The following is a 576,716-nucleotide window of genomic DNA, read 5'->3' as shown; positions in this document are numbered from 1 at the left end:
ATATGTTCTACAAGTACATAGTGACAAGCGTTGTTAGTCCATTTGATGTTTGTTCGAAAGTGGAAATGAATTTTAATGTGATAAAACGCATTCCTATACATTGTTCTATCTATATAAATAAAAATGGATCGCCGAATGTGTTGATAACAGCAAAACTCGAAAAATTCCACGTAACAGAGAAACGTGTTTTTTGCAAGTGGTTGAAAAATCTTGAACGAGAATTGTGTCTGAAAATAATCTGATATCATTATCACGAGTTTTGGTAGAAATACTAGGACTTTAATAGTGAAAGGTAATTTTAAAGGGTAGATAGTTCTGCGATTGGACACATAACGTGCGCTTAGTAAGAAAACGTGAATGTGAAAGTTTTCGTGATTGTTACCCATACAAAATGGTTTAAAATAAAGTATCACCAGATGGGCCAACTAGCAGAGCTCGGTGGGCCGCAGGATGAGTAAAGCTGATCTAGATCCTGAACAGAAGGTTTGGGAGAGATGTTCATGTAAACCAATTCGCCTGTTGCAGATTAAAGCATGTCGTAATCTTGTGAAACATTTAAAACGAATTCGGACAGTGTACAAAAATGTGGAATGTTTTCCGAATTTGGTATATTTTATTGTTTTTTCATGTTTTTTCCTAGCGTGATAAACGTAAGAATAGACCTTAGTATCTGTATGTGTGTTGCAGTAATAGTAGTAGTATTATTAGCAATAAAATTAATAATATCCCAAACCAGTTGCACATACATCGTCTGCAACAAACTTGTTCCATTATTGTTCCTTCTTTTAACGCGCTTTTCAGAACTAGAGATGTTTCTGTCTGTATATATAATGTTCTATTACTACTAGAAGGTATTTGAAGAGGAGGGGGGGGGGGGGTGCGATCATGAACCATCATTTGAGACGACTTCGAGTTTTACATCGTCAACTCCATGATCGCGTTCACGACATCATACGAGTTCTCCTTCAGCGCTCGGATTGCCTTGGCGCGGGGGACATTCGCATTCTGCATGACCAGCTCGATGTCTTTATCGTTGAGACCAGTTTCATCCACTTCTTCCTCGTCCTCTTCGGCAATGGGTGCAACTGAGGTGGTAGCTCCTGCGGCTTCTCCAGCAGCCGGGGATGCTTCTGGGGCCTTGAATTTCTCCGCTGCTGCTACCTGGGCCTGCTGCGAGAGATCTTCAATCTTGGCCTCACCAAAAATGATGTAGGTATCGCTGTGCGGGTTTTTATATACATCTGGATTGTTTATCACGAACAGGATATTCTTTGATTTGCGAATCGTCACTCGGTTCACGCCTTGCACTGGCTTCAGTCCTAGTTTTGACATAATTTTGCGAGCCTTCTTCTCACCACGGGACTGCTTGGCCTTCGAGACTAGGTCTGGTAAGCCACCAGTGGATAGCTGTGCGGATGCTGATCCTGGAATAAAGAAGTTTGTATTAGACTTGAATAATTCACAGATCATGTTTGCGATACATGTTTTTTGTCAAGTCGGAAAAGTATTCAGTGATATGATATCACGCTATATCCAGAAAGTATCATTTTCACATATCAGTTTTCAAATAGAATTAATCAATAAATACTTCACTGACTCATTTGCAATATCCCATGTGACGTAATATGAACAGCGCGTCATATTCCGCAATACTCGCCCAATTTTAGGATATTTACAAAACACCACTCGACTCACCTGCGTCTTCCAATTCAGGGATGGTGTCCTCCGATTCGGTGTCACTTGGAGCATCTTCCAATTTGGCCTCCGTATTGTCGGCGGAGGTGCTGGGAGCAACAGATGCGCCTGCAGCCGCTGCGGTGCTCTCCGTAATTTCAGTCAATTCTGGCATTCTCACGCTTTGAATGTTTTTGGTTTTAGATGATAGTTCTACGGAAATAAACAGTCTTAGTTTGTTCTAAAAACTATAAACATCGAAGATGCGTAATCCAGTCTTTTGAACACTGTTATCGAAAAGCTGCATTGCATTGAGTGTAATCATATCAAAAAGAATTGTGGTGAGATTCGAAAACCGCAAATATTCGTATGTGTAGATAGCTTATCACTGGTAACTAAAAAGGTTCTATTGCACACAATTGGATATAACCTCTACACAAAACTAATTATAGCTCTTTCACTTTTCACGGCTCAACTATTGTCAGTTTCGGCAAATATTTTCGTACAGGCTGTTTGCCATTTCCACGGAAAATCACTTCGGGAGTCAAACACTATCGAATATTTATGTGGCACTCAATCGCAAGCAGCTTTTGTCGGTCAGAATTATGCGTTTTCAACAAATTTCTGTAAACTTACACCACTTTTGGTAAAGCAGCAAAATAAATGCGGTACTAACTATAGCACAAGATGCCGGAAACAGAGAACGAACAGGCTGATCTAGATCAAAAAGTAAGTTCTATGCGAACTGACAGTTCTGGCTGTCAAACGAAGAGGAAGTAGTTGCGCTCAGTCGAGACATCTAGTGAAACTAGAGGGAACTTCATCTTGTACACTGAAACAATTGAACGTTACATGATCTGATGATAGAAATAGAAGCGCTGGTTATTGAATAAAAAGGAACTTCTAATAATCCTTTATAAGGCCGTGGAAATGTATTTTATAATGTTTTTCGTGAGTGGCATTATACCACGAAAAATATTTTTTTAACTGCACTTGAAATATTGTTTCAACCAAAAATTTCGAAAGGTATTTATTAAGCTGCTAAAGCTGCTAAAATGTACAATATTAATTTGGGAGTCATTTTATGTGACAAAAGCAAGATTTTAGAGCGCCGGCAGAAAATTCTATTTTAATTCATTGAAAATGCAACAAGTTGATAAGTTTTTCACTGTAAGGCCTTGTTCTCACTGCAGCGGGGCGTCAGCGTGGCTTGGGCGGGGCGTGTGACGCCTACGAATAATCGTGTGTGTTCTTACCGATGTGTTCACACCAGGATGACGTGCCGTGAGCGTGGTTTTGGCGTGTTGCTGGCGTGCAACCGAAAACACTTCACGCCGACGATATTTGTACTTCTCCGCTTCTCTCTTGCATATGTTTATTTGTAGTAGTGACATAATTTAATTTTTTAGTTTTATTTTTTTTACGTTTTTCACCCTCCGAGTTTTTAGCCGGATGCGTCCAACTATGAATATTCAAAAATAAACCAATTTTCATTCTTTCATTCAAAAACACACATTAACAATTTTCATAAAACACGCTGAAGACACGCCGCTGGCACGGTGCAATGTGAGTGAATTAACATATCCTAGCGAGAAGAGAACACGCCCCGCTCACGCCACGTTGACGCCCCGCTGCAGAGAGAACAAGGCCTAAATGTACTATTTAGGATCTACTGTTTAAAATTATGCAGTTTTCAATAAAATGAATGGCGTATTTGATGAAAAATAAAATTTTTTTTTTTTGTAACTGTGTATCAGACATGCCAGGATTGAAGATTTTGAAGATATTATGAAATATGTGAAGTCATTTTAGTATGATAGCGTAAGTGGATTTTTGAGAGATATTATTTCCATACAATTCTAACTATTGGCCGAAAATATTTCCAAAAGAAGTAGGGCTTTTGTCTTAGTGTCATTCGCTCGCTTTTTTTTAACAGTGTCTTACTTTTTTGCTTCTGTTCTTGGTTGTCAACAGAGACTTGTCTCGAGGTCATCCACTAGCGTTTTTCAATCTTTTCCATGCAAAAAATTCTCAACTATATAGAATGAATTCAATAACAAAACTTTTACTTCAAATTCTGGAGAACTTTAAGTGGTCTGAATACATATTGTATCTAGAAGACATTAGTTCATTTGCACTCAAGAATTCGAATAATTGTGACTTTGTATTTATATATATCATAAAAAAAAATTAACCTAGAACTTCCATACGACCTCTTTACAGATCCAACGTCTTTTGGTTACTGTTGGGCTACCCTATTGATCTGCGCGCTCAGCTCTGAGCTTCAACAATATTGCCGATCATCAACAGTGCGTCCTTGCGGTCAGCACAGGCACTGTGTAGTGACAGCCTTACCGTATGACACATTGAGTGAGTTAAAAACCCCAATAGATTAGAAGAAAACCGAGCAAAAAAGAAAATCAACCAAAGAGCAAAGAATTTGTAATTCGTTAAATGATAAAATATGTGTATCCTAAACAGTGGCGTCGAGTGAAGCTTTTGCACCCGGGGCGGAAGAGTCGATTTTCACCCCCACCCCCCATCAGAAATCATATTTATCCAATTTCTTCATATAAATTCGGTTCATTCTGCACCCCTGAAATCGTGCGGTCCGCCCATTCCGCACCTCCCAGTCGACACCACTGATCCTAAAGTCTACTTAACAGTAAATTATACTTATTCTAATGTCTTATGAATAAATAATCTAAAAATTACCTACAACTACAGAATTCGTGTATGAATAGTCCGGCTATCTTCGAGGCCAATATTATTGATGACCGTTGAGAAAACATAATATTCAGTTCTTTGTTTTTACGAGGCTTTAAACTTTTCATTTTATTCGCCTTTAAAAAACACAATATGGCTTACGAAGAAAACTTATGTATACCTAACATAAACTTACTGCTAGTTTATACCACTAGAACGCTGATCGCTGATATCCTAGTATTGAAAATTGGAATTAGTAAAAGGAACTAAACGTTAGTAATCTGATTATAACCCAGATGATTAGAAAATAATGGCAGACGAGAAATGCCCAATGAGCCCAATAGTCTAATAAATTCATATTTTCACATTATATAAATTTATTGAACTATTGGAAGATTGAAATTATATCTACAGCCATTCCATGCCAAACCGATATAGTGGTTCTCAGATTTTCGTCAGAAGTGGTAATTTTGTTCTTTATCGCAAAACATTAGACACGTACTTTTTAAATCGTTATTCGGGCGCCCATTTCCATTTTAGGGTGGTCCGAAAAATCTATTTTTTTAGCGTAAAGAATCATAAAAACTTAACATTTGACGAGAAGTCAAATTGAATTGTAATCAAGTTTAGAACATCTGAACACCACCCCAATTTCAGTTTGTGTTGAAATGTCAGTTGGACCCTTATGATTTTGAACGCTAGCATTAATTTATGAAAATATATAGTTCGTTCATTTTTATTCCGATTATTTTTACTTTTAATAACAATACTCTTCTTATGTAGTAGATTATTATAAGAAATGTAACATAGCAAAAACGTCACAGATAAAAAATATTTCAATATTGTAGCTTCAAAATGATGCGCATCTCATTGATATGCGTTGATTTTTAACGAAGTTACAGCTGTTCCTCTAATTTTTTTGTCGAGTGTATTTTACACAAAACATGACAAACAAATATTAAGATTAAAATACGGGTTGCTTAAACTTTTTTGACCTGTTCCTCGAACCATGTACTGACATGCGTTAAATATTCCAATAAAAATTTTTCCATGTTAGATATTTAACATTGTTTGTCACAATGATTGAAAAGTGACAAACAAAGTAGTATTTGTACAGAATTTAAATCAAATACTATCTGTCAAAAAGAGTAAAATATTTGACATCCGATTAACACGTTGAGCCCCGATCGAGTTAGAGGACCGGCAATGAACATTCCATCCGGCTCATACAGGTCCCTGCGGGTTGATAGTGGTCTTTTCTAGAAATGATTTTCGAACTTTGTTATTGTCGTTCCCAATGCCGACGCTTTCCAAACGACAAGTCCACTGTCGATCCGGTGGCATCGTTGCGAACTTGATGAAAAAATTTAAACAGTGTATCTGTATGTAGCCACCTTAAGGGAGTATTCTGGTCTGGAAATTTGAAAAAAATCAAAATAAATTTTCCTTCATATTTCAGTAGTATAGGCATTCAAGAATATACACTAGAAAGGACTCAACGAGAATCCTATTATTTTCAATAGGGCGTATCGATTTTAGTAAGAGAAATCTTTGATAATTTATATCTCAAAAACTATGACTCGTACCGAAATAGTGTCTTAGAAACAGTTATAGAGTATTGATGTTTAAACGTGAAAAAAAAATACACTGAGAGAAAAAATAGTACCCTTTTTTATTTACGAAAAATTTGCAATACTTCTTCTTGAATGACGTTAACGTTCCCTGTGGAACTTTTGCCGTCTCAACGTATGCATTAACTAGCGTCATTTATTAATACTTAGTTGAGATTTTTTAAGCCAAATAACACGGCTTGAATGTATTCCGAGGGGCAAGCTCTAGAATACGCGTGACCACAGTGCAAGTCAGAGGAAGTTTCTTTGGTGAAAAATCCCCCGGCCAGAACGGGAATCGAACCCGAACACCCGGCATGATAATGTGAGACGCTAACCACTCGGCCATGGTGCACACACAATTTATTTTTTAATTGTTTTCATAAAAAATAGAAGTCATGTAGAAAATTCAAAAATAGGTCCAAGATAGTAAAACTATTTTTGACGAACTTTGTGGAACATCGAGTTTTTATGAATTTTCGAAACTTCGAATTTTTGTATGCTAGCAATCTCTTTGAGAACATTTTTCCGAACTCCGATAAACGTTGTTTCGTTCCAAGGTAGGTTCACCAGATGTCACAATCAACATTCGGAATGTGTTTGGGCACTTAAGGGGGGACCCTTGTGAGGAAGGTCGAAAAATAATGAATTTTCGTGATTTTTTCCGGATGTAAGGAACAAAGTGAAGTCTTCGGGTACTTTGGTTATTGTTTAAGGTATATTCAAAGATGTATTTTCCATTTTTTAAGTGCACGAATAATTATTATTACGCTGTTGACAGTTGGATGCGTAAATACTGTCTGAAAATCGGCACCTTGCTGGTGGTATCGGTTATGAAGCAACGGGGTGCCAGGGGTGAGGGGTGAGGGGTTTAAAAATTATAAAAATTGCTAAAATGGTGGTCATTCTTGTTAAAATTGAGTAATTTTCATGAAAGATCGAAAACATAAAATATCAAAAAAAACGGCTATGTAACGCTTTTGATAATTCGTTTTTACATGCTGATAATAAACATCAGTCAAATCGGTCGACCAAATCCTGAGATATCGATACCAGCAGCTGAAAAATATGATTTCGAAAAAAACGCGTTTCAAAATTCGTACAGCAATAACATATCTCTCGAGGTGACCTCATACTTTTGGTTGTAACTTTCCAACGAAATCAAATGTCGAAAAATCCTTTTTCAGACAACATTTCTGAGGACATAAGCTTCCTAAAAATGCAAAAAAAAATATTTTTTTTGACCTTCCAGACCGGGGTCCCCCCTTAATTTTGTTTTTCACACAAAAATTGATACAGATTCTTTGATTCTTTTTTGCAATAGGCAGAAATCGAAGATCAAAAATTAACTGAACATTCAATAGCCGTATTTGTCAGCATAAGTGAGAGACGTGAGTACCAACATAATGCCTTCAAAAAAAAATCTAGAATCGACCCGCGTAAATACGAAAGTTTTTGAACAGACCTCGTATCTCGGAAATATTTCTAATTTATTGTCGTTTTTATAGCAAATAGGCCCTTAAAATATGTTTGTCATGTTATACCGTCATGTGCATGAAATTTTATGAATTTGCTTATAATTTACAACAACTTTTCCAAACACATCATTATGGTAAAACTATATGTTTGGGAGTTACGTTGAAAAACATTTGAAGACATAGGGGTTAATACAAAAGGTAGCGATATCAAAAAAAATTTTTTATCTTAAAACAAACTTTTAACAAACATAACAATACAAGTACACCTCGTTGATTCAATCGGACGTAATGGGTACAAAAATAATTATCTTGTTTAAGTTATGCCTAGGTTGTACTTGAAGTCAGATTGTATACAAAGTTTCAAAAATTCATACAAAATTGATGTTCCACAAAGCTCGTCAAAAATAGTTTTACCATTTTGGACTCATTTTTTAAATTTTCTACATGACATCTAATTTATATGAAAATAATAAATAAAAATATATTTTAGTTATTGTAAATTAAAGTTTTTTTTCGCAAATAAAAAAGGGTATTATTTTCTCAGGGTATTTTTTCACGTTTGAACATCAATACTCTATAACTTTTTCTAAGACATCATTTCAGTACGACTCATAGTTTTCGAGATAGAAATTATCAAAGATTTCTCTTACTAAAATCGATACGCCCTATTGAAAAGTTACACTTGAGTCAAAAAATTCCCAATTGCTATGGAAAACTCATATTTCCTCTAACCCAAACGGAATTCAAACTTTCATTCGAATCAAAAATACATGTTTTAATCATCTGAATTTTTAGAACGATTACATCTGAGGGGCTCAAAATGAAAGGGATGTAAGGGACATCATCGACGTCTCTACATCGACTCTCTCTTTTGGTCATAACTTAGCAGTAAACTCATTCCCACCTGTATTTGACAATGTGGAAGAAGGGTGAGAACTTCATCTAGTGGATTCTATAGTAAACTCCAATTGGAACGTTTTCACAATTGAGTTATTAACTGAAGAGAAAGTTGATGAAAAGAAATCGATCGAATCAGTTACACCCCTTTCATTCAAAGCTCCTAATTTGGAATTGCTTTGTAATCATAGTATAGAATAAGCCTGAATCCAGGACGAAAAGGGTTCCAATAAAATTTTATCAAGAAATTTACATCGTTCAGCTCCGTGTACCCGGAAAATATTTTCAAAACGGCCTGCTTCAGATAGCTTTTCATCGACATCAATGTACAGTCAGAAGTTCAAAAAAGTACCTCAGAATCGTTTACTTCTGTTTTTGCATCAAAAACACCGTGACAATTGGGTAATTTTGCATCAGTTTGAAAGATCCGGAAAGTCATTGCATGATTTAATGAATAGGGGCTTCATGGGGCTGGACTGGTCTCCTTGTTTACCAGATGAAACCCCTACAAAGAACTTATGAGGAGTGATCGTACGACTATTAGATGAAGCTTACAAGCAGTATGAGTGATTTAAAGAGCTTCAACGAGCAGTATCCTCTGCGAAGAACGAGATATACACTAAAACATGGCGCAGCTTGGTCAAAACCATCCCGAATGGGTTATTTGAACTGATTGAGGACTAAAGATGACCTATGAATAAGAACTTTATTGTAATTCATGTGAAATTGACGTTAATTTTGCAAAAGAGTGGTTCTAAAGTTATGAAACACTGGAATTTTTAGTTTTTGAATGTTTCGCGCCTGAACACAGCAATAAAGTTCAAATGGAAAAAAAAACCACAGAAGATAATTCAATGGAACCAATTTTCCTTTAAACCTACGTATAGGTCTTCTACGATAAAGTTTCAACGCCCAACCTTACGGCAGTTGGCCACAACCTTTGCCATGGCCGATGCAGAGATTGATGTCGGGATGTTCTTCAGTTCTTTCGTGGTCTGAGTGATCATCTGCTTCTCCATTTTGACTATTGGATTACTATCGGAGGAGTAGATCCTCACTTTGTTGTTCACCTAAATATTTTCTATAGGTCGCAGCTAGTCCAGCCGAAAGACCACATCCTTCTTCGCGTGATACTTTTTGTTGAAGGTGGCAACCTCTGGCAGGCGCTTCGTAAGATTGTGTACCTTATTGCACACAGCCATTATTATCAGCCTACATTTTGTTACTACTGTACAAAAGTATCAAATAACATAGTGCACATTAGTATACATTTATTGTATTTCCTTTATTTTATTCCGAACTCTAACCAATTCACTCAAATTTCTATTGGCGTAGAACTACGTCTTTCATTAAGGGTGCCAAATCAGAAAACAGGTAATTTTTGCCGCGAACGGGTTTTGGAGATTTACATACCAAACGAATCGGAAATTTCTTAAGATTTGTTTGATATGCTATACATTAGAATCCCTAGTCTGTATATGGTTTAAATTGATGAAAATTGGAAGCATTCCCATTTCCTTATACATTTGTTCTGTCCATTTGTGTGCTTTCCCGAACAGAGCTGTCAATAACGAGCAACTTATCGACGAGCAACGAAGGGGAAATCGTAAGAATTAAAGTCTCCGTGAATAAAGGAAAAGAAGAAGAACGAAGGAGAATATTTGCCTAGAGTATAAACAGTGGATCTCGCTGAGGCATTTTCATTCTTCATGAGAAAATCGACTGAACAACATCGTTGCTGGGCGAGCTGGACGGCGAGAGATCGAATGCCTTTCTCAAGGCAATTGGAGAGTAGGAGTAATACGATGGCTAAAGTAAAGTTTTCCAAGGGCCTTTTTGAAGGTTAGAGACGAATGAACTGAAGATGTTTAAAGTCTCAAGCAAGGCGCTTATAGCAATGTATAACAGGTGAAACAACATCATCACTTCAATAAGAAAGGGATTACGGTTTGTGGAGCGGGGGTTGTTTGTTTTGTTATTGCTAGGATACGCCATTTTTGCATTTTCACATGGGAGAGTAGTGGAAATGAGAATGAAATTCTACAAAATCATCCCTTCTTTTTCATAAAATCCGCGAAAGACGAACATAGTAGGCATCGTTCGAATAAGCATCGTAGCAGTTTGTAGAGAGCCGCCGGCAGCGTTCTGATGCTGTTTGTAAACAATACCGACAGCAATTCCAATATGGCTGAAAGTGCATTTTATATGATTGTTTCACCTGGTATATATAGATGCGCCTTGGTCTCAAGCAAGGAAGGAAGGAAAACTTTCAGTCTCGTTCTGTGTTCAAAGCAATGGATATCGCTTGTTCTTCCTTGTTTTGCGTCATCACATGTCCTCGTTTCGGATTGAGCTGTGGATGCGACCAAATTACTCACTCGCTGATGTCTCTGGCATTGCAGTAAATGCACCAAACTGATGCCATTGCATTAAGGTTTTGAGCTACACAGATGTGTGGGGAATCTTCAAGCTATGCTGTCGTCAGCTCACCAAGACAATAAATGTTCTGGAATTTGGTCAGTGATTTGGTTTCGCATGACGGTAGAAAAACTCTCCACAAAGGACGACAGCTAAGCTAATCTATACTGGCAATATTAACAGAAAGGGCTTCTGTTGAGAAGTCCGCAAAATGGGGATGAGTATGTATATATTTAGTTGCTTCAAGCCTTCGATATATGGATATTTGTGTGCGTACGTGCGTGCTTCATAACCCGTACGTAAAAATAGCGTATTTTCGCTACGCTGAAACCCCATTTGTATCTGCACCGGTATGCATTGGCCCTGTAACGATGCAACAATCGCCTTTTTTTTATACTATGATTGACGATTGTTTGGTGTTGCAAATTTTGCAGTCGTAATGATAAATATAAACAAGGAGAGGAGATAGCAGGAGGGAAATATTTACACTAGGGTATTAGTAATGAATCTCTGAGGTTGAGGCAAATATTCCAACTTTTTCCAAGCAGTTAAAATTGTTTGTTTTCTGTCGTCATAAAGGCTTTGTTGGTGCCTTTGACATTGCATCAATGCATTGAACTGACGCTATGGTGAAGCAGGTGTTAAGGTTGTTCATCAGAAAATTATTTGGGGAATACCAAGTTATTCAATTAGCTATAAAAAAGTTATTGATTTATTTAGGTTCGTGGGTCAGTCGCAAAACTGCTTTCAACAAAAATTGCATTTGCGCTACTCTTGATCATAATGAAGCAGTGCTATTTTTTCGAGGCTATTGAGATTAACAGATAGAGTTTATTTCGTTTATTTAGTCACCAAAAAAGTAAATGTCGTTCTGGAATTTTGTATGTGATTTGTTTCGCTTGCCAGAAGCAAAACTTTCTCCACTAAGGATGACAGCTGTGCTTACCTCGAGCATGTATTGTTCTTCGAGCACAAGAATGAATCATCAAACATTTATCGTCAAATGATTCTACAATAAAAAAAAAACATTTGAGAGCGACCAAACTGGTAGAATGGTTATTTCAAAATTTTCCTAATATTATAAAATAATATCCGCAGTTATAAACAAGCGACTTGAATTAAACTACAGCGTAGTTCTACGTCAACAATGCGGTTGTGTCTCGAACACAACCTCCTATAATTTTTCATTTACTTCCAATTCTTTTTTTTTTCGAACTCAACAGGTTAAAGGCTTGAGTATTCTACGTTTTCTATTTGAAAAATCTGGTTTGCTTTGGAACATACATCTTCTGTATGTTAGAAGCGGAAAAAATATATTGGTAGTGTACGAAATGTGAGTTTTTCAAAGATTGAAATAGCTTCATAAATTTGTGGACAATGTGGTTGCAGTTTGGAATGAAACTGGTGTGAGTTGGACTAAAGAATTTCTTCAAAACAGCGCTATGGCTGAACTTTAGAGCACAATACACGTGATAGAGGAGCATAGAGGAGAACTTATCGTTATTTCAACTCTCCAGCGCTTAAATCGTCTCTTCATACGCTTTCTGGGCATAGTGATATCGTTATAGTGATATACATTTGATATAGTTTTAGGAGCATAAATTTTAAAGTCTATTCATAATGTAATGTATAAATGTAGTGCTATCATTTACATAGTTTCTATTCCCGATATGGTAACACGGCACTACACATTGTTCCCGGTGACGATGATTCTATGGTTTTATTTATTTCCGCAATCATAATCCATGCCATCGATTTGTTGGCTTCAAATAAATTTAATGACACTATTCGTTGAACCACGTTGGATCGTAAAGTTTATTCGAAGGACTGTGGAGAGTGTTATTCATTTTGTCATATCCTCGTATGAAAGTCAAACCTCCCAATGGAAATGGAAAAACTTCAAGAAATCTCATATCTTTATTTGGAAAGCCCGACAATTAGTGTCAGTTTTCCGACCGTGTATGTTCGCTTTATTGGTGATTTGGCGGCGAGAAAGAAAGTCGGGACTATCGTATAATTTACGAGGGTGAAAATGCAAAGGCAACAAATTAATTATAGTACTCGAATCGATGCTCAGATTGCGGAATCGATGTTTGCTTCGGCATACCTGTCCAGATTTGAGCATACAATGATTAGATTAGGCAATATTTGCTTGTAATCTTATCTCGGTCTAAATATTGTCATTCAAATTTCCTCCATTGCTTTTACACGAATGAGAATGTACAACATTTTGTCATTACTTCCGGCTATAAACATTGCAATTGTCCATTCCGATCCAGAGAAAGCGGCTATCATTGGTTCGCGCTGAAATCAACCAAATCGCGCATTTCCATTTGCGCCAATTCCCACACGAGTGATGCTTCTTCCTACGAAAATGATCAACGTGGGAAAATCCCCTCCCAGGGCGGACAAAATGTGTGTGTCTGTAACAAGATGGTAAGTGACGATAAGCGAAACGACATGCAAGGTGCAGTGGGAGGAGAGGTGGAGGTCATGGTGAGTATGGCATGAAACCACATGTTGCTTCGGCACTGGATTATGCTACCATAGCACTCCCACAAACATTATTTCCGTCGTACCACCCAACCGGTGACATGCGTTTTGGTTACGGGAGAGAAAATTTTGTCGCGCGATATTTTGAGGAAAAGTTGTTGGAGATTGCTGATCATGATGTTATCATTTGGTCGGTGTTAAGTCAGAGTCGAAAATTAAAAAAATCGAGTTATTGATTGCATTTGGCTAAACATTACGTAAGCTACATACCCCACTTATTGGATTTGAAAAATCACGCGTACATTGAATTAACGTATCGAAATTGTTTTGAATGCTTAATAAAAACCCTTTATAGTGCCAAACTTCAAGTTCGTTTTTATCGAAATCAAAAAAATGTCACATGGAGACCGGACCAAATTAAAAAAATATATATTTCTTGTTTTGTGTCTTATTCATACAAATTTCTTACTAATTTAAAGACTTTGCGGTTGGTTGACCTGGCCGTAACAACTATATTACCACCACCAGTAAATATTTTTTTGCCGCACTTAGAATATTATTTCAATATTTTTCTCAACCAAAGACTTCTTTCTGGTAGTACTCAATTTTTTTAGGGCTGCCAAAAATGTACGATATTGATTTAAGAGTTTTTTTATGTGAAAAAAAAACACGGCTGCAGAGCGCCGGCGAAAAATTCTGTTTAAATTTGTTGAACATGCAACAATTTATAAGTTTTTCACTGTAAGCGTTCTATTTAGAATCTGCTGTGTATGTTCATGCAGCTTCTGAATAAAAAAAACGGTGTATTTGATGGAAAATTCAAATGTTATATTTTTTCCTTCGTAAGTCTATATAACAATTTTTTTTTTCGCTGCACTAGAGATATTGATTTAATTTTTGTATGACCAAAGGCAAAAGAAAATGGGCTTAATGACTTTTTGGGGTTAACGGGCAGTGACAACTACATTGGCACCATTTTTTTTAACTGTTTCAATAGTTTATTTTTTATCAAAGATATTGTGTTTGAGTCGTTAACTTGCCTAGTTTCCACGGCCTTATGAAGGGTTAAGTCAGGGTTGCAAGGTGTTTTGAACAGAAATCTGGATGTTGGAAAATCAATTTGTCTGGATTTGTCTGGGGTTTTTCGACATTTTTTTAAATATATATGCGAATTTCATCGAAACATTTTCACGAGAACGTCGTTTGATATTTGTGGAAGCGGACACGGTTTGCTGACGAGCAATGACAATGAAGTGTCTTTCTTAAGGCAGATGAAGAAGGAGTTTGGATTGCATTCTATATAATTCAACACATTCAAAATTTTTACGTCTGATGTGTAAAACATGGTTTGATAGTTATTTTTTCTTATCATATATCGACGCATTATACTTAAACTTGATGGTTGCAGACATGTGCATCGAACAATTTTCTTCGGTGTTCAGGTTATTTTTGGGAACAAATTTCTTAACTGCTGGAATTCTATTTCACCACCACGGGTAGTTGTGGATGGAGCTTTACCCCAAAACATGACTACATTGATTCGTTCATCCGGAGAATAATCTGAAAAATCAACATTGCGCAGCTCTCTGAATTCAATTGGCTGAATCATTTCTCTGGGAACCAGATTAGGATAATTTTCAGTAAGCGGTAGAACAACGGTAGTTTGATGTTTTCTTCTGATGATGTTGAACATGTCCAGCAAAGTCTGATTTATCATAACAGAGTCGTTGAAGTTGAAGTTGATGCATTACATTAGCCTTTAATTCGTTGAGCTGATCAACAGATATTTTTCCTTCGTTTACGTACTCCCTAATGAGTTGTTGAGCCGTTGACCCAACCCACACATTTTGTAAGCTCTCGTAATTTTGTTCATGAAACGCAACTTCATTCAGATCTTTTAGCGTTTGCATGAACTCATTTGTGAAAACAATATCCAATACCATGAAACGTCGTGAAATACTCGAATCGAAGAGCATCAGGCAGAACTATAGCAAATATACTTCATAATTAAAGGGTGTGTCACATCAAATTGCATCATGGAAAAAACGCTGTAGAAATTCGCCCAGTAGATCGATTCTTTTGAAAATTTTAGACAGTAAAATAAAAACGATTAAACAACTTTTGGCATTTTCTTTTTATTCATACTTCGAGTCCAAGCCCGTATGCTCGCACCTTCCTCTTCACCCCGTCCATAAGGTTCTGTACAACGTCAGGTTGTAGTTTTTTTTGAACAGAAATCCATTTTCTCTTGAAGTCCGCCTCCGATTTGACAACTTTTGGGTTCTTCCGGAGGGCCTGCTTCATAATCGCCCAATATTTCTCTATTGGGCGAAGCTCTGGCGCGTTGGGCGGGTTCATTTCCTTTGGCACGAAGGTGACCCCGTTGGCTTCGTACCACTCCAACACGTCCATTGAATAGTGGCACGAAGCGAGATCCGGCCAGAAGATGGTCGGGCCCTCGTGCTGCTTCAATAGTGGTAGTAAGCGCTTCTGTAGGCACTCCTTAAGGTAAACCTGTTCGTTTACCGTGCCGGTCATCACGAAGGGGGCGCTCCGCTTTCCGCAAGAGCAGATCGCTTGCCACACCATGTACTTTTTGGCAAACTTGGATAGTTTCTGCTTGCGAATCTCCTCCGGAACGCTGAATTTGTCCTCTGCGGAGAAGAACAACAGGCCCGGCAGCTGACGAAAGTCCGCATTGACGTAGGTTTCGTCGTCCATTACCAGGCAATGCGGCTTCTTCAGCATTTCGGTGTACAGCTTCTGGGCTCGCGTCTTTCCCACCATATTTTGTCTTTCGTCGCGGTTAGGAGCCTTCTGAACCTTGTATGTACGCAGGCCCTCCCGCTGCTTGGTCCGCTGGACGAATGAACTTGACAAATTCAGCTTATTGGCGACATCCCGGACCGAACTTCTCGGATCACGTCTAAACTGCTTAACTACGCGCTTGTGATCTTTTTCACTGACGGAGCATCCATTTTTGCCGTTCTTCACCTTCCGGTCGATGGTTAGGTTCTCGAAGTATCGTTTTAGTACTCTGCTGACCGTGGATTGGACGATTCCCAGCATCTTACCGATGTCCCGATGTGACAACTCCGGATTCTCGAAATGAGTGCGCAGGATTAATTCACGACGCTCTTTTTCGTTCGACGACATTTTTCCAAATTTACGAAAAATTGACAGCGAAGCATGGTCAACGTGATCTATACACTCTTATCTGATTATAAGCGAAAGCTGAAGATATAATTCCTAAAAATTTAATTTCTACAGCGTTTTTTCCGTGATGCAATTTGATCTGACACACCCTTTAAAAGCGATGAACAATCTCTTTTAAAAATCTCTCTTTTTTTTTCATGTTCGATGTTTGACATTATTTGCCAATGTTGATGATTGAATAGTAGCAAACAAAACAGTATTTGTATAAATTTCAAACCAAACTTTAACTGTCAAAAGTGTCAATTGTTTGGCCTCCGGACAAACAGTGTTCGGCTATCTTGAGGCTAGTGTCTATTTCCTCGAAAATAAAACATAAATGACTAATGGGCTCCTCGTGTTGACCATCTCCGTCTCCATTTCCATTTCAGTGATGCCACTTTGAATAACAGTTCCAATAAAACTAGCACGAACTAGCTTTCCAAACGAACTCAATAAAGGCAAATTTGATTGCAATTGTTTTTTAAATATGGAAAAAATTGGGCAAAGTGCGGAAAGTCTGGACTAGACAAAGGATGGACTAGATATCTGGATGCTTTACCAAAGTCTGGAAAATTACAGACAAATCTGAAAGTCTGGCGAGTGTGGGTTAAGCTAGTAAACTTGATATTATTTTCTCATCATAATTCAACAAAATAAATAAATGTAAAATTATATAAATATTAATTTGTCAATAAATTGATACAAATTGATACAAATTATTCACAAATACTGGAGTATGCAATTAATTTTTGAATAAAATATATAAAAATAGTACGTTAATGATGAATTTTCATTAAAAAAATCACCTTCTTTTTTTTATTTCTACTAATGTAATCTCTTGAATTAAATTAGTAAATGAGTGTATTCAAGTTCCAACAATTTCCAGAACGCAAATGTCAAATGCACTTGCCATATGTTTCATCTTTACGAACTTATGTGCGCTTATCCATTTGTTGAGTTTTTGAAAAGTACAACAATAATACTTTCTACTAGAAATCAATTTGGATCACGTAACACAACTTATACTGTATCTTAAATGTTTCAAACAAGATTTTCATTTATTTATTTATAGCTTCAAACAAGAACTTGTATTAATTAATGGGGGTAAATTTTTAGACCTCGTCGACCCCCAAAAACAATTTTCGTTCATATCGACCCCTGGGAAATCATTATCGACCCTAAGGGGTCGATATCGACCACTTCGAGAACCCCTGGTGTACAGGGTACGGTAGTCCTGAATCTGTCCTCCCATAGATCTTAGGAATGTCGCCATCTATCAAATTTTGACTAATGTCAAAGGAGATGTGTTACAACCATAATTGCCATAATAAAATCTGTGTTTTTGGTCTGAAAAAATCTTTTTATCTTAGTTTTTTTTCTTGAAAAATCTGTATGAAATTTATAAGTTTTTTTTAAATTTTAATATTAAAGCATAATTTTAGCTTTAGTATCACTGATTGGCATAGTTATTATTGATTAGATGATGTTGATGGTATCCACGTAAAGCCACACAAAAATGTACTGGTTGTAATGAATTAAAAGATAGCATAAAGAGGAAACAATTCAAACACTGGAGGACTACCAACGAGGAGACACAAAGTTACTATGAAGCTAATGCTTGGGATACGATATTTATTTTTATTTTCATTTTTATTTTTATTTTTATTTTATTTAACCAGAATACATGACATAAGACATTTGACTTTTAAAGTGTCACTAACGCAGCAAAATTGTTCACACAATGACTACCAACCATTACTACATATTATTCAACTTAAATCTAATCTATTGATTGAAAAATGATAAGCAGCCATTTTTGAACATTACTTCATGTTTAATACGTCTTAAATTGGAAGGTAAACTATTCCAGTTCACCACACTCCTCACTATACGTGAATTGCCGTACATAGCTGTACTATGGATAGGTACCACAAGGTTGCAGGTCCGCTGACTTCGAGATAGATGTAGTTTGGAGAACAAGTAGGAAGGTCTCTGGCGATTCAATATCCTGAAAAGAAACAAACAAGCACGCATGTTGTAGAAGTTACGGAAGGGGCAACCAATTAGGTCTTTTTGCAAATGGCGCGCTGTAGCCATACGATTTAAACTGAACACGTATCTCACACAATCGTTCAATGCCACTTCTAGCTTTGATCTCATCGCAGAACTCATGTTAAAGTGTATTACATCTCCATATATAAAATGCGGCAGTATTAACGTTTTAAACAGCTTCATTTTGATGTTTTGCGGAAAATCAGCAGTCGTTGTTCTCAGACTACGAAGGCAAGAATAAATTTTGCCACACTGCAACGAAACAGTTTTTTCCCATCCAAGGTTGCTCTGGAAGATGACACCAAGATTATTTGCATGATTACTGAAGTCCAAGTCAGTTCCCTCAATATTCACTCTTGGTAATCCGTCGAGGAAACGAATATTTCCGAACATCAAAGCTTTCGTCTTCGTAGGATTTACTTGAAGTGTGTTCTCTCTTGCCCAATGAATTACTCGTTCTAGATCACGGTTAGTACAGAGTATTAATTGCTCAGTTGACATGCTAGGCTGTATACAGAATAATTGAACGTCATCGGCAAACATTTGCACACGGCAATATCTGAGCACATTGGAGAGGTCATCAATGTAGATCGAGAACAATAAGGGTCCAAATACAGACCCCTGTGACACGCCAGAGATGACCCGCAGGCTATGTGAATGAGCATCTCCACAATAGACAGTTTGAGATCTATCTGTAAGGTATGATTGAATTAGCGAAATAGCATTCTGGTGAAAACAAAATTTAGTGCGAAGCTTCATTCATAAACGTCGATGAGAGATGGTATCGAATGCTTTCGAGAAATCAAGAAGAACTAGGACAGCATTCTGCTTCTTGTCTACTGCAATTGCAATGTCATCATAGACTCTTACCAGAGCTGTTTTCACACCTTGATGTCTTCTGAAACCCGCTTGCTGCTCTGAAAGTAAGTTGTGTCGATCCAAGTATGAAGTGATCTGTACTTTAGTAAGCTTTTCAAGTGTTTTTGATAAGCCACAGAGTAGGCTTATTGGTCTTAGATTATCAATGGAACGTAATTTTTTCTTTTTCTGCAAGGGAATCACTTTTGCATTTTTCCACTGTGTAGGAAACGATGACGTTTCAATGACTCTGTTGAACAAGTAGGTGATTTGATTGATTACGAGTGGCGTGATAATTTTCAAAAATTTAGTTGAGATGCCGTCAGACCCAGACGAATTTGATTTGATTTCGAAAATAGCATTAACAACTTCATAATCATGCACTTTCTGAAACGAAAAACCTTCTCCAGCGTCGAAGGTCGTCCAAGGTTGCACATCGGTGCCATCATCTCTGGTGAAATGACTAGCAAAAATATTATTAATGTCATCCGGATCATACGCGCAAGGCTCCTGTGATTTATTCTTTCCTCCGATGCCTAAGCCTCTTAGCTTCCTCCAAATATCTCCCGACGAAGTAGATGATCTTAAGTACTGGTTCAGCCTATCCTGCTTTGCTCGCCGAATGAGTGTCGTGACTCTGTTCCTCAGCCTCTTGAACACATTTCTTTTCGCATCTTTATGTTGAGACTGCGAGACCTTCCAGTCTCTATACGCCAGATCTCTCTCTACAATTCCTCTGCGAATAATATCATTGAACCATGCATTATATCGTGTACGTTGTCTGGCAGTCCCAATAGGAATACAATAGTCATGAACTTCCGTGATATTCGTGATGAAAAACTGAGTAGCACTATCGATATCAGAAGAGTTGAAAAAGTTCTCCCATGGAATTTGGTCCACCGTTTCACGCAAAATCATTGGATCGAAGCTCGTGTAATCTCTATATGTCTTCAAGACAGACAGTGGGCGCGTATCGATGTCAATGGAGCAAAATATCAAGTCATGCTTAGAAAGACCGGGAACAGACACTTGATTTAGAACTAGTACATTATCAAGATCATTCGTGATGATATAGTCGATCAGCGACGATCCATCACGATTGAAGTGTGTAGGTTCAGTGTTGACCATAGAAAGACTAAAAGATTGCAACATGTTGTCTAGTCTATCTCGTTTCAAACTAGGGCGAAGCCAATCAACATTCAGATCACCAGTTAACACAACGGTGCCACAATCTAAAGTAAGATTTACCAACTCATCTCGTAGAAAAGGGGATAGTTCACTCTCAGAAGGATTATATATTGTAACGACTAGTATTTTTGTATCTAACAATTCACACTCTACGGCAATGCACTCTGCCATACTATCACTCTGTTCAGAGATAACGGGAGCATACACACCTATGCTGGATTCCTTCTCGAATATACATAACGATACCACCGCCTCTTTTATACACACGGTCATTACGAGCCAGGCGATAATCAGGTATTTGAATCATGCTGTCGGTTATTGCATCATGTAGCCAAGATTCAGTAAAACATGCCACCGAAACCTTAGAATCAATCAGCATTTGCTTTATCTCTTCAAACTTGCTTAAATTACGAGCACACAAACTCTGAACATTGGCGTGGCAAACATTGAATTTAAATTCCTTTAACATAAGATTCATGACGATTTTTGGAATAGAGTATTGAGGATGTGTGGTGCATCTCGCCGAATCGAACATCAGCTAACAAAGGCGAAGCAATGATCATTTTTAGGCTGCTTTAGGAAAATTTTGACACTAAACTCACTCCATCTCTTCTTACAATTCATTCGTCTAATACAGTTATCAACAAATAACAGTGTGGAAAACTTGACAAAAATACAAATCTATTCTAATTGCTCAATGGATGTTATTGGTTCCAGTGGTCCGTTTGCGTTCTTTCTTACATGGACGATGCCATGTTTTGTGGTGACTGATTGCAGTTTCTTCTCTTTACGCTGTTTTAAGGCTGCTTGCTTGATGGCCCTTGCACTGGATGTAAGATTTTCATTGATATAGATGCGACGATCCAGATTAAATCCCAGGTGCCTTAGACTCAAGTTGCATTTAGACAAATACTTTGCGTAGAGTTCGTCTCGTATACTGGCCATTGAAAACTGCAGCAGCGTAAAACATTGATCTCCGTCGGATAATCTTCCGGAACGCAACCGCTTGCACTGAATGTGTAATGTTTTATTTTCGTCGTAACCAATTGCTCGAACTATACTAAGTAGATAATGATGAAGGTCCTCATTCAAGACGTACGGTATGCCTACAACAACTCGTTCCTAAGCTCGATACGGCGGATGGTCTCAGTAACCGAATCAAGACGATCGCCAACTATGGTGAGATTGGATCGGAATGATTGAAATTCAACATTGTTACTTCCTTCCAGTTTGATGACGTCGCTTTTAATAGTGTCGATTTGTTGTTGTAAACCCAATTGAATCTCGTTCAGCTTTGATGTGAGGTCGGTTTTTAATGAGTCAATCTTTTTGTTGGTTTCGTCAAAGCGTTTAGTCAATATTTGTAGTGCACTTTCCAACGTAGGTCCCGGCAAATCCAAATGGTCAATGTCCTTCTTAGAGACTACATTTGCCGAACCGCTCCTCAGCCGTTTCTTCTCGTCGCCAGACATTTCGTTGTTACACAATATATTGTTTCAAGAACAATGGACGATGGACAGCACAGCTTCAGACTTGTAATCAAGAGTGATTTTCTCCAGGGATTAGTTACAGAAACTTGTAAAAGTAATATGTAGATATCCGGGATGCATAATCTGCCGTTAGAACAAAGATTTGCAACGAGAAAAAAATAAACAGCACACTAATTATTTGTTACAACGGGAGCTACAATTAACTTTGCCTAGTCTTGGACATGGTTGCCAGAGTTTTTTGAAAAATAGTAAGATAAAGTATTCGATTTAATCTGAGTGAATTCAGGTGTTTCAGTTTATTTTGTTCAATTTAACAATCAATAACGAAACGTAGTTAAAAAAATAGTAAAATGGTCATCAAATCTTTTAAACGGTTCAAACTTCGTTTAAATTTTTGTTTTAGGACATAGTTGAATCTCTCTAGGTTATGTTTAACGATAGATTCCATGGTTTGAGCTTCAATATGTCGGGAATTGAGTTAATCTCTTCTTTTCGATTTGAGTTGTGCGAAAAATTACTATAAATGACTAGATAAACGACTTTTTCGCTGTTTCGCATTCTACACAATGTGATAAGTTTGCTCAATATGCAAACAAACATTTTTTGTTCGAAAACATTTGAGCAATTTTGAAAAAACGTTTCCGAAAAATCACTGTTTGTCCGCATAACAGACATAGTTCCATATAGCTTTCATACATCGTTCGAAAATCAACATTTGTCAGTATTACGTGATATAAACTAAATCTACATTTGAATCACATTCTTTGTAGAGTCCAAACATGTCTGTCACAATAGTATCTTATTACTTAGTGTTTCCTAATAGATGAATATAAGAAACCATTGAAACGTTGCTCATATAATTACTATTTTCTGTGCACGATGAACAAAGAGAAGCAATTGTGTTTTTTAATGTTATAATTACCTAAATTTCTGCATTTGAGTCTTCAAGTAGATAATGAAACAATCAGATCACTCCACCATCTTTATGCGATTGATCGTGATATCGGTAAATCATGTTGCTAAAATTACCAACATTGCAGATTGCCTTTACAAATGCAATTAATTGGAAAAACACGAACCTATCCCATATCCCAGAGTATTCTTCAGGAAAAAAAATATAATCATAGATTCGCAACAAATCCAGAGCACCTTTTCCAGAAATTTCACTAAATTTCTTCCAAACCTTTTTGATTTTATCCGATAACAACGGAAACTACCGACGGAGACGTTTTGACTATTGTCGGAATGGTAAATACTAACGCTACAAACAGAGCAACCTGGTGATTACGTCTAACTATGCGGACAAATGTTCATTGAAACGATTGATTGTCCGCATAAATAGACGCAAGCGTCTTTCAAATGGAAAAAAATATGTTATAATCCGCAAAATCACCTAGGCCCTCTTTTTGTCGATAATAACCTTCAACTGGACAGATCATTTCATCGGAAATTGGCATGGTCATGCTTGTAGGCCAAAAAACAACAAAAATGCGTTTTCCCAACACTAATGTTGTTGTCGATTACGTCTCCTATGCAATCATGGGCAATAGACCGCAACGTATTTCTTCAATTCGTACTAGACCGATTTTCTAGTCCGTGTTAGGGAAACGCCTTGTGGTCTACACAAATATATGGGAAAACTAGCTGACCCGGCAAACGTTGTTCTGCCAAATAAATTATTTCTAGTGACTATTCAGGTGATTGAATAAACAATAATAAATATATTGTAAGTATGTTTGAATGGTTTTACGTTTTTGAAGATCAATATATGTGGCGATAAGAGCTATGGCATACAGAGGAATTGAGCGTTCTAGACGATAACCGCCGACTACATTAAAAAAATGAAACCATTCAAACCATCTTATTTCAATGTATTTCATTTGCGTAACTGATGTTTTTGATGTGAAGAGTTGAAGTTAATATATTTTTGTCTAAAAGTAGAAAATGAAATAAAGAAAATCAATATTAACTTTGTTCAATTACAGTCTCGTTAGTGGAAATAGGTTTCCTGAATGGACAGCCAAATTCATGACTGTTGAGTACCGTTTATAAATTGTGAAACCAAAGTTATGACAGACAACTTCATTGGTGCTGATATACCGACCAGTTTGTTGGCGCATTATTTCGTCGTTATCATTCAATCGAGAAGTAGTCAGAATATCGATCTGAATTTGAAACACAGCCATATTGCTTCCTTTATTCACGGACTTTTATTTGTATTTATTGCTTTTCGCCGAACAGCGGTACTCAACATTAATATGAACATCGAATGTTTTGCTTAGTTGAGGCAAATATGGTACAACCCAACGATTTCCAGTCCGTCAACGTTTGCGTTACTGATATTTGTCAGTGATTGTCCGTTTCTTCGTTTTTATATTGGATATCATGTGATTGTGTTTTCCATCTGTAACGCAAGGCGGTAATAGCTTCAGATCGCCGCATGGGCCAAGAACCATGTTTGTGGGAACAATATCAAACACTAACCCATATTCCGGAATCCGATAGGTTTGAAAACCGATCGGATTCCACTATTCAAACGAAATAGACTTTTGCATTCTGAAATCTGCTCAACTCAAATTTAATCGATCTATGGAAATGCGGCAACCTTGCCTTGATGAAAAATAGAAGTTGTGGAGCAATTTACTCTCTATCAGATTAGCAGACCGAAAGCAATGTTACATTGTTAATATTTGAATGAAGATTATTACTTCATGTTATTTGGATACTTAGATGACATTGTCCTGACCCTAACTCAACTTGTTTTTCTATAGTCTTAATTCTATTTCCGCTAAAACATTATCCATTATATAAAAACATTATCAGACACAATTTTCGTACACGATTTTTACCTACTTGCATAAAATGTGTTACTGTGTTACATGCAAAACTTATTTGAAATGGCTAATTTCCATAAATATTTATCGTTTAAAAGCGTTTTTATTCTACCCGAAAATCCGTTCCTATTTTTACAGAAATAGAACACGAAGCTCAATGTCGTCTATGTCAAATTGCCATGCATCATCGCATTATCACAACTTGATTGGATCGAAAGTTCCGAGGAAATTACACTATCGATTTCCATAACAATGCATTGCACTTTAGCCTGGCAATAACAAAGGCTGTGTCGGCGTTGCTTTCGATAGCTTCTCGCAGGTGAATTCACTTGTCCTCATGCTGCTTCTGTCGATTGTGTCGTAGTCATTCGCAGTCATTCGCTCCCTAACTTCGCGTACATGCCGACCACGAATTGTTGGCACAGCTCACGACATCCTAGAATGATGTTGCCCTAGCTGCGCTGAATCATCGTTCAATAATAAAAATCCGTCGAGCTCTCTTGTTTGTTCCGTCTCTTGTAACTACATATTCATAAATATAAATTCGAATCATTGAATCAATACGCGTGTTTTGCAGCTGATAATTTATCTCGATTGATGAAAATAGCGTGATAAACATTTTGCTATCTGAGCATGTGTGATCTGAAGTATTTCAATAATTAATTGTGCTTATTCGATAAGGTTTCCAGTACCTCGTCGATGCCCCTAGCTTTAGATGAATTGAGGTTACTTCCGCATGTGTGGGTGAAGGTTCGATGAAGCGTACGTAGCGCTATTTGCCATTGAACAACGTGAATAAATTCGCCCTGTTGGAAAATTGAGCTGCAGTTAATTATTTTTCATCGTGGAGGCGACCTGGCGTAGTGGTAACATCCATACCTCTCACGCAGAGATCACGAGTTCAATTCTCACTCCCGATATTCTTCCAAAAATGGAAGTAAAAGTGGCGAAACAAAAAGCCGAAATGTGTTGGAAGTCACTATAATAGAGAAAAAAAAATTGTTTTTATTTAGATATTGCGTTTATAAAAACACCAAAATCGCGGAATAAAAAAAAATGGAAAAATGGGTTAAAAGGATGAAAATTTGGGTCCTCATATTTTTTTCTGAAACCAAATTAAAAAAAAATACACAAAAAAATTATTCAATTTATTCATAAAATTGGATTTTCTTGCATGTCACCCTAATCGGTATTAAATATATGATAATCGGTATCCTAGCGGTATGTAATATAGTTTACGACCTATTCTCATGCCTAACAAACGTTTTATGGATAATTTCATTATAATCAGTCAAGCCGTTTCCGAGGAGTTCGGCCACGAACATCGTATCGCGAGATTTATATATATATATAGAGATAGAAGTTCTATTTTAACGCTATTTTGACATATTAGCTATTGGAAATTTTATAATTGCATTGGAATAGGTTGTTGAGGAGTGTCCAAATCGATTGGTACAAAAACATAATTAACCAAGAAATCATCATGAAATGTTTGAGAATAAATAACACAAAATTTGAATTTTTTATACCGAAAACGTATATTCTCGGAAACGTAATCCTGCGTCAAAACGTCTCAATTCTTCTTTTAGATATTTTTTTGAAAACAAATGAAATTTCACGCTCATAGCGCCTTCTTGTATTTTACACATTCTGTGTGCTATAGTAAGAAAAAGCTTAATAGTGTTATTTATTTTATTAGTGTTATTTATTTTTATTACAGAAATGTCAGATTCTTCATAGCTTTTTTATTAATATTTTTAACCAAGTCAACAACAAATCAAATTAGTCTATTTATTTAGCTTTCATTTGCTTCCCGGAACGGTTCAGTGAGATATTGGGTCATTTGAAAAAGTATCCGTGGTTTTTAATTTATTTTTCAATGATTTTTCCAGTTTTGGTCATATGTTTGTCAGAACTACCTATGACCTTTTGCCATTTTTCGGGTAATTTACTAATTATTTTCGAGTAGAACTTTTGTGGTTTGTTGACGAAAAACTTATTTTTATTGCCTGAATAAAGTTTTCAAAACTGCATATAAATTTTCGGTTCAATCGTTGTTTCTTGAAATATTGATTATTGTAGGTCGGAATACGTCTATCAAGAAGATGTGGGGGGGAAAATGAAATCTAAACATTGAACGGGTAAAAAATAATGAAAGATTTCGATAGATATCAATTGATTAGAAATGTTTCTACACATGTATCAGAACAAATAAAATTATTATTGTTTTTTTTTGATAAACAAGTGAATAATTGAAACATGGTCAGCATTATCTGAACGCGTCAAATTTCTCATTTTGATTGGCCCATTTTTCACCTGCTCACATCGACAAAAAAACAGGCACTCTAGTAGCGGAATACAATTTGAATACATCAATACTACTGCGAAAACAAACGTAGCTATCCACCCAGCACATCATTCTATCCAAGAGGTATATGAAAAATAAGACAGCGAAGTCAACACACGCACAAGCTAGTTAGCTGTTGTTTGCTTTCCTTTTCTTTCATAATGCTGCTGGCACATATAACGGTTTTGCTCTACAGTGATGGACACAAAAAGAAATCCAGCCCCATTTGAAATCAAAGTATTCCGAAATTAAAAAGTTTTTCAAACTTGTCGGTATTTTTTTAATTATTTTTAATCAATTTAAAAAAAACAAAAAATTACTTTTGTTCCTAAATTACTTTTAGGGAATAACATAAAAAATCCACTCTATGGTTTATTGAAAAAAACAAATAATTAATAGTCAATATAACCCCCTTTGGTCTCGATAACCAACTGACAATGCTTTGACGTACTCTCCACGAGGTTTCGGAGGTGTTGGGGGTCCAGCTCGTGCCAAGCCTTCACAACGCCGCAAAATAGATTTGCTTGTTCGTAACGTCAGTTCTAACCACCTTGTTGTTCAAAATCGCTCATAAATTATCAAAAGGATTCAAGTCGGAGCTTTGGGTGGCCACACCATTGGTTTGATCCGAGCCGACCCGAAGAATGCTAATGTTTTCTTCGTAGTATGCTTCGGGTTCTTATCTTGATGTAACGTGTACTTCAATTTTCATCATGGATACTTCCAAGATCTCTTTCAAGTGGCAGTCATAATACCGTTGACCTGCGCTAAATTTCCCACCCCAGCCCACGAGAAACAGCCCCACAGCATGATGTTTCATATGAAACACCAACGTGTTTCATATGAAACATCAACGTGTTTCATAGTCGATTGTGGGAGCTGGTCGTGAAGGCTCTCGTCGCTCTTCCGCCACACTCGGAATCGTTTTTTCTTGTTAAACAGCTCGAACTAGGAATCGTCCGACCAAAAACGCGCTTCCAGAACTCCAGCAACCTATTGACATCGTCCCTCGCAAACTGAAGTCGTTTTTTTAATTGGAGTTGCTGATCATCAGTCGCTTTTTGGCAAAGTAGCTTTACAGGTCTCGTTCCTCCAAGCGTCCTCGAATGGTGCGACCGCACCACGGTTTACCCCACACTTCCCAGCAATGTTCCGTTGAGACTCCTTACGCTGAAAGTCACGCACAATCAAATTTCGGATCTGTGTTGAGATTTGCTTTCTACCCATTTTCCGAAAGCTTCCTCAGCGTCCGAAACACGTCACTACGCACTAAAAGTTGATTGAATCGCTACGAAAATTAATTATGTTTTCATCAGATGTAAACAACCTGCTGTCATAATTAATACAATACAATTTAATACAATTATGTATAAAAATACAGTTTAAAATCCGTAGTTTGGGTCAATTTATTTGTATTTAAATTAAAAGATTAGTTCAAAAGCTTCAATACTGATTCAGCAAATTCCTTAGGATTCTTCGGCACAGTAACTCTGTAGAGAAAACCAAATCTCCGGTTAGCAGCAATCTATTGAATAAGTCCATCATTGTTGCAATTCTTTAGGGTTTTCGACTCCTGTATTCACGGAATGATCGTATATTTTTATTTTTATTCCTCCCCATGGGTAGTACCAGCGATGACATTATGTCATTCTGATTCATGGAGCATAAGTATAAAATGTACTGAAACAGGCATGTTAATATACTTGGTCTCGAATATTTTCGCCGTATCCAATGTATACAATTTAAACATTACGATATCTATCTCACATCCAAATGCCAGTTCTATAAAAATTACTGAAAACCGCTCAATTAAACTCCTGTCGAATCCTGTGATTGACAATACTGTTTCAGGGTTTTCGAAAAACCTTCTCGCTGCTTTACCTCCATTTGTACAACCTGAATACTGTTTAACGACATCCAACAACAGTCCTAGTTCCATCCTAAGTTCATTTTGGATCCGTGTTTTCTTTTTTTATTAGCACTCAACTTCTTTACATCCAACTTGAAAGACACATGGTCGAGTTATTAATTGCATCTGGTTAAGCATGTTGTAAGCTACATACCACATTAATCAGATATGGAAAATCACACGTGCAGCAGGAATAACGTATCGAAGTTGTTTGGAAAGCTTATTAAAAACCCCTTATAGCAGCAAACTTCAAGCTCGTTTTTCTCGAAATCATAAAAATGTCACATGGTCCGGTCTGACTTAACACCGACCACATGTAAGACGCATTCAAGGAAACGTATGCGTATGCGTATGAATTACTTTTTCTGCGCAGCCCTGGTGAGATTCACTTTCTCCCGAAAAAAATTTGCCGAAAACCGAAAATAGCTCCATTCTGTTATAAACAAACAGTAACATCATTCTTCACTAGGTATCCCTTTTCCATACGTTTATTAATCATAATTATCTGATTGGTTCACCAAATAAATCAACAGGATGCAAAAAAAATTACCGGAGCGGTTGCACATCATATCATTTTTTCTTGTTTTTGATCCTCAATTGTCGATATGAATAAAAATGGAAGGTCAAATGTGTTGGTAGGCGGAAATCCCGAGGAAGAAATGATTCAATATGAGCCGTCCGTATTTCGTTGTACTCATCTCTTCCCGTAGTTAAATGTTATGTTATGGTTAAAATTTTGAAATTTTATCAAACATGTATTCCATTAACGGAGAAACATGTTATTTGCAAGTAAGTCAAGAAACATGAGCGAAAATTGCATCTGAAAATAAATGTATATTATAATGACGAGTTTTGGTAGAACTAATAAGAACATTATAGTAAAAGAAAATTGTAAAAGGCCAATTAGAAGATCAACCAATGACGAGTTCTGCGATTGAACTCACGAACGTACGCTCAGTAAGAAAACGGGAATGTTCGAATGAGTTCATGTCAAAAAAATAATTTGGACAAGACGAAGTTCGCTAGTTATTAATATAAATACTAAAGAACATCTTGAACGTTGTTAGAACCCGGGATTCGGCGGGGATAGTATTGAATCCTCTATTAAAAATAAAATGTCAACTAATTTAACATGATGCCTTTTACCACTCACTATCTCAATGTATTTAACCTTTAATATGTAATGAAGCTATAAGAGTGGTAAAGTACATTTATTCGAATAATTTGACACGTTGTTTTCATTTTTTATCGCATTTGAATGAGTATTTTACTGTTGGGAACAAACAATAACTTTTTCTGTATTTTTCCGGAAGATTAGGCATGAAAACATCCTTTTATGAAGAAAAGCCAAAATTGTCAAAAAGTAACATGGGACAACTATGTGTAGAACGGCAGTATAACATTTGGAAAAACGTTATTAATAATTCAATTTTATTTAAATCTCCGAGTCAACTTTTTGAATAACGAATTAGTATGAATATATTCGTAATTTTAACTTCACAATGTATTTTTATGATGATAATGTACTAGAAAATCGGTTTCTAGTGATAGCTGGATAGTGTCACTTCATTTAAAAAAGGACTTTTCTTAGTTGTTTTGCCACTGTGGGTCGCATTTTTGACGTGGGACTACGTCTAACCGGAGTATATGGGGGGTAAAATGAAAACCTAAACACAGAACATGCAGGAAAAAAATGAAAGATTCCGAATGCTTATAACTCGAACATTTCTTACTGGATCGGAAAGATGTTTGCATCAATTGATAGGGAATATTTCTACGCTTCTATCGCAATTAATAAAATGTTATATTTCATTAGATAAACAATTGAATAACTGTAAAATGTTAAGCGTTATCTAAACGGCATAACTGCCTCATTTTGATTGGCCCGATCTACGATTTCCCTAACACAGCCATCAAACCCAAGCAGCCTTGAGTAAATCAGCATTGCAAATACATGAAAGTCGGGGGTATTTTTGTTCCGACTGAAATGTGTTTCCCTAACACAGACTTTAAATCCAAGGAGCGTGGGGAAAATGCCATTCCAAATACATGTAAGTCGGGGGCATTTTTGGTCCGACTGAAATGTGTTTCCCTAACACAGAGTTCAAATCCATGTAGCGTGGGGAAATCAACATTGCAAATACAAGAAAGTCGGGGGAATTTTTGTTCCGACTGAAATGTGTTTGCTTAACACAGACTTCAAAACCAAAATGTCTGGGAAAATCGGCTCTGCAAATAAATGCAAACTTCGTGTACTTTTCTACTCGCTTGCCTTTGTGCAAACTAGAATATGTTTCTTTAACACGGTCTCCTAAACTTAGGAACATGGGAAAATCGTGCAGACACTAGAGACGAATGTACTTTCAAGTTTAAATCCTTTATAGTATAAATAGTAGAAGTTGAAGTTTTTGATTCATGCAAGTCGGGGGTATCTCTGCACCCGCATTTTTTTGCACTCCGCAAAGTGTTTTCCTAGCACGGATTACAAAAGCGGGTACGAACACAACGCTTTGGCTCGGTTATTCATTATTGTATTGAAGGATATACCTTCATATCTTCCGCTCATTGAATTTCTACGCATACCATTTGATGATTAGGCAAAATGTTGTTAACCATTTGCTGCGGTAACGCCTATTCATTAAACAATATGCGTTCGACATACATGTCAAAATCGGAACTGAGTGCCTGATGTTCATATAATCAAGTGAATTCGTGGTTCGATAAGTACGTACACTTGAGATGCAAACTTCAGAAGCAAATGTAAAATAAAATAATCGTGAAGGAAAATTCTCCCGTTCACAAATTTTGTTCTAGGCATCATACCAACCGTAAAAGGACTGTCATTAAATTCACTATCACAATGCATGAATTGACTTTACATGACATTTAACAATATTTTTACTTACAAATCAAATATATTGAATTCAATTGAATTCGGGAATTGTTTCATTCCATCAAAAATTTAATCAATACAAACAAATGATTGATAAGCTAAGGTAGTCCCACGTCAACCTTGCGTTTATATCATAGATATAACCCACCCATTTTTTGATACATGCATCTTTTTGAATACAGTACAGTAGAATCCCGATTATCCGCGGAATAGCCGGACGAGCTCACCGCGGATAACGAAAATCGTGAATAACGCAATAAGGGACTGAAAATAAGGTGCAAACACAAAAAAAAACCGTAGGTGAACCGACGCATCGATCGAGGCCCTCCAATAACGTAAATAAAACGCACGACCTCGAAATGTTGAAAGAGACCTTCAAAAATAGAATCATAGTCAAAACCAAAACACAAAGCAAATTTATTGTTTTCTGGAGATTTTTTCTTGTCCAGAAAACTAGAGCCTTTTAAATAAATTACATGTAATTCGTTCCATAGCCGATTAGGCTGATTATGGTTAAACTCCTGAATGTTTTTTCTTCTTATTTTGAAAACCGCTCCCTTCTAGGTGACACAATTCGCACGCGACACACATCGAGAGCTTTTGTCAGTTGCGCTGCATTTGGAATGTGGTTGACAACATACATACAATAGAAGCTGGTAGTTAAACGTGCCTTAAACTATAACCGTTTACATTTGTTATGACGGTTAAGACGAATAGGTATTCTTTTATTTTTAGTTATATCTTTAAAATATACAATAAATAATACATGTCTATTTCAATTTCATTTGGAGGAAAACAGTTACGATTGTTGTAGATTTTTAGGTGGTTTGACTTCTCATTCTCAACCATCAACGTACCCCATATGCAACATTCAAATTGGCGCGCGTTGCGTACCACAGAACAAAGCTTGTGCTTGCAGTGGGTCCTCCGGCTCTTGGCTACACATCGATGCCGCAGCGATGGCGCGTACAAACTCGTCACCCAACCACCCCCTTTTCCGATGGCCAAAAGTACGCCGCCGATATATAAAAGCATTACCCATTGCCATGGTGAACCGCAGTATCGCAGCAACAACAGCCGGCATTTGTTGTCAGCAGAAGACGGAGTGTAGACTGACGCAGGACAACGATTGCCAGGTGCATCCGGCCATCATTGGTGTGTACGCAGCAGCAGGTATTCAGGTTCGAATTGGTACTCAGAACAAACAGTCGTTACCAATAAGAGACTTGATGTGAGTACTTTTAAGTGAAGTGCGAAACTGCAATTTTCAAAAAGAGGGGAAAAGCATTGTGTATATTTGCCACGCGAGGAATACTTTTAGAGATACAGGTGAGTGTCTGAAATTGATACCAACGGCAGAAAATAATATGTTTGATCGAGTGAAATTTGTAATTTTGACCAATGTATCAAGCATGCGGACACTGCGAAAAGTAGCGTGTTCAGGGGAATAGAAAACAGTGACTCTTCTTTTTGTCGTGTGATTCTTGATTATTATTACCTGAGGTAAACTGCATGTTAAACTGACGAAGCATTGTACAACCGGGAAAGGTGAACTAGTTTCTGTGGAGTCAACTGTGAGGAGGCATACATGTGCTGTGCTTAACTTTGCGTGCAAATATGTTGATGGGTTGATTAAGAAGAAATGAAAGTGAAATACGCGGCGGCTCCATAGCTTCACCGGAAGATGGGTAAAAAACGATACATATTCATGGCGTGTATGACTCGTACTTTGGAAAAGACCATACGAGTGTGACCTGTTTCCGAGAAGTGTTTAACTTATTTTACTAGTGCCAATCGGTATCGCGGTGTATTAGTACTTGTCTACCGGCCGGAATTTTTGTTTCTGGGAGCACGTTGGAAATGCAATAGTAAATGTGGGTAGCGTCTTTTGTGTAATTCCTTGAATTGTTCAAAAAGGTGTACGTAGTTTGGGTTGTTTTGTTTGTTTCTTTGTACAATGACAAGGCACGAATTAGTTGTAAAAAGTTTCATTCATTCATTTGGTCATTGTACCACAATTCTAGAGACATTCATTCATATATTTATTTTCGCTAAGAATTGGAATTACATGCTATATATGCTAAAAAAGGGACACTTAACACAAAACAATCGCATATAAATCTTCGTCGAATGTTAGAGCATGAACGAGGATGAATGTCCACCAACATAACATAAATCACTATTGGAAGTTTCATTTCGAGAACTGTATATTTCGATGTACAACTATTGATTTAATTATTAAATCTACCGAAAAGTTGTGTCCACTAGACAGATGAAACAAACAACATATTTTGATTATCATTCAATCATGTAGTTTTCATCATTGAATTAGCTCATCTAAATAGTTTGTTGAGCTAATTCAATGATGAAAACTTATATTTTTTATATTTTATATTATATTTTTCAACGGAATTGGTGTGACAAAAATTATACACTCGACAAAAAAATTAGAGGAACAGAGTGCGAGGTCGGAAATATTAAGTGATTTTTGGCATGCTGTAACTCCGTGAAAAATCAACTCATATCGATGGGATGCGCATCATTTAAAAGGTACAACTTTCAGCTATTAGAATATTTCACGTGAATATTTTTATCTTGGTGTGTGTAGGTCTAGTGGGCAACAATATCCGGAAGAAATGAAAAATCGGGTTTTCTTTGTTTTTTCAAGAATATTCTGGACTAACACAATTTTTTGCAAACCAAATCAATAACAAATCCAATTAATTTTATTCACCAGCTTTAATTTGGTTCCAAGAACGTTCCTTTAGGACCTTCCCAAACAGAGATATTTCGGTTTGAATGAAAAATTACCCCTTCATCTTTGATGATGATTAATTCAATAAACAACCATCGCACCGCATCGCATCGAAAGGCAGTTTTGAAAACACCAATAAATTCTGTACAAGGATAATTTGTTACTTTGACGAAAAAAAAAATTGAAGTTTTTTTTGCATTGATTTCAAAAAAGTGCCAAAAACAAGATTTTTATAGTGTTTTACAAAATCCACTGTGATTCTGCAAATATTGCAGTAAGCTCAAATGTTTCCAGGCAAATTTTTAGCCTAGTGTATTCCCTAAACATCTGTGAACGTTTCATATTGATATGTTCAGCGATTTTTTTAGAAGATTTTTCAAAGTTTGGAGTAAATTAGAGGAGCATTTAATCGCAAATCGTATCAGAAGTACAAAATCCTACGCAGCTCTCAGAACGAACGATTCGTAACTTTTGTTTTCATGCGTTTGTAGGTACAAATATTGTAAGGAGTGATGATACTCACTCATATTTATACGCATTTCAACACATACACGCACTTTTCTCCCACAAACTAATAAGAACGAAAGTTGCGATTCGTTCATTCTGAGAGTCGCGCAGGATTTTGTACTTCTGATACGATTTGCGAGGAGCATTAACCTCTAATTTACTCCAAACTTTGAAAAATCTTCTAGAAAAAACGGCTGAACGTATCAATATGAAACTTTCATAGATGTTTAGGGAATACACTAGGCTAAAAATTTGCCTGGAAACATTAGAACTTACTGCGATATTTGCAGAATTACTGTGAATTTGATAAAGCACTACAAAAATGCTGTTTTTGGCACTTTTTTGAAATCAATGCAAAAAAAACTTAAATATTTTTTTTTCGTCAAAGTAACAAATTATCCTTGTGCAGAGTTTATTGGAGTTTTCTAAACTGCCTTTCGATTTGCGGTGCGATGGTTGTTTATTGAATTTATCATCATCAAAGATGAAGGGGTAATGTTTCATTCAAACCAAAAAATCTCTGTGTGGGAAGGTCCTACAGGAACGTTCTCGGAACCAAATTAAAGCTGGTTAATAAGGATAATTGGATTTGCTATTGAGTTGGTTAGCAAAAAATTGTGTTAGTCCAGAATATTCTTGAAAAAAAACAAAGAAAACCCGATTTTTCATTTCTTCCGGATATTGTTGCCCACTACACCTATACACACTATACACATCCCATCGATATGAGTTGATTTTTCACGGAGGTACAGCATGTCAAAAATCACTTAAAATTTCCGATCTTGCACTTTGTTCCTCTAATTTTTTTGTCGAGTGTATATGAGAGAAATATAAAAAAATATTAATACATGAAAGTAAACTTGATTCTTTTTAATCTCTTTGGTTTACTATTAGAATATCAATACATGGACAAAAAATAACAATAGAATGTCCTAGTATATAGGAAAAAATAAACAAACGATACAATATTACTTTTCAGGATCGATCCGTAGTCCGTCTGTTGGGTTGCCCGGAAAATGATTACATTTTAATACTTAAACTCTCAACGATTTTTGCCAACTAATTCAATAGCATATTCAATTAGCCTTATCAACCAGCTTTCATTTGATTCCTAAAATGTTCCTGCGGAGCCGTTCTATACATTTTTGTTTGCATAAAAAATTTCCCGTTCGTCTCTGATGAATAATTGTTCAAAGGAAGTTTCCAAAACTCAAATAAATTCTGTACAAGAATCATTTTTTGGATAATTGACAAGCAAATGTATTCAATTTTTTTTTTGTTGACTTCCCTTTTTTTTAACTGCCTTTCGATTTGCGATGCGATCATTATTTATTGAACTATTAATCACCAGAGACGAATGGGAAATTTTTCATTCAAACAAAAATATCTCTGTGTTGAAAGGTCCTACAGGAACGTTATAGGAATCAAATGAAAGCTGGTTAAAAAAACTAATTGGATTTGCTGTTAAATTAGTTGGTAAAAAATTGTGTTATTCCACAAAATCTTTGAAAAAAAACCAAAGGGCCTGACCGGGTAAGGGAGTAAAAAGTGCCTCCAAACCAAATCACCAGCTGTATGGCAAATATTGTATAGGATATTAAATAAGAAATTTTGGCGGTTTTTGTTTGAACCCCTATGTGGTTTAACATAGGGTCTATGGTGTAAAACGTACTTTTTCGTTTATTTCACGCCATTCTCAAGAGCTTCAAGATAACAATTTAAGAAAAATACTGAATGCGCATTCTACTACGATATATAAAAAAAAATTATAAAAAAAATAAATTTCATCAAAAATTTAAGTACTAAAAAATATTGAAATTTTGATTTTTTTTTATTTATAGATTCAGTACTACTCTCATTCATATTTCAATGTGTTCCTACGGCTATTCCAGATATGTGTGATTTTTTTCAGTGTTGCGCGGTACAAAAAAATTTTTTTTTATATTTCCAAAGGGTCTGGTTTGGTAAGGGAATGAAAAGTCCCCCAAACCAAATCACCAGCTGTATGGAAAATATTGTATAGGGTACTAAATAAAACATTTTGGCAGTAGTACCATATATTTGAGTCCTTATATGGTACACCATAGGATCTATGGTGAAAATGACACCTTTTCATCTTTTTTCTCGCCATTCTCAATAACTTTGATACAAAATTAAGAAAAAATACTAAAAGTACATCTTACTAAGGTGTATCGATAAATATCTTCAAACATTTTTTTCATCAAAAAATCTAATAATAATAAAAAATAAATACGCGGTACAAAAAATTATATATTTTCTGGCATTTAAAATTTTTGAAAAAAAAATATAACTTTGAGACCCACTCCTGCTCATATTTTTATTTAAATGCGTTTGCATGTGTCTTTTTTTCTACTTGAGGCATAATTTTTCCTGAATTTTCAAGAGCATTGCGAGACACAAAAATAATTTTCTTCACCGTCTGAATGATTTGTTTATTTTCTTGAAATCGATTATTTTATTGTATTCGTGGTTTTCAATTGTAAGATTAAAATGAAAAAAATATAATAATTTGGATTTTTTTAAGTGTTCTTCTCATTAATCCGAATGATCTTCCCACAAGGACTTTTTTTTCTCACAGAGTTCTATCGTACTGTTGACTCCTATGAATTTGGTAAACCATCTGAATCTAATGTAAAGATAATCTCATATATTTTAAGATACAAGAAAAACAAATCTTTGTACGGCGCAATGCTCTAAATAACCTCTAAATAATAAAACCGACAAAATTTAGACATATTAAAAACAAAATTTAAGTAAATATTAGAGCAGTAGGGTAGGGCGGGGCTAGTTCATCATTTTTGTTTAAATTTGGCTATAACTTTGTAGTACGAAGTTTTACGTTAGAATGTTATGTACCAAAATGAAGCTTACCTTTTACTCTTTCAAAAAAAAACCAAAGAATCATTTATTTGACATTTTTCTTTTATATAACGTCTTTATATTTCAGAATAAATTGACCAACTAACCCACATACGAGGTAAGTTGGTCAATAATAGCCATGTTCTTTTTGAGCAAATAATACGCATTTCTCCATTAGAATTTTCCTCCATTATAAATAAACTAATTAAAACAAGACAAAAACAGTGGGGTCATTTTGAAATTTTCGATTCATTCGAATAATTGTCTTTCAGTATTCGATTAATCGAGCGAATATTTATTTCTTGTAATCAAAAAGAACAGACACATTCATATTAAAAAAGTATGATGTCATAATTTTAAAAGTTACATTAAATATAATTTTGACATAAACATAGTGCAGAATAATTGTTTTTGAATGAAATGATATATCAGTATATTGATAAATTTACCATTTCATGATTTTCAGGGAATCATTTCTATGCTTCAACCGTAAATGGTTTAGCATATTCGATGAATTTCGACGAAACACCATAAAGCGGCCCTTACACGATCATTCGTATTGACATGAGTTCAACAGAATGACATTGAAAATTATCGTGTAATTGAAATAATGACGAAAATCCGGATTTTCTGATATCGGTTCCTCATTACTGAAACAGGGCAGGGCACGTTCATTTTATTAATAACGGTTGATAAAATAAGAGGCCCTTAGTTCATTTTATCGATAACGATTGATAAAGTAAGGTGGGCTGAGTTCATTTTAGAACAACAAAGTACGGTGTCGACATCTAGGAACGTTTTGAACGAGTGAAGCAACCAGAAGCCATTATAATAACTGTGGAAAAAAGCAGCTTGAAACCATCAAAAGATCAATGAAAATAAATGCTGATAGTATTTTGAATTCTCAAAACATGATATTCTAAACATGTTTAAACCATTTCTGAAGGACATTATAAGGGTGAATCAAATTTTTGAGATTATAATTAAACACCGACAGCATTAATTTTCGTTCAAGACTCTTCCACTGTTTGAAGAAAACCTTTCAGACCATAAAACAGAATATTTATTTGATACAGAAGAGAAAATTTTCATTGATAATTTTCATTTCGAAAACGTGTTAATTTCTTCCACGGATGTGAGTGCAAGATTTGCTGCACTCCTACAAGTTGTCTGAAACGGCTACCTTGTTGTGAATCATTGTACATATCCAGTTACTCTGGTATGCTCTGAAGGTTCACGCATTAGTATTAGTGAATAAGCAGCAACATATTTTGTACAGTAACATCGTAATTCTGCGAACTCTTTTCATTTGTGTGCGTAATTTTGGTGTAATATATAAAAATTGAATCATACCTATTAAATTGAAGATCATAATAATACTTTAGGAAAGTAATGACGATGTAATTTTGTTGTGAGATGTTAAAAATTCAAGCATACCTGTTAAACTAAATACCATAACAATACTGCAGGAAAGTAATGACAAAGGAAATTATTGTGTGGGGTTGAGGAATAATGATAATGTGGATTGAAGTGAATCTCGAATGAATATCATTACTGGTTATGTCAGTACTAATGATCGTGTAAGGGCCGCTTAAAGGTTAACACTCCTATACTCGCGCATATGTCTGAGAGACCGAGAAAACAATAATTCGTTTATTTCTCAGAAAACATCAACACTACGACATTGCGATTCTCTCTAGCTTCGTTATTCGTTGTTCGTCATTGTTTAGCGTATTGTATGAGTTGGTACGAAGGGGACGTGTATCACTTTTTCACCACTTTCGGTCTGAGACACCGACGCGAGTATAGCAGTAACTTTTTTGGACAACTGACATTTTTCCTATTTTAGAATATTGTTCAATGAAATGTGTAAATTAATGTCAGTGGCGTGGAATATTTATTAAATATAATGCATAACATCATTTTCGGACTATTGTTATTTGATTTTAGTCCTTTTTGTCACCGGATTGAACGGATTCATATATTATTCGTCGATATATTCATCGTTAGATTTATACGTGCAAAAGTACAAATGTTTGACATTCGTATAGTTGTTCACTAAATACAATGGTCACACATATACACACTTGTGAAAGAATTGCACTTGCAGAAGAATTGTAAACCGTAAACTATAAATCAATCGGTGGCTTATGGATATTTTTACAGTTACAGCTTCGGGTTTTTTTTCTATAATATATAAGCTGAACAACATCGACGATAAAACAAGTCGCAGGAAAGAATATTAGATAAAGGAAAACTTGAAATTCCAGAACCCTTATCGTCTGGTAACTACAGGGTGGGCCATTTAAAGTGGAAGTATCTGGCAACCCCATAACTTTTGACAGAGATGTCAGATTAACAAATGTCATACTGCGTTGGAAGCGTCATTTCAGTACAATTTTAATCATGGAACAATAAACACCTAAACAACGCGCTGAAATTGTTCAGCTGTACATTCAAAATAACTTCTCAATTGTGTTAACTAAACGTGCGTGGAAAAATAAAAATAAAGTTAAAACATCGCCTGGAGACAACACTATACGTCGATTATATGCCAAATTTATATCGTCTGGTAGTGTTGGTAATGCCAGTCATCTGTCCAGACAACGACCAAGACGTTTCGACGAGAATATTGATGCCGTTCGAGCCAGTGTTGCAGAGACTCCATCGAGCAACGGTAACCGTGAATGGGGAGCGTTATCGGACAATGATAACCGATTTTTTATTGCCATTTGTTCGTGAAAATGAATTGGACAATTACTGGTTCCAACAGGACGGCGCTACATGCCATACAGCGGCTGCCACGACCAAATTATTGCGCGAAATGTTCCCCGGAAGATTAATATCGAATATCGGCGATTATGACTGGCCACCGAGATCACCTGATTTGACGCCTCCTGACTTTTTTTTATGGGGATATTTAAAATCCAAGGTATACACTGGTAAACCAAGGACTCTGGCTGCGCTGAAAGGATATTGAAATTACTGCCATATCGGCCGAAACATTGGGCAATGTGATGGAAAATGCCGAAAAAAAGGGCACATTTTGCGGTCAAGGCCAGAGGCGGTCATTTACGAGATATCATAATCAAAAAGTAGTTAGAACAAATCTCCTTGGACCAAAATAAATGAATTTCAAAAAAAAAAACCTTTCAACTTTTCAATGCACTTATTGCCACCGAAACAATTCCACACACAAAGAGCAAAAAAAAAATATTGCTGATTATTTACATAAAAAATCCAAGATGGCTGAAAGTCCTTTCTCATAAGTCGTATTTATAGTGGATTAACTTAGATCTTTCAAACGACCACTCCACAAATCGAAGATTTTCCGGTTACATACCTTTTCAACAATCAGTTTCATGGATATGGTTTGAGTTACAAACAAAACTGAAATGAACAAATAGAGTTATCAGAGTTCCGTTTTTGAGTGAAAAACTTTCCTCCGATATTATGGTGTAGACATTTGAAGACATTTTCTCGTACGATGTGAAGACATTTGCGGCTCAAAACCGGTTTCTTGCTTGCATTTGTTTTGATGACATTTGTACCGTTCGCCCCAAAGTATATAGAAATAACTTCGATGTATTATTGCGAGTTCTGATATTCAATGTGAGCGTTTATCATATTTAATGAAAATTTTGCAGGAAAAAAATAAATATGACAATTCTATTGCATGTGGGTTGTGTGGTGGTTGGTATCAGGTTGTCCCGTTGCAAATGCACTAGGTTTAGCAGTAAAACATATGCTTTCTATATTTGTTTATAGCTAGCGTATTGAAACGCGGCATTCCTGAAAATTTTATATGCGTTGCTCTCAAACGAGCAATTTGTGTGACCAACTAGCCCCTCTATATATGAAAAAGAATATTCGTGAAAATTCAATAGAAATAATTTTAAAAGCGATTTCTATTACCATTTAAAACTAATACACACAATAAACATTTGTTTCATGTTAGAACCGATTTTTTTTCGTGATTATTTACCATTTTCAGACCCAATTTTATAATGCTCAAACAGTGAATGATTTTTGGGAAAATCGTCATCATGTTCGTATTTTTTAACCTACTTAATAAAAAGTTTTTTCAATTTGCTGATTTTATTGCATCAGCAATTCGCTATTTTTCATCCATAGATCGCTAATGTTTTGGACGCTCAGATTCCAAGATATCGTCACTGATCAACTTACCCCTATGATTAACTAGTCCCGCCCTACCCTACATTTTGCTAGTGTTGGGATACTGAACCACGACTTCCTGGGTTTCCGGTTCCTGGCGGGTTTCCTTCGATGAATACCTTCGTCGATCCAGCAGGCCAACACTTCGAAGAAATACAGGGCCAATCCACGTAATAATTGAACACGAGACTACTAGTGATTTATACAACTTTTATTCTCCACGGTTAATATCGAACTGTACAAATTTTATTGGACTTACATCTAACTACAATTTACACTAACAATACTTTTGAATAAATGAATTTGAATTTCTATGCCCCTTTTTTTGAGTTATTCTCTGCTCCACTGACAATTGTACAATATTGTTGTTTGAATTCCTTTTTGCTACCAATACATTTACACGGTAGTTCTACCTCTGTCATCATCGATGATTGTGAATGCTGATCGTGTTGCCAAATACCAATATTATTTGCCATAATCAAAAAAGAGTTGGCAACTCTCGTACATCCTCACCCACCCAGAAATTGACGATGTATAATTTCTGAAAAGATAGAATTCTCTTCGAACATTTAGGAAAGGGAGGGGGAAGGATCACTCATTGATTGTGCTGATTCATCATGATTGGTTATGCTGCTTAGTAATTTCCTACACAGGTAAGATGCAGATTTTCTCCACTGGACGCTTTAGATTGCCATTCGCCGTTTTAAGAGTGACCACTCTGACGATGCCATCGGCACCAGGATGGACTTCAATTATTCTGCCCAGCTTCCAACGCATGGGTGGCAAATTGTCGTCCTTTATTATTACCAATTTTCCTACTTCGATTTTAATTGCTGGACGCCATCGTTTCGTTCGTGCTTGTAGTTGCGATAAATATTCCTTTCGCCATCTAGACCAAAACGTTTGGAGTCTGCGTTGAATAAGCTGCCACTGATTCAAACGGTTTAGGGGAATTTCCTCAAGATTCGGTTCCGGGATAGCTTGTAATGATTCACCAACCAAGAAGTGAGCGGGAGTTAACGGCTCCAAATCATTTGGATCATCGGAAAGCGGGGTGAGGGGTCTTGAGTTCAGGCATGCTTCAACCTGAATGAGAAGGGTATTCATGTCCTCTAATGATACAGGATTCTCTCCAATAACCCTTAATAGATGGTGTTTCGCTGATCGCACTGCTGCTTCCCATAAACCTCCAAAATGGGGAGCACTGGGGGGATTGAAATGCCACCGCATACCTTCATCGGCACACACTTTGGACACCTGCTCTCTGTGTTGTTGATCCTTCAGCATAATCAATAATTCCTTTAATTTATTACGAGCCCCAACAAAATTCGTGCCGTTATCGGAGTACAAACTACTACATTTTCCACGACGAGCAACAAATCGACGCAACGCTTGTATGAAACGATCCGTTGATAAGTCCGAAACTAATTCCAGGTGGACTGCCTTTGTACAGAGACAAATAAACACAGCCACGTATGCCTTATGAGATTGGCGTCGGGGACCGGGACGTATGTAGACTGGTCCAAAGTAGTCTACTCCTGAATGCAAGAATGGACGAGATACTCTAACTCTTGCAGCTGGTAATTCACCCATGAACTGCTGTGCTAGTGTGGGTTTGGAACGAAAGCATTTCACGCATTTGTGGACAATCTCTCTAGCTACATTTCTTCCGCCAAGTGGCCAATATCTGAGTCTAACTGCACTCATCATTAGCTGAGGTCCAGCATGGAGTAAACGCTCGTGATATTGCTTCAATAATAAACGGGTTAGTGTATGCCGAGCTGGTAATACTGAGGGATGTTTAGTATCCTCCGCTTCATTCGAATGCCTCAATCGGCCTCCCACCTTCAAAATATTGTCCGCAGAAATATATGGATTAAACCATCTCAATGGCGACCGTCTTGGAACTGCATCGCCCTTAGCCAAGGCCTTCAATTCCTCTGGGAAAACTTCCTGCTGAACTCGTCGGATCCAAATAAATTCCGCCCGTTCTAATTCTATGGTGGATATAAAACCAGTGATTCGGTTTTCTCGGTTTAGAAGATTCATCAACCGCAGCCAAATAGCCGTCTTTCTCAAAAGATCAGAATACGACGAAAACTTTGAAATGAACCATTCGTTGAATTCCGTTGCCGGTGATACCGGATTTGCAACAACCGTTCGCCGTTTTTCTATGTCAGCACTTTCAGGAATTTCTTCATTAGAAGCTGGCCATTTGCTCTGTTCCAGCTCAAGCCAGCCTGGACCATTCCACCAAAATTTATTATTTACGATATCTTCTGGAAATACTCCTCTCGAGATAAGATCTGCCGGATTGTGAATGCCCGGAACATGCCTCCAGGTGTATCCGTTCGTGATTGTTTGGATTTTGGACACTCTGTTCGCTACAAAAGTGGTCCAACAAGTAGGTGATGCCTTAATCCAGCGCATAACGCATGTAGAATCTGTCCAGAAGTAAGCGTCGATATTCATCTTTATAGATTCTTTCACCCTTTTGAATAATTGAGACACTAAAAGCGCTCCACAAAGCTCCAAACGAGGAATAGTTTGACATTTGAGGGGTGCCACTCGGGATTTTGAAGTTAACAAACGAACCATAACATTTCCTGTTGCATCCAGACTACGAAGATACAAACATCCACCATAAGCTCTTTCTGACGCGTCGGAAAAACAGTGAATTTCCATACGAATCGCTCTTGGAATAATCACACAGCGTTCAATCCGAATGTGGTTTAATAAAGGTAGCTGATTTTGAAAATTTCGCCAAAGCTCACCCACCGTCGAAGACAATGGTTGGTCCCATCCAATTATCTGTCCCGTTTCATCTTCTATAGTCCATAACAGCTGCATGAATATCTTAGCCGTTGTTATAGTTGCCCCAACAAGTCCCAGTGGGTCGAATAATGTAGCAATGATTGATAAAACTCGACGTTTCGTTAGAGTTACGTTGTCGCTCATAGTGGGAATATTGATTTTCAATTTCAGTGTATCTGAATTAGGCATCCAAATTAGCCCAAGTGTCTTTACAGCTGGATCGGGATCGAGGTCAACTTCCTCGGTCACTCGTATTGCCAAATTATCCTCGGGAATCCCTTCAAGAACCTTTGAATTATTCGACGCCCATTTCCTCAACTTGAAACCACCTTTCATCATCATTTTCTCCAATTGAATTCTTAAATTGACCGCATCATCAAGATGTTCCGCTCCCGTTATAACATCGTCCATATATGTGTCTTCACACACAGCCCTTGCTGCGAGTGGAAAATTACCTCCCTCATCCAATGACAATTGTTTAAGAGTTCTCGTTGCCAGGAACGGAGCGGGTTTGGTTCCGTATGTAATCGTACTCAGCTCGTAGATTCCTATCTCCTCTGATTCCGAAAATCGCCAAAGTATTGACTGTAATGGTCTTTCTTCCGGTACGATATAGATTTGCCGAAACATTTTTTCAACATCGGCCACCAACATAATTTGTTTTGTTCGGGAACGAAGAATAATTGACCGTAAATCCTCCTGAATTACCGGTCCCGATAGAAGTGTATCGTTTAAAGATATTCCTGAAGAAGTGGGACACGAAGCATCAAAGACCACCCGAACCTTAGTAGTGGTACTATCCTCCTTGACCACTGGATGATGCGGTAAAAAGCACCGCTTAACCGAACCTTGAATCATGTCTTCGATCTTCTTCATGTGCCCCAGACGTAAATATTCTTGCATGAATTCCACATAATGTTCCCTTAGATTATTATCCCTAGCTAATCGTCTCTCTGTTCCATGCAAACGACGAAGTGCAATATCTTTTGAGTTCCCAAGTTTAACCATGGCAACTTCGTTTTTGGGTAGAGAAACAGAATACCGTCCATCTTCTCCTCGCCGAATAGATTGTACGAATAATGCTTCGCAACGTGCTTCCTCCGGTGAATAATTAACCGCTGTTTCGATTTCCTCACATGACCAAAACCGAGCAATTGAATTGTTGAGTTCCTCTAATGCAGAAGTATTGCAATTGACTTGAACCGAACGCCCTCTACGGGGTACTCCACCAGAAATAATCCATCCAAAAACAGACTCCACCAAAACCGGTAATCCTTCTCCTAACGATAATTTTCGTCCAGATTCGAAAAACCCGAAAAATGATTCTACTCCCAGAATCATATCCACAGCTTGAGATAGGCAAAACGAAGGATCAGCTAATTGTATTCCCTCTGGTATATTCCATCCCTTAGTGTTAATATTTGCCGTTGGTAGATTTACAGTCACCTTCGCTAATACCAGGAAATTTGTTGTGAGTGAAAATTCCGTCACCCGTGATTTTACCGTAGCATCTATTGTTTGTTTAACGTTGGAGGTGGATTCTGCAATGCCCACAACAGACACGTCTGCCTTATGTCTATCCACCTTGAGCTTCTGACTGATTCGTTCGGAAATAAAATTGCTTTCCGATCCCGAGTCTAACAAAGCCCGAACTGGGTACCGATTGCCGTGTTTATCAACAACTATGACAACAGCCGTAGCCAATAGAACCTGCGATGAAAAACAGTGAGCAGCACTGGAAACCAAAACATCAGTGGCTGCTATGTTCGCCACTTCAGATGTCGACGGAATTGGAGCAGATTCCAAGGATGCAGCGGAGGATACAGCGCGGGAGTTCCTGTTTTCGTTCCTGAAGCAGACCAGAGTGTGATGCCGACCGCCGCAATTTCGGCAGGAGTTTTTCGACTGGCATACTTTCGCGTGATGACCTGCTCTGAAGCAGTTTCTACAGAGATAGTGTGTTTTTAGAATTGCATCTTTTTCTGGGACAGTTTTCCTGAGGAATGCATTACACTGGAAAAGAAAGTGCTTTTCCTTACAAACAGGGCAATTAGTGCTTGTTGATTGTGTTCCATAGTGACTAGTTTTGAATAAAGTTTGTTTATGTTTTTGTTGTGGGTGGAAAGAAATGTTGTTTTTATGATCATCGATCCGTGAAGGTAGTGAGTCCAACATTTGCACTCTGCGTTGTAGAAAATCAGTGAGATCTTTCAAAGTCTCCTGCTCCTTGTTTGCCGAAAGTTCTTCCCAGCCGCGTCGTGTAATAGGGTCTAGCCGTGTTGTTAAAATATTTACTAACAGCAGATCACGGTAGTCCTCTGGTTTCACAATTTGATCCAGGGTTTTGACAGCTCGATCGAATGTGTCTAAGAGTGTATGCAATTCCTTGGCAGATTCTTTAGTGTTTGTGGGTAGTTGGAAAAGTGATTGAATTTGACGTTTCTTTAACAGCTTGCTGTTGTTGTATCTATGAAGCAACATATCCCAGGCGATTTCATAATTTGCTCCCGTGAGCGGTAGTGGATCAATGAGAGCCTTCGGCTCCCCTTGTAAACACCCCTTCAGATAGTGGAATTTCTCCACATCTGGCAGGTCAGTTTTGCAGTGTATGAGTGAGGTGTATAAATCTCGAAAACTCAACCATTGATCGATGTTGCCATCGAATGATTGCAATCTGATCTGTGGTAAGCGGACATGTTCTAATGTTCCATGTTGCATGGTAACATTAGCTGGAATGGATTGTGTTGATGATGACTGTTCCTGTCTCTCTCTAACTTTACTCAATAGAAATGATTTGACCTGATAATAACGATCACTGAATTCAACTCGCTCTTTTTCATAAAAATCTTCCTCGTCATCGAAATCATCGTGACATTTGATGTCGATTAAAGTTTCTGAGAACTTCTCCCACGCAATATCTAGTTTCTCCAAACGTACTTCCAGTTGGCAGATATCAGTCTCGACGTTCTTGGAACCTTCCACAAATCTCCAGATGTCGTTAAGACTTGATTGAGCATCCTTCATAGAGACTATGAGGCGCTTCAACGAAGCTGATTTTATGGTAGCAGATATGTTCGGCATGATGACGTAACGGAAATTGGGATTCAGGTGTAGTAAGTGCAGTAAGACCTAGCTTCGCTAGGCATATACTATGTTGTTTACCTGACAAAACAGGTTGTGGCGCGTCAGTGCAATCCAAAATATATGATCAAATGTTGTTGCGAACCAGTCCAACGCTCAGCATAAATTGATGATGTGATTGATCAATGGGTGTTCGAAGGGAAAATATATGTAGTATGCAAAATAACCTGGCCACGGCTGGGCATATACTGCAGCACTGACCTTCACAAAATATTTGATGATTCGTACAATTGATTCACCGTCAAATTGCAAGCGAGAAAAATATCGCTCCAATGCTCAACCAGAGTGTCACAGGGATTACGTGATGAATAATTCGAAGAGGAATTCAATTTCAATGTGTATTTTCTGATCGTCCTAGCTTCTTAGGACATACACCATCTGTTCACTAACCTGGACAACTATTTTTGTAGGCCTCTTCTATTTCCAACGCTCGGTAGTGTGGTGCGCTGGTTGAATTCGTCCGCCGATTCGCTCGGATGATTGTGTCCGCCAGTTGGGTGGTCGAACACTATGCGTCGACGGTTGTGGGTCCGCTGATGATTATCCTCGTTCGCCGCAGAACAATAGATGAAAGTCGAAATGTGGTGTAAGTATATTGCGTTTCGATTCGGCTGGACATATACTGCACTTAAAATTTACCTTTGAAAAAAGTACAGCAAACTTGCCCAGCGTTGAAACGCGATGAAGTTGATTCCTTATGGCCTCTATACTTCCGGATAATGGGTTGAAATTCCTTTCCGATGGCAAACAATACGCCCATTGAATGCACAAATCTCCAAATCTTGATGACTTTTGATGATGACCGGCCGATCCGGTTCGAAGGACCAAAAAATGTTGGGATACTGAACCACGACTTCCTGGGTTTCCGGTTCCTGGCGGGTTTCCTTCGATGAATACCTTCGTCGATCCAGCAGGCCAACACTTCGAAGAAATACAGGGCCAATCCACGTAATAATTGAACACGAGACTACTAGTGATTTATACAACTTTTATTCTCCACGGTTAATATCGAACTGTACAAATTTTATTGGACTTACATCTAACTACAATTTACACTAACAATACTTTTGAATAAATGAATTTGAATTTCTATGCCCCTTTTTTTGAGTTATTCTCTGCTCCACTGACAATTGTACAATATTGTTGTTTGAATTCCTTTTTGCTACCAATACATTTACACGGTAGTTCTACCTCTGTCATCATCGATGATTGTGAATGCTGATCGTGTTGCCAAATACCAATATTATTTGCCATAATCAAAAAAGAGTTGGCAACTCTCGTACAGCTAGAAAACATTTTTCTCGCAACTTTTTCCCTATGCTGTCTGTTTTTCCCATGCTATTACATGCTTCTCATATAAAATGATCAAACGTTCTCGTGACTCGAACTTTGTTCTTTTACCTTTGACCGAACTAGAATTGCAATAAATGTTGTAATTTGGATAATTGTTTTTTTTTTTCAAAAAAAAAATCGAATAATATAATTCTAGTGTTCAGTATCCTAAAAACCTAACAGAAGTAAAATTGAATTACAATTAAGTTCTGAGAAGTTCAGAAGTCAATAATACTAAAATTTCAGTAAATACCAAAATGCCAGTTGTGCTTCTATGATTTCAAACGCTAGCGTTAATTGATGAAAAATGCAGTTCATTCATTTTTTTTCATTTCGATTATTTTTGCCTTTAATAATAATACTTTATCTATGTAGTGGATTATTATAAGAAAAGTAGCGCTTTTTCCCCTCCTGATTATTGGATCTCTTTTGACATTACTATTGGATTCTTTCTGGCAACCAATTTGATGCTATCCGTATGACCCAGAATAACATTATTAGATGAACATTCAGAAATAATACACAACATATTTCCAATGGGTAATTGTTAATAAACAAGAATGAAGCCCACAGGAATTTGGGTGTTTTGTTATTGATAATTTCCTTGAATGAATTTGAGTTTGGATTTATTAGTTCGTGGAACGAAAAGAAACGAGAAGCTTTCCCTGTTAATCGTAGGGTTCATACAATTGATGATTCATTAGAATCAGATGTTTTTGTGTGTGTTACTACCGAATTAGATATTGTTCTGTTACATCTAATTTTGTCAAATGAGAAACATCGTTGCTTAGCTATCATTGTTAAACACATTATACATTCATTGTAATCGGTTTTCATCAGCTAGTTATGGTTTCATCGTACATTTGAAAGAGACGTTGAACATACGGTGAAATGACACTGAATGATTGTGTACTGTACATCATTATAATTCACATACAATGTACCAGTTCAAAGTCAAATCTAAGACTGATTTGGTTGCATAATTGCATTCTCAAAATACTTCCGTCAATCAATAGTATCACTTTCACTTCCGAAGTACACTACACATGTATTCAATAGAACACGTCAAAAACATTACTATCTCATCAGATGAGCCGATTTGCTTGAAGTGTTTGATCTCGAGAAATCTACGTCATCGACATTCGCAGTCAAACTATTTATAATGCGCACATTTGACATGGATGATTTAGCTATCACTGTTTTCTGGAACGAATAATCAATTGTTAAAAATATATAAGCTATTGCAAACTCATATGTATCGTGACCATGAGGGCATGAGCATTTTAGAGTGCATCTTTACTACAAGAACTGATGAAAATTTCATTCTTTTCTTATTCAGTCAAAATTCAAGCGATAAATTTTCACCACTTTAGTGAAGTAGATGAGTTCCACAGATTTGTTCAATATTCGGGATAAGATGCATCTTCGGATCATAATTCGTACCGAATCAACATTATCGCAGCATAAAAGGTGCGGTTTTTTGCTACAAATGTGGTGGACTTGCTGCCAACGTAAGATAATTCTTCTTTGAAACATTATCGTCGGTAAGCTCTTCCAAGAACAAATAAGTGAATCTGTATAGCTACCCTTGGTTCATTAGCTCTGATGGGTGCAATATATTTATTTTACACTAGCTGACCCGGCAAACTTCATCTCGCCCAAAATTTATTTTTCGTTATCACATCCACGTTTTCTTATTAAGCGCACGTTAATGGGTCCAATCGCAAAACTGTTCATTGATTGATCTTTTAATCTACCTTTTAAAACTACCTTTTACTATAAAATTTCCAGTACGTTTTTTATGAAAACCATAAAAAACGAATACAATCAATAATAACGCGAGCAAAATCTAAATTTTCTGCAGGTATAGTATTTTTTCAAAAAAGAGGTGAACATATCAAATTAAAGTGATTGGCTTTAATTTGATATGTCGATCATCTGAATCGGTCTAGTAGTTCAAAAGTTATGAATTTTTGAAAAAAGACATTTTTGGCAAAAATGCGAAAAAATGGTTTTTTTTTTGGACCACCCTAAAATGGAAATGGTCACCCTAACAAAAAAATAAAAAAAATACATGTCTCATGATTTGCGATAAAGAACAAAACTACCACTTTTGACGAAAATCTGAGAAACACTATATCGATATATATACATATAGATAGAAGACGATATAGGAGTGCGTTTTATCCATTTCCACTTTCGAACGAAGATCAATTTCGTTAGCGCAAACATCAAATGGACTAGTAAAGCTTGTTAATAAGTAATTGTAGAATATATGCGAATTGAATTTTCCGAACTTTTCCATTTTTTTCAGATTTTTCCGAAAATTTTCAATTGTCATGTTTGGTTGGAATATGCTTGGCTGAAATATGTGTAATATTTTCATGGGACCCCCTCTCCATTCCAGAGGAGGGAGGGGTGTCATACCATCATAGAAACATTTCTCGTACCCAAAAACCCTCAGATGCCAAATTTGGCTCAATTTGCTTGATTATTTCTCGATTATGCAGAATTTTGTGTTTTATTTGTATGGCAGAAACCCCCCCCCCCCTCTTAGAGAGGGGGGACGAATATCTAACTACCATAGAAACATTTATTACCCCCTAAAATCTTCATATGCCAACTTTTCATTGTTTCGTTTGCTTGATTAATTACCGAGTAATGCAGAAATTTGTGTTTCATTTGTATGGCAGCTCCCCTTAGAGAGGGGGGAGAGGTCTCGAACTATCGTAAGAACCTTCCCCGACCCCAAAAACCCCTACATACCAATTTCATGTCGATCGGTTCAGTAGTTTCAGAATCCATAAGAATCAGACAGACAGAAAGACAAAATGACAGAAAGACAGAAAAACTGAAAGATAGACAGACATCACTCCATTTTCATATATATATATATATATATATATATATATATATATATATATATATATATATATATATATATATATATATATATATATATATATATATATATATATATATATATATATATATAGATAAATTTGAATGAAAGATTCACATTGTAAAATGTTCTCTGCTAAATGCAATCATTAATTACGCAGATCAACACGGTATCTGATAATAATATGTGAATGACCTGATGAATGCACATGATGTAGAATTATCCAGCCAATGGGAATAATTTTTTTTCTCTAAAATATTGCAACTGTTTTATTATTTAATGGGATCACATTTTTGTTACGAAATCGAAGTTAAGGTTGATTTTGAAACGGATAAGGATACATATAAACTCCTCCTGCGAAAGGCGTTCTTAAAAGAGGTTTCTGAGGGAATAAAACATGAAAATGATTTGACTGAAATTGAAAAAAAAAGAAAAAAAAACACAAACAAATTGTGTTAAGTGGGTATTCTAGTGTAGAGAAACAAATTTCGAGCGTTTTTTCGAGCTCCGCAAAAATAAAACGAACAATATTTTTAATATCCATTATATTATTATTTGTTCATATATCTTTTAACAATAAAACAAATATTGAACGGAGTAAAAATGTGCATAACTAGAATAGTTAAGAGCTGATGAAGTGAGGGGGTTCAAAAAAAAGTTGTGCCATGGCGTACACGATTCCAGCCCTTCTGGTTATCTGAAACGAAAAAATCGAACAGATTCCTGAGTGCCTAAAGTACAGAAATATGAAGGAAATTTTTTTTTGAATTTTTCCAAATTTCTAGACTAGAATACTCCCTTAATTGCCATGCATTTGATTTTATTCAAGAGACAATACGTTATCGTTTTATGTCCATATGATTTCCAGCATAAGGCATATTTCGGCAATTTTTTAAGCAATGGAGGGCATAAACGATAAAACGTGGCGAATGATTCCTTCCAAGGCAATAATCTTTTATCGATGTAGACCAGATACTCGACATAGCCCATCGTTGCATCGCATGATCTTGCAGGCCATTTCGAAGGTTTATTGCGCTAAATTATTAGTTCTTCAAAAGTTCTTTATGTAAATCAATTGAAGCACGCATGGTGTTGCATGTTGCAACGTTGAAACCACAACTCCTCCATATAAAAGGCGCTCAATCGTTGTACGAAAAAGTCAGTGATCATAGCCTTGTATCGATAACCGTTGAACGAACAGTTCGATGGCCATGGCTTTCGTGGAAAATCTACATATTTTGGAAAATCGAATTAAACGCAAAACAAGTGACAGCTGTAGAAATGAAACACACATTAAAAAAAGGTGTCAACCTCTTTAAGAACATTCATTAATTCTATAATCTTGAAGCTTAATTTGAAATTCATCTTTCAAAAAAAAGCCAACGCTTTTCACGCATGATTTAGCTGGATCAACTATATCAAAACTCATTGTGTTCCCACAGTGGTAAGATAAGTTGGTTTGATCGTTGCATCGCTTTTGAAACGAGAGAACCCCCGGATGGCGTCGGAATTGATACTCTTTTATGATGCTATCGTTCTATGGAGGTTCATAAATAGAGCATGAAGCGTTGCGACAATCAGCTACTGTTGGGTTCGGAGAAAAAAAATAGCCATCCATATGTGCCGCCTCGTTCTGCCGAGACAGGTGTGAAGAAATAATGCTTAAATTGGTATGAAATCGTATAAATAAACACGTAAATGAGCCCGAGGTTATCTCATGGAGGCAGTCGCGTTTTCCGTGGTATTACTCATCCTCCTCCGACTTTGCCATGCCGTACCGGAACGACGAGGATCAAGTTTCAGCTTGTTGAATGTGAGCAGAAGACAAGCTGAAAATCAGAGCGAAGGAGTGTGTATTATTTTCGAATTGCTTAATAAAATTTTCGAGAGATATATTAAACCAGTTTTGTTTCGTGGTAAATCGTTCGTACAATGGAAGGGAAGGACTATCTCGGGAAATGAGATTCGAACACGCGAGGAGCATGTGTGAGGAGTAGGATGATTAGAAATTTTCGTATCGAAACAGAGATCCTGGAACACGTGGCAGATAAGTGTAACTGAACAGATTAGATTTGCATTTCAGGAAGCCAACAAGTTGTTTTTTTTTTCACTGTAATTGTATGATTCATTAGATTCATGATCCAAACAACCATCTGCTTGGAACTGGTTGACAGTGAGCCAATCAAATTGAGTTACTTTGCACACTGCTGGACGCCATTGAACATCATTGGTGGCCAGTCATTTGAAATTATCTTACCATAACATGTTGCTAGATTGATTGGTGAACCGTCCCAGATGCTTTGTCACCGAGTGATGCTAATCACTTCTAGACATTGGGGCGAAAGGTGAACCGATAATACTGAGTACATGAAACATAAAGACATTTTGTGAAGTGTTTTCATTTCAAATAGATTTAGCGTCGTAAGTGTTTCTCTTGCTCCCGATCCATTAGCGGCAGAAAGTGTTGGCTTTATAGAATTTTAGGAATAACATCATGAGATGTTAACCTTCTAGTGGGGTTATAACATTTGTTCAACTCTCACTTGAAAAAGCAATATACTGCAGAAAGAGGAAAGGGGTTTCTTCAATGGGGGGATTCACTTAGTTTAAAAGTTGTGATCAGGGCAAGCAGTATGTACAGAGGTTATCGGTATTTTATATGAGCTCACTTGTGACTTTGATAGGACGCAAAATTTTGGCGATGTGAAGAGTGAGTTTTTTTAAATATTGCCCACATCAAGTTTGAAACCTCTGACTCTCACGTATTTTCTAACGCGTGTTGGTGACACATTAAAATATTCAATTCCGTGCTTCTGTAATACTACGCCAGACTTTCGCACGTTCATCGGCACCAGACATGATGTTCAATATTATTCGAAGAAATGGGCACACTGATGAAAAAATAAAAAAATACGGGTCTTATATTTTGCGAAAACGAACAAAACTACCATTTTTCACGAAAATATAATAGCCCTATCGAACCATATCGGTTTGAAATGGAATGACTGACAAGACGGATTAACGGTTCGCGCTTCAACGCCATCGATGTCCTCTTTGAGGAAGTATATCACGGAGTACCACATCGAGATAAGGGACAATATGGATATGGCAAATTTGTTCCCTAGATTTGTCTCATTGTAATTTCTTAACCCTTTCGCTACGAATGTCGTCTATAGACGACATCCGCGCGACGACCTGTGTGTACGAGCGTCAGACGACATGAAAGTCATACTGCACATCGATCACACCAGCGCGATGTGCATACTTTTCGGCGCAGTGCTCCATACAGCGGTAGCACTTTGACGGAGCACACTGTCGTATTTAAAGGGTTAATTCTCAATACAACCCAAAGTAACTCGATTCATAGACGCTAGTGTACCTAGTACATTGTACTTCACAAGCTTTGCTCCACTGTTATTCTAACCGAAGCTTATGCTGACCTGGATGTTGAGATTAGTAAGGAGTTGTAATTCAAGAAATTTTTTTTGTTCTCAGTTATATTATTGAGAACAAGATGACTGCCTAATTTATTGTATTACTGTTTTTTTCGTGAAAATAATTACTATTTAGAAAAAAACTGGTTTTTGGAAGTAAGTGGCGTCGAGTGGAGCTTTCGCACCCGGGGCGGAAGTGTCTGGTTGCACCCCTTCCTCTTCGATATCTGTATATGGTGTATTTGCACCCCTTAAATTGTGTACCCGGAGGCGGTTTCTACTCCCGCCTCCCCAGTCGACGCCACTGGTGAAAGTATTTACTATTTTTCTGGCAGAAACTGGAAAAACCACGTCGGTTGAACGTCACAGTTGTTGAGGCTATTCAAGAATTTAACTGTCTTCATACGAATTGCTCATCAGCCAGATTATGTGTCATCAATCAGAACAAGTGATAATATTTGTTGAATACGATGGGCGAGGTTGGAATTTACATTTAGATTTTTTCTAGTAGATATTCATCAACTTCGCAACATGTAGCTGAGCATTATGATTTTGCGAAAAACCTCTTTTTAGTGCTTTTACCCGTATAGCGATAGATAGTATATTGAAAAATTTGTAATTTATTCTTAGAAATTATGCCTTATTTTTTTGAATGTTTTATATTGTAGTGGTCTTCAATCTTTTTTGCTACATGTACCGAGAGTGCCAATGAAAATGGACATCTCGAATTTTCAACGGAACTTTCTTAAACATGGTGATTTATTTACTAGTGTCGCGAACGTCAAAATTTGGATTTTTGAAAACCGATTGATCACCCAAGAGGGGAATACATGAAATTGTGATTTTAAAATTTTTTTGATGCCAAATGTCTTGAAACTGCATGAAACGTCGAGATTTACTGTTATCTATATTTTTTCGTCACATTCCAAGTAATGTTTGTTCCAATGTCCCAATATTAGTTATAAGCAACGTTGTTTTCTCTCGGGTGCGAACAGATATTAAAGACATTTAAAAATGATCTCTTTAGAACAAACTATCGGTAACCCTAACAAGCGCCGATGATTGAATGAAAGCACTGAGCGCAAACTATTCGCAAACATTTGAATCAATAACATGTACTGCTGACTGGTTGCTGTCTAGAATGACACTAAAACACAGTATGAATGAATAAATCGTTGAATTAGAGAGGCTTCAAACTGTTCAGTTCATTCGCCTTTTAAAACACAGAAATCACGAAAAACAGGTTTTACTACATGGACTGAAAAGTTTCGGGATTTTTTATGAAAACAATCGTTTTTTACACAAATCTGTATTTATTCCTTAACATAGTTTCCTTCGAGGGCAATATACTTGGTATAGCGAGTTTCCAACATTTCGATTCTCTTTCTGTAGTACGAAACGGTAGTACATGATGAGGAGTCTTCTAAGTCTACCGACAAACTCTTGTTCTGAAAGGAGCAGAAGGGGAATAACATTTCTTCAACCACTGCATTGATTGTTCAGGTGTTTCCCATCGAAAAACAATGTTTGATCAAAATACGATATTCCTCTTTTCCATTTTCTATACGAATGGTCAGGTGTGACACTTAAACAACTGTAGTTTGTGAATAAATCAACGAAACGTCATGAGACTTCACACATAAGCTAGTGACAGTGGAACCTCTCGAAATAAATCTTGTTCATTTTTAGTGGCGCCATCTGTCGAAAAATCTTGGGACTTTTCATCCCATGTAATATAGTGGTGTCTTCATAAACTTTGGATGCACTCCAGCTGCCGTTTCCGTGAAATTGCAGAAACATATCTGCAAAATAAATGCTTGCAAATCTGGCAACTCAATTTCGTGGTCTGGGATGCTCAAAAATCATATGAACCGAATTTCCTCATCAGTATCGAGTGTTGATTCTATCAGATCCTCTTTCACCCCTTTATCGTCAATAGCAAGCAAATTTGTGAAAAGTTATTAGGCCAGATTTATGCTCGGATGCTCGACGACGGACCAGATTAGCCGCAGATTCTCCAAATGTGCCGCGATTATCAAATCTGCACCACATCTTCGTCGACTTGAAAGTCCATCGACCACAGCAGCTTTGGAGAATCATAAACGAGCACGGCTTCAATCGAAAGCTGGCAAGACTGCTTCAGGCAACAATGAACGTTTTGCGGTGCAATGTGCGGATCTCAGGCATTTCTCTGGAATCGATTGAAACTCATAGGGAACTTCGACAAGACATACTGCCTACTATGAACTCCACAAATTCCAACAAATTCAACAAACTCCGAGCTCGTACGAAAAGTGCTATGTAAGAAAACTCTGATTCTGAGAACAATATACGGCGGTGTACACGAAGACGAAGGACGAACCACGAACTGAAAGCCAAAAAGCCATCAAGGCTGGACGAGCTAAATGTGAGTGAGGCATGTTGCAACATTGCCGAACAGAAGCCCCACAAAGACGATGTTCGCATCGAATCTGGTGAAGACAACAAAAAAAAAAGAGAACTCAGCGAGCAAGATAGTTGAACCAGGTGAAGCAGGACTTAGCAAGAATAGAGGTGGCCCGGGGTTGGAGAACTACAGCTATGGACCGGGTTTATTGTCGAAAAAATGTTGAGGATAATATCCAATCTCTTCATGGGATATAGTATAATTTTAAATAAATGAATAAATCTCAGCGTAGAAGTTATAACGGTGCATTCTGCATCCGGTTTGAAATTAATTAGATTTCTTCGGTCGCAGACATTAACAATTCTTCGAGCGTTTCGCCTACTTCTGTCAATACGGAGTTGTCTGCGATACTGATGTTTCTGTTTCCTCAGGATCTCGGCACAGCTTTAATGTCAGGTTGACTTCCTCATTTTTATTTCGCGTTTTGAAACGGTCTTGGCCACACGGAAGACCTCCGACAGTCTGTCACCGGCCTTCTGGGAATTAGACAACTAGCGGTTTCAGAGTGTTTCGTTTTAGCAGGGACCCACTTTCTTCTTCGTCTTCAACTTTCTTGGCATGGTCTAGGTTAAAGATTTTGTGATCTTATCTTCATGACGGTCAGGATGTCTTCCAGTGGAAATTGCTGGTAGATAGGGCTAGAGCGATATCTCCAGGTGTATGACACGATTATCGCTATCTCACTCTACCTACCGTCATCGCATATCTCACTATCCCTCTGCTGTAAAAATTCATCATCGACATCACGATATGTCAGATGGTGCTATATTGGTAATTCGCGATGGTGTCGACGTCTGGTGGCGGCTTCAACTTAGGGCCATAATTTGTGTCCCAAACTCGTTAGTGTGAACCCTATCAGATTAGAAGACACGAAGCCGGTTTTTAAATTTTAAAATTTGAATGAAAATTTTCACATCATGTTATTTAATTACTTGAAACACGTATTTCTGACTTTCATTCAACCATATGGCAATTCCAAAATTGTTGCTGAATTTTTTCATTATAATATAAAATTGTCTTCATAAACAATTTTCGCATGAGACTTTTTCACCAACTGAAAAAAACAAAAATGTTTCTAATTCAAATAGAATACTAATTTCATATGGAAAAGCTAATTTTCATTCATAATTTTAGTTTTGAAAAACGTTCGTTCCGACTACAAATCAGCTATTCGTTGACGCAACCCTAAACTGGTAAACGAAGCACAATGCCGCCAAAGCGGATTGCTGTTTTGAAGAAAATAAATGCTTTTGACGTTTGAGATGTTGGCATCAAAAACATGGCAGGTGTCATACAGCTGGATATCTCACATCTTGATTTCGTCTCCTTGCGTCGGCACATCTGCTTCCCCATCGATTTTAGCGAAATCTTTGTATGAGCGTGCTACCACTTCTTGTGCGGGGTACTTACACATGGCTTGTATTGCAACCGAACCTTCCCATCTGGCATTATCGTGAGGAACTCGATAGGATTCGCAATAATTGTAGTGTTGCATTTTGTTCCTGTTGCAGAAGGTACTGTGCTACATCACAATGATTGAGATTGATCTGGTTACCTCCATTACCGCTGGTCCGGTCGCTATCGTTTATGTGCAGGGTATTTGAAGCTTCCCGTTATATGGTCGGTTCTGTCATCCTGTTTGCAGAGCATGCACCTCAGTTCCCAGTTACCAATGTATTGCGACACCCTTCCAACGACAGCTGACTCGGGTAAATCGAAGACGTTCATCGCTTTGTTAATCCTAACGGGAGGGACACCTAGGCATGTTCTAAAACAGTGCTATTGTATGCATTCGTTGTCTGCTGCCAATACATGTCCGAAAGTGTTTCTCTTTGCCTCAGCTAGAGGCAAATGAACTTTGAAGTTTAGAGAAGAAGAAATCACATTTTTTTGCCAGTTGTTGATCTGCTTCTGTGCGTATTGTTCAGACCCAAACAGTTCGAATTTTTTCATGGACATTTGGTTTGGCCGTACTGCCGTTCTACGCATAGTTGTCCCATGTCACTTTTTGATAATTTTCACTTTTCTTCAAACTTCAAGAAAAACACAAAAATAGTTATTATTTGTCCCCAGATTTTTAAAAAACAACATCAAGCTCAATTGATCCATGCTGATATTCTAGGATTAGCTGTCCCGCCATGTATTTTTTTGTAGATCCATGATAAATAAATCAGTTCAAGTGCAAGAATGTTATATCATGCTTTCAGCAAGGTTAATGCACTCATTTCTAGTTTGGAAGAACGAACTAATTCTCAAACAAATAAAAAAAGGTTCAACAGAACACGTGTATACTAGGGTGAATGTATGGGAAACAATCGACCCCTAAAATTCAAAAAGTTACCCTATACAAAATGTACACCACCTCGAAAAAAACACCCTATGCTTAATTTCAGCTTAATCGGACGAAAGGGAGAGTGGCGCAAAGCGGTCAAAGTTTGAGTTTTTTGAAAATCGAAAAATAAAAAAAAATTGATACCAAATGTCTTAAAATTGCATGAAACGTCGAGATCTAGTGTCATCTCGAAATTTTATTTTGTCAAAAATCGGTATTCTGAGACTTAGTTTTTTTTCGGAGTACGAAACGAAAAGTATGGTTTTGGGTGCCAATAAAAATAGTTATCTCGATTTTTCATCCAGAACTAGCTACGAAATGTTGATTTGCACGATAATATACCCTGTGCAAAATATTAGCTTATTCGAGCTTCATTTACTGGTGTCACAAACGTTAAAATTTGATTTTTTTGAAACCCGAAAAATCATCACAAATCAGGGTTTTAAAAAAAAAATTTGGTGGCAAATATCTTAAAATTTCATGACACGTCGAGATTTACAGTTATGTCAAAAATTTTGTTTTTGTCCGAGAATGCCGATTTTTGACGAAAAAAAATTCTAAATGACACTAGATCTCGACGTTTCATGCAATTTTAAGACATTTGGCATCAAACTTTTATTTTCGAAAACCCCGATTTCCTTTACTCCCCCTTGGGTGATTTTTCGATTTTCAAAAAACTCAAACTTTGACCGCTTTGCGCCACTCTCCCTTAAGTCCGATTAAGCTGAAATTCGGCATAGGGTGTTTTTTCGAGGTGGTGAACATTTTGTATAGGGTAAATTTTTGAAATTAGAGATGACCATTTTCATTGGCACCCTAGTGTACACCTTGTAAGCAAATGCCTAATAACAATTAGAACAATCGTTTCTGCATAAAACAATGTCTTATGCATAATTTTTCGGAAAAACATAAAAAAACATATTGTTTGTTCCCAATATTTCATAAAACAACATCAGGTTCAATTGTCCCATGTTGATATACTGTCCCACCATGAATTTTTAAGCCCGTAACCAAGATTGATTGGTTCAAGTGAGGGGATCTTTTCACAACTCATTAAACAATAGTTTACTGCTTTAAAAAAACAGTGTATTCGTAATCTGAAATACCCAGTGTATTTGTAATCTGAAATACTTCAACCTTCTGGTAGACAAATATGCTAGAAAACTTTGATTGCGTTTTTCTCAGTTGCTGATTTTGGAACATGGAACAACTATGCATAGAGCGGCAGCGTAGTTGATAAATGATCGAAGTAACGCCACGATTTGTGCGTTTGTGTCGTAGTGGATCCACTTTTCGCTGAAGACTGAGAGATATTATTTCAGATGGAGACTACTTTTAAGAAGGCCAAAATATTTTTGACAATATGCAAGTTGGACAACTCTGTAACACCAGTTGTCTTCTGTTTAATATAAACCGAATTGACTAAAATTTCCCGAGGCGTACTTGTTCTTTCCTAATACAAACTTAGCCATGGACCCGGCTGATGTAGGATTAATAGGAACTGTAATTTCCTTCCTACGGTGATGTATACACTCTGTCCAACTTCTATAAGACCACCCTGAGTATATTTCGTTGCAATACAAACAGTGAGAATTTCAACAAGATACATTCATACATTAGAGAATGCTTAGAAAAAATTATATTTAACGTCAATTTCGTTCAAAAAAGTTTTTTGATTTTTTATTGTGCCTCAATATGATAATTTCAGTTGTCCAGTTTCTATAAGACCATTTCAAAATTCATAAGTATTATCAATGAAAAATTCAAAACTATTGCCTGATTTCATGTCAATAATTGGCAAACTTGCCATTTCGGTTAATAACCTGGAAAATTCGTGTTGACATACTATTTACCAAATTTTTCTGAATGGATTTCTCGATATTTTTCAATTTATCTGAAGTTGCGACCTTGAGCTCTTCAATCGTGGTGTACCGCTTCCCTTCTATGTAGATTATGCGTGCAAGTTTTTGGTCCTTAATCCATTGCTTAGTTTCCTTGCTGGTATGAATATTAGTATTGTTTTGCTGTAGGAGACAGGATTTCAGAACATGTATGTAATCCTTGAATGATGTGAAAGCTATCTTGAGCTTTCCAGTTGCACAGAATTCCGCCAAACCACGTACCAAAGGTTCTGGTTGAAAGATACTGTTCCTCCTTCCGTAAATCACACCAGTTCCCGTTGAAACCATCATGACCATCCAAATTGAACTTTTTGTCGTCACCGAAGATAACCTAGTAAAGTTAAAAGTAAAAAAAAATATTGAAGAACTTTTCGTTATGGTATACAGCAAAATGTATTCTTTTGAAAACGTTCTTTGTCATGACATACCATGTCCCACTGTTGATTCATGTGAGCTTTGGCAAAACTCAGACGTCTTTCGGTGTGAGATCGTGAAACATTTAAATTCAAAGATTACTTAAATTCGAAACAGTATTCGAAATTGTTCTAACTATTTCCCGCTCATCGTGGTCAGAGAGCTTCGATTTACGTGGAGCTCTCTTCTTTTTGCCGTATCCTTGAGGATTCGTCAAATAATTGAAAACTACTTGAAGGGATCGTCCAATTCGACGAGCAATTTCAATTCCAACATTTTCTTTGTCCTTTTTCTCTATCCGTGAGCACTTCTTTTTCGGCATTTTCCAGATTTATTTTTCAAACTAATTAAAAACAACAGAAAACGTAACTGGTCTTATAGAAACTGGACACTTGAAAAATAAAAAAACATTTGTTTACGCTCAACGCTTGCACACACACATTTGAAAATCATGTAGTGTATGATAGTTATCAATACAAATACACTAGAATATAAATTGAAGCGTTGTTTGTTTACATTGTAAACTTTACAATGACACAAATCAGCAAGATCATCACCTGGTCTCATATTTAGAAGTTGGACAGAGTGTATGTGGAAAAGGACGACGATATCTGATTCGAGATCAAATAATTGCACTCTTCACAGTTTCGCCGAATTTATTATATATTTTAATTTAGATTGAATTCATCTCACATCCCTACTGTTGTTTCCAAACCGTCTGTCCACGTTTGTCTGGAAAATTTTTAACCGTGCCATTCACCGATGCATCTGAGCGACATCCGACTAATGCAGTTCATGTTAATGGAATCAATTAGTAGCAGTAGTTTACATCCTGCCACGTATGGAGGAGAGCAAAAGTGTTCTTACACAATAGAGCTTTCGTGTCGCCTTATTTTTAGCATTTTTAATAACGGTTGTGGAGAACTTTAAGAAAAAATGGGAACGGGTATCGATGGATGCTCGATACCGAATAGTATCAACTTCACGATGCGTTAAGAGTCAACCATATCGCAGTCTGAATCTGCGGCGATTGAATCAATCCTTGGTTTTCATAATGTATATCAGGAAATTGGGCAGTTATCTATTCGTGTGTTCCAATAGTCACACGTATAGTGTATCATTTAATACGATTTTGATGTCAATAGAGGGGTAGTTTTTTTCCATATTCTTAGTTGCATGTACTCTTTTATTTTCGATTTCAGTATACCTGTCCACTGCAGCCTATGCGTCATCCGTGCGTGTCGTTGTTGGTATAATTCATCTTGATCCGCCGACGTGTCTATTTATAATAACGTCATTCTTGGAGTGAGCCTTTAAGAATATAGATTATGCATGTTTGCTATAATAAAAAAAAAAAGAAATTTGAATTCCAATCTGTGAAGCTAAAAAATTCAATTAAAGATACACAAATAAAGATTATTTGAATTAAAACAGTATGTACAATAACAATCGTCATAAGGCAAAAGCAAACCCGCGAAGTCAATTGTTAGCACAAGCCAACAGGTGACTGTGTACTTTTGCTCAACGAAATATATACATTCACTCTGTTTACCTTACAACGCTGCCGAGTTTTCATTCGTGGCAATGCCTAATATTGTACGATTCGAATTGAGTTTTCGATAACTCGAGTGCTCAGGATTAACGCTCGGGATGTCAATAGCGTGAGGCCAACAGCAGAGCAAACACAGTTTCCGCAAGGAAGATGATACAAATACACAATCCCCATTCATCATAGCGCAACAATCATGCTAAACATAATGATCGCTGGTGGGTGCTAGCTGATTCAATCTGCCTGTGAAACCGTTTGCTTCGGGAACAGATTGTTTTTTCCCATACGAGTAAAATCCTGCATGGATTTATATCCACCCACAACCTGCCATCTTCGCATATTGATAGATGTCAAAGCCGTCAGGAAGGGGAGCAGTAATTTCTGCTGCCAGTAGGAGGAAATTGGAGCTGATTTACGCCACAAACGGAACCCCAATGGGAATCACTACTCCTGTTTAGGCGGATGATGCGGGAAAAATTGACCACACACGGTGGTAAGATTCAATAAATTTATTACGCTTGATGGAACGCCACACGGTGCAATATCAATGAGCGTATTGGCGGATCGGTGGCATCGTACCTGGTCCGGTGGCTGGTGGACTAAGCAAACGAACTAACCGACGGAAGTGCCATCACTGTGGTTTGTTTTAAAATACCATCGCTTTCCACCGCTTCTACTAGCATCTAGTCCTTGATGGTCAGATGGGAAATGTTATATGCTCTAATGGTTGCTCGTAATGAAATCATACGATGGACCATTTAGCTGCACAGTGAATCGTATTGAAAGTGTAATTGTTATATTTGAACAGATTTCAATGTGTCTGCTTACGGCAACATAGAGAATAATATTCAGAACCGGATTATAAGACTGCTTGGAATTTATAAAGTGGTTTATGTTATTTTTTTTATATCTCATCGAAAATGATAGTAAGAAACTGAATATACAACACGTTCGACGTGTGTCAACCTTTTCAACACGTTAAGCCCCGTTAAGCAGTGCCTTTTACAAATCACCATTTCCTAGCTTTCTCACTGCCGTTCTCAGTTCCGAATCTCTCTTAAGGGGGTATTCTAGTGTAGATACACGAATTTCGGACGTTTTTTTCGAGTTCTGTAAAAATAAAACAAAGAATACTTTCACTATCCATTATATCATTATTTGTTCATCTATCTTCAATAATAGAACGGATAAAAAATATTCATAACTAGAATAGTTATGAGCTGATGAAGTGAGGTAGTTGAAAAAAAAGTTGTACCATGGCGTACACGATTCCAGCCCTTCTGGTTATCTGAAACAAAAAAATCGAACAGATTCTGAATCAGTAAAGATGCCGCTATCGCATGAACCTCGGAAAAGTCAAAAACATCTTTTTTGACGAAATGGCGGGCTTGTGAAAAACAAAATGCAGTTTAGAACGTTTTTTCTCACGTTTTTCGATTTAAAAAAAATAGTATTTAAAAAATATCATTTTTTAAAGGTTCATGCGATAGAGAGATGCTTTCAGATTGTATCCATATAAACTCGACAAGAATCGGCTCAGTTAAACATAAATATCGTTTATGCCAGTTTGAAAAAACTAGTTTCGAGAAAAAACGCGTTTGAAGTTTATTGTTATGGCCGTACCAGGTTAGCTACCGCATCACTAAAATGGCTCTAACTCAATAAATAATAGCTTATCGATATGGCCGTTCTAGAGTATATTCTTGAATGCCTAAACTACAGAAGTATGAAGGAAAATTTTTTTGATTTTTTTAAAATTTCTAGACAAGAATACTGCCTTAATCAAAAGTCCACAGTCGGCCCACAGAAAAATCCCGGAATTAGCCTACAGGAAAATCTATTCAAATACTCTCAATTTTTTCATTTTCATAATCAATATTGATTTTTTTTTTTCACTCCGGATAATCGAATCCTCCGGATAATCGAGTCAAAATAATTTTTTTTCTTTATTTGTTTTTTTCATGTAAACGAAAACGTTTTTTGAAAATAAAAGAGGAATTTGATTTTTGATTCATCCCCTTAAAGTCAGAAAACACCTTTCTCACATAAAAAAAATTATCCAGATTCTCTCAGGAGGTTCTAGTGTAGAGTATTCTCCAAATCAAGCCATTCAGCCATTTTTTTTTGCGGCGGCCAAATTGAATTTTTCAAGATTAATGACAGTAGAATTAAATGTATGTTTCCAATTTCAGATCAATCATTCAACAGGAACGGGGTCAATTTTCCATTAATGTGGGACAACCCAATATACATTCAAACATACATAGAAACAGGTCAAGCTGAATAAAACCATTCAAAAAGTAATTAGTTGTTCGGAGACTGCGGCCATCTTGAAATTGGATTATTTTTCATTATCTGCTATGTTCTACTAGTCGAGAACATTCTTTTGATACATTTTTGGGCATTTTTCATAAATAACTGTGTTCTACTACTCAAGCCTTTTCATCTGATACTCATATTGATGGGGTTCTGAGAAAATGTGTAATCCGCCATTTTGTAGTGGCCGCCATCTTAGATTTGCATGTTTCATAAATAACTGTATTCTACTAGTCAAGCCCTTTCATTTGATACCCATATTGATGGGGTTGTGAAAAAAATATATATGGCCATTTTGTGGTGGTGGCCATTTTGGATTTGAATTTTTCATAAATAACTGTATTCTACTAGTCAAACCCTTTCATTAGATACCCATATTGATGGGGTTTTAAGAAAATATGTAATCCGCTATTTTGTAGTGGCCGCCATCTTAGATTTGCATTTTTCATAAATAACTGTATTCCACTAGTCAAGCCCTTTCATTTGATACCCATATTAGCTATTCAATATAGAATTATTATACAAATGATTCAAAATTTCCGAAAGTCAAAAAAAAACTCCGGATAATCGAGTCTAAAATTTTCGGATAATCGAATCCCGGATAATTGAGTCCGACCTGTACTGCTTTCCTGATTTTTTTAAAAGTCGGAATTGAGACTTTGTTCATACAAAATAAATAAAAAGAAAACAAACCTCAACCAAATTTTATACTCATCTTCCATTCTTATTTTAATACCCAGGAATGGATATTTCCGAGTTTGACTACTGGAGAGATTTAACTTTGCAAACGTATATTTTCTCGCTGCGACAAGCAATGATGATGTCTTCAACATAATATGAATGAGTATATTCATAAGGATCCGAATTTGAACGTTGGAAACCAATATTCTTCCGTACTTCATCAATTCGGTGGCGTTTGAACAGTACAAACTTTTCCTCACACGACAACTGTTAGTTGGATTATCCCTGCAGTAACCTGAGTGCTGTTTCATATATAGCTCCTCCTGTAACGCCTCCCGTAATTGCAGCTTACTCGGCAACGTTCGCACGGTTCGTACACCCAAACTAGCGTTGGCTGAAAACATTTCTCGCGTAACTTTTGAAAAGGTCCTATGTAACAAATGTAAACAAATCGAATTAATGGATGCACGCTAATAGTTTTCAATCATTGAATGCATTATAAAAACAATCGTTCACGTATCTATCTTCTTCATCTTTTAATCGCCGATGCAAAAAATATCCAATGTACAGATTCGGATTTTAAGCACTCGGCTGTTACTTCAGACGCCTCTTTCCTCCGACGCTCGAAACGTCCGAAGTAACAAAGCAATCAAAACAACACGAAGTCGTACTTCGGTCGTTTTGAGTTTTTGTTTCTTTCAGGTGTTGTTATCTATGTCAGTGCAATTCAACGAGTGATGACAATAATAATCTGTCTTTAGAATGAAATGCTGATGTTTCGATTGTTCTTCCGTAGTTAGTTTCAAATTCTTATCGTGAAACGTAATATGTCCAATGTGCAAACAGGGGCAGTCAAAACGTTCAATGTAACATTTTTCGCTCCGAGGCTTCAAATTTAAGCTCAAATCACGGAACAACTATTACGATTGGTTTTTCAGAGTTATTATTGACTGCTAGTGGTAAACGTAGTGATAAAGATCGATACCTTTTAAGACAATTCGCGGAATAATGTTCGGGTCTTCAACTTCATTTTTCTCGAGTTGACGAAAATGTTACATTGGACCTTTTCAAAAGTTACGCGAGATTCCATCTTTGGCAGAAATGATGCCATTTCGTGTGCCGGAGGGTCAAATGCGCAATTAATGAGCTGCTTTAAAAGCTTTGGATGTATGCGAGCAGACATCTCCTTCTGTTTTCTTTTCTCATTTCATTTGGGATTGTACCAAAAAAAAAGTCCATGCGACGTCAAAGGGGACCGAACCAAGGTCGGCTGAAATGCAAAGCTATTTCACACGACCACGCTATCCCTATAGCTGCCAGCGCTGTTATATACGAGGTTCGTTGACCGTCGAACGCCTATTTCATCACCCCCATTCTGCTCGCGTAACTCAAGAGCAATTGAAAAAATTCAAATGGATTGTGTTCGAGCAGCCTCCTTACTCCCCAGATCTCGCCCCTAGCGACTATCACTTATTCCCGGTGATGAAAAAGGCGTTCGACGGTCAACGATAACACTGAAGAAATTCGTGACGCAGTTACATCGTCCTTCAAAAAGTTGGACGCTACGCACTTCGCGCTCGGAATAGAAAAACTCGTGTCACGCTATGAAAAATGCCTCGAACGTTACGGCGATTATGTAGAAAAATAGAAAATAAAACGTAGATTACGAAAATCACCTTGTTTTTTGTCCTAACTTTATTTTTCCGCGATTTCTGAAGCACTGAAACTTATTTTTTAACCGACCCTAGTAGAGGCGTGATAATATTACACCTCATCCTAAAATGAAGTTGGAAAGTGTTTTCTAAGAGGATAAAGAAGAACATGAACGAGCATATATCTTTCTCTGTCTGGGCCGTGTAATTGGCAAACTATACGAAAAGCTTTCACATGCTTTCATTTAAATGTGTCTCCTGTTTCGCTCCTTCATATTGGCTCTAGCATATATATAGGGTTGGGGAAAAAGAAATGTCGTATTTCTGATCGAAATGTGACGCTTTATTTAACATACTTAAAATTATCCAATTTAAGTCAAATATGCGCCGCTTTGTTCGCAAACTTGTTGCCATTTAGAAGGCAATTTCATTCATACACGATTTTTTTCGGCCGCCTTCGTTGCAGTTTTACCTCGCAGGTAGTAAAAACGTAAAATATGGTGAATTTCTTGCTTGGTGGACTCCATCTTTGACGCGCTATAACTTGAGACTGAAAAGGACAATCACAACACTGTCAAAACGACACTTGTAGCACAGATTGTCGTCTTCAAATAGCCGTATAGTATGACCCGATGCGATAAGTACAATACAAGATATGTTTAAGTGTTGCCATATATTGACAATATACGACATTTCTTTTTCCCTAACCCAATATTATACAAATGATATACATGTATTGGGGAGTAGAACATTTTCTGTTACTTTTCAGCTCATTTGATGTAATAAATTGGGATGCCATAACATGTGCTAACACTTAACTTTGGGTGTAGTGTCGTCGGATTCATAACTGAGGTAAAAACTAGCTTTGAATCTTGCAACTTTTCCGGCTTCATCCTCATTCCGCTGGAATAGTCATTTACACCTAACTGCATGACAATTAGATGGTAATTGAGCTAGCTCCCAAGTAGCTTTTTGGAAACGAGAAACCATTTCTTCCTCCATGGTTGCCTTCGATTCGAGACACCTTTGAATGATACTTCTTCATTAAGGCGGCAACTTCCGGCAGACACTTTGCACTGTAAAGTACCCGATATCCTGTAATGAGTATTTGATTTTTTTCATTGTTTGCTACATGTTCACTTTTTCGATTTTCATTCAACATCCCATACCTTCCTGTTGTGTGCTCCCGTGGCCGAGTGGTTAGCGTCATAACTAACATGCCGGGTGTTCGGGTTCGATTCCCGTTCTGGTCGGGGGAATTTTTCGTCAAAGAAATTTCCTCCGACTTGCACTGTGATCACGCGTATTCTAGAGCTTGCCACTCAGAATGCATTGCAAGGCGTGTTATTTGGCATAGAAATCTCAACTAAGTACTAATAAAAATGACGCAAGTAATACTACGTTGAGACGGCGAAGTTCCTCTAGGAACGTTAGTACCTTTGAAGAAGAAGAAGATACCTTCCTGTTCCTGCGTTGAAACGAAACAGATGCGATAGTTTACATTGGATTATTTTTTCATGCATTTTATTTTTTCGTGATGTTATTCAACGTGATTTTTTAACGCGATTCATATTGTTCGCTGCAGCGTGCAAAAAGCTCTAGTTTCAGACGGTTGATCAACGTTTTCTAGGTTTGTTTTCAATGAAAAACTTTTTTTTACACACAAAAAGATTCATAAAACAAAAAGAATGTTGTGGCCAGTCAAAACTGTCTTTGAAAACAATACACATTTTCTAATTTCGGTTGCTAGAAAATGCAAAATGTCAGTTTGTTTTTTCCAGAAAACTATGAAACGTTCTGTATTACATGTTTACAACGTGCTAAAGGCACCAAACTGGTGTGAAGGCAAAATGCCACCCCAAAAACCCGTGCCCGGAAACTTTAGACGCAGTTACTCACCAAATCGTGGTGATCATGATGGATGATGAAACTTACATCAAGGCCGAATACTGTCAACTTTTTTTTTATCTGTGTTAAAGTGACTTTCAACTCATTTGGCTGGTTCGTCACTTTTACTTCCGTTTTTGGAAGAATGTCGGGAGTGAGAATTGAACTCGTGACCTTTAGCGTGAGAGGCATAGATGATACTACTACGCCAGATCGCCTCCATATTACTGTCAACTCCCTAGACAGGAATATTACACCGCCAAGTCCAAATTCGGCATTCCGGACATATTGGAATGAAGAAAATGTCGAAACTGGTGAGGAAGCTTCTGGTCTGTCAGGGGATTTTCGGATGCGGAAAAGATAGCGATTTTTCTGGAACTATAAACGATGGACATACAGAAAAAAGTTTCTGCAGAAGCGGCTTCTTGAAACACAAAGAATTCAACTTTGATTCGACCTGATCTAGCGTCCTGCCACTTCGTTTGAAATGCGTTGTACCGGAACGACGCCAACAACGAATTGGAGTTGAAGAATGTTTAGATGGACACCATTAGAAAAAACAGGAAAATTTGTTGTACAAAATTTTATGGGTGGATTGGAAAAAAAGCGCGAGAGCTCGAAGTAGAAGAGAAAACTGCATAATATAAATAGAGCAAAGCATTAATAATTATTGGTATTTAATTTCCTAAAATTTCCGGTAAAATCCAATGGAAGGCGTAATTTTGGTGAACAATTCTGTTTGGGCGATTTTCAACGAAAACACCCTTCAGCCTGCATACGTTGTTAAAACCCGTCAAAATGTATTCTTTTTGAAGGGGGTGTATTATACCTTTGTCCTTTACACCTATCATAGATCCCATAGGTAAACCGATTCATGAATAAAATTCCCCAGTAAGATAAATTGGAAACACCCGATGGGGTGAGTCCAAAATTCAGCAGAAGAATGCCACATCTTAATATCTGATAATTTATTACGCTTGTCATATAAGCTTTCGACACACTATTCGTGCATAATGTATCTACTGTACGGGTGGCCCACGTGAAGCTTCCGAGATGAGCTCCCCGAGGAGTAATAGCTCATTTACGGAAGGCTCCGCATGTTAGACTAATCGTGGAGTTTACGTTAATTAATTTAAAGTTTTATTAGCGAACGGTCTAGCTCCGTTCAATGGTCGAGAATTTGGGATGACAATGGCTTCATTTTTGTGTGGAGGGTGAAGCGGTTCTGATCCCGAAAACGCATACGATAATCCGTCCGAATATTTAACAACGCCGGGTTTAATTCATCTGGTGTATTCTTGATATGGGATATTTGTTTCAAATTATTTATTGTGGGATGAGTGTGATATTACAGCCATTCCATGTCAAACTGATAAAGTGGTTCGTGGAAATTGGTAGTTTTGCTACTCATCGCAAAACATTTTACCCGTATTTTTCTATTTTTTCATTAGGTTGAACATTTCCATTTTAGGGTTGTCCGAAAAAGCAACTTTTTCTTCTTTTTCCAAAAATTCATAACTTTTGAACTACTAGACCGATTCAGATGATCGACATATCAAATTAAAGCCAATCATCAATTTTGAAAAAACTCTATACCTGCAGAAAATTTTAATTCTGCTCTCGTTATTATTGATTGTAGTCGTTTTTTTATCGTTTTCATAGTCTCGGGATCAAAGGGATCAAAGGCGCTATATACCTTTATATTTTTTCTGTAAAGCTGAGGATTTTTCACATAACATATGTCGAAACCAGAGAAGTTTTTTTTTCGTTTTTTAGTTATGATTTTTCAAAGTTAACCGATGGTGCGAAAAATCATTTTTTTTCCACTTTTTTCCAACACAAAAATTCATAACTTTTGATCCTCTAGACCGATTCAGATGATCGACACATAAAATTAATGCCAACTAGATAGTCTTTTTTGAAAATTTAGACTTGCGAGAAAAAAGGATTTTCATTTCGTGATTATTTATTGTATTAGTTTTTTAAAGTTTACATGGTTTCGGGGCCAAGGATGCTTTATTTTTTATATTTTTTTTTCTTGAAAGCTGAGGTTTTTTTTACATGTTCGACATAATAAAATAAAGCCAATAAACTGATCTTTTTTGGAAAAATACTATACCTGCAGAAAATTTGAATTCTGCTCTTGTTATTATTGATTGAGTTTGTTTTTTATTGTTTCCATAGTCTCGGGACCAAAGGCGCTATATTTTTTTATATTTTTTATGGAAAGCTGAGGATTCTTCACATAACATATCTTGAAACCAGGGAAGCGTTTTTCTTGGTTTTTGAATTATGATTTTACAAAGTTTCCCGATGATCAAGATAATCATTTTTCCCTTTTTTTCCCAACAATGCCTTTTTTCAAAATCTATTACTTTTGAACAACTGGACCGATTCAGATGATCGACATTTCAAATCAAAGCTAGCAAGCTAGCCTTTTTTGAAAAAATAACACGCTTGCCAATTAACTAGATTATAGTCACATACATCCAGTCTAGTCGCATAGAAATATTGAACGAAAACTGAAAACATGATACTTTTGAAAAATCATAACTTAAAAACGAAAAATAACACCTCTCTGGTATTCGGATATATTACGTGAAAAAACCCCAGCATTCAGGAAAAAATATAAAAAAATATGGCGCCCTTGGTTCCGAAACGATGTAACCTATAAAAAACAAATATAATCAATAATTACAGAAACAAAATTTATTTTTATTCAGAGTGTAATATTTTTTCAAACTCTTTGGCTCATTGGCTTTAATTTGATATATCGACCATCTCAATTGGTCTAGTAGATCAAAAGTTATAATTTTTTGTAGTGGAAAAAAAGGAAAAAATGATTTTTCGGACCATCGGTTAACTTTGGAAAATCATAACTCAAAAACGAAAAAAACGCCTTCCTGGTTTCGAGATATTTTATGTGAAAAATCCTCAGCTTTTCGGAAAAAATATAAAAAAATATAGCGCCTTTGGTCCCGAGACCATGAAAACTATAAAAAACAAATCAATAATAACGAAAACATAATGCAAGTTTTTTGCAACTGTAGTAAAAAAGACCAGCTAGTTGACTTTTATTTAATATGTCAAACATCTGATTTGGTCCAGTGGTTCGAAAGTTATAAATTTTTCAGAAAAGTCATTTTTGGCAAAAATGCGAAAAAATGAATTTTTCGGACCATGGACGTGGTCACCCTAACAAAAAAATTAAAAAATACGGGTCTAATAATTTGCGATAAATAACACAATTACCACTTTTGACGAAAAACTGAGAACCACTATGTCGGTTATGCATGGAATGGCTGATTATATATATGCATTACAAATTTGTCCTAGCAATACAAATTCTTCACACAAGACTTGCTTGTCGTGGAATGTTCTAAATTCATATTGACTACTTAAGTACACCAGGAACGATTGGAAACACATCGCGTTCACATTGCGTGAATGTTGAAAATATAAAAAAAACGGTGCGAGTTTAGATTCCAAACGGACGATGGCAGTTTCAGCATACTCATGAAGGTAGGTTAATGTTCTGTCAGCAACATGACAGTGGTAATGTGAAATTCAAATTAGTCTGGAGACACACATGATGTCACATATGTATTAATTCGATGAAATTTGGTCCTGATAGAGCGATACGTTCTGCCGGTTTCGTCCTAGGCGAACAATTTTCCCCAGAAGTAATGATATTAATTTGATTACAAGATATTTCCAAACAAAGGAAAATGAACATCGGAATCACCGAAGGCATAATAAAGAGCGATAAACAACAATCTGTTCGTATGTAGTTTTGTGTGGACAGAGATCTACTAACCGTGGGCGTTAGGATTGGCACGCTGTCAACAATTTTATCCTTAAGGGTAATGTGTTCTTTCTGATGTATACAGTAGCTTCCAGAATACCATTGAAAAAAATGTTAGAAGTTCCGTGGATTTGTAATTGCTTCTCAATCGTTTGTGTCTAAAAAGATTTCGAAAGTCGAGGGAACCAATTGCTTAAAGACGACAAACTTCTCTCCATTTCCCCGCATTGAATATTCTAACAAGTTCACGAAACTATAAACGCCACAAGCCATTGCTGCAAGCAATGATTTTCCGCACTTCTTTATAGCCTGGAAATGCCAACACAAAAGCTTTTAGGGCTACATAATTATTTTTGAACTACCATTCCATGTGTCGAAGATCAAAAGCTTCCGTTTGCCACTATCATAGAAAAATATTGTTGAAACCTTTTTTTTTGTTGTATCAGGCCAACCGACAAACGTGTATTTATAACGCGAAAGAGTGAATACATGAAGGTGAGCGAAATCACGTTGATAGGATTAATCAACTTTTTACGATTTAATCAGAAACCTTATTAGTAGCGGCGATGTGCGAAATATGTAATGTTGTGCAAGTAATGCAGTGACTGATATTGCTAGTTTTCCACGCTGGGTAACAAATTGTGGTGTCGGAAAAGGACTTCAATTCAATGCACTTCTTGTGGAATGAAAAAATTGAATCTTTTTAGCATCAGTTGATTTTCAATAGTTATGTCTTAAAGAAAAATTTATTATATTATTATTACAAATAATACAAACGTGAATTTCTCACCGTTCAATCCTATTGACAACCCAGGAAAGTTTTTTTCTGCATCTGATGCCTTCGAGAGACTTTTTTGCGTTGCTAGATAGTACAGTGTGTCCCATAAAAAAGCGAGTATTTTTTTCGCACGGTTCAATTTTTTTCATATTTTTTATGATTGAAAAACCTTTTAATTTATAACTTTTTATTATTCCTTTCTATTTAGTCAATGCAGAAATAATTAATCGATATATCCTCTTTCATTCTCAATTACTTTCTGCAAGCGATTACAACATCGAAAGCACACCTTTATAACATAGTCCTCTGGCATTGAAGCCTACGTCTTGATGATGAAAGCTTTCGAAGAATCGACATTTGAGTGTGAGGATTCACAGGTCCTCGCTTCAATATACTCCATCTTGGATGGCACTTACGTTTCCAGTGGAACTTTTGCCCTCTCAACGTAGGAATTACTTGCGTCATTTTTATTAGAAGTACTTAATTGAGATTTCTATGCCGTATTCTGGAGTGGCATGCTCTAGAATACGCGAGTGCAAGTCGGAAGAAATTTCTTCGACGAAAAATCCCCCAGCCAGAACGGGAATCGAACCCGAACCCCCGGCATGCAAATGAGGGACGCTAACCACTCGGCCACGGGGGCACAAAACAAAGTCAATATCATCATAATATTAGGTTGTGGAAAAAAAATCCATTGCGTGAAATTCAAAACTTTTTTTTGATGTGCTTCGGATTGTCCGATTTGGGTCAAATATGTACCGTATTGTTGAAAAACTTGTTGCTATTCTAAAGGTAGCTTCATAATTGATCGATTTAGAAATCCTCTCTGATAGGCGTAAAAAACAACAGCGACTTTTTATCTTCGACCTTATAACTGACAACGTGAATTGCCCGGAATTCCCCATTATTCCTAATTCGTTTCCACAGAACGATCTATGGCTTTAACAACTGTTTTAATTTATGTTTGCGATCGTTTGACAATGTTTGTGAGGAGTTTGATTTCATTTTGTCCAAAAATGTGTTTAGTGTTAGAATAAGGCGTTTAGACTAATTTGGTTTGTAAGAAACCAATCTGTACGACGTAGTCGAAGATAGTGGAAATATAAAAAAATGAATAATGGCTTTCTTATAGAAGTCTTGGTCCTTATTGGCGAAAAACTCTAGTAATCGACTCTTATAATCTTCTCTTTATCCCAAGAAGGATCAGAAAGTTTTGCAATGCAAGGAAAATGTGATAATCGCTTGGTACCAGGTCCGGAATATATGGTGAATGCATTAATCATCCCAATCTTCCGGAATTTTCTGACGATTCACTATAGACATGTGTGGCCTTGCGTTGTCTTGATGCAACACAACACCTCATCTGTTGGCCAATTCTGGAGGTTTCTGGTCAATCGCTAGCCTCCAATAGTTCAAAAATTATGAAAATTAAAAATAGAATTACACGTATTTAGCTGTTATTGTATCGGGACCATAAACACCATTCACAAATTCAGCGGTCCGGCTTGCGTTTTCGCATTTATGAAAGAAAAAGTGTAAAATGTATCTAATTTTCTCTTTGGTGATTTCCCTTGCTTACATCCTCTAATTCACAACAGAATGGAACAAACAAAAAAAAACAAAAAAAGATTTTTTTTTTGTTATGAACTTTTCAGCCGAACTGTTATTCGAGCGCTTGGCAAAATCGACAAAAACTTTAATAGCTATGATCAGCCCATCGTCATTCGCATAAATTGGTTTCTCAACATTATAATGAACACATTCTCGAAATTGCGACAACCTTTTTACCATCACACCTGCGTGGCTCAAAATCGTATCGCAGGGATGAGTTGATCTTTGCTGAGTCAACCTTTGAAAATCCGAATGCCTTTTTTTCCAATTTATTTATTTATTCTATATCACTGCTGCCTTTCTTTAAACATGGAATAATCATTTACATTTCTATTAAAATTTTGTTTTGATTCGCAGAATAAAGGTTGCAAAAGAAAACCAGAAAGCACAGAAAAATTGTGTTTTCCAGGGCATTCATCTTGTACCGGCATGGACCGACGGATTTATTCCGTTGAAAGAATGTTGAGAGTGAGAATTGAACTCGTGACCTTTAGCGTGATAGGTACGGATGTTAACCACTACACCAGATCGCCTCCACAATGCTAGTAAATGTGATAGTGTAGTGCACAAATTACGGAACGCTAAAAATGAGGTTTTAGACCTCACCAGTTCCCCCCCCCCCCCCTAATGTAACAAAAGGTAACGCAAGTCTATGTAACAAAAAGTAACGCTTCGTCGATTTGAGAGTTTGCAGACATAATATATTCTGCTTTGACGGAATATTCATCGATCGCTAGGTTATTCCAAAAATCAGCTAACGATTCCTCTGTAAACTAAAATGTTTTGTTTCCAATTCCGGGTACCTTGTTTTGGGGTTTCATCACGAAGAAGTATTTAACCTACCGGAAAAGAGGGATGATCCGACTTACAACTTAGTTGACTGCACTGCGTGCTGGAGAATTTGTAGCAATTAATATTGCATGAAGATTCAATTGATTAAAATGATAGATCAAAAATATATATGACCTTTTTAAAACGAGGTTTCCCGTCTGGTCCTCCATCCACATTAATTATAACTATGATTATTCTTTGGTACCGAATAATCTAGAATTCAGGAAGCTCGCACACACTTTGAAAATCGATCCCATGAGAAAATGCGTTCGAAGAACATTGCCTTCCTGACCAAACTTCAACGTATATTGGAACACTGCATAGAACAACTTCAGAATGAACGAGGTGCCTTAGCTTTATTCTGCATCTTGCGATAACAGACGGAATAAGCTTATGTTTTACGCGTTACGTAATTTGTGCACAACGCCTAATGAAATTCAATCGTTACTCAAATCAGCAATCTTTCCCCTATTCAAAATAAAGAAAAAACACGAAATGTTCTTTCATATGAGCTTTTCCATAGTGAAATTTTTCAGTGAATAATTCCGCCAATAACTGACGGGCGACGTTCCTTCAAAATATTGAAAGATTTTAAAAATTCAAATTTAATTAAAATAAATTAATTAAAATCATGGCCGCGGGTGTCATCCCTCTGAGTGGAATTCGTGAGAATAAAAGGTAAATCCAATGGGTCGATTAGAAGATCAATCAATGAACAGTTTTGCGATTGAACCCATGAACTTGCTCATAGTAAGAAAACGTAGATGTTTGAAGGTATTGATAAGAAAACACAAATTTTGGGCGGGACGAAATTCGCCGGGTCAGCTAGTAATTCCATATTCACACTCATCCACTCACATACTAACAAGTAAAACTTTCAGCGTTCTTACAAAATATCCATCAATTCATTCATTGAGAATTAAGGGACGAACGACCATTGGGTTAAAGGCCCTTAAAAACAAGAAAAGAACATCATTAAGAATGGGTTCAGATGCATCTTTAACACTAGGTTTACGTACGTTTCTTATGAACCATCTTTACGAACACGCGTCAATTTGAAGGAAGGGAAATGAAAATAGACATCAATATATATTTACCTCGATCAATGCATAAAAGTGGAATATATAGAGATGAAATATAAATGCAGCCGATTTTCGTAATTTTCCTTATAAAATTCGAAATGCGTCAAAATGACGCGTAAACCTAGTGTTAAAGAAATGGTTATCATTCCAACGTTAGTCCTACGTCTACCTTACGGTTATATCACTTATATCATTATCATTTTTTTTAATTTAAAATTACCGAATTTAGTTTAGTTCTATCCACTCCACTACCGGTTATTACGGTTATATCACTTATATCATTATCATTTTTTTTAATTTAAAATTACCGAATTTAGTTTAGTTCTATCCACTCCACTACCGTAGCAACATCTAAGAGTGTTCTCTCATGCAATCACTAGTAGAGTAATGAAGGAGCATAGGATTCCTGAATCCGTTCTGGAACCCATTGTTATGATCCTACCAAAGTTTTGTTTTTATTGTTCTGAAGGATTTGAATAAAACTGGGGTTATTGTTGCGTATCGTTTCAAATATAATGCACGAAATTGTAGACTGAGCATTTGGGGATTCAGTAAACTTTGTGTAGACTACATAATTATGTAAAAAATGCCGCTTTCGATTCGCATGGAGTTTGGACTGTTCTAAGTTAACGTTCTCTAAAACAATTCATTGAATTGAAAACGACCGGAATATATCAGGAAAGTCAACACAAAGGTGGTTTTTCTTGAAGATAATGCCCCGTCAAACAGCTACTCAATTTGGATTAACTACCGCATGCGACTTATTCACCAGACTTGACTCCTTTTGATGTCCTTCCACGAGAACTGTCCCAAACCGTTAGATTCAACCCAGATGAGCCAACTAGTGAACTGGCATATAGCTGGCTGGATAATTTAGTAGCAACCGTAGAAATCTATGGCTAGTCCGACCTTACCAAATTTCTGTTTACGGAAATGCACTTGAAGAGATCAATGAAACACAAAAATTGGAGTGGAGAAAACGTGGCCTGTCTTTAAATCGTTTAATTTTTGAATCGTTGGACTTCATATCCATTTACGAGAGGTTGTTGAAGCGAAAGAAATGATTTTCGGGTTTTTTCTCAGAAAATCTGTATCGAAATCTGTATTTTCATTGCAGTCGTTTGTCTGCTCTCAGCCACCACAGCAAAGAAGAATACTAATATTATAATTTATGCAACAATATACCAGTTCACACCTTTTCTAAACAAATTTTAATGTCTTGTGAAATTATTATCGAACCAAAACGTTGCTTCCATGAATAATAGATAAAGGTACTCAGTATAAACAAAAGTCATTCATGCTTGAGGAAAGGATCAATGGGAAACTCCATGTATTGCGGCACTGTGTAGTTGTAACGAGCATTGTTCTGTATGTTCAAACAGAAAAATAAAAGACAAAATACGCCAAACTAATTATTTTTTGTGATATATGCGAAAGATATCACACGAAGAAGAATTCTGGAAAAAAAATTTAAACATGACAATAAAAACATTGTTTAGTAAATACTTATCAGAAGTTTACAAAAAATTAATGGAATCTCGTTTAACTTTCATAATCTCGCAAAGTTCTACGTCATGTAAAAAAAATGGGACCAGTACGATACACATGTCGTAATTTAATACGACCGCAAAGGATTATATTTATAAGTTCAATCTTGAAGCATAATCTTAGCTTTAGTATAATTTATTGGCATAGTTATTATGAATTTGACGAATGAATGATTGTTGAGTGTTTAAGCGGATTCCATCAACCACATAAACATTCGTATTCACTTTGCTTTAGAAGGGAAAAAATAAACAGTGAAATTTATTTATTGTAAAGCTAGCTGATGACGCAGACTTTTGCATCTTTTCGCCTTAGGTTGAGCATGAGAAAGCAGTACTATAGTACCATATCGTTATTTTGAAAAAACTGTAAATCTGTATGAAAACCAAAAAAATCTGTAATCTGTATCTACAGATTCTTGGTCCGGCTACAGAAAAGAAATGGAATTGGGAGAAAAAATCACAATGCATAAGCGTGTGAACGTGACCTTCCTTATCTCGCATCGTCTTCTTCTTCTTGAATGGCGTAAACGTTCCCTGTGGAACTTTTGCCGTCTCAACGTATTTATTAACTAGCGTCCTTTGCTAATATTAAGTTGAGATTTCTTAAACCAAATAAAACGCCTTGAATGTATTCCGAGGGCCAAGCTCTTGAATACGCGTAATCTCGCATCCTCATAACAACCAAATGGATTTATTCTTCTTTTTGTTTGATTATAGAGACTTTAAACATCTACAGTTCATTCGTCTCCAGTCCTGAGAAGGGCCCTTGTGAAGGAAAACTCTATTTCAAACTCCTTCTCCGCCTGCCTTAGAAGAGACACTTCATTGTCGTTCGACGCACGTCAGCAAACCGTGCCCGCTTCCACCAACATCAAACGAAGATATGTTGAAATGAAGCGGGCGCCAGCTTATGCATGTTTAAGCTATTGAAATAATCTTTCGAATCAATAATTAACAACCATATAACTCTTGGACATTTTGTCTTTCGAATGAAGTGATTATCATACCGCTCCGTTCAGCCGGTAAAAAGGTTTTAACGTTCAAAACCTTGCACTCCAAGCATCACGTTCTTGTTTTCGAAACTTTGAACTTACACAGAAATGAAAGACGCAGTCCTACGTCAACATAATATGCATTAGCAGCCATTCCATGTCAAACCGATATAGTGGTTCTCCGATTTCCGTGAGAAGTGGTGATTTTGTTCCTTATCGCAAAATATTAGGCCCGTATTTATTTATTCTTTCATTAGGGTGCCCATTCCAATTTTAGGGTGGTCCGAAAATTATTTTCCCCTTCTTCTCAAAAATGGCTTTTTTCAAAAAATCGTAACTTTTGAACTACGGTACCGATTCAGATTTTCGACACATCAAATCGAAGCCAATGAGCTAGTCCTCCAATATTTTATTTGCGATAGAATCGGATTTTGTTTTTGCCACTATTGATTGTATTTGTTTTTTTTTATAGTTTTCATTGTCCCGGGACCGCGATATTTTTTATATTTTTTGTTTTAAGTTTTTTTTACATAACATATCAAAAAATCAGAGAGAAAATTTTAGTTTTGAAGTTATGATTTTTCAAAGTTAACCAATGGCCCAAAAAATCTAATTTTCCTCATTCTTCCAAAAATGCCTTTTTTCGAGAATTCATAACTTTTGAACTACTGAACCGATTCAGATGATCGACACATCAAATTGAAGCTAGTCTTTTTTGAAAAAAATATTACACCTGCAAAAAATTGTGTTTCCCATGTTCCTATTTTCTGTCCATTAAGCTATTACAACCAAAACATCTAAACTATGAAAAATCATAACTTAAAAACGGAAAAAATACCTGTCTGTATTTTTGATATGTAATGGTTCCTTGGTCCCGAAGCTATGAAAACTAACTAATTACGAGAACAAAATCCAATTTTTTGCAAGTGTAATATTTTCTCAATGAAGATTATTTCATTTGTAAGTGTAAATTTCATTGCCTTTAATTTTATATGTCGATCATCAAAATCGGTGTAGTACTTCATAAGTTATAAATTTAAAAAAGGGCATTTTTGAAAAAAGGGGGAAAAAGTTTATTTTCCCCCTAATAAAAAAAAAATATTAAAAAAAAACCTGTCTAGTGTTTTACGATAAAGAACAGAATTACCACTTGAAAAATTAGAAAAATTTGTGAACCACTATATCGGTTTGGCATGGAATGGCTGTTAGAATACAAATTCTAATATAAGAAGAAATTAATCAATTTTTTTCGTGACAAGTTTTATTTTTTAATTGTGAATATAATGCGAGAAATATTTCTGGAGGCGATCTGGCTTAGTGGTAACATAAGTACCTCTCACGGTCAAGGTAACGAGTTCAATTCTTACTCCCGAATTCTTCCCAATAAAGGTAGTTAAAAGTGAATAACCAATCAAAAGTGTTGAAAATCATTATAATACAGAGAGAAAAAAAAAATTTTTTTTGCAAACATATGATTACCGTTTCGAATCATATTTCGGACACTTTGTAATAATAACTTGAAATGTTTTATGTCTTTATGATGTAACTAAAGGGTTACTCTAAAGAATCAATTGTGATATTAATTGAGGTGCTTAGAATGAAAGGGGTGTAAGTGATTTGATCGATTTCTCTACATCGACTCTCTCTTTTGGTCATAACATAGCGGCAAATACATTCCCAGCTGTATTTGAAAATGTGGAAGATAGGTCAGAACCTCATCTATCGGATTGTATAGCAAACTTAAATTGGAACGTTTTTGCAGTTGAATTATTAACTAAATAAAAAGTTGATGAAGAGAAATCGATCAAGTCACTTACACCCCTTGCATTCTGAGCCCCTCAATTTTATAATTATACAGGGCATTAAGCATTTCAAGTTATTATTACAGCATATCGTCTTTCAACGTTATTCGTCGCCACATTCAATTTTGTACCATTTGAGTAACTGACTAATATGCCTGATTTGTGAATTCCTATCTGTCAAATGGCTACTAATACAATCAAAGTTCAACGCAACCAAAACTCGTGAATCTTCCCACTTTCTATCCTCCATCTCGCCCATTGGGTGTATGTAGTCCACTCAAATTGGGTTTTATTGATCGTTCAATATTTTGTGTTGTATTCTATGTTGTTTGTAATATTCATGCAATCAGATAAGCTAGAAAGAAGTGTAGCTAGAAAATACCTTGTTGCAACGAGGCTGCAAATTGTTACTTAGTCCGCTCTGACTTTTAGTGGCATTCTAGTCTAGAAATATGAATTATTTTCTTTTTTTTTCTTCACATTTCTTAGGTTTAGACAATCGAGAATACGCCATTTGAAGATTGTTTTGTAACGCCCATTATTTACCGGTTTATATCAATTTTAGTAATGCGGTATCTAATATGGTACGGTCTTGATTGCAATCTTCATATGCGTTTTCTCTCGAAACTACCTTTTCTGAATTGGCGTACACGATATTTCATGTTCTACTGGACCGATTCATTTAAAATTTTATGTGAATTAATCTTTATACATCTCTCTATCGCGTGAACATTTTTTTTTAATTTTTTGAGTTTTCAAAAAATTGAAATTTTCATAAAATGTTTGCTAAAAGGTAGAATATATTTTTTTTCAAACGGCCGCCATTTAGTCTAAAAACGTATTTTTCTATCAACTTGGTGAGGTCCATACCATAGAGGCATTTTAAAGGACTAAGAAACTATGTATCCCGTGAGTTTTTATTTATTTCAGATAAACGGAAAAATTAAAATCGTATTCGCCATGATAGGGGAGGTGGGGATAAAACGGACATGTTAAAAAGAACTTCAATTATATCTTTGGAAACTCATGTTTCCAAAACTTTGATGCAGTTTCTTGCAATTCAATATGCTGTTTTTCTACCTAATTGGCCAAATATTTTACAAAAAAGTGTTTTTCAATGTTTTTTTACTAAGATTAAAACAGACCGAAAAGAACAACATTTTTTTCGATGCGGGTATAATGTACATGTAGTGGGGGTAATATGGACAGCTTTGTAATATATGAAGGTGTAGAGGTTTATCGATCGCGAGAGGAATAATTTTATTCAACCAAGATCTGAACTCATCAAGAATGTCCGTTAAATGAGGAAAAAAAATTGTAAGGAGTTGTATCTAGGATACGACCGCATATTTTCGACGTAGAACTACGCAATTATATTATGCAATCCACTTGTTTACCAATTCGAATATTATTTTAGAATGCATCGAAATTTTTGTAATAGATTATGTTCTTTGTTATAAATGAATTTGATGAACGTCTTTTTACGTTTGATATGATGCCAAGGAATACCAAAATATGTGAAAATATGTGAAGAATTGTCAAACGATCATTGTATTTTACATTTTGTATTTGTATTTTTGATCATTGTATTTTACATTACATTTACATTTACAAAATATTGCACATCTCATATTTACGTAGTTCTCGAACCGCGAAAGTTCATTCACCTCTAGTATCTGAAATGACAATTTTCCCAGTTTGAAAGTACGTTTTAGGGAAACATATTCCGGTCTGCACAACGACAAGTGAGTACAAAAGTACTCAACACCAAAAAATACCCCCGACTTGCATTTGCAATGCGGATTTCCCCAGGCATATTAATTTTGAAGTCCGTGTTAGTAGTGATCCCAGATAATCGTTCGATTAATCGATTAATCGAATACTTCCTACAGAAATCGATTATTAATCGAACGAATACTGCGTAACCAATAATCGAAGCGAACGAATAATTTACGTCGATTAATCGATTCAAACCCAGAGAAAAAAAACGTACGGCCGCTGCAGTTTTATCCTGACATTCAATCATTATCTTTGACGCTCCCTTAAACTCGTAAACGAAACTCAATGCCGTCTGCGCGAATTGAGCTTCGTTTACAAATTCAGGGGAGCGTAAACGATAATAATTGAATTTCAGGCGAAATGAACACTTTTTTGATTCCAGACGGCTTTTAGTAAATGAGAAATATTAGTCTAACAAATTATTCCTCTCAGTATGACGATTAATCGATTAATCGAATAAAATAAATATTACATATAATATTTTTTTTAACTGTGATAGACGCGTAGAAATATTTCCTATCAATTGATGCAAACGTCTTTCCGATCTGTTATGAAATGTTCAAGTTCTAAGCATTCGAAATACGGGTAGGGTTAACAAACAAATCAGCAGAACAAATGTATTGGAAAAAGGAAGTTCTTCCAGTTTTCATGAATTTAAACCATTTAGAGATGAAATCATGAGAATTTGTTCACAGTGAAAGTAGTTATTAACGTGCACTTTATTTCATAAAAAACGTGATCTGTTTTCTGATTTGGCACCCTTCCTGAAAGATGTAGTTCTAAGTCAAAATCGAATTAATCCACCTAGAAGTGATATTGTTCTTTTCAGCAGTATAAACGGACAGACCCTCGACTATTTTGCTTTTGGTTCCAGTCAGCTTCTGAAAAGTCCACATTTGGCGATTCGATTTCCATTTATAGACGCAGGGCATTCCTTAGGAATAGATTAAACAGACTTTTCACAGTTTATCTCACTCCCACTGGCAACTGTCCGTTTTACTCCACCAGTACAATTGTTTCAATAATTTATTTTTTTTTCACGCAAAAATGAATTTACTTCTCCGTACATACCTAATATCGCATCTCTGTTAACTCACAAACCGAAATATAACCATCAGCGAATTGAATTTTTATATTAAACCACTCAAAATGCTTTATATCGAAGCAGCTAAAATTACATCCTCACGCGGAATCATGTATGATTTTCGGTTTTTGTTTCGCTTTTCCACTTTTGATCAGTATGCATTGCCATAGAGTGGCTTAAATATTATAGGTATATAACATCTAGAAGGTGTTCTCATTAACAGAAATCGGAAATTCAAAATGTAACTATATAAATCGACCACCTGTCCATATCACCCCCACTGTCCGTATTACCCGCGGTTTCCCTACTGTCGTTTCGGTAAAATAGGGGCATGATGAGTAATATAACTGTTATAAGGCACTTGCCTTCCTAGAGGATCTTCGTTGGTACATGGTTAACATTCTGATATAAAAAATCGTCTTAAATATACGTACGCACAAGTCGGAAGAATTTTACTTGATTATTATTCCGGAAAAAGGTATCGCCAGCACGTACTTGAATTCCCGGTTTTCAATTACCTCATACTGCATCAAGCATCCTACATTAGCCAGCCAAAATCCATCCCATACAAGCCACCTCGAGCGCGTTTCGCACAGGCAACAGGTAGATTCGAGAAAAAAAGCCATTTTGCATTTCATCATCCCGATTGCTCGCGGTTGAGCTATAAATTAATACGATGCAATAAAACCTATCAGAATTTATTGATGTTTTCCTTGTTATCCATGTTACAAGTTGATCTGTTGAAGAGCTACTGGTTTGCGCTTCGCCCCGGCAGGATAAACGAAGGATTATAATTGGTTCTCGCGATTAAATATCATAAAAAATAATTGAACTTTTGTGTTTTTAATAATTTTTCTGATATTTTTATACCATCTTCCACATATCTGTTTTGAATTGCAGCGCGTCTTCATTTCCTTGCCACCTCAATTGGAATAATTTGCGAGCGAATCATGATAAAACTAATTACTCGCTATCAACCTGCCTCCGTCTATACCGCTCTGTTGGCTCTGCTCAGCATGGTAATATTGGCCCACGTGTGCGATGCAGATCCATCGTTCGCGTCCAACAGCCTTTTCGCCGATGATGATAAACGTAAGTATCAAATATTGGTGTTTAAGAAGTTGGATGTTGACCCGATTTAGCTTTTTTATTTATGCCATCCTCAGTTTTATTTTTCACTTTGAACTGGCATATCGTTGTTAATGTAAACGGATATGTCGCGATGCCGATTTCGTACACTTTTATTCAATACCCTTTTCCGCCACGATAGGAATTGAACACCAGCCACGATGAAGTATCTTATTTTATCTATCGCTACTTTTAATTCATTGTTTTCATCACGGACGGTGTGGTGGACGATTATATCGATATCACAAATAAAGAAGAAAATGGATCATTCGATCCAGACACAATTGTGACGATAGTAACCCTAACATTATTCTTTTTGCAGACGTCGACGAGAAGCGGCCATTCTTCGTGGGCAGTCGTTACGGAAGGTCACATGTTTACGGCGGTAAGGATCTCAGACAGGTTAACGTCGTTCCCAGGAATGATCGATTTTTCCTTGGATCACGATATGGCAAACGGTCCGATCCATTGAACAAAGAGATCGAAACAGACAATAACAATGGCGCCGAGTTGACCTATCTTGCTTGTCTACATACGGGAGTTTCCAATCTGTACCGATGTTACGGGTGAGATGCTGAACAACATAACGTATAAGTTTGATAACATTAAGACAACATCTTCCACATTTCAGAAAGGATCGCGAGATACCAGTAAGTGGACAGACTATTCTGCAGAACAACGACAGCCTCGATTTGACGGTGAAGTAAAGTTATTATTCAACCTGAGAGGCGCCCCTTCCGGTTGCCAACGATAATCATCACTCTACTGCAATGTGAACATTCCCTAACCGATGACAATGGATAACAGTTATCATTTGTTAAACTCCAAAGCCTCGTAAAACCTTTGGCTCTGCTTGCTGGACAGAAATTATACTGTTTGGAGTTCATCCTTGTACAGGATTCCCTTTTCTATTAGTTACTCTCCAAACAGTAAACTAGGCTGGGTGATTTCTGTGCAGCGAATATGACGCCAAATGATTCTCGGAAATAATTTGTGACCAGTTGTGTTGAAAACAGATTGGCCAATTTATTCTAGAAATAATACTATTTTGATTTTAGTGTTTGATATCTTTGAAAATTGTTGCAAATAAATCAAGCAAATAGATAGAGCAGACATGAGCTCATATACGGCTGTCAACGAGATTTGTATGTGTCTTTCGCATAAGTAGTAGATTGTTCGAAGCAGATAATGTACTTTGTATTATTTATATCAATATTTTTTGTTACATCAGCACTGTTCTTGAAGAACAAATAATAATACAAAAAAGAACCTGCAATGGAAATCAAGCTCGTTGTTTCTTTTTTTATTCTATTAGCATAAGAAAATGATCCTGAAACATAATTTTAATGCAAATCGTTTCAATGTGTGACGGTCCAATCCAATTTTTCAGAACAAATATTTTTTGTCATTCCTGTGTAATCAGCAAATGCTTCTCTAACGTTTGTCTCCGCGTTGTATTCGGGCATACAGTGTCGGACAAAACATTAAGACTATTACTCAAGCAAAAAAAGAAGGTGACAAAACTTTGAAAAAAAATAATTCAATCCAGTAATTCAATCCATATATAATAATTAATTTGCATTGTTCGAAGAAATTTATAACATCTGTAGTTAAAACAATAGTCATTCATTAGAAAATGCGTTTTAAGCCTACTTCTTGAATGGCGTTAACGTTCTCTGTGGAACTTTTGCCGTCTCAACGAATGCATTAACTAGCGTCATTTATTAATACTTAGTTAAGATTTCTTAAGCCAAATAACACGCCTTCAATGTATTCCGAGGGGCAAGCTCTAGAATACGCGTGACCACAGTGCAAGTCGAAGGAAATTTCTCTGACGAAAAATCCCCCGGCCAGAACGGGAATCTAACCCGAACACCCGGCATGATAATGTGAGACGCTAACCACTCGGCCACGGGTGCACTGGCAACAACTAAAATGACGCGACAAAAATGGTTTTAAAATTCATAGTAAAAAAATAAAAACAAGAAAATTCATACCGTGAAAAGCTTCTAGAGTTAGTACTAGGTCGTGTAACCTTTGTTACGCTTCACTTCACGCACTAAGTTCGGCATGGATTCCATCAGCTTCCGCCACGTGGTGAGCGGGATGGCGTACCAACAAGCTTGGATCCTCTCCCACAGTTGATGCTTATTCTTCTACTTCTCCGTGTACACCGACATTTTTTGACGATCTCCCATAGGTTCTTCATAGGGTTCAGATCAGGTGACTGCGCTGACCACTCCATGACGTCGACTTTGTTATCCTTGACGGTCTTACGGTCTTTACGTCCTTTGCGGTTGTTTTCCTTGTGCGTCCAGTCGTTTCGATTTTTTTGCGGTCGTGGAGGGCATTAAACACGAAGGTTTTGGATCATCCCAAGTACTCTGCGATTTCGCGTTGGCTGCTGCCTGACTTGGACATTTTGCGGATGACGCTGTGTTTCCGTGCAATCACGCGCGATCCATTTTTCGTTGACTGCAACTAGAATTCGAGAATTAAAACCTTCCATACTTCTTTTTCGCATGATAAATACTTAACAGGATCCGGAAACACAGAATACCGCCGAGAAACAATCACATTCTTCAAAAATCGGTCGAATCGATATTCGAAACAGCTGAAACGAGGAACTGGTCCTAAATTTTGTCGTGTCAATTCAGTTGTTAAGTACGCTTAAAACGCATTCTTTTACGAAATGACTATTGTTTTAACTACAGATGTTATAAATTTTCTTCGAACAATGCAATCTATTTATTTGAGATCTAAAAATTTATCGCCCAGTGGAACACAAACAATGGCTAGCACCTCAGTTTGCCACTCTTGTGCTTTGGAGATAAATGAAGTGGAGAAGATTACTTGTGACGGCTTTTGTAATTCAACCTTCCACTTGAAATGCGTTAAATTGTCTGTTGCTACTCGTGAAACAATAAAAAACTGTGCCCAGATATTCTGGCTATGTAATTCTTGCACGGAAATGATGAAAAATGCCACATTTCGTCAGGCCATTTCATCTACTAATAAAGCCATTGAGGCTTCTCACGATATGCACAACAAAGCTCTCACTGAGCTGCGAACTGAAATTGAACAAAACACTACCAAAATAAACTTGGTTTTGGAACAGTTCCCTAACGCATCGAATCGGCAAGTAATAGAACGGCCACCATTGAAAACAGGCCCGCTTGACAATTCGAGGAAACGTGCCCGAATCGACGACGAGCCAAGGAATGAAGTAGCTGCTGGTACCAGACTTACAAACTCTGCTGTGATAGTACCACTAGCGGTGCGCCCGGAGAGAGCTGATTTATTCTGGCTGTACTTGTCTGGCTTCGACCCCAAAGCTACAGAGGATAACATTCGTGAACTTGCAAAGAGTAACTTGAACACAAATGAGACCGTTGACGTTCGAAAATTAGTTCCTAAAGGTAAAAATCTTGACGAACTTACTTTTGTTTCGTTCAAGGTCGGTGTTGTGTCGAGTTTGAAGGAAGTCGCACTTTCGCCCGCAACATGGCAAAAAGGAATCACTTTCCGGGAGTTTGGTCTCGAAACTCGAAGTCCATTTCAATTCCGACGGTGAACATTTTCTTTCACTACACCGCCCGCACTAACCCGCACGCCCGAAAGATGACGAGAGTGTAATGAGAAATTCGTCATCACGTACCGATCTATCTGTTTACGTTCCAAATCGCACACCGAATCGACCCGCTCTATTTTCATTCACGCTATATTACCAAAATGTGCGTGGCCTTCGCACCAAACTCAGCGAACTTCAATGGCTCTCTCTATTTGCGACTACGACATCTTAGTGTTTACCGAAACTTGGCTTAACGAACTAATATTGGATACAGAGTTGACTGATGAATATGTGATATATCGTTGCGATCGTTCCGCTGCCACAAGTCGCTTTCGACGTGGTGGTGGAGTATTGATTGGAGTAAAACGGCACTTGCGAAGCAATGTTGTGCATGTCGATAATGTCAACCAGCTGGAACAAATCGTTGTTCGTGTTGCTGATGACAACAGGGATCTATTTGTATGTGCGATATACCTGCCTCCCAATACTGAACCGATGAATTATGAGCAACACAGTGCATGTATTCATCGTATTTGCAACCATATGAGAGATAGAGACAGGATACTGGTGTTGGGTGATTATAATTTGCCACTGCTACACTGGGGCTTCGATGAGGATATCGGAAGTTTCATACCAACCAATGCATCATCTGAACAGGAGACTACTCTGGTGGAATCGATTCTTTCAGCCGGGTTACAGCAAGTAAATCAACTGACGAATGACAATGGGAGAATGTTAGACTTGGTTTTTATCAATGACATAATGTGTTGTGAAATTTTCGAACCCCCCATGCCGTTGATGAAAATAGATCGCCACCATAAGCCTTTTATTGTCAAGCTAACCGTTTTGAATATGACACGTGTGGATAGTTATGAGGAGCAATATTACGACTTCAGGCAATGTAACTTCGTTGATTTGAACGCTAAAATTTCGTCGATTGATTGGAGCGAGATTCTCACAGTGGGCACAATAGATGAAGCTGTTAGTCGGTTTCATCGAAAGCTGGATGGAATCATTCATGGGAGCGTACCTTTGCGCAAAAGGTTTGTTCAACCGAAGGGTAAACAACCGTGGTGGAACAGAGATTTGGGGAATCTTCGAAATCGACTTAGGAAGGCACGAAAGCGGTATTTCCAACTGAGAGGCGATGATCAAAAGACTGTTGTGCGGGAATTAGAGCGCCAATTCAACTCTTTGAACCAAGCATGCTTTAGATCTTACATAAGCCGTGTGCAGAGTGACGTCAGGACCAAACCACAACAGCTTTGGAGACACATCAAACTACATTTATCGTCCAATGGAATTCCTCAGAACGTTTTCTACAAAGGCAGTACATCGTCATCATCAGTTGACTCAGCTAACTTATTCTCGTCCTTCTTTCGAAGTGTGTTAAGTAATAACTCACCACCTTTGTCTGAACGGTACTTGAGTAATCTGCAGTCATATGACCCGAACTTGCGGCTTATTTCATTCACCGTCCTCTTCGGTCTACAGGAAGCTGAGCCGTCTCGAAGCCTCGAAGGGAGCCGGACCGGATAAGTTGCAACCTTCTTTCATCAAGGCATGCAGCTCCTCGTTGGCTTTGCCGTCTACTTTGCTTTTCAACCGTTCGCTGAGAGAAGGGCAGTTTCCCGCATTATGGAAAACTGCATCAATAATCCCTATTCATAAATCAGGTGACGTCCACGATGTGCAAAATTACAGAGGAATATCGATTCTGAGCTGCATGCCGAAAGTTTTTGAAAGTATGCTGCTGGATCTCATATACCCATCTGTCCGCCACATCATCGCAAACGAACAACATGGGTTTGTCAAAAAACGGTCTACCACATCAAATCTCATGAGCTACGTTTCTCTGCTGATTGACAAAATTGAGAAAAGGCAGCAGGTTGACGCCATTTACGTGGACTTTTCGAAAGCTTTCGACCGCGTTCCTCACGCCCTTGCTGTGGAAAAACTGAAGCGATACGGGTTTCCACTTTGGCTAACCAATTGGATTAATTCGTATCTGACTGATCGTAGTGCACACGTACGGATTGGCTCGTCAGTTTCATCGCCCTTTTCTGTCACCTCTGGCGTGCCGCAGGGCAGTCACTTGGGTCCTCTGCTCTTCGTACTCTTTATTCACGATATTTGCGCTGTTCTCAAATCGCCTAAGTTGATGTATGCAGACGATCTGAAATTGTTTCGTGTAGTAACATCAAGTATGGACTGCTGTGCTCTTCAAATGGATGTAGATACTCTGCTGGGATGGTGCTCAATAAATGGCATGGAGGTGAATATTAGGAAATGTCATGCGATAACATTTTCGCGACTTTGCTCACCAATCACATTTGAATATACGATGGGGTCGACCGAAGTGGAAAGAGTTGCAGCCGTCAAAGACCTGGGTATCGTGCTCGACAACAAGCTAAAATTTACGCAGCATATTGCAACGGTCATCGCTAAGGCTTTCACCGTTCTTGGGCTCATTAGACGCCACACTCAGGCATTTAGAGATGTCTATTGCCTCAAAGCATTGTATGTGTCGCTCGTACGCAGTATATTGGAATACGGTGTTACTGTTTGGGCCCCATACCACGCTGTTCACATCGCTCGTCTGGAACGTGTGCAGAAAAGTTTTATCCGATATGCTCTTCGTCATCTCCCCTGGCGCAACGACCAACATCTGACCACATATGAAGAACGCTGCGCACTGATTCACTTACCGACACTGCAGAAACGACGAGAATTTCTCCAGAGACTGCTGATTTTCGACCTTCTTAACAACAATCTTGACTGTGCTGAAGTTTTGGGCAAGCTTCGAATCAACGCTCCAGGTAGAACAACCAGACAATTTGTTTTCTTCCGGCAAGCAGCACATCGTACTCTATACGGACAGAATAATCCCTTGGATGTTTGTTGCCAACGGTTCAATGAAGTGTATCATTTGTTTGAATTCGATATGTCCAGAAATGTGTTTGTTATAAGGATTCAATAATTGAATTTTAGTCTGTCCGACAATTTCTTGGCGAAGACTGAATAAATAAATAAAAAACAATGCAAATAAATTATTAGAAATGGATTGAAGCACTGGATTAGATTATTTTTTCTCAAAGTTTTGTCACTTCCTTTTTTTTGCCTGAGCAGTGTTCTTAATGTTTTGTCCGACACTGTATATAGTGGTCTTAAAGGGGTTTTACACAGGCATGTTCGACTGTTTCAGTTGACTCCTTCAGGAACAGCGAAATAACGACAAAACGTGTGTATTGAAAATTGGCCTAGTGTCGGATGGCGATGAGATAAAACTACAAAAGATAATTCAATGGATCAAATTTTATTTTAATTCTACTTTTATTAAGTCTTCCATAAAAATGCTTTGACGTCTTCTTCTTTATTCGTTGATTTGCAGCCGCTATAGCGAAAACAGTCGAGTAACTACTCTCGATGCTTTGTTCCTATTGCCAGCTCCACCCATTAGTAAAGAAGTTGAACATCGTGAGGCTCTTTCGTGTTCACCGGATATAGCCGACTCGACACGTACTACATTCTTTCCCTTCTGGAGGAAGCTGTAATTGATATCATAATAGGCAGCGAGTAAAAGAAGCCGATTTCCTTAGTTTGACGATTGCAGCATGACAAAGCGGTAGTGTATTCGTGATTTGTCCAATGTCGCAAAAAGGCATTTCAATTGCCGTGGGAGTAGTTGTATACGGAGTATACAACTTTTGAGGTCTGTGGCACTAGAAAATCTCGACGTTAATGCAATTTGCAGACATTTGACATTATTTTTGACGTAGGACTACGTCTAACCGGAAGATATAGGGGGTGAAATGAAAATCTAGGCACTGAACAAGTAGGAAAAAATGCAAGATTTGGAACGCTTAAAACTCGAGCATTTCTCAATAGATCGCAAAGGTTTTTGCATCAATTGATAGGAAATATATCTACGCATCTATCATAATGAATAACATTTCATTTTTCTTGATATAAATAATTGAATAATTGTGAAATATCAAGCATTGTCAAAATGCACTATGTGCCCATTTTTGATTGGTCCATTTTGTGCTCCTCAAATCGTACCGACCAAAACGGGCAACCAGAGCAGCAGCGAAATAGAATGAAGCACGATTGGAAAGGAAAAAGAAAAAAATGAACGAAACATTGGGCGCAGTCTCACACATGCGTAATTCTCGAGCCAGCCAGTCAACTTAAAAATCCCCGCTCCGCTGCCGTAACGATCATTCTCATTCAAACCGTACACCACATCGGTTCGCATCACAACACATCAACAAACCAACCCAAGCAGCCATATCTGGACATGGCAAAGGAGGAAACGTGAAGGGAAAAAACCCGCTCGAACCGTGTCGGTCTGGAGTTCCCCGCAAGCGTAGCTAGGCCGAGCGCGTTAGTACCAGTGCACCAGTCCATCTAGCCGGCGTTATATAGTTTCGGCCGCCGAAGTGATCGAGTTAGCTGGCAAAGCTGCTTGCGACGATAAGAAAACCCGCATTCGGAACAGAACACATTCGGTTCGGTGAACATCAAGACAACAGACAGTTGCAGCGAGTGGCGAGTGGCAAACGCAATCGCAAAACGGCATCAGGTAGCAGAAGAAAAAAGTTTGTTCTTTATACAAACTGCTTTGGTGGCAAATCCAGAACAAGGCGGCATCGAGGGCGTTCGAAATGGTTTTCTTCAAAACCACGATTACTAAGTTTTCTAAATTGGAACCATTCCATAAAACAAGGCGCTTTTCAGGGCCATTAAACATTCCAAAAAAGAGTTTAGGAAATACAGTTCAATGCTTTCTAAAACATTATCCAAAATAATAATAAAACACAAATTGATTTTTTCATAATTTGTTTGCCAGGATCTGATGAGTATGTGAATTTGGCAGTTGTTCTGAGTTTATTGATAGTTGGGGACTTTCCTGATTATTCAATTTTCACCAATTCTTAAACTGTTTCCAGATTGAAAGTACAGTAATTTACAATTAGTTCGACATTTAGCTAATTGGACGGACATGTAATGCGACTTATTTGGACATTTTTGTAAACATAGAGTTCGGGGTCCAAATTATGACCCCACATTGAAAGTCGACACTGTACCACTGTCATCGCAAATGTTCAATTACAGGTTAAAATCGCCTCCAATGCGACACTGAGTGGCGCTTCGGCACGTCGCATTGAATGTAATTTACTGTACAACATGTCCCAAGCTGGATGGGAAGAAATTTTCCAACTGTGAAAGCTGTGGCGAGTGGCAACAAATCGCTAAATAGGAAGGTTTAGCCGAACAAGATGGGGATATCGAGTGATAACAAAACAATAAACTCTTTAGATTGAAGATAATTTTGTGATCCTGAAAAGGACCCTTTTTAGCCTGCATGTGAATCCAACGAGCGAACAAATCGTAATTAATGTATTTTTTTGCCATCGCTCCCTTTTAACGCTCATTCGTTCGTCTCGTTGGACTCGCCCCTCTGGCTGAGTCTGCCGATTTGTCTCTATCCTGTGAGTGTGTACCGCTAGAGTATAAAACACGCGGACCCCAAAAAAATATCTTATTTTCTTTCAAACCGTAAACCTGTGTGGTTGTACGGCATAGGCATCGTGGACGTAACAAAGGAGGACAAGTTAAGGGAAAGGCAAAGTCTCACTCGAACCGTGCAGGTCTCCAGTTCCCTGTTGGTCGCATTCACTGATTGCTCCGCAAGGGTAACTAGGCCGAACGGATTGGTGCCGGAGCACCAGTATACCTAACAGCGATTATAGAGTTTCGGCCGTCGGAGTGCTCGAGTTGGCTTGCAAAGCTGCTCACGACAATCAAAAAACCCGCATCAAGAACAGAGCAGCTTCGGTTCGGCGCTCATCAAGGCAACAATTAGTTTCAGTGAGTGGCAAAGTGTTTCTCCGGCACGTCGCATTAAATGTAATTTACTGAACAATATGTCACAAGCTGGATGGGAAGAAATTTTCCAACTGTGAAAGCTGTGGCGAGTGGCAAACGCAATAGCAAAACAGGAAGGTTTAACCGAACAAGATGGGAATATCGAGTGATAACAAAAACACAACACCAAAGGTTCTTTTCAGAACCATCAACATATTCATAAAGAGTAAACAGTAAACTAATCCATTTTTCAGGTAGATAGGTAGGTATTAACGTAGGAGAAGAAAATAAAACAATATATTTAAAATATATATTTAACAGAAGCTGTCCCCTTTGTATAGTCCTACGTCACTCCGGTTATGTCCCCGACATTACCCACCCGTCTTTTTTTTTCAATGGGGGAAATTCAGACGCTCTAAGCAAATCGCCTGAGATTTCCAAACCAATACGGTCTATATAAAAAATGTCACATTGTACACTGAGTTACCCTTGTTTTCTCTCAATCAATAATGTTTAATCATTAAACCAAGCTTCAAATTACCAAATATATCATAAAAGAAAAGACTCAAACCTGTAGAATCAATTCACCCCACAGAAACGTGTCCATGTCACTCCACACAACATGCAAAAATTAAAATGCAATTTTCATTTATTATCATCAAACTTACAGTTTCGCTGCATCAAATTGTTCCTCTTCTTTAGGCGAACAGAACTTTACTGCACAATACACGAACAGTTTGTTTAATCAGCGCGAAAAACATTAAAACCACGATCGGAAGACTCACATTTTTGAAAATCAACTTTGCTGTGTTCATGCTACCGTTTCCCTCCACCTGTTAAATTTTTGTCATGTTAGGTACGTACGGTTCAACAATAAAAGGAGATGACATTATAAAAATTCTAAGTTGAGCTGTACGTTTTGAGATCAAAATCAGATCCAAATCCTCCCAACTTATCCTACCAACAACTTAGTCGGGTTGCCTAAGTTTGAAGGTGATCGGGAAGTCCCTTAAATTTTTTATCAGCTGATACAGGGTACGTTTATGAGAAGGTATCCTGGACTCGAAGTGTGTCCGACACGATTCACTTATACACTCTCAACTTTGACATCTTAGCTTTGACGAAAAGCAGCGATCGCAGAGCAATTCATAACAAGTGTTTTTTTTTTGTTGCGAATATAACGTGTTTTGCTACATTTTATTTGAAAATATGTCAATAATACGTGAGATAGAGGAGTTAGTGAACCATTAAATTTAAAATAACGGAACAAGTACCCAGGATGTGTTGTTTTTGTGTTGCTTTTTAAAGTGGTCTTTTTCGGCGGCCCGACTGCGAAGGAATATATATATATATATATATATATATATATATATATATATATATATATATATATATATATATATATATATATATATTAATTATTAAAACATATCCCACAAGTTATCATTCCATCGATCCCCAAGGGATGTGACTATTCGGAAGAAATGGCTTCGATTCTTTGGACAGGACCTAAACAGCAATACTAAACACATTCGCTTCACTTCAGTCCAGATTGTTTCATTCATATCGATGGCTTGGAAGTACAATATCGTCCAAATCTGATACAAAGAGGTAAATTTGAATAAATCCATATTATAGTTACAATTATTACACAAAAATGTTTATTTTTAGCTGTTCCTACTGTCAGAAAGGCCAACGATTCTTATGCCTCGGGAAATAAAAACGGACGGCTCGCCGAAAGGTCTTGATTGACATTAAGCAAGAGTAAAAAATCCTAAATCATCCATAATATCCGCGGAGTTGGTCCAGTGGACGAAACATGACTATCCCGAGAGGGATATTCCGTCAAATGAAATCGGGAGCAGCACTATCAACATCTCTAATGAAAAACCTAGTGATTCTGCTAGTTCTGAAAGCTTAACTCAAGCACTGCAGTAGGAGGTATCGGAGAGCTACAGAGAGCTTCAGGAAGCTAAACTCTGAATTACCGAACCACAATTTCCCCTAGGTTTTGATCTAAATAGATTATCTTTACGCAGCAATGGAAAATTTTTACATTTAGCTAAAATACAAAAGAAATAAACTTATTTAGACTAACTCATTATACCGCTCCACGATACTTGCAACACGTCACAGCCTCACTGTTAGGCTAGGCGCAAATTGAGAAGCGTATAGCGCTCGTAAGCGAACGCGAAACTACCAACACGACTCATACGTGCCACGAACGTAGCGTGGTGGAGCGCATATTGAGTCGCAGTTTGGTGTAAATAACATGCCACTCGCATACAATGACTGATTAACACAGAGTTGCGCGATATATTTATTTACTAACACAATCACCCGACCAGTACAGCCATACAGTGTCAAACCCACGGCGTTATATGATTGTTCACCAACACAACTACCACAACCGGCATGACCAGCACGAGAAACTGTGGTTCTGCCACAACGTCGCGCGAGTCGTGTCTCACGAGCGCTCCACCATCTCGCGTCATCTGGCCAATTTGCGCCGTTCTATCTGTTTTCATTAGCCACAAAAACAGGCGCTATATCGCGCCAAGTTACTCGCGCTATATGCGTCTCAATTTGCGCCTTGCCTTACTGATGCACTAGTCAGTCCAGACTACCTTTTCATAAACGTACCCTGCAGCTGATACTGAATCAGTGTAATCCGCGTTGACGGCATTGAGCTTCTTAATACGAAATGGGGGAGTAGGCATGACAATATGGGTTTGCAGAAGGAATGAACACACTTTTAAAATAAAAATTATAAATGAAAATTATTTTTCCCAAATCAAATTAGTACTCTATGTAAATGAAAATCACTTTTGAATGCAAGTAGTGAAAAAATATCATACAAAAATTGTGTCTAAAGATAATTTTATATTATAATGGTAAGTTTTTGTGAGAATATCTAAAAATTCATACAAAATAGTTTAAATTAGGGTCAGAACAACGTACTTCTCGTAGGTAAATAACGCCAAGGTAAAAAAAATTCATACAAATTTTAACAATTTAAAACTGCCTTAGGGCCGACTAATCTGATAGAGAATAGTTGGCCTCATACAAACTAATGTCGTATCCAGATGTCTACACCATTCCGCCGCCAATGCGAATGTGCGCACATGCATACCTCTCCGTACTGATTTTTGAAAGCCGATCAAACTATAAACTATATAGGGATACTAGCTGACCCGGCGTCCCGCCCAAAATTAGTTTTTTGTTATCAATACCTTCAAACATTCACGTGTTCTTACTATAAGCAAGTTCATGGGTCCAATCGCACAAATGTTCAGTGATTGATATTCTAATCGACACCGTTGAATGTACCTTTTACTATAAAATTCCTAGTATTTCTAACAAAACACATCATTATAATATCAGATTATTTTCAGACACAATTCTCGTTCAAGATTTTTCAACCACTTGCAAATAACATGTTTCTCCGTTACATGGAATGAATGTTTATACAGAAAATATGATAGAATAAAGACAGCCCTAAATCGGACAATTCCTTCCTCGAGTTCTGCTCTTATCAACTAGAAAATGAAAACGAGAAAATGTTCTCTGATGCAACTACACAGACTAACCAGGAAATGCTCATTTCGGAATCAAAACTGAATAAATGTTTGGAATTATTGGCACATGCAAATGCTATATGAGAAGCTTTGGGTACCACCGCATCTTCACAGTGCAACCACGTAGCACAACCAGTGGTTATTAGTTAGATTAACCTGGAGCAAGTGAAGAATGTTAAAGATATGAAAGATTTGGAGGAAAATGCAAGGGCGACAAATTTGTGGAATCGGTTTTTGCTTCAATCGGTCAGTTTTGCGGCCGTATACGATATACAGGAAAAGGTGTCAGTGTTTGTCTCCAAATCGTGGATAATTCTTTTGAACGTAATTTTCTCCTTCAATGCTATTGGACTGGAACAGGACGCAAATCTGATGACCATGAGCAAATTCCGCGGAAGATCCCGTTTTGCTAATTTGAGAAAGTGATCGATTTGTTCTTTCCATGTTTGTTCTCCATTTGGATTCTGATTTTTCATTTGATGAATGTAAGGAGTATTTGCACCGAGGTTTGAGAAATCGGTTGTACAAGGAAGCCAACAGCAGCTTAGCGCAAACCTCAGGATTCAGGATCACGAAATACAAAATCTAATATTGAGGAAAAAGAAACTAAAAAGAATCGAAATTCAATTATTATTGAATGATTCTCAGCTTTGATTCAGTTTATTGTTTGAATTAATGTAATAAAAGATTGACATGAATCGATGGAATAATAGATCTCGAAATGTTATATTCATATGAATTAAAATAAAATGTAATGTGTTTATGTATGCTTATTTATTTATTTATTATTATCTCAGTTATTTGTTGTTGGGAGCGTGTGATGAAGGGGTATAAATACAGTTTTTTTCATTAACAGGGATGGCTATCAGTTTACGAAAGATTTCCAATAGTACATATATTTTCGAACTTGGTTTACAGATATTTTAAAGTATGTTGTTTTAGGTATGGAGTTTAAACTAATTTCTAATGAAAATGATACGTCGATCTATAGGTGTAATTTGACAAAGGTGATATATCTACCTTATTATTGCTTATGTGCTATTAGTGATGTAACTACTAATGCATATACACTAGTATCGCGTTGGTTTTCGAACATAGAAAGATATATATAATGGATGGTGGAGACCATTTCAGTTTCCATTCTCCCCACACCTGATTTTGAACACTCCAAATTTTTAAGTCATACAATAGCATTTCCGTGGCATTTAAGAAGCACTATTCTCGGAATACTTGAGAGCATTCACAATGCTTATTCACGGCCATTGTGCAGTCAGAGTGCTGTTTAATGACAAGGAGTATTAAAACAGTATTGTATATGCTGATTTGCAACAGCTATGCTTAAAAAATGTTCATTTACAGCAGCAAGCAGTTCGAATGCTTATAAAGAATTGATTTACTGCTAATACTAATGCTTGGTGGCTACCTGGGTAGCCCACAAAATCTTTGAAAAAAAATTGATTTTTATTGCTTCTCGCCATTGTGGTCCGCTACTCCTACACGTTCACTCGCCAAGACAAAAATATGTACGTAAAATACTTTAATACCTGAAAGTTGTAGCTTCAAAATGATGTATATCCCATTGATATGCGTTAATTTTTCACCAAGTAAAAGCATGTAAAAAAGGCCTAAAATGTTCGACTTCGCACTCTGCTTCTGTAATTTTTTTGTCGAGTGTATTATAAAATTAATGAAACTGCTTGTACTGGGTTTATCTAGTCATTTTATTTTTTCGATAATAAATACGAAACACCGCGGTGAAAGTTCGTCGTTGGATAATTTAAGCAATTGTTTTCGTACTTCAAGCCCTGATTTCGTTGCTTCTGTTTCAACGTAGCACATTCGGTCCAACAGAATAACATTCTCACATATTGACTAAAATGGTAACAGAAATTAGTGTGGAAAAATAATCATATTAAGATTCATTACCTGTAAACACGTTTGAAGACATGTTAAGTACTCCGCTAAACGACATCCGTTAGGATATTTCGTCAATAGCGTATCTAGTTTCTTTGAGTGGTCACTAGACCATGATCTCGAGCTTTTCTTACAACTATCATAAAGTGTGTATCCGTCCAACAGGTTTTTCTTTTCACAGCTTCTACTTTTATTCACAACCACGGTTTCGTCTTTATTCAAAACCGCTTCGACTATGCTTCGTTCAAACATTGCTTTCCCATGCGAGTCATGCTCTGCTTCGCTCATTTTCTTCCATCTGGCCGATGTTTGTTGGCATCCCAATCGAAGAAAAGGTCTACTCAAAACGTGTGGTGGCAAAGATTTTCGAAGTTGGATACTCACTGGAATATTGTAAAAGCTCGTACAGTCGTGATTTTCAGGCTTCAGTTTATGGTAGCAACAAGGCATCATTATAAGCTTCGTTATTGGTTCATTACGAAGAAACATCCGTATGGCAGTGACCGAAAGGTCGGCACATGCATGTAGACCAACCAAGGCATATTTGGGGATGCGATCTTTTGGAAGCAGAGAAGTTGATGTGGCTTCGAGAAAACTGAATGAGTCTGGCTGTATGAAATGCTGAACAAATTTCACACTGTTGATCGAATCAGGAAAGTATTTCGTCTGTCGTTGCAGACTCGCTTCCACCCGGTAAGGATCCCCTTCGATACCCATAACGGGGAGTCTGAGCTTGAGATGTACATTTTGACTTAGGTAACCCTAAAATGAACTATCGTGAAAACATCTAGGGCAAGACACATAATCGTATTACTTACTAGACCTGAACCGAAATCCCAAATAATTTCATCTCCTTTGCATGTGTTTGCTATTATGGCTGTTAAATTCTCAATTTCGTACAATTTTTTCGGACCGATACCCTTCAATCTGGCATAGTTTAGGTCTAGAAAATTCACATATTTGAAAAGCACAGATAAATCACGCACGGAGAGTAAAAACTTTTTGAAATCGTCGCACCATCCTTCGTTGATATACCCAAAAGGAATCTCGTTAAATTCCTTGACGGAAGCACTGCTCATGTCACGTATCCAATCGGCAGGAATTCTATCTAATGTTCCCGCTTCGACAAATTTCGTATTCGCGTGCTGAAAAATCCATTTATACTCATCTAGAAAAATGGAACAACGCGTAAAGTATTCCGTAAATTCTAATTCTTCCAAGAGAATCATCTTTTATTTACAAATAGATCCTGTATTTAGAAGTCAGCTGATTTGCTATTTTGACATACAATTGTTTCAGAGATGCCAGATGTGTTTTATTCAATTATTTGTTAAAAAATGTGAAAAGTCTGTGAATTATTAAATGTCTGTAAAATTAATTTAGTGAAAATCAAACTTATCTCAATAGAGTTGTATAAACTCGAATTTGTACGCCATAATGTAGATCTCTTTTCTCTTGTTTTGAAAGCCGGAAACAATTTTTCAGAATTTTCTTCTTAAAAAAAGTCGTAGTGTCATATGAGAGTGTAAAGGTTAGCTATCTGTTTTCAGAATAATAAATTTTATTTCTCTTAAAATGGTGAATGTATGTGCGAATGCATGAAAATTTACTCAAACTCATATTCGTTCGGTTTTCGAATTCGATCCCAAAAGTGTCGATCAATTTTCTGATTAGATTTTTTTTAGTGTATTCGGAAGATATATTGATACTTTCGTGCATCATTTGGTTTTTGAGGTTGTTTTTGTCAGATATTAGATGGTTGGTAAAGAGATGTTAAATTTGAACTCATCAACGAAAATACCATTTTTTCAGTAAGACATTGATGTATGTCATGCTGTTTGGAAAAATAGAATAGGAGTTACTGATTGTTTTGCTCATAAACGAGTTTTCGCGGTGCTTAGGCATTTAATTTATTTTTCGTCGGCACATTATAAATATGAGATTATGTGACAAAATATGAAGCAGAGTATCAACAAAATGGGGTTGAATCGAATATTCAAGTTTCACCAAGACAACGATCCAAAGCGCAAGGCACATAAAGTTAGCACATGATTACACTACAATTAATCAAAATTTATTGATATTCCACCACAATCCCTCGTCATCAATCCGATTGAAAAACTATAGGAGTATGTGGGCAGGAAAGTTGGAAACTATCTGATATCTAACAAAAACTACCTCAAAAACAACTTAATGGATGAATGGATGAATATTCCTCACGAATATACCAAAAATTTCGTAGATAGCCTTTTGAAAAGGCTGAAGGAAGTTGCAATGAACAAGGATTACTATATAAAATATTGAAACATTAAATTGATCGACACTGATTGAGTTTGAGTCAATTTTCATACATTCTCCAATTTTTGATAAATAACCAATATTCTAAAAAAAAATAGCAAACCTTCTCACTCTCATATGACACTATGTATTCATCGAAATAAAATGTTCCGAAAGCTTGTTCTTATTGAGATCTTAATGGCGACGTACGAATTCAAGTTTGTATCAAGGCGCCTAGAAGTATATCATAAGGTGAGGCCGTTTCGTCTGTGCTCCCTTGGCCGAGTGGTTAGCGTCATAACTAACATGCCGGGTGTTCGGGTTCGATTCCCGTTCTGGTCGGGGGAATTTTTCGTCAAAGAAATTTCCTCCGACTTGCACTGTGATCACGCGTATTCTAGAGCTTGCCACTCAGAATGCATTCAAGGCGTGTTATTTGGCATAGAAATCTCAACTAAGTACAAATAAAAATGACGCAAGTAATACTACGTAGAGACGACGAAGTTCCTCTAGGAACGTTAGTGCCATTGAGGCCGTTTCGTCACTAAGTTGGTTAGGGGAGCGGTTTATGAAAAAAGTACGGAAGAAAGCAGACGGGAAATTATTTGCCTGTAGCGTGAAAGAGACAGACTGATCACGAGCGAGCTTCGGCACTAGCGTATTGTGTTTTGTTTACAAACAAAACACAGTAGACTTCCAAGATGGCTGAAGAGTGGTTTTAGCAAGTTGGCTCACCTTAGGATATACTTCTAGGCGCTTTGGTTTGTATCACTGTACACTGTTTGACAAGAAGTGAAATATTTGTCACTTTTTGACAGGTAAAATTTTGTAGAAATCTGGCTTATCACCAGTGATGCCAGGTTTAAAGTCATGGCTTCATTTTTTTTGGGCCATATGGAGTCAATAAAATTTTTTTTCAAGTGCATTTTGCTTGAAAAAAAATTTTGCACCTTTTTTCCGCATGCTGTCAGATGTTTCTCCTATAAAAGGAGCAAACATTTTCTTGACTCGGGCTTTGTTTATTTACCTTTTTGATCGAACCAGAATTGAAATAAATTTTGTAATTTGTGTAGTTCGTATTTTCTAGTTGTTTCAATGATAGAATAAAAAGTTCAAATAATATAACTCTATCGTTCAGAATAAGCCCATGTTCTCACCGCAGCGATATTTCTTCTTCTCACCACGATATTTGAATTCACTCACATTGCACCGTGCCAGCGGCGTGTCTTCGGTGTTTCATAAAAATTGTCAATGTATGTTTTTGAATGAAAGTATTTGTATGGTTTGTTTTCAAATATTGCAACATCGTTGGACGTATCCGGGTCAAAACTCGGACGGTGAAAAATACAAAAAATAATAAAACGCAAAACATTTTCAATTATGTCACTACTACAAACAAACATATGCAAGAGAGAAACGGAGAAGAATCGCCGACGTGGAGTGTTTTCGTTTGCACGGCAACAGCACGCCAAACCCACGCTCACGACAAGTCAGCCTGGTGTGAACATATCGGTAAGAACGATTAAACATAAGTGAAAACAGTGGTGAATATAGACGTCAAAATATTTCTCCGTTTATTTTCACGTTCGAATGTCTCAAGGCATTCTGAAAATTATTTCATCGAGAACTGTAAAAGGATATGTTTAGCAATTCTCAAGTTTTCAATGAGAATCTCGATATGGATGCAATTTCATTCAATCGGATCTCTACACGGGTTGGAAAACTTCGTTGCTTCGGGTTGATCCGTGAACAACTGTATATTTTATACGAATTACTTTATTGAAGCTCGATGTTTATTTACTTTAGTTTACTGACGAACTTTTAATATGAACGTGAACGTGAACAATAACATTTTATTCACCACGATTTTTTGAGTTGTTTGTTCGCAATGTAGTTCACCGTGAAATGATCGTACCATTCCATCACCTGTTCATGTTCACGTTCACGGGGACTCTAAACCGGCCTTATCATTTGAAAATATTTGAAAAAAATCACCTGTCATCCCCGCCTAGCACACACGTAAACAGCGACCTCAAGCGTCCGCTAGCATACATCCTTTTTTGAAAGTAGATGCTGCCCGCCGTCGGGGTTGCCAAATGACAACGAACTTAGACAGTTATCAGGTATGCTATAAAGGTCCACGCGTAGGGATTTGTAAATAGCGTGCAGTTTGGGAGGAATTCTAAGAAAAAATTCTCCGAGGTCAATTTTGTGAAAAAAAACATACATAAAAATGGGTTTATATCAACAAAATTCACATATTTGTTAGTGTTTTGGACACAACACTGCACGCTATTTTATATGTGTGAGTAATGTACAATACAAACAATCTAGCTCACCTGTAGTAATTGTCAAAACACGTTGGCCAAATGATTCTTGTTTTGAATGCGGTGATGCTGTCTGAAAGCGTTTGTTGTGTAGCAATTGTTTAGCATATCAAACATCTCACAGAGTGATATATTTTTTGTGATTAAATATTCATCCCGACATGGACGAGTGCGTTGAAATTGAATCGTCCGATGAGGAGCACATTGAACAGGGTAGTCGGGAATACGAGCGAATCGGCATTTCATCGGCATCCTCATCTCCGCAGCCTCAGCAGATACAGGAACGAACGAACACACCTGTTTCAGCGAATCTTCGAAACTCCAATCTGGCTGCGAATCGTACTCGACGGTATGAGTCCGGTCAGCTGAAAAAGCTAGAGACGGATCCGAAATTCTTGGCCAACTTTAATCCGGAAACATCGAGACGGGAGAAGCGGAAGCTGAACAGGAAGTCGACTCCGTTGGTGGTGCCCAAAACAACCGGTATCTACAATGAGAAAGGAATTCATCGGGACAGCGGTCGTGATATGTGTGACTGTTTAGATCTCGGTTGCTCTGGATGTCATTTTCCGTGTCAGTGTTGTGGAAGCGCAAAGTGTGGGCCACATTGCCGTGTCACACGAAAGTGGATGTATGAAACTATTGAACATGATGCAAAAGATCTCGTAATAAAAAATAAGTTGCTGTCGAGGAAGTAACAATGAGCCTAGATTAATGATTATTTTATTTTCTCTATTTATGATGTGTGAAAACGTGTTCTCTTAATTAATGTAAATCTTGGTATATAATATAAATAAAGTGTACGAATTCAAAATGAATAAATCAACTTTAATTTACAATGATTTGTTTTCATCATAACGAAACTATTGAGAAGGAAATATTAAGGTCAGCTCTTTTTTTAAATTTTCACACCAGCACAGATGGCCGGTACAGTGGACATAATCATTATGATGATTGTGCGTTATGCACTAAGTTGATAAGTAGAAAATTAAAAGACTACTAACGTTCGTTCGCACTTCTTTTGTTGACGCGAGTATGGGAGTAACTTTTTTGGACAAGTGACCTTTTTTTCTATTTAAGAATATTGTTCAATCAAATGTTTAAATAGTGGCGTTAGTGGCGTGGAATATCTATGGAATATAATGTATAACATAATTAATGGACTGGTCTCGACGAGTACATGGTTCAAGGGATTGAATGTAGGTCGTGATTTCATTCACGTGATATCTCGGCTTATGTCCAATCACTACAACCTAAACGCGCATCTCTATCGCATTGGGCTCCCAGCAAATAATCTTTGTGATTGTGGCGATGGCTACCACGACATCGAGCATGTTGTCGGTCGTGTATCCGGTTCCATGCTGCTCGCTCTCAGCTCTCTAGAGCACTGAAAGCACAAGGCAGACAATCGGATATCCCCGTCCGGGATATCTTAGGTAACCGTGATCCGTGATCTTCTGCTTCATCTATACCTGTTCCTCAGAAACGCCGATGTCAACGTTTAATGATGTTTTCTTCGTTGTGTCCCCGTTTCATATCCCTCCTATCCGATCGATAAACTTTTACTTAAAAGATGCACCACGCTAGATATGGGTTACAGACTGTGAAACCATATCGAGCTGACCGGACTCATACAACATCCCAATTACGAAAACACTTGTAATACTAACCTCGAGCCAACCGTGAGTAATCGGTTACATATTACTAACACAGATAATAAGAAAAATTGTCAAAGTATTGAACTCCCGGCCCCGTGAGGCTAACGCCATATGAGCCTTGATAAAAATATATATTTTGAAAAAAAAATTAATGGACTATTCTTATTTGATTTTAGTGCTTTTTTTCACCGGATTGAACGGATTCATATATTATTCGCCGATATATTCATCGTTAGACTCATTCGTACAAAAGCAAAATAAAAAAGTTTGACTTTCGTATAGTTATTCGCTAAATACAATGGTCACACATTTACACACTTGTGCATATGCAAGATTTCATGTATCACTCAAATTTCATGTAAGATTTCATTAAAGCAACGAGGAAAGTGTCACCCATACGGTGATCGTTCGTTAATTGGGCCGGAAAATCAATGCAATTGTCGAATTTCGCTCGCTAACTGGACTGCAAAACAGCAAAAGCAGTACTTCAAATTGAAGATGACATCTATTATTGATACATAACTGCTTTGCAGCCCAGTTGACGTACGCCCTGTTATAGATAAGTCCAGTTGAAGGTAGTCCAGTCAGCGAATTACTTTTGTATATACCAGGGAGACGAACATCTTAAGCGAGTGTCTTCCAGGCTGCGCCAACATGGGCAATTGAACAGCAAAAAATTATATAAATACTAGGAGGATGGCAGCGCTTATCATGAGAGGACTTATTGAGATTGGCATTATATCGCATCACAAAAATGAAACGAAATGAAATAATAATAATCTTCAGACTCATATTCATAATTCTCAAAGACTCAATTCCTTCTATGATAGATTGGGCAGTAGAACTAGACTTTCCGAGATCTCGCACAGCATGCAAAAGAGACAGTGTGCTTTGCGTTATCCAGTCTAGCATCTCACAAAGTCATTGGGAGCTGTCTGCAACAAATGAGCGAGTTAAGTGCGATTCACATACAACATACACGTCACGTCACGATACGTCAATGATTCTACCATGCAATTCTCATGAAAACATTCACATACACCAGCTACGTAACGACCCGTCAGCATACGTTCAACGAAAACGACCGGCAGGGTTTGTAAAAAAAGAATAATTGACGGAGACGGACGGCTCGTTTGGTTTTTGTCTGGGCTTTGTGTCTCGGCTTTTGTTTTGATTTGGTTGTACAGTAATTTACATCTACATCGACATTAAGCTAATTGAACAGATCTGTGATGCAACACGTTTAATTAGACATTTTTACCTCTAGTTTGACATTTTTGTAAACATTGAGTTCGGGGCCCAAATTATGGCCCCACATTGAAAGTCGCCACCAGTCGCAAATGTCCAATTACTGGTCAAAACCGACTTCAATGCGACACTGAATGGTGCCTCAGCATATCGCTTTATAAGTAACTCACTGTACTTTTTATGCCAACATAACTCTTAGCTCCAAATTTCGGAGTGAAAATCATTCGCGACTAGTTGAAATAATTATTTTATTTATTATTATTGTTGAAAAAGGGTCGGACTACGGGGTTTAAGCATTTAAATAATTGAATTCAATGATTCTTATTGAATTTTTCTAAATTTAGAACTGATTCTAGGCATGCTGATTTGAAAGAGGGCATTGCAATTTCAAATTGTTGTAGGTGGCGACACCATGAATAAAATTAAAGAAATCATTCGTTTTGCATTTGACGTGACGGTGCGGGTGGAAGCATTGACTGCATGTGTGAATTGGTGGAGACGTTGACGGAACGTAGACGTTCTTCTCCGTAACGTGCTATGTGAATCGCACATTAGAAAGCAACCGAGCGAGCAGACTTCCTGTGTGCGCTGAAATTCCGAGAGACGAGTATCGATTTTCTCTTCCTCACAGCGCTTCCAAGTGCAAGTGATGAGACCGGGCTTTAGCACGCGAGCTTGGGATTGGCTCTTTCTCTTCTTTTACGTAAAATTTTGTGATGTGTTCAGGAAATACCTCATCGCGTTTCGATGCGAACGATGAACATGTGTTGTGTACACGAAGAGATGCTCGTGCATTAGTGCTCGCGAGACTTTCTCGTGTACCTGCCTCAAAGTGACATTTGGTTAGGCCCAAGGAAAGTGAAGTGGAAGGTAAAACGTAATGTCAGAATTGCCGTTCGGACGTATCCCGTAAGTTTGAATTTATTTACATAGATGGTATCCAAACAACACTAAATATTGACTACAGTTTCGCCGGCACGGTTGATTGTCGTTATGAACCAGCACAAAAAACAAAGCTGCAAATTATGCGCCAGTGGCGGTACCACGATCAAAGCACTCCCTGAATCACATTAGCCGAGCCAGCTGGCGGAAGCATATGCATAAAGGTTACTAGGTTACTATTTTCAACGACAACTGTTTATTTATTATACTGCTTCAAATACCTTTGACGAAATCAAATGTAACCATACCAACGCAAGTAATAACATAAACAAATCCAAAATTTTCGTCTTGCCATTCCTCAAACGTCTTTTCTAAATAGTGTAAATTACGAGCCACCTGTTAACTCCACCATCTTGGTTAGGCCTTCTGAGATCTCGCACAGCACGTAGAAGAGACAATGTGCTTTGCCCTTTTCAGCCCCATATCTCACACAATCATTGCAAGCTGTGTGCAACAAATGAATGAATTGATTGGATGAAGTTTATTTTCTTTTTTTGTTCGTTACAAACCGTTTGACTGTTATGAGTACATATAACAAACGGCCCTTTTCAAGACTACTACTTGGAGTTTCAAAATAGTTAAACTAACAGATTTTTTTTTTTTTTATCCAGTTCATTTATTTGTAAGGCTCAATCGCATAAGCTTTGCGGAGCCGCTAATTCAAGGTTTGTTTATACAAAGTTTCAACTAATTTCTATGTTTAGTAGGATTCGACCGAATACTCGCGGTTTACTCGAGGTTAAAAGGGCAACATTTTTGTGGGACGGGTCAGGTTGGGGATATGGATATGAGGTATCGTTGTCTCAACCGAGGGTTGCCGCACGCACTGTAGCATTGTGCATAATGACCAGGGATAGCATCTGGTGTTCGACTAGCTGTCGAGGGTGGGCGACGGTGAGATGGGGGGACAAGACAAACAAACTAATAACGAAAAAGAAAAACACAAAAGCATTAAATACTTATACTAGACCGTTTCACAAACATATAGATCAACTGCATATAGCAGATGTCGCGAGTTCCCAACACGTCTCTAACAGGAACATAGGGTTGTCTTCCTTGGACCTCAAGGGCATTCAAAAGGTACTCTCTGGCTGCGTAATTATCCGTACATTGCCAAACTGCGTGATCGATGTCATCGTAACCGTTTCCACACCGACAGACATTGCTTTGAACAAGATTTATTCTGTGGAGATGCACATCTAGCGAGTAGTGGTTGGACATAAGTCTACTCATTACACGAATGAAGTCACGACTTAAGTCCAAACCTTTGAATCACGCTCTCGAAGAAACCTTTGGAATAATTGAATATAACCACCGCCCAAGAATTCCAGTGTCCCAATCGGTTTGCCAACTCAAGAGGGAACTCTGACGCAGTAATTGGAAAAATTCATCGTATGAAATCTGTCTATCAAACAATTCGCCTTCCTGGGCACCCACCTTTGCGAGAGTGTCCGCCTTCTCATTGCCAGGAATTGAGCAATGAGAGGGGACCCAAACAAAGGTTAACTTATAAGATCTTTAGATCAGTGCACTCATCTGCTGTCTCACTTTTGTGAGGAAATAAGATGGGTGCCTACTAGTTTTCATCGACTGGAGAGCCTCAAGCGAACTGAGACTATCCGAGAAAATGAAGTAATGGTCTGCAGGCTTGTTGGAGATCATCCCCAATGCGAAGTCGATTGCTGCCAGCTCAGCAACATAAACGGAACAAGGTTCCTGCAGTTTACGGAAGGCGCTTGAATTTTCATTGAAAACACCGAAGCCAGTGGATCCATTGAGGCGAGACCCATCAGTGAAGTATCTTTTCATGCAATTGACTTTTTGGTACTTTCGGTTAAAAATACGGGGAATGAAAGTTGGTCGAAGCTGATCTGAAATCCCAAGTATTGCTTGTTTCATCGACAGATCGTATTCAATTGAGGAACTGCTGATGGTGAAGTGAGCACGGTCTGGAGTAAACGATGGAAGACAAATATCTGATGAAATATAGTGATGATAAATTCTCATAAACCGAGATTGTATATTTAGATGAAGCATTTTATCAAAGTTTTCAATCACAAGTGTGTTCGTGATACCGCATTTCACCAGTATTCTGAGAGAAAGTTCCCAGAATCGGTTCTGTAGAGGAGTTACTCCTGCCAGAACCTCGAGACTCATGTTATGCGTTGAGTGCATACAGCCGAGAGCTATACGCAGACAATGATATTGAATTCGTTCCAATTTTAGAAGGTGACTTTGAGCTGCTGAGAGAAAGCAGAAAGAGCCATACTCCAGAATAGATAGAATAGTTGTTTTATAAAGCGTTATGAGATCTCCCGGATGAGCTCCCCACCACGTGCCGCAAATCGAGCGGAGAAAGTTGACTCTTTTTTGACATTTTTGCTTCAAATACGTAATGTGGGTATTCCAAGTGCATTTTGAATCAAACCAGACACCAAGGTACTTGAAGGTCAATGATTGGGTAATGTTTCTCCCCAAAAGCTTAAGTTGCAATTGGGCTGGGGACCGCTTTCGAGTAAACACTACCAGTTCTGTTTTCTGCGGCGAGAATTCTATCCCTAAGTTCCTTGCCCAAGAAGACAAGTTATCTAGGGAATTTTGCAATGGTCTTTGCAAGTTTTCGGCATGGGGACCTCTGACGGAAACCACACCATCATCTGCAAGTTGTCTTAGCGTGCATTGTTCTGCCAAACAACTGTCAATATCTTTCACATGAAAATTATAAAGAAGGGGGCTGAGACATGAGCCTTGGGGTAGACCCATATAACTATTTCTGGAAGTTGTCAGCTGTCCAAGGGTGAAGTTCATTTGCTTTTCTGACAACAAATTGTACAAAAAGTTATTCAAAATTCCAGGAAGTCCACATCTGTTCAGATTGTCTGACAGAATTTCTATGGAAACTGAATCAAAAGCTCCCTTAATATCCAAGAATACTGAAGCCAGTTGCTCCTTGTGCGCAAAGGCCAGTTGAATATCTGTAGAAAGCAACGCTAGACAATCGTTTGTTCCTTTGCTCTTGCGAAACCCAAATTGTGTAGTTGATAGCAAATTATTTGTCTCGATCCATTGATCGAGTCTTCGAAGGATCATTTTCTCCAGCAATTTTCTAATGCACGAGAGCATAGCAATCGGACGGTATGAGTTATGGTCAGACGCTGGTTTGCCAGGCTTTTGAATTGCTATCACTTTGACCTGTCTCCATTCGGGTGGCACAATATTGTTTTCTAGTAGAGTATTGAATAAGTCTAGCAAGCGTCTTTTCGCGATATCGGGAAGATTTTTTAGAAGAACGAATTTAATCATATCGCTTCCGGGTGAAGAGTTGTTCGATGAAAGAAGAGCCATAGAAAATTCCAGCATTGAGAATGGTCTGTCCAGAGGTCCACTGCTTAGAGACGTTTCTCGAAGAATATGTTGGGCTGGAACTGAGTCTGGACAGACCTTTTTAGCGAAATCGAATATCCATCGGTTGGAGTATTCTTCACTCTCGTTGGTAGATGAGCGGTTACGCATGTTGCGAGCTACCCTCCACAAGGTGCGTATTGAGGTTTCACGAGAAAGACCTTCGATGAAATTGCGCCAGTAACCGCGTTTTTTTGCTTTAACTAATTGTTTCAGCTGTATTTCAAGCTTTGAATATTCCTCGAAGTGTGTGGATGTTCCATGTCTGCGAAAAGCTTTGAAAGCATCAGATTTTTTCAAATACAATTTTGTGCATTCATCGTCCCAGCCAGGAGTGGCTGGTTTTCTTTTAAATGAAGCACTTGGAACTTTTCTTTTTTGTGCTTCCAGTGAGCTTTTATACAATAAATCGACGAAGAATCGATATTCTTCCAATGGTGGAAGTATATCTATTGATTCGACACCGATTGTTACCGCCGTTGCAAATTTTTGCCAGTCGATGTTCCTTGTTAGATCAAATGGAACTCGAGATGGTTCAGTGGATTGCGGGCTACACTTGATTGATATATTGATTGGCAAGTGATCGCTACCATGGGGATCATTGATGACCTTCCACTGACAATCTAATGATAGCGAGTTTGAGCACAAAGATAGATCGAGTCGGCTTTCCCGAGCCGGAGGTTTTGCAATTCGTGTCACTTCACCAGTGTTCAAGATAGTCAAGTTGAAATCGTCACATAAATCGTAAAAAATAGCCGCCCTAGCGTCATCATAAAGATCGCCCCACCCAGTACCATGGGAGTTCATGTCACCCAAAATTAGAACTGGGGTTGAGAGAATCGAAATTAGATTCCAAAGTTGACTACGGCTAATGGAAGTATTCGGGGGAACGTATACTGAAGCTATGCAGAGTTCTTTATTCTTTGCAGTTATTTGACAAGCGACGATTTCGACGTCTGATAGAGCTGGGAGAGGAATTTTATAGAAAGAGTAGCACGTTTTGATCCCTAAAAGTACTCCTCCATAGGAATCATCTCTATCCAGGCGAATAATATTAAAATCGTGGAAGTTGAGTTCTGTGTCAGAAGAAAGCCATGTTTCGGAAAGAGCGAATATATCACAATCATAATTTTGAAGTAAAAATTTGAACGAGTCTAGTTTAGGCACTAGACTACGGCAGTTCCATTGTAGCACATTGATCATATCTTCTACTACGTTAGATGAATTATCCATCGAAAGATATGATTGATGCAAGGAGGGGTCATGAAGCAGTCAATTGCTTAAGATAAGACTTTAAAGATGGAAGCAAGGCAGAAATAAGGCTTCTGAGGGGGTCTTGAATTTTGAACGTGTTTAGTATGAAATCCACAATGTCCGAAAAAGCTATCAATCCTCGATTAGACGCGAATTTTCTACGAGAAGATCGAGGAGCAGCGTTTTTATTTCTCTCTTCTCTGGGTAATGACGTAAAATCCTTGCTGCAACCAGGAACTGGCTGAGAAGGAGCCTTCGGATTCGTTTTTTTGCTACTATTACCCTTGGAATTAGACAATCTTCCGAGGGTCATTTTAGCTTTCTTACGGTGCACCATTGGTGAAGAGAGCTTTCTTTTTGATGATTCATCCTTTATTGAAGATTCTGGTGCAGCCGAAGTATGACCCTCATCAGAATCAGAATCCGATTCTTGAGATGACAAAACCGAAAATTGGTTTTCATTTTGAGCGGCTGATGCGGTCTTTAGCATTTCAGCATAAGTCCGCTTGGAGCGTCCAGCGATAGAACGCGTCACTTTATCGGAGTGCTGTTTGTACCTTGGGCACTCTTGTAGAGGGTGAGGATTCTCGCCACAGTGAATACATTTTTCACTGTTTGAGTGCAAGAATCCTCACTATGTTTATCGCCACATTTGCCGCAACGAAATTTGTTGCCGCAGTGGCTAACCGAGTGTCCCAACTTTTTACATTTGGTACAATTATAAACCCGCGGTACAAACAGGCGCACTGGGAAAAAAACATTTTCTACTTTCACATAGTTTGGGAGAACAGAACCTGCGAAAGTAACTCGAAAAGAGTGCGAGGGCTTATAAACTTTTTTATTTTCTTCCAAAGATGCTGAATGCAGATTTCTAACATCCAGGATCTTTACAAGATCTCCAATCATCGAGTTTTTTAAGGAACCCGACGCTTGTTTTAGTTCATCGACACTCAGACTCGCGTCGGTTACTACGCCTTCTATCTCCACTTCTCGAGAAGGGATGTAGATGTGATACTCCCTGTTAAAAACTTCGTGGTCAACAATCTTGTTGGCCACATCAAAAGTCGGTGCTTCTACACGCAGTTTGTCCGGTCTCTCTTTATGTATCGAGACGCCCTTATAATTACGCAGCAAATCTCTTGAAATATCAAGAGTTCTCAAAGCTTTTTCCTTGGGCCGAAAGAAAACAACCCATGGTGCCTTCGAGGACTGTTGATAATAACGCGTCCGCGCAACATTGGCATCAGCAGATGTCATAACGGTTGCGCAGACGGTGCGCAACCGCCTATGAAAACGAAAAAAAAACTCGCACGCACACACACAACTCACACGCACACACTTGCGCAAAAACTCAACTTAAAACTAACTTAGACTAAAAACTAACTTAAACTAAAAACTAGCTCAAATCAAAAATCTTCTTGAATAAAAAACAATAATTTCGTAAAAAAAAAAATTTTAATAAATAAAAACTCAATAAAAAAATTTAGTCTGATGAGTTCGAACAACTTGAACAACCCTATTCAGGGAGCTATACAACGCTGCACGCTACGGTATAAGCACAATAGCGAGACGGCAAAAACTATTCTATTGTACTTCTCTGTTTGATGTTTGGTGAAGATACAAATGTGACGCTCAATGGAACCAATTCACAGAACACCGGTCCAGCGTCGCTGGAGAGGTGCTGCTTCCTCGCTGTTCCGGATGCGTTGGCACTTAACTTGTCACCAATGGGCGAAAGAAAAAAAACAACAACCAAAAATCACTTTGGCGGAGGGGGAAAAAAAAACTTTCCAGCTTCGATATTGTAGCGGAGGACGGACAATGTGTGTCCGTCTCTTGCAAATAATCGACGAGGAATCCAAACTAACAGATTTCTGAACAATGAAAAGAATTACAAATTTCTGAACAATCACAGTCCTTCGTCAAACTCCCGTCCATGCTAATAACTCAACTGCAAAAACGTTCCAATTTGAGTTTGCTATAGAATCCGATAGATGAGGTTCTGAGCTATCTTCCATATTGTCAAATACCGCTGGGAATGTGTTGGCAGCTAAGTTATGACTAAACGAGAGAGTCGATGTAGAGAAATCGGGGTTTATTCCGAGAGTGGCTTCACGACGTGACAGTCAATTTACGCACGTGTTTGTATTCTGAGAATCGGCGTAACTAAAAAAAAAGCAAGGTGCAATGAACTCTGCTTGCGCCTAGCATAGCACCAACGCTACAACCCTGAACGCAATCAGCTGCTGTCTGGGGCGAACAATGACCTATAGCATAACAATAATATTCGCCCAGACAGCAACAACAAACAAAAAACCCACAGGAGGAAAAGGGTTCATGAGAGTGAAACTACACATCTCGCTTCCTCTGCAGTAAACCGGGACAAAAACAAAGTAACGAACTAACTCCACCACAGCCGAAGTTAAGGCTGATGTCACATTAGGCGGATTCGCCGCCGCGGATATTGCGTAGGTTTTTTTCTCGATGTAAATTCGCTTTCAAAACCGCCCCGCTCTGTGTGACATGGCTCATTCACAATACACTGTAGATCATCCGCTGCGGTTTTACTCGCGGACAAGGTACAAGCGGTACAAAAACAGCATCAGGAACGAACGGACAAAATGCGATTCTGCGGAGCCGAATCAGTCGCAGTTGGTCCACCGCATGATACGTTTTATCATATAATTATCGGAGATTGTGTCGTTTGTTCTGGATATTAATTATTGTAAAATTGTGGAATTATTGTATATAAATGTCATGTAACTATAAAGTGTTCATTGTGGATTTAAATATACGTGTTGTAATCTATTGTACAATTGTGAAATAAATTGCTGTGAAAGGTCTGCAAATATATAATCGTTCTACGTTGTCGATATACCCAAAGTGACTGAAAATTGCTTCTGGGGAATAAAGTGATTTGCTGTCGGCCTTAGTATTGTAATTCAAGTACATTTTCGAGCAATTGATTAGTCGTGGATCTTTGTGTGTTCAACGGTGTTTCTAATGTTGGCATCTGGTAGGCGGCTATCGGAGAAGGCCAGGTAGCCAACAAACTCTTCTCATTTTTCATTGTACTTCCGAGTCACCGACTCTTAGAATTGGGTGAGAATTGTCATATAACTCCAAAGGAAAAAAATGTGACTTATACCGACTTGTCTCTCAGAATAACCTCCATCATTTTGAGCCACTCATTTGTATTCACAAAACACGATAAAGGTTGAGAACTGCTCAAGCAATAAATTAGCTATGTCGTCTAGAGATAAAACGGATATCCGGCCTATCCGGCCAATATTTTCTATCCAGCCGGATACAGAATAAGTGGATCACTATATCGGATATTAGAAAAAATCAACAATTTCTCATTAACCCAAGATAATTCATAGTTCATGATTATCATTAATACATAATTAGAACTAATTATTTGATTACTGAAATGTGTGACTTTTTTCAAAATTAAATTCATATCAAGTCGAAACACCCAGGGGGTCTTCGTAGTCATTTGGTTACGCGTTCGCTTACTAAGCGATCGATCGTGAGTTCAAACTCAGGGCCCTCAATTGACCATCTTTGTGTTGTTATAGAATAATTACGTCCACGCAACCATCATCAGCTATGGAAATCGATCCACGGTGGAACAAAGATCGATTCATCCATACAACTGCTCTGCTCTGCAAGAAACATCGGGCTGCTGTTCTATAAATAACCCAACAATGATCAATATCAACTGTCTCCGCTGTCCGGTCTGCTGAACAATGGAAGAACAGATAGAATACCCTTACGCCGAAATGGCTACTAGAGTGTAATTTACCATAATGTAATGGAACAGAAAACCCAACGCCTAAATGGCTACTACTTCTACTGTGTAATTTACAATTTATAGAAACATAAACATATGTACATCTACACGATAAAAACCCGGCTCTGTTACAGATAAAATGCTAATGAGCCTGATAAATAAATAAATGGGATAAAAAAAAAAAGTCGAAACATTAATTTAATAACAGTATTACTTTTATCATTATTTCAATAACTTTCAGTAACAGTACTCAGAATCAACCAGTGGTAAAATTTGATGGCAAAATAATAATTTTCAGCAGTGGCTGGTGACAACCGATTATGCTTTGCTTCAGAGAACAGTGTGTACTGCGAGGAGCTGAAAGATAAACTCTAGCAAGCTTTACCAATTGGGGGTACTGCTTAGAGTTTAATGACCACCAAAGGAGTAAGTAGTGAGTAAAATCGTGATTGTGGTAAATTCGGAATGTTTCCACATAACAGTCGATATCCTTCGCAACGGGATTTTTCCCACTGCGACGCTGACTATTATTATCATTTGCCACTTCGTTGAAACAGACCCAACACCTGTTAAACGAATCTCGTTTGATTTGTTTAAAAGTTGTTAAAACGACGATGAGCTGTGGTAGTGGCTACCAGGAAAAATGTCTTCAAATGTCTTCACAATCATGCCGAAGGAAACTTAAATACATAACTTACTTTTGAGCAAAGTTTGATGGCTTATTCAATGTTTATTCTAATTGGCATTGTTATATAGCGCAATTCCTTAACACTTTGAGTGCCACGGTTTGATATCGATTGGATGGACATTTTTAAACGTATTAGGACCATCGTTTCTTATCGCAGTGGAAGGTATTTCTGTTCGAAAAGGCATGCTTTTGGGCTTATATGATTATATAGTTTACCTTTAATATCATATGTTATACTGTCAGTCACCGGTGACTGACATGGCAATCAACGTGTTAACTCTCCTGTACTCGCGTCCAAAAGCGTAAATTATGTACTCACAGACTGTGCGTGTCTCTGTAATATTACTATTGTGCAGTGATCGTTTCAAAGATCTAGTTTAATCTATTGTATAGTGTAGGCTCAGTACAATAAAAATACAATGTCACAATCATTCGAATTCTTGAGTGAATTTATCGGATATGAAAAGAAAATTAACGGGTATTATTTTACACGAGTTTTATTGAATTATTTCCCATTGGCAATACAGACTAGTAAATAAATTATTGATTTAACAGCAGATGTCGTTGACAGACCCTTCTCACTGGCCCTGACTAAACTAACATTTGAAGTCACACCATCTCATCACCATATACATATTATCAGATCTTATTCATGTACGTATGATGGTTATATGCATTTTTTGCTAATATGCGAGTTAAAAGTTTTTCGTTCCATTATAAATTAGGTCATCAGAACTAAATTTACGGTCTTACTGCTTCCGATGAATGCTTCGCTACATTAATGTATTTTTGATTGCATTAATTTCTAATATATTGGTATAGCTGATGGACGAATATGATATTTGGTTGACTATAGCACTACTTGACTATCATATTTTCATTATCGTTTGAACAAAGTTTTAAGTCTCTTTCCTTATGACTCAATCGATCTAGTTTCTTCCAGTAAATTACGATGATAAGGTAATGACAAGCCCTGAAATAATCTAGATTCATGCTGATAAATTACGAATCTAAATCAAAATAATGTTTTTGGGTTTTAATATTTTCTGTACTGGTGAGTGTGGAGGTAAACTATCGGATCGTTAGTTAAGGCATTTTTTAAAAGTTCACGCGACTTGATTCAATCTTCATCCAATATTTTATTGTATTGTCAGTAAACCGTTCAGTACATTTTAATAGACAGGTCTGGATAAAGCAAATACTCTTCTATAATGTGAACGAATATCGTTGATACAGCGATAAACTAAGTGGTTCGTGAGAGATACTCTAGATTTGTTATATGTTACCGCCTAATAGTGCCCCGTTTGGTCCGAAAGTGCGTGTATTGGTAGTTCAAAGTTACACTCTTTTACCTCAGTAAACTAACAGATAATGGAAACGGAAATATACTACTCAACTAGATTTTGTATATACTAATCAACTTAATCGAAAGAGCACACTTCGTTCTGCTAGATAGCAGCATCCCTTTATACAATCTCAATCATTACCTTCATATCCTTTGTACACTCACAATCAGTCACACCCGGAACAGTGGCTTATGTACATCGGTTCAGTTAAATAATTCCCTCTTTTGTACATGTTAGCTTCCCCTTCCCCCGATCACTGCCCCTCGCACTACGCTTTACTATTTTTGATTTGGTTTAGTGATACATTCGTTTCGCTTGTTAAAAGTTAATATGTATATCACTATATAAATCAGTGTTTTAGGCCTGAAACTACTATTCAAAGATGACTGACAGCGTTCCATCGCTGCATGCGTCTTCATCGTGTTATAATCAAAAGCAAGCAATATAAAAATAATTTTAGGATTACGGATAGCAACCATTATTCGAACGGAAATTCATGATTTGTTTGTTGTTTTTCCTCCTGGCTCAGAATTACCTAGTTCAGTAGAACGCACATTTTACAACGTGTGTTTTAGAATCGTTGGATATCCTCTAATATACTTTGTCGTCTAGCTAAAATGGTTTCAAATTCCTTGCCTCGTGTGCGGTACAAGAAGTTTGCCTTACTGGACTATTTTAGAATCTCTTTTTCTCGTCTAATATATTCTTGATCAATACTGTTTTTAGGTTTTGATTTTTTGTCTTCATTGACTAGATTAAATATGCGCTACGATGTAATGCGTCCTTTAGTTTCTAATGTCCGTGCACCCGATGTATTCGGTCGATACCTTACATGTTAACTGCTGCTGTGGTGATTCCGAAGCAAAAATAATCTTTCATTTTCATTTTATGTTTGAAGGTATTGGGTTTTAAAGTGAAATTTTATTTTTGCTTGTAGAAATAATAAGTGAAAATAAGGTCAAATCATGTTTATAATTAGTTGTTCATATTTTAATTTTCGACAATATTTCACATTTACATTTTGACGGTCCATAAACATAGAAAGCAGTAAATGTATCTCTGCGCTTTTCTGTCTGGTGACTGGTGTAATCGAACTTTTTTTTTGTTTTTTTTTTGTCAATAGAATACTCTATATCGTGAGAAGCCGGGTTGTTTTGTTAACTTTCATCGAAGTAAATAAAAAATAATAATGGGTTATATCTATGATATAACCGCAAGGATGAAGTAGGACTACCGTGGGTTTAGTAATAATTTGTTTGTATTGAATAAATTATTTATTGAAAGAGTGTTGTGTTCGTGCCTGCTTTTGTAGTCTGTGTTAAGAAAATACAGTCCGGAGTACAAGAAAGCATGCATGCAAAATGTTTTTGCAATGCCGATTCCCCCAGTCACATTAGTTTCGAAGTCCGTGTTAGAGAAACACAAATTTTGCCTGTTATCTGTCACGTGAGACTAAGATGATTGAGTCGAAATTTTCGTTCCTGAATTAACCTTTGACAATAATAGAAGTAAATGTTATTTGTTCCTCAAGTTTGTTTGATTTTCCGAACATAAAATTTATGGTGAGTTTTAAAACTTGAAGATTCTTAAAAGAGGATCAATGAGTAATAGCAACGGAAATCCGGATGGAGGTGGAGATGTTCATGTAGTAAAAGGAGCAATGTTTGAAATTTCGTTGCCGGGGGTTATGCGTCAGATGGCACTCCAGGATAGTCGTCTGATGTCTCTTCTGAAACAAGTCAATAATGGAGTAAATCCAACAGCTCAGCGAAGCGCACCCGAACAGATAATTGAATCTTTTTCCGCCATTATCAAGGAGCTCCATTTACCGGTTCCGACCCTGACGCTCCTATCGAAGCACGTGTCCGATACAGTCGATCGTTTGGTGACCAAATGCCAGAATCTTATACACCTCAAGTATGATTTAGCGTTGGTGGAAAAGAAGCCTTCGGCTCCATCGGTTCAGGTTGCTTGACAGACTCTCAAGAATCTGAACGTAATTTGTCTGAATTGGATAGACGTTTTGTTCTCTGGTCAAAGCCCATCTACACTGCAATCAGACGACACTTTCCAATTTTGTACGTGATGGCCAACACTTCCTTGCTCGGGGTTTCAAGACGAATTGGGTTACTGCAGCAAAACAAAAGTTGGTCTGAACATAAAACCAGAAAAGCAATTGGAACAACTACAACATTTGGATATGCCCATGGATTTCTCCGACTAGGCAGGGAAGACGCCGACTTCTCCTCGGGAGGACGTATCTCCGCCGATTACTCCTCCGAACTCAATACGGCGCTAGAAGCAAACCACTACCCTCTCCCTACGCTCGATGATATTTTTGCTAAACTTGATAGCAAATGTGCCTTCAGTATCATTGATATTTTCGACGGGTACATGTAAGTAGAAGCACCTAGCGCATTCCAGCAACCGATTGCGAAGATGACAGCAGATTTGGATGGAATCGACGCGTTGCTATACGACATCATCATCCACAGTGAAAATAGTGAAAACACCATGTAGCTCTAATTGCTCTGCTCAAGCGGCTTCATGGCTAAAGTTTCAAAAGGGAGATTAAATATCTCGGACAGATCCAATCAGATTCAGCGAACATTTCGGCGATCTCCCAGATGCTAGTTCTAATAGACCTCTCGTTTTCGGACATCAATCGGCTTCTACCAACAAATTTGCCCCTCATCAAGATATATGCTCTTGGATGCCGTATGTCATACCCATTTCTGGCGGTCTTCATCTAAGAAAAGTTCCAGGGTCTTATGCTCTTCAACAACTCTCTCCATGGTCACCATATTTTCCTGCAGATAAAATTGTGTTTCATCCACCTCTTCGCGTATTGCATCTCAGGAGATCACAAAACAGATGAAATCCAAATAGTATAAGTCCTTAAGCGGGACTTTTCCTGTTCATATGCTCCGTTGAATCGCAAAGAAATTGTGGAGCTCCAACAATGCAATCAAAGCAATCTGAATATGGTGTATGCTGATTGGCGAAGTATTTGTCAATGTACCCTACATTCAGATTTGTTTTGTTGAATGTTTCGGACACTTCCCACCACCAAGATCGTGTACCTAGGGGCGGTTGCACCCAGCGCCCCCCCACTCGACACCACTGTTGCTAGTTGCGCATGTCATGAGATTTCGCTGATACATCTTTTTGCTGACTTGGGGTTTGTTGTGACAGGAGCCGTCACGTTTTACAAAGACAATCATTCAACGACACGAGTCATCGAAGTACCTAAAGATTTCGGGCTTATCAAACATGTAGACGTCAAGTACCAATTGTTCTGAGATTCAGCGAAACAACAAGGAATTTGCCTGAAGAACCTAGTGACGAACAGTCAACAAGCGGACATGATGAGCAAGGGACTTCCGGCTGAAGTGTTCCAACAGCATCGTGTTCATTGAGTTGGTGTGATCCAGCGGTTGAGAACGGGCGCTAAGCAGGTTGGCTAAGAGAAGCTAAGAGAAGAATGGAATGGAAGAGATGGTAACAATATTAATTGAATACGCGTGTTTTTCTGTTAATCTATTAATTTCGTAAGACATCGACTTTATGGTCCGAACAGAAACTGATGTCAGTTCCGGTTTGCAAGGCTCTTTTAAGAATTTTCCGATCAGTTTCAAGTTGTTGCGAGAAGCTACAACTAAGGATCAAGTGTTACAGGCGAGGTGATATAATACATCAAGAATGGTTGGCTGAAGTGAAACGAAGCCATTCCAGTGTTTGATGTAAGATAGTTCTTCGGTTATCGAGAGTTCTACTCACAGGTTGGTGACTGTGTGATGATCGATCGAGTCGTGGTAAATAGTGGTTTCCAGAAACGGGATCAAGGCCGTAATCGAGCGTTCAAAAGCAATCGCTCGAGGCATCGTTTTCTGGTTACGCACCGACATTTACATTGGAGATGTCCAAACTGTGTCACTAACGCGGACGACTGCCGATGGTTCATGACGACGTCTACACTTGGATTTTGCGGTTTCTCCAGATGGATACTGTAATCTGGTCGTTTTGGAATCTCATGCGAAATGACCAGAGTTTCTGGAAACGAAATTTCCTACAAGCTCAACTACAATATTTTCCCTCCGAGAATATTCTGCCCGCTTCGGTATAGCAACGGTGATTGTGACGGACAATGGAGGTCCTTTCATTAGTGCTGAGTTCCGGAAATTTTGCGCAGAGTAAAAAATTTTTTACTTTCGCACAGCACCATATAATCAGCAGTCCAATAGTGGAGCAGAATGAATGTTCTGAAGCAATCTGAAGCGAAATTCCATGCGGACAACTTTCGACTTCCTCAACAATAGCTGGTTTGACTCTTATCACCCCTTCTAGCTTCTTCAACATAATCGCTTCCATCGGTTTAGTGAGTAGATCCAGATTCCCGAATATAGAATACGAGGGGTGTTCAATAAAGACTCGGACAATTTTTTTTCGCGGTTGGCAACACTGGAAACGCTCCAAACGCGGTACCGCTGGAAAGTACATCTCATTCCAGTTTCAGTGGCATTTTTTTTACTGTGGTGCGATGTATAGTTCGTGTGTGACAGTTAAGTGAAATATCGCAGAAAAATTTCGCCTGTACACTTATGATGAAGGAAAATTTGAAGGATCAGAGGTACGCTATTCGATTTTGTTTTAAACTCTAAAAACACAGACAGAAACGTATTCAATGATTCGTGAGGCTTATGGTGAATCAGCTGTGGCTCGTTCAACATGTTACGCGTGATATAAGCAGTTCAAGGACGGTAGGACCAGTGCGGAGCTGAAGGGAGGACCAGGCACTCCAGCTGCGAAGTTGACGGAGACAACAATCAATACTGGTGTTGCTATCGTTCGGGAAGACGCGAGAATCACCGTCAGACAGCTGGCAGCTATACTACAAATATCTACCGGCAGCACACATAACTTATTATGTGATGTTTTGAATTTATCGCGTGTTTGTGCTCGGTGCATCCCTAGGCTGCTGACAGACGAGCAAAAAGCAAACCGTGTTTCCATCTGCCAATACTGGCAAAATCAGGTTCGAAATGATTCTACTTGGCTGGATAATGTTATTACCGTAGACGAGATTTGGATTTATGTGTATGATCCTGAAACTAAGCAGCAGTCAACTCAGTGGGTCCCAAAAGGCGGTCCGTCACCGAAAAAAGCGCAAGCAAACAAGAGCACCACCAAAGTAATGATCATCACTTTCTTCGATAAATATGGTATTGTATACACTCATGTTGTTCCAAACAAGCAGACGGTCAATGCTGAATATTATATTAGTGTCTTGAAGCAAGTTATACGACCACACATTCAAAGAAAGAGGCCTTCGTTCACAAAAGGTCAATGGAAACTTCATCACGACAACGCTAGGCCTCATGTCGCGAGATCAGTGATGGACTTTCTGGCGAAATAGAACATCGAAGTGATACCCCACCCACCCTATAGTCCGGACTTGGCTCCATGTGACTTTTTTCTATACCCTACGTTGAAAAACCAGATCAAAGGTCAAAGATTTGACTCCGCGAAAGCAGCCCTAGCAGCTGTACAGGCGATTTTGAAGCGCATGTCCGAAGAGTGCTTTCAGCACGTGTACGAAAAGTGACAGAAGCGGTGGGAAAAGTGCATTCGACTTGGAGGGGAGTATATTGAACGTGATACTAGCGACGTTGAATAATTTTCAAAAATAAAACTTTGTCCGAGTCTTTATTGAACACCCCTCGTATAACCTTGTTTCAACTTCCGGATTTCTGATGATAGTATTAAACGACAAAAATATGAAAAACCCATACGATATGGCCATTGGGTGCAGGCATCTTACCAACGGACGTCGAATATCGTATTCCGATGCCATTTTGGAATCTAGCATGGTGTCTTGCGGTTCGTAAAAAAAACGGATCCAAAGGACCGGAAATGGCATGAAATCTCACAACACGATCGGGAATGTTAGAGTTAGCATATAACCATGGGCGCGCGAAGAAGAATGGGAAAAGCTTTAGAGAAGCGTCAATGTCAACGTCAACGCGCAAACATAAACACCTTTGCACAGGTACGCACACATGCACACTCATGGATGCCTTTAGGAGGTCCTGTCAGCACCACTCCGACTTTTTCGGAGACATTCCGTGTATTGCAGGTAACAGGTGTGTGTCCCTGAGCGTCCGCTGAATAACCGGAGACCGCCCGAAGCCGAACGGTGGCTGCCTGCTGATAAAATGGCGGAGAATGTGCCGAGTGCCCAACCCACTTGATCGCTAATCTGACGATGCCCGTGTTGCCACAACTGGGCTTGCCACACATCTTTTCTCTTCTACGAAAAAAAAAATTGAATAAAAAAAAAGATGAAAAGAACAAATACATGTGGATTTTGTTTCAGTGTATTTGTGAGACGAACCAGCCCAGGAGGCTGAAAGTCTCAAAAAATAAAGAATAAAAAAAAATTCAGTGTATTTTCCTTCACAGAACACATTTGAACCACCTTTGGGATGTATGAGCTAATTGATGACCTTTAACTAACAAAATATCGGGTCATGTTCTGTTCTCCATACGGTTGTCCCAGGTGTATGACACGATTATCGCTATCTCACTCTACCTACCGTCACCGCCTATCTCACTATCCCTCTGCTGTAAAAGTTCATCATCGACATCACGATATGTCAGATGGTGGTAAATTGGTAATTCGCGATGACGCCGACGTCTGGTGGCGACTTCAAGTTAGAGCCATAATTTGGGTCCCAAAATCGTTAGTGTAATCTCTACCAGATTAGAAGACACGGAGCCGGTTTTCAAATTTTAAAATTTGAATGAAAATTTTCACATTATGTTATTTAATTATTAGAAACGCGTATTTCTGACTTTCATTCAACCATATGGTCGTACAATTCCAACATTGTTGCTGATTTTTTTTTATATAATATAAAGTTGTCTTCATAAACAATTTTTGTATGAGACTTTTTCCCCACCTTCAAACAAAAATGTTTTTAATTTAAACAGAATTCTAATTTGATATGGAAAATCTAATTTTCATTCATAATTTAAATTTTGAAAATGTTCACTCCGACTGAAAATCAGCTATTCTTTGACGCTCCCCTAAACTAGTAAACGAAGCCCACTGCCGTCAACGCGGATCGCTGTTTTGAAGAAAACAAATACTTCTGACGTTTGAGATGTTGGCACCAAAAACATGGCGGGTGCCATACGGCTGGGTTGTCCCGAGTCCGTACTTGTTTTGCGCGGTCGTCCCGATCCGCAAATAATTTTACTTCCATTTTTACACAGCACGGTCGTCCCGGTCCGCACCCATATCATATCCACAAAACAGGTAGATTAAATTTATATAGCTTATTTTGATGAACATACCATAAGCTATTAAAATTGCCTTGTTTTGTATTTTTTCGCAAACTAAAAGAACATTGAACTCATTTTCCATAGAGGTCTAAAATATTTATTTTCTGTTTTTGAAGCAATGAAAAAGCTAAATGGCAGTAAAACGCTAGAATAAAAAGAGCAAGGAGAAAGTTACCATATTGTGAAAGTGTCAGCGTTGTGACATCTTTCATTTGACGCTACTGAAAATTCGGTGGAAAGCACCGTTCCTGAGAAACAAATGGTGGTGGGGGGGTGGTGTAGGTTCTGGAGTACCTGTCGGTTTGGGACCACCTTCCGCTATAGGATAGATCTTTGGAAGGAGAAGGAGAGATCTCAGAGGAAAGTGAAAATTATTCACGGTGGAAAAAACATAAAAAATAGTATAAGCTAGCCACAATACGATGAAATTCATATTCAATACACTTTCTTAATTTTGTGATGTGACAACGCTTTGTGGATACTGTTTCTTTGCACAGAGCGTGTTGTCACGTCTCAAAATGCTTGCTGATTTTTGCAAAGTTCTCGCGAGTTTTTTGAAAAACTGAATACACAGGAATCAACGTTCATCTTTTGCTGACAAATCATAGAACAAAGTTTATTTGTATGTTTTGAAACGGAACTGAATATACAACATTAATGTTCAAAAGTCAAGTGTTGTCACGTCACACAAGTATTGGACTGACAACAAGCGTACTCAACAGTAAAATATTCTCCAACTGAAGATTCTTGTAGGAGATCTTCACAATTTTAATTTGATATCGTTAAGCTTTTGGAAATCGTGTGATTTATACATGAACACGAGAAAACCCCTGTTTTCGTGAGTCAAAACGTTGTCAAGTCAAGCTAGAATGGGTCATAAGCAATAATCAGAGACGAGCCAAAAGGTTGTATCCCATTCACCTGAAACACGTTTACCCGAAGCCCATTTACCCGAATGTAACACATACTCGAGTGACATTCATCCGAATGTAACAAATACCCGAATGCAGCATATACCCGAATGGGCATTTACCCGAATGCGACGTTCACCCGAATGCAACATTTACGTGAATTGAATGTTTACCTGAATGAAGAAGGAAAAATTCCGACATTAGATTATGAGTTTTGTCGAATCTTCTGTTACGAAGATACGAAGTAAAATGACAAATTGTAATTAGGAAATTCGAAAAAGATTTTGAAGACTTCGCTGTGTCATTTTTAGAAAATAGTGTAGGCACTATTCACATGCCGTCTTTTTTCCCATTCCGTATTGCTCTTCAACACATTAAGGACCGCACGTTTCGAGGCAAACGTGTACGCTTCATTTGTTCGGATTCCACGAATGATATCGTTTCCTTCGACGTGGATGAGACGAAGGCGAGCCATCGGTAGGCCTTGTTAGACTCTTGGCAGACCAAAAATTTGACCATCAAGTGTAGAAAACACGGGTTGCTTCGTGATCCATCCGTAATAGACGGAACGCGAAACACGAGAAAACTCGTGAGCGGTCCGCAATGTGTTAAGGCCAAAAGATCATTCAGAAATGATCATGGGATATGGAATATTCCGAAAATTATACAGGTAATTTTGACGTAAATAAATTAAATGAAAATGTGAAAAGAAAAAACAGGATGTGTGGTATAACCGCAAGGGTGACGTAGGACTATCGTTGATTTAGTGATCATTGGTTTTTACTTGCATCTGAATCAATTCTGAATGAATGGATAAATGAATATTTGGGGGCCTTCGAAAACAAGAGCGTTACGCTGGAGGCACAATACTCAGCAAAAGAAGCAATCACACAAAAGTTGCATAATACATTTCTTGTATTGTGATATGATTTGTATTCCATATCCAATAGACAAAATATCTGTTGCATAATTTTTGCGTTCGCTCGTCCTTTCTCACAACACCCATTTCTCGTTTGAGAAATTGTTGAGTAAACATCGTTTGCCAGTACGCGTAGAGCGTGAATTCCTTCTTGAGATTCATTGTACCTCTAATAAATTGCCGAAAGACGTGGTCTTACGTTGATCGCACTTAATTGAAAAATCACAAAGCCAAATGTATTTGGTCGCAAAACATTAAAATAAACTCTTTCGCTTGAATGTAATTTCCAATTCCAAGGGGAACTGTCAGATTATTTTTCAGCAACGATGATATCTTTCCGAAATCTTCTCGATGTTGAATGGCAACCAAACTAAAAGAGTTCCGCTCGTGTATGTGTGTGGGCTGCTCCGATGTCTCACGCGGAACCGTTTTTCGATACTGACACTCTCTTGGTCGCCTTCTCTCTTCCTCCTGATGGATCGGCTTTTCTGCGCTCTCTCACAGTTCAAAACTCAGGTCAGGTCAGGTCAGGTAATGAATCACTCGACGCCTCGCTGTCCAGCTCGTTCAGCAACGATGTTGTCCAGTCGGTGTCCTCACCAAAAATGGTTGCGTTTTACCACCAGAATATCGTTTAAGAATACTTTTTGTCCGTGATTGAATCGAGAGAAGGTGTGGCTTACGATGGAAATTAGGAAGGCAAATTAGAGGCGAATGAACTCTCTGAGTTTGAAACTTTCAGCGGTTGAGCAATAATCGATAGAAAATTATATGATTTGCGAAACATTTTTCGTTGCGCGCGTATCCAATATTGGATACGAAAATATCCTACTGATGGGGAAGAATAATCTTCAGAAGCTTTCCTGCTAATTGCACTTGATTGAAAAATCACAAAACCAAATGTATTTGGTCGCAGTACTAGAGTAACAGGAGGTAAAATGCCCACCTCAAGCTCATTATTAATTGTTTTTTCACGTCAAAAACGAAGCCACGTCTGTTTTCTTTGTAGTTATCTGTACTAAAAAGATTACGAATAGGGAAAACAAATAAAAATGATGAAAATTCTACAAGATTATGTTGTATGTATTTCTAAACAGACGGGGTAAGATGATCAATATGGTGTCCACAACAACAACGGGTCGAAATGTCAAACGACCTCGAAGTATATCTTTTGGTTAAATCTTAATTCGCTGTATATACCCAGCTTCGGACAAGTTTCTCGCCTGCTATGAGCGTCAGATGCTCTCGTATTTTCGAGCCTTTTTTGTTGTCGAACCAGAGACTCCGAGGAATTTTCATTTCATTATTTTATATTTACAAATGTATCAATACGTGCCGCTGTTCACAAAAATATCTCTACGCAGACTTTCGGTCTTTAAAGTATGAGTTTTTATTGTGATTCTAGGGTTTAGGTTGTTGGATGGATTTTAGTAGTGCGAAACATTGTAATAATTTTCTTCGTTCCAGTTTTTATTACATGATACAAGAACAGGTATGAGGAAACGGTTATATGTACACAAGAATTGAAGAAAAAATTCTGTGTTATTTGGTAACACTGACAGTGAACTAGCTCTTCGTAGTGGGGCGATTTGTCTCATCATGACTTGCTTGAGAAAATCGCATTGCAAATATGAATTGAACTTTTAACATTTGTTGATTCAAACTCATTCAATAGCTTTAGTAATATTTTAGAATGTTATGAAGTTTGCATAATTTAAATTCGTCTATAATGCTTCAAAAGTCTTATGGCAGAAGCGGCTAAAGTTGCATTAACTCAGGCAGTTCTTCATGCATTGCTATATTTTAAAGCAAGATGGTTTTTTTTTGTGCTAGCATATATTCAGTAGTATTTACGATAATAAATGAAGTCATGAGCATCGAATAATCCTGCCAACTATTTAATTTTCCATGATATTTCAAGGGGGTGCGTTTTACCTCGACGGCGCGTTTTACACCCAGTTCCCCTATATGGGTAGAAAACATTAAAATAAATTCTTTCGCTTGAATGAAATCACTTCTTTCCGGATGTTTATCGATAACCAGCAAACGAAGAGAGTTGCGCGCGTGTATGTGTGGTGGCTGCTCCGTGGTGGCTGCTCAAGCGGAACCGTTTATCGATGCGGATATTCTCTTGGTCGCATTTTCAGTGGCATCACTCTCCAGGCTCTTGGTGACACCGTTCATCTGCGCTTTTATGATGAACGAAGTTAGCTTCACCACAACAGCGACAACATGCTCCAATCGCTGTTCAATTATAACTGAGTGGATTTAAGAGCGGCGCTCGCTTATATACCGATTGGTGATTTCAATAGCCTGTTTTGAAAGCAATTTTAAGGTTATTGAAATAAGTTTTTGGACCAAAAAGTAACACGTATATAACGCGATGACATCTTGTCAGTGTGTTTATCACACCATTTCGTTCAGTTGCTTAGGAGCTATTAACGCTCAAAATCTCAGTCTCCGGCGTAACGCTTTCGTTTTCGTAACTTTGTTTTTACACCCCGGTATAGAAATGAAATACGTAGTCCTACGTCAAAAAAAGGAAGAATAGATGAGAGAATAAATGGTACTTAGTATTTATCACCGCAGCGCAGCTTTTATCATCAATTTATTATTTCGTGATGAAATTTATACTGAGATCAATGTAATGCGGGCGGAGTCCCCATTTAACGAAGATAAGGAACCGAGGCGGCACCAAGCCGCCGAGGTGACGCAATTCGAGTCGGCCGCCGACCCGCCGACCCGCCGCCGGAAGCGGGTCAACGCCACTATTTCTCAAATTGCACTACCCACGAAAAATACATTTTGAACGGAAATGAACGTTTGAGACAAATATGATCTTTATAGATAAAACACTGATCAGAATTAAATATACAAATACTTCCTAATAAAAAAATTGCGCATTATTCGAATATATCCTTTTTTCGGGTAAGTGTCGCATTCGGGTAATTGTTTCATTCGGCTAGCTGTCGCATTCGGGTATTTGTTACATTCGGGTGAGTGGTTTTCGGGTAAATGTGACACAATCGAGCCAAACACGTGCGAACAAAGCGGCTGTAGAAAATTGATTGAGCTTTTAAAATGGGCGGCAATTTCGGCATGAGTGAGATGCATGAGTACTAACATAACGCCACAAAAAAAGCAAAATACGTATCCTGTGATAACAATTGATGGTTGACTACACAGGAACATAAACAGAAATAACATTTTTTAATCGAAAGGAACTAACTTCGGTCTGATGGAACTCTGTAAACGTCAACACCCGACTTCTCTTCTAGAGTCTTCCTTACTTATATCTAGATTAAAGCACGTAAACCAAGCTTAGTTCCGCCCGTCCCACAGTTATTTTCGTGTTCGAGTGATAACATCATGATACACTAGTAATAATATTTTTTCTTGATCACAATGAATGAGTAATAGACACGAGAAAACCCAGTCGTGTCAACACCAAATTCATATTTATGTCCACCCCTTGCTCTATATAACATCGCAGCTTTTCATATGTGTGGGTTACCGACTAACGCGCAAGGATTAAATTTATAACATAATTATAACTAAACATTCAACAGGAATACTGTGTCTTAATTGTATAATGCACTAACAAAGCAAATATTATACTCTGTTTCCATTTTTTTTTTGGTTTCGATATAGCAACAGTTTTCGAACAATAAACAATGGTTTTGCAATACTTTCGGTGCGGTTTCGTCTCCTAATACTAAAAATCCTCACTTTCTTGATATGAAGCATTTTCTTACTGTGCACACTGCGACTCGGGATCGCTGCTCGCCTATGACATCGGTAATTGCATAAACAGTAAAAAATTGAAATGTAATCAGTTGTAGGAAAATGCTTCATTCCATATTCATCCAACTATTCTACCCACTCGCAGGAATCATATAATCAATTAAAATGAGTTCTGACAGTTTGCTTCGTTCTCTGGAACGCGAGTAAAAGGATGATTAAATTTTAGTCGACTTCAATAATGTAAGATGGTTTTGCGTACAGTTTCAATATATTATGCTATGCTTCTAACGTATTTCGATACGAAACCGTTTCTTAATTGAGTTGATATTTTTTCTTAGATTTTTCTTAGACATAATAGAGTCTACTCTACTAAATTCAGGATAAGTCCACGAGGAACTGCGATATTGGATACTATACTGCCCCTGGTAAAATTTTCGCTAATATTGTGGTTTCGTTTTTATTTGGTTTTGGTTCTCATTTAAAGCTATTCATTTTTGGTTGTTGTTTCATGTGGTTCCATGGCGTTTGATTCCAGTTATGTTATTACGTATCGGACAGGCTTGGCTAGGCCTCACTTGTCTCGATGTCTCTGACATGTTTCCTTGTTAGTCATCTTTTTATAAAGTTGAAAAATCCACCGGTCTTTTCGGAACGAGGCGCCATCAGCATAGGTACCTGGTTTTTGTGGGTTAAGCGTATCTGAAATGGACAGATAGATAGAATTATTGTACTGTTGAGCAAAGTGGTCTGGTTTTCTTTTCCCCTTATTTTTTTCAGTCTCATTCGCCATATCTGATCCCGTTACCGACACCAGAAAGGCTATTAGAAATTGACTGTTGTGAAAATGTTCATTATTTTTGAATGCGATGATCTCTTGCTGATGTGGCTATATTGTTTTGAACGAAATCAATATACTTTGTTCTTACTGAATCGATCTATGGTATGATCGATCCAGTATTTCAAAATGAATATCTTTTCATAGAGTATCAAGTTTACTGCAAGGAATCTCGAACAGGTTTTGACGTAGGATTACGTCTCTCGGGAACATGAAAATTCTTCAATTTCAAAAGCTTATTGTTCAGTCATTTCCTATTGGATTGATGAAATTTTTGCCTCAATCGATTTCGGCACTCCATAACAATTTTTTATATCGAAGAAAATAATATATGTCATGAAACTAACTATCGAATAATTGAAAAGTCCCAACCCCTATCCTAACAGAAACACCACCTATGATTGGTCGAAATTGACCATTCATGCGGCGGTTCCCTTACATCAAACATCAAAACCAAGCTGCCTGGGGGAAATCGGCATTGCCAATACATGAAAGTAGGGAGATCTGTTGTTCCTACCGAAATGTGTTCCCTAACAGAGACATCAAAACCAAGCTACCTGGGGCAAATCGACATTGCGACTTAAATATATTTGGAACTTTAATGTTGGTTGCTTCGTGAAATTTCATATCAATGACCGATCGTATATTGTGAAAAATTTAGCACAATTGTAAGTGTAAAATTGTTTATGGTAGCAGTAGTTTTTTAAAAATGACTTGATTTATGAAACGATTTATTCCAATTTTCATAAATAATAGCCAGGATGTGTTCCCGCTCGAGAATGGGTCGTTCGGTTTGAGCTGTCTGTTTTGTTGTGTTCATTTTTACCCAAGGAAAGTTTATACGGCGAGAAACAAAGTGAAGAAATATTATAAAAATTTATTTCCCATATGCTCTACAAATAGTATTATGTGTTGTTAGTCCAATTAAAATTCGCATTGGGTTGAACAAAAACTCAGAAAGTAAAAATTATAGAAGAAAATTACCTTTTCCATTTCAAATATGTTTCCTCTATATTAAAGTAACATGTTTTTACTGATGAGAAAAATTGGTAATTGTGTTCGGTATTGGTAATTGTCTTCTATTATATGAGTTTTATTTGTATTATGTGAGTTTTTTTTCTTCATTTCATCCATACATAAAACAGGAGGCATCTCGTCTAGGCGGTTTTCATCATATTTCATTCCACTTCTGTCATCATACTCGGTAAACACTGATGGAGTGAACAAACAATACCAAACAAAACGGCCCTTTTCAGGGCCACCAAATCATAATCAAAGACTTTAACGAAGTAATTCTTTTTGGCAGAAATAATTGTTTTATCGTGTCTTGAATACTGCCGTTCTACGCATAGTTGTCCCTTGTTCCAAAATCAGCAACTGAGAAAAACGCAGTCAAAGTTTTCTAGCATATTTGTCTACCAGAAGCTTCAAGCATTTCGGTTTGGCAATACACTAGGTTTTTTTATAAGCAGAAAGCTATTGTTTAATGAATTGTAACAAGATCCCCTCATTTGAATCAATCAATCTTGGTTACGGGCTTAAAAATTCATGGTGGGACAGTTATGCCTAGAATATCAATATGGGACAATTGAACTTGATGTTGTTTTTTGAAATACTGGGAACGAACAATAAGTTTTTTTGTGTTTTCTCCGAAAGATTATGCATAAAAACATCGTTTTATGATGAAGGGAGTGATCAGCAACACCTTTGTAGAATGTGCACACGTGTTCTGTTAAACTTTTTTTATTTGTTCGAGAATGAGTTCGTTCTTCCAAACCAGAAATGAGTGCATTAGCCCTGCTGGAAGCGTGACATCTTGTACTTGAACCGATTTATTTGATATGGATCAGCGGTACTCAACCTTTTTTTCATAGGGGCCACAAACACGTATTATTATTGTGTCGCGGGCCGCAAATAAATAAATAAAGAAGAATGATCTCCACGACCAAGAGCTACGCATTGTTAACTTAGAAATACAAAATCATTGCCGGAGAGTAGAAACATCAAAGTAATTTATTAATAAAAAAATTTGATACAAATATTTGATAGCAATGACAAGGGCCGATAAATAAATGCTTTCACTGAGTGAAGAGCGCGAACTTTTCGCGAAGCAATTTGAGAAGATTGTCAAATTGATTCCAAGCATTGAAATGATGATGATGGCCCACCTCATACCCCTACAAAGGTTTGAGCAGGAAGATTTATCTTATAGATAATATTTATTTTCAAACATATCAAGAAGCCAGTATTATAAAAACAAAAACAAAGCGAATTGGCTCTGTTGCAGGCATAAATATCTATCAATAGAACATTAAAAAAAATAGTCATAAACTGCGAAAAAACAAACAATGTTCCTATCCATATTGACATTGACATAGTCATAGTCTCAACTTCAGGCCCAAAGTTTTTTCCAAGGCATGTCAAGAAAATTTCCAACCCGGGAAGATCCTTGACTGATTGGGAATTGAACCCAATATCCAAAAGTTTCAACTTAGAACATAAAAGAGATCTGCTACAATCAGAAATAATCGATACCACCATCTGATGAAAGATAGTTTACAACAATTCTGAATGAGCTATCCCAATTCCAGTTTCCACTTCAGAACCTACATAAAATTTCATTGTGTGTCAGTTTTCTGCCTGTGTTCATTATTAACATTAGTCCAGGCCCACCAAACGCGCGCGAGGCTCAAACTTTCGTAGACAACGCTCGTTTTTCTTTTTTTTTTAATAATCTACAATACAATAAAAAAACATCATCATCATCAGTACGAACATTGCAGTTTGAGATACCTGTAATTTTTTTTTTAAATTTCAATAATTAGTAAACATAAATAAATTAATTTACAAAAATTTTTCGAAACCCTGTTTACAAAACAGATTTAACGTGGGAAATACACATTCGCTTAAACTCTGCCATTGTTGCCGCTCGTTTTATTTCCCTGGGCATCGAATTGAAAAAATGTATTCCTTTGTATACACTGGAGAAATAGTTTAGTAAAAGCAGCTACCAAATCTTTAGTAGCAAAAACATTGGTAAAATATACACATTTTTTGTAAATATTACTAAAATTGCGTAAAAAAGATGTCAGACGCAATGAATGTTCCTACCAGGAATTCGTATATTTTACTTCATACCATTAGTAAGTTTGTTTTTATTGTCATACCTAACAACTGTGATGTGCGCACTTTGCAATCGCCATTTGTCTTTTGGAGACGAAGTGATTTGGAGGTAAGCACTTTGTTTTTATTGAATTCAATTATGTATTCATCTCCCCCGAGAATTTGTTTTCATATTTTCGGCGGGGAAAATATCACAAGAAATTTTGATCCATAGTAACATAATTGACATAATACCATTTTTTTCTTTTTTAGTTGCCCTTAAAATTATATGCAGTACAATCATTCATCATAAACAAATCGGAGATAAGTATTCGTTTTTTTCACATCATTACATCAGTCACCTCGGTCGGGAAACTATTTTCATATTCCCGCCAAGGATAAACATCAGTTATATTCTATACATTACAACACTATTGACCTTTTTCCTTGTCTTTACAGCTGGCATGATCCCAGACTCGTAATACTTGTTTACCAAAAACCATCCAAGCTATGGGATTGAAGGTAACGGCGAGTTTGTCGTTAAGATTGGAATCTTTCTTCAACACATCATCGACCGTAAAAAAATTAAGGTGAACATACATAATTTATTGCATATTTAATATCATTAACATATGTATTTCTTTTCTCATAGGGACACGAGAGAACAAAATACGGATGAAACGTGCTAATTCTACCGTCACTCTGCTATTCAGCTACTAATCAGCTAATGCAAATCAGAGCGATGCAGCAGGAAGAGGAACGGGAACTTGCTTTGGAAATGCTCATGAAATTGAGGTGGTTGAGGCTGCGATTAAAATTTGCCTCTTGTACGCAGTTTATAGAATGATTCCAACGAGAATTATTAATGTTGTTTATAGAATAAGTTATTAGTATAATGTATTCTAAGTATGTAGAATTAAACGCAATCAAATACAATTTTTTAAATTAAAAATAATTATTAAAAAATATTGTCATTATCCCTGATGATTACCTCTCACAAATATGAAGCAAAATTTTCACTGTTATTGCACCAATGTTGGACCAACAATTTGTAGTTTGTTTGACATATGTGCCTACCATTCTTTTTTTGTAACATGTACCAATGATTAGTAGGGTAGAAAATGACTAGAGAATTGGTAACATGTACCAAAAAATTCGTCATATTTACTAAATTTTCCTCTCAGTGTAGCAACGAGTTCTGCGACCTACTGAATATAAAGTTAGGTGTTCTTGCATCATCCGCGTTTCTAGTATTGTATCTATGAACATCACTTCCTCTTTCAATTCGATCACACAAATATCGAGGCAGCATACCGTTTAAAATTTTAAAGATGAACACCATTGTCAAATAGTAAATTCTTTGCTTCACAGATAGCCACTGTAGCGCGTCCAACATCAAATTAGAGGAAGTATATCTACTACATCTTAAAATCAAACGAATAATTTTATTTTGTAAACGCTGCAATCTCGTTAATTGTGTATTGTTTGCAAGGAATAGGATCGACGAGCAAAAGTCTATGTGCGGTGAGATCAATGATTTATACAATTTAATTTTACTGTTCACCGTCAGTTCTTTTTTCAAACGACACAAAACGCCGTACTTCTTGGCAATCTTCTTGATGACATTATTAATGTGAGACTTGAATGTTAAATTGATAACTCCTAGGTATTTGATTTCATTCACGCGTTCTAATGTCTCACCATCTATTTCAAAATTTACGTCAATACTGGAGTTTGCTGAAGAAATTAGCATGTATTTTGTTTTGCCAACATTCAATTTCAATTGTTTGAATTTAAGCCACTGAGCCAGAGAATGCAAATCTTCGTTTATGTGTTCCTCGGTTTCTTTTATATTCTTAGCTGCGATGAACAGAACAGTATCATCCGCGAACAAATTAATGTCACAATATCGTAAAACCCGTCGCAGATCATTTATATATAAAATAAACAAAATGGGCCCTAAGACACTTCCCTGTGGCACCCCGAGTGAGTTGCCGATGGGATCGGAAAAAGAATCATTAAAACGAGTCTATTGAGTCCTGTCGCACAAATAGCTCTCGAACCATTTGTACGACATTCCTACTATTCCATTGCGCTCTAATGTTTGTAACAATAAGGGCCTAGAAATTGTTTCAAAAGCGCGTTTAAGATCCAGAAATACCGCAAATATAGTCTCTTTCGCCTCGATATTCTCTTTCCATTTTGCCAATACCAGATTCAGCGCGGTTTCACAAGAGTGTCCCTCTCGATATCGCGACTGTTCCGGTATTAGCAAATTGTTGTTATTTAAAAAATGCATCAGCTGGACTTTCACAACAAGTTCTAACATTTTTTTTAATATGTGCAACATGTTAATAGGGCGGTACTCTTCGGCTTTATCCGTCCCATTAACTTTGGGGATCGGAATCACAAGGAATTCCTTCCAAACCGTTGGCACGTGTCCAGTTCGTAGAGATTCATTTATTAGGTCCAGTAGATCGTGTCCAATGACATGAAAGCAATCTTGTATCACTTTTGCGTTGACATTATCGATACCAGCCGATTTTTGCAATGAAAAACAAATATCTCTTAACTCAGCAAAAGTGATGGGTGAAAAACAATCTAGTCTACAACTGATATTAATCGGCTGTATTATTTCGTCAGGTTCACTGACCAAGCCAATACTTTGGTTGATCAGCAGAACACTATTGACGAAATAACTGTTGAATTTATCGGCAATAGTTTGGTCTGACTGCTCTTCTGACCCTTCGAAAACTATGGATCGCGGTACACTATTTTTAGAATTTAATAACTTTTTCAATAACTTCCATAGTTCTTTGCCTTTATTTTGATGTTCATCGATTTTCCTCTGTATATATTCACTTCTAGTCCTTTTCAAGACCTGTGAATATATATTCCGCGCGAAGGTATACCTATTCCAATCATTTTCTAAATTAGTCCTTATAAACTTTCTGTACTTTTTATCTCTTTTGCGTTTGAGACGCAGCAGATCAAAAGAGTACCAGCTGTTCGAATTGTTTAATTCAATATATTTTTCAACCACTAATTTATTGGTACACTCTCTCAGAATATCGGTCAGAACAACTGCTTTATCATTCAGATGTCCCGCCATTGCTTCAAAATCCAGGCTTGTCGAAACAAGCTGAGACATGGCTTCTTTGGAATATCTATTCCAGTTTTTAATTTTTATTCTATTTTCATCACGGTCATCCTGTCCATTCTCAATGTAAACAAAAATTGTCTCATGATCAGTTATTTTTAATTTGGCCTCTGTAAAAGAGTGGACAGTAGCAAAATTTGAATACACGTGATCTATTAGAGTTCTACTATATTTAGATATTCTCGTAGCTTCGTTAACAGATTGTTTTAAGGTAAAGTAATGTGATAATTGTTTCAATTGATTCGAACTTCGGACATTAAGCCAGTCAATGTTAAAATCACCAGCAATTATATTTAACTTACTGCAATCAACAATGCTTTCCCACCAGTTTTCCAAAATATCTAGAAAACGCTGGTCTCTAGAGCTGGGGGAATGATATATAATTCCATAATTCCCCATCTGCATGCCTCTTTCAACTGAAATTGTCAAGAACCAGTTATTTTCAACAGTTTCGTTTAATAGAATGTTGAATTTGACTGATTCTTTTGCATAAATTGCAACACCTCCAGTGTGTTTGGAGTGCGACAAGCAAAAAGCAACTTTATAGCCCGGAATTTTGTACTGATAATATGATTCTTCATCAATTATGTGAGTTTCAGAAAGAAAAACCATCTGAGGACGCATGTTTTCTACAAGATATCGCATTTCTGCGTAGTTTGTAGGAAGCCCAGCAATATTCAGATAAATTATTGCTAACTTCTTCTCACATATATTTTTTCTAAATTGCTATTTGGTTTGGAAAAAGTTACTTTTTTCTTGTCCAACAGTCTCCGATAGACAGGACACTGTGTGCTATAAGCTGGATGATTTATGACCCAATTCAGCTTCCGTTCCTTATTAAACTTGATACAATTTATGCATTTCAATTCATTTGATGAGCACTCAGATGTTTTATGTTTTTCATTACATCTTGAACATATTTGTTCTTTGTCGCAATCTGTACTCTTATGCCCGAATTCTCCACATTTGAAACAGCGCAACACATTAAAGGCCTCAACCACGGTACATTTATCCCACCCAATGCTTACTTTACTAGCAGTCATCAGGTTTCTGTAAGTATCATGGTCAACTTCTATTATCATGTTGTATTTGTTATATTTCAAGCGTGGATTTTGATATTCAGCAACAACCTTGACATCATTAATCGAAATGTTTTCATTTTGACTCTTCAAGTTGTCAATGAAAACATCAGAGGAATATCGATCACTCATCCCAATAATTTTCAATTTCGGTTTTATTGGCTTTGGAATAAAAGTACTAAAAGCCTTACGAGCCACGACATTCGCGAAAGTTTCAATTTTACTATTAATAATTCGAAGCATTTTTTCTTTTAAATCATTATTTTTATTCGTTAACATTATTTTCTTGCTCGGAGTGTCCAAATTAGCACTAATTGAGCTTGGACTAACCTGTCGCTTTCTGTTCATAACAGCTAAGTTTTTGTCAACATTTACTTTTTCAGAGAAAAAGCTTTTCATATTTTCCAACTTTTTGGCAACACTGTTTTGGAAGCATGCCAACTTTTCTTTGAAAAGCTCGTCGAAAGATCTGATAAGCTTATCTCGCTCATTCTCAAACGCGATGTTTATTCGCTCGGTGAAGCTTTCTCGGACATCAGAGAGCGAAAGTGAGATCTTTTCCATCTCCCTTTGCAAACCACCAACGTCTAAAGCATCACCTCGCACGCCACTTTTTTGGTCCGACAAACATTCGTCACAAATAAACTGAATGTTCGGATTCTCTGTAATCAGTTTTGCTGTTGCTTTTGTAAGCGAAGTACAGCGCCGATGAAGTCGAACACCGCACTTACCTACACAAACAACAGGATCATCACTGATCATTACTTTTCCGTCGCACGCCTTGCACACGCTCATTTCGTGAGTGCCCCGCGCGGCAGCAATGGCAAAAGCAGATACAAAATAAAACAGAACAATGCACAACACAAGCAACTACGGTGACTATCCTGAGCGATAGCGAGCCGTAGAGCCGTGCTAATTATTCAATCAAACACACAATGAATATCAGCATGCACGCAATGGGTACTTATCCTGATAATATTTCCATTCGGCCGTCGGCAGAACAAGTTTGTTCAAATTTCAGCCGTATATTGGAGATATACAAACCACCATGTTCGCCGTTAGAAAACGAAATGTACTGTTGATTGCTCGCTGTCTGGAGAACTGAAACTGAAATACTGATCTTCTTGAATTTCCAGGTAGTTTTTCAGTATCTCTTAGCAAAATTACATCTTCAACGCAGAATGAAGCATATCAGAAGACGTAGAACGGCAACAGGAAATTCGAATTTCTTTTCTGCTTTAATTTTGCTCTACACTATGCTTGTTTCTTGCATATTCTGAAGATCCATTCTGCAGTGAAAAAATTTTTCAACACAGTATCAAAATTGAAATTGAGATTGTTTAGGGCGAGCACAATATATAGAGAACATTCACTGATAGCCAACGACATGATAGCCAACGACATGCATCAACAAATCTCGACTTCGAAGGACTCATATTTATAGATTTTGGTGATTTGAATAGTTCTATTGTAACAAGCTTTTGGGTCATTAAGTAACCAGCATATACGAGGGTGGTCCGATAAGTACATAGCTCTTTGCCCGATGGTGTCAGTATCGCGAGAGAGAATACTTATCGTGTAGTACATTCGCTGTCCAAATTTCAGCCGAATTGGACTCGTAGTTTTGTTTTGACCGTGGAAATTCCGCCGTCACCACGGCCAAATTGGTCGAATTGCACTACGAACTGCTGCTCGTATTCTCCGTATTCTCCAGATTTGGCCCCGTGTAATTTTTTTCAAGTGTATCGAGCTAAAAGGAGACTATGTTGAGAAATAAATCGTCACTTTTCCAAAAATTTTGTTTTTTTTGTAGGCAAGCAATAGCAATAGCAATGATAATCATAGTTGTATGTCAAATAATCTATATAAATAAAAATGATTTGGTGTCCGTTCCTCGCGATTTAACTCAAGAACGGAGCAACGGATTTGAACAGTCAGTATCAGGATAGAAGTGTCTCAGTCTGCATCAAATGCATATGTTAAAAAAGAAATTATGTGCTGCGAATATAGATCGAGCACAGAGAAATAATTTTCGGGGAACATGAGTGTTCGAAATTATATAAATCAGAAAAGCAATTGTGGGTGCGACGAAGTTTGCCGGGTCAGTTAGTAGGTAATAATTTCATATTCATAATTTCATATTTATTCACTAACATCAACAAGATTAGCCCGGATTAAATATATTTAATAAATATTTGATCTACTAATATTACTTAATGGTAACGGATCAGATGGGCCAACCAAAAGAGCCCGGTGGGCCGCATGCGGCCCGCGGGCCACTGGTTGAGTATAGCTGATATGGATCTACAAAAAAATACATGGTGGGACAGTTATGAATAGAATACCAACATGGGACAATTGAGCTTGATGTCGTTTTTTTAAATGCTGGGAACAAACTATAACTTTTCTTGTGTTTTTCCGGAAGATTAGGCATGAGAGCATCGTTTTATGAAGAAAAGTGAAAATTGTCAAAAAGTAACATGGGACAACTATGCGTAGAACGGCAGAATAGTCAAATGAGCAAATAAAATATTCTGTTTCGAAAGCATCAACATGTTTGTATGTATGGGAGCAGACACGTCTTTCTTATTTCTTTTTTCATCTGTTTTGGGATTGCACCCAAAAAAATATGTTCAAACGATGTCAACGGGGATAGAACCAAGGTCGACTGGAACGCAATGCTATTTTACACGACCACGCTATCCACATAGTCACTGGCGCTGTTGCATAAATGCGTGATAATATTACACCTCATTACAAAATGAAGTTGGAAAATTTTTTCTAAGAGTAAAAAGGAGAGCTCAAGGTGAATCTATATCTATCTCGATCTGGGAGATCCAGTCCAGTATTTCCAGTATCCAGTATTTGAGAGTCATGGCATTTTAGGAATTTTTGGAATGATAAAACATGTGCTAAAAATTAATTTTGGGTGTACAAATGCTTCAGGACACAGTGCTGTCAACCGAGTTGAATGTCGGATAGTTCCTTTTTCCCTGGAGTTATCAGCTTCAATTCTTCCCCATGATAATAAGAGATCTCACTTGTATAAAACACCTCAAACAAGGGACCCGGAATTGAGAACGGAACATTCGGGCATTGTTTCCGGTTTAAAATTCGCATCAAAGTGCCGCGTATTTTGATCGTATTTTGAGGTGAACGTGTGAGACACACGAAATCAGCGCGATGTAGTTCGCGAATTTAAAAAAAAGCGTTGGGATAAAACTAGGCGCGAGGTTGCGTGAATTTTCACCGCTTTACGCCTCACTCGCACCACCACGACTTGGTACACGGCCCTTAAGCGGAGATGCCAACACCCGTCACCAGATGTCATTGGCATGGTCAAGACAGATCCTTAGGATCCCTAACCTGGAGTTAGGGGTCCTAAGGGTAATGACTGGGTCGAGAGGTTAAGGACCACGATTGAATAAGTATAAGCAGGATTTGTAAAGAAACCTTCACACGGGACGGTCGATTTTTGAAGAAAAAGAGAGTTTTCACGCGTGAAAGCCTATTTTTCGCGCAGAGGATAGGGGAAAGTCTCGTGTAAAGAATTTGAAGGAGATTTCGAGAAACGAAGAAAAAGTGCGATCGTGCGTTAACCGCGAGTGCTCGCGGAAACTAAAAATAGAAAAGTCCCAGGAGGGTTGTGTCCGAGACACGACCGCATAGTTGACGTAGGATTCCGTTAGGCTATCTGTTGATTTTGGATATGTTTGAAGAATTACATCGTTAAACTCTTTGATAATGATTTGGTTTTAATGTCTCTGTTAGGGAACACATTTCGGTAGGAACAAAAGTTCCTCCTACTTTCATGTATTTGCAAGGCCGATTTACCCAGGCAGCTTGGTTTTGATGTCTCTGTTAGGGACCCGCCGCATGTGTCGTCTATTCCGACCAATCAGAAGTGGGTATTTCCGTTAGGATAGGGGTTGAGATTTTTCAATTATTCGATAGTTAGTTTTATGACATATATTATTTTCTTCAATATAAAAAATTGTTATGGATCATGAAATGACTGAGCAATAAGCGTTTGAAATTGGACAATTTTCACGAAGCGCTCGATTCTCGATTTTCAATTTGTACCCCAATATGTTCCCGAAAGACGTAATCCTACGTCAAAAGGTACGGGAGTTCGTGAATTCCCGAAAGACGACGAATAAAGCTAGGAAAACCATCCCTCCTGCAACCTGAACAACGAGTCGTCACAACCCAGCTTGCAGGTGAGTGTAGGTTTAAGAAGTGGGTAGTGCGGCAACGTAGCCAACCGCGAGGTTTTTCCCTATAGCAAATAAACGAGCGTATGCCGACCCTAAGGAATTTTTGAAGGGAGCTTTGTGCGAGCCATTGAGCACCGGAACACGCAGTTACATATTTTTAGGAGAGTTGAAGATGCAATTTTGCCAATAGATTCTGAAAAACTACTTTGATATTCAATAACTATTGCAATTTCACTCTAGACAGTGAGCAATCAACAGTACACGTTAATGTTGAGAGTTAATTTGTAAAATAATATAAAATAATTATCAATTACAGTTTCCATTTAATATGTTTCGTAATTTCCTAATTTTCCAAAACAATACTCGGAACTTGACAGTTAAGTATAAGTGTATTGGTGAACCCAAGTGCGAACCCGCAAAACATCTCTGTGCGAACCCAACAGTTCTCGGGCTGGAACTAGCGCGGAACTGAGTGAATAAAAAAACGTTTTGATAGCAGTTAGGTTGGAACTCGTGTGAACCTAGGTTGGTACTAAACAAAAACGAATTCGCTATAAAAAAAAGGGTTTACTTTGAGAAGAGTGCAATGTGATTATAGGTGTGTGTATATTAAGTCGCTTCAAGCCACTAGTTTTTGGTTTTGTGTATGACGCTTATTTTCGTTGCGCGAAACTTTCAATTTGATCGTATTCTGTACGTATGTATAGCGCAGAGAAACGGTAATTCTCGCAATGTTCATTTTTATCGATGCATATGTGTGCGTGCGTTCTTTTTTTTCTGTATTATAGTGATTTTCAACACTTTTGGCTGGTTCGTCACTTTTACCTTCCATTTTTGGAAGACTGTCGGGAGTGAGAATTGAACCCGTGACCTTTAGCGTGAGAGACATGAATGTTACCACTACGCCAGATCGCCTCCACGTGCGTGCGTTCTCTGTGGAACGCTTGTTTGGTGCTGGTTGAATAACGATGACCGGAAGATGGCTATAGGTGCAATACCACTAAGCAACACTGAACAACATGAAGCACTTGATACTTGCAAATATTGCAATTTTTGTTGTTTTTATGGGTTGCCAAAAATATAGAGAAGTGGTTAAAGAATGTGGGATAACGGTGGGTAATGGTGGAACAAATATTTAATCACATGTGGCCGTGTGTGTGTGTGTCAAATGCGAAAAAGATCACCGGGAGCGCGATAAATGCTCAGTGCGATGTGTGCATTGACTATAGAATCAAATTGGGACATATGACTGGTTCGTGTATTGTTCTCGAAAAGACAAGTTTCTTCTAGAACTGCTTCTACAAAGCCGAAGGGTAATTAATGATTTACCCATTTCAGGGTCACCGAAACTAATCTAATGAAGAGTGATTTATTAAATTTCTTTGAATTAATGAATAATATCCGAAATGATAAACAAGCAACTTAAATAAAATGAATGCGTAGTCGTACTTCTTAAGCGGTCGTGCTTGGATACATCCCCCTACATTTTTTGTAGTAATACAGCTTACCGTGCACGGTCCTTGCATCCACGGCTCGCCATCGATTTGCATGGGGAAAGTCTTCTTTGTGGTTATAACTACCTCACTGCACTGCGCCAAGCGCCGTCCGGAAGCCCTTAGTCCCGTCCGAACTTGACCCATGTGGAGACAGTTTTCTAGTCCTATGACTTCTATCCGGTGATCACCAATATCTTTGTGACAGAATTGAAAAAAGAAAACATTACTAACACTAAAAAAAACACTCAATCATCTCGCAAAATGAGCTATACCTTGAATGGCGATTGAAAGATCCACCGAGTTGAAGCTATTTGCCGAGAGCTCTTTGTCAGAGTTTTTCAGTTTCTTCCGAAACGGACCTTTCCGCATCCGTTTCTGGGACAGATGCTCGCCCCACAGATTCGATCCCCCATGGGTGTACGGTATGTTGAGCAGTGCGATACCCTGCAGCTGGGGACCATTCGCTAATTCCAGTGAGACGCCATCGCACTGGAAAAAGTAGAGAAAATGAGCGATGAAATAACAATGGGACGAAACCGGTTACCTACCACAATTTCGAGATTCTCGTGCAGATTTTTGCATGATGCGGCAAATGTTTCCGAAGTGGCATACTCGAAATACCATAATTTGTTTTTCATGCGGCTGTTGAATTTGTGTGGATTTTTCTCACGCTCCAAGTGGAATTTCACGCATATCGCGGCGTCCTGAAATAACGAATTCACGAATTAAGATTTAGCTCAATAACAGTTTGTGAAAGATTTTGGAACAACATTGTTGAAAGAAGTTGTCAGTTGAAAGAAAACAGTGCCTTGTCAGCCACTTTTCACGAGAACCAATTGGAAACTTTTCTGTTCGAACATAGCTGCAAGATGTTTACCAATATTTTCATTATAAACTCGTAAAAACTTGTTATCTCGCCTTTACCGTTTTGTGCTGTGCCACAATGTCAAGTTGGGATAATACGCGCTTAAAAGCAGAAGTGCCTCTCCACAAAAATAAGCAAATAAATAAATTGCCAGACGGAAAGAACAAACGGCGGAAAATTTTATCCAATTTTAATTCGTGATCGTTGTATCCCATTTAGGCGGTGTGCAAGGATAAAAAATGGGGAGGAAAACGAACTTTGAATTACTTTTACGTTATCTTGCCGGTCATGACAGAGTTTTCCCCAATTGTTTTTGCTTATTTTCGCTCGAAGTGAGGAAGAAACAATACGCTTTTAGATAGTGTAATACGTACTGAATGATTGAAATGAAAGAACCTGTTCTCTCTTCAATGCATAGTTTTTCCGCATTTACTTCCAAGAAAAGAGAACTTAAATCAAGTTTAGGAGGAATGTTTGTTATGGTGACTGCTGAGGGGGAGCATCTCTTTCTTTTGATAGTGGAAGTAAACTATGTAATGTTGAGCAGCTTATTCTAGTTATTTTTACACATGCATAATCTGGCTGCTAGTGGCTCAGGAATGTTATCGACTGCAGTTTCGTTCCGAAAAGTAGCAAATATTACACAGGACTCTATTCATCCTCCCACAGAAGGGATGAGGGGGTGGACTTGGAATGGGCATTATGTACGTGCCACTGGAGCACAAACTCGAAGCTTATTTGTTATCGATGTGAGAAAGGATTTCACCCGATTGAACTCGCGCTGGCAACTACTAGGTTGTAGCGTAGAGAAAGTGCATAGGTTAAAGGGTATGTACTGTTCAACATTAAAAATTTAGTCCCCCATTTCTAGATTATGTTTCTATGCGTTCGTATTCCGATCCAAATGAAACGCACCCGGAAGAATTACGAACCCCAAAATTGCTGATGCTATAAAATGTCCTCCTGGCGGAATAGCTGCTAATAATATCTACTCTTTTTTGATATAGTGCCGATGAAAAGCTGGGCCGCTGGGAGGAATGCGAACTTTCAGAAACAATGGATGAACTTTTGGCCTGTGGGAATTTATACATCTTTGATGGAGATCACTTTATTCTATTGTTACTGAATTCTATATCCGTACACCTTTACTGGGTTTACCTAGAAGGTCGCCGCTTACACCATCCGACAGTTGTTAAACTATAAGACTGAAACAGCGCACATTAATCTCAATCCCCATTATGTCGGTTTTTCGGGTTTACAATGTTGACTAAATTAATACTTTTTTCCTCTAGCTTTGAATGAGATAAATTTCATATAGATGTAAACTTTATGCAACATTAAAAAAAAACCTTCTAGTTGAATCAAAAGTCATCGCTCTACACTAATACAATTAGGTGGTCCTGACCTGACCTCCCAAATTGCAACGCCCATCCATCGCATAAAATTCTTTTTTTATTATTATTCTTTTTTGAGAGGCTTTCAGCCTCTATAGCGACGGTAGTAGACTTTGCCGCAAAGTTCAACAAATTACATAAAATACATTACATAAAACTTAACGAACAACAATTTGAACTCGAATAATAACAATAAGAACATATTAAAACATTTCTATATAAATAAAAATGATTTGGTGTCCGTTCCTAACGGTTCAACTCAAGAACCGAGCAACGGATTTAAACAGTCAGTATCAGTATTGATGCGTCTTAGTCTGCTTTATATACCAAAAAAGACATTATATACCGCCAGTGTAGATCACGTACACAAAAAAAAATTTTTGTGGGAACTTGAGTGTTCGAAATTATTCAAATCAAAATATCAATTGTGGGTAGGACGAAGTTCGCCGAGTAAGCTAGTTTTAAATAATTAAACAAAAAATACTCTTGTTTCTCCACTATCTGGCTACTTGCTGGACCAGATGGCAAGGATTCCCTCGGACCATGGTTCCAGGCCAGTGGAGAGGAAACTTTGCCGTTGTAGATGTCGAAGTTTTCTTATTCCCCTTGATCCTTTGTTCACACGTTAGATCCTGGAGAACAGTGCGGCATCCTTTAAATAGCACAAAAGCGCTGCTACCCTCGCTGAATCGTCACTTGAGATGTCGCGTACACTCCCGTCATATTTCGGGCAACCACACCGGAAATGTTTGACGGAGTTGTGGATTTGGCAGTGGTCGCAGATTAGACGGAAAGGTCTTCCGTTATAACCATGCGAGACCGAGCAGTGGCCGGTTCTCAGTATGGACAGGATTCGTTGTTCTCGCATCATTTTTACGTTCTCGAACCCTGCAATGAAGCCCTTAACCTTTCTGAGGAACTGCCCCCTCTCTGCAAACCATAGCTCAGACCAAAAAGTTCGGAAAGAGCTGGTGGGTAATTGTCATCAAGCGGCATCTTAAGAGTGAAAATAGGTTCGATGTGACCGATTCCGGCAAATCGGTCGACCGCTTCGTTCCCTGCAATGCCGCTGTGTCCGGGAACCCACATGAGCACAGTGTCGGGCAACAGGTACTTCCTGACGGCTTATAACCGTGCGTGTCTGGACCTAGTCGCGCTGATGGCATCATGGCACTCGCAGAATCGGAGACGACCAGCCGCGGCTTTGAAGATGGGATTGTGGTACCCTCGAAAATGCCAGCCACCTCTGCCGGGAAGATCTGACAGATGTCTGCGAAATTTTTGCTGAAAGTAATCTGTTATAACCATCGCTTACCCCCAATCCAACTCCTGATGGTCCTTTTAAGCCGTCTGTATACCTGATTTAGTGGAGACGGTATTTTTCTGCTATGATGGCCTTGATGTGCTCTGGAAGACCAGCCGAACTTACCCCGGCTCGGAAGTTGTTCCTGATACCGTTGGAATGCGCCACCCGCTGCAGTATCGTGTTGCTAAGGGCGGTCAGGTGGGTTTCCCCCCTTCCGCTGGTTTTCAACAATAAACTGGCAGTCCTAGTTACGATGGCCGAGTCGATGATTAGGTCGAAAGGGGATTCCCCAATTTCAGCGCAGATGGAGACAGCTGGTGTTGATGGCAGGAGGCCGGAAACAGTTCGTAGTTCCTTGTTATAAATCGGTGCCAAAGTTTTTGGGAGCTTATCTCTGGTCAAACACGTCCTGATGATAACCTGATAATCCTGCTGTTGCTCCGGATCAACCGGTTGGCCCAGCTATTCTTAACTTCCTCCAAATAGTGGAGGAAGCTAAGTTTGTGGTCGACCAACACTCCGAGGATCTTTAATGTTTTTTCGGTGAGGAATGTGTTCTTTGTATAGTTGGATCCTGGAGGTGGGACTTTGATGTCTGTGGCCGCATATCACCATAGGGCCGCTCTTCTGTGCTTAAAGATTGAATCCTCTGTCGGTCGCCCATCGACCGATGGCGTTGGTAGCTGCCTATATCCTGATGCGTGGGATCCTGTGGGTGTCACCCACTGCCATCAGAAGAATGTCACCCGCGTATACGAATACGATGGCTCCCCCGCAGACTACTCCTGTCTCGTGGAAAACTCTGGAACTGTCTCCAACCCTCGGGAAATTCGTTTGTACTCCACAGGTCGTTGAACATGCTGGGAAGAACGGACTGTCCAAGCAGGGACAGTTGTTTCAGCATCTTATAGCCGATACCGTTAAGGCCGGTTGACTCACCTGGCGCAGATCGTAGGGCGACGGAAAGTTCCTCAATGGTGAAGTTCCGGCTAAGAGGATTATTGGGACGGCTCACCGGGATCATGAAGTTACCGACCGAAGTGGTATTCGCTCCTGGTCGACGGATGAACTCGTGGTCATATTCAGAGATTGAGGAAAGTCCCGCCAAATATTCTCCGAGGTAGTGTTCGAGGTATTTACCGGATCACTCAGGACTATACCGTCCATTTAAAGAATAAGAATGGGGTTGTGTGGTTTCCTCTTTCCACTCAGCACGTTAACTCTAGGCCAAAGATCCGCAGTGGACTGGTTCTTGTCGATAGATTCCAGAAAACCAGTCCAACTGTCTAGTTTCGCCTTCCGGATAACCGCCGTACCCTGATTACGCGACTTCGGCATTGAAATTTACAGCATAACACCTTAACTATGTTACTATTAGATTCGTACAGCACCAGCCTGCTTCAACAGATCAACCATGTCGAGAACAACAATGGAAGAATTCTGGACCTCTGCTTCGTTAGCAGTGCTGACTCAGCTCCTGTCATTTCAGCAGCAGCTGCTCCGCTAGTTACAACCGTTCCTCACCATCCCACTCTGCACCTTGTTTTGGAAAACTGTGCTTCAAATCAATTCCGTAAAACCGCAACTGCAGTACACTGCAGTTCAAAAAAGCTGACTATAACGCCATTTCTAACGTCCTGTCTACTATCGACTGCGAAGATGTTTTAGATTGTGACGATGTAGATACTGCAGTTCAAATGTTCTCCATTATCGTGAACTATGCTATTGACAGGCATGTACCGGATCGAACTACTTCTGAGCATTCGCATACTCCATGGCAGACTAGGGAACTAAGTCAAATGAAAACAGTAAAGAGAGCGGCATTACGTAGATTTGTCAAGCACCGAACCGTGCCACTTAGGAATTATTATGTGCGACTAAACAATGCATACAAGCGAATGACTCTGTTGTGTTATCGTAGTTACATAACTAACATGCAGCTGAAACTGAAATCAAATCCTAAGTCTTTTGGAAGTTCGTAAACGAGCAAAGGAATGAGTCCGGTGTACCTTCTACAATGGAGTACAATGGGCGCTGGAGTTCTGACACACAAACGATATGTGACCTACTTGCTGATAAATTTGGAAGCGTGTTTTCGGATGAGTCGATAACACCCGAGCAAATTGAATCTGCTACTGGAAACGTACCTTTTCTCGGCCAGTCTTGCTCCCATATCGAGGTTGACGAGCCAATAGTACAATCTGCTATGAACAAACTCAAGGCGTCTTGCTCCGTTGGTCCTGATGGAATTCCGTATATTCTATTGAAGAAATGCGCCGCTAATCTGATGATTCCTTTTTGTCGCATTTTCCGCTTATCGTTGATTAGCGGAAAACTTCCTGGAAGTCGGCGTTTTTGATTCCTGTACATAAAAACGGTACCAAGACTCAAGTCGATAACTACCGTGGAATTTCCGCCTTAAGCTCGGTCGCCAAACTGCTTGAGCTCGTTGTCTTGGAGTCGATCTTCAGTTTCTGTCAGCATTACACTGTAGAAGATCAACACGGATTTATGCCTAGGAGATCTACTGTAATTTCGACCTGACAGCAGCGTTTGACAGCATTAATCACGAAATTGCGATTTCTAAAATGGAGAATTTGGGGTTTGACGGCAGAATAATCAGTTGGTCATATCTAATCGGTTGCCAGCTAGCAGTAAAAATTGGTGATCATTTCTCACGCCAATTCGATGCATGGCAGGCAGCCACCTGGGGCCGTTGATTTTCCTCTTGTACTTCAATGACGTCAATTTTAAACTGAACCTTCCGCGCTTGTCATTCGCCGACGATGTGAAAATTTATTTTATAATCAACTCGACTGCCGATGCCTGCCTACTTCAGCAACAGTTGGATAGTTTTGCCGAATGGTGTATTGCTGATTGCATGAAGGTGAACCCAAGTAAATGTGCCATTATCACCTATTCAAGAAAAAGGAATCGATCTTGTTCGATTATAAACTCTTGGATACTTCCATCGAGAGAACCAACTGTATCAAAGATCTAGGGGTACTTCTAGACAGCAAACTATCGTTCCAGCAGCACATTTCATATATTGTTGGCAAAGCTTCCAGAAGTCTGGGCTTTTGTTTTGAATCGGTAAAGATTCCAATGACATATATTGCTTGAAGTCTTTGTACTGCTCGCTAGTACATTCGACTCTTGAGTACGGCCAAGTTTGTTTGTTTGCCAAGTTTGTCAAGTTTGGAGTCCTTACTACCAAAATGGTGTCGACAGAATTGAAGCTGTACAACGTAGGTTTGTGTGCTTTTCTCTTCTACGCTTGCCGTGGAGGGATCCTTTTCGGCTACCCAGCTATGATAGTAGATGCCTTCTAATCAATTTAGACACCTTAGCTGTTCGCCGCAATGTCGCCCGTGCTGTGCTAGTGTCTGATGTTCTGACGTCGAAAACAGAGTGTCCGGCAATGCTCAGTTCATTCCAACTACAGGTGCCTCCAAGAAGTCTGCGGAACCGACATTTTCTGCGTATACCGGTCCGATGAACAAATTACGCGACCTACGGTAGTATATCCGGTCTGCTCAGAATGTTCAACAGAGTTGCAGAGGGCTTTGATTTCAATTTATGTAGGGAAGCTATGAAACGTAACTTTAAGAGAATTTTAACCAACTTAAATATCATTAGGGCATAGATTCTGCCTATTGATTATTGTAATTGTTGTAATAAACACCGATGAACAAATTACGCGACCTACGGTAGTATATCCGGTCTGCTCAGAATGTTCAACAGAGTTGCAGAGGGCTTTGATTTCAATTTATGTAGGGAAGCTATGAAACGTAACTTTAAGAGAATTTTAACCAACTTAAATATCATTAGGGCATAGATTCTGCCTATTGATTATTGTAATTGTTGTAATAAACACATGTGTTCCTTTTTTTGTTATCTTGTATTCGTAAATTGTTAGAGAATTCTACTCCGTTTGGACAAGTGGTTCGGAACGAAAGTCAATATGACAATAGATCTCGACGTTTCATGCAATTTTAAAACATTTGGCATCAAATTTTTTTTTTCGAAAACCCCGATTTGCTTTACTCCCCCTTGGGTGATTTTTCGATTTTCAAAAAACTTAAACTTTGGCCGTTTTGCGCCACTCTCCCTTAAGTTCGATTGAGCTGATATTTTGCATAGGGTGTTTTTTCGAGGTGGTGAACATTTTTTATAGGGTAACTTTTTGAAATTCGATCATTTTCATTGGCATCCTACTATACATTCAATCTCTTGAACCATGCAATCATAGAAACCTTAGGGACAATCGTGTGTAAACAAAGACCGAACCCATCTCCACTTCACATGCGCTGCCAACTTACGAGTGTGCTAACGTGGAATGTGGAAAAAATCATTGAATGCAATTTGCCTTCAAAGAGTGTACCTTCTGATGGTTCCACCTTAGCTAGCGAGTTCGCTTTCTCATTCCCCGGAATCGAGCAATAGAATACTTTTTGAAGTAATTAACAAGTTTTTTTGATTTTTGTTAGCCTTCGTCTAATTCCTTACATGACCTCTTTAAAGTGTGCAAATATGCGATGACAAGAATAAAAGCCAACCCCCTAAAAATAATATTAAAATCATTCAAAACCTTTGAGTGACCCCTCGTGTCCATATGTTATGACAGCTAGGACTGTGCGATATTATTTACAACCTTGTGGTGGTTTCAAGTTGACAACAAGTGGTTCAGTTGACGCGATGTAACAAAGAGCTGTTTACGTTGGCATACAAAAGTCGATTGTTGTTGTCTTCATAAAGAGTTTCCAACAAAATAAAAATGGATGGAAAGAAAATCAGCATGCGAATCCGAAATCTTGTTGTTCAGGATCATTTGCAGCAAATTTCACAGCGGAAGATTGCAGAGAAGTTCGGAATAGGGCGGACAGCAGTCCGTGAAATTGTGCACTTGCACAAAGCTTACGGTTTGCTTGTTGACAGAAGAGCGGAAGACCGATAGCCGGACGGATCAAAGAATCATCCGGGAAGTGAAGAAATCTTCAAAAGTATCAGTCAAAGTAATTCAGGAAAACCTCGCGTTGGCGGTATTGGCCAGAACGCCGAAGACTAGCTGAGCATGGACTGAAGAGCAGATTTACAAAAAAAAAAACATTCAACAAGAAGCGGCGCGAAAGAGTGTGGCGGAAGGATGATGAAGGATTGCAGGAACATCATTTGCAGACTACAGTCAAGCACGGAAGAGGAAACGTTATGATTTGAAATGCTTTTCCTGGGTTGGTGTTGGAAATCTGGTGCGAATTCACGGTATCATGACAGCAGATGTCTACATTGACATTCGCTTCGAAGACTGGCTCACGAAACAGCTTCTTTCTCCAGCAGGACAACGACCCGAAGCATACTGCTAAAAAGACAAAGCCTATTTCCGTTCACATAAAATAAAATCCCTTGAATGGCCACTACAAAGTCTTGATCTCAACCCGATTGAGAGCCTGTGGGGTCTCGACAACAAAGTGGTGAAAGATGATGTCACTAACGTGGAACGAAATCGACCCTCAGCACCTCCAGAACTTGATCGATAGTATTCCCAAACGTCTTCAACAGGTCATTGATGTTTCAGGGGCCACAAATATTGATGCTTTTATTTTTTTTTTGCTTTTGTTGTGTAATTTTATAATTAAATAATATCTCGCGTTTGGGCTTTTATACTGGTTTTCTATTTTTATTTTGCGTGTCATCGAGATAAAATGTTTCATTGAAGTTTTATGAATTGAATCCAGCTAAATATGATGGAAATGCAACGAAAAATGTTTTTTTTATCCAAAATATATATTTTTATTAAGGCTCATATGGCGTCAGTCTAACGGAGCCGGGAGTTCAATATTTCGACATTGTTTGCCTTACAACTATGTTAGTAATATGTAACCGATTACTCGCGGTTGGCTCGAGGTTAGTATTACAAGTGTTTCCGTAATTGTGATGTTGCTGTCTCCAATGCTCTGTACGTGTGTCCGACACGGGATACTTCCTATTGGGATGCAGCTGACCATTAATCAGCAACGTCCCCCTAGTCTGTACCCCATATCTAGCGTGGTGCGTCTTCTTGACTCGAGGAATCCAGGATAGAATGGTCACTAGCCGGCACAAACATCAGCTCGTGTAGAGTTGTCATGAGCGGTACAACCTGCGGTACAAAATGTTGTTTTTATAATAAAGACTCATGAAATTTTTTATTTAAAAAAAATTGATAAAATCGTTGTTTCCAATGACTACAACCTAAAGGCGCTTCTGTATTGCATTAGGCTTGCAGCAAGCAATCAACGAGATTGTGTATCCAACTCCATGCTTCCCGACCGACAACCATTCTACCCTGGATCCCTCGAGTCGTGAGAAACGCACAAGCTAGATGTGGAGTATTGACTAGGAGAATGTTACTGATTAATGGTCAGCTGCATCCCAATACAAAGAATCCCGCATCGACTACGCAAAGAATAACCTACAAATTCATTGTAACACTTACGAGTCAATCGCGAGTAATCGGATATGTTCTATTAACATATTTTGTAAGCTCAAATGTTAAAATATTGAATTCTCGGCTCCGTCAAGCCATCGCCAAAAGAGCCTGAATAAATATACATAATGGGGAAAAACATTCGAAAAAATCGAGAATTTGAAACAAAATACGAAGCAACAACATTACATGTTTCAATGTTTACTCACCACTCCAACAGAGAAGTAATTGTTCACGATGTTATATGGCACAGTAAATTCGGACGCGGGTTGTGTCTTGAGTTTGGGTAGATCCACTACTTTTTCTCTGGCATTCGTCTCTAGCGGGTGCGATTGTTTCGCATCTTCCTCCAATGTTCCGTTGGTATTTATTTGTTGTGCTATCTCATGGTTGCCATCACCTGCGCTATCCTCACTTTTGACCGCTTCATCATCATGGTTTGTGTGACCTCCGAGTGCAGATACCTCTGTTGTAACAGGTGAAGACGGTTGATCATCCCCATTATTGCTGCTACTGATAAGTTCCTTGTGGCATTCACTTGAGCCATTGAGAACCGTTTCAGGATGCGGTGTATCATTCTCAATGTCTCCGTTGCTCTTAGTCTTTGTAGCCGTTTGCTGCTGAGTAATTTCTTTTGTTGATGAAGATTTCACCGTCGTTGTAGTCGACTGCTGTTGTACCACACTGCCGTCATTGTCACTGAGAACGATCCGTTTTGTGTTCTCTATCGATATCTCCGAAGTTTTTGTACTATTCTTAACTTCATCGTACGTTTGAATCACAGATTTTTCCACAATGATTTGGTGTGACAGCTCTATCACTTTTTGCATGTTCTCCGATAAGGTTACCTGTTGGGATGGAACAAAATACAATCATGTTTATAGTAGCTCAAGTTATTGCAATAATTAGTCTACGACCTGTAGTACCTTATGAATCGGTATCACCGGTGGTTCGTCGCATTTCGCTGGATGATTTTTAACCTCTATGCTCCAGCGGTCCAACATCACCACCGAGGATCGCTGAATTTTGTCCAAAATTTTCGGTATGCTTTCGCCTTCGTAGCCACCGCCCCATCGGAGACACCGTGCCAAGTCATTCCCAGTGCCCAGAGGAATGACACCAATCGAGGGTTGACACTGCATCTCGATCGAGTCCATTGCCTCTAGAACCCACCCAACGGTGCCGTCTCCTCCGCAACATATCACCTTGAAATCGGTCACGTCCTTGAACATCGTCAAGCCTTCGATTGGACCGCCCTTTGACAGGTCGTATACCTGTCGGGGATTCAGCAGATATTGAAATTTGCGCAGGATTCTATCTCCCTGGCGACCGCCACTTTTTGGATTCACAAACACTAGAAGCGGGCAGATGTTCGGCGTTGGTGTGATTTGGAAGTGGATTGTTGAAGGTACGTTCTGAAAATGAAGAAATCATATTTTCTGAGTACCAGTTTTTTCATATGCAACTCTTATTCTCTGCATTTTTTACATTTAAAAATTGAATAAAAAAGAATCTCGTATTCGAGAGCTTCCATTTGTGATAATAAATCGATGACTACACTTAGCAGAAGAGGCCATTGATCAATAGATTTTGGTTGTTATAATTTTCATATTCTCAGTACATATTGGATTATTTTTAAATTAATTTCTTTATATGTTTGGTGGTAGTGATAAATGATTTTCTCAATATGACGTGATAACGATTGGTTGAGTCCGAAATAAATGATCCTTTAGTGATTCCTTAGATGATGTCGCATATTGTTATTCATCGACAATCCGAATGTGGTGTATTTAATAAAAAATGAAAATTACCGAAAAGATATGCTGCTAAACAGTTTTGGAATCGACGTTTTGTCTAAATATTCTTCCTTTTTCATGCCCGGACATTAATTTCTGTCGCCTAGTTTTGCTTAACTTTATTGGGTTGAAAACCCAATGATGCAACTATGTGCGAAAAGTACATAACCTAACCTAACTTATCATTAAACGGACATTGATAAAATGTGCAAAAATATGTGGACCTTTCCAAAGTATTACTTCGATAAAAGAACACACATATTGATGTCAGCAGAACGGAAAAAAAAAATCTAGAAGTCTGGGGTTTCTGTAACGCCAATAACCAAAATTACACCAATGGATTTCAATAAAAAAATATTTTTTACATCTTGGTCAATAATGGGTTGGATTGAAAATTGAACCTTTCGGTTTGACCATCTTAGGCTCAGTCACGGGCAGCGTTTGCATAAAATAATCTTTAGTGTGAATCCGTGTAAAAATAAAAAAAAAACTTTGAAGTAACTAGGATGCAATTTCCCGTACCGATTTGCAATGATTTCGAATCGCACGAATTGCACTGTTAAAGCCTATTTGTACAGTTTGAACAAATTGGAGTGACAGCAAAACTAATACCGATGCGGAAAAAAACGCACTCATACCACGAAATTTGACTCTCGATTTATATATACACTCTGTCCAACTTCTATAAGACCAGGTTATTGTAAACAAACAACGCTTCAATTTATATTCTAGTGTATTTGTTTTGGTTACTATCATACACTGAATGATTTTCATATGTGTGTGCGCAAGCGTTGAATGTAAACAATTTTTTTGTATTTTTCAAATGCAAATTTCTAGAATTCCAGTTACGAAAATGCCGAAGGGAAAATTGCTCACGGATAGAAAAAAAGGACAAATCGATGCATTTCACCAAGAATATACTGGATTTAGAGAAATTGCTCGACGGATTTGACGATCTCATCAAGTGGTTCACAACTATTTGACGAATCCTCAAGGATATGGTAAAAAGAAGAAAACTGCACGTAAATAGAAACTCTCTGACCAGGATAAGCGGGAAATAGTTAGAACAGCTTCGAATACTTCAAAATCGCTTATGTAAATAAAGCAATATTTTACTCGGGAGACAAATCGTCAAGTTTTGGTAAAAAATCTCACATAAAGAGGGCTTGAAAGGTTAAAGCTCCTCATCTTAACACCATCTCACATCGGAAGACGTCTGAGTTTTGCCAAAGCTCACATGAACCGACAGTGGTACATGGTATGTCGTGACAAAGAAAGTTTACAAAAGAATACTTTTTGCAATATACCATAACGACCATAACGCTTCTATTCATACCAGCAAGGGAACTAAGCAATGGATTATGGACCAAAAACTTAACTCGAATCCTGTTGAAACTCTGAGGGGGATCCTTGTACGCAGAATCTACACTAAGGGAAAACGACACACCTCGATTGACGAGCTCAAGGTCGCAATTTCGGAAACATGGAAATATATCGAGAATTCCGTTCATCAGAAATTGGTAAATAGTAGTCCAACACGAATTTTCCAGGTAATGAGCCGAAATGACAAGGTTGCCAATTATTGACAAGGGAATCAGTCGATAGTTTTGATTTTTTCATTGATAATACTTATGAATTTTGAAGTGGTCTTATATAAACTGGACAGCTGATATTATCATATTTAAGCAAAATAAATAAACAAACAACTCTTTTGAACGAAAGTGACGTTAAATATATTTTATTCTAAGCATTCAACAATTTATGAATGAATCCTGTTGAAATTCTAACTGTTTGGGTTGCAATGAAATATAATCATGGTGGTCTTATAGAAGTTGGACAAAGTGTACAGCCATTCCATGCCAAACCGATATAGTGGTTCTCCGATTTCCGTGAAAAGTGGTAATTTTGTTTTTATCGCAAACCGTTAGATCCATATTTTTTTATTTCTTCATTAGGGTAACCATTTGCATTTTAGGGTGGTCTGAAAAATCTTGTTTTTCCCCTTTTTTTCCCAAAAATATCATTTTCCTAAAATTTATCACTTTTGAACTACACCGATTTCGATGATTGATATATCAAATTAAAGATTCTTTAAAAAATAAAAAAATTGGCAAAAAATTGGATTTTGTTTTCATAATTATTGATTGTATTTGTTTTTTTTTATAGTTTTAATAGTCTCGGGACCAAGGGCGCTATATTTTTATTTTTTTCTTGAAAGCTGAAGATTTTTTATCCATTTTCTCTTGAAGTCCGCCTCCGATTTGAAAACTTTTGGGTTCTTCCGTAGGGCCTGCTTCATAATCGCCCAATATTTCTCTATTGGACGAAGCTCCGGCGCGTTGGGCGGGTTCATTTCCTTTGGCACGAAGGTGACCCCGTTGGATTCGTACCACTCCAACACGTCCTTTGAATAGTGGCACGAAGCGAGATCCGGCCAGAAGATGGTCGGGCCCTCGTGCTGCTTCAATAGTGGTAGTAAGCGCTTCTGTAGGTACTCCTTCGTCGTCCATTACCAGGCAATGCGGCTTCGTCAGCATTTCGGTGTACAGCTTCCGGGCTCGAGTCTTCCCCACCATGTTTTGCCTTTCGTCGCGGTTAGGAGCCTTCTGAATCTTGTATGTACGCAGGCCCTCCCGCTGCTTGATCCGCTGGACGAATGAACTTGACAAATTCAGCTTATTGGCGACATCCCGGACCGAACTTCTCGGATCACTTCTAAACTGCTGAACTACGCGCTTGTGATCTTTTTCACTGACGGAGCATCCATTTTTGCCGTTCTTTACCTTCCGGTCGATGGTTAGGTTCTCGAAGTATCGTTTTAGTACTCTGCTGACCGTGGATTGGACGAGACCCAGCATCTTACCGATGTCCCGATGTGACAACTCCGGATTCTCGAAATGAGTGCGCCGGATTAATTCACGACGCTCTTTTTCGTTCGACGACATTTTTCCAAATTTATGAAAAATTGACAGTGAAGCATGGTCAACGTGATCTATACACTCTTATCTGATTATAAGCGAAAGCTGAAGATATAATTCCTAAAAATTGAATTTCTACAGCGTTTTTTCCGTGATGCAATTTGATGTGACACACCCTTTAATGTTTTGCGATAAAGAACAAAATTACCACTTTTGACGAAAATCTGAGAACCTTTATATCGGTTTGGCATGGAATGGCTGTATACAGATACAGATTGTATATATTTATTGGTTCCGTTTATTAACCAGTCCTTTCCAGTTGCATAAAAATACTTGAAATGAATTGTAATTTAGTCGAGTATATTAGATATGCGTTCAAGTTCAAGTGCATTGTGATGCTGATTTTTTTTAATATTTCAACATAGTCCTTGAACGGAGTAAAAAGATATTATCAACTATATCTCACATATTCAGTATCACAAGAAAGATGCATATCTGATAAAGAGTAGTGCGGGGCAAAAGGTGCGCACGGGACAAAAGTGCGCATTGGCCTTTTTGAAGCAAACGAGCATAAAAATTCGACAATAATGCATTCGTTTGATACATTATTACACCTGCAGCTCACACATATAAGCATGATACATTTCTTGAAAGTGGCAAAAAAGTTATGGTAAAATGAGTTTTGCGATGTTGGGGATTACGATTCTCTTACTTAAAATAACTGGAATGTTCGAAACTATACCGTCAAGGAAACCTTCATTCTATAGTAGATGATAGTGCGTATTCGTTTTTGTGAAAAAGTTTAAGAGCTTTTTTTAAAAATTCGATTAGTTCAAAAATTGCTAGTGGGGCAAAAGTTCGCACCAGAATAATGCTCTCAAAAAATTTATAAAATGTTTTTAACCAAATTTTTAATTGGATCGACAAGAAGAAAACTGATTTGAAGAAATGCACTCCAGAAATGCCGACGGAGGCTTCGGGAGGGTGTCTTGAAGCGTCGGATTGCGGCATACTTCGGTATTTCTGAATCAGCTCTGAGGAAGAGGCTCATATCAGAAAGTGATTTATGATTTGAATCATCTTTTATTGACATTTCTACTTCTGCTGGGATGTGCCAGCGAGCGCTTAGGGCGGTTCAGACCAGTATTTACGTGTGAGCAGTCTGAGGATCTGGCGGACCACTGCACTGCCGTGATATCGCAAAGTGACGCAAGCGCCAAAATTAACATTTTACTTTTTATGTTATAGATCGATAAAGAATACCAAATCCTTTTAAACGACTGCGAAGTTTTATAGAAATGTGGAAAAATGATCCCGTAAAAGTTTGAAAACGGAATGGCGTAAGCACCATTTCCACTGTGATGTGGCGCAAGCGCCATTTCCCTTATAATGTGACGTAATTTGAAACTGATGCGATGTGATTTTTAATCCGTTCTGATGGCATAGAATGAACGAGAAGGGACAACAAATTTCAAATAACAACATCAATCAAGGGACAAAGCATCTTGACGATGTTCACTTACGTCGCTTGCTCAATGTCTTTTTCGGATGAATTGCAGCTGAGAGTTGATCGAAGGGTAAAAGGGTAAAAGGTTGATCGAAGGGTAAAACCTCCATAGAAACGCTTCTTATAACAAAGCTCAGAACATCCTCGCGTAAACTGTATTTGTTTTACATCGGATAATTTCAGACGGCATTATCTTAATCAACACGGATGTTTTCAATTGCATTTAGGATTGGAAAAGAAGGTGCTGTCCATAGTTGTTACAATCGGGTTCTCAACTACATTAGCCCGCTCGACACATGCTACAAAGACGGAAAATGTGTAGAACTCTTCTTCCTGATGCTACCTCATGCTTCGCTCAACGGTGGCATGTTGTAGAAAATATTTGGAAACAGATTTTCCCATACTTTGATGGATGAACGCCAATCGGTTGTGGAAACAGCGATTAAAATTTGCTGTTTCCACAACAAACTGGCGTTGGTAAAATAGCTTGAATAAAACTGCAATAAAAAAAAAACTGGCAATGTTTTTCCATCAATTGTACACAATTTGTACAGACCAGATTTTCGTAATGTACGCGCATGCTAATTATACATGTAATTTTGCGAAAAGTCTCGTACTGAAAATTTCTCCCTCTGGCGCTTGCGTCACTTTGCGAGATTACGGCAGTGCAGAGCACTGGACAAAGCTTTCTATGGCAAGACTCTCAAAGATTTACGGCGCCTGGCGTTTGATTTTGCGGAAACCAACAACCTCCAGCACGAACTCAATCAACACGCAAAACTGACAGGAAAGGATTGGGCTTCTAGCTTCATGAGAAACCATCGTCTGTCTCTTCGAACCCCAAAACAGCGCAACGAAGCAACAGCGCTCCAAGGCAAAGCGTCGGAATCCTCAAAACCGAAATCCAAGATGAGGAAGAAAAATAAACAATTGCTTCAAAACAATTCAAAATGAATTTCAAATAAAAATTGTTTTTGTTTTCACCATGCATTCAATCCAATAACGGTTAAGTTTCGTTTATGTTAATGTTTTCACAATGAACTTCAAATAAATATTGTTTTTTTTTTCAACAATGAATTTCAAATAAATTAAGTGAAGGTAACTATGTATTTATAAACTTGATCTATAAAAATAAAAATTATTTGGCGTCCGTTCCTCACGATTAAACTCATGAACGGAGCAACGGATTTAAACAGTCAGTATCAGGATTGATGCGTCTTAGTCTACATCAGGTTTATATGTCAAAAAAAGAAATTACATATAATTATCAAACACCGCGAGTATAGATTACGTACATAAAAATATTTTCTGTGAGAACTTCTGTGGTGTTCGAAATGATTTACATCAGAATATGAATTGTGGTTGGGACGAGGTTCGTCGGGTCAGCTAGTTTGTTAATAAAAAGAATTCTGTTTCAAATATTGGACATTTTCAGGTATCTTTCACTGTCAGTCTCCAACCTCCCAAAAATTTACACGTGCTATGTTCGACCATAACAAATACCCATCTCCACCCATAAAACATCACACAACACCCCCCTCCTCCCCACTGGATGTTGCCTATACACTCTAGTAATGATGCTTTTCCCGCTGGTAATGATAAAGCATTTATTTTTGTTACTTGTTACCTGAGAGGTACAATTCAATAAGTGCGCACTTTTGCCCCGTACGGTGCGCACCTTTGACCCCATATAGGTAATATATAAAGTTACAATTTGGTCAGCAAACTGAATTTGATTTGCTTTTATTTCAAGAGTTATTGGACGACAACAGTACCTTTGCCTCGCACTGCTCTACTCGGAAAATTGTATGGGTGAAAAACCTGCCTTGAATTTTATTTCAAGTATTTTTATGCAATTGAAAAGGACTGGCTAATGAACGGATCTAATAAATGTGAACAATCTGTATCGTCCACTCGAATAATTTTCTGACTGCAGCAATAAAAGTTCCGATTTATATAATAAAATAGTTTGTATGGATACAAAATCAAACACTTAATAAGTGTACCTACATCACCACGAAAGATAAAAGACAGCTCACTTCAATTCACTATGGGTTCGCTTACCTTCCCCCGACTGTTGGTAAAGTTGATTGACTTCTGTCGGTCCAGAACGGCAGGGCAGATGGATGTAGGAGGCAGCACCAGGTTCCCGAATTCGCCCAGCGAACATTCCGCTTTCACAAGCGAGGCACATTTGTTGTGTAGCTGAAAAAGCCAAAATGAGAATGTAAATAAGATGACGCTGAGGCAAACCCCACAGAGGGACGTATTCAAATTTGATGAATATGAAAACTCGTCGTCTCATCAGTTTCGATATCAGATATCAGTGCTCAGCTATGTGTTTTTTTCCGCATCCTCTCATCAATCGCACAATTTTGCATAATCAACCAGTAAGCCGCTCCCAAATGGCCACGATAAGCTGTTAGCTCTGTTTTTATTTAATTCTGTATCCTGGAGAAGTATTCTCATAGCGATGCAAACTCCAAGACATGGTGGGCACAGTTGATGGATGGTGTTTGAACCATTGTATTGAAAATTTATTATTTCTATGTTTATTCGTCCAGCATTCGACACGCAAAGAATGATCGATTCCTGTTGTTGACACTTGTTTCAGAATTCACAATAGCTCGAAATTACTACTTTTCATTCCTTCGAAGTTACTGCAAAATATTAAATTGCATCTATTCCCTAAGTTTCACGAATAGTTATCATGTTTTCATCAGAGTTGTTAAAAGGTTGATGAGGTTGAGTTTAAGGTGGCAGCAGCGTCTGTTGCTAGCTCATCTCATAGTGATACAGATTGATTCACTATTAAATCCTAGCCGTGTTGTTTACCCTCCTCTCACCCCCATCTCTAAGGAACCCATACTCGAGCGCCCCAGAGTTGGTCTCCTAAGAGGACAAAACATAACAATTGATACTATTGGATCCCAGTCAAATGTTATCGGACATTTCTATTATGCGTTGATAAATCTTACCACAGTCAGGTGTGCAAAAAAAAACGGCTTGTCACGAATTCGACGACAAGCATTGCCAATAATATTTCTACATTTTAAATGAAAACTAGAGAACCAGTACAAACACGTAAGTATCTTCATAGAGTCACTTTCTTTTCGTTCGCAAACAACTCAAGTAATCTCGCTGTCCATATTCAAGGTCAAGTCACGACAATACAAGCCAAATAAATAATGTTAATAATGTTAAATAATAATAATGTCAAATAATTTTTTGCAATTTTCTTTTTGATAAACTGTACAGAAGATAGAGAGGAGTCTTCAACGTAGTTCGTTTCAAATGAAGAACACCGGGAGAATGATTCTGAAGAAGTTGATATAATATCGTAGATTTCAGTGCAAAAAAGGTATTCTTCTCCTGCAAGAAAAATAAACTTGAATAATCAAAGCTAATTAGGGCGGAACGGATTCAGTGGGATTATTTTGCGTTTTATCACTTTTTATTGCTTTTGTTCTCATCAGCTTCAACTTCCACTATTTTTTTAAACTCGTTTCCGGCATTACTTGAATTATCGAACATATTGTTGTACATGAAGAGGAAAATCTCCTCAAAGTTGAAACAAGTACATTCACTTACCATCATCCTGCACCATCGACACGTTAATCCGGTAATCCCGTTGTATACTTTAATGCGCTTCCGACACTTGGAGCAACGACCGTAGCAGTTGCCCTCGACCCAGTGATGTTGAAAAGTTGTAGTGGTTTTCGACTTTTTCGACTTGACGTAGGTGGCGATGCAGGATGCTGGCGCACGTTGGACACACCGCTCGTGGACCGTATATTTACACACTGTTTTTCGGCACCAAACCGCCACCGCGCAGCCACAAGCCACCGAGGACATGAAATAGATGGTCGTATATATTTATTTTGATAAAAATTGCGATCACTAGATGACGAAAAAATATGAATTCTTGTGAAAATGTGGCAAAATGGCTGAAAGCGTTGTTAATATGACATAAAGACTGTACCAACATTTTTCATTGCCGAACAAAAAAAAAAAAGAGAACAATACTATACCTACTCTGAATGTTAAAATGTCAAATTAAATTATGCTCGGGCCGCTCTGCCACCTGCGGCGAATGATATGGCGCCCCAAAACCATGGCAGTAATTTGATGGTCAGATGGCACCGAAACATGCAATGAAAATAAATACTTACACACACAGCATAGTCCTTTTTTGCCAAGCCCGACCAGCATGTTGAGGCACAAATTGCAGTAAGCTGGCTTGCTGAAGTGCTTCAGCCGCCACACGTGGTATCCGTCCTCCTTCAGGGTATTATCGACACCTTTGGCCGTCGGAAACGGGTGACGGAAGCGGTGAATTGCGCCAGTCACAATAGGACAGAAGCGTGCGCGGGAAATAAAATAAAGAACATAATTTCTCTGGCGTGACAAATTGCGATGAATTTATGGGATGATTTAGTGTTGGGGGATCCTCTGGTCGTCGAGTGCCGCGTCAGTATGTTTTGGGACCACAGAAAGATGTCGAGCGAGTGTCAAATCCCGATTATACGTAAATTAGGCATTAATCACGTTTTGTGAGTGCCGAGTAAACCTAATTATAACCATGCTGTGCAGCTGAACCCGGCAAGACAAATTGGAAGCATTATTGCATGGAAAATTTTGGCACGTTTGTGATTTTTCGTCACCGCGTAGTTACCAGGTGTCATTTAAATTCGATTTTTTTTTATTGAAAATGCACGTTCTTGAATCTTGAATAGCTTAAAATGTTTCAATCGAAGTACTGGTCACTGGAAGCCGGACATGTTTCTCTTCCAGCAATTTATGATTTTTTTTTGTTTGTTTTTGGTCAAACCTGCTTAGCGATGAATACAAATGGTAACCGGAGGGCGCTAAGTCTGGTGAATAAGCCGCATGCGGTAGTTCATCCCGGGCGTTTGCCTGGATAGTCTTGTTTGGTGCGACGGGGCATTGTCATCAAGAAAAATCCTGGTCGCTTTTAGAGCAAAGCGCAGTTCAATTCTATCAGTCGTTTTCGGTAACGTTCACACGTTCCTCATTTTCATATCCAACTCTTTGAACAACTCATAACATTGTGATTTGAGCATGTAATGAGGATTTTAGGGTTATAGCAAAAAATCCCATTTTTAATATCAAAAGAAATTTGTGGCTGCAAGAAAATGATATTTCCAATTGTATATTGTTGTTTGAGATATAAAAAAATAAGGATTGATATGAGTAGTAACCTTTTACATTAGTATACAATGGGGTGCCAATGAAAATGGTCAACTCGAGTTTCAAAAAAGTTACCCCATAAAAAAAGGTTCACCTCCTCGAAAAAAACACCCTATGCAAAATATTAGCTCAATCGGACTTAAGGAAGAGTGGTGCAAAGCGGTCAATGTTTGGGTTTTTTGAAAATCGAAAACCCAAGGGGGAAATCGAAATCGGGGTTTTCGAAATTTTTTTTTATGCCAAATGTTTTAAAATTGCATGAAACGTCGAGATCTAGTGTCATCTAAAAAAAAAAATTATGTCAAAAATTATGTTATGGCACTCTGGGACTATGGTTTTGGGTGCCAATAAAAATAGTTATCTCGATTTTTCATTCGGAATTTACTACGAAATGTTGATTTGCACGATAATATATCCTATGCAAAATATTATTAAATATTAGTAGTACTGTAAAATATGTCGGATTTTCTTTTTATTTTGCTGCATATTTGCGACACTATAACTCACGAACGACTTAACCAAACAAAACACTGTCAAGGACTATATTATAGCGCGTCATGCAATTTGAAGACATTTGGCATCAATTTTTTTTAAAAACTCCGATTTCCGGTTTTTAAAAAACTCAAATTTGATGTCTGAATGAGCTTATTTTTTGCATATTATTAGGCTGTCAAAAAAGTCCTGCGGTATTTCCGCGAGGTGTCGTTGTAAGCGCGTAGTTCTAGTTGTATTCATTGTATCGAGTCATGCTATAGTTTGTTGGAAAAGTATTTTTGCGCGCTATAATATAGTCTTTGACAGTGTTTTGTTTGGTTAAGTCGGTCGTGAGTTATAGTGTCGCAAATATGGAGCAAAATAAAGAGAAAATCCGACATATTTTACAGTACTACTATGACAAAGGCAAAAATGCATCTCAAGCTGCCAATAAAATTTGTGCAGTTTATGGACCCGATACAGTTTCCATTTCCACCGCACAACGATGGTTTCAACGTTTTCGTTCTGGTGTAGAGGTCGTCGAAGACGCGCCACGCTCCGGAAGGCCTGTCATCGAAAATTGCGACAAAATCGCTGAATTAGCCGAGAAAGACCGGCATAGTAGCAGCCGTAGCATCGGCCAAGAGCTGGTGATAAGTCATCAAACAGTTATTAACCATTTGAAGGAACTTGGATTCACAAAGAAGCTTGATGTATGGGTGCCACACACGTTGACGCAAAAAAACATCTTTGACCGTATCGACGCATATAAATCGCTGCTGAATCGCAACAAAATCGACCCGTTTCTGAAGCGGATGGTGACTGGCGATGAAAAGTGGGTCACTTACGACAACGTGAAGCGCAAACGGTCGTGGTTGAAGCCCGCTGAAGCGGCTCAGACGGTGGCCAAGCCCTCATTAACGACCAGGAAGGTGTGCTGTGTTGTGTGTTTGGTGGGATTGTCAAGGAATAATCTATTATGAGCTGCTTCCATATGGCCAAACGCTCAATTCGGACCTGTACTGCCAACAACTGGACCGCTTGAAGGTAGCACTCATGAAGAAGAGGCCATCTTTGATAAACAGAGGCCGCATTGTCTTCCATCAGGACAACGCCAGGCCACACACTTCTTTGGTGACGCGCCAGAAGCTCCGGGAGCTCGGATGGGAGGTTCTTTTGCATCCGCCGTATAGTCCGGACCTTGCACCAAGTGACTACCACCTGTTTTTGTCCATGGCGAACGAGCTAGGTAGTCAGAAGTTAGCCACAAAAGAGGCCTGTGAAAATTTGCTATCCGAGTTTTTTGCCAATAAGGAAGCGAGCTTCTATAACAGGGGTATTATGAAGTTGGCATCTCGTTGGGAACAAGTCATCGAACAAAACGGCGCATATTTGACTTAAAACAGATGATTGTAACTAATTTTATGAACAAATGAAAATTCAAAAAAATACCGCAGGACTTTTTTGACAGCCTAATATTATTGTGCAAATTAACATTTCGTAGCAAGTTCCGAACGAAAAATCGAGTTAACTTTTTTATTGACACCCTAAACCATACTTTTAGTTTCGTATTCCGAAAAAAGCCCCAGAGTGTCGATTTTTTACAATAATTTTTTTTTCGAGATGACACTAGAACTCGACGTTTCATGCAATTTGAAGACATTTGGCATCAATTATTTTTTTCGAAAACCTTAATTTCCTTTACTTCGCCCTTGGGAGATTTTTCGGTTCTTAAAAAACTCAAACTTTGACCACTATGCGACACTAGTAAATGAAGTCCAATTGAGCTGATATTTTGCACAGGGTAGTTTTTCGTGGGAATCAACATTTTCAATCAAGTTCGCTTTGAAAATTCGAGATGGCCATTTTCATTGGCACTCTAATGTATATCGTCTCCACTTTTGTATGTATATTTTCCAATATACATGTTGTCATGTGGTACACGATATACGCTAGTTATACGATTTCATGTTTGCTGGGATTTGCCACACTATTTATGAAATTACACATTCACATCAAAGAAAAGATATTTAAGTAGGAGATGTTAAAACTAAAAACTTGTAGCTTCAATATACACTTGACAAAACAATTAGAGGAACAGAATGCGAAGTCGGAAATTTTGAGTGATTTTTGACATGCTGTAACTTCGTGAAAAATAAACGCATATCGATGGGAGGTGCATCATTTTGAAGCTACAACTTTCAGGTATTAGAATATTTTTCGTACATATTTTTATCTTTGTGTGTGTAGGTGTAGTGGGCAACAATATCGGGAAGAAATGAAAAATCGATTTTTGTTTCTTTTTTCAAGAATATTCTGGACCAACACAACTTTTTGCCAACCAACTCAACAGTAAATCCAATTAACCTCATCAATCAGATTTTTCTTGGTTCCAAGAACGTTCCTGTAGAACCTTCCCACACAGAGATATTTCAGTTTGAATGAAAAATTACCGCTTCGTCTTAGATGATGAAAAAATCAATAAACAACCATCGCACCGCAAATCAAAAGGCAGTTTTGAAAACTCCAATAAATTCTGCACAAGGATAATTTGTTACTTTGACGAAAAAACAATATTTTAAATTTTTGCATCGATTTCAAAAAAGTGCCAAAAATAGGATGTTTATAGTGTTTTACAAAATCTATTGTAGTTTCGTAAATATCGCAGTAAGTTCTAATGTTTGCAGGCAAATTTTTAGCCTATTATATTCCCTAAACATCTGTGAACGTTTCATATTGATACGTTCAGCCGTTTTTTCTAGAGAGTCGCGTAGGATTTTGTACTTCTGATGCGATTGCGATTAAATGCTCCTCTAATTTACTCCAAACTTTGAAAAATCGGCTAGAAAAAACGGCTGAACGTATCAATATGAAACGTTCACAGATGTTTAAAAAAAAATCATCAAAAAAATAAGTAATAAAAAAAATTTAATTTTGAAATTTTTTTTTTGGGATTTTGAGATTCAGTACTACTCTAATTCATATTTAAATGTGTTGCTACGGCTTTTCTAGATATGCGTTTTTTTCATATTTTTTTCAGTGTTGCGCGGTACAAAAAAAATTTTTTTTTATATCTCCAAAAGTCTGGCTGGGTAATGGAATAAAAAGTCCCCCAAACCAAATCACCAACAGTATGGAAAATATTGTATAGGGTACTAAATAAAACATTTTGGCAGTAGTACCATATATTTGAGTCCTTATATGGTACACCATAGGATATATGGTGAAAAATGCACCTTTCCGTTTTTTCCACGCCATTCTCAATAGATTTGAGACAAAAATATGAAAAAAATACTGAAAGTACATCTTACTTAGGCGTATCGATCAATATATTCAAACAAATTTTTCATCAGAAAATCAAACTCTAAAAAAAATTTCAAATTAATTTTTATTCTAATTTTAACTTAAATTATTTTTTTTTTATTTTGAGATTCAGTACTATTCTAGTTTGTATTAAATTTTCTTTCCTAACGGGTGTTAAATAAAAAATGATAATTTTTAATACCTTTCAGTAACTCAAATAAAGAGCGTAAAATTTTCTTTCTCCAAGAAAATTGCTCTTTGGGCTCCCTAGAAACAGTAGGCGTGTTTGGTTTTGCTACTTTGAATTTAGTCAAAGCAAAGATGGCGTCGAAACAGCACGTGCTCCGCGAACGCATTGTACGGTTCTACGAAACGCATTTCCAGCAAGGAAAAAAAATCACGGTGGCACATTTTAAGGAAGAAAATGTACCTGTCAGTGCGGTATACCGTATCCTGGGTTCCCTGAACGTAGAGCGAAAGGTCGGTAGTGGTCGTCCGGTGACGATAATGACGAAGCAGAGGAAGACATCGTTAAAGAAGCTGTTTGACAACAAGGACGCAACCAGTCTGCGTGACACCGGTCGGAAATATGGCTGCTCCCACGTATTGATCCATCAGACCCTCAAGATGGAGGGAATCGTCTGCAGGAAGAAGACGAGGTCGCCGGAGTACACGGAGAAGCAGATTGAGACGGTTAAATCACAGTGTCGGTGGATGACCAAAAAATACCGCGGGACATCTTTCGTTCTGGACGACGAAAGCTATTTTCCGCTGTCCAAAACGCATATTCCAGGAAATGATAATTACTACTCCAGCGACAAGTCATCCACACCGCCTGAAGTGAAATACAAGTTCAAGCACATGTTTGAAAAAAAGGTTATGTCGTACATCGTCATTTCCGACCGGAGCATTTCAAAGCCTTGGTTTAAGCCGAGCGGTCTGGCAATCAACCAACAAATCTATCGAGAAGAGTGTCTCGATAAAATCCTGCTGCCGTTCCTGAACGAGCATCACGCGGATGGGAAGTACGTCTTCTGGCCGGACAAGGCGTCTTCCCATTACGCCAAGAAGACGCTGGCGTATCTAAGCCGGAAAATATATTAAAAAATTTTGTTCTGCGTTTTTAATTTTTTTTTATTATTAGATTTTTTTATGAAAAAATAGTTTGAAGATATTTATCGATACGCCATAGTAACTTTTAGTATTTTTTTCATATTTTTGTCTCAAAGCTATTGAGAATGGCGTGAAAAAAACGAAAAGGTGCATTTTTCACCATATATCCTATGGTGTACCATATAAGGACTCAAATATATGGTACTACTGCCAAAACGTTTTATTTAGTACCCTATACAATATTTTCCATACTGCTGGTGATTTGGTTTGGGGGACTTTTTACTCTCTTACCCAGCCAGACCCTTTGGAAACCTTAAAAAAATTTTTGTAGGGTAAATGATCTTGGTTTGTCCAGTCGAAAATATGATCATGGTTTGCCCACTTTTTTGAATGCTCTAATTCAGGTATTAGAATATTTTTCGTACATATTTTTATCTTTGTGTGTGTAGGTGTAGTGGGCAACAATATCGGGAAGAAATGAAAAATCGATTTTTGTTTCTTTTTTCAAGAATATTCTGGACCAACACAACTTTTTGCCAACCAACTCAACAGTAAATCCAATTAACCTCATCAATCAGATTTTTCTTGGTTCCAAGAACGTTCCTGTAGAACCTTCCCACACAGAGATATTTCAGTTTGAATGAAAAATTACCGCTTCGTCTTTGATGATGAAAAAATCAATAAACAACCATCGCACCGCAAATCAAAAGGCAGTTTTGAAAACTCCAATAAATTCTGCACAAGGATAATTTGTTACTTTGACGAAAAAACAATATTTTAAATTTTTGCATCGATTTCAAAAAAGTGCCAAAAATAGGATGTTTATAGTGTTTTACAAAATCTATTGTAGTTTCGTAAATATCGCAGTAAGTTCTAATGTTTGCAGGCAAATTTTTAGCCTATTATATTCCCTAAACATCTGTGAACGTTTCATATTGATACGTTCAGCCGTTTTTTCTAGAGAGTCGCGTAGGATTTTGTACTTCTGATGCGATTGCGATTAAATGCTCCTCTAATTTACTCCAAACTTTGAAAAATCGGCTAGAAAAAACGGCTGAACGTATCAATATGAAACGTTCACAGATGTTTAAAAAAAAATCATCAAAAAAATAAGTAATAAAAAAAATTTAATTTTGAAATTTTTTTTTTGGGATTTTGAGATTCAGTACTACTCTAATTCATTTTTAAATGTGTTGCTACGGCTTTTCTAGATATGCGTTTTTTTCATATTTTTTTCAGTGTTGCGCGGTACAAAAAAATTTTTTTTTTATATCTCCAAAAGTCTGGCTGGGTAATGGAATAAAAAGTCCCCCAAACCAAATCACCAGCAGTATGGAAAATATTGTATAGGGTACTAAATAAAACATTTTGGCAGTAGTACCATATATTTGAGTCCTTATATGGTACACCATAGGATATATGGTGAAAAATGCACCTTTCCGTTTTTTCCACGCCATTCTCAATAGATTTGAGACAAAAATATGAAAAAAATACTGAAAGTACATCTTACTTAGGCGTATCGATCAATATATTCAAACAAATTTTTCATCAGAAAATCAAACTCTAAAAAAAATTTCAAATTAATTTTTATTCTAATTTTAACTTAAATTAATTTTTTTTTATTTTGAGATTCAGTACTATTCTACTTTGTATTAAATTTTCTTTCCTAACGGGTGTTAAATAAAAAATGATAATTTTTTCAATACCTTTCAGTAACTCAAATAAAGAGCGTAAAATTTTCTTTCTCCAAGAAAATTGCTCTTTGGGCTCCCTAGAAACAGTAGGCGTGTTTGGTTTTGCTACTTTGAATTTAGTCAAAGCAAAGATGGCGTCGAAACAGCACGTGCTCCGCGAACGCATTGTACGGTTCTACGAAACGCATTTCCAGCAAGGAAAAAAAATCACGGTGGCACATTTTAAGGAAGAAAATGTACCTGTCAGTGCGGTATACCGTATCCTGGGTTCCCTGAACGTAGAGCGAAAGGTCGGAAGTGGTCGTCCGGTGACGATAATGACGAAGCAGAGGAAGACATCGTTAAAGAAGCTGTTTGACAACAAGGACGCAACCAGTCTGCGTGACACCGGTCGGAAATATGGCTGCTCCCACGTATTGATCCATCAGACCCTCAAGATGGAGGGAATCGTCTGCAGGAAGAAGACGAGGTCGCCGGAGTACACGGAGAAGCAGATTGAGACGGTTAAATCACAGTGTCGGTGGATGACCAAAAAATACCGCGGGACATCTTTCGTTCTGGACGACGAAAGCTATTTTCCGCTGTCCAAAACGCATATTCCAGGAAATGATAATTACTACTCCAGCGACAAGTCATCCACACCGCCTGAAGTGAAATACAAGTTCAAGCACATGTTTGAAAAAAAGGTTATGTCGTACATCGTCATTTCCGACCGGAGCATTTCAAAGCCTTGGTTTAAGCCGAGCGGTCTGGCAATCAACCAAATCTATCGAGAAGAGTGTCTCGATAAAATCCTGCTGCCGTTCCTGAACGAGCATCACGCGGATGGGAAGTACGTCTTCTGGCCGGACAAGGCGTCTTCCCATTACGCCAAGAAGACGCTGGCGTATCTAAGCCGGAAAATATATTAAAAAATTTTGTTCTGCGTTTTTAATTTTTTTTTATTATTAGATTTTTTTATGAAAAAATAGTTTGAAGATATTTATCGATACGCCATAGTAACTTTTAGTATTTTTTTCATATTTTTGTCTCAAAGCTATTGAGAATGGCGTGAAAAAAACGAAAAGGTGCATTTTTCACCATATATCCTATGGTGTACCATATAAGGACTCAAATATATGGTACTACTGCCAAAACGTTTTATTTAGTACCCTATACAATATTTTCCATACTGCTGGTGATTTGGTTTGGGGGACTTTTTACTCTCTTACCCAGCCAGACCCTTTGGAAACCTTAAAAAAATTTTTGTAGGGTAAATGATCTTGGTTTGTCCAGTCGAAAATATGATCATGGTTTGCCCACTTTTTTGAATGCTCTAATTCAGCGCTCCTGTGTCAAATAAGGCCTTCGAATGTTTCGAAACATATGAATGAAAGTGCCTTTTACATGATTTATAGTAGTTTGATAGTATATTTTTACGAAATCACATGTTTTAAAGGATTATAAAATACACCTTCTATTAGTGTCAATGCGCCCCTCATTCGAGCTAACTTTTAATCGATCACCAGATGATTATTTGGCACGTATTCAGACCTTTTCTGGATTACAACACTTATAAATATTGTAAACATCATGCTTGCTCACCATTTGTATCGGATTTACATAGCTAAACCATTAAATTAACGCATTTTGATGAACTCAATTCTGATCATGAGTTGTCCAATTCAATAATGTTGTTTTGTCCACATGATTTCTATGGCAACCGCTTGGCGCGCTGTTTATGTTTGTTTATGTTTGTTTATGGTGTGCTTCGCGCATAGCAGAAGTATGGTTTTTCTGTGTTGATTGTGTTGAGGTGAACACTTCTAAAATGCCCAAGAAAAGGCAATATTCTGAAGAAAGCCTAAGTTATGAATGAATCAATATGATGACAGTAAACTCAAGCAATGATAAATGCAACATCTAATTGTGAATTCGAATGTTTTCATTCAAAAATGGAGATTTCTAAAACCAGACAAACCATGATCATTTTTTTTGGGCAAACCATGATCATAATTCTTCTTTAAGGAAAATCGTTAAAAAACATAAAAATTTGAATAATTTCAACACCTTATGGTAGTATTAGCAACTAGAGACTTGGGGCTTTTCAACAAACCCAAACTCGTATCGATTATGTGTGATTTTCATGAAGAAAAATCGATTTGCATTTACTAGCTGCGTAAAAACACCCCAAATTGGACAGACCAAGATCATTTACCCTACCGCGCTACAATGAAAAAAATCGGAAAAAAATCACACATATCTAGAAAAGCCGTAGGAATACATTTAAATATGAATTAAAGTAGTACTGAATCTCTAAATCACAAATTTTTTTTTCAAGAGTTCAATATTTCTTTAGTACTTAAATTTTTGATGAAATTTTTTTTTGATAATTTTTCTTGATACACCGTAGTAAGATGCACACTCAGTATTTTTTTTCAAAATTTTTATCTCAAAGCTTTTGAGGATGGTGTGAAATACACGAAAAAGTACGTTTTTCACTATAGATCCTATGTTAAACCACATAGGGATATAAATAAACCGTCAAAATTTCTTATTTAATAACCTATACAATATTTGCCATAGAGCTGGGGATTTGGTTTGAGGGGCACTTTTTACTCCCTTACCCGTGATTACTTATCTATAATCACTGTATTAATGTGATTGCCAGCTCATCCCAATCCTTCCCGTATGTGGTAAGAGCAAACAAGGCTTCACGCGAAAAGATGAACTAAAGCAATTACGACACTCTAATCGTTTAAGATAATCTCACTGATGACTGTTTGCCGGTACAATGTTTTATAACACAGGCTGTTCAATTCAATGCCACATTCTACTCCACTTCACAGCGACGGGGGGTAAAGGGTAATCAACACTTTACTCATTTATATCGCTTCGTTCCTCCAGCTTGTCGCGCTCGAACATTTACCTATTAATCAAGGGACTTTGGAAGTGATGGAAGTGGGTGCTATTCAATTAATTAAAATCAAATATGGGCGAAGCGCGAACTCAGCTTGAACAGCTCGAGTGTGAACTTCACACTCGCGTGTATGCCTTTCATGTGATTTTACAAATAACAGTTTTGAGGTTGTTTTGGGTGAATCTTTGTCTATCAATACCATCGATCAGCAGAGGTTATCCAGGAAAAACTTCAGAAATTTCAAAATGATCAATCGACATGTTTGAGTGTATTTTGTCATGTTTGAATTTCGCTCTTCAACAGCAAGCCCGATCCACTTTATCGTGTCCGGGAAATGAGAATTGACTGACATTCGATACACAAATCCGAGGGATTCCTGTTGGAAACCATCGAATGGGGAAACCGGAATAATAATCCATCATAGAGCACACCATTGTGGCGGAACATGAAAGCTCCATCCATGGACATGTGTGTGGGCTGGGATAACGAGAAGCTGTAAAGCATACGATGATGATTTTGACGAGCGAAGACCATTCATTGACGATTGGTGTGTGAATGACTTCCGTTCCGTTTCAGGCCTCTCCATTTGTGCACATGACGATTGCATAATCCATTAGTAACGGGAAGTTTCCTTTGTTAAAAGGTACATGATTCGGAGGAAAGCCGTTATTGGCTCGCAGTGGGCTTACTGTAACGGCTTAGGAGATTATGAAACCTAGTTTACATACGATTGAAATTTCACGCAACCATACGTGACATGGGATCAATAATAGATGGCTGTTAGTAAAATCACTTTATCATGCCTCGCCATTGTTTGTTTCACCGTTCTTAGCATAATCGATTCAAGCGTTAGAAACGAGCCCATGTTATTGTTCCAGTTGGTTTTAAGGGTTCTCATTGTAATGTAAGCCACGTCAAATCTACCTATAAGCCGCGAATATAATAAAATACAATAAAAACCTTACAAACAAATTCACCAAATCACATTAGATTATATTTTATACTCGATAATATAATGCTCGAAATACAGGCTCAAATTTTATAAATCACAATCAAATATAAGATTCATAAATCATGGTTACTAATGTCAATGTCAATCTTCCGAGGTATTGGCATCTATCAAGGCATGACAGCAATTCATTTTGTGTGCTATTAGAACTTTAATTGAAAACCAACGTTATAGGATTTTCGAAGGGATAAATGTGGCGTAAACTTTTCAAAGCTAAGATGGCCAGAATCGTTTCGGGCTTCGACAAATATTGAGCACATGAGTTCTTGCGGATTACAGTGCTGAGAGGATTCAAACATTAAGTTGGGACGGGAACAAAACAAAATGTATGTATCGCTTTCGTTCGGATCGGAGGGTGTACAATGCGTGATGTTTTAACAATCCCAAATGATTGACCATTGTGGATGGAGTCACCAGCAAACATAAATATCCAATATGCTATTCGTCCTATATACATTACCTAACAGCACCAATAGTGGGATAGTGGTTAGTCCGCCTCGTTGCCACTCTTCCAGCGAAACACATCCATCACCGTCGTAATCGATTTCTGTCATCATATCTTGCAGGATCTGAAACCGGAGAGAGAAATAGGTGAATGCACACACATTTTCGGTAATGCCCTGCTCACATCCGAAGCTGGGGGCGAATGGAGAACAAACAACTTAATTAGAAAAGGAAGATAAAAAAAACGGCCATTAGCCAAGTTTCCGAGTGTGGGCGCGATACGTTTCATACAGCACAGCACATTCGGCTCGCGTGTCCTTCCCATTCCAGGCGAACCTTGTTTCCCAGCACGAAGATCCACATACTTTAGTTTGACTTACCGGCCTCAGTTCCGTTACGTCCCAGCCGAGGTATTCCGCGACCGACATCATCTGATTTACGATTGCGTCCGTTTCGGTGGTGTCCAACACGCCGTTGCCATCGGTGTCGTACAGCCGGAACATGACTGGATGAGAGATAGTGGATAGAAAAGACAGCAGTTTGAGATGGTTGGATACCCAAACAGCGCAGTAAGGCTATTTGCACGGTACAAGAAAGAGATTTATTTTTATTTCGGAGTACTTTCTGTCTAGAATGGTCCCGTTTGTGGTTTACCTTTTTGACTTCAAGACGTATAATAAGCAACGGCATCTGAATGAATTAGTTTCGTCCATTTAAAAGTTTTATCTTCCAACAAATACTTTGTCCAAGGAGTATCACCAACGAGGAGTACGCGAGCATTTTTTAAACTCTTTGTGGTAATTTGTCTGCTGTCAGCCACCACAGTAAGAAACCATGCCAATCTTATATTTTACTCAACCAAGTATCAATTTATATTTATATTATATTGAATGGCGTTAACGTTTCCTATGGAACTTTTGCTGTCTTAACGTATGCATTAACTAGCGTCATTTATTAATATTTAGTTAAAATTTCTTAATCCAAATAACACGCCTTGAATGTATTCCGAGGGGCAAGCTCTAGAATACGCGTGACCACAGTGCAAGTCGATGGAAATTTCTTTGACGAAAAATCCCCCGGCCAGAACGGGAATCGAACCCGAACACCCGGCATGTCAATGTGAGACGCTAACCACTCGGCCACGGGTGCACTAAGTATCAATTCATGCGTTTGCTAAACGAAGCTTGATGTCTAGTGAACCTGAGTAATAGATAACGGTACTCAGTATTTGTTTATTTGTTTGAATTTAAATTCATCTGACAACATCGTCTTAATGAAATAAAATACTTATAACTAGTTAAAAACACATTAATACATGACATTAAGCACATTAGAATTCTCGATCCTGTTTCTGAAGCGTTGTGATGGTTCTCCGAAATAAAAAAAATGTTCTTCTAATGAAAATGTCCTTATCATTCCCGTTATCGGTTCATGCTGACCAAACGTTGAACGATGCGGGAACGGTTGCAGCAAATACGAGGAGCGTAGGATTCGGCTGGGAGCGCGAAAGTTAACCATCTCTAGCAAGTTAGGTGCATCTAATTCACCACAAATTAGTTTGGCAACGAAAGTGGCTTGTTGAATACGCCTACGACGTTCAAGAGTATCCAGATTCAGTAATCGACATCTAGCTATATATGGCAGCAGATTCCGTGGATCACGCCAAGGTAGATGCCTGAGCGCTCTACGGATGAAGCGTTTCTGGATTCGTTCAATCCTGAAGCTCCACATGTGTTGGTAAGGGTTCCAAACTACCGATGCGGTTTCAAGAATTGGCCTTACAAGAGAACAGTAGAGTGACTTCAGGCAGTAAGGATCGGTGAAGTCCCTAGATATTCTTGAAATGAACCCAAGCTGACGATTAGCTTTAGTGATCAGCGCAGAGCGGTGTGCGTCGAAGGTGAGTTTAGAGTCGAGTGCTACACCCACGTCGTTGACCTGACTTACTCTCTCCAAGATGATATCATCAATCATGTACTCAAATATAATTGGCTGTCTTTTTCGATAAACACTCATGATCACACACTTAGTAATGCTGATGGTAAGTTTGTTCAGCCGGCACCAGCATTCGAACTGGTCAAGCAAGCTCTGCAACCGAAGGCAATCCTCAAGAGTTTTGATAGCCAGATAGATCTTCAAATCGTCTGCGTAGATCGATACACCGCCGGATGCGAGAATAAGCGACACGTCGTTGTAAAATATCGCAAACAGCAGTGGCCCTAGATTGCTGCCTTGTGGAACTCCCGAACAAACAGCAAACGGATATGAAGTGTGAGACTGGAGCTTAACAAGGAGCGTCCTTCCAGAAAGGTATGACCGCAGCCAGTAGATGAATCCTTCAAAAGCACCAAGACGAGATAGTTTACTCAACAGGATGCGGTAGTCAATTCGGTCGAAAGCGGCTTTTATGTCGGTATAAATAGCATCAACTTGAGCTCGTTCTTCAAGGCGGTTGACACAAAACGATGAGAACTCTAGAAGATTTGTGCTAACCGAGCGTCCTGGCATAAAACCATGTTGTATTGGTGAGATATAACTCTTCACTTCGAAGAAGACCACATCGTTCACGATCATCTCAAATAGCTTAGATGCGGCAGAAAGGCTGGTTATCCCGCGATAGTTGATCACGTTGCACTTGTCTCCTTTTTTGAAGACGGGAAACATATAGGAGTGCTTCCACACATCTGGGAAGATTCCTTGATCCAGCGAAGCTGTGCAGATACGGGAGAGTGGCAAAGCCGAAGCTGATGCACAGCGACAGAAAACTATTGCTGGAATGCCATCTGGGCCAGGAACTGTTGACCGTTTCAACTTTTTTACGCTTCTCTCAATCATCTGTGGAGTAACAGTGAATGACCGCAAGTTTATTAAAGCCTGCGGAACATTAGCTGTAGCACATTTGGCTTCGGACGGGGTGGCTGCATCGGCTACAAACACTGAAGCAAAGTGTTTTGAGAACAAATCACACGTTTCAGGAACAGAGGACGACTCTCGATCTCCCAAGAATACCTTAGACAGGATATCTGCAGTTTTCCGCTTGGAGTTTACAAACTTCCAGAAACTTCTTGGATTCCTGCGCAAGTTCGTCTGGACACGAAGTACGTATGATTTGTAGAGAGTTGCGTTAAGACTGCGGTATGCATTGCTAGCGAGTTGAAAGTTGTGTTTTGTTTCAAAAGTTCGTCGACGACGGAATTTTTGTCGCGCCTTAGAACACGTAGGAGTGGAGTACTCCATGCTGGAGACATCTGAGTTTTTTTTTGGGAGTATTTGTTACTAGCCAGCTACAGACAATTTCGCAAAAGCGCGTCGCCATGTTGTTAACGTCCTGACCAAGAACACTCCAATCGCAGCTACACAGAAACTCATTGAATGCAGCGAAATCAATTTTAGAGTAATTTAATGGTTTTTCGGCTTCGTTACGATCCTCAGCAGCCGACACTACTCCACCTGTGGCTGATAACGACAGTTCTAATGGTGGATGGTGCAGATCCACCGGTAACAGTGGCGATACGGATTCGCTAATAGCTATGTTAATGTCGGGTACGCAGAAAACCAGATCGAATGTGCGGCCACGAAAATTGGGAATGAAGTTGCGTTGCTGGAGATCGAGAAAGGTGACTCTATCTAATAGAGCAGCACTCGCAGCGGTAGTCAACGAGGGGTTCAGGTCAACAACAGAATCGGCATGCAGTTCCCACGCAATATGAGGCTGATTATAGTCACCACATATTAGGATTGTGTCATCAGAAGACGCACGGTCATACAACTCGCGCACACAAGCTAAATGGGAATCATAAGCCCCTACGTCACGACTGCGGTCGGAAGGAATGTATACTACGCACTACGTATCAAACAAAGTAGTCACCCACACAAGACAACGCACAGTGTGTTGAGTGCATAGGGATGTGGGACAAAAATCATAACAGCAGAATTTAGCCATTGTAACACTTCGCTGTGACGGAAAAGATTGTTCATAAGTATCAGAACTACTGTTTGCATAAGTGTCTCATGTTATTTGAAGAATCGCATAAGTATCTCAAGCGACAAAATCTTTGTTTTTCTAAAACGAAAAGTTCTGATAATCTTGGACCACAGAAATCATTATTTGAATAACTACTGGTTCAAATTATGTTGAAGTAGTTTTTTTTTAAAGAGCAAAATAATTGTTTGTATAACTGTGTTATGTAATCTGAATAATCTAATGTAAAAATTTTGATTTACTCTTGTAGAGGGTTTCGAAAGATTTCACACGAAGACGAATTATAAAATATAATTTTTATATAAAAACAGGAAGTGGGTTATATATATGGTATAACCGCAAGGGTGACGTAGGACTATCGTTGATTTAGAGATCATTTGTTTGAAGTTGAATCTAAATCCATCCTGAATGAATGAATAAATAAATATTTGGGTGACTTCAAAAACGAGAGTGTTACTTTGAAGACTCAAGGTTTTATGCATCCAATATTGGATACAAAAAACCTTGTTCTGAAGAATAATCTTCAGAAGCTTTCCTGTTAACTGCACTTGATTGACAAATCACAAAACCAAATGTATGTGGTCGCAGTATTATATGGATAGAAAACATTAAAATAAACTCGCTTGAATGTAATTTTCAATTCCAAGGGGAACTGGCAGATTATTTTTCAGCAGCGATCATTTCTTTCCAGGTTTCCTCTCGATAACCAGCAAACGAAAAGAGTTGCGCGCGTGTATGTGTGTGTGTGTGGCGGCTGCTTCTATGTCTTCCCGAGGAACCGTATTCCGATGCTGATACTCTCTTGGTCACCTTCTCTTCTCCTTCTGATCGATCGGCTTTTCTTCGCTCCCTCACAGTTAAAACAAACTGATTGCATTTCAGGTCAGGTCAAGCCAGGTAATGAATACCTCGATCCCTCGCCGTTCAGCTCGTTCAGTAACGATGTTGTCTTGTCGATGTCCTCAGGCGTCGTGCACAAATTACCTAACGCAAAAATCCGGATTTTGAACCTCCCCCCCCTTTCGTCACGCAACATCTAACCCCTCCCCCCTTATCGCGTTACGTAATTTGTGCACGACGCCTCACGAAAAATGAATGGGTTTCACCACCAGAATATCATTTCAGTATGCTTTTCGTGCGTGATTGAATCGAGAGAAGGTGTGGTTTACGATGGCAATTTGGAAGGCAAACTAGAGGAGAATGAACTCTCTGAGTATGAAAATTTCGGCGACTGAGCAATAATCGATTGAAAATTATATAATTTTGGTGATACGAAACATTTTCCGTTTTTCATGTTATGCATCCATTATTGGATACGAAAATATCCTACTGATGGGAAAGAATAATCTTCAGAAGCTTTCCAGTTAATTACACTTGATTGAAACATTACGAAATCAAATGTATTTGGTCGCTGTGTTCGCCATATAATTAGAAAACATTAAAATAAACTCTTTCGCATGGATGTATTCTTCAATTCCCAGGGAACTGGCAGATTATTTTTCAGCAACGATTAGATCTTTCCGGAATTTTCTCGATGCTGTATGGCATCCAAACGAAAATTCTCGTTTCAGTTTGTCCTGCAAAAAACTTTTCTGAACTCTAATCCATCAAATTTGGAGCCCTGAAAAGGGCCGTTGATTATATGCTAAGCTAATATAGCACCCTCTCCTTGGATTCGACGGGCCAGCTGAATGTCCTTGGGCATGATGTGACGCGTTTTACGTGGATAGCACACAAATTTGTATCTTCGAATAAGCCTCCTGCAGCGTCATAACCGCGGAACTTTGGAAGCGCAAGTCGGTTTTGAAGTCCTGAGCAATTCCACGATCCAAATGCTGCAAAGGTAGCTTGCGGATCAGCAATTCGGTCGACTTCCGATAGCGATGAATTTCACGCAAAGTTCCCGGTCGATAGCGATGTGGCTTCTTCACCAATCCTGCGGCTGGTGCGCTTATCCGAGCTGCTTTCGTGTGCCTTACCACTGAAAGACTAACCTGCTATCTGCTTGGTCCCAAACAAACGAGTCGTCACGGTGCGAGAGTAGAGTAAGAAATGAACGAAAGCAAAGGAAGCGTCATTTTATAACCTGTTTTCGAAGCTATCATTAAGCTATTGAAACAATTTTCCGACTCAATAAATCTTTTGTATGAAATGATTATCACTGTTCCGTTGATCCGAAGCAGAATGAATCACGCTTAAAGAAGGAATGGATTTTTTCTTGGAATTTACTCAGCAAAAATAATGCCCTTTCCCAACACTTAAAAACGACAAACGGTAAACAGTTTCATCAAAGTGATTTCTTCGATATGGGGATATATTCACTACATCATGTCATGTATTTCATATTCTTCACTATCAAATCCATATCAATGGCACCTATCGGTATCGAATTATCATCGACACCACGATTTTCGCTAAATGCTCCTTTCAGTTCGGCCTGTAAAAAACTTTTCTGAACTCTAATCCATCAAATTTGGAGCCCTGAAAAGGGCTGTTGATTATATGCTAAGCTAATATAGCACGCTCTCCTCGGATACGATGGGCCAGCTGGATGTCCTTGGGCATGATGTGACGCGTTTTGCATGGATAGCACACAAATTGGTATCTTCGAATAAGCCTCCTGCAGCGTCATAACCGAGGAACTTTGGAAGCGCAAGTCGGTTTTGAAGTCCTGAGCAATTCCACGAACCAAATGCTGCAAAGGTAGCTTGCGGATCAGCAATTCGATCGACTTCTGATAGCGACGAATTTCATGCGAAGTTCCCGGTCGATAGCGATGTGGCTTCTTCACGCTTCCTGCGGCTGGTGCGCTTATCCGAGCTGCTTTCGTGGTGCCTTACCGCCGAAGGACTAACGAGCTGTCTGCTTAGTCCCGATGAAACAAGTCCTCACGGTGCGAGAGTAGAGTAAGAAATGAACGAAAGCAAGGGAAATGTCATTTTATAAAACATAAAAGAATCGAATGTAAACCCCACCCTCTTTATTATATAAGCTTACTGTATACTCACGAATATAATAAGGGTGGGATTTAGATTCTATACTTTTATGGTTTATAAAATGACGCTTCCTTTGCTTTCGTTCATTTCTTACTCTACTCTCGCACCGTGAGGACTCGAGCTCGTTAGTCTTTCGCAGACAGCTCGTTAGTCATTCGGTGGTAAGGCACACGAAGTCAGCTCGGATTAGCGCACCAGTAGCAGGATAGGTGGAGAAGCCACATCGCTATCGACCGGGAACTTTGCGTGAAATTCATCGCTATCAGAAGTCGACCGAATTGCTGATCCGCAAGCTACCTTTGCAGCATTTGGATCGTGGAATTGCTCAGGACTTCAAAACCGACTTGCGCTTCCAAAGTTCCGCGGCTATGACGCTGCAGGAGGCTTATTCGAAGATACCAATTTGTGTGCTATCCATGCGAAACGCGTCACATCATGCCCAAGGACATCCAGCTGGCCCATCGTATCCGAGGAGAGCGTGCTATATTAGCTTAGCATATAATCAACGGCCCTTTTCAGGGCTCCAAATTTGATGGATTAGAGTACAGAAAAGTTTTTTACAGGCCGAACTGAAAGGAGCATTTAGCGAAAATCGTGGTTTCGATAATAATTCGTTACCGATAGGTGCCATGGATATGGATTTCTTAATGAAGAATATGAAATACATGACATGATGTAGTGAATATATCCGAAGAAATCACTTTGGTGAAACTGCATTATAAAATTATTTGTGTACGATTGCCGCAATCGATAGTCGACTCTAATTTGCGCTGGGTAATTTCCTCGGAGGACTCGATTCCTCCTTTGAACATTAATAATCTCTTTCTGGCAAAACGATGTGGTATGAATCACATTATTTGAATGATAGAATGAAGAAGTTTTCTGCCAATTTCCTTCAACCTCCAAACGTATCTTTCTCCCGTTTGTCGTTTTCGCGTTCGCTAATCCTTTCTCACAACACCCATTTCTCGTTTGAGAAATTGTTGAGTAAACATTGTTTGCCAGTGCGCGTAGAGCGGGAATTCCTAAAGATTCATTGCACCTCTAATAAATTGCCGAAAGACGTGGTCTTACATTGATCGCACTTGATTGAAAAAATCCAAAACGAAATGTATTTGGTCGCAGCATTATATGAGTAGAAAGCAAATAATCGCTCGAAAATGACTTGATTTTCGCGATGTGAAACATTTTCCGTTTTTCATGTTATGCATCCAATATTGGATACGATAATTTCCACTGATGGGGAAAAAAATTATTCAGAAGCTTTCCTGTTAATTGCGATTGATTGAAAAATAACAAAACCAAATGTATTTGGTTGCAGTGTTATATGGATAGAAAACATTAAAATAAACTCTTTCGCATGAATGTATTTTTCAATTCCCAGGGGAACTGGCAGATTATTTTTCAGCAACGATGATAGCAACGAGAATTCCGCGCGTGTATGTGTGTGTGTGTATGTGTGTGTGGCGGCGGCTCCGATGTTTCAAGCGAAACCGTGGCATCACTCTCCTCCTGATGGATTCCCTTTTGGCCTTAGGTGCACAAACAGGCTCTTGGTGACACCGTTCATCAGCGTTTTCATGATAAACGAAATTAGCTTCACAACAACAGCGACAACATGCTCCAATCGCTGTTCAATCATAACTGAGTGGGTTTACGAGCGGCGCTCGCTTATATACCGATTGGTGATTTCAATAGCCTGTTTTGAAAGCAATTTTAAGACTATTGAAACAAGTTTTTGGATGAAAAAGTTACAAGTATATGACGCGTAGACATTTTATCTTTCAAATGAAGTGTTTATCATACCATTTCGTTCAGTTGTTTAAGAGCTATTAACGCTCAAAATCTCGGTCTCCAGCGTAACGCTTTCGTTCTCGAAACTTTGGTTTTACACCCCGGTATAGAAATGAAAGACGTAGTCCTACGTCAAAACACCACATCAAAACACATTGTTAAGTTAACAGATATACATAGTTTAGAAAAAAATAAACACAATGTTTATTTTTCATAATTTTGTATTTATCATTGCTTTTTCAAGGAAAAATAATTCCGACCAGTACGACACCCATGCCCAAATTTAATACGACCGCAAAGGGTTTAACGACCATGGACGTTGTTCGAAACCCATTTAGCTCAGAATTGACAGTGAGATGGTACTTGAAAATCGTTGTTCAGCTCGTTTTGATATTTGTTTTGTCAGCCATCAGCAGTATTTATGAACACATTAAGTCGATTTTCTTGAAACTGTATATGTGAGCGTTACAATGCTTTATATATTTTATTTGTGAGTTTATTTGATACCCATATACTATCAAACATATATAATTTTCTATCGATCTGGATTTTTGGTGGGATATTTTATAATGGGGATGGGGATCTTACAAACCATTCTTACTTTCAAATGCAAGATAGACGAGAAAGAAAATTGTATTGTGAGTGTGGTTCTATTTAGACTGAAAGGCTGAAAGCTTAATAAACGTAGAATTTAAGGAAGATTTGTTCACTGATTGGCGTATTCACCCCTATTTGAAATCAAAGTATACTAATATTAAAAGTTATTTTAAAAATTTCGGTATTCCAGTCAAGACTACGTGAAATTAGGTAATTAGTAGACCATTTTGCCATTTCAGTATCATTGATTTATTTTTTAGAAAAAAAAACAAAAAAATAATTTTGTTTCTAAATGGATACTTTTAGGGTATGACATAATGGAATCCACTTGCGTAAATTTGTTTCACCGTGTTTTCTTCATCTATCCACCCATCGGTTTTGACAGCTGGTTGTTTACATCAAACACAAACATAAATTTCGTCAACACTTCTTGCGTAGTGACATGTGTTTGACGCTGAGGAAGCTTGCGGAAAATGTTTGGAAAGCAGAACGGGATGTGAGGAAAAATCCACTCGGGCGATTAAAGAAAGGTTGGATCTGCACCTTTCTAATCGCGCCATTCGATGAGGCTTGGTGGAATGGGACCTGAAGAGCTACTTCGCCAAAAAGCGACCGATGATCAGCAATGTCAATCAAAAATGATTTAAGTTTGCAAGAAATCATGTCAAAAAGCCGCTGAAGTTCTGGAATCACGTTATTTGATCGGACGAGTTGAAGTTCAAGTTGTTTAACAAGAAAAGGCGACTCCGAGTGTGGCGGGAGAACGACGAAGACTTCCAAGATCGGCATCTACAATCGACTATGAAGCACGGTGGTGGAAGCATCATGTTGTGAGGCTGTATCTCGTGGGCTGTGGTGGGATATTATGCCGATTTTTACATCGACATTTTGTACGAGAACCTGGAAGAATCAATGCTGATAATGAGGATAAACTGGAGGATAACTATACTTTCCAGCAAGATAATGACCCGAAGCATACTGCGAAGAAAACAGCAGCATTCTTCCGATCGGCCCGTACCAAACCAATGGTGTGGCCGCCCCAAAGCCCCGACTTGAATCCTATTAAGAATTTATGGGCGATTTTGAACAACAAGGCAAAACTGACGGTACGAACAATCAAAACTATATTGCTGCGAAGAAGAAGGCTTTGGACGAGCTGGACCCCCAACACCTTCGGAACCCTGTGAAGAGTATGCCAAAGCATTATTAGTTGGTTATCGAGGACAAAGGGGTCATATTGACTATCAATTATTTGGTTTTATTATTTTTTAAAATAAACCATGAAGCGGATTTATTTATATCATACCCTAAAAGTACCCATTCAAGAACAAAAGTCATTTTTTGTTTTTCCGAAAAATAAATCAACGATACTGAAAAGGTAACATGGTCTACTAGTTACCTACTTTCACGTAGTATTGACCGGAATACTGAAAAGATTGAAACAACTTTGTTTATGGCTGTTGAACATTAATGATTTATTCAAGTAATTAGAGTTCTGTTTCAAAACATATAAATGAACTTTGTTCCATGATTTGTCAACAATAGATGAACGTAGACTCTAGAATATAGGTGTATATATATAGAATATACAATATACAATATACAATCTTATTTCGACTTCAAGTTTGCTAATATGGAAAATTTTTACGTTTTGGGTATTAGATTTTTTATTTATTTATGATGGTTCTTGAGAGATTAGATTTTCTTCACAATTTTCGCCAATAAACTCGATCTATGACTGCAGTTCTCCAACTCCCGGCTGCACCGATTCTCGCCAAGTCCTGCTCCACCTGGTCCAACCACCTCGCTCGTTGGGCTCCTCTTCTTCTTGTTCCTACCGGATTCGATGCGAACACCATCTTTGCAGGGCTGCTGTCCGACAATCTTGCAACATGCCCTGCCCATCGCACTCGTCCAGCCTTGACGATTTCTGGATGCTGGGTGCAGCGGAAGTCGAATATCGTATTCCGATGCCATTTTGGAATCGAAGATGATGACTTCACACGTTTTTGCACAGATACGTGCGCATGCACACACAGATGCATACATAGAGTAAATCAAATGTTTCTGATAGCAAAATCAAATGCGTTCTCCCGGTAGTGAGCGCCGCACGATGAGCCAGAATTGTGCGAGTCATTGATGGCAAGCGTCAGAATGAACGTGCTCAATAATTTCAAAGTAAAAACAGGGGGTTTGTTTCGAACCACTTTTGGAGGTCGGTTCAGGACCACCTCGACTTTTCCAAATAACAACATGTCGTGTACTACAGGTAACAGGTAAATATAATTTATATAGCTTATTCTGATGAACCATAAGCAATGAAAATTCCTTGTTTAGTAATGTTTCGCAATCTAAAAAAACATTGAATTCATTTTTCATACAAGTAAAAAATATTTCTGTTCTGTTTTTGAAGCAATAAAAAGGCAAAATTAGAGCAAAAAAAAAAACACGTTGTGACACCTTTCATTTGATACTACTGAATATTCGGTAGGAAGCAACGTTCCCGAGATACAAGGAGCATCACCGGACGGGTTATGACCACCTTCCTCCATAGGTTGGACTTTTTGAAGGGGAAGGGGAGACCTCAGAGGAAAGTTGGAAGTATTCAGGTTAATCTATATAAATAAAAATGTGAGGAAAAATCTGTTGGTAAGCGGAGAACCCAAAGAAGAGATTTCGCTTTTAGCCTTCTGTATTTTGCTGCATTTGTCTCTTCCCGTAGATCAATATAGCGGAGGGAAAAATCGAAAAATCCTGAAGGAAGGTCGGGAAATTCGGAAATTTGAATTCCCATATGTTCTACAATTAGCTAAGCGTTGTTAGTCCATTTGATGTTGGCGCTAACGAAATTGATTTTTGTTCGAAAGTGGAAATGGATTTTCAGACGGAATAACGCATTGCTATATCTTCTATCTATATAAACAAAAATGGAAGGCCATATGTGTTGGTGTGCCCTAAACCCGAGGAAGGAATGGTTCGATTTGAGCTGTCTTTATTTTGTAATATTCTCTGTATCAAACATGTATTCCATGCAATGGAGAAACATGTTATTTCCAAATGCTTGAAGAATCTTGAACGAGAATTGTGTCTGAAAATAATTTTATATTATAAGGATTAATTTTTGTAGAAGTAGTAGACAATTTATAGTAAAAGGAAATTGTAAAGGGTCAAAGGGTAATCAATCAATCAAGAGTTCAGTGATTGGACTCACTAACGTTCACTTAGTAAGAAAACGTGGATGTTTGAAAGTATTCAAATAAAAAAATCTATTTTGGGCGGGACGAAGTTCGTCGGGTCAGCGAAACTAACATAAAAAACAGTATACATCATGCTACAGTACGGTGAAATTCATATTTAACCCTGTGCGGTCGACGTAGGTGTCGTACTGGTCGGAATTATTTTCAAGTACAGGTTGTTCAATAAGTTCGAATACGCTTAAAAAATGTGTTAAAAAATGAAAATGCAAGATATTATTTTCTGCGTCAATTTTTATACACTTATACACCCTGTATAACTTTGTGAGATCATATGCAATATATGTATAACTTGTGAGATTATAAAAGATAAATTTTTTTTGTAAACTTCAGACACGTATTTACTAAACAATGTGTTTTGATGTGTTGTTCTCATATAAAAAATGCATGCTTTAATTCTCCTTAGTGTATCTCGAAACAGTCCAGGTTTTCGCATGTATAAAAAAAGATGGTTAGTTTGGCGTCTTCCGCCATTTATCTTTCTGTTTGAAAATACAGAACAATGTTCTTTACATCTACGCGGTACCGCGATACGTGGATTTTTCCATCAAACCTTTCCTCAAGCATGGGCGACAACTGTTGTTTATACTGAACCCCGTTATCTACAGGGTTTTCCATTTCGGGCTTCCGAAAGTATACAGCCCTGCGCTGACAACCGTTTGAAATAGCTGTCAACCAAAGCATCATATCGTTAGTTGGATGTCTACCATTTTACAATATGGATCGTTTTAGCATCGCACAACGTGTTAATTTTGTTAAATTATACTATAAAAAGATGAAAAACCGGCAAATGTTTTTCGAGCATTACGGACGGATTTTGGTCGTCATGGACGGCCTACAGAGCACACAATCGCTAATGTAGTGCGTAAATTCGAACAAACTGGATCCATAGCGGATATTGTGAAACCTGTGCATCATCGTAATGTGCGTTCGGCCGAAAATATTGCTGCTGTTGCTGCCAGTGTGGAGGATGACCCGAATGTTTCGATTCCACGGCGTGCTCAGCAATTGGGCTTGTCAAACACATCATTGTGGCGAATTTTTCATTTGGACTTACCTACATCCATATAAAGTCCAACTGGTACAAAAATTAGAGCGTGGTGATCATGGAATGCGTCGGGCATACGTGGATTGGGTGAACGAACAACAGCAGCAAAATGCTGAATTTTCGCATCAAATTTTCTTCAGCGATGAGGCACATTTCGAGCTCGGTGGCTATGTGAACACCCAAAATTTCCGTATATGGGGCTCAGAAAATCCACACGTGATTGTTGAGAGGCCATTGCATCCGCCAAAAGTCACTGTTTGATGCGCATTATGGTCTGGTGGAGTCATCGGGCCGTATTTCTTTGGAAATGAGGACGGCGAGACGGTAACTGTGAATGGTGAGTGCTATGGCCGCATGTTAACCGATTTTTTTTGCCACAAATTGAAGATATGGATACGGATGACATGTGGTTTCAGCAGAACGGCACCACGTGCCACACAACACGACCGAACATGGCCATATTGCGAACGAAATTTGAGGGACGCATAATTTCGCGTTTTGGTGATGCCAATTGGCCGTCCAGATCATGCGATTTGAACCCGCTAGACTTTTTTTTGTGGGGTTACGCGAATGACCGTGTCTATGCCAACTCTCCACAAACTCTTGAACATTTGAAAGACAACATTCGTGAAGCTATGACCGAGATACCGCCCCATATGTGCCGAAAAGTCATCGAAAATTACCTGTTCCGGATCAAGTTGTGCGAGGAAGCCCTAGGTGGACATTTGAATGATGTTGTGTTTCACACATAATGGCATAAACCAAACTTTAATTTGAAATAAAAGTTTCATCGAAATTCGAATTCTAAGTGTGTTTTATTACAATTTACTTTCGGAATTTAAAGTTGGAAAACCCCGTATTATTCAAAGGAGCACCATTTTGATTCGTGAACTAGTTCACTAGACAAAAAAATTCGTTTAGGAAAAGAATGATCTGATGTATAGTTGCATAAGGTATAGGAATAATATTTTATTGCTTTGGTGGCTGACAGCACATGAACGACCGCAAAGGTTTAACTCTTTGTGGTCGTCTGTCTGCTCTCAGCCACCATACCTTTTTTTACCACCACAGCAACAAACCAACCAATTTCATATTTTACTCAACCAAGTATCAGTTTATGCTTTTCCTAAACGAAGCTTGATGTCTAGTGAATCTGTTCAAATTTACGTTGATCCTATGAGTAATAGATAACGGTACTCAATATCAAACAAAGTGGTCACCCACACAAGACAACGCACAGTGCGTTGAATGCATAGGAATGTGGGACAAAAATCATAACAGCAGAATTTAGCCATTGTAACACTTTGGAGTGTTACATGTTCATAAATATCAGAATTACTGTTTGCATAAATGTCTCATTTTATTTGAATAATCGCATAAGTGTCTCAAGCGACAAAATCTTTGTTTATCTGGAGTGAAAAGTTCTGAACATTTCGAAAACGCAGAAATCATTATTTGAATAACTACCTAAATTATGTTGAAGTAGTTGTTTTTAAAAAGCAGAATAATTGTTTGCATAAGTGTCTTATGTCATCTGAATAATCTCGTTTCGAATAATAATCACATTTATTGCACCAATGGCAAAAGTATCTCATATTCAACGGATTATCCGTAAAAAGTTTGTATTGATTATATTTCATATGATTTACTTTTGGAGACTGTTTCGAAAGAATTCACACGAAGATGAATTCTAAAATATAATTTTATATAAAAAAACATCACATTGAAACACATTGTTAAGTTAATACATATATATATATATATATATATATATATATATATATATATATATATATATATATATATATATATAGTTCACAAAAAAATAAAAAAAAGTTTATTTTTCATAACCTTGCATATATCACTGTTATTTCAGGGGAAAATAATTCCGACCAGTACGACACCCATACCCAAATTTAATACGACCGCAAAGAGTTAATACACTATATTGATTTTGTGACGTGACAACGCTTTGTGGAGACTGTTTTTTCGGACAGAGCATGTTGTCACGTCACAAAATGCATGGCGATTTTTGCAAGGTTCTTGCGAATTTTTTGAAAAACCGAATATACAGGAATCTACTTTCAATTTTTTGTTGTTAAATCATAGAACAAAGTTCATTTGTATGTTTCGAAACGGAACTGAAAATCCAACAGTCGAAAACCGCAAAAAGTTATGTTTTGTCACGTCACAAAAGTATTAGTATTAGTATTTCACAATTTTAATTGACATCGTTTACTTTTTGGAAATCGTATGCTTTATCCATGAAAACGAGAGAAAAACCTGTTTTAGTAAATCAAAACGTTTTCACGTCATGCAGGAATGGTCTAATGAAAATTCTACTCGATTTGTTTCGATGTTTCCGACAACAAGCAGCAGCTTTTACTTCACCGATACGACATACGACAAGTTTCCATTTCCAACAAACATTATAATATATTTTAGCTGAAAGAAATTGTTCTTGTGAATGTTTCTGTATGCCTCAATTTTGAAGAGCTTGTTTATTTTTTACCTCGTAAAATCGAGAAGAAACGGCTTCATGAACCGTGCTTAAGCTGACCCTCCTTTAGCAAAAGTTTACATCGATCAAAAGAATAAAGTAAATGTAAGACGTATTCCGAACAACGATCGAGGCAACCAATTCACAAATAATGATTACTCTGATATAGCCACAAGATTCGCTCCTAAGAAAATATTCACTCAATGGTCGATTGAATTCGGATCAAAAGATTTCCAATAGCAGATTTCCACATAACATAAATTTCCGCCAGTCCCTAATGACGAGCTCGAAGCACCGATTTCCCAATACTTACATTCCAGTTTATCCTCGGGTCGACCAGCTTCCAGCAACGAGAGATAGCAGACGACGTCCTTCAGGGGCACTTTGAATTGCAGCGGATCCAGATAGGACTGCTTTCGGGGAAGTAACCGAATATCTGTACAAGATAAAGATAAAGATTCAGATTCAGATTGGGGAAAACTTTGGCACAAATTTCTTCGCTATGATATCATAGCGTCATCCGAAAAAAAAGAACAGAAAAGGCTTGATGTAGAATCGAATTACTTTGCTGGAAGTCAGGACTCGGCTCGGTGTGTAATGAATACACACAAGCTACGGGCCCATAAAACTTTTCTCTGCGGTTCGCATCATTTCCGGATAACGCCCCGTATGTGGGGGGGGAGGGGGGTTGAAGACAAGGGATTGGCTGGTGGTTGCGTTGGAATGCCTTCAGCTCCAATTAAAAGCTTTGTCGTGTGGATAAATCCGTTGCTAGGCTGGTTAAGACAGGCCCCGATGGTTCGCGCTGGTATGGTATGCTGTGCACAACGAATGAATGAATGACCAGGGGCGAAGCGGGTCGTTTGTTACAAAAAAAAGGCACAGATGGGTGGCGGCTGGCGTGGGTGGCCGTTGATGGGAGTGGAATCAAATATAGCCGTTTTGCGTGAGCTGGGTGTGTGAAAAGCTGTCAGACGTGACAACACGTCCGTTTATACACTGGGCGAACGTCGGTGGAATTCTTTGATATTTGCTTTTGTGCTGTTGGTGGCAGTGAACCTTCCTCAAGTATGTGTGGGTCCGTGTTAAACCGGGTGCGCACGTATTATTTGGGGAATTGTTTAGAGATGTTGGATGCTCACGTCAAATCTGGCCCAAGATAAATGCATGTGTCAGCAGGGGGATCACGATGTTATAAATGCACCACAAGATATGTTTCGCAATGCAGCAGCTAGTGCTTGTTTGTCTTGTTGGAATGTTTCCGAAATCTGAGGCAAGAGAGTTGTTTATGGAATTGCAGTCAGTTTAGTAAGAGTTTGATCAACTTTTCATGTGGCACTATTCCCGTTTGCTACCTATCATTTTGAACACTCTTCATGAATCACTTTCCCGGTAACCTCTTCCGCAGCTTTCGTTATTAACTCGTGGGCAAGGAGTTTATTGAGCAATTCCAAATGAAATCGACAAATGACAAAACATGAGTATATTTGATTCGAATGAATGTTTGTATTTCGTTTGGGTTGGAGGAAATATGAGTTTTCCACAGCATTTGGGAATTTTTTGACTCAAGTGAAACTTTTGAAAAGGGCGTATCGATTTTAGTAAGATAATTAGATAACTTTGATAATTTATATCTCAAACACAATGAGTCCTACCGAAATAGTGTCTTAGAAAGAGCTATAGAGTGAAGCGACCCTAATTTTTCCAAATATGTATGTAGAGATGATTGGAGAATACCTCGCCAAACCATTCTTCATATTTCATTAAAGCACACTTGCGCTTTGTCGTCAAGTTCCAAAAGTGCATCACCCTTGTCGAAAATCAAACACTTCTCTAATTACATTTTTGTTCAACTTATGTTGTTACCGAGTCTACATTTTTTTACTGACATCAATTTTGTTATTTTTGTGCGAGTGAAACAAATCTCAAGTTTCCACTTGGTTCGTGGCAGTTCAACACACACGGGACATTTTTTGATTACTCGGCGCATAATTATTTATCGGCAGATATAGCAAGATAACTCCAACACTTCCCCAGAAATTCGAAAGTAGAAGAATTAGCTTATAGAATTAATTTCGGAAAAATAAAAAACAGTCGAGAGTTGCACGCTAACAGGATTGGTCGTGTTTTAGTTGTATGAAAGAAAGCCAAGACCGTTCGGGCAACGCTACAAGAGTATTGATGTTCAAACGTGAAAAAAATATACACTGAGAAAAAATAGTACTCTTTTTTTATTCACAAAAAAAACTTCAATTTGCAATATCTAAAAGTCCAAGATGTTAAAATTTTTTTTAGGCAAACTTTGTAGAACATCGAATTTATATGAATTTTTGATACTTGGAATTTTTGTATGTTAACAATCATTTTTAGCCACAAATTATGAATCCTGATGTGATTTAAAATAAAAAAGCTCTTTATCATTCTCCTTTTAGATGCAGCCATTCTTGAGATATTTGAAAAAAAAAAACATTTCTAATTTATTGTCTTTTTGAAGATTATTTTTTTTAAATTTATATATGTATTTAAAAAAAATCATATAAAATAGAAGTCATGTAAAAAATTTAAGAAAATGAGTCCAAGATGGTAAAACTATTTTTGACGAACTTTGTGGAACATTGAATTTTTATGAATTCCTGAAACTTGGAATTTTTGTATAATTATAATCATTTTGAGGTACAAATTATGAATCCTAATGTGATTTAAAACAATAAAGCTCTTTATCAATTTCCTTATGAATGCAGCCATTCCCGAGATATTTAAAAAAATGTTTCTAAATTATTGTTTTTTTTATAGTAAATAGGCTCTTTTAATATGTTTGTCGTGTAATACCGGCAAGTTCATGAAATTTTATGAATTTGCTTATAATTTTCAACAATTTTTCCAAATACATCATTATGGTGAAAATATACGTTTAGAAGTTACGTTGAAAAATATTTTAAGACATGTGGGTTAAAACTCCTAAACATATATTTTCACCATAATGATGTATTTGGAAAAGTTGTTGAGAATTATAAGGAAATTCAAAAAATTTCTTGATTATGGCGGTATAACAAGATAAACATATTTAAAGAACCTATTTACTATAAAAAAGACAATAATTTAGAAATATTTTTTAAATATCTCGAGAATGGCTGCATTTAGAAGGTGATTGAGATAGAGCCTTTTTTGTTTTAAATTACATTAGGATTCATAATTTATTCCTAAAAGTGATTATTAACATACAAAAATTCCATGTTTCGAAAATTCATAAAAAATCGATGTTCCACATAGTTCTTCAAAAGTATTTTTACCATCTTGGACTCATTTTTTAAAATTTTCTACATTACTTATATTTTATATAAAAAATAAAAAAAACAATTAATCTTGAAAAAGACAATAAATTAGAAATATTTTTTTCAAGTATCTCGAGAATGGTTGCATTTAGATGGAGATTGATAAAGAGTTTTTTTTATTTTAAATCACATCAAGATTCATAATTTGTGACCAAAAACTATTGTTAACATACAAAATTTCGAAGCTTCGAAAATTCATAAAAAAATCGTTGTTCCACAAAGTTCGTCTAAAATAGTTTTACCATCTTGTACCCATTTTTAAAATTCTCTAAATGACTTTTATCTATGTAAATAAAAATGTAATGCAAAATATGTTGGTAAGCGGAAAACCCGAAGAAGGTATGGTCTGATTTTAGCCTCCTGTATTTTGTTGTATTCGTCTCTTCCCGTAGATCAATATAGTGGAGAGAAAAACCGGAAAATTTTCGGAAAACTATGAAGGAATGTCGGAAAATTCGGAAAACTGAATTCCCACATGTTTGAAAATTACATCATAATAAGCGTTGTTAGTCCATTCGATGTTTGCGCTATCGAAATTGATCTTTGTTCGTAAGTGGAAATGGATTTTCAGGCGAAATAACGCATTTCCATATCTTATATCTATCTATATAAATAAAAATGAAAGGCAATAGCTGTTGGTAAGCGGAAAACCCGAAGAAGGGATGGTCCGATTTGAGCCTCCTGTATTTTGTTGTATTCGTCTCTTCCCGTAGATCAATATAGTGGAGAGAAAAACCGGAAAATTTTCGGAAAACTATGAAGGAATGTCGGAAAATTCGGAAAACTGAATTCCCACATGTTCGAAAATTACATCATAATAAGCGTTGTTAGTCCATTCGATGTTTGCGCTATCGAAATTGATCTTTGTTCGTAAGTGGAAATGGATTTTCAGGCGAAATAACGCATTTCCATATCTTATATCTATCTATATAAATAAAAATGAAAGGCAATAGCTGTTGGTAAGCGGAAAACCCGAAGAAGGGATGGTCCGATTTGAGCCTCCTGTATTTTGTTGTATTCGTCTCTTCCCGTAGATCTATATAGTGGAGAAGAAAATCGGAAAAATTTCGGAAAATCCTGAAAGAAGGACGGTAAATTCGAAAAATTGAATTCCCACATGTTCGAAAATTAAATCATAATAAGCGTTGTTAGTCCATTCGATATTTGCGCTATCGAAATTGATCTTTGTTCGTAAGTGGCAATGGATTTTCAGACGAAATAACGCATTTCCATATCTTATATCTATATAAATAAAAATGGAAGGCCAAATGTGTTGGTAAGCGCAAAACCCGAGGAAGGAATGGTTCAATTTGAGTCATCTATACTTCGTTGTATTCGTCTTTTCCCGTAGATCAATATAGCGGAGAAATTCGGAAAATTCGAAAAATTGAATTCCCATACTACAATTAGCTAAGCTTTGTTAATCCATTTGATGTTGGCGCTAACGAAATTGATTTTTGTTCGAAAGTGGAAAAGGATTTTCAGACGGAATTACGCATTGCTATATCTTCTATCTATATAAACAAAAATGAAAGACCAAATGTGTTGGTGTGTCCTAAACCCGAGGAAGGAATGATCCGATTTGAGCTGTCTTAATTTTGTAATATTCTCTGTATCAAACATGTATTCCATGCAATGGAGAAACATGTTATTTCCAAATGCTTGAAGAATCTTGAACGAGAATTGTGTCTGAAAATCTTATATATAACTTATATATAAAATTCTCGTGTCACGATGTTGATCAAACTCCTCCGAAACGGCTCGACCGATTTTAATGATATTATACTCAAAAAACTTGGTAGGCATGATAATAGATCGTAAACTGCATATGATACCGCTAGGATACCTATTACTTTATATTTGATACCGATTAGGGTGGTCCCATGCAAATAAAATCTGAATAACTTAAATCTGAATAACTTTGTTTACGTATTTTTTTTTCATAAATTTGGCTTGAAAAAAAACTTATAACCATATATAACCAATTTTCACCCTCATCTCCTTTTTTATCGCGATATATGTATTTTTATATAAACGATACCAAATAATTGATTCATCGTTCGTTTTTTAAACAGGACGAATTTATTTACGTTGTTTAATGCCAGATGGCACTTCGTCCTCTTCATCGAATTTAACCCTACACATACGCAAGTAACCTCAATTCGACTAAAACTAGGAATATCGCTCGCAAGCTGGAAGCCTTTTTGGATGAGCACAATGAATTATTGAAATTATTCTAATCACACCCATGCTCGGAATGCAAAATAACAGTCACGCTATTGTCGTCAATCCTGATAAAAAACCGATTGAAGAGCGCGTGTGTAGATCCAATGCGCCACAGTTACTTTAATTATTAGGAACATCATTACTCATTTTGAATTAATATTTTAATATTATGTGGTTGGAGGAGACGAAACAAACAAAAGAGTGCCCTCGATGGATTCTTATGTGTGTCGTTTGATGAATTGGCGCAGTCAGGACAACGTCATTCTAGGATGTCTTGAGCTGTATCAATAATCCATGGTCAACATATTCGCAAAGGTAGAGAGCGAACGACTGTGATTCCTATGAGACAATCAACAGAAGCGGTTCGAGGAATGATAGCGAGACGCTATCATGAGTAACTCCTACACACCCTATGTTCAAACGACAGCACGTGTGTTCAAACAAAAGAAATGCAGTCTTTAATGGGCTCTATTACAAAATTAAACGTATTTCGTCCAACATGTTGCTGGATGTATACAAGATTTATAGAAGAATCGTTAAGTTCGGTTTTCTAAGTATTTAAACAACATCGAGTAATGATTTTCATCCAAATTGAGGCAAATTAAAAATTAGCAATTTAATCTGTACCAGATTATTGTCTGCTAATCTGATATAGATTAAATTGCTCCACGAATACGGATTACTTATTTTGAAGTTTATTTCGCGCCGAGGCAAGGTTGCTACATTTCATAGCACGAATGATCAGATTTCTGAATGCAAAAGACGAATCCTGAGATCCGATCGATCCGTTCCATTTATCTGTACATCATAGATCTCATCTCCATCTCCACATCACACTCAGTTTCGGGAAGTTCCCACGGTCCAATGCAATACACGGTCAAATTTTCACGTTTCTGCTCGATATCCACGTGGAATCTATCCTTCATCGATCATAATCAATTAATTGTATAGATCGTTGAAACATTTGATTACACATGTATTGCAATACATGTATGTACATGTATTGCAATATATTAGTTATTTTTTATTCAACAGTGAAAATATTCACTAGAAGTAATTTATATGGCAGAACAACGTTTGCCGGGTCAGCTAGTAATTTTATATTATAAGGACGAATTTTTGTAGAAGTACTAGACAATTTATAGTAGACGGAAATTGTAAAGGGTCAAAGGGTAATCAATCAATGAAGAGTTCAGTGATTGGACTCATCAACGTTCACTTACGTGAACGTGGTTGTTTGAAAGTATTTAAATCAAAAAATCTATTTTGAGCGGGACGAAGTTCGTCGGGTCAGCTAGATTTATATAAAAAAATTAAAATTTTTTAAATAGATATTTTAGATATTGCAAATTAATTTTTTTTTGTAAATTAAAAAAGGATACTAATTTTTTTCTCAGTGTATATATTTTTCACATTTCGACATCAACACTCTTTAACTCTTTCTAAGAATCTATTTCGATACGACTCATAGTTTTTTAGATATAAATTATCAAAGATTTCTCTTACTAAAATCGATACACCCTTTTCAAAAGTTACACTTGAGTCAAAAAATTCCCAAATTCTGTGGAAAACTCATAAAGGGTGTGTCACATCAAATTGCATCACGGAAAAAACGCTGTAGAAATTTAATTTTTAGGAATTATATCTTCAGCTTTCGCTTATAATCAGATAAGAGTGTATAGATCACGTTGGCCATGCTTCACTGTCAATTTTTCGTAAATTTGGAAAAATGTCGTCGAACGAAAAAGAGCGTCGTGAATTAATCCTGCGCACTCATTTCGAGAATCCGGAGTTGTCACATCGGGACATCGGTAAGGTGCTGGGAATCGTCCAATCCACGGTCAGCAGAGTACTAAAACGATACTTCGAGAACCTAACCATCGACCGGAAGGTGAAGAACGGCAAAAATGGATGCTCCGTCAGTGAAAAAGATCACAAGCGCGTAGTTAAGCAGCTTAGACGTGATCCGAGAAGTTCTGTCCGGGATGTCGCCAATAAGCTGAATTTGTCAAGTTCATTCGTCCAGCGGACCAAGCAGCGGGAGGGCCTGCGTACATACAAGGTTCAGAAGGCTCCTAACCGCGACGAAAGGCAAAACATGGTGGGGAAGACGCGAGCCCGGAAGCTGTACACCGAAATGCTGACGAAGCCGCATTGCCTGGTAATGGACGACGAAACCTACGTCAAAGCGGACTTTCGTCAGCTGCCGGGCCTGTTGTTCTTCTCCGCAGAGGACAAATTCATCGTTCCGGAGGAGATTCGCAAGCAGAAACTATCCAAGTTTGCCAAAAAGTACATGGTGTGGCAAGCGATCTGCTCTTGCGGAAAGCGGAGCGCCCCCTTCGTGATGACCGGCACGGTAAACGGGCAGGTTTACCATAAGGAGTGCCTACAGAAGCGCTTACTACCACTATTGAAGCAGCACGAGGGCCCGACCATCTTCTGGCCGGATCTCACTTCGTGCCACTATTCAAAGGACGTGTTGGAGTGGTACGAAGCCAACGGGGTCACCTTCGTGCCAAAGGAAATGAACCCGCCCAACGCGCCGGAGCTTCGCCCAATAGAGAAATATGGAGCGATTATGAAGCAGGCCCTCCGGAAGAACCCAAAAGTTGTCAAATCGGAGGCGGACTTCAAGAGAAAATGGATTTCTGTTCAAAAAAAACTACAACCTGACGTTGTACAGAACCTTATGGACGGGGTACAGAGGAAGGTGCGAGCATACGGGCTTGGGTTCGAAGTATGAATAAAAAGAAAATGTCAAAAGTTGTTTAATAGTTTTTATTTTACTGTCTAAAATTTTCAAAAGGATCGGTCTACTGGGCGAATTTCTACAGCGTTTTTTTCCGTGATGCAATTTGATGTGACACCCCCTTTATTTCCTCCAAACCAAACGGAAAACAAAGTTTCGTTCGAATCAAAAATACATGTTTTTAAAATCTGCATTTTTAGTTCGATTTCATCTGGAATTGCACTATTGCAGAATGCTATATTCACACTTAGATAGGCTGAAGTCTCAGATGAGAAAATAGTCAAAATATCATGATCGTTTAACGATGTGTAGTCTAGTTTTCAAACCACTAACTGCAGTTGCTCATATTTATGCGTGAACGAAGTTCATGCAACAAACTTCAAACGAGCATTACAGTTTAACCTACGAAGTGCTAGTATCACCCTGATGTCGTCTATAGACGAGGCTCGTAGAGAGAGGGATAAATGCACGATAAGAGCGCGAAGGTTGCGAATAGCGAACATCTCCAGGAAGCACACCATCCCCGGCAAGAGCGAACATCCTTACGTAAGGCAATCCCGCCACCCATCCGGCTATAACGGACGAAGACGCTTGTGCACACATTTCCGACCGATTGATTTCGTACCTTCGATCCGGCAGTTGACGGAATTGTTGCTCTTCCGGGAGGAGTTTCGCGACATCTGCGAGTGGCTGTGGCTGTGGCTGTGCGAAGGACTTGAGTCGGTGGACCGCCGGAAGGGAGCCTGCATGATCGAGGTGCTGCCTCCCATCGGGCTCGGTGTCACTGTCAGCATCGGGTGAACTGTTCCTGGAAGACATTTCCAATTAGATTATGAAGTCTCCTGGCACCTTGGCGCGGATTGATATTCGAGTTGTGGGCACGTTTACGCTCCATACTAACCGCTTTTGCCCTGTCTGCTCTCGCTGCTCTCGTGGCCCAGATGGCCCAGCGATTGGAGTTTGTCCGTAATGCCATGTATTCGCTCCACAAAGCTGTTACGCTGTGATTCCTGGGAAGGCTGTGGCGTGGGGAGGTCGATTATGTTGTTTATGTTCGGGATAGACCCTGGCGAATAAAAAAAGAGAAACATAACAAGTTTTCATCCAATCACTGGCACAGTGATGTTTTTGCTTGACTTTTCACTTCGTTGGAATCATTCCGGGAAATTTGATAAATATTGCATTCTGTTTGTTTGGAAATTACGAAAATAAACCGTACCTACCCCGATTGTGGGATGTCACCGGAGCGCAGGCCGCATTACTGCTGATTGCTGCCATCTGGCTGAGTGCTTTCCCATGGCTGTACTGATCCTGATATAGAGCCGGCTTGAGAAATGATATGAACAGATGCTTGGAGAGCTCTTCTGGCGTCTCGCAATCCAGGAATGCGTCAAGAAATCTGCGAAATCCGTCATAGTCTGTATCCTGGAAGTAGGTTGGAAAAACGAAAGAGGAAATCGAGTGAGCATATATTGAAACGATAAAGCACTTCTGGGCTTCCGGGAGTGGTTGGCATAATGCGGCATGAGAGGAATTTTTATAAGACGCTTAGCACCATCCCCATAAATCAACCAGTGGTTTTGTCAAATGCTTGTCTTCTACTTGGGGATTGGGAGATAAATATACATGAATGCATATCCCATCGTTGAAATTGTGAGTTGACTTCTTCGTTAATATGGACCCAACTGTTGATGTAAATGTTCATATCGTGCGTAGAATAAATAATGATTTTCATTTCACATTCTATATTTTTCGATGATGTTCTCTGTGTAGATTTTTTATTGAATTATTTAAGTGCATACGGTACATTTTATTATTGAATTCAACCACAAACATCAATTGATTTATCCTGCCAGTAGAAAAAAAACCTATTGTGAGAGATGTCCATGACACGTCCTCATTGTCAATGTTGGCCTGCTTTTATTTTTGTTCAATTCGCCTGTTTATTACTTCAAAAATTATTTTAGCATACAAGGTTTCAGAGTTTACGTTCTAGTTGAAATTTTTGGTTGTGCCGAAAATGGGCGATAAGCGGTTTTGTAGAAGCAGCTAAAAATGATTGATTCAATCGCCTTCTCTCGTGGAACAATCGAAAAGCTGACCTTATGTCGCAAATTGTTTCCCCAGTGGCAATGCACGCATTGCATTTAGTTTGCATCGTGTATGTTTGATCATGCGATCCGAAGCGAACGATTTGAATGCGAATAATCCGTACGGAAGCAGAGCAACAACTGGCGAAAATTGTGTATGATTATTTGTATTTAAGAGGCTTCCAACTTTAACGTCCATCCATCTGTAGCTTTGAAAGGACAAAAAGGTGGTCAAAACCAACTCTTTCATAGCTTTTGGCCCGATGTCACACACAGCGATCTTTTTCGCAGTTGACACACACTGTTGCTTATGCAACGAAGAAAAACAATCGGTTCCGAAATTTTCAACGAATGTTGTATTTACGTTAAAATTTACTGTAATATTTCCATTTTAGTTTCACAAAATCTATACTATTTTTATATTAACTTACGTTTTGTAAACTTCTTCTCGTTTAGCCCGAAATTCACTTAAATCGATTCTTCAATGAATCTGAGCGAAACACTATTTCAGAGAATTGTTACAAATTAGTTACATTCTAATTTTTCCTTAATTATATACAAATTTACCGTATATTGTGAGAAAATAGTTTAGTCACACAATGTGGAGACAACTAGGCACTTAACCTATAAGCTAACAAATAATAAATTCATTAAATAAATTCATCTTGAAGCTAGTTCTTCTCCACTCACTGTATCAACGATCGGTAAATTAGGATGGAAATATTACTGTCTTAAAAACTTTTGTATGTATAAAAATTATACTCTGTATAAATTATTGACTTCAAGCCCATGCGTTCACTCCTAACAAACTTTGGAACAAAATGAATCCCCATCTCCTGATTGATCTCTCATACACCGAGTAATTGTATTTGCCATCAAAGTTTTATTTTAGAGGTGCGCTTGCTGACAAGGGGCGCTTGCAACAGTCCCCCCCAGTAGTTGGACCCTGGTCCGACATACTATTGTTTGCCCCGATGTCTAGCACCGCCAGCTTCACCGCTGGTCTCTCGTAAATTCCGGACTCTGTCTGAACTGTCGCCGAACGAACCTGGCCGTCTTTCGAATCCTTGACTGCGATTACTCTACCCTTGGGCCAACAATTTCTCGGAAAGTTGGAATCGACGACGATGACGATGTCTCCTACCCCAATTGGTTTCACTGGGTGGAACCACTTTGCTCTACGAGTGATTAGAGGAGTGTACTTAAGGACCCAGCGTTTCCAAAAATAGTAAGCGAGAAGCTGGGACGTTTTCCAGGACTGCCGCATGACTAAAGCACTATCATCGTATGGCACTAGAGGTTTGGAGCCATTCGAGGACCCAACCAAAAAGTGGTTCGGCGTTAATGCGGAAGACGATTCATTGTCGACGGGAACATGAGTCAACGGTCTGCTATTCACGATGTTTTCGATTTCGATCATGAGGTTCTTAAGAATTTCATCGGTTGGTAGTCGTCTCGGTTTGATTTCTTCTAGAATCTTTTTTACTGTTTGAATCATCCTCTCCCATATCCCGCCCATATGTGGAGACGCGGGTGGATTGAAGCTCCACGAAGTAGACGTCGTAGTGAACGCTCTCATCAGTTTGTTGTTCTCAACTTGAGCCAATGCCGCTTTAAGTTCATTCGATGCTCCCACGAAGTTGGTGCCTCGGTCGCTCATAATTCGCAGAGGAGTCCCCCCTCTGGAGAAGCAGTTACGGAGAGCCATTATGCACGAATCCGTTGAGAGAGAGTGGGCTAACTCGATATGGATTGCCCGTGTAGTCAAGCACGTGATTAATACTCCATAACGCTTTTCCATACGCCGACCAACGCTAACCTGATACGGGCCAAAATAATCAACCCCTACATAAGAGAAGGGTCGAACGAAGGCTGCTAGTCGCTCTTTCGGGAGGTTTGCCATCATAGGAGGATCAGGTTTAGCTAGGCGGATTTTACACCGGACACACTTTCTGCGAACTCGGTCACATTCCACACGTACTCTAGGAATATTAAATTTTCTCCGGACTTCATTGACGAATGTTTCATTGCACTGGTGGTGATATTTTTCATGGGCGTCCTGAAGCACTAATTCAGTTAGTGGATGTTGTCGTGCGATCGGGAACTGCGTATTCTCGTTGGTGAAGTCGCAAATGTCGATACGACTGCATATACGCATGACACCCGCACTATCGATATATGGTCCAACTTTATACAGAGAACTGGTTTTCGGTAAATTGAGTCTACCCGCCGACAACATCAACATTTCATCCTGGTAGCACTTCCATTGAGCTCGCTTATAATGATAGTTGCCTGCCGCTAGTAGTTCTTCGCTGGTTAGTGGTCCTAGAAGAAGTTCATCATTCTTTAGTTTTCGTTTGATGTAGTTTGGGAATCGCTGTACTAGAGCCGTAAGTCGCAGTAAATGAGTCCAGTTAGAATAGTCTTCCGGTCGAAGGATATCATCGGCTACCTGGACGTGATGAGCGTTTCCGCCGGAGCCGGAGCCGTGGCCGGAGCTCCTCTACAGTTTCTTCGTTGGTCGATGCTTTCGTTGTTTTTTCCACGAATCCACCTCCATTCTTCTATATTCGTGGCTTCCAAAATCTCTCCAACACGAAACGCAACGAACTGGGAGTATTTCCGGTGATCCGACTTGAGCCAACAGATTACGTCGCGGGCATCTGTCCAAAATACTCGCCGATCCACCTTGATTGAATGACCTTCTTCAATGCTTTTCGCTAAACGAGCGCCAATGACCGCCGCCTGGAGCTCAAGTCGTGGAATCGATATAAACTTTATCGGTGCAACTCTGCTTTTCGATCTGACTAGAGAACAAGAGATTTTATCACCTTCAATGAATCGAAAATAACATACTGCTGCGTATCCGAGTTCGCTGGCATCCACGAACGTATGCAGTTCGACCGTACGAAGCTTGCCACGTGAGGGAGACAGGTGATAACAACGTGGAATCCGCACAGATTCAACTTTCGGTAGGAGCCGTATCCAGTTCTTCCATTTTAACAGCTGCTTTTCGGCAATTTCGTCATCCCATGATGATCCCGTTCTCCAAATTTCTTGGAAGAGCAGACACAGATACACATTACAGATATATCATGTAATGTGATATCAAACCGAGAGGGTCATACACTGACATAAGTACACGTAGTACATCTCGCTTGGTGGGATGTTTACTGCCGGATAGAAGGTCTTGATTCCGTTGAGTGGAAAGTTTGTATCGAAATGTGTCGGTTCTGGTGTCCCACCACATTCCAAGAATCTTCTCCAGTACTGCCTCATTTTTTATTTTTTTTAATTCGTTTATTTTTACAGGCTCAGTTACTTAAGTTTAAAGGAGCCGAATTCTTAAATATAATTTTAAAACTATATATATAAACAATTTTCTTACATCTATGGTTAGTAAGGTGGAAAACCGATTACTCGCGGTGTACTCGAGTTTAGGAGGGTGACATATTTTTAGGAGAAGGATGGGATATAAGGAAATTGTAACAATGTTGATGAACACTCAATTTATAAATCTATTCGTATATCTATAGTGTATTTACATTTCAACTTATTCTACTATTTATAGCAAGGGGACGAATTACCCGCAAAGGAAGGAAAGGAGGGTATAAGGATGTAGGGGCAATCACACACGAAGATCTATAGCTTTAAGGAAAACATATATATGGGACATGTAATCAAGGTCTAACCGAGCCAACACATCTCTCACCGGCACATTGGGCTGTCTTCCTCGGGCCCGAAGGGAGTTTTTTTAATTCGATCTGGCGACCAGATACACCTCGCACGACCAAACAATGTGCTCGATGTCGTGATAACCTTGGCCACAAACGCAGAGATTGCTGCTGGCAAGATTGAAACGGAAGAGTAGTGCATCTAACGAACAGTGATTGGACATGAGTCGGGAGAAGGTGCGAATAAAGTCCCGACTCAAGTCCAGACTTTTGAACCACGGTTTGAGGCTAACCTTAGGGATAATCGAGTGAAACCACCGACCCAATTCATCTTCATTCCACTTGCGTTGCCAGTTAGCGATGGTATTTTTACGGACTAAAGAATAAAATTCATTGAAGGCGATTTGACGCTGATAAATATCGCCTTAAATTGCACCTACCTTTGTCAATGAGTCAGCCCTCTCATTACCCGGAATGGAGCAATGTGAAGGGACCCAGATAAAGGTAATGACATAACAGCGTCTGGATAAAGCACTCAAAATTTCTCGTATTCTCTCAAGGAAGTACGGCGAGTGCTTTTCCGGCCTCACTGAACGGATAGCTTCGACAGAGCTAAGACTATCCGTTACAATGTAATAGTGTTCAACAGGTCGTGAGGCGACGCTGTCCAGCGCCCAGTGTATTGCTGCCAATTCAGCAATATATACTGAGCAAGGATACTGAAGACTGTGTGAGGTGCTAAAAAATACGTTGAACACTCCAAATCCTATGGACTCATTCATAGAGGACCCATCAGTAAAGTACATATTATCACAATTGATACCCCCATACTTTTCATCGAAGATCGTTGGAGCGATCCTCGATCGTTGGTAATCTGAATATCCATGGATATCTTGCTTCATGGACAGATCAAAATGCACAGAGGAATTGATGTAGTCAGGGAAACAAACACGGTTGGGAATATACGAAGAAGGATCAACCTGCATGGAGATGAATTCATGATATGAACTCATGAATCCGGAGTGAAAATTTAGCTCGATCAGCTGCTCAAAATTTCCGATCACCAATGGGTTCATGACCTTACACCGGATGAAGAACCGAAGAGATAATAAATTGAAGCGATCTTTTAGTGGGAGTAGGCCTGCCAAAACCTCGAGACTCATGGTATGCGTTGAGGGCATACATCCCAACGCGATACGGAGACAAAGATACTGAATTCGCTCGAGTTTAATGAGGTGTGTTTTGGCAGCTGATCGAAAACAGAAACTGCCATACTCCATCACTGAGAGAATAGTTGTTCGATACAACATTATAAGATCTTCGGGATGGGCTCCCCACCAGGTGCCGGTAATTGTACGGAGAAAGTTTATTCTTTGTTGGCATTTTTTACTCAGATACCTAATATGGGCCCCCAAGTACATTTGGAGTCGAACCAGACCCCAAGATACTTGAATGACATAGCATGAGTGATCGGTTTACCCAAAAGTTGAAGCTTTGGTTTTGCTGGTCTATGCTTCCTAGAAAAAACCACCATCTCTGTTTTCTCCGTGGAGAATTCGATCCCTAGCCCAATGGCCCAGGTTGAAAAATTGTTCAAAGTATCTTGTAAGGGTCCTTGCAGGTCGGATTCGTTTGATCCTACGACAGACACCACTCCATCATCTGCAAGTTGTCTTAGGCTGCAAATTTGTGTAAGGCAATTGTCGATGTCGCTTACATAGAAGTTGTACAAAAGGGGGCTTAAACATGAGCCCTGGGGGAGGCCCATGTAAGAGACCCGACTTACTGCCGAATCTCCGTGAGAAAAGTTCAAATGTTTCTCACAAAGCAAGTTATATAACATATTATTCAATAGAGGCGGCAGACCCCGAGAGTGTAATTTGTCCGACAAAACCTCTATTGAAACAGAATCGAAGGCCCCCTTTATGTCCAAGAATACTGAAGCCATTTGTTTTTTTTCGGCGTAAGCCATTTGAATTTCTGAAGAAAGCAACGCAAGACAATCATTCGTTCCCTTGCCCCTGCGGAACCCATATTGTGTATCTGAGAGCAGGCCATTCGTTTCAACCCATCGATCAAGGCGAAACAAGATCATTTTCTCCAACAATTTCCGTATACAAGACAGCATTGCTATTGGGCGGTACGAATTGAAGTCGGACGCGGGTTTTTGAATAGCTATAACTCGTACTTGTCTCCAATCATCTGGAACAATATTATTCTCCAGAAACCGATTGAATAAATTCAACAAGCGATGTTTCGCCACATCAGGGAGGGTTTTCAGCAAGTTGAACTTAATTCTATCCGATCCCGGAGCAGAATTGTTACATGAGAGCAGAGCAAGAGAGAATTCTACCATCGAAAACTCGGAATCAAGATCGCACCTATCTTGTGGTATATCTCGAACAATTTTTTGCACAGGAGCGGAATCAGGACAAACCTTCCGTGCAAAATTAAAAATCCATCGATGTGAATATTCTTCGCTTTCATTCGTTGAAGAGCGATTTCTCATGTTTCGAGCCACTTTCCATAATTTTTTCATTGACGTTTCTCGTGACAAACCTCCCACGAAATTTCGCCAATAAGCACGTTTTTACCCTTTGATTAAGTTTTTAAATTGATCTTCAAGGGCTAAATACGTTTGAAAATTTTCATTTTCACCCCTCCGTATCTATCATCACGGTCCAAGCGTATAATATTAAAATCGTGGAAAGAGATATCATCTCGCGAAGAAAGCCAAGTTTCGGACAGAGCAAAAACATCACAATTGAAGTTATGAATTAAAAATTTTAATGTATCCAATTTAGGGATAAGACTACGACAATTCCACTGTGAAACAGTGATATCTTCGACCTCTCTATTTGAATTAGACATCAAGAGAGACAATCATTGCAAGGAGGGGCCATGTTTGCATCAATTGTTGCAAAATTGTCTTTAATACTGGAAGCATTGAGATGACAAGGGTTCTGATGGAGTCGGAAACATTAAAACACGTGAAGATTTGATCCAAAAGGTCAGACAACTTTATAAATCCCGATTGGGAAGTTGAGCTTGACGGCGAAACAGGGAAAGTTGGGGTTTTTGATGTCCCCTCGAGTGCTGGGTCGTTCGAAGATGAAATATTCCCACGGAAGCCAGGAGGAACCTGGTTTTGTTTGTCCGCTGCACTCGATGTTTTAGGCAAGCTAACAGAGGATATAACCGTGGGGACTTGTTCTTGAACTTTGGGAGTGATCACATTTTTGCGCCGGGGATTCCCTTTGAAAATAAACGGTGTGCCCCCGCTAGCTGCGTCCGCTTCCATTTCATCAACTGGCAACGTGGAAAAGGTATTGTGTGTTGAGATTGGTTGTTCTTGTTGTTGGGTCAGTGGCGAAGCGCCCTTCAAAATTTCCGCAAATGTGCGCTTCTAGCGTTCCTTTAAAGAGCGCTTCTGTTTCTCCCAGCGACTCTTGTAATTTTCACAAACTGAGAGCTCGTGTGGGGATCCCCCGCAATATGGACATTTATGCTCAGTCGCACTGCAGGATTTCCCCTCATGTTGCTCTCCGCAAGTGGCACAGCGCTCCTTGTTGGCACAATAATCCGAAGTGTGACCAACTGACTTGCATTTGTTGCAAGTCATGAGCTTTGGCACGAAGAGTCGCACAGGTAGTCTCAATTTGTCCACCATAACGTAGTCAGGGAGGGCGGCACCAGCAAAGGTGACTCGAAACGAGTCGGACGGCGTAAATTTAGTTTGGTCCCCATCATGGGAAAGTTTCCCGAGTTGGCGACAGTCCAAGATTTTCACTTCCATTGAGGGGAGCTTCTTGAACTTGCCTTTTCCTTCTGCTTTTATTTGTTCGCTCGTCAGACCCGTTTCAGTTATCACCCCCTCAATTTCTACGTTATGGGAGGATATAAATGTTCGATATTCGAGAGTGAAATATTGATCAGCAACAATCTCGTTTGCGTGTTTCCGTTCATTCACGACAACTCGCAATTTGTTCGGTCTAACCCTGCGAATTTCAGATACAGAAGTGTATCTGGCCAGATCTTTCATGATCTGAATCACGTTAAGGTTTTTTCCTTTCGGTTTTGGCCGGAGGAAAACAACCCAAGGGCCAGTTCCAGGTGCATCTTCTGGATAAACTCTGACACGTGGAGCGGAGACAACAGGGGGGGAAGACGAGGACGAGGATGAGGATGAGGACGATGACGAGGATTGGGTTGGATCGGAAGCATCAGAAGGGGGAAGCGAAATCGATGATGGGAGAGGGGGAGTGGAAGTAACAGTGGGTTGAGAAGGGAGGCTTGCAATTTTCTTAGAGGGGGGCTTGGTAGGATGAGCGGATTCGTCCCCAGAAGATTTATCTTCCTTATGAGGGACTCGTTTATGTTTTTTCCCAGATCTTGTATGAGATTCATTATCGGAGATCTCCATCTCTGGAGATCCTCCACTATTCTCCATTTTACAAAAATTTCTGTCTTATTTCTAAATTATTATTGATTTTAACAATAATCTTAAAAAATAGTTTTAAATTAAATTATGATAATAATATTAAACAATGAACAAATGAATTGAATAATAATATTAATAATAAATATGTGTACCTTAATATAAAAGTTGTTCCAATAATGCGCTCTACTGCCCTAATCAGGGAGAGACAGAGGCTACGGGCTACGGAGACAACACAATAGCGCAAGAATAGTTTACGCAGCCACGTGATGATGAATCCCGTTTGCGACAGTCACGCGATGGCGATCCCGTTATGCCGAATCAGTTCAACAGCCGCAATCCGGCTCACTGCAAGAGCGCTGGTTCCTTTGTTCCTTCGTTCCACTTAACAAAAGATCAGGTCGAAAGCGGACAGCAATGACCTTCACTCGTACACGATTCACTCGTACCAATAGCACAATAGCAAAAGTGGCAACGCACAATACCGACACTGAACTTTACTCGTCAAGAGTTGGATAGCGAATGTGTACTGCCTCATTGTCCACTCCTAAATTCTTCTGCTCCTGTCCGGTCTCTCCGAGAGCTTGTAAAACAGCGGGAGAATTTGAAATCCAGTTCCTCATAGTAAATCCGCCTTCCAGATGGATGTACTGGATGTCCTTTGACAATTTTATCGCTTCCTCTTCGATGCCGACGCTTACCAACATGTCATCGACATAATGACTTTTCCTAATGGCTTCAACAGCATCTGGAGATTGTGCTGCAAATCGTGCTGCGTTCTCGTTGATGACGAACTGTGCGCAGCTTGGCGAGCATTTAGCGCCAAACGTCATTACGGTTACAACATATTCTGCAATAGTACCATCTTGCTCACACCAGATAATTCGCTGACAATGTTGATCCAGTGGACTAATCAGTATACGCAGGAACATTTCGGCGATATCTCCAGATACTGCAATCGATCGCTCACTAAATCCATATTGTACGAATGGCAATGCTGTCAGCAAATCTGGACCTTTCATGAGAACTGTGTTAAGCGAGACTCCTTTCACCGTCGTTGCTGCATCCCAAACCATTCGAATCTTGTTTGGGTTGTTTGGGTTGAACACAGGGAATAGCGGCAAGTACCATATACGATCCCTGTGTTCCTGCAGTTCCTCCAGTGACAGCTTGCGGACGTAGCCTTTCTCTGTATACTCGTCCATTTTTGCTCTAAGCGTTGCAGCTAAATTTAAGTCGCGCTCCATCCTCTTCACGAGACAATTGTGTCGTCGCAATGCCATAGGCCTGCTGTCGGGGAGTCGAACGTCATCAAATTTCCAAAGTAGCCCTGTTTGCCACCTTCCATTTTCGAATTTTGTGACTGAATGCATCATCTTACTGGAACGTTCATCTTCCGTCGATAGGAGCAACTTTTCTGGTTTGAATATTCCCAGATTGTCAAGAGTAAAATGAGCCTTGACCGCTGAATTCAATTCGGCGTCATCTTGTAAGGAGTGATGACACATATGAACGCTGTGTGGCGCGATGCTCCGATTTGATTTATTTCCGGCAGGACACGTCCCGTAAACCATCCACCATCCAATCTCGTCTTGGCCGCTATTGGTTCGTGCTCTGCGCCCTCGCGGCTTTCCAAAGGGTTTACAACCCGTATGTTATTCATACCGATTAATATACGAGGCTGAATGTTTGGATATGAATCCACCGGTATCCCCTGCAAATAATTATGCTTCGTACACACTTCGTCGAAAGACAGGGACTGATAAGGCAGATTCAAATTCCTCACGGTGTAGACGTCAGTAAGTCGATATTTTGGTTTTCCGTTTCTTGCACCAGATATTTCAAGCGAAACCTACCTACAGGTATCAACAGTCCAACGTAAACAAAGTGGATGGCTTTCTCCTCTCAGTTGCAACTCCGAAGCTAGCCCTTCTTCCAGCAACGTTAACGACGATCCGCAATCGAGGAAGGCGAAAGTGTTGATTCGTGTTCCTTTGTTGTAAAGTGTGACAGGTATGTACTGAAACAACACAGATTTGCTGTTGCTTCGATGAGTGTTGCAAGTATGCTCGGGGACGTCCTATTTGCTTGTACTACTGTCTGGCTCTTGGCGACGTAATGTAGAAGAGAGGGAAGGCTTATCTTTCGCGTGGTTGTGCAACAATCCATGATGCTTGTACGTAAATCCTTTTTTACCACATTCTTTGATTGACTTGCACGGACCCTGATGCTTTCCAAGGCAGCAGCGACAAAGCTTATATTCGCGGAGCGCATTCCATCGTGATGCATGATCGAGTATCAAAAACTGTTTACAATCTTCCACGGCTTCACAGCTTCTTTGGCAAAACAAACATCTACTGAATCGGGAACCTCTGACATGTTCTTTACGCTTCGGAGCAGATTCAGTATGGGCATTCAAAAAACCGTCATCTTTTTTCATGCGCCGAGATTTATCTGCCACTATTTGGGCTTGCGGAAGCGTTACCGTGCTTGCTGCCTCGGCAAGTGTGTAAAGCCACGCGCTGAAACTCAGTGAGCGTTGCTCGATGTATACCCTGGCGATATGTTGCCCAATTTAGCCGAATCATGGGTGGAAGGCGGTCCACAAGACTTTGCAGAAGAGTGATGTCGCAAAGATGCTCCTCTAGGTTGCAGTTTTGTATCGTTGCCACCATGTTCCTAACGGCGATGGCGAAATCAACCAATGTACATAATTTATCAGCATTCGGTGCGGGTAAAAGCTGAACCTTCTGGATTAGTGAATGCACTATTATCTCCGGGCGACCGAATAACATTTTGAGTGTTGCCAACACACTCTCAAGGTTCCTCGGGTGTAGAAGCTGGCACTTTACCGCATCCAAGGCTTTGCCCTTGAGACATTTTTGCAACCGCATCATGTTTTCTTCAAGGGTGTAGCCACATAGACGTGTTGTGCTCTCGAATGTAGCGTAGAATAACGGCCACTGTTCCGGATCACCGTTGTATTCCGGGAGGTCCTTTGACACAGCTTGTCGAGCAGCAATCTGGCTTCTGTTGAGCAAAGTCGATTCATTTCCGATTCTGCTTCCTTGCAATGGATCGATCGGATTAGCACATGGAAAGTTTGGATGAGCTGACAATACTGGTGAGGGTTGAAATTGAGGTCTAGCAGTGGTCTGTACCGGTCTTCTAGAGTGAAGTGGGTCGTATACCGGTGAGGACTGAGATTGCGGGTTCGAAAATATTCCGCTAGGAGGCAAATAATTTGTCGGTCGTGGTTGATATCTCGAATATTGATGAGGTGGGATTATCGTATGTGTGCTACTGTTAAATCCAGACGATGGAATAAACGTACTCGATGTCACAGCCGAAGGCGCACCTATCAACAGTTGATAAGGTTGTAACAAATGTTTTGTTTCAAGAGCTTGTTCTTCCTCAAGAAAGCGGAGTTGTAATTCCATCGGTAATTGGGAAACGATATTCGGTTGCGATGATGACGCAGACGGTGCGGTTGTCATAATTGGCACCGTTTGTGGCACAGAGTGTGCAGGTCTCAGACATTCCGTACTAATCGACGGTGTGGATCCGCATGGCGGAATGTAGAACTGACTCCCAGGGAATCCGTAGGAAAATTATGACATATTTGACGTCTGTGAATTCGAGACTACAGATGGTATTACTGGCTGTGGCGTTGAATCGACGTTCGTTAAATTCTCTGGTGGCTGTGTGACAGCTTCTTGCGACATGGGAGCAGGAATTATGGCGCTGTGGCATTCATGGCATCTCCAATCGTTGTTGACAATCGCTTTGGTCACACCAACGCATGAAAAATGAAACTTTCGTCGGCACTTATCGCACCTAACCATTTGGCTGATGTCTGGCAATACACAGAGCGGGCAGCTTTGAAGTATGCTGTCATCTTCGGATGTCTGCGTACGCTGCATTTCGGGAGATGCACTTGGTCCGGGCAAAACGAAATTAAGATGTTGCTTATGCAACGAAGAAAAACAATCGGTTCCGATATTTTCAACGAATGTTGTATTTACGTTAAAATTTCCTGTAATATTTTCATTTTAGTTTCACAAAATCTATACTATTTTTATATTAACTTACGTTTTGTAAACTTCTTCTCGTTTAGCCCGAAATTCACTTAAATAGATTCTCCAATGAATCTGAGAGAAACACTATTTCAGAGAATTGTTACACATTTTTTTTTATCCAAAATATATATTTTATTAAGGCTCATATGGCGTCAGCCTAACGGGACCGGGAGTTCAATATTTCGACAATGTTTGTCTTACAACTATGTTAGTAATATGTAACCGATTACTCGCGTTTGGCTCGAGGTTAGTATTACAAGTGTTCTCATAATTGGTATGTTGCAGTCTTCGATGCTCTGTACGTGTGCCCGACACGGGATACTTCCTATTGGGATGCAGCTGACCATTAATCAGCAACGCCCCCCTATTCTGTACCCCATATATAGCGTGGTGCGTCTTTCTCGACTCGAGGAATCCAGGATAGAATGGTCACTAGCCGGCGCAAACATCAGCTCGTGTAGAGTTGTCATGAGCGGTACAACCTTTGGCTCTTGTTGAATGATCAGTGGACTGCACAACCTTCGGCCCGTGCATCTGTAAAGAGTGTGTGTATGTATTGCCGCGACTAAGTAAAAGTTTATCGATCGGATAGGAGGGATATGAAACGGGGACACAACGAAGGAAACATCATTAAACGTTGACATCGGCGTTTCTGAGGAACAGGTATAGATGAAGCAGAAGATCAGGATCCCGGCTACCTAAGATATCCCGGACGGGGATATCCGATTGTCTGCCTTGTGCTCTCAGTGCTCTAGAGAGCTGAGAGCGAGCAGCATGGAACCGGATACACGACCAGACAACATGCTCGATGTCGTGGTAGCCATCGCCACAATCACAAAGATTGTTTGCTGCGAGCCCAATGCGATAGAGATGCGCGTTTAGGTTGTAGTGATTGGACATAAGCCGAGATATCACGCGAATGAAATCACGACCTACATTCAATCCCTTGAACCATGCACTCGTCGAGACCTTAGGGATAATCGTGTGTAACCAACGACCGAACTCATCACCACTCCACATGCGCTGCCAACTTACGAGCGTGTACTGACGAGGAATGTGGAAAAATTCATTATAAGCAATTTGCCTTTCAAAAAGTGTGCCTTCTAAAGCGCCCACCTTAGCTAGCGAGTCCGCTTTCTCATTCCCCGGAATCGAGCAATGAGAGGGAACCCATGCTAAGGTAATCTTGAATAATTTTTCTACTAAAACACTCAATAGATGTCTTATTCTTGTTAGGAAATAAGATGAGCGTTTATCAACTTTCATTGAGCGGATTGCCTCTATTGAGCTGAGACTGAGACTGAGAAAAATAAAATAATGGTCGATGGGCAGTGTTTCAATGATCCCTAGAGCATAGTATATCGCACCCATTTCTGCGACATACACGGAACAAGGATCTTTGAGTTTGAAAGAGACACTGGAATTTTCATTGAAGATGCCGAAGCCAGTGGACCCGTTTATGTATGAACCGTCAGTAAAGAACATTTTATCAGATCCAACTTTCCCATATTTTTCCGAAAATATCGACGGAAGAACATTGGAGCGTAGGTGATCTGGTATTCCATGGATTTTTTGTCGCATGGACAGATCAAAAATGACAGAGGAATTGCAAAAGTATGGGAAGCAAACTTTGTTGGAGATGCCTGGTGAATGGTGCACGTCGTGGGTAAGGTACTCATGGTATAAAGACATAAAACTTGACTGAGGAGTCAGTTGTAGTAGATTTTCGAAGTTATCAATCACCAATGGATTCATGATCTTGCAACGGATGAGAAATCTGTAGGATAATTCTGTGAACCGAAAAGTAAGCGGGGGTACTCCTGCCAAAACTTCGAGACTCATCGTATGTGTCGAATGCAAACACCCCATGGCTATACGCAAGCAACGATATTGTATTCTCTCCAGCTTGAGAATATGAATCCTGGCAGCTGATCGGAAGCAAAAACTGCCATATTCTAACACTGATAATATCGTTGTTTTGTACAACTGAATGAGGTCTCCTGGATGGGCACCCCACCATGTTCCGGTAATTGTTTGGAGAAAATTGATTCTTTGCTGGCATTTCTGTTTCAAATACGCAATGTGTCTCCCCCAGGTACACTTAGAATCAAAATATACACCCAGGTATTTGAAAAACATAGAGTGTTGGATCGTTTTGCCGGATAGGTGAAGCTGGAATTGGGCGGGTTCGTGCTTCCTAGAAAAAACGACCATTTCAGTTTTCTCCGTAGAGAATTCGATACCCAGCTTGAGGGCCCACGTGAACAGATTGTTCAGGGTATCTTGCAACGACTTTTGCAGAGCGACGGGATTAGTACCCGTGATGGAAATAACTCCATCGTCTGCAAGTTGTCTCAGAGTGCAGTCTCTAGTTAGACAATCATCCATATCATTGACGTAAAAACTGTACAAGAGGGGGCTTAGGCAGGAGCCTTGTGGTAGGCCCATAAAACTGTAACGAGAAGATTTCGAGCTGCCATGATTGAAAAACATGTGCTTTTCTGACAGTAAATTGTACAGGAAATTATTGAGAATTGGTGAAAGTCCACGATTATGAAACTTCTCTGAGAGAATTTCCATGGAAACTGAATCAAATGCCCCTTTGATATCGAGAAAAACGGAAGCCATTTGTTCTTTGCGAGCAAATGCGATTTGGATTTCAGAAGATAGCAGCGCGAGACAATCATTTGTCCCTTTACCTCGGCGGAAGCCAAACTGCGTATTTGACAGCAAATTGTTCGTTTCGACCCACTTGTCCAAACGAAGTAGAATCATTTTCTCTAACAATTTACGAATACAGGATAACATTGCAATCGGCCTATACGAATTGTGATCGCAAGCCGGCTTGTTGTGTTTCCGTATGGCTATTACTCTCACTTGTCTCCAGTCATGCGGGACAATATTCAGCTCCAGAAACTTGTTGAACAAGTTCAGCAAACGCTGTTTTGCCAAGTCGGGAAGATTCTTCAACAAGTTGAATTTAATCTTGTCCGACCCCGGAGCTGAATTGTTACATGAGAGGAGGGCAATTGAGAATTCTACCATCGAAAAATTCTCATAATCGCTTTGAAGTGGAATGTCGCGTACGACGTATTGTGCAGGAGCGGTGTCGGGGCAAACCTTCCTTGCAAAGTTAAAAATCCAACGGTCAGAGTATTCCTCACTTTCGTTTGTATGGTTCCAGCCACGCATTTTCCTAGCCGTATTCCAAAGAGTGCTCATAGCGGTCTCCCTTGACAAACCATTGACGAACTTCCGCCAATATCCACGCTTTTTTGCTTTAATCAAACCTTTTAGTTTGGCTTCTAGAGCTTGGTACTTTAGAAACCATTCCACTAATCCAGTTTTCCTGAATTTTTTAAAAGCGGATGATTTTTTAAGGTAGACCTTTGAACATTCCTTGTCCCACCAAAGTGATGGAGGACGACGTCGGAAAGTGGTAGCCGTTACACGTTTTTTTTAGGCTTGAAGTGCGCTTTCGTAAATCAAACTCGATATAAAGTTATACTCTTCGAGTGGAGGAAGTTCATGCATTGAAACAATTGCTTCAGATATTATTTCCGCAAATGTTCTCCAGTCAATATTCTTCGTGAGGTCATACGAAATATTGACTGACTCACGAGAGCTTGATTCATTGGCGATCGATAAAATTATTGGTAGGTGATCACTACCGTGGGGATCTTGGATTACATTCCACGTGCAATCCAGGGATAACGAAGAAGAGCATAGAGATATGTCTAGCATGCTTGCCCGTGCAGGAGGATTGGCTATTCTGGTTGCTTCCCCAGTATTCAAAACTGTCAATTTGAAGTTGTCGCACAGATCATAAATCAAAGTGGCACGGTTGTCATCGTAGAGTGATCCCCATGCTGTTCCATGGGAGTTAAAATCACCTAAGATTACCCGCGGCTCCGGCATTGCCTCGATAGTATCAAAGAACTGATGGCGGCCTACCGTAGTTCTGGGAGGGATATATATCGAAGCAATGCAGAGGTCTTTGCCATTGATTTGTGTCTGGCAAGCAACAACTTCAATGCCTGTCATCGATGGGAGAGTGACTCTATAGAAGGAGTGACATTTTTTAATCCCCAATAGTACGCCACCAAACGAGTCATTTCGATCGAGGCGAATAATGTTGAAATCGTGGAAATTCAGCTCATCGGCTGAAGAAAGCCATGTTTCACAGAGAGAAAATGCATCACAGTTAGAGCTGTGAACTAAAAATTTAAACTGATCTAGTTTAGGAATAATGCTTCTGCAATTCCACTGTATTACAGTGGTCAAATCCTTGACCTCTTGCACTGAATCAGGCATCGAGGGAAATGAACGCTGCCAAAAAACCACATTTTTCTTTCAAAAATGTTCTCACAATCGGAAGCAAACATAATACTATGCTTTTAAGAGGGTCGTTTATATTTAAAGCATTTAAAATGTTGTCCACCAGGTCAGAAAGCGCAAGCAAGCCAGATTGTGGCTGTTGCCTCGACCGCGAAAAAGGAGCAGACGTGTTGGGTGCTGCTCCGGGAAGTGCTGAGGACCCCTGGTGCGTAGAAGAACCGCTTAACCCAGGAGGTACTTGCTTCGGTCTATTCTCAGCACGTTCGATTCGAGCTTTCATTCCAACTTGGGAAATTTCGGTTTTCTTTCTGGGGAGTGATGGAAAAGAAGTAATTTTTCTTTTCCTGATGGCACCCTGCGATGTACCGGAACTTCCTGCATTGGGAGCGTCAGCAACAGACTCGTCGTTCTGCAAAATGGAGTAGGGATTGTCCTGAGTCGTTGGAACGGGACTCTTAAGCATTTCTGCATAAGTCCGCTTGGAACGTTCTTTTAAGGAACGCTTGATTTTTTCCCCTCGTTGTATGTACACCGGGCATTGAGTAAGATCATGAGGAGTCCCGCCGCAATGAAGACACTTGCGCTCTTTCGGGCAAGGATTCTCATCATGGCTCTCTCCACAATCTGCGCAACGTTTTTTGTTGCAACAATAGGCGGCCGTGTGACCGAGTTGCATACATTTGTTGCATTTCATTACCCGGGGTACAAACAACCGAACAGGTAAACGAAGTGCACCTATTGCAACGTAGTTTGGAAGGGCGGAACTTTCAAATGTCACACGAAAAGAGTTTGTCCGGTTGAGAACTCTTTTGTCATTTTTAAGTGACACAGATTTCAGTCGATCACATGCAAGAATCTTCACACTTTTAAGTGAAGAGTTCTTAAAGCGACCGACACTATCGAGTATCTCTTTTCGAGTCAAACCCTTTTCGTTTATTACACCGTCTATTTCAACGTTGCAACAGGGTACGTATACGCGATACTCGATCGCAAAGAGATCACAGCGCGTTATTTCATTCGCTTGGGTTCTGCTGGAGACGACAACTCGTAATTTGTCTGGCCCCATCCGAGTAATCTCGGTAACTTCGGAAAATTTCTGTGTCAACTCTTTTGAGATGCGAATGACGTTAAGAGGTTTGGATTTTCGTCTAAAGTATACGATAAATGGGCCTTTGGCGCCATCAGGGTATTCTTTTAGACGAAAATCCTGCTTCTCGTCTTTTTCCTCATCTTCAGAGCTTTCTATCTCGTAACACATTAGTTACATTCTAATTTTTCCTTAATTATATACAAATTTACCGTATATTGTGACAAAATAGTTTAGTCACACAATGTGGAGACAACTAGGCACTTAACCTATAAGCTAACAAATAATAAATTCATTAAATAAATTCATCTTCTTCTCCACTCACTGTATCAACGATCGGTAATTTAGGATGGAAATATTACTGTCTTAAAAACTTTTGTATGTATAAAAATTATACTCTGTATAAATTATTGACTTCAAGCCCATGCGTTCACTCCTAACAAACTTTGGAACAAAATGAATCCCCATCTCCTGATTGATCTCTCATACACCGAGTAATTGTATTTGCCATCAAAGTTTTATTTTAGAGGTGCGCTTGCTGACAAGGGGCGCTTGCAACACACACTCTAGTTGTTTTTTAATAATTCGTTTTTTATTACTATACTAGCTGACCCGGCGAACTTTGTCCCGCCCAAAATTAGTTTTTTGTTATCAATACCTCCAAGCATTCACGTTTTACCAAGCGCAAGTTATTGAGTAAAATCGCAGAACTGTTCATTGATTGATCTTCTAATCGACCCCGTTGAATTTACCTTTTAATTAAAAAAATCCTAGTACTTGTACCAAAACTCATCATTATAATATCAGATTATTTTTAGACAGAATTCTCGTTTAAGATTTTTCAAAAACATGCAAATAACATGTTTCTCCGTTACATGGAATAAATGTTTGATACAGAAAATATGATAGAACAAAGATAGACCCCCCTAACTTCTTCTCCTTTTAGAGAGGGGGAAGGAGTGTCTATTCACCATAGAAACATTTCGTGCCCCCTAAAATCTTCACATGCCGAATTTGGCTCCATTTACTTGATTAGTTTTCGAGTAATGCAGAAATTTGTGTTTAATTTGTATGGCAGCCTCCCCTTAGAGAGGGGGGAGGGTCTCAAACTATCATGAAAAGCTTTCCCGGCCCCCAAAACCCCTACATGCCAAATTTCGTTCCATTTGCTTGTTTATTTCTCGAGTAATTTAGAAATTTGTGTTTCATTTGTATGGTAGCCCCTCCTTAGAAAGAGGGGAGGGGTCTCAAACTATCATGAAAACCTTCCCCGGCCCCAAAAAGCCCCACATACCAATTTTCATGTCGATCGGTTCAGACAGACAGACAGACAGACAGACAGAAATCCATTTATATATATATATATATATATATATATATATATATATATATATATATATATATATATATATATATATATATATATATATATATATATATATAGATAGATAGATATAGCGCAGACTCGATTACTCGATTATATAGAGTCTCCGATTTATTTTCACTGTATGTAATCGAATCCTGTATATAATCGATTCAAAAAAATATATATTCGTTTCTTATGCATATATTTTTCGTTTATCGAAAACAAGCTGACCCGGCAAAGTTTTGTTATCAATACCTTCAAACATTCATGAAATGTCTGTTTTATTTGTATGGCAGAAGCCCCCCCCCTCAGAGAGAGGGGAGGAGTATTTATTCACCATGGAAACGTCTTGTGTCCCCTACATCATTCGCATGACACATTTGGCTCCATTTGCTTGATCAATTTTCGGATTATGCAGAAATTTGTCTTTCATTTGTGTGGTAGCTCCCCCTTAGAGAGGGGGGTGGAGTGTCCAACCACCGTAAAAAAATTATTGCATCCCAAAACCTCCACATGCCAAATCTGGTTTCATTTGCTTGATTAATTCTCGAGTTATGCTGAAATTTGTGTTTCATTTTTATAGCAGCCCCACCTAAGAGAGGGGGAGGAGTATCTAACCACCATAGAATCATTTATTGCACCCTAAAACCTCCACATGCAAAATTTTGTTTCATTTGCTTGATTTATTCTCGAGTAACGCACATAAATATTTGTGTTTCATTTGTATGGCAGCAAAACAATTCAAAAACAATTATTTCAACAATCATACCCCAAGCTTCCCTTATTCCTTTACACTTTTTATACTTTGGGGTCTTTGTAGCCACGTTGGTTGTGCTTCTGCATACTAAGCGAGCAATTGACTATCTTTATAACTACGTTCATAGAATAATTACGACCACGCTACAAACATCAGTGATGGAGATTGATTCATAGTCGAAGTCTTGCCCTGCCTCCGTTAACACATGTCCTGCTGCTTGTAGAAAGAAAGCTAGCACTATTTGTGATAATTAATACACAACAATGGAAGCCTCTTATCAACTCTCCCTGCAGTGTAAGTAGAACAGTGGAACAAAAGGAATACTCTAACGCCGAAAAAGGCGATATTGTGTAATTTTATTATATGTATCGATACGATAAACGTGTATACGTATAAATCTGGCTCTGGAACTACTGAAAATGATAATGGGGAAAGACAAAACTCACAAAAGGGATTGAACTTTTTTTTAAACAACATAACTTATATAACTTTTCATCGTTGTGTATTCGAACATCGCTCAGTCAAGGAAACGCACGGTCATGGTTACCAGATATATCGTAAAGGTTCTCGATAAACATTGGCTCAATAAAAATTGACGCAGAAAAGAATATCTTGTATTTTTATTTATAATTTTAAAGTGCATTCGAACTTAGGTACAGGGTGTATCGTTCGGTTCTCTATTTTCAAATGTTTCATTCATCCTTGGAGCCCTTGGTGCGAATACAAGCCCTGCACTGAACACGTGCTGTGCATATTCTAAGTATGCATTCCAAAGCGAAAAGGGTGCGACCGATCTGCACAACAGCAGAACAATAACTGACGGTTAGCCGCAGATAAGGCACTATTTATTCCGCGCGTTCGTTAGTGTTTTTATTTTCTTTTAGGTACGGTGATGCGACGATGCATACCTACGATTGGCTTCAAAATGATATTCTTATGTACAAATTGTGCCTCGTCGCTACTTTAGGTGCTAGTTGTGATCCTTTTACAAATCGGGAATGCCTTGAATTCATGTTAATTGAGGTTCAATTTTTAAGTCCGTCGAATAAGGAATCGTAATGCTAGACAATTCATATGAAAATTCCAGTGCCAGAGTCGTAACAGGTAGAAAGTTGTGAAACTTTGGAGAAAAACATCGAAAAAGCCCGTTGGACGTGGGACGAATTTGAAATCTCGATAATGATTGGAAATGCAAAAACAGTGGATAAATATATTTTTTTCGGAAGAGGGTTGACAATGGTTGACCTTTTGGGAAACTAGTCAATGTTTTTTTTGTTTGCTTCAATTGTCAGTTCTTGTTTTTCATCTTCTTCTCCTTTTCTTCGATAACGGAGACTTTCGATATTTCGATTCATACTGTTCGAGTATAACGTAAATTATCCTGTTGCAGGATCCGAACACTTCAAAAAAATCTATCGCAACATCTCTTGCTTATCTCACTCAAAATATAGCCAGGAGCTAGAAAAGATATTAGCATCAAATTGAAGATCCGAATTATTTCAGTTTCGGTCATACAAAGAGCTGTTGTAGCAATGACGGCTCAAAATTTCCACAACTTATCCAAAAATAAATAGCACCGGTTCCCCCATTCGAAACAAAAATACTTGATCGCGATAAGATCTTGAGAGTATGATAACTTTAAGGCATCACTGGAGACACAAATGACTTTATCAAAATTAGGTCCTTGTTCTAGATTTGTTGCACGGTTGTACAATATTTGTGGAATGAGAATAGGGTCCCTTTTTCCAAGAACAATTAGTAGAAACGATTAAAATATTTATTCAAAATATGTATATGACCAATTTATTGAGTAATCACAACGATCACATAATAGGGATGACCATCACCTCCTTCGTTACATTCTCTGATATGGTCTCTATGCCCCCGGAAACTGTTACTTCCAGCACAATTCGTAATGAAATGCTCATCTAATTTCTTCAAAACTATGAACAATCGAGAAAAAAAAATGGATAGAATAATCAACATTGAAGTTTGTAGGATATTTGGGGTTCATTTTGACTAAAAAACTACCGGCAACCATATCTAAGAACAGCACGGACTCGATTATATACAGTCTCCGATTGCTTCTAACTGTATATATTCGAATACTGTATACACAGTGTGTCTCCGCCCAGATAGTTTCTGAGCAGAGTTCCGTAGTGATGAAGAGTAGAGATCCTGTCTACAGCGCCAAATATGTCTCCGCCCACAGAGGTTTCTGAGCAGAATTTTAGTAGTAGAGTAACGAAGAGATCGATAGATAGACAAAGATAGACAAAGCAGGTTTGATCTATACTGATCGTTGGTTTATTCGCAACTGAACTGTTCTGAACATTTCTTGCCTTATTTATACGATTGGTCCCATAGTCATTTAAATAGCGCAATTGTTGTATGGGTTGCGTCTAGAATATTCGCCATAAACAATTACGCTTTGTATAGCGGGTTCGTTTCCACGCGTTCCTGTCCTTTGACAATTTGCTTGTTATTGTTTCTGTGTTGTAATTGTTTATATGTTGTTTTGTTAACCGCTATCTTAATTCAGTAGGGGTAGTGGGGGCAAATTGGTCATGGAATTTAATGAATTTCAAGAATTTAATGACTTTTGAGCCACCCACCACTGCAGTAAAGCTGTCGCTTGTCAAAATACAATTAAAAACCGAAATTATTCTCTCGATAGCCATTTGGCCGTAGTTCTGTGCGCATGGTATCTAAGGAATTTCTCGTGATATTTAGATTATCCAATCTGATATGTTGGACAAATCATCAGTTTGGACGACTGTTCACATATTCTAGGAGATGTGAACAGATATTTTGTTTTATATCAGCGATTCATTAGCATAGAAATTATTTTCATGTTTGGGGGCCAAGTGGTCATAGGTGAATAACAACTTACAGTGTTCTGTTTACTAAAGCTGATATACCTCATCACATTCTGCTCTTGAAGAATATCCTTTTGTGGCTTTGACCCTGGATAAATATGCCACTCCAACTAAACCAAGCCTCATCATGCGGAACTATTATGTGTTTCTCACTACGCTTTTGTATCCAAGAGAAAATTTAAATTGAGACTCTAGGTGAATAGACCAAGCTTTTTGTATGCATGTACCTACTATAACAAATATGATTTGAACAAGTTTGGACGAAAAGAACGCATAAATATATCCCATTTAGCTTGAAATGGACGGGTGACCACTTTACCTCCAAGCAAAAAAAAGTTTAATTTTTCCTTTTTTTTCTTCTAATGATGAAAAGTGTACTATTTTGAATTTTTATAATAAAAGCCGTTTGCTATCTTGAAGAACAATGAGTTGAACTATAATATTATTCGAGAAATGGGAATTAAATCAGTATGTGGACGCTGGAATCGGGCATATTCCTTAGGGTGACCACTATGCTCCCACTTCCCCTAGCTAGTTTTGGCTGATCGTTGTTTTATCGCGTCACAATTTTAATTATGGAGCAAAGAGCCGCCATCAAATTTTGTGCCTCCAGGGCAAACAGTGAATCCGGTCTTCTACAAAAGTGTTCTGGAGCGATTATTGGCACAGATAAGGCGCGTGCGGCTCAACCAGTACCGATCTGGAGAATGGTTTTGGCTTCATAACAATGCGCCCGTGCACACCGCGATTTTGGTAGCGCAGTTTCTAGCCAAACGAAAGATGACCGTCATCACCCATCCCCCAATTCTCCGGACCTCGCCCCGGCAGACTTTTTCTTGCTTCCAAAGCTAAAGAACACTATGAAAGGGGACCGTTTTGACGATGTTCCAGACACTCAACGAAATGTGACGCGTTTTATGAACTCAATACCGGCTGAGCAGTTCAAACGCGCCTTCCGACACCTCTACGAACGTTCAAAAATTTGTGTGGAAAGAGAATGGCTATATGTAGAAAACTAATATCTAATCTTTTGAGTATCTCGTTTTTTCTTTGTTTTAAAAAATAGTCCCGGAACTTTTTAAATGCAGTGTATTCATAGTATAGCCATAAATACTGGTACATGAGTAAACGTATTCTACACGCAAACAGTAATAGGCGTATCTAATCCTCCCCTACAGGTATTTGGCAGTTGTTACTTTTAGTTCATTGTTGCGAAATAAATTTGTAGTATCAAATGTTTATGGATAATGGTGATATCTATCGCAGTTTGCAACCACTTGGAATCACCCGCAATTTCGTGTATCGTGCTGGTTAGAGGGTATGGTTTGTTCTACTCGTCTCCCATATAATGAGTCGCCCAAGTACGCCCTCACTCGTGCAGTGAACTACTTTCCTATGGAAGTAGTGCGTGCTGCAATCGATAAATGGTCAGATCGTCTCCACCGATGCTGGTAGGCAAATGTAGGCCATTTCGAATAAATTGTTGATGTAATTTGTAGCTGAATAAAACTTCGAAACAATTTTTTTACAAATGTGACTTGATGGCCAATATGATTTGTGGCCAATATTCCGAGTACCCGAACTTATGACTATACTAGGTATAATCGAGTCAGAAAAATATTGTTTTTCATACATATATATTTTTCGTTTTTTGAATATAAAAGAAGAATTTAATTTTTAATCTATCCCCCCAAAGGTAAAAAATAACTTTCTCATATAAAAAATCCGTATTTTTTCAGGAGATAGTAGAGGATCATATTTGATGGAAAAAAAATCCTTCTACACATATGTTCGAATTTCAACTATGACAATGTTAATTAAACTTTCAAATTAGTGGATTTAAGTAACATTTTAGAAGTGAAAAAATTAAAAGTTTGTGGTTTTTAGTGTGTTATGCGGGGTGCGGCGGGTTTCATTTCCTTGGGTACGAAAGTGACCCCGTTGGCTTCGTACCACTCCAGGACATCCTTTGAATAGTGGCACGAAGATCCGGCCAGAAGATCGTAGGGTCCTCGTGTTGCTTCAACAGAGAAATCAGACACTTCTGTAGAGACTTCTTGAGGTAGATATGCCCATTTACAGTCCCGGTAGTCACGAACGGCACACTCCGTTTGCCATATTAAAACTTTGAAAGTTTCTATTTTCTTACATCCTCCGGAACATCGAAATTGTGCTGGGCGGTGAAGAACAGTAGCTCCGGAAACTACCGGAAGTCCGCCTTGACGTAAGTCTCATCATCCATGTTGAGACAATGAAGTTTCGTCAACAGTTTCCGGACCCGTGACTTTCCCACCGTATTTTGCCGTTCGTCACGATTTGGATCCTTCTTACTTTGTACGTACGTAGTCCCTACCGGGATTATGGCTCTCTGAACGAAAGACTTGGTCAGATTCAACTTTATGGCCACATCCCTGACCGAAGCATTGGGATTCCGCTTAAACGCTTTCACGACACGTTAATGATCCTGATCACCAATAGAACATCTATTCTGACCTCATTTTTCCTTCCGTTCGATGCTCAGATTTTCGTAGTAACGTTGAATCACACGACTTACCGTTGAATGCACGATTCCGAGTTGTTTCTCGATGCCCCGATGGTAGGGTTGCTGATTTTCCAGTTGCCTGCGCAAAATCAATTCACGACGTTGCTTTTCGGGTAACGCCTCTTTTCCCAATTTTCGAAAAACTTACGGCGACTCACTCACTGTCAAATATCAAGCGTTATCCAAACGCCCTGACTGGCATGTTTTGATTGACCCGATTTACGGTTTCCCCAACACAGATTTTAAAAATCAATGTGCTCGGGGGAATCCGCTTTGCAATTACATGCAAGTCGGGGGTTCACACCGAAATTTGTTTCCCTAAAATGTATTTCAAAGCAAAGATGCCTGGGGGAGTCCGCTTTGCAAATATAATTAAACAGCGAGTACTTTTGTACTCGCTTGTCTTTGTGCAGACCGGAATATGTTTCCCTCAGTACGTTTCCCTCTAAACTGAGGAGTCTAGGAAAATCTTCATTTTGGATACTGGAGGCGAATGAACCTTCAAGTTTAAAACCTCTATAGTATGAAAAGTAGAAATTGGAGTTATTGATTCGTGCTAGCGAATACATGCGGGTACTTTTGAACCCGCCGGCGAAGTTTTTTTGACATAGCACTACGTCTTTCATGAGGGGGCCATCTCTGAAAACAGTAGTTTTTATGAAATAAAGTTAACGTTAACTCTTTAACGGGCCGTGAGAACTAGGCTAACTTTTTGAAATTTTAGAGTGATCAATGAAGTTACTTTGCATTCATGAATAATATCCGAAATGATAAACAAGCAAATTAAATGAAACGAATGCATAGTCCTACGTCCTACGCAGTTGTGTCTTGGATACAACCCCTTACAATTTTTAGAAAGAGATTATTTTGTTTTCATAACGTCGATACAAACATTAGAACAATGGAATATCGAGCTTCTTAAGTTTTTTTTAATGGGTGTGACTTCGCTTGATTTGAACGCAATAGGATATGAACATAGGATATATTTTATAGGACAGTATTTATAAGCTGTAGGTTTCTAGCTTTAGAATACCGTACCGTGTTGGATATGCGTAGCGGACAAACTATTTCGAGTTTTCAAGACTTCAAAAATATATTCGCTATATACTTACCATACTCTTTTAATACCGTCAAATGAAAATATTTTGTATTCCTTCAACCTTCCTGGTCTTCACACTGTAATGAAATCGCATGTCCTTCAATAATTTCCCCTGATTCTCATCATCAATCCGGGCCTTCTCGAATCCACTGGTGGAACTGACCAACAGTATTTCTCTTTCCACCGATTAGGTCTCAGTAGAAGCCAGATCGGCTCCAAGAAAAGCTCACATACAGTCCACTCAATACTAGCTGCAGCAGGGCAGCTCGCAGGGCTCGGCAATACAAGTCTGGATTATAAATCGGCCATTATGAAAATAATTTTGTATGGTTTGGTTTTTAGGAATAGTTAAAAACACAAAAACACATATACTTTGCTTCAAAAATCTGGAACGAGTTGTCACTATTTATATATAAATAATTAATCGCGATAAACGTTGAAAATGGATGAAGTCAGAAGGATCATATCTTATGTGAGTATGAGGTGTTTGGATTTGCTGACCATCGCAAAATAATGAAGCCCAGCGTCCTGGGGTTTGAGAAGTGGAGTTTATTTGAAAAAAAAACACAAATAAATTACTAAAACGATGTATACCGAAGCGAAAACTTGTGCAATAACCGGAAATGAGCATGAATGAACGAAACACATTCTAGCAAGGACGAGGTTCTAAGCTGATATAACCATAGTTACGGAAGAAAAATCAAAATTTTAGAATGGCCAGCACAGTTTTTTGACCCAACCTAATCGACGTTTTTGGTCTATATTTAATGACGCAAAACAAGGAAGAACAAGTCGCTTGTTTGTAACTGCGGATATTATTTTAGAATGCTACGAAAATTTTGAAATAACCATTCTACCAGTTTGGTCGCCCTGAAATATTTTTTTTATTGTAGAATCATTTGACGATAATTGTTTGATGATTCATTCTTGCCCTCTCAGAACAATCTATGTTCGAGATAAGCGCAGCTGTCATCCTTAGTGGATAAAGTTTTGCTACTAGCGAGCTAAACCAAATCACAGACAACATTTTAGAACGACATTCACTTTCTTGATAACTAAATAATCGAAATAAACTCTATCTGTTAATCTCAACAACCTTGAAAAAAGTAGCACTGGCACGCGAGCCCAAATAAATTAATAACTTAATATAACTTATTGAATAACTTGGTATTCCCCAAATATTTTGTTTTGGTGCACAACCTTAACACCTGCTTCACCATGGCGTCAGTTCAATGCATTGATGACATAATCAAACAATGTTAACTGCTGAATATTTGCCTCAGCAGATATTCATTACCAATACCCTAGCGTTAATACTTCCCTCCCGTTATTTTCCTTCCTTATTTATATTTATCATTACGGCTGCATAATTTGCAACACCAAACAATCATCAATCATAGTTACAGGGCCAATGCACACGGGAGCGCAGATACAAATGGGGTTTCAGCGTAGCGAAGATGCACGAAGATGCACGGATTATGAAGCATGCATGTACGCATACAAATATCCATATACGATGGCTTGCAGCAACTAAATATACACACAACCTTATCTCAGTTTTGCGCTTTTCTCAACAGAAGCCCTTTCTGTTAATATTTCCAGTCTAGATTAGTTTAACTGTCATTCTTTGTGGAAAGAGTTTTCCTACCGTCATGCGAAACCAAATCACTGACAAAATTCCAGAAAATTCATTTTCATGGTTAGCTGACGATAGCCTAGCTTGATGATCACCCACACAATTGTGTAGCTCAGAACTTTAATGCAATGGCGTCAGTTCGATGATTGCAATGCCAGAGACATCAGCGAGTGAATAATTTGGTCGCGTCCACAGCTCAATCCCAAACGAAGACATGTGATGACGCAAAACAAGGAAGAACAAACGATATTCATTGCTTTGAATACAGAACAATACTGAAGGTTTACCTTCCTTCCTTGTTTGATACTTCAAACTTCAGTTCATTCGTCTCTAACCTTCAAAAAGGCCCTGGAAAACTTTACTTTATCCATAATATTACTCCTCCACCCCCATTGCCTTGAGAATGGCATTCGATTCCTCGCCGTGAGTTACATATAGAGGTGGAGCAGTAAGCGAAGTGTATCTGTATTGGCAAGCCAAATATCGTGTCGTAATTATTTGCATTCAATATGGAATGTATATGGAAGAAACAAAACAATGTTGAAAGTACTTACGGTTGCATGATAATTTGAGCCAAAATTCTCATGAAATCATTCAACTGGTTGTTTTTCAACAGATGGCAATTATATCGTGGCTTATTTCGATTATTCATGTGGTAAAAACGTCCAGAGAGCAGTCGTATACTTAGTTCTCGAAAGCAGTAACATTTTCGGTGAAATTTTGATTAATTGGCGATTATTATCTCACAACATACACACCGACACTGAGAGCCTTCGAAACATCAACTTCATAACGGTAAAATAATGAAACTTCGTTTGTTTCTATGAATGTGGGGAAGCGAAAATGGCACATGGAAATATCACTTTTATCCGTCTTTTTCGACGTAATTTCACAAATATTCACATCACGCTATCACATTAGCCTCATATTCAGCGGGAACTCTACAAAAATGTACGTTTTTAATTGATAAATTACTTCCTGAAAATAGCATTTTTACATGGGTGCGATGGGCAATCAAAAATAAACACAACGACTGACGTCACTATTTGCGAAATAGTTATGGCGGCGCATGCTATGTCGCTCGAAACTCGACCATCTTCATTGCCTTTTTTCCAGGACATTGCCCAGCAACCATGTTGTTCAATGGATTCCCTCGCTAAGAATGAAAGTTTGCCTCAGCGAGATCCACTGTTTATATTCTAGACAAATATTCCCCCTCGTTCTTCTTCTTCTCCTTTGTTCACAAAGACTTTACATCTTATGAATTTCCCTTCGCTGCTCGTCGATAAGTTGCTCGTTATTGACAGCTCTGTTCGGGAAAGCACACAAATGGATAGAACAAATGCGTGATTCTTGGGAATGCTTCCAATTTAAATTAACTTAAACCATATACATACTATGGGATTCTAATGTATAGCATATCAAACAAATTTTGGGAAATTTCCGATTCGTTTGGTATGCAAATCGCCAAAATCCGTTCGCGGTAAAAATAGTTATTAACGTTAACTTTATTTCATAAAAACGTGACCTGTTTTCTGATTTGGCACCCTCAATGAAAGACGTAGTTCTACGTCAAAAAAAAAAAAAAAAAACTGCGGAAAGTCATCGCATTTTGGTGGAAGTTTATGGTGACCATGTTCCAACTGAGCGAACGTGTCAGACGTGGTTTGCACGGTTTAAAAGTGGTAATTTAGACTTGAAAGACGCAGTACGTTCCGGAGTTGGAGTTGGAGTAGCCCAGCAAACCATACCTGATTGTTATGTATGGACGGCCGCGCGGAATATTCATGGCCAGAAGGTTATGCTGTCTATTTGGTGGGACCAGCTGGGCGCGGTGTACTATAAGCTGCTAAAACTGAGTGAAACCATTACGGGGGACCTCTACCGACGACAATTGATGCGTTTGAGCTGTGCACTGAAGGAAAAACGGCCACAATACGAGCAAAGACACGATAGAGTTATTTTGCAGTTCGACAATGCTCGGCCGCATGTCGCGAAATCGGTCAAAACATACTTGGAAACGCTGAAATGGGAGGTCCTATCCCACCCGCCGTATCCTCCAGACATTGCTCCGTCCGATGACTACTTTTTTCGATTGATGCAACATGGCCTGATTGACCAACATTTCTCCAATTTTGACAAAGTCAAAAATTGGAACGATTCGTGGTTAGCCGATTATTTCCGCAAAGGGTTCCGTGAATTGCCAGAAAGATGAGAAAAAGTTGTGACTAGCGATGGACAATACTTTGAATATTAAATTTGTAACCATTTTTGCACAATAAAGAATTATTTAAAAAAAAACAACAAAGAAGCTGAGAGAGATCAAAATTGTTTCGGAAACGATTGTTAAGCTTAGCAAAGAATTATTGTCACAAAGTGTCCACGATGTCGAAGGAAAATAAAAAAAATTGTTGAATGTATATTAGGAGTGAGGTAACTATGGATTTCCGTGCATTATTTTTGACGATCCTCCGGAATATATCAACTGGAGCATAACATGCTTTTTACTGATAGAAAATCAGACATCAAACAGATGAAAGTTGTTTTTTTTAAGTTACTTGAATGAAGTATGAGAATTGATTTGGGGTGCATAATCGTTTCTACATACTATATATGACTTTTTTCATTTCAATTGATTAAGAAAGTTAATCATTGATCAATACGGCTGAGCGCGGTGGGAACACGTAGACAAGAACTGTCGGTTGGTTTGTTTGTTGTAAGTTATAGAAAAATACCACATTTCATATTGTGTAGCGTATTGATAAGGTTGTATTCAATCGGGTTCGTCTCATTACTTGCTATGAATGGTCGTTCATTGCTTGTGCCTGATAGAGATTCATACCGCTGATTGGTTCTGATTGACTGGCGTGCAATCAATGTCGCATCCACACTGGTCATCGAAACATCAAAGGGTCCCATTCCGACTCCGACAACAAATCCGCTTACGACGAGATCTGCGGTTTGAGCTGTTTTCCCCTGTTGTGCAAAACGTTCGCCCGTCCGGCAGACCACCCGCCGCAGTATAAAGGCAACAACACTCCGGCAATGGTTATTGCTCGCTTGGTCGAGGAGAGGAGTAAGTCCTCGGAGTGGAGCTTTCTGGGGATCAGACCCATCATAGCTCGTTTTTCGCTCCAGCGCACACACGCACGTACACACACACACATACACAAAGACATGTAGCAGCAGAAATTAATTATGGTTCGGTGGTGAAGGAGGAAGTGGAGATATGATCCCTGGAGTGGGATGGCAGGATGGACGTGAAAAAGCATCGCAGCGAACGTGCAGCGATTAGCTTTTGCTACGGTTCGGCCAAAAATAGACTGTTCGCAGGAAGACTGTTTTTCCGCTGTGTTTTCGGCCTAAACGTGATGTGAATGTGGTATTGTTGAGGTATTTTTATGCTGGTGTTTTTGGAGGGCATGAGGAGAAGAATAAATATTTTAGTGACACAGATCGTGACACACAATTTAATATAACGAATGTGGGACAATGTACAACTTGATTTTAGATGTAACTCAAAAGGTCTTTAATGAAATGTTATTTATAAAAACAATGCATGTTGCACATTTCTTGTTTCATGTGAAAGTGAGCAGGTCGTGTAATAATCAATGTGAATTATTGCATGTTTATTATTTTTATTGAATGTGAAAGTTAAGTGTTTCATTTCGATCCCCAACATTCAAGTTCATATAATTTTGCTCATTGAAGCAATTCGGGTAAAAAAATGATATTTTGACCCATGACGATTTTTATTAATCCAGCCCATATATATTTATCACAGCACTTGAACGTAAATCTCTCGTTAATCTCACAAAACGTGCTCGAAATCGCCACTGCCAAGCTGCCTTTTCGGCATTATTGTGACGATGCTCAGCTTGTTCGACAGAAGAAAGAGACACCACCAAATATATCCACGAAAACCGTGTTTGGTTGAATATTGCGTTTACTTTGGCACAGTTCACAGCCTTCGTTCGGAGAGCTTTTTCTGAATGATTTTTTTCCCCTCGTGTGGCGATATCAAACTATCGTTGTTTGCCAGCGGAAAACTCATTTTGATTTTATTTCTTCCATGGAGTGGTTGGGAATGTGGGGAGGTAACATGCAGTCGTATGTATGCATGTCAGTATTTCCAAGGTTGCTGAATTATGCATGATGGAGAAAAAAAAACGAATCGCAATCCTATTTACGGTTTATATCTAGTCCCTTGGATAGACAGCAGTAGCAGCAGCATAAAAGAGAAAGTTCACTTGTGTTTCCAGTGTGCCACTTCGCGAGGATAGGATTGAAGAAAAAAGGACACCACGGTGAATGGAATCAAATGACGGTTAGCATACTTCGGACCTGATCGATGCCGTAACCAAAGCAATATGGTTGTGTCTCACGGGAGTATCCAAGTGTAGTCGTGTTCCGAGATTATCCGTTTGATACACCCTTAATGATGACGATGATGATGATTTAATAGCTTGGAGTGGTTGTCCGGGTAAGATACTCGACAGAAATGCGCATAAACAATCGTGCACAAACAATATCCGAGTGATTTGCCTTCTCGTGAAGCGGTTCGAGTCACTCAAATCAGCTGCATGGAAATGATATGGAAATTATTGATGTTTTTCACACTTGCCGCGAAATCGCGAACCAACACAATTGACATTCCTGCATGCACAAAAAAAGGCTTTTGTTCCTTTAAAGAATGCATATCGATTATGACATATTAGTAAATTCCGCCAATGATATTTGCAATGCTGCGCAATTGTCGAAGAAGGAAAATGACAAATGTAATGCAGTGGAATGTCAATTATGACACTGCAGGGAGTAATCGCTGGAAAAAGCATGAACATGAATCGTGAACTATATCAAAGGCTATGAGCATTGTTCGTCCAATTGCCAACGGGTGTTGTTTTTACATTTGATCTGTTTTATTGTCAATTGTTCGTTTTGATGAATGCTTGTATTTCATTTGTTGTATGAAAACACTTTGTACTCTTTTAAAACATGAAAAAAAGTTTTCGTGTATATCCACGTTTCATTTTTTATTATCGTATGATATTTTTTTTGGATTAAAACAATCTGATTCTTTTGTTCAGTGTGGTCCATTCATTTTCCAGCAACTTCATCTAAGACTACAACTCAAACTTAGAATCAGCAATTTGTGATTAGCCCTTTCACACTTTCAACCAAAGTTGGTCTTATTAAATGAAATACTAATAATATAATTTTTGTATACTAGCTGACCCGACGAACTTCGTCCCGCCCAAAATAGATTTTTTGAATAGATTGAATACTTTCAAACATCCACGTTTTCTTACTAAGTGAACGTTAGTGAGTCCAATCACTGAACTCTTCATTGATTGATTACCCTTTGACCCTTTATAATTTCCTCTTACTATAAATTGTCTAGTACTTCTACAAAAATTCGTCTTTATAATATAAAATTATTTTCAGACGCAATTCTCATTCAAGATTCTTCAAGCATTTGGAAATAACATGTTTCTCCGTTGCATGGAATACATGTTTCATACAGAGAATATTACAAAAACAAAGACAGCTCAAATCGGACCATTCATTCCTCGGGTTTAGGGCACACCAACACATTTGGCCTTCCATTTTGAGCTGATCGTTCAGGTTAGGATGAATCGATGGGCGATCAGGAGAGTTGACAGGTGGGCGGATTGTAGTACGATGAGGGTGTCCACTGATAAGAGGAGTGGAATGTTTCACGGGTCGAGGATGTTCATCGGGTAAAGCTGCTAGTTGTCTGGAAGCATGTCCACCAACCGACGGATTGTGTTCTTCAGCTTGCAGCACTGGGTCCCCAGGGATATTATTTGTATGGGGATGGATAATGTCGTTTTCTCCCACCAAATTTCCGTTGTCCATCCAGCCAATCAGTTACCTTCTTCTTGGAATCCGGAATAGATCCTCCTCTACTGCTATGCGAAGCCGCTTGTCGAATGATTTCGTGTCGTGTTTCCATAGAATCTTTCCACAGCTGTGACTGCTCCGCTTTGAATTCCTTTTCCTCTTTCAATTTTCTTTCACGTAACCTTCTTTCTTCTTCTGCTAACTTTTTCTTCTCTTCCAACTGACGCTCTGATTCCTCCAATTCTTTCTTATTCATTTCCGCTTGTTCTTTCAGATCACATCTTCGTCGCAACTCCTCTTCTGCTATTTTCAGTTGTGCCTCTAGCATTGCTGCACGAACACTCGACGTGACACTTGCTGTCGGATCTAGTGACTTTTCTTCGAACTTGCTCGTGTGCTGCGAGTAGGACGATCTGTCCCGGGAAGCTGTAGCTGTTTGATCGGCTGCTTTTTTATGGCCCCAAGCTTCGTGGAACACGATTTGCAGTTGTAACGTCGGTCTGAACGCTTAATCTCTTCGTTAACGCCAGCACAGCCAAAGTGTTCCCACAATTTGCACATACTGCACTCCACCATGTCCGTTTCTGCAGCATCTGGGCGATCGCAGGACTGACAATTGTGCAACGTGATCTCATGACGGTCCTTCACCACTTCATCACTCCGATACAACATCTTCGAACAAATTTCTAAAAGAAAATGTACGGTAGAAGACTCGAAGGGGGTTTCCAACTCTTTATAGCAAACACTGGTTTGATATGCTGTAAGCTTTTAGCTAGAAAATAATATATTTAGTTTAATTTTTAACAAAATATTGAATTAACCTACAAATTTGGTAAACTGATAGCGATTGAAGTTGTGAGTCGTCGGATTCTACGCTGCAGTATTTAGGACTATATTTAGGTTAAGATATTATTAGTTCAATATATATAAGATAGATTTAAGCAAATTGACTCACTTTTAGTGTAGTTAGATTACAATTATGGATAGGAATAGGTACTAAGTCCACTAGTTTAAGTGCAATTAATTTATGTAATGAATTTAACAAAATATTGATACAATCGAGAATTCACGATGGATTTCTATTGAGTTGTTTTTGTTTTGCCTTTGGTATAAACCAATAGCGATTGTTATAAAAGACCGCCATAAATTTCGTGAAGTTCAGGACGATGGTTCATTTCGCGTTACGTACGCACAGCGCTGTTGCAACAAGGGGTCCGTCGTAACAAGATAGAAGATATAGGAATGCGTTATTTTGTCTGAAAATCCTTTTCCACTTTCGAACAAAAATCAATTTCGTAAGCGCCAACATCAAATGGACTAACAACGCTTAGCTAATTGTAGAACATATGGGAATTCAATATTCCGAATTTTCCGAATTTTCCGAATTTTCCGATTTTTCTCTCCACTATGTTGATCTACGAGAAAAGACGAATACAACGAAATATAGATTACTCAAATTGAACCATTCCTTCCTTGGGTTTCGCGATTACCAACACATTTGGCCATCCATTTTTATTTATAGATATAAGATATGGAAATGCGTTATTTCGCCTGAAAATCCCTTTCCACTTACGAACAAAGATCAATTTCGATAGCGCAAACATCGAATGGACTAACAACGCTTATTATGATGTAATTTTCGAACATGTGGGAATTCCTTCAGAGTTTTCCGAAAATTTTCCGATTTTTCTCTCCATTATATTGATCTACCGGAAGAGACGAATACAACAAACTAAAGAAGGCTAAAATCGGACCATACCTTCTTCGGGTTTTCCACTTACCAACAGATTTTGCATTACATTTTTATTTATATAGATATAATATATATAATATATATAATCTTGTTGTGGCCTTCGACGTTCAGCTTTTAAAAAACGTTTATTATAATCAACATACAGTTTATTATCTAAATATCATTTATTAAGCAAACGTGGACGGTCACGGAAAGAATTTGAATGAGAACTGAACAGCGTCGTGGGTTCTGCTGCTGGTATATATCGATGAGTAATGCTGATGCAGCGGAACGATGGCTATTGGCTGGCCGCGATCGTACGATGTTTGGAATGTGCTGATCGTGGTCCTTTGGTGTGCATATCATAACGTGATTCATCGGGGGGGTGAAAAAGTGTCGTCCTCGGCACTTGGTTGGTTATTCTGAATTCCTGGCAGGATGTTGTTGAGTTCGAGGTTTATCAACTTCTGGCGTTTCCTTGATTTCCTTTGTTGAGTAGCTTTCAGATGATAATAGATTAAAAATAGAATAATAATCAATAGAGTTGAGGACAGGGATGTCCCTCCTACTAGACTCCATTTCCATTTTTGGTCGGATTCTTGTTGAAGGAATACTTTGTCTAAATGTTTCCTGTTCGAGAGTGCTACTTCTTCTATTTTTGCCACATCGTGATCGTTTATGATTTGCTTTTTAATGGAAAGGTCATGAAGAGCTCCTTGGAATGTTTCAACTTCGCTAATTTTGTCGATTGAAGTAAAGTTGCGTTCCATGTAGGTAACCGTGCAGTTCGAGAAAGATATTATGAAACTTCCGGAAAGATGTCTGTTACTAGGTCCGCAATCGGAACGTAACTCCTGGTCTTTTGCATTAGTGATCAGGACCTTGTTATTAGCTATTAATTTTGCAGATGTTTCTTCACTTTTTTCCATCACACAATGCGGATCGTTGCCCATTATAAGTGGGTAAATGCATGAGTCTTTGAACTCTTTTGTGTAAATGTTTAATTGGACGTAGTTTTCTGGTTCCGTTGTGGTAAGGAGTTGTCTACCTTGTTTGATTACGAATTGGGGATATTCTTTTATAACAATACCGTTCTGATTTATTGGGTATATACGGATAATTGTTGATTCTTCCGGTTCCATTTCTGGGACGTGGATAATGTACAGTAAAGTATTTTCGCTAGTGGCTATTTTTGGGGTCACTAGATTGAGTGCTTCTTCAGGTATGTCCATTTGAATTCCTTGATTGTTGAGGATGGTTTTTATCAGGTTAATTTCTTTGCTGGATAATATTCTGCTATTGGTAACTCGCATTTTAGAGAAGAGTACTGCTTCTTGAATGTTGATTAGAATTTTGTTGATAGTGTCGATGTTCAGAATTGTTGTAATTATGTCGATATCGTCGAGGATGATTTGATTGATATGCTGTTTCTCAATTATTTGATTAATTGCGGTTGTTAATTCAGAGATACTGTTGCCAATCTGTTCGTTGATTTTGATTTGATGATTGTTCTCGCTGACTAGTTGGTTCAAGCTCCTGTTGATGATTCGTAGGTCTTGGGCGTCGGGGCTGCCGGCGATCCATTTCCATGCTGTGCCTATGATGTCCCATCTTCTGGTCCTCTTATGAATAGTTGGTTTAATTTGTAGAAAATTAGAATACAATTCGCGTATTTTATGCTTGCTAATCTGATTAAGTACATTATTATTCTTTTGATTATTGTATACCAAACTTGTAAGTTGGTTGATTGTTGACTCTAGGTCTGTAAGATTAATTGGATGTATTATCCTAATATTTCCCGTTTGGATTTTGCAAGAACCAATCTTCTGCATTAATATAAGATCGTTATGAAGATTTCTTATGGTGAGCTCCTGACATGAAATTCTTGAGATGACGATGATGATTCCTATGTATGAGATGAGCATCTGTAATACAATGTGAGATAGAAAGAGAAAAGTTATCTTTTTTTTGGTCTTTTAATTTTATTTTTGTGTCTTTTTATTTCGCAGTTATTTTTGAATGTGCGATCTGTTACTTCGTTAGCATTGGTTTTGTTGGCTCTAGCTTGTTTTTTGGTACGGATGTTGGGAATAACAAAAACTTCCTGTTTATCATTAATAATTGGAGGTTCCTCTTTCTTTGAATTTTGTTTTACAATTTGTTTTTGTGATTTTTCCATATTTAACTTAGCTTTGAGGAATAATTCTTGTGCGTCTTTAATTATTTCTTGAGGGTTAACAATATTATTTTGGTTAAAGAGAATTTCGTTTGGTGTGTATTGTGTTGAAGAATGTACAGTGTTATTATATAATGCTACAGATAATTTAACAATTGATTTTGTGCCCATAGTTCTGAATTTATGCTTGTTTGTATTAAATATTTCAATAATGGTAGAATGTGCACGTTCTATTTGTCCGTTGGATTCGGAAGATGCTGCGTAGTCTATCTGTGTTCCTAGTTGGCTGAGAAAGTCTTTAAGATGAATAGATCTGAATGTTGTTTCATGATCTGTTATGATTTGTCTGGGCACTCCAAATGTACTTATGTATTTTCCTAGTGCTTTTTGAACATGTACTAAATTCTTTGATCTTATAAATATCATTTGAAGATGTTTTGAAAATGAATCAATAAGTGACAAAAAGGAATGTTTATCTATTATGAATATATCCATGTGTATTCTTTCTAATGGTTTTTCGGTAATGGGCCTAGGAGAAATTTTTATGTTGAATGGTTTCCTCTCATATTTATGGGTATTACATATTTCACAAGAGTTTATAAATTTTCTCACTTTTATGCACATGTTGGGGAAAAAATAAGATCTTTTAATTTGAGCTTCAACTTCGGTAATACCGCGATGTGCCCTTTCATGTTCTTTTGCAATTAATTGGTCCTGTCTATTTTCATTTTGAACATCTTCTATCATTCGGTCTGTGAAAACAAAATGGCCTTTCTGACTAAAGTTTTCCTTGTAAGATTCCTGGATAGTTTGGATGAGGTTTTCTGGAGCCATGAGAGCAGTTTGTCTACCGTTATGAAAGAGTTTGAGAAAGTGTGTAACTTGATCTTTATCGAAAGAATTTTGAGATACTATAGTTCTGTGATAATTTTGGAATAGGGTTTCTTGTATTATGGTATCCAGTCGAGAAATTCTGAAAATCATTTGGTTACGGAAATAATTTAACGGGCGTTCGGAGAAATGGATGAAATAGTTGGAGGAGTCGTCGGCAGAGTGAATTGTTTGGGAATCGGAAAGGTTTGGATGGTTCTCGGGATTGTCCGATTGTGGGGGATTATTGGTGACAGATGCTTCACCGTCCTCTTGGTCTCTAGGATCTGAAATATTAGAAGATGTGTTATTATTTGTGATACAAACATTTGCTTCAATTGGCATTCTGCTTAAGGCGTCTGCTACAACATTGGATTTTCCTTCCTTGTATTTAATCTCGTAGTCGTAATTCTCTAGGTCTAGGCGCCATCGTAAGATTTTAGAATTCTTATCAGAAGTTTTGATAAACGTTAGAGGCTTATGGTCCGTAACAAGAGTGAATTTTTGACCATACAGGTAAGGTTTAAATTTATTTACCGCCCATATTATGGCTAATGCTTCTTTCTCATTTGTGGCGTATCGTGACTCGGTATCCGAAAGTGTTCGTGATGCAAATGCGATTGGCCTTTCGACATTGTCCTGTATCTGTGATAGGACAGCTCCTAATGCAAAGCCAGATGCATCCGTAGTTAAAATGAAGGGATGATCAAATTGCGGATATGCCAGTACTTGGTCTGTGGATAGTATTTTTTTAAGAGTATTAAAGGAATTTATGTATGAAGTGTCTTGTAATTCAATTGTCGAGTCTTTCTTTAAATACTTCGACATGGGTCGTGTGATTTTTGAAAAATCCTTAATAAATCTTCTGTAATAACCGATTAAACCTAGAAATTGTTTAATTTCTTTTTGATTTTTCGGTAAAGGCCATTGAAGAATTTTTTCAATTTTTTCGGGATTTGGTTTTACTCCTTCGGATGTTATGATGTGTCCTAAAAATTCTGTTTGCCTTTTCAAAAACTCGCATTTATCTAATTGAATTTTTAAATTGAAATCGGATAAACGCTTTAAAATTAATTGAAGGTTTTCTAAGTGGTTCTCTAGATTATATCCAATAATAATTATATCGTGAAGATACACGTAGCACTTCGTTCCAATATAATCACCGAGGATATCATTCATTGCTCTCTGAAAGGTTGCGGGAGCATTTTTAAGCCCAAAAGGCATTCTAGTGAATTCAAAATGCCCTTTGTCTGTAGAAAAAGCTGTTTTCTCGATATGTTTCGGGTCCATTGGAATTTGGTGGAATCCCGATTTTAAATCAAGAGTTGTGAAATATTCAGATTTTCCTAGGGAATCCAAAATTTCTTCAATTTGAGGCATAGGATATTTATCGTCTATAGTATGTTCGTTAAGCTTCCTATAATCGATTACGACTCGTACTTTTTTCTTTCCAGATGCGTCTGTTTTTTTTGGGACCACCCATATGGGTGAGGAGTACGGACTTTTGGAAGGTCGAATTATTCCATTATCTAACATTTCTTGTATTTGTTCATGAACATCTAGTTTGAAATGATGTGGGTACCGATAATTTTTTGTGTAAATTGGCATATCGTTAGTGGTTAAAATTTTATGTTTAGTGGCTGATGTGGATGTGAGTTTTTCCCCCTTTTTAGATACAACTGCTTGATGTTGGTGAAGAATTTGAATTAATTTGGTTTTTTCTAATGATGAAAGATGATTTGTTCTAATGATGTCATTAATTTCATTTTCAGAAATACATTCTGAGTGTTTTATTAGGAAGGGAGAAATGGTTTCAAAATTGTTAACTGTTAATCCAATTTTCGGGATATTTATGGGGTTTCTACATGTGGAAATTACATTGACGGTTGTTTTATTATTTTCTGCTCTATAGAGTCCAGGATTAATAAAGATATTTTTGTAAAGTTTTTGATAAGAGGGGACAAGCCAATCACCGTTATTTGTGGTCTCAATTGTTACAAAATGATTGTAAAGTTGTTTGGTGGGGTAAAATTTGGCATATGAAAATTGTTTGTCTAATAGTGTTAGTGTTTCGTCTTCGTAATTGATGCGTGCTTTGAGTTCTGCCAATGTTTTCGATCCTATTAAGCCGTCGAAAAAGTTGTGAAATTTCAAGACGTAAAACGTGAAGGGTTTGAAAGCGCCGTTAAACAAAGCAATTTTTCCTTTTTCGGTTACACTGTTGGTTCCACACACGTTTTTTATTTTCGTATTTGGTACGGTGCTAGTTTTTCCCAAGATTCCTGGTGCAATAATATTTTTGTTTGCTCCAGAATCTATCAAAATATTTAGGGTTTGATTATTTTTAGGATGTTTAATTTTGAGATAGGGTAAGTAATTTAAGTTGGATTTAGATTTGTGTATCCCAAGTGAAAATTTAGATCAAGATCATCTTCAGATTCAGTGTCTGATTTTGCAATATCATCCTCAGGATCATCTTTGACTGTCTCATGGTTATTTATTGTTTTCCTATTTATTGTCAGACGGCTCTGTGTAGTAGTAGCGTCCATCGGTTCAATTTCATTTCGCTCTCTTTTTTGATCCAATTTGAAGGGTTTCTGATTTTTATTCAATTGAGGATTTTTACTGCTTGATTTGTTATCGAAATCTTTGTTCTTCTGATACTTTTTTGGAGAATAATCAAAAGTCATGTTTTGTGCTGTTATTTCTTTTGATTTGAATTTACATAGAAATGCATAGGCATCTTCTATATCTTTCGGCCTTGCGGCTTGAGCATAGCCAAAATATGGTTCGATTAGTCCGGCGATGAAAGCAGCCAAGGCGTCTTCTTCTATAAAATCGTTTATGACATCCCAGTTGTTACGGTATTTTTCTGTTTGTTTCGCCAAGGTCTTAATATTTTGAATAATATTTTTTGATTTATTGTAGTATCTCGAAATACTCATATTTTCAGTCATTTTACATTGCCATAACTGGCATTTATACGTGGAAAGTTCTTGACGATCGCCGAGAGCATTTGTCAGAACTTCCGAAATTTGCTCAAAATTGTCTGGGTTACCGGCAAGACATATTATGTCTTTTGCTTTCCCTTGGATTTTATGTATTACTGCAGTGGTATACATTTTAAATTGCACTGGCGTAACGTGCTCTTTGAAAGCATTGAGTGTTTCCTGAGCAGTTGTTAGCCACGCATTCAATTGTTTCGAATTGCCGTCGAATGTTGGAATCATTTTGATTGGATCCGGAATTCTGCATAGCATCTCAAAACTGGTTGTTGGTTGGTGATATTCGTATATTACCGGTTGTGCAGTAGGTTGTTCTGCTGGCGTTGTTTCATTTAAATGCGATTCAATTTGCAGGAACATGGCGTCATGTTCCTTTTGTTTGGTGGAAAATGCGTCCATCATCTCCATCATTTTCTGGAGTTGCGCGCCGATTTGCTCCATATCTGAGCTTTCTTCAATTAATAAATTTTCCAATGAGGGGGGATTCTCAATTGGGATGTGTGCCAAGTCTCCTGAGTCAACGGATGAAATGGTTTCTTCTGAGTCCGAAGAGTCGCAATTGCTGTGATTAATGCTTTTCCACAAGCTGCGAGTTTTCTTCAGAGCACTTTTTGGTGTTTTTGGCATTAATGAAGCCTTGCACCGTTTACACAAATTTGTTAATTTTTAAGCACACACGTTCGCTTAGAACTCGTGTGGCTTCTGGAAGTGTGCTTCGCTTAGAATTCACAATTCCAGGTGGAGTAAAACTTCTCTTAGAACACTTTTACTCCACGCGGTAAGTAATAATTAAAATTGCGTCCGAGTCTCTCTCTTAGAACGGACTTCGATGCACAACAAAAAAAATCACTGACCGGGGCGAGTTTTATTTCACTTAGAATGTGGGGGCGTAGAAAGAAGAGAGAAAAAAAACTTACCGTTTGCAATCGTGTGTGCGGGGTTCTTCGGTTCTTCCAGTGGTGGGGTGCGGTGTGCGGTGGAACCTCAACTCTTTCGTCACTTTGATAGCGGCGTCAGATGCTAGCACTTTCTACAGTTCGTATTAATGTTTCGCGGATTCACTCTAATCGGATTTACCAATCCTGATTATAACACTGTTTTTTCACACTCGTTACTATTCCACTCACTGAAACCGCACGGCTGCGCCAATCTTGTTGTGGCCTTCGACGTTCAGCTTTTAAAAAACGTTTATTATAATCAACATACAGTTTATTATCTAAATATCATTTATTAAGCAAACGTGGACGGTCACGGAAAGAATTTGAATGAGAACTGAACAGCGTCGTGGGTTCTGCTGCTGGTATATATCGATGAGTAATGCTGATGCAGCGGAACGATGGCTATTGGCTGGCCGCGATCGTACGATGTTTGGAATGTGCTGATCGTGGTCCTTTGGTGTGCATATCATAACGTGATTATATATTAGGGTATATATTAAATGGTCATCTCTAATTTCAAAAAGTTATCTCATAAAAAATCTTCACCATCTCGAAAAAACACCCTATGCCAGATGTCAGCTTAATCGGACTTAAGGGAGAGTGGCGCAAAGCGGTCAAAGTTTGAGTTTTTTGAAAATCGAAAAATCACCCAAGGGGGGAGTAATCGGGGGTTTCGAATAAAAATTGATGCCAAATGTCTTAAAATTGCAATAAAAGTCGAAATCTAGTGTCATCTCGAAATTATTTTTTTTTGTCAAAAATCGACATTCTGGGACTTTGTGTTTTTTTTTTGGGAACACGAAACGAGAAGTATGGTTTAGGGTGCCAATAAAAATGGTTAATTTCGATTTTTTATTTATTTACTTGCTCAAAATGTTGATTCACACGATAATATACCCTATGCAAGATATTAGCTCATTCGAACTTCATTCATTAGTGTCACAGACGTTAAAATTTCAGTTTTTTTGAAAAACGAAACATCACCGGAAATCAGGGTTAAAAAAGAAAATTGTTAGTGTCAAATGTGTTAAAATTGCATTACTCGTTGAGATTTACTGTTATCTCGAAACAAAAATCTTGTCGAAAATTTTTTTCTTGCACTTGGTCGTTTTTTTATCTGAAAAGTCGATTTTTGACAAAAACATTTTTTTGGGTAACTGCAAATCTCGGCATGTCATACAGGTTTAAGACATTTGGCATCAAATTTTTTTTTCGATAACCCCGAATCCTTTACTCCCCCCTTGGGTGATTTTTCGATTTTCATAAAACTCAAACTTTGACCGCTTTGCGCAACTCTCCCTTGAGTCCGATTGAGCTGATATTTTGGGTGTTTTTTCGAGGTGGTGAACATTTTGTATAGGGTAACTTTTTAAAATTTTAGGGTCGATTCTCATACAATCATTGACACCCTAATATATATATATATATATATATATATATATATATATATATATATATATATATATATATATATATATATATATATATATATATATATATATATATATATATATATATATATATATATATATATATATATATATATATATATATTGATGTCTGTCTGTCTGTCTGATTCTTATAGACTCGGAAACTACTGAACCGATCGACATGAAAATTGGTATGTAGGGGTTTTTGGGGCCGGGGAAGGTTTTCGTGATATTTTGAGACCCCTCCCCCTTCTCTAAGGGGGGGTTGCCATACAAATGAAACACAAATTTCTGCATTACTCGGAAATTAACCAAGCAAACGAAACCAAAGTTGGCATGTGAAAGTTTTAGGGTGCAATACATGTTTCTATGATGGTTAGACAGTCCTTCCCCCACTCAAAGGGGGGGCTGCCATACAAATGAAACACAAATTTCTGCATTACTCGAGAATTAATCAAGCAAATGAAACCAAATTTGGCATGTGGAGGTTTTAGGATGCAATAAATGTTTCTATGGTGATAAGATACTCCTTCCCCCTCTCTTAGAGGGCTGCTGCCATACAAATTTCGCACAAACACAAATTTCTGCACTACTCGCGAATTAATCAAGCAAACGAATCCAAATTTGGCATGTGAAGGTTTTAGGATGCTAAAATGTTTCTATAATGGTTAGACTCTCCACCCCCCTCTCTAAGGGAGGACTGCCATACAAATGAAACACAAATTTCTGCATTACTCGAGAATTAATCAAGTAAACGAAACCAAATTAGGTATATGGAGGTTTTAGGGCGCAATAAATATTCTCACGGTGGTTAGAAACTCAACCCCCTCCCCTTTAAGGGGGAGCTGCCATACAAAGCATACATTTCCGTATAATTCAGGAACTAATCAAGTAAACGGAACTAAATTTGGCATTTGGGAGTTTAAGAATGCAATGAATGTTTCTATGGTGGTTCAACACTCCTCGCCCTTCTCTTAGGGTGGGCTGCCATACAAATGAAACACAAATTTCTGCATTACTCGAGAATTAATCATCAAACAAACGAAAGTTAGGTATATGGAGGTTTTAGGGCGCAATAAATGTTTTCACGGTGGTTAGACACTCCTCCTCCTTCTCTTAGAGGGGGCTGCCATACAAAAAAAAACACAAATTTCTGCATTACTCGAGAATTAATCAAGCAAACGAAACCAAATTAGGTGTATGGTGGTTTTAGAACGCAATAAATGTTTTCACGGTGGTTGGAAACTGCACCCCCTCACCGCCCCCCCCCCTTTCAGGGGGAGCTGCCATACAAATGAAGCATACATTTCCGTATAATTCAAGAACTAATCAAGTAAACGGAACTAAATTGGGCATGTGGGTGTTTTAGAATGCAATGAATGTTTCTATGGTGGTTCAACACTCCTCGCCCCTCTCTTAGGGTGGGCTGTCATACAAATGGAAAATAAATTTCTGCATAATTCGAAAACTAATCAAACAAATGGAGCCGAATTTGGCATGTGATATTTTAGGGGCCACGAAACGTTTCTATGGTTGATAGACACTCCTCCCCCCTCTCTAAGGGATGAAAAGGGGAGGGGTTTGTCTTTATTCTATCATGTTTTCTGTATCAAACATTTATTCAATGTAACGGAGAAACGTGTTATTTGCAATTGGTTGAAAAATCTTGAACGAGAATTGTGTCTAAAAATAATCTGATATTATGGCGTCGTGCACAAATTACGTAACGTGAGAAGGGGGGAGGGGGGTCGAGTTTGCGTTACTTACTGTGTATTAGAGATAGGAAATTGCGTTGCGTATTGGGGGAGGGGGTTCAAAATCCGGATTTTTAGCGTTACGTAATTTGTGCACGACGCCTATAATGATGAGTTTTGGTAGAAGTACTAGGAATTTTATAGTAAAAAGTAAATTCAACGGGGTCGATTAGAAGATCAATCAATGAACAGTTCTGCGATTGGACTCATTAACTTGGGCTTAGTAAGAAAACGTGAATGTTTGAAGGTATTGATAACAAAAAATAAATTTTGGGTGGGACGAAGTTTGCCGGGTCAGCCTGTAATAAATAAAACATAAATTTCTCTCACGATAGCCATTCAGATGTAATTTTGCGCGCATCGTATTTATGGAATTTGCCATGAAATTAGAATTATTCGACCTAATATTTTCGACAAATCATAATTTTTGACGACTGTTCACATATTCAATGAGAGGCAAACAGATATTTTGTCTGAGTTCAGCGATTAATTCGTATTCGAAATTTGTTCGTTGTTTGAGGCAAAATGAGCCACCACCGGATAACGACTCACAATGTTGTTTTCTAAAGTTGATATACCTTATCACATGTTGCTCTTCAAGGAGTTCCTTCTTTTGCTTTGACCCTGGAAAAATATGCCACCCCAACCAAAACCAAATCTCAATATGTGAAGCGTTGTGTTTCTTACTACGTTTTTGTACGCATTAATTACTAATCTATTTAATTATTTTTATACATATACCTACTTTCTCAATAATGGTTCAAACAAATTTGGACATGAAACAACGTATAAATCTAATCCATTTAGCATAATATGTACAATGGTTCATTTTACCACCACCAGGTGAACATTTTAACCGCACGCTGAAAGAATGTTCGATTTTACATCTGTTTTTCTTTAAATAGAATATGTACTGTTTTTATTTTTTTTATAATAAAAACCGTTTGATATCTTTAAAAACAATTAGTTAAGCTAAAATATTCTTCGAAGAACGAGGTAAACGGGCATCTTCCTTAGGGTGTTCATTTTAAGCTTTTCGAGAGGCAGTGAATCCTAAAAGTGGTCCCAATGTGTAAAGTCTTTTATGAGAAAGAAACAACAATAGCCGTAATTACGATGTTGGGGAAATACACTTTTCAAGAAGCTGTATCCAGTGAATATGAAGGGTTCGGGATTGCCAAAATTAATGAGGTATTCGTATGCAGCTGCCATGCACCCCCCAGGCAGTTCGACCAGATGCTCTACAATATAACGGAAGAGTTCATCGGACGGAGTCCTATAGTCATCGGTGGGGACTTCAACGCCTGGGCAGTAGAGTGGGGGAGCAGACTCATCAATGTGAGTTTTAGTGAGTTTTAGTAGGTTTAGTCTGCTCGAAGGACGGGCAAAGCTGTATATTGAGTGGTGATGGCAAAGCTTAAAGGTCCCTCGACACCCCAAGAAACGTGCCCGAACAAGCTGAACAGTATCATTGAGGGGCTCTTCCCGCAGCATGATCCTACGAACTGGTCACCTTTTTTTTGTACTAAATTTATTTTCAAATGGCTCAGCAACATAAGGTAACAATGAGCCGTGTTTATGAATAGGGAAAAGCCTCTTTGAGTAGAACAATGCCAATGTTCTTTCTCAAAAAGGCATAAAAACCCTATTATCTTTTCGAAAAATGTTACAATATGGACAAACAATATGACAAAATTCACAATAAGATAATATTATAGGCTTCTTGTTTAAGCTTCTTGTTGCAGAGATGACCATCTCCTAGGAACTAGTTATCTCCTTGGGACTAGGGAAGGGATGAAAATCTGCTCACTTTTCGAATTCTGAAGAAAAAAGTTGAAATAGAGAAAAGGAAACGCTAATAATAAAAATCAAATCAATAAAGGAAAACTAAACATATATATTCATATTTGAAAGTGTATGGATTTGAGAAAATCATAAATTAAAGAAATAGCATCAATATTACGAGTAGCCAGAACGTCGCGAATCGGAAAATTAGGTGGCATTCCCTTATTGCGAAAATTTTCTATTAAAGATAACCTGTCATTTTGAAACTCAGAACAAAACCACACAATATGATCAATATCCTGATATCCTATACCACACACGCATAGGTTACTATCACTGATGTTAATTCGAAAAAGATGTGCATTCGAAGAATAATGGTTAGACATGAGTCTGCACACTACCCGTATAAAATCACGAGAAAAATTATATCCTAAACCATGGTTTGAGAGAAACCCTAGGAATGATAGAATATAGCCATCGGCTTTTATCACTACTATTCCAACTTGACTGCCAAGATACAAGTGCCCGTTCACGAGGAAAATGAAGATATTCATCGAAAGTAATACGCCTATAGAATAAGTCTCCTTCCATAGTGCCCTTCTTAGCAAGAAAATCTGCTTTCTCATTTCCAGGTATCGAACAATGAGACGGAATCCATACGAAAGTGATATTAAATGAACTAGTAATCAGAGCACTTAAAAGTTGATGGATTTCAGATACGAAATACGACGTATATCTAGTTCTCACTGAACGGAGTACTTCTAAAGAGCTGAGACTATCAGAAAAAATGAAAAAGTGATCTGGGGCCAAGGTCTGAATATGGAGTAAGGCCATGTATATTGCAGCCAATTCTGCAACAAACACCGAACAGGGTAAACTAAGCCTACGAAAAGTGAAGAAGTTGATATTGAATATACCAAAGCCTGTGGATCCATTAAGACTAGATCCATCAGTAAAAAAAGTTTTGGTTGGGTCAATATGTTTATACCTTGACAGGAATATCGCAGGTATAACTAAATGGCAGAGATCATCTGAAATATTATGCACATAATCCTTCATTGACAGGTCAATAGTAATAGAGGAATTGAACAAAATTGAAGGAATGATCTGGGAACCAGATAAAGCAGATGGACTTTTCAAAGTCATAAATTCATGATATAGAGACATTCGCCTAGATCGAACGCCTGAGTTCAACATTTTTTCTAAGTTTGCTATCACCTTCGGATTAAGTGTTTCACACCGTATTAAAAAACGGAATGATAACTCGAAAAAACGTACGGAAAGAGGGAGTATGCCAGCTAGAATTTCTAGGCTCATTGTATGTGTTGACTGCATACATCCTAGAGCAATACGCAAACAGCGATATTGAATCCTTTCCAGATGCAAAATATGGGTACAGGCAGCGGACCTGAAGCAAAAACTACCATACTCCATAACAGATAAAATGGTTGTTTTATACAACCTAATCAAATCCTCAGGATGAGCTCCCCACCAAGTTCCTGTTATGGATCGAAGAAAAATTTTTCTTTTCTGACATTTTTGTTTCAAGTAGCCTATGTGTTTACCCCATGTTCCTTTGGAGTCAAACACAACACCTAAATACTTGAATGACATCGAGTGACGAATAGATCTATCCAAAAGTTTAAGCTGTATTTGTCCAGGATGGTGTTTTCTTGAGAATACAACCATCTCTGTCTTCTCAGTAGAAAATTCAATACCCAATCTACAGGCCCAATCAACCAAATTGTCAAGAGAATCTTGCAAAGGATTATGAAGATCGGTGTTGTCTTTGCCTATTACCGATACAACACAATCATCTGCAAACTGTCTCAAAGTACAATTTCCCGATAAACAAACATCAATATCATTTACATAGAAGTTGTAAAGAATTGGACTAAGACATGAGCCTTGAGGAAGACCCATGTAGCTAATGCGTAAAACTGACGAAGAACCATGAGAAAAACTCATATGTTTTTCACGCATTAGGTTAAACAGAAAACTATTTAATTTCTGGGAAAACCCATTTAGACGAAGTTTTTGAAAAAGAACTTCAATGGAAACAGAATCGAACGCACCTTTGATATCTAGGAACACTGATGCCATTTGTTGCTTACTACACAAGGCAAAGTCAACCTCTGATGAAAGAAGCGCAAGACAATCATTGGTTCCTTTGCCTCTACGAAACCCGAACTGCGATGGCGAGAGAAGATTATTAGATTCAACCCAGCTATCTAAACGATGGAGAATCATTTTTTCTAGTAGTTTGCGAATGCAAGATAGCATTGCAATTGGTCTATAAGAATTATAATCAGACGCAGGTTTACCAGGTTTCAGAATAGCTATAACTTTAATTTGTCGCCACTCATGTGGAACAATATTCTGCTCAAGGAAAGCATTGAACAGTTTCAACAAACGTCTCTTCGCATTATCAGGTAGATTTTTCAATAAATTAAATTTGATCCTATCTGACCCTGGAGCCGTGTTGTTGCAAGAAAGAAGGGCAAGAGAAAATTCAGTCATACTGAACGGAGGCTCAACATCATCAGATGTCTCTAAGAAGGGAGAAGGTGCGGGGGCAGAGTCTGGGGCAGAGTCTGGACATGGCAAAGTCAAAAATCCACCTTTCTGAATATTCAACTTCTTCATTTGAATGAGATGAATTTCTCATTTGTCTGGCAACTCTCCAAAGAGTGCTCAAGGAAGTCTCTCGTGAAAGCCCATTTACAAAATGACGCCAATAGCCTCTCTTTTTAGCTTTAATGAAGCTTTTGAATTTACGCTCCAGATAAATGTAGTTATCATAACGTTCACGGGTGCCCAATTTTCGCCAATCCTTGAACGCATTCGATTTATCTTTATAGAGATTTGTACATTCTTGGTCCCACCATAGATTAGGAGGACGTCTACGAAACGAATTACCAGGAAAGCGCTTCGTCTGAGCATCAATAGCACTGTCAAGAATTAAACCAGTTAGAAAATTATATTCTTCCAGCGGGGGTAACTCATGAACTAATGCCACCGGTTCTGAAATAATTGAAGAGAATCTCTTCCAATCAATGTTTCTAGATAAATCATGCTGAATATTTGTTGTTTCAGACGATTTTGAATTATTTGAAATGGAAATAGTGATTGGCAAATGATCACTTCCATGTGGATCTTGGATGACATTCCAATTACAATCTAAAGAAAAAGAGGAAGAACACAGAGACAAATCTAAGCAACTAGCGCGGCCTGAAGATGGAGCGATTCTTGTTACATCACCTGTATTCAAAATTGCCATGTTGAAGTCATCGCAAAGATTATAAATCAAATTGGCCCTTCGATCATCAAAAGACTCACCCCATCCAATTCCATGGGAGTTGAAATCTCCCAAAATAAGATTAGGTTGCGGTAAAAGTTCAACTATATTCACAAGATTTCTATAATTAAGCATAGATCTTGGAGGAATATAAATAGAAGCAATGCATAAATCTTTATCCTTGATACGTAGCTGACACGCTAAAATTTCAATTCCTGAGACTAAAGGCAGGGGAATCCTGTAAAATGGGTAGCATTTTCTAATACCTATGAGAACTCCTCCATAGCAATCATCGCGGTCTAAACGGATAATATTAAAATCATGGATGTTTAACACATTGTCCGAACGAAGCCATGTTTCAGAAAGAGTAAACGCATCACAATTCAAAAAATGGAGCATTTGCTTGAAAGAATCAAGTTTAGGAAGAATACTTCTACAATTCCACTGCAAAATAGAGGATTTACCTGAATCGTCCAATAAATTAGACATCGAAATTAATGAACGAGAGGAGGGGCCACTTTGAAGTCATTTGTTTAGCTATCTGGCTGATAGAAGGAAGCCAAGCAAAAATGATACCTTTCATTGAATCTGATATTCCGAAAAAATCAAGAATCCATTGAACAATTGATGAAAAGGAAATACCTCCTGAAAAAGATGAGGGATCAGGAACCGATTGAGAAGTAAATTGAGAATGGCTTGACAATTCAGGGAAATGAACGTCATAATTTGAAGATCTCCAACCAGGAGGGTTATTGGGTAGAGCAGAACTGGATTTGATGAGCAGAATAATTTGAAAATTCTGGCTTGTTAGAGATCAATCCTCTTTTTTTAGATGGCTTAGAGGAAGAAGCAATTTTCCTCTTCCTGACTCTTCCTGTGATTACTGGATCAAATTGAGAATCCGAATCATCATCCTCTGATAAAACAGAGAAAGGATTTTCTGAAGCCTCGGGTACCTGAGGTGAAGCTGCCTTGAGCATATCAGCGAAGGATCGATTAGAACGATCCTTAAGTGATTGCTTGAGTTTCATCGAACGTAATTTGTATTTCGGACAATCCTTAATTGTATGAGGAACATCTCCACAAAAGATACATTTATCAGCATCTTTGTTACAAGTGACTTCGTCATGGTCGTCACCACATTTTGAGCATTTCGTTTTATTACAACAGTAGGTTTTAGTGTGACCTAACTGATTGCAATTTAGGCAGGTCATTCTTTTAGGGGTATATAACCGAACTGGAAGACGAAGTTTGTCGATAAGCACATAATTTGGAAGTGCTGTGCCTTCGAAGGAAATTCTAAAAGAGCCAGATGGATAATACTTTTTTTCTGTACCCTCAGATATCAAAGAGTTCAGAGATCTCACCTCCAAAACTTTAATATGTGGAATATTTGCATTGTGAAAGATACCCTTAGCTTTTACAAAATCTTGAAGTTGAAGAGATTTTTCCGTAACTACACCATCGATTTCAACAATGTGAGCCGGAATATAAACTCTATATTCATTAGTGAACAAAGAGTTTTTCACTATCGCGTTAGCATCTTTGTAATTTGAGCGCACAACACGAAGTTTATCTTTATTGACTTTCGTCATTTCTAAGACACCTGAGTAGTTAGACGTCAGGTCTTTGCAAATTTTAGATACTCTTAGAGGCTTCCCTTTGGGACGGAAGAATACCACCCAACGGTTTTTCGATTATGCCGGGGCGTTCTGGTATTGTCTAATACGTGGAAGTTGAGCAGAGTTAGGCAGAGATTGTGTCGAAGAGCGGAGAACAGAGTCACTATTTGGTACAGACGAAGAGTTTGACTGCGATTGTTTTTGTTTTTTTCCTAGAGAAACCGTTAAACCATCTGGAGGAGGGTTTGAGACCCTCATTTCAGCATCGGAGGGTTCATTACCATCCATTTTTCAAAAAAAAAAGTCGTAAAAATGAGAGAGAAGATTTTTTAGAACACGCAAATATTAAATGATAAAATAAAAAAAGAAAATAAATAAATAAATAAAATAAAATGAAATATGTGTATGTATATGTATATGTATACGTATGCGTGAAAGAAAAATAAAACGAAAACTTATCTTAAATGTATCTAGATGAATGTCAGAGAACTTCTAAAATCCTTGAAGCGGGTCCAATGGAAGCTTCACACTCCAAAAAACACTTGAAAAATAATTCCGACTTCAAGAAAAATCCTTTCTTTTCAGTATATCGTCCCGGCTTCTTTCGAAATTCCGTCAAAAAAAGTTTTGAATATTGAATATCTTCAGAAATTCTGCTCCGAGGGTCAAAACAGCGGGAAGTACACAACTTCTTCCGGAAATAGTCTTTCAAACACTGAAATGGCTTACAAGAAAAAGTCACAAAGAAAATCTGCAATATTCGTTATGATGAAAATTATACGTCACCTTTATTCCACGGCTTGCTGATGTATGAACTGGTCACCTTGTTGATCTTGTCAAAAAGTCAAAAAGTTAAAAATGAAAAATGCTCCTGGCTCAGACGGAATCCCCAGCGTGGCTATCAACACCACCTGGTGATATCTTCAGGACACACTCAGGAAACTGCTGGAGAAGATAATTCTCATCAGGTTAGTGAAGTGCACAGAAAGTGAAAGTGAGTTCGGACTATCGAAGATACAGTTCGGGTTCCGGAAAATAAGTCCACAGTGGATGCTATCCTCTCAGTCACCGAGACAGCCTACAAAGCATTGAGACAATCATCAGTGCCAATTGGGAAGCTATCGCGGTAGCGTTACATAGATTGCTAGTCTCGGGCTAAGTGTGTAAGATCCTTCAAAGCTACTTTTAGAACCGAGTTATGGCTTAGGATACAGTGATAGAATAGAAATAATATTACAGCGGGGTTCCCACAAGGCCGAGCGCTATGGAACGTGATGTATTATGGGTAGAAGAATCACTGTCTTTGCTGATAATACTTTATTGACGGTGATCGGAGAACCTCGAGAGGGAGTCGAAATGTTGACTACAGCGGCAATCAAAACTGTTGAATGATGGATGAATAACTCTAAACGGCAGATAGCACACCAAAAAATAGGTGGGTCATATCTATATATAACCGCAAGACAATTCTTAGTAAGCATTTGTATTGTATTGATTAAATTATCGATTGAATGAAACAATTTTCGAATTCAATTGAAGTCAACATATTTGCTTTGTAAGTAAAAAAATTGAACAGTTGCTATGTAAGATAAATTCATGCATTGTAATATATTATGTTCCTCGTTACAAGTAAGTTAGATGACCGTCCTTTTACGTTTGATATGATGCCTAGGAGTACCAAAATATGTGAACTTATTAACGTAAACTTTATTTCATAAAAACGTGACCTGTTTTCTGATTTGGCACCCTTAATGTAAGACGTAGTCCTACGTCAAAAATTAACATCGTCACCATCACGCACAACACGAGGGATTTTGTTTTCAGCAAATCAAATCCAGTTCTTCTTAGAACTCAAAATTACTCTGAAGTGGAAGAGTTTATTTTGTTCTTCATTCATAATATTAGGCTGTCAAAAAAGTCCTGCGGTATTTTTTTTTGAATTTTCATTTGTTCATAAAATTAGTTACAATCATCTGTTTTAAGTCAAATATGCGCCGTTTTGTTCGATGACTTGTTCCCAACGAGATGCCAACTCCATAATACCCCTGTTATAGAAGCTCGCTTCCTTATTGGCAAAAAACTCGGATAGCCAATTTTCACAGGCCTCTTTTGTGGCTAACTTCTGACTACCTAGCTCGTTCGCCATGGACAAAAACAGGTGGTAGTCACTTGGTGCAAGGTCCGGACTATACGGCGGATGCAAAAGAACCTCCCATCCGAGCTCCCGGAGCTTCTGGCGCGTCACCAAAGGAGTGTGTGGCCTGGCGTTGTCCTGATGGAAGACGATGCGGCCTCTGTTTATCAAAGATGGCCGTTACCTTCCTGGCCGTTAATGAGGGCTTGGCCATCGTCTGAGCCGCTTCAGCGGGCTTCGACCACGACCGTTTGCGCTTCACGTTGTCGTAAGTGACCCACTTTTCATCGCCAGTCACCATCCGCTTCAAAAACGGGTCGATTTTGTTGCGATTCAGCAGCGATTCACATGCGTCGATACGGTCAAAGACGTGTGTGGCACCCATACATCGAACTTCTTTGTGAATCCAAGCTTCTTCAAATGGTTAATAACGGTTTTGTTGACTTATCCCCAGCTCTTGGCCGATGCTACGGCTGCTATTATGCCGGTCTTTCTCGGCTAATTCAGCGATTTTGTCGCAATTTTCGACGACAGGCCTTCCGGAGCGTGGCGCATCTTCGACGACCTCTACACCAGAACGAAAACGTTGAAACCATCGTTGTGCGGTGGAAATGGAAACTGTATCGGGTCCATAAACTGCACAAATTTTATTGGCAGCTTGAGATGCATTTTTGCCTTTGTCATAATAGTACTGTAAAATATGTCGGATTTTCTCTTTATTTTGCTCCATATTTGCGACACTATAACTCACGAACGACTTAACCAAACAAAACACTGTCAAGGACTTATTACAGCGCGCAAAAATACCTTTCCAACAAGCTATAGTATGACTCGATACAATGAATACAACTAGAACTACTCCTTTACAACGACACCTCGCGGAAACACCGCAGGACGGTCAGAAATTCAACTAGAAAGTATTCACATTTAGTAAAACATCCGAAAGCAAACCGTATATATTTCCTTCCAAAATGCTCAACGTCGGCCCCTAGGAACCGACGTGGGGCTCATCGTGCTAAGAAAGACAATTCATCCAAGCTTGACGCTCGCCGGCAAACAAACTCAAAAATTTCACAAATGGGAGGTGGGTGTTGTGAGGAAGAACGAGCGCAACATTTATGTAGACTGATTGGAGAAAAACTTTCACTAATCTTTCAATATATCTGTTACAGTTGATAGTAGATACGGAGCTTAGAAACAAGAACGCAGCCAGAAAGAGTAACGCTTTTCATCTTAGTAGTAGAAAATGTAGTAGAAAAAAGAATGACTCTCTTAGTTCGCCATAGTTAACTCGGTATCATCATTCTCAAAGGCTCAATTGTAGAAATAAATGTAGTTTGGTATAAATTAAATGGTTGTACTCCGCGAATAAAGTGTTCTTCATCTGCTACGTATTTGGTGTTATTCGTTTATCCTAAGTCTCGTATTGTTTCCCGTATCACGTAACGCATTGGAGGGGACAGTTGGAATGAGAACAGATTCAAATCACGGGGACGTCCAGGAATTGTCAGCACTATTGAATCCGGTGAATTGAGGAATTCGATAAGGGTTGAAACAATATCCATTCATCCATTCATTGGGAATTTACTCTGATGCAACTTCAAACAGATGATCACATCACCAACGATAGTCCTACATCAACTATGTGGTTATACCACAGATATAATCCTCCCCTAGTTTTTATAAAACAAATGTATAATGCCTCTAGCGCTGGTGGATGGAATGACACACAATCTACGTTGGTATACGGGTTTACAAAAAAAAACATTCAAATCGTATCCAAAAGCATCAAAGTGACGTGCACAAGCCCAGGGTAATCCACACCCGCTTTCGAATGCCGTAAAATCCAATCGAAGGGAATGATGAAATTATACTAACGACAAATGACACGTTCCGCACCATTGTACTGTCAGTTTGGCGGATAATCTGGATTACTGTTACCATTCCATTGATGCATATTGGTTTGTCCAGCTTATCTGTCGAACGGCACCCTCAATGGATTTGTATGAATAAAATAAAAATAACCTCTCTCCCGACCAGCCGGCAGGAGTACCAATGACCCAAGGTGGTACGGGGAATGAAAGCAACTAAATAACGACTCCCTGCTGGCAGAATAACTACGACGAGTTTGCTCAACAGCGTCGCGTCGCACGAATTCCCTGACGCGCGGATCAGCCAGTGAACCGTCATCATCCCGAAGCCGTAAACTGTAGAAACCCGGCCATAACGGTACCAACATAGACAGAGAGCAATTCTTTAATATATGCAAAGGTAACACCAGCGTTTCCATAACCTGATGCAAATTGAGTGAAATATGGAAGCTATAAATTAGAACCTACGGCAAGCGCGTCTCTCCCGGTGTCTATCCGTCGTTCCTTTTTGTATTTATGTATGTCCTTATAATAAATTGAATATTCAATTCGCATTATGCTGACGGTGGGCCCTCTAAGCAGCTCCCAGTTATGCTAAACAAAATTATTACTGCTCCGGAAATAAATAACATATCCGGAGCAGAGGAAGCGCTCGTTAGTGCATGCGAATAATAATAAAAAAAAACTTTCGCGCCAACGGATATTATAGTCACGATAACACTGCAGGCATGCGAGCATGACGTTAAATGAACCGTACTTCGCAGGACGAAGTGTGTTATGCTGACAATTTTCACCACCGAGGGTGGTCGAAAACTATGGAGGTGGATTTTGTTTGTGCTATCAAATGTCAGCGTGCTTTGGGATGTCACTATCAAGTAGTTCGCGTTTTTGAACATCAGAATTATGTGTTAAATAGTCCTGGTACTTCAGGTTGTGAATTTACGTTTTACACTTGTCACTACCGTCCAGTTATCCTCTTCACAAATTCACGCCTGCTGACTTTCGGTGACGATGAGATGAAATGTGGGAGTATAAGTAGTTACAAGGAGTGTGAGCGAGAATATTTTGCTTAGTTTGCCGTTTCATAACGGTGGTGTTGCATAGGGTGAGAAATGTCATCACACGACGGCGGAAGATACACAATAAAATGCCAATGAATTTATGGGAAAAAAGTAACCTTCGAATTTTGGAATGAGATTTCCTGCGCAATGTTAATTCCCGCTAAAAAATACCTTATGCAAAATTTCAACTCAATCTGACTTTATTTACTAGTTTTGCAAAAACGTGAATGTTTCAGTTTTTTAGAAATCCGTAAAATCACCCAGGTGGAGAGTACATGAAACTGGAAGGGCCCGATTATAGGTGTGTGACGTGCTCAGATGAGCTGTCAGTCCAAGGTTCCGGGTTGCTATAATCGAGGTCTATACAGTAGAAGTGTGTAATACGCACCCCCTAAGCGAGAATGGATTTATCTTGACCGTGCTCTTAAAATTTAAGATATCAACTACGTCAGTACGTAGATTAGTTAACCCTCAGTCATCTGTAATCGTTCTGTATTTTAGATACTGAATAACAAAAGTGCTACGAATTTTGTGCTATTTTTATTTCATCTGAAATATTCACTGGGAGCTCGACTCAATAGATATGACCCACAGTTATCGCCTCTGAATCGGTTTCAAGCAACAAAAACCTTATTGAAATGATGTAGAAAATTACATCGAAAAGCGCTTCCAAAGAAAATTATTTTTCTTATTTTTTTAAAGCATGTTACACATGTAAAACTTGCATGGTGCGATTCTATCATTGACGAGCACGATTGCCTGTATCCATTGCATTTCTATTCTTGCTATAGGTGCGTTTTAGACACATCTCCTCTAATAATGATTGGATGAACGAGTATGCCGAGCCAGTTATGATTGACAGTGCTGCCAATATGCATTCTGGCGTCCACACAACCTCGAAACATTTTCTTTTGTCGAAAATTGTTGTTCGTTGGTACATTACGAATTTTTTTTTGGTTTACTTGAACATCCTGAGGGAAAATATGAAGTAAACAAAAAAAACTTTCTGAAAAATGGGATTGCATCGAAAATTCAAGATTTATCAAGCACATAAAGTTGTCCACCACAATCTCCCAACCAGGGTCCAGGGTGAAGAATTAAAGTCGACTCTTCTCTCAGTAGCTTCGTTTCAACTAAGACTACTTCAGCATTCACCGTCAACATGCCCTGAATTGACTAGAAATGAATTGACGAACGATAAGGGCGAGGATGACTGATGAACTATTCTAGCAAATGGTCACTAATGAATACAAAAAATGCAAATTTGCTTTTCGTTCAACCTGACTTCAATCCACACTACTAGTCCTCCTGACACGAATTTCGTACACAATCTTATTTTAACGTCCATATCCAATCTTTTTTCTATCCGTCCATATAACGGCTTCATTGGATACCTACCGTGAAATCAAACCAACCTAATCCTATGGATGGCTATGGATGGCATTGTGCAGACTTAATGATTTCGGACGCCCCTCACTGGGTCTATCAAACACATTAGTTGTTTTTTTGTACCGTCGTTGTATATGGAACACGAGTCGTTCGTTGATAGAAAGCGGTTTGAGTAGCTCGTAAATCTGTTGCACCGTCATCCCGCACTTAAATTAAGCAACAGTTGCCACACGCTGCTCATACAGATCAAACTTCATCGCTGCCACACCCAAAAAAAACAAAAAACAAATTTTTTTTAACATTCTCATATATTACATTAAACAAAAGTTTCAGCAAATATAGAAGGTTTCACGTTCAAATTTTCTCTCATTTACTATCAGGAAACACATTCCGTCTTTTCTGGGAGTGAAAGAAGATCCAATTCCATCGTATAATGTGGTATAATATCTCGTGTATTGGTACGACAGCACCAGGTGTTGTATGGGACACTCTTACAACCCAGACGACCTTGGTTCAATCCCTTCTTGGTATCGTTTGAGATTTTTTTGTGGGTACAATTCCAAGCTAACATCCAGCCTGAGGAAACGAGAAATCTACTCCATACATACAAACATTTTAACACATTGTGGACCGCTCACGAGTTTTTTCGTGTTTCGTGCTCCGTCTGTTGCGGATGGATCATGAAAAAACCCGTGTTTTTTACACTTGATGGTAAAATCCTTGGGTGAGGGCTGTTTTTCGGCTAATTTGGAGTGGAATTGCTCTGTTAACAAATACTAAGCATAACAAAAACGAAAGGTAGGAACACTGCGGCAAGACCAGTGTTGCAACATTTAAATCAGTACCAGAGGGGTCAAAAATCTTTCTCATCTGTACTTTTTTCTCCAAAAATCTGTGCTATCGAAAGTATTCGTTGTAGAGAAAAAAAATATTAGCATTGAAAAATAATCATTTATTTAGTACAAATACTATATTTACATTTGCTAGTCATTCGTGTGTTTGATGATGCTTATACATAGTTTTTCTGAATCTAGATTGCATACTATATTTGTTTTAAATTTACGAGTTGCCACCACGACGTTTGACCAAATTCTTTGATCTGAAAATAGCGTTCATCGTATCGTTGCTGAGCCGATTTCAAAGCTTATTTTGTTCTGATTATTTCCAGAAAAAAATCGCTCGACAGTTGCCAAGGAGTGAGGCATACTGAGAACGTTACTAACAACGCATCGAAGCACCGAAAAGGCGAGCAAATCATCAATTCTTTTTAGGCATCCAATTTTTACCACCAACCTTGCACATGCTTGTTTTCTGAAATTGCGATTTCCTTACGGAGTAATTTCATCTTTAGGCTACAGCATTATGTTTTCCGCATCTTGTACATTCCCATTGTAGAATCCTGGAAACTCTTTAACACAACGTTGATGCTAGTCAAATTGGAAAAGTTTTTGGGATTTAACATTGCTGTAGACTTGAGCGTTGAATCATCAAAATCGAATCTTTTTCTCATTTGTTTAATCAGCTCCCCGAAAAACTGCTACAAATACCCTTTAAAATGATCTGCCTTTCGCTGTCCATTGTTCTGACAATTCCTTCTGCTGCTATTCCAACCTAAAATTCTTGCCGCTTTTCAAATGATCTTCATATTTAATAGTATTGAACATTGAAACAACGTAAGATTCCTCGCAGATATTAGTGAGAATGATCAAATAAAAATCTTTCAGTTCTTCATGTAGCATCGTGAATTCAGGTTTTTCAACCAGGAACAAACGACTCATTTTGTTGATCTGGGGCAAAACATACGTCGCACCGTCCGACGCAAATCCTTTCAGACGATCCTCGTAAGGAATTTCGTCCTTATGAAACTGATCAATCATTGCATTGTTAATGCTTTTATGATCAGCAGCACCAAGCGATACTGCGGCGTAAATGTTGTGATGTACCTCAATGTTGCTTTGTTCAAATGTGAGAAATTTCACAAAAGGAAAAAACAGAATCTGTACCAAAAATAATGAAAAAATCTGTTCCATTCCAGATAAATCTGTACGTTTGGCAACACTGGGCAAAGCTGGAATACCTTTGTTTGCCAAGAATGACGACGCGAAATGGTATGGTGCTTTGTCATGATGCATAATCAGTGGTGACGAGTGAAGCTTTTGCACCCGGGCGGAAAAGTTGATTTGCACCCCTCTTCCGCCAGAAAAGTAGAAACATTAGACCCATTCCATGGAGTTATGCCCCAATGCACCAATGAACCAAATTTAAAATTTAGTTTCAGGGAAAAAATGAAAACGTAATTTAAATAAGCACTAGTTATATCATAAATTTGATTTTTATACGCCATCCTTTGAGAGAGGCGAGTTTAAAAAACTAAATTACATTTAAAATATTTTAGGTTTTCACTATTTTTATGTTTCTTGCTTAAGCAAAATTCAATGTCTATATACCATTGAATGGACAATTAAATACTTGTTCGAAGAGCCGTGGGTAGATCTAGGTTTCATTTAGTAATTTATGAGAAACAAGCGTTTGAAAAACAGGTATTTTGAAGCGTTGTCACGTCACAAAAATAGAGCATTTTTTTAATTTATCAGCTGAACCTAAGTTCAAACCTTCTCATACTTGGGTTTCTCTGAGCAAACAATGAGAGTCAACAACCCACAATATTTGGTTAAGATCGGTCCCCAAATAGAGGAGTATCAACTGTCTCAAGAAGTCGTTGTCACGTCACGCAAAGTATTCGATCCATTCCAGCGTGACGTGGTAATATTTTGACTCAATAAAAGCATTTTTTTCGACGTTTTCATGTATAAAACACACAAAATTAAACGATATTTTTTGAAATTGAAAAACATTCACTACAAGAATCATCAGTTGGAGAATATTTTATATTGTCTGTCAAATACTTTTGTGACGAAACAAAACCTGACTTTTTACTGTTTCGGGCTGTTGAACATTAATGTTTGAAACGGAACTGAAACCGTTTCAAAAGACAAAAAAGAACTTTCTTCTATGTTTTGTCACCAATAGATAAACGTAGATTCCATAATATAGAACTGATTCTTGTATCGACTTCCGGTTTGCTGGTAATAGTATTGAATGACAAAAAATATGGAAACCACGAACGATTTGGTTGTTGGTTGCAGGTGTCTCAAAAGCGGAAGTATTCCATCGTTATTGATGTTTTTTTTTAGTCGAGGATGGTGTCTTCCGGTTCGTTAAAAACGGATCTAAACGACCGGAAATGGCATGAGATTCCACAATACGACCGTGAATGGTAGCATTGGTATGAGTTCGCGAAGAAGAATGAAAAAAAGGGAAAAAATTTGATAGTGAGCAGATAGAATTCGAGCGAGAGGGAGATAATATTTGAGTGTTAAGAACTTAGCCTTAGAGCGACATGTGTGGAGTACAAAGTACACATTCAAATGCACACGCAAACGTCAACGGCTATCGATCAAAGTCAACGTCCAAGCCAAAGCTAAAGTCACGTGAACAAACGCCCCTGCAGAGGTACGCGTACATGTACACAGATGCATACAAAGAAATCAAAAATCTTTTTATGGCAAGATCAAATGCGTTCCACCTGTAGTGAGCGCCACTCGATGAAACTGATTAAACAATCACGATGTAAAAATTGGAGGTCGGTTTAGGACCACTACGATTTTTCCCAAATAACGGCATACCGTGTATTACAGGTAACAGGTAGATTCAATTTATACAGTTTATTTTCAAAGCAATTAAAACGCAAAATGGCGCTAAAACGCTAGAATGCAGAGAGCCAGAGAAAAGTCACCATGTTATCAAATTGTCATGGTTATGACACCTTTCATTTGACACTACTGAAAATTACTACTGAAAATACTGAAGTACCGGTCCTGAAATACAAAGAGGGGTAGGTTCAGGATCACCGGTCGCGTTAGGACCCCATTCCCCTATTGGATGGACCTTTGGAAGAGGAAGGGGGGATCTCAGAGGAAAGTAAGAAGTATTTAGAGTAATAAAAACATAATAAATAGTATATTACTTACTACAATACGGTAAAATTCTTCTTTAATACAACTTATTGATTGTGTGACGTGACAACGCTTCGTGGAGACTGGTTTTTCGCACAAAACGCGTTGTCACGTCACAAAATGAATGCCGATTTTTTCAATGTTCTTGCGAGTTTTTTGAAAAGCTGGATATACAGGAATCACCGTTTTTCTTTTGTTGACAAATCATAGAACAAAATTTATTTGTATGTTTTGAAACGGAACTGAAAATACAACATTATCGTTCAAAAGTCGGAAACCGCAAAAAGACAAGTGTTGTCACGTCACAAAAGTATTGGGCTGGCAACAAGCGAATTGAACTGCAAAATATTCTCCGACTAAAGATTCTTGTAGGAAATTGTCTCAATTTTACTTTGATATCGTTTACTATTTGGAAATCGTGTGATTTATACATGAAAACGAAAAAAAACCTGCTTTTAGTGAGTCAAAACGTTGTCACGTCACGCTGGAATGGGTCATTAGTATCCAGGGTAGAGTCTGCGTCGCACTCGGGGCGGAAGAGTCGATTTGCACCCTCCCCCCCTTCAGAACTCATATTTAGCTATTTTCTTCATATAAATTCGGTTCATTCTGCACCACTAAAATCGTGTACCTGTGGGCGGTCCACCCCCTCCGCACCCCTCAGTCGACGAAACTGTGCATAATGCAACTCCATTCTTCTTACCACATACTAGAGATGGGCAAATCGAACGGTGCGAAAAAACGGGTGGGTAATGTCGGGGACATAACCGGAGTGACGTAGGACTATACAAAGGGGACAGCTTGTGTTAAATATATATTTTAAATATATTGTTTTATTTTCTTCTCCTACGTGAATACCTACCTATCTACCTGAAAAACGGATTAGTTTACTGTTTACTCTTTATGAACATGTTGGTGGTTCTGAAAAGAACCTTTGGCTGTGTTTTTGCGTTTTTTTTATGAAGGCTCACCACCTAGCCCCGTACATGGAATACATCTTTACATTGTCTTTGATCCCCATGTACGTCCATCACGACCATTTGTTTTAGAAAGCATTGAACTGTATTTCCTAAACTCTTTTTTGGAAGGTTTAATGGCCCTGAAAAGCGCCTTGTTTTATGGAATGGTTCCAATTTAGAAAACTTAATACTCGTGGTTTTGAAAAAAACCATTTTCGAACGCCCTCGATTCCGCCTTGTTCTGGATTTGCCACCAAAGCAGTTTGTATAAAGAACAAACTTTTTTCTTCTGCTACCTGATGCTGTTTTGCGATTGCGTTTGCCACTCGCCACTCGCTGCAACTGCCTGTTGTCTTGATGTCCACCGAACCGAATGTGTTCTGTTCCGAATGCGGGTTTTCTTATCGTCGCGAGCAGCTTTGCCAGCTAACTCGATCACTTCGGCGGCCGAAACTATATAACGGCGGCTAGGTGGACTGGTGCACTGGTACTAACGCGCTCGGCCTAGCTACCCTTGCGGGAAAATCCAGACCAACACGGTTCGAGCGGGATTTTGCCTTTCCCTTCACTTTTCCTTCTTTGCCATGTCCAGACATGGCTGCTTGGGTTGGTTTGTTGATGTGTTGTGATGCGAACTGATGTGGTGTACGGTTTGAATGAGAATGATCGCTACGGCAGCGGAGCGGGGATTTTTAAGCTGACTGGCTGGCACGAGAATTACGCATGGGTGAGACTGCGACCAATGTTTCGTTCATATTTTTTCTTTTTCCTTTCCAATCGGGCTTCATTCTATTTCGCTGCTGCTCTGGTTGCCAGTTTCGGTCGGTACGATTTGAGGAGCACAAAATGGACCAATCAAAAATGGGCACATAGTGCATTTGGACAATGCTTGATATTTCACAATTATTCAATTATTTATCTCAAGAAAAATGAAATGTTATTCGTTATGATAGATGCGTAGATATATTTCCTATCAATTGATGCAAAAACCTTTGCGATCTATTGAGAAATGCTCGAGTTATAAGCGTTCCAAATCTTGCATTTTTTCCTACTTGTTCAGCTAGATTTCCATTTCACCCCCTATATCTTCCGGTTAGACGTAGTCCTACGTCAAAAAAACTAAACGAACGAACTGTCTTCTTTTTTAACACTCCTATAGTCGCGCATAGGTCTGTCAGGCCGAGAAATCAATTATTCGTTCATTTCTCAGAAAATATCAACACTTCGATTTTGCGATCGCATACCAACACATGCGTATCGCATGTGTTGTTAAGAAGGGGACGTGTGCCACTTTTTTTAACACTTTCGGTCTGAGACACCGACGCGAGTATAGAAGTAACTTTTTTGGACAAGTGACTTTTTTCACATTCCAGACTATTGTTGAATGAAATGTATAAATTAATGTTAGTGGCGTGGACTATTCATTGAATATAATGCATAAGATCATTACCGGACTATTCCCATTTGGTTTTAGTTTCTTTTGTCACCGGATTGAACGGATGTTTACTGAATTTTGTCTCTGATGGAACCATTATAAAATATGATCTTTCATGGAACCGATGTACTAAAATGATCCAATTACATACACATGTACTATTGTCGGCTGATAAACATATTTATTTTCACTAAACGCACATCTTTGTCGCATTGGTCTCGCAGCAAACAATCTTTGTGATTGTGGCGATGGCTACCACGACATCGAGCATGTTGTCTGGTCGTGTATCCGGTTCCATGCTGCCCGCACTCAGCTCTCTAGAGCATTGAGGGCATAAGGCAGACAATCGGATATCCCCGTCCGGGATATCTTAGGTAGCCGTGATCCTGATCTTCTGCTCCATCTGTACTTGTTCCTCAGAAACGCCGATGTCAACGTTTAATGATGTTTACTCCGTTGTCTCCCTGTATCATATCTCTCCTAGCCGATCGATAAACTTTTACTTAGTCGCGGCAATACATACACATACTCTTTACAGATACACGGGCCGAAGATTGTGCAGCCCACTGATCATTCACCAAGAGCTGAGGATTGTACCACTCATGGCGACTCTACACGAGCTGATGATTCTGTCGGCTAGTGACCATTCTATCCTGGATTCATCGAGTCGAGAAAGACGCACCACGCTAGATATGGGGTACAGACTAGGGGGGGTTGGGCTGATGCCATGTGAGTCTTAACAAAAATATATATTTTGGATAAAAAAAAACTTCGCGACTTTTAAAAACGAAGCACCTTTTCTTTCTCCCGTAATTTAAAAAAAAATAAATTCAATGCAAATAAAACAATGTTCAACGATATCAATGCTTGGATATTAATAGCTGTCTATGTATGTTAGATTCCAGCTAACATCCTATGTTATTCTTAATACCCATAATGATAGCACTGAACGAAAGAGCGAAAGAACGGTTTCAAAAAACTGGTGCACTTAGATGAACGGTTAGCGACTGAACTGTTCATCAAAGTGAACTGTTTTGCCCATCTCTACCACATACCTTGACACATTTCAAATCGCATGAATGCTACTGTCTACTATATGATTCTATACCATTGCATATGGTACATTTACACAGTAACCATTTAGGCGTAAGAGTATTCCTTCTGTTCTGCCATTATCCAGTTAGACCACCGGACAGCGGAGACAGTTGATTGATCATTGTTGAGTTATTAATACAACAACAGCCCGATGTTACTTGTAGAGCAGAGTTGTATGGATGAAATGATCTTATTTCGACCATGGATCGATATCCATCGATGATGATTGTTGCGTGGACGTAGTTATTCTGTAACAACACAAAGATGGTCAATGAGGGCCCAAAGTTTTGAACTCACGATCGATCGCTTACTAAGCGAACGCGCAACCAATGTGGCTACGCAGACCCCCGGTCTTCTTCATTGCTGTAAGAAGGCGGAATAGAAGTAACAACATCTCGCAGAAACTTAGTCTTTATTGACTCTATTGGAAGTTTTTGTACTTATTCAGACTACACTCCACTGTCATTAAATATGTTCTTTATTCTATTCCATCAGCTTTGGTCAATCACGGAGAAGGTTTACCTAAAGTTGTAAATAGTAATAAAAGGTTTGCCCAAATACATGCTCCAGTTCAAGTTCAAACTCAACCGCTAAACTAGCCTGCAACAAATTCTAGTTTTATTATTAGCACCGACATTCATCGGTGTGGAAAATTCTACATTATTTATACTAATGAAAACGCTTTCGTACCTTTTCCTCATTGATTGTAATCATTATTCATTCTACCTGAGAACGGCAATTTAGTTACAATTCTGGTCACCCAACTGCTGCCGCCAGCAGCAATTCACAAACTTGCATTAAGCTAGTTTACATTCCGAGCAAATACAAGTGCCACAAATTCAAACAGGTGAAATTGTATCGATGATTGTATTATTGTCACATTCTATCTGTCGTACGCTTTGCAATAGGCAGAGGAAAACGATTGCAGTGCCAAAGCTTAGCACCAGGTGCTGCTCCTCACGGAGCACCAGATGCCTCCTGGGGAAGGAGGAAATGGAGGGGAATCGAAACGGAAGCACTAGTGGCAATTTGTCTGTTCGCCAAAATTTCCATTTCAATTGGATCCAATCCAACGCGTTTCCTCCATCTCCATTCGCGCATTCCGTGGCGAGGAAAATAATCGCCGTAATTATGTCTGTGTCGAACATCGGTCGTGTTCGTGATCCCGATACGACGATGAGACGATCATTCTCGATTGATGTGAATTTCCACGACTAGCAGCCAGCGTGGGAGTTGATTGGCTATGTTGGTTGGTTGCTGTGCACGTGCGAACATATATACAAATTGCTCTATCCGACGCGCGATGAACATGAAGAATAATGTGGAGCAGTAACTGGCGATAATGTTTTCGAGTCATGTTGGAAAGTTAATTAGAACGAGAAGGTGTGCACATGGTCTAAAGTTCAGAAATTTAACGTTATATGTACCACCAAATGGATACATTCATTGATTGTGTAATAGAAAACGGATCCATACACGCTACTGCTCATAATCAGTTATCGTTCTGTACCCGTTCAGTGTTATGACGTTTATGTTAGGGAAGAAACGAGCAATATAAAACTAAATGAAGGCGAGACTTGTGCAATCGATATTGTGGATGAAATTTAACGATCACTCCTTTAGTTCTTTTTTCAAATCCGTATATCATACATAAATTACGTGACTAACATAAATTCAAAACACTGCTATTACAGCTAAACTGCGTTAATAACATCCGCGGCGTGAATTTTTATAGCGATCCATGAGCTGTGCGTTTTTAATTATTGAAAATAAGTACATCATGAAGTATATAGTTCATAAGTATATAGTTCATTGTTTATGCGAAAGAAAACGGCCACAAATTTTTAACCCTACTCAATGTTTAATAGCTGTATAGCTACACTCACCACCACTGGATAGCTGTGGTATAAAATGAACCTTTATGTCCCAAGGGAGACCGAAATTCAGAAAATGTGTTGAATCCCAAATTTCATTGTACTTTGCGGGGACTTTGCTTTTTTTTATACTTCCAGATAAAATATACGTTTCGGAGAAGATTTTTTTTTTGTACGGCGGTGAATTCGAGGATAATCTGCGAACCTCGGATAAGCCAGCGTATTATTGTATAATTGGATTTGATTCATTGAATCACTGGGTATATGCTTCCAGTCGTTTTCATGCCGGTGCTCTCGTGTGCTTTCTGATGTATACTTCCAGTTGATGCATAAAAATTGTCAATACAACGACGCGGAAGGATGTTCATAGTTTAGGATATACCTTCTATCCTGAAAAAACCCAGAAACTCTCATTTGAAAATCCTACATAAGAGACATTGAGACATTAAAAAGGTCCGTTTTACGTTAAGCTGACACAAATCGTTTGTTTGATTGGTAAATCGGTCAAAGAATCATTCAACAAACAGTTTGTGGAGCGGGCGTTTGCGTCAAAAACCATGTGTGACCGTGTCGATGGTAAACAAATAATACCGTCACGGTGCCCCCCTGGACCGTTATTATAGAAAAAAGTGACCATCAAAACCAAGTAGGCTGGATTCCTTAGGTAATTCTACACCTCTGGGCAAATTTAAAAAAAAATCCCTAGTCGAATTTTCGAGAAATCTTGATTGGAAGTTTTTATGTCAAAAAAAAAAAAACCAAAAAATTTAAATTCGAAGTACTTAATATCGCCAAGATACATCCAAAAAGGTCCAACAAGTTGTCCGAGATGTTTTCAACCGGAAGGTACATGTTGCCGTTGCTACATTTGTAATTATTTACAACTGACTTAACACAGTAAACAGGCTTAAGTATGTTGTTTATATGGTTTAATGATTTTACTTTAACTTAAGTGTTGCTTTCTTTGGAATGAGAAATAAAAAGTGATTTTCAATTCAGTAATGGTGCTTTTTAATGGAGAAACGTAAAATAAAAGTGAATGTTACATGCTAATAGTAAGAAGCTAACGTTAACACATATGATTACTGTTATAATCAATCAATGCACTTATCAAGCGATCATGTGCGATGATTTCGGCGCTTTGTACCTCTGCCAAATCTCGTCGAAATCACAATGAACAGACTCGGAAGCCTGCTCATTGTGCAATGTTTCATTGCAGAACTCACTAACGTGGTACTTAGCGATGTGGTACTTAGACGTAGACGGCAGTTGCAGATTTTCCCAGCGATTTGTGAATTCAACGATTGACCCTTCATAATCATGTTCCAGATTAAACGAATAGCATTTCGTGTACATGGTTTTGAAGTTATTCAGAACCTGAAAATCGTAACATTAATAAGATTTTTTTTAACATTTGTTTAGTAGCATAACTTGCCATGACGTAATCTAAAAGCTCAGGATTGTCTGCCAAACAGTTGGCAGCGTCTACAAGCGCGTGGCAGGCTCTTCCAGTAAACCCGTACGTCATCTGTTGATGCCTCACCTGCGCTTGGTTCACCCACAAGTCCACCCAGTCTGGCGCCTTCTTTTCGACGGACTTGAAAATCGTATTAACGAGTCCAAGCGTGATGTGTAGTGGCGAAGGCGGGCAAAGGTTCAGGATTTTGTCTCCATCGTTACCGGAAACTAGAGGGACATTGACACAGCTTGCAGAGTTCTTTTCAACCATTTCCATTTTTCGGTTGCAGTGATCTTTGATGGTACCTTTTGTTCTCGAGATACCATTTGTTGTTCCGAGCTCACTTTTGAGGGCCTCGCAATATGGACACGGGTTCCTCGAGGAGTCTGCCATAATGCCGATATTTTTTTATTTATTTTTTATCTCATTTATTTATTTAAGGCTCATTAGCATTTCAGCTGTAACAGAGCCAAATTTTAATCGTGTACATGTCACATGGTTATCATATCTATAATTAGCACATTACACAGTTGCCATTCGCCAGTATTTCTTCTATACCATTACATATGGTACATTCACACAGTAGCCATTTAGGCGTAAGAGTATTCTTTCTGTTCTTCCATTATCCAGTTGGACCACCGGACAGCGGAGACAGTTGATTGATCATTGTTGAGTTATTTATAGAACAGCAGCCCGATGTGTCTTGCAGAGCAGAGCAGTTGTATGGATGAATCGATCTCATTTCGACCGTGGATCGATCTCCATCACTGATGATTGTTGCGTGGACGTAGCTATTCTGTAACAACACAAAGATGGTCAATGAGGGCCCTTATAGTTTTGAACTCACGATCGATCGCTTACTAAGCGAACGCGCAACCAATGTGGCTACGGAGACCCCCTAATGCCGATAATAATGTTGATTATATTGAGGTCCCCGGCGACAAAACTTTCGACATCGTGCAGTTTGAGTAGATCCGTCCAGATAGGGGAAATATTATCGTATTTTTCTGCAAGATTGGGCGAGAGAGCAATTATAAACAGCTTCTTTACGCCACCATCCTTGAATCTATTCTCAGCTAGATGCTCCGTTAGTGGGAAAATCAAAGATAACGTGATTTTGAAGAAGATCCGACCCTCGTCAATTCCAATTTTAACGAGACAATCATCTCCAGCAGTTGACCTTGACAGTTTAATACGGTTCATGAGCTCGGGTACATTCGTGCAATACGCAACAACATGATTTGACGAAGATGCAACTTTTTCCGTGACGCTGGACAGCTGAACTACTTCGAACAAATCTTTAAGATGTCGGTTCATCTCCACTATCTTGTTCCTTACACCTGGTTCGATTTTTACTCCCGACGCTCGAATACTTTTGACCGTACCTATATAATGAACAGATTGCATAACACAAACTATGTTCTAAATGAAATACTAGGGTGAAGGGCCTATGTACATGAAATTGGGCCCATACCTAAAATCCTTTAGGAAAGCATTTTTTTAACAATTTTTCACCAGGGTCTAAAAATTTACATGTTTTTGTTTCATTAGGCAAGTTGTTTTAATCAAAATATTGAAGATTTCAGTTTTTTCATGTAGGTACATAGGCCGAAATTAGATCGCTTTACCCTACATACCCAAGGTTTTTCTCATGCTCAGATTGTTCTCGCCTTTGACCTTAAACAAAACATCTGCTCGAAGATTCTTGAACGGTTCTGGACGACCGGAAGCTTTCTTGAAAACAGACTGTTTTCCGCGAAGGTTTCGCAAAAGGCATTTGCCATCATAAATATTCATATTTATAATCTATATATAATTGTACCTGGTGTTTCTGGTTTCGAACGCATTAGTCAGCAACAGCCGCATCCGCAGAACTCGACGAGGGATCTTCTTTTTTCAAAATCTTGTTCAAATTTGACGCTCGGGTGGATTGAGTGCAACGGTGCCTTTTTCCTCTTCCATATTCGCTGTAGCAAGTATTACAAATGACCACTGCTTGGCACCGACCAATGTCTTCAGTGCCTGGTGTGGATCTGGGTCTTCCGAACTTGGGCTTTTTGGATTCGAAACCAGGCAGATTGGTTCTGCAATCATATGTACTGGCAGCGACGCAAATTTCACACTTGCATATACCCTGGGATCGCGTGATAACTGAATTTTCGAGCTTGTAATTATGAATCCTGGGGACCCTAGTACCTCCCTTGCTGTACTCCCCATGCGCCACGCGACATGTTGTGCAGATGATCGACGGATACAGGTTTTCTCCAGCTTCGAAACCTTGCAAAAATTGTCCGACAACAATTTTTGTACTTTCACTTATCGGTCGAAGTGGCGTTGTCCTTGAAAGACAAAGTACGCACACCAATTTTCTGTTTTTTTCATGACGATCCATTTTGAAGGAAAAACTGCACACACGAGATTATCACAAGAAAAAATATAACTATATCGTAATAACGTGCTCAATGTGTGTCAACGTTGCAGGAGCTTCATGATTAGGGATATTTTAAAATTTGAAAGCCTACTATGCCCGCTGATTTTTTCTAGTTGGTCGGCAATAAAACAAAGTAAGCTATAAATATTTAGCCGATCGTTTCTTCTTCTGTATTAATTATTACAAAGTAAACCGTATAAATAACATACTTAAGCCTGTTTAGTGAGTTAAGTCAGTTGTAAATAATTACAGTTGTAACAACGGCCAAATGTACCTTCCGGTTGAAAACATCTTGGACAACTTGTTGGACCTTTTGGATGTATCTTGGCGATATTAAGTACATAGAATTATGATTATTTTGGTTTTTTTGACCTAAAAACTTCAAATCAAGATTTCTCGAAAATTCGACTAGGGATTTTTCAAAAAGTTGCCCAGAGGTGTAAAATTACCTAAGGAATCGAGCCCTATACTTGGTTTTGATGGTCACTTTTTTATTTGGTATATTTGGGAGAAATATTCATCCATTAATCCATCAAATGGTTCTCAAGATCCGTATTGTTAGAAATTTTATGATTTATAACATTCATACGTGGATTGCTCCCATAAATTTTTAATGGGATTGATGTCGGGAGATTGTGGTGAAGTATTAATAACTTTTGAGCGGCTGTAATGTAACCATGTACGAACTTTATGTACATCGTGCTTTGGGTTATTTTCTTGGTAAAACTTGAATCCTCGATTAAATCCCATTTTGTTAAGAAATTGTTCCATATTTCTCTTTAGGAAAAAATGTTTGCATGAACTTCCTGGAGGGAAATACGAAGTGTCAACAAAATGGGATTCAAGTTTTACCTAGACCCACAGCACAGACAAAAAATCACACATGGTTACTTCTATACTAAGTAAGAATGGGGCTGTTTATAAATTATGTTCTTCGTCAGAAAACATTCGCCGATCAAGTTGAGTTACGCATGCTTCTTACGGCATCGGTAAACAATGAATGAAATTGTATATGACATTGAATTTGAAACACCAATTAAAGGGTGTTCGTAGAACTAACTTTTTCTGAAATTTTAATAGTAGGTGCTCTCAAAGACTCAAAAACTGCCAAAAAGTCAAAAGGGTGCGCTGAATAACTCGAGAACTAATCAAGCAAATGGAATCAAGCTTGGCAAACAGAGGTTTTAGGGATCGATAATCGTTTCTATGGTGGTTCGACACTCTTCCCTCTCTCTAAGGGGAGGCTGCCCTGCAAATGAAACACAAACTTCTGCATAACTAGAGAACTTATCAATCAAATGGAGCCAAATTCGGGATGTGCGGGTTTTTGGGTACGAGAAATATTTCTATGATGGTATAACTCCCTCCTCTGGAATGGAGAGGGGGTCCCACAAAAATAGTACAGATATTTCAACCAAACATATTCCAACCAAACATTTAATTTTCATTTAAATGTATGTGTTTTTGGTTTGATTGTTTTTTTTCAGAATTTTAGAGCGTTGAGCGGTTAAATTTTTGGTAATTCGAAATTTTTGAATTTTTAAGTTTAGTTTCGAGATACAGTACTGCTTTGAAATGTGTTCGTAGGGTAAACCGGGTGATTTGGACACTCCCTTTATCTCGAAAAGTACGACTGTCATCTTCTTTTCTTGATGACCTAAACTTGATGTACCTAACGTAAAAAAACTTAGGACAATGTATTTTTTTATTTAAACAGTATTTCTTTGGAAATATTATGCGATTAGCTTAGGGGATCCAAGATACCCCACCCTACCTTACGTGTTTTTATATTTATGTTTTTTTTCATAATGTTTTTTTTTATGAAAACGGATTTCTAATTGTGTTCGTGGATTTAAATTTATAAGACTAAACATATCAACATCTGATCTATTTGCAGAATTATCCAATTTCGTATGAACAAAATGAAATTTTCGAAAGACAAAATAAAAGAATTTTTGATGGTATTATTATTTGAGGATATGTCGTGGTGCATAGTAAGATGCACTTTGAGTTTTTTCCCGTATTTTTTCGTATTTTTTTCATACAAATGAAAAACAAATTTCTGCATAACTCGAAAACTAATCAAGCAAATGTAGCCAAATTTGGCATGTGAAGATTTTAGGGGGCACGAAACGTTTCTATGGTCAATAGACACTCCTCCCCCTCTCTAAAGGGGATAAGAGAGAGGGGTCTGTGTCCGAAAATAATCTGATATTATAATGATGAGTTTTGGTAGAAGTACTAAGATTTTTTTTTAGTAAAAGGTAAATTCAACGGGGTCGATTAGAAGATCAATCAATGAACAGTTCTGCGATTGGACTTATGAACTTGCGCTTAGTAAGAAAACGTGAATGTTTGAAGGTATTGGTAACAAAAAACAAATTTTGGGCGGGACGAAGTTTGCCGGGTCAGCTAGTACAATATAAACATAGATTTTAGGAAAATAAAGAAAATATAAATAAAAAAAAATGTTTATTGAAAATATTTATTGGATCCCAAAATTTTCTGAAAAAAAGTCACAAGTATGAAACACATACGAACATATTTTTATATAAATTAAACCAGTACTGGGTTTGAAAATTCTAAAAAAAAAATAAAAGTTTGGAAATATATTCTTTGTACCGCACAGCACTGTTGGATTTCTGAAAAAAAATCACACACATTTAGATAAGACGTAGGAACACATTTAAATAGGCATCAACCTAGTACTGAATCTCTAAATCCCAAAAAAAAAAATCAATATTCCAAGATGTTCTTTTCAGTATTTCATTTTTTGACGAAAAATTTGTTTGATAATATTTTTCGAAACATCATAGTAATAGCATTTTGTCCAAATTTTTATCTCGAACCTATTGAGAATAGCGTACAAAAATTGAAAAGTATATTTTTCCCCATGGTGAAAACCACAGAAGGGTTAAGTAAATCTTCAAAATTCTTTATTTGATACCGTTCTGAATCATATTTCAGACAACATCATATTTCGGACACTTTGTTCTAATATCTTGGAATGCCTAATGCACTGATGATATAACTATAAAATTATTATTACAATTGCTTCTTTAGAGTAGTTCCTTGGTATAACTATCACTTCATTAGAGAATTACATTTGAATTATTACATAGTAGGAAAAAACCATACAAAATCAAAAATCCACTCATTATCGTTTGTGTTTGACTTTTGTTTAGCGTAAGCACGTAGAATTTACCCCTTCATCAATATTTAAATTTCTCTCGTGTTTCATCAGTTCTCATCATCGTTATCAGGTTACTGTGATTGCTTGGTAAGTGTTTCGCAAGTGATTATAAAATGTAATCAAGTGTAATGTATTTTTCGTTCAAAAAATTACAACATAAAGTGTTCGAAATTTGAATTCAATCTGTCCGGAATTTGATTATTTTATAAATGGTGTCCTAAGTTTGATTTTTATTCGCTTGATTTGAAAAGTATTTTATTCGATGATTTTTTTATGTTTTCGATCAAATATGTACCAAAGTAGAAAACTACTTAGTGCTCCCACACTATCATATATCTTTCTCTGTCTGGGCCGTGTATTTGTCAAACTATATGAAAAACTTTCATTTAAATGTGTCTCCTGTTTCGCTCCCTCATATTGGTTCTAGCATATAAATTATTCAAATTATATACATGTATATACATGGAGTAGAACATTTTATGTTATCTTTCAGCTCATTTAATATAATAAATCGGGATGCCAGAAAATGTGCTAAAAATTAATTTTGGGTGTGCAAACGCATACTTTCTTGGGGTACTCTGACTCTCACTCTCACAAGAAAGAACACGAAAAAAAGATCTTTCAAACACCAAAACTGGAAATTCATGCATGATTTTATTTCCCCTTGTACTCTTTTTTTGTCAGCATTCAAGTGCACATGAATCTGTCTTCCCGCTCACCAACAACTTGCGGTTATATGGTATTTTGCGTTGGCTTAGATCGTTTCATACTAGAAACAGAAAAATGTCATTACAATAGTGCACAGGAAACAACTCGATTTCAACTGTCTTCCTATATTTTACTGCCGCGATCGAGGCTCATTGATTGCTATTTGAGTGAAAAACGAATGATTTTACAGAGACACTCGCTAGCTCAAGCAAAAGTTTCCATTTTGATTCTATCACCATCTAACGTCATTCCGAGAGGCAAATGAGAGAATGCAAAATTCTCTGAGAATAGATGAGCGGAATCGAGACAGTATTTTTTCGTTCAAATCAAGAGTGAACTTCGCGAAGATGATGAGGGAATGTTTTCTGTACCAACCAGTGCCACAAATTATCAGAATTTATTCACGAATGAAGGAATTAGATTTTTCCCAGTATCGGATGAATTCTCTTCTGTTGAAACTCAACACCATATCTGTCATAATGAGTATAACACAAGAGTCGGGACGCATGAGCTTCGTCTGGTATATTGATCGAAAACAGCATGAACGAATTTCGAAAAGCCTGCATTCAGGCACTTCCATTACTGTCAATAATTTCAGGTGATTATCACAAACGTTAAGTTGATCTTCATCGCTTGCAGTGAATTTTTATTGAAAACGTGTCACCCATTGCACATATAAATGGTGGTGTATGTCATTTCCGGGCAATCGTGAGTAGATTCATAAAACGTAGCAAGAGTTATTCTATACATTCTATTGCCGAACTCGCCAAAAACAAGAATTTTGTGTGATGGATTGCCATCCTTTACCATTATTCGATTTTACTCTCAATTGGTGTCGTTGAATTTTATGCTTTGATTTTCACTAACACGCAATGATGTTCTTTTTCGACCTTACGAATACCATGACGAAAAGGAAGGTGCAGATGAAAAATGAACTTCATGGCAAGCTGATGTTGATGTTCATTCCACTGGGGTTCATTGACAGTGTTGTTTCATATTTATCGACTCTCGCTTGAGCAGTAGGTTATCAATACAAGGAAGGCAGCAATTCGCTGAATTTGAATGTCGTGAACGTGAATATTTTCAGCACTGGTACCAACTACTGTTTTGTACTGTACTGTACTGTTTTTCTGTTTGTTTTCCTTTTCCGCTTTTGAGCAGTCGTTCTCATTACCAGAAATATGAAATTCCAACTGTAACTATACAAATATATGTTCATTTTCCCCTGCATTAGACCCCCTATTTCGTGCACTGAAAAACAATATAAAAAAATATTTTAGAAATCTAAATTTTTTTGTAAAATAAAAAAAAATAATAGCCCATACAATTACCAACAAGTCATACATACATCGGAAGATGGGCACTTTTGGAGGGGAAAAGTTTTTATAACAACAACTTTTTCATGTTCTCATGTTTTTCAGTGTAAATTTTTGAAAAAATGTTTTTGGTATTTTTCAATGAAAGTTTAGACAATTTCCAACATTTCATGTTTTGTCTGATAGTTTTTGAATCAGAATTGTTTGGATATTTTCAACACTTCAGAGTCACATTACACTTATATATTTTTTATTTTGATAGCCACTATTCATGATATGCATATTACCGACAATCAAACACAAAGCTCCCGTCCAGACCTGTGATTGGATATTACCGACAATCAAACACAAAGCTTCCGTCCAGACCTGTGATTGGAGCTTCCAATGCAGCTGTTTCAATGCGACATATGTCATGTGAAAGAATTGCTTGAACAGTAATCTTATATGTGAAAGAACTAAATAATCTCCTTCCAGAACAGTGCTTGAACATCGCATTGCACTTACGAGTATTTGTCTTTTCTCGTTTTCCGATAGCATCTGTTTACGCTTCCCATGTGATCTCACTGTATGCCCCCCCCCCTCCTCTACAACCTCCAACGTTTCAACGTTCATTCTAGGAACCATCCATGTGCACAGCTGACGACGTGTAATTTGATTCATGTTAAAATTCCTTCCAGTTATAAAGTTTGTTTTTTTTAACCTCCCACTTCCACTTCCGACTACTAGTCCGCCGGTCATCGAATATGTGTTCTGCCCCAGTTTTTGGGATTCTTGTCTGCTCCAAAACGCGGCATTTCCTGGCTGAGTGCAAAACACACCCTCTCTTTTTGGGGAACTTGTACGCTTGGACGCCCTCGGGTACCCCTCATGTGGGCTGCTCCGAACCGAGTTAAGTTGAGAAGCTGTTAGAGGCGAGTGGCTGAATATCAAATTTGGCTGAATAAGACGGCTGCCAGCTCAAGAAGCCTTGAGATCTAATGGTGATGTTTTGTTTTCGTGTTTTCCTGTTTGCCGATCGCTTTAAACATGAGTTTTGTGCATTTAGGTTTGACACGAGCCAGAAACGACGCTTGATTCAGTTAGAATCAGTACGCAATAAATAAAATCTGTCTCGTGTTAGCTTTGATAGAATAACAATATTGTTGGCTCAAATTAAGAGGTTGTTTTGAACATTCAGAGAAAAAATATCAAAAAATCAAAATTAGATTTTTGAAATATTTTCCATAAATTGGCAAATTAATTTGAAACCGAGTTTACTCTGATAGGATACAATCATTCGCATAATTAATATGAGTGGAATTTAGACTCAGTGGTATAGGCTTTTCATCACTTGGAATACCCATTCAGAATCATTAGCCCCGGGAGATAATTAAGCAAACTCATGTGATTTATGAAACCACCGTGGGTAGCAGTGGAGGCGTGAAAACTGACATGCTATACTACCAATAATATCATTACATTGTGTTCCCTCTTATTAATTGAAATATACAACCCATTAACAACTGGTTATGACAGCAAGCTGTTACGTCGGCTGAAGCTTACTGACTTCTCCCATCTCCGGTTACCTGACGAGGTGCACTTTCTGACAGCCGCTTTCGGCACTGCTGACGCTTGATTGACGTCCGTGGAATCCGCATTTCGTTGGTTGGGGGTGGAGGAGAAAATGAGAAATTAAAGCACGAAGCGATGATGCGGGTTATAAAGCATATTTCTGTAATGTGTTTCGTTGGCGGCGGAAAATTGCTCGACGCGAAACACGTTCAAGGGCTGCAAGTGATCGGGGTAAAATGTTTCGAGGTGGAATCAAGGAATGAGTGGTGAAAATTTTCGTACAATTTATCGCTAGAAAAGTACTGCACCATGAATGATTCTGTTTATGTTTCCATTGTGTGAGTTTGAAATTTTGAGTTTGAGTATGAGTTTGAAATTATATTTCTATATAAACTTGAATAAAAAACTTTGTGACAAACTTAATCTATATGATCTGCATCTTTTTTATCCCAGTTCATGGTAAGGTAATAGAAATACATTTCACATTCTTGTATTATCATTAAATGTTGGCAAAATGACATCTGTGATATAAGTAAAAAGTGGATTTTTTTTTGTTGCGACCAAGTTTCTGTTCAATGTCTTGCTGGATTAAATGAATAATACATTATTTTAACAGAAACAAATTTATTGTTTATAAAAAAAAAACTACCTTCGGAATCATGCTCATTCGAATAGTTTATTCGATAGAGAATTGTTTCATCTATCTCCAATGAAAATTTTGAATTTTTTCATCGGGTAAGAGAGCCTGAGATGTATGGACTGAAACATGAACAAATATCATATTAGGCTGTCAAAAAAAAAACCTGCGGTATTTTTTTTTAATTTTCATTTGTTCATAAAATTAGTTACAATCATCTGTTTTAAGTCTAATGTGCGCCGTTTTGTTCGATAACTTGTTCCCAACGAGATGCCAACTTCATAATACCCCTGTTATAGATACTCGCTTCCTTATTGGCAAAAAACTCGGTTAGCCAATTTTCACAGGCCTCTTTTGTGGCTAACTTCTGACTACCTAGCTCGTTCGCTATAGACAAAAACAGATGGTAGTCACTTGGTGCAAGGTCCGGACTATACGGCGGATGCAAGAGAACCTCCCATCCGAGCTCCCGGAGCTTCTGGCGCGTCACCAAAGAAGTGTGTGGCCTGGCGTTGTCCTGATGGAAAACAATGCGGCCTCTGTTTATCAAAGATGGCCTCTTCTTCATGAGTGCTATCTTCAAGCGTTCCAGTTGTTGGCAGTACAGGTCCGAATTGAGCGTTTGGCCATAGGGAAGCAGATCATAATAGATTATTCCTTGACAATCCCACCAAACACACAGCAGAACCATCCTGGCCGTTAATGAGGGCTTGGCCACCGTCTGAGCCGCTTCAGCGGGCTTCGACCACGACCGTTTGAGCTTCACGTTGTCGTAAGTGACCCACTTTTCATCGCCAGTCACCATCCGCTTCAGAAACGGGTCGATTTTGTTGCGATTCAGCAGCGATTCACATGCGTCGATACGGTCAAAGATGTTTTTTTGCGTCAACGTGTGTGGCACCCATACATCGAACTTCTTTGTGAATCCAAGCTTCTTCAAATGGTTAATAACGGTTTTGTTGACTTATCCCCAGCTCTTGGCCGATGCTACGGCTGCTATTATGCCGGTCTTTCTCGGCTAATTCAGCGATTTTGTCGCAATTTTCGACGACAGGCCTTCCGGAGCGTGGCGCATCTTCGACGACCTCAACACCAGAACGAAAACGTTGAAACCATCGTTGTGCGGTGGAAATGGAAACTGTATCGGGTCCATAAACTGCACAAATTTTATTGGCAGCTTGAGATGCATTTTTGCCTTTGTCATAGTAGTACTGTAAAATATGTCGGATTTTCTCTTTATTTTGCTCCATATTTGCGACACTATAACTCACGAACGACTTAACCAAACAAAACATTGTCAAGGAGTATATTATAGCGCAAAAATACCTTTCCAACAAGCTATAGTATGACTCGATACAATGAATACAACTAGAACTATGCGCTTACAACGACACCTCGCGGAAATACCGCAGGACTTTTATGACAGCCTAATATTTTGAAAATAAGAAAAAAATATTCGAAATATAAAATTATGTAACTATGTAACCGAAAATTGTTTTTTAAGCAGATGCTGCAATTAGAGATCAGTCAAAAATGTATCGTTTCGTCATCACACATTGTCTCCATTTGGTCTCAAATTTATTTTCAGCTAAAATGGCTCAACCGAAACCAATCTGACGAAATTCGCTTGAGGAATTGAACTCCTGGGAGTAAAAAAATGCCGATCAACAAAGTTGAAATTTTGATTTTTACTCTTATTTTCTTCTTTTTATGCTTTATCATCTTATTGTCATCTATAAAGCCTAGAGATGAACCAGCCTTTGGCTGAAAATATCTTTAATAAAGAAAGAAAAAAAAATCTATAAAGCCACTTAACCATTTTTCGGGAAGCCTAATCAATAAAGTTTATAACAATATAATATACTTGTATGTAATTCTAGTATAATGTTAGTTTTTTTTTAGATTTCGATTTTTTTGCAGTTTTTCATCTTAGTTTTTCAATATCTCAGATATAATACCTGCTACAGTTCTGAAATTGTGAACTTTTTTATAGTTTAAGTGTCTTCTTTCTATTGAAAATATAGAAAAACAGATCGGTGCCACGGTGATTTTTGTCCGCCTGAAATCCCATTTTTTTACGCTCATCACTATTATTTAATGACGTAAATTCAATTTGTAAAGATGCACGTTCTTCGAATTCAGCACAAATAGAAGCAAACAGTGTAATTAATTTTAACTTCGAAAGTTAAGGGATGGATTTTACATTGTTACAGCAAAAAAGTTGTTTTAAGTTGCCGCACTAATACACAGAATGAAGTGTCAAATTTCAATAAACTTCAAAATAGTTTATTTACATTAAATGACCTTGATGTAAGCGATGACACAAGTTTATTCGTTGTAAACGCATTTATTGGAAAGATACCCGTCCCCGTAAAAAATCGTTGATGAAAAGAAAATAGTCAGAAATTCGACTAGAAAATATAAAGTAGACATATTGTAAAACATCCGAAAACAAACCATGTTCTTTTTTGTTTCCTTATTAAGTAACTGGCAGTCCTATACCCAAAATTGATTTTTAGCCCATGATTTGGCATCCGGATTTATTGCATTGATGAGCTCAAAAATAACAGAAAATGTGCTACTCTCAGCGAAACAAGAGACACATTGCAAATAAGCACGCATTAAAGCTTTTCGCATACTTTGCCACACACACACGACCCAGACTGAAAATGATATAGGTTCACGATTATTCTCTCCTTTTTACCCTGAGAAAACACTTTCCAACTTCATTTTATGTTGTTATGCAATATTATCACGCATTTATGCAACAGCACCAGTGGCTATGTGGATAGCGTAGTCGTGTAAAACAGCCTTGCATTTCAGTCGGCCTTGGATCGGTCCCCGTTGACATCGTTTAGACTTTTTTTTTTATACAATACCAAGCTGACGTTCAGTCTGAGAGAAAGATTTCTGCTTCCATCTGTACACACATTTTTAAACTTTTGAAAAAGGTGATTTTATTTGTTCATTACACCCTTCAGTACACGAAAAAGCATTTTTTCTGCCGAAGATGATATGTTCTCTGCCAACGCTAGTTTGGGTGCAGTGATAAACTTTTTTCCTACGAAAAGCTCAATGCCAATCGCTAGAAACCGACACGGGGCTCAACGTGTTAATTGCAAAGGGACGAAAGGTTCATAGAATTCAAAATTACATGGATGATATTTCGCACCCAACTTCACTGATCTCACAAATTAGGGTAAAAAATTGTCATAAATGATCTTCTTATGACGATAGCACAGCTTGATATTTTCATGAACATTTCGGTACATTCCGGTTCACATGACTTTCGTCTAGATGCGACTGGTGTCCATTGATAGTCTATATCTGGTAGTAGTATACTTCAATACTGTTTAATTGAACGCGTACAAATTTGTTCCCGTGATAAATTCAGCTGTTTCGCTAATTGTTTTACTGGAAATCTGAACACTTGGAATTCACATTGAACAATTCGAAAAAAGTCGCTCGAATATTTTCGATCGGTTTTCCATTAACTGAGATAAATGCTCTTATGTCATATTTCAATGTAATTTAAATAAAAAAATAAATTTTGTTGTAATCAAGATGTGCAGCTCATTCTTCGCCGATTGCCCGAAGTAACCAGACGAAGGAAAGTCGCGTCCAAGTTCCGTTATCGGTTACCGCGTGATTGTTGCTTTTTTTGCCGCTGAAGAGTTCATTTCGCTATCTGGATAGTGAGTGAAGTGCCCTGCCTGCAAGTGGATAGAGGCTTTCATCCTCGGAAAGCCAAGCATTGGTTTTTGTTTTGTCGCTGCTTCGCCGACATTGGAGATTTCGCCGAGTCATCGTGCCAACAGTGACAGTGCGGGTAAGCTTTCACCGACGACTGTGTGTAGTGGTGTCGTAGGCACATTCCCACCACCAACGAGCTTTCAGCACGCTCCCGTTCATCTGCACTGGAGTGCGTTCATAGGTGAATAAGATTGAATATAGTGAGAGAAAATATTTATTAATCATAAGTTTTTTTTTGTTTGTTTTTGTGAATTATTATTATTGTGAAATATTATTTTAAAAAAAATACTTAGAATATAAGTGCCAATTTTAAAATGGCAGAGGGTGGGGGACCTTCGGATATGGAGGTCTCTGACTCTAGTTCCCTCCTAAGTGATAAAAAAAAGTCACTCAAACGCGTACCAAATACGGAAGATACTTCTTCTGGGGACGAGTCAGCTAACCCTACCAAGCCTCCCTCCAAAAAACTAGCAAATCTCCCATCTGCCCTTAACGATCCCACTCTACCTTCAACCTCGTCTTCTCCCTCTGTTCTTCCCGCTCCTTCTCAACCTTCGTCTTCCCACTCTCAATCCCCGTCCTCGCCTTCCCCCCCTGTTATTCCCACTCCCCGTGTAAAGGTCTATCCAGAAGATGCGCCCGGAACTGGTCCCTGGGTTGTTTTCTTCAGGCCTAAGCCAAATGGAAAGGCGTTGAGAGTCATGCAGATCGCGAAAGATCTGGCAAGGTATACCTCCGTTTCGGAAATTTCGAAGGTTAGACCAAACAAATTGCGAGTTGTCGTGAATGATCGAAAAGACGCAAACAAGATTGTTGTCGATCAGCATTTTACAATTGAGTATCGGGTCTACATTCCCTCTCACATAGTCGAAATTGAGGGTGTGATAACCGAAACGGGCTTGACGTGCGAATACATTACGAGTGAAGGTACCGGCCGTTTTAAAAAATTGCCCTCGATGACTGTTAAGATCTTGGGTTGCCGCCAGCTCGGAACAGTCTCCCATGAAGGAGAAGAAAATAAATTTACGCCGTCCAACTCGTTTCGAGTCACCTTCGCTGGTTCAGCTCTCCCTGACTACGTGATGGTAGATAAATTGAGGTTAGCCGTGCGACTTTTTATTTCAAAGCCAATGACTTGTCTAAAGTGCAAGTCAGTTGGTCACACGGCTGCTTATTGTGCCAATAAAGAACGATGTGCCACTTGCGGAGAACAACATGAGGGGAAATCCTGCAGTACGACTGAGCATAAGTGTCCATATTGCGGGGGATCCCCACACGTGCTCTCAGCTTGTGAAACATACAAGGCTCGCTGGGAGAAACAGAAGCGCTCTTTGAGGGAACGCTCTAAACGCACTTTCGCAGAAATTTTGAAGGGCGCTTCTCCACTGGCTCAAGAACAACAACCAATCAATACACACAATGTCTTCGCTACGTTGCCAGTTGACGAAATGGAAGCGGATACAGCTAACGGGGGCACGCCGTTTATTTCTCAAGGGAATCTCCGGCGCAAAAATGTGACCACTCCCAAAGTTCAAGGACAAGTCCTTCCGGTGATACCCCCTGTTAGCTTGCCCAAAAAATCGAGTGCAGCGGATAAGCAAAATCAGGTCCCTCCTGGCCTCCGTGGTAATAGTTCACCTTCGAACGACCCAGCACTCGAGGGGACATCAAAAACCCCAACGGTCCCTGTTTTTCCGTCCAACTTCCCAATCGGGATATATAAAGTTGTCTGACCTTGTGGATCAAATCTTCACGTGTTTTAATGTTTCCGACTCCATCAGAACCATTGTCACCGCAATGCTTCCAGTACTAAAGACAATTTTGCAGCAATTGATGCAAACATGGCCCCTCCTTGCAATGATTATCTCTCTTGATGTCTAATTTAAATAGAGAGGTCGGAGATATCACTGTTTTACAGTGGAATTGTCGTAGTCTTATCCCGAAATTGGATACATTCAAATTTCTAATTCATAAACTCAATTGTGATGTTTTTGCTCTATCCGAAACCTGGCTCTCTTCTCAAAATGATCTCTCTTTCCACGATTTTAATATAATACGCTTGGACCGCGATGACAGATACGGAGGGGTACTATTGGGGATCAATAAGTGTCACTCATTTTTTAGAATTGACCTTCCACCTATTGGAGGGATCGAAGCTGTTGCTTGTCATGCAAACATCAGAGGCAAAGACCTCTGTATAGTCAGCTTGTATTGGCCTCCGAGAGCTGCGGTTTGCCGCAAGCAACTTGTTGACATGTGCTCACTCCTTCCTGAGCCACGATTGATCTTGGGAGACTTCAACTCTCACGGAACTGCCTGGGGGGAACCGTACGATGATAATCGTTCATCGTTGATATATGACCTTTGTAACAGCTTCAATATGACCGTTTTGAACACTGGGGAAACAACACGTGTACCTAAACCTCCTGCTAAACCAAGTGCTCTTGACCTCTCGCTTTGCTCGAATTCACTATCGTTAGATTGCAAGTGGAATGTAATCCAGAACCCCAACGGTAGTGATCACTTGCCAATCAAAATTTCCATCACTATTGGGTCGAATTCTTCTGAATCTATAAACATGGCATATGACCTCACAAGACACATTGACTGGAAAAAATATGCGGACGCGATTGCTCTAGCCATCAATTCCAGAGATGGTTTGCCTCCATTGGAGGAGTATAACTTCATTTCTCGTTTGATCTATGACAGCGCGGTTCGCGCTCAAACGAAACCCATCCCAGGTTCAACTATTCGTCGAAGGCCTCCCAATCCATGGTGGGATGGCCAGTGTTCCAAGCGTTATGGAGCTAAATCGAATGTATTTAAAGCTTTTCGGAAACGTGGAACCATTGAGAATTTTCAAACGTATTTGGACCTTGAAAATCAATTTAAAAACTTGATCAAAGGGAAAAAACGTGCTTATTGGCGAAATTTCGTGGGAGGTTTATCACGAGAAACGTCAATGAAAAAATTATGGAAAGTGGCTCGAAACATGAGAAATCGCTCTTCATCCAATGAAAGCGAGGAATATTCACATCGATGGATTTTTAATTTTGCCCGAAAGGTTTGTCCCGATTCCGCTCCAGTGCAAAGAATTATTCGAGATATACCACAAGATAGGTGCGATCTTGATTCCGAGTTTTCGATGGTAGAATTCTCTCTTGCTCTCCTTTCATGTAACAATTCTGCTCCGGGATCGGATAGAATTAAGTTCAACTTGCTGAAAAATCTCCCTGATGTGGCGAAACATCGCTTGTTGAACTTATTCAATCGGTTTCTGGAGCATAATATTGTTCCAGATGATTGGAGACAAGTACGAGTTATAGCTATTCAAAAACCCGGAAAACCCGCGTCCGACTTCAATTCGTACCGCCCAATAGCAATGCTGTCTTGTATACGGAAATTGTTGGAGAAAATGATCTTGTTTCGCCTTGATCGATGGGTTGAAACGAATGGCCTACTCTCAGATACACAATATGGGTTCCGCAGGGGCAAGGGAACGAATGATTGTCTTGCGTTGCTTTCTTCAGAAATTCAAATGGCTTACGCCGAAAAAAAACAAATGGCTTCAGTATTCTTGGACATAAAGGGGGCCTTTGATTCTGTTTCAATAGAGGTTTTGACAGACAAATTACACTCTCGGGGTCTGCCGCCTCTATTGAATAATATGTTATATAACTTGCTTTGTGAGAAACATTTGAACTTTTCTCACGGAGATTCGGCAGTAAGTCGGGTCTCTTACATGGGACTCCCGCAGGGCTCATGTTTAAGCTCCCTTTTGTACAACTTCTACGTAAGCGACATTGATAATTGCCTTACACAAAATTGCAGCCTAAGACAACTTGCAGATGATGGAGTGGTGTCTGTCGTAGGACCAAACGAATCCGACCTGCAAGGACCCTTACAAGATACTTTGAACAATTTTTCAACCTGGGCCATTGGGCTAGGGATCGAATTCTCCACGGAGAAAACAGAGATGGTGGTTTTTTCTAGGAAGCATAGACCAGCAAAACCAAAGCTTCAACTTTTGGGTAAACCGATCACTCATGCTATGTCATTCAAGTATCTTGGGGTCTGGTTCGACTCTAAATGTACTTGGGGGGCCCATATTAGGTATCTGAGTAAAAAATGTCAACAAAGAATAAACTTTCTCCGTACAATTACCGGCACCTGGTGGGGAGCCCATCCCGAAGATCTTATAATGTTGTATCGAACAACTATTCTCTCAGTGATAGAGTATGGCAGTTTCTGTTTTCAATCAGCTGCCAAAACACACCTCATTAAACTCGAGCGAATTCAGTATCTTTGTCTCCGTATCGCGTTGGGATGTATGCCCTCAACGCATACCATGAGTCTCGAGGTTTTGGCAGGCGTACTCCCACTAAAAGATCGCTTCAATTTATTATCTCTTCGGTTCCTCATCCGGTGTAAGGTTATGAACCCATTGGTGATCGGAAATTTTGAGCAGCTGATCGAGCTAAATTTTCATTTTCATTCGTCTCCATGCAGGTTAATCCTTCTTCGTATATTCCCAACCGTGTTTGTTTTCCTGACTACATCAATTCCTCTGTGCATTTTGATCTGTCCATGAAGCAGGATATCCATGGCACATCAGACTATCTTCGATCGAGGATCGTTCCAACGATCTTCGATGCAAAGTATGGGGATATCAATTGTGATAATATGTACTTTACTGATGGGTCCTCTATGAATGAGTCCACAGGATTTGGAGTGTTCAACGATTTTTTTAGCACCTCACACAGTCTTCAGAATCCTTGCTCAGTGTATATTGCTGAATTGGCAGCGATACACTGGGCGCTGGACAGCGTCGCCTCACGACCTGTTGAACACTATTACATTGTAACGGATAGTCTTAGCTCTGTCGAAGCTATCCGATCAGTGAGGCCGGAAAAGCACTCGCCGTACTTCCTTGAGAGAATACGAGAAATTTTGAGTGCTTTATCCAGACGCTGTTATGTCATTACCTTTGTCTGGGTCCCTTCACATTGCTCAATTCCGGGTAATGAGAGGGCTGACTCATTAGCAAAGGTAGGTGCAATTGAAGGCGATATTTATCAGCGTCAAATCGCCTTCAATGAATTTTATTCTTTAGTCCGCAAAAATACCATAGTTAACTGGCAACGCAAATGGAACGAAGATGAATTGGGACGGTGGCTCCACTCGATTATCCCTAAGGTTAGCCTCAAACCATGGTTCAAAAGTCTGGACTTGAGTCGGGACTTTATTCGCACCTTCTCCCGACTCATGTCCAATCACTGTTCGTTAGATGCGCTACTCTTTCGTATTCATCTTGCCGACAACAATCTTTGTGTTTGTGGCCAAGGTTACCACGACATCGAGCACGTTGTTTGGTCGTGCGAGCTGTATCTTGTCGCCAGATCGAATTTAGTAGTCACCCTTCGGGCCCGAGGAAGGCAGCCCATGATGCCGGTGAGAGACGTGTTGGCTCGGTTAGACCTTGATTACATGTCCCAAATATATGTATTCCTTAAAGCTATCGATCTTCGTGTGTGATTGTCCTTATACCCTTAGTTTTTCCTTTTCCTTTTCCTGTGTGAGAGATCGGATCCCTTCTTAAGAATAAGATGAAATGTAAATACATATTAGATATAAGATAGGTTTAAGAATTGAGTGTGATTGAGAGTGTGAGTGTGATCATTGTCAATATATCCTCATATCCCCTCCTTTTCCTGAAGAAAATATGTCACCCTTCTAAACTCGAGTCGACCGCGAGTAATCGGTTTCCTATATTATTAACATTAGAATTAAGAAAAAATGTTTATATACTAGTAACAATACAGTAAGGAGTTCGGCTCCTATAAACCTATGTAACTGAGCCTGTAAAAATAAACGATTTAAATAAAAAAAAAAAAAAAAAAAAAAAAAAAGATGTGCAGCTCTCATTTGACGAACACGTTTTATGGGCAAATATACAGTCATTCCATGCCAATCCGAAAATAGTGGTTCTCACATTTTCGTGAAAACTGATAGGTTCTTCCTTATATAGTTGCTTATTAGTTATTTCCTTTTCCGTATTTTTTTGACGTGGGACTACGTAAAATCGGAACATATAGGGGGTAAAATAAACACAGAACATGCTCATAACTCGAAGCTTTCCCAATAGATCAGAAAGATGCCCAATAGATGTATCAATTGATAGGGAATATTTCTACGCATCACGAACAGAGCTGTCAATAACGGGCAACTTATGCAGCCACTAGAATAGAAACAACGAAGAGGAATAGCGAAAAGAGAATGTATCTGTTAGACGCTTGTTTGATGCTTGTTGAATGGCGATGCACGGAAGATACCTCTCGTAAAATACTCAGTGCAATGCGTGCATTGATACAAAGAAACATATTGCGACATATGACCAATAAGTGTTTTGTTCTCGCAAAGGCAAGAAAAATCGTTGCTTCTCGAAATGATTCTACTAAACCACGCAAGCCATTGAACCTTTTCATGGTCCCCGGAACTGTTTACTAAAGTTCTTTATGAAATTTCGACGTATTCGCGAATAATATCGAAAATGATAAACCAACAAATTTATAAAAAAAAATCGTAGTCCTACGTGCTAAGCGGTCGTGTCTTGGATACAACCCCTCGTTTTTTTTTCATTTGTACGGCAGCACCCCCCTCCCCCCTTTAGAGAGGAGGGAAGGGATGTCTAACCAACATAGAATCATTTTTTGCACCCTAAAGCCTCCACATGCCAAATTTGGTTCCATTTGCTTGATTTGTTCTCGAGTTATGCAGAAATTTGTGTTTCATTTGGATGGCAGCCCTACCTTAGAGAGGTAGGATGAGTGTTGAACCACCTTAGAAACAAATGTAAAATGTCACGATTAATGAGATTGTGTTTTCGAGAAACATTAAACTTTCACATATTCATTCAGTTTGTTCAAGTGTGGATCGAAATAGTATTGAGTGATTTTTAAAAATTAAGAAATCGATCTTAAGAAATCGTTTTTCCAAATGGCGTAGAGATCGATTCACAAATTCAATCGATACCAGAGGTCGATCTTTGAAAAATCAGATGCCTTTCTCCCATTTTATCTACTTATTCTAGATAAGTGCCGTCTTTTCGTTAAACAGAAGATAAGAAAATCCATATTTCAACTCAAACATAAAAAAGTAGTTTGTTTCTCCAAAAAATCAAGAGAAAAGATCGATTTTAACGAAATATGAGGGCTACAAAATGTATGTATTGTTGTGGAGAGGCGTTGTACTTTGAATCAAGATTATGAAAATTTCCGTTATAAATACTATGCGTCCCCACAATAATCATTAGATTAGCATTACGATTTTTGCATTGCTCGTTTCGCATCTTTTCAAAAGCCAAAAGATTTGAATGTCGAAACATTTGTCGTTTCTCCCAACTTCGGAATATATTGAACTAAAATGTCCAAAGGGACGTACCACGTTACATCGGTTAAAGCCACAATCCGAAGCCGAGGATGAAATTTCACCTTGAGCTTCCATTTTTCACGACCCTAATGATGGAAGAAATAGAATCGCTTCATAAGGACATTATATCCTCTCGACGATATCCTCCATCCGGCGGCAATCATCAACGCAACGCAACAAGCGGCGATGGAAAATTTACGACACGATATAAATCATCCCGTCCCGAAAGCATCTCGCCTGACACCCGACACCATAGTTCAATTTGAGATTATGTTGCTGTTCGGGCAACCATCCATCCGCGTTAAATATCTGGTTGAAGACTGCGGTGTTGGGGAGAGGGCGATGTTCCCAAATAGGTCAAATTGCACTGAACTTACCAACGCTCGGAGCTCGGGCGGATCTTGTCGAGCTTGTTCGTTCCCTGTCTTTCCCGCCGCTATGATCGAAGATTGTTACACCGAAACTGTCACTTTTTGATGCCCTCTCGTTGAACTAAATTTCGAATTTCAGCAATCAAATTGATGGAAATTGCTTTATACAAAGGCGTAAGATTTCGGGTGTCAACTGATGGAACAGTTATTAAATTTGAAACAAGATTTTCATTTGACGTACTTTTTATGTGCTACAAAATCTCACCTTTGCCCTGATTCACTTTGATCTCGCATCAGTGCACTATATCCTTGGGTTCGCTTTTATAGACAATCATAAAACAAAAGTGTGTATCACTTCTCTTCAGCTCGAGCATAAATTTGCCCACCGACTGAACAATTCGCAGGTGATGTATCGCTTTGCCGCGTCCCTCTTCCGCTCATAACATATTCATGAACAGGTGAGAAATTGAATGAGTATTTCATTGAATTTCACATTTCCCCCATTTTGTCGTCGGTTCATAAATATGTATTCATTCATTTTTGTAGCAACTGATTTCATGGAATCAAATTTATCACAATTCCGCGCTGAGCAGATGTGTGTTCGCTGATGGTAATGGGCTCCTTTACAAATATATGCGATAATAGTAATAATAATATAACAATAATATAACACGATATCTCTACCATTCGTCAATACTACATAGATATCGTTATCAAACGTATTCTGTATACTGCGAGCGCAACTACATTTCCTGGTTTCTGGATGTCTGAGGTTATGAGTTTTATTTTTTCTACCTAAGACATTTGCCAACAATAAAAGATGAAGATGTTGTGATTTTTGCCAAGTTGAGTGCCTTTGCAGGAAGCTTTACTTTTCTGCTTTAACTTCACAAGCATGTTGTGTACACGTGTCATAGAGAAACATATTTCAGTGCTCTGCAGGAGTAACGGCACTGAACACGAGGAGCGCTCTGAGGGATCAAAATTATTTGAAGACACCCTTTTGCCACTAAAGGGTGTGTCCCATCAAATTGCATCACGGAAAAAACGCTGTAGAAATTTAATTTTTAGGAATTATATCTTCAGCATTCGCTTATAATCAGATAAGAGTGTATAGATCACGTTGGCCATGCTTCACTGTCAATTTTTCGTAAATTTGGAAAAATGTCGTCGAACGAAAAAGAGCGTCGTGAATTAATCCTGCGCACTCATTTCGAGAATCCGGAGTTGTCACATCGGGACATCGGTAAGATGCTGGGAATCGTCCAATCCACGGTCAGCAGAGTACTAGAACGATACTTCGAGAACCTAACCATCGACCGGAAGGTGAAGAACGGCAAAAATGGATGCTCCGTCAGTGAAAAAGATCACAAGCGCGTAGTTAAGCAGTTTAGACGTGATCCGAGAAGTTCGGTCCGGGATGTCGCCAATAAGCTGAATTTGTCAAGTTCATTCAGGTTCAGAAGGCTCCTAACCGCGACGAAAGGCAATACATGGTGGGGAAGACGCGAACCCGGAAGCTGTACACCGAAATGCTGACGAAGCCGCATTGCCTGGTAATGGACGACGAAACCTACGTCAAAGCGTGTTTGCATAACTCGAGAATTGAAAAAAATGGAACCAAAATTTGCATATGGAGGTTTTAGGGAGCAATAAATGTGTCTATGGTGGTTCGACATACCTACCCCCTACCCGAGAAATGTTTCTATGATGGTATGACACTTCTCTCTCCTCTTGAATGGAGAGTGGGTCCCATAAAAATAATACACATATTTCAAGCGAAAATATTCCAACCAAAAATAACAATTTAAAATTTTCGGAAAAATCTGAAGGAAAACGGAAAATTCGAAAATTCAATTCGCATATGTTCTACTATTACATATTGACAAGCGTTGTTAGTCCATTTGATGTTTGCGCAGAAGAAAATGATCTTCGTTCGTAAGTGGAAAATTCGATTTGAATGTGATAAAACGCATTCCTATATCGTCTCCTATCTATATAAATAAAAATGGATCGTCGAACGTGTCGATAAGAGAAAGGAATTGTCCGAATTAGGGCTGTCTTTATTCTATCATATTTTCTGTATCAAACATTTATTCTATGTAACGGAGAAACATGTTATTTGCAAGTGGATGAAAAATCTTGAACGAGAATTCTGTCTGAAAACAATCTGATATTATAATGTCGAGTTTTGTAGAAGTACTGAAATTTTATAGTAAAAAAATATTTTGAAGGGTAGATTAGAGATCAATCAATGAACAGTTCTGCGATTGGACCCATGAACGTGCGCTTGGTAAGAAAACGTGAATGTGATAACGAAAAATAAATTTTGGGCATAACGAAGATAACTGGTCAGCTAGTATAGCATAAAATTCAACAAAATTACTACAATCAATCAACAAAATTACTTCCTTCTTCTAATAAGAGATTCCTACTTCTCCTGTTGAATTTTATGCGTCTAGTTCGACACAGTCGATATTGGCGAAAATCTTTCTGCAGTCTACAAAATTTATTCAACAATAGTACAGTAGAAAGTAGACGAGTGGTAGATGAAAGTAGATGAAAAGTTAGCTCGAATGAGAGGCGCATTGACACCAATAGAAGGTGGATTTTATTAATCTTTAAAACATGTGAATCCGTAAAAATATTCTATAAAACTATTGTAAACCATGAAAAATACAATTTAATTTATATGTTTTGAGACATGTACCATGGTTAAACTGACCAGACGTCCCGCGTTACGCGGGACAGTCCCGCATTTCAACAAAATGTCCCGCGTTAGATTGCGTCCCGCGAAACGTCCCGCATTTGGCAAAAGAAACGAAAATGTCCCGCGATATCAATATATTTCAATATCACAATTTGATCATGTTGATTTTCTTAAACGGATGACCTCAAAAAAACAACTTTTATTTGGCAGAGTGTTCAAGAGCGCTTCTAATGCATCGAACGATTAATACGTTGAGATGGATTCATCACACCGACAGTGGGTTTTTTGTTTAGAGAGTGTCGACTGGAAGCGACAGCAACAAAATTAGAAAATGATTTTTATAAAAGTCCCCTATTCATCCGCAGGGACCAACGTGAGTCAGACGAAAAGTTCATCTTTGGTCCCCTAACTAGCGGTCAGGGCTTAACCTTTTAAATAAGCCGAAAGAACTAGTGTATACTCGACAGGAAGAGGTCTTACGGAAGTTGGCCGGAACCTCAACCATGGCCGATAAAAAGATGTAAGCCGACGTGTTCTTTTACCTTTTCGTGGCTTTGGTGGTCGACTGTCTCTCCATTTTAGCCATTCGCCCAAAAGTTTTCTATCGGTCGCAGCTGAGGAATGTTGGGAAGGTTGGCCGTCTTTTTTTTTTTATAATTCGTTTATTTGTACAGGCTCAGTTACATAGGTTTAAAGAAGCCAAACTCTCAACTATACTTTTACTATTAACATGTTTTCTTAATTCTACGGTTAATGAAATAGGAAACCGATTACTCGCGGTTGACTCGAGTTTAGAAGGGTGACACATTTTCTTTAGGAAAAGGATGGGATGTAAGGAGATTGTAACCATGTTCACACTCACACTCACACTCACTTTCACATTCATACTCACACATCACACTGAATTCTTAAACTATCCTCACATCTAATATGTATTAACAATTTAACTTATTCTAATGTTAGGGAACCGATAGCTCGCGAAGGACGAAAAGGAGGAGAAAATGGGGGGGAAAGGATGTAAGAACAATCACACTCGAAGATCGATATCTTTAAGGAAAACATATATTTGGAACATGTAATCAAGGTCTAACCGAGCCAACACATCTCTCACCGGCACATTGGGCTGCCTTCCTCGAGCCCGAAGGGAGTTTTCTAAATTCGATCTGGCGACAAAATATAGCTCGCACGACCAAACAACGTGTTCGATGTCGTGGTAACCATGGCCACAAACGCAGAGATTGCTGTCGGCAAGCTTGAAACGAAAAAGCAGCGCATCTAAAGAACAGTGATTGGACATGAGTCGGGAGAAGGTCCGAATAAAGTCCCGACTCAAGTCCAGACTTTTGAACCATGGTTTGAGGCTAACCTTAGGGATAATCGAGTGGAACCACCGGCCCAATTCATCTTCGTTCCACTTGCGTTGCCAGTTAGCGATGGTATTTTTACGAACTAAAGAATAAAATTCATTGAAGGCGATTTGACGCTGATAAATATCGCCTTCAATTGCACCTACCTTTGCTAATGAGTCAGCCCTCTCATTACCCGAAATGGAGCAATGTGAAGGGACCCAGACAAAAGTAATGACATAACAGCGTCCGGATAAAGCACTCAAAATTTCTCGTATTCTCTCAAGGAAGTACGGCGAGTGCTTTTCCGGCCTCACTGAACGGATAGCTTCGACAGAGCTAAGACTATCCGTTACAATGTAATAGTGTTCAACAGGTCGTGAGGCGACGCTGTCCAGCGCCCAGTGTATTGCTGCCAATTCAGCAATATATACTGAGCAAGGATACTGAAGACTGTGTGAGGTGCTAAAAAATACGTTGAACACTCCAAATCCTATGGACTCATTCATAGAGGACCCATCAGTAAAGTACATATTATCACAATTGACACGCCCATACTTTGCTTTGAAGATCGTAGGAGCGATCCTCGATCGAAGATAATCTGGAATTTCATGGATTTTCTCCTTCATGAACAGATCAAAATGTACAGAGGAATTGATGTAGTCAGAAAAACAAACACGGTTGGGAATATACGAAGAAGGATCAACCTGCATGGTGATGAATTCATGATATGAGCTCATGAATCCAGAATGAAAATTTAGCTCGATAAGCTGCTCAAAATTTCCGATCACCAATGGGTTCATAACCTTACACCGGATGAGGAACCGAAGAGATAATAAATTGAAGCGATCTTTTAGTGGGAGTAGGCCTGCCAAAACCTCGAGACTCATGGTATGCGTTGAGGGCATACATCCCAACGCGATACGGAGACAAAGATACTGAATTCGCTCGAGTTTAATGAGGTGTGTTTTGGCAGCTGATTGAAAACAGAAACTGCCATACTCCATCACTGAGAGAATAGTTGTTCGATACAACATTATAAGATCTTCAGGATGCGCTCCCCACCAGGTGCCGGTAATTGTACGGAGAAAGTTTATTCTTTGTTGACATTTTTACTCAGATACCTAATATGGGCCCCCCAAGTACATTTGGAGTCGAACCAGACCCCAAGATACTTGAATGACATAGCATGAGTGATCGGTTTACCCAAAAGTTGAAGCTTTGGTTTTGCTGGTCTATGCTTCCTAGAAAAAACCACCATCTCTGTTTTCTCCGTGGAGAATTCGATCCCTAGCCCAATGGCCCAGGTTGAAAAATTGTTCAAAGTAGCTTGTAAGGGTCCTTGCAGGTCGGATTCGTTTGATCCTACGACAGACACCACTCCATCATCTGCAAGTTGTCTTAGGTTGCAATTTTGTGTAAGGCAATTGTCGATGTCGCTTACATAGAAGTTGTACAAAAGGGGGCTTAAACATGAGCCCTGAGGGAGGCCCATGTAAGAGATCCGACTCACTGCCGAATCTCCATGAGAAAAATTCAAATGTTTCTCACAAAGCAAGTTATATAACATATTATTCAATAGAGGCGGCAGACCCCGAGAGTGTAATTTGTCTGACAGGACCTCTATTGAAACAGAATCAAAGGCCCCCTTTATGTCCAAGAATACTGAAGCCATTTGTTTTTTTTCGGCGTAAGCCATTTGAATTTCTGAAGAAAGCAACGCAAGACAATCATTCGTCCCCTTGCCCCTGCGGAACCCATATTGTGTATCTGAGAGTAGGCCATTCGTTTCAACCCATCGATCAAGGCGAAACAAGATCATTTTCTCCAACAATTTCCGTATACAAGACAGCATTGCTATTGGGCGGTACGAATTGAAGTCGGACGCGGGTTTTCCGGGTTTTTGAATAGCTATAACTCGTACTTGTCTCCAATCATCTGGAACAATATTATGTTCCAGAAACCGATTGAATAAATTCAACAAGCGATGTTTCGCCACACCAGGGAGGTTTTTCAACAAGTTGAACTTAATTCTATCCGATCCTGGAGCCGAATTGTTACAAGAAAGGAGAGCAAGAGAGAATTCTACCATCGAAAACTCGGAATCAAGATCGCACCTATCTTGTGGTATGTCTCGAACAATTTTTTGCACAGGAGCGGAATCAGGACAAACCTTCCGTGCAAAATTAAAAATCCATCGATGTGAATATTCTTCGCTTTCATTCGTTGATGAGCGATTTCGCATGTTTCGAGCCACTTTCCATAATTTTTTCATTGACGTTTCTCGTGATAAACCTCCCACGAAATTTCGCCAATAAGCACGTTTTTTCCCTTTGATCAAATTTTTGAACTGATTCTCAAGGGCTAAATACATTTGAAAATTTTCAGGGGTTCCACGTTTCCGAAAAGCTTTAAATGCATTCGATTTTTCTACATAAAGCTTGGAACATTGGCTATCCCACCATGGATTGGGAGGCCTTCGGCGAATGGTGGAACCTGGGATGGGTTTCGTTTGAGCGCGAACCGCGCTGTCATATATCAAACGAGAAAGGAAGTTATACTCCTCCAATGGAGGTAAACCATCTCTGGAATTGATGGCTAGAGCAATCGCGTCCGCATATTTTTTCCAGTCAATGTGTCTTGTGAGGTCATATGCCATGTTTATAGATTCAGAAGAATTCGACCCAATGGTGATGGAAATTTTGATTGGCAAGTGATCACTACCGTTGGGATCCTGGATTACATTCCACTTGCAATCTAACGATAGTGAATTCGAGCAAAGCGAGAGGTCAAGAGCACTAGGGTTAGCAGGAGGTTTAGGTACACGTGTTGTTTCCCCAGTGTTCAAAATGGTCATATTGAAGCTGTTACAAAGGTCATATATCAACAATGAACGATTGTCGTCGTACTGTTCCCCCCAGGCAGTTCCGTGAGAGTTGAAGTCTCCCAAGATCAATCGTGGCTCAGGAAGGAGTGAGCACATGTCATCAAGTTGTTTGCGGCTAACCGCAGCTCTCGGAGGCCAATACAAGCTGACAATACAGAGGTCTTTGCCTCTGATGTTTGCATGACAAGCAACAGCTTCGATCCCTCCAATAGTTGGAAGGTCAATTCTAAAAAATGAGTGGCACTTATTGATCCCCAAAAGCACCCCTCCGTATCTATCATCACGGTCCAAGCGTATAATATTAAAATCGTGGAAAGAGATATCATCTCGCGAAGAAAGGTTGGCCGTCTTCGCGACAATGTTTATCTCCAGATGATCCATCCTCCAGTGATCTTTTGGCATAATGGGCTGATCCCAGGTTCGGCATAAAGACCACATCACCTTCGCCACTTCCGGCAAGCACATCATATGACTCGAAAGAAGAGCGACCATTCCCTTCACGTCTGTCAGAGAAGAACCTTTTTCGAGAACTTGATGTGGATGATATATTCGACGTCATCGTTACCTGGAGGACGTAAAGTACCCGGTCCCCTACCATTCGTTGAATTCTAGCATCAAGTACGTCTCATCTTTCATTATGAACAAGGAAAGAAGTTATTCTCCAGTACCTCATGCTACTCCTTCTGGGTGATTGCATGCTGCTCAGATACGGCCGGTCTCGTTTGGCGCTTCCGCATTAAAATGTCCATTTTGGACAGATTCTCCTTCACCATTTGGCCGATTGCTACGATCTACCGGCTCAAGGAGCGGCAGGGAGATGATGTTGTAAATACCAGATCGGCTATATGTGGTGGACACAAAGTGCTTCAGGATGTCCAACTTTTTCGCTGTAGGGTGGAGCTTGCAGTATGAAAAAATCATTAAGTTGCTTGACAGTGCTGCTGCTGCGAATCAACAGCCTTGAATCATTTATGTTGTAGGCTTAATAAAGGTAAGATTCAAGGAAAATTTGTTCCATAAAATTATATTTCATCACCGTCCGAAATTAGTCCATTTTTTGAATGCATACGTTAAGACTAAAATCGATGACAAATGAATTGGAATTTTCGAGCATTCCATTCGGTAATTTGAAGAAAATTGTAGAACTTGAATCTTACTTGCCAGGCGTAAATGCTCTGATTGAGCGTGTGGTTTTCGGGCGTAAACAAAATCTAAACCACCAAAAAATCACAACTGGGTGCCGATACTTAGAAATAAATAATACCGATCAGATTAGATTCGCTAAACTATGGTTTATGTTCACATAACGTATATACATAACGTTTTGTTTTTTGTGTCCCGCGTTAGACCTCTGACCATCTGGTCACTTTAACCATGGTACATGTCTCATGGTAGACAATACCTGATTTGACAAAGGTGCGCTGAACTAGAGCATTCAAAAAGTAGACAAACCAAGATCATTTTTTCGACAGGATAAAACAACATCCTTACGCAAACCTATTGCAAATGTTCACAACAATGCTGGCGAAACGAAACTGACATAAGTACAAAATCCAATGATGAAAAAAAACACAGAGATCTAGCATCAATGATCATAATGATAACATCACTGTTTCGATTAATAATAGTGTCGATTATCGGACATCACTATTTGCAACTTAAGCTCCGCCCTATCTACCGGTACAAATTGAGAGAAACATTTCCTACATGACTATATTGCCTCTCTCCAGCCAGCGAGCAGACAACCGCCCTTCTTAATTCTTTAACGATCAAGCTGTAAAAACATTTTTTTAAAGAAAACCATTGGTATAATTTTGATTATTGGCGTTAAAGGAACCCCAATGTGCAAGATTTCAATCTAATATTTCAATCTCATATTTTCCGGGAAATGACGAAAAATCGAAAAAAAAGTAGTTCGAAGGCATATACTAAGCGTATGACAATGAAAGCCAGCAGCGATTGCTTAAACTTTACCTTGCAACAACCGTGAGATTAGAAGATATTCGATATTTGTGTTAGCAAAAAAAAAAAATCACACGAGTGTTGTGTCCGAGACACGACCGTATAGTTGACGTAGGATTCCGTTAGGCTATCTGTTGCATACTGATTCTGGATATGTTTGAGGGATAACATTGTTAAACTCTGAAAAGAGCGGTTTTGTTGGGTTGTTAGGTATTGTTTGTTCACTCCACCAGTGTTCACAACCGAGTGATGATGCTAGAAGGATGGTGATTAGTCATTGGATGGTGCGTATCACGACAATTATCAATTTTTCTCAATAATTTTTACTTTTTGAGTGTTTATTCAATCCATTTCCATTTTTTCTTTAATATGTAGAGCATATGGGAAATCACTTTTTCGAATATTCCTTCATTTTTACAATTTTTCTCGTCGTATGAGCTTTCCTTGGGAGAAAAAAAAATCGTTTCATATTTCAAGTCATTTTAACACAACTGCTACCGTGTTGGCGATCTAACGTAAAACTTAAACGATCGGTGAGACATCTGGATTTTGTTTTTGAACTAAGCTAATGATGATAATGTAACCTAAAATTCAAAAACAAATCACATATATTTTACTTCCGGGCTTTCCAAGTTAGTTCTCACATGCAGGAGCCATGCATTTTTCAACTTGTTTTTGATTGTGCTCTCGAATTTCCTTTTTTGATTCAACCATTTTCAATATTAATATAGTTTTCACTACTGACAGAAGTAAGAACATAACATGTTATATATAAAATGACGCAGAATCAAAGTTCTTCCAAACTCATCGCAATCAAATAATCCTTCATGATTATAACATTGTAATTTATGGAAAGAACTACAAACCTTCCATATACTCACATTACAAATTTTAAAACCAGCATCACTTTCACCGCAGCGCTGCCTAGGTTTTGATTTGTACGTTAGATCGCCAATACAATTTCACACTTACACTTGTGCTAAAAGTTTTACAATGCATGATCGGTCATTAATATGAAATTTCGAGAAGTAACCAATATAAGAGATCCAAACTTAAATTTTAATTATATTCGTTTGATAGAAGTAAGCTCTATTCAGTTCATTAAAACATCATTCTTAAATCTTCTTATTATTTTTCAATATTCCTATTGGAACGAAAATAAAAAAAAACACTCGTTCATCGCTCCCAACTTATTCGCAAGCACATATGCAATCAGCAATATCCACGCTAGTTATAATGAGCACTATCCATTTGTGCGCGCCGTTTGTTAAAATATCGACCACCAGTGTATTTTCATGCTGATTTCCCCCGGGTACCTTGAATTAGAAATCTCTGTTAGGGAATACATGTCGGTGGGAACAAAAGATCCCTCTAATTTCATGAGTTTGCAATGCCGATTTCCCCCAGGCAGCTTGGTTTTGTTGGCCTCTGTTAGGGAACACATTTCGGTGGGAACCAAACGATCCCTCTACTTTGATGTATTTGTAATGTCGATTTCTCCGTATATTCAATTTCGACCAATCAGAATGAGGAATTTTGTTTAGAGATTTTTCGATTGTTTGATAGTTAGTTTCATATGATATATAATTTTATCCATTGTGATGAATTGTTATGGAGTGCACAGATCGATTGATGCAAATATCTCGTAAATCCATCAGGGAATAGCTTACCAATAATTGCGAGTACATGAGCCATCGCATGTGTCGTCAATTTTGACCAATAATACGTGGGTATTTCCGTTAGGATAGGGGTTGAGATTTTTCAGTTGTTCGATAGTTAGTTTCATGACATATATTATTTTATCCAATTTGAAAAATTGTTATGAAGTGCCGAAATTGATTGACGCAAAAAACTCATCAATTCATCATGAAATGACTGACAAAATCGACTTTTTCGCCGTTTTGCATTCTACGCAATATAATTCGTTCGCTCAACACGCAAAAAAACATTTTTTGTTCGAAAACCCGGAGTTTTCAGGAAAAAGTACTATCATAGACTCGCAACAAATCCAGAGCACCTTTTCCAGACATTTCACTAAATTTCTTCCAAACCTTTTTGATTTTATCCGACAATAACGATAATAGACGACTATTGTCGGAAATGTTAATACTAATGCTACAGACAGAGCAACCTGGTGATTACGTCTAGCTATGCGAACAAATGTTCATTGAAACGATTGATTGTCCGCATAACTAGACGTAAGCGTTTTTCAAATGGAAACAATATGTTTTAATCCGCAAAATCTCCTAGGCCCTCTTTTTGCCGATAATATCCTTCAACTGGACAGATAATTTCATTGGAAATTTGCATGGTTACGCTTGTATGCATAAAAACAACATAAATGCGTTTTCCCAACACTAATGGTAATGGTGATTACGTCTCCTATGCAAACATGGGCAGTAAGCGTTTGAAATTGGACAATTTTCATGATTTACTCGATTTTCGATTCTTAATGTGTACCCCAATATGTTCCCGAAAGACGTAATCCTACGTCAAATCTCCTGTAGGAGGTGCAATCGAATGAATTTCCTATATCACAATGTGTTTTTTGACGTAGGACTACGTCTTTCATTTCTATACCGGGGTGTAAAATCAAAGTTTCGAAAACGAAAGCGTTACGCCGGAGACCGAGATTTTGAGCGTTAATAACTCCTAAACAACTGAACGAGATGGTATGATAAACACTTCATTCGAAAGATAAAATGTCTACGCGTTCTATACTTGTTACTTTTTGATCCTAAAACTTGTTTCAATAGTCTTAAAATTGCTTTCAAAACAGGCTATTGAAATCACCAATCGGTATATAAGCGAGCGCCGCTCGAAAATCCACTCAGTTCTAATTGAACAGCGATTGGAGCATGTTGTCGCTGTTGTGGTGAAGCTCTTCGTTTATCATGAAAGCGCGGATGAACGTTGTCACCAAGAGCCTGTTTGTGCACCTTAGGCCATCAGGAGGAGAGTGATGCCACAAACGGTTCCCAGGGAAAAGAGATCGGAGCAGCTGCCACACACACACATATACACGCGCGGAACTCTCCGTTTGGATGCCATTCAGCATCGAGGAAAATCCGGAAAGATTCAATTGTTGCTGAAAAATAATCTGCCAGTTCACCAGGGAATTGAAAAATACATTCATGCGAATGAGTTTTTTTAAAATGTTTTTTAACTGCGACCAAATGCATTTGGTTTTGTGATTTTTCAATCAATCGCAATTAACAGGAATGCTTCTGAAAATTATTCTTCCCCATCAGTAGAAAATTTTCGTATCCAATATTGTATGAGCGCGCAACGGAAAATGTTTCGCATCGCGAAAAACATATAATTTTCAATCGATTATTGCTCAGTCGCCGAAAGTTTCAAACTCAGAGAGTTCACTCCCCTCTAGTTTGCCTTCCAAATTGCCATCGTAAACCACGCCTTCTCTCGATTCAATCACGCACAAAAAGCATACTAAAGCGATTTTCTGGTGGTGAAACGTAATAATTTTTCGTGAGGACATCGACAAGACAACATCGTTATTGAACGAGCTGAACTAGCGGAACGAACTGGACGAGCTGGACGGCGAGGGATCGAGGGATTCATCACCTGGTCTGACCTGACCTGCACGCATTCAATTTGTTTGGAACTGTGAGGGAGCGCAGAAAATCCGATTTATCAGAAGAAGAGAAGACGACCGAGAGAGTATCAGCACCGAGAAACGATTCCATTTGAGATATCGAAGCATCCGCCACACACACACACACACACACACATATATATAGCATCGAGAAGATTACGGAAAGATATTATCGTTGCTGAAAAATAATCTGCCAGTTCCCCTGGGAATTGAAAAATACATTCATGCGAAAGAGTTTATTTCAATGTTTCCTAACATATAACGCTGCGACCAAATACATTTGGTTTTGTGATTTTTCAATCAAGTGTAATTAGCAGGAAAGCTTCTGAAGATTATTCATCCCCATCAGTAGGATATTTTCGTATCCAATATTGGATGCATAAAACATTGTACCTCCAACGCAAAGCTCTCGTTTTCGAAGTCACCCAAATATTCATTTATTCATTCATTCAGAATGGATTCAGATTCGACTTCAAACAAATGATCACTAAATCAACGATAGTCCTACGTCACCGTTGCGGTTATACCATAGATATAATCCACTTCCTGTTTTTTTGCTTTAAACATGAACAGCGAATGTAGTAAAAAAAGTTAACAATTTGACGATTTGTTTTCTTTCGATTGCACTAACCACTCGCTTTCCTCTCCGACGCAACGAGCAATCTTTTCGCCTACATTCGGGCGTTAGGGCGTGAGTTGCTGTTTATAATGAATTATTATTCATTTACCGATAATAGGATAATAGGCATTTATCAGTTACTATATTGTATGTTACCCAATCAATTCGTACTCAATTCATGTTTTTATCATGTAGGTATTATACTAACAATTTATGTAATTGTGGTACAGGATGTCATAATATCGAGCATGTTGTTTGGTTATGTAAAAAATGCAATTAATGAATTTAACTGGCTGCTGATTTAGAAGATTGAAAAGGGTATACTCACGCATATCAGATTATGATACCCGTAATCTTAATATTATGCTCCTCATATATGTCTTCCTAAGAAAACCCGCTTCATTCTTCTTCTTTCTTTGTTTTTAAGAGGCTTTAAACTTTGCAGTTCATTCGCCTCTAACCCGCATCATTTCATCATTTCCTCGGATTCACATGCCCATTTTCCTTTCCATTTCCTATACATAAACAGAACTTAGCTCCCAATTAGATCAATTCACTACAGCAGCTATGCTATATATGCTATTTTTCTCTATAATATATTTCTGCAGTCATAGATTTATTTGACTTAGGCTAATATTTATGTAGATCTTAACTATTTAGACTTGTGTTGAAAAATGACACATGATGACTCTTTGTCTTCTTCTGCTTAATTGAATAAACAGTAAAAAAGGGTAGTAATGGCTTTATTGGTATTTTTGTGTACATTTTTGTGATTCCGGATTCTACCACGTTATCTCAATCCGTTTAAAGGATACATCTTCATACAGGAAACGGTTTTTTCAGGGCTTCCATTTGATGTATCAAAAGAGAAAAAAAATTACAGATTTTGAACAAGTTATATAATTTTGATAAAGTTATACAAAAATAAATGAAATTGAAGAGAAGTGGTAGCTAGCAAGAAAAGATTTGTGCAAAAACATTACCAAATGATCCGAAGACATGAAAGAAGCTGTTAAATTTATCGAACAGTTGGTCGTTAACACGTTAAGCCCCACGTGGGTTCCTAGGGCGGCCTCTAGTTGAGCTTTTTGGTAGGTAATCGCTGACTGACTGGGACTGACAGTTACGAAACAAGATAATAAAAATTTATACGGTTTGTTTTCGGATGTTTTACAAAATGTGACTACTTTCTAGTCGAATTTCTGACTGTTTTCTATAGATACACTAAGTATCCATGGGAGCTGAGACCGACACTAATATTGTGCAATCGTTCTTGATGCGGAAAGCACAGCGAGAAAAATTCGGAGCTTAACGTGTTAATGAATTAATGCCATATCACACAGAGGTTTTGTCCGACGCATAGTCCGAGAGCGAAATCGTTTCGTAAGGTCGATAGTGTGTTGTCAATGAAAGAACAATTGAAAAAAATTGTGGTGGCGGATCAAATGTATAATTTTCTATGACCGCAAGTGTGACTGTTACGAATAAATATCTAAAAGCTACGAAGAGTTGATTCTGATATTCTAAACAGATTGAATTGTTAGTTCCAGGCTGAAAACCCTGAATTCACGATGTTACATGAAAAGCTGTAAGATTTTTATCTTACCATTCTCACTAATATTTGCGCGGAATCATACGTTGTTTCAATGTCCAATGCTACTGAATTTGAAGATTTTTGAAAAGCGGTATGAATATTTATGTTGGGATGGTAGCAGAAGAAACTATCAGAACAATGGATGGCGGATGCTGATGAATTTTCAGTGTATTTGTAGCAGTTTTTCCGTGGAGCTAATCAAGCAATTGAGAAAATGATTCGATTTTAACGTGCAAATTCCTTCTAAAGGTAAAATTACTCCGGAAGTAAATCACTGTTCCAAAAAAAAAATATCAGCAGTATTAGTGGGCAAAAAATTGGATGCCTAAAAAAAAATTAACGGTTCGCTCGCATCTCCGGCTCGTCGATGCCTTGTTTCTAACGATCTCACTATACTTCACTCCTCGGCATGCGTCTAGCGATTTTTTTCTGAATATAACCAGAACAAGAATAAGTTTTGAAATCGGCTGCAATCTGAATTCAGAAAGACTATATATAATCATCAAACGCACGAATTTGGAAGTGTTAATGCACATTAACAGCAAATGTAGTATTTGTAGTAAGTAAATGTAAATATGAAAAAGTAAGTGGATGTAATATTGTGTAGGAAATACATGAATATTTATTTCATGCTAATAAAACAGATTTTTTTCTGCAACGAATTTTTTAGAAGAAAAAGTACAAATGGAAAAGATTTTCACCCCTTCCGGTACAGATGAAAATGTGGCAACACCGCAAGCGACTAGGTTGTGTATGGTTTTTGCGAAGACAAAAACGAATCAGAACGGACTCGTCTCTTCAAACGCCATTAAAAACGATGTGTTTTAAGGTTTAGCCTAGAGGTAGACATTTCCGCAGAATAGGAAAAGAGCCTTTCTTCAAGACATCACTTAGCTTCAAGGCTAAGACTAGACTACGTCTTAGCCTTATACGTTTATTTTGGTTCTATATTGTGCGAAGCAAATCGAGAAATTTTGAGATTCGTGGATTTCAATTAGAGGTAAGGTCAAGCGATTTACATATCTGAACTTTTTCGTGTTTGACAAATCTGAAACTTTTAAGTACCGGAAAACCAAAACTCAAAAAGTGATCGAAAATTGCCACAAAGGGATCAATTACGTGCGAACAGTTGTATTATTGTTGTATTCTGCATTCAATGGGAACATTAAAAATAAAATTAAAGAAAGTTTTCCTTCTATATTATAGCTATTATTGAGCTCAGAAGCGAAATGTGGCGAAAATCAGTTCGTTGGACAAATTTGCCGAAATAAACCTCAAAATTATGGTGATTTCACACCCCATTAGCCCGGACTGGATAATTCCCAGTCGATCCAAGAAGGTGGAAACACCCTCAAGAAAAGACGATACTCCACAAGGCTGAAAACAACGGAGCAACGGAGAAAAAAAAACCAATCTACTCACCCCATCTGGCTGAAATCGTGACGATGACGGCGTCGCGGGTGAACAGAACTCTTGAAGTACATTCTGAAGCTTTTTGGTCGAATCTGGAAGAAAATTATAAAGATGGAGTAACTCCCATGTACAGCGCGAGTCTTGTTACGTTGAACGTGGAAACGGAGGGTGGAACGAGGAGTTTAATTGAACAGGCAGCAGGCTAGCAGGGCAGGTGAGGGGTTTGCCGGGAGGAACATTAGATCTTGTTACTTACACGAGGCGAGATCTTGCAGCTGCTGGAATTCACTTGGCGAAAGCTTTTCCCACTTGTGGATGTTTGATGCCATTTCTGTTTGATCTGGAAAATAAGAAGTGTAAAAGACTGATTACAAAAGTTGGTTCGATGTGGGAGATGGTAAAAAAAGATGGAAAATGTGACAAGCCAGCTGTTTTTCCAAAGCAAGCGGGTTTCTCGTCGTAATTCTGTTTTCAACAAATAATTAACTCGATTAAATGGTCTCGTTTAAAAACTTTGGGCGAATTACAAGCATTCATCTGAAGACAGCTTTATTAAATTTTACGAAATGACAAAATGTCGGTTTCTCTTTTGCTCTTTTAACGAAGCATCAAATGTTTAAACGAGAACTTTTCTTGTGGGCATATTTGTGGGTAACATATTCTTGTTGAACTACAAACTACGTGCAATTTTTGTGGCCTCAACTTGTCAAAATCACAAAATTTCACATTTTTCGATGGGTACCAAACATCAACAAGTTTCCCGAGACTGACACCAGGAAATCATTCAATTCTAGGCTTTTTTCGATTCGCTTCAAAAAAAATAACAAAGAACACAAATCCTCGCCGCGAACTCGCAATCCGATTTCTGCGGTATTTCCGAAATGACAAGACATCTCGAGAGAGAGAGAGAGAGAGAGAGAGAGAGAGAGAGAGAGATAGAGAGAGAAAAAACGGATATCGTATAGCTTTCGACAGATTTTCAGAAGTTTCATTTTCTTCCGTAGAAAGGCAGACAGATGCAGGAGCGTAAATTGACTTTATCATTTCATCCTCTAATTCGAGTGAGTTTCCAGCGCGAGTGAAGTAAATGTGATGATTATCCTGGGATTATTCGGAGAGATTTGATGCTTATTTCGAATTATTTTTTCTAAGATTGTGATATAATTGCAAAATGGGAGCAACGAATACTTGATTCCAGGAGTCACTAGAAATCGATTGAATTGATTATTCGATAAAAAAATAATATTCAGCGTGGAGCCCCTATTCAGCGAGTAATATTCCAAAACGTTTCAGTAGAATTTTGCGTTATTATTGTTGTCAGTGCTCGACTGAGAAAATCTCCTTGCCTGGAAGATATTTTCACTCCAAGCTTTCACAATGATTTGTCTGATTAGCATTGATGCTGCTAACAATACGGCCGCGAGAACTGAAAAACATGATTGAGCGGTCGACAAGACGAAGTTTTCTGAATTTCTCGAAAGCAATCATCATTCGCGGACAAAATGCCGTCATGTGATGTGCTGTACTGTGGAATTACGAAATTTCTCATTCGAGAACTAGTTCCTTACTCTACAACAATTACCATAAATAAATAAATAAATAAATAAAAATATAAGGTGTAACAAAAATCCCTTGTTTCTCCAAAGGTGGCGTTAAAAGTCTGAATCAAACCTTGTATAGAGAGTTACCTTAAAAAAGACAACTAACTGTGCTGAAAAGCCTTTCGTTACACGTTAACATATTCATTTTCATACCACTCAACTAGCAACCAATCCAATTGGCGGGATAAGCAAATTTTCCATCGACTAAAAGCTTCAGCTTCATCCCAACAGACAGTTCATGAAGCATTTTGTAAGCAAACCCACGAGTCTGAAAACTGCTCTCTCTGGTGCATTTTTAGTTAGCATCAATCGAGACGAGTGAAATGGATCCGTCGTGACGCCGTTAATGCCCGCCCCGCGAAATGATGCTCACTTCTGACAAGACGAGAAATTTATCCGTGCCATCTCCTCCTAAAAACATGTACGGAGGAAAACAATCTATAATCTTCATGAGGGCGCGGGGAGCGCGGTTGCAAATTACCGGCTCGCGTTGCGAATGTAAATGAGGGTGCTGAAACTTGGTGCTGGTTGTTGAAGATCGAAACTGTTCCTAGCCGGGGAGCGCTTCTAGTGCTTCAATCGACAGTGCTAGCAGTATATTGGAAAACATGCTAATTTGGAGATTTAAAATAATCATATTTTGAGTATGAAAGAAGCACAAAAATAAAAACTGAAAGAACAATAAATATTATACTCGCACTGACCAAGCGGTAGTTTTTATTTTCCTATCCTATTGAACAGACGTGCGCCATTGTTTACTTAAAAAAGCATTCTCAGAGTATGTACAAAGCAAGAATAGTGCAGATCTTGCACAGACGTGCAGAAGTGGGAAAATAACTTAGGGAGTATAAAAAAAATCAAATTACATTGCAGCTTCGATGATTTTTTTTAATCCGGCTGCAGCTTTTCATAATTTACTTTACAGTTCCTTCCGTCGAACTTTCCATCAAAAATTATTTTAAAAATTTTGATGCTATTTACATCAATATCCGAAGCAATGGAATGTGAATAAATTTTTATATTGAGAACTTGTGTGTTCGAGATTATTGATGGCTTTTACCTACTGACTGATGGTGTCAAAACTGACGTCAGAGTGCATCTCGTTTAAGGTCGGACGTGAAGAAGACATTTCAATTTGGTTAGAGCTGTCTTCTTCGGTTGAAAATCTAAAGGAGGCAGTGTGTTACACATCCATTGTTGTCGCCACGGTGAGCAGCACTGGTACTGTTAGTGTTTTTCTGTTGCTGGTCTTATTATTATTATTATTTATTTATTTGTGACACTTTACCACTAAAATACGTGGCATTCGTGTCATTTTATGATTTACATTTTTCATTTTCTCGCTGCATTAATTATAACTAATTAGATCTCATTGAACAAATTGCTATCTCTTAAAAAATTTAAGAGGGCTTTTTCTTTTTCAATGTAGCTAGTATTTCACTTAGGGATCCATTGATTCCGCATGCTTTTCTTATGGGTTCATATCCTCTGCAATCCATTATTATATGTTGCACAGTTGTTTGCACTCCACAGTATATGCAAACAAGTGGGGGGTTATGGTTCATTAGGTGTACATGGGTGAGCCGTGTATGCCCTATTCTTATTCGGGTTAGAACTCGTTGTTCGGACGCGCATTTGCGATCTTTGTATTTATTTGGTGTGTGCTTAGCTCGTCGCAACTTGGTTCCACTTTGATGCCATTCCGTTTCCCATAATGACCAGATTCTGTTTCTAATCGCACGTACAACATCCTGGGATGGTACCGGGATGTCAAGTTGTGGTTCATTTCGGCCTTGTTTGGCCATTTCATCTGCTTTGTCATTGCCAACAATGCCAGAATGGTCAGGTATCCAGCTGAAGGTAATATTCCGTTCCTCTATGTTCTTTTCAATGAACTGTATCCATGGGTGTTTTGTTCACCTCCACTTAACGCATCAAGACAGCTAGCGGAATCGGTAAAAATAATGACATTTTTATGTCCTCGTACATGTGATACGGCTGTTTTTAGAGCAAACGCTTCCGCTGAAAACACGCCACATATTTCAGGAAAACCGAAACTGTAACTATAGTTGCACATCACTACTCCAGCACCAGTTTGGTTATTCTCTTTGGAGCCATCGGTGTAGATTTGTTCATGGTCGGGATAAAAGCTAGAAACAAATTCCTTGAACTGAGGTAAAACAGTGAACCTGTTTGCGCCTGCTCTGATCTTTCTCCTAAGGTTGTTGTCAATTTTCGGGAGTGCTGCATACCATTCTCTATCTGAAACCCTTAAAGTCCTGCATACCTTCGGAAAACTCCATCCAGTTGCTTCTTGCAGAAGATAATTTGCTCTTCTTGTTATTTGATAATCAAATGCTTCTTCGAATTTTTCCATTATACGAATAGTGAGTTGACACAGACGTTGGATAAGGGCCAAGCGAAATGGGAGGCAACCAGCTTCAGCCATTATGGAGATTATGGGGCTAGTTGGGAATGCACCAGACGCCTGCCGAACTACATCATTATACATGGGTCCTAAAATTCGCTCAATTGCTTCGATGTTGATGCTTGTGATTCCCAAGCCGTAGAAAAGCTTCGAAGTGATTAAGGCTGATCCTACTCTAAAAAGTGATGAACGATCACTCCTTTTTAGACGGTGTCCGAGTATGCGAAGAATGTTGATTCTTTTGCAACAGATTTTGTTTCAAAAAGTTGAGGTTTGAGTCAATTATTATCCCGAGAATTTTCATGCTTCTCACACGTGGTATTGGGGTCTTGTTGATTTTAATAGATCGACCTCGCATTCGGTGTCTAAGATGGCAGATGTGTAGCAGTTTAGATTTGTTTGGAGCAGTGGTGAAACCTACGCTAGATGTCCATTCAACTGCAGCTACAACAGCTTTTCTAAGTGTCCTGCGAACAATTTGATGATCCGTTCCTTTTGCTGTAAGTATGACGTCGTCTGCGTACAGTAGGATTTCTACTTCATTTGGTATAGCGTTAAATATTGGTTGCATAGCCACAAGAAATAACGTTACGGACAGGATTGAGTCTTGTGGAACTCCATTATCTGCTTTCCTGAGGCTTGAGAGGGAACCATTGGCAGCCACTTGGAAGTATCTGTCTCTAAGGAAACTGTACAAAATATTCATCATGCGTCCAGAAATTCTCCAGCAGGCTAGCGTGTTAAGTATTTCAGGTCTGTATGTTGTGTCGTAGGCTTTTGAAATGTCGAGAGATATTATTTCGACGTGCTCATTCTGCTCGAGGGTAATAAGGGACTCTAGCTTAGCAAGATGGGAGTCGACTCCTTTGCCAGCGCGAAAGGCGTGTTGGCGTGGATCCAGTTTACCTGTGGATTCCAGTTCCGTAATGAGTCGTCTATTTACCATTCTTTCAAACAATTTACCAAGACAGCTAAGTAGCGTTATCAGTCTGTAACCTTCAGGCTTACTGAAGTCTGCATCAGGTTTTGGGATCGGAATTATAATGCCTACTTTCCATTGCGCTGGAAAAACACCACTGTCCCACACATGATTATATAACTCTAGCAGGGAGATTTTCACAGAGAATGGTAGACATTGCAACAGAGTGTAACTTATATTATCAGGACCTGTAGAGGAACCTCCATGTCGATTTAGTGCCCACATTAGTTCTTCAATGGTAAAATCCGCATTATAACATTTGTTCGTGTTTATTCGTTGATTGTTGAAATTGCTATCTTTACCGGATTTATGTTTCTTGCGAAATTTTTCAGAGTAGTTTGCGTCAGATGACCTTATTTGGTATTCATCAGCTAGGGCATTTGTGACCATTTCTGCATCATTGGTGAGGCCCGTTTGAAGATTTAGAGATATGGTATTGCAGCGTCGCTTCCCTTGTAGTTTATTAATGTTATTCCATACTTGCCTGGGGGGGGGGGGGTATTGGGGTTAATATTTTCCACAAAAGTTTCCCAACTTGTTTGTTTGGCAATACGTATAGATTTTCGACACAAAGATCGAGCTTCTTGAAACATTTTCAAGGCAATACTTTTTTGTGGGTCGTCGTCCCTCAAGCGGCGGAGAGCTCTTAATCGTTTACGCCTGGCTTTAATTGCTGCTTCCACCTCTTGGTTCCACCAAACGACAGATTTTGGTCCTATTTTCCCTGTAGTGCTTGGAATGCTGGATTCTGCTGCTGCAATAATATTGTACGTGAAATCATCCACTGTTTGATTAGAACCAGGAAAAACAGAAAGTGGGTTATATCTATGGTATAACCGCAATGGTGACGTAGGACTATCGTTGATTCAGTGATCCTTTGTTTGATGTTGAATCTGAATCCATTATGAATGAATGAATAAATGAATATTTGGGGGACTTCGAAAACGAGAGCGTTACGTTGGAGGTACAAGGTTTTATGCATCCAATATTGAATACGAAAATATCCTACTGATGGGGATGAATAATCTTCAGAAGCTATCCTGTTAATTGCGATTGATTGAAAAATCACAAAACCAAATGTATTTGGTCACAGTGTTACATGGATAGAAAACATTCAAATAAACTCTTTCACATGAATGTATTTTTAAATTCCCAGAGGAACTGGCAGACTATTTTCCGGATCTTTCTCGATGCTGAATGGCATCCAAACGGAAAGAATTCCGCGCGTGTATGTGTGTGTGTGTGTGTGTGTGTAGCGGCTGCTTCGAGATCTTCCCGAGGAACCGTTTGTGGCATCACTCTCCTCCTGATGGATTCATGTCTGGCCTAAGGTGCACGAACAGGCTCTTGGTGACACCGTTCATCCGCGCTTTCATGATAAACGAAGAGCTTCACCACAACAGCGACAACATGCTCCAATCGCTGTTCAATTAGAACTGAGTGGATTTCCGAGCGGCGCTCGCTTATATACCGATTGGTGATTTCAATAGCATGTTTTGAAAGCAATTTTAAGACTATTGAAACAAGTTTTTGGATCAAAAAGTAACAAGTATAGAACGCGTAGACATTTTATCTTTCGAATGAAGTGTTTATCATACCATTTCGTTCAGTTGTTTAGGAGCTATTAACGCTCAAAATCTCGGTCTCCAGCGTAACGCTTTCGTTTTTGAAACTTTGATTTTACACCCCGGTATAGAAATGAAAGACGTAGTCCTACGTCAAAAGCGATCTCATAGTAAGCTGTTCATAGAGCTCCCAGTTAGAATTTGCTTGCATGTGATGTTGAGCAGATGGAAACGTCAAGTGCCTGAGAAGCTATAGGATCAATGCGCGTGTGACAGCCATTGTTAAGGATAACCATATCGTTTTGAACTACTATATCTAAAATTGAGATCAGCTAACAGAAGTAAAGGTTTTTGAATCTCCTTGATCAGGTCGTTTAACATTTTGGTGGCAGTTTTATCCCTTGGTGGAAGGTATACTGATGCAACCGTTATTGCCATTGGAGCATACAATTGTACTACAACAGCCTGGATGTTAGTTCGAATGGGAATTTGTTGGAATGGAGTTCCTTTTTTTATAGCCATACCAGCGCCTTGTCTGCCGTGAATGGAACACTGGCTCAATAGTAGGTCGTAATTGTTTCCCAGAAAGTTTGGTCTTATTCTGTAGTAATCTGCATTAGTTTCTTGCAAGCCTATGATGACAGGTTGATAGCATCTGCAATTCCGGCTGGTGTGAACGTAGTCCGCATATGTTCCACTGAATAGCAAATGCTGGTGATTTTCTTTGATGTCTGATGGAATCGGATTCGGTGTCATTAGATGATTGGGATGTGGTGTCGTAACAAGCTGCATCTATATGCCCTCGAACTTTCATCCACATATCCGGAGATGTGTTTGCAGATTCTACATTGACGGGAAAGATAGTGGTACTTAACTGGTCTGTAAACGAAATATAGCTTTTTGGTGAGTTGGGGTGAAAAAAAGGGAGATTTGACTGTTTTGTGAATCTGGAAAGCGTTGAGATACTTGCCCGGGGTGGCAAGCAAACCACGCCGACTGCCGCCAGGGGCTCATTGGATCGCTCCGGGACATCCCTGTTCGGGGTCGGCGTGGGAGGCTTGATGCTTATCGTATCCGAATATTTGAAATTCATTTTGCTGCTTGACGGTTTGATTATGAGATTGTGGATTCTATAGTATTCCTCGGCTTTTTGAGCAGGACGTTTTGCAAGGTTGGCGGTCGAGCTGAAGGCTTGGTGATCAACAGGTTGAAGAAAGGCGTCCCGGGTCTCCTCACCTAGCAGACTCGCTTCCTCTTCTGGAAGTGAAAGGAGTACTTCACATTCCTCACTTTCAAACCGCAGGTTGGTCTGCTTGGATCTATCCGGCATAATTTTAAGTCGTTGTTGAGAGTTGTGATTAGTTTGGAGCATGTTTTTGACTGAGTTCATACAAGGTGGTGATCGTTGTTCGTCCATATTCTTGTCCTTGTTCATAGCAGGGTCGATTTTATCGTTGGTAATGTGTATTTTCTTATGCAATTCATGGTCCATTATTCTTCTCGGTATCGGTATATGTGCTGCTTGTGTCATATTGGTTCGAGGAACGTTTAACCCGAGCTTCGGAAGGGGATATATCTATGTGTCGTTTACCACTTCTGCTGCGCACATTCATAGCATGTCCAGGTCCATTATTGTTATGCTTTTCAAGTTGATTGGTTGGTGGAGAGATAAAAAATTTGTCCTTTCTGGATTGCCTGTCCGTTGGTATTTTTGACAATTCAATCGTGGGAGCAGGTAATGAAGTTTTCAAGGATGGTTTCTGATGATTTACTGGTGTTTCTTCAGGAGATTTTAATTGACTGTGAAGGGTTGGTCTCATGGTATTTTTCAAAGAAGCTAGTTCCTTTTCCAAAACAGCTACTTGATTTTGAAGGGCTAATATCGTTTGATCTTTGACGGTCAGTTCTTTTTTAATTTGTTCCTGAACAATAATGTTAAATGTTTCTTTTTTACGTCTATCAGTGCAAATTCGCCTTGCCTCAGAAAATGACAGACCCTGATCAATTTTCATGTGAACAATTTTTTCTTCCTCTTTGTATTTTGGACAATCGCGCGAGGTCATTCTATGTCCACCATTGCAGTGGAGGCAGTTCGGAGGGTTTTCACATTGCTCACCTTCAGGAATGTTATGTAGTTTTGAGCAGCACAGGCAGATTTTGGGTTTCTCACAGAACTTTTTCGAGTGACCGTAGTAGCCGCATTTGTAGCACATCATAGGCGAAGGATAATATACACGAACTTGGATTCGTAGTACACCAAAATATACGTAATCCGGAAGGGTAGTGCCACTGAATGACAGTACTAATAGAGGGGTATTTTTCAAGTTACCGTTAATGCGTTTCTTGATCCTTCGTACAGTGTGTATTCCTTGCGATGCTAAGTACTGTTTTATAGCCTCTTCATCTTGTTCAATGGAATCTGGGTCATATACTACACCTTGAACAGTGTTGAGAGTCGGATGTGGGAAAATCTCAATCGGGGTGCCGTCTTTCAATTGAGTCATTTCAACGAGTTTTTCAACGGTAGTTTTAGAGCAGCAGCGAAGTAGATATCGCGAACCACGACCTTCACGAGATGCATGTATTTTTCTTGCTTCTTTAACTCCAATCACAGGTTCAATTGAAAATCCAACTGTAAAGGGGTCCGGTAGCGCAATATATTGATTCTGTTGGCTTGAATTTTTTTGTTTCTCTGCTTCACTTAGTTTTCGACGCAGCACTAACACAATTTCTTGATCCAAATCGTTTGGACCAAGCATATAACGCGGTTTCCTTATTGGCCATTGTAGTTCTGTTGGTTGTGCCCCAAGCGGGGCCAGAGGAGCTACCGGCCATAAGCCGGGAGCTGGTGTTATGTTTTTTGAACTCTTCTCTATTCCAAATCAGTTACAGGTATAGTATATAATATTTTTCAACACTACCGAATATTGTTGATCGAAACCACTTGAAACACACTCAAAAGAGAAATATTTTTTTATATTTCTTCGAATTCTTCAAATATTAGACGAGGTGAAAAAATTGGACAGTTGCCGTTCAAGGCTTGCTATGTTCATGTTGCTGGTCTGCGACAGATGCTGTATAGGGGTGACCAAACTTTTGAGCTGTATGGGCGACTACTTGATCAAATGCTGGGCAGTGGCCTACCAACGTTGATTGCATCAAAAAGTCATTAGAAAATGAATGTAGTACTAGACGATACAACAAAGTGTTAACCCTCCTGTACACGCGCGCAAAACCATAACTCGTATACTCGTGCACGGTGCCACAGACTGTGAGTGTCTCTGTAGTATTGGTATTGTGTAATTTTAGGCGTTGTTTAGTGTTCAACAGATATTTCAATAGGGACGCTACAAAAGTAGACCGATAAGGACAGCAAAACGACGCCATATTTTTCCCGCTCTCTTAGCATTTCTCTTCAGTGAGATTTGCCATTTCATAATGGAAAGATATACGATCCAACAACGAGTTGCTACGAGTTTACTACCGAAATTCGTAGTCAATGGCCTCAATTTTAAGAGCGCTACATCCAATTTACATCCAACCGTCCTGCCAGATCAAAAATTGAGCGTCTAGTGGAAAAATTTGAATCCACAGGCACAGTACAAAATATCCCCGTGCCAGTGAGACAAAGAAGTGCCCGAGGTGTCGATAATATTGCTTCCGCTAGCGCATCAATTGAGGAAGACCCAAATCAATCTCTCACACGTCGTTCTCAACCATTGGGCATCTCGATGATGTCGTTGTGGCGAATTTTGCGAACATATCATTCCTACATCCTTACAAGGTCAAATTGACGCAAGAACTGAAGCCGCTTGACCACCAGAAGCGTCGTATGTTCTTGAATTGGGCTGAGCTATAACTTGAAAATGATACGGATTTTCATCGAAAAATCATCTTCAGCGATGAGGCTCGTTTTTGGTTGAATGGCTTCGTCGATAAACAAACGATTTGGTGCGGCCTATGGTCCAGCGGCGTCATTGGGCCGTAATGATCTAGCTTCTTCCGTGATGATCAAGACCGGCACACTACTGTGAATGGGAATCGCTACCGCTCAATGATAACCGACTATTTTTGGGCCGAATTGGATGATATGGATTTGGACAATATGTTTTTTCAACAGGACAGTTTGGTGAGTGCGTTTTCTCACGAAATGACTCAGTCAATTGGCCACCTCGGTCGTGCGAACGAGAAATTGCAGCAGTATCGGCCGATTTATGCTTGAAAACCGTCGAAGATTGGGTTCAGCGTCTGGACTTCTGCAAGCGTGCCCGTGGTGGCCATGCAAAGAAATCAAGTTCCATACATAATGGCATCAAATATACTTTCACATGAATAAAGAATTTCATTGATATCCAAAACCGTTTTTGAGAGCTCTTATTGTAAAACCCGATATTTAAAGTAAAAATATATATCAAAAATGAAAAAAAAACTCCAGAAAATATATTTTCTTCAACTTCATTCAGTTCCAAAACTCACTTAATTCGGCCTACTCAAAATAAAAATATTGATTCTCGGTCTGTGAGACCGTATGCGCGAGTATGGGAGGGTTAATTATAGGAAAAACAATACTATTAAATATTCAATCTATATACACTCGACAAAAAAATTAGAGGAACAGAGTGCGAAGTCTGAAATTTTGAGGGATTTTTGACATGCTCTAACTTCGTGAAAAATCAACGCATATCGATGAGATGTGCATCAGCTACAGCTTTCAAGTATTTTACGTACATATTTTTATCTTGGTGTGTGGAGGTGTAGTGGGCAACAATATCGGGAAGAAATTAAAAACCGATTTTCAAGAATATTCTGAACTAACACAATTTTTTTTGTTAACCAACTAAACAGTAAATTATTTTAACCTTATCAACCAGCTTTTATTTGGTTCCAAGAACGTTCCTGTAGAACCTTCCCTCACAGAGATACTTCAGTTTGAATGAAAAATTACCCCTTTGTCTTTAATGATGAATAATTCAATAAACAACCATCACACCGCAAATCGAAAGGCAGTTTTGAAAACCCTTGAACTAGTTATAGCAATGTGTCATTAAATATTGTGAACAATGTATCGATTTGCTGTTGGAATTGTTATATGGATTAGAATAAATTGATAGTCAACATCAAGTGTATTTCACTCACCAGAAGAAGATCAATCATTGAACAGTTCTGCGATTGGACCCATAAGTAAGAAAATTGGACGTTTAGTAAGAAAACGTGGATGTGATAACGAAAAATAAATTTTGGGCGGGACGAAGTTTGCCGGGTCAGTTAGTTTTCCATAAAAATACACCTAGGATGATTATTTGAGGATTATAATGGGCACTATTATGTAAATACCTAGAGGTGTAAGAACTATTCATCGATCACTATAACTGTCATACCGAGCAAAGTTTCGTATTTTGTAAATCGATAGAATCTCATCGAGTCGAGGTATTTCTCGAACGTCGTGTGTTGTGAATGGCACATATTGACACTTTGCCCAATTGTTTCCCAAAGCAAAATATCAGGCATGGAACAAGCAATCCAAATAGTTCGAAAAATTATGCTGACAACTTCCACCCGACTGTATCCTTAACATCAAAAGAGCAAAATTCTGTTCAACTAGAATCACATAATAGGGACCAATATTTAATTTTATAATTTCTCATTTATCAATGTTGTTCCATTCATGACTACATTTCTTGATAGAAATCTATACACAATTAATTCAGATTACTAACCAAAGTTCTAAAATAAAAACAACAATGCTTCATTAAAACTCGCATTCGCAGTCGTCAAGGACGAAGTTTTCTCCAAAAATTTAGTTTTCATTGATTTTCGAAACTTCATACCGGATGTTTCCAGCATTTTCAATGGTAATTTAAAAGATGATATGCTTGGAGAAAAGATTTTTGAAATTGTTCCTAACGAGAATTTTTTGCTTTATTACATGTTATGATCGAACAACTGGATTTTAAGTATATTCTGAAAGAAAATATTGGAACGGAAACATCAATGAAGAAATATCAACTATTTCAACTAATATGTTTTTTTGAAGTTAGCATAAACACCTTAAAATATGATCATGGCAAAGAGTGAAGGGATATTTAATTCATTGTGTTTGGAGGTGACATTATCCTAGACCAGCTGGCGGGCGCCTAGGAATACCCAAGTATGGAAAAGTTCATTCGCTCATTTCTCCACACCTAATTATAAATCACTCTTGTATCTGCTTGGAATAATCACGGCGAAAAGAATGCAGCAAGCAATCGTGAGATTGCACGATGAATCATTTTTCATTTCCCGACCATCTTCATTCGGGACTGAGAGTGAACACAACAAAATAAAGCGTTCAAAACAACACTCAATGAATGAATACTCCTTTGGAAGGATCGCACGAAACAAAATAACGAGTGAGTCCAAATAGACTCAATCTGCGTGTATGTATGATTTTATTTTCCCTTGTACTCTTTTTGCGTTGGCTTAGATCGTTTCATTCTAGAAACAAAAAAAAGTCATTGCAATAGTGCACAGGAAACAACTTCATTTCAACTATCTATCTATATTTTACTGCCGCGATCGAGGCTCAATGATTGCTCATTGAGTGAAAAACGAATGATTTTACAAAGACACTCGCTGGCTCGAGTAAAAGTTTCCAATTTGAATCGCTCACCATCTAACGTCATTCCGAGAAGCAAATGAGGGAATGAAAAATTCTCTGAGAATAGATGAGCGGAATCGAGACAGTATTTTTCCGTTCAAATAAAAAATGAACTTTTTTGCACTACTCTTCCGTTTCAATCTTACCAGCAGCAATCACTGCACGTTGTTTGGTCGTGCTAGGTGTATCTGGTCGCCAGATCGTATTTAGAAAACTCCCTTCGGGCCCGCGGAAGACAACCCAATGTGCCAGTGAGAGAAGTATTGGCTCGGTTAGACCTTGATTACCTGTCCTAAATATATATTTTCCTTAAAGCTATCGATCTTCGTGTGTGATTGTCCCTATATCCTTATACCCTACTTTTTTCCTTTGCGAGTAATTGGTCCCCTTTGTTATAAATAGTAGAATAAGTTAAAATGTAAATACACTATAGATACACGAATAGGTTTAAGAATTGAGTGTGATCATCAACATTGTAACAATTCCCTTTTATCCCATTCTTTTCCTCAAAAAATTTGTCACCTTTCTAAACTCGAGTCCACCGCGAGTAATTGGTTTTCCACCTTACTAATCATAGAGTTAGGAAAATTGTTTATATATAGTTTCATAAAATATGATTAAGAATCCGGCTCCTTTAAACTTATGTAACTGAGCCTATAAAAATAAACGAATTAAAACAATTGCATTGTTGGGATGAAAATAACTTCAATAAATCTGTCATTGTTGAAATTCGACCATATGCGCAGAAGGATTTTCTGAATAACATACGGATGTAGGCTGATAATGCACATACATACATTTTTATACCATCACTGATGAATTCATCCGACTTTTCTGGAATCCAGAACGCGATAGCATTACTTATCATCATACCTCATTGTCACAGCTGTAATGATTAGCCTTAAGGTCTCTCTCTCTCTAGTAAAGGAAAGAAAAACCGCAAGACACAAGGTCGGGAGAATACGGGGAATTGATGGAATTAGTTCAAACTTCAGGTTTTCAGAGTCTCAGATGCACGCGAAGTGTGTGAACGAGCGTTGTCGTGTTGCAATATTATTGGCGCCAGATTACCTCTAACAAGATAAACTCTACTTCGGAGGTGTTCCAGTGTCTGTATATTCGACGACTTTGCGACTATTATCCTCTGAGGCAGTGATTGAACGTTTGCTGCGTGTTTTGTCAATAATTAAAGATTTTCCATATTGTCAATCACGACATTTTTTTTTATTTCACTTTCTCAGCAGTTAAACATTCGAACAAAGCGTTGTTGATTTGCGTTTACATAGCACCAGAAAACGACCCCATACTTCCACTACTTAAAACCAACTTAATAAAAGTAATGCTTTCCAACTACACAGGCCTGTATAGGAGTAAAAATACTTCCACATAAACACCAGTTGTTCCGAAATTTATTTAGTTTGTTTTCTATAAACATGTGCATTACTTATCATCGTACCCTCGTAAGATCCTCTATCACCTGAAAGATTCCGGATATATGCATTTTTGTGAGAAAGTTGTTTTCTGATATTAAGGGAATGTATCAAAAAAAATCTCCTTCTATACCTAAAAAACAAAAACAAATATATGGATGTAAACAATGAGTAACAATGACCCTCCCGATCGCAGTCCTCCTTTAATAAGTGGTCCAAATAATTTGATTCCGAAATTTAATTTTATTTAACATCATTAACATATGAGTAAATCTGCACTTTGATGAAAATCAAAAATTTATATGGAAATCACAAAAGATTTTTATCCAAACAAAAAAGAATGACAATTTTTTAAGTTAAACGGTTGATTAAACATAATAATAATAAAGATAATGTACTAAAAGCTAAAAACATAATTAGACAAGTAGCAGCTTCTTCTTCTTCTTGAATGGCGTTAACGTTCCCTGTGGAACTTTTGCCATCTCAACGTATGCGTTAACTAGCGTCATTTATTAAAACTTATTTGAGATTTCTTAAGCCAAATAACACGCCTTGAATGTATTCCGAGGGGCAAGCTCTAGAATACGCGTGACCACAGTGCAAGTCGAAGGAAATTTCTCTGACGAAAACTCCCCCGGCCAGAACGGGAATCGAACCCGAACACCCGGCATGATAATGTGAGACGCTAACCACTCGACCACGGGTGCACTAAGTAGCAGCTTACAGTGCTCAAATCTTTTCCTTCATTAATCTAGGAGCCTCCGCAATCTGCATACAGTTTGATCGAATTGGCCTGTTAGTGCAAAACCCGACCCAACTTAATCGGTGTAATGTTTGCATATGCATATCTCTCCATACTGATTGAGTCGGCCGATCAAACTATCGGCCGCAAAATAGTCTGCAGTTTGCGGGGGCTCTAAGGCATTGATGAGACTAAACTAAAATCGTGGGGCATATGATGAAACCACTAACTGTGGATAATGGAAATCTGACGTAATAAAATCGTTCAAAAATGTAATTGTTTATTTTGCTACTTCGGCTGTCTTGGATATAGATTTTTCATGATCTACTGTGTTCTACTAGTCAAGCCATTTCATTCGATACCCATATTGATGGGGTTTTAAAAAATATATATTTATTGTGCCATTTTGCGGTAGCGGCCATTTTGGATTTGCATTTTTTCATAAATAATTGTGTGCTATTAGTTAAGCCCTTTCATTTGATACCCATATTGATGGAATTTTGAGAAATAATGCAGTTTTGGGTTCTCAAGATAATGGAATAGGGGAGCCGCTGGTAAGACGAACAGTGGGGGATTTTGGATTTGCATTTTTCATAAATAACTGTGTTTCACTAGTCCAGCCCTTTCAGTTGATACTCATATTGATGGGTGTTTAAAAAAATATATTTATTGCGCCATTTTGTGGTGGCGGCCATTCTGGATTTACATTTTTCATAAATAACTGTGTTCTGCTAGTCAATCCATTTCATTTGATACTCATATTGATGGGTTTTTTTAAAAAATGTATATGGCACCATTTTGTGGTGGTGGCAATTTTGGATTTGCATTTTTTCATAAATAATTGTGTGCTATTAGTTAAGCCCTTTCATTTGATACCCATATTGAGGGGATTTTGAGAAAATTTGCAGTCCGCCATTTTTTGGGTTCTCAAGATAATGGAATAGGAGAGCCGCGGGTAAGTGGGGGATTTTGGATTTGCATTTTTCATAAATAACTGTTTTCTGCTAGTCAATCCATTTCATTTGATACTAATATTGATGGGTTTTTAAAAAAAATGTATATGGCACCATTTTGGATTTGCATTTTTCATAAATAACTGTGTTCTACAAGTCAAGCCCTTTCATTTGATACCCAAATTGATGGGATTTTGAGAAAATAATGGAATGAATGGATTGAAATGGATTGGATTGAAATAATTGTACTGATGGGGTTGAAATGGACAGTCACATCGATAATCACATCCAATGCATGATGGAAAGTGAAAAGAAGAATATTCAACTATTTTTCCTATAGCTTTCTCTGTTTGTTCTATTTCAGCTACTGGATACACAAACACTGAGAGAGAGCGAAATTATTCCTCTCGCGAGCGATAAACTTCTACGCTTCGTATATTATGAACCTGTCCATATTCCCCCCACTACATGTTCATTATACCCGCATCGACAAAAATATCTACTTTTAGGCTTGTTTTAATTTCAGTAAGAACATGGAAAAGACATTTTTATTTGGGCAATTATTTCGAAAACCAGTATATTTTTTTTTTTTTTTTTTTATCTTCGCTTATTTTTCGTCGGCCTATTTCCGCCACTTTAGTGCCAATCACCGACATCAGGGAGGCGACTCCACCTGTTCCTACCTATCAGACTCAACAACTCATGAGCCGGGCCAACTTCTTTTACTTCCGCTCCGAAGGAAGACGTAACCAGAGATTTTTCGCCTCAGAAAATCCCAACGACGCCAGCTGGGAAACAAAACCAGTATATTGAACTTTAAGAAAGTGCTTTCAAGTTTTGGAAAACATGAGTTTCCAAAGATACAATTAAAGTTCTTCTTAACATGTCCGTCTTACCCCTATTTTCCCTACGCAGTTCTATAATGATAGCAGATGAAGATGTGTCGACAAGAAGGGGGTAAAATTTCTATTACTAAGTTCGTCGCCCAGCGCTATTCGGATGTTTTTTCTTGCGGGGTCCAAATGTCGGTACGCTAGACAGTAATCAGAGGAATAAACGGGAAACAATTATTATTTTTACTTTAGAAAAAACAGCACTGAATCGATCCCCTGCAGACAAACATACAAACTGGGTAAGCAACAGAACCGTTTAATAGAAATAAGGATTTGAAGCTGTGCACTGAAATATACCATTCGTAGAGTAGCGCGGGGCAAAGGTGCGCATGGGGCAAAAGTGCGCATTGGCCTTTTTGAAGCAAACGAGCACAAAAATTCGACAACAGTGCATTCGTTTGATACATTATTACACCTGCAGCTCACACATATAAGCATGATACATTTCTTGGAAGTGGCAAAAAATATGAGGTAAAATGAGTTTTGCGATGTTATGATCTAATTTTATTCAATTTTGGGGATGACGATTCACTTACCTAAAATAACTGGAAAGTTCGAAACTACACCGTCAAGGAAACCTTCATTCTATAGTAGATGATAGTGCGTATTCGTTTTTGTGAATATGTTTCAGAGGGGTTTTTAAAAATTCGATTAGTTCAAAAATTTGTTTGTGGGGCAAAGGTGCGCAGTGGATGTGGGGCAAAAGTTCGCACCAGAATTTTGCTCTAAAAAAATTAGGAAAACTGATTTGAAGAAATGCACTCCAGAAATGCTGTCGGGCCGACAGAGGCTTCGGGAGGAAGTCTCGAAGCGTCGGATTGCGGCAGACCTCGGTATTTCTGAATCAGCTCTGAGGAAGAGGCTTATATCTCCTTTTATTGACATTTCTACTTCTGTTGGGATGTTCCAGCGAGCACCTAGGGCGGTTCAGACCGGTATTCAAGAGTGAGCAGTCTGAGGATCTGGCGGACCACTGCAGAGCACTGGACAAAGCTTTCTATGGTAAGACTCTCAAAGATTTACGGCGCCTGGCGTTTGTTTTATTCGGTAGCCAACAACCGCCAGCATAAATTCAACCATGTTGCAAAACTGACAGCAAGAGATTGGGCTTCTAGCTTCATGAGGAACCATCGTCTGTCTCTTCGAACCCCAAAACAGTTCAACGAAGCAACAGCGCTCCAAGGCAAAACGTCGGAATCCTCAAAAACGAAATCCAAGATGAGGAAGAAAAATAAACAATTGCTTCTAAACAATTCAAAATGAATTTCAAATAACAATTGTTTTTATTTCCACCATGCATTCAATCCAATAACGGTTAAGTTTCGTTTATGTTTATATTTTCACAATGAACTTCAAATAAATATTGTTTTTTTTTCAATAATGAGTTTCAAATAAATCAAGTGAAGATAACTATGTATTTATAAACTTGATCTATAAAAATAACCCGTTCCACCCGATTTAACTCACGAACGGAGCAACGGAATTAAACAGTCAGTATAAGGATGTATGCGTCTTAGTCGACATTAGGTTTATATGTCAAAAAAGAAATTATATACCGTGAGTATAATATAATATTTTCTATGGGAACTTGAGTGTTCGAAATTTTGCATGCTAATATGCTTTTATTTCAAGAGTTATTGGACGACAACAGCGTGCTTGCCTTTGCCCCGCACTACTCTACTGAGTGTACCAAATGTGCCAACCGTGCCAAATGTGCAATTTGTGCAATTTGTGCCATTTGTGCAATTTGTGCCATTTGTGCCATTTGTGCCATTTGTGACATTTGTGAAAACCGTGCCATGGTACACTGGTTCTTGCCGTACCAAATGGCACAAAATTTGTCGTGCTCTGGTACGTGCCGTCCCAATGCCATACGCATGTTACCAGTATGGCAACCACACATCAAACTTTTTTTATCCAGCCTTATAGAAGTGATACCATATGGTTTTGTGCAATGTTGAGTTCCTGGTCAATCGGAGCAATACTTACATGATGGTCATATGCGATAATTTTCATTATTTTGTCGAAATTTGCAACAATTGATCGAACAGAGCTTAGAGCTTGAAACCAAAATTACATCTGATTGGTTGTTACAGTAACCGGACTATAAACACTATTCATATTTTCAGCTGCTTAACTTGCATCTGCAGGAAAAAATAGGGTCATATTAGTGATTGGAAAAGATTCGATTTAGGTTATTGGGAATTAGGTTATGGTAAAGAATATTAAAACATTTGATTAAAAAAATGCAAGGTTGTCAAGTTACAGTTGTCAAGGTCAAGTTCAAAATATTAATCCTACTACCAACAATGTCTTACAATAAACGATAACTCATCTTAGTGGATATCCCAAAAATTACTCGATAAATTGGCGTTATCTCTTGAACATCTTTATCTTTAACACGAAATTCTTTCGCATAACCAAAACAATCAAGATGATCGTTCGTCTAAGTTTTCTTTTCGCAAATGGCTCCACTGCCATCGCCTTCTGCCAGCAGTATGTCTAACTTTAGCAGCAAGTTGTCGCCAAGTTTGCTTTGAATATATTTATTCCTCCACCGTCGTCACCGTTTAGATGCGAGAAATTTGCTCGAAAAAGCTCCTCTGTCCCCACGAGATAATACGTCTGCAGGATGATTCAACGATGTGTATGCTTTGAATTAATTATGAAGTGCCTTGTGGGCATTTCAGACACACACACACACACACACACACACACACACAACCGATGTTCTATAAACACACGATAAGAGGGCGAATAGTAGTCATTAGTAGTTTGGCCAGACTAGCACCAATACACCCCCCCCAGGACGATGGTCTTAGGGTGGACTAGGACTAGAGACTTGGGGGTGGAGTCGTAGAAAAGAAAAGTTTACTAATAAAGCGCGTGTATGAGCCTACGGTGGTACAATACAGACACAGACATATATCGTGTGCATGTGACTAGGAAGCAAATTAGCATTGAAGACCAAGTCTATGGTGTAACTTTTATGCCGTTGCTTTGGTACGGTTAATGGGGCACCATCAACTACGATAATCTCAGATCGGAGCTCGTAGGTGTGTGGTGAATGGATGATTAATGTAATAGTTAATCATCATTATAGTCGTGTGTACTCCGGATGTTTCAGTATTAATATGCATCGCATCGATTGGTTTGTTGCTCATAGTCGTCGATCTATTTCCGCTACTTTGGGGGAATTTACGATTCATGGGTTGGAACATAGCCTTATTTTCCTTTCGACAGTAGGAAAGAAAGGAGATTTCATCGACTGGTATTAAAACTAGGCCAGCAGGGGGCTTAGGTATCTTTCCATCACATTTACCACGAAACCACTGACATCATCGAGACTTCATATAATGATACTGAATTTTCAAAACAAAATTTCAACAGTGAAATCTTTCGCAGAAAATTCCAATAAAGATGGAATAAGACAGTTCATAGTACCTGAGTTATTTCATATTACAATAAACATACAATTCCAAATTTTAAATCAAAAGAAAGGTATCATCAAATTAACAAATCATGATAAACTGGACATTAACATGGTCTTGCGAAATAACTGCTCTTGTTCCTTTCTTCATCCCAATTCTTATTCAGTCCCTTTTCTAATCCAAAATGCTAGCATCCATCCACTACGAGAGGCACTAAATTCGTCCCGTTTCATTTACCCCAATTACGCAGCTGGCCTATCCTGGTTTCTTCCCCTGAAAACTTGTGCCACGCTTTACGACATCAAGCGTAACGGGCGGAAGATATTTTAGCACATTTCTTCCCCCGATAACTGCAGGCCTGCGTTTTTTTTCCTTTTTTCTGTCCTGAAGCATTGTGACGTTTTTACGACAGTTAACCCGAAAGGCACCGGACTGCAAAGGCATAAAAAGAATAAAAATGGCTGAGACCATTTTATCTTCGTTATCTTCACAGTCTCTCTGTGTCTGCTGCTACTGATGCCGGTTTCCCTATAAAGGACAAAAGATATTTTTATCAATCAATGGAAGTGAGGCGTTGATGGAAGAGAATTAAACGAAACGCCTTGAAAAGTTTTACCATTGCTGATACCTCAGAGTGACCACTGAAAAAGAACAGTGTGTCCTTCTAGAGGTGGTTTAATAATTCATAATCACGAGAATACATTGTATGCCAGGGGCTGTTTTCCTCCTTGGTGACGCGCATCGTCCTATTGTTCCGTACAAAATCCGTTCACACGTAAATCATTCACTTCATGCGCTCCAGCATAAATACAGAGGGGGAATTGATTGCTAAGTGCTCTGCAAACATCAACAACTACTTTAATGGCACTCGTGTATTGCCTATAAAACAACAAACATTCCCCAATAGGAGGGAGCTATTTCAAACCGTTTACCAGTGCCGAACACAATCGTATACACACATACACACACACACACGTACACATATGCAAAATATCCCGTTGACCCCACTCATCCAATGATGATGATGGGGAGTGGCGTGGAGGAAGAGGTGTATGTTTGTTCTCGATCTGGACGGTACAAATGCTCGACTGTTGTTTGTGTTTACTGCAGATTCTAAAATCGGACCCGAAAACGCACCGAAACGCTGCGAAGTCGTAATTTTGGTTAATCGATAAATGGCCTGTAATTTAGGCGGAAAATATTTTCTAATTAAACAAATTGCTCTAATTTGTGTGTGCGGAACAGCCGGACTCCAAATGATGCCGATATTGTCGGCAGGGGAGAGTTTTGTTTCCGCAGTGGAAATGTTATGGGATATTATTTAGTGCGATGAGGATAATGTGAGATTTCCACGTTTGAGAGTGAGATTAATATTTCGATGTTGCTCAACTCAGACGAGTTTCACTTTGATTCTAATACAACAATCCAATACAATAGATAGTTTAGATACATAGTTATTATAATTCATTTACCGAGATGACCCGTAACAAGGAATAAGAGTGTTTTCAGTACAAAACTTTTCACTATATTTTATATTAGGGCAGGGGTGACGCGTGACCATGTGAGCTACCTGTTCAATCAACATTTGCAGCATTAAAACAACAGTATTGTCATCGATGAATTGACTATTTTTATTTCCTCAATGAACCACCGCTGAAGAGCGGTGTGTGTTTTTTATCGTTTCCATCGGCTTCGTTCAGCAGAAAACTTTGAACCTCAAATGTCATTTTTACACAAGACGGCGCATTAGTAGTAGTGATCGCTTCATACAAAGCTCACTGCGTTTGCCCCGTCGCACTTGAAGATGCAGGGAAGTGTTTGAATGGTGGCGGGGTCAAATGAATGGTTTGAACTTGGTAGTCATTGCTGCTTATTTCGTAGTGTTGTGTTCTCTTGAATGGCGTTAACGTTCCCTGTGGAACTTTTGCCGTCTCAACGTATGTATTTACTAGCGTCATTTATTAATACTTAATTGCGATTTCTTAAGCCAATTAACACGCCTTGAATGTATTCCGAGGGGCAAGCTCTAGAATACGCGTTACCACAGTGCAAGTTGAAGGAAATTTCTTTAACGAAAAATCCCCCGGCCAGAACGGGAATCGAACCCGAACACCCGGCATGATAATGTGAGACGCTAACCACTCGGCCACGGGTGCATTTGTAGTGTTGTGTTGCGTGTGGGTTATGTGGTGTAGTGAAGTGTAGCTATCAGATAACATTCTTCACGGTGGAGATGTTTTTTACCCAAATAGAAATGAAAATAAGGATATTCGGGATAAATAATCAGCAGTGAGTTTTCTCATTTTTACTCCAGAAATATTGATGAAAAAAAAACTAATCGGGTCGGGTAGGTGCACCCGTGGCCGAGTGGTTAGCGTCTCACATTATCATGCCGGGTGTTCGGGTTCGATTCCCGTTCTGGCCGAAGGATTTTTCGTCAAAGAAATTTCCTCCGACTTGCACTGTGGTCACGCGTATTCAAGAGCTTGCCCCTCGGAATACATTCAAGGCGTGTTATTTGGCTTAAGAAATCTCAACTAAGTATTAATAAATGACGCTAGTTAATGCATACGTTGAGACGGCAAAAGTTCCACCGGGAACGTTAACGCCATTCAAGAAGAAGAAGAAGGACGGACGGTGCATTGAAAGGGAAGACGAACATTTTGTTTGGAAAACAAAATGTTTATCTCCTTCTTCTTTATTTTAATATATGCCCACTAACTGCGTTTGCTAGAGCAACCGGAAATTATGGACGAACCTTCGGATGGAAGAGGCTGTAAAACTTGTTGAGGAAGGGTCCCTCATACGGCACCTCAAAAATTACTATTTTTCACCACAACTAGGACCACTTTCGAAACCTTCAGTCAGCAGTAGGAACAAAGGCTAGTGCGACATCTCCTCAACCTAGATGCTATGGGAAGTCCATGAAGGAAGTAAAAAAATGGCTTTCTAATGGCCATTCGTGGCCATTCGGAAAAAACCGACTGAACCATTCGTTCAATAAACCAACTCGGATGGCATAGTAAACTTACTTCAGATGGCTGAAATAAACCAACTCAGATGGCTGGCCTAGCGGGTTTGAAAACGTAATCTGAATCTTTCATTCCGGAAGCCGGAAGCTATTTTAGACTTGTAAAGATGAGAAAAATTACAAGGCCCTTCGAGGTGATTTAAGTCTATTTAAAGTCCTCTACTTATTGAGTACATCAATTTAAATTTCAAAATGTAACTTTTCAGTTAGTGTCCATCTTTCCCGACTGATTTTTATTTTTTTCAAAAAAGCCGGACACATTCATTTTGCCAAGTTTCTGACTCAAAAACAAATTTTATTATAAAAAGAGACTTAGAATATCAATTTTTATTTTTGGTGAGATAGTTATATACTTTTTGTGAAATTCACGAAAAAAATCAACTTTTAGATAAAGTGTCAATCTTTGCCGGCCTTCTCCTATTTCTATTTTCTTCACCTGTTGCTATCATATCAAGACATATTGGTAGGTTGATTAAAACATATTATATAAAAATAGAAATCAAATTAAACAAAATAAACATTGTATCAGTGTTATTGTAGATTTTACTGTGTAACCTCGGTCTAAGGTATGCCAAACCTTTAAATACCCTAAATTTACCGGGTGAACAAAAACACAAAAACCAAATTTGCCCGACGACGATAAGTCGCCATAGTCTCTACCTTTTTTCAAGTCAGACTACCTAAGCGATTGATTCTAAACGAGTTTTTCTCTTGTATACCATAACAATGGATACGAGCGAAGTAATTTTCGACTCGTTGCTTCGTCACAACATCCAGCACGGAATTAACCTGGTTACAAAACTGACCGGAAGAGACTGGGTGTTTAGTATGTCTCTTTGGGTCCCACAAAAAAGAAACTAGCCTGACCAGGAACATGGAATGCAACAAGGAGTAAGTCAAATGTATTGCGATAATCTGTACGAAGTAAAAAAGTCACAGAACAAAATAATCCGGTATGTCATCCGTCCTAATCAATCTGCCCAGAGTAGCCTCCAGTACCGGTAAAAGTTGCAGGAGGGTTGTGGCTGAAACGCAACCGCATAATTGACGTAAGATTACTTTAGGCTATATGTTTCACACTGATTTTGGATATATTTGGAAAATTAAATCATTAATCCTTTTCATAATTTCCTTCCATTATTAGATACTGTTGGCTCACTCCATAAATGGTGCAATTCAGTGATTATGGCAGAAGTATTGTGATTAGTCGTGTGATGCTGCATATAGCAATAAAATATGCCGAAGTTGAATGAGATACACTGCCGTTCTAAGCATAGTTGTGCCATGTTACTTTTTGACGATTTTCACTTCTCTTTATAAAACAATGTTTTTATGCCCAGTCTTCCAGAAAAAAACACAAAACAAGTTATAGTTTGTTCCTAGTTACTAAAAAAATTCGAGGGGTTGTATCCGATACACGACCGCTTTTTTTTAAATTTGTTACTTCATTTCGGATCATCCAAATCATTTCGCATATTATTTGCGAATACGTCGAAATTTTATAAATAACTCCTTAGTAAAATGTTCCGGGGACCCTGAAAAGGTTTAATGGCTTGCGTGGTTTTGTAGAATCGTTTTGAAAGCAACGATTCTTTCTTGCCTTTGCGAGCACAATACACTAATTGGTTATGTATCGCAATTTGTTTCTTCATACACCCAAAGTTAATTTTTAGCACACGTTCTGGCATCCCGATTTATTACATCAAATGAGCTGAAAGATAACATAAAATGTTCTACTCCCCAATACATGTATATCATTTGTAATATATATATGCTAGAGCCAATACGAGGAAGCGAAACAGGAGACACATTTAAATGAAAGCATATGAAAGCTTTTCGTATAGTTTGCCAAATACACGGCCCAGACAGAGAAAGATATATTCTCGTGCATGTTCTTCTTTATCGTCTTAGAAAACACCTTCCAACTTCATTTTATGATGAGGTGTAATATTATCACGCTCCTTTATAATAGCGTTGGCAGCTATATGGATAGCGTGGTCGTGTAAAGTAACTTTGCATTCCAGCCGGCATTGGTTCGATCCCCATTGACGTCGTATGGACTTTTTTTTTCACAACCCCAAATGAAAAGAGAAAAGAAAACAGAAAGTGATGTCTGCTCGCATACATACTATACATTTTTAAGCTTTTAAAATAGCTCATTATATGCGCATTTGACTCCCATACACAGGAAATGGCATCTTTTCTGTCAACAATGACATGTTTTCTGCCAACGCTAGTTTGGGTGTACCAATGCACGCATTGCACTGAGTATTTAACGAGAGGCATCGCCATTCAACAAGAATCAAACACGCGACTAACAGATGCACACAGTTGCAGCGATATAAATGAAACATCGCGAGAATGACCGTTTATGAAGAACTGTTTATCGACTCTCGGTCAAAACCGTCAACAAAGCTAGAAGCTTGTTGCATCAGAACAGAGCCGATGCGCATGAGAGCAAATACGAACGGCAACTAAAAGTATCGAAAGTGTGCTATTCACATGTACAGGAAATGAACAAGTTCTAAGTTTCGCGCAACGAAAATAAGCAACACACACAAAGCCAAACACTGATGGCTAGAAGTGACCTATAATCATTTGCACTCATCTCTTTTTTCGCCTGCTTTGCCATGGCTCGGATGGTTGTTGTAATTGCAATGCCAAATGTACTTCAAGTGAAATATTCGCTAGCGTTCACAGCTCGAGGGGAAACATAAAACACAAAACGAGCAGAAGCGACCTTTGTTTTTTCGGACACAGAATGATTCTGAGAATTTTCCTCAGAGGGGATGCAATACTTATAAGATAGCGACAGCTTATTTACTATGCAAGGGTGGGGTTTACTTCGTAAATATTCTCTTTTCGCTATCCCCCTTCGTTGTTGTTTCTAAGCTGCATAAGTTGCCCATAGTTGCCCATGGACAGAACAAATGTATGGCGAAATGGGAATACTTCCAATTTTCACCAATTTAAACCATAGACAGATTATGGGATTGTAATGTATAACATATAAAACAAATCTTAGAAAATTTTTGATTCGATTGATATGCAAATCTTTGAAATCCGTTCGCAGCAGAAATAGTTATTAACGTTAACATTATTTCATAAAAACGTGACCCATTTTCTGATTTGGCACCCTCAATGTAAGACGTACAACATCAAAACAACATCAAATTCAATTGTCCAATGTTGATATTCCATTCATAACTGTCCCATCATATATTTTTTGTAGAACCATATCAAATAAATCGGTTCAAGTACAAGAATGTTATACCAAGTTTCAGCAGGGCTAATGTACTCATTTCTGGTTTGAAGAATAAACTAATTCTCAAACAATGAAAAAAAAGTTCAACAGAACACGTGTACACCTTATTAGTGAATGCCTAATAACAACGAGATTTATATTCTGCAAAGTATTGCAGATCACTCCCTCATTGATGAAACGATGTTTTTATGCATAATATCCTGCAAAAAAAAGTCCTGCGGTATTTCCGCGAGGTGTCGTTGTAAGCGCGTAGTTCTAGTTGTATTCATTGTATCGAGTCATACTATAGCTTGTTGGAAAGGTATTTTGCGCGCTATAATATAGTCATTGACAGTGTTTTGTTTGGTTAAATCGTTCGTGAGTTATAGTGTCGCAATAATGGAGCAAAATAAAGAGAAAATCCGACATATTTTACAGTACTACTATGACAAAGGCAAAAATGCATCTCAAGCTGCCAATAAAATTTGTGCAGTTTATGGACCCGATACAGTTTCCATTTCCACCGCACAACGATGGTTTCAACATTTTCGTTCTGGTGTAGAGGTCGTCGAAGATGCGCCACGCTCTGGAAGGCCTGTCGTTGAAAATTGCGACAAAATCGCTGAATTAGCCAAGAAAGACCGGCATAGTAGCAGCCGTAGCATCGGCCAAGAGCTGGGGATAAGTCATCAAACCGCTATTAACCATTTGAAGAAGCTTGGATTCACAAGGAAGCTCGATGTATGGGTACCACACACGTTGGCGCAAAAAAACATCTTTGACCGTATCGACGCATGTGAATCGCTGCTGAATCGCAACAAAATCGACCCGTTTTTGAAGCGGATGGTGACTGGCGATGAAAAGTGGGTCACTTACGACAACGTGATGCGCAAACGGTCATGGTCGAAGCCCTCATTAACGGCCAGGAAGGTTCTGGTGTGTGTTTGGTGGGATTGTCAAGGAATAATCTATTATGAGCTGCTTCCCTATGGCCAAACGCTCAATTCGAACCTGTACTGCCAACAACTGGACCGCTTGAAGGTAGCACTCATGAAGAAGAGGCCATCTTTGATAAACAGAGGCCGCATTGTCTTCCATCAGGACAACGCCAGGCCACACACTTCTTTGGTGACGCGCCAGAAGCTCCGGGAGCTCGGATGGGAGGTTCTTTTGCATCCGCCGTATAGTCCGGACCTTGCACCAAGTGACTACCATCTGTTTTTGTCTATGGCGAACGAGCTAGGTAGTCAGAAGTTAGCCACTAAAGAGGCCTGTGAAAATTGGCTAACCGAGTTTTTGTCAATAAGGAAGCGAGCATCTATAACAGGGGTATTATGAAATTGGCATCTCGTTGGGAACAAGTCATCGAACAAAACGGCGCATATTAGACTTAAAACAGATGATTGTAACTAATTTTATGAACAAATGAAAATTCAAAAAAAAATACCGCAGGACTTTTCTGACAGCCTAATATTTCGGAAAAACACAAAAAAAAACTTATTTGGGTATTTGTACCCAGTATTTCAAAAACCAACATCATGTTCAATTGTCCCATGTTGTTATTCTAGGCATAATTGTCCCACCATGAATTTTTAAGCATGTAACCAAAATTGATTTTTTTAAATGAGGGAATTTTTTCACACTTCATTAACACTATACCTACCGATGTTTCATGTATACCTATACCTACCACAGCGGGTCAAGTGACCCTTTATAATTAGTTAGTGAACAATGACTCGATTTATTAGCTTTTGTTGAGAAACGTGGCATACCATACTTCCCCTGTATATTTCGACATTCTGGGACAACAATTATTAGCAAAATATTGAAATTACAATTTTTGACAAGCAAAATAGCACTGTAGCTTGGAATGGTTACTGTTAGCTCGCTTGGATAGTCAGCAATACAATTAATTCTGATCATTTACTCTTCATTCACAAAATCAACAAAATATATAAAGCAATAGCAAAAAATGTGTAATGCAATGGTTTTGTATCACAACCACACATATAAATCTTTCTGATATTATATAAATGTTTGCAAGGGTCAAATGACCCGTTACGGTAGTAATGGCAGATTACATATATTTCTAAGTAAAAAAAATAACAAGAGAGGAGTAAACACTCAAAAATACATTCGATGTATGTTTTAGGAAAAGTTGTGTAGACAAATGATGTTGTGGCGATGTAACTTGCAAGAAAATTTTGACTAAAAGTTGAAAAAGGGTCATTTGACCCCTCATGGTAGGTTTAGTGTTAAACAATAATTTCTCTAATTATAAGAAAACCCAGTGTATTGCTAATCCGAAATGGTTAAAGCTTCTGGTAGACAAATATGCTAGAAAACATTGAATGCGTTTTTCTCAGTTACTGATTTTGGAAAATGGGACAACTATGCGTAGAACGGCTGTACACTCTGTCCAACTTCTGTAAGACCACCCTAATTATATTTCATTGCAACACAAACAGTTAGAATTCAACAAGATACATTCATACATTGTTGAATGCTTGGAGTAAAGTATATTTAACGTCAATTTCGTTCAAAAGAGTTGTTTGTTTATTTATTGTGCTGAAATATGATAATTTCAGTTGTCCAGTTCCTACACTGCGTCTTACAACTATAGAACCACTCATTTTTCTGAGTTACCAGAGATATGCAAGAACAGTCTTGAACAGCTGGCCACTCCAAATCACCCCGAAAGGGTTATTTGAACTGATTGAGAACTTATTTTTTTTTATCCAAAATATATATTTTATTAAGGCTCGTATGGCGTCAGCCTAACGGGGCCGGGAGTTCAATATTTTGACAATGTTTGCTTAGACTATGTTAGTAATATGTAACCGTGATTGAGAACTTATTGTAATTCATGTGAAATTGACGTTAGTTTTGTAAAGAAGTGTGATTTTTTCCATCTGGTTCTATAGTTATGAAACACTGGAATTTTAGTTTTTTGATTGTTTCGCGCCTGAATATAACAATGAACTTTAAATGGCCAGTTTTTTAATTGAAGATAGTTATTATATCCTACACTATATACTTCGATTCAACTGACTTCTTACAAATCTCTGGAAACTCAGAAAAAAATGAGGGGTTCTATAGTTGTGAAATCAAACCAATGGAAAATTCAAAACGAATCGGCTGATTTACGTGTCAATAATTGGCAAACCTGTCATTTCGGCTAGTAACCTGGAAAATTCGTGTTGGCATACTATTCCCAAATTCTGCTGAACGGTTTTCTCGATATTTTTCCATGTTTCCGAAATTGCGATCTTGAGCTCTTCAATCGAGGTGTACAGCTTTCACTCAGTGTAGATTTTCAACAGGATTCAAGACTGAAGAGCGAACCGGCCAGTCCAAAAAATTAAGTTTTGGGTCCTTAATCCATTGGTTAGTTTTCTTACTGGTATGAATAGTGGCATTGTTTTGCTGGAATGTCAATTTTTTGTGACGATATCCACGCAAAAACGACAGGAGAGAGGATTCCAGAATATTTATATAATTCTTGAATGATGTGAAAGCTATCTTGAGGTTTCCGGTTGCACAGAATCCCACCCAAACCATGCGCGAGCCTCCACCAAAATTCCTGGTCGAAAAATACTGTTTCTCCTTCCGTAAATCACGTCAGTACCTGTTGAAACCATCAGGACCATCCAAATTGAACTTTTTTCGTCAGTGAAGATAACCTATACATTGAAAAACTTTTCGTTATGGTATTTAGTAAAATGCATTCTTTCGGAAACATTCTTTGTTATAATATACCATATCATTCATAGCTTTGGCAAAACTCAGAGTTCTTCCGATGTAAGTTGGTGTAAGATAAGAAGCTTTAACCTTTTAAGCCCTCTTTATATGAGGACTTTTTACCAAAACTTGACGAATTGTCACCCGAGAAACATTTGAATTGAAATATTCCTTCATTTGCATAAGTGATTCTGAGGTATTCGAAGCTGTGTTCTGTGTAGACAAAATATTTTTTTTATAAGAGAGGTTTCAAAATCGTTCGATTAATTCGTCTCTAGCCCTGAAAAGGGCCCTTGTGGGAGAACTTAACCTTAACTCCTTTCCATTTATTGAGAATGACAATTCATTTCCACTCGATGCTCACCAGCAAACGGTTTTCACTCTACAAACATCAAACGAGAAGTGAAGTGAACGCCCCTCGCTGCTAGATTTCGCCATTTATACAGTTTTGACTGGCTAATGAATCACAAGAGGTGGGGCTTGTGATGCAGTTTCCGCTTCGTTGCATTGACTGAACAGGGTAAGTCGCAAATATTCTCTTCCATCGTTGTTTGTACTACTTTCTATTCTTTGATATCGGCGGCTTCGAACCTTTCGAATCATTCGTCTCCGAGTCACTCAATAGATAACCTACCGCATTTGAAGTAGCAGCTTTTTCACGCTGGCTCAATATATTGCTGCCCTCTTCTCACGCTCAATAGAGAAAGTATTCCAGCGCGCTGCTTTGACCTCACGTTCATGCGTTTCATTGTTCATACTGGACCAATGTTTCCAATCATCATATTCAGAGCGAATCGAATCATTCGTCTATTCAAGCAGCTTTTATTCGAATGAGTTCTTCGTTGTTGTATTCGAAACGTACTAATTGAGTGTCAATGAAAATGGTCATTTCGAATTCCAAAAAGTTACCTCATAAAAAATGTCCACCACCTCGAAAAAATACCCTATGCAGAATATCAGGTCAATCGGACTCGGAGTGGTGCAAAGCGGTCAAATTCGATTTTTGACAAACATAATTTTTTGGAGTCAACTGTAAATCTCGACGTGTTAAGGTCGTTTTATATTATCCAGCACGTAGCGTAAACGGCACGTACCGACACGGGCAGACAAATACCTGATGTACTTATATTATCAGGCATAGCAACTTTTAAGTACGGACCAGCAGCGCATACGGTGCGGAGAAATTTGTTTTCGGAGCGGGAGAGTTGATTCGCGTTGACAAGCGTAGCTTCCGGTGATTGAACCGATGTCATACCGAAGAGCGACGAACGCACCCGAATTTTCGAACGCAACGCAACGAATTTCGACATTTGGTTTGTATGTATGGTGCTACTCGCCCGTGTAGTTCGTGCCCGGCACCGGAAAAATATTCTTTTCGAGAATTTCTTCATGCATTTGTCTAAAACGTGCTGTGTATGCCCGGAGCCGTTCTGCTATATTTACGCATGCACATTTGAAACACACGCAATAATATTTGTCTTGCATGGAACGTGCCGCGCCGGTTACGCTACGTGTCTGATAGAAAAAAAAATATAATACGAGGGTCACTATTTATATTTCGGGAATTGGCAACACTGATGTCATGTGAGTCCATCTGACGGTTCCATCGTAAAGTTTGACATTTTTGACGATATACGTACTCAGAACATTTTGTCATACGGACGCTATTTGTTTATTTTATATTTGAAAGTTTGGTCTCGGCAAAAAAAAATGGAACTGAATCGTGAACATTTTCGTGCGATGATTTTTTACGTCTTTCGACGTGGTAGCTAGGCCGAGCGCGTTAGTACCAGTGCACCAGTCCACCTAGCCGCCGTTATATAGTTTCGGCCGCCGAAGTGATCGAGTTAGCTGGCAAAGCTGCTCGCGACGATAAGAAAACCCGCATTCGGAATAGAACACATTCGGTTCGGTGGACATCAAGACAACAGGCAGTTGCAGCGAGTGGCGAGCGGCAAACGCAATCGCAAAACGGCATCAGGTAGCAGAAGAAAAAAGTTTGTTCTTTATACAAACTGCTTTGGTAGAAAATCCAGAACAAGGCGGCATCGAGGGCGTTCGAAATGTTTTTTTTTTCAAAACCACGAGTACAAAGTTTTCTAAATTGGAACCATTCCATAAAACAAGGCGCTTTTCAGGGCCATTAAACCTTCCAAAAAAGAGTTTAGGAAATACAGTTCAATGCTTTCTAAAACATTATCCAAAATAATAATAAAACACAAATTGATTTTTTCTTAATTTTTTTGCCAGGATCTGATGAGTATGTGAATTTGGCAGTTGTTCTGAGCTTATTGATAGTTGGGGACTTTCCTGATTATTCAATTTTCACCAATTCTTAAATTGTTTCCAGATTGAAAGTACAGTAATTTACAATTAGTTCGACATTTAGCTAATTGGACGGACATGTAATGCGACTTATTTAGTTGGACATTTGTGAACATAGAGATCCAAATTATGACCCCACATTGAAAGTCGACACTGTCCACTGTCATCGCAAATGTTCCATTACAGGTTAAAATCGCCTCCAATGCGACACTGAGTGGCGCTTCGGCACGTCGCATTGAATGTAATTTACTGTACAACATGTCACAAAGCTGGATGGGAAGAAATTTTCCAACTGTGAAAGCTGTGGCGAGTGGCAACAAATCGCTAAACAGGAAGGTTTAGCCGAACAAGATGGGGATATCGAGTGATAACAAAACAATAAACTCTTTAGATTGAAGATAATTTTGTGATCCTGAAAAGGACCCTTTTTAGCCTGCATGTAAATCCAACGAGCGAACAAATCGTAATGAATGTATTTTTTGCAATCGCTCCCTTTTAACGCTCATTCGTTCGTCTCGTTGGACTCGCCCCTCTGGCTGAGTCTGCCGATTTGTCTCTATTCTGTGAGTGTGTACCGCTAGAGTATAAAACACGCGGACCCCAAAAAAATATCTTATTTTCTTTCAAACCGTAAACCTGTGTGGTTGTACGGCATCGGCATCGTGGACGTAACAAAGGAGGACAAGTTAAGGAAAGGCAAAGTCTCACTCGAACCGTGCAGGTCTCCAGTTCCCTGTTGGTCGCATTCACTGATTGCTCCGCAAGGGTAACTAGGCCGAACGGATTGGTGCCGGAGCACCAGTATACCTAACAGCGATTATAGAGTTTCGGCCGTCGGAGTGCTCGAGTTGGCTTGCAAAGCTGCTCACGACAATCAGAAAACCCGCATCAAGAACAGAGCACCTTCGGTTCGGCGCTCATCAAGGCAACAATTAGTTTCAGTGAGTGGCAAAGTGTTTCTCCGGCACGTCGCATTAAATGTAATTTACTGAACAATATGTCACAAGCTGGATGGGAAGAAATTTTCCAACTGTGAAAGCTGTGGCGAGTGGCAAACGCAATAGCTAAACAGGAAGGTTTAACCGAACAAGATGGGAATATCGAGTGATAACAAAAACACAACACCCAAAGGTTCTTTTCAGAACCATCAACATATTCATAAAGAGTAAACAGTAAACTAATCTATTTTTCAGGTAGATAGGTAGGTATTCACGTAGGAGAAGAAAATAAAACAATATATTTAAAATATATATTTAACAAAAGCTGTCCCCTTTGTATAGTCCTACGTCACTCCGGTTATGTCCCCGACATTACCCACCCGACTTTTTTATTTTCCACTTCGACCGTTTTGCGCCACTCTCCCTTAAGTCCGATTGAGCTGAAATTTTGCATTGGGTTTTTTTTCGAGGTGGTGAACATATTGTGTGGGATAACTTTTTGAAATTTTAGGGATTTCCCATACATTCATTGGCACCCTAGTACTCATGTTAGAAAATGAAACAATTGTGTGAGAGTGGAAAGCGCCATTGTTATGCCTCTTCTAAAGCTACTTTTTATAGAAGATAGACCTGGAAAATTCATTTTGGTGAAATGAAACGGATGAGACATTCGATTGAAAGTTGAGAGCATCCTTCCGCATGCGAAATGGAACTCTACGACGATGATAATGAATATAGTCCAATGGAGCAGTTATCGAAAGTTTTTGGTATCCATGTTAAAGCCAACTACATCAGAACTGAATCGCTGTTCCAGTATTTCACTTCACTTTTTAGAATGAATCATCGAGAAATTACTCTGGCTGAAGTGGAAGTCAAACGTGAAAAATAATGACAAGTTTAGGCAGACCTTATTCATACTAGGATTTCAAGGATGTATCAGAATATGTTTTGAGCCATACTTAAATTACATTCTAACAGAACATATTTTTTATTGTAATCAATAGATTCAAATGTTTGTTAAGTTATAAAAAAGACCCCCCAACAAGACCCAACACAAACATCTCGGAAACCCCCGAAACACGACGAAAATGAAAGCACCATCATCAATTCTAACCACGAATTCAAGTCCAGTGGCAGCCCGAGAGTCAAGTGTCACGACGAGCATCCACTGTCGGACATTATCCTGCGGGGGGTCGCATCCCATTAAACATTCAAGACGATTAACATTTCCAAGCAGTTTATCCGAACGTTGTCTAGATGATGACACTCCAAATCAACTGTGGGACACTACTGTTTTGGGGAATTTGTAACCGGGCGAAGGTGAGGTAGAGGGGAAGCTATTCATGTATATTTTAAGTGCCTTTGGAAAAGTTGGTTTCCTTTTTTTTCCGTTTGCTTTGCACTGTCAATACTTTTACTTTCGGATGAACTCTGTTGTTTTTTTTTTCGCGACCAATGGGAGCCTAGAGTAAAATGTTATCAATCAAATGCTCACTTAGGACAGTGATGTCCACTGCATGCAATCTATCACAGATTTGTAGGAAGGGCACGCTTTTGTCGCATAACTTAGTGAGAACATGCATTTGAAGTCAGACAATTTCATCAACTGTTGGAAAGATGGATGGGCAGCAATTCATCATTCATTCAAATTATTAGTTGATCAGAGACAAAAAAAAACTTTAGGGTATTCTTATCTGTGATAAAAATTTATTGACTATAAAATACCCCTTATTTACTCCTTCCAAAATAAAAGAATATAAATCAATCCGGAGAAACCATGTTACACATTTGCTGGAAACAGGAAGGACCGTCCGTTTTTATTTCTCGTAAGGCATAAGGCGAATCAATTCAGTTTCTCTTTTAAAGACCAGACTGTGTGCGAAGGAGCCGTGAAATCGTCTTCACCCCTTTAGAGTATTCTACAACTTCCCTACAGTTGAGTGGGGTTGACATGTTTTTTTGCCGAAAAATGTTTATCGTTGGTGGCAAATTTTCGTCCCAGCGAGTTCAATCTTTTTTTTTTATAAAACCGAGCGACTGTTTTAGGTGGTTCTTTTATCTACAAATATTGATTAACCCTCTACCGCCCGAGCGAATTCATAAAATTTCTGAACATGGCGGTATAACATATATATTAACAGAGCCTGTTTACTATAAAAACGACAATAAATTAGAAATTTTTTTTTAAATATCTCGAGAATGGCTGCATTCAGAAGGAGATTGAAGCAGAGCTTTTTTTTTTATTTCAAATCACATCAGGATTCATAATTTGTGGCTAAAAATGATTGTTAACATACAAAAATTCAAAGTTTCGAAAATTCATGAAAACTCAATGTTCCACAAAGTTTGTTAAAAATAGTTTTACCTTCTTGAACTAATTTTTTAAATTTTCTTCATGAATATATATATATATATATATATATATATATATATATATATATATATATATATATATATATATATATATATATATATATATATATATATATATATATATATATATTAATATATATATTAGGCTGTCAAAAAAGTCCTGCGGTATTTTTTTTTTTGAATTTTCATTTGTTCATAAAATTAGTTACAATCATCTGTTTTAAGTCAAATATGCGCCGTTTTGTTCGATATGACTTGTTCCCAACGAGATGCCAACTTCATAATACCCCTGTTATAAAGGGTGTGTCACTTCAAATTGCATCACGGAAAAAACGCTGTAAAAATTCACCCAGTAGACCGATCCTTTTGAAAATTTTAGACAGTAAAATAAAAACTATTAAACAACTTTTGGCATTTTCTTTTTATTCATACTTCGAGCCCAATCCCGTATGCTCGCACCTTCCTCTTTACCCCGTCCATAAGGTTCTGTACAACGTCAGGTTGTAGTTTTTTTTGAACAGAAATCCATTTTCTCTTGAAGTCCGCCTCCGATTTGACAACTTTTGGGTTCTTCCGGAGGGCCTGCTTCATAATCGCCCAATATTTCTCTATTGGGCGAAGCTCCGGCGCGTTGGGCGGGTTCATTTCCTTTGGCACGAAGGTGACCCCGTTGGCTTCGTACCACTCCAACACGTCCTTTGAATAGTGGCACGAAGCGAGATCCGGCCAGAAGATGGTCGGGCCCTCGTGCTGCTTCAATAGTGGTAGTAAGCGCTTCTGTAGGCACTCGTTAAGGTAAACCTGCCCGTTTACCGTGCCGGTCATCACGAAGGGGGCGCTCCGCTTTCCGCAAGAGCAGATCGCTTGCCACACCATGTACTTTTTGGCAAACTTGGATAGTTCCTGCTTGCGAATCTCCTCCGGAACACTGAATTTGTCCTCTGCGGAGAAGAACATCAGGCCCGGCAGCTGACGAAAGTCCGCTTTGACGTAGGTTTCGTCGTCCATTACCAGGCAATGCGGCTTCGTTAGCATTTCGGTGTACAGCTTCCGGGCTCGCGTCTTCCCCACCATGTTTTGCCTTTCGTCGCGGTTAGGACCGAACTTCTCGGATCACGTCTAAACTGCTTAACTACGCGCTTGTGATCTTTTTCACTGACGGAGCATCCATTTTTGCCGTTCTTCACCTTCCGGTCGATGGTTAGGTTCTCGAAGTATCGTTTTAGTACTCTGCTGACCGTGGATTGGACGATTCCCAGCATCTTACCGATGTCCCGATGTGACAACTCCGGATTTTCGAAATGAGTGTACAGGATTAATTCACGACGCTCTTTTTCGTTCGACGACATTTTTCCAAATTTACGAAAAATTGACAGTGAAGCATGGCCAACGTGAGCTATACACTCTTATCTGATTATAAGCGAAAGCTGAAGATATAATTCCTAAATATTAAATTTCTACAGCGTTTTTTCCGTGATGCAATTTGATGTGATACACCCTTTAGAAGCTCGCTTCCTTATTGGCAAAAAACTCGGATAGCCAATTTTCACAGGCCTCTTTTGTGGCTAACTTCTGACTACCTAGCTCGTTCGCCATGGACAAAAACAGGTGGTAGTCACTTGGTGCAAGGTCCGGACTATACGGCGGATGCAAAAGAACCTCCCATCCGAGCTCCCGGAGCTTCTGGCGCGTCACCAAAGAAGTGTGTGGCCTGGCGTTGTCCTGATGGAAGACAATGCGGCCTCTGTTTATCAAAGATGGCCTCTTCTTCATGAGTGCTACCTTCAAGCGGTCCAGTTGTTGGCCGTACAGGTCCGAATTGAGCGTTTGGTCATAGGGAAGCAGCTCATAATAGATTATTCCTTGACAATTCCACCAAACACACAGCAGAACCTTCCTGGTCGTTAATGATGGCTTGGCCACCGTCTGAGCCGCTTCAGCGGGCTTCGACCACGACCGTTTGCGCTTCACGTTGTCGTAAGTGACCCACTTTTCATCGCCAGTCATCATCCGCTTCAGAAACGGGTCGATTTTGTTGCGATTCAGCAGCGATTCACATGCGTCGATACGGTCAAAGATGTTTTTTTGCGTCAACGTGTGTGGCACCCATACATCGAGCTTCTTTGTGAATCCAAGCTTCTTCAAATGGTCAATAACGGTTTGATGACTTATCCCCAGCTTTTGGCCGATGCTACGGCTGCTACTATGCCGGTCTTTCTCGGCTAATTCAGCGATTTTGTCGCAATTTTCAACGACAGGCCTTCCGGAGCGTGGCGCATCTTCGACGACCTCAACACCAGAACGAAAACGTTGAAACCATCGTTGTGCGGTGCAAATGGAAACTGTATCGGGTCCATAAACTGCACAAATTTTATTGGCAGCTTGAGATGCATTTTTGCCTTTGTCATAGTAGTACTGTAAAATATGTCGGATTTTCTCTTTATTTTGCTCCATATTTGCGACACTATAACTCACGAACGTGAGGAATGGAATACAAACTTTCATTCGAATCAAAAATACAAGTTTCTAAAATCTGCATTTTTTAGTTCGATTTCATTTGGAATTTCACATAACAATATTAAATAATCGATTACTGGTTGACTCGTGCATATCATTTCACATTTATTTGGGGCACTTCCCCCAGCGTTTTTCGACCACGCTTGAGAGAAGCACCTCACAGGGTCGAACAATCACTCGTATTCCATTGAAATGCTGCAATTGCATAACTTGCTGACTCATAGATTCCATGATATCGTTATATTCGAACTCGATTTTCAGCATCGACCTTCATGTGCTATAAATGTTTGTTCAACACTGCATATTTATTGCCTCAAAAACACAAGTTGAGTCGATAAACAACACCATAATGAGATATAAACCGAAACATCCCAACAACAACAGATGAAATAGAAATTGAGTTCAATCAAAATGTTAAAATATCTCAACCAGGAGTGTTGCTCATTTCGAGTTAATCACCCGGAGCCAAAAAAAAACACAAACACCTGAAAATAGCACAGCGCACAGGTTTTAGTTTGTGTTTCGTTCGAATGTTTGAGTACAAATACCGAGTGCACAACAGCAAAGTCATATATCATTCATCCATATTCTGACCGTTGATATGAACTCTGATTCAACATCATTCAGCTGTTGGCGAAAGTTCGAAAGTTCACGACATTACTTCGCTTCCACCGGAACGGTACTGACCGAAAGCGTGAAAACTTTTTCTGTATTTTATTTATTTACAAGCAATACACAAGCCTGGATGAACTCCTGATAAAAACTCAAATGATAAAAACTCAAATGAATAGGGATATTCATCAAACTTTGGCGGATCCGAAATAAACATCATTGGTTATGTACCCAGTGAATATTGCAAGAATTTGGTTCGGTATTGACTCGTTTGCTCCACATTTTTCAATCAACGTTTTGACACAGAAACCATGATTGAAAAAAAACATCATTCTGTGAAGCCACAATGGAGCAGCAGCCCCCGGCAATACCCATAGATTTATTCCGCCTGAATATAAAGTGTGCGCCTAATTTTCTGCGTTTGCCCTGCGAATAGCAACAATGACGAAAATTGTGGGAAAGCGATTTTTCATATGCTGCGTATAATATCACTCCGTCGTCGTCGTGATTTCGAAAAGCTGCGCTCTCGATGGAAGCCGTTTCCTTTATCAAAAGGCAAACGACGTATTGAAAATGTCCCATCATATGAAACCCTTTGTGAGCATTACACATGTTGCATACAGGACGAGCTGTTTTGTGCGATTTTTCCACCCGTTTGGTTGTGGGAATGAAAAGTTTTGCATAATGTTCAATATATGAATTTTCCCCGTGGCGTTTCCGATGAGAGCATGGCTTCATTCAAGCTATATTCAAGGTGAATTTCACCCGTTTTGGTATTAGTTGCTTCCAATGTTTAGTTGCACAGAGTAAAAACTTTTCCCTATTTTATTAATAAACGTGCAACACACAAACCTGGATGACAAAACCGAAAACTCAAATATATAACTCAAATAGGAATCGAAATAGAAAAAAAAACCAAAACTAATTTTGGTCATCAACATCAAAAATCCATCGTGTAGCGTGTACAAAATTTGGATGGATTTGCATCGTATTGTGAAACTTACGATCGGCAGCTGCATTGGAAGGTATTGAGAACAATTTGCCATGAAATACAATTCAAACGGAAATACCATCCGGAGGAATCATCTGCTAAAAGTATATCGTTTTTTTCGCGTAAGAGCTCGGGGATTATACAGTAGGATTCTAACAAGGTACCAAGGATGGGAAGGTGGTCCTGGCCTGGTGGTTCTAATTTAGACGAAATTAGAACGGCGATTCTTCTCATACAATTTTTGTTTCTTGGTGACTTCGGCATTGAAATGTATACTTTAATTCTCTAGCCTTGTTTTCTACTGATCGGTGTGGATCACGACTGCTCAAAAAGGGGAAAACATAGGCCAAATCGGAAGTCCTTTTCACAATACAGTTATACCTCGATATAAGGCAACTTTATTTTTTTTCTCGTTACGTTATATCGAAGTAAAATATTTTTTTCAATGATGCAAAATTGTTTATGATTATTCAAAAATGCGCAAAAACTAATTTTATATCACCCAGCAGTATTTATAAACCTTTCTTATGCCCATTTAAAATAATTTTCGTAGACAAACATGATCAGTTTTCAGTAGAGGAAAAGGTCTAAAAAAATGAATTGAAATTCATATCAATTAGTGATGAAACGGATAGTTATTTGGCCCGACACCGGATAGTTTCAAGGCTTGACAGCTGGATATCCGGCAGTCTGATATTCGGCTTTTTATTTGCGAATACGAAACTGGATGACACTGTATGAAGCTCATGAAGTGAATAAAGGATTACATTTTAGAAGGAATAAACAACGTATAATACTTCAACATAACTTCAACGTAAACAGTCTTGCCTGCAATGTTATTGGACTACATAAAATATCTTGCGACGAATCTTCTGAGAGTAACAGCTCATCGTCGTCTTCAAGACCTGTAAATGAAAGAAAAGAGACGAAACTGAATCAAACCTTATACACGAAACTCACGACACACCTTTTAGAACTGTTTCAACGAAGTGGCGAATGAAAATAATAGTTAGAGTAGCGTTCGGGAAAAAAATCCCGTTGCTAACGAAATTGACGAAATGTGAATCACGTTTGCATTCGAATATAAATTTGGTGGTCATTAAATTCTAAGCAGTCAATCGAGGGCAAGGATTGCTAGAGTTTATCTTTCAGCACCTTGCAGTAGTATTACAGCGAAGACTGTTCTCTGAAGTTAGCCTGGTTTACGAAGCAAAGCGTAATTGGTTGTCATCATCAACTTCCGATTTTTTTTTATTTTGGGTAATTTTGATCAGACTCATGAGCCGGGCCAACTTCTTTAACTTTCCTGCCAAAGGAAGACGTAACCAGAAATTTGTCACCTCAGAAAATCCCAACGACTCCAACTGGGAAACCAGACCGATCGAATTGCGAGGTTGTTATGCTAACCACACAACCACTAGCGCCGTCCGCTATGTTATTATTTATAGGATATCCGTTTCATCTCTGATATCAATGCTTAATAGTTAAAAAAATGCCATAATAATACCAAGTGTTGAGGTGTTGAAGGCATGCGTATTTCATGAGGGAAATTGTCATGGACTGTAACACAAAACAATCCGTACATTGCTTTTCCACAAGCTCGTTTTTATCAAAAAATAAAATTTATATCCAAAACTAATGCTACACCATTTTACGGTACTTATTTGTTTGAAAACTTACTAGGAACATTCATTCGGAATAATTTATACTCTAGAAATTATTTATTTATTAAACTATTATATCGAGGAAAAAGTTACGTTATATCGAGGTTCCCTCATATCGAGGTATGACAGCAACAGCAACAGAAATAGAAACATAAACATTTCCCAAGAAACTCACAAGAAAGTTTATGGTATATGGCAAGGTGACAGAGCTGTGAACGTAGTACAAACTCAGGTTTTCGTGACAAAAAATACCATGAATTCAAAAAAGTACAAGCAGAAAAACCTGAAAAAAACAGTCGATAGTGTTGCTGGATTGGATTTTGGTTGGATTTTAATGAGTTTTTTGACGTAGGCCTACATCTTTCATTTCTGTATCGGGGTTTCGAAAAAGGAGAGAGTAACGCTGGACTGCATTGTTTTGAACGAAATAACCTTTTTTCCGGCTGAACAGAGAGGTATGATAATCATTTCATTCGAAAAACAAAATGTCCACGAGTTATATGATTGTTAATTTTTGACCCGATCATTTGTTTCAAATGATTAGAAAACAGGTTATTGAAACCGTATATAAACTCGCATACGCTTTGGAAATCCATTCAATTGATGCGGCGATGTGAGATGAGGACGGTCGCACTCAAACGCCTATGCATTGTGGTCTTCTTTTTCCAATTCCATTCTGCAGTTGAACCGAACGAATCGGTATAAAACATGACGCTTCCTTTGCTTTCGTTCATTTCTACCTCTACTCTCGTTCCGTGAGAACTCGTTTCATTGGGACCAAGCAGACAGCTCGTAAATCTACCGGTGGTGAGGCACCACGAAAGCAGCTCGGAAAAGTGCACCAGCCGCAAGAGGTGTGAAGAAACCACATCTCTACCGACGGGGAACCGTCGCTTTGCGTGAAATTCGTCGCTATCAGAAGTCGACCGAATTGCTGATCCGCAAGCTACCTTTGCAGCGTTTGGCTCGTGGAATTACCCAGGACTTCAAAACCGACTTACGCATTCAAAGTTTTCCGCCGTTATGACACTGCAGGAGGCAAGCGAGGCATATTTAGTCGGCCTGTTCGAAGATACCAATTTGTGTGCAATCCACGCAAAACGCGTCACATCATGCCCAAGGACATCCAGCTGGCCCGTCTGATCCGAGGAGAGCGTACTTAAACTGCCGCGCTTCCGCTTTCGTCATTATTATCTTAGTATCTTAGCATATAATCAACGGCCTTTTGCAGGGACACCAAAATTAATGGATTAGAGTTCAGAAAAGTTTTTGCAGGTCGAACTGAAAGAAGCATTTACCGAAAATCGTGGTATCGATGATAATTCGATACCGATGGGTGCAATTGACTATGGATTTTATAGTGAAGAACACGATACGATATGGTGTAGTTGACATTATATTACATATCGAAGAAATCACATTTATGATAGCAGCGTTATATAATTATTTGTTTACTGATGCTTCAATCGATCGTCGTTGTTGGGAAGTTGGAATTGTTAGTAAGGAGGTCTTATTTTTGCTGTGTAATTTCGAGGATGAATCGATTCCCCTCTTGAGCGTTAATAATTCTCTTCCGGCTAAACGAAGTGGTATGATAATCACTTTATTCGATGAAATTCGATGAAATGTCTGAGATTTATATGCTTGTTACTTATTTATTGCTAAGTCAACGTTAGTCCTACGTCCACCTTGCGGTTATATCAAAGATATAACCCACTTCTAGTTTTTTTTATTTCTACAAAATTCCTCAAAAATTCCTCTAAATTCCTACAAAATTACCCTATTACATAGAGCAACTTATTTGATGCGAAGAAAATGATTTTCATTCATATTTTTTTATTTCAAAAGTTTGTTAATCCACCTGAAAATCCGTATCATTTTCGCCTCACAACGATGAAGCACGAAGCTTGAAATGTTGATTCGCGATGGCGACGGTAGACTGTCGATATCTTTTGCACAAATACGTGGGTGAAGGATACCGATAAGATACGGTGTCGGCATCTACGAAGGTATTCAATGGTAATGAATCTAGCATGAACTATTGAGATTATCATGAATAAATACAGTTTTAAATTGTTACTACGACAATGAAAAGAATTTTAATTTTTTTTTCGGATGCTCATAACATATTGTTCTGAACATTGTTCAGTCATTACCTAAAAATACATTATAAGAACAGATCAAATTGTTGAAATTATATTCAGAAACCATTATTAGGAACAAGTTTCGTTCAAGATTTCTTCATTTTTCGCAGAAAACCTTTCAACTTATTGATGGGGATGTTTATTTGATACAACGAAATAAATTTTCATTGATAATTTGAAGAATAATGATAATGCGGAATGGAGTGATTCTTGCCAATATAGTCATTACTGATAATGTCAATGCTACTGATCGTGTAAGGGCCGCTTAACGCTCTCAAAAACATTCTTAACACGTTAAGCCCCGATTTTTTCTTGCTGTGCTTTCCATACAGCGCGCATCAAAAGCGTTTGCACAATATCAGTGTCGGTCGCAGTTCCCAAAGATATTTATTATATAAATAGAAAATGGTCAGCATTTCGACTAGAAAGTAGTCACATTTTGTAAAACATCCGAAAACAAACCGTATATATTTTTATTTTATTTTTATAACTGTCAGTCCCAGTCAGTCAGCACTTTCCTATCGAAAAGCTCAACGTCGGCCCCTAGGGACCGACGCTGGGCTCAACGTGTTAAAGTAATAATCCATAAATTATATTATGCAGCATATTTTGCAGAACGGAAAAAGCAAATCAGAACCGAATCAGTAATGGGTAATTCCACGAACCAAACGATAATTGCACCTTAAGTTTTTTTTTTCAACCGAAGAACATAGCTTTCACCGTAGTAGAATACTTTCCTTAAAATGAGCTGCATTTTGACTTCACTTTTAACCCGAAAACAATGCGCGAAAATTGTTATGATCAATCGGAAAAAACTACAAATAAGCTCAAAAAGACTCCCAAATTTACAAAAGCTCTCCTTGGATCAATCAAAACGTGGGATTTAGCGCGTTTGGATAATGCTTGACTTTTTTTTATTTAATATAAATTTTTTTATTGTGATAGATGCGTAGAATCTATTAAGAAATGAATCGGAACACGTTTACCTTTTTTCATATATTCGAATCGGTGCCGGATCAGTAGTGGCTTTGACAGAAATTTTGCTATGTCTGAATTGAAAATTTTTGGTTTGTTTTTTGACCGTTTGAGTGCGGAGCAAATTTTGTGAGTATATGCCAGAAATGCGGATGAGTTTGGGTATTTTTAACAAAAATATACTAAAGAGCTTAGATAACTGATTAGGTCACAAAAGTTATATTATTAGGGAAGAAACACATAAAAAGTGAGGTTTATAAAATTTACTAACATAAACTCCCTTATCTATACATAAATTATTTTTTTTTTCAAATAATGAAAAATAATATTTCAACAATTTCATTCAAAATAATGGTTTGCTGCACAAAGCGCGTGAAGTCCTTTTCAAAAAATGTCCCGAAGGACGAAATCCTACTTTAAGAGGTGCTAAGTCAAAAATAATAACATAGAACAAGAGGAGCGCTATCGCACTCCCCCGTATTCAAACGGTTAAACATGAAGTAGAAATGTGATCATTTCAATATTCTTCTCACCACTTCATGAGAGTAAAATAATTCAACCGTATTCGTGAAGCCATTTACTTTCTATCACATTAGAAGGCTCGAATGACGTTACTGCTGGAATGCGAACTGTTGGAATTTGATAGAAAATGAACACTTGATGTTATTCAAATATTTGAAAATTGTAGCTCTCACCTTTACTTGAATATTTTTAAAATTTTCCTAGCATTTACGCTCAAACTATATCAATAATATAAAATCATTATAAGACATAATTTTGTTTCGCGTCAAGGCAATGTTGCCATTTTGCATATGTCGATTGGGCTTGAATCACGGATTGTAAAATGTAGAAGTCGATCTCGTTCGGGTTACTACAGAACCCAACATTATGCTAACTTCAAAGCCGAACAGGTTCCGGAATAGGGGTGAATACTTTCGATCTATTCAACGATTTAATGTCGTTTTTTTACACCAAATTGCTATCTCTTCGACTATGGCTACAATATAATTCTAAGCATCTACAACAAACCTCGAGCTCTACTCACTTGTGTTCGAAGAAAACCCAAACCCAAACCTCCGATAATGAAACACCGTAGCCATAAACAGTATGCTGATTTCTGTCGTTATGAATAAATATGTCGTCAAAAATACAAGACGACGGATGTCAGTCGTAATGTGATTGTGGATACGAATAATCACGACGAGTGTGGATAGTAATAATCAGAAAAATAAACGAAACCAGACGAACGCCTAATTCCGAGATTGATTGCATGCTCCTTTCCGAGTGGGATTACTGCACGAGACTTTGTTTTTCTGAGTTTCGATGAGGTCTGGTTGAGATAATGCGAATATTTCCTTTCATTTCGCGCTAGAAGGTGCTCCAATGCGTGACTGGGAATGAAATTGATGACTTATCCAGCTTCGATATTGTTTCGTCGGCAATTTAGATGGTTACTTACATTGAGAAATACAGGAAAATAATGGCAATCACCTCGTTCCCTAATGGAGCCCTTGACCTTCCTAAAATCGCGAATAGGTCTGACAGACCGAGAATGAATGAGCTGGCTGAATTAAATTTAATAATCAACTGATTTAAATTATACAGAAAATATTTTCTGGAGTTTTTCATTCAATTATATCTTTTTCTTTGAATAAAAACCAATATCGCCTAAAAATACACAATAGCAATATTACAGAGGCGCGCACAGTATGTGAGTATACGAGTATACGATTTTTCGCACGAATATAGGAGTGTTAAGCGAATCCGAAGGTTTACCGCACTCCTTTTCATTACATAAACCCAATCGAGGCAAAACAAATTTAATCTAGGGCTAATTGCCCTAGATGATAAATGCTGTTTAACGAATCAATAAAAGTACATTGAATTGAATTGAGTAGAAATGCAGCAACTAGTTGAAAATGCAAACGATACCCTGCAGCAACGTGAAGAGTTCTTGAACTGGTCTGTAGATGGCACTGCTACAAATCGATTTTGCTATGTTGACACTCTTGTCAAAATCGATTAAAAATATCAAGTTAATAATAACAATTTATTCAATAGGACTGATTCAAAAAACAAATTTATCTAATGGAATGATGATCCTGTCATGAAATATCTCAAACAAGATATTGAAAACTATCATAAACACAAAAGTGCTGAAAGTCATCCATTTTGAGCTTTTTTGGCAAATTCAGATTCAGATTCTCATCAAGTTTGAGAATCATAGCTTGACATTCTTAAAAGTTACGGCGACATACGAATTACTTACCTAATTTGTATTATACCTAAGTAATCTCACCAATCGCCACGAATTTTTGATGAAATTTTTTAATTCCTTATTTTTGATTTAGTTCAAACTTTGCCAACTTGGCACTAGGTAGGATGCCATTTTACGGTTTTAGTTTTTTTAAAACAATCAAGACAAATTTTTGAAAAGGGCTTATGTAAAAATAGTATATTATTTCAGAAAATAAACTAAAACGCCAAAACGGGTTATTTGATCGTGCTAAAAAAACCTTTTTTTTGTACGAAAATATTGAAAATAAAGTTTAAATTTGTATTCACAAACTACATTTTTTCAAAAATATAAATTTTCCGACAAAATAAAGCCCATATTGTCTCTAGGTTGGTAAATGACTGGACTAAGCGTACCATCGGTACTTCGCGTACCTGCAGGCATAAAATAGACCCCATTCGTGGTCCTTAGCTTCCTGTCCAGTAACTCCTATCCCTACCTCCCCGTGGTACCGGCTGGGGTACGAGTAACCATAGTGAAGATCGGGTAACCAACCCCGGTGGGATCTTGGTCGTATGCTGACAGGGAAGGGGGCCTATCCGAGCGTCTGTTCACCATGAAGGTGCGGCTCAAAACAGCGTCTGATCCCCATGTTAGGGACGGCTGATCACTGTCTTCGTGCCAGCGGGGACTCTAAAAAGAGCTGTGCACGACGGTCCTCCGGCGAGACAGGGGGTTGGTGCAGGCCCTGCAAGCCATCCGTAAAAATAAAACGCACAGGAAAATTCACAAAGAAATTCGAGACAGGACAATCGGACTAGACCTACGCAAAGAACACGGACTAGAGATTGGAAACTCGGAACATGGAACTGCAAGTCTCTCAATTTTCTTGCGAGTACCCGAATTCTTTCGGAAATATTGAGAGCCCGCAATTTCAACATCGTAGCGCTGCAGGAGGTGTGCTGGAAAGGTTCGATGGTGCGATCGTTCCATGGTGGATATACCATCTATCAGAGCTGCGGCAACACACACGAGCTGGGTACAGCTTTCATCGTGATGGGGGAGATGCAAAAACGGGTGATTGGTTGGTGGCCGATCAATGAAAGAATGTGCAGATTGAGGATGAGAGGCCACTTCATCAATATCAGCATTATCAACGTCCACAGCCCCCATCTAGCTAGCACCGATGACGATAAAGAAGAATTCTACGCGCAGCTAGAGCGTGAATACGATCGCTGCCCAAAACAGGACATCAAAATCATCATCGGTGATTTGAACGCTCAGGTCGGCCAGGAGGAGGAATTCAGACCGGTAATTGGTAGGTTCAGCGCCCATCAGCGAACCAACGAAAACGGCCTAAGACTTATCGACTTCGCTGCCTCCAAGAACATGGCCATACGTAGCACCTTCTTCCAGCACAGCCTCCAATACCGTTACACCTGGAGATCACCACAGCAAACAGAAACACAAATTGACCACGTTTTGATCGACGGTCGGCACTTCTCGGATATCATCGACGTCAGAACCTGTCGTGGCGCTAACATCGATTCAGACCACTACCTGGTGATGGTCAAACTGCGTTCTAAACTGTCAGTCGTCAATAACATAAGACACCAGCGCTCACCACGGTACCACCTACGACGACTACAGGAGCCGAACGTTGCTGCAACATATTCGCAGCGTCTTGAAGCTGCGTTACCGGGGGTAGACGAACTGGATGCTGTTCCCCTCGATGAATGCTGGAACTCCTTAAAATCAGCAATTAGCAGCACAGCAGAGACCGTCATCGGGTATGAACAACGAGGACAACGGAACGAATGGTTTGACGACGAGTGCCAAGCGCTCCTGAACGAGAAGGATGCAGCACGCGCAGCCATGCTGCAACGAGCGACTCGACAAAACGTGGAACGATACAGACTGAAACGAAGGCAGCAAACACATCTCTTTCGGGAAAAAAAGCGCCGCCTGGAAGAGAAAGAGTGTGAGGAGATGGAGCTGCTTTATCGTTCTCGAGAATCGCGGAAGTTCTTCAAGAAACTAAACGCCTCGCACAAAGGCTTTGTGCCGCGGGCCGAAATGTGCAGAAACAAGGAAGGAGGCATCTTGACGAACGAACGCGAGGTGATCAAAAGTTGGAGGCAGCACTACGATGAACACCTGAACAGCGCGCAGACAGGAGACCTAGACGGCGTTGAGGAGGACTACACCGGTGCAATGAACAACGACGACGTACCACCCCCGACGATGGGTGAAGTTAAGGAGGCCATTAATCAGCTCAAGAACCACAAAGCAGCTGGTAAGGATGGCCTCGTAGCGGAGCTCTTCAAGGGAGGTCCGAGAAAACTTGTAGAGTGTATGCACCGGTTGATAGTCAGGATCTGGGACACAGAACAGCTACCGGAGGAGTGGAAGGACGGGGTAATCTGCCCAATCTATAAAAAAGGCGACAAGTTGGATTGTGGGAACTATCGTGCCATCACAATCCTGAATGGTGCCTACAAAATTTTGTCTCAGATCCTCTTCCGCCGCCTATCGCCAATAGTAAGTAGATTTTTGGGAAGTTATCAGGCCGGATTCATGCCCGGTTGCTCGACGACGGACCAGATTTTTACACTGCGGCAGATCCTCCAAAAGTGCCGCGAGTATCAGGTCCCTACACACCACATCTTCGTCGACTTCAAGGCCGCATATGATACAATCGACCGACGACAGCTATGGAGGATCATGGACGAACACGGCTTTCCCCGAAAGCTGACAAGACTGATTCAGGCAACGATGAACGGTGTGCGGTGCAGTGTGCGGATCTCAGGTGAGCTGTCGGAATCATTTGAGACTCACAGGGGACTTCGACAAGGCGATGGAATCTCCTGGCTGCTCTTCAACGTGGCGCTGGAAGGTGTTATGCGGAGAGCGGGCTTCAACATGCGGGGCACGATTTTCAACAAGTCTAGTCAGTTTATCTACTTCGCCGACGACGTGGACATAATCGGAAGAACACATGCGACGGTAGCCGACTTGTATACCCGACTGAAACACAAAGCAGGGCTGAAAATCAAAACCTAAACACAGAACATGCAGGAAAAAATGCAAGATTCCGAATGCTTATAACTCGAACATTTTTTACTGGAACGGAAAGATTTTCGCATCAATTGATAGGGTATATTTCTACGCTTCTATCGCAATTAATAAAATGTTATTTTCCATTAGATAAACAATTAAAAAACTGTAAAATGTTAAGCGTTATCTAAACGCCCTCACTGCCTCGTTTTGATTGGCTTGATTTACGGTTTCCCTAACACCGCCATCAAAACCAAGCAGCTTTGGAGAAATTGGCATTGCAAATATATGAATGAGGGGGTATTTTTGTTTCCACTGAAATGTGTTTCCCCAACACTGACTTCAAAATCATGATGTCTGGGGAAATCGGCTTTGCAAATGAATGCAAACTGCGAGAACTTTTGTACTCGCTTGTCTTTGTGCAAACTAGAATATGTTTCCTTAACACGGTCTGCTAAACTTAAGAACCTGGAAAAATCGTGCACACACTAGATGCGAATGAACTTTGCTGTTCGAATCCTCTATAGTATAAAAAGTAGAAGTTGAAGTTGTTGATTCATGCAAGCAAGTACTTCTGCACCCGCATTTTTTTTTGCACTCCGAAAAGTGTTTTCCTAACACAGATTGCAAGAGCGTGTACGAACATAACGCTTTGGCTCGGTTATTCAAGATTGCATTGAAGGATATGCCTTCATATCTTCTGCTCACTGAATTTCTACGCATACCATTTGATGATTAGGCAAAATGTTGATAACCATTTGCTGCGAAAACGCGTATTGATATTGATTAAACAATGTGCGTTCGACGTACATGTCAGAATCGAAACTGAGTGCCTGAAGTTCATCAAATCAAGCAAATTCGCGTTTCGAGAAGTACATACAGTTGAGGGATGCAATCTTCAGAAGGAAACGTATAATAAAATAATCGTTTGATAATTCTTCCGGTCACATATTTTGTTCTAGGCATTAAACAAAACGAAAAAGAACTGTCATTAAATTTACTTGTAACGAAGAACATAATTTATCACAATGCATGAATTGACCTTACATGGCATTATACAATCTTTTCAATCACAAAGCAACTATATTGAATACAAACAAATGATTGCTAAGCTAAAGTAGTCCCACGTCAACCTTGCGGTTATATCGTAGATATAACCCACCCATTTTTTTACAAAAAGATCCAACTCAAAAACTACAATGCCTACAAAATTCTCGTAAAAGGATGAAATGTAGGATTTTTTTCAAATTTCAATTAAACAGAATTTAACAAAAAAATAAAAGTTTTTTGACATAGGACTATGTCTTTGATTTCTATATAGGGGGGTCACTCTACGAAAAATGTAACGATTCATTAGTAGTTTTCGAATGCATATTACTCAAAATCCTTATTGCGACATATGTTGTGTTATATACTATCAGACAGGAACTTTTTTTGCTTTTTTCCTTGGAACACGATCAGAAAATATAGTAAAAAAGTTAATCAATTTGACGATTGAAAGGAGTATGTTTTTTTTCGATTGCACTTACCACTCGCTTTCCTCCCCGACGCAACGAGCAATTTGGTTGCCTACATACGGGTGTAAGCTCACATTGCGAGTCGATACGTTTAGGAATTATTCTCCATTTGCCGATAATTGGCATTAATCAGTTGGCAGAATCAATGGAGGGATGTTCTCGGAAGATGTTTTTACTCTATTATTCCCAAAGTTTAATCAATTCGGGCTCATCTTTATCGTGTCGATCTTGCTACTAACAATTTATGTAATTGTGGTCCAGGATGTCATAATATCGTAAATGTTGTTTGGTTATGTAAAAATGCAATTAATGAATTTAACTGACTGCTGATTTAAAAGTTCGAAATGGTATACTCACGCATATCAGATAATGATAGCTTGAGCAGTTGCTATCTCAATATTATGTTCCCCATATATGTCTTCCTTAGAAGCCCGCTTCACTTCCTCGAAAGCACTTGCCCATTCTCTTTTTCCTTGCTTATACATAAGCAGAACTTAGCACCCAATGAGATCAGTTCACTACAGCAGCTACACGAACTTCCCAAGAGAGCATAGGATACTCAATATACGTCACCTGGGTACAAAGTTATTACAAACCCCTACAATGTTCCGGACAACATGGCAACGAAGGAGAAAATGCTATTTTTATCTATAATATAATATATTTCTGTAGTCATAGATTTATTTGACTTAGTTTAAACTTTGTTTAAAAATGATAAATGATGGTTCCTTGTTTTCTTCTGCATAATTGAATAAACGGAAGAAAAGGGTAGTAATGTCTTTGATGTTATTTTTGTGTACATTTTTGAACAGAATGTGGTCCCGGGTTCTATCAGATTATCTCATCTAACCCGTTCAAAGGATACAAGTTCATATAGGAATTTTTTTCTCTGGGCTTCTATTTGATGTATCAAAAGAGAAACAAATTACAGATTTTTAACAATGGAAAAATTCAATTCCAATGCAATTACTACACACAATCACAGTCAATCACACATTTTTCCTCAAAAACCTATTTTTGAGCCAAAATTTTTCGAAAAAAAGTGGAAAAAAACTCAAAATATCAAAAAACAATTTCACTCAAAACTTATACAATGTTGGTTAAATAATGGAAAGTAGGAAATTATTTATTTATCACTAAACAATATCATGCAAAATTAAAATTATTTTGACGTGGGACGACGTCTAACCGGAATATATGGGAAACCTGAATACAGAACATGCAGGAAAAAATGAAGGCTTCGAGTGCTTATAACTCGAACATTTATTACTGAATCGGAAAGATGTTTGCATCAATTGATAGGGAATATTACTACGCATCTATCGCAACTAACAAAATGTTATTTTTCATTAGATAAACAATTAAATAGCTGTAAAATGTCAAGCGCTATCTAAACGTCCAAACTGCCTCGTTTTGATTGGTCCGATTTACGGTTTCCCTAACACAGCCATCAAAACTAAGCAGCCTTGGGGAAATCGGCATTGCAAATACATGAAAGTAGGGGGACTTTTGTTCCTTCGAGACCACTGCTTGGTCTTTTGTTCCCACCGAAATGTGTTCCCTAACAGAGATTTCTAAACCAAGGTGCCTGAAGAAAATCGGCATTTCAAATTCATGCATGTCGGGGGTATTTTTGTTCCGACTGAAATCTATTTCCCTAACACATACTTCTAATCCATGGAGCGTGGGGAAATCGGCATTGCGAATTCATACAATCGGGGGTATTTTTGTTCCGATTGAATTGTTTCCCTAACACAGACTTCAAAACCAAGGTTTCTGGGTAAATCGGCTCTGCAAGTAAATGCAAGCTGCGATTATCTTTGTCCTCGCTTGCCTTTGTGCAACCTGGAATATGTCTGTCCTAACACGATCTTCTGAACTTAGAAACCCGGGAAAATCGTGCACACACTAGAAGCGAATGAACTTTCCAGTTTCAAGCAAATTCGCGGTTCAAGAAGTACGTACACTTGAGAGATGTAAACTTCAGAGGGAAATGTAAGATAAAATAATCGTTTGATGATTGCTCCGTACATATATTTTGTCCTAGGCATCATACCAAACGTAGAGGGTCTGTAATTAAATTTACTTGTAACGAAGAACAATCTATCACAATGCGTGAATTGACTTTACATGGAATTTGTCAATCTTTTTACTCACAAAGCAAATATATTGAATTCAATTGAATTTGGAAACTGTTTCATTCAATCAAGAATTTAATCAATACAAAAGAATGATTGCTAAGATAAGGTAGTTGGGGGTCTCCGTAGCCACATTGGTTGCGCGTTCGCTTAGTAAGCGATCGATCGTGAGTTCAAAACTCAGGACCCTCATTGACCATCTTTGTGTTGTTACAGAATAGCTACGTCCACGTAACAATCATCAGCGATGGAGATCGATCCACGGTCAAAATAAGATCGATTCATCCATACAACTGCTCTGCTCTGCAAGACACATCGGGCTGCTGTTCTATAAATAACTCAACAATGATCAATCAACTGTCTCCGCTGTCCGGTGGTCCAACTGGATAATGGAAGAACAGAAAGAATACTCTTACGCCTGAATGGCTACTGTGTGAATGTACCATATGTAATGGTATAGAAGGAATACTGGCGAATGGCAACTGTGTAATGTGCTAATTATAGATATATGATAAAAAAATCATGCAAATGAGCCTTAAATAAATAAATGGGATATAAAAGATAAGGTAGTCCCACGCCAACCTTGCGGTTATATTATAGATACAACCGCCCATTTTTTTCTGAAAAAGATGTTTTTCTAAATTCTGAAAAACATATGTAAGAGTCATCAGATGATTTTTCCTAACAATAACTTTTTCGTGTTTTTTTTCTTTTAAATTACTATGAATGTTTAAATCGTAACATTTTAGCATGTAGATTAACGTGATTGACATATTCTGCAAACTTTTTTCTATTTTGAAACACATTGAGAAAATGTCAAACGCTAATATTTTTACTGAAAAATTTTACGAGTAAAACATTATTTTTTCAGGCGTCTCCATACGAAAATGACATATATTCCAGGAACTATAAAAAAAAATATAAAGTTGACATCTTCGTCAAAAGTTCATGTTTTAACAAGATCTTAAACTTAGTCGAATACACCTAATGTAGTTTAAAGTCAAGATAGCGATATAATCATGACTTTAAACTGAATTAGGATTAGTTGTAACTCTTTCAAAGTAAACATGAAAAGTTGTTGTTCGAAAAACTTTTTCCCTGTAAAAGTACCTATCTTACGATGGGTCATTTGTTGGAAACTGGTAGAACTATTTATATAATTTTTATGAGACTTTGAAATAATTACGTTTTCAAGAAAAATGAATTTCAATTCAGAAAATGAAAAAATAGTTTATGGTATTTTTTTTTATGAAAACTTGAACAATTTCTTACATTTCATTTAGTTTTTGAATTAAAACTTTTTGGTAAGAATCGTGCAAGTTTTAAAATGTCATAAATAAATCATTTTTATTTACCCAGTATCATATGACAAACCAGTTGTTGGAGACAATATGGGCTTTATTGTGTCAGAAATTTAGATTTTAACTACAATATTTTTGAGATTTTCCATTTTTAAACTTTTCATTCAATTTGTTTTCGATCAATAAAAAGCTTTTTGTCTAGGGTATAATTTTTCCAGAGCCGAAAAGTTATAATTTATAACATTGCCTAAGACACTATTTCGATCAAATAACCCTTTTTGGCGTTATAGTGTTATTTTTGCATCAGCCCTTTTCAAAAATTGATCGTGATCTTATTTGAAACGTGTTTCGTGTTGATTGGTGAAATGACTCACCCTAAAAAAATGAATAAAGTAGAATGAATATTTGTCAATAGTCTTAGATTAACTGATTTTGAACATTGATCAAAGATAGATTGTTGTTCCCAATCTCGTAGATTAGGAAAATGTTAGGCATTAGCAGAGAAATTATGAAAAAGGAAAATGGAGAAAAAAAAGATGAGTCGATAATTTTTTTCAATTAATAAAAGCAATCCTAACTCAAAACAACCAACATGGCCCTTGACGATAATTTTCCAACCCCTTCAATCAGTGCTACTAGTTAAGAATGGCGTGATTTTATTTTATCTGTCTGGAAAAATCTTCATCGGAAATTGCTGATTATTTAGGTCGGAGCTGCACCGAATTCATGCAGATGCACGACACTTGAGCATGAACAGTTTAATCTCCCATCTCCTAAATTATCTACAATTACAATCTTAGATCTTCGTTCTCCGTTCATGGGCTAACATCGATGCCTGTTTTAGATTTTATCGTTCTTGTCCTTCGAATGATGAAACATTTGAAAATGGGGGGGGGTTGGGGAGACACATGGTTTGCACACATTCCATCAGCATACATCCACATGAACGGTCGTTGTGTGCAGAGAGTATATGGCGGATGAAAATGCTGCTCTTACGATAACAGTTTCCCATGTTGCGAAGCAGGAAATTAAATCTAATTCAACATGCCATCCCTACGTCATGCCGTAGCACTCATCGTTTCAACAATGTGCTCTTGAGTATCTAGATTTTCATTATTCGCACGCCGCCATTCGGTGACTTTAGAAAAAAAAACGAGCTTCTTCATTTCTTCTAGTGCGCTCTGTGTATTCTCATCCACCCGAGGTGATAAATGTTAAGCATCACAGCAGCCAGACACGAGAGCACACGACAGACGTAGATTTTTACTCTTGAAACACACAATTGTTCATAATGGTGTAATTTGTAATCAGACCTTTTCTTTCTGTGCGAAGACATTTTAATCCATTTGCAAACTAACTTACAATCTATTAGGTGTGAGCAGTCGAGCCGGACAGTGGACACACAGTTACGTGCAATTTTTCTGATCGGTTTCGTCCTTTTCTTCCAGTTAGTGTCATTCTCACCTGGGTGATTCAGAATCGATAATGACATTGCTTCGTAGGGGAGGAATTGAATGCGGGAAAACCTCCCGGGGGAACCGATGAGCTGATTATCGGGCATTCGAAAGAACGTCTTCTATCGTCACGTTGTCACCATGGTTGTTAGGGTGTACCTTAAACATTAATCGTATGGTTACATTATATTTATTTCTGCAAGTAGCATCCATAATTTCGATTAGAGCAATTTTCGATTAGACCAGAAAGCAATTTAATTTCATTGCTGGTTCCACCCTCATTCGAAACTGCTAAATTGTCACCCATTTCGAATCCACCACCATTCGAAATGGCTGATGTAGGATGTTCGGAAATAGTGCTGCTAAACATGTGGAATGTTTTAGGAACAGATGCTTCTGTGTGCATAGATGAGCTTGCTAGTGGAGAAATGACAGCGCAACATCGAACACCCAAGAGAAAAAGTGAGAAAGTACCCAATTCAGCTCGCATGTCGAGGCGCAATATTATTGGATGACTTTCGATTTATTCGTCGGCGTCGGAAAATTGTTTCAATTAATAATTAGGAAGCCGGCTCAGTGTATATTCTGCAAACAATGTGGAACATGAGCAGGATAGGTAGGATGAAAATGATCCTCATTAATTAAATAAATGAAATGAAAGTGGCGAGTGATATACTGCCGTTCTATGCATAGTTGTCCCATGTTCCAAAATGAGCAATTGAGAAAAACGCAATCAAAGTTTTCTAGCATATTTGTCTACCAGAAGTTTTAAGCATTTAAGTTTGGCAATACACCGGGTTTTTAATAAGCAGTAAACTATTGTTCAAAGAAATCTGAAAAGTTCCCCTCACTTGAATGAATCAAGCTTGATTGCGGTTCAAAATACATGGTGGGATAGTTTTCCCTAGAATAACAACATGGGACAATTGAACTTGACGTTGTTTTTTGAAATACTGGAAACAAACGATAAGATTTTTGGGGTTTTCCGAAAGATTATGCATTACAACTTCGTTATATGAAGAAAGAAGTGATCTGCAACACCTTTGCAGAATATAAATAACATTTTTATTGGGCATTCGCTAACAAGGGGTACACGAGTTCTGTTAAATCTTTTTTTTTATTTGTTAGCGAATTAGTCCTTCAAAACCAGAAATGAGTGCATTGGCCCTGCTGTAAGAGTGACATAAAATTCTTGTACTTAAGCCGATTCATTTATTATGGATCTACAAAAACACATGGCAGGACAGTTATGCCTTGTATATCAACGTGGGACAATTAAGCTTGATGTTGTTTTTTGAGAAGCTGGGAATAAGCAATAACTTTTGTGTTTTTTTAGAAGATTAGGCATGAAAACATCGTTTGATGAAGAAAAGTGAAAATTGTTAAAAAATAACATGGGACAACTATGCGTAGATCGGCAGTATGCTACTTAAACGTACACTACAATTCACATGGGTGGCAATTGTAGTCTAGGGAATATAGAACAGTCTCTCGTGTTGGAGCAATGGTGCCTCAAATTTATTTAAAATCGTTATCGTTATCAGTCAGTCGACACCTTGTTCGCGAGAAATTATTTCCATCGGTAACGAGTCGTCCTGCTATGCTAGGCTTTGAATTGTGTTAAAAAAAACATATCTGTCAGAATGTATTCGAATGAGATGAGCTGTTGTACTGATCTATACTTCTTCTATGGAAACCATATGTGATTGAATGCAATAGGTATGAGCAATTCCAAATGAAATCAACAAATGACAAAACATGAATATTTTTGATTCGAATGAAAGTTTGTATTCCATTTGGGTTGAAGGAAATATGAGTTTTCCACAGCAATTGGGATTTTTTTTGACTCAAGCGTAACTTTTGAAATAGGCGTATCGATTTTAGTAGGAGAAATCTTTGATAATTTATATCTCAAAAACTATGAGTCGTACCGAAATAGTGTCTTAGAAAGAGTTATAGAGTATTGATGTTTAAACACGAAAAAAATATACACTGAGAAAAAAAAATTAGTACTCTTTTTTTTTATTTACAAAAAAAAACTTTAATTTGCAATATCCAAAATACATATTTTTTATTTTTTTTTTATTTTTTCATATAAAATAGAAGTCATGTAGAAAATTTAAAAATTGGGTACAAGATGATAAAACTATTTTTGACGAACTTTGTGGAACATCGTATTTTTATGAATTTCCGAAACCTCGAATTTTTGTGTGTTAACAATCATTTTTAGCCACAAATTATAATTTCTGATGTGATTTAAAACAAAAAAGCTCATTATCAATCTCCTTCTAAATGCAGCTATTCTCGAGATATTTTGAAATATATTTCTAATTTATTGTCTTTTTTATAGTAAATATTCTCTTTTAATATGTTTGTCGTGTTATACCGTCATGCTCATGATATTTTATCAATTTGCTTCTAATTTCCAACAACATTTCCAAATACATCATCATGGTAAAAATATATGTTTAGGTGTTACGTTGAAAATCACTTGAACACATGTGGGTTAATATAAAACGTAGCGATATTGAGAAATGTTTTTTTTTATCTTAATACAAACTTTTAACATGTTATACATGTTGCACCAACAGAGCATAACATTTATTAAAGGAAAAAAATATAATTCTCTACAATTTGGTCAAATAATTCCTATATTTATCGGAGTTTTTTTTTTATCCCTTTTGTTTATTTTAGGCTCATTAGCATTTTAGCTATAACAGAGCCGAATTTTAATCGTGTACATGTCACATATTTATCATATCTATAATTAGCACATTACACAGTTGCCATTTTTCGGCGTTAGAGTATTCCCTTCTATACCATTGCAAATGGTACATATTTACACAGTAGCCATTTAGGCGAAAGAATTTTCTATCTGTTCTTCCATTATCCACAGTTAAGACTGGACAGCGGAGACAGTCGTTGATCCATTGTTGAGTTATTTATAAAACAGCAGCCCGATGTGTCTTGCAGAGCAGAGCAGTTGTATGGATGAATCGATCTTATTTCGACCGTGGATCGATCTCCATCGCTGATGATTGTTGCGTGGACGTAGTTATTCTGTAACAACACAAAGATGGTCAATGGGGGCCCTGAGTTTTGAACTCACGATCGATCGCTTACTAAGCGAACGCGCAGCCAATGTGGCTACGGAGACCCCCTTATCGGAGTTTAAGAGATACTAATAATAATACTAGAATTTTTAGCATTTATTTTTTATCGACAATTAATTTTTATCAACTAATTATTTTGTTGTATATAATTTAATTTTTTCATTATTTTCTTATATTTCTATACACATTATGATAACTTGCTGCATTGTCGTTAGAGTACAACTTTGCCTCTACTTCATTCTCGGATACAGGTACAAAAGAATGATACTTTTGGGTACCCGGAATTTGTTTGGTGTTATCATACATGCTACTCAACTCTTCCACACCCTGATCATATTCTTATTGTGGCATATATGAAAATGACAATTTTGTAAGATATACTTCTTTTCGCTTGCTAGCCCAGTCAAATAACGTTTTTGCACTCGTAATCGGATGTTCATGCTGCCTAGCCAAACTAGCTCTTGTTGCCATCCGTTTTAATGTACCACCAATTGCATCACAAGGTCCTTTGCCGTGTGATGTTGCAAAAAAATGCCATTCAGCGTCAATGTCGTATTTCGATTTAAACTGACATATACTCGCAAAATTGTTCCTATTTTTATACTGGGATGCAGCACCATCCGACATGAATGTTATTCTTTTTACCTGCATTTGTTGTTTCAAAAATGTTACCAATTTAGAAATAAATACTTGCACAGCTATTGTGTCATGACTTAAAACTTCAGATATAACTACAAAGCTTAAATTTGCCAGAGAACCTTTTTCATCTCTATAATAAACAACGAATGGATGGATTGTTGCTTGATCATTGTTCCAGTGATGACTTTGAACTTCATCTTGAAGTTCAAATGAATTATTTTCGGAAATCACAACAACCTCATTTTCTTGCAGATTAGCTTTTATATTGTTAAGAAATGTGGACTGTTGTGTTTTAATGTAATCATGAGTTAGTAATTTTTCAATTTTTTTCGCGAAAATACGATACAAATTCTTCCACCGGTTTTACAAGAGTCTCTATGTCGCATCGATCAGTAGAAATCAATTGTGCATAAATGATTTCAATTAAATTGTGTTCCTGAAGCTCATCTAGAAACCAGTTTCCAAACTCGTCCATTGTTGAGCATTTTTTACATTCACGAAGGTAACAGTATTTTGATCTATTTGATATGTTACATAGTATTTTTTCCATATATTCTTTGCATTCAATGTTAAAGGAATATTTTTTGAGACTATGAAGCATAAGATTTACATTTTCATGGAATGTACAAACACAAACGTTATGATTTCCTGAACTACTCAGCAATTTGCAATGCTTCGGACGCATTGATGCAAAGAGCTAGATCCAATTTTGCAATTTGGATTAAGTTCCTTTAATCTGTTGAAAGTTTCCCGTAGTGATGTTATTAATAACCTTTTTTGGATGTGTTGACGCTCCCCATCTTTGGCTACAGAAACATAGTCTCTTTCTCCAGGTAATAATCGACTGATATCGTCGTCATTATAAAATTCCGAAACATGATTTTTAACATCTTCACTTAAACTTGGTTCATATTTGCTATGTGGTGTCGACAATACACCTTTTTCATTTGCCAGTTTTTTGGCTTGGATTGCCATATATTTATTAACGTCAAATTCTTCTTCCATTTTTTTGCACGGACCAAGACTGTTAAACAAAACTGTTAAAATTCTAACTTTTTCTGATCTTGTTGTCTCTGTGTGGTCAAATTTCTCTTTGAGATGATTGATAATCTCATCAAACTATTTTGCCTTTTGTTTAAAGTTCGACTCTTCGTCTTCTTCATGTGAAAAGGAAAATAGATTTCTTTTAATAACTTTAGAAATTTCTTTGAATTTTTGTTCGGGGTAACTAGCCTGTCCAAATCTTTTCGTCATTATTGGTGAAACGTTAATACCGGCGATTCCCTTGTTGAATAGCTCAATGTTGTACGCTCGGGAATACTTTGGTATATTGCTGTTTTGGGAATCTTGCGAAGATGCTGAAACGACTGAAACTATTGATGGTACTTCTTCTAAAGTATTTCCTACTGCTGTACTGATCTGCTCCTCAGTATTGCACTGCTTTGGTTTGGAAGAGTATACAGATAAACGGCATGATCCGCGAATTTTCAAAGATGTATCTAAAAGGATACTGCATCCCATTGACTTAAGTTTCTCAATCATTGACAGGGTTAAGAAAGGTTTTCAGATGAACATTTCTTACCGTTTTTTGGAAACGGTCTACAACACGAAGAAAAAATTTTTTGTAGTCCATTGTGGTATATTGTTATTCACTCTATAAGGAAGATTGTTCGACTGATGAACGATGTTTGAATATGAGTAACTTTATATACATTATAGAGGTACCTTAAAGGTACCTGACTTTATATACCTATACAGAGGTAGCTTAGAGATACCTGACTTCAGGTATAATCTGGGTATAACGTAAACAAGTTAATTATATTTGTACCCGTAACGTCCGGTTGAATCAACAAGGTGTATTTGTTGTTGGGATTTCAATTCTACTGTTCGTGTTTTGATTGTGTAACACGAATAATATGTTAAAAGTTTGTATTAAGATAGAAAAGGTTTTTTAATATCGCTACGTTTTGTGTTAACCCACATGTCTTCAAATGTTTTTCAACGTAACTCCTAAACAAATATTTTTACCATAATGATGTATTTGGAAAAGTTGTTGGAAATTATAAGCAAATTCATAAAATTTCATGAACATGACGGTATAACACGACAAACATATTAAAAGGGAATATCTTCTATATATATAAAAATGGAGTGATGTCTGTCTGTCTATCTGATTCTTATAGACTCGGAAACTACTGAACCGATCGACATGAAAATTGGTATGTAGGGGTTTTTGGGGCCGGGGAAGGTTTTCGTGATATTTTGAGACCCCTCCCCCCTCTCTAAGGGGGGGCTGCCATACAAATGAAACACAAATTTCTGCATTACTCGGAAATTTACCAAGCAAACGAAACCAAAGTTGGCATGTGAAAGTTTTAGGGTGCAATAAATGTTTCTATGATGGTTAGACAGTCCTTCCCCCACTCAAAGGGGGGGGCTGCCATACAAATGAAACACAAATTTCAGCATTACTCGAGAATTAATCAAGCAAATGAAACCAAATTTGGCATGTGGAGGTTTTAGGATGCAATAAATGTTTCTATGGTGATAAGATACTCCTTCCCCCTCTCTTAGAGGGGGCTGCCATACAAATGAAACACATTTTTTTGCATTACTCGGAAATTAATCAATCAAACGAAACCAAAGTTGGCATGTGAAAGTTTTAGGGTGCAATAAATGTTTCTATGATGGTTAGACAGTCCTTCCCCCACTCAAAGGGGGGGCTGTCATACAAATGAAACACAAATTTCTGCATTACTCGAGAATTAATCAAGCAAATGAAACCAAATTTGGCATGTGGAGGTTTTAGGATGCAATAAATGTTTCTATGGTGTTAAGATACTCCTTCCCCCTCTCTTAGAGGGGGCTGCCGTACAAATGAAACACAAATTTTTGCATTACCCGAGAATTAATCAAGCAAATTAAACCAAATTAGGCATATGGAAACTTTAGGGTGCAATGAATGTTTCTATGGTGGTTAGATACCCCTCCCCCCTCTCTTAGGGGTGGCTGCCATACAAATAAAACACAAATCTCTGCATTACTCGAGAATTAATCAAGTAAATGGGCGGGACGAAGTTTGCCGGGTTAGCTAGTTTACTATAAAAAAGACAATAAATTAAAAATATTTTTTTAAATATCTCGAGAATGGCTACTTTTAGAAGGAGATTTATAATAACCTTTTTTGTTTTAAATCACATCATAAATCATAATTTGTGGTTAAAAATGATTGTTAACATACACAAATTCGAAGTTTCGGAAATTCATAAAAATTCGATGTTCCACAAAGTTCGTCAAAAATAGTTTTACCATCTTGGGCCCATTTTTGGGCACTTCTATTTTATATGAACAAAATTTAAAAAAAAATTAAAAATATGTATTTTGGATATTGCAAATTAATTTTTTTTTACCTACTTGTAGATTCAAATGCAGAAATGTAGGTAGTTATAACATTAAAAAACACAAATGCTTTACTTTGTTCATCGCGGTGCAGTATACAGAAAATAGCAATTATGTGAGTAGTGTTTCAATGGTTTCTTATATTCAACTATTAGGAAACACTAAGTGATAAGACACTTTCATGACAGGCATGTTTGGACTCTACAAAGAATGTGATTCAAATGTAGATTTAGTTTATAGCACATAATACTGATAATTGTTCATATTCGAACGATGTACGAAAGCTATATGGAACTACGTCTGTTATGTGGGGACAAACAGTGATTTTTCGGAAACCTTTTTTTCAAAATTTGCTCAAATGTTTTCGAACAAAAAATGTTTTTTTGCATGTTGAGCAAACGTATTACATGGCGTAGAATGCAAAACAGCGAAAAAGTCGATTTTGTTCAATTTGTCGCTTACGTCTCCTATATAAACATGGGCAGTATAGCTCGACTTCCTGCCACGTTAGATCAAATTGCTGTAATACCCGGTTTGTTCAACATAACACAACACATGGCAATTCATACTTTGTATTCATATTGTATCATACGAGAGTACGATCGATCATGAGTTATCTGCCTGTCTGTAGTTGAACTTAACAATCGATAAACATATTTTGTATATCTAATCATTTATTTCTAGTTTTTCCATTCCTGCTGATAATAAAATTCAAACATATAACTACAATAAAAGTAAAACTAAAACTTTTTGTGAGCTTTTTGGTTCGATGTTTACTTGAGACATTGAATCAAAAAAGTTGTCAGTAACCCACAATAAGATACTTGTACATTTGGGAAGGTTTGTATCCCATATCCCACAGAAATGTCGTTTGAACACATTTCAATGGATATTTGAAAGCCTGAATATCGTAGCAATACGACTCGTTATAACGATAACGATTTTAAATAAATTTAAATATTTTTAAAAAAATTATTTACATTCAATGATCTAATAAACATGAATCGGTTTATTAGATCATTGATCATCGCCCATATTTGAAACCAAACTGCATGGGATAGAAAAAAAATCAAAATCAAAATTATGTCATTGTTGTCGCTTATCTTTGAAATATATATTTATTTAGACACAACTAGTAGCATTGCGTCATCTTGTTCTATTAACCTGTTACTGATTTTGGGACGGCTAGTAAACACCGCAGATGTTACGAACATTCGGAGTTTGGAAGCTGTGTTGTGGAGAAAAATGGTGAAAAAATGTGGTGAAAATAACCTCGAAAAAACACCCTATGCAAAATTTCAGCTCAATCGGACTTAAGGGAGAGTGGCGCAAAGCGATTGAGAATAGAAAAATCACCCAAGGGGCAGTAAAGGAAATCGGGATTTAAGACAAAAATTGGTAATGGCGGAAGTAGAACAAATATGTAAGGGAGGTGGTTTTTTTTTATCTGTATTATAGTGACTTTCAACTCATTTGGCTGGTTCGTCACTTGTACTTCCATTTTTGGAAGAATGTCGGGAGTGAGAATTGAACTCGTGACCTTCAGCGTGAGAGGCATGGATGTTACCACTACGCCAGATCGCCTCCCGGAGGTGGGGGTAAAACGGACATGTTTTTAGAAGAACTTCAAATATATCATTGCAAACTCTTGCTTCCCAAACTTAAATACTGTTTTTCGAATGTTTTACAAACAATTGTTTTTTACTGAAATTAAAACAGGCCGAAAAGTAAAACATTTTTGTCAGTGCGGGTATAATGGACATATAGTGAGGGGAATAGGGGAACAGTTTTGTAATTTATGAAACGTAGAGGTTTATCGCTCGCGAGAGGAATAATTGTGTTCCCTCTCATCGTTTGTATGTCCAATAACTGAAATAGAACAAACAGAGAAGGCGAGCGAAGAACGAGTTAAACACTTTTTCCCTTCACTTTCCATCATGTATTGGATGTGATCTAAACACATCACTGTCCATTTCCGCTTCCACCGCATCTACAGAACAATCCAACTTATCGTCCTTTTTGAAAATCACCAAAACTCTCTGACATAGAGTTATTTCTCAAATTTCGATGCAAGTGTTAAGCAAGTGAACTTATTTAAAATAAAAATAATGTTGTAGTCCTACGTTGAAAATGCGTAGTGGTGACCTGGACACAAACTGCTACAATTTGTATTTCCTCGCTTATGTCGATTGGGGCAAGAATGTTGTAAATCCAACAAGAAATAACTGAGCATTAAACGCTGAAAATTGAAGATTTCCAGCACCTGCACTGCACTGCATACTTGACGTAGGATTAAGTAGCGAGTATTTGTTGTATTATAGCGTTTGAATACCTTCGAAACCACTTGCAGATTTGCCGCTACTGGTTTCAACCTACCAGTCTATCTTTTTATATTCTCACACGTGCGGTTCTGGGCATGGTATTTCGAAGCCGACATACACGGATATCACTCATTGCTGAAATATATTCTTCAAGTACACCACGAACTTTACGAGAATTCAAAGCAGGACAACGACAATGATGATTATTTGGATGAGTTTCTGTCAAGAAGTTTTTAGGTAATGTTAATTGATTATTTTTGGTAATTAAAATATGTTTTTTTATGACAAATGACGTAACGTAACCTAATACATACGTTGATTTATTGTATAGATTTAGTGGAGGAAATTCTAAAGTTTAAAATCCACGCCGACTGCGTATTGAATAAATCGGATATGATTTCATCATCGAATTGTTCAGTCATATTGGACCAAGTATACATAGTCAGTCGTAAACCCCTCTTGATTGACCTCAAAACGTTTTCCCTTGTAATAATGTAATCACACGATCTTGTAGAAGAGTAACTGAGAGTTTCAGGAATATACTGTATAAGAGGAGTTATCAATTTCATCGTTTTAATTTTATTGAATAATAAATTCACAAAATGTTGAAAATAGAAGTGCTCGCGGAGGAAGAAAAAACACAATTTGAAGCATTCCTCTCGGAAACAGTAGAAATTAGGGAAATTGCTCACCGAATGGCTCAATATAGGATACGGTAAACCTGAGCGGAATCCACGTAAATCGGAGCGCAAAGATCGGAATAAATGAGAAATAATATGAACTGATTCTAAAATCCCGCAATCGTTGATTCTAATAAACCGGTTTTTAAAGTTAAATGTTTCTTTGGAGATGATTCGTCAAGTGTTGGTCAAACGTGCAAATATGAAAAGGAGTAAGAGTCGAAATCTCGCATGAGATATTATCGAGAAACCTGTTCTAAAAATCGGTGAACAGTATTCTAGCCGATTTTTTCAAGTTATTAACCGAAACAATAAGGTATCTGATTATTGCAATCCGTAGATTGATTATTTGGGTGCTTTTGTTTGATAAAAAGTATGAAATTTAGAATAACCTTAGAGCAAATGAAGCTAATTATAAGTACATTAAAATCTGAAAGGCATCGAATGATTCTTTTGAACTGTATTGGTTTTTATTACAGGTGTGTACTATGGAAAATAGAATTGACATTGATCAATTATAATTAAAAAGATTCAGATTCAAATTTCACACTACGAAGCTCCACTTGATAGATATTTCAGATTCTACCGAAAAGTGTCATCAAGTCTTAAAGACCACAAAGCTAACATGCACTGAAAGCTGAATCGATAGCTACCCATCCTGAGGCACTACGGTTCTCCACTTTGAAATCAGTCTTGCGAGCGATTGCTTCCACCACGAAGAAAGTAAAAAAGTAATTAAAAATAATTTGATTTCATCCATTAATTATACCATTGCGTCACTTCACATTGAACTTTACCCCTCCAACGCGTCAAGGTTTCCAAAACGAAGTGGTCTTTTCAACTATAAGAGCGGAAGAAAGCAATGCAACGATCTGCGATCGTTTTGCGAGTCACTAAACGGGCAGTAAATTTTCCGAACGAAGGGAAAAGCACAGAAAAGGAAATCGTTCAAAATTAATTTCGGTTCAAGAGGTGACAATCTCGCCTGGAGGTCCCACGTTGGGATGACTGCACAGCTTGAATGCTTTACTTTTCTCCAATCTAAAAGTCTTTCATTCGTGTGTCGAGGCTCCACAGCCTCTCTGGCAGTCATTGCTGTGAAGATTTTTAAATATAGAACCAACATTATAAAAATATGGCAATTACATTGCTTCCACGAGTGTCTGCTAGGTGTATCAATGTTTTCAATTATAGCCCACAATCCGCACGCGAAGCAAGGTTACTTAATAAACATCTCAGCGGCAGAGACGACGAATAGCTTTTGTCTGCGAGGATGGAGTTCTTCGAAATAATAATTAATCCGTCTCCCCCGCAGAGCTGCACGGTTGCACGGACTCCCGTAACTCCTGGCGCGGGGCTGGCGCTGGTGCTGGCTTCCCCGGTGGTGGCGCATAAAGCTTTTCAACCGCTGCTGAACCCACAAGCAATTTGCGAAAAGATGAAAGAAAAGTTGACTCCGTAATGAACACTTTGTGGCTTCGGGAGGGGGGAGAGGGGGGGGGGGGGGGTTTGGCAAGCTGTAAACTTGCCGCAGTTTGAGATGTGGCATGAAAAACGCAAGCTCCCATCGGCGTCGACACCGACGAGAAGATGATAATGGGTGAGATTATTTTTCTGAGAAGGAATGTTTATTTGCACGGTAAAGCAAACAAAATTTGGAACAGGTTTCCACGGGACGAGTGGAAGTGATCCATCCAGACGACAAATCGTAATGACAGCTCTCGTTGAATCTAATTACAGTGTTTTGGTAAGAAAGATTTTGGGGAGTGAATCAAAAAACATAAGCCAATGTTTATTTACTTTCGGTTCTGAAACTGTAATGCTCTGAATTATAATTGTAATGGAAGCGTGTCGCAGAGACGCAATCTGTCGAGAAGTGTTAATCTATATAGAAAGACAAGCGAACAGTATTTAATCTTGATGAAGGATTGGGTGTCATCGTTTATTGCTACACTACTGTAAGGAATCCTTCATGCCAATGGAATTAGCCTGATGGAAAGTTATTTCGTTTCTGTTATCGAAACTATTTTTAAAGACTCTTTACTCGGCATCTCATTAGGACGTTGATGAGATAATATATAACAAAACGGTTCTTAGAAAATACTTTCTTCTTAAATCCATGCGTTCGACATGGATATCGTAACTAAACCATGTATTCTGCTTTGAAAGAAAGCTCTGTGCAATAAAAATGTTTTTGATGTAACTTTAAGAAGGAACTAGTACGAGTACATAATACATTCCTCCAGCACATCTTGATGTTTAGTGGTTTTACATATAAAATAACAATAAATTGAACAAATTTCTAAACCCTAAAAATGGGAAAAGCGATTTGCATCAAAATATTTGACATCGCGTGAAAGCAATGGGATTGAAATAAAGTTGGATAGAAAGATGAAAGATGAAGATGATGGAGAGTCCGAGTGAGATAGCTGCGTTTCCATGACTACTTTTCATATCATGGCGTCGATATTTGTATATATGATCAGTTGCTTTCCACTTCCATGTGAAAATGCTATTTTCAGTTTCCACCTTTTTTTTGTAATAAATATACGTTTTTTTAGGTTCTCGTTAAATACGAGTATCAAGTGGATATTTGTGGAACCACGTCGGAAAAGACGAATAAAAGAGAGATTTTTCTGTATCATTTTCACTCCCCCACTTCCACAGAAACAAACGAACTTTTGTTGTTTAAGCGATACCAAGATGATATTTTCAAGACTTTCAGTGTTGGTGTGTGTAATGTGGTTCCCCACAGTCTGCATTCAACCAGCATTTCACCGAAGATGCTGCTGCTTTCGAGGACTAACAATACGTCAGCTCTCTGGACCTTTTCACCTCTTCTATAATGGAATTGAGTCACAATACAATTGTCACCTATTGAAAAATAAACAGTTGCAAGTTTTCATGAGTATTTTGGTCCTAAACATCATGAAACCTTGAGTATTTCAGGGTTGTTTTGTTTTTTTTCATACACACTTCATATCGAATGCAAATAACTACAGCACCATATTTTGTGAATTATTCTTCGCCTAATATTAGGTTGGGGAAAAAGTAATCCATTTTTTTGGGTGAAATTCAAAACTATTTTTAATGTGATTCGGATTGTCCGATTTGAGACAAATATGCATCGTTTTGTTGCAAAATCTGTTGTCATTCTGAAGGTAGCTTCATAATGTCTCTATCATAGAGGCCTTGGGTCTTATTGGCGATGAACTCTAGCAATAGATTCTTACAATCTTCTGTTCATTCCAATCTCTTGCCACTCTGGAAATTTTGCAATGCGAAGAAAAGGTGGTAATAGCTTGTTGCCGGATCTGGACTATATGGTGGATGTATTAAAACATCCCAATCAAGCTCTCGGAATTGTGTAGCCTTGCGTTGTCCTGATGGAACACAAAACCTCTTCTGTTAGCTAGTTTTGAATGTTTCTTGTCAATTGCTAGCTTCAAACGGTCCATTTGTTGACAGTAGAGATCTCAATATTGCACTAAAATAAAAATGAAAAAGGAAAATTAGAAAAAAAAATTAATACAATACATATACACAATACAAAATTTTTTTTTCTGAAAAATTAATTAAGTAGTATACAATGACAGTATGACAACCCCTGTAAAAATTTGGTTTAGAATTGTGGCAATATATATTCCGTGATTAATCGTGTTTACCAACTTTTCAAATATACTCAAACTCGCAACGGTGGATGTTTTGAAGGCAACTCTACAGATCTACAGATCTACAGCTCATCGTTGGTGTATTCCAACACGCGAAGCCGAGGATCGACCCTGAATTACCTGAGAATGTTATGTATATGTCTACTTTATTTTTCGTGTACCCAAAATTAATTTTTAGCACATCTTTTGACATCCTCATTTACAACATTAAATGAAGTTCGGAATAACACAACATTTTCTACCCTCCCAGACTGATAATGCATTTACTCAAGCGAGAGGCGAGTTTATGTATAATATACAGGCAAACCTGTTTTTGTGCGAGAAATAGGAACCGCACAAAAATCGTACTAAACTTCACAAGTAGCTTTAAAAAATAGTTTGCGCTACACAATTAGAATTTTTTTAATGTGGTGGATAGGGATCAAAAAAACAGATTCCTTATGTAAATAACACAAATCCTAATGAATCCATTAGTGATCAACGTTCGATTTCCTTTTGTTTTCCTTCTGAGACATGTCAAAGATAGAAGAAAAAAAACTAATCGATCGATAACTTCATCGAATATGATCACAGAGATTTATTGTCTGATTTTTTAATGCGATGCGCAATATGAGAGAGCGGAACAAAAGACACATTGCAAATGAGCACGCATTAGTCCTTTTCGCACTACACCGATTCAGTTTCGGCCGATAAAAAAGTTAAATAGGCTTCCCGATTGGCGATCTAACGTACATATTTACACCTGGGCGGCGCTGCGGTGAAAGTGATGATGGTTTTAAATTTTGCTATGTGAGTTTATGGAAGGCTTGTAGTTATTTCCACAAATCACAATGTTATAGTCATAAAAGATTATTTGAGTGTGATTAGTTTGTAAGAAATTTAATTCTGCGCAATTTTATATATAACATGTTATTTTCTTACCTCTTTCAGTAGTGAAAATTGTATAAATGTTGACAATGGTTGAATAAAAAAAGAAAATTCGAGAACACAATCAAAAACAAGTAGAAAAATGCATGTTTCCTACATGTGAGAACTACCTTCGAAATACCGGTAGTAAATTATACGTGATTTGTTTTTGAGTTTTAGGTTACGTTATCATCATTTTCTTAGTTCAAAAAAAAAATCCAGATGTCTCACCGATCGTTTACGTTTAGCGTTAGATCGCCAATTGCATTCAAACAAATTTGGTCGGTCAACTATCGGCCATCCGGTAATTAGGGCTAGTTGGTCAGTTTTGAATAGTTTTGGCTATAACTTTGTAATACGAAGTTTCGCGTTAGAATGTTATGTACCACAATGAAGCTTACCTTTTACCCTTTTAATAAAAAATAACCAGAGAATCATTTATTTGACATTATTCTTTTATTTAACGTCTTTATATTTCAGAATAAATTGACCAACTAACTCCACACACGGGGTAAATTGGTCAAATTCATGAAAATTCAATAAAAATAATTTTAAAAGCAATTTCCATTAACACCTAAAGCTAATACGTACAATAAACCTTTGTTTTACGTATGAGCCCATTTTTTTTCATGTTTATTAACCAGTTTTAGAACACATTTTATATTGCGCAAACCGTGAATGATTTTTTGTGAAATCTGAACCATGTCCGTATTTTTTAAACTACTTAATTAAAGGTTTTTCCAATTTGCTTATTTTATTGCATCATCAATTCGCTATTTTTCATCCATAGATCGCTCATTTTTTGGACGCTCAGATTCCAAGATATCAGAACTGACAAACTAACCCCTACGACCAATTAGCCTCGGCCTACCCTACTGGCTAGCATCGATCTACGCACACACGACAATTGTTTATCGGTCGATAGTTGAATTCGCTCTCAATTCGCTCTCAATTTTGGCATCCGACATACCAGCCGTCAGGGTTGCCAATAATATTTCTCAAAAAACTGGCAGATCGCTCTTAAAAAGGTTGATCCTGTAAAATCAATTTAAAATTGATTTGAATTATCTAAAATGATTTACTACCTAAACCTATATTTTACCTATTCAAATTTATCTAAAATGATTTACTACCTATACCTATATTTTACCTATTCCAATACTTGAGAAATTGGAAATTTCCTTCAGAGCTTCGTGCAATATTTATATGGTTCATATAATAGCGAAAATAACATTAGTTAACTATTCTAACAGATTAAAATAACGTTTCACATCACTCGAATATTACTATGAAACAATATTTGATCATTCAATTCTAGTCGCAAAGCAGTTTATCTGATCAAATCGTACTTGACATGTCGTACTCAAGTTGTGGAAATTGATGGAAGCCTATCTAATCCAATTAATATCCTGTCAGGTGTTCCTCAAGGATCAGTGTTGTGCCCTCTTTTATTTCCATTATTTATTAACGATTCACCATCTGTCTTGAAATATTGTTCTATTCATATGTTTGCAGATGATGTGCAACTGTACATTTGCTCAAACGATGGTGATTTAAAAAATATAGGACGTCATATTAACTATGATCTCAATAATGTTTCACGATGGTCTCTGAATAATATGCTTCCAATAAATTCAACGAAAAGTAAAGCCATGTTCATTTCCAGACGACAGATTCGTACAAGTTTACCGGAGTTAACAGTCAACAACGAAAAAATAGAATATTTGCAAAAAGCTGCAAATCTTGGTGTTGTTTTCCAATCTAACCTCGAGTGGGACTCTCAAATAAATGCACAATGTGGTAAGATCTATGCAGGCTTACGACATCTTCGACTTACCGCAGAAATGCTTCCTGTGTCCACCAAGCTTTTGCTATTCAAATCTCTTCTATTACCTCATTTTTCCTATGGATCAGAATTAATTTTTGAAAGCCTCAGCCGCTGCGTTTGACAGATTGAGGGTATCATTAAACCAGTGTGTTCCAGTTACCAGTTGCAGCCTTTCAGAAGTTCCAGAGTTCGTCATTTTGTTCTTATGCCTCATAACTCCTCTCGTTACAGCAATACTTTTTTCATGCGTGCAATTCATTTATGGAATCAACTTCCAGCGAATATTAAATCTATTCATTCAGCAGCAAGATTCCGTCGAGAATGTATGAATTGACTAAATTGAGGGAATCGTCTTGAATGGGATGAGCGACAGTATAGTGGATGGGGTTTGCATGTATTGTGTAGTTCTCATTATTATTTTCAATGTATTTAAATTTAGTTTGGATTGAGTTTGTAACGGTTATAAGGATGTGATATGAACAACGTTGAATCCGATTGTAGAATTTTTATAAGGGTGAACCCTTAATCTACAAGTATGAATAAACAAACAAACAAACAAATAATTATTTTTTTCTTCTAGAAACTTTAGAAGTGTAGTTTTATTTGGATAAAACTTGAACAATCTTTCATTTATTGCTCGACTATGTGATTAATTGAGGTGCATGGGGACATAGTTTCGAGTTATAGATAACCGCATCAAACATAACCTCAATCCTCTGTTATTTTCCTTCTAACTCAAATTTCGACATTTGTTCAGCGCTTTCATGAATAATGTGGAATAAAAAAATCCGTCTGCGAATGACGGATCTTTATAGTAGCATGTCCGAAGAAAAAACTTGAAACTATTGAGAACCGTGACGATTGATTTTAGAGGAGTTTTCTCGGTTTCCTCCTCAGGTTTCCCATAACTAACTTTCCACCGTCGCAATTGGATTTCAATTGAAACAGATGCGATGAGTAATATAATATATAACCGGTCCAATTAATTGTGCAGGTTTTCCTTTCTAGGTTACCTAAAGATAATCTTTTTCGCATGTTGTGACGCATGAGATTTTCAAATGCTCATTTCGTCGGTCGATTGATGTAAACGGATGTAAACGGAAGCAAGATTACTTGGGTTTTATATTCATATCAATTAACCCTCCATAAGGCCGTGGCAACAATATTGCCACCTACAAAAAAATTTTTTTTCGCCGCACTAGGAATATTAATTCAATATTATGCTTAATCAAAGACTTCTAGAAGTATCTGGCAATACTCCATTTTCCATTAGGACTGCTAAAAATGTACGATATTAATTTCGGTGTCATCTTTATGTAACAAAACGGTAATTTTAGAGCGCCGGTAAAAAATTCTATTAAATTTCGTTGAACATGCAACAAGTTGATAAGTTTTATACAGTGAACATTCTTTTTATGACCTACTGTGTAAGATCATGCAGTTTTTTCAATAAAACAAATAGTGTATTTGATAAAAAAAATAAATTTAAATGTTTCTTTGTTAGTCTATATAGATTCTCTTGTTTGAAAATTGCACCGGTTGTGGTTGAAATGGTAGATCAATTGGTCTGAACTTTATAACTGTATAAACTTTATAAACTCAAAGACAGTGTATTGAATTTGGAAGTGTAAGCAGAAGAAAAATAACATTGAGAATGTGTAAGAAAAGAAAGATCAATCCAAAGTCAATACAAAATGTCAAAAAACAAAATTGGTCAAGGAATAGGAAGGGTGAGGCAGAGATAATATCCATGCATTGTGAATTTATTTTACATAAAATTAGTAATACTGAAGCACACATACAAAAAAACTGGAAAACTGTCAGGTCAGGTATCATAAAACGGTCCGATGACCGCCCGACTGTTGATTGGAAGCGAAGTTCCGGGGAAAACCGTTAGGTCAGCAAGAACGATCACAAACGCGTGGTAGGGGTCTTCAAGCGAAAACCGACCGCCTCAGTTCGAGATGTGGCTAAAAAGTTGCATATGGGCAAGACTTTCGTGCAGAATATCCGAGCTCGAGCGATATAAAGGTAAAATAAATTAAAACTAACTACAATTGTATTTTTTTTCTCACTGGAAATTTGATGATAATCGGATAAAAACTCGAATTTTGAGGATGAATTTTGTGTGTGTGGATTTTAAACGGTACACCCTTGTTTCAGTAAAAAAGAGTATAAGGGTCCGTGGAATTGTTTTAGTTCTTTTAATTGTTCAAAAATACGGTTTTGAAAAGAGCCGTTTGTTACATGGATTGGTATTCTACAAACGAATAAGTAGGTAGAAAAAATGTTGTGGTAGAAAACTTTCGGAATCAACGGACAAGTGTATTCGAGGAGGTTAGGTGGACGTACTCCTTTGTCCAACATTTCACCATGAAAAAGTCCATGCAATAGAATCTTTCTTGAGTCCTTTTTGCTTTGGGTGGTAAAAGGCTGCTGATTTGAGTATCGATCATTCATCAACTGGAGAGTAACCGTTGAGATTTTATGAAGCGTCTTTCACAATCCTTCGACAATGCTCCAACCATGTCAGGATCGAATGGAGGAACTCAAGTTTTGTTGGGAAAGTAAAATTCATCAGATTTATAGACCACTCTTTGCACTCATGTGGACAACATTCTTTTGCTCAGCGGAGATTTATGCGAACTACGATGGGATAATCAAAGCCGTTGAAATTTCCTGAGATCCTGACATACGCTTGAATAATAGATCGAGTGCCCGAGTTCCTTGTACTAGCAGGTTGTGATTCGACATTTCGACATTTCTGATTGTGGTTATCGTGTGGTTATGAGGCCCATTTTTGGTGTAGCGGATACTGTAATAAGTGATTCGTACGATTCGACGCCGTTGGGCTATTTGACGATGTGTCTTGAATTTTAGAGATTTTAAGCTTTTTTAGTTCCGTCGTCTCTAGCCTTGAAAATGGCCATTTGCGAAAACATGACTCAAATCAGCCTATCAGCCTTGTTGAAGCTAGCTTGATGACTGTTGAATCGGGAGTGATGTTGAAGTGTATGTACATAGTTTGCTTTATAAAAATTAGGTATGTGATCGTGAATCTATATTGAGGTCATCCGCCCATTCTTGATCACTTTTTTTTAATTAAGCCCATTACAGTACCTTTAATGAAGCTGAAGCAGCTGAAGGTCTACCAACAGACATAAACCTTTTGCGTGAAATTTTCCTGGAAGTACATGAAGAACTGGGAATTTCACGCATTGACGCCTTGGCAGACCTCAAATCACACCGAGCATTCCTGCCCAGTGAACGTACGCAAAGGCTACAATATGCTACGGAAGCAGCAACAAAATTCTACAGTCCGCAAAATTTTCAACGACGCTGACGCGCCCTTTACAGGGAATTAGTAATCGAAAAAATAGTAAAGTAAGTAGAATTAGTCTGAAAGTAACTTCTTCGCCTTCTCAACAGAATCCGACTGAAATTTTGATAGTATATCGCATGAAAAGCCCAGCAAAAATGAAAGAAATTTATCAAAATATTTTACCCGCTTCTTTCAATGTTATTCTTGCAACTGAAACTAGCTGGGACGAAAGCGTAAGAAGCGAAGAAATTTTTGGAAATAATTTCAATGTATTCCGGCACAACCGCAACTTATCGTTATCTCAGAAGAAGTCTGGAAGAGGGGTCCTCATTGCCATTAATGCAAATTTCACTTCTGAAGAACTTATAACCGAAAAACATAAAGAATTTGAACATGTTTGGGCAAAATTATCATTATCTCAGAAGAAGTCTGGAGGAGGGGTACTCATTGCCATTAATGCAAATTTCACTTCTGAAGAACTTATAACCGAAAACATAAAGAATTTGAACATGTTTGGGCAAAATTATCGTTATCTCAGAAGAAGTCTGGAGGAGGAGTCCTCATTGCCATTAATGCAAATTTCACTTCTGAAGAACTTATAACCGAAGAACATAAAGAATTTGAACATGTTTGGGCAAAATTATCGTTATCTCAAAAGAAGTCTGGAGGAGGGGTCCTCATTGCCATTAATGCAAATTTCACTTCTGAAGAACTTATAACCGAAAAACATAAAGAATTTGAACATGTTGGAGCTGGTGAAGTACACATATTTGCTACCGTGTATTTCCCGAACCCGAACCCGAACACGCAAATAAAAAGTCGTATGAATTATTTTTTCAAACGGCAAATCGAATTGAGCTTGACACTCAATTCAATGCTGCTTAACACTCACTCAGGAGTTTACACATCATGTATCAACACATATGCATGTGTCCCGAAACAATAAATAACTCGAAACAGGTGACACATTGAAACTTTTTGATTGGTTAACATTTCACATTCACATTCAATTTTATCAGATATAATCCTCTTCACGAACACACAATTTATAGGTTATAGGTATTTCAATACAACTAATTCAGATAGGTTTCAAAGTAGCACTCTTTCGCGAATCTTATGCACCGGAGTAAAAAAAACAATCCAAAAAAAATATCAGACGATAGAAAACTAAAAATATGAACTCCTTGAACTAATCACACTCATGCTAACAAGCATTGAACTTTTCTGAATATTTCATGCCTTGCATGGTACATAAGCACATAGAGCCGCTCAGAGAACGCTATAATGCAGATTGAATATAGTGCAAACCTCTAAGCTTAGAGAATAAATCCACCTCCAAACTCTCTACTTCTTCTCAATTATAGCATTACAACATGAACACATGAAACATTAAATGAAATGAGACAAAGCAATCTCTCAATCTCAATACAATATATAATGAGCATGGGGAGAATATGTTCTATGCGTTGCAAGCATATTTTTGCGCGAGAAAAAAAATATATCATGGGGAGAAAAACGGCATCCATCACTGCTTTTTACAATGTTTCTCTTTTTTGCGCACTTTCATGAACGAAAACACATTAGCAGGCAACACTGAAGCACCATTCTCACTAATCCAACTCTCTTCTCTCACAGTGTAGAGCTACTGATTGTAGACATTCGAAACTGCGATGTTTCGATGATATAATGCACTCGAAATATTTCTTTTTGCAACTATTTTTATCACTAGATATGGTGTAATTCAAAGACGACTTGAGTCCGAGCAAATCGATAACTATTTCTTCTTGATGAACATCGCGGATAATGTACATTTCAACCGACCGAAAAACATTTGCGAAGCTGAAGCCAACCGACTGACGCCGAAAATAAAACGAAGCCACACGACTTAACATTTTCAAATGTTTGTGGTGTTAATAGTAATGTTGAACGGCATTTCCGCGAAAACCTTGCCATAAAACCATTTTAACATTAAGAGAAACAGCACATTTTTCACCACATAACCGACATTCCGAACGAAATAGAAATTAACACGAAGCTATCGATAAACACGTCTGCATTTGACTGCTGCTCACGAGAGACTCCCATCTTTTCAAACGGCAAATCGAATTACAGAAAAACTAGAGCCAGAAGTGAAATTGCATATCTATGGCGACTTCAATCAAAATAAAGTAGACTTCGTTCCCGATAACGATAATGAATGCATTCTACTTCCAGTCGTCGGAGAAAATGAAACCCTTCATTATATATTTGACGAAATTGCACATCACGGTCTTAATCAAATAAATCACGTAAAAAATTATTATTTAGACCTATTATTTACTAACATCACCAACGACTTTTGTGTGAATGAGTCCATGACTCCCCTTTGTATAAATGAAAAATTTCACACAGCAATTGAATACTCAATCTTTGTACATAACAGACTGTGAGTACGAAGAAGTACTGGAATACAACAAGACGAACTTTGGAGCAATCAAATGTAGCCTACAAGCCATAGAATGGCATACTTTATTAAACAGCGAACGAGATGTCAACTTATCCGTACATATTATTCACGAAATTCTGAATAACATAATATCATAATTTGTGCCGAAGAAAAGAAGACGAACAAATTCAACCAGCAAATATCCTATTTGGTATAACGCTCAAATGAGAAATTTAAAGAATAGAAAACAAAAAGCACACAAAAAATAAAAAATAGACAAAAGTAATCAAAATTTGATGGAATATCAGAATATGACCAAAGAACTAAATTTTGTCATTAATAGTGCACACGAAGAGTATAATAGAAAGGTCGAAACAGAAGTCAAATCATGTCCGAAGAAATTCTTTAATTACGTAAAGTCTGAGCTCAAAAACAATAACTTTCCATCGCAGATGCATCTCGATGAATATATAGGAAATTCTTCGAACGAAATTTGTAATCTCTTTGCAAATTTCTTTCAGGAAGTATATACCACATTTTCCGAAGAAAATCGCGATCGGGATTTTCATTTTTACCGGATTATCCAAATGACACATCGGTAAACTATCTTCCACAACAAGAAATATGCCATGCATTAAAGACATTAGATGGAACGAAAGGACCAGGACCTGACGGAATAGCACCTGTATTTCTGAAGAACCTGGCCGAGGAACTCACCCTTCCCTTATATTGCATTTTCAATATGCCACTACAAACTGGAATATTCCCAGAAAAAATGGAAACAATCTTTTTTGGTACCTATCTTTAAATCAGGCGTTAAATCTGACGTACGTAATTATCGTGGAATTGCCATTATCTCTTGCATTCCTAAACTATTCGAAGCAGTAGTGAATGAAAAAGTCTTCCAACAAGTAAAGAATAGAATAACGTGTATGCAACATGGCTTCTTCAAAGGCCACTCAACTGCAACTAATATGTTGGCATTTGTGACTTTTATTTTGAATGCAATGGAAAATGGCAAACACGTACAAGCTCTTTACACTGACTTCAGTAAAGCATTTGACCGCATCGACATTCCATTACTACTCTTCAAATTGCAAAAAATTGGAATGGAACAAGGACTCTTAAACTGGCTGAATTCTTATCTAACAAATCGGAAAAGGTGCGAAATCCGAAAAATCAACTTTTTATTTTACAAGTATTCAATAGTTTGTTTAAATTGATGGAAACATAGTTACGATCGGTCGAGAAATGGTCGAGTTTTAAGTGTTCCGAAATATATAGTTCATTATGATGCTTCTTATTCATATTTCTATACAGTGCATATGTAATGTAAGCAATCGGAATGCTTGCACTGAGCGGTGCATACCATTCTCGAAGCAATAAAATTCTCAGCCTCAGCATGAACATGTACTTTTGATTGCTCGCTGCCTAGAGTGATTCAATATCTAAGTAGAAAAATGTAGAATCCCGCGTTTATGCTGGGATATCTACGATTATGTTTGTCTTTTTTGCCTTCAAACGACAAAACCACGCTAACCTTCTGCCCTGATCGGGACTACTAAAAATGTATATTAAAATGGGCCAAGTAATAGACAAGCAACTTGAATGAAATTAGTTCATAGTTCTAGTTCCCCAAAACTTGTAAACGCATGCCAATTTATGTTTTTGGAACTCACATTCAGCCTATCTGCAATTGTAATTGAATTTTAAAAATCACCTGTTAGCGTTCCCATTGTATATGTTGCGAAATGAAACCTAGAGTATCCAACGAAAGAACAAGAAAACGGCAACATATGATATATCTGCAAAAAACTCAGTGCTGGCAATTAAAACTAATCAATTAACGCTTCAACTTTTTTGAAGTGCTAAAAGCGAAATTCTATTTCCATTGAGGACTCTCTACTTCCATTCAACCACTTCCACTCTCTGTCTGAAACAATTTATCTACCGCTGTATGAAATCGCACAAAATCGCTTTAGAATTGAACGCCTCTGGGGCTTTTTGTGGCTTCTGAAGAGCCCAGACAACGCAAATACAGCTGCTTTCGGGCCGTTTTTCGTAGATGATGATGATGATAAATGCCAATGCTTGGGAGATAATAAAATAAATGTCACTCGGAGGCACTTCTCCATTAAGCGCGGGACGATTACGACGAGATAGACAAGTTTATTGTTATCTTCGTGATCAGGCGCGAGCGCGGGAAGCACGAGGTGAAAACTCGAAACGGCTAGACTCACGATGAACTCCAAATCCTGACTGCGACCCATTGTTTCCGCTTGGGTGAAGCAAATTATTATTTATGCTCGCTGTGTCTTTGACCGGTGTTTTGAAGAACTCGTTACTGTCCTTGCTGACCGGGGCGGGGCAATCAAACGAGAGAAAAGCGGACTAATGGTTCGGATAGAATTGTGTCCCGACTGGGCTAAATAATTTAGCACTAGGTTTAACAAATGGGTGTCTCGCATGTTTCGTATTTTAATGGCAAAACTCTCTTCGGCACGATTGCACCGCAATTATTCGATGCGATGGGAAGCCTTGCGTGATCAAATAAATTTGCTGTACAAGATATAATCCTATCAACAATTCAAACTGGGAATTGTTATGATTCTATAATGTGCGTTTCTACTCTCAAATTTGAATGTTCCATAGGAAGTGAGTGGTTTGACAAAGTGTTTCAATCTTCTACTGTCACGTTGCCTCCCAAAACGAAAACCAATTTATTCTGCTAGAAAAAATTGTAAAATAACAATTTGTGACACTATCATACAATACTGGTCCTTCTTTGTCAGTTTCAATGGCAACCAATCTTCTTGATAAGTACACGTCCATCATCCTTCCTCCGTTTGTTATCTGGGGTGATCAAAATGTGATTACTCCACAATTCTTACCGACACGCTATCCCAAGAACGTTTACCTCAATAAATAAAGCATAATAGCTCTGTAATCAGAGGATACCTCCGGATTCATAACCGCAACCTAGTGCCCGATTTAGCTTTTGTGAGCAAATTTTCCTCTGTTTATTACGACACCGGAGTTAATCGTCGGGTCGGGGATTTCATGGTCATTAAAAGTTTATCGCTAGAAGCAGGAAGTAACTGCGATTTTACTGCTCACATAATCAGATGGATGGGCCAAAATTCTGACTTATTTCTGGGTCAATTTTCCTCGCTATTACGTATGTTACAGAAGTGAAACACACAATTTCTTCAGGAAATTGCACCAGAAGGAAATATTTTATCTCTTATTGTGGTTTTCCTCATATGTACGCAACAAAGTTGAAAGTGTCCTGTTTCTTGCTCATTTTTACTTCTCAGGGTCGATTTCCGAACTCAGAAGCACTCTCACAAAGAAATAGGAGAGAGAAGTTCAACCAAAATATGAATTGAATTGAATGTCACATATATTTTTTTTGACGACATTCAGTCCTGAAGCTGTACATTTGAGATATAATGAAGTAACAGAGCTATGTAACAGAGCCTGTAAAATTAAACGAGTTAATAAAGAAAATAAATAATGAAGTGTTTTGAATGTATAAAACTCGACCATTTCTTGATAGATCGAAAAGATGTTTGCAATTAATTAATAACATTTTCAAGCAATATTTGTACTACCACAATTGATACGTTAAAGAAGATTATATTTTTTTAATATATACAATTGAATAATTGTAAAATTTCAAGAACTTTCTAGATTCCACGTTTCCATTGACCCACTTTGTGCTCCTCAAATTGTATCGACCAAAGGGAGCGATTAGAGTAGCAGCGAAGTACGATTGTATACAAATCGATTCCACTGGAGAAACAATAAACGTGGTATAGCGTTGGTAATAGCTATCCAGCTATACATTCAGTCTCGCACCAGCTAGCGAGCAGATAACAGTCTTTGCTAATGCTGATATCATATACACAGGTGACACAATGGAAGCATGAAGAGAAGCGAAATATTGCGTCGAAAGACCCACCTTTGTGTGATTGTCCTGCTAGCCTGTGTATATAAAATCGGAGCGACCAGTCATCAAGAACCATCAAAAACCCGCAAAAAAGGAGGGTAATCAATTCCAACGTCAGCAAAAGTTACAAAGAGAGTAATGTATTGTTTCATTCTTGTTCTGGCAAGAACAAGAAATAATAAACCTTCTTCAGCGGATTTCATGAACCACTCACTCAATCTACACAAGATAGCATTCCGACAACCAAGTGTGAATATTCTGCGAGATTTTTGCAAATAGTTTAGAACTCTATAATTCTGCACTCTCCCTCTCTTCAATTTTATTTTCACTCACTTTTCACGAAAACGAAACTCTCACTCTCACTCTCACTCTCACTCTGTTGTTCTTTGTAAGCTAAAGAAAAATGAACTGCAAAAAGTTTAGAGCCTCTATAATTCGGCACTCTCCCTCTCTTAATTTTTTTTTTTCACTCTTTTTTAACATAAAAAGAAACTCTCACTCTCACTCTCACTCTGTTGTTTATTTTAAGCTAGAGAAAAATGAACTGCAAAAAGTTTAGAACCTCTGTGATTCTGCACTCTCCCTCTCTTCAATTTTATTTTCACTCTATATAGTGATCAGTCAACATTATGTGTTGAAGTTGAGAGTTGATTTGGAATTCAATTTTTTTTTTATTTTCTGGAGAGAGCTTGTGTGAATTCAGGATTGTTTTTGGGCTTATCGGTGACCTTTTTCGATATATCATTCATTTTTCGCGGATTTGAGCATTGTTCTCGAGTTAAAAGTTACCACGTTTCAAGCTGGAAGCGAAGAAGGTATTTGACAGTGATGAGAATTGTGTTCTTCGGTTGAAAAGTGAACAGCTCGAATGATGAGCGCTTGCACAATATCAATGTCGGCCCCAGCTCCCAAACATATTGATTGTGTATGAAGAAAATAATCAGAAATTTGACTAGAAATTAGTCACGTTTTGTAACACATTCGAAAACAAAGCCATATGTCAAAGCCTCTGGACGGTTGAAATCAAATGTTGCCATTTTTTTAGAAACTAGTTCTGGAAAAAACTGATTATTTATTACTCTTTGGTCGAAAAAAACACGCCGCGACAGGTTAGCAGTTTTGCAGTTTTGTTGCATGCATTTTTCGCTCCTCTCCAGGGACTGAATAATGCGCGTGATGCAAAATTACACAATCGCTACATACCTGGCGGAATTACAACCGACGTTTTGTATCATTTCGTCGAATTCCAACTTGAAATTGATGTTACGAATAAAATCGCACCTGCAATCGCACGATGCTGAATGACTGTAAAATCATTTTCATTTACGCTCTGGTAAGCTGCCATCAAGTAAATCTTAGAGGACTACCGATTCGATTGGTATGCGAATCATCAAAATCCGTTTGCGCAAAAATAGTTGGTAATGTTGATAATATTTCACAAAAACGTGATATGTTTTCTGATAGTCCTACGTCTTTCAGTAAGGGTGCCATACTAACGTAATCCAGACCGGAATAGAAGAATAAACACGAAAAGATCATTTTACAACAAGACATCGCCGGACTACATGTTCATAGATCTGTCAATAATTATCAAGAAAGGATGAACTGACATGTTCAATCTAACTCGCTATATTTCCCAGACATTGCCTCCTTAGATTTTCACTCGTTCTGTTCTATAGCGTCGGCTCTTTCTGAAGAACCGTTCCGATCTCATGAAGAAATAAAAATTAGAAGTGAGTTATATCTGTGATATAACCACAAAGTGAACGTAGGACTACCGTTGGCTCAGCAATCAACAAGTAACAATCATGTAGCTCTTAGACATTTAATCTTTCGAATAAAGTGATTGTCATACCACTTCGTTTATCTGGAAAAGAATTATAAATGCTCAGAAGAGAAATTGATTCCTCTTCGGAAATACCCAGCGCAGAAAATACTCCCTCTCTAATCCCCAACAATTGGAATCATCGCTCGGTAGCGGCATACGTGAGCATTATGTAATAGAACTGTTACTTTTACCCAAAAATGCGGCCCTGTTCGGTCCAGCGGCAGAAAAGGAATGAGATTAGGTGAGAAGAGCATAATACTCGGCGAACTAGCGAGAACATTCTCATGTCACTTCGCAATCACAACTAAATGGATTTCTTCCTCTTCTCTCTCTCTCTTGCTGTTGAATTATAGAGACTTCAAACATTTGCAGTTTATTCGTCTCTAGCCCTGAAAAAAACTTCTTCTCCTCCGCAAATCGTATCCGTTTCAGCAAACATCAACCAACGTTCTTGAAATGGATTTCCGAGTGGGCACCAGTTTAGGCACGGATTTGTGAACAGGCTAATGACTGTTTTCAATAATTTTTAAGCTATTCAAGCAAGTTTTCGGGCCAATGATTAATAAGTATATAACTCTTAGACATTCTATCTTTTGAATAAAATTATTACAGTCCACATCGTTTAGCTGAAAAATAATTATTAACGCTCAAAGGGGAATCGATTCCTCCTCGAACATACCCAAAACAAATAATACCCCCTCTCTACTAATTAGAATCATCCATCGATTGTGGCGTTGTCAACAAATGATATTAAAACTCTTGATTTCATCAAACAATATGGTTTCTTTGACAGTGTCAATATTTTCTACACCAAATCGAACATTTTATTTTCTCCGCTTTAAAATCCATAGCCAATGTCACCATTTGTAAACAATCTGTATCGAGTTGTCATGCAGGCTTCGTTTTTCACTAAACGTTCCATTCGGTCCGGCTGCAGAAAAGAAATGGAATTCGGAGAAAAAACCATAACCAGGGCTCGACATAGTCATAGTCAACTGAGGATAGTCAGCTGACTATCTGAATGAATATATCCGTATTCAGTTGGGAATTACTTTTGGCTTATTCACGTAGTTTCAGTTCTCATTTCATTCTTCTTAGTCAAATAGTCTTCATTGCATTCTGAAGTGACTTCGAATTACGTTATTCTCTCTCTCATGTATCACGTATGCAGTATCGATGTTTGAGTTCAACGTAGTTTGACATACGCTACAGGTGAACAAAATTTTTTGTATCATACACGAAAATTACTCACACGTATAAAATAGCGTGCAATGTTGGGCCCAAACTGCACGCTATTTTGCTCGCTATTTACTAATACTATCGCGAGGACCTTTTACCTGATAACTGTCTAAGTTCGTTGCTTTGAGCTCACGATGGGTAGACAATAAACCGTCCATTAATGGGGTAACTATTTTTTGCATCAGAAATCACGTTATCGTTCCTCTTTATATGGACGTAAAAATATGATTGCGTACGCGAGTAACAATTTCGTTCCTATAGGGGTAGAAATGTGGATTGAAGCCAGTTGAATGAAGAGGCAGAATTGTATTCATTAGTCCCGTCAGTTAGAATAACCACTGACTGGACTAGTTCACCAGTCATCCTCGCTAGTCAATGCTAGTCAATTCATTTTCTAGTCAATTTACTTTTTGTTGACGGCGACTGCCGAAGCAGGTCTAGTCGACGCGAAGCTACTGAAACTGGTCTTAATTCTTCATCTTCGGAGATTTCGGGCTCTGACCATTACCATTCCTTATCTCACATCACAATAACAATTAAATGGATTTCTTCTTCTTCTTCTTCTTCTTCTTCTTCTTCTTCTTCTTCTTCTTCTTCCTCTTCTTTGATTATAGACTTTAAACTTCTACAGTTCATTCGTGTCTAGTCCCGAGAAGGGCCCTTGTGGGAGAAAACTCTACTACAAACTGATTCTCCGCATGCCTTGAAAAGACAATTCATTGTCATTCGACGTGCGTCAGCAATCCGCGGACACGAACCAACAATATTAAAAGAAGACCTGTGGAAATGGATTTCCGAGCGGGCGCCAGCTTATATACGAATTTGTATGATTCCAATAGTCTGATTTCAAAGAAATCTTGAGGCTATTGAAACTATTTCTCGAGTCAATAATTAACAACCTTATAACTCTTGGACATTTTGTTTCTCGAATGAAGTGATTATCATACCCCTTCGCTTAGCCGTCAAAGAGATATTAACGTTCAAAACCTCGCACTTCAAGCGTCGCGCAATCGTTTTCGAAATCTTGATATTAAATCCCGGTACAGAAACGAAAGACGTAGTTCTACGTCAAAAATGGATTGTTTACGGGATCACTTCAAACAAACCAGAATTCTACTAGCGTGGAATGCATGTAGTTTTTGGAACACCATATGAATTTTTTTTAAATATAGAAGATGATATCAAAGACACGATCGCAATGTTGACGTAGAACTAGGATATTATTTGTTATTAGATTCGCTTGTTCACTACCTCTTTTATTATTTCAGAATGAAAGGTTATTACTTCAACTATTACTTGATGCAGAATGAAACGGAATTCATCCTTTAATAGAAATTCACGGGGGCCTTGAAAAGCGCTAATGGTCTGTATGGGTCTGTAGAAGCGAACGAATTGCGTGCGAACTATCCGTGCGGAAACAGAGAAACAACTGACGAACTTTGTGACTTCTTATTCGTATAATAGAGGCATTTAATTTTTGTCTTTAGCCTCGAATAAGACCAGATCAAAATCAAAAACAACTCTTTCGTAGCCTTTAGGCTGATGTCACTCACAGTTTTTACACGTATCACAGTGGTTTTTTTCATAACTGGTTGACAATGCGGTCACATGTGATTATGTATTTTTACACCATCATTATCACATTTCTAATACACTGCGTTTCACAACTATAGAACCACTCATTTTTTTCTGAATTTCCAGAGATATGTAAGAAGCCGGTTGAATTGAAGTAGATAAGTAGGATATAACAACTATCTTCACTTAAAATACTGGCCATTTGAACGTTACTGTTGTGCTCAGGCGCGAAACATTCAAAAAACTAAAATTCCAGTGTTTCATAACTGTAGAACCAGATGTAAAAACTCTCACTCCTTCACAAAATTAACGTCAATTTTACATGAATTTCAATAAGTTTCTAATTCGCAGGTCATCTTTAGTTCTCAATAAGTGCAAACAACCCATTCGAGGTGGTTTCGACCAAGCTGCTCCATGTTGTAATGTGTATCTCGTTCTACCCAGAGGATATTGCTCGTTTAAAATCTTCAAATCACTTAAACTGCTTGTCAGCTGCATCTACTATTCGTAGGATCACTCCTCATAAGTTATTGATAGGGTTTTGATCTGGTAAACAAGCTGACCAGTCCAATATCTGAAGCCCCTATTCAATAAACCATGCCTTGACTTTCCGGATGTTATGAATTGATGCCAAATTACCCTATTATCACGGTGTTTTTGATACAAAAACAGAAGTAAATGATTCTGAAGTACTTCATTGCACTTCTGACTGTACATAGATGTTAATGAAAAGCTCTCTGAACCAGGCCGTTTTGAAAATATTCTCCTCTAACCATTAAACTGCCGCCTGCAAAGTTGCGTGTTGAAAAATTACATGACAGTTCCGTAAGTACTTCCAGTATGAAGACATTCTATTCAAGTTGCATTTCTTTTTATCAAAGAAGTACTCCTGAAATAGGAATTAACTTCTCCATCTGTTTTAGGACCCGCAGTTTTGGAGATAGGATTTTTATGGTTTGGGGAGAATTTTCTCAAAAAGGCTTGGTTTAGGTAGTTTACCATCAACACGAATGAACAGTCAGAAGTGCAACGAAGTACTTCAGAATCATTTACTGCTGTTTTTACATCAATGATCTGGTTCTATAGTTATGAAACACTGGAATTTTAGTTTTTTTTTCAATATTTCGCGTCTGAACACAACAATAACTTCAATTCATCCGACTTCTTACATTTCTCTGGAAACTCAGAAAAAATTAGTGTTTCTATAGTTGTGAAACGCAGTGTATACAAAACACAATATTAAAATAAACTCTTCAACCTACCTTTAGAAATACATAGAAACAACAATAATGTGATGCTGTAATACAAAAACACTCTGGACCTGACGGTGTAAAATTTCAAGCAGTAAATTATTTCATCAAACCTCTACTTTGGATTCAGACGAATCAGCCTAGGAGGTCGAAAGTCTCAAAAATGAAGAATTAAATAAACAAATCTATTTTGGATTCGAAATTCAACAATTCATCGTTCATTTGAGTTCCTAGCATACTATCAACCCTCCGGAAAAATTTTGTGTTTGGACTGCGGCTAGGGCAGAACCGCGATATGCTTCTCCATGATATTGGTACATGGAAACTGTGTCTCGCCGCTACGCTAGTTGATCGTATTGACGGTCGGTTGTGGAAAGCGCAGATAAAATGTATACAAAAATAGGAACGCTTCCAATTTTCATCAATTTGAACTGTTCGTGGATTGGGGAATCTTAAAGTATGTCATACCAAAGGAAAAGCATTCTGATTCATTGATGTGCATATCTAAAAAGTTCTAAAAATAGGACAAAAAATCCAAGACAGTCTGGATACAATCGTTGCCTTTTTTTCGGATACATTGCTCTATAAATACTATGTGACTGCATTATGCTGAACACACAAGTACCCGAGGCAAGCTTTAGCTTTGAAATCAAGCCCTCTGTTCGTCTCAAGGTATAGCAAGAAACTTTCCCTCCCGGGGAGTTTCTTGTCTCATTAAATTCACCTTTCTAAAAGTTTCACTTTAAACCATAGCACAAAAACCATACATGTCATCGTTAAGATTCACGCTTAATATTCATGCCTAAGTCTCAGAACTGTTTCATCCCACGCAGTAATTCATTATGAGCAACATTGTGCCTTCAGCGCGTAACTGATGGTGTTTCCACACAATAGCAATTACCCGGATAACAATCCCCGCTCCGCATACTTTCTATTGTGTCATTTATTACGTTGCTTATGACTGTACAAAATACCTTTGAAGATTCACTCGTTCGTGCTTTACCGCCGAAAGTATGTCTTTTCCCGGAATTATTGCCCCGGGGGCCATTGACGGCATATCCCTGTGGGAACATTTCCTAGTGATACCGAGGAGAGTTCCATACGTGCCATGGTTGGTATGCCACCCCAAGCTTGTGTGATGTAATCTGCTGTTCGTTGTATTAACCCACAACATGGAATGGACCTCGCTCGATGTGTGCATTCTGCATGAGGGCAATCCCAGTAAATTTGTTCCGCATCGTACAATTTTTGCATATGTGATGAACGTCGATAGTTTCCTGACATTTTCCAACGAAGAACCAAACTCGCCGCATCCCAGATTCTGAATTTTATATACTTATTCGCACACCAAACTGAAGCCGAACTGTGAGTTTGTTCTAAGACTACAATGTATTTATCATCCAAAGGCGAAGAGTAAACATCCTTCTTCTGTAGCCACAGCTTCATAACAATGGCCAACAAATCTTCTTCAGAAACGTACTCAGCTTGAATTCTTATTTACGACTCTGGCGAGGCGTGTAATGAATCAAATCGGGCACTTAAAGTCAGTAAGCGGATTGCCTCGAGAACCGTGCCCACATACGAGTTCCATCATCCCAACAAGTTCCGCCCCCCAGCTTGAGAATAAAATTGACATGTAGCCCCGTGGAGAGATTGAGTGTGTGCTTAATGTTGGCGCTTTAAATTTAGCTTAGTTAGCGGTGGTTGGAGACACCTAAGCCTGACCATTGTGCACACACAAGGGCCGGATGTTTATGACAATGATGACGAAGATGATGATGCTGCTGTTGATGAAGCAATCTGAAATTATATGCTTATATTTTAACGAGATCGGAGATGTGTGTAATTATGTTAAAGCGGGGCAGGACGCAACCAGCACAAGCGTTTGCGCCCAGCGTTGGAAGAAATAACTATATCAGAAAACCACACAATTTCCGACACTTGACACCCGCACTGACGGGTAGTGATAATGACGATGCCAACGATGTTGATGAGTGGCCTGGTTTAGATAAGGTTGACTGATGGTTTTGCTCTCGCTTACACAGATAAACCGAGTCAAAGGTGATAAATGCAGTGTTTTATGACGTACTTGTGTCCCCGTTCAAACATACACACACTTCGGGGTACACGCGTATTCCAATGTTGAACAAATAGTAATCAGCATGGGAGTAAGAGTGAATTTATAAAAGTGTTTACCAGTCAAGTGTCGCCTGGTGAGAAAACCAGGCCCCTAAATACGAGTCGTGGATCACGGGAGAGTCGGCTAGCTCAACTACACCCAATGACAAGGATAATAATGAAATCAAAGAATGAAACTTAGTGACAATAAAGGATGCATTATATGCCTGATTGAACAGAAAATAAAGAAAATGTGATTTTTTCATGGAAGGAAGTGAAGGAATTGAGAAATTGGAATCAATGTTCTTCAACTCGTTTTTCATTATGAAAAATCTTTGAATTGATTTAATAGAACATGCGCCTCCATGATCACTTTCGATTATCAGTTGATCGATGTTAAGTCAGAGTGAACCAAGTCGCAAAATAAAAAAAAATCGAGTTATTGATTGCATTAGGTTCAGCATTTCGTAAACTGCATACCACATTTATCAGACTTGGAAAATCACGCGTACAACAGGAATGACTTACCGAAATTGTTTTGAATAATCAACGCAAGCCCCTTACAGCACTAAACTTCAAGCTCGTTTTTCTCGAAATCATTAAAATGTCAGATGGTCCACTCTGACTTAACACCGTACGGTTGTGGTTATTCACAACCAGTGGTCCCACTTAAATCTGTTCCAGAGGGGTCAAAAATATTTCTCAACTGTATATACACCCCGTACTGGTAGGCCAATCGTGGTGGAAACCGATAAAATCGTTGAAATCATTGGCCAGGAGCTGGGTATAGACCATAAAACCGTTTGCAGAAGATTGGATTCCAAAAAAAGCTGAATGTATGGGTGCCACACGAGTTGACACAAAACATCTTTTAGACCGAATCAACGCCTGCGATGCACTGCTGAAACGGAACGAACTCGACCCATTTTTGAAGAAGATGGTGACTGGTGATGTTAAGTGGATCACGTATGACAACCTAAAGCGAAAAAAGTCGTGGTCGAAGCGCGGTGAGCCGGCCCAAACCATCGCCAAGCCCGGATTGACGGCCAGGAAGGTTTTGCTGTGTGTTTGGTGGGATTGGAAGGGAATCATTCACTATGAGCTGCTCAACTATGGCCAGATCCTCAACTCGGTTCTCTACTGTGAGCAGCTTGACCGTTTGAAGCAGGCGATTGACCAGAAATGATCAATAGGAATGGTGTTGTTTTCCACCAGGACAACGCTCGGCCTCACACATTTTTGATGACCCGTCAGAAGCTAAGGGAGCTCGGATGGGATGTCCTCTTGGTGATACTGAGTTGGCCTCAAAAGAGGCTTGCGAAAACTGGATGTCTATTTTTTTTGCAAATAAAGAGGGGGGTTTGTAAGGGGGGGATAATGAAGTTGCCTTCTAAATGGCAACAAGTTTGCGAACAAAACGGCGCATGTTTGACTTAAATTGGATAATTTTAGTCAAATAAAGGAAAAAGTATGTTAAATAAATCGTCAAATTTCGATCAGAAATACGACATTTCTTTTTCCCCAACCCTATATTTCAAACAAAAATCTCCCAACCAAACATAACAATTGAAAATTTTTGGAAAACTCTGAAGAAAAAGGGGGAAATTCGGAAAATTAAACTCCCATATGTTCTACAATTACATAGTGACAAGTGCAGTTAGTCCACTCGATGTTTGCGATAGCGAAATTGATCTTTGTTCGAAACTGGAAACGGATTTTAATGTGATGAAACGCACTCCTATATCTTCTTCTATCTATACCAATAAAAAAGTATCGCCGAATGTGTCTCGAGTAGAACTCGAGAAAGTAATAGTCCTATTTAGGGCTGTCTTCATTCTATCATATTTACTGTGTCAAACATTTATTTCATGTAACGGAGAAACATGTTATTTGCAAGTGGATGAAAAATCTTGAACGAGAATTGTGTCTGAAAATAATCTGATATTATAATTTCGAGTTTGGTAGTAGTACTGAAATTTTATAGTAAAAAATAATTTTAAAGGGTAGATTAGAAGATCAATCAATGAACAGTTCTGCGATCGGACCCATGAACGTGCGCTTAGTAAGAAAACGTGGATGTGGATGTTGTACCGTACAGAATCTGTACCATTCCAGATAAATCTGTACGTGTGGCATCATTGTTAACAAGTAAGAACACTTAATAGGAATCGGATGCGAACGATAATAAATTCTTCGGCCCATCGAAAAATTCCAGAAATGAAAATGCACGAATCCCACATGGTGTGTCATGTCATCGAGCATCCATCTCGGACCTCATTTAAATCATTTTGAGCATTTCAAGCTAGCGATTTATGTGCGACTGATTCACTGTAGTATATAAAATCTGATTCTCCGCAACATTAATAGCTCGTTATTGACAGCATAGGCAAGAGAGTTAAGAAACAAATGCATAGGGAAATGGGAATGCTTCTAATTTTCCGAAATTTATATCATTTGCCGACTATGGAATTCAAATATAGGCAGAACATCACAATTTCCTAAAGGGTGTGTCACATCAAATTGCATCACGGAAAAAACGCTGTAGAAATTAGCCCAGTAGACCGATCCTTTTGAAAATTTTAGACAGTAAAATAAAAACTATTAAGCAACTTTTGGCATTTTCTTTTTATTCATACTTCGAGCCCAAGCCCGTATGCCCGCACCTTCCTCTTTACCCCGTCCATAAGGTTCTGTACAACGTCAGGTTGTAGTTTTTTTTTAACAGAAATCCATTTTCTCTTGAAGTCCGCCTCCGATTTGACAACTTTTGGATTCTTCCGGAGGGCCTGCTTCATAATCGCCCAATATGTCTCTATTGGGCGAAGCTCCGGCGCGTTGGGCGGGTTCATTTCCTTTGGCACGAAGGTGACCCCGTTGGCTTCGTACCACTCCAACACGTCCTTTGAATAGTGGCACGAAGCGAGATCCGGCCAGAAGATGGTCGGGCCCTCGTGTTGCTTCAATAGTGGTAGTAAGCGCTTCTGTAGGCACTCCTTAAGGTAAATCTGCCCGTTTACCGTGCCGGTCATTACGAAGGGGGCGCTCCGCTTTCCGCAAGAGCAGATCGCTTGCCACACCATGTACTTTTTGGCAAACTTGGATAGTTTCTGCTTGCGAATCTCCTCCGGAACGCTGAATTCGTCCTCTGCGGAGAAGAACAACAGGCCCGGCAGCTGACGAAAGTCCGCTTTGACGTAGGTTTCGTCGTCCATTACCAGGCAATGCGGCTTCGTCAGCATTTCGGTGTACAGCTTCCGGGCTCGCGTCTTCCCCACCATGTTTTGCCTTTCGTCGCGGTTAGGAGCCTTCTGAACCTTGTATGTACGCAGGCCCTCCCGCTGCTTGGTCCGCTGGACGAATGAACTTGACAAATTCAGCTTATTGGCGACATCCCGGATCTCGGATCACGTCTAAACTGCTTAACTACGTGCTTGTGATCTTTTTCACTGACGGAGCATCCATTTTTGCCGTTCTTCACCTTCCGGTCGATGGTTAGGTTCTCGAAGTATCGTTTTAGTACTCTGCTGATCGTGGATTGGACGATTCCCAGCATCTTACCGATGTCCCGATGTGACAACTCCGGATTCTCGAAATGAGTGCACAGGATTAATTCACGACGCTCTTTTTCGTTCGACGACATTTTTCCAAATTTTACGAAAAATTGACAGTGAAGCATGGCCAACGTGATCTATACACTCTTATCTGATTATAAGCGAAAGCTGAAGATATAATTCCTAAAAATTAAATTTCTACAGCGTTTTTTCCGTGATGCAATTTGATGTGACACACCCTTTATTGCGTAAATTCCCTGGTTCGTTAATGACAAATCAAACAAATGTGAATTCCGATTCGATTGGTATACAAATCATCGGAATCTGCTCACAGCACGAATTAACGTCAAAACAACTTGATTGTTTTTTTTTTTAGATTTTGACACATTGCTAAAATACGCAGTCCTAGAGGTTAAAAAAATATTCTAACGTTTGGTTAAAATTCAAATGATTAAACTCAAAGTCCGAGCGCATATGAAAGTATTGATAAACTTACAATTTCCTAAAAATCTCACTTTTCACCATTTACTACGGTTGTTGAGGAATGCCACAGATGGCGGATATCGCGACGGTATGTTATCTAATCAGATGGCAGATGGTAGATTTCATTCGTCTCATCGACACCGGTATCAAGAATTACCTGAAAGACACAAAAAAAGATGTCATTAAGTTAAATTTTATTTACAAGTAGCTACATGTGTACGGGTAAGTATTAAAAGATTTTATTTTTATTAACAGCCTCCAGATTCTATGATATGCCTTGTTGAGGTACTCCCAAATATTAGGTCAAAAAAGTCCAGCGGTATTTCCGCGAGGTGTCATTGTAAGCGCGTAGTTCTAGTTGTATCCATTGTATCAAGTCATACTATAACTTGTTGGAAAGGTATTTTTGCGCGATATAATATAGTCCTTGACAGTGTTTTGTTTGGTTAAGTCGTTCGTGAGTTAAAGTGTCGCAAATATGGAGCAAAATAAAGAGAAAATCCGACATATTTTACAGTACTACTATGACAAAGGCAAAAATGCATCTCAAGCTGCCAATAAAATTTGTGCAGTTCATGGACCCGATACAGTTTCCATTTCCACCGCACAACGATGGTTTCAACGTTTTCGTTCTGGTGTAGAGGTCGTCGAAGATGCGCCACGCTCCGGAAGGCCTGTCGTCGAAAATTGCGACAAAATCGCTGAATTAGCCGAGAAAGACCGGCATAGTAGCAGCCGCAGCATCGGCCAAGAGCTGGTGATAAGTCATCAAACCGTTATTAACCATTTGAAGAAGTTTGGATTCACAAAGAAGCTCGATGTATGGGTGCCACACACGTTGACGCAAAAAAACATCTTTGATCGTGTCGACGCATGTGAATCGCTGCTGAATCGCAACAAAATCGACCCGTTTCTGAAGCGGATGGTGACTGGCGATGAAAAGTGGGTCACTTACGACAACGTGAAGCGCAAACGGTCGTGGTCGAAGCCCGCTGAAGCGGCTCAGACGGTGGCCAAGCCCTCATTAACGACCAGGAAGGTGTGCTGTGTTGTGTGTTTGGTGGGATTGTCCAGGAATAATCTATTATGAGCTGCTTCCATATGGCCAAACGCTCAATTCGGACCTGTACTGCCAACAACTGGACCGCTTGAAGGTAGCACTCATGAAGAAGAGGCCATCTTTGATAAACAGAGGCCGCATTGTCTTCCATCAGGACAACGCCAGGCCACACACTTCTTTGGTGACGCGCCAGAAGCTCCGGGAGCTCGGATGGGAGGTTCTTTTGCATCCGCCGTATAGTCCGGACCTTGCACCAAGTGACTACCACCTGTTTTTGTCCATGGCGAACGAGCTAGGTAGTCAGAAGTTAGCCACAAAAGAGGCCTGTGAAAATTGGCTATCCGAGTTTTTTGCCAATAAGGAAGCGAGCTTCTATAACAGGGGTATTATGAAGTTGGGAACAAGTCATCGAACAAAACGGCGCATATTTGACTTAAAATAGATTTTTTTTTTATTTTTTATTCAAAATATATATTTTTATTAAGGCTCATATGGCGTCAACCTGACGGGGCCGGGAGTTCAATATTTCGACAATGTTTGCTTACAACTATGTTAGTAATATGTAACCGATTACTCGCGGTTGGCTCGAGGTTAGTATTACAAGTGTTTACGTAATTGTGATGTTGCTGTCTCCAATGCTCGGTACCTGTGCCCGACACGGGATACGTCCTTTTGGGATGCAGCTGACCATTAATCAGCAACGCCCCCTAGTCTGTATCCCATATCTAGCGTGGTGCGTCTTCTCTAAAACAGATGATTGTAACTAATTTTATGAACAAATGAAAATTCAATAAAAATACCGCAGAACTTTTTTGACAGCCATTTGGCATATACGCATTATAATTTATCTTTCGCTATTCTTCATATAAAATTTGTGTCATTCAGTTCCACAACATAACCATTCTACCAAACTGGCAGCATTTTAAAATCCTTTTTTGAGACACTTTGTAACGTTTGGTGAAAAAAAAAAAATACGTTCAACGTTTGGTGGAAAAAGATATGTTGAGAAAAAAAAGGAAAAAAATTATTCAATTTAAATTCAAAAATGCCATAAGAGATGTGGAGTTCCCAATTTAGGGGGGATCTTTGAATATGGCGAGGGTTAGAACAGACTCGCTTGCAGAGGGCTCTGAATTCCGGAAAATGTCTGCTGTATTACAATGGGTATTACGGGCGAATTCTAATTACAGCCACTTGGCATACTCAGAGGTATGATCAAACCGAATTTGGAGTTCTTCGACCATTTCGTTTGTGGAGCGATCGGTTAACGGAACGTGCCTTGGTGATCATCTTGTTTCGATAGGACGATGTGTAATTGAGTGTTTTCAAAGATTCAATTGTTCTATTGTTTCTTTATTGATTGTTTAGGTAGTAATACAATAATTTAAATAAACAGCTTATAGTGTTCCGTTTGCGATTACGTTTAAGGATAATCAAGGTAAAAAAAAAACTAAAAGGAACTCTTCTCTCCAGAATTAACTTACTTTATAAAACCTTTGTGAACAGGAAAGCCTGTTCATCAGGCGGCTTATCTAGGGCCTTGCTGTTGGCCATTTCAGACAAATACCGGGTGAGTCCGAATTCATGACGAGACGGACGGGAGTCAACCAGGAACGTCCGACCGATACTCGGTGCAACCGCAGTATCCCGCGGTGTACGCTATACACGTCCCCGAGTCCTGGAACAAATCCGAATAACGACCAATTAACAGTGAAACCCTGCGCGCAGGTACGATAGTATAAGGGACATGGCCATGATCACATGATAAAGTAAAAGCAAAGGGGAAGTGAGAGAAGAGAGATAGAATATTGTAGAAAGTGTGGAAAATGTAAAGAAAATAGAAAGAAGTGAAATAGTCGAAATAGGGTTTTTTTTAGTTGGAGAATCACGTTGATTAAATTTCCGTTTTACCGAAACAATCCCTTTTCCGTTCGGAAGCTGGAATTCGGTTTTGTTTGCGGTTTTCGGAAAAAAAATATAAAGGTGCTGACCATTGTGGTACATCCAGACACCGAAGGTTTCTGTAGTCCGAAGGAGGCAGTCCTGAAGACCTGAACCGTTCGGGACCGTTTGATAGAGGGGCTCTGCCATAGCCGGGCATTTAAAGCGACGGGTGGTCTCTCTTCGGAGAGTGGCGCAAAAGCCACCTGGTTTTTAATCCCTCAACGAAAAGAAAGGTTCGCCGACGGTTACAACTTTCTCGAGATCCATGGAGAAATCGATTTGAGTCTTTCTGAGCGTGTCGAAAAAAAAGTATTCCTCATTTGGCTTCTGTATGTTTCTTTTATTTGGAGTCGATGATTTTACCAATTGCTCAGTTTTCAGTTCCATCCGAATTGAACAGTTTTCACTCCAAATTTTTTTTTGTTCTAACATGTGCGGAGCAATTTGTAATACATAACTGTTTCCAGACACCACTGAAGATCGCAGCGTTGATAATATAATTATAAAGCATTAGTTTATCGATAGTTTTCGAAGAAGGAAGAATGCTCGAGGAGAGAATTGAAGGAGGTTAAACAGTAGACACTGATTAGACAGGTTCACAGAAATTAAGATCGATTCGTCCATACAACTGCTCTGCTCTGCAATAACAATCGGGCTGTTGTGCTATAAATAACACAACAATGATCATATCAACTGTCTCCGGTCTAACTGAATAATGGAAGAACAGAAGAAATACTCTTACGCCCAAATGGTCGTGTGTAATGCACAATTATTAGATACAATAAAACATGTAACATGTACACGATTGAAATCAGCTAAAATGCTAATGAGCCTAAATAAACAAAACAAATGGGATTGAAAAAGACACATCTAACAAAAAGGATCTAACTAACATTTACAAGTACAGTAAAACCAGTTTTTTGCGGTTTTTTTGTTGTTAATTTTTTGTGCGGTATTTTGAAAAAATGAAGTGAACGGTCTTTTTTTTCTGTCTTTGATATGAAATACATAGGGACTGTGTCGGCTAATTTCCATTCTCATGTTTTGTTTTGTTTGTTTTAAGGTGTCAGTAGGAGCATGTTGGAAGAAGCAAAGAGTTGATTTTATTATCTGAGCAAGTGAGTCGAATGTTGATCACGAATGGAATCATTAGGATTTGGGGTTGTTCTTCAAAAAACTTTTTTTTATGCACCACATAAAACAATATTTTTTTTATTAAATTGTGTAGCGAACACAAGGTAGTACGATTTTTTAATGCTTAGTGCATGTGGCTTAGTGTTGAATTGTTTTAACTCTAACGAAAACTCCGATTCTTGCAACCAAACCTTGGAACATGGTTTGCCTACCATATCGAACTTAGTATTGCGACGCTTCCTATGTCACAAACACCACCAAAGTCACCAAAGTAAATGTACGTAAAGGGTGTGTCACATCTAATTGCATCACGGAAAAAACGCTGTGGAAATTCGCCCAGTAGACCGATCCTTTTGAAAATTTTAGACAGTAAAATAAAAACTATTAAACAACTTTTGGCATTTTCTTTTTATTCATACTTCGAGCCCAAGCCCGTATGCTCGCACCTTCCTCTTTACCCCGTCTATAAGGTTCTGTACAACGTCAGGTTGCAGTTTTTTTTTGAACAGAAATCCATTTTCTCTTGAAGTCCGCCTCTGATTTGACAACTTTTGGGTTCTTCCGGAGGGCCTGCTTCATAATCGCCCAATATTTCTCTATTGGGCGAAGCTCCGGCGCGTTGGGCGGGTTCATTTCCTTTGGCACGAAGGTGACCCCGTTGGCTTCGTACCACTCGTCCTTTGAATAGTGGCACGAAGCGAGATCCGGCCAGAAGATGGTCGGGCCCTCGTGCTGCTTCAATAGTGGTAGTAAGCGCTTCTGTAGGCACTCCTTAAGGTAAACCTGCCCCTTTTACCATGCCGGTCATCACGAAGGGGGCGCTCCGCTTTCCGCAAGAGCAGATCGCTTGCCACACCATATACTTTTTGGCAAACTTGGATAGTTTCTGCTTGCGAATCTCCTCCGGAACGCTGAATTTGTCCTCTGCGGAGAAGAACAACAGGCCCGGCAGCTGACGAAAGTCCGCTTTGACGTAGGTTTCGTCGTCCATTACCAGGCAATGCGGCTTCGTCAGCATTTCGGTGTACAGCTTCCGGGCTCGCGTCTTCCCCACCATGTGTTGCCTTTCATCGCGGTTGGGAGCCTTCTGAACCTTGTATGTACGATGGCCCTCCCACTGCTTGGTCCGCTGGACGAATGAACTTGACAAATTCAGCTGATTGGCGACATCCCGGACCGAACTTCTCGGATCACGTCTAAACTGCTTAACTACGCGCTTGTGATCGTTTTCACTGACGGAGCATCCATTTTTGCCGTTCTTCACCTTCCGGTCGATGGTTAGGTTCTCGAAGTATCGTTTTAGTACTCTGCTGACCGTGGATTGGACGATTCCCAGCATCTTACCGATGTCCCGATGTGACAACTCCGGATTCTCGAAATGAGTGCGCAGGATTGATTCACGACGCTCTTTTTCGTTCGACGACATTTTTTCAAATTTACGAAAAATTGACAGTGAAGCATGGCCAACGTGATCTATACACTCTTATCTGATTATAAGCGAAAGCTGAAGATATAATTCCTAAAAATTAAATTTCTACAGCGTTTTTTCCGTGATGCAATTTGATGTGACACACCCTTTAGAGTACTTGACTAGTTGAATACACATTTTCGTTTCACTAATTTTCCAAAACTTCAATAATTTAAATTCTGATCGGTTTAATCAGCAATCGAGAATAACAGCAAATTTTCCCTGATTGTTGACAAAATTCCCTTTTTTTATTTTCCCTGACATTATGCGAACTCTCTGATAATCCCAGATTTTCAAGGTTAGTTCAGGTAGTGGACACGCTGTGATATTCTCGATTAAGTTCATGTTTTTTTTCGAAAACAACAATTATCCGCATTTGACCTAAAAAAATCGGTCTAGGAAAACCCTCAACATAATTTGAAAGAGAAAGAGAAGTTAGGACTACAAATATGAGTAGGAGTTTTTTTTGTTTGAATTGCAAAATTTGCTTCTGCCCTCATTGGAAGTTATCATTTAATAATCATTTAGAAGAGATTAGCTGAAAATAAGTCTGTTAAATGTGCTCCTGTGGCCGAGTGGTTGGCGTCACACATCATCGGAAAATCTTCCCATCAAGGAAATTTCTTCCAACTTGCAATGTGGTCACGCGTATTTCCGAGCTTGTCACTTAGAATACATTCAAAGACTGTTATGTGGCATAGAAAATCCTAATCTAACTACTAATACAAATGACGCAAGTAATCCCTACAGATACCCGCAGTGAAGAAAATACACTCGAATTCATGAATTCTATCATAGTTGAATGATTAGAAATAATGTGGATGATAATTAAGGTAACCACTTAAATGGAAGTTCATATCAACCGTTATTGAACATCATTGAATAATTCTATTTTTGGTAAATTTTGATTAAAACAGGTATGACATGGAAAACATCCACTGGAAAATTTCACAATATATTGTAACAAAGCATTGACGCACCCCTCGTTATTGGTGTTGCCTTATGTCAAAACTATTTGTACGCACTATTTACATCCGATTCAAGTTGTGCTTCAGTTGCTCATCGTTGAAAAGAGTGTTGGAACTTGAAGAAATCATGGCTGGTATTCAAATTTCAATTCCCATCCCAAAATTGGTGGTAAAAGATTGTAAGGACAATCTATCACAACGGAAAATTGCAGCAAAATATAGTATCAATCGTGGTGTTGTACAGAAAATTTGGGCGAAGTACCAGAAGCTCGGATTTGTGACTGACAGACGCATAGAGGAGGTGTGCGTGAAACTGACCGTCGCACTGGTTCAATGATCATCCGAGAAATCAAGAAAAATCCATCGGCATCGGTTTTTCCAAAGGTCACATGAACCGACAGTGGTACAAGGTATATTATGACAAAGAATGTTTCCAAAAGAATACGTTTTGCTATATACCATAACGAAAAGTTCTTCAATGTATAGTTTATCTTCACTGACAAAAAAAATCAATTTGGATGGTCCTCATAGTTTTAACGGGTACTGGCGAAATTTACGGATGAAGAAACAGTATGTCTCAAACAGGAATATTGGTGGAGGTTTGTGCATGGTTTGGGCAGGATTCTGTGCAACCGGAAAGCTCAAGATAGCTTTTACATCATTCAAGTATTACACACATGTTCTGTAATCCTCTCTCCTACCGTTTTTGCGTGGATATCGTCACATAAAATTCACATTCCAGCAAAACAATGCTACTATTCATACCAGCAAGGAAACTAAGCAATGCATTAAGGACCAAACCGGGTCGCTTTCCCGACTTGAATCCTGTTGAAAATCCTTAATACGCAGAATCTACACTGATGGAAAACGGTACACAACGACTGAAGAGCTCAAGGTCGCAATTTCTGGAAAATAGAAAAAATATGGAGAAATCCGTTCAGCAGAATATGGTAAATAGTATTCCAACGCGAATTTTCGCGGTTATTAGTCGAAATGGCAAAGTTACCAATTATTAACATGTAAATCAGCCGAACGTTTTGAATTTTTCATTCATAATACTTATGAATTTTGAAGTGGTCTTATAGAAACTGGACAGTTGAAATTATCATATTTGAGCACAATAAATAAACGAACAACTGTTTTGAACGAAAATTGACATTAAATATGCTTTATTATAAGCATTCAACAATGTATGAATGTATCTTGTTGATATTCTAATTGTTTGTGTTGCAACGAAATAGAATCAGGGTTTTTTTCATTTTTTTTATCCAAAATATATATTTTTATTAAGGCTCATATGGCGTCAGCCTAACGGGGCCGGGAGTTCAATATTTCGACAATGTTTGCTTACAACTATGTTAGTAATATGTAACCGATTACTCGCGGTTGGCTCTAAGTTAGTATTACAAGTGTTCTCATAATTGGTATGTCGCAGTCTTCGATGCTCTGTACGTGTGCCCAACACGGGATACCTCCTATTGGGATGCAGCTGACCATTAATCAGCAACGCCCCCCTAGTCTGTACCCCATATCTAGCGTGGTGCGTCTTTCTCCACTCGAGGAATCCAGGATAGAATGGTCACTAGCCGGCGCAATCATCAGCTCGTATAGAGTTGTCATAAGCGGTACAACCTTTGGCTCTTGTTGAATGATCAGTGGACTGCACAACCTTTGGCCCGTGTATCTGTAAAGAGTGTGTGTATGTATTGCCGCGACTAAGTAAAAGTTTATCGTTTGGATAGGAGGGATATGAAACGGGGACACAACGAAGGAAACATCATTAAACGTTGACATCGGCGTTTCTGAGGAACAGGTATAGATGAAGCAGAAGATCAGGATCACGGCTACCTAAGATATCCCGGACGGGGATCTCCGATTGTCTGCCTTTTGCTCTCAGTGCTCTAGAGAGCTGAGAGCGAGCAGCATGGAACCGGATACACGACCAGACAACATGCTCGATGTCGTGGTAGCCATCGCCACAATCACAAAGTTTGTTTGCTGCGAGCCCAATGCGATAGAGATGCGCGTTTAGGTTGTAGTGATTGGACATAAGCCGAGATATCACGCGAATGAAATCACGACCTACATTCAATCCCTTAAACCAAGCACTCGTCGAAACCTTAGGGATAATCGTGTGTAACTAACGACCGAACTCATCTTCACTCCACATGCGCTGCCAACTTACGAGCGTGTCCTGACGAGGAATCGAGCAATGAGAGGGAACCCATGCTAAGGTAATCTTGAATAATTTTTCGACCAAAACACTCAATAGATGTCTTATTCTTGTTAGGAAATAAGATGAGCGTTTATCAACTTTCATTGAACGAATTGCCTCTATTGAGCTGAGACTGTCTGAAAAAATAAAATAATGGTCGATGGGCAGTGTTTCAATGATCCCTAGTGCGTAGTATATCGCACCCAGTTCAGCGACATACACGGAACAAGGATCTTTGAGTTTGAAAGAGGCACTGGAATTTTCATTGAAGATGCCGAAGCCAGTGGACCCGTTTATGTATGAACCGTCAGTAAAGAACATTTTATCAGATCTAACTTTCCCATATTCTGCCGAAAATATCGGCGGAATAGAATCGGAGCGTAGGTGATCTGGGATTCCATGGATTTTTTGTCGCATGGACAGATCAAAAATGACAGAGATAGAATCAGGGTTGTCTTATAGAAGTTGGACAGAGTGTATTCGAACCAAACATGACAATTGAAAATTTTCAGAAAACACTGAATGAAAATGGGAAAATGCGGAAAATTGAATTCCCATATGTTCTACAATTACATCGTGATAAGCGTTGTTAATCCATTTGATGTTTGATGTCTATATAAATGAAAATGAATCGCCAAATATGTTGATAGGCGCAAAATTCGAAAAAGGAATCCTCCGATATCGGCTGTCTTGTCTTTATTTTTTTATCTTTATATCGAACATATATTCCATGTAATGGAGAAACAGGTTTTTTTGCAAGTAATTGAAGAATCTTGAACGAAAATTGTGAATATTATACGAAAATATTAAATGGATGATTTTTGGTAGAAGTAATATATATATATATATATATATATATATATATATTTGTTTTTTTTTATATCAGTATTATAGTAATTTTTAACTCTTATTTTTGGTTGTGCTAACGTAAGGATATTTATCACTATTCACTCGCGAGACGCGACACGGAACTAGGACATAACACTTATAATCCTTACAAACATTAAAATGGTTAAAATTACCTTTTTCGTCGACCGGTTTCGGGCTCGATGTTGCCCATCTACTGGACGGTGTCCGACTGGTTACGATGGAGCACTAACACATATTCATACGGTTATCAGTACTTGTCGAAGATATAGTTTGCTGAGTTATCAGCTTCGTCAGATGGAAGAGTTGAGATGATATTGGTGCATCTTCTTCATTCATAAGTGGGGAATCGCTGGTTGAGATGTACATTGATTCCCATGCATTCAACTGTGAGGCTTTTCGTACATTTCTAATAATTTTTGCCTTCTCCCAGTCTACGCAGTTGGCTTGAGTTAAAGCATGTGCTGCCACACTTGATTCGCTGGCTCGTTCATTATCCACCGCATTCTTATGTTCACGTAGGCGGATTTTGAATTTCCGACGAGTTTGACCGATGTATACACTAGTACAGTCTTTGCAGGGAATCTGATAGATCCCTGATTTTTCATCCGGTGGAATTCTATCTTTCAGGTTGCACAAAAGGTCTTTCAGGGTGCTCTCACTTTTGTACACCACATGAAATCCGTGTTTCCGGAGTGTAGACTGGACTGTGTTGGTTATTTTGGGATAGTACGGTAGGCTGATCCTTTTGTGTTGTTCCTTCTCAGGCTCTAATGTGGTGTTGTTTTTTCTCCATTTCTTCTTCTCATGTTTCCGAAGGATTTTCTCCACAAAACATCTCTTGTACCCATTCAGCTCTGCAGCATGGTAGATTCTATTTTTCTCCGCTATGTAAGCATCTCTCTCCATTGGTATGTTGAGGAGACGATACACCATGGAGTGGAAGGCTGCTTGTTTTTGTGCGCCGAAGTGATTAGAGTCGGAAGTTATATATTTATTCGTAGACGTTGGTTTACGGTATATCCCAAACTTTAGCCGATTATCTTCCTTCCGGGTAATGTACAGGTCCAGAAAAGGAAGTGTACCGTCTTTTTCTTTTTCGACGGTAAACTTAATCGTCCTATGTCGGGAATTCAACAACTCCAACGTCTGCTTCAAGTAACGTTCTTTCACAACTGCGAAGATGTCATCTACATAGCGTCTCCACATTCGAGGGAAGAATTTTTCTTTCGCCAACTCTGTTTCAAAATCTTTCATGAAAACCTCCGCTAAGAGTGGCGATAGCTTGCTACCCATACTGAGACCGAACGTTTGCTTGTAGAACTTTCCCCTGAACGAAAAGAAGTTCTGATTCATACAGGTTTTCGTTACCAAAAGATATGCGTCGATCTGATTGGGTGGTACGCGTTTCCGTTCCAGATGTCTGCGCAAACTATTTACCGCGTGAAGGAACAACACAAAAGGATCAGCCTACCGTACTATCCCAAAATAACCAACACAGTCCAGTCTACACTCCGGAAACACGGATTTCATGTGGTGTACAAAAGTGAGAGCACCCTGAAAGACCTTTTGTGCAACCTGAAAGATAGAATTCCACCGGATGAAAAATCAGGGATCTATCAGATTCCCTGCAAAGACTGTACTAGTGTATACATCGGTCAAACTCGTCGGAAATTCAAAATCCGCCTACGTGAACATAAGAATGCGGTGGATAATGAACGAGCCAGCGAATCAAGTGTGGCAGCACATGCTTTAACTCAAGCCCACTGCGTAGACTGGGAGAAGGCAAAAATTATTAGAAATGTACGAAAAGCCTCACAGTTGAATGCATGGGAATCAATGTACATCTCAACCAGCGATTCCCCACTTATGAATGAAGAAGATGCACCAATATCATCTCAACTCTTCCATCTGACGAAGCTGATAACTCAGCAAACTATATCTTCGACAAGTACTGATAACCGTATGAATATGTGTTAGTGCTCCATCGTAACCAGTCGGACACCGTCCAGTAGATGGGCAACATCGAGCCCGAAACCGGTCGACGAAAAAGGTAAATTTAACCATTTTAATGTTTGTAAGGATTATAAGTGTTGTGTCCTAGTTCCGTGTCGCGTCTCGCGAATGAATAGTGAATTTTTAACTCATTTGGTTGGTTCGCCACTTTTACTTCCATTTTTGGAAGAATGTCGGGAGTGAGAATTGAACTCGTGACTTTTAGCGTGAGAGGCATGGATGTTACCACTACGCCAGATCGCCTCCACAGGTAGAAATAATAGGAAATTGTAAGGGGTCATTAGAACGTTGAATGTTCCTTATTGAGAAAACGAGGTATGGTATGGTTAAAACATAATTCTTCTTTTTTCGCGCCCTTCTTAATAGCTTGGAAAAGAAAACATGAAAAAAAAAACTCAGAGTACATCTTACTTTGATATACCACGATATATGGTCAAATGAAATTACCATCGAAAATCCAAATTTTTTGTTTTTTTGAAGAAATCGTCTAACAAGGGCAAACCGATCCCACCAATGTTTCACCTAATCGATGTTTTCGATTATGATTTTCACGCTCCTTTATTGGCACCATCATGAGACTAAATGATAAAAATCCGTTTCTTGGGACATAACATCTAGGAAAATCAGCAACGAAGTAATGTCAGGTACATCGAACCATTTTGCAGGCGCACGTGCACAATTATTATTATTTGCTCTTCTTGGATATTGATGGAATCGACTCTGAAAACGGGAATTTTAACCAATTTTAATTTTAACAGAACTTTAACCAAGTTAAGCACTTCCCGCCTCGAAGCAGCATGTGGAACCCATCGTGAAACCCACCAATGAACTAGTAACACAACTGTGAGCCGTATTACAAGCTTGAAACCGACAGAAGGGGGCGTATAACTTTCATTTCATTTCCCCCCTCCAATAAATCGGATTCTCTTTACCACACGCAACCGAAAAGCACTGCCATCTCTCGCAGGACTGCCTGGTGTGCTGTATGGTGTCCTTGTTCGCCTGAGACTGATATCCGCTAAACGTCTGAATGGTGAATGGTTGGAAGTTCTGAGATTTATCGAAAAATTGATAAAAGTGTAAATGAAGATACCAAGCGGGGGGAAGGCCAAGCACAGTTTTCGGGGGAGATAACCATAGTTAACAGCGTGCCATTCACCATTCGCACTGTATTCAGAGCAATTTTGAACTGAGGAACAGGGCAGAAAAGCATTCATACTGATTTGGTGGTGACTGGCTTGTGAACATTCGAGCCCAGACCTGATCGTTGTGTTGTGATCCCCTGCTTGGGAATGTGAGTGATTAGAGGCAGAGCTTTGAAGCATTTGACTAAGGTGAATGGATGAGTTATTATTCCGCTACTTTCCCATCGCTGAGAAACATTGCGTGTCAATTGACGCTTGCATGCTGAAGATAGTTGCAGAACACTGTCGGAAATGAAGCTACCGTTTTGTCTCATATTCCGAACAGTCTCAAATTCTGAACACTCCATTTTTTAATGTAAATTTACTACACTTTAATCTTATAAATAATTGAGTTTTTGAGTAATTGACATTCTTTGAGGTAAAAGCTACATCATAACTTGATGGGTATTGATACAGCCTATAATTTATAATATTAAACATTTGCAAAAAAGTGACAGCCAAAACCAAAGATAAAATGATTGCGTAAGCAAATTTGCGTAAAAACAAGCATAGTTAATTTTACAGTTTTTGTAGTTGTTTCAACTTTTTTGTTTGCTTTTTTTTCATGTTAAGTGCTAGAAAAGGCAAGAATCTACAATAAATAGATGAAAAAAAAAATTTATGCAGAAATATTCATTAAAATTAGTATTGGAGTAATGTTCGGATTTTGAATCAAGTTTCTATGCATTATTTTATTTCCGAACACTTCATTTTGAATGTGAATTTACTGAACTGTAATGTTATAAATAATGGAATAATGAGAGCCTTGACATTCTTTGGGTTATGGGCTTCATTTTAACATCATTTACAGGTATCGATGCTGCCTATAATTTATAATATTAAGCATCTGCAAAAAAATGTGACAGTCAACACCAATGATAAAATGTTTGCGTTAGCAAATTCCGTAACAGACAAGCATCGGTAATTTTTCAGTTTTTGAAGTTTTTCAACTATTTTGTTTGCTGTTTTCATATTAAGTGCAAGGAAATGCAAGAATCTACGATAAATGGATGAAAAAAAAAGATATTTCATGCAGAAATATTCATTAAAATTAGTATTGAAGTAGTGTTCGGAATTTGAATCAAGTTTCTATGCATGATTTAAATTCCGAACACCTCATTTTAAATGTAAATTTACTGAACATTAATGTTACAAATAATTGAATAATGAGAGCCTTGACATTTTTTGGTTTATAGGCTTCATTTTAAAATAATTTACAGGTATCGATACTGCCTATAATTTATAATACTAAGCATTAACAAAAAAGTGACAATCAAAACCAGTGATAAAATGTTTGCATTAGTAAATTCCGTAGAAAACAAGCACCGTTAATTTTTTCATTTTTGTAGTTGTTTTAACTATTTTGTTTACTGTTTTCATGTTCGCTCGGTACGAATCTCGTTACGAACCACTATAAATTGTTAAAAAAAAACTTTTATGCAGAAATCTTTATAAAAATTAGTGTTAAGAAGTTTTCGTAATTTAAATCAAGTTTCGACGCATGAATCAAATTTACAACAGAAAATGTTTGATTTAAAACTATTTTCAGGTAAATACAGCGATAGTTTACAAATTGGGGTACAAGGATAATCCAATTCTGGAGCAACAATATAAAAAGAACATTTGTTAACAAATGTTTGCAAGTTCTTTCCTTGCGAAACGCAGGTCGCAGGAACCAACGAGAGTAAAATTGAGTTTCTTATTCAGGTTTTCAACTAAAACTACAATAACAAAACCGGGGTCCTAAAGTAACAGGTCGGACTCGATTACATACTGATTCGATTACACAGCCATTCCATGCCAACCCGATATAGGGGTTCTCTGATTTCCGTGGAAAATGGTAGTCTTGTTCTTTATCGCAAAATATTAGACCAGTATTTTTTATATTTTTGTTAGGCTGACCATTTCTATTTTAGGGTGGTCCAAAAATTCTTTTCTTTCTTATTTTTTTTCAAAAATTATAACTTTTCAACTACCGATCGACATATCAAATTAAAGCCAGTTGAAAAAATACTACACCTGAAAGAAATTGAATTTTATTTTTATAATACATATTTGATTTTTGTAGTATTCATGGGCTCGGGACCAAGGGTGCTATTTTTTATATTTTTTCTTGGAAGCTGAGGATTTTTTAGATAACATATCCAAAAAATCAGAGGTGTGTTCTTTTTCGATGGTCTAAAAAATCATTTTTCCCTTATTTCCAAAAATTACGTTTTTCAAAATACATAACTTTTGAAGTACCGAACAGATTTGGATAATTGAAATATTAAATTGAATTCAATAAGCTAGTCTTCTTTGAAAAAATATTGAATTTGCAAAAAATGTAATCCTATTCGCATAGATCTCGTCTAGTCGCATAGGAATATCAAACGAAGACTAAATCATGTTTATTTCGAAAAATAATAACTCAAAAACGAATAAAAAAACACATCTCTGATTTTTGAATATATATTATGTAAAAAATTCTCAGCTTTGAAAACAAATATAAAAAATATAGCTCCCTTAGTACCGAAACCATGTAAACTAGAAAAAACGAACACAATCAATAATTACGAAAACAAAATCTATTGTTTTTGCGAGTAAAATATTTTTCCAAAAAAGTCTAGCTGATTCGCTTTAATTTGATATATCGATCATCTGAATCGTTATGAATTTTTAAACAAATGCATTTTTGCTGTTCGGAATTTGAGACAAATGTGATTAATGTAAATTTTACTTTTTCACCATGAACATATATTTGTAAATCAATTTTTTTTAAGCCAAGTGAAAAAGAAGGCTCTATAGTATCCAAAAAATTAATTAATTTCGCGAAAAAGTATCATTATGAGTGATGAGACACTGTTTAATGGCCACCAAAACTTAAGTGTTCGGAATTTGAGACAAAACGGTATTAGGAATAAAATTAATTTGAATAAAGGACAAACTGCAAAAGCAATTAAATTAGATTCTCAGGGGGTTTTCCATCGGCAAAATTAAATGTTCTCCCTTACGAGTAAATTTTTCGCTGAATAAACTAGACCGAATTTTTAACCGAAACGAATTGTGTGACGTTCATAAATGAAGGCATTATACTAAACAGCTGTCGATCGCTAATGTCTTGTCGCCACACCAAGTACTCGCACTGATCTAGTAATTCGTCAAGTTCGTGACAAATAGAAAACTTATCGAACAACAATCAAAAAACGAACACGAAAACAAATTTGATACATCGATCGCAAGCGCTCTTCAAAGCGAGCAGTCATTGCTGGCGAACGACTTCACGAGAATTGTATCAATCATCAGTAAATCATCGTGTGAAATAGATTCGTTGATTGCTTCGGTCGGTCGGTGCGTTGGCGGAACACAAAATGGAAAACTGATTATGGAAAATCGAGGTGCTATTTTTACACGCGCTCTTGCGTGAGCCCAAGATAATAATTTATTGTTCATCTGCTGTGAAGCATAAACGCGCCTGGATGGGCCGCCTTTTTCGTGCGATCTTGGCTCACAAAACTTTCAAAGATATTGGTTCTTCGCCCTGAATGTGGTGTTGATTACGCTTCTCCGAAATCCCCGGGAATTACTTCCCGGAAAGTCAAGCAATGCCGCCACCAGCGATATATATTCATATCTTACGCTCTTTAAATTCATTCAGTCCGCTTCGGAAACTCATTACACAGCCGCCAAAAACATGTAAACACCCCGGCAAGAGAATGGCATCGGAGCGCAAAAAATATTGGAAATTAACCTAATTAATTATTTTATATCCCTGTTTGTTTTTCTTTTTCGCGGGTAAAAATTCATAATAGCGCATAATGCGGGGGAGGAAGTATAAAAGGCGCTACACAATCGCGTTGTTCCGCCGTTGCGGCAGTTGTGGCCACTGAGGGAGAGGAAGAGATAGAGTACCTATGTGGTATGAAACCGCTTTATTCATGCCGCACAAGCGATACTCTTCCCATCATCAAGAAGCAAAAAAAAATTAAAATAAAAGAACAACAAAAGCCGCAAAATGGAAACAAAAACACAGATGGAAAATGAGAAAAAAACTGAGGCTCGACGCGAAAAAGTTTCAACGCGCTTCGCCCATCCGCGATTGCCTTCAAGTCGGTGCTATCGATTGATAAATACCGCTCCGATTGTTTCTTTGATAAGATATATTTGCGTAAAGTTTTCGATGCCTTCTAAGAAAAGGGAATTAATTATTTTGTTTTCGAATTCGAACAAAACAAAAATACAGAACGGAAACTAACGCGCTCGATGGCTACAGGAATACATATTTTTGCACTTTGCTATCGGAACAGATGTATCTGGTCTTTTGCGAGAACATAACAACAACAACAAGTAGCAGAAAAAAGATGACTCTCGAAGTGCTATTTTCAAACCACTTGACATCGTTTTCAGTGCTCTATTTCGGGAAAAGTCTCTCGATAGGTAACACTTTATACATTTTCCAGTTCCTCTCCAGGTTCTCCGGTTCTCCGGTTCCGCGAACCCCCACTTGTCAATGCGTGTTAGTTAGTGCATCGCTTGGTTCAGTCGAAATCCCCAGAACAGAAATAAAACTAAAAGTTCCCGCAAATTGCTTAACATCACGTTCAACTCCATTTTCGCCCCAACCTTGTGCGCCTGACGGTGAATATCTACGAACACACATAAGCAGCTAGCAGCTGGCAGAGTAGAGTGAGGACGCCTTTGACGTCATCGTTTTTCCGACTATTGCTTTGGAAACTGCTGCTGCTTTTGCTTCCGCGAGGGGTGTTTCGATTGCGGGAAGGGTGTGGCATTGCTTTTGAATTCACGCTCTATGGCTGTGTTGTGTTGATGTTTGTTCATCATGTTCCTTATAATTTCAGTCCTCCACTCACCACTCACTCTGTGTGTGTCGTGTTTTATTTTCCAATCAACACAACTCGGTTACTTTCCGTGTTTTCATCCGCCTTTGGTCGGATGGTGGGTTCCTGCTTAGATGATATCCAATCCATTTGGACGGTGGACGTGTGGCGAGATTTGTTCTCGAACCAACCCCCCATCGTTCCGAGCGTTTATCTGATGCGGCGTTCTCGGGGTTTTACGAGCTGTAGGAAAGCAAATTTTGCGTCACGATTTGTGTTTCGATCGCAGCGAAATTACGGGAAATTTGTTAACTGCTGTAAACGTCCAAGCGTCTCCATGTTGGACTTTTATGGGGACGTGTGGTGTTTCGCATTTTGACTGACCACATCGTAAAATTGTTTTCACCGTTTGAACACCGAAAGTTAATGGAGGACATCACCTTGAAGTGTGCGTTGTCGATATTTTGTTTGCCATCGGCTTCGGCAAGGAAATGAAATTGCATTACTTGTATTTATGTCGTTTCGAACAACTAATTGTTAACCAATTCAGAGAAGAATCTTTGGGTCAGCAAAGCTGGACACAATCATTTCAACGTATGTTTGAGTTTGAATCAACGTGTAAGAACATAATAATATTCAAATATGACCTTGGACGAAAATTAAACATTTTTTTTTACATGAATATTTATTTATTTCATTTTATTTTTGTTTTATACAAAGTTCTTTCAAGTTAAGTGAACAGCTTATGCTTTGCATCTTAATTCTAGCTTCATAAATTGCATTATTAAATGCTTATTTGAATGTTAGACATTTCTATTTCTTATTTTTTTTTAGTTTTTAATACAAACTACCTACTTAACGTATCCTTAACCTAAACCTATGAAATTACTTTACAGATTCCGGGCAATCAAATGTTCGGAATAGGAGCGCCTCTCTCCAAATTTTTGAATATAATTGTGGAATTTCACTTCCATGGTATCCAGGCAGGCTTTTTCGTGGACCTCTGTTGTTCTCTTCAGGGGGGCAGATTCAGAATTATCTTGAGGAACTTGTTCTGAATGCCCTGGAGTTTCAGCTTGTGTGTCCGGGCACAGCCGCTCCAGACTGGAACCGCATATTCAATTGCAAGAAAAATGATCTGTTTATAGACAGCCATCTGATTTTCCAGACAAAATTTAGAATTTCTGCTAATCAACGAATACAACGACCGGAGCAGAATATTACATTTCGTGACGATTTTATAAACGTGAGACCTAAAAATCAGATGACTGTCTAGAGTGAGTCCTAAGTAGACCTCTTCTCTGTTGTCTAGTTGGAAAACCGGACGACTCCTCAAATTTGAGAAAGGGCCTGGCCGGGTAAGGGAGTAAAAAGTGCCCCCAAACCAAATCACCAGCTGTATGGCAAATATTGTATAGGATATTGAATAAGAAATTTTGGCGGCTTATTCGAACCCCTATGTGGTTTAACATAGGATCTATAGTTAAAAACGTACTTTTTCGTTTAATTTTTGTAATCTCTGAACACGCCATCCTCAAAAGCTTCGAGATAAACATTTGAAAAAAATACTGAATGTGCATCTCATTACGGTGTATCAAGAAAAATTATCAAAAAAAAAATTAATCAAAAATTAAAGTACTAAAAAAACATTGAAATTTTGAAAAAAATATTTTTTGGGATATAGAGATTCAGTACTACTCTGATTCATATTTAAATGTGTTCCTACGGCTTTTCAAGATATGTGTGATTTTTCTCAGATTTGTTTCAGTATTGCCCGGCACAAAAAAATATTTTTTTTATATTTCCAAAAGGTCTGGCTGGGTAAGGGAGTAAAAAGTGCTTTCAAACCAAATCACCAGCTGTATGGAAAATATTATATAGGGTACTAAATAAACCATTTTGGCAGTAGCACCATATATTTGAGTTATATGGTACATCATAGGATCTATGGTGAAAAATGCACCTTTTCGTTTTTTGCACGCCATTCTCAATAGCCTCGAGACAAAAATATGGAAAAAAATACTGAGAGTACTTCTTACTTCTTACTCTCATTTCTTACTTCTTACTCCCTTACACGGCCAGGCCCTTTGATTTTACGTTTTTCAGACACATTGTTCCACTGTTCCGCTGTGAGAAACAGCACCAAAATCGGTCCCTATAAAACACGTGTTGAAAAATTATGATGTGCTGAAAAACAGGCCAAATCCTATCTGTTTTCTTCCTCGTTTTTCAATGTTCTTTCCGGTAGAAATTTTTTTTGGAGGTTTTGCAACTAGACGACATAAGACGACTAATCAAATTGGTTGTATGGCGACCTTTTTCCTACTTCCTTCTTTCTAGAATTTGAGCGACATTTTGTGTTTCAAAAAGGAAAATAAAATGGATTTTTGACCAGTTGATACAAAGTTGAAAGACACGGTTCAAAAGAATTGAAACAAAAAGCATTGTTATTGAAACACAAAGCGCTTCGTAAACCCAACCATGCAAAAAAATGTCTGTGTCATTTTTTCTGACAATAACAATAAAAAAGTCTTCTCTAACGCGTTGCTTATCGGTTTTTGAAATTCAAAAAGTTATCAAAATAACACCTATATGTTTTTTTATAAGTGTGACAAAAATCGTCCCTTAAACTGCTTCGAACGAAATTTGTAATCTCTTTGCAAATTTCTTTCAGGAAGTATATACCACATTTTCCGAAGAAAATCGCGATCGGAACTACTTTTCATTTTTACCGGATTATCCAAATGACATATCGGTGAACTATCTTTCACAACAGGAAATATGCCATGCACTAAAAAAATTAGACGGAACAAAAGGACCAGGACCTGACGGAATAGCACCTATATTCCTAAAGAACCTGGCTGAGGAACTCACCCTTCCCTTACATTGCATTTTCAATATGTCACTACAAACTGGAATATTCCCAGAAAAATGGAAACAATCTTTTTTGGTACCTATCTTTAAATCAGGCGTTAAATCTGACGTACGTAATTATAGTGGAATTGCCATTATCTCTTGCATTCCTAAACTATTCGAAGCAATAGTCAACGAAAAAGTCTTCCAACAAGTAAAGAATAGAATTACGTGTATGCAACATGGCTTCTTCAAAGGCCGTTCAACTGCAACTAATCTGTTGGCTTTTGTGACTTTTATTTTGAATGCAATGGAAAATGGCAAACACGTAGAAACTCTTTACACTGACTTCAGTAAAGCATTTGACCGCATCGACATTCCATTACTACTCTTCAAATTGCAGAAAATAGGAATGGAACAAAGACTCTTAAACTGGCTCAATTCTTATCTATCTATACTTATCTATACTAACACTGAATGTGAAAAAGTGCAACTCTATAACATTTAGCAGAAAAAAACATGTACCAAATATTGTAATATGTTTTTTTTTATCCCATTTATTTATTTATTAGGCTCATTAGCATTTTAGCTGTAACAGAGCCGGGTTTTAATCGTGCACTTGTACATATGTTTATGTTTCTATAAACTGTAAATTACACAGTAGTTAATAGTAGCCATTTAGGCGTTAAGTTTTCTGTTCCATTACATTATGGTAAATTACACAGTAGTAGCCATTTCGGCGTAAGGGTATTCTTTTTGTTCTTCCATTGTTCAGCAGACCGGACAGCGGAGACAGTTGATATTGATCATTGTTGGGTTATTTATAGAACAGCAGCCCGATGTTTCTTGCAGAGCAGAGCAGTTGTATGGATGAATCGATCTAGTTTCGACCGTGGATCGATCTCCATCGCTGATGATGTTTGCGTGGACGTAGTTATTCTATAACAACACAAAGATGGTCAATTGAGGGTCCTGAGTTTGAACTCGCGACCGATCGCTTAGTAAGCTAACGCGTAACCAAGTGGCTACGAAGACCCCCATTATTGTAATATGTCTTGGAAATCAAAATGTAGAAAAATGTGAAATAGTTAGAGATCTAGGCGTCGTCCTGGACTGTAAACTCACATTCATAGAACACTACAACTCTGTAATAAATAAGGCGAATAGTGTGTTCAGTTTTGTCAAACGCTTCTCACATAACTTCCAGGACCCATACACAATAAAGCTTTTATATATTACATATGTAAGGCCTATTCTGGAATACTGTAACATCGTTTGGAACCCGTATATGGTCGTACATGAAGAACGCATTGAGTCAGTCCAGAAACAGTTTCTTCTATTTGCACTTCGTAAACTCAACTGGACCTCATTTTCACTTCCTTCATATGAAGCACGTTGCATGCTCATAAACATCCAAACACTAAAAGAACGCCGTGAATTTGCAATGCTTTCTTTTGTTAATGACCTAATTTCGCAACGAGTACAGTTAGCTGAATTACTAGAAAAACTAAATTTCTATGTACCTGGGCGTCAACTAAGAACGCGAAATTTGTTTCTAACCAAAACATCCAGAACAAATTATGCAAATAACGCCCCTATCAATCGCATGATGCGTATATACAATCAGCACTGCGAAATAATTGACACAACAATGAATAAAAAACAGCTAAAAAGAAACATGTACCGCAAAAATAATAATTAACCTAAGAAAACATTGTAACATTAGTGCATAAGTGTGTAGTCTACATTTGTTTAACGAAAATGAATAAATAAATAAATAAAAATCGGAAAACCAAAATATCGGAAAACTACTCTACGCGATCGAAAACACATGTTTACATGCTAAAAACAAATTTCAGTCATATCTGCCATATAGATCCTGAAATAAATGTTTCGACAGGTGCAAATACAAGACGAAATTAGTCCATCTGGCTGTGCCTCAAGGACGGTGTTGCGGTAGCTTTTTTAAAAATAATTTGTTTCAACCCTGTTTTCCTTACTATATATTAACTCTGCTGATATAAAACGTCGATCGTAACGAAAGAATCTATCAAAAACAAGGGATATAATTCATTGTAACCTATATTTAGCATCTTTTTTCAATAAAGTACATAATTGGAACTGTCGCCGCTAGCTGCTATCAGCTGTTAGCGTTCGTTCAATTTTCCTTCCACCAGCTGTAAAGCGATAATATGAGTACGCTACCGTGCCACTGACCGAGCGGGGAATCAGATTACAAAGAGCTGATTCATTACGCGCACGCTTTACCGAGTATGGATATAGGTCAGTTGTGCTAGGATCAACAATTAGATTTCGTCGCGGTTCATCCACATATTAGCGAAGTAAATCTTTCATTGTTTCACTTTGCGTACATCTTGTGGGCTGCGCTTAGGACTAGAATCATGTTTTGACGTGGGACTACGTCTAACCGAAATACATGGGGGGTAAAAAGAAAACCTTAACACAGAACATGCAGGAAAAAATGCAAGATTTCAAATGCTTATAACTCGAACATTTTTTACTGGATCGGAAGGATGTTTGCATCAATTGATAGGGAATATTTCTACGCATCTATCGCAATTAATAAAATGTTATTTTTCATCAGATAAACAATTGGATAACTGTAAAATGTTAAGCGTTATCTAAACGCCCTAACTGATTCGTTTTGATTGGCCCGATTTACGGTTTCCCCAACACAACCATCAAAACTAAGCAGCCTTAGGGAAATCGGCATTGCAAATACATGGAAGTAGGGGGGGCTTTTGTTCTCATCGAAATATGTTCCCTAACAGAGATTCCTAAACTAAGTCGCCTGTGGGAAATTGGCATTGCAAATACATGCAATATTTTCATGTATGTTCTACTAGATGAGGTTTTCAAAAAACATTTTGTGGTGGCGGCCATTTTGGATTTGCATTTTTCGTTAATAACTTTGTTCTACTATTCAATCTCTTTCATTTGATATGCATATGGATGGGCTTCTGAGAAAATTTGTAATTCGCCATTTTGTAGCGGCCGCCATCTTGGATTCTACGGATTGTATCCATATGAATTCAAAACGAATCGGTTCAGTATAACTTGAGATATCGTGTACACCATTTTAAAAAAAATGTTTCGAGAAAAACTGGTTTGAAGTTCATTTTTATGGCCGTATCAGGTTTGATACAGCATCACTAAAATGACTCTAACTCGGTAAATAATAGTATTTTCGATAAGCCCTTTCTAGGGTAGATTCTTGAATGCCTATACTACAGAAATGAAGGATTTTTTTTTGATTTCTTCAAATTTTTAGACTAGAATACTGCCTTAATATATTGATCTACTTAACACGTTGACCCCGTTGAGCTTTTTGGTAGGAAAGCGCTGACTGACTGGGACTGACAGTTACAAAATAAGAAAATAAAAATATATACGGTTTGCTTTTGGACATTTTACACAATGGTACTACTTTCTAGTCGAATTTCTGACTATTTTCCATACACACAATAAGTATCTTTGGGAGCTGGGACCGACACTGATGTTGTGCTAACGCTCTTGATGCGGGCTGAATGGAATGCGCAGCAAGAAAAAATCGGGACTCAACGTGTTAATCGGTCAAGTGGTTCAAAAGTTATGAATTTAAAAAAAAGTAATTTTGGAAGAAAGGGGGAAAAGATAATTTTTCAGACCACCCTAAAATGGAATTGGACACCCCAATAATTTTTTTTTTTTTTAATATGAGCCTAACATTTTGCGATAAGAAACAAAACCACTTTTCAAGAAAATCTGAGAACCACTATATCAGTTTGGTATGGAATGGTACGAAAACCCATTTAGTTGGGATTTTTAAGCGATTCTCGCTCGCTCACCAATGCAGTATGCTCTTCTCTCCTAATCCCATTTTTTGCTGCTGCCGGATTGAACACAAAGGATTTAGTGAAAAGCTAAGTACCGATAGAGGAGACTATGAATCATTCAATATTTCACCATATCAAGCAGTTATGATTGCAAATGTTGCTGAATGCCACAATCGATCGATGATTTCAATTTGCGGGAAAGGGGGGGGGATTATTTGTGCTGGGTATTTCTCAGGAGAAATCGATTTTTTCTTTGAACGTTAATAGTTCTTTTCCTGCTCAACGAAGTGGTATGGTAGTCACTTCATTCGAAAAATTTAAATAAATTAAAATAAAGCGATAAATTTGCTTCAATAGCTTAAAAATTGCTCTGACAAACTATTGAAAACATATAAACCTGTATAGAAGCGGATGCCCGCTCGGAAATGCATAGAGGCGACTGAACTGCAAAGTTTATAAAGCTTCTCTAATACAAACAAGGAAAGAAGGAAATCTAATTAGTTATAATTGTGAAGCTGGCGTAGAATGTTTTCGCTTGCTTACCAAAGGCCAATTTCCCGTTTCTATTCTACTACCGATCTGATCGGAGCCCCTAGTAAAAAAAAAAGGTTCAAAAAATGATTCAAAAAGGTTCAAAACTGCATTCAAACCCGTTGAATCAGGCTAAATTGCAGTGTCTTAAAACGTGTCCACGAGCATAGAACTATAATCCGGAAGGAATCGCATAGTGCGCATCGTAGTGAACCTTATCATCGGCAGCTGCATTGTAAAGTATTACAATTCAATTTTGACACTTAAAGGTTTTTATGTCATTGGAATTTCTTGCGTCCAGATTTGGACTCAATGAAGCTTTAGATGGCGAAGGAGCAGGATTGATGAATATTTGTGTAGTGGAAGGATTGTAAATGACAAATGCTTCATTATCCAATCCGTCGAATAATAAATCAGCAATAGCACTAAGCTTGCGAAAACTAATGATTCGATTTCGAATTAACGTAAACGAAAGAAATTGGCATTTTAATTATTTTCTTCGATTTGCACCCATAGGGCACTGTCTGGTGTGTGTGCAAACGACTCCGTCGTCACGATTGCTAAAGTAAGTCTCTTCGAGCACTTCTCAACAGTGCCTCGAGATGCGATGCGATGAAAACTAAATCGAATTATAATGAGTAAAACAAAAAGAAAAGCACTGGGAGAGATGATCAATCACGAGTGTCATTTAATCTAGAGAATGGCACTGCTGCGCCTTCGGACACTCACTTAACTCTTGCAGCTTACCCATCGATTGGGGATTTGATGTCAGCACGGAATCGAATCAAAAAACAATCAACATTTTCAACGCACTCGGGGCTATTTGGCAGGAGCGCAATAAAAAAAAAAAGGCAAAAGAAATAAAATCCAATTTAGTTAAAAACGCGAGACCTTTCGGGTGCGCGCCATTTTCGAAACTGTAATAACATCAGCCGTCAGCACGTTCAGCAATTAAATTTTCTACAAATATAGCAATGGTTTGCGCGACATGGCTGGAAATGAATCCGCTTATGTTGGGGCGTTGGGGTTTGACGTAGTTCGGAAGTCATGCTGTAAACGAATTTTACATCCTGGGAAGGCGGGAATGCGGGGAGATTGTTTGGTGGTTATAAAGTTGTTTGGTTGTTGTTTGGTCAACGTTAAATCGTGCGTTAGTGTCAGTGCGAGAGGACCAACTGTGGTTATTTTCACATTACGCAACAAGATGCACGTCAGTGTGTAATTACATAATAAGAGCGATTTTCCGAAATTTGACGTGCCAATTTGTATGTCGATTGAATAGCACTTGTGATGGCACGTGATTGGACGGTTGATGCAAGGAGGCTCTCTACCTAACAATAGAGAACCATTTACTAACAATTCCCACTCAGAAGTATCCAAAATGTTCTTTGTGTATGAGTAATTCCAAATGAAATCGACAAATGACAAAACATGAGTATTTTTGATTCGAATGAGAGTGTGTATTCCGTTTGAGTTAATGGAAATATGAGTTTTCAACAGCAATTGGGAATTTTTTGACTCAAGCGTAACTTTTGAAAAGGGCGTATCGATTTGAGTAAGAGAAATCTTTGATAATTTATATCTCAAAAATTATGAGTCGTACCGAAATAGTATCTTAAAAAGAGTTATAGAGTATTGATGGTTAAATATGAAAAAAATGTACACTGAGAAAAAAAATTAGTGGTCTTTTTTTTATTTACAATATAAAAATTCAACTTGCAATATCCAAAATACATATTTTTTTATTTTTTTATTTTTTTTTTCATACAAAATAGAAGTCATGCAGAAAATTTAAAAAATGGGCCCAAGATGGTAAAACTATTTTTGACGAACGTTGTGGAACATCGAATTTTTAGGAATTTTCGAAACTTCGAATTTTTGTATGTCAACAATCATTTTTAGCCACAAATTATGAGTCCTGATGTGATTTAAAACAAAAAAGGATGTTATCAATCTCCTTCTAAATGTAGCCATTCTCGAAATATTTAAAAAAATATTTCTAATTTATTGTCTTTTTTATAGTAAATAATCCCTTTTAATATGTTTGTCGTGTTATACCGTCATGTTCATGAAATTTTATGAATTTGCTTATAATTTCCAACAACTTTTCCAAATACATCATCATGGTTCATTTTTTGACTCAAGCGTAACTTTTGAAAAGGGCGTATCGATTTGAGTAAGAGAAATCTTTGATATTTTATATCTCAAAAAATATGAGTCGTACCGAAATAGTGTCTTAGAAAGAGTTCTAGAGTATTCTTGGCTTAATTTGAAAAAAATAGACACTGAGAAGAAAAAAATAGTACTTTTTTTTATTTACAAGATAAAATTTTAATTTGCGATATCAAAAAATATGTATTTTTTTATATTTTTTTCAATTTTTTCATATAAATTAGAAGTCGTGTAGAAAATTTAAAAAATGGGCCCAAGATGATAAAACTTTTTTTGACGAAATTTGTGGAACTTCGAATTTTTAGGAATTTTCGAAACATCGATTTTTTGTATGTTAGCAATCATTCTTAGCCACAAGTTATGAATTCTGATGTGATTTTAAACAAAAAAGGTTATTATCAATCTCCTTCGAAACGCAACCATTCTCGAGATATTTAAAAATATATTTCTAATTTATAATCTTTCTAAAGTAAATAATCTCTTTCAATATGTTTGTCGTGTTATACCGTCATGTTCATGAAATTTTATGAATTTTCTTATAATTTCCGACAATTTTTTTGATTGATTGGAATTTTTATTAGGATAAAAAAGATTTTTTAGTTTCGCTACGTTTTGTATTAACACACATGTCTTCGAATGTTTCGTAACGTAACTCCTAAACATATGTCTTTACCATAACGATGTATTCGGAAAAGTTGTTGGAAATTATGAGCGAATTCATAAAATCTCATGAACATGATGGTATAACACGACAAACATATTTAAAGGGCCTATTTACTATTAAAAAGACAATAAATTACAAATATTTTTTTTTAAATATCTCGAGAATGGCTACATTTAGAAGGAGATTGATTATAACCTTTCTTGTTTTAAATAACATCAGGATTCATAATTTGTGATTAAAAATCACTGCTAACATACAACAACTCGAAGTTTCGAAAATTCCTAAAAATTCGATGTTCCACAAAGTTCGTCAAAAATAGTTTTACCATCTTGGGCCCATTTTTTAAATTTTCTACATGACTTCTATTTTATATGAAAAAATATAAAAAATACATTCTTTTAATATCGCAGTTTAAAATTTTATTTTGTAAATAAAAAAAGAGTACTAATTTTTCTTCTCAGTGTATAGTTTTTTTCAAATTAAGCCAACAATACTCTATAACTCTTTCTAACACACTATTTCGGCACGACTCATATTTTTTGAGATATAAATTATCAAAGATTTCTCTTACTCAAATTGATACGCCCTTTTCAAAAGTTACGCTTGAGTCAAAAAATGAACCATGATGATGTATTTGGAAAAGTTGTTGGAAATTATAAGCAAATTCATAAAATTTCATGAACATGACGATATATCACGACAAACATATTAAAAGGGATTATTTACTATAAAAAGACAATAAATTACATATATTTTTTTAAATATTCCGAGGATGGCTACATTTATAAGGAGATTGATAACAACCTTTTTTGGTTTCAAATCACATCAGGATTCATAATTTGTGGTCAGAAATGATTGTTGACATACAAAAATTCGAAGTTTCGAAAATTCCTAAAAATTCGATGTTCCACAAAGTTTGTCAAAAATAGTTTTACCATCTTGGGCCCATTTTTTTAATTTTCTGCATGACTTCTATTTTGTATGAAAAAAAAAAAATATGTATTTTGGATATTGCAACTTGAATTTTAATTTTGTAAATAAAAAAAAAGAGTACTAATTTTTCTTCTCAGTGTACTTTTTTTTCATATTCAACCATCAATACTCTATAACTCTTTCTAAGACACTATTTCGGTACGACTCATAGTTTTTGAGATATAAATTATCAAAGATTTCTCTTACTAAAATCGATACGCCCTTTTCAAAAGTTGCGCTTGAGTCAAAAAATTCCCAATTGTTGTGAAAAACTCATATTTCCTCCAACCCAAACGGAATACACACTTTTATTGGAATCAAAAATACAAGTTTTTCAAATCTGCATTTTAAGGACGATTTCAATTGGAATTGCTGGTGTGGTTTAGAATCAATCTCTGGAAAAGTTATATAAAATGCAGGCAAGCATGTTGTTTTCGGGAAGAATAATTTTAATAAATCAAAATTTGATTCAAAAAGCAAGTTATTGTGAATTTGCATTGTTGTATTGCCTATTGTGTCTGATGGATTAGAATCTTCCATGAAACTGTCTCCGGGAAGGTTCATAAGAACACGTAGGGTATTGAGCGAAAAGTAGTTGAACATAAGTCGGGGAAAAAGTCCCGATTCAAGTTCAGGCTTTTAAACTACGTTTTTAGCCTAACCCTAAGATCAATCGATTGGAAACACCAGCCTAATTAATCTTCGTTCCATTGACGCAGTAAGTTAACTATGTCATTCTGATGGATTTAATGATAACATTTATTGGAGGCGAAAAACAGATTGGTAACGTAATTGCAGACGTTACCAGTCTGGTTACCATAGTTTAACCAGGTTTTCTATTATTATTATTGAGTAGCGTTAATAACTAAGAGATTTTGCATACGTTCACGTCTTTCAGACCTCAACAAGCAAGGGAACCACGAAAATTGCTGATTTGACAGTGGAGAATTCTGCATCGATAGCGAACGAGAAAGTTAATAATTGCAACATGGTGCAACAATGATCTGCTGTGCCGTTCGAACACATTCAGGATACAGGGCAACTTCGATATAACGTACCCTCGTTATAACGTACCCTCGATATAACGTCACTCGATATAATGTACATTTTACCTCGATATTACGTACACATTTCCAAAGTGTAGAGGAAAATAAATTCCAAAAAAAATTTTTCTGATAGGACAATGAATTATCTGTATTGTGATGTTCAAACAAGTTTTGTACCTTCAATCAATCCCGAAATACAGCTGGTTTTGTAATTCCGGATTCTAAATGAATCATGCTTTAATCAACAGTACGAAGGGAAACATCATGAGAAAGGCTGGCTTCGTCTTCTGATTGAAGTTATTCATTGACTTTACTAAAACAGCAACACAATAATGTTTTCTAGACTACGTTTGTGAGTACTTTATTATGCTTCGATATAACGTAGAATTCGATACAACGTACAATTTTGAAAGTGAAATGTACGTTATATCGAAGTTTACCTGTATTGGCTTTGGACGGTTCGATGCTCATGCGATGCTCCGTGCCCGTATTTTGCCGACCTTGGCATTTGCATTGGTGATACGGTGAAACTGCGGATACGTATGTGCATTCTAATAATCCCTGCCTCGGATACGAACGGGGTGCATCTCAATTGCGATGCACCGATGCGCTTCTTCCTATCTAGCTATCGGAAACATATGACAGCGAAACCGTTGCGAGGCAGTAAGCCGGCGGTACGGGTGCACTGATCCGGACATTTCAATATCAGCCAAAAGTCCACTTTGTCACTGTAGCATATTTTGTGTTTCATAAACAGCGCGATCTGCATATGATATTCATTGCACTTTTGTGCCCTTAAATTAGTGATAATTTCAACCTTGTCATATGATGCCTAGTTCCCTTCGGTTATGACTCAGTGTAGGAATGGCGAACAATTTGGCTGTTTTGGACTTGATACTGGCTATCCAGAACTAAAAAAAAATAAAGAAAGGTTCCTGAACTAAGAAATAGAAATTTTATTATCAGCAAAAACTGAACCAAGTACGATTTGGAGGCAACCGATGCAACTATAATTTAAACTATTACAAAAGACAAACCAAAGGGCACAAAGTGAAGTTTGACATAGGATTGAGATTGTTCGGACCAATTGTTTTCGAATTCAGTTCTATGATTTTCAAATGATAACCTCAAACCGATTTAGCTTTTTGTCAGATCACAACAGCGGAATATCAATACTCATGTCAAAATCTAAATTTATAAAGTTTTTTTTTGTAAACCAAGAATCTGGGATATTACAGCCATTCCATGCCAAACCGATATAGTGGTTCTCAGATTTTCGTCAAAAGTGGTAGTTTTGTTCTTTATCGCAAAACATTAGACCCGTATTTTTTTTATTTTTTTGTTATGATGCCCATTTTCATTTTAGGCTGATCCGAAATATCGGCTTTTTCCCCTTTTTACCAAAAATGACATTTTCCAAAAATTCATAACTTGTAAACTACTGAACCGATTTAGACGGTCGACATATCAAACTAAAGCTAATTAGCTAGTCTTTCTTGGAAAAATGCTACGCTTGCAAAAAATCCAGGTTTTGGTTTTGTCATTATTGATTGTATTCGTTTTTTATAATTTTCATGGTCTCGGAACCAAGGGCGCCATATTTTTTTATATTTTTTTATGGAAAGCTGAGGATTTTTCACATAACATATGTCGAAATCAGGGAAGTGTTTTCTTTCGTTTTAGAGTTATGATTTTTCAAAGTTACCCGATGGTCCAAAAAATCATTTTTCCTTTTTTTCCCAAAAAATGACTTTTGTCTAAAATTTATTACTTTTGAACTACTGGACCGATTCAGATGATCGGCATGTCCAATTAAAGACTACTAGCTAGCCTTTTTTGAAAAAATAACACACTTGCCAATTAATTGAACTATAGTCACATACATTCAGTCTAGTCAAATAGAAATATTGAACGAAAACTGAAAACTTGTTAACTTTGAAAAATCATAACTTAAAAACGAAAAATAACACCTCTCTAGTATTCGGACATATTATGTGAAAAAATCCCAGCTTTCAGAAAAAAATATAAAAAATATGGCGCCCTTGGTCCCGAAACGATATTAGCTATAAAAAACAAATATAATCAATAATTACGAGAACAAAATCCATTTTTATTCAGAGTGTAATATTCCTTCAAACAAGACTAGCTTATTGGCTTTAATGTGATAAGTCGATCATTTAAATCGGTTCAGTATATCAAAAGTTATGATTTTTTGTAGTGGAAAAAATGGGGAAAAATTATTATTTGGACCATAGGTTAACTTTGGAAAATCATAACTCGAAAACGAAAACAAACGCCTCTCTAGTTTCGAAATATGTTATGTGAAAAATACTCAGCTTTCCAGAAAAATGTAAAAAAAAATAGCGCCTTTGGTCCCGAGACCATGAAAACCATAAAAAACGAATACAATCAATAATTACAAAACCAAAACCTGGATTTTTTTTGTAAGCGTAGCATTTTTCCAAGAATTACTAGCTAATTAGCTTTAGTTTGATATGTCGACCGTCTAAATCGGTTCAGTAGTTCACAAGTTATGAATTTTTGAAAAATGTCGTTTTTGGAAAAAAGGGGGAAGAGTCGATATTTCGGATCAGCCTAAAATGAAAATGGCCACCCTAACAAAAAAATAAAAAAAAACCGGTCTAATGTTTTGCAATAAAGAACAGAACTGCCACTTTTCACGAAAATCTGAGAACCACTATTTTGGGTTGCCATGGAATGGCTGTATATATGTAGTTTACTTCATCACGAGACCAGCATTTCAGGGCAAAAAGCACAAAGCCTAAATGGGAGCACACTTCACCTAATCCGGCTATACAATCGCAATGTGTAATTTGCATTGTTTCTGTGAAACTTTTTGAATAATCAATCTGCTTCCGCATATTCAGTAGGTTATACAATATAATAGAGGACCCACATTCTTCATGTATCAGAAGTTTTTTTCCGTGTATATGGCTTTGACGCTAAAAGTAAATATTTGTATGTAAAGAGACATATATTCGCATGTTATTAATATAGTGTAGCGCGTAATTTCTATAACTATTTCGCTAAAATAATTATTTAAACAAAGCTCAATCTTGTCGATCCATATAAATCCTATGCAGCGATCTCTTTTGCCTGCCCAACAGATTACTAATACATATGCACGCTGCAAGTGCCCTATAGGAGTCGTGTACGGTCGTGGGATTGCAGTTGCCTGGAATTGTGGGTGTATTGCTTTCCCTCGTTTTGTTAAAACTCGTCTGCTTCGGGCAGGCAGAGGTTTATTTTTTTCGTCAGTGGTGCAATCATGTTGTTTTCGTCAGCCCTCGGATCCACTGTCACCATAGCCTTGAACACACCTATATACTGAATCGATAACATACGAAAACGTGATTGACGAGGGGAGGCATGCTTTTTTTTAAACCAGTATGGAACTAGTTTGAGCATAATAGCCTTAGTGTGTTAATTGATATTATAATGGAGGACAATTTTTCCTAGATGAGTTCTCTCGGATACCGTCTCAGATTTCCCAACGATAACCATCCGCCGCCGCGACTGGGTTGAATAAAGGCTATGCGCATTGAACAATGGAAAACATCGCTGGTCCGATTGGTTTTAGAGGAGTGTTCTCGGTTATCTCTCAGGTTTCCCACAGTTGAAACTTCGTAGTTGCAATTGGATTTAGATAACAAATACGTGTGGTTTCATTAATGTTACAGTTTTTCATTTTCAGGTTACCTAAAAACCTCTGCCGCTTGTTGAGATATGAGATTTTCAATATTTAATTTTGTTGAGAGCGTTTGCATAATCATATCACTTATCTCAGTGAATCCAGATTCTCACCTCTTCCCACTATCAACTATCCATTCCATGATATTCGCTAGGGAACCACGCTATAGAGGCGACCCTTCTGGCCTTCGAGCGGCAAATATCATATCATACTAACATTCCTTATTGACCATTTATAGCTCGAATCACCGAAAATTGCACAACGATAATGATTTGCTAGTCCCAAACGTCATTCTGTGTGTTCTTTGTGCAATTTGGTTGGTTCAGGTCAATCTCGGAGAGCAACTACGAATTGTACAGTCTACCCAAGCTGAAGCTCAAGCCCAAATTGCATCAACATGTACAAAAACCCAAATTATGGTTATACATTCTGTTAGACAAGTACCGGGGGATGATGTTTTCAGAACATTCTTTTTGTCGCAAAATTTGCTCATCCGTCCTCTATACTGACGTGGAGTTTGAGTTTTATTTTTACATTAATTATAATCTATAAAAATAAAAATGTAAGGCAAAATCTGTTGGTAAGCGGAAAACCCGAAGAAGGGATGGTCCGATTTTAGCCTCCTGTATTTTGTTGTATTCATCTCTTCCCGTAGATCAATATAGTGGAGAGAAAAATCGGAAAATTTTCGGAAAATTCGAAAAATTGGATTCCCACATGTTCGAAAATTACATCATAATAAGCGTTATTAGTCCATTTGATGTTGGCGCTAACGAAATTTTTGTTCGGAAGTGGAAGAGGATTTTCAGACGGAATAACGCATTCCCATATCTTCTATCTATATAAACAAAAATGGAATGCCAAATGTGTTGGTGTGCCCTAACTAAACCCGAGGAAGGAATGGTCCGATTTGAGCTGTCTTTATTTTGTAATATTTTCTGTATCAAACATGTATTCCATGCAATGGAGAAACATGTTATTTCCACCGAACGGAGCAAAGGTGCACACTTATTGAATTGAACATCTGAGATAACTTATACCAAAAATAAATGCTTTATCATCAGAAGCGAGAGAAGCATCATTACTAGAGAGTGTAGGAACCGTCCAATAGGCAATAGGGGGGTGTTCTATGGTTTTTTATGGGTGGAGAAAAGTAAATGTTATGGTCGACATACCACGTGGAAATTTTAAGGAGGGAGGAGACTGACAACATAATATATCCTAAAATGTCCAACATTTGAAACAGAATTTGTTTTTATGAGCAAACTAGCTGACCCGGCGAACTTCGTCCCACCCACAATTGATATATTGATATAAATAATTTCGAACACTCAAGTTCCCACAGAAATTATCTTTATGTACGTAATCTATACTCGCAGTATATAATTTATTTTTTTACATATAAACCTGATGCATACTAAAACGCATCAACCCTGATATTGACTTTTTAAATCCGTGGCTCCGTTCTTGAGTTAAATCGTGAGGAACGGACACCGAATCATTTTTATTTATATAGATCAAGTTTATAAATACATAGTTACCTTCACTTGATTTATTTGAAACTCATTGTTGAAAAAACAATATTGATTTGAAGTTCATTGTGAAAACATAAACATAAACGAAACATAACCGTTATTGAACTGAATGCATGGTGAAAACAAAAACATTTTTCATTTGAAATTCATTTTGAATTATTTTTAAGCAATTGTTTATTTTTATTCCTCATCTCATCGGTTCTGAGGATTCCGACGCTTTGCCTTGGATCGCTGTTGCTTCGTTGCGCTGTTGTGGGGTTCGAAGAGACAGACGGTGGTTCCACATGAAGTTAGAAGCCCAATCTCTTCCTGCTAGTTTTGCAACTTTGTTGAATTCGTGCTAGAGGTTGTTGGCTTCCGAAAAATTGAACGCCATGCGCCGTAAATCTTTGAGAGTCATACCATAGAAAGCTTTGTCCAGTGGCCTGCAGATAATCAGACTGCTCACTCGAAAATACCTATCTGAATCGCACTAGGTGCTCGCTGACATATTCCAGCAGAAGTAGAATTGTCAATAAAAGAAGATTCAAATCATAAATCCCTTTCTGATATGAGCCTCTACCTCAGAGATGATTCAGAAATACCGAGGTCTGCCACAATCCGACACTTCAAGACTCCCTCCCGAAACCTCCGTCGGGCCATTTGAGCATTTCTGGAGTGCATTTCTTCAAATCAGTTTTCTTCTTGTGGGTCCCGTTAGAAATTTTGTTCAAAACATTTTATAAATTATTTTCAGAGCAAAACGCTAGGGCGAGCTTTTACCACACAGTCACTGCGCACTTTTGCCCCACAGCCACTGCGCACCTTTGCCCCACAAGCAATTTTTGCACTAATCGAATTTTTAAACTTTTGAACTTTTTCTCAAAAACGAATACGTACTATCATCTACTATAGAATGAATGAAGGTATAGTTTCGAACTTTCCAGGTATTTTTGGTAAGTTAATCGTCATCTCCAAAACTGAAAAGAATAGATCAAAACATCGCAAAACTCTTTTACCTCATAACTTTTTGCCACTTTCATGAAATGTATCTTTTTTCGTATGTGTGAGATGCTGATGTAATACTGTATCAAACGACTACACTGTTGTCGAAATTTTATACTCGTTTGCTTCAATATGGCCAATGCGCACCTTTGCCCCGCACTACTCTATAAGAACGAATTTTTGTAGAAGTACTAGACAATTTATAGTAAAAGGAAATTGTAAAGGGTCAAAGGGAAATCAATCAATGACGAGTTCAGTGATTGGACTCACTAACGTTCACTTAGTAAGAAAACGTGGATCTTTGAAAGTATTCAAATCAAAAAATCTATTTTGGGCGGAACGAAGTTCGTCGGGTCAGCTAGTTAATTATAAATTTAATGAGAATCACTCAACTTGGCGGTTGAAAATATACTACGAAGGATTTGCTTCTAATTTTATTTCACGAATAAAATTTCCTCGGCGGATAGAAAACTCATGGGTTTTGCACGACGATTATACATCTTTCCACAAGGCTATCATTGTTAACGAATTGATGGCCGAAAATGAATAACTATAATTTTTTTTTTATAAATTCGTTTATTTTTACAGGCTCAGTTACATAAGTTTAAAGGAGCCGAAATCTTAAATATATTTTTAAAACTATATATATGAACAATTTTCTTAAATCTATGGTTAGTAATGTGGGAAACCGATTACTCGCGGTGGACTCGAGATTAAAAGGGTGACATATTTTTCTCAGGAAAAGGATGGGGTATAAGGAAATTATTACAATGTTGATAATCACACACACTCAATTCTTAAATCTATTCGTACATCTGTTGTGAATTTACACTTCATTCTCCTGTTTATAGCAAGCGGACCAATTACTCACAAAGGAAGAAATGGAGGGTATAAGGATATAAGGATAATCACACACGAACATCGATAGATTTAAGGAAAACATATATTTGGGACATGTAATCAAGGTCTAACCGAGCCAACACATCTCTCACCGGCACATTGGGCTGCCTTCCTCTAGCCCGAAGGGAGTTCTCTAAATTCGATCTGGCAACAAGTTACACCTCACACGACCAAACAACGTGTTCGATGTCGTGGTAACCTCGGCCACAAACGCAGATATTGCTGCCGGCCAAATTGAAACGAAAGAGTAGCGCGTCTAACGAACAGTGATTGGACATGAGTCGGGAGAAGGTGCGAATAAAGTCCCGACTCAAGTCCAGACTTTTGAACCATGGTTTGAGGCTAACCTTAGGGATAATCGAGTGAAGCCACCGGCCCAATTCATCTTCGTTCCATTTGCGTTGCCAGTTAGCGATGGTATTTTTACGGACTAAAGAATAAAATTCATTGAAGGCGATTTGACGCTGATAAATATCGCCTTCAATCGCACCTACCTTTGCTAATGAGTCAGCCCTCTCATTACCCGGAATTGAGCAATAAGAAGGGACCCACACAAAGGTAATGACATAACAGCGTCTGGATAAAGCACTCAAAATTTTTCGTATTCTCTCAAGGAAGTACGGCGAGTGCTTTTCCGGCCTCACTGAACGGATAGCTTCGACAGAGCTAAGACTATCCGTTACAATGTAATAGTGTTCAACAGGTCGTGAGGCGACGCTGTCCAGCGCCCAATGAATTGCTGCCAATTCAGCAATATACACTGAGCAAGGATTCTGAAGACTGTGTGAGGTGCTAAAAAATTCGTTGAACACTCCAAATCCTGTGGACTCATTTATAGTGGACCCATCAGTAAAGTACATATTATCACAATTGATACCCCTATATTTTTCATCGAAGATCGTTGGAGCGATCCTCGATCGTTGGTAATCTGAATATCCATGGATATCTTGCTTCATGGACAGATCAAAATGCACAGAGGAATTGATGTAGTCAGGGAAACAAACACGGTTGGGAATATACGAAGAAGGATCAACCTGCATGGAGATGAATTCATGATATGAACTCATGAATCCGGAGTGAAAATTTAGCTCGATCAGCTGCTCAAAATTTCCGATCACCAATGGGTTCATGACCTTACACCGGATGAAGAACCGAAGAGATAATAAATTGAAGCGATCTTTTAGTGGGAGTAGGCCTGCCAAAACCTCGAGACTCATGGTATGCGTTGAGGGCATACATCCCAACGCAATACGGAGACAAAGATACTGAATTCGCTCGAGTTTAATTAAGTGTGTTTTGGCAGCTGATTGAAAACAGAAACTGCCATACTCCATCACTGAGAGAATAGTTGTTCTATACAACATTATAAGATCTTCGGGATGGGCTCAACACCAGGTGCCGGTAATTGTACGGAGAAAGTTTATTCTTTGTTGGCATTTTTTACTCAGATACCTAATATGGGCCCCCCAAGTACATTTGGAGTCGAACCAGACCCCAAGATACTTGAATGACATAGCATGAGTGATCGGTTTACCCAAAAGTTGAAGCTTTGGTTTTGCTGGTCTATGCTTCCTAGAAAAAACCACCATCTCTGTTTTCTCCGTGAAGAATTCGATCCCTAGCCCAATGGCCCAGGTTGAAAAATTGTTCAAAGTATATTGTAAGGGTTCTTGTAGGTCGGATTCTGTTGATCCTACGACAGAGACCACTCCATCATCTGCAAGTTGTCTTAGGCTGCAATTTTGTGTAAGGCAATTATCGATGTCGCTTACATAGAAGTTGTACAAAAGGGGGCTTAAACAAGAGCCCTGGGGGAGTCCCATGTAAGAGACCCGACTTACTGCCGAATCTCCGTGAGAAAAGTTCAAATGTTTCTCACAAAGCAAGTTATATAACATATTATTCAATAGAGGCGGCAAGCCCCGAGAGTGTAATTTGTCTGACAAAACCTCTATTGAAACAGAATCAAAGGCCCCCTTTATGTCCAAGAATACTGAAGCCGTTTGTTTTTTTCCGGCGTAAGCCATTTGAATTTCTGAAGAAAGCAACGCAAGACAATCATTCGTCCCCTTGCCCCTGCGGAACCCATATTGTGTATCTGAGAGTAGGCCATTCGTTTCAACCCATCGATCAAGGCGAAACAAGATCATTTTCTCCAACAATTTCCGTATACAAGACAGCATTGCTATTGGGCGGTACGAATTGAAGTCGGACGCGGGTTTTCCGGGTTTTTGAATAGCTATAACTCGTACTTGTCTCCAATCATCTGGAACAATATTATGCTCCAGAAACCGATTGAATAAATTCAACAAGCGATGTTTCGCCACATCAGGGAGATTTTTCAGCAAGTTGAACTTAATTCTATCCGATCCCGGAGCAGAATTGTTACATGAAAGGAGAGCAAGAGAGAATTCTACCATCGAAAACTCGGAATCAAGATCGCACCTATCTTGTGGTATATCTCGAACAATTTTTTGCACACGAGCGGAATCAGGACAAACCTTCCGTGCAAAATTAAAAGTCCATCGATGTGAATATTCCTCGCTTTCATTTGTTGAAGAGCGATTTCTCATGTTTCGAGCCACTTTCCATAATTTTTTCATTGACGTTTCTCGTGACAAACCTCCCACGAAATTTCGCCAATAAGCACGTTTTTTCCCTTAGATCAAGTTTTTAAATTGATTTTCAAGGTCCAAATACGATTGAAAAGCAAAACTATCATTGATTGTTCACCTAATTTGGCTCCAGTTGCCATTTATCTCCTACCAAAACACAAATTACTATTTCGAGGTTCCCGTTTTCAACCAGAAGAAAACAAAAAGAGATTGCAGTGAGAGCTGAAATCATTTCGGAAAAATGTTTTTGGAAGATGTTTCGACGATTGAATCATTCATTATATTTTATCATTATATTTTAAAGGCAGTACACATAACTTGAAAGGATAACAAACATCCTGTGTTTAATTGAACATTAATATACATTTTTGCAAAATGTTTACTAATTGAACTATTAGAACCTGATCACTATGATATGTGTTAGTGCGAGGGACAATGTTTATATGTTGAGCCTTGGTAACACTTCGTAGCTTAAGAGTAACATAGTAACCGTACTCGCCCTACGCCCACAAACAAAATCATGATCATTTATCTTGACAAAAGCGTAAGCATGACCTCGTGGCATTTGATAGTGTCGATGAGATCCAAATTTTCATCATATAGCTTACATCCGCAGTTTATGAATGATCGCTCGCTGTATCTGTGGTAACTAGTTGGCAGGGCGCATCGTAGATTCAAAATTTCAAACGAGAAATAATGCAATATTTCGAACATCATTCTGTGGCACACAAATAAAGTATCTGTATCCAGAGCTTCCCAGAGCACAGAGCATTTATCATGGAAAGCATACCACATTCATATAGTAACCGCACCGGAAATCACATATATGCATTTCAACTATGGCTATGGTTGAGTGCGAAATTGATCTTCTGACTTTATTTGCCTTTCCACAGTGCAGTCAAATAGAAGTGGGGTATAATATTGATGCTCTGAATGGAAGGCCAAAAGTCACACAAGAGTGCACGCAATAGAATTTTCCGAGTCGGATATGAAACCTGCACACTGCATGCTGCGAATGAATTTCGCATCCCGATCCATCTCCATCTCTATCTGGCACCCTCCGCCACCCCCCCTAACCAACCAACCCATTCGATCGATAATCGCCGGATGATAGATGTTGTGATTAATACGCTTTTATGACTCCTCATGCATTAAACATGGGCACGATCCTGATAAGAGTGTAAGTTCTCTACACTACTGTCGGTATGACGTAAAAGTGTTATCTGTCGGCGACATGTGGGGGATTTGTGAGCGATTGGTGTTGCCTCATTGGCGTTTCGCATGCATTGGGTTCGAAAATCAGGAGGCTCGTTTTGGTTTGGTTCCCTCGACAAACGTGAGGAGGCCTATATTGTTTGCATTGTATAATCCAATGTTTTCTGATGGCAGCAGGGATCAACGGTTCACCGTTTGCATAAATTATCGTAGCTGTATTGTCATAAACAGCGCGCACTGCAGAAGCATTCGAATTCATTAATCCATATCAATTGGAGGTTGACTGGAGCGACACCTGTTAGAAGTGAGGTCGCTGTTTTATTTTCATGAACATCATGAGCATTGTATTGTAGTCAAAATAATTGTGTGTATTGAAGTCAAAAGTCAAAGTCTGCTGCATCAAACATTGCTGAATCGTAACTGTTGACGAATAAAACACACTAGAAATCCAAGATTACTGAAACTATGCAAGCAAACTGTTCATAACCACAGGTGTTCAATAATGGAGCAGGCCATCAGCGAAAAAATTTCTTAGACCGAACATCTTCTTCTTTTTGGATGGTACTAACGTTCCCAATGCAACTTTTGCCTTCTCAACGTAAATATTACATGCGTCATTTGTAAAAGTAAAGGGTGCTCGGATCAAAAAGTGGTCAAACTAAATTGCGTGTAAATCGATTATTTGTTTATTAAAAAAATCAAAGTATCATTCTTTTTGAAGTTCAATATGTATAAAAGACGGAAAAAATACTCAGTTATGATTCCGGTCGACCTAGTCCAAATTGGCGAGCCTTTCGTTTGACGCATGCCATCAGATTTTGTACAGTCACCTTATCCACTTTCTTCGCCGCAGAATGCCAGTTTGCTTTGAACTGCTTCTCGCTGCTAACAGTTTTTTGGGTCTTCTTAAGGTTCTGCTTAACTATCGCCCAATATTTTTCGATTGGGCGAAGTTCTGGTGTGTTGGGAGGGTTCTTATCCTTGAGCACAACCTGCATCTTGTTAGCGGCATACCACTCCATGGCCTTTTTTCCATAATGGCAGGATGCCAAATCCGGCCAAAACAGCACAGACAAGTCATGTTTCTTCAGGAAAGGCAGCAAACGCTTTTGAAGACACTCTTTCACGTAAATTTCCTGGTTGACGGTCCCGGTTGCAACGAAAATGTCGCTTTTCAAGCCACAGGTACAGATAGCTTGCCAAACGAGATATTTCTTGACAAACTTTGATAGTTTAATATGCTTGAAAATGTCTGCCACATTTCCCCTTCCGGTTGCTGTATAATACTCTTGTCCTGGAAGCTGTCTGAAGTCTGCCTTGACGTAGGTTTCGTCGTCCATTACCACGCAATCAGATTTTGTCAACAATGTCGTATACAGCTTCCGAGATCTTGTTTTTGCCGTAAGGTTTTGCGATTTGGAGTCACTACCTTCTTATAAGTCGATAGTCCGGATCGTTTTTTAGCTTCATGCACGGGTGTAGACGATATTCCCAACTTATTTGCAACATCTCGAACGGAGAGGTTGGGGTTGCGCTTGAAAGCGCTAGCCACTTTTCTGTTCGTCACTGCGGCTCCCGGCTTTCCCGGCGTCCCGGCGGACGCCATTTTGATAACTAAAGATCTAATGTCAAAACCCAAATAGAGGCATCATTCTACACACACACCTACAAAATGAGGGGTGATCAGGTTTTTTCTATGAATGATTAGAAAAAATAAGGCGAATTTAAGTTGACCACTTTTTGATCTGAACACCCTTTAGCATATCATCACGGGTGCCAATTGGACGGCTGCAAAACTTAAACAAGCGAAAAAATTTATTACGCCGAGTATTAAAATTACTCAACAGCTGCTAAGCCTTAGTAAGAAAGCACATTCACTGGTCTTGTAACAGGACACTGCCCGAGTAAACACCATCTTAAAAACATAGATTTAGCACAAGATGATATTTGTCGCTTTTGTAATGCCGAGAGCGAAACGTCGGAACATTTGCTCTGTAACTGCGGAGCTCTAACTAGACGCAGACTTCAACACCTTGATAAAGCTATTATACCCGAGCGTAACATGAGCAAATCTATAACACGTGCGAATTGGGTCTCTTTTGGTATTAACAAGTTCTTCCGCACGGTAACTCGATATTGATAATTCCTCAATATGTTCCTTCGTCGAACGTACTGACTAGTGCATCAATAGTAGTTAGGCTGTGACGTGTTAGCTTTGCAAGTATCATGGGACGGTATTATAAATTTGTCTAAATTAGTTTATTTCTATTGTATTTTTGTGTAATGTATCTATATTGCAGCGTGAAGATAATTAAAATAGTTTTTTAATCAAAACCTACAGGAAATTGTGGATCGGCAATCCGGATTTTAGCTTCCTGAAAATTTCTGTAGCTCTCCGATACCTCTTGCCGCAGTGCTTAAATTGAGCTATCGGAGCTGGCCGAATCGCTAGGTTTCTCGATAGGGATGTTCATGGTGTTGCTCCCGATTTCCTTTGACGGAATATCTCTCTCGGGATAGTCATGTTTCCTCCCATTAGAAAACTGGACCGATTCTGCGGATGTTACGGATGTTTCTAATGGATTCAACTCTTGCTTTATGACAATCAAGACCGTTCGGCGAGCCTTCCGGTTTTGTTTTCCCGAGGCATGAGAATCGTTAGCCTTTCTGACAGTAGAAACAGCTAAAAATAAACTATTTTGTGTACTAATTGTATAATCTGGATTTGTTTAAATTTACTGTTCGTATCAGTTTACGGCGATATTGTACATCCAAGCCATCGATATGTATGAAACAATCTGGACTGTCTGGTGTCTGAAAATGAAAATATTTTATATATACTGTCAAAAAAGTCCTGCAGTATTTCCGCGAGGTGTCGTTGTTAGCGCGTAGTTCTAGTTGTATTCATTATATCGAGTCATACTATAGCTTGTTGGAAAGGTATTTTTGCGCGCTATAATATAGTCCTTGACAGTGTTTTGTTTGGTTGAGTCGTTCGTGAGTTATAGTGTCGCAAATATGGAGCAAAATAAAGAGAAAATCCGACATATTTTACAGTACTACTATGACAAAGGTAAAAATGCATCTCAAGCTGCCAATAAAATTTGTGCAGTTTATGGACCCGATACAGTTTCCATTTTCACCGCACAATGATGGTTTCAACGTTTTCGTTCTGGTGTAGAGGCCGTCGAAGAGGCCACGCTCCGGAAGGCCTGTCGTCGAAAATTGCGACAAAATAGATGAATTAGCCGAGAAAGACCGGCATAGTAGCAGCCGTAGCATCGGCCAAGAGCTTGGGATAAGTCATCAAACCGTTATTAACCATTTGAAGAAGCTTGGATTCACAAAGAAGCTCGATGTATGGGTGCCACACACGTTGACGCAAAAAAAAACATCTTTGACCGTATCGACGCATGTGAATCGCTGCTGAATCGCAACCAAATCGACCCGTTTCTGAAGCGGATGGTGACTGGCGATGAAAAGTGGGTCACTTACGACAACGTGAAGCGCAAACGGTCGTGGTCGAAGCCCGCTGAAGCGGCTCAGACGGTGGCCAAGCCCTCATTAATGACCAGGAAGGTTCTGCTGTGTGTTTGGTGGGATTGTCAAGGAATGATCTATTATGAGCTGCTTCCCTATGGCCAAACGCTCAATTCGGACCTGAACTGCCAACAACTGGACCGCTTGAAGGTAGCACTCATGAAGAAGAGGCCATCTTTGATAAGCAGAGGCCGCATTGTCTTCCATCAGGACAACGCCAGGCCACACACTTCTTTGGTGACGCGCCAGAAGCTCCGGGAGCTCGGATGGGAGGTTCTTTTGCATCCGCCGTATAGTCCGGACCTTGCACCAAGTGACTACCACCTGGTTTCGTCCATGGCGAACGAGCTAGGTAGTCAGAAGTTAGCCACAAAAGACTCCTGTTCCGCTATATCAACTTTATTGGCTCACTACCTCCCCTATCTCTAGTATTGTTGACGTTTTTTCAAAACAAAAGTTGCAAAACACGTAATATTCGCAACAACAAAAAAACACTTGTTATGAATTGACTTGCGATCGCTGCTTTCAATCAAAGCTAAGATGTCATAGTTGAGAGTGTACAAGTGAGTCGTGTCGGACACACTTCGAGTCCAGATTACCTTGTCCCTTGTAACGTACCCTGCCTGAAACCTACATTATAGACCCAATTTAATTTAAAAATAATAATAGAGGGACTCAGAATGCAAGGGGTGTAAGTGATTTGATCGATTTTTCTTCATCAACTTTTTATTTAGTTAAATACTCAACTGCTCAACAACTCAATTCTGATCATGAGTTGTCCAATTCAATAATGTTGTTTTGTCTACATTTTTTTTATCTGTATTATAGTGATTTTCAACTCAATTTGGCTGGTTCGTCACTTTTACTTTCATTTTTGGAAGAATGTCGGGAGTGAGAATTGAACTCGTGACCTTTAGCGTGAGAGGCATGGTTGTTGCCACTACGCCAGATCGCCTCCGATATTTTGTCTACATGATTTCTATGGCAACCGCTTGGGGCCCTGGAGTTTGTTTATTGTGTGCTTCGCGGTAGCAGAAATAAAGTTTCTCTGTGTTGAGTGTGTTGAGGTGAACACTTTTAAAATACCCAAGAAAAGGCAATATTCTGAAGAAAGCCTAAATTATGAATGGATCAATATAATAACAGTAAACTCAAGCAATGATAAATGCAACATCTACTCAACAAACCAACAAAAAACAAAATTCACAAATTTGTCAGTGTTTCTGAACACAACATTGCATGGTATTTTATATGTGTGAGTAATTTTCGTGCACGATTCAAAAAATCTAGCTCACCTGTAGTATATGTCAAACAACGTTGAACTCAAACATCGATACATGCATACGTGATACATGAGAGATAGAGAAACGAATTCATTTTGGGGAGTCACTTCAATATGCGTTGAAGTCCATTTGACTTTACATTACTTTTCTCTGACGATGGTCTGAATGAAAATTGCAAGCGAAGCTTCCGGATACGTACGTTCAATGATGCCACCTAGCGTTCCTGGAAGATATCCTGACTGGCACTCGCTCGCTTTATTGGATTATTGCGAGCAGAGGGGCTCACTCAGACACTTGATAAAAAAAAATCGACTCATCCAGATTTGGTTGGATCTATACAATTAATTGTATTATACTTCCAAGTCCACACACACAATTTTCGAGACAGATTATTATCTGTTTAAGTAACAAAAAACCGGCAAACAGTAGAAGTCTGAAGTCTGAATTCTCGCAACCCAAAGAAAATCAACCACCAAATGACAATCAAACTCGAATGAGCCTACCGAAAGCCTTAATTTTCTCTTTTGTCACGATAGCAGTAATGAAAGCAGATTAGGCATCTACCCATTTGTATTTCTTAATAAGTTCTGTCTGCTCCAAATCGGCGATGACATATGCTAGTGGGGCAGCAATATTCTCAACACAGACTGAATTAGACAGCCGTTCCGCCAGCCACCACCCCCAGCCACCAGCAGCACCTCCTCTATCCAGTAATAATCATCATCATTATTTGAATTTCTTTTCGTGATCCCTCGAGATTTCCGCTATCCTGCTGTTATCGCGATTTTTTTTGTTGCGCCGTCTCTTGTCGACGTTTCAGTCCTTCAGGCGTCCTTTAGCGTTTTTGTCCTGTGGCAGTGGCAATCTTTTTTATTGCGATTTTGGTGAAAGCGTGTTATGATTTTATTAAAAGGAATTTCCGTTTTATTGTCTCGCTTCTTTTGGATGAATTCCGCAGTGAGTTACCACCATATTGTTGGGATAAAACCGAGGCACTTTGCGGCGCAAACACACAGTCAAAGAACTTCAAACTATTTTTCTTTTGGGGTTTATAAAAGGTTCTTACTTGGGGTGTGTTAAAAGTGGAGCCGAAGTTGTTTCGTTTAGTTTCTTGGGAATCACGGAGACCAGCTGTCAATCGAGAGCCCATTCGATTGGAATTGTTTAGTTCATAGATCAGTTCATTTTCATTTTAATTTATAAATTTTAATACATTTTTGATGATCGATTCTAGGATGTTGAGCATAAGAGTCACATTCCTGGGTTTTGCAATGCAATGAATTATGTTTTCATTCAAAACAAAAACATTGCATGATAAGCGTAAATGATTCAAATCATTTTCCCTTAAGAATTCATTGAAAATGTACCTCGAATTATCAACTTCGTACTTATATATTACATATTTCCTGCGAAATAGATAGAGCAATGATGCGAACGAATTCGAAGCACCATTGAATCATTTCCAAGAATCATGTTCTTGTCATTTCCAATGGAAGTCATCATTGAGTCTCATCTTCGTGGTAAAACTTGCCAAACCTTAAATATTTTTCTTATACTATTACATATATCAACTTCCAGAAGGGATGAGCTGTGCGAGTTCTGATAAGTTCCAAACTTAAAATAAATTTAATCGGAAAAACGCATTTTTATGAATATCGGCTAAGGTTATTGAAAATCCGAAATGGTCTGCAAACCCTCACTTAATATTTTCCTCCTTGATCTACATTTCGACAACACACGCAAACATATTAAATGTATCGAGCGGAGTTTTCAATATGAAAATCACCGTGGCAGCGATAAGCAGAAACACATGCTTCACGTCAAGTCGACGACTTTTGCTATCTTCGTATGGCTGAGACGCAAGAATGAACCAAAAAAAAAAAAAATGACCCTGACACAAGTTGGTACGCGTCTTGTATCTCATTCACAGGACAGAAGTGTAAATAAATAATCGCGTTCCGGCTGTCTGGGCTGCAGTGGTAGTAAAATTTATTATTCAGCACGCGCGAATTTGACGTTTATGAGCTGTTTTTCAGATATAAACTTACCTGTTGTTGATATTTCTGGGCGGTTTTGTTTTCCCACTGCTCCCGTTGATTCCCGTGGTTCGCTTTGAGTTCGCTTCTCCGATTCCACCCTAATATTTCGGTCAACTTTCAGCGGAAAATGCACAGCACGAATCGCGCTCCGTTTATCGATTGATAACACTTTTCACACAGACACCCACACTATTCTATTCACTATTTTCCGCCTTGCTGAATTTTTCAACCTCTTTTTTTTTGCTAGTGCCGAAATTATCCGTCGAAACTCAAGACTCGTCAGCCTGTCCGAGCGATTCCACCGCTTGTGATGATATAGAGAACATTTCCATTCTAAGCTTGATCTTTGAAACGATGCACAGCATACGACGGTCAATATATTGAGGGAAGAGAAGAATAAGAAAAAAAAAACAAATAAGAATATTGGAGAGATGAATTTCTTTGATGGGTTGTGAATAGCAATGAGTTTTATAATGCGCATTGCACAGTGTGTCTAACTTAATATCTTCGATAGTTTTTCAAACATGCGCTCGGATTCGTGTCAAAGATTGCGAGGTGAGAACACCTGGTCTTTGTGAACCACCGATCTCAGTATCTCGATAAATAATTAACTGTACTGGAAATATGGAAGAATTTTCAAGCACAATGAAGAATTAATTGACTGATATGGTACCCAGAGTCTCAAGCATCTGCGACGGTACGCTTTTGGCTTTTGCAATCATTCCATTGATAACAGATTGACAATATTGAAATGACAGCCGAGTCGTATAGTAATGTTACCGTATTTTTGGTCCCACCTCATTCTCCTGCAAAGGTTTGAGCGGTAAGAGATTATTTTATTACGGTATTTTTATTTTTCATCAATATCCTAATTTTTCACCAATATTCAAATTTAATTTCAAAAGAAAAAACGGACTAGTAATTTCCCGGACATAGATTACCTACCGAAAGAACTATTTAACCCATTATCTGTACGTATCTATTCCATGGCATGTCGAGAGAATTTCCAGCTCGGGAAGGCCGGGACTCAATACCTATGTCAGTATTAGCCAAGTATTTAGAAGGAAAATCCCGGCCTGCCATTGCGAACGTTCTCTTGCTCGAGGAGCTGAGGCAACCCAAGCCTAATTCTAGGCTATACTTCAGGTCCATTACTTCTATCAAGGCATGTCAAGCAAGTTTCCCACCCGAACCCAATACCTATGTCAGTATTAGTCTTGAATTTACAAAGGGATTCCCGCTGTGGGTGATACTTTCCTCGTTTAATTTGAATAGGATTTTCAAACAGATTTTGATAGAATAGGCACTTAAATGTAAATATGGGAATAATCAAAAAATCAAAAACAAAAAATGTAGTTTTTATACTATACTTTTAAACGGTTTTATTTAGCATGACCTAGGGTAAGTGTACCAATTATGAAGGACATATGTCACCAACTTGCAGAAATTTTCTAATAAATACTCTAATTTAGTTCAAAAATATACAAAAGTAGTCATTTCTAGCAGTTTGAATTCTGTTTTTGAAGATTCTCACTGATTTTTCTATGAATAATTGACTAAATCGTATAAAAACAATGTTTGAAAATGCCACTTCCATGTACCCATTATGGTAATAGTCGGTGTCACATGGAGAAGTGGTAATAGTATTCAAATAATACTTAAATAATAATTTTTAAATAAAACTATGCGTCTAAATCTTATTACTAGTATGCAATACTATGTCGTTAATTCTACACTCGACGAAAATTATGAGAACGGAGCGCGAAGTCGATGTTTTCAAGTGATTTTGCGAACACTGTAACTTTGTTTAAAGCTTCAAGGTTTGAGACGTAATACTTGAATGCTATCTTTTTGTATGTAGGTTTAGTAGATAACAATATTGGAAAGAAAAAAACGATTTTTTTCTGTTTTTTAAAGATTTTGTTGATTAACACAATGATTCATTTACCAAGTCAATAGTAAATCCAAATAACCTTAACAATCAGCATTTATTCGATTCCAAGAATGCTCTTGTAGGTCTTTTTACTACAGGAAAAAGTGTTGATAGATTGAAAAATATCCCTTTTTCTAATGAATACATTTTCAATAATGCGATTATTCCCAAATCAAAAAGCAGTTTTGGAAATTCCAATCAATTATGTACAAGACTCATTATTTATTATTCATTATTCGGAATTTTTTGGCTAATTTTTGCTTTTGTTTTGATATATCCTCTTCATTGACTTTCTCTTACGATAACCATGGCTTTTCAGACAGATTTTGTGCCACATAATTTCAATATGCAATGAACATCAACCAATTATTTGTATTAATTTTTTTTTAAAATAAGAACTTCCGGGATGATAATCTGAGAGAAGGTACACTCAATTAACAATTATTATTATTAGGTACACTCAATTAACTATTAACTATTAACTATTAATTAACATTAATTAACTCAATTAACAAGCATTACAAGTTCCGGTTATGATTTATCTTCTGTTAATGAGAAATACCGTCGTACACAATCTTATTTTTACGTCCATATGAAGAGGAACGAAAACATAATTTCTGATGCAAAGAAGAAGTTACCCCATCAATGGACGGTTTATTGTCCACCCATCGTGAACTCAAACCAACGAACTTAGACATTTAACAAGTATGCTATAAAGGTTCTCGCGTTAGTATTAGTTAGTATTAGGCGTGCAAAATAGCGCACACACTGCACGTTATTTTATACGTGTAAGTAATTTTCGTGTACGATACAAAAGATTCTAGCTCACCTGTAGCGTACGTCAAACTCAAACATCGATGCATGCACATGTACATGGGAGAGAAAAAAAGAAGGGACCGAATTCATTTTGGGGGAAGTCACTTCAAAATGCAATGAGGACAATTTGACTGGGTAAAATGAAATGATATAGTCGAGTCGGTAGAGGGGGATAGCGACTAAACGCCCGACTGACTGTTCAGTCGTTTTGGCGGAGATACTGCGTGAAGAAGCCAAAAGTCATTACTAACTGACTATGGATATAGTCAGTCAGTTAGTCAGCTGACTATCCTCAGTAGACTATGACTATGCAGAGCACTGACCATAGCATCAAGAATGTTGTAATGTATGCGTCTACACCGTGTTTGCATCAAAACAGCCACTTCACAGCATAAAAAACTCATTATTTTGATCGCATATTCCTTAGCAAAACGCTAAGAGGCAATCATCAATGGGACACACTATTTTCAAACTAAATTTTTCAACAAAAGAACAATGTTTCGAATGGCATCAAATACCAAAATCGACAAAGAAGAGATTTCTGATGTTTAAAAATCATATTAGAGCCTTTAAAAATAAAATATGTTTTCTAAACTAATAAAAACCTCACTCGTATTACCATAATAGGTACTATGGCGATGATAGGTACTTCTACCATATTGTAAGTATGTTTGTATGTTTATCTTCAGGGTTGTCCCACATCAATAGAAATTGTTGATCGATTGATATGAAATTTGGAACACGCCTTTAAACCGTTTAAAAAAACATTCTCAAAAATTAAATATGGTAGTACAAATTGTTTTATCTTTATGTTGTCTATAGTATGTTCTTCTAATATATCGTCCAGGTCTTCACTTGCGTATAGTTCCTCAATATCCGAATCCGGAGCTCGATTAGACAATTCTCGAGACTTTTCTTCTAGCGCTTCGCAATACTTCGTCGTCACTACTTCCCTCGCTTTCAGATTTACTATTTCGCCGTCCGGTGAACATTTTGAGGATGAAAAAAAAACACATGGCGTCTAAGAAAAACACTTTTTGGAATAAACAGGAGACTATCCGAGTAGCGCAATTATTATTCTCATTCTCAGAAAAAAAGACTTGCAACTTGCCTCTTATTTTAGATTTTTATCTACCAAGCGCAAAAAACAATGAAAACGAATCACGTGAAAAGTCGGAGTTGCCGAATGTGATACAGTTTATGACGATTATATTCCCTGAAAAGTGACATTTGTTCTTGGTGTGATATATTCACAGAATCTTCGCAATCGGTTGAACAGAATATTTCATATTCTCCAATAAACTTGTAGTTATTTATCGTCATCGAATATATTATATGGAGCAAGTACATTCGGTTGAATTTCATTTTTTATTATTATTGGCAACACTGTACAATTGGCTGAAAAATTATTTTTATAAGTTTTCCCATCAGCAGTCGGTTGATTTCATTCCGATTCAACGGAAAAGCAGTCCTGAATCGAACCCGAATTCATTATAATCGTTGCCCTCTTACTTCTCTAGCGCACCGACAGTTGAATTTGGGGCCCGCAAGAAACTCGACCGAATCGCTCTAGGCGACGAAAGTGTTAAGCGGGTATTCTAGTGTAGAGACACGAATCTCGGACGTTTTTCGAGATCCGTGAAAATAAAACAAAGAATATTTTTACAATCGATTACATCATTATTTGATCATCTATTTTTTAATAATAAAACAAAAATTGAACGGAGAAAAAATATAACCAGAATGTTTATATTCATCTAGTTTTTAACAATAAAACAAAAATTGAATGGAGAAAAAATATAACTAGGATAGTTACAAGCTGATGAAGCGAGGGACTTCAAAAAAATTTTATACCATGGCGTACGATTTGAGCCCTTCTGGTTATCTGAAACAAAAAAAAATCGAATAGATTCTAAATCAGTAAAGATGCTGCTATCGCATGAATCTCGAACATGTCAAAACATCTTTTCTGACAAAATGGCGGCCGTTTTAAAAACAAAATGCGGGTTAAAAAGTTTTTTCTTAGGTTTCCGATTTTTCAAAAATAGTGAAATTAAAAAATATCAGTTTTTAGAGGTTCATGCGATAGAGAGATCCATATAGATTGTATTCATAAAAGTTCGATATGAATCGGTTCAGTGGAACTAGAGATATCGTGTACGCCATTTTGAAAAAACTAGTTTCGAGAGAAACGCGTTTGAAGTTCTTCGTTATGGACGTACCAGGTTAGATACCACATCATTTAAATTTCTCTAACTCGGTGAATAATGGGATTTTCGACAAGTTCTTTCTAGGGTATATTCTTGAATGCCTAAACTTCAGGAATATGAAGGAAAAAAATGATTTTTTTCAAATTGCTAGACTGGAATACTGCCTTAAACCCCTTCGAATACTCTTATATTATTCGCGAAAAACTGCTTTTGGTTATGTTTGACCTCAAGTTTTTCTATGTACGGCAACGCGCGCAGTCTCAAACTATTGCAGACTTCACAATTATTTTATTTTTTAATTGAATTGAAGAACTAAAATTAAAGTAAAACAAAACCAATCAATAGCATCATCATCAAAGTCATACGTTAAAATGAATAAAATAAAATAAAAACACACACACATACAAAGGAGAATAATTTACTCGTTATATAAACTTCATCATTATCACTACGTTTTGTATTAACCCACATATCTTCAAATGTTTTTCAACGTAACTCCTAAACATATATTTTTACCATAATGATGTATTTGTAAAAGTTGTTGAAAATTATAAGCAAATTCGTAAAATTTCATGACCATGACGGTATAACACGACAAACATATTAAAAGAGCCTATTTACTATTAAAAAAAACAATAAATAAGAAATGTTTTTTCAAATACTCGAGCATGGCTGCATTTAGAAGCAGGTTAATAAAAGCTTTTTTTTATTTTAAAATCACATCAGGATTCATAATTTGTGGCTAGAAATGATTGTTAACATACAAAAATTCGAAGTTTCAAAAGTTCATAAAAATTCGATGTTCCACAAAGTTCCTCAAAAATAGTTTTACCATCTTGTGCCCATTTTTTGAATTTTCTACATGACTTCTATTTTATATGGAAACATTAAAAAAAATGAAAAATATATATTTTAGATATTGCAAATTAAATTTTGTTTTGTGAATAAAAAAGTACTATTTTTTTTCTCAGTGTGTATTTTTTTCACGTTCGGACATCAATGATCTCTAACTCTTTTTTTATCCCATCTATTTATTTTTATTGGGCTCTTTTAGCAATTCAGCTGTAACGGAGCCGAATTTATCGTGTAAATTTTTCGCATGTTGTATATTACATATTAGCCATTTTTAGGCGTTAGAGCATTCCTATTGTTCGAATGTTCACAGTTGGACACAGCGGGGCTGCTGTTATGAGGTTTTCATTGTGTTATTAATAGTTCCAATTACCGATGCAGCAGTTCGTAATGTGAGCGAGAAGGGACCGCGAATACCGTCAAATGATGATTGTTGCGTGGATGTAGTAGCTAGAATAACACACAAAGATTGTCAGTTGAGGCTCTAAGTTATAAGTTCTGGTACGGTTCTTGTTTTAAAGGGACTTTAACCCAAAGGTCATTCGTCCCTTCTGAGTTATGAGCTCATTATTGTTCGCTTGGTAGCGGACACGCAACCAATTAGTCTACGTAGACCCCCCTATAACTCTTTCTAAGACACTATTTCGGTAGGATTCTTAATTTTTGAAATATAAATTGTCAAAGATTACTCTTATTAAATCAATACGCCATTTTCAGAAGTTACACTTCGGTCGAAAAATTCCCAAACTCATATTTCCTCCAACCCAAACGGAATACAAAGTTTCGTTCGAATGAAAAATACAAGTTTTTAAAATCTGCATTTTTAGTTCAATTTCATTTGGAATTGTACGTAGTGAATAATTTAAAAAAAAAAACGGAATTAAACCTAGTACCTATATCCATACTAGCCAAGAATTTACAAGCGAATTCCCGGCCAGGATGGGATCGTTTTCCAATTCACGCAGCTGAGCAAACCCAAACCTAATTCTAGCCGATACTTCAGGCCCATTACTTATCCCAAAGCATGTCAAGAAAGTTTCCAACCCGAAAAAGTCCTTGACCGATCAAGAATTGAACCCAATACCTATGTCAGCATTATTTAGTCCCGCTACTTATGACTCACCCGTTAGCACTTCGCAATCGGCTTCCTGACGAATTCTAAAATAATATTTCGTCTAACGGTTTCCGCAAAGACAGCTGTGAGTGGTTCAATGGAAGGAGTTGGCACATCTGAGTAGTAGCTTTTAAGATGAATGGTTAGATGATTAAGATGAATGGCTCTGAATACAAGCAGATTACGTTAATTTAATCGCGCGTTGCAGTGATTTGAAAAACCAGTTTTCCTTGCACTGTGGCCTTTATATATATAAATAAATAAAAAGTGTGGAACGTTTTGCGGAGTGAAGAAATCTGTGCTAGTGGAACACTTTGTTTCGAAGAAAATACAGTCGATCATACATTTATCAGATCGATTCTTTGGTGGAATGTAGTAAATCGATTCGAAGGAAGTTTCGGCTGGTTCCGGTCGCTCCACCGTGCTGAAGGATGCGAAAGTACGCCAAGAACTGAGACGAACCTCGGAAGGAAATGTGGCTAAATTCCATTCCTTCTCCAGTAGCATGTTGGGATAATCTGAGAAAACGACGAAGATATACTTGAATCGAATGGATATTCTCATGAGGAGAAGAAAGTTTTTTATACCGAGAATGATGCTACTGTGATAATGGATGATGTTCTAGTTGACGTTGGATGGAAAAGAACTGTGTATCCGAGAAAACCTGCAACTAAGTAATAAGTAAGTTCATTGCAAATCCAATCCCAATTAGCGAAAAAGGAATATCGAAATCATTGTTCTTTCGCTAAGGACCAGCAGTCAATGTCGTCAAACCTCAAGTACTAATTGCCCGAAGTTGTCCATTTTATTCGGAACTGCCAAGCAAATGACAATGTCGCCTTTTGATATGACCTTGCATCATTTCATGAAATGAGTTTTGTCTTCTTTAGCAGTTCTCCGTCAACATGACTCAACAGTCATTCAGACGTTTAATTGTTATCTCACTCTATGATTCGACTATCGCATTCCATCCTTCCCCGTCAAATGGACAATGCATATTGAAATGAATCCGTTTCTCTCTCTCTCTCATGTATCACGTATGCATGTATCAATGTTTGAGTTCAATGTGGTTCGACATATATTACAGATGAGCTAGATTTTTGGTATCGTACACGAAAATTACTCACACATATAAACTAGCGTGCAGTGTTGTGTTCAGAAACACTGACAAATTTGTGAATTTTGTTGATATAAACCCGTTTTTCAGTATGTTTTTTTCACGAAATTGAATTCGGAGACAAAGTGAACTAAAATTTTGTTTAGAGTTATTCACTAATACTAGCGCGAGGACCTTCATAGCATACCTGATAACTGCCTTAGTTCGTTGATTTGAGTTCACGGTGGGTAGACAATAAACCGTCCGTTAATGGTGTAACTACTTTTTTACATCATAAATCAAGTTTTTGTTTCACTTTATATGAACCTGGTCAGGGCAGTATTAATAAAACTATATGAAATTCCTGTCAAATACAATCAGTTGCGTCTGAATAGTAAGTATATTTTTCAAAAATATGTCTATTCAAATTTTAGGAGAATTATGCTAGTCTAGAAATGTCGTGCACCCGTGGTCGAGTGGTTAGCGTCTCACATTATCATGCCGGGTGTTCGGGTTCGATTCCCGTTCTGGCCGGGGATCTTTCGTCAAAGAAATTTCCTTCGACTCGCACTGTGGTCAAGCATATTCTACAGCTTGCACCTCGGAATACATTCAATTCGTGTTATTTGGCTTAAGAAATCTCAATTAAATATTAATAACTGACGCTAATTAATGCCTACGTTGAGACGGCAAAAGTTCCACAGGGAACGTTAACGCCATTCAAGAAGATGCTAGTCTCATCCTTATTCTTTATCCCCCGTGAATGTTCTAAAATTGACACGAGAAGCTCGGCATTTTCTGGCTTTCTTTCATCGATGTGTTGAGTACAAAAAACACCATTAAAACCGTACCTACAGAAATAACAATCAATTGATTTGCCTTGTCCGCCGCGAAGGTACTTAAGAGCTCCCCTATTATGACCCGACTGGTGATGTGTGCGCAAATATTAAAAGAAGGAATCTGACACGTCGAATGGCACTTCGAAATCGATTCATAATTTTTCATTTTTCAATTTTTCAATCTGCCAGGAATTGCGTAAAAGTATTTATATTAGGAACGAACGGATCTAACTCCGTCTGCGAATGCTGCGAATGACGGATAGAAACATGCCCGGAAATGAATCTGAATTATTGGGAACCAGAGCAGAGGCTCCATAGCCCCTAAGGAGGATGTTTGTCAGAGTTGTTATCCATGGTTATTATTCAAAGAAAAAAAAAGGATAAGTCTCTAAGCCAGAAATTCTCTCAGAGACCTTCTCAGGTTGAAGAATATATCGTCTATTCGAGGGATATTAACAGAATTTCTCGGTGACCTTCTCAGGATGCCAATAAAAACATCGGTCGCCACGATTAAAAATAATTTAAAAACAATACGAGTGACGAATAAAAAATATACAGTTCGAGAGTTTTAAAGGAATTTTCTTAGTGAAGAAAAGATCGATTGTCGTGATTTTTCGGAGTACAAATGGTCGATCCAAAAAATCGTCAATCGGTCAATCGGAGAGAAAAGAACCGATCTTTTAAATATTAATCCAAGATTGCCCAATCCTAGTGCAGAAGTATAAACAGCCTTTGACACAATCCAAGACCAAAATTTTGCGAACATATATTAGGTGTTTTTTCGGTTTTACAACAGATGGCGTAACTCGATTATTATTCCAGTGAATCAAATTTTCAGACATTCGTTGGAAAGCTACTGTCATTGCGCGTCTTTTTTCAGTATTTGTCAAAAAGTTGAAGCATAAAAAACATAGTTCTTTGCCACTTCGAATATGTCGAATTTCGTACCAACAAGAGTGTTTTTGCGGGGAGTGTTACTTCATTACTTCAATATGAAGAAAAAAGCTGCGGGAAGTCATCGCATTTTGGTGGAAGTTTATGGTGACCAATGACCATGCTCCAACTGAGCAAACGTGTCAGACAGGGTTTGCACGGCTTTAAAGTGGTAATTTTTACTTGGAAGACGAAGAACGTTCTAGACCGCCAAAAAAGTTTGAAGATGAAGAATTGGAGGCTTTATTCGATCAAGATTCGTCACAAACTTGCAGATACACTTGGAGTAGCACAGCAAACCATATCCGATCGTTTAAAAGCAATGGGAATGATCCGAAAGATAGGATATTGGGTGCCGTATGAATTGAAGCCACGAGACGTCGAATGCCTTTTTTTCACGTGCGAACAACTGCTCCAACAGCTTAAAAGGAAGGGTATTTTGCATCGAATCGTAGCTGGCGATGAGAAATGGGTCCATTGCGACAATTCTAAACGTCGGGCAACGTATGGATACCCCGGCCATGCATCAAAATCGACGGCCGCGCGGAATATTCACGACCAGAAGGTTATGCTGTCTATTTGGTGGGACCAGCTGGGTGTGATGCGCTATGAGCAACTAAAACCCCCATTACGGGGGGACCTCTACCGACGACAATTGATGCGTTTGAGCCGTGCACTGAAGGGAAAACGGTCACAATACGAGCAAAGGCACGATAAAGCTATTTTGCAGCACGACAATGCTCGGTCGCATGTCGCGAAACCAGTCAGAACATACTTGAAAACGCTGAAATGGGAGATCATATCCCACCCGCCGTATTCTCCAGACATTGCTCCGTCCGATTCCTACCTTTTTCGATCGATACAACATGACCTGGTTGACCAACACTTTTCCAATTTTGAACCTTTGAAATTGGAATTGGAAAAAAATACGAAGCGACTTACCGGTATTCCTATTATATTCTTCGATGTTAACCAATTCACATAAGTCCAATATCGTTATAATACATTGCTTGGTTCCAAAATTATACTGAATAATACTAGGGTCTGTAAATGAACGTTTCCGCCGCAAAATAGTGTTGAACAGCTGGTTCCAGAGTCGTGCCGAGTGCAAAGGGTTAGGAATGTACAGGAGGAAGATGACTCTTTATCTTTTTGAGCCGAATTTAATGAAGGAGAAAAAATTCTGACGATTTACAGAACAATATTACTACACATTTGGGGGTTTGTACAAATTTTGCAATCAAAGATGATCGAATACGAAAAAAATAGTATAGCGCAAGTTTATCCAACAAAATTAAAAAAAAAACAAAACCCTAAACCATAAATTTATTCTCATTATTTGAAAGATATAAATAAAAATATAAATATAATGAAGAGTAGAGTATGAAACGACAATACGAAATAACATTTTCACTGTTCAAAAAATATAATCAGGTTATTTTGGTGTTATATTCGTCAACCTACATTGTCATTCACCAGATTTATCAGTATTCTTTTTTTCAATTCAAGATACATATTACTTTTGTCTTCTTACCGAATTCAGAATCATAACAATCGTCCGATAAATGGCTCACAATAAATGCGCTCCATTTTAAGGGCTTTGAGCGATCATAAAAATCGTCAAATGAGGCATCATTCAATCATTTACGACGGCACGAGATCAGTTTACGATCGAACGGCAAATATAACATCGTCTGAACGTCGCCTGAACATACATATCCATCCAACATGTTTCTCGACACCATATTATTCTTCATAAGTACCAAATTTACCCAAAAATTCCATCCAATGCTCCAAATTGTTTTCATTCCGAGTATAAATAACCGAAAACTTCAACTGTTCGAAGCGCGGGCGTCGTAAACAGACAGATATATCGTAAAACGAACCCATGAAAATCACGCTTCGGTGAGGCAGGTCGGAAGGTTAATATGACTCACTTATTTTAAGCGTCTCCAGTTGCTACTTACCGATATCAGATTCCGATGGTCTTGTTTTTCCTTGGTTCCAGAGGAGCAGCAAATCAGTGAAACCCGTTTGTGTCCTTTCAAACCGCTATTAAATTTAAGGGCAACACATCAGTTCCCGCAGTAGACACCACTGACCGTTTTCCACAGTACTATCTATTTTCCGAAATCGCTATACGATAGAACGTGTTATTCACAGCTGAGAATTTTCTCATATCGCATTGGACCGTTCTGGCTTTCAACGCTTCGGCGGCCGTTTGAGATTTGGATTCGTCGGGCTATTATATCTTCGAATTTTTCATTCGAAACATTAAATCTTCACGCTCATTTCGTCTACTACACTACTGCCTCAGAATCTGCTCTTCCCTGCGGGAATACACCGAAAACAACACCCACAGATTCACAGAGCTAAAAACAAACTCACGAAACGGTTCACTTTTCCCCCCAACATCTTCGATTAGCCAAGAATTTCGAGTGTGGCCATAAATTACACATTTAACACCTCACTTTGTCACGACCACTGGCAGAGCACTAAACAGACCCTTGTATGGTTGAATGGTATCCAGCTGGGCTCGGATGTGGCCCCACACACAGTTTTCCAATTTGTCAGAACCAAAGAATTTGCCGGAGATGGAACGGAAGAAATTTCAGACCAAACGCGCTGTGATCACGGAAAGCACTGATTTGATGGAGCAACAAACCGCAAACGCGTGCTGGATTCACACACATACAACATCCACCCTCGCAGCACTCGGGAGGTCGACCCGTGAGTTACTCGCGCTCTCTATCGCACAGACTCTCTTCTAATTTATCCCCCACTCGCGATATCTTTTCCACCAGACGCGTCTTGTGAAATGTTGATCTTGGTCGGATATTTGCTTTTCCAAAGCTGTGATATAGCTCAAGCTAAAGATGGGTCTGATACTCTTCCAACGACACGACGAGACGCTTCTGGTGCACCCGATCGCGCACGCAGTAATGCACGCACTGCTCACATGTGTTTTCAAGTCTGATGACATATGAAGCAACTCGGAACCATTTTTTCATGAGATATCGCTATGGAAACCTACGCGATGCTGGCTGAACAATATCGAATGTGGATATTTTGTGTGGATTGATATCTGCAAGTAGACAACAGGAGAAATAAAATGTTAGTAATATTATATTAAAAGCGAATGATCTTTTGTAAGTTTGTGTGTAGATATTCATGGTTTTTTTTTTTTGAAGTGAGAGTCAAAGTTGTTTTTTTGCAGTCCTTTAATTAAATTGAAGCCATGAATTTTTCTAATTCGTTTATACATTTTTTTGACAAAATACCCACATTACAGTGTACCTGTATTCATAAATTAAAAAGTGGTTTGCCTGGTAAATAGTGGAACATAATTTAGTTAATTATAATATTAACTAAATTATTATCCAGCACATCTATGTGTAGAATCCAAACTGTACTTGCCTTTTTGAAGTGAAATCCAAATTATCTATAGTAATAATCAAAAGATGATTGAGATAGTAACAATCAAAAGATAATTAATATAGCATGCTCTTCGATACTCAGAGGTGAAAATTCTTCCTATTTTCGTAGAGTTTGACAGTATGGAATGTCATTGTATCACATCAACATACCTCTGCTGGAACATCATTTTCTTGGTAAAACATGTAAAACAATGAATTCCACAACAGGTATGATTTCAATTTTCAGAAGATTCCGAGCTAATTGAATTCTACTAGTCGACCTTTTTTTGCCGATTGATAATTTACTGCCTGGAGAATCCGTTCGTCATCAGTCGCAATAGAGCCTACACCAACGAAGCAATACCCAGTGAAATGGTAAAACGGTGTAATGGCAAAACACACATTGTTATGTAGCAAAATCCATTCTAGGTAAACATACTCAAGCACTGTCCACTTAGAATCCGTACGGAAAAAATAACTTATATTTCGGTGATGGAAGGACATACAAAAAATTTTAACCAATCAGAACAAAGATATGTTTTTGCACTTCCGTCGGAAAATATCATTAAAATTATTTCTCTTCATATCCAGTGTTGCCACATTTAAATCTGTACCAGAGGGGTCAAAAATCTTTCTCATCTGTACTTTTTTCCAAAACTCTGTACCATCCGAAATACTCACTGTAAAGAAAAAGTTGATGGGTCTGAGCCTAGGGGCACGGACGGGATCTCGACATAGGACTGTGATTGTGTGCAGTAATTGCATTTGAATAGATTTTTTTTCATTGTTCAAAACCTGTATTTTTTTCTTTTTTTATACATCAAATGGAAGTCCTGAAAAATATGCGTGAGTATACCCTTTCCAACTTCTGAATCAACAGCCAGTTAAATTCATTAGCTACATTTTTTACATAACCAAACAACATGCTCGATATTATGCCATCCTGGACCACAATTCCATAAATTGTGGTTCAGGATGCAAGACCTACACGATAAAACGTGAATTGAGCACGAATTGATTGGACAACCACCTGAACTTCAATCTAAGAAAATTTCTATTAACCTTTAGCCTTTTGAGCCAGGCTATCGTCAAATCTTTGGGGAGTAACGAGTGAAATCATCCAATATCATCATCAAGATCATTCCTAGATCATCCCCCCATTGATTCTGCCAACAGATAAATGCCTATTATCGGCAAATCGAGAATAATTCATAATACGCATCTAATCACATTGTGAGTTAACGCCGAATTGTAGGCAAAAAGATTGCGTTGTGGGGGAAAACGAGTGGCTAGTAAAACAAAAAAAACCATTTTAATTTTCACATTGTTAATTTTGTTTACTATATTCATTGTTTATGTCTTAAGCAAAAAAAATGCTGGAGAAATGTTCTGTATACAAAACAACATATGCCACAATAGCGGTTGCGTTTGAAAACTCTTCATAAATCGTTACGTCTTCCGTGGAGTGACCCCCCTATAAAGTCCTATGTCAAAAACATGTTTAGCATTAGAAAACTAGTCATTTATTTACTACAAATACTACATTTACATTTGCAAGTCATTCGTGTATTTGATGATGCTTATACATAGTTTTCTGAGCCTAGATTGCATACTATCATTTTTTTTTTAAATTTTCGAGCTGCCACCACGATGTTTGACCAACTCGTTTGATTTCCAAATATCCTTCATCATATCGTTGCTGAGCCGACTTTAAAGCTTATTTTTGATTATATTCAGAAAAAAAAACGCCCGACAGTTGCCAAGGAGTGATGCATAGTGAGAACGTTACAAACAAGGCATCGAAGCGCCGAAAAGGCGAAAGAACCGTCAATTCTTTTTAGGGCATCCAATTTTTGTCTACCAATCCTGCACCTGCTCGTTTTCTGAAATTGCGATTTCCTTACGGAGTAATTTTATCTTTAGGCTACATAATTAATTTACCGCATCTTGTACATTCCCATTATCAGTGTCTTAGAATATCAACAAATATTCACGAGTAACGAATATGATTTTATTCCAGTAAGGACTTTTTTTCAGCTTGAAACACACTGCCCTCATTGCATTGATGACAATAACAAACGAGTTCATTTTGTTCATATAGCTGATGCATGAACAAATTTGCTATAATGAACGAATGCGGCATATATATATATATATATATATATATATATATATATATATATATATATATATATATATATATATAGATAGATAACCATGCTAACCAATACGTCATGATCGGTTTCGGTACTGAAAGTTTATATTCGTTTTTGCCTCTCATACTCATACTCATAATAGTGCCCTATTGGCTAAACATCATTAACGAAAATCAATTTACTCGCGTTTGAACAGATATATACATATACATATATATATATATATATATATATATATATATATATATATATATATATATATATATATATATATATATATATATATATATATAAATGGATTTCTGTCCTTCTGATTTACTACTGATTTATTACTTTCTGAAACTACTGAACTGATCGACATGTAAATTGGTATGTATGGGTTTTTGGGGCATGATAGTTTGAGACCCCTCCCTTCTCTCTAAGGGGGTGCTGCTCAGGGTTGCCACATATACAGAATATTCTGTATATTACAGATTTTTGACCAAATTTCAGATACAGAATCTGTATGTACAGAATTACAGATTTTCAGCAAAGATACAGAATTTACAGATTTTCTTTGAAATTCAATTGAAAATATTAATTTTACATACCCTAAAAAATTCGTCAAGCTGCCAAACCTTAATGATTTGATGCGCCAATTTCCTAAATTCGTTGAAGCAGGTGATAGACAAGGCTTGGATAACGAATTCAGGCTACTCAAGACGAATCTCATGGGGCAACAATTGAGTGACTCATATATAACTTGGTCCCTGTTGGATGTCAAAAAGTGCGGTGAGAAATTTTGGCAACCATTGCTATGGTCGTTTGTAAGCCACTTTTGGATAACATTCATCAGCGTGTGTTGAGCGCTTTACAATATCAGCAAAACAATGTCCGGAAATCGGTTGGCACCCACAATTATAGACTCTATTTTGTAGGCGAAGAACTATGTATCGATTCAAATAGGAGCTTCAAAGATTTATTTTTTTATTGAATTCGTTTATTTTTACAGGCTCAGTTACAAAAGTTTAAAGAAGCCGAATTCTTAATTATATTTTTATAACTATACATAAACATTTTATTCTATGGTTAGTAAGGTAGAAAACCGATTACTCGCGGTCTACTCGAGTTTTTTCGAGTATTTTTTTCAGGAAAAGGATGGGATGTAAGGAAATTGTTACAATAATGATAATCTCACACACTCGATTCTAAAATCTATTCGTATATCTATTGTGTATTTACATTTCAACTTATTCTACTGTCTATAGCAAGGGGACCAGTTGCTCGCAAAGGAAGAAAACGAGGGCAATAAGGATATAAGGATAATCACACACGAACATCGATAGATTTAAGAAAAAAAAAGATTTGGAACATGTAATCAAGGTAATAACCGAGCCAGCACATTGGACTGCCTTCCTCTAGCCCGAAGGGAGTTTTCTAAATTCGATCTGGCGACAAGATACACCTCGCACGACCAAACAACGTGCTCGATGTCGTGATAACCTTGGCCACAAACACAAAGATTGTTGTCGCAAGATTAATACGAAAGAGTAGCGCGTCTAACGAACAGTGATTGAACATGAGTCGGGAGAAGGTGCGAATAAAGTCCCGACTCAAGTCCAGACTTTTGAACCGTGGTTTGAGGCTAACCTTAGGGATAATCGTGTGGAGCCACCGGCCGAGCTTCGAAGATGAAATTGACGAAAAATTGGAAGGCAAAGTTCAACAAAACCATGTATGAACATTATACAATTAGAGGATTATGAGAAAACCTTTTCATGGTTCATTTTGTTGTATTGATATGACTTTAGCAGCCCATAAATAGTAAAAAATAATTCGAAATGAAAATAAACCATTATTTTAATTTTTTCTCTAATTTTTTTGATACAGATTCTTTTGCTAAAATTACAGATATACAGATTTTTTCAGAAAATTTTACAGAATTAAATGTGGCAACCCTGGTGCTGCCATACAAATGAAAAACAAATTTTTGCATTACTCGAGAATTAATCAAGAAAACGAAACCAAATTTAGCATGTGGAGGTTTTAGGGTGCAATAAATGATTCTATGGTGTTTAGATACTCCTCCTCCCTCTCTTAGGGGAGGCTGCCTACAAATGAAACACAAACTTTTGCATTACTCGAGAATTAATCAAGCACATGAAACCGAATTAGGCATATGGAGGTTTTAGGGTGCGATAAATGTTTCTATGGTGCTAAGACATTCCGTTCCTCTTTCTAAGGGGTGACTGCTATACAAATGAAACCCAAATTTCTGCATTACTCGAGAATTAATCGAGCAAACGAAACCTAATTAGGTATATGGAGGTTTTAGGGCGCAATAAATGTTTTCACGGTGGTTAGACACTGCACCACCTCTCTAAAAAGGCGCTGCCATACAAATGAAGCATACATTTCTGCATAACTCGAGAATTAATCAAGCAAATGAAACGAAATTTGGCATGTGGAGATTTTAGGGTGCAATAAATGATTCTGTGGTGGTTGGATACTCTTCCTCCCTCTCTAAGGGGGGAAGGGGTACTATACAAATGGAACACAAATTTCTGCATTACTCGAAAATTAATTAGGCAAACGAAACCAAATTAGGTATATGGAGGTTTTAGGGCGCAATAAATGTTTTCACGTTGGTTAGACACTCCAGCCCTCTCTTTAAGAAGGGGCTGCCATACAAATGAAAATCAAATTTCTGCATTACTCGAAAATTAATCAAGCAAACGAAACCCAATTTGGCATGTGAAGATTTTAGGGGGCACGAAACGTTTCTATGATGAATAGACACTCCTCCTCCCTCTCTAAGGGCAGAAGAGGGGAGAGGTCTGTCTTTATTCTGTCATATTTTCTGTATCAAACATTTATTCCATGTAACGGAGAAACATGTTATTTGCAAGTGGTTGTAAAATCTTGAACGAGAATTGTCTCTGAAAATAATCTGATATTATAATGATGATTATAATGATAATGATGAGTTTTGGTAGAAGTACTAGGAATTTTTTAGTAAAAGGTAAATTCAACGGGGTCGATTAGAAGATCAATCAATGAACAGTTCTGCGATTGGACTCATGAACTTGCGCTTAGTAAGAAAACGTGAATGTTTAAAGGTATTGATAACAAAAACCAAATTTTGGGCGGAACGAAGTTTGCCGAGTCAGCTAGTGTATAATAAAGTGCTAACCGAAGCAGTTTTCTTTCGTTCTTGTTTGTGTCATAATTGGTAGCATATAACCAAAGCGCCTAGAAGTATATCCTAAGGTGGACCAACATGCTAAAACCATGACGGGTCTATGGTACTAGGTGAGGCCGTTTCGTCACTAAGTTGGTGAGGGGAGCGGTATATGAAAACAGTACGGAAGAAAGCAGAAAGGAATTACTTGCTTGTAGCGTGAAAGAGACAGACTGATCACGAGCGAGCAACCACTCTTCAGCCATCTTGGAGATCTACTGTGTTTTGTTTACAAACAAAACACAATATGCTTGTGCCCAAGCTGGCTGTAGTGGTAACTCTGCTTCAATGTACAGGAAAACTGAGGTTGTCAATGATGGACTCTAAGGGTGAGATAAGATAAGATGATCTCCACTACCAGAGGAGATGTCCCCAATTAATTTTAGTTCCATTTCGCTGATAAATTAGCCAGGATGTTCTTGATTTGGCAAAGGATTTGCAACTGTGACCAGAAAAACTCCACAATACAATGGATTCGAAAATGTACTCTCGTAAAAAAACTCGTTAATTGGAAAATTCACTTAAAAGAACTCGTGCACGTAAACGTCATCGTTCGGTCATTAAGGCTCACAAAGGTCCGGAGAAGTCTTGGCCAGATTCGGCAAGCTGCCACTACAGTCTAGAGGTGCTTCAGTGGTACCGTGACAATGGGGTCGAATACATCGAAAAAGACCTCAATCCTCTCAATTGCTTCCAATTCCAACCAATCGAAAAATATTGGGAAATTGTCGAGTGAAAATTGAACAAGGGTGCCAAAGTGACTCGGGATGCTGCAGACATGAAGAGATCGTGAATCAAAGGGCCGCTGAGGTTGACAGAATGTATTGCCTAGTGCTCATCCCCGTAAAAATACAAATGATTTTTCTGGATATCAGTAAAACGTTCGATTTGATTTTCATAAAGGTCATCTAAGAATACGGAATATTTTTGAGGAAAGCATATTATCAGAAGAGTTAGTGCACCCGTGGCCGAGTGGTTGGCGTCTCACATTATCATGCCGGGTGTTCGGGTTCGATTCTCGTTCTGACCGGGGTTGGTCACGCGTATTCTAGAGCTTGCCCCTCGGAATACATTCAAGGCGTGTTATTTGGCTTAAGAAATCTCAGCTAGGTATTAATAAGAGACGCTAGTTAACGCATACGTTGAGACGGCAAAAGTTCCACAGGGAACGTTAACGCCATTCAAGAAGATATTATCAGAAGAACATGTTAATTTGTCGGCTTTAATACAAACGACAAACAAATTAGAGGAACGAAGTGCGGAGTCGATTTTTTACTGATTTTTAACATGCTGTAATTTCGTGGAAAATCAACTTTGAGATTACCCTGAGAGTGTCAATATGATTACCTCTATGGTCAACGAGAAAAAAGATGCATTCTCTATTTAGCATTATTTAGATTTATTCTATGAGAACTTGTTTCAGTGACTGGTATAAAGTTGACTATTTTACCAGAATAGGGCCGATGTATCAAGATTAAAAATGATCATAGAAGCAGCATTGAATTTAGTTTAAAGCTCGCTAAAACTTGCACCGATACAATTTTTGAAATAAGTTCCTAGAGATTAGCATAAGTTCAGACCACGACTCGTATAAGCGATGGAAAGTAAATAATATTACAACGAATAGATGGAATATGTCTAGGAAAATGGATTCAAACATTTAACGCGAACCTATGACAAATTGAAGAAAAGTCTAGAAAGTTCCATTCGAAATGAAACCAAATAAAATCGTGCTTCCTCCAGTGTCATCAAACATGAATTGAATTTAAAAATCGAGACCACTCAGTAATCACACGGATTCTTCAGAGTTCCCTTCCTCGATTATTACTTTGTGGAGATATTTATAGTTGAAGAAACGGAATGATAGATTTTTCATCTGTTTTTCCTTTCACTTCGTTTTTCCCACTATGTTTTCCTTTCGGCGACGCCAAGTCCACCTCCAGTAGAACAAAAATTTTCCACTCGAATGAACACTATCATACACAATGCAATCTATCCATCTATCGTCTTTGGCCATCACCATCGTCATCCTTACCGTAAACGAGCTGAAGACAGCAAGACTGCCTTTCTCTCCTAACGTGTCACCACCGCCATCGCCTCCTTCACGGAGACTCCGTTCGCTGCGGATGTTGGAACCAAAATGACAGACAGCCTATTATGGCCGGTCGGTACCGAACGCAAAAATGGTATGATATGGATGGTTTCGGATGATAATGGAGTTTGATGGAAGGCGACGAACAACAGCGATTCAATTATTATTCCTCGAAATCTTCACACCAACACTGGCAATTGTGTCCCGGTCGTTTTTCCGCTGGTCGAGACAAGTTGCACTCCGCACTTCCAGCAGGTAGGAACTGCTGCGCTCCCTATTTCCGCCGACGGAACGATAGGGGGAAAAAAGGGACATAAACAGAGGCTTGACTCATTCCATGTTTTGCCAGGATTGATTTTCACTTTTTTCACTTTCACTCACACTCCACTAACGGCTCTGCCCTTGGGACAGACCTAAACACAGACCGGTTCTGTACTGGTACTTTGGTTCAGAACTTACGGATTCGGTTTCCTGTCGGCGCGCGTATCCGTACGAGACTGAGCTGCAGTCGGTCGGAATGGTCCGTGTTGGATTTTTGTGAATTGGAGAAGAGTTCCCCCCCCATTCGAGGCGAGGTGGAGAATGAGAGTTTTTCTCGTGAGTTTCGTGAGTGAGTGCTCAAACAAAGAGCGATGTTTACACGTGTTGTAAACAACCGGCGGCTTATCAGTAGCGCAAATGATAACACGACTCGTGCTATCCTCGATCTCTATCGTTTTTTTTTATTCGTGGTCGATGCTCAGTGCGTTGCTTTTTAAGAGGATAATTCAGGAGCAATAAAAATGTGGAAAATGCTTCATTGTGTGTACCGTAGAATACTGCACTTCTCTGTTCCATTGACGTAATCAGGTACAAGCCTGTTGTCATCTTGCGAGATTGCCGAATTTTGATATTATCTCATTCTCCTTATTTCCAGTCAGAATGACCTGGAAATATTCGAAAATATGATCTCCCTTTTTTATTTTAATGAAGGGTTGCACGCACATTTGCCTCGGGAAATACAGTGAAACTGTGTTTTTAGTGGAAAGATTTTTTGAAAAGATATGAAGAGAATATTTTTTCTTCGGATATTACTATTGAGATTAAGTTTATACTACAGAGGTAGGTTCATAATATCATAATATGGTATGTTTTTTTTAAATTTCTTCGAATAAACAAGTATTGGGACGAAACAAGAATGTGTCTAGAAGATAACTGACTAAAAATGTATGTATTATTGACACAATTTTGCTGCTATTTTTTCCTGAAAATGAATCTTTGGCGGAACTGGATAAAGTGAACAAAAATGCAACGAAAAATTAATCGCATCAGCCCAGTGAATGGAGAGTGTTGCAAGCAAACAAAATCCTCGTATTGAGCCTCCATCATCATTGGAAGTACTTAAGTATTTTTCCCATTTTTTTCCACCCTGAAGCACAAGAAATATCCCTGACGTAAGGAGCGGATTTTATCCATTCCACTTCCACTTCCCTCACGATACCCGCCTCGGAAACGGCGGAAATATGAAGTGTTAGCTTGGAACAGCTGAGCTGTTGATGGCAGCAAATAGGGGGGACGATTCCGCGCTCGCAGGCAAAAGGATCCTCCGTGACAACGCATAGGCAAATAACAGCCGAACAGATAACGTGGAAATGGACGAAAAATATGCGCATGTTCCGTGGCGTGTGTTTGGGAAGCTTTCCGATTGATATGTATGCCTTCCGGCGATATTTTGCTATGATAGCATAGATTTGGGAGAGCCGCGTAAAATGATGGTTTTGTCCAGGAGTGTTCTATAGCACTATTCGTAATGAATTTTACAATGTATGGAAAAAAAATCGATACACGCTGTCCTTTTCTTCAATGCCAATGAGACCAACGATGCCAACGTCCGCTTGGTTGAGCGCACTGCCATTCTATGGACACTTGTTGCTGTAAAAATGTTGTATTAAACAGTGTGCAATTTAATTACCAATCGATCCATAAATAACTGTATCTGTGAGGATAACAACTCGCCATTTTTGCTTAGAGTTTTGATACTATGTTCAATTAGACTGGTTAAAATGATCTAGTTGTCTCAATGAATATAACGGATTAATATCACAATAATATCACAATTAATTCATGTTCCATGAAATTGAGAATCATCAAATCATAGAAATCGTAATGGTATCCAATAATATTTTTTACGAATAATAAACCTTCCGAAGATTATGCAAAAAATAATTGGAATATGTTTAGGAACTCCGCCTGCGAATAACGGATAACGGATGTAGTAGCATGTCCGAGAAAAAACTTGAAACTATTGAGAACCAGAGTCGTCGCGATTGAAGTTCGATACAGAGTACGCGCGATGAACAATAACACACATCGCTGGTTCGATTGGTTCTGGAGGAGTTCTCAAGTTTACCTTCTCAGATTTCCCACAGTTAACTCTCCGCAGTCGCGATTGGATTTCGATAAAAAGCACATGTGATAAATAATAAAATATAAAGCAGATCCAATTTATTGTACAGGTTTTTTTTTCGGATAAACTAAAGATAATCCCTGCCGCGTGTTGCGACGCATGAGATTTTCGGATTTTCGTTTCGTCGAGTGGTCGATAGTTCACATTTACCAAATCTAATCACTTACCTCGGTGAATCCTGATTGTTACCTCTCCCCACTATCCCTCCCATGATAATCGCAAGGGAACCACGTTATAGAGGCGACCCTTCTGGTCGCGAATATCGAATATGCTAACATTCCTTCCCTCCGCCTGGTTACTTCAGCATTATGTGCGTTCCTTGACTTCGAAGGTGAGAAGAAGGCATTTCGATGATTGTATAGTCGAATGGATCCATAGCATGCTCACACATAGGCAAATCACCTCGGAACTGGGCAGCTCGTCGATTTCTGTTATTGCAACAAAAGATTGCTCACAAGGAGGGGTGGCCAAAGACTGAGGAGACTATAGCTTCTGAAAAAAAACTAACCAAATTCCAACAACTGACATGCGGTGCAATTACTGTATCAATGCGAATCTCGAACAGAGACGGAAAATAATTGCTCACACGGTGTTTTCAATCAAACTCGCACAAAGATGCCAACCTTCCTGATTATCCAGGATTTCTCAGACTTTTGGGAATGCTTTTTGATATCCTGACAATAATTCAATTTTGATTGATTTATCTGAAATGATCCTGATTCCTCCTGATTTTTGTATTTTGAACTTTATCGGAATAAAAATTATCAGTAATAAATATATTGAGATTCCTGTCAAAGTTTCCTGGTATGAAATTGGAACTGTCATTAAAAAGAGCGTTAAACATTGCAATCATTGTGATACAGTCGCCGTCGGAGTGATTTCTATTGCAGTTCAATCTTTATTGCCCTGGTTATAGAAATAGACTGGAAACGGAAACAATGAAAGCTACTTTCTAAATTTCGTGCCACTTAGAATTTTGTAGAATTAAATAAAGCATATACAGGTTCTGTTATATTCTCGCTGTAAATAACATTGAAATACAACAACTTGATTTATATGCCTTATTGAAAAAAGTAAATATGAGCATCTTTTTAAATAAAAAATATATGTTATCAAAAAGTACTTTGTTTATTGAGGAAAAAATATTATGATGATGAAACAATCGGGACGCTGATTAATAATAATCCTTGGTACACAACAAATGAATCAACAGATTCACTACAGATATCTGAAATCATCGTTCATAAGCATCTCGAGAATCTTAAAAAAAACCTTTAATGGATTGCATTTCTATCTACGACTCGCTTCATGAGTATGTACGCGATGTTCAAATTCCATGTTTTTGTTGTACACGAACATGGTTTCCGCTAGTGTTCAATGTTTATCCCAAACACGTCCAATAATAAACAAACACAAAGATGCAGAGATGACATGCATTTCACACATCATAAACAAAGACGATGTTTATAATTCAAGCACATCATGCACAAAACATACCACCCGTTGTCGCATATTGCAAAAATGGCATGAACTCAGAGGCTATGAGTTCATGCACATTTTGCATGTCTGATTAAATAATCCATAGTTTTTTTCCGTGAAAAGAAAACATTATCAGAATAGAAAAAAGCTTTCTATGAGAATGTGAAAAAAAATTCCGCGCATGTTGCCAATTAAAGTGATACGTGATACAAATGCTAGCCAAATAAATATATAAATACCCAAATATTAGATGCATGTTTCAGGAAAGTTTACACCTATTCTTGGTATTTTGATGTGGATAACAAAACATCTCCGCCACGCTCTATTCAATTTTAGTACTTGTTCAAATAGCTAATAAAAGCAGATGTTACATAAATTCAATTTATAAATTGATGCGTGCACTAAATAATAAATTGAGATATCAATTGTCAAGAACTCTGTTATCAGTTGACGCTTATTTTGTTCAGAACAGATAAACAGTTGTTTTAACGTAGAACTACGTTTTTCAGGAAGGGTGCCAAATCAGAAAACAGGTCACGTTTTTATGAAATAAAGTTAACGTTAATAACTATTTTCGCTGTGAACGTAATTCGCTTATCCCTAAACGATTTAAAATCATGAAAACTGGAAGAACTTCCTTTTTCCCATACATTTGTTCTGCCGAGTTGTGTGCTAACCCTGCCCGTATTTCGAATGCTTATAACTCGAACATTTCTTAACAGATCGGATAGATGTTTGCATCAATTGATAGAAAATATTTCTATGCGTCTATCACAATTAATAAAATGTTATTTTTCATGAGATGAACAATTGAATAACTGTAAATATCAAGCGTTATCTAAACGAAAACTACTCACACGTATAAAATAGCGTGCAGTGTGTGTGCGCTATTTTGCACGCTATTTACTAATACTAACGCGAGAACCTTTATAGCATACTTGATAAATGTTAAAGTTCATTGGTTTGAATTCACGGTGGGTAGACAATAAACCGACCAATGATGGGATTAGTTCTTTTTTGCATCAGAAATCATGTTTTCGTTCCTCTTTATATGGACGTAAAAATAAGATTGCGTACGCCGGTATAAAATTAGTGTCAGAGGGAAAATGAAAGTGTCGATTGATTGAAGTGATTGAAGTCAGTTGAATGAAGAGGCAGATTTGTATTAATTAGTCGCGTCAGTTAAAATAACCACTGACTGGACTAGTTCATCAGTCATCCTCGCCAGTCAACGCTAGTCAATTCATTTTCTAATCAAGTCACTTTTTGTTGGCGGCGACTGCCGAAGTAGTTCTAGTCGACGCGAAGCTACGGAAAGTAGAGTCGGTCTTAATTTTTCACGTTCGAGGATTTCGGGCCCTGATGCAAACACAAAACCGCGAGAGCAGCGTGAACATTGTTCGTTTCGTACGCAGTGTTTTATTTGAAACACGGAAGACCGGCTAGCTGTCTAGAGTCATACTAAAACACTGAAATCGCTAGCTGCACGGGCACAATTGATCGCCACTTGTTCCTTTTAACACGATGAGCTCCGAAAAAAATCCTCAATTCATCCTGGTTGTCATTTGGTATCATATGAACGTGTTAGAAGTGTACGTTGATGCGATTTTTGAAAATTGCCTTTTTGTCCGAATGTGCCCCATGTGTGGGGCCGTTTCGGACAGTCGTGGGACACTTTCGGAGAATGAAAAAAAAAATTATGTTTATCAACAATTACTTCCGTTTCCTTTTGTTTCCAGCATAGTCTGTATTTTTCTGTTTATCACTATTTGTCTGAAAGGAAGCTGCTTGCTATGAGAGCCAGTAAAATTTTGTGATTTTGCTTTCTTCCGTTTTCGAGTGGCGGTTTTTCCGCGGTGAAGTTTTTGGAAAAGGTTCAACATTTTCCGGGAACAAAGTTTCCAGAGTAAAAACTATCTGTGCTGTAGACGCAATGTTTTGCAGCATTATTGTATTACGATAAGTCAGTTGCTACCTCCGCTCCAGTAGGTGAAATCATTTGAGCATTCAAAATCCTTGTCCGAAAAAACCTTTCTTGAGAATGGATAGCCACCTGTCATTTTGAATCCAGCTAGGATATTACTCAGATTGAAAGAAGCATCATAAGCCGATGCAACTATACCTGAAAGGTCATGTATAGAAATAGTTTTCCAGGATGGTTGAGTTGCCAATCGTTCTGGGAAACTATGAGCTTTTGCTTAAAAGGGCTTATAACTGAAACATATAGCGGTTGTAAGCGATTTGTGACATCAGGTGGAAAAGATACATGAATTGTGCAATTTTCTCGGCAATATTTAATTGTTTCCAATTAAAAGAGCAATGACATTTTGATTGATTTTCGATTTTTTTATTTTTTTTCAAATGTTGCAGAACTTTGAAAAACAGTATTCCCGTTATGCAACCGTTAGTTGGGAAATTAGCAAAGACAATGGACCAAGCTAGAATCATAAAAACGTTCCATTCGAAACTAGTTCGATAGCTCTTTCCATCTCATTTTTGTTAATGCTGGTTCTATCGGTTTTCTTTTTGTAGTTTCGAACCAACATTAGGTCTGAGAATCAGACTAAATTGATGTATGTTAGTAAACAACAATCAGACACAAATTTTATGAGGTATTAAACAGTGTCCGAATGTGCCCCGTGAACGATGTCCGAATGTGCCCCACCACCATTTGAAGACAAATCATAATTTTATCTAATAAATAGATCTTTATTTCCCCGTTGTATGCACGTTTTTTTTCATTTCATATTAGTTACTAACTGAGGTGGTGTACTAGAATTTCTAAATCGTTAACAAAGGAATTAGGGAAATACTTGTACCTTAAAGCTCAAAAGTTTCTAAACGTGTATGAAAAAGGGCACTGTGTTGTTTTCGTAAGAAATAAACGACCAGGAGATTTTTTTATTTATTTATAATGATACTACATCCCATTGAGAGATTAGATCTTCTTCACAATTTTTCGCCAACAATCCCGATCCATGGCTGCAGTTCTCCAACTCCCGGCTGCACCGATTCTTGCCAAGCCCTGCTCCACCTGGTCCAACCACCTCGCTCGCTGGGCTCCTCTCCTACCGGATTCGATGCGAACACCATCTTTGCAGGGCTGCTGTCCGGCAATCTTGCAACATGCCCTGCCCATCGCACTCGTCCAGCCTTGGCGACTTTCTGAATGCTGGGTTCGCCGTAGAGTTGCACCAGTTCGTGGTTCATTCTCCTTCTCCATACTCCGCTTTCCTGTACACCACCGCGTTCGGAAACTCCAAGCGCTTGTGAGTCCTCTTCAAGCATCGTCCATGCTTCGTGCCCATAGAGAACAACCGGTCGAATTAGGGATTTGTACATGGTACACTTCGTACGGGGTCGGAGTTTGTTGGACCTCAAGGATTTGCGGAGCCCATAGTAGGCACGACTTCCATTGACAATGCGTCTTCGAATTTCAGGGCTGTTGTTGTTGCCAGTTGTTATCAACGAGCCAAGGTAGACAAATTCCTTTACCACCTCGAGCTCGTCGCCGTCGATCACAACACTACTACCAAGAAGAACTCTGTTGCGATCAGTCCCTCCAGCTAGCATGTATTTAGTCTTAGACGCATTGATCCCAAGCCCAATCAGCCCTGCTTCGTGTTTCAGTCGGGTATACAAGTCGGCTACCGTCGCATGTGTTCTTCCGATTATGTCCACGTCGTCGGCGAAGCAGATAAACTGACTAGACTTGTTGAAAATCGTGCCCCGCATGTTGAAGCCCGCTCTCCGCATAACACCTTCCAGCGCCACGTTGAATAGCAGACAGGAGATTCCATCGCCTTGTCGAAGTCCCCTGTGAGTCTCAAATGATTCCGACAGCTCACCTGAGATCCGCACACTGCACCGCACACCGTTCATCGTTGCCTGAATCAGTCTTGTCAGCTTTCGGGGAAAGCCGTTTTCGTCCATGATCCTCCATAGCTGTCGTCGGTCGATTGTATCATATGCGGTCTTGAAGTCGACGAAGATGTGGTGTGTAGGGACCTGATACTCGCGGCACTTTTGGAGGATCTGCCGCAGTGTAAAAATCTGGTCCGTCGTCGAGCAACCGGGCATGAATCCGGCCTGATAACTTCCCACAAATCTACTTACTATTGGCGATAGGCGGCGGAAGAGGATCTGAGACAAAATTTTGTAGGCACCATTCAGGATTGTGATGGCACGATAGTTCCCACAACCCAACTTGTCGCCTTTTTTATAGATGGGGCATATTACCCCGTCCTTCCACTCCTTCGGTAGCTGTTCTGTGTCCCAGATCCTGACTATCAACCGCTGCATACACTACAAGTTTTCTCGGACCTCCCTTGAAGAGCTCCGCTACGAGGCCATCCTTACCAGCTGTTTTGTGGTTCTTGAGCTGATTAATGGCCTCCTTAACTTCACCCATCGTCGAGGATGGTACGTCGTCGTTGTTCATTGCACCGGTGTAGTCCTCCTCAACGCCGTTTTGGTCTCCTGTCTGCGCGCTGTTCATGTGTTCATCGTAGTGCTGCCTCCACCTTTCGATCACCTCGCGTTTGTTCGTCAAGATGCCTCCTTCCTTGTTTCTGCACATTTCGGCCCGCGGCACAAAGCCTTTGTGCGAGACGTTTAGTTTGTTGAAAAACTTCCGCGATTCTCGAGAACGATAAAGCAGCTCCATCTCCTCACACTCTTTCCCTTCCAGGCGGCGCTTTTTTCCCGAAAGAGATGTGTTTGCTGCCTTCGTTTCAGTCTGTATCGTTCCACGTTTTGTCGAGTCGCTCGTTGCAGCATGGCTGCGCGTGCTGCATCCTTCTCGTTCAGGAGCGCTCGGCACTCGTCGTCAAACCATTCGTTCCGTTGTCCTCGTTGTTCATACCCGACGACGGTCTCTGCTGTGCTGCTAATTGCAGATTTTAAGGAGTTCCAGCATTCATCGAGGGGAACAGCATCCAGTTCGTCTACCCCCGGTAACGCAACTTCAAGACGCTGCGAGTATGTTGCAGTAACGTTCGGCTCCTGTAGTCGTCGTAGGTGGTACCGTGGTGAGCGCTGGTGTCTCATGTTATTGACGACTGACAGTTTAGAACGCAGTTTGACCATCACCAGGTAGTGGTCTGAATCGATGTTAGCGCCACGATAGGTTCTGACGTCGATGATATCCGAGAAGTGCCGACCGTCGATCAAAACGTGGTCAATTTGTGTTTCTGTTTGCTGTGGTGATCTCCAGGTGTAACGGTATTGGAGGGTGTGCTGGAAGAAGGTGCTACGTATGGCCATGTTCTTGGAGGCAGCGAAGTCGATAAGTCTTAGGTCGTTTTCGTTGGTTCGCTGATGGGCGCTGAACCTGTCAATTACCGGTCTGAATTCCTCCTCCTGGCCGACCTGAGCGTTCAAATCACCGATTACGATTTTGATGTCGTGTTTTGGGCAGCGATCGTATTCACGCTCTAGCTGCGCGTAGAATTCTTCTTTATCGTCATCGGTGCTAGCTAGATGGGGGCTGTGGACTTTTTTTTTTTTTTTTAACAACAGTTTTATTTTATTAGGCTCATTTAGCAATTCAGCTGTAACAGAGCCGAATTTATTCGTGTACATTTGTTATCTTAAGATAACTTTTGTATTATATTACACTGTTACCATTTTGAGGCGTAAGAGTATCGCTATTTATCGATAAACATTTGTTTTATCTATAACACAGTAGCCGTTAAGGCGTAAGAGAATTCCTAATTCTATCGATCCACAACACATGTCGCTTTTTTCGGCGTAAGAATATTGCTATTGTTCGAATGTTTACAGATGGGTTGTTCACAGTGAGACTGTTGATATGAGGCTTCCTTTGTTGCGTTATTAATAGTGCCAATTACCGATGCAGCAGACCGAAAATGTGAGCGGTAAGGGACTGGGATTACCGACACATGATGATTGTTGCGTGGACATAGTAGCTAGAATAACACACAAAGATGGTCAGTTGAGGGGCCCTGAGTTATGAACTCATGATCGTTCGCTTAGTAGCGGACACGCAACCAATTAGGCTACGAAGACCCCCGAAGACCCCCGAAGACCCCCGAAGACCCCCTGTGGCTGTGGACGTTGATAATGCTGATATTGAAGAAGTGGCCTCTCATCCTCAATCTGCACATTCTTTCATTGATCGGCCACCAACCAATCACCCGTTTTTGCATCTCCCCCATCACGACGAAAGCTGTACCCAGCTCGTGTGTGTTGCCGCAGCTCTGATAGATGGTATATCCACCATGGAACGATCGCACCATCGAACCTTTCCAGCATACCTCCTGCAGCGCTACGATGTTGAAATTGCGGGCTCTCAATATTTCCGAAAGAATTCGGGTACTTGCAAGAAAATTGAGGGACTTGCAGTTCCATGTTCCGAGTTTCCAATCTCTAGTCCGTGTTCTTTGCGTGGGTCTAGTCCGATTTTCCTGTCTCGAATTTCTTTGTGAATTTTCCTGTGCGTTTTATTTTTACGGATGGCTTGCAGAGCCTGCACCAACCTCCTGTCTCGCCGGAGAACCGTCGTGCACAGCTCTTTTTAGAGTCCCCGCTGGCACGAATACAGTGATCAGCCGCCCCTAACATGGGGATCAGACGCTGTTTTGAGCCGCACCTCCATGGTGAACAGACGCTCGGATAGGCCCTATCTTCACTATGGTTACTCGTACCCCAGCCGGCTCCACGGAGAGGTAGGGATGAAGTTACTGGACAGGAAGCTAAGGACCACGAATGGGGTCTATTTTATGCCTGCAGGTACGCGAAGTACCGATGGTACGCTTAGTCCAGTCATTTACCAACCAAACGACCAGGAGATGTCAAACCATATGACAGCCGTTGGTTGAAGGGCTGTTAACTTACTTATATTTTAAATTTGGTTGAAAATTGTACCACTTATTTTATATAAGCGTTGTACGAAACTGCCCCCCTTTCCCCTACTAAATGACCAACTGAGAGAGCACAGATTGTGTGTGCAAATCTACCAATCATAATGCGGGTTCTTCGTTTATCTAATGTATTCATGTAGAGGAAGTGCGGGTATAACAGACAGTGGGGGTATAGTTCGATTTGTATAGTTACATTATGGATTTCAAATTTCTGTCGATGGGAACCCCTCCTACATGCTATTCTGTAATATTTAAACCATCCTATGACAATGAATACTGATCGAAAGTGGAATAGGGAAACAAAAACCGAAAATCAAAAAAAAAATCCACGTATCGATGTAACTTTGCGGCTTCGATATTAAGCATTTTGAGTGGTTTTATTGTAAAATTGAATTCGCTGATGGTTATATTTCGGTTTGTGAGTTAACAGAGAAGCGATATTAGGTATGTTCGTAAACGTAAATTCATTCGTGAGTGGTAAATTAAAATTATTGACTCCATCGAAAAATTAAAGTTTGATGCTCACTTTAGGACCAACAAAAAAAAACTAGCAGTCGCGGTTGTGTCAAACGGTGTATAACAACAATGTTCAAGACTTATACCGTGATTACAAAAACAAACAACTCTGATAAAATTGAGAGATGAAACCTCATCAAATAATGAAGAAGTCATCTCTGCCTCATCCAGGATGTTTATCAACGGCAGCGGAGAAACCGCTAAAACTTCCCATTTCCGCCGGATGCCAGCAAATAGTTTAGCGCACTCATATGTGAATGTGAGTTCCACTATCCCCATAGGAAAAAAGGAAGAATTGGGAGTGGGTGGCGCGTTTATTTGGGATGCGCTGTCGTCACTCTCCGGCGATTCCGCCAGACCAATACCAACAAAATAAGAATGACGTCATAGTGATTACATAACATAACAGCTCCGGGCTCTCGGTGATAATCCGAGCAAAAATACACGCTCTACGCTCATCGGGAACATGCCGAACAGAGTCCAAGCGTGCAGAACATGAACCAGGAGATTCGAGTTACAATGTTTTTAATTAAATTCGTCCCTCTAGCCGAGACTTCTCCATTTTATGCACGACATTACGATAGTGATACGGGAATGTGCGAAGCGCATAAAAACTTCCGCTTGTTAAGTGTGTCTCAATGACACTTTCCCAGACTTGATTGTTTACTTTCTGTTTTTCTTTGTGCACTTCTGCTTCGCTCGTATATTCTGCTTGAAAATGAAGTGACTTCAATGGCATAACTTAGCCAATAAACGTGACCCGTTGCCGGGGCAACGTAATCATGATTTGTGATTATCTAACTGACGATAAATGTCCCTTGGGGCGATGGGATTTCAACAGGGACGAGAATAGTGGTTCTACGATGGAGCTACAAATTCGATTCGATAATGGCGAACGGTGAGATTTGTGGGTTAATCCATTCCAACGAACAACCATCTTCTGTAGAATGGAATCGATCCGGAAAAAGCATAATGCTATGTGCCTAGTAGAATTAACTATTACAAACATCTCAAACCCGCTTCTAAACAAATTATCAATTTGGAACATCCTACACAGGTTAAAAGATCCTCGGTATAGGTTTCTGAGTTCAAACTACCGCATTGGAAATTTCATAAAAACAATTTCCCCATGTGTTGTGCATAGTGATTCTGCTGATTTTGCACTCTTATTCTTGTTTTCGTTCGAATCAGATACGTTTGAAAGTTTTGTCCATTCATATTTTTTTTTTGTTTTCGTTCGAAGCAATTCGATCCATTCGATCTTGCGTTCAAATGCGAAAAATATAGTTGTTAACTTCGGTTCGACAATTTGATTATCCAAAGTACTCTACAAAGTACCATGCTGAATAGAGCGAAATTCTATGATTATCCGTCGCGTGTTCTGTTCAAAGTACCGTTCTGAATCATATTTCGGACGCTTAAGGCAAATGATGCAGAAAACAGATCTAAACTTTATGCACAGGTACTATTTGGTTGATATTTTATATAAATTAGTTCAATATGCTTTTAAGCTTTCGACTTTGGTACCTATTTGATTGACAACATAAAAAAATCATCGAATAAAATGCTTTTTAAAAGAAGCGAATAAGAATCAAACTTCGGACACTAAATCAAATTTCGGACAGATTTTATTCAAATTTCGGACACTTTATTTCGTAATTTTTTGGACGAAAAATTATTTTCCTAAAACTCTTCCATGAATCGCTTTTTTGTAGGACATTTTCGAGTTAAAAAAATTTAATAAAAAAATGATCAAAAATATTTAGCCTCCATGGACTCCATTTTTGACGCGCTATAACTTGAGACTGAAAAGGACAATCACAACACTTGTAGCACAGATTGTCGTCTTTAAATAGCCGTATAGTATGACCTGATGCGATAAGTACAACACAAGATATGTTTAAGTGTTGTCATATATTAACAATATACGAGATTTCATTTTCCCCAACCCAATATTTCTGAGTTCTTTTTTATGCTTCGATATAACGTACAATTTTAAAATTAAAATGTACGTTAGATCGAGGTTCCCCTTTATTTAGTTCTATTTTATGGCAATGAGGGTTGACTTCTAACATTGTATTTGACGCATTTTGAAAACAGAAACTAATTTCACATCCCAAAAAAATCCTGAAGTTAATGAACCGCAAAGCGATAGAAAAGGAAGCGGAAAACAGAATCAAACTGACGCCCACACATTTTTTCTATCAACTCAACCGCAAACCCAAACCAATTATAGCTGAAAGGCAAACAAGATGTTAATAAGCTTTACCGCGTCCCCGGCAGAAACCACGTCCCCAGCGAAAACGCATTTTACACCCCTAATTTCGCCAGCCGCAATCAAGTTCAAAAATACCTCCGGGAGGTGTATTTTAACGGTATTAAAACTTTATCCGAGTTCGCCCACAATATCTGTAAAGTGTGCTACACAGGAATGCTATTTCCGACCGCACAGAATCTAAAAATATATGGCAATAACGCCTCTGCGCCGCTGCATATTGAAGCCAGTAGTATGATGAATGAAAACTTGTATTTCATAATTAGATCTGAGTATTTTACAACGCATATACACGCACGTAATCAACGATTAGTTCGGGATTCGTCCAAGTGCGGAACCAAGTGTTCCTATTTTGGTAGAAATGATACTCAGCTTTGGGGCTGGTGTTATTCCATGGCTTTTGCGCTCCCAGTGTTCCTGTTCTACAGAAATCTGGGAAATCAGTCACCCCACCAACGCCCACGCCGAGAGAGATGTAAAACTGCAAATAATCAAATCAATCATAATTCACATTCCACTACTGAAAATTACCTCTCGATCGAACGGTGACAATGCGTTTTCCGCATTCCATAGATTAGCCTGCGAGAGCCCGTTACCAAGTCCATAATCCTTAAACTTTCCCTTCAAGGTTGCATATTGAAATCCGTCCACGGATAGGATGATACCATCCGGTTTCCAGGTCAGACCATAGACGTGGAAACCGTCACTGAAATGTTCGTCCAGCACGTTTGCCTTCAGGAAAGCCTCCCTCAGTTTGGCCCGATTGGTAATGATAGCACCACCTCGTAGCCGATGTCCATCGATTTGAATACCTTCACGACTGATCAGTTCTTCGTTGGATAGCAGATGTGCCACCACCAGCATGCCCGAGCCGATATCAGCATAACCGTAGTAGTTTTCCGCCGGCTGCAGGAGCATATCTAGCGAAACGACAAAAAAAACTTGTTCAAAACTCAGGATTTGATTCAAATTATCGAACGAATTAAAATGATAGTCACGAAGTCGTGGCATCAATTGTCCCATGGAACCCCGCTTCCCACCACGCGCTTCTGAAGCGCTAAAAGAAAATGTTGGCGCTAATTACGTGGAAAAATCCAATCCCCTTTGGGCAGCTTGGCGCGAATCTCCACTCGACCGTACTGGAAACGGAAGCTACTTTTGGTGTTCAGTTTCGCCGAAACGACCGGCGGAAGGATACTGGAGAGTGCAGCCTGCCGGCGACATTCGTGTTCATTGTTGGTGGGTGATGTGCATCTGGGTGAGAAAAAGTTGAAACAGAAGCAAATGTTACTGGAATGTTGTCTATGATCGGGCGTGGATGAACGATTCGGTGTGTAGAGAAAATTTTTAAATGTATTAAAAATCGTTCCATATCGATAGTGCAGCGTTTGCCTCATAGCAAAAATTGCCTCGAAAAGTGCCAATTGGCGAATCATCACCCATAAAAAAGCACGGAATTCAAACTTCTCCGACTTTCGTTGAATGACATACTCGTCCCACGTATTTTGTTCAAGTCCTCCGCTTTGCGCTCTTCTCAACAGAAGCCATTTCTATTAATATTTTCGATCTCGATTTGCTTAGGTGTCATCCTTGGTGGAGATCCACAGCTCAATCCGAAACGAAGACATGTGATGACGCAAAAAGGAAAGAACAAGCGATGTTCATTGCTTTATATCTAGAACAATACTGAAAGTTTGCCTCAGCGAGATCCAATATTTTTGCTCCAGGCAAATATTCCCCTTCGTTCGTTCTTTTTCTTCTTCTCTTCTTTGTTCACGGAGTTTTTAAATCATTCCCCTTCGTTGGTCACCGATAAGTCGCTCGTTATTGACGGCATGGGTAGGGAAGCTCACAAATGACAAATGTGTGGGAAAATGGAAATGCTTCTAGTTTTCATCAATTTAAACCGTTTATACACCAGGGGATTGTAATATATAGCATAAAAAACAAATCTTAGGAAATGTCCGATTCGTTTGGTATGTAAATCGTCAAAATCCGTTCGCGGCAAAAATAGTTATTAACGTGACCTGATTTATGATTTGGCGCCCTTAATGAAAGACGTAGTTCTACGTCAAAAAATCATTTCATATTTCAAGTAATTTTAACACAACCGCCACCATACACAATTTTACACTTACACTTGCGCTAAAAGTTTCACAATGCATGGTCGGTCATTGATGATGTCTCACGAAGCAACCAACAAAAGTTCCAAATTTAAATTTTATTTATATTCTATCAAACATGAATTCTATTCAGTTCAATGAAACATCATTCTTCAATCAATCCATCGAAAGATTCTTATTGGGACGAAAAAAAAACGGGTGGGTAATATCGGGGACATAACCGGAGTGACGTAGGACTATACAAAGGGGACAACTTTTGTTAAATATATATTTTAAATATATTGTTTTATTTTCTTCTCCTACGTAAATACCTATCTATCTACCTGAAAAATGGATTAGTTTACTGTTTTCTCTTTATGAATATGTTGATGGTTCTGAAAAGAACCTTTGGTGTTGTGTTTTTGTTATCACTCGATATTCCCATCTTGTTCGGTTAAACCTTCCTGTTTAGCTATTGCGTTTGCCATTCGCCACAGCTTTCACAGTTGGAAAATTTCTTCCCATCCAGTTTGTGACATGTTGTTCAGTAAATTACATTTAATGCGACGTGCCGGAGAAACACTTTGCTACTCACTGAAACTAATTGTTGCCTTGATGAGCGCCGAACCGAAGCTGCTCTGTTCTTGATGCGGGTTTTCTGATTGTCGTGAGCAGTTTTGCAAGCCAACTCGAGCACTCCGACGGCCGAAACTCTATCATCGCTGTTAGGTATACTGGTGCTCCGGCACCAATCCGTTCGGCCTAGTTACCCTTGCGGAGCAATCAGTGAATGCGACCAACAGGGAATTGGAGACCTGCACGGTTCGAGTGAGACTTTGCCTTTCCCTTAACTTGTCCTCCTTTGTTACGTCCACGATGCCGATGCCGTACAACCACACGGGTTTACGGTTTGAAAGAAAATAAGATATTTTTTTTGGGGTCAGCGTGTTTTATACTCTAGCGGTACACACTCACAGGATAGAGACAAATCGGCAGACTCAGCCTGAGGGGCGAGTCCAACGAGACGAACGAATGAGCGTTAAAAGGGAGCGATGGCAAAAAAATACATTCATTACGATTTGTTGGCTCGTTGGATTCACATGCAGGCTAAAAAGGGTCCTTTTCAGGATCACAAAATTATCTTCAATCTAAAGAGTTTATTGTTTTGTTCTCACTTGATATCCCCATCTTGTTCGGCTAAACCTTCCTGTTTAGCGATTGCATTTGCCACTCGCCACAGCTTTCACAGTTGGAAAATTTCTTCCCATCCAGCTTGTGACATATTTTGCAGTAAATTACATTCAATGGCACGTCGCATTACCACCACTCAGTATCGGATTGGAGGTAATTTTAACCTGTAATTGAACATTTCCGATGACAGTGGTACAGTGTCGACTTTCAATGTGGAGTCATAATTTGGACCCCGAACTCTATGTTTACAAAAATGTCCAACTAAATATGTCGCATTACAGGTCCGTCCAATTAGCTAAATGTCGAGATAAGTGTAAATTACTGTACTTTCAATCTAGAAGCATTTTAAGAATTGGTGAAAATCAATAAGCTCAGAACAACGGCCAAATTCACATACTCATCATATCCTGGCAAACAAATTATGAAAAAATCAATTTGTGTTTTATTATTATTTTGGATATTGTTTAAGAAAGCATTGAACTGTATTCAACTCTTTTTTGGAAGGTTTAATAGCCCTGAAAAGCGCCTTGTTTTATGGAATGGTTCCAATTTAGAAAACTTAGTACTCGTGGTTTTGAAAAAAAACATTTCGAACGCCCTCGATGCCGCCTTGTTCTTGGATTTGAACAAACTTTTTTCTTCTGCTACCTGATGCCGTTTTGCGATTGCGTTTGCCACTCGCCACTCGCTGCAACTGCCTGTTGTTGTCTTGATGTCCACCGAACCGAATGTGTTCTGTTCCGAATGCGGGTTTTCTTATCGTCGCGAGCAGCTTTGCTAGCTAACTCGATTACTTCGACGGCCGAAACTATATAACGTCGGCTAGGTGGACTGGTGCACTGGTACTAACGCGCTCGGCCTAGCTACCCTTGCGGGGAACTCCGGATCAACACGGTTCGAGCGGGATTTCGCCTTTCCCTTCACTTTTCCTCCTTTACCATGTCCAGACATGGCTGCTTGGGTTGGTTTGTTGATGTGTTGTGATGCGAACCGATGTGGTGTACGGTTTGAATGAGAATGATCGTTACGGCAGCGGAGCGGGGATTTTTAAGCTGACTGGCTGGCTCGAGAATTACGCATGTGTGAGACTGCGACCAATGTTTCGTTCATTTTTTTCTTTTTCCTTTCCAATCGTGCTTCATTCTATTTCGCTGCTGCTCTGGTTGCCCGTTTTGGTCGGTACGATTTGAGGAGCACAAAATTGACCAATCAAAAATGGGCACATAGTGCATTTGGACAATGCTTGATATTTCACAATTATTCAATTATTCATCTCAAGAAAAATGAAATGTTATTCGTTATGATAGATGCGTAGATATATTTCCTATCAATTGATGCAAAAACCTTTGCGATCTATTGAGAAATGCTCGAGTTATAAGCGTTCCAAATCTTGCATTTTTTCCTACTTGTTCAGTGCCTAGATTTCCATTTCACCCCCTATATCTTCCGGTTAGACGTAGTCCTACGTCAAAAACACTCGTTCATCGCTCCCAACTTATTCGCCAGCACGTATGCAATCAGCAATGCTCACGCTAGTCATAATGAGCACTATCCATTGTGCGCGTCGACCACGAGGGTATTTATATGCTAATTTCTCTCAGGTAGCTTGAATTTGAAATCTTTGTTAGGGAATACATGTTTATGTATTTGTAATGCCGATTTACCCCAGGTAGATTGGTTTTGATGTCTCTGTTAGGGAACAAACTCCGGTGAGAACAAAGGTTCCCTTTACTTTGATGTATTTGCAATGCCGATTTCTCCGTATCTTCAATTTCGACCAATCAGAACGATGTATTTCCATTTGGAGATTTTTCGATGGTTTGATAGTTAGTTTCATATGATATATTATTTTATCCATTGTGATGAATTGTTATTGAGTGCTCAAATCGATTGATGCAAATATCTTGTAAATCCATCATAAAATAACTGACCAACAAATGTAAGGACATGAGCCGCCGCATGTGTCGTCAATTTAAACCAATCAGAAGTGGGTATTTCCGTTAGGATAGGGTTTGAGATTTTTCAATTATTCGATAGTTAGTTTCATGACATATATTGTGTTATTCAATGTAAAACAAATGTTATGGAGTGCCAAAATTGATTGACGCAAAAATCTCATCAATCCATCATGAAATGACTGAGCAACAAGCGTTTGAAATTGGGCAATTTTTACGGTGTGCTCGATTTTCGATTTTCAATTTGTACCCCAATATGTTCCCGAAAGACGTAATCCTACGTCAAAAAAAAACACGTACGCGAAGGGGAGAACGAGGTAAGACGACCACTCTAAGCATGGATAACAATTAAACACAATGTATACAAAACTAAAAAAAAATGATTTTCGTCTTTCCAGATCGGGGTCCCTCCTAAACTCCGAAATATCAGCTCAATTTTGCATATGATGTGCATATACTCAGATACTCAGATACTTGGGTGATTTTTCAGTTTTCGAAAAACTCAAAAATATCACAATAAAAATATATTCAAAAATATCGAAAGGTGGGTCTTTTAAGATACAAAAATTTAAAAATCAAATTAAATATTTGAGTAACATCAAATTTTTCAGAAAATTTCAATGAAAAATCAATCGTAATTAAAACTGGTCATATGATAATGAACATTGTGATTTTGAGTAACGTACACCATATGGTCGGGGTTCTGCCAAAACGAACCAAGCGCCAAAAACATTATTTTGAGATATTTCAATTTGAAGTTTGGGCTCCCACTAATTGACTGTGTCGGATCAAATCTATCATTTTATCGCTCACGTGTTACAAACAGAATGTCAAACATTATACTCTCTTTCATGCTGTAAGCACGCATCTTCGTCAATTTCTGAATCAGAACCTTTAGAAATATGAGAAACACAAAATTATATTTTTGCTAGACACGCAAAACTTCGTTTTCTTTGCAGCCAGAGCGAACTAAGTCCATGCTAGCTATTAACATAATATCATTACATAACACATTAGTGTTTTGTAGCGGCAATATCGAAGTCGCAAAAATTACATCCGCATGCAAAATCACTCTATTTTTGTTTCCCTTTTTTAAGTCTTCACTCTCATGGGATAGTTCAAGTATTACCGTTCTGAATCATTTTTCGGACACTTTGTTCTAATATCTGGAAATGCTTCATACACTGATGATATAACTATAAAATTAATATCACAATTGCTTCTTTAGAGTAATTCCTTGGTTTCCCTATCACTTCATTTAAGAATTACATTTGAATTATTACATAGCAGGAAAAAAATCAACATCACTACTCATTATCGTTTGTGTTTGACGTTTGTTTAGCGTGAGCACGTAGAATTTACCCGTTCATAAATATTCAAATTTCTCCAGTGTTTCATCAGTTCTCATCATCGTTAACAGTTTACTGTGATTGCTTGGTGAGTGTTTCGCAGTTGACTATAAAATGAAGGGCTTAGAATGAAAGGGGTGTAAGTGATTTGATCGATTTCTCTACATCTACTCTCTCTTTTGGTCATAACTAAGCTGCAAATACTTTCCCAGCTGTATTTGACAATGTGGAAGATAGGTCAGAACCTTATCTATCGGATTCTGTAGCAAACCTAAATTGGAACGTATCTGCAGTTGATTTATTAACCAAAAAAAAAGTTGATGAAGAGAAATCGATCAAGTCACTTACACCCCTTGCATTCTAAGCCCCTCAAATATAATCAAGTGTAATGTAATTTTCGTCCAAAAAATTACAAAATAAAGTGTCCGAAATTTGAATTCAATCTGTCCAAAATTTGATTTAGTGTTCGAAGTTTGATTCTCATTCGCTTCATTTGGAAGGCATTTTATTCGATGATTTTCTTGTTTTCAAACAAATAGGTACCAAAGTAGAAAGCTTAAAAGCATATTGAACTAATTCATTAAAAATATCTACCAAATAATACCTGTGCATAAAGTTTAGATCTGTTTCCTGCATCATATACCTTAAGCGTCCGAAATATGATTCGGAACGGTATATCAGGTTTTTCAATAAGAGTGCTACAAAAGTGTTTTAAATAGGGGAAGTGGGGGCATAGTGGTTACCCTAACGAATATGTTCATTTCCAGCATCCACATACCGCTACAATTCCCGTTTTTATAAGAATATTATAGTTCAACTCATTGTTGTTCAAGATAGCATACGGCTTTGACTATAAAAATTCAAAAGTTTTTTTTAAACGTTTTTTTTTGCTTGGAGGTAAAGTGGTCACCTAGTAGGGGCAAAGTGGCCACTCGCACATATCAAGCTAAATGGGATAGATTTAAGCGTTTTTTTTCGTCCTAATTTTTTCAAACCATATTCGATATAGTAGGTACATGTATGAAATAAGCTTGGTCTATTCACCTAGAATCTCAATTCAAATTTTCCCATGCATACAAAAACGTTGTAAGAAACACATAACGTTCCGCATAATGAGGCTTGGTTAAGTTGGACTGGAATATTTATCCAGGGTCCAAGCCAAAAAAGGATCCTTTTCAAGGGCAGAATGTGATGCTTTAGTGAACAGAACATTGTAAGTCGTTATTCACCTATGACCACTTTGCCCCTAAACATCAGCGTAATTTCTATGCTAATTAATCACTGAGATTAAACAAAATATGTGTTCACCTCTCTTAGAATATATGAACAGTCGTCTAAACTGATGATTTGTCCAATACATCAGATTGAATAAACTAAATTTCACGAGATATTCCTTAGATACCGTGCGCACCGAACTACGGCCTGATGGCTATCGAGAGAGCAATTTCTGTTTTGATTCATTTTTTGACATGCGACAGCTCTACTGAAGTACAGGGTGACTCAAAAGTCACTAAATTCTTCAAACATAAGATGACTATCAATACGGCATCAATAGTCAATAGTTATACTACCAAACAAGCAGGTGACCACTTTGCCCCCCATGACGCTCAATTGTTGATCTGACAAGACGATTATGACGACCTTGAGCTGGACGTAGCGCTCTTAAAGTTGAGGCCATCGACTCAGAACTTTGATACTAAATTTTAATAATCTCGACTCGTCGTTGGATCGTATATCTTTCCATTATGAAATGGCGAACGCTACTGAAGAGAAATGTTAAGAGAGCGGGAAAAAATATGGCGTCGTTTGCTGTCCCTAACGGTCTACTTTTGTAGCGTCCCTATTGACATACCCGTTAGAATAACACGAAGGAGAGGTTTCATTAACAAAGATATTAAATTCAAAATGTAACTATTTTCCTTCGTTTCCTGTCCATTTTACTTGCACTTCCCTTACAGCTGATAACATAAATATTACAAATTCAACCCACCAATATTTTCTAAACCACCATAAGTAAATCGATAAAAATTTCAGTAAAATCGCAAGTGAGATAATAATTTTATTACCAAATTGTTTGACTCACATTCATTAAAACCAGTATTTGGTAACAATGTTCGTTTACATACCCTTGTAGAATCAGCTCCCCGGTTCGAATTCGCTCATCGTTAAAAGTGGGATCCATGTTGAGCAACGTTGGGACGATGAAAAGATGCCCACCGGCAACATAACTGTTCTCCGGCGATGCTTGATAAGATACAAACTCTGCCGACTACAAGAGGGTATTATAAACAATTATCGATTTACAGTTTACTCTGGAGAGTTCTCTGTTCATTGTTCGAAAAATTTCCTTCCTGTTCGCAATTGAAATTCATTATTTTCGTAACTTTATCACTGAATTCTAGTTGGCAAACATAACGTTAAATTGAATTGCCTCTCACGCATAGCTCACCTCGGTATCAAGCGGAATCCGGACTTCACGTTGCCATTTACTCAAATCCAACGTTTGAAATGTGTCCTCGAAAATCAAGTTCCCTGCACAGGTGGATCCCCCATTCACGGTGGTAACGGTCGACATACACGGTGGCGCCGTAGTAGTGGTTGTTTTTGTCGTTTTAGTTTTAGTAGTTTTTGGCTTCTCAGTAGTTGTGGTAGTGGTTGTTGTGGTTGCAGGCATATTCTTCCGAACTATATGCTTCTTGTCTGCTACCCAATAAGCTTTATCATTATGCTGGACATAGAACCAATAGTAGATGGATTGTCCCTCTTTGACGTTGGCTTTCGTGGTTTCAAACACCCAATGACCATTTTCCGGAGCGGATACATCCTGAGTAAAGTCGCCTTCTTCGAACCCACTGAATGGACTGTTTACGCGAGCATGAAACGCAAACAGTTTGATGCCGGGCGTATCTGTTGGCAATATTTTTCAATCCTGTTATTTGACGATTAAATGTTGTGCCAATGTACCAACCTGGAATACTAGCTCGGAATCCTTTCGGCGTTAAGTACTCGAAAAGCACATCTGGAACCGAAAACTTTCCACCATTCATGCAAAGAGTTCCGCGAATGAAGTAAACCAGTACAATCAACAACACTTGTTTCATCTTGAGATGCTGATTAAGAACTAACCGTGTGATTTTTTCAGAACGAGAAGTGAGAGATAGAATGTGAAGAAAAAATCGCTGGGATTCACACAGTGATCAAACGGTCTTCGATCATTTCATTTCTGTGTCTTATCATGGTCTAGTATTTATGCTTTGGCTTGAAAAACTATGTCGCATGTCGATTGAAAGAATTTCATTATAAAGTACATTTTGTCATCAATGAGCCGGATGGTAAATTATACTTACAATGCGACTGTCAACGAATTTTTGCTTAAAAAAGTGCAATGCAAGTCAATTTATCATCCCACACATTGCTGGCGAAATGTAACTTATGGCGGGTTTACATTAGGGAGATCTATAGCTATAGATGGATTTATTCACGTGAAAATAGGTGTAAACGGGTGAGAATAAATATGATACACTTATTTGAGGTATATAAAACTTGAATAAATTCTGTATATGTAAACGCTTGTGAATTTCTTACTGGTGAGAAATCACTAAAGTTGGATGCAGTTCTACTTCAGGTAAATAAATTCACCGAAAATATGAGTATATTCATTATAGAAGTTCACGCTAGTGTAAACGGTTGATGCGATTTCTATAAATCTCATCATATTTCTTCACATGAATATATCACTAGTCTAAACCCACCCTTAGAATAGAACGCAGACTTAATTTTACTCAAGAAATTGGTATACCTCTTGTAAGATTTTGCCAATCGGTGGAGTAGGATTCTTGAATGAGCAAGCAGTTGATTCATTGAACTGAAGCATGATTAGGTTACCTTCAGAAATTCAGTCGAATTTTTTTCTTGTTCGATGTTTGACATTGTTTGCCAATGATGATAATTTTTTTTTATCCCATTTATTTATTTATCAGGCTCATTAGCATTTTATCTGTAACAGAGCAGGGCTTTTTTTTATCGTGTACATGTACATATGTTTTATGTTTCTATAAATTATAAATTACACAGTAGTAGTAGTAGCCATTTATGCGTTAGGTTTTTCCGTTCCATTACATTATGGTAAATTACACTGTAGTAGCCATTTAGGCGTAAGGGTATTCTATCTGTTCTTCCATTGTTCAGCAGACCGGACAGCGGAGACAGTTGATATTGATCATTGTTGGGTTATTTATAGAACGATGTTTCTTGCAGAGCAGAGCAGTTGTTCATGGAAGTATCTTATTTCGACCATGGATCGTTCTCCATCGCGGATGATGGTTGCGTGGACGTAGTTATTCTATAACAACACAAAGATGGTCAATTGAGGGCCCTGAGATTGAACTCACGATCGATCGCTTGGTAAACGAACGCGTAACCAAGTGGCTACGAAGACCCCCTAATGAAGATAATTGAGGAATGTTAATATATAACTGATACAGGGAGAACATAATATTCGACTCTTCTGGACTTCTGGCTTTGTAGAAGCAACTGAAGATGGTTGATACATAATTGAGTGGCTCATAATGAAATGGGTGGGAGAGATCATATTGCTCAGTCCGGTGGCAGAAAAGAAATGAGATTGGGAGAGAAGATCTGGAAATTGGAAAGGGCCCCCGGCGGCAGAAAAAAAGAATAAGGGAAAAAATATGTTCAGTCCGGTGGCAAAAAAGACGGGTGGGTAATGTCGGGGACATAACCGGAGTGACGTAGGACTATACAAAGGGGACAGCTTTTGCTAAATATATATTTAAAATATATTGTTTTATTTTCTTCTGCTACGTGAATACCTATCCTGAAAAATGGAAACCTATCTACCTGAAAAATGGATTAGTTTACTGTTTACTCTTCATGAACATGTTGGGGGTTCTGAAAAGAACCTTTGGTGTTGTGTTTTTGCGTTTTTTTTACAAACTTTCTCAATTTTTTTTTTTATTTTTGTCTTATAGTTAATTCTTGATTTTTTTTCCGAAGGCTTTGTACTTATTAAATGTTCAACGCCGGGCATTTTTCGGCGTATGCACATATCGTACAATCAAAATGATGGCTGTGATAGGGGATGCATAGGTGGTCATCAGCTCATTCACTATTATATATTTCACTATTGAGCACATTACCGTACCTTAAACTGTTTCCGTGTTTCGGAGACGAATGAATTGTAAGATTTGTAGTTTCCGCAAACAAAGTAAATAAAAATGAAAAAGAACTGAGGTTTTGGAGACGAACTCTACGATCTGTCGAGAAATAAACGAGCTATAAGCGTTCTGAAAAACCAACAGTAAATACATGGACGAATGACCTTCGGATTAAAGCCCTTTAAAATAAGAACAGAGCAGCAGGAAATACATAGAGGCGAATGAACTGCAAAGTTCAAAGCCTCTTAAAAATAAAGAAAGAAGAATAAGGAAATACATAGCTCATCATGTTGCTCCTTAGTTATTTTTCTATACAATGCAGATGTAACGTCATTCATTTTTCAACATCAGTTATCAACCAAAGAAAGCAGTTCTTGCTACCGAGAAAATTCGTTAATGCCATCCTGCATACAATGTGTTCTAATTTGAAGCCATTTTTAATTCGGAAACCATGCATGGGTTTGTGAAAACTGAATGATCAATTTAAAAGACCCCAACCACCAATAAGTTCAAGAACAAGATAAACAAAATAAATCAGTTTATATTATATGTCATATTATGTCTCTTTAGAATGCATTGGTATTGTGAAAAACTTTCAATAACTCTTCTTTGAAAGGTTTAATGGCCCTGAAAAGCGCCGTGTTTTACGGTGGCTGGTTTTGCCACCAAAGCAGTCTGTATGAACGAACTTTTTCCTTCTTCTACCTGCTTCCGTTTTGCGATTGCGTTTGCCACTCGCTGAAACTAGTTGTTGCCACCGAACCGAATGTGCTCTGTTCTGTTCGGTTTTGCGGGTTTTTTTTTCATTGTTGTGAGCAGCTTTGCAAGCCAACTCGAGCACTCCGGCGGCCGAAATTCTATAACCGCTATTAGGTATACTGGTGCTCCGGCACCAATCCGATGATGCGATGTAATGTGAAACGATGCCACACAACCAAACTGATTTACGGTTTGAAAGAGAATGATATATTTTTCAGCGGATCCGCGCCTTTTGTACTCTAGCGGTACACACTCACAGGATAGAGACAAATCAGCAGACTAAGCCAAAGGAGCGAGTCCAACGAGACGAACGAAAGAGCGTTAAAAGGCAGCGATGGCAAAAAAATACATTCATTACGATTTGTTCGCTCGTTGGATTCACATGCAGGCTAAAAAGGGTCCTTTTCAGGATCACAAAATTATCTTTAATCTAAAGAGTTTATTGTTTTGTTATCACTCGATATCCCCATCTTGTTCGGCTAAACCTTCCTGTTTAGCGATTGCGTTTGCCACTCGCCACAGCTTTCACAGTTGGAAAATTTCTTCCCATCCAGCTTGTGACATGTTGTACAGTAAATTACATTTAATGCGACGTGCCAAAACACCACTCAGTGTCGCATTGGAGGCGATTTTAACCTGTAATTGAACATTTGCGATGACAGTGGTACAGTGTCGACTTTCGATGTGGGGTCATAATTTGGACCTCGAACTTTATGTTTACAAAAATGTCCAACTAAATATGTCGCATTACAGGTCCGTCCAATTAGCTGAATGTCGAGCTAAATGTAAACTACTGTACTTTCAATCTAGAAGCAATTTAAAAATTAATGAATATTGAATAATCGGGAAAGTCCCCAACCATAAATAAGCTCAGAACAACTGCCAAATTCATCATATACTGGCAAACAAATTATGAAAAAATCAATTTGTGTTTTATTATTATTTTGGATATTGTTTTAGAAAGCATTGAACTGTATTTCGTAAACTCTTTTTTGAAAGGTTTAATGGCCCTGATAAGCGCCGTGTTTTATGGAATTTTAGAAAACTTAGTACTCGTGGTTTTGAAAAAAACCATTTCGAACGCCCTCGATGCCGCCTTATTCTGGATTTGCCACCAAAGCAGATTGTATAAAGAACAAACTTTTTTCTTCTGCTACCAGCTGCCGTTTTGCGATTGCGTTTGCCACTCGCTGCAACTGCCTGTTGTCTTGATGTCCACCGAACCGAATGTGTTCTGTTCTGAATGCGGGTTTTCTTATCGTCGCGAGCAGCTTTACCAGCCAACTCGATCACTTCGACGGCCGAAACTATATAACGCCGGCTAGGTGGACTGGTGCACTGGTACTAACGCGCTCGGCCTAGCTACCCTTGCGGGGAACTCCAGATCAACACGGTTCGAGCGGGATTTTGCCTTTCCCTTCCCTTTTCCTCCTTTGCCATGTCCAGACATGGCTGCTTGGGTTGGTTTGTTGAAGTGTTTTGATGCGAACCGATGTGGTGTACGGTTTGAATGAGAATGATCGTTACGGAAGGAAGGAAGGAAGGTATTGTATTATAGAGACTTTAAACTTTTGCAGTTCATTCGTCTCTAGCCTTGAGAAAGGCCCTTTGAAAACTCTACTCTATTCTACTCCAGCGCTACCACCTCCGCCCTCTTGCCTTGAGAAAGGCACTCGATCCCTCGCCGTCCAGCCCGTCCAGCAACGATGTTGTCCAGTCGGTGTCCACACAAAGAATGACCGTTACGGCAGCGGAGCGGGGATTTTTAAGCTGACTGGCTGGCTCGAGAATTACGCATTTGTGAGACAGCGACCAATGTTTCGTTCATTTTTTTCTTTTTCCTTTCCAATGGTGCTTCATTCTATTTCGCTGCTGCTCTGGTTGCCCGTTTTGGTTGGCACGATTTGAGGAGCACAAAATGGACCAATCAAAAATGGGCACATAGTGCATTTGGACAATGCTTGATATTTCACAATTATTCAATTATTTATCTCAAGAAAAATGAAATGTTATTCATTATGATAGATGCGTAGATATATTTCCTATCAATTGATGCCAAAACCATTGCGATCTATTGAGAAATGCTCGAGTTATAAGCGTTCCAAATCTTGCATTTTTTCCTACTTGTTCAGTGCCTAGATTTCCATTTCACCCCCTATATCTTCCGGTTAGACGTAGTCCTACGTCAAAAGAAATGGGATTGAGAGAGAAAAGGGAGAAATGGGAGAAATCTAATTGCTCAGTCCGGTGGCAGAAAAGAAATGGGATTGAGAGCAAAGAACAAATTGGAAAGCGAAAGAAAAGAATACTGCTCAGGCTTGTGGCAGAAATGAAATTGGGTTGGGAGGAAATATCATATTGTTCAATCCGACGGCAGAAATGAAATATGATTGGGAGAGATCATATTGCTCAGTCCGGTGGCAGAAAAAATGGGATTAAGAGAAAAACAAATGGTTCAGTCCAGTGGCAGAAATGAAACGGGATTGGAAGAGAAAAACAAATGGTGGCAGAAAAAAAATGGGATTGGGAGAGATCATATTGCTCAGTCCGGAGGCAGAAAAGAAATGGGATTGGGAGAAAAGATCATATTGCTCAGTCCGGTGGCAGAAATGAAATGGGAGAAAAGATCATATTGTTCATTCCGGTGGCAGGAAAGGAATGGGATTGGGAGAGATCATATTGCTCAGTCCGGTGGCAGAAATGGGATTGAGAGAAAAGATCATATTGCTCAGTCCGGTGGCAGCAAAGAAATGGGATTGCTCAGCCCAGTGGCAGAAAAGAAATGAGATTGGGAGAGATCATATTGTTCAGTCCGGTGGCAGGAAAGATATGGGACTGGGAGAGATCATATTGCTAAGTTCGGTGGCAGGAAAGAAATGGGATTGGGAGAGATCATATTGCTCAGTCCGGTGGCAGAAAAGAAATGGAATTGTTAGAAATTGGAAAGGGAAAGAAGAGAATACTGTTCAGGCATGTGGCAGAAAATAAATGGGATTGGGAGAAAAGATCATATTGTTCAATCCAGCGGCAGAAAAGAAATGAGATTGGGAGGGAAGAGAATATTATTGTTCAATCCGGCAGAAAGGAATTGGGATTGGGACAGATCATATTGCTCAGTCCGGTGGCAGAAAAGAAATGAGATTGGGAGAGATCATATTGTTCAGTCCGGTGGCAGGAAAGATTGGGAGAGATCATATACTTCAGTCCGGAGGCAGAAAAGAAATGGGATTGGGAGAAAAGATCATCTTGCTCAGTCCGGTGGCAGAAAAGAAATGGGATTGATAGAGAAGATCATATTGCTCAGTCCGGTGGCAGGAAAGAAATGGGATTGGGAGAGATCATATTGCACAGTCCGGTGGCAGAAAAGAAATGGGATTAAGAGAAAAGATCATATTGCTCAGTCCGGTGGCAGGAAAGAAATGGGATTGGGAGAGATCATATTGCTCAGCCCGGAGGCAGAAATCAAATGGGATTGGAAGAGAAGAGCATATTGTTCAATCCAGTGGCAGGAAAGAAATGGGATTGGGAGAGATCATATTGCTCAGCCCAGTGGCAGAAAAGAAATGAGATTGGGAGAGATCATATTGTTCAGTCCGGTGGCAGAAAAGAAATGGGATTGAGAGAAAAGAACATGTTAGAAATAGGAAAGGGAAAGAAGAGAATACTGTTCAGGCTTGTGGCAGAAAAGAAATGAGATTGGGAGGGAAGAGCATATTATTGTTCAATCCGGCAGAAAGGAAATGGGATTGGGAGAGATCATATTGCTCAGTCCGGTGGCAGAAAAGAAATGAGATCATATTGTTCAGTCCGGTGGCAGGAAAGATTGGGAGAGATCATATTGCTCAGTCCGGAAGCAGAAAAGAAATGGGATTGGGAGAAAAGATCATATTGCTCAGTCCGGTGGCAGAAATGAAATGGGATTGGGAGAGAAGATCATGCACAGTCCGGTGGCAGAAAAGAAATGGGATTGAGAGAAAAGATCATATTGCTCAGTCCGGTGGCAGGAAAGAAATGGGATTGTGAGAGAAGATCATATTGCTCAGTCCGGTGGCAGGAAAGAAATGGGATTGGGAGAGATCATATTGCTCAGTCCGGTGGCAGAAATGGGATTGAGAGAAAAGATTATATTGCTCAGTCCGGGGGCAGAAAAGAAATGAGATTGGGAGAGATCATATTGTTCAGTCCGGTGGCAGGAAAGATATGGGACTGGGAGAGATCATATTGCTCAGTTCGGTGGCAGGAAAGAAATGGGATTGGGAGAGATCATATTGCTCAGTCCGGTGTCAGAAAAGAAATGGGATTGAGAGAAAAGAACATGTTAGAAATTGGAAAGGGAAAGAAGAGAATACTGTTCAGGCATGTGACAGAAAAGAAATGGGATTGGGAGAAATGATCATATTGTTCAATCCAGCGGCAGAAAAGAAATGAGATTGGGAGGGAAGAGCATATTATTGTTCAATCCGGTGGCAGAAAAGAAATGGGATTGGGAGAGATCATATTGCTCAGTCCGGTGGCAGAAATGATATGGTAATGGGAGAGAAGAGCATATTATTGTTCAATCCGGTGGCAGGAAAGAAATGGGATTGGGAGAAAAGATCATATTGTTCAATCCGGTGGCAGGAAAGAAATGGTATTGGGAGAAAAGATCATATTGCTCAGTCCGGTGGCAGAAAAGAAATGGGACTGGGAAAGATCATATTTCTCAGTCCGGTGGCAGGAAAGAAATGAGATTGGGAGAGATCATATTGTTCAGTCCGGTGGCAGGAAAGATATGGGACTGGGAGAGATCATATTGCTCAGTCCGGTGGCAGAAAAGAAATGGGATTGGGAGAGATCATATTGTTCAGTAGAACATACGCTAATCAACTGCGTGGAATACCATGACATGCGAGAACATTACCAGCTCTCAACTTCAATAAGGGATGTTCTCAGCAATGATCCTGTTCGTGAGGAGGTTCTTCTGTCGTTTCTGAAGGATGCCGGCTTGTTCTGGGAAATTTAAATTAGCACCTTCTCCGTAGCATCCCTGTCTGGAGAGGTCCTGACTTCAACTGATGAGCCTCCGGCGGCAGGTGCTGCGGGGAGCCTGAGTATAGCTCGTGTGAGTATCATCTTAATCCTCATAATGAACAACATACTGTTCCTTTGCGATTTTCTAGAAACATCACATACGCCGGACAGAAATATTACGATTTGCGAAAACAATGGCTACAAGGAAGAGTAGACAAACGGATAAAATAACTTGTTCTATAAAAGCGCTGCTTCGCTTCATCCTAATTTTAAATGTTGAAAGAATGAGTAATGTGTCGTTCATTCCCCACTATGTTTATTTGTAGTATTGTATACATTTGTAACACCATTTTATTCCGAGAGACGGCGAATGACCTAAAAGGTTAAAGCCGGCCGAAATAAATCAAACATAATAAACAGAATTGGGAGAGATCATATTGCTCAGTCCGGTGGCAGAAATGAAATGGGATTGGGAGAGAAGAGCATATTATTGTTCAATCCGGTGGCAGAAAGGAAACGGGATTGGGAGAGATCATATTGCTCAGCCCGGTGGAAGAAATCAAATAGGATTGGATGAGAAGAGCATATTGTTCAATCCGTCGGTAGAAAAGAAATGGGATTGTGGGAGAAGATTCGAAAAGAAGAGCATATTTTTCAATCCGGTGGCAGAAAAGAAATGGGATTGGGAGAAATCATATTGTTCAGTCCGGTGGCTAAAATCAAATGAGATTGGAAGAGAAGAGCTTATTGTTCATTCCGGTGGCAGAAAAGAAATAATGGGAGAGAAGAGCATATTATTGTTCAATCCGGTGGCAGGAAAGAAATGGGATTGGGAGAAAAGATCATATTGTTCAATCCGGTGGCAGGAAAGAAATGGTATTGGGAGAAAAGATCATATTGCTCAGTCCGGTGGCAGCAAAGAAATGGGACTGGGAAAGATCATATTTCTCAGTCCGGTGGCAGGAAAGAAATGAGATTGGTTGAGATCATATTGTTCAGTCCGGTGGCAGGAAAGATATGGGACTGGGAGAGATCATATTGTTCAGTCTGGTGGCAGAAATGAAACGGGATTGGAAGAGAAGAGCATATTGTTCAATCCGGCGGCAGAAAAGAAATGGGATTGTGGGAGAAGATTCGAAGAGAAGAGCATATTTTTCAATCCGGTGGCAGAAAAGAAATGGGATTGGGAGAAATCATATTGTTCAGTCCGGTGGCAAAAATCAAATGAGATTGGAAGAGAAGAGCTTATTGTTCATTCCGGTGGCAGAAAAGAAATAATGGGAGAGAAGAGCATATTATTGTTCAATCCGGTGGCAGGAAAGAAATGGGATTGGGAGAAAAGATCATATTGTTCAATCCGGTGGCAGGAAAGAAATGGTATTGGGAGAAAAGATCATATTGCTCAGTCCGGTGGCAGAAAAGAAATGGGACTGGGAAAGATCATATTTCTCAGTCCGGTGGCAGGAAAGAAATGAGATTGGTTGAGATCATATTGTTCAGTCCGGTGGCAGGAAAGATATGGGACTGGGAGAGATCATATTGCTCAGTCCGGTGGCAGGAAAGAAATGAGATAGGGAGAGATCATATTGTTCAGTCCGGTGGCAAAAATCAAATGGGATTGGAAGAGAAGAGCATATTGTTCAATCCGGTGGCAGAAAATAAATGGGATTGGGAGAGAAGAGCATATTGTTCAATCCGGTGGAAGAAATAAATGGGATTGGGAGAGATCATATTGCTTATTGTTCAATCCGGTGGCAGAAAAGAAATGGGATTGAGAGAAAAGACATGCTGGAAATTGGAAAGGAAAAGATGATAATGCTGTTCAGGCTTGTGGCAGAAAAGAAATGGGATTGGGAGAGAAGAGCATATTGCTCAGTCCGGTGGCAGAAATGAAATGGGATTGGGAGAGAACATATTGCCCAGTCTGGTGGCAGAAAAGAAATGGGATTGGGAGAAAAGAGCTTATTGCTCAGTACGGTGGCAGAAATGAAATAGGATTGGGAGAGAAGAGCATATTGCTCAGTCCGGTGACAGAAATGAAATGGAATTGGGAGAGATCATATTGTTCAGTCCAGTGGCAGAAATGAAATGGGATTGAGAGAGAGCATATTGCTCAGTCCGGTGGCAGAAAAGAAATGGGATTGGGAGAAAAGATCATATTGCTCAGTCCGGTGGCAGAAATGAAATAGGATTGGAAGAGAAGAGCATATTGTTCAATCCGGTGGCAGAAAAGAAATGTGATTGGGAGAGAAGAGCATATTGTTCAATCCGGTAGCAGGAAAGAAATGGGATTGGGAGAGGTCATATTGCTCAGTCCGGCAGAAATGAAACGGGATTGGAAGAGAAGAGCATGTTGCTCAGTCCGGTGGCAGAAATGAAATGGAATTGGGAGAGATCATATTGTTGAAACCGGTGGCAGAAATGAAATAGGATTGGGAGAAAAGATCATATTGCTCAGTCCGGTGGCAGAAAAGAAATGTGATTGGGAGAGAAGAGCATATTGTTCAATCCGGTGGCAGGAAAGAAATGGGATTGGGAGAGATCATATTGTTCAGTCCGGTGGCAGAAATGAAATGGGATTGAGAGAGAGCATATTGCTCAGTCCGGTGGCAGAAAAGAAATGGGATTGGGAGAGAAGAGCATATTGTTCAATCCGGTGGCAGAAAAGAAATGGGATTGGGAGAGATCATATTGACAGAAATGAAACGGGATTGAGAGAAAAGATCATATTGCTCAGTCCGGTGGCAGAAGAAATGGGATTGGGAGAGATCATATTGTTCAGTCCGGTGGCAAAAATCAAATGGGATTGGCGGCAGAAAAGAAACGGGATTGGGAGAGAAGAGCATATTGCTCAGTCCGGCGGCAGAAAAGAAACGGGATTGGGAGAAAAGACATGCTGGAAATTGGAAAGGGAAAGATGAGAATACTGTTCAGGCTTGTGGCAGAAAAGAAATGGGATTGGGAGAAAAGAGCATATTGTTCAATCCGGTGGCAGAAAAGAAATGGGATTGGGAGAGATCATATTGTTCAGTCCGGTGGCAGAAATGAAATGAGATTGGGAGAGATCATATTGACAGAAATGAAATGGGATTGGGAGAAAAGATCATATTGTTCAATCCGGCGGCAGAAAAGAAACGGGATTGGGAGAGAAGAGCATATTGCTCAGTCCGGCGGCAGAAAAGAAATGGGGTTGAGAGAGATCATATTGCTCAGTCCGGTGACAGAAAGAAATGGGATTGGGAGAGATCATATTGTTCAGTCCGGTGGCAGGAAAGAAATGGGATTGGGAGAGATCATATTGCTCAATCCGGTGGCAGAAATCAAATGGGATTGGATAAGAAGAGCATATTGTTCAATCCGGTGGCAGAAAAGAAATGGGATTGGGAGAGATCATATTGACAGAAATGAAACGGGATTGAGAGAAAAGATCATATTGCTCAGTCCGGTGGCAGAAGAAATGGGATTGGGAGAGATCATATTGTTCAGTCCGGTGGCAAAAATCAAATGGGATTGGCGGCAGAAAAGAAACGGGATTGGGAGAAAAGACATGCTGGAAATTGGAAAGGGAAAGATGAGAATACTGTTCAGGCTTGTGGCAGAAAAGAAATGGGATTGGGAGAAAAGAGCATATTGTTCAATCCGGTGGCAGAAAAGAAATGGGATTGGGAGAGATCATATTGTTCAGTCCGGTGGCAGAAATGAAATGGGATTGAGAGAGAGCATATTGCTCAGTCCGGTGGCAGAAAAGAAATGGGATTGGGAGAGATCATATTGACAGAAATGAAATGGGATTGGGAGAAAAGATCATATTGTTCAATCCGGCGGCAGAAAAGAAACGGGATTGGGAGAGAAGAGCATATTGCTCAGTCCGGCGGCAGAAAAGAAACGGGATTGGGAGAGAAGATCATATTGCTCAGTCCGGTGGCAGAAATGAAATAGGATTGGAAGAGAAGAGCATATTGTTCAATTCGGTGGCAGAGAAGAAATGTGATTGGGAGAGAAGAGCATATTGTTCAATCCGGTGGCAGGAAAGAAATGGGATTGGGAGAGATCATATTGTTCAGTCCGGTGGCAGAAATGAAATGGGATTGAGAGAGAGCATATTGCTCAGTCCGGTGGCAGAAAAGAAATGGGATTGGGAGAGAAGAGCATATTGTTCAATCCGGTGGCAGAAATGAAATAGGATTGGGAGAGAAGAGCATATTGCTCAGTCCGGTGACAGAAATGAAATGGAATTGGGAGAGATCATATTGTTCAAACCGGCGGCAGAAAAGAAGTGGGATTGGGAGAGATCATATTGCTCAGTCCGGTGGCAGAAATGAAATGGGATTGGATAAGAAGAGCATATTGTTCAATCCGGTGGCAGAAAAGAAATGGGATTGGGAGAGATCATATTGACAGAAATTAAATGGGATTGGGAGAAAAGATCATACTTTTCAATCCGGCGACCGAAAAGAAACGGGATTGGGAGAGAAGAGCATATTGCTCAGTCCGGCGGCAGAAAAGAAACGGGATTGGGAGAAAAGACATGCTGGAAATTGGAAAGGGAAAGATGAGAATACTGTTCAGGCTTGTGGCAGAAAAGAAATGGGATTGGGAGAAAAGAGCATATTGTTCAATCCGGTGGCAGAAAAGAAATGGGATTGGGAGAGATCATATTGTTCAGTCCGGTGGCAGAAATGAAATGAGATTGGGAGAGATCATATTGACAGAAATGAAATGGGATTGGGAGAAAAGATCATATTGTTCAATCCGGCGGCAGAAAAGAAACGGGATTGGGAGAGAAGAGCATATTGCTCAGTCCGGCGGCAGAAAAGAAATGGGGTTGAGAGAGATCATATTGCTCAGTCCGGTGACAGAAAGAAATGGGATTGGGAGAGATCATATTGTTCAGTCCGGTGGCAGGAAAGAAATGGGATTGGGAGAGATCATATTGCTCAATCCGGTGGCAGAAATCAAATGGGATTGGATAAGAAGAGCATATTGTTCAATCCGGTGGCAGAAAAGAAATGGGATTGGGAGAGATCATATTGACAGAAATGAAACGGGATTGAGAGAAAAGATCATATTGCTCAGTCCGGTGGCAGAAGAAATGGGATTGGGAGAGATCATATTGTTCAGTCCGGTGGCAAAAATCAAATGGGATTGGCGGCAGAAAAGAAACGGGATTGGGAGAGAAGAGCATATTGCTCAGTCCGGCGGCAGAAAAGAAACGGGATTGGGAGAAAAGACATGCTGGAAATTGGAAAGGGAAAGATGAGAATACTGTTCAGGCTTGTGGCAGAAAAGAAATGGGATTGGGAGAAAAGAGTATATTGTTCAATCCGGTGGCAGAAAAGAAATGGGATTGGGAGAGATCATATTGTTCAGTCCGGTGGCAGAAATGAAATGGGATTGAGAGAGAGCATATTGCTCAGTCCGGTGGCAGAAAAGAAATGGGATTGGGAGAGATCATATTGACAGAAATGAAATGGGATTGGGAGAAAAGATCATATTGTTCAATCCGGCGGCAGAAAAGAAACGGGATTGGGAGAGAAGAGCATATTGCTCAGTCCGGCGGCAGAAAAGAAACGGGATTGGGAGAGAAGATCATATTGCTCAGTCCGGTGGCAGAAATGAAATAGGATTGGAAGAGAAGAGCATATTGTTCAATTCGGTGGCAGAAAAGAAATGTGATTGGGAGAGAAGAGCATATTGTTCAATCCGGTGGCAGGAAAGAAATGGGATTGGGAGAGATCATATTGTTCAGTCCGGTGGCAGAAATGAAATGGGATTGAGAGAGAGCATATTGCTCAGTCCGGTGGCAGAAAAGAAATGGGATTGGGAGAGAAGAGCATATTGTTCAATCCGGTGGCAGAAATGAAATAGGATTGGGAGAGAAGAGCATATTGCTCAGTCCGGTGACAGAAATGAAATGGAATTGGGAGAGATCATATTGTTCAGTCCAGTGGCAGAAATGAAATGGGATTGAGAGAGAGCATATTGCTCAGTCCGGTGGCAGAAAAGAAATGGGATTGGGAGAAAAGATCATATTGCTCAGTCCGGTGGCAGAAATGAAATAGGATTGGAAGAGAAGAGCATATTGTTCAATCCGGTGGCAGAAAAGAAATGTGATTGGGAGAGAAGAGCATATTGTTCAATCCGGTAGCAGGAAAGAAATGGGATTGGGAGAGGTCATATTGCTCAGTCCGGCAGAAATGAAACGGGATTGGAAGAGAAGAGCATGTTGCTCAGTCCGGTGGCAGAAATGAAATGGAATTGGGAGAGATCATATTGTTGAAACCGGTGGCAGAAATGAAATGGGATTGGGAGAAAAGATCATATTGCTCAGTCCGGTGGCAGAAAAGAAATGTGATTGGAAGAGAAGAGCATATTGTTCAATCCGGTGGCAGGAAAGAAATGGGATTGGGAGAGATCATATTGTTCAGTCCGGTGGCAGAAATGAAATGGGATTGAGAGAGAGCATATTGCTCAGTCCGGTGGCAGAAAAGAAATGGGATTGGGAGAGAAGAGCATATTGTTCAATCCGGTGGCAGAAATGAAATAGGATTGGGAGAGAAGAGCATATTGCTCAGTCCGGTGACAGAAATGAAATGGAATTGGGAGAGATCATATTGTTCAAACCGGCGGCAGAAAAGAAGTGGGATTGGGAGAGATCATATTGCTCAGTCCGGTGGCAGAAATGAAATGGGATTGGATAAGAAGAGCATATTGTTCAATCCGGTGGCAGAAAAGAAATGGGATTGGGAGAGATCATATTGACAGAAATTAAATGGGATTGGGAGAAAAGATCATACTTTTCAATCCGGCGACCGAAAAGAAACGGGATTGGGAGAGAAGAGCATATTGCTCAGTCCGGCGGCAGAAAAGAAACGGGATTGGGAGAAAAGACATGCTGGAAATTGGAAAGGGAAAGATGAGAATACTGTTCAGGCTTGTGGCAGAAAAGAAATGGGATTGGGAGAAAAGAGCATATTGTTCAATCCGGTGGCAGAAAAGAAATGGGATTGGGAGAGATCATATTGTTCAGTCCGGTGGCAGAAATGAAATGAGATTGGGAGAGATCATATTGACAGAAATGAAATGGGATTGGGAGAAAAGATCATATTGTTCAATCCGGCGGCAGAAAAGAAACGGGATTGGGAGAGAAGAGCATATTGCTCAGTCCGGCGGCAGAAAAGAAATGGGGTTGAGAGAGATCATATTGCTCAGTCCGGTGACAGAAAGAAATGGGATTGGGAGAGATCATATTGTTCAGTCCGGTGGCAGGAAAGAAATGGGATTGGGAGAGATCATATTGCTCAATCCGGTGGCAGAAATCAAATGGGATTGGATAAGAAGAGCATATTGTTCAATCCGGTGGCAGAAAAGAAATGAGATTGGGAGAGATCATATTGACAGAAATGAAACGGGATTGAGAGAAAAGATCATATTGCTCAGTCCGGTGGCAGAAGAAATGGGATTGGGAGAGATCATATTGTTCAGTCCGGTGGCAAAAATCAAATGGGATTGGCGGCAGAAAAGAAACGGGATTGGGAGAGAAGAGCATATTGCTCAGTCCGGCGGCAGAAAAGAAACGGGATTGGGAGAAAAGACATGCTGGAAATTGGAAAGGGAAAGATGAGAATACTGTTCAGGCTTGTGGCAGAAAAGAAATGGGATTGGGAGAAAAGAGCATATTGTTCAATCCGGTGGCAGAAAAGAAATGGGATTGGGAGAGATCATATTGTTCAGTCCGGTGGCAGAAATGAAATGGGATTGAGAGAGAGCATATTGCTCAGTCCGGTGGCAGAAAAGAAATGGGATTGGGAGAGATCATATTGACAGAAATGAAATGGGATTGGGAGAAAAGATCATATTGTTCAATCCGGCGGCAGAAAAGAAACGGGATTGGGAGAGAAGAGCATATTGCTCAGTCCGGCGGCAGAAAAGAAACGGGATTGGGAGAGAAGATCATATTGCTCAGTCCGGTGGCAGAAATGAAATAGGATTGGAAGAGAAGAGCATATTGTTCAATTCGGTGGCAGAAAAGAAATGTGATTGGGAGAGAAGAGCATATTGTTCAATCCGGTGGCAGGAAAGAAATGGGATTGGGAGAGATCATATTGTTCAGTCCGGTGGCAGAAATGAAATGGGATTGAGAGAGAGCATATTGCTCAGTCCGGTGGCAGAAAAGAAATGGGATTGGGAGAGAAGAGCATATTGTTCAATCCGGTGGCAGAAATGAAATAGGATTGGGAGAGAAGAGCATATTGCTCAGTCCGGTGACAGAAATGAAATGGAATTGGGAGAGATCATATTGTTCAAACCGGCGGCAGAAAAGAAGTGGGATTGGGAGAGATCATATTGCTCAGTCCGGTGGCAGAAATGAAATGGGATTGGATAAGAAGAGCATATTGTTCAATCCGGTGGCAGAAAAGAAATGGGATTGGGAGAGATCATATTGTTCAGTCCGGTGGCAGAAATGAAATGAGATTGGGAGAGATCATATTGACAGAAATGAAATGGGATTGGGAGAAAAGATCATATTGTTCAATCCGGCGGCAGAAAAGAAACGGGATTGGGAGAGAAGAGCATATTGCTCAGTCCGGCGGCAGAAAAGAAACGGGATTGGGAGAGAATAGCATATTGCTCAGTCCGTTGGTAGAAAAGAAATGGGATTGAGAGAGATCATATTGCTCAGTCCGGTGGCAGAAAAAAATGGGATTGGGAGAGATCATATTGTTCAGTCCGGTGGCAGGAAAGAAATGGGATTGGGAGAGATCATATTGCTCAGTCCGGTGGCAGAAATCAAATGGGATTGGATAAGAAGAGCATATTGTTCAATCCGGTGGCAGAAAAGAAATGGGATTGGGAGAGATCATATTGACAGAAATGAAACGGGATTGAGAGAAAAGATCATATTGCTCAGTCCGGTGGCAGAAGAAATGGGATTGGGAGAGATCATATCGTTCAGTCCGGAGGCAAAAATCAAATGGGATTGGAAGAGAAGAGCATATTGTTCAATCCGGTGGCAGAAATAAATGGGATTGGGAGAGATCATATTGCTTATTGTTCAATCCGGTGGCAGAAAAGAAATGGGATTGAGAGAAAAGACATGCTGGAAATTGGAAAGGAAAAGATGAGAATGCTGTTCAGGCTTGTGGCAGAAAAGAAATGGGATTGGGAGAGAAGAGCATATTGCTCAGTCCGGTGGCAGAAATGAAATGGGATTGGGAGAGAACATATTGCCCAGTCCGGTGGCAGAAAAGAAATGGGATTGGGAGAAAAGAGCTTATTGCTCAGTACGGTGGCAGAAATGAAATATGATTGGGAGAGAAAAGAGCATATTGCTCAGTCCGGTGGCAGAAATGAAATAGGATTGGAAGAGAAGAGCATATTGTTCAAACCAGCGGCAGAAAAGAAATGTGATTGGGAGAGATGAGCATATTGTTCAATCCGGTGGCAGGAGAGAAATGGGATTGGGAGAGATCATATTGTTCGGTCCGGTGGCAGAAATGAAATGGGATTGAGAGAGAGCATATTGCTCAGTCCGGTGGCAGAAAAGAAATGGGATTGGGAGAGAAGAGCATATTGCTCAATCCGGTGGCAGAAATGAAATAGGATGGGGAGAGAAGAGCATATTGTTCAGTCCGGTGGCAGAAATGAAATGGGATTGAGAGAGAGCATATTGCTCAGTCCGGTGGCAGAAAAGAAATGGGATTGGAAGAGAAGAGCATATTGTTCAATCCGGTGGCAGAAATGAAATAGGATTGGGAGAGAAGAGCATATTGCTCAGTCCGGTGACAGAAATGAAATGGAATTGGGAGAGATCATATTGTTCAAACCGGCAGCAGAAAAGAAGTGGGATTGGGAGAGATCATATCGCTCAGTCCGGTGGCAGAAATGAAATGGGATTGGGAGAAAAGACATGCTGGAAATTGGAAAGGGAAAGATGAGAATACTGTTCAGGCTTGTGGAAATGAAGTGGGATTGGGAGAGATCATATTGCTCAGTCCGGTGGCAGAAATGAAATAGTATTGGAAGAGAAGAGCATATTGTTCAATCCGGTGGCAGAAAAGAAATGTGATTGGGAGAGAAGAGCATATTTTTCAATCCGGTGGCAGGAAAGAAATGGGATTGGGAGAGATCATATTGTTCAGTCCGGTGGCAGAAATGAAATGGAATTGGGAGAGATCATATGGTTGAAACCGGTGGCAGAAATGAAATGGGATTGGGAGAAAAGATCATATTGCTCAGTCCGGTGGCAGAAATGAAATAGGATTGGAAGAGAAGAGCATATTGTTCAATCCGGTGGCAGGAAAGAAATGGGATTGGGAGAGGTCATATTGCTCAGTCCGGCAGAAATGAAACGGGATTGGAAGAGAAGAGCATATTGCTCAGTCCGGTGGCAGAAATGAAATGGAATTGGGAGAGATCATATTGTTGAAACCGGTGGCAGAAATGAAATGGGATTGGGAGAAAAGATCATATTGCTCAGTCCGGTGGCAGAAATGAAATAGGATTGGAAGAGAAGAGCATATTGTTCAATCCGGTGGCAGGAAAGAAATGGGCTTGGGAGAGGTCATATTGCTCAGTCCGGCAGAAATGAAACGGGATTGGAAGAGAAGAGCATATTGCTCAGTCCGGTGGCAGAAATGAAATGGAATTGGGAGAGATCATATTGTTGAAACCGGTGGCAGAAATGAAATGGGATTGGGAGAAAAGATCATATTGCTCAGTCCGGTGGCAGAAATGAAATAGGATTGGAAGAGAAGAGCATATTGTTCAATCCGGTGGCAGAAAAGAATTGTGATTGGGAGAGAAGAGCATATTGTTCAATCCGGTGGCAGGAAAGAAATGGGATTGGGAGAGATCATATTGTTCAGTCCGGTGGCAGAAATGAAATGGGATTGAGAGAGAGCATATTGCTCAGTCCGGTGGCAGAAAAGAAATGGGATTGGGAGAGAAGAGCATATTGTTCAATCCGGCGGCAGAAATGAAATAGGATTGGGAGAGAAGAGCATATTGCTCAGTCCGGTGACAGAAATGAAATGGAATTGGGAGAGATCATATTGTTGAAACCGGTGGCAGAAATGAAATGGGATTGGGAGAAAATATCATATTGCTCAGTCCGGTGGCAGAAATGAAATAGGATTGGAAGAGAAGAGCATATTTTTCAATCCGGTGGCAGGAAAGAAATGGGATTGGGAGAGATCATATTGTTCAGTCCGGTGGCAGAAATGAAATGGAATTGGGAGAGATCATATGGTTGAAACCGGTGGCAGAAATGAAATGGGATTGGGAGAAAAGATCATATTGCTCAGTCCGGTGGCAGAAATGAAATAGGATTGGAAGAGAAGAGCATATTGTTCAATCCGGTGGCAGGAAAGAAATGGGATTGGGAGAGGTCATATTGCTCAGTCCGGCAGAAATGAAACGGGATTGGAAGAGAAGAGCATATTGCTCAGTCCGGTGGCAGAAATGAAATGGAATTGGGAGAGATCATATTGTTGAAACCGGTGGCAGAAATGAAATGGGATTGGGAGAAAAGATCATATTGCTCAGTCCGGTGGCAGAAATGAAATAGGATTGGAAGAGAAGAGCATATTGTTCAATCCGGTGGCAGGAAAGAAATGGGCTTGGGAGAGGTCATATTGCTCAGTCCGGCAGAAATGAAACGGGATTGGAAGAGAAGAGCATATTGCTCAGTCCGGTGGCAGAAATGAAATGGAATTGGGAGAGATCATATTGTTGAAACCGGTGGCAGAAATGAAATGGGATTGGGAGAAAAGATCATATTGCTCAGTCCGGTGGCAGAAATGAAATAGGATTGGAAGAGAAGAGCATATTGTTCAATCCGGTGGCAGAAAAGAATTGTGATTGGGAGAGAAGAGCATATTGTTCAATCCGGTGGCAGGAAAGAAATGGGATTGGGAGAGATCATATTGTTCAGTCCGGTGGCAGAAATGAAATGGGATTGAGAGAGAGCATATTGCTCAGTCCGGTGGCAGAAAAAAAATGGGATTGGGAGAGAAGAGCATATTGTTCAATCCGGCGGCAGAAATGAAATAGGATTGGGAGAGAAGAGCATATTGCTCAGTCCGGTGACAGAAATGAAATGGAATTGGGAGAGATCATATTGTTGAAACCGGTGGCAGAAATGAAATGGGATTGGGAGAAAATATCATATTGCTCAGTCCGGTGGCAGAAATGAAATAGGATTGGAAGAGAAGAGCATATTGTTCAATCCGGTGGCAGGAAAGAAATGGGATTGGGAGAGGTCATATTGCTCAGTCCGGCAGAAATGAAACGGGATTGGAAGAGAAGAGCATATTGCTCAGTCCGGTGGCAGAAATGAAATGGAATTGGGAGAGATCATATTGTTGAAACCGGTGGCAGAAAAGAAATGGGATTGGGAGAAAAGATCATATTGCTCAGTCCGGTGGCAGAAATGAAATAGGATTGGAAGAGAAGAGCATATTGTTCAATCCGGTGGCAGGAAAGAAATGGGATTGGGAGAGGTCATATTGCTCAGTCCGGCAGAAATGAAACGGGATTGGAAGAGAAGAGCATATTGCTCAGTCCGGTGGCAGAAATGAAATGGAATTGGGAGAGATCATATTGTTGAAACCGGTGGCAGAAAAGAAATGGGATTGGGAGAAAAGATCATATTGCTCAGTCCGGTGGCAGAAAAGAAACGGGATTGGGAGAGAAGAGCATATTGCTCAGTCCGACGGCAGAAAAGAAACGGGATTGGAAGAGAAGAGCATATTGTTCAATCTGGTGGCAGAACAGAAATGGGATTGGGAGAGGTCATATTGCTCAGTCCGGCAGAAATGAAACGGGATTGGAAGAGAAGAGCATATTGCTCAGTCCGGTGGCAGAAATGAAATGGAATTGGGAGAGATCATATTGTTGAAACCGGTGGCAGAAATGAAATGGGATTGGGAGAAAAGATCATATTGCTCAGTCCGGTGGCAGAAATGTAATAGGATTGGAAGAGAAGAGCATATTGTTCAATCCGGTGGCAGAAAAGAATTGTGATTGGGAGAGATCATATTGTTCAGTCCGGTGGCAGAAATGAAATGGGATTGAGAGAGAGCATATTGCTCAGTCCGGTGGCAGAAAAGAAATGGGATTGGAAGAGAAGAGCATATTGTTCAATCCGGTGGCAGAAATGAAATAGGATTGGGAGAGAAGATCATATTGTTCAATCCGGTGGCAGAAAAGAAATGGGATTGGGAGAAAATATCATATTGCTCAGTCCGGTGGCAGAAATGAAATAGGATTGGAAGAGAAGAGCATATTGTTCAATCCGGTAGCAGGAAAGAAATGGGATTGGGAGAGGTCATATTGCTCAGTCCGGCAGAAATGAAACGGGATTGGAAGAGAAGAGCATATTGCTCAGTCCGGTGGCAGAAATGAAATGGAATTGGGAGAGATCATATTGTTGAAACCGGTGGCAGAAAAGAAATGGGATTGGGAGAAAAGATCATATTGTTCAATCCGGCGGCAGAAAAGAAACGGGATTGGGAGAGAAGAGCATATTGCTCAGTCCGGCGGCAGAAAAGAAACGGGATTGGGAGAGATCATATTGCTCAGTCCGGTGGCAGAAAGAAATGGGATTGGGTGAGATCATATTGTTCAGTCCGGTGGCAGGAAAGAAATGGGATTGGGAGAGATCATTTTGCTCAGTCCGGTGGCAGAAATCAAATGGGATTGGAAGAGAAGAGCATATTGTTCAATCCAGTGGCAGAACAGAAATGGGATTGGGAGAGAAGAGCATATTGTTCAATCCAGTGGCAGAACAGAAATGGGATTGGAAGAGAAGAGCATATTGTTCAATCCGGTGGCAGGAAAGAAATGGGATTGGGAGAGGTCATATTGCTCAGTCCGGCAGAAATGAAACGGGATTGGAAGAGAAGAGCATATTGCTCAGTCCGGTGGCAGAAATGAAATGGAATTGGGAGAGATCATATTGTTGAAACCGGTGGCAGAAATGTAATAGGATTGGAAGAGAAGAGCATATTGTTCAATCCGGTGGCAGAAAAGAATTGTGATTGGGAGAGATCATATTGTTCAGTCCGGTGGCAGAAATGAAATGGGATTGAGAGAGAGCATATTGCTCAGTCCGGTGGCAGAAAAGAAATGGGATTGGGAGAGAAGAGCATATTGTTCAATCCGGTGGCAGGAAAGAAATGGGATTGGGAGAGATCATATTGTTCAGTCCGGTGGCAGGAATGAAATGGGATTGAGAGAGAGCATATTGCTCAGTCCGGTGGCAGAAAAGAAATGGGATTGGGAGAGAAGAGCATATTGTTCAATCCGGTGGCAGAAATGAAATAGGATTGGGAGAGAAGAGCATATTGTTCAATCCGGTGGCAGGAAAGAAATGGGATTGGGAGAGATCATATTGTTCAGTTCGGTGGCAGAAATGAAATGGGATTGAGAGAGATCATATTGTTCAGTCCGGTGGCAGAAATGGAATGGGATTGAGAGAGAGCATATTGCTCAGTCCGGTGGCAGAAAAGAAATGGGATTGGAAGAGAAGAGCATATTGTTCAATCCGGTGGCAGAAATGAAATAGGATTGGGAGAGATCATATTGTTCAAACCGGCGGCAGAAAAGAAGTGGGATTGGGAGAGATCATATTGCTTAGTCCGGTGGCAGAAATGAAATGGGATTGGGAGAAAAGACATGCTGGAAATTGGAAAGGGAAAGATGAGAATACTGTTCAGGCTTGTGGAAATGAAGTGGGATTGGGAGAGATCATATTGCTCAGTCCGGTGGCAGAAATGAAATAGTATTGGAAGAGAAGAGCATATTGTTCAATCCGGTGGCAGAAAAGAAATGTGATTGGGAGAGAAGAGCATATTTTTCAATCCGGTGGCAGGAAAGAAATGGGATTGGGAGAGATCATATTGTTCAGTCCGGTGGCAGAAATGAAATGGGATTGAGAGAGAGCATATTGCTCAGTCCGGTGGCAGAAAAGAAATGGGATTGGGAGAGAAGAGCATATTGTTCAATCCGGTGGCAGAAAAGAAACGGGATTGGGAGAGAAGAGCATATTGCTCAGTCCGGCGGCAGAAAAGAAACGGGATTGGGAGAGATCATATTGCTCAGTCCGGTGGCAGAAAGAAATGGGATTGGGTGAGATCATATTGTTCAGTCCGGTGGCAAGAAAGAAATGGGATTGGGAGAGATCATATTGCTCAGTCCGGTGGCAGAAATCAAATGGGATTGGAAGAGAAGAGCATATTGTTCAATCCGGTGGCAGAAATGAAATAGGATTGGGAGAGATCATATTGTTCAAACCGGCGGCAGAAAAGAAGTGGGATTGGGAGAGATCATATTGCTCAGTCCGGTGGCAGAAATGAAATGGGATTGGGAGAAAAGACATGCTGGAAATTGGAAAGGGAAAGATGAGAATACTGTTCAGGCTTGTGGAAATGAAGTGGGATTGGGAGAGATCATATTGCTCAGTCCGGTGGCAGAAATGAAATAGTATTGGAAGAGAAGAGCATATTGTTCAATCCGGTGGCAGAAAAGAAATGTGATTGGGAGAGAAGAGCATATTTTTCAATCCGGTGGCAGGAAAGAAATGGGATTGGGAGAGATCATATTGTTCAGTCCGGTGGCAGAAATGAAATGGGATTGAGAGAGAGCATATTGCTCAGTCCGGTGGCAGAAAAGAAATGGGATTGGGAGAGAAGAGCATATTGTTCAATCCGGTGGCAGAAAAGAAACGGGATTGGGAGAGAAGAGCATATTGCTCAGTCCGGCGGCAGAAAAGAAACGGGATTGGGAGAGATCATATTGCTCAGTCCGGTGGCAGAAAGAAATGGGATTGGGTGAGATCATATTGTTCAGTCCGGTGGCAAGAAAGAAATGGGATTGGGAGAGATCATATTGCTCAGTCCGGTGGCAGAAAAGAAATGGGATTGGGAGAGAAGAGCATATTGTTCAATCCGGTGGCAGAAATGAAATAGGATTGGGAGAGAAGAGCATATTGTTCAATCCGGTGGCAGGAAAGAAATGGGATTGGGAGAGATCATATTGTTCAGTTCGGTGGCAGAAATGAAATGGGATTGAGAGAGATCATATTGTTCAGTCCGGTGGCAGAAATGGAATGGGATTGAGAGAGAGCATATTGCTCAGTCCGGTGGCAGAACAGAAATGGGATTGGGAGAGAAGAGCATATTGCTCAGTCCGGTGACAGAAATGAAATGGAATTGGGAGAGATCATATTGTTGAAACCGGTGGCAGAAATGAAATGGGATTGGGAGAAAAGATCATATTGCTCAGTCCGGTGGCAGAAATGAAATAGGATTGGAAGAGAAGAGCATATTGTTCAATCCGGTGGCAGGAAAGAAATGGGATTGGGAGAGGTCATATTGCTCAGTCCGGCAGAAATGAAACGGGATTGGAAGAGAAGAGCATATTGTTCAGTCCGGTGACAGAAATGAAATGGAATTGGGAGAGATCATATTGTTCAAACCGGCGGCAGAAAAGAAGTGGGATTGGGAGAGATCATATTGCTCAGTCCGGTGGCAGAAATGAAATGGGATTGGGAGAAAAGACATGCTGGAAATTGGAAAGGGAAAGATGAGAATACTGTTCAGGCTTGTGGAAATGAAGTGGGATTGGGAGAGATCATATTGCTCAGACCGGTGGCAGAAATGAAATAGTATTGGAAGAGAAGAGCATATTGTTCAATCCGGTGGCAGAAAAGAAATGTGATTGGGAGAGAAGAGCATATTTTTCAATCCGGTGGCAGGAAAGAAATGGGATTGGGAGAGATCATATTGTTCAGTCCGGTGGCAGAAATGAAATGGAATTGAGAGAGAGCATATTGCTCAGTCCGGTGGCAGAAAAGAAATGGGATTGGGAGAGAAGAGCATATTGCTCAGTCCGGTGGCAGAAAAGAAATGGGATTGGGAGAGAAGAGCATATTGTTCAATCCGGTGGCAGAAATGAAATAGGATTGGGAGAGAAGAGCATATTGTTCAATCCGGTGGCAGGAAAGAAATGGGATTGGGAGAGAAGAGCATATTGCTCAGTCCGGTGACAGAAATGAAATGGAATTGGGAGAGATCATATTGTTGAAACCGGTGGCAGAAATGAAATGGGATTGGGAGAAAAGATCATATTGCTCAGTCCGGTGGCAGAAATGAAATAGGATTGGAAGAGAAGAGCATATTGTTCAATCCGGTGGCATGAAAGAAATGGGATTGGGAGAGGTCATATTGCTCAGTCCGGCAGAAATGAAACGGGATTGGAAGAGAAGAGCATATTGCTCAGTCCGGTGGCAGAAATGAAATGGAATTGGGAGAGATCATATTGTTGAAACCGGTGGCAGAAATGAAATGGGATTGGGAGAAAAGATCATATTGCTCAGTCCGGTGGCAGAAATGTAATAGGATTGGAAGAGAAGAGCATATTGTTCAATCCGGTGGCAGAAAAGAATTGTGATTGGGAGAGATCATATTGTTCAGTCCGGTGGCAGAAATGAAATGGGATTGAGAGAGAGCATATTGCTCAGTCCGGTGGCAGAAAAGAAATGGGATTGGAAGAGAAGAGCATATTGTTCAATCCGGTGGCAGAAATGAAATAGGATTGGGAGAGAAGAGCATATTGTTCAATCCGGTGGCAGAAAAGAAATGGGATTGGGAGAAAATATCATATTGCTCAGTCCGGTGGCAGAAATGAAATAGGATTGGAAGAGAAGAGCATATTGTTCAATCCGGTAGCAGGAAAGAAATGGGATTGGGAGAGGTCATATTGCTCAGTCCGGCAGAAATGAAACGGGATTGGAAGAGAAGAGCATATTGCTCAGTCCGGTGGCAGAAATGAAATGGAATTGGGAGAGATCATATTGTTGAAACCGGTGGCAGAAAAGAAATGGGATTGGGAGAAAAGATCATATTGTTCAATCCGGCGGCAGAAAAGAAACGGGATTGGGAGAGAAGAGCATATTGCTCAGTCCGGCGGCAGAAAAGAAACGGGATTGGGAGAGATTATATTGCTCAGTCCGGTGGCAGAAAGAAATGGGATTGGGTGAGATCATATTGTTCAGTCCGGTGGCAGGAAAGAAATGGGATTGGGAGAGATCATATTGCTCAGTCCGGTGGCAGAAATCAAATGGGATTGGAAGAGAAGAGCATATTGTTCAATCCAGTGGCAGAACAGAAATGGGATTGGGAGAGAAGAGCATATTGTTCAATCCAGTGGCAGAACAGAAATGGGATTGGAAGAGAAGAGCATATTGTTCAATCCGGTGGCAGGAAAGAAATGGGATTGGGAGAGGTCATATTGCTCAGTCCGGCAGAAATGAAACGGGATTGGAAGAGAAGAGCATATTGCTCAGTCCGGTGGCAGAAATGAAATGGAATTGGGAGAGATCATATTGTTGAAACCGGTGGCAGAAATGTAATAGGATTGGAAGAGAAGAGCATATTGTTCAATCCGGTGGCAGAAAAGAATTGTGATTGGGAGAGATCATATTGTTCAGTCCGGTGGCAGAAATGAAATGGGATTGAGAGAGAGCATATTGCTCAGTCCGGTGGCAGAAAAGAAATGGGATTGGGAGAGAAGAGCATATTGTTCAATCCGGTGGCAGGAAAGAAATGGGATTGGGAGAGATCATATTGTTCAGTCCGGTGGCAGGAATGAAATGGGATTGAGAGAGAGCATATTGCTCAGTCCGGTGGCAGAAAAGAAATGGGATTGGGAGAGAAGAGCATATTGTTCAATCCGGTGGCAGAAATGAAATAGGATTGGGAGAGAAGAGCATATTGTTCAATCCGGTGGCAGGAAAGAAATGGGATTGGGAGAGATCATATTGTTCGGTCCGGTGGCAGAAATGAAATGGGATTGAGAGAGAGCATATTGCTCAGTCCGGTGGCAGAAAAGAAATGGGATTGGAAGAGAAGAGCATATTGTTCAATCCGGTGGCAGAAATGAAATAGGATTGGGAGAGAAGAGCATATTGTTCAATCCGGTGGCAGGAAAGAAATGGGATTGAGAGAGATCATATTGTTCAGTCCGGTGGCAGAAATGAAATGGGATTGAGAGAGAGCATATTGCTCAGTCCGGTGGCAGAAAAGAAATGGGATTGGAAGAGAAGAGCATATTGTTCAATCCGGTGGCAGAAATGAAATAGGATTGGGAGAGATCATATTGTTCAAACCGGCGGCAGAAAAGAAGTGGGATTGGGAGAGATCATATTGCTCAGTCCGGTGGCAGAAATGAAATGGGATTGGGAGAAAAGACATGCTGGAAATTGGAAAGGGAAAGATGAGAATACTGTTCAGGCTTGTGGAAATGAAGTGGGATTGGGAGAGATCATATTGCTCAGTCCGGTGGCAGAAATGAAATAGTATTGGAAGAGAAGAGCATATTGTTCAATCCGGTGGCAGAAAAGAAATGTGATTGGGAGAGAAGAGCATATTTTTCAATCCGGTGGCAGGAAAGAAATGGGATTGGGAGAGATCATATTGTTCAGTCCTGTGGCAGAAATGAAATGGGATTGAGAGAGAGCATATTGCTCAGTCCGGTGGCAGAAAAGAAATGGGATTGGGAGAGAAGAGCATATTGTTCAATCCGGTGGCAGAAAAGAAACGGGATTGGGAGAGAAGAGCATATTGCTCAGTCCAGCGGCAGAAAAGAAACGGGATTGGGAGAGATCATATTGCTCAGTCCGGTGGCAGAAAGAAATGGGATTGGGTGAGATCATATTGTTCAGTCCGGTGGCAAGAAAGAAATGGGATTGGGAGAGATCATATTGCTCAGTCCGGTGGCAGAAATCAAATGGGATTGGAAGAGAAGAGCATATTGTTCAATCCAGTGGCAGAACAGAAATGGGATTGGGAGAGAAGAGCATATTGTTCAATCCAGTGGCAGAACAGAAATGGGATTGGAAGAGAAGAGCATATTGTTCAATCCGGTGGCAGGAAAGAAATGGGATTGGGAGAGGTCATATTGCTCAGTCCGGCAGAAATGAAACGGGATTGGAAAAGAAGAGCATATTGCTCAGTCCGGTGGCAGAAATGAAATGGAATTGGGAGAGATCATATTGTTGAAACCGGTGGCAGAAATGAAATGGGATTGGGAGAAAAGATCATATTGCTCAGTCCGGTGGCAGAAATATAATAGGATTGGAAGAGAAGAGCATATTGTTCAATCCGGTGGCAGAAAAGAATTGTGATTGGGAGAGATCATATTGTTCAGTCCGGTGGCAGAAATGAAATGGGATTGAGAGAGAGCATATTGCTCAGTCCGGTGGCAGAAAAGAAATGGGATTGGGAGAGAAGAGCATATTGTTCAATCCGGTGGCAGGAAAGAAATGGGATTGGGAGAGATCATATTGTTCAGTCCGCTGGCAGAAATGAAATGGGATTGAGAGAGAGCATATTGCTCAGTCCGGTGGCAGAAAAGAAATGGGATTGGGAGAGAAGAGCATATTGTTCAATCCGGTGGCAGAAATTAAATAGGATTGGGAGAGAAGAGCATATTGTTCAGTCCGGTGGCAGAAATGAAATGGGATTGAGAGAGAGCATATTGTTCAATCCGGTGGCAGGAAAGAAATGGGATTGGGAGAGGTCATATTGCTCAGTCCGGCAGAAATGAAACGGGATTGGAAGAGAAGAGCATATTGTTCAGTCCGGTGACAGAAATGAAATGGAATTGGGAGAGATCATATTGTTCAAACCGGCGGCAGAAATGAAATGGGATTGGGAGAAAAGACATGCTGGAAATTGGAAAGGGAAAGATGAGAATACTGTTCAGGCTTGTGGAAATGAAGTGGGATTGGGAGAGATCATATTGCTCAGTCCGGTGGCAGAAATGAAATAGTATTGGAAGAGAAGAGCATATTGTTCAATCCGGTGGCAGGAAAGAAATGGGATTGGGAGAGGTCATATTGCTCAGTCCGGCAGAAATGAAACGGGATTGGAAGAGAAGAGCATATTGCTCAGTCCGGTGGCAGAAATGAAATGGAATTGGGAGAGATCATATTGTTGAAACCGGTGGCAGAAATGAAATGGGATTGGGAGAAAAGATCATATTGCTCAGTGCGGTGGCAGAAATGTAATAGGATTGGAAGAGAAGAGCATATTGTTCAATCCGGTGGCAGAAAAGAATTGTGATTGGGAGAGATCATATTGTTCAGTCCGGTGGCAGAAATGAAATGGGATTGAGAGAGAGCATATTGCTCAGTCCGGTGGCAGAAAAGAAATGGGATTGGGAGAGAAGAGCATATTGTACAATCCGGTGGCAGAAATGAAATAGGATTGGGAGAGAAGAGCATATTGTTCAATCCGGTGGCAGGAAAGAAATGAGATTGGGAGAGATCATATTGTTCAATCCGGTGGCAGAAATGAAATGGGATTGAGAGAGAGCATATTGCTCAGTCCGGTGGCAGAAAAGAAATGGGATTGGGAGAGAAGAGCATATTGCTCAGTCCGGTGGCAGAAAAGAAATGGGATTGGGAGAAAATATCATATTGCTCAGTCCGGTGGCAGAAATGAAATAGGATTGGAAGAGAAGAGCATATTGTTCAATCCGGTGGCAGGAAAGAAATGGGATTGGGAGAGGTCATATTGCTCAGTCCGGCAGAAATGAAACGGGATTGGAAGAGAAGAGCATATTGCTCAGTCCGGTGGCAGAAATGAAATGGAATTGGGAGAGATCATATTGTTGAAACCGGTGGCAGAAAAGAAATGGGATTGGGAGAAAAGATCATATTGTTCAATCCGGCGGCAGAAAAGAAACGGGATTGGGAGAGAAGAGCATATTGCTCAGTCCGGCGGCAGAAAAGAAACGGGATTGGGAGAGATCATATTGCTCAGTCCGGTGGCAGAAAGAAATGGGATTGGGTGAGATCATATTGTTCAGTCCGGTGGCAGGAAAGAAATGGGATTGGGAGAGATCATATTGCTCAGTCCGGTGGCAGAAATCAAATGGGATTGGAAGAGAAGAGCATATTGTTCAATCCAGTGGCAGAACAGAAATGGGATTGGGAGAGATCATATTGACAGAAATGAAACGGGATTGAGAGAAAAGATCATATTGCTCAGTCCGATGGCAGAAGAAATGGGATTGGGAGAGATCATATTGTTCAGTCCGGTGGCAGGAAAGAAATGGGATTCGGAGGGAAGAGCATATTGTTCAATCCGGCGACAGAAAAGAAATGGGATTGTGAGAGAAGGTCTGGAAATTGGAAAGGGCCCCCGGTGGCAGAAAAAAGGGAATACGGGAAAAAATATAATGTTTAGTCCGGTGGCAGAAATGAAATGGGATTGGGAGAGAAGAGCATATTGCTCAATCCGGTGGCAGGAAAGAAATGAAACGGGATTGGAAGAGAAGAGCATATAGTTCAATCCGGCGGCAGAAAAGAAATGGGATTGGGAGAGAAGAGCATATTGTTCAATCCGATGGCAGACAAGAAATGGGGTACAGACTAGGGGGGCGTTGCTGATTAATGGTCAGCTGCATCCCAATAGCAGGTATCCCGTGTCGGGCACACGTACAGAGCATCGAAGACTGCAACATACCAATTAAGAGAACACTTGTAATACTAACCTCGAGCCAACCGCGAGTAGTCGGTTACATATTACTAACATAGTTGTAAGCAAACATTGTAGAAAAATTGAACTCCCGGCCCCGTTAGGCTGACGCCATATGAGCCTTAATAAAAATATATATTTTGGATAAAAAAAAAAAAAAAAAAAGAAATGGGATTGAGAGAGAAGATCATATTGTTCAATCTGGTGGCAGAAAAACATACTGGAAATTGGAAAGGGAAAGAAGAAAATACTGTTCAGGCTTGTGGCAGAAAATAACAAATTGGAAATTGGAAAACGGAAAGAAGAGAATACTGTTCAATCCGGCGACATAAATAGGATTGAGAGAGAAGAGCATACTGTTCAATCTGGTTGCAGAAAAGAAATGGGATTGGGAGAGATCATATTGCTCAGTCCGGTGGCAGAAATGAATTAGGATTGGAAGAGAAGAGCATATTGTTCAATCCGATGACAGAAAAGAAATGGGATTGGGTGAGAAGATCATATTGTTCAATCCGGTGGCAGAAAAGAAGAGGGATTGGGAGAGATCTGGAAATTGGAAAGGAAAAGGGGATTAAGAGAGAAAAGTATACTGTTCATTCCGGTTGCAGAAAGATAATGGTATTAAGAGATAACAACATATTGTTCAGTCCGGTGGCAGAAAAGAAATAGGATAAGAAGAAATGATCGTATTGTTCAATCCGGCGGCAGAAAAGAAATGGGATTGGGAGAGTCCAGTGGCTAACAAACATTGAATGACTTTGCGCGTATTTGCCGGTATAGTAGTACTTCAATTGACCATGTGTATTCCAATTTTGATAGTATCCGTTCATTAACGGATGTTAATTTAAAAATAATCGTTCACGAGACCGTAATTATTAACGTATTGGATAATTTCATGAAAAACGAAGATTTTGTGAAATTAAAGTGCTGGAGGAAATACTCGAAACAAGCTATTTCGAGCCTTATTGTGAGGAATCTGAATTTTTCAGTCCATTCGAGGCACTTATACGAATCTACAGCTGTTGTAACTGATGTTCTGAATACGTGTACAAAATCTGCACTGCAGAAGCCTATAAAAAATGGGTAGATTATATCTATGATATAACCGCAAGGTTGACGTGCGACTACCCTTGGCTTAGTAATCAGGCTCCTCAGTTTACAAGTATGTGTTAGGGAAACATGTTTCGGTCTGCAAAAAGGTAAGCGAATAAAAAAGTGCTCGCCGCTCGCATGTATTTGCAAAGCACCCTTCCCCACGCACCCTGGGTATCCGTGTTAGGGAACACATTTCGGTGGGAACAAAAATTCTCCCAACTTGCCTGTTTTTGCAATGCCGATTCCCACAGGTTCCTTGGTTTTAAAGTCTGTGCCGGGGAAACCATCAATCAGGCCGTTAAAAACGAGGAAGGTAGGGCGTTCAGATAATCAATTGTTTATCTCATGAAAAATAAAATGTTATTCATTGTGGTATATGCGTAAAAGTATTTCCTATTAATTGATTCAAACATCTTTTCGATCTATTAAGAAATGTTCGAGTTATACGCATTCGAAATCTTTAATTTTTTCCTGCATGTGCTGTGTTCAGGTTTAAATTTTTATCACGGCAAACTGATCCATTTTTGGGTATGCAATATGTTGGTTGTGATATTCAATATAACTATGTAAACATTTTCGGCTATATTCGACACTAAGTTTTCGCTTTATTTGACTTTCCACGCCCTCATTACTTCTGACACAAAATGCTCGCTAAGTACTAAGTATGATACAAAAGACAGTTTTATTGTTCTTACTATAACGCATCGATGCTTTCTACTTACAATATGGCTTTGATTTTCAATACAGGAAAATATTATCAATCAACAATCACTTAAGAGTACACACTAGTTCTACCAACGAGTCCAGTAGCGCTATGCGCTACGAACACCAAGTATGGGAAATAAATAGCTAATTATTGTGGGTTCTACCGGTAGATGCTATGGCATGTTATTTACACACTAAACTATACAATAAATTATGGTGCATATGATCCATGAACCGTATTTTTTTTCTTCAATTTGTATTTACAATGAGATCAACCCAAGAAGAGTTATGTCCAAAATGCACATTCCTTGTTTTTGAACTTGATTGTAGTTCATCGAATGGAAATAATAGAGAGAAAATGTATAGTCTTTAATAGAAAAACAATAGGTATGGAGAAATAGATTTATATCTATCATCAAAATGCACCATTGTAGAAATTCTTTATAACACTTTCTAACTTCCAAAGTACGTTTCACTTTTATTTGCTTTGGTTTGAGATTTATGAAATCAATTGTTGCAACGATTCAAAGAAATTTACAATTATGCTCTGTATACAATATCACTTGAGCTGAGCCTGAGCCTAAGTTTCCCGATTCTATAACATTTACCCGCATATTTACCGAATTACATGTTATCAAAGATTTATTATCGTCCAAAAGAGGAACTGATTCCTCCTCGGAAATACCCAGCACAAAAAATACCCCCTCTCCAACCCTCGACAGTTGGTATCATCGGTCGAACGCCGCATTCGTGAGCATTCGATAATAAAACTGCTGCTTTCACCAAAAAATGCGACTCTGTTCAGTCCGGCGGTAGACAATTTGGATTGAGAGAAAAGAGTATAGTGCTTGGCCAGCTAGCGAGAACTTCGCAGTCACAACAAAATGGATTTCTTCCTCTTCTTCTTCTTCTTCTTCTAGAATTATAGTTGAAATCTCTAGTTTGCAGTTCATTCGTCTCTAGCCCTGAACTCAACTACAACCTCAATCCAAACTTTTTCTCCACCCGCCTCGACAAAGATACTTCAGTGTCGTTCGATGCTCCTCTGCAAACCGTGTCTGCTTTCGGCACCATCAAACGAAGATCTGTCGAAATAGATTTCCATGCGGGCGCCAGCTTATATACAAATTTGCGTGATATCAATATCCTGTTTTAAAAGCAATTTCCCGCTAAAGACTCCGTTCGCTCCGGCTACAGAGAAGAAATTGAATTGGGAGAAAAGAGCATAGTGTTTAAGCGGCCGAGACCATCTTCCCGTCATTTTCCAATTACAACTAAATGGATTTTCGAGCGGGCGCCAGCTTTTATACGGATTCGTGTGATTGCAATAACCTGTTTTCAAACCCATCTGGTCGGTGTAAAGTCAGAGGGTATCATGTCGCAAAGTTGAAAATTTCGAGTTATCGAATACATTTGGTTAAGCACTATGTAAGCTACATATCACATTTATCAGATTCAGATTTATCACGTATACAGCAGGAATAACGGATCGATATTTTTATGATTGATCAACGAAAACCCCTCATAGTATGCAGTCAGAGCGGACCATGTACCATTTACCATAGCGAAATGGCTCTATATCATGTGCAGACAGAATGAACCATGTGTCAATCATTTGTATATTGAATTTAAACAATTTCCAAGCGCCGAATTCAAACCAGCAAAACTTTTTATCGAAGCTAATAGGTATCCTGTTGAAATGGACTTGAACCCGTTAGTGTAAAATGTGCACATTCTGAGTATATAAAAAAAAATTAGTTGGTCCACTCTGACTGAACGGATCGGTGAAAAATGCTGGTCTTCAGTGTGAATGATCGCAAAATATACTATTTCAAAGTGCGATTTAGACTGAAGCGATGAGAATGCCTTATGCCTTAACATATTTGCCGTGTAATCATATTCATGCCTGTAATAGATGGCAGAGACTGTTATGTTGAATGCAACCAAATGTTTACGCAGTTCCATCGTCACACCCTTTTCTCGCTCTAATTTCCATAACAGAATGGCACACTTTGACTCTTAATTGACTGAGAAATATTTCGAAATTGTTCAGTCATAGTGAACCAAGTCTTAAAAAATGCTTCATTTGGTTCAGTTTGGTTCAGCCAAATAATTGCTTTTTTTTTTGGCATGATACTTGATATTTTTTTAAAATTATGATACGTTAATGCCATAGAGCAGCTAACATTTCTGAGAATAATAATGGTCAAAAAAATTCAATGTTTTGAAAATCGCATAGCACTCAACTTCAAGTTCGTTTTTTTTCGAAATCATAAAAATGTCACATGGTCCGGTCTGACCTAACACCGTCCATCTTTAGGCTATTCAAACGAGTTTTCGGGTCAATAGTTAACAAGCATATATTCTTTGGACAATTAGTCTTTCGGATGAAGCGATTATCATACATACCTCTCCGTTCAGCCGGCAAAGTGGTACGAACATTCGAAACCTTGCACTCCAAGTGTCACGCTCTCGTTTTCGAAACTTTGAATTTACACCCCGATACAGGAAAAAATACGTAGTCCTACGTTAAAATGGCAGCATTAATAGCATAAGCATGAAAAAATAATTCTACAGCATGACAACGCTCGGCCTAACGTATCTAGGACACGACCGCATATTTTCGACGAAGAACTACACAATTATATTATGCAATCTGTTAGGGAAACACAGTTCAATGGGAACAAAAATACCCCCGACTTGCATGTATATTTGCAACGTTGATTTCCACAGGTACATTGATTTTGATGTCTGTGTTGAGGAAACCGTAAATCGGGCCAATCAAAACTTGCCAGTTAGGACGTTTAGATAACGCTTGACATTTTACAGTTATTCAATTGTTCATCTAATGGAAAATGGCATCTTATTAATTATGGTAGACGCGTAGAAATATTTCCTATCAATTGATGCAAACATCTTTCCGATTTGTTAAGAAATGTTCGCATTCGAAATACGGGTAGGGTTAGCACACAAATCGGCAGAACAAATGTATTTAAACCGTTTAGGGATTAGCGAATTGTAACGTATAGCATTTCAAACAAATCTTAGAGAATTTCCGATTCGATTGGTATGCAAATCATGAGAATTCGTGACCTGTTTTCAGATTTGGCACCCTTCCTGAAAGACGTAGTTCTACGTCAAAGCTATGGGTGGGTCATACCGCAGGGTTGACGAAGGACTACCGTTGGCTTAGTAATCATTTGAGTGTATTGATTAAACCATTGATTGAATGAAACAATTTCCGAATTCAATTGCAAACAAATCCCAATTTAGGTCAAATCATGCATTGTGATAGATTACGTGCTTCTCTGCAAGTCTGACGTATGACATGACGCCTTGTTCATTTCATTCATTTATCGTGGACTTACAAAATATGTGAACGAAAGAATGGCTAAACGATCAATGTATTTTACATTTCCCTTTGAAATTATTGGATCTCCCAAAATGTACGTACTTCGCAGACCGCAAATTTGCTTGATTTGGAGAACTTCACGCACTCAGTTTTGATTTTGACATGTAAGTTGAACGCATATTGTTCGATCAACGTTATCGACATTATCGCAGCGAATTGTTATAAGCATTTTGTCAAACGGTATACATAGAAGTTCAGTGAGCTGAAGACATGAAGGAATATCTTCCAATGCAGTCTTGAATAACCGAGCCAGAACGTTGTTTCCATACCGCTTACGAAGTCCGCACACATTCCGGAGCGCAAAAATGCACCTTGCTTCTATTTTGCAATGGCGATTTTCCCGGGATCATTGGTTTCGTAATCTGTATTAGGGAAACAAAGATTCTAGCAATCGTATAGCAACCGCTGCGCAATCATAACTGAGTGTATTTTCGAGCAGGCATTCGTTTATATCCAGATTTGTATGATTTCAATTGCCTGTTTTTAAAGTAATATTGAAGCTATTGAAACATGTTTTCGGGTCAATAGTGAACAATCATATAACTCTTGGACATTTTATCTTTCGAATGAAGTGACACCACTCCGTCTAGCCGGCAAAGAGGTATTAACGTTCAAAACCTTGCACCCCAAGCGTCATGCTCTCGTTTTCGAATCAACTGAAGATGATTGATATATGATTCATTCTTGTTTTCGTTAGAATAAAATACGAAATTTGCCAGTATGTGTCTCTTTTTCTAGATCCTCACTGCCACCACAGGTGATTTTATATATGTTCCACCATTATCTTTGACATCGTATGAAATCAACAATGCACACATGCGATTCAATCGAACACAAACACTCCTCAACCGACGTTGTATGTGTAATTCTATATTTCTCCTCCACTAGTCAGTGCAGAAATGCTGTGCTTCTTTTGTACATATTCTGAAAATGCATTCTAAGGCAAAGTAGAATCGGGATTGACTGAGGGCGAGCACAGTGTTTTGGCTGGCAGCGACGACATTCCTTCTCAGGTTTCCTAGAAATAACTCTCCGATGTCGTTATGAGATTTCTATAATAGCGGAACGGAATATATCACTGGGATGATTGTTTCTAGGGGAGTTTTCTCGGTGACCTTCTCAGGTTTCCCAAGGATTACTCTCAATCATCGCGATTGAAATACGATACAGAGTACGATTAGTTTTCTCAGTGACCTTATCAGGTTTACCAAAAAATAACGGAACATTTCGCCGGGTCGATTGTCTTTAGATGAGTTCCCTCGATTACCTTGTCAGGTTTCCCACTGCTAACTCTTCGTCGACGCGTTAGCATTTCTAAAAAAAAGTGCGATGAATACTAGAAAATATAGCCGGTCCAATTAATTTTACAGGTTTTCCTTCTCAGGATACCCAAAGATAATCTGTGCCGCTTGTTGAGATTTTTTTTTGTTAGCAAATGAGATTTTCAGATTTTTGTTTCGTCGAGAGTTCAATAGTTCACGTTTATATAATCACATCACTTACCTCAGTGAATCCTGAATCTTAACTCTGCCCACTAACAGCTATCCCTCCCATGATGATCGCTAGGGAACCACTCTATAGAGGCGACCCTTCTGACCTTCAGGCGGCGATTATCATACTAATATTCCTTCCCTTCCCACTATTCAAAGTTCGAATTAACAAAACTTGCACAATGAGAATGCTACTCCCAAGCATCATTCAGTGTGTTCTTTATGCAATTTTACTGGTTCAGGTTAATCACGGAGAGCAACTACGAAGTGTAGAGTCTACCCAAGCTCAAGCTCAAGCTCAATAGTTTGTTTTTCAAAGCGAATTTTGAGCCTGTAAAACATGTTTCATGGCTTTTAAATAACAAATATCACTCCCAGACTTCTAGACTTCCAAACTAGAATTTCAGTGCAAACCTTTCCATAGCTAACGATTCCATGCTGAACCCCGTCGCAAACCTTATTAGAGTTGAGTCGTTATTGGAAGTACCCAGCGCAAATTATAACCAAACACAACGATTTTGTGAACGCAAACGACCTAAACGATGAGCACTATTCCAGATCAGAATAATGCTGATTTGTTTTCGATAATGCATAACAGTCCACTGCGTTCAGTGAGAATGGATTCTCGTTGACCCGAATATCGATGAAACTTTAAATAATGTAAATTGATCGATAATGCAATTCTAGCGGCTTCATTTCAATATACAAATCCATCATGATTTGTAGAAATGAATGTCTGATGTTCGTAGCATATGCAAAATGGCAAAAAGTAACCGAAAATCATTTGACGTGACGCGGCTACCACCACTCGCAACGTTTCGTTTCGTTCAACGAGGAAAATGGCCTACGTCATATTCCGTCTGTGAATATACCATTGATAAAACCGTTAAAAAATTGTGTGACGCTAAACCGGTTACAAACGATTTGTTTCAAGCCCACTTCACTCTCAAAACTCATCGTAAAACCTATGGCAACATAAGTAATGGCATCAATTCAAAATCTACATTATTTTGATTCTTCTCTCACTCGTTACCGCTACTCACTGGAATGACACTGGCTAGTTGACCCAGAGTACCTTCCGCTCCTAGGTAATCTGTTCGATTTTTATATTCCCCATCAGTTCCCGAGGGGCGCTCAAAAATTGGGTCCCATCGAAGATGAAACTCGATGGTATCGTGTAAACCGTTGCCGTATTCCCATCGGCCGATTTGATGATGGCCGCCTTCGCAGCTCCACCAAGCCCAGCCAAACTGGCTCCCGAGATTGTTTGAACCGTGCTCTGCTGACTCTGCTGAGCGGTGCCAATGCTATTTGGCATTGCAATCTGCAGCTGGTGAATGATTTGTTGTTTACCGTTGTTCTGTATCTGGGCAGGTATCGTAAAGATCTGCTGGGGCTGAAGGGTGGCCGTTTGCAGCTGCGGATGAGTTTGCTGTTGTTGTTGTTGTTGCTGCGGCTGCTGAGGCTGATGTTGAATGGATAGCTGGGCTTGTTGGACATGCTGTTGTTGAGGCTGTTGTTGTTGTTGTTGTTGTTGTTGTTGTTGTTGTTGTTGTTGTTGTTGTTGTTGTTGCTGCTGCTGCTGCTGCTGCTGCTGCTGCTGCTGCTGCTGCTGCTGTTGCATTTGTTGCTGCTGCTGTGGCGGTTGTAGCTGTTGTTGCTGTTGACGTGGTTGCTGCTGCGGCTGTTGCTGTTGAGGTTGAGGCTGTGACCGAGGTGTATGCGAAGGCTCGACGTTAACTTTAACGGGAATTTTCTTGAGGTCCTGAAATATAAAGTAGATAACTACAGATAGTTATAGTACAACACATAACTGATGAATATAAAGAAAATATTTACGACTGAGGAGCTTGTTCAATGGAGTTCAAAGATATAATAGAAAGATACCCGTGGATCAAAAACTCCCTTGAACAAACTACTGCTCGTTAGTTCCACTTGAATAATTTAATGAGCCATTTACGTTTTTTAATTATTAAATCAAATCCCGTTTGCATTGGCGTTACCCAACAGGGAACAGCTCTATGTCTATTACACGTCGCAGTTGTACGGAATCTGACCCAAAGTGAACAAAATCTATCACTATGTATAGGCCTGATCACGAACATCACTTCACGGTGAAAATGAAGTGAATTGTGTACAACGTTATTACGGCTGCCACCGTGTGTGTAGAATCCGGAAGAGTTCATCCGTCGTGACAATTTTGATGAATTCGGTGTTATTATGAATATCACGATACTGTCACGTCACGAGGAAAAACAAGTATATTTGTCACTTGTGTTTTAGATGGTGAAAGCTAGTCACGCGGAATGGAGTAAGTTTAATTTCGGATTTATTTAGCTTCTTTGCTAACATTTTGAATCTTGTCTGGCTTTTTGAGAAAGAAAAGATAAACAAACAGCAATTTACCCACTTGGTGGCATTTTTAGAACGAAATCCTGATGTATCCATGGGACGTAAATTTGATTATTCGGATTCGATAATTGCGCTATGGGATGTAATTGAGAACTAAAAATGTAGCTCCCGTAGACCAATTGAAACTTGGCGAAAGGTCTAATTTCGATTATCCTAAATGAATAGAAATTTTCTGTTTCTATTTTATGGATTAAACTCACAGAGAGTTGGCACCCCATAAAATGGCAATGGAGGCCACTGGCCCAAAACGATCATTAAGATTGATTATGTATATTATTGATTTGTTGATATTTTGAATATAAAATAACAACTGTTATGTTTTTCCAACATTGCAGAACTGATTTTTGTAATTCAAACATTCGCAATTGGTGGACAAGACCCGAATTAGGACGATAGTTACATCGAATAAAGGGTGTGTCACATCAAATTGCATCACGGAAAAAACGCTGTAGAAATTTAATTTTTAGGAATTATATCTTCAGCTTTCGCTTATAATCGGATAAAAGTGTATAGATCACGTTGGCCATGCTTCACTGTCAATTTTTCGTAAATTTGGAAAAATGTCGTCGAACGAAAAAGAGCGTCGTGAATTAATCCTGTGCATTCATTTCGAGAATCCGGAGTTGTCACATCGAGACATCGGTAAGATGCTGGGAATCGTCCAATCCACGGTCAGCAGAGTACTAACACGATACTTCGAGAACCTAACCATCGACCGGAAGGTGAAGAACGGCAAAAATGGATGCTCCGTCAGTGAAAAAGATCACAAGCGCGTAGTTAAGCAGTTTAGACGTGATCCGAGAAGTTCGGTCCGGGATGTCGCCAATAAGCTGAATTTGTCAAGTTCATTCGTCCAGCGGACCAAGCAGCGGGAGGGCCTGCGTAAATACAAGGTTCGGAAGGCTCCTAATCGCGACGAAAGGCAAAACATGGTGGGGAAGACGCGAGCCCGGAAGCTGTACACCGAAATGCTGACGAAGCCGCATTGCCTGGTAATGGACGACGAAACCTACGTCAAAGCGGACTTTCGTCAGCTGCCGGGCCTGTTGTTCTTCTCCGCAGAGGACAAATTCAGCGTTCCGGAGAAGATTCGCAAGCAGAAACTATCCAAGTTTGCCAAAAATTACATGGTGTGGCAAGCGATCTGCTCTTGCGGAAAGCGGAGCGCCCCCTTCGTGATGACCGGCACGGTAAACGGGCAGGTTTACCTTAAGGAGTGCCTACAGAAGCGCTTACTACCACTATTGAAGCAGCACGAGGGCCCGACCATCTTCTGGCCGGATCTCGCTTCGTGCCACTATTCAAAGGACGTGTTGGAGTGATACGAGGCCAACGTGCCAAAGGAAATGAACCCGCCCAACGCGCCGGAACTTCGCCCAATAGAGAAATATTGGGCGATTATGAAGCAGGCCCTTCGGAAGAACCCAAAAGTTGTCAAATCGGAGGCGGACTTCAAGAGAAAATGGATTTCTGTTAAAAAAAAACTACAACCTGACGTTGTACAGAACCTTATGGACGGGGTAAAGAGGAAGGTGCGAGCATACGGGCTTGGGCTCGAAGTATGAATAAAAAGAAAATGCCAAAAGTTGTTTAATAGTTTTTATTTTACTGTCTAAAATTTTCAAAAGGATCGGTCTACTGGGCGATCTTCTACAGCGTTTTTTCCGTGATGCAATTTGATGTGACATACCCTTTAAGGCCATTGATCTTTTGTTTTTACGTTATAGATATTTTCAACGATATTATTTTGAAGACATACTTTGAATGAAAGAATATTTGAGTTTCAAATAAAGAAAAAATGGATATATTATTGCAAAGCTTTTAAATTAATAATTTTTCAATTATTCTCTAGTTCTTTTCCCAGAATTTTGATATCCGTCTAAAGAAAATCTGAATCATTTTCTGCTTTTGGCAAATTCCTTGAAACTCATCAGATGTTTCATATGAAAATTATGCTTCTGACCGACGCTACTGACCAGTTTCTGTTTAAATAATTATATCAAACCTCATGTCCCGCATATCAAATTACACGAGAATGGGAAGGATAAGAGGATTAAACTTCAGAGTAGGGGGTGGGAGTAGCTCAGATTATACTGATCATGAGATGGATAAATTCGGGTTTATTCTGAGATATAGAAGATAATATTATTCATCAAAATTGTAGAAACGGTTGTTAAAAAAATATTTTAACGTTGATCTATACTAAATACTTCTCACTATTCAAACGAGTAAGACAGAGCTGAGAACAAGTGTATGCGAGATATCGATTATTAAACTCATGATAGTCATGCTATATTTCTAGAGTAATTTATAGAACGAGGAAATAACATTACATTCCCATATGTTCAACAACTACATTATTCAAGGGCAACCAAGTATTCCTCCTCATCTTTGAACCAACGTTTGATTCAGCAAACTAACGCTCCAAGCAAATGATTCATGGAAAAAGTCCGAATAGTTGGCATTGAAATACCGAATCATCGAGGTATAATCGCAAACTTGTCATTCTAAAACATACGTTCAATTAAATCATACACTTATTAATTTTACCTACATAACGTTCAAACGCCCGAAGTTATGCAACTGACATGTCTCTTATAAATGGGAATGAACTCTTTCGCTTCACGGAGTTTATTTTTAAACGCAACTGTCCGTGACAATGATGATAGACACAAAAAGAATAAGTGAAGTGTAAGTGACGTGAAAGCGTTTGTGACAGTGATGTTCGTGATCAGGCCCTATATGTACAGTGAAATTAATATAGAGAGTTTTTTTTACAAAGTGGGTTCCTCAAGTAAGAGCACATGCTATAACTTTGCGGAGCACAATTTGAAAACCTCTGGGCTATACAAATATGCTATACAAAAATACAGTCGAGGCGAAGCGACTTCTCAGTCGGAGAGAGCCGATTCTATGTTTTTTTTCTTAGAAGACGTCAGAACGTGATGCAGGGACATCTCTGCTGTTTCAAAAAAAAAGGGAACAGGGTAGATACCAAAACCGGTTTTAATATTATATTTTTCAAACTTATTTTTTTAAATTACTTCAGGAATCTTGTTAAAGAAAATCGTAAATGTTCGGTTTTCATTGTTTTCGTTTTTTACGTTGATTTATATCTACTGCAAATTTTCTATCAATAGTGGTTATATCCAAGTTCAATTAGTAGCGAATTCGTTTTTGAACCTGGGTTATTTCCAACCTGACTCTGCAATAAAAAAAAAACTTTTCGGGTTCACGAATAAGGCAGTGTGTCGGTGTGCGTTATATAGTCTGAGTTTATATTTGCGATGACAAAAATACAGTGTCGACGTCTGCTGGGGCGATATTCGTGCTTGTGAGGTAAATTACTCTCTATCAGATCAGCAGGTCCGAGTGCAATGTAAAGTTATTGAAATTTGAATGAAAATTTCTACTGCATGTTGTTTGATTACCTAATACATGTAGTTCTGTCACTTACTTAACCACTTTTCTATATATTTCCTGTTTGTTCCACAAACGCTTACCATCATAATATAAAATCATCTTCGGACACAGTTATCGTTCAATTTTTTTTTTAAATTTCGAAAAAACCTCTTATTTCATCACATAGAATGCATGTTCAATACATGAAAGTAAATTTTCATTCATAATTTTTATTTAAAAAGCATGTTTATTCCACCTGATAATTCATAATCATTTTCGCCTCTTAATGAAAGCACACGAAGCTTAATGCCATCTACGAGAATATATTCTTCAAAATCATAATCCTAATTGGATTCCGATTCAATAATACGCAAGCAAAAGCAGCTATTTTTTTCATTTTCATAGTCTTTATTTACAGATTTTCCAAAATGATACTCGGGACTTGGCAGTTCAGTTGTCTTGGTGATCCCGAGTGCGAAACCGTGAAACATCTCAGTGCGAACCCAATAGTTTTCGAGTTGAACCTAGTGCGAAACTAGGTTGAAACTGAGTGAATAAAAAAACGTTTTGACAGCAGTTAGTTTGGCACTGGGGTTGAAACTGAACAAAAACGAATTAGCTATTAGTAATTACGGTTTTTCGTTGGATAACAATATCTCTATTTCGTCGAAGTGTGTGCATAATCCTGTCACATTAAGATAAAATGCATCACATCTTATATATAATCCTTTCTTGAATGGCCAAGTAGAGAAGTCCACCTGGTCCTTTTTGCTCTCGTAGCAACTCTCATAATTTGATTGGCCCGGGCTGTGTTCCTCAAATTGTACCGACTAAAAGGAGCAAACTTCAAAACCAAGGAGTCTGGAGACATTGATATTGCAAATGCATGCCAGCTGCGCCCACTTTTGTACTCGCTTGTTCTTGTGCAGACCGGAATGTGTTTCCCTAACACGGACTTCAAAACCGAGGCAGGAGGCGATCTGGCGTAGTGGTAACATCCATGCCTCTCACGCTAAAGGTCACGAGTTCAACTCTCACTCCCGACATTCTTCCAAAAAATGGAAGTAAAAAGTGACGAACCAGCCAAATGAGTTGAAAGTCACTATAATACAGATAAAAAAAAAAAAAAAAAAAATCAAAACCGAGGCACTTGAGAATATCGTCATTACATATACTAGAGGCGAATGAACTCTCAAGTTTAAAGCCTCTATAATATTGGGTTGGGGAAAATGAAATGCCGTATATTGTCAATATATGGCAACACTTAAACATATCTTGTGTTGTACTTATCGCTATACGGCTATTTAAAGACGACAATCTGTGCTACAAGTGTCGTTTTGACAGTCGGCCTGATTCTGCGTGGCGTATGAGGTGAGACGACAATTCCCAACAAACATTAAGTCGTATGAATAGCTATAATTAGAGGCGATATACATACAACCAAGACACATTTGTATGATATATGATGCAGATAACTTGCATATACACACAAAAGTGGAGGCGATATACGTATATGCCATATTTTGTACGCATATAAAGCCGTATATAACGATATGCGATGCTTTTTGGACTGATATGCGATTTGATACGACAATGTTACCACTCAATCCATCGATGACATGAAAAATCGTGTTTTTGCATTTTATGTGATTTTAGATACATATGATCGATATTTTGATTCATATTTTATGCTATTGTGATTTGATACGAAATTATATGTAACTTATCATGTGCAAAGTTATACGATTTAATATTTGCTGGGTGGTCACGTATGTCACGCGATTCCCCCAGGCGTATGCCGTGAGAAATCTCACTTCAATGAACTCTCACCATATTCCCGCTCCCAAATCATCGTGACGATTGTCACATGAACTGGGATTTCTAAGTGACAATCGTCGATATGTCTTGAGGTGTCGACAGCGCACAAAAACAAATGAAAAATGAAAGAGAAATAGTAAGTGTCGTTTTGGTCGTAAACAATTGATTATTATGGTATTGTATGTATCATTTGATTCAATTTATCATCAATTTTCACAGGGCTTGTGACGATTTGCAAGCAGTTTGAATTTATTGTGGAAGCGGTAGAGAATCTGTTATCCTTCGATCGGACGAATAAGCACTCCGAAAATATTTCCATTACATGAAACCAATTTATTTATTCTACAATACATCTATTACATAGATCTTGCGTTTCATCTATCTAGCACCGAGTCATCACCGAACTACATATCCATTCCAGAAGCCCTGATAAACGCCGGAGCTGGAGCCAGAGCAACAATTGAACACAGAGCGCAGAGAGCAGCAGCAACCACGACAAAAAAAACGAAAGGATACAATCATCTGTTTCACTCTGCTAGTTGAGCAAACTAAATCCCAATCAAATGGCTGCAAATTCGACAGAATATCCCGATACACAACGAAAATGCACTGACTGTAGCAAAACAAATATCTGACCTCTCTGAGCGAATTAAATAAAATTCTAGGATGCCAGATGTTTTTTTCTCCAATTTATGCGAAAATCTGAAATATCTGTAAATATGTACTAGTGTCTGCAAAACTGGCCAGTTTCGTTTATCATTTGGAACCAATAATGTTTTGTCACTATTTTAAACAGCCTGCAGCAGGAATAAAAGGTTGTGACAAAAGTTAAATGTCTGCTAATTCGTGAACATATGTGCGAATGTGGCATCTCTGATCAGACTTGGCAACCAGCAGAATGAACGCCTTGTCACTTGATGTTCATCCTCTCACATTCATAAAATGAACCTCTCACGGCATCCGATACGACTGTAGGAATAGAGTGAGGAGAGTTGCGTGATGGTGATGTGACAATTGTCATCTCACCTCACACGCCGCGTAGAATCAGGGCGACTTTAACGATTCGCACAGCACAGCGTTGGTTTGATCTATTTCGTTCTGGTGTAGTGGCTGTCGAAGATACACCCCGTACTGGTAGGCCAATTGTCGTGGAAACCAATAAAATCGTTGAAATCATCCAAGTAGACCGGCATGTGAGCACTCGCTCCGTTGGCCAGGAACTGGGTATATACCATAAAACCGTTTGGAACCATTTGCAGAAGATTGGATTCCAAAAAAAGCTGGATGTATGGGTGCCCCACGTGTTGACGCAAAAAAATCATTTAGACCGAATCAACGCCTGCGATGCACTGCTGGAACGGAACAAAATCGACCCATTTTTGAAGAAGATGGTGACTGGTGATGAAAAGTGGATCACGTACGACAACCTAAAGCGAAAAAAGTCGTGATCGAAGCGCGGTGAGATGGCCCAAATTGCCCGGATTGACGACCAGGAAGGTTTTGCTGTGTGTTGGGTGTAATTGGAAGGGAATCATCCACTATGAGCTGCTCAACTATGGCCAGACCCTCAACTCGGTTCTCTACTGTGAGCAACTTGACCGTTTGAAGCAGACGATTGACCAGAAGCGGCCAGAAATGATCAATAGGAATGGTGTTGTTTTCCACCAGAACAACGCTTGGCCTCACACATCTTTGATGACCCCCAGAATCTACGGGAGCTCGGATGGGATGTCCTATTGCACCCACCGTATAGTCCGGACCTGGCTCCAAGTGATTATCATCTCTTCCGGTCCATGCAAAACGCTCTTGGTGATACTAAGTTGGCTTCAAAAGAGGCTTGCGAAAACTGGCTGTCTGAGTTTTTTGCAAATAAGGTTTTATAAGGGGGGATAATGAAGTTGCCTTCTAAATGGCAACAAGTTTGCGAACAAAACGGCGCATATTTGACTAAAATTGGATCATTTTAGGTATGTTAAATAAAGCGTAAAATTTCGATCAGAAATACGACATTTCTTTTTCCCCAACCCTATATAAGCAGTTGAAGTTATTGTTATTGGTTCATGCAAGTCGAGGTACCTTGGTAATTTCTATCAGTGTATCAGTGTACCATCTTGAAAGCGAGAAAACTGTAGCTGCACGAGGCGAGGGTGCTTTTGACGCGTATAGTCGATATTTTACAAATCAAAAATTCAAATGTAATTTTAGTGAAATATAGTTAGAATCCAGAAAAGAAAGTGTTTTTCTTTCGATGTGCGATTCTGTGGTATAAACTAAAAGATAATGTTAGCGAGAAAAATACAGTCCACTCGTAAATTAACAACACACATGTCTTCCAATGTTTTTAACATAACTTCTGAACATATATTTTCACCATAATAATGTATTTGGAAAAATTGTTGTGAATTATAAACAAATTAATAAAATTTAATGAGCATGACGGTATAACACGACAAACATATTAACCCTTTGCAGTCGTTTGTCTGCTCTCAGCCACCAAAGCAAGGAATCATACTGAATACTTTATTCAACATTTTTCTGTAAACGAAGTTCAATGTCTAGTGAACTTTTTTACGAATATATACGGAGTTTCTATGAACAATAGGTAACGGTACTCGATATAAACAAAATATTATTAGCGACGGAAGATAAGAGGATCTTCTCAAAGGGAAATTAACTCCAAACAAACTTTCATTCGAATCAAAAATACTCATGTTTTGTCATTTGTCGATTTCAATGCTCAAAAGCAAAACTTCACATTAAGTATGACGCCTAATTACTGAAATATAGATGGACTGCAGTCCTGTTGAAGAGCAATCCAGTCAAAGTGGACCCAGTTATCGAACGGCTACTGTAATGGGGTATTCATCATATTCTAATAACTGAGAGCCTTTCAGTACATCCGGAACATCAAAAACCGCTATAGCTCAAAAGTGCACGGTGTTAGCGGCTACAAAAAAAACTATGCGAACTGAGAAGCATAATGATTGGACTTAGGAGGGAGTACGAAGATTGTTATTGTTTCTTATAAAAATGTGTCTATTATCTGATTTTGATGAAAATTGAAACATATAAACTTTACCTTCTGCGGTTGAGAATCGGCAGTCATTGAATCGTGCATCTGTTTGTGTTTCAAAAACTGTCCCTTAATATAGAAGCCCTTATTGCATATCGAACAATGGAATGGTGCCGAACTGCCATTCTCCTGATGAGTTCTGAAAAAAAAACGATGTTTAATTGTTTCCGCCATGTATTATTCATAATCATTCGCATATAAACTCACTTCTTATGCTTGTTCAAATTATCCTTCCGAGAGAAATACTTCCGGCACACGGGACAAGAGAACAACTTCTTCCCGGTGTGTGAGACTACATGTCTCATGAGGTGCTCTTTCCGACTGAACGACTTGTTACATCCAGACTCGCTACATTTGAACGGCCGCAGGCCAACGTGTGATTTAAGGTGCTGCATCAAATGTTCCTTCCGTTTGAACGATTTAGAGCAAACGTCACAGGCGGTGAAACTAACTCCAGCACCAGCGCCGCTAGTCGTCGTGCTGCTTCCGTGATCGACCGATTCCTGTTTCACGGACATCGCCGATATGGCTTTCATCTGTTGGGTGGCCGCCAGAGATTGTGCCGTTAGAGATCCTCCAGCAGACTCAGTGGAACTGTTTAACTGATCCTCCGAATCTGATTCTTTCCGATGGATTACGGTGGGCAACGAGCTGTGTTGTGTTTGTACAGGAGGATTCACTTTTTGGACTTTGAGTTGAGTTTGCTGTTGCTGCGTTGACGACACTTGTGGTTTTGCCGGCTGGGTTTGAACCGGTGGCCTCTGAATAATTTGCAGCTGTTGGGTTTGTTGTTGCTGCTGTTGTGGTTGCTGTTGTTGGGGTTGTGGTTGTGGTTGAGGTTGTTGATGTTCAGGTTGTGAGATCACTATACTCGGCTGCGAGTTGTGTGCTTCGATCGCCGCGTGCACTTGAGAAGATTTTTCGACTAGACTGAGATAATTGGCAAGAGGAACCTGCACACTGGGCATTGCAAGCTGGGTCTGTATTTGATTTTGCTGAGGTTGAATTTGGAGCTGTTGCTGTTGGGTCTGTTGCGTTTGAACCGTTTGTAACGGTTGAATGCCGAACTGCTGAAGACCTTGTGGTGTAAGCGTAAGTGCTGGCGGCATTTGAGCCGGAGCTAGTCGAAACATTCCATCGGGTCCCGGTTGCAGTTTCATCTGTACATACTGGATATTGGGGACCACGCTTTTATTCATATCGCCAACGTTTGCTATCGGCGCCAGTGCAATCTGTTCCCCACCGCTTTCCGTTTTAAGCATAATTGGAACCATGCATTTGTTAGCTTGCATCATTTTTGCGTCCAGCATTGGAATGGTGGCAGATTTCACTGGTGTGGTTGTCACGGAATGACTGATCGGGGTACTGGTCATCAATGGAACGGCATTGCCTGATGTTAAACTTCCAATGCTGGTTGTTGATGATACGGGAGTGATTGAAATTGGACTACCGGAAATAATTGGTGAAGAAGTTGTCAGTATTGCAGTTTTTGTCGGAGTCGTTTGGACCAACGACGACTGTGTTGGTTGTGGTGACTTTATTAAAACGCTAATCTTAGGCTTTTTAGGTGACGAAGCATCAGGCTGCAAAGATAAAATAAACTAATCAAACTGGATGGAAGAAATATGGGACTCAGCCTATACCATTTGGTCTGAAGATTCTCTCTTATTTGCTTTGGTCGGAGTTTTCATTTTGAGAAATTCATCCATCTGTTGATATTGTCTGAAAATTTGAAAACAAATAAAAAGTTAATTTAGCAATAGGGCTCTTGCTACACATGTATGCAGAGCATTTGTTGGGTAAACATCATTTGTTTATATTCGTAACTTCTATGCAGCAGAAGCGGATTCATTATCAATCGACGTTCTTGTAGATGATTTAAATATAGTTGCGATCTTTCTATTAGCGCGAAATATTTCGTAGAACTAACGTAGAACTTTGTGAAACAATTAGGCAAGCTATTTACCGAATAAGAGTTTTTGTGTGACGCATATTGCTTAACTTACTACCTTTTTCGGGATGTTCATTGAACGACTTTCCCACTAGATTTGAATCGAAAAAATAACAGGAAAGGATTATCAGCATGTTCGGACCTAGATTCAAGACACCGAGGCTCGAGCTCACGTTCGAATGCTTCCTTGTATTTGATGGATTTTCTTCGTTTCCGATCAATTTTCTTATAATCATATTTCACTTCTCCGCAGAGCATTCAGATACACGGAAATCATATCTGAGGGTTGGTTGATCTTTATGGCTGAATATGTTCTTAATTTCAACATAATCATCTGCTTTTTTGGCGAAACTAACCACCGATTAAGAATATCTGCACACGAATATTCATCATAGTTTACTTCTTCACGAGATCAGCATTTTAATGCCAAAAGCACGAAGCCTAAATGGGACACACTTCACACAATCCGGCTATACAATCGCAATGTGCAATTTGCATTATTCCTGTGAAACTTTTCGAATAATCAATCTGCTTCCGCAGTCAAACTTCTAAGACTCATTTCATACTCAGTAGTTTATACAATATAATTGAGGGCCCACATTCTTCATGTGTCAGAAGTCAATCTGCTTCCATTGATATAGGTCAAGCCATAACAGAAATTTCTATTCTACTCCGTGTATATGGCTGTGACGCTAAAAGTACAAAATTTTATGTAAAGAGACATATATTCGCATGTTAATAATATAGTGTAGCGCGTAATTTCTATAACTATTTTGCTAGAATAATTATTTAAACAAAGCTCAATCTTGTCGATCCATATAAATCCTATGCAGCGATCTCTTTCGCCTGCCCAACAAATCACTAATACATATGCACGCCCTATGCTTGTCATGCTGATAAAAACAACAGGATATATAATCAAATCGTAATTTATTATATTTTATAATCATATTTGCTATTTTGTTTGGTCTTATCACATATTTTCGCACTGAATTTGTAAGTAATCATGAAATGTATGAAATGATGATGAAATAATGCCTGCAAATAAAATTACAGCATGAAGCTGTTTTGTACTGCTGTCAGGAATAAGCGCGATTTATAATTCGAAAGAATAATAATCAAACTCTCGTACAATGTCACTATAGCAAAAGAATAACTCTTTTCACTCAAAAAGATGCAGTTATATAGATATGGTTTCGCAACTATTGATACTGATAACCCGTTTCATCGTATATGCAAATCAACTCCATTGATTTTGTAGTAATAAATCGTTGCACTCATACAATTCACTGTCATGCAACTTAAAGTTGTTGATGATTGTCAGCCGGAAACGTTATGTTATAGTCAGTTAGAAAAACAGGAAGTGGGTTATACCTGTGGTATAACCGCAAGGGTGACGTAGGACTATCGTTGATTTAGTGACCCTTTTTTTGTTGCATCTGCAATCAATTCTGAATAAATGAATAAACTTCGTCTTCGAAAACGAGAGCGTTACGTTGGAGGCACAATATTCAGCAAAAGAAGCAATCACACAAAAGTTGTATAATACATAATACATTGCTAGTATTGTGATATGATTTGTATTCCATTTCCAATAGACAAAATATATGTTGCTTAAAATCAGTCTACATAATTTTTGCGTTCGCTCATCCATTCTCACAACACCCATTTCTCGTTCGAGAAATTGTTGAGTAAACATCGTTTGCCAGTACGCGTAGAGCGGGAATTCCTTCTTAAGATTCATTGCACCTCTAATAAATTGCCGAAAGACGTGGTCTTACGTTGATCGCACTTAATTGAAAAATCACAAAGCCAAATGTATTTTGTCGCAGTATTATATGGATAGAAAACATTAAAATAAACTCTTTCGCTTGAATGCTATTTTCAATTCCAAGGGGAGCTGGCAGATTATTTTTCAGCAACGATGATATCTTTCCAGAATCTTCTCGATGCTGGATGGCAACCAAACAAAAACAGTTCCGCGCGTGTATCTGTGTGAGGCGGCTGATCCGATGTTTCAAGTGGAACCGTTTTTCGTTCAGCATCGAAAAACGGTTCCACTTGAAACATCGGTCTCTTGGTCGCCTTCTCTTCTCCTCCTGATGGATCGGCTTTTCTGCGCTCTCTCACAGCTCGAAACAAACTGAATGCGTTTCAGGTCAGGCCAGATAATGAATCAATCGATTCTGGCCGTCCAGCTCGTTCAGCAACGATGTTGTCCAGTCGGTGTCCTCACGAAAAAGGAATGCGTTTCACCACCAGAATATCGCTTAAGTATATTTTTTTGTCTGTGATTGAATCGAGAGAAGGTGTGGAAGGCAAACTAGAGGCGAATGAGCTCTCTGAGTTTGAAACTTTCAACGACTGAGCAATAATCGATTGAAAATAATATGATTTTTGCGATACGAAACATTTTCAAACATATTCTGCTGATGGGGAAGAATAATCTTCGTAAGCTTTCCTGCTAATTGCACTTGAATGAAAAATCACAAAACCGAATGCAACGATGACATCTTTCCGGAATCTTGTTGATGCTGGATGGCAACCAAACGAAAAGAGTTCCGTGCGTGTATGTGTGTGTGTATGTGAGTGTGTGTGTGGCGGCTGCTCCGATGTCTCAAGCGGAACTGTTTTTCGATGCTGATATTCTCTTGGTCACCTAGCATCACTCACTCTCCAGGCCTTGGTGACACAGTTCATCAGCGCTTTTATGATAAACGAGATTAGCTTCACCACAACGACATTATGCTTATATACCAATTGGTGATTTCTTATATACCAATGCTTATATACCAATTGGTGATTTCAATAGCCTGTTTTGAAAGCAATTTTAAGGCTTTTGGATCAAATAGTACCAAGTATATAACGCGTAGATATCTTATCTTTCGAATGAAGTGTTTATCATTTCGTTCAGTTGTTTAGGAGCTATTAACGCTAAAAAAAACTCTCTATAAAACATGATGCTTCCTTTACATTCGTTCATATCTACCTCTACTCTCGTACCGTGAGAACTATTTTCATTTGGAGCAAGCAGACAGCTCGTAAATCTAAATCGTAAAGCACCACGAAAGCAGCTCGGAAAAGCGCACCTGCCGCAGGAGGTGTGAAGAAGCCACATCGCTATCGACCGGGAACCGTCTCTTTGTGTGAAATTCGTCGCTATCAGAAGTCGAATTGCTGACCCGCAAGCTACCTTTGCAACGTTTGGTTCGTGGAATTGCCTAGGACTTCAAAACCGACTTGCGCCTCCAAAGTTTTCCGTCGTTATGGCACTGCAGGAGGCAAGCGAGGTATATTTAGTCAGCCTGTTCGAAGATACCAATATGTGTGCTAAGCCACGCCAAACGCGTCACATCATGCCCAAGGACATCCAGCTGGTCCGTCGTATCCGAGGAGGGCGTGCTCAAACAGCCGCGCTTCCGCTTTCGTTATTATCATCTTAGTACCTTAGCATAGAATCAACGGTCAGGGACACCAAATTTGTTGGATTAGAGTTCAGAAAAGTTTTTGCAGGCCGAACTGAAAGAAGTATTTAGCGAAAACGAAGGTATCGATGATAATTCGATACCGATTGGTGCCATTGAGTATGGATTTGATAGTGAAGAACTCGATGTGGTATGGTGTAGTGGATATTATATTACATATCAATATTTGTTTACGAATGCTGCAATCGATCGTCGTTATTGGGAAGTTGGAATTGCTGGGAAGGGGGTCTTATTTTTACTGTGTGACTCCGAGGAGGAATCCATTCCTTCTAAAGTGTTAATAATCCTACTCCGAATCAACGATTATTCCAATTGTCGGGGCTTGGAGAGTGGGTACTATTTGCGCTGAGTATTTCCGAGGAGGAATCGATTCCCCATTGGAACGGTAATAATTAGTTTCCTGCTAAACGAAGTAATCACTTTATTCGAAAGATGAAATGTCTAAGATTTATATGCTTGTTACTTATTTATTGCTAAGTCAACGTTAGTCCTACATCCACTTAGCGGTTATATCAAAAATATAACCCACTTCTAGTTTTTAGTGTGAAATGCCATCTTCACAACGTGCCTAAACTTGGAATTGTATGATCGATATTACGCGAGATATTGATCACTAAAGCCAGTCAACGAGAAAATAATCAAATTTTTCCCCAACCTAATATGTAACAAGTCGGTTGAAGGATAAAGGGTGTGTCACATCAAATTGCATCACGGAAAAAACGCTGTAGAAATTTATTTTTAAGGAATTATATCTTCAGCTTTCGCTTATAATCAGATAAGAGTGTATAGATCACGTTGGCCATGTTTCACTGTCAATTTTTCGTAAATTTGGAAAAATGTCGTCGAACGAAAAAGAGCGTCGTGAATTAATCCTGCGCACTCATTTCGAGAATCCGGAGTTGTCACATCGGGACATCGGTAAGATGCTGAGAATCGTCCAATCCACTGTCAGCAGAGTACTAAAACGATACTTCGAGAACCTAACCATCGACCGGTAGGTGAAGAACGGCAAAAATGGATGCTCCGTCAGTGAAAAAGATCACAAGCGCGTAGTAAAGCAGTTTAGACGTGATCCGAGAAATTCGGTCCGGGATGTCGCCAATAAGCTGAATTTGTCAAGTTCATTCGTCCAGCGGACCAAGCAGCGGGAGGGCCTGCGTACATACAAGGTTCAGAAGGCTCCTAACCGCGACGAAAGGCAAAACATGGTGGGGAAGACGCGAGCCCGGAAGCTGTACACCGAAATGCTGACGAAGCCGCATTGCCTGGTAATGGACGACGAAACCTACGTCAAAGCGGACTTTCGTCAGCTGCCGGGCCTGTTGTTCTTCTCCGCAGAGGACAAATTCAGCGTTCCGGAGGAGATTCGCAAGCAGAAACTATCCAAGTTTGCCAAAAAGTACATGGTGTGGCAAGCGATCTGCTCTTGCGGAAAGCGGAGCGCCCCCTTCGTGATGACCGGCACGGTAAACGGGCAGGTTTACCTTAAGGAGTGCCTACAGAAGCGCTTACTACCACTATTGAAGCAGCACGAGGGCCCGACCATCTTCTGACCGGATCTCGCTTCGTGCCACTATTCAAAGGACGTGTTGAAGTGGTACGAAGCCAACGGGGTCACCTTCGTGCCAAAGGAAATGAACCCGCCCAACGCGCCGGAGCTTCGCCCAATAGAGAAGTATTGGGCGATTATGAAGCAGGCCCTCCGGAAGAACCCAAAAGTTGTCAAATCGGAGGCGAACTTCAAGAGAAAATGGATTTCTGTTCAAAAAAAACTACAACCTGACGTTGTACAGAACCTTATGGACGGGGTAAAGAGGAAGGTGCTCGAAGTATGAATATAAAGAAAATGCCAAAAGTTGTTTAATAGTTTTTATTTTACTGTCTAAAATTTCCAAAAGGATCGGTCTACTGGGCGAATTTCTACAGCGTTTTTTCCGTGATGCAATTTGATGTGACACACCCTTTATAGTGTAGAACAAAATAACTATCTTCGATTATATGACTGTCCATTTGATCTTTATTGTTGTGTTCAGGCGCGAAACATTAAAAAAAAACTTAAGAAACAGATGGAAGACTCCTACTCCTTTACAAAATTTTGTTATAAAATTTATAAAATTTACAAAATTTACGTCAGTTTTACAAGAATTACAAGAATTTGGGGTTAATTCGGCTCCTTTAAACTTATGTAACTGAGCCTGTAAAAATAAACGATTTAAAAAAAACCATTCGGGGTGTTTTCGACCAGGTTGCGCCATGTTGTAGTGTATTTCTCGTTCTACGCTAAGGATACTGCTCATTTGAGCTCTTCAAATAACTCATACTACTTGTAAGCTACGTCTACTATTCTTACAATCACTCCTCATAAGTTCTTGACAGGGTTTTGATTTGGTAAACACACTGACCATTCCAGAATCTGAAGCGCCTATTTTTTCAACCATGTCCTTACGGATTTTGTGAATTGATGTCAAATGACCCAATTATCACATTGTTTTTGATGCAAAAACAGCAGTAAATGATTCTGAAGTACTTCATTGCACTTCTGACTGTGCATTCGTGTTGATGAAAAGCTATCTGAACCTGGCCTTTTTGAAAATATTTTCATCAAACCATCCAGTTATCTAGGCTATAGCCCAAGTTAAAAGCGTCATTCATTTTGAAGTTTCACTGTGAAGGGCATCCAAATATTATTTATGATGCAATAAAAATAGACATTTTTTCCGTGTCAAAAACATTGAGAAAAGAGAACAATAAATTTCCCCAAATTATATATCAAGCCCATTATCCTAATCAATGTAAAACCTCCAGTGGAAACCTTTTGTTTATCCAATTTCACGATTAACCCTTTCACGCTCAAGGGAAATATTTTTCCCTTCTACAAAAATCGTTATCGATTGTTCCATTATTATTGAATCGATTTTTTTTACTGAAGGTCAAAATAAAACGTATGTCCAAGGCAGCAAATGTGTTTCTGAACGAATAAAAAATAGAACTTTCAAACATGGTCCGGTCTGACTTAACACCGACCACATATTAAATGTGTTATGTGCAATGTCGACTTGTGCTTCACAAATGAACGAAATTGTTTCGTAGAATACCATAACTAACTATTTATTATACTTTTCTGATCATTTTTATTATGTTTTTTGTGTTGCAAAGCAATACATAAAATACCGATATAATAAACCTAACTCTTCGTGTATTTATTTTTATGGTCCATAGGAAAAAATATTTCCCATGAAATAATAGGAAACCTATACACCTTGCTATGTTTTTCTGGTGATATTCTCTTACTTTACACACACAATAGCTAAAATATTGTGTTGTATTGACATATTTAGTCTTGGACATCTTATGGTCCTGAAAGGGTTAACGCGAATATATATATTCAGTTCCCCTCGAATTTTTTTGACGTTTTAGATGCTGGTTCAGTTAGCAAGCGAATCTCGATCACTAAGCTTCCTTACTCGTCCAGCTACCAAACGAAGACTGCATTAACAGTGATCCCGCTATCTTTGACAGCATAATTACGCTACATATAAACCTTGATATTGGTCGTTTAGGAACTGGTCAATAAGAATTATGCAAGAAAAAATCCAAAATGTTAACAAAATTGTGTTCTACATACGTCTGCTGTTCTGCTTCATTGCTCGCTCCAGCCGAAACGAACGTTTGATTGGTGTCCTGAATTTTGTAATGAATTTGATTTGCTTTGATCGTTTGTCCATCCAGCGTAATGGTATATTGCGCCATTTGCTGCTGTTGCTGGCTCTGGCTTTGCGTCTGTTGAGCCGCCGGCTGCTGATTCTGGCTGTGGCTCGGCTCCTGCTGCGTATCGTTCGATTGAATTCCGACCGCCTGAATGATGCTGCTCAGGAAATCCGAATTCGATGCCATGATTGTAGCCGTTGGGATGGCGTTCCCTGCTGAGACTACGTTTCCAGACGCATGGGCAAATCCCTTTGGAAAACTGTTGATAATAATAGGTGCCATGGTTGGCGCGGTCGAAACGGAACTCGTTGATTGTTGAACGGTGTTCGCAATAGCTGGAACTAACTTTACTTGTGGTGCTTGCGTTGGCATAGCCTGGGTTTGAATTGTGGGGAGAGTGGTAGTTACGGCGGCTATATAAAACAGAGAACATAAATTGCATTAAACTTGGTGGTGATTATTATCTTGAATTATCTTGACATCATGATCTTATCTTGAATCTTACATGATGTCTCTGTTGTCTTTTTCAATGAAGTAGGGACGATAGTGGCCGTTGCAGACGACTCTTTTACCGTGTCATCCTTTATATATACCATGCCACCGTTACGTAGCTTGGTTGAATTGAGGCAACTCTCGAGCATACCCTGTGCTTTCACCACCGAGTCCCGAAACTCTACGTGAGTTTCAAGCTGCTTGAGACATTTCGCGCATACACTTTTTGGTAAGCGATCCTTTTCGTGAACCTTGAAGAACATTGAATCGTGAATGAAGCATTTCCAGGATAGCCCAATCTTACCTTTATCCGTAAACAGTCGGTTATTCGCGAATGGATATTTTTTCGTTTTCCTTCTTCGGAAAATATGCCGGTTTTGCCCCCTCCGCTACTGGCACAAAGCCGACACAAATCAACAAAATTTACACATTTATACCCAGCCATGATAATACTCCGAAGCAATATCTTATTTTTCTAACAGAAATGAACAACTGAATTGCATCGGTCAAGCACTTCACAAACCATACTGTTCTGTGCTATCTCCATAGTTTTCCCACCAACGCATTGAAGCAGATTTATACCGAAACTTCCTTTGATGGCGCTAATTCGTGCCAGGCCACAATTCCAAATAGTTTGTTTATTTACTCACAAATGCTTTATCAATCCAACTTTACACAATAATGAATGTTGGTATATTTTTGATTCTTCGGAAATATTCTGCTCACAAAATTGGTATTGACCAGTTCTTAATAAAACTATCCACCCATCCGCCAACTTAAAACCATTATTCAGGCGCCGTTTTTATTTTTGCCTTTTATAAGCGATACTTTGCTATTCCACAAATGAAACACATTTTCATTGCAACCACTCACATTTCCCACAAGCCGGACACTATTCTGTGCAATTTACAGGCGATTTCGGAGAACAACACAGAATATCAACAAATATCAGACAAATTGTTTGATGAGACGCGTTCCCATCGAGTTTTGTTTTTTTTTTTGCATTATTGCTTCGGACTACTAAACGTCAAATTCAGAGAGCAACATGCCGCACACACACATTCACACGGATGACATTTGTGGACAACGTACATAGACACAAACCCAGGTATGTAAATCAGTTCCTTTCATTAATATGGTGCTCATACACTGTTTGACCGAAGCCAAATATTTGACTCTTTTTGACAGATAAAATTTGGTCGACGTGTACTGATCAAATATATGCTACACAAAACACAACAAGCAAATATTCAATTTTTGGATGCCTCGAATACTAGTCTGTTCTTCGAACCTGTCGGTACATGGTTAGGTTACCTTGAATATTTCAGTCGATTATATCCATGTTCGGTGTTTGACATTGTTTAACACTGTTGAATATTCAAGAGTGGCAAACAAAATAGTGTTTGTACAAATATCAAATCAAACTTTATCTGTCAAAATATATCAAATATTTGACCTCCGGGCAAACAGTGTACGGCCACCTTTAGTTTATGCCAGCCGGGTGCTATGATTGATGCTAGGATCGTTAGCAAAATCTCAAGCAGAACTGTCAGTGGGATACCCAATTCATATGAAAACAAAGGGAAAATGTCAGTGGGATACCCGATATGTTGGCTCCTGTCAGTTCAATGGGGGTTCTCTAAAGACGTCACCCACCTGGTTTATGCAATACTGTTTTTTTGACGTAGAACTTCGTCTTTCATTGAGGGTGCCAAATCAGAAAACAGGTCACGTTTTTATGAAATCAAATTAATGTTACTAACTATTTTTGCCGTGAACAGATTCTGGCGATTTACATACCACACGAATCGGAATTCCCTAAGATTTGTTTGATATGCTATACATTACAATCCCATAGTCTGTATATCGTTCAAATTGATGAAAATTGGAAGCATTCCCATTTCCCCATACATTTGTTCTGCCCCTTTGCGTGCTTTCCCGAACAGAGCTGTCAGTCGAGAAACTTATGCAGCCGCTAGAATAGAAACAACGAAGGGGGATAGCGAAAAGAGAATATTTGCAAAGTAAACTCCACCCTTGCATAGTAAGTAAGCTGTCGCTAGCGAATAGGTATTGCATCTCCTCTGAGGAAAATTCTCAGAATCTTTCTGTGCCCGAAACAACAAATATCACTTATTCTGCTCGTTTTGTGTTTTATGTTTCCCCTCGAGCTGTAAACGCTAGTGAATATTTCACTTGAATTGCAGCAATTCAATGTATTCGCAAATAATACCCGAAATGATAAATAAAAAATTTCAAAAAAAAAGGTTGCGTAGTCCTACGTCCTAAGCGGTCGTGTTACGGATACAACCCTCTCGAATTTTTTGAAAAATTCCAAATTCCTTGTAAGAACAAGTCTTTTATACGAAAAAACTGCGAAAATAATCTTATTCGTGTAACATATTTATTTCTCGTTGTAAATATGCTTATAAATAGCTCTAGCAGCAATCCGTTAACAAAATGTTTCTGTAATTCATGGTCTTTTTTGAATAATGAACCGGTTACAGTTATCCCTTCTTAGTTTTGTCCTTCAGCGTGCTCAATTTTGTTTAAAAAAATAGTCTGGTAAACAGGTTTAAATTTAAAAAAAAAACATCAAATTGTTACAAATTCAGAAGAAAATGATTCTTTTTGATTATTTTTTATCTGTGAGTAATTCTCGCGTAACTTTTGAAAAGGTCCAATGTAACATTTTCGTCAACTCGAGTAAAACGTTGTATAAGACCCGAACATTATTTCGCGAATTGTCTTAAAAGCTATCAATCTTTATCACTGTTTTCACCACTAGCTGTCAAGAATAACTTCGTAAAACCAATCGTAACTATTGTTCCGTGATTTGAGATTAAGGTTGAAGCCTCGGAGCGAAAAATGTTACATTGGACGTTTTGACTGCCCGCGTTTGCACATTGGACATATTACGTTGCACTATAAAAATTTGAAACTAACTAATAAACAACGATCCAAATATCAGCATTTCGTTCTAAAGACTGATTATTATTGTTATCACTCGATGAATTGCACTGAAATCGATAACAACACCTGTAAGGCTAGGCGCAAATTGAGAAGCGTATAGCGCTCGTAAGCGAACGCGAGACTACCAACACGATTCATACGTGACACAAACGTAGCGTGGTGGAGCGCATATTGAGTCGCAGTTTGATGTAAATAACATGCCACTCGCATACAATGACTGATTAACACAGAGTTGCGCGATATATTTATTTACTAACACAATCACCCGACCAGTACATCCATACAGTGTCAAACCCACGGCGCTATATGATTGTTCACCAACACAACTACCACAACCGGCATGACCAGCACGAGAAACTGTGGTTCAGCCACAGCGTCGCGCGAGTCGTGTCTCACGAGCGCTCCACCGTTTCGCGTCATCTGGCCAATTTGCGCTGTTCTATCTGTTTTCATTAGCCACAAAAACAGGCGCTATATCGCGCCAAGTTACTCGCGCTATATGCGTCTCAATTTGCGCCTTGCCTAGGGGTGCTCATACACTGTTTGACCGAAGCCAAATATTTGACTCTTTTTGACAGATAAAATTTGGTCAACGTGTACTGATCAAATATATTCTACACAAAACACGACAAGCAAATATTCAATTATTGGATGCCTAAACTATTTTTTCAGTCTGTTCTTCGAACCTGTCGGCCTGTTGTTTTGACTGCTTTGTTACTTCGGACGTTTCGGCCGTCGGAGGAAAGTGGCGTCCGAAGTAACAGCCGGGTGCTTAAAATTCGAATCTGTACATTGGATATTTTTTGTATCGGCGACAAAAAGATGAAGAAGATAGATACGTGAACGATTGTTTTTGTATTACATTCAATGATTGAAAACTAATAGCGTGCATCCATTAACTCGATTTGTTTACATTTGTTACATAGGACCTTTTCAAAAGTTACGCGAGAATTTTCTGTGAGATGCGAAATCAATGGCATACCTGTGGTAATTGTTTATGTATTTTGTTCCGCGGAAACCATCCGCTTTAAATAAAATATAGATTACAGCGTGGGTGATAAAATTCAGGATAGGCATCCCCGTTTTTCCCAACAGATGTTTTTTTTAATTGAAGGTATGAGGGTTTGTTTTTGCGTTTTCTTTTTTTAGAAAAAAGTGTAATTGAAGTTTTGAAGGGGGAATGCTATCCGGGACTCAAAAATTGCATACTTTTGTGCCAATACCAATGTTTTCTGTGAGAATTCGGATGACTTGTTTCCTGGACTAGCATTGAATTTTAGCATTTAGCTCATTACAATTCCCCTATTCTGCACCGCACTGCACTGCATGATGTAGGATAGTTTGAGCCACAACGGCGTAACTTGATTTGCCGCAAGATGAGATTAGAAGTTGTGTCTCCTTCTGTTATCGATTCAGGTATAAATTAGGAGCTTAAAAGCGAAGTAACTTCAAAAATAAAATGAGTAACTTCGTTATCTCACGTCCCTCGTGGGGCAGAATAAGGAGAAGTATCTTTTCTGCGATTTCTCCGAACAATAGGATTGATATTAAATATTCCAATCTCTTTTAACGTAGGATTACGCCTTTCGGAAAAACATTGGGGGTTCCAATTCAAAAACGAAAATCAATAGAATCTTGAAATTTATCCAATTCCAAACGCTTATATTCATTCATTCATTTATTTCTGTATTGCGTAACTTAAGACCTGAGTCTTTTCAATGTCACATCGGTAATCGTAAGGTAGAACAAGCGCATGTGAACACTATTTATAAAAACTATTAAAAATTTAACAATTAAAAGGTGAAAAAACTATCAATTAAAATGCTCAATACATCCTCTCTTAAATGCTGTGAAAGAATTAATATTGGATAAACTGCTAGGTAAGTAATTCCAATGAGCTACACCTCGAACGAAAAATGAGTTCCCGTACTTCGACGTACGATGTCTTGGGAAAATATATTTTACAGATCTGTTACTTTGCATTATTTGTAGCTTACTGTAAAGATAGTCAGGTTGTTTTGTTTTCGAAAGGCTGTGCAAAAATAAGCAACAACGTAGTTTACTAAAATTTACCAGGGGACACCCTATTAGGCGATGCTGCAAGTGGGAAACATGGGAAAATCTGTTCAAATTGAATACATAGCGCACACACGAATTCAAAGCTACTTTTAACTTATTAAAAGAAACATTGGACACGTCATCTAGTATGAAATCGCATGCTATAAAATACGGAAAAATAAGGCTTTTGAACAGTTTTAATTTGGTCTCTGTAGTAAGGAATGAAGAAGAAGTATATAATGAACGTAAACACGCATAAATTTTCCCACATTGCGAAGACACATATTTATCCCATGCAAAATTTGATTGAATACGAATACCCAAACTGGTAGCATTTTCAACGAATTCAACTGTGTTGTTGTCTAAGATTAAAGATGGTTTCAAATAATTAAGAGAAATACTATTCGATATAAAAACTGCATTCGTTTTCGTGAAATTTAAAGTGAGCATATTTTTAGTGGACCAATCTAGGACCCTCTTCAAATCATCATTAATTTTCTGAGATATTTGGACAACAGAGGCACTATTACAATCAAAATATAATTGTACATCGTCAGCAAAAAGATGAATATTGCCATGTTTTATTACTTCTGGGAGGTCATTAATATACATAGAAAACAAAATAGGTCCCAGAATAGATCCTTGAGGAACCCCAGATGATACAGGAAGAAACTGGGATAAAATTTCATCGCTAAACACAGCTTGTATTCGATTACTCAAATACGATTTGATAAGATTAGAAGCATGAATGGAGAACCCAAAATTAGATCTCAGTTTCTGACATAAAATTTCATGCGATATTCTGTCGAAAGCTTTCGAGAAATCCAATAAAATTAGTACAACCGGGCGACCCCTATCTAGTACAAGCCCAATATCGTCAATTATCTTGAGCATTGCTGTTTTAGTACTATGTTTTGTGCGATAACCAGATTGAAACGTATTCAACATATTGTTTCGGTTTATGTATCCACAGATGTTCATTCTGGCTATTTTCTCGAATACTTTCGATAAAGCACAAAGGATACTAATGGGCCGCAAATTTTCCATTGTGTCTAATCCAGATTTTTTCTTGATTGGTATAACTTTTGATTTTTTCCAGGTATCCGGGAAAACGCTAGTTGTAAAAATCGTATTAAAAAGATGTGTTATAGGCTCAATTAAAATAGGGCAGATCGCCTTCAAGAATTTTATCGGTAACATATCGACTCCAAGAGCATTTGAATCAATGGAGTACATAGCGCTAATAACATCATTTTGATTAACTCTATCGAAATAAAAAGCATCATGAATAAGTGCATTTGAATCTGTTGAACCAGAAATTGCAGTATGATTAGCGGAAAAATTATTACAGAAATTAAAGTTGATTTCATCAGCTGTAAAATTAATCGCTGTTTGGGAAATTGATTGGCCAATACCAAGTTCCCTAAGATTTCTCCACAATTCCTTCGGTGAAATTTTTGGATCAAGTCGGGAAGCAAAATAATCTTGTTTTGCTGTGCGTATTAGCCTGTTAACCTGATTACGAGCCCTTTTGAATGCTAGATGATCATTCAAGTCGTTACTGTTGTTCCATTTCTTGTATAATAAATCACGGTTTATGATAGCTCTGCTTATTATTGGGTTAAACCAAGGATTGTGCTTTTTATCACAAGAAAAAGTACGGATGGGAACAAATCTATCATGGAGATAAGTTAAAACATTATTTAAGAATTCAAGCTGCAGATTGGAGTCATCAACACTATAAAAAGCACTCCAATCAAAGGAATTAAAAGCATCTATCAATGAATCAATGTGTATGGCTTTGTAATCACGATATTTGATTGGCTTTGAAGTTGGCATGAAACCGAAATCGAGAGACACAAAAATTAAGTCATGGTTCGATAGTACCGGCACTTCAATTTGACCGAATCTCAACACTTTCGATGGTTCATTTGTGATGAATAAATCGAGTTGCGAAGCTCCATTTCTATGAAAAAACGTAGGTTCATTACCTACACAATATAAGGAATGAGTATCCATGAGACTACAAAGCCTAGCACTTTTGGGTGAACTGGTGTTCAACATGTTAGTGTTAAAATCACCCATGAAGAAAATATGCTTGTAGGTAAAACCATACGAAGACAATAAATTTTCCACTGTATCAGAACAGTCCATTTCTGGAGGGTTATACAAAGTTGTAATCATTAGTTTCTCATTTTGTACAATAACCTCTATTGTTATGAACTCTGTACCAGTCACTCCTGTATCATTATTAGATTTTGAAATAACATTGAAGACGAGACCATTTTTTAAATAGAAACATACACCACCTCCTATTCGTCCAACACGATCATTTCGAACAACACTATAACCATTGATAGTTACAATAGAGTCATTGATACTTTCGCTTAACCATGTTTCACTCACGCATATTATATCAACATTACTAACTGCCACGATCTGACGTAATTCTTCAATTTTGCACAGCCTACGAGCACAAATACTTTGACTATTCACAGAACATATCGAAAGCTTTCCATTGTATAAGGCGGATTTCATTACGGTCCCAGGAACGCACCAATTCGTTGAGGTGTAAAAATTGGAATCACTAGCCATTGCGTAAATAAGGAAAGGACACAGCAATAAAGAGAGGATAATATATGAGCATTTTTTCGAAAACACTAATTACATAATTCATTTTTTTTTTTTTTCTAATAATGTGACGCATACAGTAAACAGTAGAGCTTATATTCCAGAATCCACAGCATCCAGGTAAAAGTACCAACCACATTCAACAACAGCAGCAACAGCATAGGCGGCATCAGCAGCATCAGCAGCATCAGCAGCATCAGCAGCATCGGCAGGATCAGCAGCAACTCGAACAGACTTTTAGGAGGGGAGCGAATGGAATATGAGGATAGGAGAGAAAGGAAATGCAAAAACTAGTAAGGAACGGGTTTAAATTGATTCACTTAAATCACTGTCTGACGATACAGTAATCTCCTTCTCATCTCCGTTTCTCTTTATGAGCAAGATTCCACCTCGCGTAAATACTCCGCTCAGCTTTCCTTCCTTCTTCATATGTAGCGCCTTGGATCGTAAAGCTCTGATACTAGGGCCCAAATTCTCATTTATGTAGATTCGTTTGTTTACTGAAAATCCTATCCCAGATAGTGACAATGAATGAGATCGTAGATACCGGGAGTAAAAGTCGTTCCGCTGTATGGTTATAGCAAATTGTAGCAGGATCATGTAGACTTTGCCCGCAGCCAAAGCTCCCTTCGAGAGCCGACGAATGTCTACTAGCGGGAACTCACTCTCGACGTATCCAAAAGTTCTACACCATGAGTGGAAGTAGGACAGCAGATTCTCACCATCCACAAACGGAATTCCACTAATGACAAGATCATTCCTGCGTGTCGATCTATCCACTGCCAACGATGTATCTTTGTTTGATTTCTCGATCGAGGATGAAATTGTAGTAAACGTTTGTTTATTTTCCTCTCGGAGTCTCTCCATTTCAGTGGTGATGTTATCACGAAATTTGCTGAGTTGTGATGTTAGAGATGAGAGAGAAGCACTCAATTTTTTGAAGTCTTCCTTGGTAGATTGTTGGTAGCTGTTCAATTGAGATTGCATGAGACTCGCCAGATCCGCAACAGTCATATCAGCATCCGATTTAACGACTGAGTTACTACGTAGTCGTACTTGTTTCTCTGCCATGGCGGGATATAACGTATACACCACCACTAAAACACTAATCGATGTCTTATTGTCAAGCGCACGTATGCCTTCTAGCAAAAACTCGGAATTAATTTTTGCACTTTTATGGATATATCACAGATAAAACGATTCTAAATCGACACTTTTCCAATCAGCAGAACTTTTTTTACGTTTTACCAGTCTCTGTGGATTTTTACGTGGGAAAAAAAACAACTATTATACTGTATGCACCGCAGCAACAAATTTTACGTGCGCTTCATTCTACGTTTGTCAATATGTCTCGTCCTCCGCTGCTGCGTCTTAATAGATTTTTTCTCCAAAATCGAAATGTTCGACTTATGGAAAACCTTCATGGCCAGGTTAGCTGTGGCTCATTCTTATCGGAAAAGGTGTGTGTGGTGCTGCTGTTGTTCATTGCTTTCTGCATGACAAATGCTCACCGCACTATGTGGGCGATGCACTCCGCCATCAAGAAAAACTGTAAAAATAAAGCAAAACGCTTGTTGATTGATGCAAAGCAACGAATCATAACATGATTTATTCCATTTTTCGTTAGTTGCCATTACCTTCAGAATGTAGATCTGTTCTAGACCAACATGAGGAAATCTGGCTTGAATTATTCAAACACATAAATTAGAACTGTTCTGCGAACTGCGAAATATGCTTATCATAGCTAGAACTGTAGGCAGAGTGGCCTGCGGGGGGCAAGGCGAGGCTCGATTCCAGCACTTTTGTAGCACTTTTCACTGTTTCGGTCGACGTGGTGCCGATAACCGATTGAAAATAATTTAGAGCGGGATTTGATTACACATGCTTTTGCGATTTTATGGTTGGTCAAGTGAGTAAACTTGATCACATTTTCTCATCAATAAATAGATATAAAACTCAGAAAATATCAAGTGTAATTAATAATTATTGATACAAATTTCAACAATAATATATTCCACTAAAATATTAGTCATTCTTATAACAAGTTGGTTCACGTAACACAACTTATACAGTAACTAGTCGACCCCTGGGAAACTGATATCGACCACTTTGAGAATCCATGTTCTAGAGCTTACCACTTAGAGTACATTCAAGGCATGTTATTTTGCATAGTAATCTCAACTAAGTACAGGATTTTCCAACTTTAAATTCCGACAGTAAATTGAAATAAAACACACTTAGAATTCGAATTTCGATGAAACTTTTATTTCAAATTAAAGTTTGGTTTATGTCATTATGTGTAAAATACAACATCATTCAAATGTCCACCTAGGGCTTCCTCGCACACCTTGATCCGGAACAGGTAATTTTCGATGACTTTTCGGCACATATGGGGCGGTATCTCGGTCATAAATTCACGAATGTTATAGCTCAGTCATTTTCTGATGGATCGATGAGATTTTTGTGTCAATCGATTTAGGCATTCCATAACAATTCATTACATGAGGGAAAAAATAAATATATTGAAACTAACTATCGACTATTATACAAATGGAAATTCTGCGTAATGCTTCTTCTTGCAGTAACAATTTTTACTCAGTCATTTCATGATGGATTTAAGAGATTTTTGCATCGATTTATTTGGGCACACAATAAAAATTCGTTACAATGAATAAAATAATATATTATATGAAACTAACTATCAAACAAGTGAAAAATCTCAAACATTATCCAAACGGAAATTCTGCGTTCTGATTGGTCGATTCACAAGACCGCTTTTTCAGAATGAATTCATACCATCGACCCCAAACATCTTTAAAAAAATTATCTTTATCTATATCTTTGTGTAGAAGGCATTAGGCATCCACAACCCGATCTGTGTTGGCGATGTCAGTCGGATCTCCAACTTAGCTCTGCACATTGAATGCAATGTGCAGAGCTAAGTGATGGAATCGTTAAGTTTTCATTCGTCATCACGCATCACACGTCATCATGCTGTCTAAGATGTCAATTTTTTATGGAGAGCGCATAGTTAGTGCATAGTTACTAAAAAAAAGTTTTTAAAAAAAACTTCTTTGCTTAGAATTTTCCTTAATTCGAACGAATAGAAATAAAATCAAAAGCACTTAATTTTTTAAATGACATTGAATTCAATATATGCGTGACTTTTCAACGCTCTTCATTGGTATCAAAACGTATTTTATCATAATTGACAAATACTGAAACTCAACGAACGCAGAAATCAAAATGTCAACAAAAATTGAACGAAAAAGTTGCCGACTCGACATGCTAGGTTGAATCGAAAAAGTTGGTCCGACCTATGTTGCCAGTGCTCCCATCCCACTCTACTTTGTTGTGGCGAATCGGTCCTAGAAAATGGTATCGACAACGTTACCGCTGTCGTGCCATTTTGCAATGATTTTGTCGACCTATTCTTCGTATTTGACAACCAATTTCGTGCCAACACTGTGCCACCGCGTCGACCGAATGCAAAACTGCTCGACCTGCATTATGGCTCTGTTTGCTTCTAAGAAAAAAAAGCAAAGAAAAAACAAACCATGTATGGAAATTATTTATTTCATTTTATAAAACTACATTATACATAACATTTAATTGTATAATATCTATGTTTTTAAATTTAATTACATGATTACATCATAAAATTTTCTACTGTTTCTATTTCTCACCAGAATACTGGTACACTACCACGATCTATTAGTCTCATCATATCGATCCATGATATCCGCTCTAATCGGATGCTGGTCATTATAAGAAATGTCATTTTGCTATCCTAATTATAAATCGTTACTAAAAATCATATAATCTGCCATGTTGGCTTATAACGGTTTCGGAATACTTTTTAAAATTTTCCCAATGACACAAACTGCTTAGCATACCAGAAAAGGTTCTCCTGTATTTAAGTGAATATGCTGACGAATTGCCATTGAAAAAGTATTTCAATTTTCTTCAATGGAACAAAATATGATCCATTGAATATATTACTAACACAATACGACAACGTAATAATCCTTCGCGGTTCTGAATGGAGTTCCCAATGAATTTCCATATCCAACAACTATATTTTGAAGGAACCTCGGATCAATTGAAAACCCACAATCCGGCAGCCAGTCTCCAGTCAAAAGCTTATGTTCATTAATTAGTTAAGGCTGATTTAGACGATGCCAGTCAGCGCTCTAGTTGAAGTATCCAGTGAACAGAGAACAGACACTCTGTTCAAGTTACTTGTACCAGTATCGAACAAGCAATTGGCCTCTAACTTAAACAGAGTGTCTGTTCTCTATTCACTGGATACTTCAACTAGAGCGCTGACTGGCATCGTCTAAATCAGCCTTTAGTTTACTTTGTTTCAACCTCACACGTTATCTGCATACCGTTGGATACATTGGAGTGGCGCCGATTTTGCTCAAGACACTTCACAACATCATCGAAACACTCACGTAATACGGCACTGAAACGTCTCAAATCTGTATCAATAATAGAATAAAATTTAGTTGCTGCATATTTTCCGGATTTTTATGTACCTATTATTGTTCCGGTATTTTCTCGTTATATCACCATGTTAACGCCTAATTTTACGACTGCGCTCAGTCTGAAAATAGTGTTCTCGAGCATCGAAAAAATCAATATAACCCCTTTCAGCAAATATTCTCGTCCTCCGCTGCTGCGTCTTAATAGATTTTTTCTCCAAAATCGAAATGTTCGACTTATGGAAAACCTTCATGGCCAGGTTAGCTGTGGCTCATTCTTATCGGAAAAGGTGTGTGTGGTGCTGCTGTTGTTCATTGCTTTCTGCATGACAAATGCTCACCGCACTATGTGGGCGATGCACTCCGCCATCAAGAAAAACTGTAAAAATAAAGCAAAACGCTTGTTGATTGATGCAAAGCAACGAATCATAACATGATTTATTCCATTTTTCGTTAGTTGCCATTACCTTCAGAATGTAGATCTGTTCTAGACCAACATGAGGAAATCTGGCTTGAATTATTCAAACACATAAATTAGAACTGTTCTGCGAACTGCGAAATATGCTTATCATAGCTAGAACTGTAGGCAGAGTGGCCTGCGGGGGGCAAGGCGAGGCTCGATTCCAGCACTTTTGTAGCACTTTTCACTGTTTCGGTCGACGTGGTGCCGATAACCGATTGAAAATAATTTAGAGCGGGATTTGATTACACATGCTTTTGCGATTTTATGGTTGGTCAAGTGAGTAAACTTGATCACATTTTCTCATCAATAAATAGATATAAAACTCAGAAAATATCAAGTGTAATTAATAATTATTGATACAAATTTCAACAATAATATATTCCACTAAAATATTAGTCATTCTTATAACAAGTTGGTTCACGTAACACAACTTATACAGTAACTAGTCGACCCCTGGGAAACTGATATCGACCACTTTGAGAATCCATGTTCTAGAGCTTACCACTTAGAGTACATTCAAGGCATGTTATTTTGCATAGTAATCTCAACTAAGTACAGGATTTTCCAACTTTAAATTCCGACAGTAAATTGAAATAAAACACACTTAGAATTCGAATTTCGATGAAACTTTTATTTCAAATTAAAGTTTGGTTTATGTCATTATGTGTAAAATACAACATCATTCAAATGTCCACCTAGGGCTTCCTCGCACACCTTGATCCGGAACAGGTAATTTTCGATGACTTTTCGGCACATATGGGGCGGTATCTCGGTCATAAATTCACGAATGTTGTCTTTCAAATCTTCAAGAGTTTGCGGAGACTTGGCATAGACACGGTCTTTCGCATAACCCCACAAAAAAAATCTAGCGGGTTCAAATCGCATGATCTTGACGGCCAATTGGCATCACCAAAACGCGAAATTATGCGTCCCTCAAATTTCGTTCGCAATATGGCCATGTTCGGTCGTGTTGTGTGGCACGTGGCGCCGTCCTGCTGAAACCACATGTCATCCGTATCCATATCTTCAATTTGTGGCAAAAAAAAATCGGTTAACATGCGGCCATAGCGCTCACCATTCACCAGACCATAATGCGCACCAAACAGTGACTTTTGGCGAATGCAATGGTCTCTCAACAATCACGTGTGGATTTTCTGAGCACCATATACGGAAATTTTGGATGTTCACATAGCCACCGAGCTCGAAATGTGCCTCATCGCTGAAGAAAATTTGATGCGAAAATTCAGCATTTTGCTGCTGTTGTTCGTTCACCCAATCGACGTATTCCATGGTCACCACGCTCTAATTTTTGTACCAGTTGGACTTTATATGAATGTAAGTGCAAGTCTAAATGCAAAATTCGCCACAATGATGTGTTTGACAAGCCCAATTGCTGAGCACGCCGTGGAATCGAAACATTCGGGTCATCCTCCACACTGGCAGCAACAGCAGCAATATTTTCGGCCGAACGCACATTACGATGATGCACAGGTTTCACAATATCCGCTACGGATCCAGTTTGTTCGAATTTACACACTACATTAGCGATTGTGTGCTCTGTAGGCCGTCCACGACGACCAAAATCCGTCCGTAATGCTCGAAAAACATTTGCCGGTTTTTCATCACTTTTATAGTATAATTTAACAAAATTAACACGTTGTGCGATGCTAAAACGATCCATATTGTAAAATGGCAGACATTCAACTAACGATATGACGCTTTGGTTGACAGCTATGTCAAACGGTTGTCAGCGCAGGGCTGTATACTTTCGGAAGCCCGAAATGGAAAACCCTGTACTAATAAAAATAACGCAAGCAATACTACTTTGAGACGGCGAAGTTCTTCTGGGAACGTTGTGCCACCGATGATTTTTTTTACGGTCATTTACGTACCCCCAGAAGAAGTGATCGACGACGAGAAATGTTGAAATTCTTATCATAAGAGGACAAAGTTCCATTAAGGTAAATCTTGACACTAAAAACCATCCGATCAGACTGAACGAGTAGCCGAATATTATCGTCCAGAAGTGGGGAATGCAGTGTTACCAATTATAAGGAGCTATCCGTTTTTTTGCGTGAGCGTTTAATCTGAAATAAACTGTAGTAAAACTACGTTTATAAGAGGAAGTTCCTCTAGGAACATAGGGCCATTCCCGATGAAATAGTCTACTCATGCCCAAACTGTTTATATTCAGCTAAAGCTGAAGTTCCAATTTTCATCTGTCTGACACCATATTTACAAATTGAAATTCTAACATCTTATAAGTTGGCCGTTAAACAGCAGAATGTATAACATTATTGTCCTCCATATTTGAATTTCAACTTTCTCTTTTTTGTACTAGTATTTCGATCATCTGTTCAAATCACACAATTCGTCGCCACGGTAAGGTTCAGGGGCAAGAACAAAACGATTATGTCTGGCGGCAACCACACGGTGAGGTTTAGTAAACACGTCCCAGTCGGTTTATAATTTTTGGTGTGTCGTGCCGTGTGAGGTGGTCTCAAATTAAGCGTCAGTATTTTCTTCGCGTCGCGCCAACTCGCAATTTAACGCTGTCTCTTGGATGTGTTCGGTTGTGAATAGAAATTTCGCTATATCCATAGCGTTTGTGAGAACACGAGAAAATGAAACAAATAATTGTAGGATTCGGTACAAGCATGCTAAAAATATCATCCGAGTTTAGTTGATATTTTCCTTTGTTTTGGCGGGTTTGGGTTGCCGCTATCTGGTGTCGGCGCTTCTCATATACAACATTGTCAAACTTGGGAAAAAAGAGATGCGGGAAAACAGAGATGCGAGTCAGAATAATAATCGTCTAACCATTAAAGAACATACAGAACATATGGTCGGTGTTCAGTCATACCGGATTAAGTAATAAAACAAAAAAAAATAGTAGCAATAACGGTTTGCTACCTCGATATTTGTGTGATCGAGTTGAAAATGGAAGTGACTTTCATAGTTATAACACTAGAAACGCGAATGAATTAAGAACACCCCATTTCTTGACATGTGCTTCACAAAATTCGTTAAATATAAATTCCTTTGAAATATCAAAGGAATAAATGTTTTCAATGTTTCGATGCCAAGACATATTAAACGTGCAACAACATTAGCAGAGTTTAAGAGAAGCTGTGTTTCACACGTGAAAGCTGTGTTTTCATAACAGCTGAATGATTTTTCTTTTACTTTATGGCGAAAATTTTAAATGACGAAGTTTTATACGAACGGATAATTTATGTGAAAAGTTTTATGCAGTCTTTTTTATTTTATTTTTTCATTGAATATTGTATCTGACGAAGTTTCTATTGAACGGATTATAATGTGGAGACTATTTAATTTTTTTTTATATTTTTTTTCTCTATTTTGTATTAATCTCTATTATGTCTGTCATGATCGTGCTGATGATTGACTATTTTTATTTTTATTTTGATTTTTTTTTATATTGTAGTAGTTGAAAAAAAAAATAAAAGTAGTCTACAAAAGTTTGAGCGTCGCGCGCGTGTTGCAGATATGAAGGATAAAAATTTAAAAGTTTTGTAAGGGCCGGTCTAGAAATTTTTCGTGAAGGAAAATTTCTCGATTTCTCTGGATGGGGATATTCAAGTCAATCCAAAACAAGGCTGGCGATTGGACTTGTGTCTTGGTGGACCATTTGGCTGAAAGGGCCTTCTCGGGACCGTATCGACTCTGTGGCGGACAAGACTGAGTATTGGGTTGTCTTTGGACATTGAAAATTTTTTTGAAGTTATATCTGTAAATAAAATTAGTTCGTTTTTTTTTTGCTAAACTGATTTCGATGCTGAGAAAAAAAAAATCTTTTAGATAACTCGTCTTGCTCAAATCTCTGTAGGGGAAGGAGGCGGGACCATCATCATCATCATCATCATCATCATCATCATCATCATCATCATCATCATCATCATCATCATCATCATCATCATCATCATCATCATCAAACAATCAAGAATTTCCAACCAGGTTTATGGCATAAATTTATTTGGACTGAATAGCACAAACTGATAATAGTATGCAGTCAGAGTGGACCAAGGGCATATGACCATGAGAGACTAGAGAGAAACCACGACAACTAGAAAATGGAAGGAATTTCAAATGAAATATTTAATTTTTTCGCATGTAAAGATTCTTCCCTTCGTCCTTCAATGAACACGGAAAAGTAACTCATATTGAAACACAATATAACACGGGGTGATTTGGACCACCCCTTTATCTCGAAAAGTACGACTCAACTTGGATTTTTTATAATGTCATCTCCTTTTATTATTGAACATATACACTGAAGTCGCTTTTTACGCGGTTTTATTTTACGCGGCTTTTTTTACGCGGTTTATTTTTACGCGGATTTCGGAATTTACGAGGTTTTCTTTACGCGGATTTCGGAATTTACGCGTTTTTTTACGCGGATTTCGAAATTTACGCGGTTTTTTTAACGCGGCACGCATTAACCGCGTAAAAACTCAATATGCTAATTGATGTGACATTTCACGAAATAAGTTTGTATTCTATCACTGATTAGCTGAGAAATAAAAGAAGATACAGATAGCATGATTGTAGCATGCAAAAAATTGAGATAATCAATTGTTAGAGTATGGGTTGCATTTTAAACTACTAATTCACTGTTTGATAGATTTTTACACGGATTTTGAAAATTACCCAGTTCATTTTTACGCGGATTTAGGAATTCACGCGATTTTTTTTACGCGGATTTTGGAATTTACGCTGTTTTCTTTTACGCGGTTTTTGTTTACGCGGCACGTATCCCCCGCGTAAAAAGCGACTCCAGTGTATACTCAACGTAGAAAAACTTTGGTAAAATTTAACAGGTGGAAGGAAACGGTAGCATGAACATATGAAGCACTTTGATTGTCAGAAAATGTGAGTTTTTCGATCGTGGTTTTGAGGGTTTTTTCCGCTGATTAAACAAACTTTTCGTGTATTGTGCAGTAAAGTTCTGTTCGCCTACAGAAGAGGAACATTTTGATGCAGCGAAATTTCATATTTGATAACAATAAATGAAATTAATTGCATTTTAATTTTTGCATGTAGTGTGGGGTGACATGGACACGTTTCTGTGGGATGAATTGGTCCTACAGGTTTGAGGCTTTTCTTTGGTCTAATTGATTGCAGATGTCGCAGAATCACAAAAAAAATGCAAAGACAACGTTGGAAGAGCAAGAAGCTTGAAAAAGTAACGCAGGTAATCAAAACCGGTTTTTGTTTGATCAAGCATCGAAAGTGTTTAAAAATGCTTGAACAACAGTGAAAAAATTCATGCAGAATTCGAAATGGTGTCAATGCAATTTTTCTGGTCTGGAATCTGACCAAGACATCTGATATCGATTCCAAAACACTGTTACTGATTGTAACATTATCCCAAAATACTTTACATGAGCATAAGTATGTTTCTTTCGATGAAACACACACTGGATCAAATCATCC

General features: G+C 38.6%; 7 protein-coding genes across 10 annotated transcripts; 2 read left to right on the top strand and 5 right to left on the bottom strand.

The window, feature by feature from the left end:
• Positions 1–591: 591 nt before the first annotated feature.
• Positions 592–2,431, bottom strand: LOC129767669 (nascent polypeptide-associated complex subunit alpha). Its single transcript, XM_055768792.1, has 3 exons — positions 2,311–2,431; positions 1,696–1,887; positions 592–1,424 (listed from the first exon to the last, which is right to left on the bottom strand). The coding sequence occupies exons 2-3, from the start codon at positions 1,847–1,849 to the stop codon at positions 916–918; spliced, it is 663 nt and encodes a 220-aa protein (XP_055624767.1). The 5' UTR covers positions 1,850–1,887; positions 2,311–2,431; the 3' UTR covers positions 592–915.
• A 30,680-nt stretch (positions 2,432–33,111) lies between these two features.
• On the top strand, positions 33,112–88,868 carry LOC129770649 (RYamide neuropeptides). The gene is made up of 4 exons (XM_055773604.1): positions 33,112–33,371; positions 87,373–87,564; positions 87,923–88,166; positions 88,232–88,868. The coding sequence occupies exons 2-4, from the start codon at positions 87,423–87,425 to the stop codon at positions 88,305–88,307; spliced, it is 462 nt and encodes a 153-aa protein (XP_055629579.1). The 5' UTR covers positions 33,112–33,371; positions 87,373–87,422; the 3' UTR covers positions 88,308–88,868.
• A 13,438-nt stretch (positions 88,869–102,306) lies between these two features.
• LOC129768846 (methyltransferase-like protein 25B) lies at positions 102,307–103,794 on the bottom strand. Of its 2 annotated transcripts, none has more exons than XM_055770780.1 (3): positions 103,353–103,794; positions 102,547–103,296; positions 102,307–102,492 (listed from the first exon to the last, which is right to left on the bottom strand). In XM_055770780.1, the coding sequence occupies exons 1-3, from the start codon at positions 103,761–103,763 to the stop codon at positions 102,337–102,339; spliced, it is 1,317 nt and encodes a 438-aa protein (XP_055626755.1). In that variant the 5' UTR covers positions 103,764–103,794; the 3' UTR covers positions 102,307–102,336. The 2 variants fall into 2 exon arrangements, with proteins under 2 accessions (XP_055626755.1, XP_055626756.1); XM_055770781.1 differs by lacking the exon at positions 102,307–102,492 and having other exon boundaries at positions 102,657–102,871; positions 102,919–103,296.
• A 3,351-nt stretch (positions 103,795–107,145) lies between these two features.
• On the top strand, positions 107,146–107,977 carry LOC129769397 (ARL14 effector protein). Its single transcript, XM_055771648.1, has one exon. It carries the CDS (start codon positions 107,300–107,302, stop codon positions 107,834–107,836), a length of 537 nt encoding a protein of 178 aa, XP_055627623.1. The 5' UTR covers positions 107,146–107,299; the 3' UTR covers positions 107,837–107,977.
• Positions 107,978–120,622: 12,645 nt separating this feature from the next.
• LOC129764189 (diacylglycerol kinase 1) lies at positions 120,623–478,380 on the bottom strand. Of its 2 annotated transcripts, none has more exons than XM_055763040.1 (20): positions 477,858–478,380; positions 468,998–470,115; positions 457,247–457,581; positions 314,707–314,790; positions 314,460–314,542; positions 206,386–206,587; positions 206,064–206,228; positions 205,788–205,970; positions 197,166–197,288; positions 181,062–181,186; positions 180,698–180,806; positions 168,707–168,835; positions 168,126–168,337; positions 166,599–166,739; positions 159,231–159,728; positions 158,523–159,161; positions 148,831–148,986; positions 148,555–148,771; positions 148,295–148,476; positions 120,623–135,092 (listed from the first exon to the last, which is right to left on the bottom strand). In XM_055763040.1, the coding sequence occupies exons 4-20, from the start codon at positions 314,777–314,779 to the stop codon at positions 135,003–135,005; spliced, it is 3,327 nt and encodes a 1,108-aa protein (XP_055619015.1). In that variant the 5' UTR covers positions 314,780–314,790; positions 457,247–457,581; positions 468,998–470,115; positions 477,858–478,380; the 3' UTR covers positions 120,623–135,002. The 2 variants fall into 2 exon arrangements, with proteins under 2 accessions (XP_055619015.1, XP_055619017.1); XM_055763042.1 differs by having other exon boundaries at positions 159,240–159,728.
• Positions 478,381–491,747: 13,367 nt separating this feature from the next.
• On the bottom strand, positions 491,748–501,347 carry LOC129770630 (beta-1,3-glucan-binding protein). The gene is made up of 6 exons (XM_055773590.1): positions 501,080–501,347; positions 500,561–501,018; positions 500,238–500,380; positions 492,599–492,768; positions 492,046–492,434; positions 491,748–491,995 (listed from the first exon to the last, which is right to left on the bottom strand). Exons 1-6 carry the CDS (start codon positions 501,210–501,212, stop codon positions 491,792–491,794), a joined length of 1,497 nt encoding a protein of 498 aa, XP_055629565.1. The 5' UTR covers positions 501,213–501,347; the 3' UTR covers positions 491,748–491,791.
• A 37,853-nt stretch (positions 501,348–539,200) lies between these two features.
• Positions 539,201–559,641, bottom strand: LOC129768869 (probable serine/threonine-protein kinase DDB_G0267686). Of its 2 annotated transcripts, none has more exons than XM_055770804.1 (7): positions 558,952–559,641; positions 558,661–558,898; positions 558,073–558,568; positions 550,655–550,733; positions 549,219–550,594; positions 549,018–549,150; positions 539,201–540,091 (listed from the first exon to the last, which is right to left on the bottom strand). In XM_055770804.1, exons 1-7 carry the CDS (start codon positions 559,090–559,092, stop codon positions 539,441–539,443), a joined length of 3,114 nt encoding a protein of 1,037 aa, XP_055626779.1. In that variant the 5' UTR covers positions 559,093–559,641; the 3' UTR covers positions 539,201–539,440. The 2 variants fall into 2 exon arrangements, with proteins under 2 accessions (XP_055626779.1, XP_055626778.1); XM_055770803.1 differs by having other exon boundaries at positions 539,201–540,071.
• Positions 559,642–576,716: the final 17,075 nt, after the last annotated feature.

Source organism: Toxorhynchites rutilus, chromosome 2, assembly GCF_029784135.1.
Source record: "Toxorhynchites rutilus septentrionalis strain SRP chromosome 2, ASM2978413v1, whole genome shotgun sequence".
Taxonomy (NCBI): Eukaryota; Metazoa; Arthropoda; class Insecta; order Diptera; family Culicidae; genus Toxorhynchites; species Toxorhynchites rutilus.
Note: the sequence above shows the minus strand (reverse complement) of the source record. Positions and strands in the feature narration are given on the sequence as shown.

Bases quoted from the DNA above. Each gene is read 5' to 3' on its own strand.
- LOC129769397 (XM_055771648.1), top strand. From the start codon at position 107,300: ATGGACGAGTGCGTTGAAATTGAATCGTCCGATGAGGAGCACATTGAA.
- LOC129770649 (XM_055773604.1), top strand. From the start codon at position 87,423: ATGATAAAACTAATTACTCGCTATCAACCTGCCTCCGTCTATACCGCT. The intron at 87,565-87,922 runs GTAAGTATCAAA...TTCTTTTTGCAG, and splicing joins TTTCGCCGATGATGATAAAC to ACGTCGACGAGAAGCGGCCA. The intron at 88,167-88,231 runs GTGAGATGCTGA...TCCACATTTCAG, and splicing joins AATCTGTACCGATGTTACGG to AAAGGATCGCGAGATACCAG.
- LOC129770630 (XM_055773590.1), bottom strand. From the start codon at position 501,212: ATGAAACAAGTGTTGTTGATTGTACTGGTTTACTTCATTCGCGGAACT. The intron at 501,019-501,079 runs GTTGGTACATTG...TATTGCCAACAG, and splicing joins ATTCCGAGCTAGTATTCCAG to ATACGCCCGGCATCAAACTG. The intron at 491,996-492,045 runs GTAATTTTCAGT...GATTATTTGCAG, and splicing joins TGTCACCGTTCGATCGAGAG to TTTTACATCTCTCTCGGCGT.
- LOC129768869 (XM_055770803.1), bottom strand. From the start codon at position 559,092: ATGGCTGGGTATAAATGTGTAAATTTTGTTGATTTGTGTCGGCTTTGT. The intron at 550,734-558,072 runs GTATGTAGAACA...TCAAATTTTCAG, and splicing joins AATGAAGCAGAACAGCAGAC to ACAATATCAACAGATGGATG. The intron at 549,151-549,218 runs GTGAGTTTATAT...TTTTTTTTTCAG, and splicing joins AATTTGAACAAGCATAAGAA to AACTCATCAGGAGAATGGCA.
- LOC129767669 (XM_055768792.1), bottom strand. From the start codon at position 1,849: ATGCCAGAATTGACTGAAATTACGGAGAGCACCGCAGCGGCTGCAGGC. The intron at 1,425-1,695 runs GTGAGTCGAGTG...TCTTTATTCCAG, and splicing joins CCCTGAATTGGAAGACGCAG to GATCAGCATCCGCACAGCTA.
- LOC129764189 (XM_055763040.1), bottom strand. From the start codon at position 314,779: ATGGCATCAAACATCCACAAGTGGGAAAAGCTTTCGCCAAGTGAATTC. The intron at 314,543-314,706 runs GTAAGTAACAAG...ATTTTCTTCCAG, and splicing joins GCTGCAAGATCTCGCCTCGT to ATTCGACCAAAAAGCTTCAG. The intron at 197,289-205,787 runs GTACGAAATCAA...TATCTTGTACAG, and splicing joins CGTCAACTGCCGGATCGAAG to ATATTCGGTTACTTCCCCGA.
- LOC129768846 (XM_055770780.1), bottom strand. From the start codon at position 103,763: ATGATTCTCTTGGAAGAATTAGAATTTACGGAATACTTTACGCGTTGT. The intron at 103,297-103,352 runs GTAAGTAATACG...AGTTCATTTTAG, and splicing joins GGGATTTCGGTTCAGGTCTA to GGTTACCTAAGTCAAAATGT. The intron at 102,493-102,546 runs GTAATGAATCTT...TTACCATTTTAG, and splicing joins GTCTTCAAACGTGTTTACAG to TCAATATGTGAGAATGTTAT.